This window comes from Astatotilapia calliptera, chromosome 5, assembly GCF_900246225.1.
Source record: "Astatotilapia calliptera chromosome 5, fAstCal1.2, whole genome shotgun sequence".
NCBI lineage: Eukaryota > Metazoa > Chordata > Actinopteri > Cichliformes > Cichlidae > Astatotilapia > Astatotilapia calliptera.
Genome location: NC_039306.1, coordinates 36,388,574 through 36,965,289, shown reverse-complemented (window position 1 = coordinate 36,965,289; position 576,716 = coordinate 36,388,574). Strand labels below are relative to the sequence as shown.

General features: G+C 41.9%; 7 protein-coding genes and 3 long non-coding RNA genes across 23 annotated transcripts; 5 read left to right on the top strand and 5 right to left on the bottom strand.

Annotated features, from left to right (window-relative positions):
* Window positions 1-43,902: 43,902 nt before the first annotated feature.
* Window positions 43,903-45,253, top strand: LOC113021749 (uncharacterized). The gene is made up of 3 exons (XR_003272352.1): window positions 43,903-44,299; window positions 44,454-44,606; window positions 45,157-45,253. It is a non-coding gene; the product is annotated as an uncharacterized LOC113021749 (long non-coding RNA).
* A 5,591-nt stretch (window positions 45,254-50,844) lies between these two features.
* fezf2 (FEZ family zinc finger 2) lies at window positions 50,845-56,061 on the bottom strand. 3 transcript variants are annotated; one of them, XM_026169147.1, is made up of 5 exons: window positions 54,964-56,061; window positions 53,833-54,681; window positions 53,456-53,590; window positions 53,241-53,373; window positions 50,845-51,545 (listed from the first exon to the last, which is right to left on the bottom strand). In XM_026169147.1, the coding sequence occupies exons 2-5, from the start codon at window positions 54,583-54,585 to the stop codon at window positions 51,295-51,297; spliced, it is 1,272 nt and encodes a 423-aa protein (XP_026024932.1). In that variant the 5' UTR covers window positions 54,586-54,681; window positions 54,964-56,061; the 3' UTR covers window positions 50,845-51,294. The 3 variants fall into 3 exon arrangements, with proteins under 3 accessions (XP_026024932.1, XP_026024931.1, XP_026024930.1); XM_026169146.1 differs by having other exon boundaries at window positions 53,833-55,087; window positions 55,320-56,061; XM_026169145.1 differs by having other exon boundaries at window positions 53,833-56,061.
* Window positions 56,062-101,584: 45,523 nt separating this feature from the next.
* On the bottom strand, window positions 101,585-462,657 carry LOC113023063 (calcium-dependent secretion activator 1). Of its 8 annotated transcripts, none has more exons than XM_026169133.1 (29): window positions 461,866-462,656; window positions 391,180-391,293; window positions 380,461-380,793; window positions 358,105-358,185; window positions 357,246-357,482; window positions 345,581-345,702; window positions 336,101-336,212; window positions 335,874-336,013; window positions 307,203-307,269; window positions 286,093-286,201; window positions 285,110-285,322; window positions 254,032-254,168; window positions 253,491-253,678; window positions 240,032-240,133; window positions 239,873-239,936; window positions 239,231-239,354; window positions 229,277-229,345; window positions 209,968-210,074; window positions 209,502-209,510; window positions 205,560-205,716; window positions 194,533-194,674; window positions 177,698-177,853; window positions 175,955-176,102; window positions 174,789-174,863; window positions 174,260-174,343; window positions 154,469-154,501; window positions 139,899-140,006; window positions 107,854-107,958; window positions 101,585-104,934 (listed from the first exon to the last, which is right to left on the bottom strand). In XM_026169133.1, exons 1-29 carry the CDS (start codon window positions 462,214-462,216, stop codon window positions 104,761-104,763), a joined length of 3,861 nt encoding a protein of 1,286 aa, XP_026024918.1. In that variant the 5' UTR covers window positions 462,217-462,656; the 3' UTR covers window positions 101,585-104,760. The 8 variants fall into 8 exon arrangements, 7 of the variants coding, with proteins under 7 accessions (XP_026024918.1, XP_026024919.1, XP_026024921.1 ...); XR_003272492.1 differs by lacking the exon at window positions 101,585-104,934 and adding an exon at window positions 132,412-132,671 and having other exon boundaries at window positions 107,901-107,958; window positions 461,866-462,657; XM_026169134.1 differs by lacking the exon at window positions 209,502-209,510.
* Window positions 404,937-408,226, top strand: LOC113023069 (uncharacterized). 3 transcript variants are annotated; one of them, XM_026169151.1, is made up of 6 exons: window positions 404,937-406,009; window positions 406,393-406,470; window positions 406,585-406,709; window positions 406,985-407,084; window positions 407,190-407,299; window positions 407,532-408,226. In XM_026169151.1, exons 2-6 carry the CDS (start codon window positions 406,458-406,460, stop codon window positions 407,718-407,720), a joined length of 537 nt encoding a protein of 178 aa, XP_026024936.1. In that variant the 5' UTR covers window positions 404,937-406,009; window positions 406,393-406,457; the 3' UTR covers window positions 407,721-408,226. The 3 variants fall into 3 exon arrangements, 2 of the variants coding, with proteins under 2 accessions (XP_026024936.1, XP_026024935.1); XM_026169150.1 differs by lacking the exon at window positions 406,393-406,470; XR_003272493.1 differs by lacking the exon at window positions 406,985-407,084 and having other exon boundaries at window positions 404,937-406,709; window positions 407,190-408,226.
* On the bottom strand, window positions 422,753-430,091 carry LOC113023065 (sterile alpha motif domain-containing protein 3-like). 3 transcript variants are annotated; one of them, XM_026169142.1, is made up of 9 exons: window positions 429,956-430,091; window positions 427,237-427,351; window positions 426,714-426,902; window positions 426,542-426,629; window positions 425,484-425,645; window positions 425,163-425,372; window positions 424,530-424,695; window positions 423,603-423,682; window positions 422,754-423,449 (listed from the first exon to the last, which is right to left on the bottom strand). In XM_026169142.1, exons 1-9 carry the CDS (start codon window positions 430,035-430,037, stop codon window positions 423,147-423,149), a joined length of 1,395 nt encoding a protein of 464 aa, XP_026024927.1. In that variant the 5' UTR covers window positions 430,038-430,091; the 3' UTR covers window positions 422,754-423,146. The 3 variants fall into 3 exon arrangements, with proteins under 3 accessions (XP_026024929.1, XP_026024927.1, XP_026024928.1); XM_026169143.1 differs by having other exon boundaries at window positions 427,572-430,022; XM_026169144.1 differs by lacking the exons at window positions 425,163-425,372; window positions 425,484-425,645 and having other exon boundaries at window positions 422,753-423,449.
* A 5,237-nt stretch (window positions 462,658-467,894) lies between the features above and the next one.
* LOC113023071 (uncharacterized) lies at window positions 467,895-479,860 on the top strand. Its single transcript, XR_003272495.1, has 4 exons — window positions 467,895-467,907; window positions 476,164-476,168; window positions 477,128-477,133; window positions 479,709-479,860. It is a non-coding gene; the product is annotated as an uncharacterized LOC113023071 (long non-coding RNA).
* On the top strand, window positions 468,498-475,225 carry LOC113023064 (G2/M phase-specific E3 ubiquitin-protein ligase-like). Its single transcript, XM_026169141.1, has 13 exons — window positions 468,498-468,785; window positions 469,446-469,582; window positions 469,846-470,152; window positions 470,799-470,881; window positions 471,050-471,102; window positions 471,390-471,432; window positions 472,513-472,583; window positions 472,785-472,874; window positions 472,995-473,305; window positions 473,421-473,599; window positions 473,890-474,059; window positions 474,589-474,803; window positions 474,903-475,225. The coding sequence occupies exons 1-13, from the start codon at window positions 468,596-468,598 to the stop codon at window positions 475,136-475,138; spliced, it is 2,085 nt and encodes a 694-aa protein (XP_026024926.1). The 5' UTR covers window positions 468,498-468,595; the 3' UTR covers window positions 475,139-475,225.
* On the bottom strand, window positions 475,279-477,060 carry LOC113023068 (uncharacterized). The gene is made up of 3 exons (XM_026169148.1): window positions 476,713-477,060; window positions 476,020-476,238; window positions 475,279-475,814 (listed from the first exon to the last, which is right to left on the bottom strand). The coding sequence occupies exons 1-3, from the start codon at window positions 476,970-476,972 to the stop codon at window positions 475,607-475,609; spliced, it is 687 nt and encodes a 228-aa protein (XP_026024933.1). The 5' UTR covers window positions 476,973-477,060; the 3' UTR covers window positions 475,279-475,606.
* A 13,633-nt stretch (window positions 479,861-493,493) lies between the features above and the next one.
* On the top strand, window positions 493,494-495,239 carry LOC113023070 (uncharacterized). Its single transcript, XR_003272494.1, has 3 exons — window positions 493,494-493,601; window positions 494,865-494,957; window positions 495,093-495,239. It is a non-coding gene; the product is annotated as an uncharacterized LOC113023070 (long non-coding RNA).
* Window positions 495,240-547,785: 52,546 nt separating this feature from the next.
* Window positions 547,786-552,422, bottom strand: LOC113023107 (uncharacterized). The gene is made up of 4 exons (XM_026169203.1): window positions 550,344-552,422; window positions 548,949-549,059; window positions 548,416-548,660; window positions 547,786-547,851 (listed from the first exon to the last, which is right to left on the bottom strand). The coding sequence occupies exons 1-4, from the start codon at window positions 552,256-552,258 to the stop codon at window positions 547,786-547,788; spliced, it is 2,337 nt and encodes a 778-aa protein (XP_026024988.1). The 5' UTR covers window positions 552,259-552,422.
* Between the last annotated feature and the right edge of the window lie 24,294 nt (window positions 552,423-576,716).

The window sequence follows — 576,716 nt, the reverse complement described above, 5'->3', positions numbered from 1 at the left end:
AGCAGTTGAAAGAGAAGTGCTTAAGATGAATCTTGGCACAGTGGCAGGCACAGCTCGTTAAGCAGGCAGGTGTGAGCCTGGTTGCTATAGTGACCGCACCCAATGGCTCCATACACACGTACACAGACATGCGCCTCACTTTTGCTGCTTAAAATGAACAGAAAAGTCAGGCCGAAACAAATCGCTCCCAAATGAAAAGTAAAAGTCGTATTGACAAAATTCTTTCACCGTGAGCGACAGCAATGTCTAGTCTACCTAATTCTCAGTTTTCATGCCTGTGGAGTTTATTATATGGACGTGGTGACAGTGGAAAGACACCATGCTCTTCTGATTTTCAAACGAACCTTCTGAGCCATTTTAACATTAGAGTCTATGGAAGAGTTGGAAGGAGGAGGCTGTGCATTGGTGACATTTATGAAAGAACCGTAACACCTAGGACAATAGTAAACACATTGGATGAAAGAGGACAGCGATGGCTACATTTTGAGGGTAAAATCATACCTGTAGAGCAAACGCTGCGGACACAGCAGCAGTTTTAAAAAAGATTTTAAGATTAATTTTTTTGCTCCTCTCACTCTAGCAGTTGAGCTGTCTCACTCTAGCCCCAACATTCCGTCCCATACACACCCATTATAAACTCTGAAACGGGTGAAAAAACATCATGAAACTTAAACTGGAACTGAAGAAAAAGTATAATAGATATTGAAAAGATAAATACAAGTTGAATAGTTGAATGTCTTGTCTTCGTTTTAAAGTTTGAATGGTGGCTCTATGTCAATGTATGTGGAAGTAGATACAGTTTAAAGAGGATGAAGTTGAATGAGAATTTGAAGGGTCTCCCCATTGAAATACATTATAAATTTTTGTTGAAAAAAGTTGAATAAAATTAAAAATATAAATGTTAAAAATGAGAAAAATAGAAGCAATGTTGTCCAAAAGAATAGGAATCTAACGGTGTTTGAATGGTTTTTCTAAGTTGAACGGTTTTGAAGGAGTTGGCTTTCAAAAAACGTACGGAATAGATAATAATAATAAACTAGAAAGTGCATTTTCTGAAGAAACTGCAGTGTGAATGCTTGAATCTGAATGTATGCACTGAAATGAATTAATTGCTGAATTTTGAGTTAAAAATATTGAATGAGATAAAAAAAAAAAAAAAAAAAAAAAAACCCGAATTTAACCTGAAAACAAAAGTGCTGAACTGCTAAAAGCTGAACATTACACAGAAGAAGAAGTTGGAAAAAAACTGAAAATGTTTTAATTGTAAATTAGAAAACCCTAAGAAATGAGAAAAGAACATTTAGAGTCAGAAAACATCTGAATGAATATTAAAAGTTCATATTCTTTGAATCACTGAATGACTAAAATGTGATCCCTCCACTTGGATCCACACAGTTTAAAAAGTTTACATCTCTGAGCTTTGAAAGACAAGATGTTGGAAAGAGAACAACGTTTTGAGGGTAAAATGATGGCTTTAACACTGTGGACACAGCAGCAGTTGAAAGAGAAGTGTTTAAGATGAATCTTGGCAGAGTGAGAGAGAGAGCTCGTTAAGCAGGCAGGTGTGAGCCTGGTTGCTATAGTGACCGCACCCAAGGGCTCCATACACACGGACACAGACATGCACCTCACTTTTGCTGCTTAAAATGAACAGAAAAGTCAGGCCCAAACAAATCGCTCCCAAATGAAAAGTAAAAGTCGTATTGACAAAATTCTTTCACCGTGAGCGACAGCAATGGCTAGTCTACCTAATTCTCAGTTTTCATGCCTGTGGAGCTTATTATATGGACGTGGTGACAGTGTAAAGACACCATGCTCTTCTGATTTTCAAACCAACCTTCTGAGACATTTTAACATTGGAGTCTATGGAAGAGTTGGAGGGAGGAGGCTGTGCATTGGTGAGATTTATGAAAGAACCATAACACCTAGTACAATAGTAAAATAAAATGAACAAACAAGGTGGTGAAAATCTACACAGTTTCATTAGTTGTATTTTCTTTCTTATAATGTCAAAGGCTCAGTGCAGTTCATGGAGCACTGGACGATGCGTCTTTGTATTAACTACATTTTCTTTTTCTTTTCTTTTTTTTTTTCCAAAAGGGAAAAGGGCCAAACACTGTCTTCCAGCCTCCTCGGCTGATCTGGCTCCCATATTCCTCTGGCTCATCAACTTGGACTTCATCTGGTATCCCCTTCTCATTTGTCTCTATGGCAACAGGCATTGGTCCATCCTCCAGTGGTAGTCAAGCAACTGTGGCATCTGTGGTGACCAGCACTTTACTGGCTGGCCTGGGCTTCAGTGGTGGTGTCATTTCCTCTTTTCCCAGCTACATTTGGCCAAGCAGAGCACCCAACCACAATCCCACCTCTCACCACCAGGCTACCAAAGCCAGTGAGCAGATGAAAGACACGCCTGCTGTTGTCAGTGCAGCAGTTAAGGATAATAATGAAGCTGGGAGTGAGGACAGAGAAAACTGCAAAGGTCAAGGAGAGGACAGAGAGAGGGAAGGCAAGGCTACGGATGATGAGAAGGAAGAAGAAGAGAAAAAAGACAAGGAGAGGAAAGGATCGGGAGGTTTAAGCAGGGCAAAGAGGAAGGATAGCAACATAGCAGCAAAGCATTTATTTGGTAAGATGCCTTACTGTGGTGCACGGGAGAAGGAACAGACTGAAAAAGAGCCTACTAAACCACCGCCTGTTCGAAAAGACCAACTAAAAGCAAATACTTACAATCCACTTCACTCTTACCCAAGTCTTACCGCAGAATCAGCCAATCAAACAGCAGCAGTCCCCATCCAGGAGGACCTGTCAGTGACACTTAGGCACCGCATAATGAGGGATGAAAAGCACAGGCCTTTCTCCTACCACACCGGTAAGTCAACAAGGTGGTCATGTACAAACCAGTGGTTATAAGAATATTAGCTGTTTCGCCTATTTGCGGAAGAGCAGATTCTGTTTGTTCTATTAATATCTCCCTTTACATTAGTCATGAGATTACTTGTTATGAAACATGTTACAACTTGTGTTGCCTGCTGCTATTTAACACATTGTGGGCTTCTGTGTACTGTTTGTGGGGATGGCTCTAAGGTCCAGCTCCTTCATAGACTAGCTGGTTATAACAACAATTTTGAGTATTTATTTGAAAATGAGTATTAGTGTGTTGACCATTTTTGCTTTATTTTGGAGGGGGAATTTATCATTTAGACTTGTGGAGAAGAAGGATAGTGGATATATTGGACAATGAATGTCAAAGATGGAGGTCCCAGGCTAGCTAGGTTTACAAAAGTTTACAAGTGACTACGCCTTAACTAGACTCGATCTCTATCCCTCTCTCTCTCTCTCTCTCTCTCTCTCTATATATATATATATATATATATATATATATATATGAGTGTGTGTGGCCTCTGTGTTACCCGTATGTTAATGAGCTCCTGCTGTGAGGGCTGAAGTTGAGCATTTTGACCATCTACATTTTGATGTTTTGAAATGTGTCACAAACAAAGGAAGGATCTCAGGGATACTACATTTTCATGGTTTAGTGACTTGTTAATCAAATTGCAAAGCATGACCTGCTTCATATGTCTTTTTGAAGGCTAAAGCAGTAATCATCTGAGCATAGGTATAATCTCATGATATTTTATTTTTAACTAAAACCCAGGACAGTAGTACGGCCAAATGACAACATGGGGAGATTTCTTTGGTAAAGGTGCTAACATTTCCAATTTTCTTAGATAAAAACTGTTCTATATATTGTAGATATGGTCCTGGAAAGTGAGGTCAGCATCACTGATAATGCTGAAGTAACAATTTGTAACACTCTCCAGAAACAATTTATAAGAAATTTCTGACCTTTAGCTTTAGCCCTAATAGTTGTGTTTCGTCCTGGTTTAACTGTAGTAAGTTATTAAAAATCCAGTTATCTGGGACAACTGGCTGAAGGGAAGAAGCGAAACAGACTTTGACTTTTTAGAAGGACATTTAAATGACAAACATTTAACATTATACAAGAGTCAAAAAAAGAACATGCTGAGAAAATACTGAGTTACATGAATAAATATGTAATACTGTTGTAATAATGTAATATAAATGCACTGCATACTTTTTACTGCACAGCTTTCAGTCCACTTGTTCTAATGGTCAGTGAAAGTTAGTACCACAGTGAAAGTGGAGAAACAATGTTACACATAACAATGTAGAGATTAGACAAATGACAGATGTGAGAAGGAGTAAAATGTAGGCTAACTCTGTTGCTGTGTAAGCTAGCTTTAGCTATCATCCTGCCATATTGTATGATGATTATTCTGCCATGATTTGTATTTTAGTTAACCATGAGAGCCATACATACTCAAAGTATTATTTCATTACTGTGGAAAGTCATTGAATGTGTCAGGTAAAATATGTGTGTTAAGAAGACACTTGTTGAATGTTGAAACAGCAAAGAAGAATAACTTAGTTTGGAAACTATGGTCCTGAGACTGATGTATCCATGCAGAGAAAATGTGGATTTGGTTGTATCTTTTGTAGCTGATACTCAATACAGTCAGGTGAAGGCAAGAGCTGCTGTCAGTGTCTCATTCATTGCCCCTTACTATTTCCCCTGTTTAAGGGCACAACATTTGGAAGCACCACTAGGATATTTGCCTTGAGGACCACGCCTGAGCTGTAAGAAAAAGCCAGATGACCCAGGCATCAGAAAGGAGCACTGCAAAGCAGCAGAGATGTTACTAGACTGACATTGGCGTTTGTATCCTGAAGTAAACAGTAATCACTAGGAGGCAGCAAAAATCTTTCAAGTCTAATAAACACTCATTTCATTGCCTGTGCTAACTCCTCTGGAGTCTGAAGTAGAGAAGCTACAGCTGAAAATGAAAGAAACACTGTATCAACTGACGGAAGAGCAGCTGATTAAATTATGTGATATACTTCAAATCTCAGGAAAAAAAACTATGTGATTAATAAAATACACAGTCAGTTAGTCTCACATTTAAAGCAACTTGAACATGCAGAGCTTCAACCGCATGAAGATATGTCACACCTTCTTGATGTCCAGAAGGACATATAAGCAATATACAAATGGAGAGGGCAGTAGAGAAATTAAGACTGCTTCTACACGAAAAAGAGGACAAAATGCATTGCTTAATGAAGAATGGCATGAATCCCCAGCTTAAGGTATTGTTCCAACACCACCGAACGGCTCTATGTAGCACAACAATTATAATAAATGAGGCCAAATAGTAGAGCCTGAGCAAAAAGACAGGTTCACATTTTCCAGTCTTGAAAGGCAAATTGAAAATGGGCTCAGTACCAGACCTGCAGTTAAGGAGTTACAGTGAGGAACATAAGTATTTGAACACCCTGCGATTTTGCAAGTTCTCCCTTTTACAAATTATGGAGAAGCCTAAAATTCACATTGTATTCCCACTGTGAGAGACGGCATTTTAAAAACAATTCAGGAAATCACATTGTATGATTTTTAAAGAATTTATTTGTATAGCACTGTTGCACATAAGTATTTGAACACCTGAGAAAAGCCAATGTTAGTATTTGGTACAGAAACCTTTGTTTACAATTACAGAGGTCAATGTTTCATGTAGTTCTTGACCAGGTGTGGACACACTGCAGGAGGGATTTTGGCCCACTTCTCCATAAAGATCTCCTCTAGATCTGTCAGGTTTCAGGGCTGTCCCTGAGCAACACAGAGTTTCAGCTCCCTCCAAAGATTTTCTATTGGATTTAGGTTTGTAGACTGGCTAGGCCACTCCAGAACCTGGATATGCATCTTACGGAGCCACTCCTTGGTTATCCTGGCTGTGTGCTTCGGGTCATTGTCATGTTGGAAGACCCAACCACAACCCATCTTCAATGCTCTGACTGAGGGAAGATTGTTGCTCAAAATCTCACAATACATGGCCTCATTCATCCTCTCCTTAATACAGTGCAGTGGTCCTGTCTCCTTCAAAGAAAAGTACCCCCAAAGTATGATGTTTCCACCCCCATGCTTCACAGTAAGGATAGTGTTCTTGGGATACAACTCCTCCTTCTTTCTCCTCAAAACACAACGAATTAAGTTTAAACCAGCAAGTTCTATTTTGGTCCCGTCTGACCACATGACTTTCTCCCACGCCTCCTCTGGATCATCCGGATGGTCACTGGCAAACTTCAGACGGGCCTGGACATGTGATGACCTGAGCAGGGGAACCTTCCATGCAATGCATGATATGAGACCATGGCGGTGTAGTGTTCTACCAACAGTGACCTTTGAAACTGTGAGAAAAGTGCCACAGAGTTATACAAACAACTCTCCTCTTAGAGTTAGAATAGTAAAGAGACTCCCTAAAATTTCTTGATCAAGACAACAGAATTGAGGCAGAAAATCCTGTTTGCTTCTCAGGAAGTTAAATCAAGTCTAAAATATGATCCAGCACTAGTCCAGAGTCTTTTCATGCATACTGTCCTGACAAACAAATACTTCAAATGAGCTGTTGTCAGAGAAGGTGAATATTGCAGTTGAGAATGGAAAGGAGAGACAGGATGAAAAGAAACATGCAGCTCCATCATGAGTACCTACTGTAAATACTGTCTAGACCAGTGATTCTCCAGTGGAAAAGAGAAACACGGTCAAAGAAAGAGCAAATAAAAGAAATGTGCGCTGACATGGTACTCCTGAAAGAGTTGAGGGCAGATGACACCACGGTGATTGGCCTCATCAGTGACAACGATGAGGCCGCCTACAGGGAGGAGGTGGATCGTCTGGCTGAGTGGTGCGACACAAACAACCTGCTGCTTAACACCGAGAAGACCAAGGAGCTCATCGTGGACTACAGGAGGAATGCTGACCCACATCCACCCATCCACATTAAGGGGACGGCTGTGGAGCGTGTGAGCAGCTTCAAGTTCCTGGGAGTCCACATCTCCGAGGATCTCACCTGGATGACCAACTGATCCAAGCTGGTCAAGAAGGCTCACCAGCGCCTCTTCTTCTTGAGGACTCTGAGGAAGAACCACCTGTCCTCAGACATCCTGGTGAACTTCTATCGTTGCACCATCGAGAGCATCCTGACCAACTGTATAACAGTCTGGTACGGGAACTGCTCTGCCTCGGACCGGACGGCGTTGCAGAGGGTCGCCGGAGCACCACTTCCTGCCATAAAGGACATCTACAGGAAGCGGTGTCTGAAAAGGGCTGGGAAAATCATCAAAGACCCCAGTCACCCATCACATGGACTCTTCACCCTCCTGCCCTCTGGGAGGCGCTACAGGAGCCTCCGGACTAAGACCACCAGGTACCGGAACAGCTTCTTCCCCACAGCTGTCAGACTCCTGAACTCTGCCTCCTGACATCTGACCCACGTTAAACTCATGGACTGAACATACACACACCCACAACCACCCACACACACACACACAATGGACAACTGTACCCTCATACACACAATAACAAAATGGGCTGAACCACCACTCACAACCACCAGCACTTTATGTAACCACTGTAGAAATTATCCACATATCTCACTTATCTTAACTGCACTACTGTATAGTTCTGTGTAAATAATCATTCTGTACATACGATAATTTTTAATCCTACAACTGTTTATAACTTGCATAGTTCACATTTCTGTATAGCTGTATATCTCAGATTTCTGTATAGTTTTTCATATTTATATCCTGTTCATATCCTGTACATAGCTTGTACTCACTACAGCCTGTACATACTTATACTTATAGAATATTCATAACATACTTCATACCGTGTACATTATAACATACCATAATAGACCCATTCTGTAATATACTTGCATATCTATATTATTGCTAATATATGTGTAATATATCTATATCGTGGCTAAAGCACTTCTGGATGGATGCAAACTGCATTTTGTTGCCCTGTACCTGTGACATGTGCAATGACAATAAAGTTTAATTCTATTCTATTCTAATTCTATTCTAAGTTTCCAAAATCAGAGAAGCCATTCTAAAGACAACACCTAAGCTCAGCGCGTGAGCAATCGCACACTGCTGACATGGTCTCCCCACACAGAAAATCTGCGCTGCACACACAAAAAAAATCCAGCCTGAATTGGAATGAAAGTAAATACATGTATTTATTTTATTTCACTGATTTTCTGTTCACGGAGACTGTGTCAGCAGTGCACGATTGCTCACACGCTCAGCTTAGAGGGAACAGTGCCTGCAACCCAACTGCTTTTCCCCATTAAGGCGAAAGAAAATTCATGCTGTTTTATTATTAGCATGTGAGGGGAACAGCACAGTTTCAACAAAGATTTGCACCACAGAAATATTTTCCAGCACCATGCCACCACTCTAGATGCTTTTCATGTGTGAAAGAATGTTACGAATATTGTCAGCACTGCTTCAAGTGTGGGAGATGTGAGCATTTTGTGCAGGTTTCAACGCACCAAGCACCTTTCAAACAAGATAGCATTCTGATCTTCAAGACTCATGAGAGTAGGGAGAGTAGAAAAGCGCTATATAAGAATCAGTCCATTTACCATTCATGAGAACCCACAGTGGCCTGAAGGACTGAAGGAAGTTCTGCGATACCCTTTTATCAGTAAAGGCTAGTATGACACCAAATATTGTTTACAAAATCCCACGAACCATGACATCGTAGTGCCAAATAGGAATGTTATGGAAACTTTGCGGTCTGTTGGATCAATATATCCTGCTAATATATTGAAAACTGACTGGATACCTACTGCATCAGTCCATTATGCCCAGGCACATCTACCATTGAACACTAGGATCCACCTATCAAGTTGTTAATCAGATGTTAAGAGAAGAATCACAATCATTCTTTAGGTCTGACAACGACATAGGATGTGCTGAGAACTTGCAAACGAACACTTCCATGAAAGATAACGAGCCAGTGACACCGACTTATCTCTCTGTACCAAAGCCCTTGTATCAGGAGATGAAAAACTACCTGCGTCCTGGTCCTGGATTTTTCCATCGACCCTTGAGCTCAGAAGTCCTTTCTGAGCTCAAGGGTCGATGGAAAAATCCACCTCATCATACTCCTCTCTGGTAGTCTGTAGGATGTCACGACAGTGCTGCAAAGAGTTAGGGAGAATGGAATCAAACTAAAAGCAAGGAAGTGCAATCTGTTTAGAGCAGAAGCAAGGTAACTTGGCGGGATTGTGTCAGCAGAAGGAAGCAGGATAAACCCCACAGATAGCACTGCTATGACTGCTTTGAAAGACAAACAGCCAGGTACTGTTGGTGAATTAAGAGCAATGTTGGGACTGTTCAGTTATTACAAACAATACAGGATTTTGATGGAATCGCCAATTCTCTGTATGACCTGCTCAGTGGACCTGCAGACATTGAGACCCAGCGAAACAAAAGATTAAAGTGGCAGATAAAATAAAACAACAGTAGTTGTCCCTTCAAGTACACATATTTAGTGTAGTGACATGCACCAGTCAGTGGTAGAGCAGTTGATAGACTGTTTAACTCAGCCTCCTGTTATAGGCTTTCCAAAATTTTCAGAGCCATTCATCGTGAAATGTTGCAACTGCAGTTGAGAAGAATTACCATTTGCGTTCAGAGTTTCTAGCTCTCAAATGGGTGATCACAGAAAAATTCTGCAATTACCTCTATTATGCAACATTCTTCACAGTGTACACCAATAATTATCGACTTACCTACATGCCAAACTGAATACAACAGGGTGACGATGGGTAGCAGAACTGGCAGATTTCCACTTCACGATTAAAATGTGAAGGAAAATGTGGTTGTAGACAGTCTTTCCAGCATGGTGTAGACACGATGAAAGGGTTCATGGAGGAAATTACATGTAATGTGATTGGAGCAGCTACACAGACAGTGGAAAGAATGAATCCAGTGTGTCGTGTCCATGGTCTCAGTTAACTGTGCAGCCATGGCCACAGATGTTTCCATCATACCACTGACAAAAAGCCAGATCAACCAGGAACAAAGAAGTGATCTGATTTGGTGTAACCTAACACAAGAAAAACCATCAAGTTCAGAACTAAAGCACTTCAACTCACAGGTAATATCTAAGACAACAAATTGAAGATGGATGAGAATCTTCTTGCACAAAGAAACAGCCAACCAAAAACAGCTGGTCTTACCAGAAAAACACGAAAGTACAAGACTAAAGGAGATACATGATGAATGGGGCCATCAAGGTGTTGAAATGAATGTTATCGGTTCTACCAGTTCTACTGGCCGCATATGCAACGAGAAGTAGATGATTATGTAATAAAGACGGTCTGTCTGCATAAAACTCAAGATCCATCTCATTACAGCAGTGCACCACTGACTAATATTGTCACTACTTAACCACTGAGACTTCTATCAAGTGATTTCCTACACCACAACAAATGCAAGACAGTTATGAATACATCCTTGTTGTCACTGTTTTACACACTTCAGGTGTATGCTACAACTTCCAAAACAGGTTATACAGCTGCAATCAAAATCCTTAATGACAGCATGAATACATCATAAACACGGTGTTGAATTTGAAAACATGTTGTTTGTACAACTGAAAAACTACTGTGGAGTTGCTGGATCCAGGACTATTCTCTACCATCCCCAAAGGAATGGGCAAGTGGAGCAGTTTTATAGGATACTATTCCAGATGCTGAAACGCTCTCTGAGAAGCAGAAGGCACTAATCAAGAACTAAGTCAATGCACTCAATAGCAAATGGACTCTTCAGCACAGAATTCAATTTGATTCGATTTTTATTTTTCTTGGAGCTTAACACACAGACCCAAAGCACACCACAGTCACTTGTATCACTCTCATGGACCTTTATCAAACGTGAGTGTTGCTTGTCACCTGCTCTGGCCCCTGGAACACAACTGATTATGGTTGCTGGCAACGATGGCTCAGGGGGTTGGGAAGCGCATCTGTAACCGGCAGGTCGCCGGCTTGATCCCTGGGCTCTCTGTCCTGGTCGTTGTGTCCTTGGGCAAGACACTTTACCCTACTGCCTACTGGTGTTGGCCAGAGGGGCCGATGGCGCGATATGGTAGCCTCGCTTCTGTCAGTCTGCCCCAGGGCAGCTGTGGCTACAACTGTAGCTTGCCTCCACCAGTGTATGAATGTGAGAGTGAATGAATAGTGGTATTGTAAAGCGCTTTGGGTGCCTTGAAAAGCACTATATAAATCCAATCCATTATTATTATTAATTTTGAGGAAATCCATTATTAAGCTCTTTTTTGAAAAACTCTGTTGTACATGCACAGTGCGTCATTAAGAGAAAAAGTAATTATCTCAAACTGGTTAAGGCTCTGTAAGGCCAGCTAATTCAAAGAAAGCCTGTAGAGCACACTGGCCATTTATATTGTTGGATGTGTTTCAGTGAACATATAAAGAGCAGCTATATTTAAAAGCACTACATTATCTCAACCACAAAAAAGTGACAAAGTGGCTGGATCACACAACATGTAGCTATTGTGGCTTTGTTGTCTACTCTGCTCATTTTCATTTCCTGTGTTGAAACATTGAAGTAAAACAATGAAACAAACAAAATCAGTCTGCACACAAAATACATCTCATTTTGACTTGATCATTAATGTTTGTGACATTCAGGTTAAACATGACATCCTTATGCTTATTACTACACTTACATATTTGACAGTACAGCTAAAAGGTTCCTTGCAGCAGTAATGGTACTAGTTCATGAACTTTCCTGTGGAGACACTTTCAGTTTCAGACAATTCTGATTGGTCACGTGTTTGTAGTTTTTTTGTTGTTTGTTTGTTTGTTTGTTTTATTTTGTGATTTTTTAAAAAAATGTAATTATTCTTTTAAATTTTTTCATGGTTTTGCAGGATACAGTGGAATCTGTGCACTCAGTAATAATCTCAAAGGCCTTTTTGGTCCCTTGAAAAAGGTTTCTGCGATTAAAAGTTTTTGATAGTGCTGCTTTTTAGGGGACGGACCAGTGGAAGAGAAATTGTTACTTATTAGACTTTTTTGGCCATTTTCATAATATTGTACAAAGTACTAAACAAGAACTATGACTGTATGTGTGTGTATATGTGTGAACATTGTCAGCTGGTACGCTGTGTGCCCTTACAACCCTGTCTGCCTTACAACGGCGCCATCAAGGTCTATCAAGTGCCCAAGATGATCAACCTTATGAGGCCAGAAGTCTTTAAAGACATTGTGTGTCTAAAAGGTGTAATCTGAGAGATTTACAAAATGTGCCCAAAAAATCAGAGCATGTAATTTGCATGCTGTTTATCTGCTACATACTTTTCATAAAGGTACATTTCCATTTCAAGCTCCCTTGGGTCAGATTTCCAAAATATCCTCATGCACTGATTAATGGTGAGGGCACCTCCAAATAATTTTCTAAGATTTTCAGAACCAGTCATTTGAGTAAAGCGATCTGCGGCTCAGTTTTTTAAAGATACAGCGGGGGATATTTGATCCCATTTCTAAGTATGCTCATTTATATTGACATGAACCATTTCTAATTTTTATGGAAAATAAATTACTGTCAACCAGCAACTCAAAGCAACAGCTTCCTTCTCATATTTACTACACTTTAAAAACTGAAACTGGCATTTACTTAAAAATTTTGAGGCAACACTTTTACACTTAAAAATATTGAGTAGGTTGGAAACTAGTCAAATCTGTTCAATATACTTGATCAATTGAATAACTAAAGCTTAAACATATTAAGTTGAAATCAATAATTGTAGTTGTTACACAAACATGAAAAAATTGAGTAAATAACACTGACATGCTTGGTCAATGTAACTGAATATAGATGGTCAGTTGATCCAAAATTTTGTTCCATTTACTTAATATTGTAAACTGAACGTAATCAAAATTGTACTTAATATTAAATATGTTAAATGGCCTGCATTTGTATAGCACTTTACTTTGTCCCTATGGACCCCAAAGCGCTTTACACTACATCCAGTCATCCTGAAAGTGTGTGTGAATCATTTAGTCATTCACACACACATTGTTGACGACATGCTACATTGTAGCCACAGCTGCCCTGGGGCCCTCTGACCACCACCAGTAGGCAGTAGGCAACCAGTAGGTGACCGAGACTGTCGGTGCCGGGGCTCCAACTGGCAACCTTCCGATTACAAGACGAACTGCCAACTCTTGAGCCAATTATTGTATTTCACTGGTAGTCTAAGTCTGAAAAACCAAACAAACTAATATGTAGTTGTGTGTTTCATAATACATGTATGAAAAATGACCACGTTAACATTTTTCCAAACGAAATTTAATTTTCATAAACATGGAAATAACTCGAAATAAACAAGCACTAAAAAGACAAGAGCCTTTTCCCTTTTAGCTCAAAGCCTCACATACTTGAAGGATAGATGTCAAACCAGGACAGCAAACACAAAAGCTCAGAATATTTAAAAAACAAAACGAACGAAACAATGGAAAAGGCTCATGGTAATCAATTACTCTACGTTATCGTGTTTTACTTACACTTTTCAGTTGTAGTTGCTGACAATAAATAATACTGATTTGAATAATTAATGATTTTAGTACAAGATACTGATGAGTATAGATACGTATTTCTCAAATGTTTTGATTCAATTTTAAACAAAAATATTAAGTACATGCAAAGAAGGTATTCTGTAAACCAGATACTAAATTTATTGTCTGAGATAAATGTAAATAAATACCTTAATTTAACACAAACACATATGTTAACATTTTAGACATTTATTTCAACTCATCAAACTCAAATAATTACTAAAATGATATTCATAGATTTTATTAGGCTCATCTAACTTATATTTATAGTGATAGTTACTAAGCCTCTGAATTCCTTTTTAGAGTGTACATGATTAAGGTCTGGAGACTGATGAGGCCAATCCGTGACCTTAATGTACTTTTTTGTTCTCAGTGTGATGCTTAAAGACCTATCCACAACCTATCTTCTGTCTTCTAGCTGTTGGAGGTTCGCATCCAGGATTCTACAGTAGATGGCTCGTTGATGTGATGGTGTCTTCCCATACCCTCAGCAGAACAATAGCCTTAAATCCTGTTTTTACCTCAGTATACACACACACACACACACGCGCACACACACACACACACACACGTTTGTGTGTGTGTGTGTTCAGGATCCCCATAGGGGACCGGTCCCATTGTGCTTTTAACAACAACGGAGACAAGTAGAAACTGCTGCATATAAGAATGAACAAGTGAAATGCGGTTATCAATTGAAAAGCCATCATAGTGGCTAAGATGAACAGGTACATGGTTAAATATGTACTGTAAGTAGGGCACAGAAAGGAACTGGCAGGAAAAACAGGAGGACAAAGCACAGATACAGATAGAGCAGTCGCCCATGACAGTAAGACCAGACTGACCAACCTGTGCACTACCTACAAGAAGGCCTATGACTCAATGCCACACGTGGATCCTGGAATGTCTACAACTCCACAAGATTAACAGGACTCTAAGAGTCTTTATCAGAAGTCTGACCAACACTAGAGGCCAACTTACAGCAAATTGCATCAAGTGTGGGATTTACCATGCTCTGTCCCCACTGCTATTCTACATATGCCTTCACCCTTAGTGAAAGCATTGACAAGACTGGCATGTGGATATTGATTATGGAATGGAGCAATCCTCAGCCACCTCCTCTACATGAAAAATAAATGATGGTCTAGCTCAGGGGTGTCAAACGTACGGCCAGCGGGCCAGATCAGGCCCGCAAGCGGGTTTAATCTGGCCCGTGAGATGATTTTGTAAAGTATAAAAATGAGCAGCAATTTTTCAATAAAGAAAGTGCTTTTCCAATTGTGTCCATTGGATGGCGCAATAGCAATTGTGAGCTACTTTGTTTTGCCTGTGAAATTTAAACCTGATGTGCTTTGGCACCCTCATTGCCCCAATATGTCTCTGTCAAAAAAGAGAAAAGTGGATGCAGAGTGCAGAGTGTTCCAAGAAAAATGGTCATCCTCCTATTTATTCACGGAAGTGAAAGCTGTAAGTTTGGTGTGTTCCCAGCATGTTGCAGTGCTGAAAGAATATAACCTCCGTCGCCACTATGTGAGTCTTCATGCCGACAAATATGACAACTTTCAAGGACAGCAGAGAAGAGTGAAGGTGAATGAACTGTTGGCGGGTCTGAAGAAACAGCAGCAGACATCAGTGACACTGCAGTGAAAGCTAGCTACCTCGTTGCTAACGAAATTGCACTAGCTTCCAAACCATTTAGTGAGGGTGAATTTGTACAAACATGTATGATGAAGGCATCGGAGATTGTGTGCCTTGAAAAGCGCCAGGCCTTTGCAAATATCAGCCTGACAGGAAACACGGTTGCCGACAGGATTTCTGATCTTTCAGTGGATTTGGACAGACGGTTGAAGCAAAAAATAGTCATTTATTGTGTTTTCAGTTGCAATTGATGAAGGCACGGACATTACAGATGTTGCACAACTGGCAATTTTCATCCGCGGAGTTGATGACACATTGACCGTCACCGAGGAGTTCGTGGAGTTGGTACCGATAACAGATACAACGACTGCAGCTGATATTTTCACCCCACTCGTCGGCGCGCTGGACAGGGTCGGAGTGGACTGGTCCCGCGCTGTCAGCCTGGCTACAGATGGTGCGCCCGGAGTTCTTTGGATGTTGATCTGGGGTCTTTTGTGACCTCTTGGATGAGTTATTTCTAGGTCTTGAGTTAATTTTGGTTGGCCGGCCAAGTCTGGAAAGGTACACCACTAGCTCTCACTGTGGTTTGCTGGAGTCCCACAGCTTTAGAAATGGCTTTGGCCTTTTCCAGACTGAGATCTCAGATTTACTTTGTTTGTCATTTGTTCCTGAATTTCCTTGGTTCGCAGCATGATGTTGCATGATGCTTTTAAGGATCTTTTGGTCTACTCTACTTAGTCAGCCAGATCGTATTTAAGTGATTTCTTGATTGGGAAAATGTGTGGTAATAATCAGGCCTGGGTGTGGCTAGAGAAATTGAACTCAGCTTTCAAAGGATGTGATACGTCACAATTAATTTATTTTAGAACAGGTGGCTGAACAGCCAATCGGTTGCATGCAGACTAATGACACCACATTTTAGCACCTGCTCAGATTGTTTTGGAATCCCAGCCGAGCTGGCACTATTTTATTACCTGGTACCAGGTACTATAACCTAATAGAAAACCCTGAAAACATGGCAAACTGCAGCGAGTAGGTACTAGTGGAAAAGGGGCTTACGTAACAAACAAAATGTCAGCAAGTTATCAAATAATTATTTTCCCACTGTATAGTTATATACTTTTTGAGTTTATTAAATAGAAATCTAATAAATAAATAAAAAACACTGATTGGTATGCGTTTATGGCTGATTACTGAAAATCACTGACTGATGCAATCTCATAAACTTACAATTACTATATTAAAAATACATAAGCGTAAGTGCTGGTTTGTGGAAGACTCCATGTTGCCTCGCCATCTTGAATACATTCGCGAAGATGTGAATCACTGTTTGACCTAATCGCTTTTTCTCCAATGGAAGAAATTTTTAATTTGTGTCTAAACCTTTAAGAGTCTCAAGAAATGAAGGAGCATACCTGTGTTATCATCTAAGATGGAGTCCCATTGTTAGCAGATTAGACATGCAATGCTTTTTTTTGCTATGTTTCCCAGTGTAACAATGTTAGATCTGCTTCAAAGAAGGTTTTGGTAACAACAGCTAGCAGGACTGATGAAGACACCCGTGCTTACCGACAGAAAAGTTAAGGATATCTTCAGCCTCATCCAAAGTAAATAGATGTGAACACATTGATAGCTAAGGTAAACAGCACACTGACAGCGTATACTTGGTACAGATGAGCAGTGAACACAGTTTTTGTCCTACAGCGTCTGCTTTAATTTGAATATACAAGGGGAATAAAACAGAATTCAGTTGACTGCAAAGTGCAATCTGATGACATCTGAGATTTTACACACTGCAACTTTAAACCAGCATGGCTTCTTCAATTCTACATAGAACCAAAGTCTATAGACTCCCCTAACATGGATGAGAGAAGCCAGCTGAATTCTCCTGTGTCCAATATACTGACTATGAGAAATAACTGCACTTACTGTCGAATTTATCCCAGATCTGTATATAAAGTTGCACCACAACAGAGAACACAATGTTTTGGCCAACGTATGTATTTCTTATCTAGTTTAAGGAATACACATGTATCACAAGTATTGTCATATTTTCAACTTCGTTTTTCTTTATATGCCTAGTGCAGCAAAATTATTTTGGTACATTATTAATATTGCTGTCTTCCCTTTTTTTCTTGTCTGTCCATTTCCTTCCCAGGACCAGTACCAGTTCCTATACAGGACTCTACTTAGGCCCATCAGCGTCAACGTGAATGGTTTGGGTCTTCTGGCCAGAGATTTTAATGAGACAATACTGACTGTGTCAGACCGGTCCGAGAGTATGGAGCTGTTGGTCTGAAACAGGCTCTTCAGAACAAGGAGCTCTGCTGAAGAGCCTGTCCCGTGGATCCAAAACACCTGTGTTGTTCCTGAGCCCATAAAAGAAGCACTTATCTTTGAAAAACGTCAAGGAACTATCGTGGACAGGACTTTCCAATGCCTTTTTCGCCAGACTCTTGGTTAAAATTAATAACCTGATTACTTTTTTACACAGATATAAAGTTTTGATATTTATTTTTTTTCACCAATTTATGTCTTATTGTTCTCCTACTGAAGGGTTTACACCTGTTTTTAAGTTTCACAACAGTGTCAGTGGGCAGCGAGAAACACTTTTTGTCTTTTCTTGTTTGCACTATTCAGTGTAGTGTTACAGCCTACATATACTAAAGCAGACTCACTTGGATTTTCCTCAATCAGACTTTTTTTATGGAGACATTTCAGGGCTTTGACTTGTTAAGCCAACCGCTTCTGTGAAGGACATCACAAGTTTTCTGTCTCTATAACAAGATGTCTGACTTCTGCTCATCATGATGTCCTACACCATGCTCACACATCATGTTACTATTCATTAATCACAAGATTAATGGGAAGAAGCTCATGGAAGGATGACCATGAACAAGTATTTATTTAAACTGATTTATTTATTGTTTCCATTGTTTTGTTGTTACACCATTATTCACATCCAAATTAGGATACCTATGTGGTGTAACCACTGCTACTGTGAACTTTTATGGTTAATTCTTTGTATAATTCATAATATGCTTTTTAATATATGGGAGTACCGTATGTATACATATATAAATATATCCTTATCATAATAACTTTGTGATTTTTGTACACGTCCTTTGTGGCCTCCTGAATCAGACTGATTTCCATCATGTCCTATAGATTACTATTCTGCTACTCACAGCTGATTCAGCCAAACGAAGGTGGACTTCTTTAGTCCTCTATATTCTTGTATGCTGCTATGTCATCTGCACTCTCTCTCTCTCTCTCTCTCTCTCTCTCTCTCTCTCTCTCACACACACACACACACACACACACACACACACACACACACACACACACACACACACACACACACACATATATGTAGAGAGAGATTCACACAAATATTGACCACAAACACATGATATTCCTTTGAAAAGGATTTTTGTTTTCATCCTGACAGCCAAGCATCAGTTAAGAACACAAACAGGTAGAGCTCACAAGCACCTGATGTACAGGGTGGGCCATTTATATGGCTGGTGATGGTTGGTGATATTAAAGTCCTGTTTGTGGCACATTAGTATATGTGAGTGGGCAAACTCCTCAAGATGGGTGGTGACCATGGTGACCATTTAGAAGTCGGCCATCTTGGATACAACTTTTGTTTTTTCAATAGGAAGAGGGCCATGTGACACATCAAACTTATTGGTAATGTCACAAGAAAAACAATGGTGTGCTTGGTTTCAACATAACTTTATTCTTTCATGAGTTATTTACAAGTTTCTGACCACTTATAAAATGTGTTCAATGTGCTGCCCGTTGTGTCGGATTGTCAATGCAACCCTCTTCTCCCACTCTTCACACACTGATAGCAACACCGCAGGAGAAATGCCAGCATAGGCCGTAGTTTCAGGTGCTGCACATCTTGTATCTTCACACCATAGACAATTGCCTTGTCTATGGTGTGCTTGGTTTCAACGCAACTTTATTCTTTATTCTTTCATGAGTTATTTACAAGTTTCTCTTTGTTCACAGCCATTGACATGTCGAAGAGGTTAACATGTGAGGAGCGGATCAAAATTGTGTTGATATCTGGTGAACACAGTAACCGGGTCATTGCAGCAGATTTCAATGCAAGACACGTACGAGACCACCCATCTCCCATGCTACAGTTAGCAAACTGCTTGCTAAGTTTCGTGATATTAGCTACTCAGAAATGGCACCCTTACAAACTCCAGCTACTGCAGCATCTCAACGAGGATGACCCAGATCGGCCACAGAATTTGCAGAATGGGCAAAACAAAAATCAGAACAGGACCCTCAGTTCACGCAGAAGATTTTGTTCAGTGATGAGGCAAACTTTTATGTGAATGGTGAAGTTAACAAACAAAACCACCGCTACTGGTCTGACACTAACCCACATTGGATGGATCCCTCCAAGACTGTTGGAACAACAAAAGTGATGGTTTGGTGTGGTATATGGGGAACAACGATAGTGGGTCCATTCTTCATCAATGGAAACCTCAAGGCCACTGGATATTTGAAATTGCTACATGATGATGTGTTTCCCTCTTTATGCACTGAAGCTGGCACGTTCCCTGAGTTTTTCCAGCAAGATGGTGCACCACCACATTATGGGTGCCAGGTCCGAGCATCCTAGATGAACAGTTTCCTGGAAAGTGGATTGGTCGTCGTGGGCCAGTTGAACGGCCCCCAAGGTCTCCCGATCTGACCCACATACACTTATTCTTCTTCTTTTTTATACTAAGTTAGTATACTGTGTTGTGTTGTTTGTTGCGTTGTGATGTGTCATATCGTGTCGTGTTGTGTTATATGTAGTGCCGACGTAGGACAGTTTTCCAATTTCATTGTAGTACTGTACTATGTATGACTGTGCAATGACAATAAAGAGTTATCTTATCTTAGACTTTTATCTTTGTGTGAAGATACGAGATGTGCAGCACCTGAAACTACAGATACTGGATGGCTGTGCTGGCATTTCTCCTGCGGTGTTGCTATCAGTGTGTGAAGAGTGGGAGAAGAGGGTTGCATTGACAATCCAACACAATGGGCAGCACATTGAACACATTTTATAAGTGGTCAGAAACTTGTAAATAACTCATGAAAGAATAAAGTTACGTTGAAACCAAGCACACCATTGTTTTTCTTGTGACATTACCAATAAGTCTGATGTGTCACATGGCCCTCTTCCTATTGAAAAAACAAAAGTTGTATCCAAGATGGCCGACTTCTAAATGGCCACCATGGTCACCACCCATCTTGAGGAGTTTGCCCCCTCACATATACTAATGTGCCACAAACAGGACTTTAGTATCACCAACCATTCCCATTTTATTACAGTTTAGCCATATTAATGGCCCACCCTGTAGTTTGAACCAGACTGATCTGCAGTTCATTAAGCCCATTCTCATTCCCAACGCGTAGCATACCAATGATTTGTCACGTCCCGAGGTGTTTCATAGTAACGCGAGAAGTAACCATCCACGTCACTATGATGCGCGCCTGATTGTGGATGGAATTCAAGAGAATGACGCTCCTGGCGGTAACAGACATTTCAGCCGTGTATTCCAGACCTAACCCTAACCTTAGTCGTATTAGATAGTGTTTTCCAAAGCAATTCATGATGAGAAAGTAAAATAAATGTACATGTCGCCTCTGTCAGTGCGCCCCAGGGTGGCTGTGGCTACAATGTAGCTGCCATCACCAGTGTGTGAATGGGTGGATGACTGGTTGTGTAAAGCGCTTTGGGGTCCTTAGGGACTAGAAAAGCACTAGACAAATACAGGCCATTTTACAGGCCATGTCTAGATTCATTCCAAACGGTTCTCATGTTTCCGAAAGGACAACATACTGATGATTTGTCACATAGCATCGGTATCTTACGTTTTGGGATGAGAATGTTTTGGTTCTCTCTGCAGTGGGCTCAATAACAGATCTATGCAATAATTTCACTGATCCAAAACAGGGTTTTCAACAGTACGTAAAGTCTACACAGGCTTTAATACTCAACGTTCTTCTTTATTATACGTTACTTCCTTTATGAAAAAAAGAACTGCTGCTTTAAGTATTTAGGTGCTTAACATATTTAATACTATACTACATATTTAAAACAAAACATCCTCATATAGTCACCATATCTGCATTTGTTTTTCGGAAACCTGAAAGCAGTGCTTGTGCTAGCACGCATTTCACATTCTAACATTCATTTACACTTTCCTAACTACAATGCAGTTTTGATCTTGTGTTCCTACCTTTATTCTCTGTGACAGTACTCATGCATTGGAACAGTTATGGCTAGTGATGTGTGATACCACTGATTTCCTTTCCGATCCGATACCAAGTAATATTCAGGGTGGTATCGACGATACTGATCCGATACCGATACTCTGTACAAAAGCTTATTTTATTTATTGTATCTCAAATTATAGCGTCATAATGATCACAGGACATCAGATTACTTGTTCTTATCACTTAAGAATGTAGAGTTCATCATATAGAAATAAAAAATCTGAAGTTGTGCTATTTGAACACCTTGCCTGCCTGCAGCACTAAAGGAGTCCATGAGAGACGTCTGTCTCGCCCTAGCAGCACCCGTCCCTCTCCTCCTCTTCAGTTCGCCTCAACATACACTCCTCATATTCTGTGATATGATTTACTCTGAGGTGTTTGACAAGGTTAGTGATGTTGCCACAACCATACATGCCAACTCTCCCGATTTTTCCGGGAGAATACTGAATTTCAGTGCCCCTCCCGAAAATCTCCCGGAGCCACCATTCTCCCGAATTTCTCCCGATTTTCCACCCGGACAACAAAATTGAAAAACCATATCACGGAATTTATAGCGCGGCCCTGCCAATTCCAGTCTCCAACAATGGCGGCAGCTACTTAGTTTTAATATTACTCTTATTTCTCTTTCTGGGTCGCAAAAAACCTTTTAAAATATTTTCAGGTGAGAATGTAGCTGTGTAAACTTCAAATATCTGAGCCTGTAACAGCAGTCTGGCGAGGAAGGAGCGGCTAGCAGGTCCCACGGGCATGTGGTGTGGAGGTTAGCCGGATAACTTGAAGTCAGTCAGTTAAATTAAACAACAGACCTTTATTCCTTGTCAGCAACATAAGACCATACAAGCCAGGTCTCCACGGCTCTACACTGTCCATACATACATGTATGGATCGGTAGTTGCCGGCGCCAGGCCGTTACAATGGTGAGGTCTATCCTGAGAACAGAACACGAGCAGCATGTAATGGCTGCCACGCTATACTCACACACCCCCTAGGAGACTCCCCCCCGAGTGGTGCTATAAAACAATAAGGGTTGTTACATCACCCCCCCCAGCAATTAGAAGGCTGTCCTGAGCCGGACCCAGGTGACCCCTCTCCTGCTACCCCCTTTCACTATACATAGCTACTTTAGGTAGTAAGCAGGCTGTGGAGGAATTGTTATACACCCTTATAGCATTGGTACAGTCAAAAAACAAAGTTAGTTCTTGAAGCAAACAATATAAAACATGCAGTGTTACTGGCTAGTCATCCTCTGGAGATGGTCCCAGACAAGGGAAACAGTCAAACATACAACACAAGCGGTTGCTCAAATCAGTACAACAGAAAACCAAAGGCTCTCATGGGCTGCGATGACGAGGGTTCAGTGGAACAGAATAAGTAATCACCCCTTATGAACAGAATAATTACATTACATACATCTTGCATGAAACCAACCCTCAGTCAACCTCAAGTTTGTTCGTATGATAACGGTTAGTCCACCTGGTACCCGTCCAACCAGCGGTCATTACGAGGCACCGGCGGGGTTGGGGAGATGGCCGCTCTCCCGGCTCTCCCGTAGCTCCATGATCCAAACACTTCAGCAGGCTCTTCTGCCGCGCCAGCGAATCCTGTAAGCAAACTCGGGGCTTCTCGACCTCTGCTTCCAAGTTTTCCACTTCAAGGTTGAGGTAAAGAGGTGTAGAGTGAGGGATGATGTACTTTGTCAGGCCAGGCGCCTCAGCATCCGGGTCGCAGCCATCTTCCTCACTTCTCGTGTCTGCGTGGGACGCCATTTTAAAAGTGTGGAAACAACTCGCTCCCACAAAAGTTATGGCGAAGTGAAAAGAGCGTTCACACACAGTACCTAAGCACATATATCAGTCAGACAGAGAGCGTCCATGCACACTCTGATGCTTCAATGCTTCACACAAAACAACACGTCCCTCTGAATGAACACTGAGTCAAAGTCACTGTAGCCTTAGCCTTAGCGCCGCCTATGTCGTAACGGTCCAATATCATTGAGTTGGTGGTCCGACGGAACGTACAGTTACTCACGGAGTACTCTCCCTCGGCAGGCAAGCGTGTCAAGTGATTGGTCGGTGGTCTTCCGGGCCTGCAAATATCGTTGAAATCGCGGGGAGTCGGCTCCTTCACGGCGTCCTATCGGCCTGGCCAACGCAGCCCCACGAAGAGAAAAAAAAACACACCACCTCAGCCGAAGTGTCGATCGTTGAAAAACACTGGAAAAATATCCGAGCCCACCCTCTGTCGGTCTGGATGACGATGAAGATCCAGAGAACAATGTTCGTGCGCCACTTTGTAACAGCAGTCTGGCGAGGAAGGAGTGGCTAGCAGGTCCCACGGGCATGTGGTGTGGAGGTTAGCCGGATAACTCGAAGCCAGTCAGTTAAATTAAACAACAGACCTTTATTCCTTGTCAGCAACATAAGACCATACAAGCCAGGTCTCCACGGCTCTACACTGTCCGTACATACATGTGCGGGGATCGGTAGTCGCCGGCGCCAGGCCGTTACAATGGTGAGGTCTATCCTGAGAACAGAACACGAGCAGCATGTAATGGCTGCCACGCTATACTCACACACCCCCTAGGAGACTCCCCCTCCTAGCACAGTGGTGCTATAAAACAATAAGGGTTGTTACAAGCCGACCGACACATCGTCTTCAAACCCCCGCTGTCTTTCACTACTCGGGTTAAACATGATATATAAGTCACTTTGATAACTTAAAAATGTTATTGTTTGGCTTTTTCAGTGTTTTATTTGTTCGTGAGTAAATCGGTTTGGCTGAGATTAAAGTTATTAGATTAAATTAAATTAAATGTAACTTTTTTAATCCCTCGGGAGGGTTCCTCCGGGGTTTTCACACAGCTGAATAAACGTTAAACAGAAAACTGATTAAACAGAAGTGTGAGACGGCCGAGAGCTTAAGTCAGCGCCCGGTTATATTTTAGATAGCAAGGAGCAGACGGCAGTTTCACTCCACCGAGGGAGCTCATGGAGCTCCCTAATTCTGAGGTCTCAAGGTTGGCAAGTATGGCCACAACATCTCACTTTTTTTGCCATATGTATCGCTAATCAGAATCAGAATCAGAATACTTTATTAATCCCGAAGGAAATTAGGGTTGCAGCAGGCAGCACACTAATGGAACTTACAAAGGAACCTTCTGACCAACTTTACACAAACATCACATGGGGGAGACATGTCAGAAAGGTAGGCTGATAGGGAAAAAAAACAACGAAAATACATAACATGAGGTGAGAGGAGGAGAAAAAAAAACTCCACTCAGACTGAGCTCCTAGTGGGAGAACAGTTAACCATGTCTCAGCTGTTTGTGGAGGTAAAATATGTCCGCACAATTACGCTCAGCCATTGTTGTGAGTGCACACGCCAAGGGGCTGCGAGACATTTATACAGCCGTATTTCGCACATGACTATGAAAGGCGTTAGAGGAAGTAGTTCCTTTGAATGTAGACAATCCGAATGTTATAGTTTCTTTCCACTGTGTTCCTGTTAATGATAAACTACAAACTTACCCTAAATTACTAAAATATCGATATTTTAATGTGAGAATCGATTCTAGAACATAAATGATTGGTATCGGAGGAATCGATATTTCAGGATCGATCCGCACATCACTAGTTATGGCTAATGGTTGAGCTACAATAGTTAGGTTTAACCTGTCAAGCACTCATGTGCACAGAACAATAACAGATAACCTGACCAAGTGTTGATAACCATGGACCACGATTTGTACAACTAAATGTGTGTGTGTGTGTGTGTGTGTGTGTGTGTGTGTGTGTGCGTGTGTGTGTGTGTGTGTGCGTGTGTGTCTGTGTGTGTGTGTGTGTTGCAACATAAATGAGTTTGTGGAGGGTGGACACACACAGCAACGATTAAACATTGTAGCTGTGTCAGAAGAAGGACAATGCAGGGCCTTATCATTCATGTTCATTTGCTTTTAGCAGCAGCTTAAATGTGTTCAAAGTAAACACTCTTTGTTTTTAGCAAATTTAGTCAAGATTAAAAAAACAAAATGAATTGTAAACTTAACCTCCAACTTTGACTTTCTTCTGTTTTCTTGTTGACATGTTGATTCAGGTTTTCTAATCTCTCTGGCTTTCAGTACAAAATTACAATATTCTATTTAATAGAGAACAAAAACGAATCCCCACACATCCTCATCCGGTGCAGAGCCGAAACACTGGAAGGAAAACGAATTGATGTTCAAAGCACACCTGCTCTTCATCAGACAGTGAAACACTAAGCAGCGCCATCTTAAATTGCCTGTGAACAGTCACATGACCCACAACACCCAATCAAGAATGAGATCTTATCTAGGACAAACAACTGATAAATGAAAAGATTTTAAATCTTGCATGTTGTCTCGAAAGAATGGGACTAAATGCCTAAACAAAGGCACCACAAACCACACACAAAAAAACACGAAAATAAAATCCCAAGTAGTGTCTAACAGTGAAGATAGATGCAGATACTTGCACCTGCTCCTCTATTAAACACAATGTGTCAAAAATAATAAAACTATATACACAATGTACAATATAAAGAGTATTTAAAAGATCTTAGAGTGCCATCGGGTATCTCCATCATCAAGTGTAAGAAAACTCCTAAGAGGTGCTTGCATTGTTAGATGCAGTAAGTGTACTATGACCCCTAGAGAGTGAAAAGTTCATGCTGTAAAAGTAGTATTGGTGTCCTGTCCTCATGTTGGGAGCTGCACATGCTCAGTCCCTACACAAGGCAGCTGTGATTCATATACTGAAAGTGGTTCAATTCAATTCAATGTATATAGCTCTACATCATGACAACAATCGCCTCAAGGCACTTAATCTCGTAAGGTAAAGACCCGTTAAGACTGTTATTAAAAATAAACAACAATAAAACAGAGCAGGGGGTAATATTCCACAAACAAAATAAAATTAACTTTAACCTGGTAAATTTATAAGCAAAAAACTTGGATATTGTCATGCATGATTCGTTAAGAACAAGTAATAATGTAGGGCTCAAACTTCATCTGATTTAGGCACACTCTTTGAGATTTGACATATTTGACTGAATCCTGGATCCCTGTTAAAGATCTGTGCTTGCAGACTGAAGTTCTTTTAGTTGTTTCCTTCTAGAACTAGCTTTATGGTGATTCTGTGGCTTACAGGCAAAGAGCAGGCTCAGTTTTCCTGCTCTGGTTACAATGTTCTCTCTCTCTCTCACACACACACACACACACACTTATTCTTTTCTTTGACATGAGGATGTTTTTCGATGATATCCTGTACCTGTACTAGAAATAAACTCTTGTGGTTTTGCGTTCTGAATGAATATGTGAAACTGTTTTTTCAAACTGCACAAAACAGATGATATGTTGAATGATGAAACAATAAGAGGAACACACGTACTTTTGTTTTAACAACGTCTCCTTCCCATGCAGAAACCCGTGTTCCGTTCTCTTGCTGACCCTTCCTAATATGACTTTGCTTTACATCACTGCTGTGTACTGCAGTATTTCAGATGAAGAGACGCTTCAAAAGATATAAAAAACAGAAGCTCAACAACAATGCTAAACATCATCTACCAAAAAAACACCCCCCGCCCCCCTTATGTTTCTGGGTTGTTGGCTTTTTTAAAAAAGCATGGTCACCAGAAAAAAGACAAAAATATTTTTTTAAACTTTCTTTCCTGAAAATTCAATAATGGGCGCAACCTTTTAATATTGATGGCATTTTTCTGTTACTATAGAAAAGTGGGAAGGAAAACTCAACTAGGACCTTCACTGTAGAGGACGCATGTATTCCTTTAGTTATGCAGTGTTATACAGTTTGATAACACTCACTTTATGAAGTAAAAGGCGTGGTGATGGAGTGGCTCATACCTCCGACCTTTACAGAAATGCCCTCTGGAAAAGGAGCTTGAGTTTTCACACTTGTAACTAAGACCACTTAGTGTGGCCATTCCATACTCATACTCGTTTTCGTCTAAAAACGCTCTGCGTGCACACTAGTGTTTTCAATCATTTCCGAACAGTTGTTTTTCCACACTGAGACATCTGAAACGCTTATGTTCTGTTATGAAACGGCTGTGAGCAGGCAGGAAAAGGACCAAAAGTGCTGACTCCGGAGACAGACGTGAACTCAAAAAACAGCTTTAATGCTGAACTCAAAGTAACAAACCTCCAAAGTACAAACATTAACGTAGGCAGGGAAAAACAAAACACACAGCATACATGAGGGTAGATAAGAGTAGATCGCGACAATGACAAACTGAAACACAGGGCTTAAATACACAGAGGGAGCAATCAGGGAATGGACAACAGGAGGGAAACACAGCTGGGGGCAAATCAGAACTAACGAGACAAGGAAGCGTAAACTGAACACACTGAGATAAGACAGAGACCTTCAAAGTAAAACAGGAAACACATAACACAGACTGAACAAAAGACAGACTCACATGCAGGCACTACAGAGGGAACAGAGACGTGGGACAGACACAGACACTGACTGGACACGGGAATATAGCGGACAGGGGAGACAGCAACTAAGGATTACACAGAGACAAACCATAAGACATGACTCTAACAAAAACCCAAAGACTAGAAATTATAAATAATATAATAAACTCAAAAACCCTGGGTCGACGACCCAGGCATCCTAACAGTATCCCCCTCTAAAGGGCTGGCCCAAACCGACACCAAAACAAAAAACAACCCAACCAGGGTGGGCGGTGGGGGAAAACAGGAAGGAGGGCTCGAAACAAACCGAACACAAGGAGCCAGAAACAAAAAAAAGTGCAAACACTAGAGCCAGGAAAGCAACAGAACAAAAACAGGCTCACGACAGGCGCAGGCGGCCAGGAAAAACAGGTCACAAAATGTTCAAGGGGCCAGCCCAGAGGCTGACGGCACAACAGTCCAAACCCAGGCAGTTCGGGGGGGCGGCCCAGAGGCTGACGGCCCAAGAGCCCAGAAAACAGTTCAGGAGGCCGGGCAGGCGGGAGGCACCGGCGGCGACGGAGCAGGTCAGGAGGCCGGCCGGGCGGGAGGCACCGGCGCAGTTCAGGGGCCCGTCCATAACGGCAACGATGTCCAGTCATCGGCCTGGAAAGCGGCCGGACAGGACGTGCAGGACGAGTAGGCCGGACAGGACGTGCAGGACGTGCAGGACGAGTAGGCCGGACAGGACGTGCAGGACGAGACGGCATGGAGACCTCAGGCGTAGATGAAGCTAGACGGAGAGAGGCAGGACCAGGCGACGCTGAAGGCGAAGACACGGAGGCTGGACCAGGCGACGCTGAAGGCGAAGACACGGAGGCTGGACCAGGCGGAGCTGAAGACTCGGAGGCCGGACCAGGCGGCGCTGAAGACTCGAAGCCGGGCCAGGCGGAGCTGAAGACTCGGAGGCCGGGCCAGGCGAGGGCGAAGACTCGGAGGCCGGGCCAGGCGGGGACGAAGACTCGGAGGCCGGGCCAGACGAGGGTGGAGCTGCAGGCGACAGCGTGGGAGCCGGGGCAGACACAGACACTGACTGGACACAAGATGATTCAACCTGCTTCGTTTCTGTCTATTTACTTACTATTTACTTTTCCGGCTCTTTGAAACATCACGGCAAAATGTCAAGGAAAAGCACCGAGCTTTTTAAACTCGGTCAGGGGGCTGCTGCTGCAGGCCCCGGATCGGCAGCAGCCCCCTGGCCTTGGTGTGTTCCAGAAAGCGGGGGTGCCTACTGAGGTCAGCGGGGGAACTGACCCCAGATAGCACATAAAGAAAGCACAGATATCATGACACCATAACACAATAAAAAACACAGACAAGCAACATGGGCAAATATTCCAGTGGGAGGCATTGGATTCAGGTGGGGGAGGGTAGTGGTGAGGGCGTATCAGTATGTGTGTGTGTGTGTGTGTGTGTGTGTGTGTGTGTGTGTGTGTGTGTGTGTGTGTGTGTGTCTTGTGTTCAGCCTTAGAGAGTGTCCTTTTGCCTCTTAGGCTAAAATCAACAGTCCGCAGCCTATGCAGGTGACCTTGAGGAATAGGGCAGAGAGTCAGGTTGTTCTCGTATCTCTAGGATAAATTGTTGTTCTCCTCGACGTCAACCTTCAACCGTTGTCCAGTCGGTGCCGTCAGGGTGGGGGGTAGCCGCAAGAGATGTTGTAAATGTTGTTTTGGGATGAACAAACTGCATCAATTTTACAGTCGTTCTTAATGTCCATCACTGGTCTCCTGTTGTGTCATCCGTTGCGAGCTCCTCCAAGATCTTTCCCATATTGCGTTCAGTAAGAACAGTCTACTCACAGCTCTTCCCACAGTTTCAATCATAGCGGCCAGCTTTGTGGGGGTTTGAACAGTAGTCAGCGCTTTCTTAAATTTTCGATAAGCCAGGACCGAGCCAGCTCTGATTAGCAAGAACCCCGTTATCATGGTTCCAAAAAGGTAGATGTCTTCAATGTCCTCAATAGACAGTCCCACCAGGGACACGACGTGCTACTTCTGCCACCCGTTCATCGTGTATCCAGCAGGGAACGTCCCTCCAGGACACTGGGGTTCTCCCGACCCCAGGCTTGTCGTCGAGAAGAGAGTGTCAATTGCATTAAGGGACCAGCGGATCAAATCCATGGTTCTTCTTTAGGTTTTAGAGAACAAGAGCGAGAATGAGAGGCTCTCTCAAGGTTAGAGTCAGACAAGACCAGACAAGGACAAAGAAGCAGCAAGCAGGGAAGATAAGGGGAAGGAGAGGGTGAGAGATGCATCTGCCTCGTCTGAGAGCCACAGTGAATAAATGCATGTAGACACTGAGGGTTCTCAGAAGGGCCCGTGCTGACACCTGCTGCTCTCTGGCAGGAAGCACCATGCCTTCGCGTGTTTCAAATGCACTTTAGAACAGCATGCAGCAACACTACATATGAGCGCGCGGAGGGAGGTTTGAGGTCTTCTTACACCCCCATTTTCTGTTAGCCATTGGGGTGGAGGGGCTGGAAGCAGGCGTTGGCTGTCCCATTGGAGTCTGATGTGCGGATCCTCCCTGCTGCTGCTGAGCCGGGGCGATCTGCTTGTTTCCACCACAGGGAAAAGGTTAACACCTCCTGGGTCTAGGTTTGGTTTCCCCCTCTGGGGGCGAGGGTACCTGGACCTGGGGTATAGAATTTGTTTGGGGAGTGTGATTGTGTGTACAGTTTCTATTTGTGTCTGTCTCCACGTTGGTTGAGTATTTGTATATGTGTGCATGAGGGTGGGAATGCATGAACATCTCAGGCTCCCCAAGTTATGGATCCTTATCTCCCTTCACCACACTCCCTGCCGGTGGCTGATGCCCTCAGACGTATTGGTGGCTCTTGTTGTCCGGGGCTGGGCGTTCAGGTATATACCGGCTCACTGCCGGTGGCTTCTTGACAGGGCCTGTCAGTCCACTCTGGTGCACCTGGTTGCCGGCAGAGCCCGTGGGCATGTCACTGCAGTCCCCTCTGGCTTCTGCTCCGTGGCTGCTGGGTGACCCCTTGTCTGGAGCTCTCGTCAGCTTTTCCCAGGAGGGTGGCATGGTTGCCCCTCCAATGGTCCTCCTTGGGCTCTCGCACTGTGGGGGCCTCTGGATGTCTGGGGCCTGGATCTCCTCCTTGCCTGCTTCATGCCCTGGGGGACGGGGTTATAATTCCCGACAGCCTCTAAGAGATCCTTACATGGAGAAACCTTTTGAATACAAGCGTGCTGATCCACACAGGTGTGCACACAGGTGTACACACAGGTGTACACAGGCACAAACTACACAAATTGTGTAAATGTATTAATTGTGTTGCAGAAAGTGTCATGTTCTATCAGGCCTAGTTTCTGAGAAAAGTGGAAATAATGTTTTTAAAAATCGATTGTAAAATATGCACTGACAGGCTCCACTTCCTCTAGTTGTGTTTCTCTAGCTTGGTTTCTCCAGGGTTGTCACCGTTGTTGTCCAGATTGGCTGGGGACAATTAGTGAGAGTGAAAAAAAGTCATCTTTAGTGATATGTTCAAGTTCATCAACTTGTATGTTCGTATGCTTTCAACTTGCCCAGCATAATTTGGTCCCTTGTAATTCCATAGAATATTATTTGACAATATTCTTGAAAGCAGTACATGCTGTATATGTAGAATGCTGTCTAAATGACTTTTCTCTGTCTCCGTCAGATCTGCGGACCAACAAAAATACCTTCCTTTATTTTCTTATTACTGACTGAAAACATTTGTTACATGTACAGGAAGCCTTCACCTCTCGTATTCATTGCTTTAACAAAGTTTTTCATTAATATTGTGTGGATCAACCAATGAGTCATGCACAACATTTTTTATGCCCTGGAACCAATTTTGTACATAATGTGGAGCTCTTAGACTCCACCTCTCTCAGAACATCTCAGGCAGAGAGTGTGCCCCCACCACACTCCCTGCCAGTGGCTGATGCCCCCACCCACAAGTGCGTTGGTGGTTCTTGGTGTCTGGAGCTGGGTGCTCAGGCTTGTAATGGCTTACGTCCTCACAAACACACTATCTTGGTTGGCTGCTGCCTTTCAGACATATCATTCATTATCATAAATATTGCATGCTGCTCAGTAACATTCAATATTTATTATTTACTGTTACTTAGGTTGTTGCTGTGGTTTCCCTACTGTGTTGTTCTGTTTTTGCTTGGTTTTTTTTTCTGCAGATGATGAAACAGATTTTTAGTATCCTTTCTTTCTCTCTCTCTCCTCCATTTTTCTTTTCCTTCTCCTTCTGTTAAGTTTTTTCCAAGTTCTCTTTTCTTTGTCTTTCCCTTTCCCATCCCCCAATCCTGTCCATTCTGATTGTAATAACTTAAAAGTAATAAATAAATAAATAAATAATAACAGCCAAACAAACAGTGGACACAATCCTGTGGACCAGTATGGTAAAAGCCATATTGATCCACTCGGGAAAATAAATCTGTTGGGCATTTCTACGAGTTCTAGGAGTCTGTTGTGGCCAGTGCAATCCTCCATGCTGTTGCATGCCGGGGGAGTAGATTGAGGGTTGCTGATACTAACAGACTCAATAAACTGATCCGCAAGGCCAGTAATTTTGTGGGGACGTGTCAGAGAGGTGAATGTTGTCCAAGATAAAAGTCGTGTCCAAATTCGTGGGCTCCATGAGCTCCCTCGGTGGAGTGAAACTGCCGTCTGCTCCTTGCTATCTAAAATATAACAGGACACTGGCATAAATTCTTGACCATCTCACACTTCTGTTTAATCGGTTTTCTGTTTGACGTTTATTCAGCTGTGTGAAAACCACCCGGGGGATTAATAAAGTTTTATTTTATCTAATCTAATAACTTTATCTAATCTAATAACTTTAATCTCAGCCAAACCGATTTACTCACGAACAAAAAAAACACTGAACAAAGCCCAACAATAACATTTTTAGGTTGTCTAAGTGACTTATATATTACGTTTAACCCAAGCAGCGAAAGTCCGCGGTGATCTGAAAATGATGTGCCGGGAGTTGTGCCGGTCTCGGCGGCTCTAGTGACCCTCGAGCTCCTGGCTTGCTATCGAGCTGTTGGGTAACAGACGTCTCCGAAAACGTCGAAGCACTTTTGCAAATATGCGATATTTTGATAAACCGAGCAGATATTTGAAGTTTGCACAGCACAGCTACTTTCTCGCCTGAAAATATGTTAAAGGTACTCAGACTAAAATTGCATTTGGGAAACGCACTATACTAGAAAGAACAGTCAGGTTGTTCTTTGACGCACAACAGTCTTGTGGTGCTTCAACAGATCGTGTCCCTCTTGATTCTTTTTGTAACCTGGCATGTTGTGCCATGGCCAGCTGAAGCTGGGTTCAAAACACAAGTGCCAGTTTTTAATCGCCATTTGAATGATATTTCAGTATAGAAGCTCAGAGACATGCAGATGTACAGAGGGAGACGGTGGAACTGTTTGAAATTTGCAAAAGTGTGGTACTGTTTTTTGTGGCAACACTTATTATTCAGGAGAATACTGCAGCAGCTTCCTGTGATTTGTGTAAAAATACAAGTGACTGTGAAACAAGGTTGCAGCAGCAAGCAAAGCAGCCATTGCGGCAGGTACACTGGGGCCTTAAGTCAGACAAGGAAACAAAGAGGAGGCAGGAATAAACAGGGAATCATGGAATAACACAAACCAGAATGAAACCGAGAACAGAAAATGTAAATATAAGGGAATAAACAAGGAAATTGTTTTTTACTGAATCTTTTATTTTCAGCATGTTTTAAATATGCATGTACTAATTTCATGATGAAGAAAATGTATAAATGTTGTACATGATTCTAATCTGTTCCTAAATAGTCTTTAAACTGCTGGAATCTAAGCTACTAGAAAACTTTAATCAGTAAAATTAATTTTAGTTTGCTAACTACTTTGCTAACTCTGCTAACTAAAGCGATTTCCACACCTCCTGCATTGGGCAGTGGCACAGTAACATTTAATGTTTAAACTGATCCCGTTTAAAGTTTGAGATCTCTAATGTGCAACAGTCACCTTAACAGCAGCACTGAAAAAAATCACCAGAAAAATGTTTGTTGTGCACACCTTTCTTTATCATCAGCTGTCATGTGTCTGACTGGAGTGGTCCACAACCATACCAGTCATGTGGAAGAGGACGCACATAACCCACAAAATACCCACGTTTATGTGAGTACGTACAGAGCCTGAAGCACAAACAGAGGAAGTTGATAACCACTGTCGTTAAAACCATTTTCTCCAGTTGGGGTTTCAGGTTTTGTTGAGCCATATAAAACAAAGAAAGCATCGCTGCAGTAAACTTTGTTCGTTTGTATGAAGCCTGAACTGCATCATCTGATGAGCTCTGTACTGTCTGAAGAGAAAGGGACACTGACCTGACCGATGTGAAAGGACTTTTGTTGTTGTTCACTGAGTAGTGCAGGAGTGGAGAAAGAATATGGAAGAACGCCACCTCCAACCAAAGCCAAGAAGAAAGTTTTGGCAGTTTCTTGGAGAGCAGCACACTTCCAATGACAGCAGCATCAGTCTTGGTTATGTTTGATCCCATGGTAACGTTAAGAGAAGCAGTAAAGGCTGAAGTGAACATTTATGTTCAAAGAAGAAAAGACCCCGCTGAAATGGTGGGAGAGAAACCAATTAAACTTCCTCCAGGTGTGCACACTAGCATAGAGCTCTGTGTATAAATGTTCCGCAGTCTGTGTTCATTACACATTGCATTGTTTTATTATTGTTGTTGCTATTTGTCTTTATAGCTGTTCAACAAATGTTTTGACGTAGGATTTTAAAGAGAATAAACATTTTTCTTCAAATGCACCAGTGTTGCCAGACTCCAGTGTTGTGGAGATAAAATATCCTATTTTGCCTTCTTTTCTTGCGGTGGTGTCTTGAAACCACTAGAGGGAGCCAGTATCAAAGCTGTGAAATCACAGGCACGAAAAACTCTCAGCGGTCCTTCAGCAGTCAGCCTGTCAGTCAGTTTGACTGATCATCTTAATCCTATGATTTCTTAAAAAAGAGATATTAAATATTGTAGCGTTTTAAGTTTAGCTTTTTTAAAAACATTTGTGCGTATTTCTGTGCTGATCTGCAAAATAAAGTCTTGCACTGGTAAAATCTCCTACTGTATGAGTTGGTTGGGGTTGGGATGGGTAGTATTGTGTCAGTTTAATGAAGGAGCAGGACAGGGTGGAGAGAGGCCAAGGACAGAATTTAAGAACAAAAGGGGAGGTTTTAGTGTTGTGTCTACAGTCATAAATGACAGCTTCACAGCGTAACAAAAGAGATGATGTGTAGGGAATTATCTACGAGGGGCTTAAAAAGCACTATCTGGAGGCCTTTCAGATGATTAGCCCTGCGTTGTGTATTGTAATGGACAAGGTACTTGGCGTGCTGGGCTGTTGCTGTTAGTGACCAGAACTGAAATCACCCCGCCAGTGACTGACAACAACGACCCCTCAGACAGAAAGCCAACTCTCCTCTGTCCCTGCTGGGGTAGCATGAATTTGAAGCCATAAGATTATGCAATGCTGTTCAGCTATTGAAGCCTACTGAGAACCCTGACAGATAAGTGGCTGGACCCAGAGCTGTGGAAATGGTTAAGTGTTGACTCCGTTTGATTGGATAATGGGTAATTGCAGGGTGCATTGCATTCGGCAATATGCTGGGAATTTAGCGGGGGCAAGTGAGGCAGAGGAAAAGAATGGAGCAGGGAAAATATTTTGGCGTGTTGTGTTTTTTGCAGACTGTTATTTCACACCTTGGTTGGTTACATTTGTTTGGATCTCAAGCCTGCACAGTTTACTAATTTGTATCAACTGATGATGCAATTTAAATTGCAAATGACAATTTGAAAATTTATTGTCACACAGTTGATTTTTGTTTCATTCGACACAGTTTCTGAATTGAGAGTTCACATTTCAGTGTGGCTGCTGCACCGTGCCTGAGTTTGTAAGTCCTGAATGTCTCCTTGTATCAGAACAGTTAAAAGCTCAGGCATGTTGTCTTTCATATGTTGCTTTACATTAAATAAAGCCTTTGTGGTTCCTCCCCATTGACTCTGTGGGCTCAAGTGTAGAATGTCTTCTTTGAGAGCTCATTTCAAACATGTCTTTAGTCTCTCAGCCACTTCCAAAAGGAAAAGCTATTTTTACTTTCCAAATCTTATGCACTGGAACAGAACTAGCCTTCAGGAGCTAATGTGAAAATTCTTCCCCTGCTAGACTTGAATATACTAGAGCTGCATTATTGCTCTTTGAGGAGTACAGTAGGGGGGCTGTGCTTGCTGAATTCCACTTCAGTCAGTGTATTGATTGTTTTTTCACAGGTGTCTTTCTCTGTCGCTGGGTAAAGTCAGAATCTACAGTGCTATTCATTTTGATTTACGGATTGAACAGACTGTCGAAAGAACACGTATGAATTTTGCATTTGTTTACGTGGACTTTTTGTTGATATTGATTCAGTCTTGGCACACAGCACCAATGTGTCAAGTTTGAGTCTTAACAAAGTCCTTTATTACAGGCTAATCTACTGTTAGTGCCACATTAAGGAAAAATATATTATTGATCTTTTTTAGATTAAAGTTGAAATTTCAAGATTAAAGTTGAAGTACCACTTTGAGAAAAAGCTGAAATGTCGATAAGGATGATTTTTCTTTTAGCACATAAACACAGTGTGCTGTGTGGTGATAAATAGACGGACGCTGAAAACATGGTGCAGAAAGCTGCAGCTGGTTAAAAGAAAAAAAGAGGCTATATGTTGTATCACAAGATAACACAGCTGAACAACTCATCTACACAAGGCATTTTATAGAAGGTATAAGTGTGTCGTACACGTGTGTGCACATTTAGACTTTAAGAAAAAAGTCAAAGAACAAAGTGAAGGATTCTTTTGGCACATGCTCGTGAAATAAAAACCCCACACCACTGAGTTCTTGCTTAAGAAAGGCTACGTGGGTAATCACTCTGTGTTTTAGATATCTTCTTTGTTCCCTTTAGTGGACGCCTCCACCTCACCCATCCCTCCCAGTCACAGCAACCTTCTGTATGTACTCTGTGAAGCCCACTAGTGTGTGATAGTTTAATAATAATATTTTTAGTGAATAATCTTGATTATTTTTCATTTCAATTTTTTTTTATTTTTGTGAATAAAATGTCCTGTAAACAGAATAGTCCTTTATAGTCATGTTACATGTAGAACTAAATTGTGGGTGCTCCACACCAACTGTGCAAAGCTGGATGAGGTGTTTGCAGTTGCCACGTTCATACCAGTAGGAGGCCCTGTGGGGTTGTGGTTTTCCTGTCTCCCACTGGTCTCCCTCTTAGCTGCGAGGATTCAGTCAGAGCAGGCCACATCTCCAGTGTCATCTTTGTCTTTATGTTTTTTCAGGCATGTGATCGTGGTACCAGGTGCTGCAACCCATCACGTCTTCTTTACTTTATCCATGAATATTCTTTTCCTCCTGCCTGGCAGCATCCTGCGTCCAGTGTACCCACTAACCGTCCTCTGCACATGTTCAGATCATCTCAGTCTTGACTTTTTAACTTTGTCTCCAAACTGCTCAACCTGAGCTCCTCCTCTGATGTTCTCATTTTTAATCAGTGCAGGAACTAGTGTGTTCCTGTACGTATGGGAAACTCCATGTAAGAACCTTCATGAGAGAAACTGGACTTTATAAATAATAATGTTGCATCCCTGAATTATTGACAGTGATAGATTCAGTGGTGATGTTTTGCTGGGATGACTTTACCTTCGAGGGAAGGGTCACTTCAGTGCAACTCGTGTGGTCTTAGAATGGAAATATGAAAATAACAAGTACCCTTCTGTTGGGTGACACCTCATAGTTTTTGAGTTGTTGTATAAAGTCAAGCATCTATCCATGCAGTCTGCCTTGACAAGCATTTGTGAACGAATAGGTCATTTAAAAGAGCTCACTGAATTTTAGCTGTAGTGAAGTAATATAGTTTACTTTTCAAATTACTGATTGAATACATAAATAGTGTAGTTGAATCATAGTCTGGTCACTTCTACATTATGGAACCACTCTCAAAATCAGATAGCTCTTTAAAATGTCCCTTTTTTAACAAATGTTTGAGTAATTGCTGGTTTTATACTTTTCAGCTGTGGCAATGGAAGTAAAAACACCTGAACTCAGAGATTAAGAAGTGTGGCCCAGTAACGTCAGTAATCCTTAATAAATAGATTGACTTCAATGAGCATTTGCTAATTTAGAAGAGAGGCTTTGTGTAGCAAAATGCTAAACAGTAAGCAAACACAAGAAATATAGTTTTTCTTCTAGGACACTCCACAAGAACGAAGCAAGACTGCAACTGCTCTAGACTAGATGTGAGTTTGTGCGTCTGTATGAACATGAACTGTTTAATTCATTTCACGGGATCGTTAAATGTTGCTAGAAGAGTAGTTCATCATTAACATGGTAGCCTGAAATAAAGGAGGACTGGACATTTTCTAGCAGGTCAGCAAGTAGGTCAGCTCAAAAGGATTAGCTGAGACACCGGACATCCCTAAATCAACTGATCTTTCCCAACGATGGCACACTGCTTAGTAACACCAGTGCACGATGGAGAAAATGACTCATTCAATTAATTGGCTCATAATTCGCTGGACAAAGAGTGCAGTTTTTTTTTTTGTTATCTTTAGTTTTAGTTTTTTTTACAGTAACATCGTATCAGTGTTTGACTTTGTTGCAGAGTCCAATATCTATCTCTCTGCTGTAGTGAATTCTCCACAGCACCCAAATACCACAATGTCTGCCCCAGCCATTTTTGTCATGCTAAATAGAAGCTGTCATGTTTGTACTTTTTATTGTAATATGCACTCCCTGATTGTCTTAATAGGTAAGCTTTGCTAGAACAATATAGGAGCTCCTTTTGCGTACTTTAATTCTTCACGGCATTGAGTCAAACAGGTGGTGGAAACCGTCCTCAGATATCCATGATGACATCATGATGACATCATAAATCAAGCTCCCATTCTACAAAAAATCCTACAAACAAACGTGAACTTTTGATTGGAACACAGGTGGTGTCTGTAGCTTAGGTGATAGTGTAGGAAGCCCAGTAATCAGAAGGTTGCTGGTTTGATCCGTGTTCTGTGTGTCAGGTCATTTAGTGTGAATGCTAGATAGAAAGTCTGAATGAGACATCTTTACGTCCAATCAAACACAGAACATGATAACACTGCAATTACACTTAAAAACGCAGAATTTAGGCTTAATACAGTTTAATCTGGTAAATTATATTTTAAAAAATCACCACTTTACAGTGACGGTGAAAAAGAAAAGTAGTCAAAATCCAAAAGATGTGGGCTCCATGTTCAGCTCTGCTGTAAAGCTGGAGACTTGTTCACTTTTGAAACTACACTGAAAAAACGGGAATTGGCAGGCTTTTGAATTTGCACAAATGAATTTAGTTAATGCTACACAAGCTTTTCATGTTTCTCTTATTTACATGATTAAATAAAGTACCATTTACTTGATTATAAACAATACTGAGACTACTCATTTTTCTTGCATTGATTTAAAGTGACTAAATTAGAATACTAAAACCATTGTAATCATGTTTGACCACAACCGGAAATGATGCAATATATTCAAAGACAACAACTAAATATGATTGGATAATACGACCTAGAGTCTTATCCAATAAGACAACAACATAATTTAAGGAGAGCGCAATTGACCGCCAGATTCTGGAAGATTGTTTAGCCACATGCAACCTTTGGCACTGAGTCAGGCATAGTGAGAAGGTAAGTAATTTAAATACATTTGTTTTAGTTTGGTACGTTTTCACAGAATTGTTGCAGTGCATGCTATATAAAAAGTAATCTGTAATGCATCTACATGTTGTTTTTACAGTGCTAGCTAAAGTTGGTATTAGCTAGTGATGGCCAAATGAAGCTTTCCGAAGCACTGAAGCTTGTATTGAAAAACGGTTCATTACTCGAAGCTTTTCAACACAGTCCTCTCTGGTGACATCTGGTGGTGAAAATTTTGAAGAGCAGCTTGAATCTGCAAAATAAAACGGACTGCTCAATCATCGCTGCTCACTCAAGAGTGGAGTTCTCTCTGATATTGGGCCACCGTTCCGTTGCTTTGAACATGTAATTGGTTTTGTTTTCTCGATTGGGGGGCTGAAAAAAATGTAATGCGTATCTGCGTAATACATTTTGATCAATAAACTTTCCCTATTTAAACATGCACTATGGTGTGGCCTTTCTTTGCTCATAACTCCTTGATGTTGGTAAATACAATAAGTGAGCAATATATATATAATATACATATGATAATGCACAGCACATTATGGAGTATGCCCCTGCTGTGAAGTCCTGCCTCCATCTACTTGTCGTTTAATCACTGGACAGCTGGACAGGTTCATACAAAATATTAGATGAGGCCAATTGTCCTATACATATTTTTGACCTAGGGGTGGGATTGATTGTGAACTGGAAAGGGAAAATGCTTAGGGGGCTGAGTACGGCTGCATCGTCACTGATTTGTAGAATCATTTTGATTCGATACAGGATCCGATTCAATTTGATTGGAATCTGGAAAGTTTTGCCTCAGTCAGAAATATTACAATTCTGGTCATGTATCAGTATATATCCATAATTTCGTATCTATTAAAAGAAAGCTGACACATGTGAGACTTAATTAGAGATGTAAACAGAGAGTTATGAAACCTGCAGCTGCAGAAGCCAGCGAAAAAAAAAGAGGCAAACAGCGCGGACCCGACGACACACCAAAATCTGATTCTGACGCGTCGGGTCCGCGCTCTGTGTTTACGTTTGTATGCATAATCCGTAAACCTGCTCCCAGTTACTGTTTTAGCTGTATGGTGTTTGACGACATGTTGTGAGGTTTAACCTGAGATGCTGGCGTTTCAGGCATGATAACGTTAATTTACAAATCGACACGGGATTTTAATGAATCAATATCACTTTATTCAATTTAGCATGGATTGTAATCAGAAAAGCGATAATCAAAACCCACCCCTAATCAAGAACTTGCAAAGTAAAAACATGATCTATGTCAGGTAGCCCTTTTGTTATTTACATTTAAAAAGAGGATTAGTGTTACTGTGCGCTGGCTGAGTCTGTTTCTTTTCTTAGAAATAGTTTCTCCTGCCCTGGAGAAAATCCACTTGCATGGAACAAAAGAGGCTGTGGAGTGCAGGAACTACACTGCAAGCTGGTAGATATGCAGGTATTCCTGGGTCCTGCAGACTATCACCTAAAAACAATAAACAAAATGATTTTCTAAACTGTAGCAATGTAATGTACGTATAGTGTCAAATACATTTTTGTAGTCTTCATTAGCTTTAATTCACATGGAAGTGTTCCTAAAGTCATATGCTGTAATGATATTTACATTATGAAAACATGATTTTGGACATTTCAAGTTTTTCACTTCGGCAGATAAAATGAATTGAGCAAAATCAACTCAAAATATTCCCACACGCCAGAACGTCCTCTCTTCCTCGCTGGCTCCATATCTGTCAGTGGAATGATCACCTCGTCGCTATCTGTCACCATCAACACACTCCACGAATCCCGTGGATGATTCACTTCCTTATATCCGTTTGAATCAGGTACCGAAGCAGTTACGTGCGTAATGAAGCTTCGGACGTCACTGGTCACGTGACTTTTGCCAAACGAAGCAAGCCTCGACACAGTGCTTCTGAACCAGTGTGTTGTTTTTTTCGACACACGCTCCGGAGCGTAGTGATGGGATTTCCGGCTCTTTTTAGGTTCGGCTCACTAAAAAGAGCCGGCTCTTTCGGCTCCGAACCGGCTCTTCAGGTTGTTTTGTTGCTTTAATTAATTTATTATTAACAATAATATAAAATTATGCACAAAAGGAATTACTAACATAAAAACAAGTGGTTTTATTTATATATGTTTATATATAAATATATGCGGTGGCCCCTAGAGACAAAACACGTACAAACTCCAAAACACATTTCTAGCATGAACTGAACTTCCAAAGCCGAGCTACTAGATCACTTAAATTACACAATTGAAAGCATGTGTGTATTGTTTGTGTATTTATACACAGGCACTCATATATATATTCAAATAATTTTTAAAAAAAGTTCATTTACCTGTTATTACCACACACCAAATCCGGTCGTTGGTACTTGCTGGCTTGTGTAGCCACAAGATAACAAAGGCTCAACACTGCGCCCAGCATCCTGGAGCACTTCTGTTGTCTTTTGTACGTGTTTTGAGTTTTTATATGCTTCTGAGTTTTTACGTGCTTCGGAGTTTGTACGTGTTTTTACGTGTTTTGGAGTTTTTACGTGTTTTGGAGTTTGTACGTGTTTTTACGTGTTTTGGAGTTTGTATATGCTTCAGAGTTCGTACGTGATTTGAAGTTTGTATGTGCTTTGTCTCTAGGGGCCACCGTAAATATACTTTTATTTATTCACTCCACATAAAATGTAATAAATAAATCATATAATACAAAAATCAACTATTCACATTTCAAGTTTTAACTATTTAAATTTTCAGCTTTTTCCTTTCACAAATTTAAAGTGAAAAGAACACAAAACACTGCAAACCACAACACAATTAAATATAAATTATAATATGAAAACTAAAAGAACATGCATATTCTCTGTCATATGGACCTGCATGAATAAACTTTCTCAATCCTTTATCATCTGCAACTGAAAATAGTTGTGGATGTTTACTATACCTTTCTAATGTTGTTGTCCCTGCCTCTCTTTCTCTCTCTCTGGCTCTGTTCCTGTGCTACTGAGTGTAACTACCCCCCCCCCTTTTTTTTTCTACTTTGTGCTTCTCAAAACATTATGTATAAATGAGGGAAAGATTGGTACTTTAAAGAAACCATTGATGCTCTTCTGGACTGGAATACCGTTTTTCAATTAAAATTAATGTTTTTTGTGATGGTGAAATTGTTACCTTTATGATTACAGAAGTCAAAACATCAGATGATGATAGCTTATAATCTAAACTCCCCATTTCTCGGCAAGTCTGAATTAGAGGTCTCAGCTGTATCGGCCTTTCTAGTGGATTTGCTTAAAGAGGAGATAGCTTAAGTCATTAGGTACATATTCCCTGACATTCTAGAGGTCAACCTTGCACAGTGTGTGACATAAAGAGTATAACTTATAGAAATGGAATGGTACTGGCCGCAGGTGGATTGCCAGAATACTGAAAAACCATATCTGCATTGTACCACAGCATATTCTACATTGTCAGAGAGCTTGGTGGCTGGTACAGAGAGCACGACAGAGCTTTTGAGCTCCGCCCAGTATCCACAAGAATATTCACTCTCGCTTCGCTCTGTGAACTCCTTAATACTTATCCATTGGTTGACTATGAGATTGGATCAGTCCACATTGTGACTTTAAAAAGGCATATAGAAATAAAAGGTGTTCATATAAGTGTAATAGGTTCAGTCGCATGTATTTCATTAGATAAATTCTTCTTTTTTTATGTCTGATCTTTATAACTTTGACTATTGGGTATGGATAGCTTTATGAAAACTAAACTGAAATGATTCTTTCTGAATGTCCATCCATCCATCCATTCGCTTCCGCTTATCCTTTTCAGGGTCGCGGGGGGCGCTGGAGCCTATCCCAGCTGTCATAGGGCGAGAGGCAGGGTACACCCTGGACAGGTCGCCAGTCTGTCGCAGGGCTAACACACAGGGACAAACAACCATTTGCACTCACATTCATTCGCACATTCACACCTAGTGACAATTTGGATTATCCAATTAACCTATCCCCACAAGCTGCATGTCTTTGGACAGTGGGAGGAAGCCGGAGTACCCGGAGAGAACCCACGCAAACACGGGGAGAACATGCAAACTCCACACAGAAAGACCCCGGCCTGATGTTGGAATTGAACTCAGGACCTTCTTGCTGTGCGGCAACAGTGCTAACCACCGTGCTTTCTGAATGTCTGATATGTAATTCTTTTTTTCCTACAGAGTCCTATGGGGAGTCCTATGGTCCTAAAGACTGTTTTGGCTGACGGAACCTGTCGAAGGCTCACTCTCTAATGGAGCGCCTGAATCAACTGAGGATCTCATCGTTGAAGTCAAGAGACAGTGTTGTCTTCAGGGCAGTTTCAGACTTCAGTTTATGGATTCTTTGTTTGGGAATGAGTTTCTTAACCTTACCTCAGTTTCAGAAGTAGCAGACAAAGGGACTCTTAAAGCTATTGACATGTCAAAGCCCACAACATGGACATAAAAAAGAGTAACAGAGTTGGTGAAACTCAAGATGGAAAAGACTTTTTCATACAGAAGACATGAAGGTGTTCGTGATGCACCAATGGTGGAGGCTTTCATGGCAAGATGGCCTGCTCTATTTGATTTCCATGAGGTAAGGTTTGCCTCATACACGGTGTTCTTGTGGTATTAGCCTAAAATGGTTAAGGCACAGCCCATTGACAGCCCATTTCTTCAGCATGAGTGATTGCAGCCTTCTTCCAGGTATTAAACCTTTGAAGCTCATTCCTCTGTGCTCATGTTTTCAGATCAACGCTGAGTTTAAGAGAATTGCCACCATCCCCCCTTAAACAAAGTTCCTGGCTCAGCTGGCTCTCCACTTGGACAACCTGGTGAAGTTGGTCAACAGAAGAGGAGAGCTTGGACTAATACTGAAAAGAATTGTGGCATAAATGGATAATGTAAGTGATAAATCCTGAACATTCACTTAACATGGTAAATGGCCTGCATTCGTATAGCGCTTCACACTACATTCAGTCATTCACCCATTCACACACACTGGCGATGGCAAGCTACATTGTAGCCACAGCTGCCCTGGTGCACACTGACAGAGGCGCCACCGGGCCCTCTGACCACCACCAGTAGGCAAACACGGGGTTAGTATCTTGCCCAAGGATATTTGGTATGCAGCCAGGAGGCAAACTACCGACCTTCTGATTAGTGGCTGACCTGCTCTGCCACCTTAGCTACAGCCACCCATAATCCTCTTTGGATGAAACTTTATAATTGTGGAAGATTTCAAATGTTTCCATGATAAATTCTCTCATTTTGTATTTTTACATCTGGTTCTTTTTTTAACCTTCACTTTGTCAACTTATTATTAATTGCCAGTAAACCTATTATTAATTTGTGTGCCTTTACTTTAAAAACATTCATGTAAAGTACACTATTAAAACTTAAATGAAGGACAGGGGCTGAATGAAGATGCTAATTACATACATTTCATTTCAGTGTGAAGATGTTGATGCTGAGTGTGTCAAGGGAGTGTGTATCTACATGGGTGAAGACCCTGGCATGAAGCGCCTTGAGGCGACTTTTGTTGTGATTTGGCGCTATATAAATAAAATTGAATTGAATTGAAATTGAATTGGCATGCTTATCCGGGAGTATGTGGTATGTACTTGTCTTTTTCTTTTCTTTTTTTTTTTCTTTTTTTTTCGGACTTTCCACAGTGTCATATTACTTACTTGGCATGAAATGACTAACATGGCTTCTTTTTTACAGGGCATGGAAGAACGTGCCATCAGTGAGACTGTTGAAGACACCACTGTTTGAATTTATCTTCTTAAAGAGCAAGCTTCAGCAGATGAACAAGAGTGGTCCTTGCAGGCATCAGGGTGGCGAAGACTTTGGATAATGTAGCATTTGCTGTGATAATGCTATTTGGACTAATGTATGCATTAAACCTTGCCTACCCTGCGGACCTTCGCTACAACTTTGACGTTTTCCAGAAGGTTTTCATGGAACTGGATGGAGCTAAACTCTCTAAAGTTCTTGCTTTCAAAAACCATCTGTTTCATTGAGAAGTCAAAGACTGCACTTCTGCAATTCTTTGCAGTTTTTCATTTTGTTTTCAGTAACGTTATACTGCTTATGTTTTTATTGCTTTCCCCTCATGTGACTGCAATGCAGGATGATTTTTCCTTTTGGTATCATGTTGTAAGAAATTTTTACTGACGATTTTTAGCAATATGTTCTAAGTCAACCTTAATGTCCTGCTTACATGTTTAAAATGAAATTTAAAATTCATGTAGGTGTTTGGTATTAGTTATGTAACAATGTCATTTAAGGCTTAACTTATTTGAAATCTTGTACAGGTAAATACTTGTACAGAAGCTGAAACTGTTGTCAAATAACACACAAGTTATATTTGTGTAAATCTGTTTATTCATAAAAGCGTGTTGCTTTTTTTCAGGTAGTCTTAATTTAGTTTACATTTTCAATTGTGTAATTAATACAAATGTTATATGTAAGAGATGACAGGATCATCTATAAGCACTTTCTTTTATTTGCTGCTAAGGTCAGTTTTTTGTGAAATATTTGCAAATATATTCTCAAACTAACTCTTTCTTCTAGCTATTTCTGCAGGCTATCTTTAAAAATGTGTTAACAAGTTTATATGGATGTGATTTTGGACTTGTTCATGGCAGAATTGCTGCTTTCACTGCTGTTACAGTTTAATAAAGGTGAACTGTTCAGTAGCACTCACAGTCTTTGCCTTTTTTGTCAATAATGATCAGTTAATATTTCAATTGAAAAAATGAAGTAGGATTTAAAGCCATAATTTGTGTTGCAGGAACATAATTGCAATGTGTTTACATTACATAATATCATTGCGTACCACTGGCAAATAAAAATAAGTTGGTGTTAAACATTAAAATATATTGACATTATGCAATACACTGATATTATGATAACAGATTAATATTAGTACATCAAACATGATTTTTTAAAGTAATCTGATGTAAATAAAATACTTTGATTTGGCAAGCATTAATTACTTGAGGGAAAGTGGAAAATTAAGTCAGTCATACTTATTCATATTATGTGGGACCGATGTACACAATAAATTCAAGTAAATTGAAAGAACTTTTTTTTCAGTGTAGCCTTACTTGGCCATTTAAGGTTACTGTGTTGTTTCACTTTGGCTATCATAGCCAGCTGTTTGAACATGACCTAACATACAAATTCATGAATAGGAAAAAGACCCACGTGCAGCTGCTGTGTGTGGGTGAAAAAAAAAGGCATCACAACTCTGCAGCTCACTCACTTTAGCGGGAAGTAGTGAATTAATCTGGGAACGTTCAACACTAAACTCAAACTAATCACAGTGATTTGGAAATATCTTTACCAAAGTAGTTGAAAAGTTATCTTTTGTTCAAGGGTGCTTTGTCATAATGTTTTAGTCACATCTATTTAGTAATATGTTATATTTATATAGCGCCAAATCATTCAGACTTTGAAATCTGAATGTTTAAAAACATAATAATTCATTGTTAATGGATTAGAAAACAAGCTAATTCTTACTGTTCGTCGTGTTTTGAGAAAATGAAAGTGATTAAACACAACATAACAAACGTACACAGCACAATCTAAAAGTTGTGCCCTGGAAGCAATTGCCTTGATTTTATACTTTGAAGAAACAGATGTGGCATTAAAGCAGTGAATACTTGATGTTGTGTGTGTTTTGTCCTAAAATTGGTCAAACAATAAAAATAACTAAATTCAGTCTCTGACTAACAGAAACCTGAAGCTTCACCACCCTCGTCCACTACAGGTTCCCCCCGCAGCTTCTGAGCTGCAGACTAGATAGCTGCATGGATGGACAGACGGATGGAGGTCAGAGAATGGAGTCTGACAACAAATCAGTGATGAGAGCTCCCTCACTGCTCAGTTCCCAGCAGCCCACGCTTCCCTCCCAGCCACAAAACACATCCTCTCAGCCTGCCATGCCCTTGACAGGCCAAAGCAGATGAGCAGGCATATCCAAGGGACAGGCTCCTCACTACTGTCCTTAAGACATTGTGATGAGGTTTTGGTGGAGGAAGGTTCTGGGATGACTTTGTAAAAGAATCTAAATGAGGTGTGAGTGAACGCTGTGCCTGTTCACCGCATCTTGAGTGGCTCATTTCTATCCATCATCTTGGACTTTTTGGTCTTTGGACAAGCAAGTTCGGCATTTCTGGTATTTTTTTTAACCAAATCAGAGCATAATGTTAGACTAGCTCCTTTATGAGAAATGTACAATAATGTTGTTTTTAAACATCTCATGTCAGTATCTCTGTTTCCTTTGATTGCACAGCTACAGACTGAAGAGAAACCAGTGCTCATTAACCCTCAGTACTTTACAATGGAGGCTCATGGTCTCAAAGGGCTAGTGGTTCACTAACGAGGGGTGGGGTGGCAAGGCACCGCTTTGTGGCGTTGTTAAGAAACAACGCCACAAAGCGGTCCCAGCCTTTCTAAGCACAAACTTAGTATAAACTTTGAATGTGCTTGTGGAAAAGCAAATGCAACGTTTATATAGCACCAAATCACAACAGCCGCTTCACTGTGCTTTATATTTTAAGGTGAAGATGCTTATAGTATAAATCAAACGCAACGAGCAAGCACTTGGCAACAGTGGGAAAGAAAAACTCCCATTTAACAGGAAGAACAGCCCAGCAGAAGCAGGCTAAGGGAGAGATGGCCATAACTCCTTCTGATATAGCATTTTGATGTCTAATCTCCTTTTATAGTTATCTTGTTTTTCTTGTTTATTTCATTTACTGTTAGTCTTACTGAATATCTGGCACAACAAACATGCACTGTAGGCTGGTTTTGACTGGCTGTGAAAATGTGTTTTCTGCACTCTCCTTTGTGAATTCAATTTAATGCTCGCATTATATAAAACTATAAATCTAGCTGACTTTTGTTACATAGGCATGATAAAAACAAGTTGATTAAAACGTTGTTCATTCAAATGCTCAATGAAGAGTACACACACACAGTCAGCTGTTAGATTAAATCTTGTTTGACTGTGTTTTCATTTCCATCACCATCATCCGTTAGTTGTTGTGCTGGTGTTAGTCATGGTATTTAGCGGTTTTGCTTCTCCAAGGAATCACAACCTTGTACTGGGGATAACATCGCATATTGCCCTTGTATTACTTTAACGAGCTCCTGTCTCAGATATTGTGGGAACGTTGTCCCCTGGCTAGAGTGACACAAGCACTCTAACCCCTCCGCCTTCTTTGAAAGAAAAAAGCTGCTACCGGGACGCTTTAATTGGAATTTCATGTGGGCTAAACTGGGGGGAAACTGGTGTAAGTTAACATTTGGTAGACTTAATTGGTCTTTTTCTCTCCTTCCTCCTCGATCGGGCACTTGCTGGACTGGCGAAGCTTCCCCGCTAATCTCCCATTTACAATCAGTTCACTGGGACAGACAAAAAGTCCGCCTCTTGCTTTTCTTCTCTTCCTGTCTCAGACGAGCTCCTTTGTAGTCCGTAAATTGCCTGAATCCCCCAGCGATCCCCCGGTGGTGGAGAGAGCAAAAAGAAAGATGTCCTCATGTTGTTGACAACTGATTAGCGCTCCACCCCAGAAAGGAAAAAAAAACCTTTAATCTGCTGCGCGTGGGCGCGCCTTAATTAAAGCTCCCGCGCACCAGTCAGTTAACGTGTTTGTGGATGTTGAGGCGGTTGCTCAGATGCTGGAGAAAAAAGAAAAAGTGCGGAGAAAAGGCCAACCTGCCTTTAGGTTATTTACTGAGCAGACGTTGTTCAGTCCTACAGCCCGTAGACCCTGTGTGTGTCAGTGCGCGCGCGCGTGTGACCACACGCATTGCGTTGGTAAAAGACACAAACTGCCTCTCACACAGATCCTACACTCTGCCTGATGTAACAGTATTCCGTTTGCTGGATGCTCGTGCACGCATGGAGAAGGCGCGCACCGAGGTCATCTTTCAAGTATTGGATCTGCGAGTCTTTGTCGTTTATCGGCACGTAGGACACAAAACACCTTTCTCCCACTCTTGAAACAGGAAATAAAGTGACACGTTTGAGCAGTGTTCCCTTTGTTTGAGAGGTGGCGCGTGACGCACAAATGCCACATGATTACAAAAACATCGACTTTATTCCTCTGACAGGATAAGTATTCGCGATTTGATGGAAAATTCAGCAACAGCGTGGTGCGTCAACTGAAGACCTCAAAATTGCGGAGATATTTTAGTTATTTCCTAATAATTCCTATAATAACTAAAAGATCATCTGGTTTAAGTGTTTGTGTTATCGGAGCCGCACACATCAGCACAGAGCCCTTTATACGGTGTGTTTGAGCGGACTGGCTAGATTTTCCTGCAGATGTCTGGTGCACACTGATGAAAAAGGTGAGCGGGGCATTCATCTGCTAATATTAGCCCTGCCAAGCTTCTGAGGGCCTGGCCGACCCGGGTGAGCGCTAATTGGCTGTTAATGAAATGAGCGCCATTTGGGAGCACGGATCGGCCTCTTGACAGAATGTGTGCAGGGATAATATTGTTCCAGAAGCCGTGCGGAGAATAACTTGAGCTCTATTAACGCGGAGGCCCAGATAAGGAGCTGCGGCCCGAGTGCTCCATTATCTCCTGTTCTGATGAGCGGCTCCGGATGACGGCGTGGCCCCCACCCCCACCGCTCCTTCTCCCGAGGCTGTTTAGCTGCTTAATGTAATTCGCTTTCAAGAGCCTCGTGTTATATCTGATCATTTGTGCCATTAAGCCAGAGTCAAGTGTAAATGCAGTATTATTAAGATCGTGTCTGTCAGTAAATGTTGAATAAAAGTGGCCGCAGAGCATACAGTACCCGCGCTCCAAAATACCAGTACCGTCTGCGCTCGTGCACGCGTGCCTCCCAGTTTACATTTGCTGGAAAATGTAACAAATAGAATTAATGAAAGATAAGAAGCAAATGAGACTTTTTCGCTGTTTTTATTTTTTAGGTTGTGCCGTTTTTCCACTATATTCCCAAATGTCGTTTGTTTTAGTTACTTCGTCTTTGAATATCACACACTTTGGTTGTCTCGCGGCCTTCTCTGTTTTCATTTACGGGTTTTTTCTTGCGGGCACGTGTGTGTTGTCTAAATGTGATATTTGCACCTTACAAAGTGTTTCAGAATAAACTTTGATCATATAATTGTTTTATTTTCAAATACCTTCAAAATGCAAACATGGCTCAGACATTCAGTTTCAATATAATTTAACTTATTTATTCACAGGAACAGTTTTTCAATGAAATAAACAACATGGCGATGCATTCCCCAGATGATTCACGTTATTATTATTATGATTATTATTATCGTTATTTACAGTTCCATCGTGGAGACAGGGGGTTTCTCTTTCAGTCTGTGGAAATGCAGAAAGAAATTCTATGTGGACCCAAAACATCGCGACAGTGTTGGGCGGATGTTGTCTGTTTTTTGTTCGCTGCAGCATTCCTGCTGAGACACTGACGGGAGCCGATTACCTCATTTCTTTTCAAAGATTCGGGTCCAGTTTTTTGAACTCCCTCACTTCCTTGTCAGACCTTAAAAACTGCCCGCTAAAAAGTCATAGCAGGAAACGAGCAATGGCTCAGCTCTGCAGCTCTCTGGAGGCTTCTGAAGCCGCCGAGAAGCCATTGTCATGCAGCTTCCTGATGTGCTTCTTCAGGTCGAAGTTGCGGCAGAAGCCTTTGCCACAAGTGGCGCAGGTGAAGGGCTTCTTGTCGTTGTGTGTGTGCATGTGGAAGGTCAGGTTGTAGATCTGGTGGAAGGCCTTATTGCAGATGGAGCACTTGTACTGTTTCTCCCCGCTGTGCGTCAGCTTGTGGTTCTTGTAGTTTCCTGCGAAATAAGAGTATATGAATTAAAACACAATGTCATTTTTATCACAGTCTTTTCACTTTGTCTTCACAATTCTTCTGAGAAGGAGTTAAAAAAAGGATTCAAAGGGGGAAAGGTGTGACATTAGAATTTTTGCCACCCTTTTAACATCTGCTTATTTAACCCGTGGCCTTTTCGCAGCACGAAATCAAACGTTCATGTCTCGCTGATGTGTGAGTGTCAATAGAAACAACTCCAGGTCAAACGAAAAAAGTGCATCTGTGTGAAAACCAGTCGTCTGACCATAACCAGCTTTCCTTCCTCTAGTATAAAACGGCCTAAAACCAGTATTAGAAAATAGAAAAAGGGGATAAAAATGCACTCAATACCTCAGAAATATTGTAGATTTCACGGCTTCTAATATCAGAGAGCAGATGCGCTGATGAGCCCGTCAGAGCTGAGGAGAGTCAGCTTCAGGGGAACTTGGGTTAATTTAAAAAAAAATCCGCCTGGTCTGAGTTAATCGTTTTTACCCTGAAATCACACAGCTAAACATTTCACTCCAATCTGGCCAAAGAAAATAATTTAATCAGGAGAATCTGAAAAATAAAACCGCTTGAACAAAATTTGAATATAAATTTTTCTGCGAAACATCTACACATTTAAAAAAAAAAAAAAAAAAGCAGAGAGGGAACGCGTTTTACAACTGCGATTTTTCTTTTTCCACCAGCAGTTCAGCTGGAGCCTCCTCCACCCCACAGCCTTCATTAATCGGCTTTTTGTGTGCCGAAGTCAAAAAGTTGTCAAACTTTGTCAAAATCAAGCGCAGCCGCAACTAAAGGAGGCCGGTTTCCAACTTTGCCGGGGTCTGACTAATGACCCGGGGAAAATGCGACAGTCTCGAAGGTAGAATTAGTCCGTGTAAAGTGACAAGTCTCATTTCCACCCACCGATTCGTGCTCATCGGTGAGCCCACAGTTATTTCCCCTTTGACTACTTCAAATATAAGCTTTTTCTGCTTTTACCGCAGACGTTATTTATTTCGGCAGCGCAGATACCAAATGTTGAGGATGAGCGCCGATGTCGCCACACTAACTCCAGCGAGTCTGCATAAAGAGCTCTGCTCGGCTGCGAACTTCCGCAATATTGAGCGGGCAGAATAATCGGAATCTTCGTGCATAATGCTATAAAATTATTAGTGCATTTATGCTCCAAATCTCAAGTCCAGCTTAACAAAAACAATAAAATAAAATAAAATGGCATTTTTTCGTATTCATATTTTTCGTCAGTAGTCAAGTTGAGAACCCACAATTTCGTTGTATATGACAATAAATGATTATTTTATTCGATTCTAAACAATGTGCGCGAGATGTTAAACAGCATCCAGCACAATTAAAGCACAGAGTCCATCAGCCAGTGTAGCAATTATTTCAATCACGTCTCCTCTTAGTGAGGAAGTTCTCCACCGAGTTGTGGATTTCTAAAAGCTGACTGCTCAACCCAGCAAAAATAATGACTAGGCTGCACGGCAGCAGATTTCATGAAATAAATTCGTGGAATAATAACACGAGCTGAAGAGAAAGCTTTTTGTTCGTTTGCACATGAACACTCTGAATCACCGCAGTGTTGAAAATAGGAAACATCACATCAGGATACAATTTCCAGTCAGTAATATAATACAGCTGATTAAAGAGGACTCCAGCGCCCAGTATTTACCTTTCTGGTGGAAGCCTTTCCCGCAGAACTCGCACACAAATGGTTTATACCCTGCGTGGATCCGGACGTGAGTGTTGAGCGTCGAACTTCTGTTGAACGCTTTTCCACACTGGTTGCATTTGTGAGGCTTTTCCTTACAGGTCAAAATGAGAGAAAATAATTCAAACAAAGTCAAGTCAAAAAGCTGGAAAGGTCACAGTGAAACAGTGTCTCACCTGCGTGTGGATGATCTTGTGTCTGCACAGCGTGCTGGCCTGCCGGAATCCTTTACCGCACACCTTACATACGAAGGGCCGGGCCCCCGTGTGCACCGGCATGTGTCTGGTAAGATTGTAATGCGCATTAAAAACCTGCAGACGACACAAAGGCATACAAAATATGAGTAAACATTATTCTAAAAAGACAAAAGACCTGCATTTTTAAAACAAGCGTCAGAAAAAGGAAGAAAAAAAACTAACATCGGCCTCAAAAGTTCATTATTGAGTTTATATAGGTGTGTAGATGCTGGCGCATTTGTTCATGTTTTATATAAAATATAGAATATAAAATATAGAATATAATAACAATGTACAAAAATGCATTAAAACCGTACCTTTCCACACACTTCGCAGGTGAAATTTTTGGGTTTTCCGTCCGCACTGCCACTGCCGCTGAGTTTGCTGTGTGTCTTTATGCCGCTTTTCTCAGCTGTCAGGCCGTGGCTCTCTTTCACTATCTGGTCCAGCTGCCCTGGCAGATGTTCCTTGTGTGGGTATTGAGGTGTGGGCAGCTTGTCGGTGCCCACACCGGTCAGTTTGGCATTCTCCAGCAGCAAAAGTCTGTGGTGCGCCGACAGAGAGGCCTGGGCCTGCGGGCTGGAGAGCCAGTGGCCGGCCAGCAGCTCCGACTGCTGGTACGCAGAGTCCAGGTAATTGAAATAGTAGAGCGAGCCACTGCTGGGCACGGCCTGGTTCAGGACCTGAGGTTTTACCACCCTGCTCCCTGACGTCAGCAGCTGCTGCTTCAGGCTCGGATCCCCTTTGCCGCACAACCCGCAGTTTCCTTTGCACGGAGCAGCTGGCGAGCCGCACAAAGTTCCCCTAAAACTGGCTCTCCACAGCTCCGAATAGCTCATCAGCGCCTTGGCTTGGAGGTCGTAGCTGAAGGGCTGTAGCGGGATCATGCAGGGGATTGGGGAGCAGAGCCCTAGCAGTTTTTTCCCCTCTGAACGTTCCTCCGCGTTCCCTTTCGGCTCCGAGCTCTTGGACATGATCCAGTCGATGGAGAAAGCCAGCGTTTTGGGAGCCGCGGACGGCGCAGTCCTCCCGCAGGACACCACCGTGTCTAAAGAGGCTGAACTTGCCATTTTGTTGCCGCTGTAGTAGTTTCGCTTTGCAGCCGAACAGAACTTGGTGTGAGCAACTCCGTGTATAGTCCAGCTGCCCCGCGTCTTTTCACTCCCCTGAGCTCCCAGCAGAAAAGACAGGCGGACACATCAGTTTAATAAGCACCTTGCTGTCACAGTGTCACGCATTTGCATTCAAATGGCCCCCGCCTCGCAACAATAGCATCCAGGGGTGATGGATTAATGCTCATTAACTAGCACACACAAAATTAACAGACATTACAGGGCTCGTTAAGGAGAAGAAGAAGAGGAGGAGGAGGAAACAGAGGGCAAGAAATGTTGTAGCCGGAGCTCCTGGACACCGAGTTAAGCCAAAGTTACGTCTGTGTTGTACTTTACCTTCTTATTGTTCAGATGGGAGTGGAGAAACCAGCCGACTGCTCTCTGTCAGACCTTGGCAGCGCCCGCCCCTCATCAGTGCAGATCACTGTCTCTTGACATAATCGGGCACCCAAGCACCTAACTGGGTGACAGGGAGACAAATCTATAGAGGGGATGGCACGTAAATATGAAACCATTCCATCAGTAAAACTGCTGCACAATTGTGTTTTCATCATTAATCGCGCTTTGGAGGAGCTGAGTGAGTCTCCTGCTTTCATTTGGTTAACAACACAGTAATCTTTTTTTTTCTCGGAGAGAGCTGCTAATCCTCGGAGATGGGATCCGTCTTTTTCCTCGCCGGCTTATAAACTTACTATTTGTATAAATTCGAGGACGTCCAATTTCCACCTGTTTAAGAGCACAGACTCCCTTTGGATCCTATTAAACGTTGTTCCTCCTTCCCCCTATTCAAAAGAAGCAATTTTCCAGAGCGATTCAGGGCTCAGCGCTGCGTGGGGGGGTGGTGGGGAGAACACAAGCTCTTTTACTTTTAGCTACTAAAGCACTGCGTGAACTGGTTTTGTGTTTTTTTCTTCCTGAAATAGAGGGACGGATTAAAGACGGAGAGAGGAAAAAGAAAAGACTTAGCTTGGTCAGGGGTATACACGGACAAATGAAAAGAGAGGCCTTTTCTCTAAAGAGGCGTACAAGAAGTTTGCTGGAATCCACGGTGTTGTGTGGGAGTTACAATGGGCAGCAGAGTCTCATCTATCCGCTACAAGGGCTGTGTTGAATTTATGTGTTTGCAGGCCAATTTACCTGAGGGACTCCCAACAACTGAGTGGGAGAGAGGGGAGTTCATAAAACATGCGGAGGATCAAAAGAGTGTGCAATATGGGCGAAATGAATAGTCTTTTATTTATCACAGCGTTTGCTCAGTGCGCATGATGACGATGCTATAATGTATTTATTTAACTTGGCAGAACCTTTAAACTTACACAAGAAGAAGAAAGTGAAACGTTTAAGATAATAATGTTATTTCCGAGCCTAAAATGTGACATGATTGTCATATGAATGGGAAATCACCGGTAACACTTAATACCCTCAAGGTATTTAGAAAAGTAGTATAATTTGTATATAACTTCTTCGAAAAGTTACAACACACCTTTTGGTAACTGGCGTGCGTCTTTGAGAGCGCCAAAAAAACCTATTTAGGCTAGAATTTATTCTGCATTTATTCTGTGCAACACGTACAAATATATTTACTCTATAATGTAATTTTCTGTCACTTGGTATTCTTGTTCTAGTCTCCTGACATTTGAGTCAAAAGGTAGTTTTAGGTAATGAAGTCGCATCACGAAGCGCTGTTCAGGAACTTTAAACACATGGGTGTGATATATCGAAATTCCATGTTTTTATGGTGACATCCTCAGGCAGCATACAGCCTCTGGTAACTATAATAACAGTGCAAATTCTAAAGTAATACTTAACTAATGTTAGCAAATTTCCATTGCTTATTATTAACAAACCAGTGCCACTTTTTTCAAGCATGAACTGATACTCGATCATTTTAGCTTCATTTCAGACGCTTTCATTCTCATAAAAACAGAAAGCTATTTTTATTCATCAAACTGACATCGACTCATTACAGCATCATCAAATCTTGCATCTCTAAATGAAGCACAACTTATAGGATTTGTCCTCTGTTTGTAAGTGTGAGCAGGCCTTCATTTAAAGAATTGTAAAAACTGATCCGGACACTTAAATCAAGACTTTTACACTGGACGATACAGTTAATTTTGAATTAAGAGAGCATTTATGTTGTACAGAAAAATTCTGTATCATTAGGTTGAAATGTATTTTGGATTTGCCATCTTCTAAAGAATCTGCTGTTTTGTGTTTTCACTGAGGCCTTTAAACCTTCAAACAGAGTCACAACATCAATACGCACATATTTTTATTATTGTCGGGTCTGTACGAATATGAAGCACCTTGAGGCAATTGTTGTTGTGATATAAATAACATTTAACAGAATTTGTTTTATGTTAATGGATTCCATAAGATATTAGTGGCTGATGTTGACCACTTTTTATAACCCATTATAGAAAGTCTGAATGCCAAAAACCCATGTGCTTATTGCAAAACATATCTATCGCTATCGCTATACTGAAATATGTGCGATAAAATGTTGCACTAAGTTTTTATCTGAAATGTGTCTCTATTTTGTGTTGTAAAGCTCTTTAGAACACTAAATACTCAGGGAGGGCTGCTTTATTTTGTAGTAGTTGTTTAATGAAAGTTTTATAAAAGACAATGATAAAAATGTAATTTAGCTCATTAAATTTAGGTTTTGTGTTTTGTGTATTTCTTTTTAATCAATGATAATTAAGGTTGATGATAAATGATAATTGGGTGTAGAAGATAATAATTTACCTCAGTCACCACACACTTCATGCTATATTTACCCCAGGACATTCAATTCAATTCAGTTTTATTTATATAGTGCAAAGTCCCAACCTCAAGGAACTTAATGCTGTAAGGCATATGGTAGGGATGCTTTTTAAGGTTGTTAACAGGGAAGCTATTGTTAGGATAGGAACATTTGTATTATTCTGTTTAATTTTACAAGTCCACCTCACATGGAAGGATTATTGCTTGTTGTTTCTATGCTACTCATAAGGTAGAATACTCTAAATTGAGGTATTATTTCTGGTTCACTGATACACTGATCCTATTGCTGTAACCAGCCTCACCCGTTCACTTCTAACCACAGTTAGCTCAGGCATTGATTTAAGGGACTCTTGCTTCTTGCCGGAAGGTATGCAAGGGCTGGATGTGGCAAAGCTTAGCATCACAGTGTTGGGATTTTTAACTGTTTTTCCTGTCTTCATCCCTCCACAATTCCTGGGGTAATTGTAACCATCTACATTTATGCACATTATTTTTCAATGTAAATGCAGACATACACATTTGCAGGACCATAAATCATGCTGCACAAATTCTTCAGTGACTGATTGATCGATTTCAGTACAATTATATGCACATGAATTTCTTTACTAGTACGCTGACTTGCAGTGTTGAAGTAACACAAGTGCTGACATTTTCAGTGTATATTCTGTCATAATTGATCTTTAAAAAAGTTCAGGAATAAACATATAATTATTAGTTATTAACATCAGACTTGCTTCAACAGTGTGTCTTTTATCCTGTCTTCCATCATTCACCCCCAACCGGCCACAGCAGATGGCCCCGCCCCTCCCTGAGCCTGGTTCAGCTGGAGGTTTCTTCCTGTTAAAAGGGAGTTTTTCCTTCCCACTGTCACCAAGTGCTTGCTCATAGGGGGTCTTTTCTGTACTATTCTAGGGTCTCTACCTTACAGTATAAAGCCTCCTTGAAGCAACTGTTGTTATGTTTTGTGCTATATTAATAAAACTGAATTGAATTAATCATTGTGATTGTGTAATTATGACATTAATGTAAACAAATAACTACAAAATAAAGGTCAGTTTTCAACACACAGTGTAACATTATATGTAGATGGTATATTAGTAAACACTTATCGCATTGCCAGATACCAGTGCAGCATTCAGTACTGTCAACTCATATTTTATTACAGAGATCAGAACGGAATCTGGATGGACGGATGTATGGATAGATTAGAACATGTCCGTCCATCCGTCCGTCTTCTTCCACTTATCTGGGGCTGAGTCGCAAGGGTAGGAGCCTAAGCAAAGTAGTCCAGACCTCCCTCTCCCTGGTCTCCCCCAGCTTGTCAGGGGGAACATCAAGGTGTTCCCAGGCCAGCCGAAAGACAGAATCTCTCCAGCATGTCTTGGGTCGGCCTTGAGCCTCCTCCCAGTAGGACATGTCCAGAACACCAGGAGGCACCCAGACACTTCGCTTTTACACCTAGCTGTCTCTTTACCACGACGGACTGGTACAGCGTCCGCATCACTGCAGATGCAGCACCAATCTGTCTGTCGATCTCCCGCTCCCTTCTCCCATCACTTGTGAACAAGACCCAGAGATACTTAAACCCCTCCACTTGGGTCAGGAACTTGTCCGGGCTGAGGACCACAGCCTCAGACTTGGAGATGTTGATTCTCATTCCTACTGCTTCACAATGCAAACTGTTCCACTGCAAGCTGGAGGCCATCTCCTTATGAAGCCAACAGAACCTCATCATTTGCAAAAAGCAGAGATGAAATTCTGAGACCACCGAAGTGAAAGGAGAATCTGTGATAAAGGGCAGCCTTGGCAGAGTCCATCAGAGTCCCATTTATTGCCAGCTATGTGGACCAAGCTCTTGCATCGGTTGTACAAGGATCAAACGGCCCATAGCAATGGGCCTTACACTCCATACTCCCGAAGAACCTCCTACAGGACACGGCAAAGGACACGGTCGAATGACTTCTCCAAGTCCACAAAACACATGTAGACTGATTGTTCAAACTCCAAATGCACCCTCAAGTATCCTTGAGAGGATAAAGAGCTGGTCCAGTGTTCCACGGCTAGGAAAAAGACCCCACATTGTTCACCCTGTACCGAGATTGGACTAACGGATGGACTCTCCATTCCAGCATCCTGACATAGACTTTCCCAAGGAGGTTGAGGAGTGTGATCCCCTCTAGTTGGAACACACCCTCCGGTTCCCCTTCTTAAAGATGGGAACCACCAATCCAAGGTACCGCCCCCGATCTGTCACCTGAGCTGTGACAACCAAGACAGTCCTACAACATTCAGAGCCTTCAAGAACTCAGGGAGGACCTCATCCACCCAGGGGCTCTGCCACCATAACACTCCACAGAATAGCTGCCTCAGTGACCTCTCCCCCAGAGATAGGTGATTGGCCCCCCTCGTCCCCAGACTCTGCTTCCTCCTTGGAAGATGCGGGATTAAGGAGGTCCTTGAAGTATTCCTTTCTGCCGCCCGACAATGTTCTCAGTCGAAGTCACAATACAGGTAGAGCACCGCTTTGTACCTGGCTTGGGATTCCTAGAATATTTAAAGTTATAACAGGGAGTCATGTACTTTTGACTTGAGGCTTTCTTTTGCTGAGGACCCACAGCATCCAGAGTCATATGCATGATTAATATCTGTGATAGTAGAATTTAGGTGCCAGCTCTGCACTGTGTTGGCACATGGCGTTGAAGAAGATAACTGTAGAGGACTTGTATCATTTAATTTAGTTACAGAACTTTCACAAAGACTTTTACTGTATGGAAACATATTCCCCACTGCTGTATAATCCATTGTTGCAAATTTAAATGTTGCTTAAAAGTTACCAGACAAAAGGTTTTCAGGGAATATTATAAAATTTTTAGTTACTATGCCAGACCTAAGAACAAGATCAGAGTGAGATTAAAGTGGTGGGTGGACTCTTTGGAGCGATGCCAGTTGAGGCTTTCCACCATCTCTGGTAGTTAAATAATGATAAAAACAAGATTTTAGTTTTATAATTTCAGGTACTTACCCCTACACTTAATAATTATGAAAAATATTAAAGACATTTTTATTTAGTTGTCTTTTGATTATAATTTATGTTTCAAATTACATTCATTTTATTTTATTCATAGACAGAAATATTGTTTCCATTAAAATATGACTTAAAACATATTCTGTACTGTTAAATATATTTTTACCATTTTAGTCTACTTGATTATAGAAAGCAATATAATTTATAAAAACTATGTAAATGTTACTTAAATCACACAGCATACAATGTGCCATAGAGCTGTTTATTTTGACATTTCACAGTTATAGCAGGCAACCCCCCCCAACCACCAATTACTGTTGTCATTCCAATCTGCCCCCCCCCCCAAAAAAAAAAACAAAAAAATAAAAAATAAAAACAAACAAAACAAAACAAAACAAAACAGGGGAGCATTCAAATCCAGCACTCTGTACAAAGGAACTTTCAGTGTCATATTGTCAGATTTAAGAGGAAAATGTTCTAACATGCCCTTTATGAGATAATGAAACCTTAGTTACACACCAGGTGCCTTAGTTAACATACTCAAATATGTTTTAGAATGACAACTTCCCAAAACGAATAATAGATGAAATGAAGTTAGTTTGTCTAGATGTGTGAAAGGGTACAGGCATGTTAACATCACTAGTAAAAAATAGTTTTTAGTGTTTGAAAATTCTGAAAATCTCTTTGCTTGGGCAGTGGGACTTCATTTAAAGGCAAGCCTCTGTGTGTGAGAAAAGGGTTCAGTGAACCCAGTATTCTTGCTGGAAATCAGTCATTTGCATGGAGAATTGAGTAGGTGGAATTGAACAGAAATGGCACTAAACTAGAGCAACCATAGAAACCACCCAGTGATCACTGCAGCTGTCCTCCATTTAATTTAAAAGATAGAATGAGAATTCTTTGTTGTTGTTTTTTTGTTTTACTTATTTAGAAAGTTTGACACCCCCCCCCCCCCCCAATATACCATTTGAGTTATTGGGAAATTAATATCACTACTCTATAAATGCATTCCTCTATTGGGTAACCTGCATTTTAAAGCATACAATTTTAAACAGTGTCACTGAATTAAAATCATGGCAAGTAGTTCCTCACATTTCTTAGACTGCAGTTAAGTTTCACATCTCATCTCAGTGCTTTGGTGCTCTGAAAAGAATAATTTTATTTCAACACTAAAGCATCTTTTGTGCACTTAGCGGTCAAATAAAAACAAGAGACTATGTGTCTAAGGAACCATGTTTTTGAGCACAAAGAGTGACAACCATATAAGGAAAGCTGGAATTTGCATGTGCTTGAGATACACAGCCTTTGCATGCTGGAAAGAGATCTAGTGGCAATGGAGAAGAGAACACAGTATAACAATATCTTTGTTCACAGGTGTCAGCGTGACAGTAATAAAAGGTTCTGTTTCAAATGGTTCGATTGTGCCTTCGTCCTTAACCTCATCTGTTGAAATGAATGTGAAGAATTGGTCATCTGTGCAGCTGCTAAAAGTTCCTCTGCATTGTTGGGGATTCCGTCTGGCAAACAATAAACTGTCTAAACCAGGGGCCAGCAACCTTTAAGACCCAGTTTCCACGGAAAAGAAAACACTGGGAGCCGCAAATACTTTTGGACATCTAAAATGAACATAACACTGTATATATTGTTTTTTACCTTTATGCTTTGTATAAACAACTATAAAGTGTTGCTTATTAAATCCATGAAGTGCTACAAAGAAAATGAAATTTTATTTAAGTAATGAACACATTTTGAAATCTTAAAAAATTACAAAAAAGAAAGACATCCAGTTGAAGGTCTCTTTTAAATGAATTAAAAAGCTTAACTTAAATTCTCCATGTAGCAAACAAAAACTGAGCCGTCATCCTTATTGGCCTGCAGTACCTCTGCAGAAGAGGTGGACGCACCTGAGTGTCATCCGCAATCACGCCTCTCCACCTTAAAGTCTGTGCCCTCTCTGCTGTTGTGTTATGTGTCAGGCTCTGTGCTGGAAAGCTAAAGCCAGCTGCTTGCGTACAGCAACCGTGTGTGAAAAGTGGTCAATAAAGAGAAGCTGAAAACCATGTTCATGCAAACACCGTCGGGTCTGCCGTGATATGTTTACAATAGGACTTTTGCTCCTGAAACTCTGCACACAGCGTCTGCAGACCGGGGCTGTACGAAGTCACTTTCATCTTTACGCAGGACTGTAAGCTGTCATCTGTGAGGCGTGAGCGGTGTTTGTTTTTAACATAGTTCATGGTGGGAAATAGCTGCTCAAATACGTATGTGGATCCAAAGATCGACAATCCACAAATTAGGCATACTGGTAGGCCGCTCTCGTCAGAAGTAAACGCAAATAAATCTGCCCAGGGATCATTAAATGTTCTATTTTCTTCAGATATTTTTCTTTTTTTACATTTCTCCATACTTGGCCTACCTGTGGTTGCTGTCTCAATAAAAGCACGGTGTTTCGGCAGCTATACCAGCTTCCGTGAGTGTGGCTCTTATTTTGAGTGACGAAAAATGATAAAATATCTTTTTATTTTTATATTTCAAGATCATGATAATCTTCCAATTTAGAAGTACAAGTTAAAAAAGAACTAACACAAATAAAATACACTTCAGCTAAATACTTTTACAATTTATTTTCTCAAACCACGGAGCCGCAGTGTAAAGCCTAAAGAGCCGCAGGTTCCCGACCCCTGGTCTAAACAAACAATGATTTGCAGTATTTCTGCAAAGTCAGGCAAGCCATCAGTAGAGCCATATACCAGGAGCATGCTGAAACTGTAACTGATGCCCTGAAATCCAGCCTTGTTTGTCAGTTGAACTATGTTACTCTTCAGGAAATTTCTGTGATAGAAATGCTTGTTCGTTTTAATTTACAACCTCTCGTGGTACTCTTGACATCTTCAATGAAGAGATAGCAGCAGCAGCAGGTTTTTTGAAATTTAAACCATGGAGAGTCTATGCATTCATACACTTGTGGGTTTTTTTTCCAAAGACATTAAAATGTTATGGAAGCAGCTAGTCTGTCTTACCATCTTCTTAAAGAAATGGTGCTTAGCTTCAAACCTCATTGCCCATAAAGACACAAGTGGACCAAATTCTTCGGTGAGCAGACGATAATGCTCCTCAAAATAAACAAAAAAAAATGTTTTGGAATCAACCTCCCTTCTGGAAAAACACTGGTAAATCTATGTGTGTGCTCAGCAATCAGACGGCCTAAGTGACCAATGCTCTCATCTGTGTGGGTAGGTGAGACAACTGTAACAACATCTCAGCAACAGCGGAAAGGCTAGCAGTATAGTTTATTTATCCTGTCTTTTATGGGAAATGTTTGATGATTCTGTTTAGAGAGAAAGACTTTCTGTTTCAAGATCTAAACTCAGCATCTAAACACAGGTACAGTCTCCTTAAGTAAATCATGTAGTACATCAGGTGGGTATCCTGTTGTGACATGAAATGACTCAGCCTTTGAGTAATTGTGCAATACCTTTTAACTCTGTGGCTCTGGGCATGACTAGCCAATGCTGCTACAGTATTGAGCAGGTGTTGCTGTCTTGTTCTGGCGGGGAATGCTCCTCAGAACAACGAGCTAAAATATTAAGCCATATTTTTATTTCATTATGTACTGAAAAAAAGAACCAGACTATAAACACATACTTCCATTTCTTTTTGCTTCACTAAGATTAGTGCGCCCCAGGGCAGCTGTGGCTACAATGTAGCTTGCCATCGCCAGTGTGTGAATGTGTATGTGAATGGGTGAATGACTGAATGTAGTGTGAAGCGCTTTGGGGTCCTTAGGGACTAGAAAAGCGCTATACAAATGCAGGCCATTTACCATTTCAGCTCTGGAGTGGGATCACTTTTTCTTACATTATATTATATTACACTCCACTGGCAACCACATCCATGTCAAACAGCAGTGTGAGGCAAGTGGGAGGCAATACACAGCACTGAGGGAGATCACAACAACAAACAGAGGGGAGATGACACATAAACACACACGAGGGCAAATTAAGCAACGATCCACAGGTGGGAACACAGCTGAACGTAATCTAACAAAACTGAACACGCTGCACACAAGTATAGAGGTATAACAGGAAGTATGCGAAACACAGACTGAGACGCAGACTGACTAAATACAGACAACAGGGAGCAAGAGAAACACACAGAGACATGACTGGGGGACAGGCGAATAAACATGGAGAGAGAGACAAGACTCAACCTCAGACTGTTAAATCAACCAAAACCAAAAACACTGGGTACAAAACCCAGGACCGTGACCATCCTGGGTCTGACCTGATACCCCACCTCTCAGCTATAGTCAATAGACTACAAGCTTTCCATGCCAGCCAACTGTTACCTAGTAGGGTTGACAAACTGATGATGACTGATGGCAAGCAGAGAAATGAAAATGATGGTCAAAAAGCGATGCAATCCTGGCTCCAAACGGGAAGAATCAGAATGAGAAGCACAGTGAATATTTTGACCAGCACAGCAGAAACTGAAGCCAACTAAAGCGAACTCAGCACAAGTGCTAGCAGCGACTTTAGCAGTAGCAGTGAAACTTCTATGGCACATGACAGCAGCAAACAATGCAAAACAATGAGTTACATCAACTTTGGGTTCCTTTGGAGGGGGAGCGAGGATGAGCCCAGGTTGCAGTGTGTAATATGTGTTGATGTTCTCAGTAATCACTGTATGAAACAATCACATGTCAGACAGTACCTTCCAACCAAGCACACAGTGCTGAGAGACAAACCAGTTGACTTTTTTCTGAGACAATGAAAGGAACTAAAGGAGTCGATGCCAGCAATTTAGTTTTGTGCTACACCCATAGTCAAAGCACAAGAAGCTTCATAACCCCACATCATATGATTGTTGGGTTTTTCTCTGTATGTATTATTGTACGATCTACTGTACAATATGAAGCGCCTTGAGGCGACTGCTGTTGTGATTTGGTGCTATATAAACAAAACTGAATTGAATTGTGTCGGCAAACAGCTATCTACTATTAGACAAACAGTTAACATGCATCATGACAAAGCTGACCTTCCAACAACACAGTGTCTGCATTTCGTTGCCTTGTACTTGACATGTGCAATGACAATGAAGTTGAATTGATTCTATTCTATTCTAAATTGTGGTGAATAGGAGCCATGGCAGATGATGTTAAAAACACATCGATCGAGTGCATTAAAAGTAGTTGCTATTTTTCGCTTCAGCTCGATGAGATACAGATGTTTCAAATATTGCCAGTTTGCTTTTTTGCATTAGATATAAACATCAACAAAGTAGGACAAAGCAAGATTTAGTTGTCTTTCATGTTGACAACCTGCATTATCCCAGGCCTTTTGACATACAATTGTCATATGAAGTGAATGACAACGCTCTCTTTGTGGTCCCATATTGCTTTCTCTGGTGAGCATCATAGTACCGTATGCTACTGTCATTTGTAAGAGTTTGTTACGTTAAATTACACTGAAATGAGATGCATAATAAATGCTGTTACTGTAACCTGTATGTTTGTAGTTATTTTCATAATATAGGATAGATCACAGCCATTTGTCTGTGAAGGTTCTCAGTCATCCAGGTCATCGTAGTCAAAGGAGCTTGCAAAGAAAAGCGTCTGGACTTCTTTAAGTTGCTTGAAGACGTTTCACCTCTCAACCGAGAAGCTTCTTCAGTTCATATTACTCTAAACAGTGTGAATAACCCGCAGTGTTAAATATTTTTGCACATTTTGTTGTTATTTTTGACACTAAACTGAGTAGAATTAACACTAAAAAGTTAACACTGGCCATAGAGTAAATTTTACTCTAATTTTGAGTGGGACCAAGTGTTATCTGAAACAGAGTTAAAATCAACTCTCTAAGTGTAAAATTGACACTCTGTTTTTTACTGTGTACTCCAGCTTCCTTCTACCGTCCGAAGACATGCAGCTTGTGGGGATAGGTTAATTGATTAATCCAAATTGCCCATAGGTGTGAATGAAGGAGTGAATGTGAGCGCGAATGGTTGTCTGTCCCTGTGTGTTGGCCCTGCGACAGACTGGCGACCTGTCCAGGATGTACCCCGCCTCTCGCCCTATGACAGCTGGGATAGGCTCCAGCGCCCCCCGCGAACCTGGAAAGGATAAGCGGAAGTGAATGGATGGATGGATGAATGGACTCTTTTAATTTCATTTACACAAATGTTTCAAAGTACCAATAACCACTACAGTACAAAGTTAAATGAATGCAAATGAAAATTTAAAATACCAAATACTCCAGAATTGTGGTGCAGATTTTAATGATTTCCTCTATTAGTATTTTGCTGTGTCACAGTCACTGTGAGCCTCAAATACGTTTTACGGCTGCATGCAGATTTTCAAAAATAGTGTTGCTTAAAAATGACAGTAAAAGCTACACTGTAAGAAATGTACGTAAAAATTACCCTAAATAACTGTAAAATTGCAACGATAAATTACCATTAAATCAAAGAGAGTAAATGATTGTAATATCTATATAAAATTTCTCTATATTGACAAATGGTGATTTTATTTTAACCCTGCAAATATGTTGAAAATATATTAATTTACAGTAATATGGCACAGTTTCTTCGAAAACAACAGGAAAAATCGGTAACATTATCTACAATTAGTCACCCTTCAATTTACATAATAATTATGTATGAATGACAATCTTTGCTGCTTTTTTCATTTGAATTTACAGTTTACAACTGTATGTTAATTACTCAAAACCGTGCTTTTAATTGGTTTGGGTAAAACATTGTTAGAATTATGGTGAAAATTACGGTGAATTTTTTTTTATATTAAAGAGTTCAGACTGTTTGATAAAACAGTATATCTTAACAGTAAATATGAGCAATTACCAAAAAATAAGTTCTACAGTCTCACCAAGTAAGATGGCTGTTTACAATGAAAAAAATATTTTGTGGCAAAAGGCCATTTTCTATTGTAGAACCAATTACCCTAAAAATAATACCGTCTGTGTGCTTTTACAGTGTTTTTTAACCCTTTAATACACATCATGAGCCACAAGTGATTGTGTTTTAATCTTCCCTATCATTGCAAAAAAATTACATTCAGATTTAGAATCTCAGGGATTCATCAGTTAACTTGGTTTGATCATTAAACATAATTTCTCCTATTAGTTAATTGCTTACTTCTCTCCTCGAACTTCCACCATTCATGTCCATCCATTTATGACCACTGTGTACCCATCTTCTGATGACTACTTCCAGAAGGATGATGCACCATAATCACGAAACTGTGATCATGTTAAACTGGGTTCTCAAACATCACAATGACTTCACTGAACTGCACCAACCACCACATTCACCAGATCCCAAACCAAGGGCACCTTTGGGATGTGGTGGAACAGGAGATTTAAATCATGGCTGTACCACTGTTCAATCTGTTTGAGTGTGATACCACCTGCTGAAATTAAAATTAATTGATAAAAATGAAATACCAAAAAAATAATGAAATGATGTTAATAAAATAATTGGTGTACCTTGCAAGGTCAAGAGCAGTCAAAGAATGTATTATAAAAGCTGTAACAATCAGTTTCTTTAAAAATTCTCATTTATATGCACGTTTTGGAGACATTGCATCACGTGTCTAAACCGTTACCTCTATATTAAAAGAAAAAAAAAAAACTTAGCCAAGGAGGATACTATCCGATTATTGAGTGATGGCGTGACGAATCCTACTTCCGGGGCTAAAGTAGTCTGCATTTAATATGGCTTTTGTGTTGTTAACATTAATGCTTTGTGTTTTCTTCTATTTAATCTCAAAAAGCTCCTAAAAAAAAGTTAGTGATCACCGTTGACCTCCCTCGGCTTTTATTACCGCTAATCATTTATTTAAGCTCAGTTTTTAAAACCTTAGGCTGTAACTACAGCCCAGCCCATGCAGCAGTATATGAATGACTAACCTCGTATTGTGGATGGATTATCTCAGTTGTTCTCCTGGCTGAAGTTTGGTCCTTTTACAGCATCCTGCCATGCGATTACATTTGTTCCTGACCACCGAGAACACTCATGTTAACTTTTATCGAGTGGAAAAAAAGTTAGCTTGTTTATATTATGCTAACATAGCTGTGTCGCTAGCGGTCACGTAGCACATCATTATATACCAGCTAGCCCAACTTCAGTAACCCTACAAACGTCACTGCTGTTTAGTTTTCTGTCTTCATTTATGTTGGAAGTGATAACAGAGCTGTACGTTTTAATTTGTTTCCAAAACCCCGCAGTCAGGACATGCTATATTGTATTTAGATAGAAGCTAGCGAGCTAACTTCCTGCTAACTTCTAACTCCGTTAAATGTCATAAATTCCGTTTTCATGGATGCCTGGATGTTAAACTCAATTGTTACACCTGGTAGAGCAGAACGCTGATCATTTTATTAAAGATGAAAGACTTTAGACAGTTTTTCAACTCTCAGTAATGCCATAGTGATCGTTTGATATATGGACCTGCAGCGGAGTTTAGACCCAGACATGGCTTGTGACGTCAGACTGAACAATCGGATTATTGTCACAGAGAGATAGCTGTCTGACTGTGAGGTACTGCAACAGCAGAGGGCACCCATACTCCTTGGCGGCGTGTAGTCCGCCAAACCAACGAAGAAGAAAGCGCCACTTCTAACGTCCAGACTGACTCAGCTCAACAAGGGAGTGCCAGCAGCACCCTGCACTGAACCAACAACCTTCAATTTCAATGCAAGTATTAGACATGAAATGGGGCTGTGTGATATGACCAAAATCTCATATCCCGATATAAGAATTCTATCATCCCAATAACGATACAAAAATCACAACAATGTAACATTTTCTGTAAATTCTGTGAATCTCGGGCAGCTCGACTTGCGGGAAGTGTTTCCAGCTAGGGCTGGGCCATATTATACCGTTCACGGTAATACCGGTATAATGTTAGGCAACGATAGGAAAATGAAATATCGCGATAGAATGGGAGTAAAACGCGCATGTGCAGTGCCTTTGTTTTCATACGCACATGGCCGATTGTTGAGTGAAACAGATGAACCAGAATTGGTTTGTAAAAACGGTGCAACTTCCGTGATGTGGAACTGGTTTGGTGTTTGTCCGTCAGATACACAACAAAGCACATTTTTTTGCAGAACATGCAAGCGGCCGTTGTTATTGTCATATTTGTCGGACTAAGATGCTCTTAAATCTGGGAGTAATCTGGGTCCTAAACTCCGTATGCTTCAGGTCAAACAACACTGCAGCATCACTTAGAGTTAAAAACTGTCTAAATTCTTTCATCTTTAATAAAACGATCAGCATTGCTGCTTTACCAGGTGTAACTATAAAGTTTAACTTCCAGGCATCCATGAAAACAAAAGTTATTACATTTAACGGAGTTAGAAGTTAGCAGGAAGCTAGCGGAAGTTAGCTCGCTAGTTTCGCTAGTTACCTAAGCATGATATAGCATGTTCTGACTGAGAGATTTTTGAAAAAAAATCAAACGTACAGCTCTGCTATCACTTCCAACATAAATGAAGACAGGAAACTAAACAGCAGTGACGTTTGTAGGGTTACTGAAGTTGGGCTAGCTGGTATATAATGATGTGCTACGTGATCGCTAGCGACACAGCTATGTTAGCATAACATAAACAGTGAAGCTGGAGGACCAACACTAACACTTTTCCACTTATAAAACTTAACGTGAAGGTTCTTCATGGTTAGAGACAAATGCAATCGCATGGCAGGATGCTGTAAACGGACCAAACTTCAGTCAGGAGAACAACTGAGATAATCCATCCACAATACGAGGTTAGTCATTAATATACTGCAACAACATGGGAATAGAGCAGCTGCCAGAGAATTCAACATTAATGAATCAATGGTAGGCAGCACGGTGGCACGGTGGTTAGCACTGTTGCCGCACAGCAAGAAGGTCCTGAGTTCAATTACACCATCAGGCCGGGGTCTTTCTGTGTGGAGTTTGCATGTTCTCCCCGTGTTTGCGTGGGTTCTCTCCGGGTACTCCGGCTTCCTCCCACCGTCCAAAGACATGCAGCTTGTGGGGATAGGTTAATTGATTAATCCAAATTGTCACTAGGTGTGAATGTGTGAGTGAATGTGAGTGTGAATGGTTGTCTGTCCCTGTGTGTTAGCCCTGCGACAGACTGGCGACCTGTCCAGGGTGTACCCCGCCTTTCGCCCTATGACAGCTGGGATAGGCTCCAGCGCCCCCCGCGACCCTGAAAAGGATAAGCGGAAGCGAATGGATGGATGGATGGATGGATGAATCAATGGTACAGAAGTGGAGGAAGCAAGAAGAAAGAGTTTAATAAAGTTTGATTTATCGGACTGCTTTGTTTCGCTTAATGTGCCTTATAATCCCGTGCACCTTATGGTCCGAAAAATGCGTACTGCACACTGCAGTTTAATGTTGCAAAGCACCTCTTTTTAACTTCAGTGGATATTATACATGGTTATGCTCAGGATATGTCAGCCCATTTCTACTGGAAATGCCTTTTGGTTAAACTTTCAGCAAGGAATTTGCATTTGCACTGTTACATTTTTATAAAGCTTTAATGTACATAAAAACCAGCTTCTTGTTTAAGTGAAAATAAATGGAAGGTTGTCTTTTTGTGCTAGTAATGTTGTGGAGTTGTATTTTGTCTCGCATCAATTATATCGTCGGTTATATCGTTATCGCAAATTTTCAGATATATATCGTGATAAATATTTTTGGCCATATCGCCCTGCTCTATTTCCAGCTGTGCGTCATGTAGCTGGAGTCGAGTGTTTTAACCGATGCATGAAACGATACTGTTATGTGACGGCTGCGTGCAGGCAGGAGTGGTGATATGAAGGACCCAAAATGCAGACTCACGGAAACGAAATGTGAACTCAAATACAGCTTTAATGCTGAACTCAAAAGGGTAACAAAACCAAGACTCCAAGGTAAACTTACGCAAACAAAACACACAACAAGATAAGGGTAGATCACGACACGGACACAGAGAAACACAGGGCTTAAATACAAAGAGGAAGCAATCAGGGAATAGGTAACAGGAGGGAAACACAGCTGGGGCAAATCAGGCCCAGGCTGTGTCCCAATTCAGGGTCTGCACGCTTGAAGTATGCATTTTAAGTGCGGTTACGTCACCGCCACGCGACGACGGCTGTCCCAATTCGAAGTGTGCTTCAAATGCATACTCCAAATGCGCCGTCGATTTCCCCAAATATCAAGCGTGGTCCGGTGCACGCTTCGTGGTCCCATATATCCCACAATTCATAGCGCGGCGGTGGGTGTGGATAATTTTGCCGCAAAATACGGCAGAAGGGAGCGGCCAAAGAGGTTGTTTTTTTTTCCCCAAACTTTATTGAAATCATAAAGCGAACAGTCATTCATTCCAGTTCAGTTTGTACAGTAGACATACAAGGCAAATAAGAGTAACAATATACAGTACAATGAAATAAGAAGGATAAATAAATAAAGGATAAAAAAGAAAAAAAGGGGGGAATGTGACAGACTTCATAACAACTTTGTACTTGAAAGTTGTGACAGCTCATTCGTTAAACATTTCTGAATGAATATCAATCAATGATAAACCTTTTTTACTGGAAGTTAATTTAAGAGAGTTTAAGTAATATTCAATTTCAATCAAAAACAAATTAAATGATGGGGTTGAGTTTTGAAATTTACATTTATGTATGTGGAATTTCCCTAATAAGATGGAGCGGCCGAAGAGTGAACTGTCAAAAGTACTGAATATGACGCCACTTATTTATGTGCGAATGTGTAATAATTAAAGTCAGTCATATATTCACAAACACAACAAGCTGAAAGTCAGTGATATATGTATGTGTGTGTGTGTGTGTGTGTGTGTGTGTGTGTGTGTGTGTGTGTGTATTTATATATATATATATATATATATATATATATATATATATCATAATAATCTGTAATCTGACAATACTATAATATTGGCCATATTATATTTACATTGCCACAGTGAGTTGACTTTAGTCTCATGAACAACATTAACTAATTGTTACTTACTAACTAATCTTAAATGACTGTTCAGCACAGAAATGAAGCCCAACAATCATGTTTTACAGTCCCGTGGTCTCAGCCTCAGATACTCAACTAATCAAAGTGATGTCATGACAAAAATGAATGACCAACAAAACATTTTTCTCCTTCATTTCTGTCAAACAAAGCTGTATGTAACGTGTCTCGCGGTTCGTATCATGGTTGCTAGGCAACCTGATCAGCGCGACGAAGCGTATACCGTCCCATTTCACAAGCCTCTCACTTCCGCACTTCTCGTACTTATAGTACGCACCGTACGTAGTGCGCGTACTTCAAGTGTGCAGTCTCTTAATTGGGACACAGCCCCAGTCTCTAGTCAAAATGCCCGGGCCGATTTTTGTCCCAGTCCAGCCCTGCAGGTTAACCCTCTCAAGGCAGGCGTTGCCGATTTGCAACAGTTAAAAACTAACAACCTGATTACTCTACATACATATTTTATGAGTTTGTTTTACTCAGAAGTACCACTGCAGGACTTGGTTGTGCATTAGCAACAAAAAGTTAAATTTGAGGCTGAGAGAGTTAATACTGGCAGTGTCACCATGCCAGCTGACTGTATTTCATCATCAGCCAGTGTTGTTCTTTATACATCAGTATTACCAAAGTTTACCATAAGGCAGCATAGAAAGTATTTACTTGCTTTCAGGTTTTATTCAAATGTTAGTCTTTTCAGTTGTTTCCCCACTTTTTTCCTGTTTCAAAATCAAACACCAGTTTGTGAGAAGATTATCTTCTTTTTTTAACAGGCAGATAAAGTTTTACATTGGCATTGGCTAATTTGCCAATTGTATGTTAAAAATTTTCGTATTTCAATATTCAAAAATGTTTTTGCCCAAAACATATGTGCACTATATGTCAGTAAAAATACTATGCAAATATTGCTGTCCTTGAATGCTGAGTAAACACTGACAGAGCACTGATTGTATCTCTTGTACTTTATCAATGCAGTATCTAAAAACTTTGCACCGTAGTGGATAAAATCTCATTCTAATAAGAGTTAAAAGCGCATTCAGTTATTATGATTATAGGGTTATTGAATTATGGTTAACCATTGGTAGAATTTTTTTTAAACATTACATGTGCCACCCTTCTCCAAATCTGTGCCCCTACCTGCCCCCCCCCCCCCCAAAAAAAATTTTTTTCTAGACACGCCACTGCCTTGTGAATGTTTTCAGTCAGTACTATATCGTGTTATATATATATCGGGTATCGTGTTTTGGTACCCAGCCCTACTTGCGTTTCAATTCAATTGCAATTTTCATGTCAACAATACAATTCAATATCCCAATGCATCACGCTAAATTCATTTCAGTTTGTTTGTTTTCATCAACAAATAAAGCAGGTTACATATACAGGGAGTGCAGAATTATTAGGCAAATGAGTATTTTGTCCACATCATCCTCTTCATGCATGTTGTCTTACTCCAAGCTGTATAGGCTCGAAAGCCTACTACCAATTAAGTATATTAGGTGATGTGCATCTCTGTAATGAGAAGGGGTGTGGTCTAATGACATTAACACCCTATATCAGGTGTGCATAATTATTAGGCAACGTCCTTTCCTTTGGCAAAACGGGTCAAAAGAAGGACTTGACAGGCTCAGAAAAGTCAAAAATAGTGAGATATCTTGCAGAGGGATGCAGCAGTCTCAAAATTGCAAAGCTTCTGAAGCGTGATCATCGAACAATCAAGCGTTTCATTCAAAATAGTCAACAGGGTCGCAAGAAGCGTGTGGAAAAACCAAGGCGCAAAATAACTGCCCATGAACTGAGAAAAGTCAAGCGTGCAGCTGCCAAGATGCCACTTGCCACCAGTGTGGCCATATTTCAGAGCTGCAACATCACTGGAGTGCCCAAAAGCACAAGGTGTGCAATACTCAGAGACATGGCCAAGGTAAGAAAAGCTGAAAGACGACCACCACTGAACAAGACACACAAGCTGAAACGTCAAGACTGGGCCAAGAAATATCTCAAGACTGGTTTTTCTAAGGTTTTATGGACTGATGAAATGAGAGTGAGTCTTGATGGGCCAGATGGATGGGCCCGTGGCTGGATTGGTAAAGGGCAGAGAGCTCCAGTCCCACTCAGACGCCAGCAAGGTGGAGGTGGAGTACTGGTTTGGGCTGGTATCATCAAAGATGAGCTTGTGGAGCCTTTTCAGGTTGAGGATGGAGTCAAGCTCAACTCCCAGTCCTACTGCCAGTTTCTGGAAGACACCTTCTTCAAGCAGGGGTACAGGAAGAAGTCTGCATCCTTCAAGAAAAACATGATTTTCATGCAGGACAATGCTCCATCACACGCGTCCAAGTACTCCACAGCGTGGCTGCAAGAAAGGGTATAAAAGAAGAAAAACTAATGACATGGCCTCCTTGTTCACCTGATCTGAACCCCATTGAGAACCTGTGGTCCATCATCAAATGTGAGATTTACAAGGAGGGAAAACAGTACACCTCTCTGAACAGTGTCTGGGAGGCTGTGGTTGCTGCTGCACGCAATGTTGATGGTGAACAGATCAAAACACTGACAGAATCCATGGATGGCAGGCTTTTGAGTGTCCTTGCAAAGAAAGGTGGCTATATTGGTCGCTGATTTGTTTTTGTTTTGTTTTTGAATGTCAGAAATGTATATTTGTGAATGTGGAGATGTTATATTGGTTTCACTGGTAAAAATAAATAATTGAAATGGGTATATATTTGTTTTTTGTTAAGTTGCCTAATAATTATGCACAGTAATAGTCACCTGCACACACAGATATCCCCCTAAAATAGCTCAAACTAAAAACAAACTAAAAACTACTTCCAAAAACATTCAGCTTTGATGTTAATGAGTTTTTTGGGTTCATTGAGAACATGGTTGTTGTTCAATAATAACATTATTCCTCAAAAATACAACTTGCCTAATAATTCTGCACTCCCTATAAGCTACTTTTGTTATTGCTCAAAACCTGTCTGAACACAGACTGCATTGTTGGTCCACTGTGATGTATGTGGCTGAAGAAAACAAATTGCTATTAGTTTTAGGTTTTACAATCCTGATCAAAAGTTTAAGACCGTTTAAAAAATGGCAAAAACATCATCTTAACAAGGTTCCAAGTAGAGCTTCAGCAGGCAAAGAGAAGAAATCTGAGTGCAGAAAAACATTGAGCATGTAATTTATTAAAAAAGCTTAAACTGAAACAGGCTGTTTTACAGCTGATCAACATTTTAGGACCACACCTCCAAAAAACATGGGTAAACCCCCAAAACAGAAATCAAAGTTCCAAACTTGAACTCAGTATCGCTGTTATTGTTGATCACTTCATGCAAGCGTTTCCATAAGATGAGTGGGAACATTTCTCCAAGTGGTGAAGCTGGCCACACGAATGGCGTCTACTGTCGGGAACTGTTGTCCTTTCTCAGTTGGATTTAGATCAGGGAAAGACGCAGGATGGTCCAACAGAGTGATGTTATTCTCCTGGAAGAAGTCCTTTGTCCTGCAGCATTGTGTACTGTAGCGTTGTCCTGTTGAAAAACCCAGTCGTTACCACACAGACGAGGGCCCTCAGTCTCTCTGCATCATTTGGACATAGCCAGCAGCCGTTTGACGCCTCTGCATATCCTGAAGCTCCATTGTTCCACTGAAAGAAAAAGCACCAGACCATTATGGCGCTCTCTCCACTGTGGCGCGTAGACAGCATCTAAGGTGGGATCTGCTAGTCCTGCCAGTAATGTTGGAAACCATCAGGATCATCAAGTTTATATTTTGTTTCTCATCAGTGAATTTGTTTTTGAAGCCCTTCAGTCTCAGATGCCGTTTGCTGCAGTCGGCACCACTAATGGCCTTAATTTGGGTTGAGGATTTTTTTGGGTCTTCCACTTGACTTTTTTGTTCCATAACCCCCAGGATCATTTAAGAAATTCCAAATTCTCACACTGTGAGAGACCATGCTTATGCAGTTCGACCACATTCAAAAAGTTTTTTTTGCTTTTGCCGAACATCATGACAGTGTGACTACCTGACAGAAAATGACAATGAATCCACATATTTGCACAGATTTGGCCTTTTAAAAGGCATGTGGTCCTAAACATTTGATCAGCTGTAAAACAGCCTGTCCCAGTTTAAGTTTGTTAAATGTAAGTTAAATGGTGTCTACCTCCCATTTCTGCTAGTTGCATGTTGTTGGAACCTTGTTAAGATCCAACCATGCAACAGAGAATTTTTTGCCATTTTTCAAGTGGTCTTAAACTTTTGATCCTGACTGTATTTAATAATCGATTCGTTTCTTCTGAATGGATTGAGAATGCTTTATGTCGGCATTGCAATGCATCACAATTGTAAATCATTACACGATTAATTGTGTCAGCTCTATTAAATGTAAGATTGTATATTTGCTTTTGAAATGGGCAGTTTGCTTTATTGTGCTTTGTATTTGCTTTCAGACTGCAAGGACTAGTCTACACCGAGCATCTGAAAAACAACATGCAAGTCCTCAAACACAATGGATCCAAAACCTGTTCCAGTTCCTCAGACACCATCAGAGACTGTTCTGAAAGCCCTCTACTATCAAGTCTGGACAAAAAGAAACTTTGTCATCCACTGCAAATATTAAGTGTTTTAAATTTTATTTGACTGTTTATTTTGTACTCGTTTCTTTTTGGTTGTATTAAGTTTGATATAATTACATCAGTGCCTTTTGTCATGATTTGGCTGTGTGGCAGGCAGGAATTGGATCCAAATGCAAACTCACAGGGACACGGGGGATAAACTAAAAAAAAAGCACAGCTTTATTGCTGGAAAAACAGATCACAAGTTATAGAAAACTAAACTGGAAAAAACTAAATATAACGCTCACCAGGAACCACAGGGATACTCACACACAGCATGAGGGAGCTCACGACACTGACACAGAGAAACACAAAGCTGAAATATACTGGGAAATAACGAGGGGAATGAGACACAGAAGGGGAGCACAGCTGGGAGAAATCGGACATAACGAGACCCAAGGGAAGCGAAACTCAATACATTCACGTAGGACACAGACCTTCAAAGTAAAACAGGAAATGTAACATAGATGCAGACTTGACTAGGGGAGACAGAGCAACTAAGAAACACAGAACAATAACAGGGAGACACAGAGGGCGGCTAACTAAATACTCAGAAAACTAAAGAGAATACAAGAAAGCCGAACTTAGACACTAGACTAAAGAATAAACTGGGGCAACAAAGAGAACTAAGATCATAATGCAAAAACTCAGACACAAGAAACTCAAAACACTGGGTCACAGACCTAGGACCGTGACACCTTTTTTAGTCATTAATTTGATTATTTAATATCCATCCATCCATCCATCCATCCATCCATTCGCTTCCGCTTATCCTTTCCAGGTCCAGAGCCTATCCCAGCTGTCATAGGGCGAGAGGCGGGGTACATCCTGGACAGGTCGCCAGTCTGTCACAGGGCCAACACACAGGGACAGACAACCATTCGTGCTCACATTCATTCGCACATTCACACCTAGTGGCAATTTGGATTTTCCAATTAACCTATCCCCACAAGCTGCATGTCTTTGGACAGTGGGAGGAAGCCGGAGTACCCGGAGGGAACCCACGCAAACACGGGGAGAACATGCAAACTCCACACAGAAAGACCCCGGCCTGATGTTGGAATTGAACTCAGGACCTTCTTGCTGTGCGGCAACAGTGCTAACCACCGTGCCACCGTGCAGTTAATATTTAATATTAACTGTTTAACTTAATCATTGTCTCTACTGGTTTTTATTAATGTTTTTAGTAAATTATAACAAAAAGTCATAGAATGTAAATTTTATGCCAGTTGGCCCTATGATTTTTATTGCCTCATTTGTTGGAGCTTAATTTTTTAGACGACATTCTGGCTACAAGAGCTGCCAGTAATTTACTGTAAATATGAACTTTTGAATAAAAAAAAACATGTTTTGTATTATACAGCTCTTCTTTGCTTTGTCAATAGGAGACGGTAAACAAGCTTATTAAAATTGTATTTTAACAGGTTTACATTATATTAGCTTTTTTATTTCAATGTAATTATTGTGCAAAAACCAAAGTTCACTGTGTTTATATTTCTCAACAAAGTATACCGTTATGTATTCTGCATTATCACTATATTTTCACGGTGAAATTCTGGCAACCACAGATGCAAGTATTTTACCGTAATATTGAACTTTTTAATATTTATTTTATACAGTTTCACTATATTTGACAATGTAAAACTGTAATCAGCTTAATGGAACGTCTGTTGTTTTTACATGAGTTACCATGAACAGGTTTATGATTCTTTATTGTGAATTTTTACATTTATCAACATAGCATACCGTTATGTATTCTGCATTATCACTATATTTTCACGGTGAAATTCTGGCAATCACAGCTGCCAGTAATTTATCGTAATATTCAACTTTTTACTATGATGCCATATTATTTTATACAGTTTCACTATATTTAATGAAGTAAGACTGTAATTAGGTTAACAGAATGTCTGTTGTTTTCACATGAATTACCCATAAACAATTTTACAATTTATTTTTAAATTCATAGTCATTTACTGTAAATAAAATAATTATTATTTACTGTGAAATTTATGGTTACCAAAATAGTGTACCGTTTTGTGTTCTACATTTACAGTTTATTTTTCCCGGTGAAATTCTGGCAACCACAGCTGCCAGTAATTCACCGTAAATTCTACAACTTCTTTTACAGTGTACCCCTACCCCCGAGCTAGACAAATAAACAAATGAAAAGACTTTATTTTGTAAAAGCAGTGACAGAGAATTCTTGGTGTCACCTAAAAAACGTCACAAGTTTTTAAATCCCATGGCATTACAGCCAGAATAGGGGATGAGAAAAGGTATGCTCTGCACACTTTCTGTGCAAGCACTGTATTTTTTAAAGGTGTATTTTAGCCCAAAACACATCATTTCTAAGCCTAACCAGGATGATCTGTTGCCTAAAGGAGGTATCTGTGGCTTAAAAAAGAAAATACAGCAACATTTTTTTAGAAAGCAAACCACCACTTTAGAACTTTTTAAACTGACAAAAATCATTAATGTTAGGGCTTGAAATGGAGAAAGAAACGGAAGAAAAAAAGTGTCTGAACTTGACATATGCATTTTTCACCAGGAACAGCAATGAGAAGTATTGCCTTGCTTTTGACTAAAACCTTAGCTAGCTTACGGTTATAACTTTATCATTATGTTAGCGAAGTTATTACAACTTAAAGTTGTAAAATGACAAAACAAAACAAAAAACCCAGTAATGAATAATGCACTAAGCAACAATAGAGCTGTCGTGTATTAATACAAATCAGAAAGACATTCCTTTGCTTTGCAAACAAAATAATCCAGAGCTGTTTCACCAACGTCTCAAACCCTCTGATTCAAAGCTAGAATAGCAGCTGTCTTAAAGGTGCATGTGCAAATCCACACATGAACACATATTTATAGTACCATCAGTCAGTATTGCTAATATTAGCAGTTGAATGATAAAACATCGGCATGGTCTGTTTATTACTTGACTAAATTGTACAAATTAACTCCCATGATGCACTAAGGGATGATTCAGGGTCACCTGATCTAGCTCTAACTATTTTATTTTTATAGATCACAAATTACATGTACTGAAACAAGCATTGTTTTGATATCAGCCCTGAGCAATCCCAGCCCACTCAGAAACAACACCATGCAATGACAGAGCTTTAGTCTGGATGCTTTCTGTTTTCACTTTCTGGTCAGGGCTAAAAAAATTCAGATGAAACACTAAAGTTTGAATGATTTTGATTTCATTTTTTTTTTCATTTCTCATCAATCATCCAAACCACTATTGGCTTTTCTGTGGTTTGGACCCAGGGAATCCTAACCAAGATCCTGCTCATTTGGAAATCTAAAATAATCTTTTTAAGGTTGGGAATATGTAACTGTGGTGTTGGGGGGATAGATGTTTGTCAAAAGTGTAAATGTTCATTTTCAGCAGTTTGAGATAATATCAATGTACCCTTATTGTTTTCCACCATTAACTTATAAAAATCATCTTGGACAATAGATGAAACGCTTCTATAAATTGAGGCTCCTGTCCATAAAAAATAGTAAGTGCCTCAGTCTGAGTTCATTTTTACAATTTTATTTTTGCCTTTAAAAAAAAAAGAAAAGAAAAATCTGTACTTTTCTTCATTCATGTCCAAAACGATCTGCTAATGATCGTCCTTTTTTTGCCTTCAAGTCCTCAAGTCTAATAACAGAAGACAGGAAAAGATCAGTACAGAAACAACTTCCCCAAACCAAAGCACAAATAAAACAATAAGTAAAACAGGCTGATCTAAAGTATGATTAAAGCTCAGCCTCATTAATATAAATGTCACTGACAGTTGCTAATATATTGGAAAACCAAAATACTTACTGATGTCTTTCTGTCCAACAGCAGGAGTGCTGGTCCCTCAAAGACAGCAAGAAGCAAGCAGAGGGAGAAAACACAGAATTTTTTCAGAAGCTGATTTGATCCTTAAAGGCTGTGCAGTCATAATAACGTACAACACAGAGGGTCAATGTAGACCCCATACAACCAAATTAGACTAACACATATAGTAGTAAAAACACCATCTACTACTGTGTCTGAATGTGTGGTATTGGCACTGTCAGTTTAGGCCTAAAGAGACATGTTTAAAAAAGACCACCTAATTTAAATATAATCATTACATGCTTGTTAAAAGCTAACTTCCAATATATAAAGTTTCTTATAAGCAAAATGACCAGATCTAACATATGGCAGTGTTCATATGTAACATAATGTTTCTTATGATTCAACTGTGGAATATAACTTAATTCTTTAGAAGGACAAGCTGTAATACTTTATTCTCAAGTATAAAGCCAACCTAGTCTTTAACCATTTAACAGGCCACTATTCTGGATTATAGCTTTCACCACAAAACTTGTTTTTAAACACGTTTTTAAAAAAAAATACTATTGTTAATATTATTATTTCAATTGTATTTAAACAGAAAAGTGGTTAAATATAAAAGCAGTTTGCTTATGTTGTTAAAGAAAGTCTAGATTTGACATTAATAGATGCCACAGATGTTCAAAAGCTGCCACAAAGCATAAAAAAATAGACGTCTCTGAAAACGTCTGAGCACTTTTGCAAACATGTGATGTCTTGATAAATCGAGCAGATACTTGAACTTTACACAGCTACATTCTCGCCTGAAAATATCTTAAAAGTTTATTTTGTGACATAGAAAATGTAATATTTAAAGGTTTTTTAGCTGCGCTCCTCCGCCATTGCCGCACAGTCTCCGACAACCGCAGCCGACAAATGCAATCCTCCGTTTCCCCAGATTACCCTTTCTGGGTCACCAAATAAACTTTTAACATATTTTCAGGCAAGAATGTAGCTGTGTAAAGTTCAAGTATCTGCTCGATTTATCAAGACATCACATGTTTGCAAAAGCGCTCTGACGTTTTCGGAGAGCTCTAGCTTTTCTAAGTAAAAAAAACTCAAATAAATTGAGTTGATCAGCATTTTTGCGTAAAAAGTACTGGTAAGTTACTTAAATTGAGTTCTAATAACACATTGAAAAAAATTGAGTTCTGCCTACTTAATAGTTTTAATTAAACACAATACAGTGCATATGCTCCTTGGTAAGTACAACAGGCTTCCATTGCAATCAACTCCTGAAGACATAACACACTGATAATCTGCCCAACTGCAGCCTCACACATCTCTGTGCAGGAAATCACAGACAGTTGTCCTCACACTTTCACCCACGGTGACAACTTTCAATGACGTTAAAGCTGAGGAAATAAAATGAGAACGTGAGACTAGAAATGTAATTCACCCACAGAGAGTGCTCATTTCAGTGTTACACATGATTTCAATTAAATATTTAACCTTCAAATAGGGAACAATGTTAAAATAAAATTACTTAAAGATACAATTGGAAAAAAGCATCCTGTGTAATTAAGTTTTGTTTATATAGAATTGAATTTCATCTGACCACATGGCACAGTGAAATTGAAAATCCATCCTATCCTTTTTTACAGGAATAAATCTCCAAAATCATCAGACTAAGGGAAAAGTGACCTATTGTCTTGACAGGTTCAATTCAATTAATTTTTATTTTATATAGTAGTGATGTGTGGATCGATCCTGAAATATCGATTCCTCCGATACCAATCATTTATGTTCTAGAATCGATTCTCACATTAAAATATCGATATTTTAGTAATTTAGGGTAAATTTGTAGTTTATCATTAACAGGAACACAGTGGAAAGAAATTAGAACATTCGGATTGTCTACATTCAAAGGAACTACTTCCTCTAACGCCTTTCATAGTCATGTGCAAAATACGGCTGTATAAATGTCTTGCAGCCCCTTGGCGTGTGCACTTACAACAATGGCTGAGCGTAATTGTGTGGACGTATTTTACCTCCACAAACAGCTGAGACATGGTTTGCGATACATGTGGCAAAGAAAGTGAGATGTTGTGGCCATACTTGCCAACCTTGAGACCTCAGAATTAGGGAGCTCCACGAGCTCCCTCGGTGGAGTGAAACTGCCGTCTGCTCCTTGCTATCTAAAATATAACCGGGCGCTGACTTAAGCTCCCGGCCGTCTCACACTTCTGTTTAATCAGTTTTCTGTTTAACGTTTATTCAGCTGTGTGAAAACCCCGGAGGAACCCTCCCGAGGGACTAATAACTAATAATCTCTAATAACTTTAATCTCAGCCAAACCGATTTACTCACGAACAAATAAAACACTGAAAAAGCCAAACAACAACATTTTTAAGTTATCAAAGTGACTTATATATCATGTTTAACTGTGGAAAAGAGCCAGATACCTCAGATACCATATTTCTATGATTTTTGGGGCTTTTTTTTTTAGAGGAAGAAAATTAGAGGCCATCCAGGTCTTTATGTCTTTAAGACATTCCTGCAGTTTAACTACTTGGTGTGTGTTATCTGGCTTCATGGACAGATAGAGCTGGGTTTCATCAGCATAGCAGTGTAAATGTATGCTATGTCTTCTGATGATACTGCCTAGGAGAAGCATGTAAAATGTAAACAGAATTGGTCCTAGCACTGAACCCTGTGGAACTCCATAATTATCCTCACCGTGTGAAGACTCCTCTCCATTTACATGAAGAAATTGGAGTCTGCTAGATAAGATTTAAACCACTGCAGGGCTATCTTTAATGCCTACAACATGCTGTAAATGCTGTAATAAAATCTAATGGTCGACAGTATCGAACGCTGCACTGAGGTCTAGCAGGACAAGCACAGAGATGAGTCCACTGTCAGAGGCCATAAGAAGATCATTTGTAACCTTCACTAAAGCTGTTTCTGTGCTGTGATGAGCTCTGAAACCTGACTCAAATGCTTCAAATAAGCCATTCCTCTGCAGCTGAACAGTTAGTATTTAGTATTAGTATTTATTTATTTATTGTCATTGTCAAGAACAATGAAATTGCGTTTTAACTACTTAACTACTCTTTCACAATTTTTGAGATAAAAGGAATATTGGAGCTTGGTCTATAATTAGCTAAAATAGCTGATGGCTTTTTAAGTAGTAGTTTAATTACTGGTAGATTAAATTCCTGTGTCATGTAGCCCAGTGGCGGTTCTAGGGGTGGGGCCACAGGGGCACTGGCCCCAGGTTAAATTTGACTCAACCAACAACTGTTTAGAGTAGAGATTTTTCAGTGGAACCTTCTGGCCAATTGGCATTAGCTGGCTTGTGACTGGATTGGAACTGCGACTCAGGTAGAGGATGAGAATGATGTGGCTATAGAGGACTTGACGGATGAGGGTGAGGTAGGAAGTGGGGAGACGATGAACGTTTGGTTGGACACCAAAATGCAAAAAGGCAACAACAGAAATCAGTTCAGAAGAAGGGACTTCGGTAGTTCGGAAGAGGATTGTCAGAGACGAATTCAAAATAATATTGAAGTTTAGGAAGGAGGATGAGAACATACAGTTAAGTCTGATCACATTATCGAGGGGACTGAAGAAGAAGATTGCGGATATCAACGTGTTCCCATCTCTTAGGATTCTTGCTTGTTGGATATCCCCTAAGATGGAGGAGTAAGGAAAACAAAGCAATGCACATTGAAAAAGGCTGTGGTAGAAAGGAGGTTTGTGGGAGAAAATAAAAAACAAGACGAGTAATAACAATAACTTGAAAAACTAAAACGGACTATTCAAGATTTGGAAGTGAATCGAGTTAAAAACTATTAAGAACAATCAATGGGGAAAGAGTTGATAGCTTGTCAGTGATGTTGGATTTTCAAGATCCTACTCTTCCAGAAAAAGTTAAAATATATCCCTCCCCTTCTTAGATGCTACAAATGTCAGAGATATGGGCACAAAGCTGCCTGCATGCAGTGGACAGGAAAGTTGTCCTAGGTGTGGGGGATAAACATAGGTATGAGGAATGTGGGGACAATGTACAAGATAAATGTTGTCATTGTGGAGGATGAGTGGGGGATGTGAATGCTATTGGTAATTATAGACCAACAGCATTGACTTCTAACATATGCAAAATAACGGATAAAATGATTCGTGATAGATTGATGTACTACATAGAAAGTAAAGGATGCATTTCATGGTATCAAAGTGGGTTTAGGAGAGGAAGAAGTACCATGGATCCAGTTTTATTTTTAGAAAATGAAATTAGAAAACCACAGGTAAATAAAGAAAACATAGTAGTAGTATTTGTTGATATTGAAAATGCATATGACTTTACGTGGAGAGATGGTTTATTAACCCTTTCATGCATGAATTATGACAACCTCAAAGAGGACTTTTTTCTAAGTATTTTTATTCATCTTTAGGCATGAAAAAAGATTTTTGAACTTCTTTTTTTTAAACATGTAATTTTCAAATAGATTTTTACATGTCCACTTAGGTTGACAACATATGTTTTGACTTGTGAATTGGGTGTGGAGTGACACATCAGTGTCCAGTGTAGTGGCTTATGTGCAAGTATACCATCAACACTGACACAATTACAAGAAAACAGCCTTTTAATAGCTGTCCACTGTAGTGACCACTATGTGTGAAAGGATTAATTCAGTTGAAAAAACGCACATTGTTGGATTTTCAGATGGCTGAAGGATTTTCTTTTAAATAGACATTCTACAGAGTTATATGGTTGAAAATGGAACACCACAGGGGAGTATAGTGAGCCCTTATTATTTTCACTTATGGTTAAAGATGTGTATAAAATATAGAAGGTGGAACAGGGTACTCACTTTTTGCAGATGATGTGCCATGTGGACTAGAGGAAGGAATTTAAAATTTATTGTTAAAAAATTGCAGGGAGCTATAATAAAAGTTGAAGAATGGTCTCATAGATGGGGATTTAAGTTCTGTGTGGATAAGACTAAGTATGACTGCTACAAGCAACAGAACTGGTGCTGAAGTGACACTAAAGGTGTATGGTCAAGAATTAGAAAGAGTTCAGCAGTTCAGATTTCTTGGTGTGTGGTTTGATGAGAGAGATGCTTGGGCAGTATATAAATATAATAACTAAATGTAAAAAGGTTTAAAATATAATGAGATGTTTTGTAGGTACAGACTGGGGAGCAGATAGGTTGTCACTCAGAGCTATGTATACTGGTTTAATTAGATCACTGTTAGATTATGAAAGCATAGTATATAATACAGTAGCAGAGACAAGTGCAAAAAAATCAGACTGCATTCAGAACCAAGCTTTAAGACTCTGTACAGGTGTAACAAAATCAACCCCAACAGATTCTCTTCAGGTGGAAATGGGAGAAATCCCTCTTGATATCAGAAGAGAACAACTCACATTAAATACTGGGTGAAATTGCAAGGGAGGGACAGGATCACCCCACACAGGAAACAATTAAACCTTGTTGGCAGAAAGAAAAAATGGAGTCAAAGACTTTTGGATGGACACGAACCTGGAAAGCAATAGAAAACCAAATAGGTCAAATTAATAGCAAGTAGTCCCACTGCAAAGGTAGACCGTGTGTTTTTACACAGGATAAATAAAGGTAAGGGATTTATTTTAAATTCTCATACAGTACAGGATTATATTAATGATTTTTATGATTTTATATAGATCTATATCTATATAGATAGATAGATAGTCAATCAAGTGGGTGTGGCATCCACTGTTCCAGATTTTCAGATAAAAGCAGGAAACAGGCTCAATAATGGACTCTCAGTGTACACAGGGGAAACGTTGGCATTATTGTTAGCTGTTCAGTGGGTGGAGGGGAAAAAAGCCATTATGGACAATAATCTGTAACTTAACAATGTCAGATGAATGAACAGTCCCATGAGTCTTTGGGCTAGTGGCTCCTCCCCTTAGCCCGCTACCTAGACCCCACCTGAAGGGGTTAGTCAGTCCCCGACAACCCTATCACCCACAGAAAGTCTTTCAAATGGCCAGGAGTCCACCTTAGGCGAGCAGGTCGATTGAGGCCAGCAAGGGGAGAGTCATTCTGATTAGGACATGGAGTACAGCTGGCACCCCCTTCTCCAACAGCAGGTGACGCGAGTGGGTGATATGGTGCGAGTCTGTCGTGATGCAACACGAGCATGCACCTCAGATAACTGTGTCATGACATGACTTCCGCAGGCTCTTGACAGTGACTGCAAAGCTTGGGGGACACACCCTTCTTGCGGTCACCTTATCCCCTGGCACAGAGGCCAGGGGATAAGGTGACCGCAAGAAGGTGGGCCTATGACTTTCTGCCATAATCCTGCATAGTCCTGGGCCTGGTGAGTGTAATCATGGACCACTTGTAGCCACTCGCTGAGCCTCCTGAGGTAGTCCACATCTTGCCCACCAGCAAACTCAGGCTCAGGCTGCTGCGTGAAGAGGGAACCACCCTTCTTCACTGGAGATAGTCTGAACAGCAGCTACACTTGGTGCTGCTTACCCTCGTTCTTCCACCTGGCCTCCTGGGTACTTGACGTTTAAAAGCCAGGTTAGGGACGCATGGTCCCGGAGGAGGAAGTGGCAGACATGCAAACATGGTTGGAAATGCTGTACTGCTAGTACTACAGCAAGCGGCTTGCGCTGAGTAACTCAGTGGATTTTCTTAGCTTGACCCAATGAAATAAGCCACAACACGTTCTCCATCTCCACCCTGAATGACACAGGACAGCCCCAACCCCGACATTGTTGGTATCCGTGGCAACAATGGCACTCCAGAGTATCAGGGTAGGCCAGAACTGGGGCTTTTGTGAAAGCCTCCTTTACTCAATCCAGTTGAAGGGCTGGCCCTTGTTGGTCAGGGAGTGGAAGGGGCTGGCAATGGTGGCAAACCCTTTGATGAACTGGCGGTAGTATAATGCTAGGCTAGGAAGCTCCGAAGCTCTTTGACGTTCAAAGGTGTCGGCCAGTCCTGGACTGCAGCCACCGTCGCTGGGTTAACGGCTAACCCTTGCTAACCCTTACTTTCCTTTGTTCCAGTCTCAAGTTGTCCAGACAACGAATATTCTATTCAATCACTTGTCCCTGTTCTTGAATCTCTTTCTCCAGTATGTGACTCAAGATGTGGCAGGACACTCCATCCTACTTGTGACACCAAGAAGTAGGACACCAAGAGAAGAGATCTCTGTCTCGTTCTTACGAGACAGATCTCTATTTTGACATGCAGTTCCTGGGTTCCATACACTGCTCAACTACAGGTATTGAAACTTTTATTAACACCACCTCCAAACACAACAGTGGTCAGAGGTCATTAACTGGTACAGCAGTCTCAGTCATGGTGGCTGTTGCTGGCCACACTCGATACAGAACAAACAGCTGCAATAATGCTGTACATTAACAATAACAATGGTAGATTAACACAAGATAACTGGAATAGCTGTTACAACACTAACTTAACACGTGAATGTCAGATGAAAAGTTCCATGAGTTCTTGGGATAGTGGCTCCTCCCCTTAACCTGCTACAATATTTTCAAAGTGGTATCCAAAAAAAACCAAATAAAATAAACTCACCTGAAATCTTAAAAGTGTTAGCTTTATTTTGATAGCAAGATTTATAAGCAATCTTGGTATACAGAGTTTGTAATTTCAGAGAAATACTCCATTCATTTTATGTCATGTTTGAAGAAGCTCAGAAAGCCCTTGGTGTTTAACTGGTTTAAAAAGCAAAGCAAACATTAGTTAAACAGTTAATTAAGGCCTGACTTGTTTTTAGGAAAGAACCTTAGCATTTTGATAATAAATTTAATGCTGATTCATGCACTTGTTTTGTAATTTGCATTTTGTGGGTTAATATTTACTAAATTATTGGTATTGAGAACATGAACCTAAAAAGAAAGGGTCAGTCTCAAGCAGGAATTCAGCAAAGTAAGTCTGCCAGCTGTTGAAAATGAGCAGGGAGAGATCAGGTCAAGAGCAGGGCACCTCCAGCCTCCTTTCATCAGGTCAGAAATCATTTAGGTGTATGTCTGAAATGTCTGATTTGTTATCTTTTTTTGTAGAGATATTTAATTTTTTTAAACAATTATATAGAACACAGACATGAAAAGAAGAAACCAGTTGCCCTGTAAACATGTTCAGGACTCACAGGCAAGTATAAGCTGCATGTACACAAAGAAATAAAAAGGAAATAGCACTTTGAATGAGTATATGCTGTTGTATGTTGATGTTGTACTAATACTTGGCAACTCGATGAACATTGTGGCCCCTTGATGGCCCATACTACTGACGTAGCCCAATAATAGAGACAGGTTGATCATATCCAAGGTTGAAGCATTAATTAATGGGAGGACTTGTTGAGCAGTCTTAAAGGAATATGGTCTTAAAGGCCTTAAAATTTCAATGGTGTTCAAACTGGCTGAACTTATTGTTGTATCTAAGAGATGGTTATGAATAATTTCTTTCTCTAATGGTTAAAATCTTATTTGTGAAGAAAATCATGAAATCATTACTGGTTAAGGTTAAAGGAATGCTTGGCTAAACAGAGAAACTAAGAGTGTTGTTTTTATTTTCTTCAATTAGTGATAAAGAGTAAGATGTTCTAGCTTTATGGGGGGCTTTTTAATAGAGCAAAAAACTATTTTTCCAAGCTAAATTAATATTAGATTTTAATTAGTGAGATGTCATTTCTTCTCCAGCTTACTGGTTATCTTAATGTCATGCCAGGGAGTCAAGTATTTCTGATTTGATTCTTTCTTTTTCAGAGGAGCCACAGTATTCAGAGTCAAATGCAGTGAGGATGTAACTCTTTGATCATCTCGTTAATATAGTTTAGGTACCTGCTCTGTACTGTGTTGGCACAAGTTTAGTTACAGCACTTTCTGAAAGACTACTGCAGTGAGATGTATTCCCCACTGCTGTGTAATCCATACTGTAAATTTGAACATTATTGGGAAATGATCAGACAAAATAAGGTTTCTGGTGGAACCTGCATCCTGAACTTATGTGTTTGTGTGGAGTTCCTGAGTTCACATTTCAATTGGTTTTCAAATTTTTCCAGGACTCAATACCTCAACACCACTGCCATCACAAAAGGCCCAGCAGCAACTGTGTTCACTGCCAAAAAGAGACACCCTTCTAAGATGCTAATAGCCTTTTACTGCTCAGAAAGCTAGAGCATCAAAATGTAATCCCAGATCGTGTGGTATGCATGATAAACAGAGGTAGAAAAAAAGACACTACAGCTTCTCTGTTAGCGTACCCGTGACCCAGTGTTTTGGTTTATGGACTTTTGTTGTGGTGATCTGTTTAATTGTCTCGGTTTGGTATACAGCGGTCCCTCGTTTATGGCGGTAGTTACATTCTAAAAATAACCCGCGATAGGTGAAATCCGCAAAGTAGCCAACTTTTTTTTTTTTTACTATTATTATAGATGTTTTATGGCTGTAAAACCTCTAACTACACACTTTATAGACTTTTCTCCGACAGGCTCGAACATGTCCGCACTTTTCTCTATGGTTTAAACACTCTAAAAGTTCAAACCTTTGTAGAAAGTCCAGTATTATCGAATGAAAATTGCAAAATTGCACACAAAAGAAATTTGCGAAACAGCGAGGCCATGAAAGGTGCACCGCTTTATACCGAGGGACCGCTGTACACTGTAAACCCGAACAAGTTGACTGAACTTAAAACTTTTGTGGAAACTGATTACCTCAAAAGATTTAAGTACACAAACTCATCTCTTCTAAGTATGGGGGTACTCAAAATTTGTATTTATTGTTAACCTAAAAATTTAAAATTATATTTTATATTTTATAAATTGAGCTTTACTCAAAGACTGTATACTTTAATTTCAATATTTTTGTGTTTCTTGTAGTTTGTTATTTTGATGCAACACAATGCAATTATATTACAACCTAAACTCAAATTATCTGATTATTAATTAAAATATATTCATGTTTCAATGTTTGAGTGTATACACTCAAACATTGAAACAAATATCTATATATAGTAATAATATATAGTCTATATATAATATAGACTACTAAAAAAAAAAAGTACGGAAATTCAGTTACTTTACATTTTGTTTATTTAACATTTTTTCATGAAAATTTAAAAACATCACAAATGTTTTTATAAAACCACTAACATGGACATCGGCACCATAAAGGGAGCATTATAAATTCTGTGTAGAACATTTATCTTTTTATAAAATGACGACATCAGTCCTAATTGCATCTTTCTCAAAATACACAAAAATGCAAAACAAAAAGTCAAATACTAATCACTTTTTTTAAAAATAGAAATGAAAAACAATTTTTTAAAATGGGTACAAAGACGATCGGCTTCCAAATAACCAGATAAGGCAGTCAAGTATAGGAAAATTAGGTAAACTGATGGAGTTAAATCCACCCAAAGCCTGTAGTAAACTTAAAGTGCTTAAAGTGCTTCAAACAAAGTGCTCAGTAACAGAGTGCGTGTCCTAACAAACATTGCCTTATATTCCTTAAGAGCATGTAGCCAGGGGTTTCAGGGGTTTGCCGTCATCAAGCCCCATGAAGATATTTTGGACTAAGGCAAATGTGTGAACCAGCTTCCTGGGGTAGTCTAAATGCAGAGCATAGATCAAGCCAAACAATAAAGCAAATGCATCTGCAAATCTGGGAATATCACGCATCACCTAGTCGCCTTTCACCACAACAGCCATGCTTGAGGAAGTAAAATGGACTGGACTGGGAAGCGCTGTCGGTAACCACAGTGAGAAGGGCAACTGGAGGGTCAATGAGGGTCGACTCATCCAATGCGTCCGCCTGGAATAGACACAGTATCAATGGTAAATGGCCTGTATTTGTATAGCGCTTTACTAGTCCCTAAGGACCCCAAAGCGCTTTACACATTCAGTCATCCACACATTCACACACTGGTGATGGCAGCTACATTGTAGCCACAGCCACCCTGGGGCGCACTGACAGAGGCAAGGCTGCCGGACACTGGCACCAGCGGGCCCTCTGACCATCACCAGTAGGTAACGGGTGAAGTGTCTTGCCCAAGGACACAACGACCGAGACTGTCGGAGCCGGGGCTCGAACCGCCAACCTTCTGATTACAAGACAAACTGCCAACTCTTGAGCCACGATCGCCCCAATTAAATAAGTAAGCTTAGTTTGAGAGAATGTGACAAGCATGACCTGTAATCTAGCAAAACATTCAGCAGTGTAGTGGGTTACTTTGTAACGAGTTAGGGTACTCTACTTTTTTGAAAAATGTACATTAACGTGTTAGCTTCTTGCATTACATAATTTGTATTTTTGTTATTTTTCTAAAAAAAAAAGTAATTTTTTATTTCATGACTTTATCTCAAAAAGAAACTAAATCTTGACTTCAGCCTGGTTTTTGGGCCACCTGCAGCATAGCCATAGTGCTGTGATACGCCTGTGCCCTGCTCCTGACCTGTGTGTGTGTGGGTTTTCTACAGAGAGGGTATTTTGTTTGTACAATTTGGTAGCTTCTAGGGTATTAAATTGTATTTAAAAAAATCCATAGCATTTTATCTTACTGGCAGAATTTAAGTAATGCAAAAATACACTTACATTACATGTCTAAAAGAATTCTGGGTCCTCCTCCCACAGGTATACAGGAAGGGCACGAAGTACTGCAGTGCGTTTCACGTTGATATCAGGCGCCTCCTAAAAAGGGAAAAGAAAAGTTCCTTTAACGCAAAGTTTTCAGGTGTCATTCTTTGTGGAGAATACATGTTTGTGAAACTGCATGACATCAGACTCTACCAAATTTTGAAGACTTTTCTTTTAAGATACAACCTTTCTGTCTTATGTGACAGAGAGTCTGTTTCTTAATCATTTGACAAAAACCCTACACAGTATTTTAAAATAGTGTTCTCCAGATCAGAGCTGTAATCTATGTAGAACATGGGGTTCAAAGCAAGGAAACATTGTGTGTTTATCAGTGAAACTTTTAATTTGTGTTAATTTTATCATTATCAATATATGAAATCTTCACCTTAAGGGACTTAATGAATGGTTTCTTCTAAAAATTAGAAATGATTGAGTCATTTCACATCATGTGAAAATATTAATTTTTAATACAAATTTGGCCCTACAAAAATGGAAACTCAGTAACAAAGATAATGGAGATTCTCTAAACACGAGCGAATATCACAGTAAAATTGTTGATTGTGATTTACACATTGGATGTATCCTCAGTGATTTGGTACAATTATACAACATTTTATAAGAACTGAACAACTGATGAAACAACTTACTTATGTGACCACATATGAAGTGTTATAACTTACCACAAAAGGTGAACTGTGCCACTGACCCTTGGTAGATCTGCACATGATAAAAAAAAAAGCATTATAAATACTAACACAGCTATTAATAATTAGGGGTACATTTAAGATGTTAATGTCACAAAATAAAATAGACTGGTAGAAAGAAGTACAAGGAAATGGTAATGGGGGGAGCCATGAAAATAGATCTTTTCAACATGATTCAGTGTGACAAAGCCAGGGCATGATTAAAAAAAAAACAGGTTGTCACGGTCCTGGGTCAGTGACTCAGTGTTTTGAGTTTCTTGTGCCTCTGAGTTTTTTGTATTATGTTCTTAGTTCTCTTTGTTGTCCCAGCTTGTTCTTTAGTGTAGTGTCTTAGTTTGGTGTTCTTGTATTCTGTTTAGTTCTGAGTATTTGGTAGCTGCCTTCTGTGTTTCTTAGTTGCTCTGTCTCCCCTAGTCTAGTTTGCATCTGTGCTAATTCCTGTTTTACTTTGAAGGTCTGTGTCTCATGTGAGTGTATCCTACTTTGCTCCCTTGTCTCGTCAGTTCTGATTTCTCCCAGCTGTGCTCTCCTTCTGTGTCTCATTCCCCTCGTTACTTCCCAGTGTATTTAAACCCTGTGTTTCTCTGAGTCAGTGCTGCGTTGTCCCTCAAGCTGTGTGTTTCCTCGTGTGCCTCTCTGCAAGCTGTGCGTTTATATTTTCCCAGTTTAGTTTTGTATGCTCGTTTTCTGTGACCAGCAATTAAAGCTGTGATTTTAGTTCATCGTCTGAGTCCTGCATTTTGGGTCCAACTCCTGCCTGCCGCACAGCGATTCATGACACAGGTCTTTTAACCTAAAAATGTTTTAATGGCCATGAAGAAAGGTCTCTTCAATAGATCTTTGAACTCACCTGTGTTTACTGTCTCCACCTGAAATTAATTGCAGTCTGAATTTTTTTTTTCTTCTGTCTTTTTGTCTTCGGTCTTCAGCCTTGGAAGAAAAAATAAAATTGAAAACCTTATTAGCCCACTAAATATACAACACCTTGCTATATTTCAATTGTTTTAGATAGAAGTTGCCACTGCTAGCTAAGCCACATTTCAATGATGCTAATGAGAAGAAAAAAAACCTGCCGAACAATGAGGCTGTTGTTGTAAAAACGCCAACTTTCTTGAGTTGGCAAGGGGTCGTTAAAATATCACTAAGACCCTTTATGTGTGATTCTTAGTAAAACTGTTTTAATCGGTTAAAACTGTAAAACTGACGACATAATCTATGTTTGAAAAAGAGCGCGAACAACTATTCACCACCTGGGTCTGTGCTTTTTAACACAACAGCGCATTCGAAAACAAGTTATTGGCTGCAACATATTAATATACTTGCTTTTTTACGGAAAAAATAAACATAACGAAGGTTCCGTCTTACTTACAAGTTTCTCCAAATGTGTTCTCCAGTCGCTCGAGAAGGGCAGCCATATTGAACAGAATTTTCTGTCAACGTCGTTCAGGTTGGAGAGAAAACGTCATGACGTCCACATGCGGAGCTCGGGGAAAAAAAACATTTACTCAAAAATCATAATTAAGAAAGCAGTATTTACTCTTAACTTCTAAGCCATGTACAATTATAACTGTTTGAATCATTAACCGAACAAAAGTTTTAAGTTCTTTCAACTTTGTGAGGAATTTCAATTGTTATAGCCACAAACTCTATAAGTCAGACTGTTGGGGTTTACAGTGCAGTTTAATTTTCTTGTGGCTCTTTGTTTCATGGTTTGTGTTTCTAGTTCTTAGGTACTTGTTCATTTAGTCTTTTGCCTTTCGTGTCCTGGTTGTCTGGGTCTTGCCTCTGTCTGTCCTCCCCAGCATCTCCTGTAAAGTCTCTTGTCTCCAGTCTTACTTGCCTGTTTTCCCAGTCACGTCTTTGTGGGTGTGTCCCAGTGTATGTGTCTCTCATCCTCTCTTGTCCCTCACTCCCTCCCCCTCTCCTGTCCATCGGTCTGTTCCCTGAGTCCACAGCTCACACACAGTGCTCCCTGACATTGTCATGTGTTCTGCTGAAAAGTAATTTGGCTACTCACTGCTCAAATTGGATAATATTGCCCACCTCACAGAGACACAAACATTATAAAGGACTCATCACACCCCGGCCATAATCCCTTCCAGTTGCCACCATCAGGCAGGTCATTCATCCAGACTTAGAGTTTGGAGCCACTTTGATCCATCTCAACACTATCGTACACTGTACAGTATCCATTTTAAGAGATGCTCATTTTTTCGTGTTACTTATTATATATTATATCAGTTTACATTTGTGTGAATGTTGTGATTGTGTCTCTTGTATCCACCAGATGGTGGAGCAGCACTCCTAATTTCATTGAAGAAGTGCTGTTTCAGTGACAATAACGGGAATAAAATTCTATTCCTATTTCTACTTCAATATCTACTTTAAAGTAACATGTCCACCACTTTTTCTTACAAATAGTGCGATTCCTGCAACTTTGTTATTGCCACTGGGAACAACTTTTGGCTTCACCTTACAACATCAAAGCTCATTGAGGTAACTCCAGTTGTGATTTGGTGCTAAATAAATTTGAATTGAGTTGAACAGCTTCTGGTACTGTTACACTGTGGTGGAAATATTAGTTCAACAAGTAAAACACATGATATGGTATTCCCACTGGGACCAAACCTTTCCGTCTTATTGCCAAAGAAACTCGTATTGACCATGATGACAGCAGGACAGATGGTTATATTTCCCCCTTTAAGCTCTGTGCTGCACCCGTCATGATCACAGGTCTCCTTCCAAATAGTATTAGCGGTGTACTCAGCACCGTTAATTGTTCATGTCAACAGCGCAGCTGTCCACTTGCATTGTTGCAACAGACTGGTGCCATGACATGTAAGACTATGACCAATTTGATAAATGATAAATTATGTAACAGTAAAATATCACACATCATTTGTAAATAGACTCTCCAGTGCAGGGATCGGTTTGGGGTGATTCTGTTAGCATTACTGAGACTAACATTCAATCAAATGAGAACAATGGCTCAATCAGGCTTCTCAGAAACACAAAGCTGGTATCAAATCACACTTTTGGGTATTAAACTTATTGCTGCTATGTGTGCTGACTTTATGTCCAGTACTCCGTGTTTGCTTCCTTCCTCCCTCTGTTCTAAAAGAAGGAAAAAAGTTTTTAGCGCAGATGCCAACAAAGAGGAAAGCCTAGTGTGTCAAGGCAATGTGGCATGTTTGTGCTGGGAATAGCAGAACTGACTGTTTGGCTTGGTTCCTGCGCAAGTCTTTTTTGTCAGCACGAGTTTCCATCCTGATGTGCTGCGGAGGGTTTTTTCCAGCCTGTCAAATCTTTACCGAGGCTCCTGAGCACCACCCCCTCAGCCCCTAGCTGCCCTGTGGCCTGTCACACTGCCTTGTCTTTGTCACCACGCACACATTCACATGTGTACATGTAAATGCTTTCTTTCTTTTTTTCACTTTAATCTTACAATTATATAGTAAAACAGGTGCATAAAATGAACAGTGGTTGAACCTCTACTTTTACAGTTTACCGGTCATAAAAATGATATTGTAGAAATATGACATTCATAAAATGTTCCCCTCTCTCTCTCTCTCTCTCTCGCACACACACTTACAAACATTGCCACTGAATAAAAAAAAAATGGGAGTGTTTGGTCATTTGATAATTTCCCTGCCACAGGGCATTGAGTTCAATGTTTATGATTGTGACTAATTTATTGTGCAACAATGAGGAATCGAAGTGGTTCTTCATTTATTTTGCTGCATATTATACAATCCTAATGGATGTTTGTGTTAGTGTACAGTATTTGGCATCTTGCACTTAGGTCTCATTGGGCAGTCATGAGGGCTGTAGAAGAAAACCAACAGTTGGAGGTTTTCAATTCAATTCAATTTTATTTATATAGCACCAAATCACAACAAAATTCGCCTCAAGGCGCTTCATAGATACAGAGAAAAACCCAACAATCTTATGACCCCCTATGAGCAAGCACTTTGGCGACAGTGGGAAGGAAAAACTCCCTTTTAACAGGAAGAAACCTCTGACAGAACCAGGCTCAGGGAGGGGCGGGGCCATCTGCTGCGACCGGTTGGGGTGAGAGAAGGAAAACAGGATAAAGACATGCTGTGGAAGAGAGACAGAGGTTAATAACAGATATGATTCAATGCAGAGAGGTCTGTTAATACAGAGTGAGTGAGAAAGGTGACTGGAAAGGAAAAACTCAATGCATCATGGGAATCCCCCGGCAGCCTACGTCTATTACAGCATAACTAAGGGAGGATTCAGGGTCACCTGGTCCAGCCCTGACCTTGTAGTACCATATCACCCTATTAGAGCACTTCGCTCTCGCTCTGCAGGCCTACTTGTTGTTCCTAGAGTATTTAAAAGTAGAATGGGAGGCAGAGCCTTCAGTTTTCAGGCCCCTCTTCTGTGGAACCAGCTTCCAGTTTGGATTCAGGAGACAGACACTATCTCTATCTCAAGATTAGGCTTCAAACTTTCCTTTTTGCTAAAGCATATAGTTAGGGCTGGACCAGGTGACCCTGAATCTATGAATAAATAAGCTTTTTTAAGCTTGTTTTTGAGCGTTAGAGCCCTCATTCAGGAAATGAGGCTAGAGGTTTTATTTTGATTTTATTAAGATGCCAGTGGCGTTTCCTGTTTTTGCACTTTTGCTTCGTCAGTGAGGAGAACCAAAGAAGGTATAAACCATCATATCTTGAGTCTGAGGGTGCAGACACAAATTTAAATGTCCCTCCACTGCACACGAACACCTTCAACTTCTGTCTCTATCAACAACATATGTAAAATGCGATTTGTTGGAAAGGAGTCCTTGGCCACAGCATTCAGAGATGCGCTGTGGCAAGCCCAGTTCATCCAGGTAAGAAGACGTAAACAAAAACAAAGCAACCCAAATTTCATTCTTGTTTCTTTTTAATGCAACTATTTTCTGTCTTTAGAGGAAGTTGGTAGGGGTACGGCAAAATGTTCGATAGACAGATTCCCCTCTGTAATAATGTGATACTGTTGATCTGTATATGGGCTTTACTGTATTTGATGGTGAAACGGGACAAACAGTCCTGCGTATTATTCACTGCCAAAGAATAACAAAATCTGCTCTGATGTCTTGTCTGAACATTGTGTGAGATTACTTTAAACTGTAAGCTACTCTTTTCACAGAAAAGATCTAAAATTAATCAGTGGGCTGTTGTACCCTCTTAAGGCCATGATAAGAAGGTTTTGTGCATGGGGAGGGAAACATAAGAGGCTTTAGGGGCTGCTTTTATTAAAAGGATCTGACATCTACCTGCCCTCGCAAATGGCGGGCAATTTTGACACTTCTGGCACGCAAAGCAGTCATACAAAAATAACCTTGTCTCCTGGGCAGCAGGCTTACTCTGTTTGGATATTGTTTACCTTTAAGGACGATATGAAAAGCGTTGTAAATGAAAGGCCTCTTCACAACAAATCACAGACTAATTTATTTGGCAGCTTGAATGTCTACACGTGGGCTGCTTTCTGTCTTCGTTTTTCATTTTCCTGTTGTCATTATCCACATATATCATGTCAGCGATGGCTTGATGGGCTCAGTGTGTTGCAATGCCTTGGTCTCACATCCATATTACTGCAGAACTCCCCACAGCACAGCGGCAGCCTGTCAGCACTAAGATTCGGGGCTAGTTCTCACTGTGATGGTCAGTTGGAGGTTCTTTTTATTTTGATACACTTATCATTTTCCATTTCCACACTTGATTGGAGCTTAAAAGCCAAAGCAGCTCAGATCGTGCCAGCATAAATCTCCAGGCCCATTAATCTGTCCTGGTGTCATTTCTCACACAGAACTGTCCAATCGTGTCTAGATATTCATGGGGAAATTAAATGAATGATTCTAAGGCAACTCACCCACACTGCAGATGGGATGTTAAAATAGGTAGGCTGCTTTGTGTCTTTGCTCTTGATTACTTTTACTATATAGGATGTGAGGGAATAGTCTTTGTGGAGGTAAAGAGCATGCATTTCCTCCACTCGAATAGTTCCTTTTCATTTTTATTGCGATGATAGCCTTTAAAATAGTATTTACCAAAACAACGACCGCTGGAGTATATTTCGTGTTTGATATTTTAAGGAATAGAAAGCTTTCTTGGAAACACACTATAATGAAGAATGTAACTAAAAATCCCTTTGTTACTCGGAATGTATGAAAATGCTAGCATTGTTTAACATTACACCATTGAATCTGCCCTCACCAATGGAAATGTCTTCAGTCTAAAGTGTAGGCATTGATTCATTAATTGTTCCTCTGATGTGAGGTGGCATACACATACCCAGCAGATATTTTTGTGTTCTTATAGTGAAAGTTCCACATAAAATCCAGTCCAGACTTCACAGAGTCAGAATTAGTTTCAGTTGATCTTAAAAAAACACATTTCAATCACATCACACAGATTTTAGATGTTTAAGCACACGGCTTTTTTCATACACTGTCTGTTCATATGCAAAAGATATATTTATATTGAAATTATTTAACATTTGTCTCTAAGAAATTTCTGGAATGGACGGGACTAGTCTGGCCACTCAAAGCACTTTTACATATTTTACATATAACAGCAAAAATCAGAGACAAGCTAATGTAAACAAAGTCACATTAAGCTCTGACTCTTTGTTCTTAATTCAGTTTCGTTTCAGTGTCAGTTGTTTAAAAATATGTAGCTTTTGTTTAGTCTTTTGATTATTATTGTATGGATCATATATGAGACAATATTTTTTTTAAAAATGCACTAACACAACTTTTTGAAATGCAATTTACCAAACTAACAAAAACTACAACTAAAGCTATTTCGTATATTAATTTATTTTAAATTGTTTTCTTTTCCAAGTTCACAAAATCATTTCAGTCTTTCAAAATTCTAACTTTTATTTACATTTTGTGCATTTGTACTTTTTTACATCCTGTTTTAGTTTAGTTTTAGGTAACTACAATAACTTTGGTCTTTAATTTACAAAATAAAGCCCCACGCGATAACAATTGTTGTAAAGTGTTACTTTAAAAAATCATAAACTAATTGGATTTAACCTCCTAAGACCCGAACTCTTCCACGGCAGCATTTTTAATTTCTCTTTGATATTTTGACATATTGGGACCTGATGAATGTAAAAACAAAGAATTACCTGATTTTTGTTTCTAAGAAAAATGAGAGCCACATATGAGGATATTCGTTTAAAATTTCGATAGAACAGTAGCAGCATAATCTCCTCGTAAGTGGATATCAGGCCCTTGTAGAGGAAAATTTATTATTTTGGTTTAAATAACCCAAAATGTGACGTCCACATGTGGACGCCAGGTCCTAGGAGGTTAATGGATTGCCCAAATAAATTTTTATTTATTTTGGCAGAAATACATTTAATTTCCATAGTTATCACATGATCCCGTAAGTGCTGATATTATGAAGTTATTTATTTCTGCACTCGTCCAAATGCTTTAAACAAACTGATGATGAAGTCATCACAGTGAGCATTTGGATCACCCAGGGATTAGATGGACCTTGTTCTTACCAAAAACCTTGTTTTCCTCATATTCTAAGAAGGATTTCACCCCCACATCACCCCGCCACTCCCCAACACGCAAGCACCCCCCATCCCCCTCAGTCCCTTCCCGTCTATAGATTAATTAAGAGATATCCTGTCCTCTTTTAATTTGGAATGATATTATATCTAATCTCCTCGAATTTAGTCATAGCGTTCATCTTCAGCTCTGGATTTGATTTTGGTCAATGCAGCTAAATCTCCTTCAGGGTGGTACTATAAACGCTCAAGATGACTTTAATCCACAGAATTAATCTAAGACTCTGTGTCTTAAGAAAATGCTGCTGTGGAGCAAGTCAGGAGGTCATGGGCACAGATTAACAAATATGGATTTTGTTGTTATTTCTTTCACTTTGTTTCTTCTTTTCCACCCTCCTGGGTCACATTCTTACAGTTCACAATGTGAATTCACATTGAAGACAAAAATAAATGAGCTGTAAACGTCTTTCTACACTTTCCAATGACTTTTATTTAAATCTTCTTGGCCTCAGTGGATTTTTCAAGAAGGCAGAAGGTGAACCCCCCGTAACATCACACATGGAGCAAAAACACTTTGGGAAATAAATACCAGGTCCATGCAATTCTTACATACAGTATGATATGTAACTCAAGGTAAAGAACACAACTGAGAAAAGCAAAGTTGTAGGAAACTTCATTTCTTGTCGTCCATTATAAAAATGACGATTAATTCCCTCATAGATCCTGCAATAGAGCCTTGGGGACATATAGGAAACTTGGTTTATCAAGAACAAACAACAAATGGCAAATAAATGGTATTATTTAAACATATAGTCGACTAAAAAAAGATTTGCTCTAAAATTTAAAATGTGAAAAATGTTGAAAAAAATTGCTCTAGAAGTGTAATTAAAAATCGAACTACAAGTGTATTGCTGTACTATATGCATAAACCAAACAAAGTTAGGAAAAGCCAGAGATGCAAGGTTGATGTTCAAACTAATGCACACAGCTTGTGCTGCTCATATATTTATCTCTGGCCGTTTAACCAAATACTTAAATTACTGGCAGTGCATCATTTACTTTGTAAAGGGAAAAAAAGTGATTGTGTGTATTGTGATGACCCTGGAACTCACAAAGGGTTGTCTTCAAGTTCTACTGCACAAAACACATACATACAGATATTTAACACATTATTCCTTCACATTATTTTGTGGCCACAATTTCAAGTCATGCAAAAAATCTGGGTGCACTGACAGACTAATAACATTTAGGTGTGCCTCATTTAAGTCCAACTACATATGTTGAACTGATTATGCACTCCATATTTTGTTTCATGTACTTTCTTGTTAATGTTCAGGGACCATCCATAACCCCATACTTTTATTTTATTTTATCGATTTACCCCCAAAAATAAATAAACAAAACCAAAAAGTACAATTATACTCTAACAGTACAAGCTCTCTACCAGCTCTCTGTTTGCTGCATCTGTGACATATAAGCCATTTTTGTGCAGGGCAAATACATAATAACATCATAACAGCATATTGTTTAAATTTGACATCTTGATATTTTGCTACATGCAATTTTTTTTCACTATTTCACTGTTATTTAGGCACCAAGTTTAGCAATAAAAGAAAACAGAAAGTAGCTTGCTCTGTCAATTGGTGGAAAGCCAAATCCATAATACTCTAAACTTTTAGTTTAGTCATTAACATAAATGAGCTCCTCAATTTTGGTTCACCAGTCTGAGCACGTAGATAGCATGCCACGCAGATTGACTGATAAATCAAGAGGTCAGCTCTCTCTTCACCACAACGGTCTGATGCAGCATCAGCATCACTGCAGCTCCGGCCTACAATCTGTCTGTCAAGCTCCCTTCTTCAGTCACGTGTCAACAAGACCCCAAGATACTTAAACTCCTCCGTTTAGGGTTGTAACTCATCCCTGAATTTGAGTAGGGACCCCACCCTTTTCCAGCTGAGACCATGGCCTTAGAGTTGGAGGTCCTGATTCTCATTCCCAATGACTCACACTTGGCTGATGAAGCCAACAAGAACCACATCATCTGCAAAAAGGTGAGATGAGATTCTGAGGCCACAAAAGTGGAAGCTTTCTGCCACATGGCTATGCCTAGAAAACCTGTCCATAAAAACTACAAAGCGAGTCAGTGACAAAGGGTAGCCCTGGTGGAGTCCAATACGCACCAGGAATGAGTCCGACTTATTGCCGGCAATGCAAACAAAGCTCGTGCAATGATTATAGAGGGATAAAACAGGTCATAGCAATGGACCAGACACCACATACTCCAGGATACGCCGAGGGATGTGGACAAATTACTTCTCTAGGTCCACAAATCTCATGTAGGCTAGTTGGGCAAATTCCCACCCACCCTCAATTGTCCTTGAGAGAATAAAGAGCTGGTTCAGTGTTCCATGAAAACCACAAACACCACACTGATCCTCTTGTATCCAACATTCGACTAACAGACAAGCTCTTCTCTCCAGTCCACACTCCCAGGGAAAGTAAGGAGTGTGATTCCACCCCTGTAGTTGGAGAACACCCTCCAGTCTCCATTCAGCGTTTACTGCTTCGTTCTTGAAATCTTGTTAGGTTTTCTGTTTGTGTTTATATTCTCGGGCCTTCTTAGTTTGAATTATTTGGGTTTTCCTACTTCTTTTGTCTTGTTTTCCCTGATTAGTTCCATCTGTGTTCCCTGCTGTTTTCTATTTCTCCATTTACCTCCATTTATTTGAACCCCCATTTTTGTGTTTTTGTAGGGTTTGTTCTCTATGTGTTAGACATTGTAGACTTACCACTATTATTTTTTGACTTTGTTTTTCACCTGTCAGCTTTAAATAAAGGTCCAATTTTGAACCCTGTCCTCTGAATTCACATTCTGCCCTTCCATACACCACATGACATTTAGATTTAGATTACTAGACAGGAATCATTTGATTCATACACTGAACCAAACACTTGTAATGTTGAACCTCTAACACTTGTTACACCCTGAAAATTTGACACAGTTCCTATCATATGACACTAGCGATAGGGTTTCTAAAGATGTATTCAAATGTATATTTTTTGTTGGTGTAAAATGATTCTATGTGACCACCAGTCGTACTGTTGATAATGTGCTGAATTTCTTTTGTTGTCTCACATTTGCTGTTGGCAATTGCAAAGCATGTTTTAGAGCCTGCAAAAAACAAACCGTCACTGTCACATCCTATAACATCACATAATGTAAAAAAACATTAATTTGATTTTTTTAGTTGAGAAATGATGCTGAACCATTACAAAGGAAGAGAATTTAAATCACTTTCACATCTGGTGCAACAAAACAAGATAATTACTTTTTCATAGTCATATCATATGGAAAGAAAACTGTCATCCATATTGGTGGAAAACATTAAAAAAAACTTCTCAATGCTGTAATTTAGCTGTTTTGGGCCAGGTGAATACCAACAAATAAATATCCATATTTTCTTGCGACACTTCCATCAGACACAATGTGAATTTGACAGTGCAAAGTTCATCCTGCATTTGCAGGCAGACTTTGGAATAGACAGACACATGTATTAGTTTTACTGTTTTTCTTGAAATCACAGTATAATGGCCTAAATCACTTGAGAGTTTTTCCAGCAGAAGTGCAGAGACAACACTGTTTTTCTCAAAGTATAAACAAGAACAGAATACAAAGACTAAATAATTAAGGCAAAAGATAATTTAGGTACTAGCCTTAATTATTTGGAAATTTAGCTTTGAAGATTTAAAGTGATGATTATTGACACACTTGAAGGTGTTTAAAGATACATAATAGTATAAACATAATAATAAATGTCATAAATTTAACAGAATTGTGGAAGTATTGGCAACAGAAAAACTAAAACAAAGCAATAGAGGGAACAGGCCAAATTATTTTGACTCTATAGAAGGACTGGTGTGGACTGTCAGGCAATATACCTGACCCTTTGAAAAACACTGAAATTATTATTATTATTTCAACTCTTTTGATCTAGTTGTCGTTATCTTCTTCATCGCTGTCCTTCATTGAAATGCCTTGCATCCCTCCTTCTTTCACCGATGCCGTGGCTTCTTCCAAGGTTAGTCGGTTTCTTACAGTTTCGTACATCTTAGTGTTTAGCGTAGAGTCCAGTACCCCTTGAAGGCGGAAGTCACGGTACTTTTTCTATCTCAAAGAGAAAAATGAAAAATGATTAGCAGAGACATTCCTGGCTTCGCAGGAAATATAAAAAAAGCATGTAAGCTGATTGGGTTGGTGAGTCCCTGACTCATCCACTTAGCCTCTTGAGGTGTTAATGAAATCATCAGGTCTTGAGTCGGCCTTCAAATTAGGTAAACAAAAGTTTAGGTGAACATCAGTACATCTTATTAATATGATGATGATAGTGGTGCCCTGTTAAGCTGCAGCTGCACTGGCTGATGATAGCACCGTTAAAGTCTGCTTAAACAATAGATGTAGTAGATGCGACCACTTTGGATCTTCTACATAGGCTCGGTATACTACGCCGGCTATTTCCAGGAAGCAACTGAGCTTCGCACCAGTAACATCCGACAGTGGAGGAGACATAGAGCGGGGCTAACTGCTAAGCCAAAGGCTAACCTGTGTAAAACGCTGTCCATCTTGTTTTTTAACATTTTTTTAACGTTCGCTCCTACATAGCATATATATATATATATATATATATATATATATATATATATATATATATATATATATATATATATATATATATATATATATATATATATACACAGTGGGGCAAAAAAGTATTTAGTCAGCCACCGATTGTGCAAGTTCCCCCACTTAAAATGATGACAGAGGTCAGTAATTTGCACCAGAGGTACACTTCAACTGTGAGAGACAGAATGTGAAAAAAAAAATCCATGAATTCACATGGTAGGATTTGTAAAGAATTTATTCGTAAATCAGGGTGGAAAATAAGTATTTGGTCACCTCAAACATGGAAAATCTCTGGCTCTCACAGACCTGTAACGTCTTCTGTAAGACGCTTTTCTGTCCCCCACTCGTTACCTGTATGAATGGCACCTGTTTGAACTCATCATCTGTATAAAAGACACCTGTCCACAGCCTCAAACAGTCAGACTCCAAACTCCGCCATGGCCAAGACCAAAGAGCTTTCGAAGGACACCAGGAAAAGTATTGTAGACCTGCACCAGACTGGGAAGAGTGAATCTACAATAGGCAAGCAGCTTGGTGTGAAAAAATCAACTGTGGGAGCAATCATCAGAAAATGGAAGACATACAAGACCACTGATAATCTCCCTCGATCTGGGGCTCCACGCAAGATCTCATCCCGTGGGGTCAAAATGATCATGAGAACGGTGAGCAAAGATCCCAGAACCACACGGGGGGACCTGGTGAATGACCTGCAGAGAGCTGGGACCAAAGTAACAAAGGTCACCATCAGTAACACACTACAACGGCAGGGAATCAAATCCCGCAGTGCCAGACGTGTTCCGCTGCTGAAGCCAGTGCATGTCCAGGCCCGTCTGAAGTTTGCCAGAGAGCACATGGATGATACAGCAGAGGATTGGGAGAATGTCATGTGGTCAGATGAAACCAAAGTAGAACTTTTTGGTATAAACTCAACTCGTCGTGTTTGGAGGAAGAAGAATACTGAGTTGCATCCCAAGAACACCATACCTACTGTGAAGCATGGGGGTGGAAACATCATGCTATGGGGCTGTTTTTCTGCCAAGGGGACAGGACGACTGATCCGTGTTAAGGACAGAATGAATGGGGCCATGTATCGTGAGATTTTGAGCCAAAACCTCCTTCCATCAGTGAGAACTTTGAAGATGAAACGAGGCTGGGTCTTCCAACATGACAATGATCCAAAACACACCGCCCGGGCAACAAAGGAGTGGCTCCGTAAGAAGCATTTGAAAGTCCTGGAGTGGCCTAGCCAGTCTCCAGACCTCAACCCCATAGAAAATCTGTGGCGGGAGTTGAAAGTCCGTGTTGCTCGGCGACAGCCCCAAAACATCACTGCTCTCGAGAAGATCTGCATGGAGGAATGGGCCAAAATACCAGCTACTGTGTGTGCAAACCTGGTAAAGACCTATAGTAAACGTTTGACCTCTGTTATTGCCAACAAAGGTTATGTTACAAAGTATTGAGTTGTATTTTTGTTATTGACCAAATACTTATTTTCCACCCTGATTTACGAATAAATTCTTTACAAATCCTACCATGTGGATTCATGGATTTTTTTTTTCACATTCTGTCTCTCACAGTTGAAGTGTACCTCTGGTGCAAATTACTGACCTCTGTCATCATTTTAAGTGGGGGAACTTGCACAATCGGTGGCTGACTAAATACTTTTTTGCCCCACTGTGTGTATATATATATATATATATATATATATATATATATATATATATATATATATATATATATATATATATATGTGTGTGTGTGCGTGCGTGCGTGCGTGTGTGTATGTATATTCTTTTATTCTCCCTTAATTGATACTCTATAGAACTTGACTTCACGCTGAGGTGGCAATTCAGCCATTTGATTCCTGTTACAGCAGCTCATGAATGAATGAACATGGTGAACTAAAAATATGTTTAGAAGTACGTTTTTTCAAACATGCTACTTCACTTTTATTTACTTGAATAGGGTTGGGGGTCGCGACCTAAGCATGCAATCAAGTTCTATAGAGTCTTGCTAATGACCTACTAATTTTATTCAGGTGTGTTGCAGCAGGGACACATGGAAAAGTTTCAGGACACCAGCCCTGGAGGACTGGAGTTTGATACCCATGCCCTATGGCAGGTACCCTATTCAGATAAGTCAAATAGGGCATGCTTTAATCAGACACCAAGCGAACACTGCAGCAGGGTCGAAGTTTTTTCATGGGCACAACCAATAGGCTCAATTCTGTCGTTAACCCACAAATACATTTTCCTTATAACTGTTGCAATATTTAAGGGAAAATAAACAGGCTAAGAGGATAAGATCTATTGGCTAGAAGCAGTGTTACAATGAAGGAAAAATTAGCCAAACACAAATTTCCTTACTTTTTTTGCTGAGTTTATAATAGCAAGTAATTCTCACCTTGACAATTCTAATGAGAACCTTCAACTGATAAACATGGAGCTGCAGGTCCACACGGTCAGTCAGCCATATTCCTATAAGGGTCATTGTGCTCGTGTACCATTGCTGTAAAATACACACAAACATACACCACTGTAGTGTCAAGTGATTCTCTGTGAAATGCACAATTTTAGCTCTAAACAATAACTTGACCTCTGTAGAGATTATTGCGATGGTGCTTTTGGCTGAAAAAAAAGGATAATTTCATCCTTGCTGTGTACCATTGAGAAGGCGTTTACACACTAGACGTGTAAAATCTATTCAAATATTTTGTGTTTTGGACTTACCAATTCTTAATGCAGCCGTTGACTCTAGCTGCGTAATTTCACTGAACAAATTTCCTGCCCTTTATTTTTGATTGCTGGAATCCAAATACACAGATCTGACGACTCAGGTCACTGCATTTTCAACAAGTGCAGTGATAAATAATCCTATTTCAACTCAGACACACAGCTACTCTACTCCAGACCAGTCGGCTCTCTGAAACGATTTCTTTGCCTCTTTAGATGAGGTCCCACCTCTGCTAACTAAAGTCCAAACTGCCCTCCTGAAATACGTATGAAAGCGGCAGCTTCAGTTCCTGGATGAAACAGTGAAATTCTCCCTGCTGCTGCCTTCTTCTTGGATGCAGAATCTCAGTTTCTTACTTTTCTTATTAATAAAACATCAGAACCAGTTCATCATACTTAATGTTGACTTCCCCATATGGAAAAGATATATATAAATCTTATAAAGTTTGTATCTGTCTTGTGTGAAACTTGTATAAAAAGCATACAAGAGTGAAAACAGATATAAGATCCATTGAAAAATTATATAAGTGAAACTTGTATGTTTTGGATACTTACTAAAACAATATATGAAAGTGGCCACTTTCATATACGCCTTATATGATTCACTATATGAAGTAGGCCACATCTGATGCAAGTCTTTTATAAGTTTTTTCTATTTCTTTTCCATATGGGTATGAGGTGATTTGGTTCAATGGGCCTGATTATTTAAGACCTTGTATGTGAGGAGCAGGATTTTGAATTCTGGATTTAACAGGAAGCCAAAACAGGAGAAATCTGCTCTCTTTCTAGTCCCTGTCAGGACTCTTGCTGCAGCATTTTGGATCAGCTGAAGGCTTTTCAGGGAGTTTTTAGGACATCCTGATAATAATGAATTACAGTCGTCCAGCCTGGAAGTAATAAATGCATGAACTAGTTTTTCAGCGTCACTCTGAGACAGGATATTTTTAATGAGCAAATGAATAAAGGCTGCCTTACATATTTGTTTACTGTGTTTGCTGAAGGACATCACTACATAGCCAAAGGTATTCACTCACCCATCCAAATAATTTAATTCTGGTGTTCCAATCACTTCTATGTCCACAGCACAGTGTGAGCAGATGCTGAGGTGCATAATGCACACAGGTTGCCAACTTTCTGCACAGTCAATTCCTTTAGAGCTCCAGCCTTCAGATCAGCTCAAGAACAGTGCATAGAAGGTTTCATGGAATGAGTTTCCATTGCCAAAAAGCTGCATTTAAGCCTTACATCACCAAGCGCAATGCAAAGCACTGGATGCAGTGGTGTAAGCATGGCACCACGGGATTCTAGCGCAGTGAAGAGGTGTTCTCTGTAGTGACAAATCATGCTTCTCTGTTTTGCAATCCGATGGATAATTCTGGGTTTGATGAGGAAGAGGCCAAAGGAACAATGTTCCTCGACTTGTGGTAGCAACTTATCCCCTTCCCGGAGTGCTCCAGCCACCCTTTTCTGGCTGAGAATCATGGCCTCAGACTTGGAAATGCTATTTGTCATTCCCACTGCTTCACACTCTGTTTCAAACAGCCCCAGTGCAAGCTGGAGACTGATATCTTAAAAAGAGCTACATTATCCACCAAAACAGAGAGGCGGTCGTGAGGCCACTTGGGTATAAATGCTATATAAGTTAACTTAAACTGGATTTAATGAAACCATTTAGTCAAATCCACCTCTCAGGACTGCTGAGCCCCCCATTATGATTGGTGTAAAAGGGCTACTGCAAAGACCAATGTGACTGATTTCTTAAACTAAATCAGTTCATCAATTTCCTGAGAGCCCAGCAGCTCTTTTCTAGTAGTTTGTACATGTGAATTGTGACTGTAAACTGATGGGAGAGCAGCATGCGAGGCAAGCTGCCACTGGCTCAGCTGTTACTGTTCTGAGATCAGTTAGACCTACACTTCGTATAGAAATGCAGCTAGCATTAGAGGGTAAATGAATTACAGTGATTTAGCATCGTAACGGAAAAGTTTCCCCCCGCGAATCATGTGGGTAACGTGAGGATGGTCTTTGAAAAAGTTCTTAATTATTCCTTTAATACAACAGCAAGAAACCACGATGGAGAGGGGACAGGAGTTCTAACCATGGCCATAAAACAGGCAAGTTGAACAGGCTTGGCAGTCATCTTAGCAATTGGTTCTACTTGCCTTCCTGTAAAAACAGCACACAACTGCCTAGACCAAGGTCGTGTCCAAATTCATGGGCTGCATCCTCCTGAGGGCCCGGCCTTCGCGGTCTATGTGGGCCGGGTCCTCAGAGGGTCGGGTAGGCCGGAAGTAAACGGCCGTGAAATTGGACGGTCTAGCCTTCTGATTAGCGTCACCGCTGTCTCGGTGGAGTTTAATAAACTGGCCGTCTGCTCCTTGCTGTCTAAAATATAACAGGACACTGGTGTAAATTCTCGACTGTCTCATACTTCTGTTTAATCAGTTTTCTGTTTGACGTTTAGTCAGCTGTGTGAAAACCAAGGTGGAACCCACCCGGGGGATTAATAAAGTTTTATTTTATCTAATCTAATAACTTTAATCTCAGCCAAACCGATTTACTCACGAACAAACAAAACACTGAAAAAAGCCCAACAATAACATTTTTAGGTTGTCTAAGTGACTTATATATCACGTTTAACCCGAGCAGCGAAAGTCCGCGGTGATCTGAAAATGATGTGCCGGGAGTTGTGCCGTTCTCGGCGGCTCCAGTAACCCTCGAGCTCCCGGCTAGCTATCGAGCTGGTGGGTAGCAGACGTCTCTGAAAATGTCGAAGCACTTTTGCAAATATGCGATATCTTGATAAACCGAGCAGATGTTTGATGTTTACACAGCTACTTTCTCACCTGAAAATATGTTAAAAGTTTATTTTGTGACCCAGAAAGATTAGTAAGAGTAATTTTAAAACTTAGTAGCGGCCGCCATTGTTGGAAACTGGAGTTTGGCTGGGCCGCGCTATGAATTCTGGGATATGGTAGGCCACGAAGGACACACCCGACCCATCCTTCAAATTCGGGGAAAAGGAGGACGCATTTGTCGGCTGCATTCAGAGGAGTCTACGAATTTGGACCGCCTTCGGCGCGTCGCTGTGACGTAATCGGTCTAGAAATGCGGCCTCAGGAGGATGCAGCCCATGAATTTGGACACGACCCAAGAGCTTAGGCTGGAAAGAATGAAGAGCAGGTTTGGGTGATTAAGGGTAGAGGTGAAAGTGTATGTATGTATGTATGTAATGAATGAAAAGAATGTGTTGAGCAGATGGACGGAATACTGACAAAGAAAGGAAATGAGCGAGAGAGAAAGAAAGGGTGGATGGATGGATAGTAAATCAGGAATGTAGAAAAATATTGCCTGCTCTGATGAATACCAGTTTCTGTTGGATGCTTGGTAGGGTTAGGTTTTTGACTAAAACCATGGCTACCTGCCTTGTAGCAGTGCCTTTGTGGTTGTCTAATGGTGTGGAGAATGGTGCTTTGTTTCATGCTAGAGTCTCCTTACTTCCGACAGGAAGCATAAGTTAGCATAATGATTAGCCGCTATTAGTCATTTCTGATAAAGCCTTCTAAAGTAATTTTAATGTACTTTAATACCTAACCTGCAGTAACTTTTCTGGGGGAATACTGTCTGGCTTCCATTTACATTTCTTTGCTTTCATGTAATTAAATTAGTCTTGGTTTGTTCTGTGATGTCATTTACTACGTTAGTAATGATTTTAAAAATAGCACACCAAGATGCATCCCAATCAAGACTAAGAAAACCACTGGTTGTAGTATTTGTTACTTTAGCCATAGCATTCCACATCATGTATTATCAAGGTACCATCCATCGACCAATTAGATCAGTATTTCCATTTTCAAACTAGCATTGACTCCTTGGCTTAGACAAACAGTAAGCTCTGTGAGGCACAGTGCGCTCCGAGCACAGCAGCTGCAGATGTTTCTCTTTGGGCCCTTGCTGGTGTCAGCCTAATTGATGGACAGTGATGAGTGTAGGGTGATACTAATACAAGCCGACTCACTTTGCACAGTCAGGGTCACAGCAGAATGGATGGGAGTCTGGAGAAAAAAGGGAATGAAAATGAAGGGGGAGGGGGTATATGCATGTTTAGAGGGAGGAAATGTCTATTGAATATGATAAATTACTTGATTTGAAAGACGCATAAAGAAACTATTTGGAATGTAATGATATATTAAAATGACTATGAAAACCCAGCCAGGGTTCAAACCATAAACCGTCTTGATTTCAGCCAATAGTACTAACCACTACACCATCACGCCACTCACACAATCTAACATGTCTAAAATCTCCCATAGCTTTCACTCTGGCAGGGCAGCACAGTGGAGTTTGCATGTTCTGTGTTTGTGTGGGTTCTCTCCGGGTACTCCGGCTTCCTCCCACAGTCCAAAGACATGCAGTTAGTGGGGATAGGTTAATTGGTAACTCTAAATTGCCCATGGGTGTGAATGTGAGTGTGTCTGTCTGTATCTGTTATATATAAGCACTCTAGTTATAACAGTTTATGTGAGGGGTTGGATGTGTGGTGTACTAAGAGTATAGCTCCCCGCACCCCCAATTAATTTTGTATTTGTTTATTTCTAATGATAGACATTGAATATCCCAACGTATATGTTATTTTGGACTAATTATTTTACTTTATACAAAAATTATAATGGTACAAAGGACAATCTGTATCTGTGAAATTGTTGCTCAGAGAACTACCATAGATGGTCGTGGTTGCTTTAATGTTCAGTATGTAAGCAGGTGGCTTGGTGCTACGTGCTGCATGCTGGATCTTTGAATGGTAATAACTTATTAGGTTCTGTTTCTGCCTTATTACCCTACTATTACCACTTTATTACTGAGCTGTAATAGACAGTGCTGCCACAACCCATATTTGCTTAATCTAGCATGAAAGTTGGATTCAATTAGCGTTTTTCTTATGTCATTCCACATTAGGGGAAAAGAGTGTCCTGTTAAAAGGATTCTAAATGCTTCATTTTACAGTATTGTCAAATTCTAGTATTAACTATTTAGAAATAGTCACTCGTTGTCTTTTGTGGTTATCTTACCATAAAGCTGACTCAGCACACATGAGATGTGCTGCTGGTTTCAGCAGGACAGGTTTGGGTGGGATTTTGTTTTTCTTCTCTTCCTAACTTTTTTCCCTATGAGTAATTTTTCAGATGAAATTGCTGGGCTAACTCTGTGTGTGGAAACTTCCCACACTCTCATTATCACCTACCTTTCCGAGTCCTGTAATGTAAAGCCTTATACCTTGTGCCGTCAGTTCTCTGATGACAGCACTCCATATTCTGACACCATAATGTTACTCTCTTGTGTGATAGCTTGACTTGCCGAGTAAATAAAAGGTCCAAGTAGCATCCACGAACCCTGACCCCAGCCTTGACCCCCTCAAATGTTTATATGTGCCACCCTTAATCTGACAGTGCTATCCTCTGAAACTGCTCAGCGCTGCTGCAGCGAGAGCTCCCCCTTACCTATTCACAACCTGCCCACTCTGTCCCTTGTCCACGCTCTGCCTGCTATAACACATAATACAAAACCAGATTAATCCCCGACTCATCATTACAATATCTTCACTAACTGCCACACTCTTCTCTAGCAGAGCTCCTGTGATTTCATCACAGGCGTTGAGGCCCTTTTTTGTACCCTGGCACCAGTTTACCAACAATTTCCTATTCTACGACATAAGATCTCCAAATAGACAGCTGCATTGCTGTTTGACTTATTAGAACACTGTGGACCAACCACCACCAGAATCAGCAGAGGACATAGCACCACAAATCATCACAGACTCTAGAAACGTCATACTGGACTTAAAACAACTTGGACTTCTTGTTCCAGACTCTTGGATCTTGGCATAGTGGCTCTTGATCTGACACTAGCCTCAAACGTTTCTTTCGCCATGCTGCTGTACATATTTTCCTACAAAATACATTAATTATTAATTTACTTAAAATCAACATATTGAGATACTGGATTTCTGATTTTCATGATCCATAAGCAGTACTGAAGACATTAAAACAAAAAGGGTTGCCTATAGAATATACAAAAGATTGCCCTTTGGAATTAAATTATGAATGAATGAAGAACTTTTTAAGATGCCTTTTTTACATTGGTGACTGGGTTAGTCACCAATGAAATAAATACATATAAAAGCTTAAAGCTTAATGTAAAAGTTTATTTGGAACCATAGGATATACCACATTACCATGTTTTCTCCCATTTCCCCAGTTATTATGTGCCACTGTTGAGCGTGACCCGCAGAGCCACAATACACATAATTATAGAAAATGTAGATGTGACAGTAAGCTAAGATATTATTTTATCTATCAACGATGACCTCGATGAGTAGCACAAAAACTACTCCGTATGTATCCATTTTTGAACAGAACAAAGCAGACCATAACCTGCTTTGGTGTTCAGACTGGCTGACACGATGAAGACACCAGGTCTACATGTAGGTCAAGCTCCGTAAATGAGGACATGGGTTACAGAAAAGATGATTGTGCTGAAGCAGTGCTGGGGTGAATAAGTGAGGCAACCTGGTGCCAACAGCTTCCTATCTGTTGCTGTGTGCCTGTGAAGGCATCAGGGAGGCAGCAGGCCTGTGATCTCGCCCCAAGCACAACCCCCCACCGAGAGGCCAGGCCTGGAGTGACTGATCCACTGACTGGCTGCTCTTGCCATCACCCGCCCCTCCTTCACTTCTCCCTTTGAAGAGACTTTGCACAGGTCCCATCTGCAGCCATTTTTGCAGCAGCCATTTTGTGCTTGCTCTGTTTTAGTTTTCTTAATGTTATATAAAAAAAGGACTTGACAGTTACGTCACAAGACTTCTTGCTGCCATGACTAGCATTTTGGAAGCCTGTCAGGGACATCTGGTGTACACATAATGCCTGCGAGTTTCATCAGATTTAAAACCTTTTTTAATGCCAGTTTGAATTTAATACCAATTTTATAGTGCAGACCAACAGTGAGTAGTTATAAGTTGCATAGAGAAAGAAAGAAAGACCCAAACAAACATTTATCTGTGTTAAAGTCGTATGTTGCATCAGTTGTAAAGCCATTTGTGTCTCAGGTGCTACAGCAGGTCCACCACCAATCTAACAGGCCTTTTGCTCCTACTCGGCTCGACTCAATGCAGCTCGAGGCAAGTGAATGTGATTTCATTACAATGGAGTACCACCTAACATATGCTGAGTAGGCACTGAAAAAGTACCTGGTACCAGGTACTACGATGTAATGAAAAACCCTAAAAACCAAGTAGAGCCATGCCAAGCCAATCCAAGTAAGTACTAGTGGAAAAGGACTATCCTTGTGTAGGCTACTGGACCCCAAGATTGTTTGAATGTTAGGTTAAAAAGGGCGCTTATATCAATGTGTGAATGGGTGAATTGTTCAAACGGAGAAGAAAAGTGCTACAGAAGTACCAGTCCATTTAGCATCTAGTTTGTCTTTAGAAATTTTCTATAAAACTCTGTAAAAATGGTGAGGCTCTTTTATAAGACATGGTTAGTAAGAAGATGTTCAGTATTTATTGGAGATTATGTATCGGGATTTCAGGAGCGGGACCACGCTTCCAAACATGCTCCTTCCGGTTGTCATTTATCTCTCCCCAGTTCTGCAAACTGTTCATTCTCGTTTACGTGCCCCACCCTCCCTCCCTCCTTGTTCTCAATTCTTTAACTTCTTCACTCCTATTTAGTACACGGGGATCTGCCAGGCCGCTGTCGCCAGTCCCCTTCGAGGCCTTCCCCAAACCGCAGCTCAATTCATGTCCAAGCATCACCTTTACCTACCAAAACGCTGTCAAACCTAAAATGAGGGCCCAGCTAGTGAATAGAGCTTATTTAGAACAAAGGAGGGTGGGTTTTAAAACCCCCCCAAATTTTAAAACTTGTTTTCAACAAGTGTGATAAATCCAAAAGTGTAATAAAATCTAAACAAATTCAGCGCTATACTTGACAGTATTCAAAGTAAAACATGCTGTGTATTGTGTGAAAGAAATTGGATCATAGGAACATTTCAGACAAGGTGAAAACAGCTTTGTCCACAAAGTGCTAGGTGTCTGAGAACTCAGTGTACACTGGACATGAATGCCTGTACAGCTGGCAGACACCAGCAACCATACTAGACTCCAGTCTGAGAGTCTGTTTGCCAATAATTTTCATTTAAGTATTAAATATAATCCTTCTGTTATATTAGATTGTCCAATTAACTCTGAAAAATGCAGAATATATATCTAAAAAAGTACTGGTGTGGGAAAAAGTTCTGTGATGCTACTGTGAAGGGCTGGAGACTATCTGAGCTCCCGTAGGGAGACCTGGAGGGAACCCATACAGGCACAGGTGCCAGGCAGGCACCTTGTGGAACAGTAGTGCCATCCACTGCACCACCATACCACCCATAATTATTGAAAAGATACATACATGCATAAGTAAACATACTTTTCCTGTTAATTAACAACAACTTCTGTTTAAGCGCCTTGAGGCGCCTTGAGGCGACTTTTGTTGTGATTTGGCGCTATATAAATAAAATTGAATTGAATTGAATTGAATTGAATTTAAAATTTGGGCTCTATGGGCCCATTTCAAATTTGTGGAGAAATCTCTTCACTTTCTCTAAAACGCAGCTATCTGAGCTACAAATATTTCAAAGCCACTTTACTGTCAAACCATGCAGGAAGAGATCTGACTTTTTCAGGATAGGGTGAACAAATTGTGGCATCCACAAACTTGAAAATCACTTTGACTAAGGTTGTCAAATGAACAGTGTTGGCCCCTCTCGCTTTATGTCTGGAGATAACAAAAGCATGAGAAAAAAAACAAATTCTCCCAAGCTCTCTTTTTTAGGCTGCATGGGGATCAGCAGGGGGCTAGCTCTTGCAGACAGCCAAAATAAGCGTAATATGGCTCTGCATACATAATGCCATAACCCCACAGGGATCAAAATCTGTGACATTCTAACGAGTTCCATCTGAATCATGGGCCCCGATTTGCTCGACAGCCTTGACTGTGTTAGTGCATTTGTGTGTGTTTTGTCACCTCACAACAGTCTGATGAAGCTCTACCTACACTTGGGCAACATGCACACCCTGTACAACACTAAACACACACACAAGCACACTGCCTCATACACATGTATAAAATTGGTCCATCCCTCTTTGAGCAAAAGATGGGCGATAGAGCAACCTCCTGCCCCCATTTGACACCAGCTCTTGCCACTGCTACACGCAAACCTCATGCATGTTCACACCCCAGTCTTCAGATGGTGCTTGGCAGTGGGGGGCACTGCCACCAGCAGGATTTGCAGTACACCTCTAAACCCCCGAAACCTTCCCCAACTACCTACTCAGCTGTTTAATGAAATTTTTTGCATTGAAGATTATTATATTGCTGTCATCAGCAATATAATAACTTGCATTAATGCAACAACGTAAAGAAATTACACTATAAAACAAGCGAGATTCAGGGTCATGTGATCACCAGCCCTAACTATGAAACTATAAAGCTTTAGGTGTACAGTGGTCCCTCGCTATAACGCAGTTCACTTTTCACAGCCTCGCTGCTCCGATTTTTTTGCATTTTTGCATGCTTTTTTTTTTTTTTTTTTTACAGCGCATTGTATTCTGCATGCTGACCATTGTCAGGATGCAGGCTGTAGACCATTGTCAATCAATCTCCGTATCCTGTACAGTACAGAATGCGTTCTGCTTGACGGATTTTCATAAATCTTCGATCCTAGCAGTGTGACTCTGAAGTGCTGTACTGTATGTTTGTAAGTTTTCTCCCCATAAAACACAACAATGTTGATGAAACGTTTTGCACCATCAAAGGCACCTGCAACAGCACCCAAAAGGCAGAGGAAGATGGAAAACTTGAACTTCTGGACATGCTAAAGGAAGGTAGAAGTTACTGTATTTTTCAGACCATAAGGCGCATCAAGCGAAACAAAACAGTCAGATATGTCAAACGTTACTCAACTCATTCTTCTTGCTTCCTCCACTTTCATACCATTGATTCATTAATTCCCATGTTCTGGACCTGAAAACAGGGTTTGATCTTTGGTTTCATTCTTATTTTTCTATGAAGGTTTGAACTTTGAGAGTTTAAACAAGAGAGAAAAGTGTGAAAATCTTCGTGCCTGTCTGAGAAAAGTGTATAAAGTGTGTGGTGAGGGGTTTTACAGCCTTAAAATATCTGTAATGATTGTAAAAAATGAAATTGGCTACTTCACGGATTTCACCTATCGCGGGTTATTTTTAGAACGTAACTCCTGCGATAAACCAGGGACCGCTGTAATCTTAAAAGTAAAGAGGGTGTCAGCCTCCCTAATCCAAACTGGGAGCGTGTTCCAGAGGGCCTGAAAGGAGAAGGTTCCACTCCACGCTAGTAAGCTAGCAGTCTGAGAAGTGCTTTATTGGGGTACTACGGTACTATGAGGCCTTTAAGATAAGATGGGGCTTGACTATTCATGTATGTGAGGAGCAGGATTTTAAATTTGATCCAGGATTTAACAAGGAGCCAATGAAGAGAAGCCAGTATTGGAGAAATATGCTTTCTTTTTAGTTCCTTTCAGTATTGCCAAATCCAAAATGCTATGCCAGCATTTTGGATCAACGGAAGACTTTTCAGTTAGTTTTATAACAACCTGGTAATACTGAATTACAGTAGCTGAGGCTAGAAGTAATTAATGCATGAACTAGTCTTTCAGCATCACCCTGACAGGATAATCCTAATTTCAGAGATATTTTTGACAGTTCTGAAACATGTAGGACTGACTGACTTCAGGATATCTCACAGTGTTATTGGAGGCCAAGATAATGCTATTCAGAGTAATCATGTGGTTAGACACTTTAGACCTTCTAATTATACTGCCTGATGGAGCACGTATAATGGAAAGAGAATTGGTCCCAGCAAAAAAGTACCCTTGTGGTACTTTATAATGAGCTTAATTGTGTGAAGAAGACTCACCATTTAAGACTTGAGCTCCACAGAAGTGAAGACATTACTTGGATGAGCCTTACAATGCTTCTAGATGAGAAAAATCTTGAAAAAGTGATATGTTTCATAGGAGGTCTTTAAGATAAGATTTGGCCTGATTATAGAATAGAATAGGATAGCCCCTTATTATCATTGTACATGTGCAATTAAGTTGTAGCTGCTCCACACCAACTGTGCTTGAATAAAATATAAATACTGCCCAGCAGGAACATATAGCAAACAGCAGAAATATATACAGTCCAAATGGATACACACACAACAAGCGAAATATATACAAAATAAGAAAAAGGATTGACGACTGACATTGCAGGCATGTGTTGCAGGAAGATGCAACAAAAACGCATTAAAAACACAAAAAGGTGCACAGGAGTTGGGTGCTGCATAAAAGGGTTGCATATGTCTCTACGCACCACCATTTTATTTAAGACCTTGTATGCAATGAGAAGGATTTTAAATTTCGATTCAGATATATAGGATATAGTACAGGAGAAATATGCTCTCTCTGGCTAGTCCATGTTAGTACTCTCACGACAGCATTTTGCCTGAAGGCTGTTCAGGGAGTTTTTAGGACATCTTGATAATGATGAATTACAGCCAAGATGTACTAAATGCGCAAACTAGTTTTTTTTTTTGAGACAGTTTCTTTCTAACTTTAGAGAGATTGTGCAAATCCTACATATTTATTTAATATGCACATTGAAGGATATGTTAGGATAAATAGAGCTGGGTGTCATCAGCATAGCAGTGAAAATGTATGCTATGCCTTCTAATGATACTTCCTAATGGAAGCATGTATAACGTAAACAGAATTGGTCCTAGCACTGAACCCTGTGGGACTCCATAATTAACCTCAGTGTGTGAAGAGGACTCTCCATTTACATGCACAAACTGGAGTCTATTAGATAGATATGATACAAACCACTGCAGCATAGTAGTTTTAATACCTACAGCATGCTCTAGCATGGCATTGCTTAAAAGCTCTAGCTTGTAAGTGATGTTTAATTGCGGCCATCTTGAAGGACTATGTTGAAATAAACTGATCATATTTAAGCCTGGACCAGTGATTAATGTTAAGACCTCTTTAAGCAGCCTTGTAGGAGTGGGATCCAATAGATATGCTGATGTTTTAAGAAAGTTCACTCAGAAAGATCAAGGTGCTGTATAAATGAAAATGAATTGAACTGACTAGATGATGGCTCCGAGGCATCTAAACATTTTCAATTAAATGTGTATTGCAACAGAATCACTGAGTGATGTGATAAGTGAAATAATATACCTAATAATGCCTAACCTAGTGACCTGTCTGATGGCTTGCATCACTATAAACCAGTGTTATTGATATGGTTAGACATAGCACTTCGCTTTCTTCACAGCTTTGACTTTAAGAAGTTTCTGGTTACTGGCCATTATAAAATCCTTTTATTTCACAGTAAGGTTTGCTAGATGAGGGATGATGCTAAATGTGTGATATTAACCTCAAACTGGTGAAGCAACTGACTTCTTTAGTTTTGCATATTGAAGTCTGATTACCTCTTTATAACTACAGATGACAGTAGTTATACTGATTTCTCTGTGAGTGAAAGCAGCTAATAAATAATTATTCAGACTTTGAAATACCTTCAGAATCTCTCTCCAAATACCCTGCTTACATCAGATTATGGGGGGCTCTGTGTGACTGTTTTTCAACACATGCAATCCAATATTTAAACCCACTTCATGTCATAATTTGCTAACTGTACATAAGAACTTCTCAGAAAAGATGTGCAAAAAGGCCTTATTACCCTGTTTATTTAAACGATACCAAAACAATGACAACTGCATTTTCACTCAGCCCTCCACTGTGTCTCTAACATAGTCAGAAGTTGTTCAACCAGACCATAAATCAGCCCTTATAAACACCCACACCCACCCTCACACACACACACACTCAGAAAATCTCAAAAAAGCCAACCAATTTGTTAGGTCAGAGGCCCTCCTTTGTGGGGCTATTCATGAGCCTTTATGCTGCAGAGTGACAGGAATGTTGAAGCTGAGTAGGGGCCACATTATGGTGGGTACAAAGAGATTACAAGGAATCGGGGGACTTTGCCTCTTTCTGCCTCTTGTGTGTGTGTGTGTGTGTGTGTGTGTGCAGTAAATACAACCTTGAACAAAAACACATGAGAGAGTACACATTTCACTATTTATTTATTAAACAATGATTTTATTATTTAGTACTCAAATTATCTAAAAAGTAAAATTATAGTCTTACTTCTTTGTTATTTATTTCAATGCTTTCAGTGGTAATTTGGTCAGTTTGTTAATGTACTTAAAGTAGACATCACTGTCAATATGTTGTTTGGACCAAAACATTTTGCACGGCCTGCTACCTTATTTGCTACTTTTAATTTTATTTTGATATTAGAATACTGTGTTTTGTAAGAAATACAGTAGTTCCTGGAGTCCAACTTTATGCCTACTCGTGCAAACCTCTAACAAGCTTTGCTATTAGGTAATTCCACCTGAGACCTTGCCTCAGCACCCTGAGACAGATCTGAATGACCACTGACTAATTAGGGGGTGTGAACTGCCTGATATTGGTGCCTATAAAACCCCGTTGCATATGCTCTGTCTCTCCTTTTGAACACAGCAACGTACTGAAACAAGGGAGTCACACAGCCTCCAGTTAAAGGTCTTTGTATTACTCATAGAACTGTTTCTATTCTGAATGCGCTCTGGCCTTAACACTGGCCACTGGTAAACACCAAGGCTTATATATAAATTGCTGAAGTTCATAAAAACATGGTGGATGTTCTTCTGAAAGAGTTACGGCTGTGTGGGGGACAGAAGGGGGGATGTGCTGCGTGGAAAGCAGAAAAAGGGTCCTGATCAAAGCCGCCTGCTTTTACTTAATTTACTTAATTAATTTGTTCTTTCAAGATTTGGTGTCGTTGTATTTTGAGTTAAGTTGTACAGCTTGCCAAATAGTCTGGACAGGGGATTTAATTCTGGCAAAACTTTCTGTTAACGTTCTGTTAAACTATTTGTCTTTTCGTATTTTATTGCAAGTGTCTGAAGAGGAAACCATGAGAGTGGGAACATTGTGTACATTAATTTAACTTATAACATTCAGATATTATTATAACACACTAATACAATCCTGTTAAAAGCTGTATTAAACAGACATATGTTATGTTATGGTGCCTGTTGAAAGTAAAAGAAAGCAACATGAATGTAATGAACGCAAACACTGGAACCTATCTGTCTCACTTTAAAAAAGGAAACAAGATGTATCTTTGTATGTGTTTTACGTTGGGATTCTCTTCCTCTCACAGTTCACTAAGTTCACTTCTGTTCTGTTGTGTTTCAGTAAAGTCCCAGTGTTATAGTGGAGCAGGAATATGTGGGAGTCAACACTCAGAGTGAGGAGTGAATAAAGAGGGACAGGACAGGGACAAAGATTTGGCAGTGTGTTCACAGCTTAAACCATCAAGCCACGCTAATTATGCAGGTGTTCTGTTTCTCTGAGACAATGCAGCACATAACAGCAGGGTGCAAGATGCTAGCAGGCAGGGCATACATGGAACGCCATAACCAAGTGGCCGGCATAGTGTACAGGGACATCTGTGCTGAGTATGGGCTGGAAGCAATGGCGTGTCCAGCGGGGTGGCCTGGGGGGGCACAGGCCACCCCCCAAACCAGACTGGCCACCCCAGGTGCCACCCCAAAGGCAAAACAATAAAATTCAATCAAATATCAAATGTCCGATTATGTTTTCACGGTGACGCTCAGATATCCGAGTGTAAGTGAATGCAGCATCGCTTCTGCGCTATGCGCATCACGTTAGCAAAGGTAGGAGAGCCAAGCGCGAAAGATGGCACTGCAGGAAACTATTTTTGGGTGAAAGAAAATGAGGACAGAATAAATGTCCCGGTAAGTAATATTAAGTTTGTTGAGTTTAGTAAACTTCGGTGAAATTAGAATACCAAGGAAAAAAATAACACTTAAAGAATTATTGCAGCTGTGGAATATTTCAGACAGTATGCTACTGAGGGCAGCTAACATAAGAGTTATGAGTTATAAGATATAATCTAAGTCGTAACATTGCTGTATGGAGCTGCAGATTTGGTTGCAGGTTAACATAGCTGGACTGGCCATCGGGCATACCGGGCATATCCCCAGTGACTTATTTTTTATTTTTTTTGTAATGGCATGAACAATGAGAGGTGGTGGATTGGCCAGATGCAGGTTGATGTGTAGAAATAACTCCGTTGTTTGGTGGTGGCTATGACGGGGCTTCCACAGAGGCAACAGGTGGATGAGGGAAGGGGAGGCAGGAGGAGAGCCCCGAGGCAGCCACCAGTCCGAGTGTCAGGTGAACTGAACTTCAGGTAAGAAGTTATGACCTGCAGTCTATCTGGGTCAGATATAAACCAAGTTTAGGTGGAGTTTATTTTCATGTTGCTGACTTTTTACTGTCAGTTGCAATAACTCATACTGCGTTCTAGCCAGTTTGACGGAGTTTTTATACAGCTGGGTGGGTGCTATGATGTTACTGATAGTGAACTTTATTTTATTCATAAGGTTAGTAGAGTTGCCAACGGCTCCTTAAAAAAATGGAATGGTCCCTCATTCAGAGAAAATATTACACGTTTCGTATTGAGCTGAGAAGAGACGCAGTTTGTCCCGGACTTTAGCTAGAATGGAAAAAGACACAAAGCTGGATTTATTCTGTCTTTATGCTGCACAGCTGCCTCTTCTTCTCTCATTCTCTCCCCCTGCCTCTCCTGTTTCTACTTCAATCATGAAACTGATCAGTGATCAGCTGATCGGCTTTTCTCTCTTGTTTGTTTATCGCTCACTTTGCGCCAGAAACAGGAAACCAGCGGATGTCGCGCTAAACAACAGCAGCACGTTTAAGCTTGATCAGCTGTTGTTAGAATGTATTTAATATTAATTTCTAGTATCAGCTGATGTTTGCTGGAGCCACAGCTGTAAAGCTGCTGGTCATGATGTCTGTTTAGATATGTGGTGAGAGGGAAACATGAAGATGAAACCAGGAGATGTCCTTACTGAACCATCAGAGCTGAACAGGTGATGGAGAAACAGGTTTACCTTTTAGGTGACATGGATGAGTTGAAGTTATGAACTGTTTCTGAGAGACAAATAACACCAGGATCCTTTTTTATGTAGCTGACAGCTGGTAACTGTGCAGGGGCGGGTCTAGCAAAGTTTTGCCAGGGGGCCAGGTAGGGCATTAACAGGGAAAGGTGGGCACAAAGAAATACTTTTCTTTCTTATTCTCATTTAAAATACCTAGTTTTTATTAAATAATTATCTAAATCTTACAACCAAAGTTTTTATCTGACGTAAAATGTATAGAAATCATACATATACCAAAAAGACTGTACATCACTGTCACAACAGCATTTGTTTTCATTCAAAGGCTTTATGGCTTTAATACCTGGTGGGTCGGTCTGTAGTAAAAATGCCCAATTTTTTTGTCCCAGTCCAGCCCTGCAGGTTAATACTGGCAGTGTCACCATGCCAGCTGACTGTATTTTATCATCAGCCAGTGTTGTTCTTTATCAATATTACCAAAGTTTACCATAAGGCAGCATAGAAAGTATTTACTTGCTTTCAGGTTTTATTCAAATGTTAGTCTTTTCAGTTGTTTCCCCACTTTTTTCCTGTTTCAAAATCAAACACCAGTTTGTGAGAAGATTATCTTCTTTTTTTAACAGGCAGATAAAGTTTTGCATTGGCTAATTTGTCAATTGTTTGTTACAAATGTTCGTATTTTAATTTTCAAAAATGTTTTTGCCCAAAACATATGTGCACTACATGTCAGTAAAAATGCTATGCAAATATTGATGTCCTTGAATGCTGAGTAAGCACTGACAAAGCACTGATTGTATCTCTTGTACTTTATCAACGCAGTATCTAAAAACTTTGCACCGTAGTGGTTAAAATCTCCTTCTAATAAGAGTTAAAAGTGCATTTGGTTATTAGGTTTATAGGATTATTGAATTATGGTTAAGGGTTGGTAGAATTTTTTTTTTAAACATTATCTGCCAATTAAATCTGCCACCCTTCTCCAAATCTGTGCCCCTACCTGGCCCCCCCAACAAAAATTTTCTAGACACGCCACTGGCTGGAAGTCTCGAGGTCAACATGGGAGACGCCCCCAGGATGGTGGAGAATGACCAAGCTAAGATCCTGTGGCACTTCCAGATACAAAATGGTGGTGGCTAACCAACCGGACATAGTGGTGGACAAACAGAGGACGATGATACCGAATGACATCAAAATCAGGAAGAAGGAACAGGAGAAGTACCAAGAGCACAGAGAAGAGGTGGAGGGTGAAGGTAACAGTGGTCCCAGTGGTAATTGGAAAACAGCAAAGATACTGTGCAGGACCCTCAAGCTCCCAGGCCTCTGGTAGAGGACCCGAGCCTGAAGGATAGACCGAGGGGAGAGGGGAATTTGTTTTTAATAGTGGTTTCTTCCCTTTAGTCTTTGTTAATTTCTTTTTTCCTTCTTCTACGCTTTTGTAGTTGCAGCTTTTTTTCTTCCCTTGGATTTCTGATTTTTTCTTTCGTCCCATTTTTGCAACAGCCCAATAAAAAGCTTGCATTTTGTTAACCTCATTATCTGTATTTTGAGTCACTTACATCAGACTCCACACAGTTTGCATAATCGGCAGACTGTGACGGAAATTGAGGCGAAAATGTTTCAACTTCTTTGATTTAATTGCTGTGAAGATGTTTTTAACATTAAAGAAAAAAATGTGGAATATTAATAACTTATATTTTTGTTAAAATCCACAACTACTCATTAAGTACAAGCTAATTTAAATTTTGAAATACATTGAAAACACATCTTGTTCACAGTTGAATTGGTGTCAAAAAAGAAGTCATAATAATATAAATCGCTGTTGTTTGCTAAGTGACCATTAAGCAGACCACTGGACAAGTATGTCTGAGCCGTAGTCTGCGTAGTGCAGATGAAAAATTTGTGTGCAATTTTTGCACTATTTTAGAGCGAGAAAGGCAGAAAAAGTTCAACACGAGAGAGAAAGAGAGCGTGTCCTGCTGAGACCCAGCTGTGCCTGCAATTAGCAGGAGGCATGGAATGATGATTGCTGGTGCGGCAACACTAATGCCAAGTGACAGGCTTCCTTGTGAAGGAGAAGGGAGGCCGCTGAGTGCCGTAAAGCAAGACTACTTTTTCTTCTTTTTCACTTTGACAACACACTTGCTTACACTAGTGTACACACATAGCTCATATAAGCATACTCGCACAAACAAAGAAACAAATAAGACTAAGGTGGTGGGGGTGGGAGGTCTTTAAATCTGACTGCAAGACATTATGCACTTTACACAAAGGGCTTGTCTAATCCTACCTGCTCTGCTTTCCAGAGCCCACTGCTGGTCTATTCTAGTCCGGCTCACTAGCTCAGCAGTGAGGGTCCATTGATGACGACACTCAATTACCATAGTAACTCAGACAGTAGGTCAGAGCACCTCCCCTCTGCCCACCCTGCACGGCCAAGCTTGACCCTCAGCGAACATGTAAAACCTTTCACAGAATTAAGGATGTTCTTGTACAACATGGAATTCCAGAAATCACTGATGTGAGTCTATTTCTTTAGATATTGCTCAATGATTTAAAACCTGATATTCCGATGACGAATGTGGATACTAATGGAAAGCTACTTTCACAATTTAGCAATGATGATAAAAACAACTTTCTGATGTCTTCAGTCCAGTGATCAATTATTTTATGAATTAGTACAACAGGGGACCCCCCCAGAGCTGGGGAACTCCCAATCAAAATGTTTTGACTGCAAAGGTATCCAAACATTCTAAAAGGTCAAATTAATTTTCACAGATTTAATTTCCTATTTTTCGTAAACAGTGATATATTCCCCCAAATGTCCTGCTATGAAGTAACACAAGCAATAAACATTATGGGAACAGTTTGTATGTGGCCAATGATTTTGGAGCCAAGGGTCTTCTATAGAGTTAGAAAAGTTGCTGCTAATGTAAAGCAGGCGTTTGGAGAATGTGAACCATTTTTCTGTGATTAGGCTATTGGTGCACAAATACAAACATCACCTTTAGTATAAAAAATGAGCTTTTTACATAAACTCCGTGAGCCACAGCTCATGTTTGGGTATGGCACAAATTGCAGCTGACCATTGACCATAGTCATAGCTGGGACAGCCATAAAAAGAGCACAGTGGGCGCTTCATGAAGAGAGCTGGTTAAAAAGTTAAGAAGAACAGCTAAATGCATCTCCTTCTACCTGCAATTCAGCAGATAAGAGAGAAAATACGGCGCAGCATTATAAAAACACGGTGGCTTGGAGAAGGGATTGGTGTATATTTGGGGTGGTGGGTGAAATGGGTTGAGGGGCCATGTTGTGAGGAACTAAACAGTTGGAATTACGGTCAGCGACCAGTCATTGAGTAAACATACAAAGAGCGTCAGAAAAGCTCTGTGGCAGACAATAAAAAAGAAAAAAACCCGGCAGCTTCAGGCCCTGAGAAAAGTGAGCCATTCTACTTACAAAGAGCCGCTTAGGGGAGGATTGAGGGAAGAAAAAAGAGGGCTAAAACACTTGTGGGCTCAGAGAACTCTATGAGGGGAGTGAAAATGGAATAAGCCAGCAAGCACTTGAGGGTCCTGCCGAGCACCTGAATGGGATAGAGGGGTGGAACACTGGAGGGGGGTCTGGGGAAGGTGAATGGCCTTCTTTTTGGGTCCAATTTGTCTCTTTTCACCCTGCTCACCCTGCTCAGGCTCTGACAGATGTACAAAGAGGGAGCGGCGCTGGGCCACTCATCCACATACACACATGAGCAGCTGTCACTTTTGTCAGACAAGTTAATCAAACAAATGCCACCGTACCTCCCTTTATAACAAAGCAGAAGGAAAAGGGGCTGTGAAAGAGTGATAGAGACCTGAGAGATGACATGCGTGTCCTCAATCAATTGACCCTGTTGGTCATCATCAATAAACCAGCAGGACCCGACAAAAGAGAAGTCTCCATTAAACTTGTATTTCCCTCCTCTCGGGATGATCGTGGCTTTAGCATCCTTAGCCGTTTCCTCCCAACACCATGGAGCTGGGTATGCTCACAGAGGATTTAGGCCAAAAAGAAACCAAGCAGGGAAACAAAATGCTCTCTCTCCCAGTAATTATTGAGAACTCTAAGCTGCTTACAGACTTCATTAAACAGAAGTGAAACCTTTCAGAGCATGTTATGAAAAAACACAGTCAGTGTAACATATTCTGCCTGGCTGTCCTTCGTTCTTCGTAACAACAACAACAACAACAATAATAATAATAATAATAATAATAATAATAATAATAAATTATTATTATTATTATTATTATAATGATGATAACAAGAATAACAACAATATTAATAACAATAATAATAATATCATTATTATGATTATGATTATGGTTAATATTACTGATATGACTGTAACCATGACTCCCTGTTTGCTTGTGTAATCCTTTTAGTGTCATTTAAACAACAGATTACTCGGTAGCATAAAAAACAACGAGAGGATCAGTGCAGCATCGCAGTCATGTTGTTGTGGACGGGGTGAGGACAACTGATCTTTCTCTATGAGAAGTAAAAAAGTGGATTTGAAAGACGCAATTCTAAAAACGTTAGCTCTGTTGATATGCAGTGCCCATTATTGTGGGGTGTTCTCCTTACAACATAAAGAGCTTTGAGGTGTTTGTGATTTGACGCTATATAAATAAAACTGAATTATATTTGCTGAGATCAGAATAAATAATAGATAAACACTTTCAGTTTTTTCACCACAGTACTTCAAATAAAACTTTCAGCCAGTCAGATAAGGACAGCAGTTAAGATTGCATGGTGTTGATTAAATTGTTCACTTAGCCTGGCAGCTCATGACCAGAGATGGCAAAGTGGTGACAGCCAATTGGTATGACGGCATTCTCTGTCACTGCTAACCCCCCCCCCCCTCCACACATACACACACTGCACTCCGCACACACAACACTAACACAAACCCACCCGCTGTGACCAAAGTACAGCAGTGCAGACAGCACCGATCTTAAATCCCACAATCTACAGCTCAGTTTGACCCGTGCCCTCACTCCACTTTACTTCAGCCCTCCGGCAGTTGGTACACAGAGACGGCAGAAGCAGCAGCGATTAAAAAGCTCTTTATCTTTGGTCGTAGAGGAGTGCAATTTCACCATACTTGTGAATCTGACAACTACCCAAGGTCAGCGGAAATGCTTCAAATCAATCAATGAGCCGTGCTCCTAATCCCCTGTGAGCAAAGGCAGATTAAGTGTATAATTGACCCATGTAATCCCAGTATCTGCAACTCCAACCTTGGGGTTGGCTAAAGATTCGGTGGCTCAACAACTCTATCTTTATTTTCCTGCTCGCCTCGTGCCTGGACTGGGTACAGGGAGTGTCATAGTCCACAAAGCTGTGGGGTATCATTGCAGGACTGGATTTGTCTCAAGCTAAAGACATGTTTTTTTTTAATCAATGATCCCCAGGCGGCGCCAAACTAAGTCCTACTCCAGTATTATTTCAGCACATCTGTTTTAATCTATGCCTCTTCAGCCAGTCTTTCAAGAACCAGGGAGGGTAGAAAGGTTGCAAGGAGCCAAATTAATTTCTCCCTCATACATATAAATACAATCTCATAATACCTTAAAAAATCCAGCAACTCTAGGAGCCTTTTTATAGTGTGAGTTAGAGACTGCAGAGCTTAAAGCTGAACAAAATACTTTATATTGTATCTGCAGCATGAAGACCTTTGGAAAAATAATTAATCATATTTTGGAAAAGCTGTACGTTTAGTGCAAAGTAAAGGCACACAACACACCACAACAATGCTTTTCATATTCTCTAAAGTCTGTATGTGAAATGGGTTGTTGCATAAAAGTGTTTGGTTTGTGATATAGCCCACATCTATGGGTCTTATTCCCTTAACATAAAATGACAAAGTTGGCAGTGTATTGCCCAAGGTGACTTATAAAGAACAGGTCATTAGAATGTTAATTATATGTTATTGTGGTAAGGCATTGTAGCACCAGAGAAAACTAAAACCAGAATTAAATGAAATAATTAACAAAAGAGCAAAATGCATTTGGAGAACTTTCAACATGGTAATAAATCTGGGAAATAGGTACCGTCTATAGGTCTAATGCAGGGGTCGGCATGATGACGAGTGCATCTAAAATTTCCTCAGAAGCCAATGTGCCATATGACTGCATTAGCAATAAATGTAATAACGCTCTATATTAACAGTTACACACTATATAGAACAACTTTATAGGATTATATTTGTTCGCAGATGTAGGCAGCTATCAGCGAATACTTATCAGCTGTTTGGAAACAAAAAAAAGACTTTTTATCCATAACAGCAAATGAACTGTACAACAGAAAATACAAATGCTATTTATGGTCTCCTCACAACAATGATAAAAAAAATAAACTGGGCCAATATGACATGTTTGTTGATACAGAGACACACATGTTAATGTGATCTCTGGTCTCCCACTCAGAGACACAGGTCTCCCAGTGTCCAGCATTCAGACCTGAGGACTCATGTGAGAGAAAACCTGCTCACACAGATGTGTGGAGCCAAACACTGTCAATAAGGCCTCTGCAATGTTCTGAAGACAGTTAAACCTGTCAGGTAGTGACGTCCAGCAGGTGAACATGCAGCTCCATGAACACGCACAGCTGTGGATTCCAGCTGCGTCTGTAGTTCTGCAAACTTTGACCCCACAGAGTCGAGCTTTTCAGTTCAATCAGCTGCATTTCGATGTCCTCTGTTTCGAGCCAGTTAATGCGAGACAAATCCAGCTGACAAACCTTTCTGGTTTGATCAGAAAAGAAAACATTGGTCTAAACACCTGAAAGTCCCGAAAACACATTGTGAATTCTACGGATGTATCCGTGTTTTTCCGTGGTGCTGAAAAAAATCATCGGCCCGTCCAGCTATGCTTGTGCCATCAGTTAACTCTTCGCGTGCCAGCTGGGGCACGCGTGCCCAAGGTTGCTGACCCTTGGTCTCATGTGTAGGTGGCCCAGTGTATATGTGGAAAATATAGGCCCAAGGATATAATTCTGTGGAACTCCAGAAAATATTTATTTTTAGACGTACAGTCTGTACTTGAATCTGTTCAACCGAATTGGGGTTGCATAACAAAGTAAAGACTAAAGAGAATCCATCCATGTTAATTCAAGATGACAACCCCTACCCCAGCACTCACGTGCACACACAGCAGGCCCTTTGATGTGGTGGACTGTAACTCTGGCTGATGGTGGCTCATGTTTCAAAATAGTAGCAAATTTCCTACAACAGTTTTACAACAATTAATGTCAGCGGCTTAAATTTTGGAACCAACCACCTTTTGAAGAACGTGCCAGTGATTTTCCATTTATTTATTTATTTGACACAAGGAACCTTTCTAAGTGTGGCGTATGCACTGCATTATTGCACAAAGCTAACAGAGAGAAAACAGGGCTTTGTTTTGGGGGGTTTTGTTGTTGATTTTTTTAAAGACTGAGTGACAAGAAAAGCACAACAGAGCTGTAGGCAGCAGCTACAGACACCTTCACTGGCCCTTGTAATGCTGCAGGGAGAACTGATACAGACTGACAACAGAGGAGACTGCCTGAGACAAATTCCATTAGAAATGCTCTTGTGGAGGAGAACAGGATGCATGGCAAAGTAACAGATCAAGCTGTAGAAACAAACAGCAAACATCTAGCGCCAGACATCTTTCTGTCAGCCTGTGTGAGGACATACAGACAGAGAGATCACAGAAGAAGGAATAAACCTAAAGGCTTTGATTTAACACAATGCTACAGGCAGGTAGGGCCAACTGTACATATCAGGACACAATAAAGAAATGGGCATGCTTGACTAAGATTCTTGTTCTGTGATCCAGTTTAGAGATAACCCAGCAAGGAGAATTTTCAGGCCCTTGTGCTCTCAGTTTAGATTATGGAAACAGACACTCTCTACTTTTAAGATTAGGTTTTAAACTTTCCTTTTCGAGTGGATCCATCCCTTAGTCATGTTCTTAAACAGCTCTATTAGCTTCCAGTTCACCTATAAGTGATATTGATAATGGAATCAGAAAGGCTGTGTACTTTCTCCTCCGCATTTCTCCATGTACACTTAAAAGCCGCACCTCCAGACACCAGTCCGTCAAACTGAAGCTTGCAGATGACACCACAGGTGCAGGTGGAGATGAGTCGGCCTATAGGAGCGAGACTGACAGTCTTGTGACCTGATGCAGTGCCAGCAATCTGGAGCTCAATGCTGCCATAACAGAGAGATGATAGTGGACTTCAGGTTGAAACCAGCCTCCCCAGATCCCATCTTCCTGTATGCCTGCCCAGTGGAGACAGTGAAGGCCTTCTTCTTCATGGAATCAGCACCTCCCAGGACCTAAAGTGGGAGCTTAACATCAGCTCTCTCATAAACAAGGCATAGCAGAGAATGTCCTTCCTGCACCAGCTGAAAAAATACAACCTGTCAAAGTCAATGATGGTGCAGTTTTACTCCTCCATCAATTAATCAATCCTCACCTCCTCCATTACCATCTGGTACACAGACTGCAGTGTGTCTAAGAAGGTGATTGGCTACAATCTGCCTTCCCTACAAGACCTGTACAACTGCAGGACACTGAGGCAGGCAAGGAATATTGCTGGGGACCCCTCACACTGGACACAAACTGTTTGTGACACCTCCCCCTGGCTGCGGTCCATCAGAACCAACACCTCACGGCATAAGAATAGTTTCTTTCCCTGGGCTGTCAGACTACAACAACGGCCCCTCAGATCACTGCTCAGTTAACATGTTGCAATAACACACTTATTTACTCTGGCTATAAAAACTTTGCACACTGGATTCAGTGAAAGCATTTTGCACATCATGTCCCAGTTATATTTCGTCAGCTCATAATATCATATATTTCTTATTTTCTATATGTATTCGATATCTGTATCTGTTGTTAGTTAGCATATACAGTGGTCCGTCGTGTGAAAGGTGATAGGTGAAACCCGTGAAGTAGCCAACTTTATTTTTTACAATTATTATAGATGTTTAAAGGCTGTAAAACCCGTCACTACACACTTTATACACTTTTCTCAGACATTTTCACATTTTTCTCTCTTGTTTAAACTCTCAAAGTTCAAACCTTTATAGAAAAATAAGCCCAGTATTATAGAATGAAACCAAAGGCACACGCGGTTGCCTTTGACGGTGCAAAATGATTCGTCGACATTGTTGTTTGTTAGGGAGAAAACGTACAAACATATAGTACAGCACTTCAGAGTCACACTGCTAGCAATTTATGTAAATTTGACAAGCTCAACACATCCTGTACTGTACAGGAGACACGGCACGAGATTGACTGACAATCTACAGTCTACAGCCAATCAGGACGCAGAACACAATGCGCTGTTAAAAAAATAAATAAACGCTTGGTGTAGATGGACAGCAGGTCAGGGAGCTCTGATTGAATGATGCGTTCTGCCGAGCGCACCACCCTTTGCAGATCTCGTCTGTCCTGCTTGGTGCTGTTCCCAAACCAGGTGCAGATGTTTGCCGTCAGGACGCTCTCGATGGTGCAGGAGTAGAAGTTCTTGAGCACCTTCAGTGGCAGATGGAAGTCTCTAAGTCTTCTGAGGAAGAAGAGACGCTGACGGGCTTTCTTAACCAGGGAGTTGATGTGACAGGACTATGACAGGTCCTGAGTGATGTGGACACCCAGGTATCGGAAACTGTCCACTCTCTCCACTGGTGTGTTACTGATGACCAGGGGCTCATAATTCCTCGCCTGCTTTGTAGTGAAGTCCACGATCAGCTCCTTAGTCTTGCTGATGTTTAGGAGGAGGTTATTCTCCTGGCACCAGGTCTCCAGGTTCCTAATCTCCTCCAGGTAGGCCGTCTCGATGTTGTCGGAGATCAGGCCCACAACAGCAGTGTCGTCAGAAAACTTGAGAATGGAGGTGGTGTCGGATGTGGCTACACAATCATAAGTGTACAGTGAGTACAGCAGGGGGCTTCAAACACAGCCCTGAGGCACTCCAGTGCTGAGTGAGATGGAGGGGGAGACTTGTTTTCCCACCCTCACTGATTGGGGTCTGTCTGTGATGAAGTTGAGGATCCACTGACACAGTGATGAGCTGAGTCCTAGATCCTTCAACTTGGTGCTTAGAGGGAATTATTGTGTTGAATGCTGAACTGTAGTCCACGAACAGCATCCTAACATAATTCCCTCTGCCAGTGTCCAGGTGACTCAGGGATGTGTGGAGCAGGTGAGATATGGCATCGTCTGTGGAACGATTAGTCCGGTAAGCAAACTGAAGTGAGTCGATGGTAGCAGGAAGTGAAGAAGTGATGTGATCTCTCATCAGCCTTTCAAAACACTTCATCACAATTGAAGTCAGTGCTACTGGACGGTAGTCATTGTGGCAAGCGGGCTGTTGTTTCTTTGGAACAGGAACAATAATGGACTGTTTGAAGCACGTGGGAACCACAGCTTGGGCCAGGGAGAGGTTGAAGATCTCTGTGAACACCGGTGCTAGTTGATCAGCGCAGGCTCTAAGGACCCGGCCAGGGATTGCATCTGGTCCTGCTGTCTTCCTGGTGTTCACCCTCCTGAAGGTGTTCCTCACGGCATGCTCTGTGATGATGAATGCATTTTCTTCACTGGTGCACTCCGAGCGCGCGCAGCCGTTTGTTGTTTTAATTGCTGTGGCGTCGCAGCGAGCATAAAACGTGTTCAGCTCATCAGCCAGTGAAGTGTCGGCATTCATCATTGAAGAAGCTGGTCGTTTATAGTCCGTTATAGTCCGCAGTCCTTTCCACAGGCTCCTAGAGTCGCACTATGAGCTGTGACTCTAGTTTTCCCCTTATCTCCACTTTGCCTTTCTGACCGCGCTGCGCACGTTGTAGGACGCAGCCTTGTATAGGTCCATATTACCGGAGACGAGCCCTTCATTGTAGGCAGCGGTGCGTGATCTCAGAGCGTCGCGGATGTTTTTATCCACCCACGGCTTCTGGTTGGGAAACGTTCGGATGATAGTTCCTTCTGCTGTGTCGTCCGCTAGTTTCCCGATAAATCCCTCAACCGCTTCCGTAAACATGTTGATGTCATCAGAGCTGCGCCGAAACATGTCTGCGTCATCCAGTGCGTCCTGCAGCGCGGCCACTGATTGGTCCGTCCAGCGAGCGACCTCACTCCTGATTGGTGGTTGCTGCTTTAGCCTTTGTTTGTAAGCAGGCATGTAAGGTTTGTAAGCAAAAAACATATCAAGGAACCAGGATCAGTATTTAACTAAACTGTCAGCAACCAATAAAACAGATCCACATGACCCCACAACAAAAGACTGCACTCCTGGCCCGTGGCCATTTCACAAATGGTTAGGCGCAGGATATGTTCATATCTCAAATTCAGGACTGCAACAAGTCATTAAGTGAAGTTATTAGTAATTATCAAGTGAACTGTAATAATGTAGACAGTCAAACAATTGATGGAAAGATGGAAAGGACAGTGTGTAAGTCTTTAACTGTGCACATGTATCAAACATCATCCTGTTACTTCATTATCTGTGGTTCCAAACTATAATTGGGCGGTGCTTTGGCCGGGCACAGTGTACAGCGGCAGCCTTTTGGTAGCTTCGTCATCTTCACACAGAGGAATTGTGTTCACAGGAATAGTTCCTTTTAACATTTTCTACCTCTGACAAACAAGAGTATAAAAATCTTTTTGTTTGATGAAGTTGGATAAAGTGAAAAATCTCAGCATCTCTCTCGACTTAACTTTTTTTTACGTCGGTCCTCCTTAATTTTTCTAACAGGATGTAAATTTTTCTCTATTAATGCACGGTCTTTCCTTCACAATACAAAGCACCTAGAGACAATTATTATTGTGATATGACACTTATATAAATAAAGTTATATTCCACTGGATTGAAATATTTGTGACATAGACAAAACCCAAAAGTTTGTTTTTAAATGAAATTCTATCAGTAGGTTAGGCGAGTGACTGTGCAGTGTACCTATACAATTTATGACCAGTGTTGGGCAAGTTACTTTGAAAAAGTAATTAATTATAGCTACTAGTTACTTCTTCAAAAAAGTAACTCAGTTAGTAACTGAGTTACAAGATTCTAAAAGTAATTAATTACTTGAAAAGTAACTATTGCGTTACTTTAAAAAAATGTTTAACCCTCTGGGGTCTAGGGTATAATGGCCATTTTTTAACTACTTTTGATGTTTCCTCCACAGTTTACCTTTAAAAACTGTTTACTTTGCCTTGCTTGGTCTCATTCTTTTCAGCACAACCTCACGTGTCTGAATTTACAGTTATATTTTAATTTTGACTACTGTATTAACGCAATTGATCTAAAATCAGACAAAAAACATAAAATCTGAGTAGAAAAAGTTATATATAACTTTAAATGCAAATATAAATTGTCAATTTTGAAATCATATGCACCAGTTTTGCAAACAACAAAGTTATTTGCACCCATTTACCTTTTATCCTTTTTTTTTATTCAAACGACAATTTATTTGAAGTATCTTCGAATTTTTGAAGGCGATGCATGTTTGTTTTTATATTATATTTTTCACTGTACATTCTTGTAAATACATGTTACTTCTTTCTCTTTGTGTTTTATAAAAAACTTTGACTTGGAAAGCAGCCGTATGTCTCTTTTACTCACCAAATGAATGTTTTTCCCTTTTTCCTGGTGTTATTATCTCATACAGTAAAACTATGAACACTGAGAAAACCTGTTTTTTCTTTATTGACTAATATATATAACACCTGACTACTATATTTAGAGAGTTTAAGAATATGTGTAAATATATGTTTTATTAGAAGCAGATATCGCAGTATCGCAATACATTTAAACTCAACAGAAATTTGTAGTTGCCCAGATGGAAATCTTTTCTATTGTGGTCTAATGGAACAAAGACTGAACTATTTGGTCACAGTGACTGGAAGTGTATGTTTAATAAGAAAGGAAGCCAGGCCATTAAATTAAACTCTGCCAAGAAAAGTAATCAAATATGACACCTAAAGTGCTATGAAACTTTTTGGGATAGTTTTCAAATCATCAAACAAATTGTGACACTAAACAAAGAAGTTTATTAAGGGGAAAAGCTCTTCAAATCTAACTGTGATTAGCCACATTTTTCAGAAAGCTTCAAACACGAGTGAAACATCCCAGCAGTTAAATAAGTTGAGAGCAAAAGAAGAATTGACAGCTGTGAAAAACTATTTAGAGCACATTAACAATGGGGAAATACAGAAAAAAATCCAGACCTCACACAGTGATGCAAATGACCCATCAGTTAATCCATGTCCTGTTTCTCATTAGATTTGGTCTCATTGGAAGGACGGCTGTCCAGAAGCCAATCTTAAGGAACAGAATCATCAGAAAAGGCTGAAGCATGCCAGACTACACAAGAACTGGACTTGAAATCAGCAACAAGTCTGAAGGGGTTAACAATTCAATTCAATTTTATATATATAGCGCCAAATCACAACAACAGTCCCTATAAAGGTGCTTTATATTGTAAGGTAAATACCCCAAAAGAATACAGAATTACTCCAGCAATCAGATGACCCTCTATGAACAAGCACTTTGGCGATAGTGGGAAGGAAAAACTCCCTTTTAACAGGAAGAAACCTTACAAAGCTCATTGACCAGTTTGGGTGAGGGGAGGGAGACAGGACAAAGTTGTCTCTTTCTCTATGTTAGCCCTGGGACAGCCTGGTGACCTGTCTAATATTATGGCCTGTTTATGGTAGTTGGGATAGGCTTGAGCTCCTCAGCAACCTTGAATTGAATAAGTGGAAGAGAATGGATGGATAGCAGCAACTTCATTTTTCAGAATAACAATGACCCCAATCAAAATATCAATGCAGTGAAAGCATACCTGGATAGAAAAACACATAATGGAACATTATCTGTCATAGATTCACCTCCTAAGAGCTTGGACCAAATCATTACTGAAGCCGTGTGTGATCATCTTGATGACAAACAAACATAACAGAGGGCAGCCAACATCTAAGAGCAACTTTGAAATGTCCTTCACGAAGCATGAAGAACCTTTCTTGAGGAGTAGTTACAGAAATTACAAGTGGGCTTGGACAGAGTTCAGATGGTGTTGAAGAGTAAACTTGGTCATACCAAAGATCGACTTTCAAACAGAATACAAACTCTGCCTTTACAGTGTTTTATAAACTGTATTTCCACGTATGTTTGAACATTTCAGTAAATCACTGTACCTATATTTCATTTTTCTATCAAAATACAAATAGAGGTTAGATGGCTCAAGACTCTTGAACACTACTGTAAATTTTTAAGGTTTGTCTTAATGCACTTTAATTTAACTGTAATGCATGAAAGTTAACCAGAGGTTTTTAAACTAGTACTGTCCGCTGCCAGTGCTACCCCTCGGCTTGCCATAGAAACACCTATGGCATCAATTCAAAAATCTACTTCCCCTCATTCTCAAATTAGCGCATTCACAAGATTTTCAGAAAACTTTGGCTCTCATGAATCTCATTGACCTTTGACCTTACGGTTGAGGTCAATGAGACCTTCCGAGATTTTTAATAGATGCACTGAGGTATCAATTTCAAACTCCTACATTGCCTCATCCCTGAGTTATCACATTCACAAACCTGGGTGTCAATGTCAATGTCTTGCATTTGGCTTCTCTCCTCTCCTGTGAGGCAGTAATTGAAATATACGTCAATGCACTCTAAGCTATGGAGTAGAGTGTTGACTATGGGAATTTGTATCACCTGTTAACAAAAGCCCTGAGCTCTGTGTACTCTTCAGAGTTTACAAAACATTAGTAACTGCCAGTTTTGCTTGTTTGCTTTTTTTTTTTTGTCTTTTTATTAAAAAAAAAAACCTGTGTACTGTTTTAATAAGACACTGTGACCTTTCCACTTTCTTACAGTCTCTGAATGTCCCTCTGCGCATTGCTGAGTTTGTGAGCTTCATATTGAAATATCAGCTGCTGTATGTTTTCCTCCCAACATCTGGACATTTTGGGTTCCAGCAGCATTCCTGTTCTATCCTTGGCCTCCAAATCTCTATAATAACTCTGTGTACTTCTTGCGAAGAGGCCTTAGTCATGTCAGGCTTTGTGCCTGTTACATGATCTTTACATGGCACTTTTTGTAAATATATCAACTCACTCATTGTGTATATCACATGCAGAAAGAGCAAACTTTTTTTGTACACTTTTGTGCAGGCCTTGGATCCTCCTGGAGTTATCTGCTTGCAGTTGTTAGCATTTGTTCTTGTCCAGCAGTAACAAATAACAAACAGCCAATCTCGTTGCCTACGTTTGTTATTTGGAATCTCTGTTACACTGAATGTAAGAACTGCAGTAGCTTAAAGTGCTGTGTGTTTGGTTTGTTTAACTCACCTCCAACTATACATTAATTTTAAAAAAACCCTTTAAAAAAAAAACAAGCAAACCTTAATACTTGCGAACATTTACTGTTCTCTTTTCACTTGCAATGATGTGAAACTAAATATTTACCTGACAGCTGCACATTAAGCGCAAATGAAGTAAATGAAACTTTGGTGTTACTCTTTGATTTGGAGAAAAGAGGCAATGCTGTAGCTTACTTACATCAAATATTCGCTCTACATACACCTCCTCATTGACCTTCTCCCGCAGCATGTCCTGGGAATGACGGACAAATGTCACATAACTGTCAGCTACATCCATCCCTGGCTTCTGTAAATAACCCGGAAAAAGGAGAAAAAGACATCAAATAAAAATTGTCTTTGCTTAGAAAAACAGTAAAAATGACAAAGTGTATTTTGGAAGGTACATGATTTACTCCTCATGGTGACACTTTATAATGACTATACACTTAAAAGCTTTAGTAAAGCATTAATGAATAGTTAACTCGCTGGTATGTAATTTATAAACATGGATAATTAATGGCGTAATACGCTCATACATGTTTAATAATAGCATTTTTATGAAATTTTATGTCATCTACAAAAAAGTTATTAAACAGCTGTTCATAGTTCACGGTATCATTTAGCAACTGATGAAAGAAGAACTTAGATGAAAATGTATGCATATATGAAACTAGTTGGTTGAGTGTGTACTTATTTTATTAGCTGTTAGCTTTAGTACTTTGTGTGATCTCAAATTAATTGAGGTCACACAACAAGGTTTGCCTTACAAAGCATTCACAAATGAAAGTGAAAGGTCAGCCGGATCTCAAGTCTCAGTTATCTTCACAACAGAGAAAGGAAACAGACAAAGCTCATAGTGATACAGAAAATACAAATATTTATTGCATGATGCAAAAATACCTCACTTAAAAGCAGAATATCGAAATGGATGTTGGACCGTAATGTGAGTGCGTTTAGGTGTGTTTAAGATAGAAAGAGAAACAATATTATCTTAACCTCTTAAGCCCCAGGGGGGTTTCTGAGCTTCCTGCTCGAAAATGTAATGCCCAAATTTTATTGATTATTTCTCTGCAATTACAAACTCTGTCCTTACAATCTTGGTATCAAAATAAAGCTAACACTTGGGAAATTTCATCAGAGGTGTAAATATTGAAGCAGATATTACTGTGTCAAAGTTACTGAGACTGGAACACAGAAAAAGTAAGTAGATTTTATCCTCGCCTAATTCTTTTTATTTTTTTTTTATTTTAGCAGATAACCCTTTTAAAAATATGCCTCAGATCACATTTGGTTCCAGAAATTCAGTAACCAACATATAAACATCATCTGTGCAAAGATTTATGTTTCTAAAGTGAAACAGTGAAAAATTACAGCCCTGTCAATACATGAATATCCAGACGTACAAAAATGTCCAATTTTGGCACACAATTGGACACCATGCCAGTTGATTTTTTTAGGTATTAAAGAGCAGATTAATAATACATTTTATTAACAGGCCTAAAAATGCTTTTTTTAAAAATAGATTTTTGAAGAATTAACCACACATTTACATTGTAATGGCCCTTTTCTGCAGTGCGCATGAAGCGTTTAATTGGTCTCTGGCCCTTTAAACTCCGAGGGCCTGTAACTTTGTCTTTTGGTCAATTTGCATGATTGACACCTCTTTTTAATCGTTTGAGCCAATAGATTCATAGTAATGATGTCACGTTCACGTCACTTCAACCAATCAGACGTTGTAATGCCAAAACCCACGTTTTTACCAAATTTACTGCATGTGGCATCTGTCCAGTCACGTAGGTGGGTCTAAAATGGAGGTTGTTGACGGAAAACAGCTCTGATGTGGCTAGGTAGGCATGGTAACTACTGGTAATCACGTGGCTACCGGCTACCGGCAAAAATAATGGAGGAACTCGGGACGGTAAGCCAATTTCTGTCCTAGCGCATTTGCGCTGCTGTTTGTTTTTGTGGTCTTCTTTTGCAGCTCATTCAGTGAATTTTGGTCTGATCGTGGTGAAACTTGGTGTGTGGAGTCAGTGATAGCCCTGGAAGCTAACCAGCCTATCTTTAGCCGGTTACATGAAGTCTGAAGAATTTCTGGTTGGGTTTTGTTTGTTTAGCGGACTTCTGTGCATTTACATAACTGCTCGTTTAATCACAGCTTGTTTTCGGTGTGTTTGGTAGTTGTAGAAATGGTTTATATGACATTTTAGCTGAGATTCTGAGGTTTCTGTGGATTCCGCACATGTCTATATTTATTAAATATAATAAATACTAATAAAAAGCATGTAAACATAAGTTTAACTAATATGTGGATAAATGGTATAGAGGCAGGACTTTGTCCTTTAGAGTGTGTTTGTTAGATCCACTGAGCAACCACTCATTGGCTGGTCTGACCTTCCCCCAACCTGTGTGCGCTGCTTGGACACCTGTGTGTGCCTTCGTGTACCAGTCAGATACGCCAGAGACAGAGACGGTGAAAGATCCATTACCCGTGCGGTGAAGAAGCTAACTGGAAAGTAAAAGTCCTTCTTCGCTGAAAATAATGAGAGTGATAGTGTGTTCCGAAGGCCGTGAGCCAACGTGAGCACTGTGAAGCCCCGTGTAGCATTTGTTGCTTTACATGGTCAGGTTTTTTTTCTTTGCTTACTTCGATTGGATTGGTTTTGAGGACCTGAGAAGAATCGAGGATCCCTTTTCCAGTACTGGATGGCGAGCCCAGCCCAAAGAGCCGGATGAACTGGTAGATTGTAACCCGACTGGTTACAAACACACTGAGTGACTACTGAACATTGAGAGACTGCAACTGACTTTTAAAAAAGGACACAAAAGACAATATATCCTTGGGTCGACTATTTGTGGGGTGTCACGGCCTGGGGGATCAGCAAGGGGCTGATAATTATGCTCCTATCTCTCGGTCTCTCTTTCTCTCTCTTTGTTTCTCTCTCTCTCTCCTGTTTTGCTGGGGTGGAACTCATGGTGGGTTCACGCTCTCGGCCCACGCCTCCCTGCATTGGAAACACCTGGACCTCATCAAGACCAGCTGGTTCTTAAGAGGTAAGAGGTCTGCTGTTCAGCGGTGGATCGTTGTTAAACTCTTGTCAGGTTTCTCGTGCCTGCGTGCTAGATATTAACGTGTGTATCTTTGTACCTAGATTTCCCGGACCCATCCCTGTGTTTCCTCGAGCGGTGTGTGGAAGGAGCAACTGGTCACTAGTAGAGAGAGAGGTCGGAGTGGAGCGTGTGTGTGATTCCCCTTTTCCCCGGATCCCTGGAGCCCTGCCCCCTCACGTCTTGTACAGTATATACCACTACCCCAGCCTGTAAATACACTCGGTGAAGAAACTGTAAATAAACTTTTATTGTTAACTTGCAAATCAGGAGTCCTGCGTGTGGATCCCCAATGGCAACCTGCGACATGGGGTTTATTTTATTCAATTTTGTTTCCACGAAGCGCACTCTACTTTTGTTAAATGTGCACAACCTGCTAAAAGTTGATAACTGTTAATAAATGCAATTTTGTTTGTTTTTTTACACCTACTGTGTAGAAGTCCTCTGTTGTCAGACACCCTTGGCTCCTACGAATCTAGAACCTCTCCGATCTGGCCCATATTTCCCCTCTGTCCTCATACTGCGGTTAAAGGTAACTATACTGCCTGTACTACATGCAAAAAAGGCTAGAAGTAGCACTAACAGGTCTTACATGCCCACTAGTATTGCACCACCAGTGCTACATAGGGGCGATCGTGGCTCAAGAGTTGGGAGTTCGCCTTGTAATCGGAAGGTTGCCGGTTCGAGCTCCGGCTTGGACAGTCCTGGTCGTTGTGTCCTTGGGCAAGACACTTCACCCGTTGCCTACTGGTGGTGGTCAGAGGGCCCGGTGGTGCCAGTGTCCGGCAGCCTCGCCTCTGTCAGTGCACCCCAGGGTGGCTGTGGCTACAATGTAGCTTGCCATCACCAGTGTGTGAATGTGTGTGTGAATGGGTGGATGACTGGATATGTAAAGCGCTTTGGGATCCTTAGGGACTAGTAAAGCGCTATATAAATACAGGCCATTTACATAGAATAAAAAGTGGCGAGCCAGCCAGGAGCCTAGAGTGTTGTGTGACAACATTGGAATCCTTTTTGCCCTTTGATCAGACAACTCGCATACTGTGAAAATGGATTTTGACAACAAGTATGCCATTAAAGTACCAAATGCCATAATTTTTAGCGGTGTTGCAGATAGAGAGATAGACAAAGAGGTATCTGAGTTTCTAGAGCAACATGGTACTATTCGTAGAGTACTCGCTGTCGATGATGACTCTTCTGCATTCCACAAAAGTCAGATTGTAGAGTTTGAGTCCAGTGCAGCTGTTGAAATATTAGCACCTAAGCTGCCTTACCTCTTACAGTCCACTGAGAATCCAAATGTCAGTTACCGCATTCGAGCCTTAACTGACGTCTATACCAAGACCGTAGGGGGCAGTGTTACTGAAGCTTATATTAGCAACCTGAAAGGTTTAGCCAAGTTAACTGGGAAGGATTTCGAGGAAGTGTTGCGGGAGGCCATGTCCACAATAGGGAAGACCATTAAAGCTGCTGAGACAGCTGAAATAAACCCTGAAAATGACACTGCTGATCAGACTTGCCCTGTGGTAGGATCCACACAACTTGGAATCTCACCTTCAGTTTTAACTGAACTGGCTCACCCTCCTGAACTCATTCAGGGCACATTCCAACGCCCCATAAGACCAAACTTGACACCTCAAATATTGAGTCCAACTGACCTCGGCCCACCAGAGGTTCAGAAAATAGTAGTCGAGCATGTTGTCAAGAGTGTTGAAAAGGCATCACATGCTCACTCTATATTAAGACTCAGAGCTTTATCTGGCAAGATGCCCAGAACTTACAGTGAAGCTGACTATGAAACATGGCGTTCTCATGTTCTAAGGGTTGGCTCCCGACAGCCCTAAACAAAAAAGCACAACAAACCCGAGCACCAGACCAGGGCGGGCAGAGGGGGTCCAGGAAGGAGGGTCCAAAACAAAAAAAACAAGGAGCACAAGAGTCCGGATTAAACCAAAAACAGGACAACACAAAACAAGACTAGTCATGAGGCCACAGTAAAGTCTGGGGGTCGACCCGGAGGCCGACAACACAAGAGCCAAGACAGATCAGGGGGCCGAGCGTGCACACGGCAACGGCGGTGACGGGCAAACAGCTCCAGGGGCAGAGCGTGCACACGGCAACGGTGGCGACGGGCAAACAATTCTGGAGGCCGACCACTTGGAAGGCAGTGGCGGCCACTGAGCAGGTCTGGAGGTCGGCCGCGATGCCGGCCGCGACGGGCAAACAGTTCTGGAGGCCGACCACTTGGAAGGCAGTGGCGGCCACTGAGCAGGTCCGGAGGTCGGCCGCGATGGCGGCGGCGACAAACCCTTTCCGGAGGCCGTCCCCGAAGGCCATGACGCCACCTTAGAGGCCGGCAGAGGCGAGGCGGAACGGGTCGAGCTGGCTCTGACGGTGGCGTGGCAACCGCAGGACCAGGCGAGGCAGGACCAGGCGTGGATGAAGACACGGAGGCAGGACCAGGCGTGGATGAAGACACGGAGGCAGGACCAGGCGTGGATGAAGTCACGGAGGCTGGACCAGGCGTGGATGAAGACAGCGGGACGGCTGCGGAACCTGACGGCAGCGGGACGGCCGCGGAACCTGACGGCAGCGACGCTGCAGGCGGTAGGGCTGCTCAATTAATCGAATTTTAATCACGATTACGATCTGGGCTTTCAACGATCATTAAAAATGACTGAGCCGATTATTAGCCCCTCCCTCATTTATCCGCGACACCTTAAAGGCCAGTCCGTGAAAATATTGTCGGGCATAAAATATTGTCCGTGGCGCAAAAAAGGGTGGAGACCGCTGATTAAGAGGACCCGAGGGAAGCTCAGAAAGCTAAGCAGAAGTTATTTGAAGAGGAGAGTGACTGCTGTTGGTTGAAAAGAGAGGTAAAAAAACTTCAGTGGTGTTGCACACTATTTTATATTATTTTTTAAAGTCATTATTCAATACGTTGTTATTGTTAACCCTTTAAAGACGGTCAGAGCTGCACACTCCATTTTGTGTAACTATTTTTAAATCCCTGTAGAACCTGAACCGCGTAAGCTAGCGCAATAATTTGTTTTGCATATGAAACTGGAGGAGTTGTACTTACATCTTATGCCATCAGCTTGTCCTCAGTCACGGTTTCCTTCCACATAAAGCTTTGCAAAAATTGCATAAAAAGCGCTTGCAGGAACAAAAACATAATATTCCAGAAACACGCATTGCCGATCCGATCAGCTGTTTATAATACTTCCCACAGTGAAACAGAAGTCAGCGCGAACTATCGCATGACCGCCATTTCCTGGCCGAAACCGGAAGTGACGTCATTTTCGCGGAAATGTAGTTTTTTATTTGTAGGCCTTAAAAACCTATACTGGTCATGTTTGACTTTTCTGAATAGTTTCTGGGATGCTTAGAACTCGAATTGCACTGCTGGAAATAGTTTATTTTGATGCACCTGCTGTTTTCTTTGCAAATTTGCATCATAGGATTGTTTTTTTGTTTTTCCTGCAGTATAAAAAAATTGGTGTATCTCCAAAATAAAACTATGAAGACACTCAAAATAAATTTCCTGTTGTTGTAAACTATTTTTTGCAACTTTTTTGTATTTAAAGTTTTGAGGGATAAACCTCTTAAATTTCTCCAAGTAGAAATATATGTAAAAAAACAAAAACGATTTTCAATTTTTTTGTAGTTTATTGCACTTTTTTGCAATTAATGTAGTTACTATGGACTTAATGCATACATATTATTAAAATATGGGCTATAACAGTTGTATAGCAACTTGAAATGCTCCCACAAATGGCACTACAACATGTAAAAAAATTATATAAGCTCTGGTGGACTTGGTTCTATAGTAGGTCTTAAAGGGTTAAATAAATATCGTCAAATAATCGTGATCTCAATTTCAGTGAAAATAATCGTGATTATCATTTTTGCCATAATCGAGCAGCCCTAGCAGGCGGTGATGCGAATGGTGATGATGTAGAAGTCGGGGGGGATGATTCAGCAGATGACGGCTGAACAGACTTCCCCGGACCGTCAGCAGATGTGAGGATGTGCTGGGCAGGCTCCTCGGACCCTCCAGCAGACGTGACTGGAAGCTGGACGGGCGGCTCGGGCCCTCCAGCAGACGTGGCAGGAGGCTGGACGGGCGGCTCGGGCCCCCAGCAGACGAAACTTGAGGCTTGCTGGGTTCTCCCGAACCCCCAGCAGACGAAACTTGAGGCTGGCTGGGTTCTCCCAAACCCCCCAGCAGACGAAACTCGAGGCTGGCTGGGTTCTCCCAAACCCCCAGCTGACGAAACATGAGGCTGGCTGGGTTCTCACGAACCCCCAGCAGACGAAACCTTAGGCTGGACTGGCTCCTCAGGCCCTCCAGCTGGAGCAGAAGCAGGACCAGAGGCAATAGGGACCCCTGACTGAGGGTGAAGATGAGTGACTGACTTAGCAGATGACAAAGCTAAGGATTCCTCCACTTACTGCGCTACTGACTGGGCTATGGACTGTAAGAATGTTTGGAGAAGGTCTGATTGTGGTAGAGCCTGAGCTATGGGTAGCCGGGGTGAAGACTGAACTACGGGTGACTGAATTTGAGATGAAAGCGGTGGAGTAGGTGACAGGGCTACAGGTGGATGCTGAGCAGGGGACACTGGACACTGAGCTACATGCGGTTGCTGAGCAGGAAACACTTGACACTGAGCTACAGGCGGCTGCTGAGCAGCAAACACTGGACACTGAGCTAAAGGTGGCTGCTGATCAGCTAACTGAGCTGAAGGTGGCTTGGAGAAATTCTGCTGTGGCTGCTCCTGCTGTGGTGTGAAAATGACAACTGCTCCAGTCCGTACCACAGGAGAGAATGGAAGTGTGGTTGGATGATGATGGTGAGGGCTGCATTTCTTCTTTAACGGTGGATCGAACGACTTGGCAATGAACCTTGGCAAAACATACTGCTGACGTCGAGAGCACCAAGTGGCGAGGGCCTCCAGGAGAGCAGCTGAATCCTCCTTCCCATGCCAAACAGTTCAAAACAAAAACTGGCTCTCAGAGCTGTTACTATCGTTTTTAATCCGTTAATGTCCAGAAAGGTTATGGCGAAGGTAGGGGATGACAAGAAGTTGTCTAGAAACACTACCTCTAGAAGCCTCTTGTAGTTATCCACAGCGTGAATTATGCGCCAGCAATAATCCCACAGCTGTGCGAGGTACTTTCCCTCTGAGGCAAAAGGTGAGTCCGCTGGATCCATCTTATGGTCGCGTCGTTCTGTCAGGGCTCTGTGTGCGGGCAGGCGGAGAGGAGGATCCAAGCGCAGGACTCGAACACAGAATTATAAATCAGAACCTCAGCTTTTATTGCTGACATGAAAACCAAACGTCAAGTGACATGAATACAGAAACCAAAGAAACAGTGACCATGAAGTGACCATGGAATATGGACAACCGAAACACACAGGCATAATCTGAGGGTACGACGTGACACTGAGCACAGGAAAACACAGGGCTAATATACACAGGGTGGTAATCAGCGAATGGGCAACAGGAGGGAGACACAGCTGGGAGAGATCAGGGTTAACGAGACGGGGGGAACAGAGCTGCACACACTAACATAAGACAAAGACTTTCACAATAAAACAGGAAACATGAATTACTAAACAAGCATGCAGACTTTACATTGAGAGACAGACAGAGAATGACACATGGAACCTGAACTAAACTAAACGTGAGATATAACTGAGAACAAATCCTTAAGCACGAATAAACAGAAACAAGAAATAATCATCATCATCACTATGAGAATAAGAAAACAATCCATGAAGCAGAATTAAACCGAAATATAATAAACTCAAAATACTGGGTCCAACGGACCCAGAACCGTGACACCAATGCCACCTCCAAGGCTTACCTCCTCTCTGATCTGGACATTGGGTCAGTTGGAGGCGCAGTTGAAAGATTGCAGCGGTCCCAGATCAGATGTACACACTGGGACTCTTTCCCATGTTGCTGTCTGTGTTTATTGTGCTATGGTGTGTTGATATCTGTGCATTCCTGTATTATCCTTTTATGTTACACATTTCAATGTTTTTTTTCCTCGCTACCTGGCCTGACCTGTCTCCCCAATGTGATGTTTGTGTATTGTATGTACGGTCGGCAAGGTCTGTCATCTCGTTTGTGGGCAAAAGACCTGCAACTGACAAATAAAGGCCATTTCATCTCATCATCTCATCACCTGGCCTGTGCCCCGTGATGTTAAACAGCTCCGCTCATTCTTAGGCTTTTCAGAGTACTACAGGCGGTTCATTAAGAACTATTCGAGCATTTTTAAGCCCCTCACTAACATAACATCAGGCTACCCTCCTTTGCGCAAAAGCACAAAGCCTAAAGCTAAGTCTGTCCAGTACCATGACCCCAAGACACCTTTCGGTGAGCGATGGACTCCCTCTTGTGATCTTGCTTTCAAAACCGTCATTGAAAAGTTCAGTACTGCACCTGCATTGGGTTTTGCTGACCTTAAACTGCTATATACGCTCCATACTGACACCAGCACTACAGGGCTTGGTGCCGCACTCTATTAAGAGCAAAATGGCCAGACCAGGGTAATAGCTTATGGAAGCGGTGGGTTGTCTAGGAGTGAATCTTGTTATTCTGCCCATAAGTTTTTATGGGCAGAGTTTTTAGCCTTGAAATGGGCAGTGACGGAAAAGTTTGCTACAGTGCTACACTTGTCTAACTAAAGCTAGCTGACTACAAACAAAAGGAAAACTGAACTTGAGGAACAAAGTAAAGAATTTCCAAACTCTTAAACATTTCAGAGACATTACCATGCACTGCTTTATTAACAGAGAGGAATACTAATACTATTAATATGAGGAATAATCTGTGGTGTTCATGCTTGATTTTTAAGCATATTCACTGATGATTTGTGATAACAATATTGATGTTTTATTTTGAATGAAGGTGCTTCATATTCCACTTAAAGTACGCTGTGACTCCGGATGCTCAGTGTGTCTCTCCCATCCTACAAACTCACACTGGTCCTCAGTATTTTGTTAACCTTAAGGGTGTGCATCTTGTTGTGAATCTGTTCTATATCATGTTGTGCTTTGTTTCCTTTTTCTGTTAGATAGCTGAGGATTGTTTGGTCCTGCTGACCTTTCAGTTTGATTTGTTGAAGCTTTGTGAGGTATAGCTTGTCTCTCATTTTAAATGTGGTTAAACAAAATAGTTAGTCAGCTATTAGTAACTGACTGAATTTAACATGAAGTACAATATGAAATAAGCATTTATAAAAACCTTTATGAACACACAAAAGTAGTTCATTTTGTAATCTTTATGTGTATCAATGTTCATCTGAATACTTGCCTACTATTGTTCTGATACCTATTTCCTATACCACAAACCATTAACCTTTGCTTCTAAAAAACGTGTTTGGTGCAATAATACTATTAAGAAATTGTAACTTCATCATTTATAAATGATGAATGAACTATTAACTGAGACCTTACTATTGTATACTAAAGTGTTAACCTCTTTATTTCCCAAGTGGTCACCACAATCGATGCATTGGCAATGGCCAATTGGCCTGGCAATATTGCAAAAGCCAATAAAGCTGGCCAGAGGATCACATTGGTTTCAATATATAACATTCAAGCTGTAACACTAGCATACCAGAACCAGGAGCTACCTTGCTTTTTACATTATGGTATGGGACGTCACACTATTCACAATGAAAGGGCCAAAGTTTTTAAAGTGAGGGGCTCACATGCACAACATCCAGGTGCTGGGATAGCTTTCAACACAAGCAAAAGCCGCGTGACATTTGTCTCAGCTGCAAAGGTTTTGTAAATAGATGCTAGATTTGGAATTGATTTCAAGTGTTGAGCCTGGATTTGGCAGCTGGGAGTTTTAGGACCCTGTTACCCTGTTTCACAAATCTAAGTGTAATATTACTTAGCTTAACCTAAATGCAGGTATAACTATTGTTGATGAAAGAAATTGTTCTTACTTTGATATAACTTTGGTAAATAAGTGGTAATAACTTATCTCCCTATCATTCCCTTCTTGTTTTCACCATAATATCCGACTATCACATTATTGATGAGCTCTGATAGAAAGTGCTACCAAATATTCTCTAGTGCCCACAGCAGAGCAAAGTTTTCATCAGTGTATTTTAGTAAATATTAAGCTACTCCACTAGGTTCCTCCGGGAAATTCAGTTCAACCCACCAGTCTCACTGTCTGTGTGGGTTGTGATTTTTTGCAGTCTGCTGATCAGTCTGCTGATGTGCTTAAGCACAGTAGTATTAGCAGTAGTATATTAGTTGTCATACCTGCTTAGCAGCAGCATTTTCACACTGCCACCATAAACATATTGGCTTAGTGATGATCACAGTATGTTGATTTACTGTCTCAGCTGTCAGCAGTTGCAGAACCATTAAAATCAGATAAGAAACCGTATTTATTGATGATGAGATCTAACATGATAAATTGTCTCATAATCAAGTGGAAGCCAGCTCTACTACATTCGAGCCGAGATGGTTCACAAATCGTTGAGGGTTATTTTGGAAAGGAGGAACATTCGGTCATTACAGGGTTGCACACCAAGCTCTTGTGACGGAGTTGAGATTGACTGAAACTAGTCTCTGCAGTCTGGGCATGTGCAACGTGAATGGGGAACTGTCACTTGGACAACAGCCTGTTAGGAGGCCCGCCACTCTGATATGTGAAATATCAAAAAAACAACTAAAAACACATCTTTTTAGAATTGCATTTTGTTAACTTTTGTCTGTTTTTGTTTTATACCTTGTGAAGCACTTTGTGATCTTTTATCTAGAAATGTGCTATATAAATAAAAATTTACTTACTTACTTACTTATATTGGGAGGACATTGCAGTTGTTGGCACCTTAGCTGTCTTTCTAAGAACAACATATTTTCCCATTTTCATATTTCACAAAATAACACTCTTTTAACCTTTTGTGCTTGAATTTCATTCATCAGGACTCCAAAAAGTCATCCAAACAACTCATTGCCATCTCTCACTAAATGTTGATAACACATCTGCAGTAATGCCTACAATGTGTGAATGAGTCTTTTTTTTTTGCCATTTTTAACCAGCATAACTCAAATGTTGTACGATGAGAACACAATTAGCATGCTGGTCCAGAAACTGTGACCCTTGCCAGCGTACACAGTGGCTCTTCAGATTTACTGACAAGGCATTAATTTGATATTTGGCATTTTTCAAGGGCCAAAGTGTTGGCAGCTTATCTAGAACTGACGCGCAACACAGACACATGCAAACACCACCGCCGCCAACCTGACAGCAGAATGGGCATGTGTTGTACAACAAGGACTCACAATGTATGCGGCACAGAGATGGATGCATGAGGCACGGATGGCTGTCAGTGTCTGGCCACATACATATGAATGGACATTTGGGGAAGGAAACGTGGGGACATTCAATGTGGAAATACAACACCCAGGACCATCTGGATCATGATGGTAGATGTGAAAGTATGGTCAAATATTTGTAGATGAACAAGAACACACAAACAAACATTCTCACATCACCAGGGAAGCAAAATGCTCCATTTAAATTCATCAAAAATAGCAGACATTATTTTCATAAGTAAGATCTAGCACAATATGTTATGATATTGCTATGGTTAAGACAATATCAAATATAAAGCATTATATATATATATATATATATATATATATATTTAAATATATATATATATATATATATATATATATATATATATATATATATATATATAGCCAGGGATGGGTATCGTTTAGGTTTTATCCAATACCAGTACCAAACCGGTACTTTTGAAACGGTTGCAGTGCTTGAATGGTGCTCGAACCGGTGCTTAAAGACTGAAGAACACAAACTTTGTCCAAAAACCTCTCATTTTTAGCTGTTTTCCACTTTTTCTTTTGTCATTTTAGCCTTTTTGGCCAGGGTGAAGGGAGTATCTGCCATCAAACAAGAGGACAGCCGCATGTAGCTATGATGATGTTTGCTAGTTCACCTTACATGCATTAATGTAATAACTTGGTTAGCCTACTCAACGTAAATTACACACGAACAACATTAAGCTACTCACGCAGAGAAGAACGGCTGCTGCTGCATCCTCATCATTTCTGCTACACTGGCAGGGCTAGGGGCCGGGACTCTCCTCTTTGGGTTCTTGGGGGATGTTGTTAACTCCGGGTCCGATAACAGGCAACCCACCCGCAGTAGATGTGCTCGGTGTGAGGTCTCGCAGCAAGCTATCAAATACGGTGCATTTCTCGGCTTTTAACAAAATGCTATACGTCGCCAGGTGTTTCATCAGATTCGATGTGCTACTTCCTTTGCACAGTATCACAGTATCACCTTAAAGCACTTGTTGCAGGCTGCTGAGTTTGCATCTTTTGCTGTGAAGTACAGCCAGACTTTGACCGCTTCACCTTGGGCATTTTTAATCTGTAGCTCTGCTCTAAAAGAACGTACGTACCTGGGCCCGCCTACTATGCTTGCAAAGGTAAAATGATTTGCTAGAATCCAAAGTGTATGATATCTTAGGAAAAAAAAAAGCACCAAAATAAAGCACCGAAATGTGCGCTGCTTTTTGGTCTGGTTACTACCGTTTATATCAGAAAATCATGGCACCGGATACCGGTACCCATCCCTATATATAGCATTATAAAAAATTAATATAACAGCGATTTAAGTCAGATTTGATTTAATCACCATTGAATGACAGAATACACCATTTAAGTATGCTGCAGAACCACACACACACACACACGCTCTACACTGGATCCCTTCAACACCTCCAATCAGCAGTGGAATTAGGGTTGCCAACCGTCCCTTGAAAAACAGAATCGTTCCGTATTTAGAAACAAAAGTATTGAGCTGAAAAGGGTATGCACTTTGTCAAATGGTTAAAAAAATAATTACACACACAAATACAAGAGCTACACTTCCCACACTGGGAAGGGTGAAGACAATTGGGTCGCCCAGTCCTGGCCAATTAGGCGTCCCTTTTTTTTTCTTCAGGGAGTTGGCAACCCTAACTGGAATGGTTGGATGGATGAATAGACAGATGGATGGAATTTCAGCAAATGGAAATCCCGACACTCACTGTATACATCATATAAAACAGCAAATGTCATTTTAAAGTCAAAGGCAGAAATTTTCTTTGTGAGAACTTTGTGAGAGGGTGATGACTCATCGTGTGTAAGCTGAGGCTTCGGGGGAGATGTGACCAGTAAACAAATTATCTCTGAATGTCACGTCATATTATTTATCGAATATGAACTATTAGGTTTTCTATGTCATTTTTAAAATATCAAAATATTTACACATGTCATCATGTAACTCCCATATGAAGTGGATTTTCAAATTCTTTTCATGAAATGGAATCAGGAATCAGGGATGGAATTATATGTTGAGTGATACAATACAAAGGAGTCTTAACAGCACTCACATGCATGTGAGTCATGCAAACACAACAGGGACTGGGATTAATGATGACATTTTGAGGCCAAACAGTCACCAAAACTTTCAGAATTTAGATTTAGTACTTCTTAGTGCTCCAAAATATATCTGATGAGCAAATCAAAACTCGATAAAGGCACAATGACCCATACTGTACACACATACATTACAACAGCGGAGATGTAAAATGAATACTTACAGGCACGTCCACATACTTCGAAGCAGCTTTTACCTTGACAAAGATAGAAAAACACTGAGTACAGCAGCTGAACAAAAGTTGTCCAGGTGAGACATAGCATCTTATATCTTCTCACCTTCTGAACTAGAAACACTGATTTGTGGCGATATTAGCTGCACAAATGCACTCATTGTTATTGCATTCATAATTTAACAGTTTAGCTTTTGTAGTGTTGTGGAAATTTAGGGGCGCTAGTGCCAGAGAAGCTCACCAAAAAATCTACCGTAGTTTCACGACCATAAGGCGCACTTAAAAGTCTTAGATTTTCTTCAAAAAGTGCGGCGCGCCCTATAGCGCAGTGCGCCCTGTGTGTTGTAAGGAGGACGTAGTAGAGAACACCATGAGAACGCTAAAGGGTGAAGTGTGGGCGTTGATCGTATATACCGGACAATCGCACATACCTGTATAAAAGGACAGGTATGTGCATTATGTGGAACATTGTTGTTTTAACAACCCTGAAAATGGCAAAGAGACACGCTTATGAAGCACAGTTTAAACTGAAGGCCATCAGCTATGCGGAGGAACATGGAAATCGAGCAGCGGCGAGAGAATTTAAGATTAACGAATCGATGGTTCGCAAATGGAGGAAGCTAGAAAACAAGCTCCGGCAGGTCAAGAAAACGCAGCTGAGTTTCCGCGGACATAAGGCGAGGTGGCCCGAGTTGGAGGAAAGACTCAAGCGGTGGATCATCGAGCAAAGAACGAGCGGGAGAAGCGTTTCGACGGTCACCATTCGGCTAAAAGCAGTTTCACTAGCTGAAGAGATGAACATTGAACATTTCCAAGGAGTTCCGTCTTGGTGCTTTCGTTTTATGAAACGGTGCCATTTTTCCATCCAGACCGGGACTATGGTAGCGCAGCAACTTCCAGCGGATTATAAGGAAAAGCTGGCCATCTTCCGCTCCTACTGCAGCAAACACATCGGCGACAAAAACATCCAGCCCAGCCACATCACAAACATGGACGAGGTCCCGCTCACTTTTGACATCCCGGTGAGTCACACTGTGGAGAAGAAGGGGACCAGCACGGTAGCGATACGCACAACGAGGTATGAAAAGTCGTCTTTTACTGTTGTGCTTGGCTGCCATGCTAATGGACAGAAACTGCCGCCTATGGTGATTTTTAAGCGAAAGACTTTGCCTAAAGAGAAGTTTCCAGCAGGAATCATCATTAAGGCAAATGAAAAGGGCTGGATGGATGAGGAAATGATGAAAGAGTGGCTGAGGGAGGTGTATGTAAGGAGACCAGGTGGTTTTTTCCACACATCACCATCGCTCTTAATCTGTGACTCCATGCGTGCCCATCTCACAGCCGATGTGAAAAAACTAGTGAAACAAATGAACTGTGAGCTTGCTGTCATTCCGGGAGGCCTGACAAAGGAACTCCAGCCGCTGGACATCGGTGTGAACCGCCCGTTCAAAGTAAGGCTGCGAGCGGCCTGGGAGCGATGGATGACCGGTGGAGACCACAGTTTCACCAAGAGTGGAAGGCAGCGCCGGGCGAGTTACGCCACAATTTGCCAATGGATTGTAGATGCTTGGGCTAACATGTCTGCTGGCACTGTTGTTCGAGCTTTCGCAAAAGCCGGCATCATTTCCGAGGAGCCGCACGGCACGGAAAGTGACTCTGACGGTGAAGAAAGTGAACTTGGCATGTTTGATGGAGATTTAGCGCAGCTGTTCAATTCAGACACAGAGGATGAGGACTTCGATGGGTTTGATGATAAAAATGTGAGTACCAAACTTTGTTTTGCTCCTGCTTTATTTTTAAATATGCACACTTGTATGCTTGTGTGTTGTTGATGATGACGATTACCGGTAATAGAAATGGGAGTAAGGTACCGAACTCAGGTTTGCTCCCGCTTTATTTTTAAATACGCATACGGTACTTGTATGCGCCCTATGGTCCAGTGCGCCTTATGTGTGTGTTAAATACAGTAATGGCACACATAACTGAGACTGCGCCTTTTAGTACAGTGCGTCTTATGGTCGTGAAAATACGGTAATGATATTACAGTTAGCATAAATGATTAACATAAAAACTATAACAATTTCAATGAACTAGTGAGCATAGAAATACACATATCAAAACAGATGATTATAATATGATGCTATGAGAATTTATATAGTTGCACACCATTGTAATTTACAAATGCATACAATGTGGGGAGTTTTATAAAATATTTGTATACGCACACTCAGTGCCAATGCAGTGTTTATGAAAATGGTCCACTTGTGTATGAGGAGATACATACATACATAGAGTATCAGTATAGTGAGATAAATGGATGCTTTTTCATTAAATCAAATTTAAACCCCTTAATTTACCAGAACAAAAGGTAGCTTTAGAATTAATAACAAATTTCCTACATAGGTGCGCTTTCACTGAGGAAATGAAGATGTCTGTTAAAATTGTTCATTACATTCAAAAGTTCAGTTACAGTAGAAAAGCGTCACACTATGATTTACACACTGCCATTTACAGACCAAGTAAATTATTAGTGAAGTATTCTTATTCTGATGCATCTTTATTAAGCTATGTCTCTGAGTGTGTTAACTGAGTGTAGCCAAGTACAGGATAGGGTAGGGGAAATTAAAGTAAGATGGAGAGAATGGGCCAATAGCTAGATTCGTAGGAGGGATAAAGTGAGTTGCGTGGAGAAGAATGACTGGAGCCACAGGTAAAGTTGCTATGAATTGTATTAAACTATTTAGCAACAATTTAACAGCATTTCATGAACAGGAATGAAATCATAAAATAAAATACAGTGACAGCAATAATAATAACAATCAGAATCCTATCTGAGCTCAGATATGTCAGTCTTGCCGGCTTAATAGTCAGTGTTCAGTCAAGTCAAATCCAATAGGTTGTGATTGGTGCGATTTCGTCCTACCGCACTGTTGCAATTGTTCGTGAGAGAAGAGCAACCTGCCCTTCTGGGCCAACTCGGAATGGCTGTGGTTCGGTTCAAAGGGAAAGGCTCGCCATCTTCCTCGTCAGGAAGAGATCCAGGTCTCACGATCCCATAAAAAAAAACCTAGCCAGCACACTTCTAATGTTCAACTCTCAGAGAGGATCTTGTCCACTTCATCCGCTCCCATGCAGATCGCGATGGTTTCAAGGTCCGAAATGTTCACAATAAATCAGGTCCGTTTCTCCAAGGTCCATGCAGATCTCCGGTATGGATATTTGCTCAATTTATCAAGTTAATAGTTATTTTCCAGCGAAAAGCTTGGCGGTGAAAATCAGCGATGGTCTCGTGCACCTCCGTCTCTCTCTGTGTCTGAGCACGTGACGGTACAGAGCAGGGGAAGGCGGGGCTTGTTCCTTCCTAACCAGTAGGGGTACTGGTTAGGAAGGAACAAGCCCCGCCTTCCCCTGCTCTGTACCGTCACGTGCTAAATATACTCTTTGGGTTTTATTCTTATATTTATAGTATTTATCTTTTATTATTGATTCATTTTTGATCAACTCAGTGATTAACAGAGTAATGATAAATCCCAATTAACAATAACATGTTGTAGTGCATTACTGAGTCGTGTAAACTCACTGGGTTACATCCTCCCCCCTTAAATCTCATGCACGTCCCCGTGCATGGCTCTGGTGGAATAGGCAACATCATTAGCAAGGGAGTCGATGAAAGCTTTGTTCAATCCTTGAAAGAGTGATTTAACCACTGTTACTAGTGGGTTACCTAGCTGAGGATAAGTGAGTCTTTGGGATGGTTGGCGAATTCTTTCAGATCTTCTGATCTGTGTTTCTGTTTGCAAGGTTTCAGGTTCATCATCATTTTCAACTTGTCTTTCAGGTGAAAGTTGATGAGTTGAGTTCTCTGACAACGGTGAATCTGACAGACTGGTCGACAAAACATTTTTGTCTTTTCGAGTGTCTGTTTCAGACTCACTTGGTGTGTTGTTTTGTAGGCTTGTGTCACTTTCACTTGGTGGTAAGTTTGCTTCACTTTCACGTTCTGTCTGAGGTAGGTCTGTTTCACTGTCCATTTGAGGTAAGTTGGTGTCAGTTGAACTTCCAATTTCGCCTTCAGGTAAGTATGTTTCAGTTTCATGCTCAGGTAAGTCTGTCATGTCCGGTAATGTGTTAGGTTGTTCGTTATCATTTACAGGATATTTGTTTTGTTTGAATCCTTGTGTTGGCGGTATGGTACATACTTGGTAAAAATGTCTGTCTTTCACTTGTGGAGGTTCAGGGTAATAAAACTCATCTTCCTCTTCTCAAATGTTTGGTCGGAGTCAACTTCCGAAGCTGAACTTTGTCTTGTGCGTGGTCTGTTAGTTTTTGTGACTCACTCGGGTTTATGCTCTGTTGGTGAGAGAAATCCACAGGGAAGTAACAGATCTCTGTGGAGCGTTCTGTTGGGTCCATCTCCGTTTTCCGGTTTTACAGTATATACTGGTAAGTTTTCCATCTGTTTGGTAACAATATACACCGTTTGCTCCCATTTGTCCGCTAATTTGTGCTTCTCTCTCAGGCGGAGATTTCGAACCAAGACTTGGTCTCCCACATGTAGTGTGGATTCACGGATGATTTTGTCAAACTGTTTCTTGTTTTTGTCAGCTATTTTCTGGGAGTTTTTGATGGCTATTTCGTAGCTCTGTTCGAGGTAGCTTTTCAACTGCTTGACGTATTGAGAGTGAGTCAGCTGTGGCTTGTTTGGCTGTGGCAGGCCAAAGGCAATATCAATGGGCAAGCGAGGCTGTCTACCAAACATTAACTCATAAGGAGAATAGCCTGTCACATCACTTTTTGTACAGTTATAAGCGTGAGTAAGTGGTTTTACGAAGTCACGCCAGTGATGTTTCTGGGTGTCTTTCAAGGTACCAAGCATACTGAGTAACATGTAATTGTATCGCTCAACAGGGTTGCCACGAGGATGATAAGGACTTGTTCGGACTTTGCGGATACCGAGCAGAGAGCACAGTTCTTTGATTGTACGCGATTCAAAGTCTCTCCCTTGATCGCTATGAAGTCGCTCTGGAAAGCCTTAATGAACTAGGAAGTTCTCCCATAAGTTCTTTGCAACGGTGGTGGCTTTCTGGTCTTTGGTTGGAATGGACACAGCATACTTTGTAAAATGATCCGTGATCACTAGGACATCTTTAGTATTTTTACTGTCGGGTTCTATTGAGAGGAAGTCCATGCAGACTAGCTCCATGGGCCTGGAAGTTTTAATGTTTACCAGAGGAGCAGCCTTATCTGGCAGGGCTTTTCTACGGACACATCTCTCGCAAGCTTTCACTTTCTTTTTGACATCAATTGCCATTTTTGGCCAGTAGAGACGTGACCGAATGAGTTCCAGTGTGCGTTCGACCCCTAAATGCCCCATGCTGTCATGAAGATTAAGCATAACTGTAGGGCGTAAGGAATCACGAAGGACTTACTGCAACAATGGCCCCAACTGGCGTTTCCGGTACAGTAAGTCATTTTGGAGGTCAAGACGTTTCCACTCCCTTAAAAATAAGACTCAGACTTAGTAGTGGCTGGTGGACGTGAGTCAGCTGCCAGCAGCTTGATGACTTTACTAGGAGATTGTTATCATTGCCTTCTTCTTGAAACATGTCTGGAATGGCAACTGCAGACATGGCAAGTGACTGGACTAGAGCACAAGAGGGTTCAGTCTGATCCATGGCCATATGTCTTTGACAGGCTGCCATCACGGTATCGGATTGAAGTTGGAGCTCGACATCTTTGACTGAGGACAAGAGATGGGATCTGAACTTGTCAATGCATTGACATTCCTCAATAAAAACTGGATCGTCTTCAGGTTTGTCATGTGGTTTCCTAGATAGTCCATCTGCATCAAGATTTTGTCTCCCAGCTCTGTACTTAATGTCAAAGTTATAGGTGGACAATGCAGCAAACCAACGATAACTCGTGGCATCAAGCTTTGCTGTGGTCAGAAGGTAAGTCAATCAATCAATCAATCAATCAATCAATCAATCAATCAATCAAAGCTTTATTCGTCACATGCAGGTTGCCCTGCAGTGAAATGGGACCCCCCCGACCTTACACATATAGCACAAACATTACATGGGGATACAGGTCGGAGATTGGTAGAATCAGAGAAAAAAACATTGAAATGTACACTACAATGGGGAAAGTAAAAGAGGAAAAAAAGAGACCCCTACTCATGCTGTGCTTCCATGGTAGGACAGCATGAGAACAGGAAACAAAAAAACTCCTCTGCACCAAAAAGCACATAAATGTCCACAGCACAACATTGTGAAGATATGACAAGCCACAGGGGTGGGTGGGGGGTGAGGAGTAATCCGAAGCGAACACAGCAGCCGCCCTGCACAGCGCTATCATTCCAGCGCGGCACACAGACCCGCTGTGTTCCCTCGCAGTAAACAAGCATCGAAGGCGTTGGAAAGGGAGGGGGGATGAGTGAGTGCCTATCAGTGTAAGTGTATGTGTGTGCGTGTCCATAGTTCAGCTGAAACAGTGTCCTTCGGCCTATCAGGCTAAGTAAACAGTCCTCCAGCCAATCCAGGTGTTCTTGCATGGGATGGGAAGAATAGCCGTAACACAGTCGTTATCAGGGAGTGATTGTTCGGCTCCAGCCTTGGGCCTGCAGCTGGCGCCGTGATGGGGATCCGCAATGTTCATGTTGATTTTGTTAATTTCCATGCGAGCAGCCCAGGAGAATTTTCAGGCTGCTCTTTAACACTCCGACGCTGGTCTCTCAATCTCCCGTTGGAGAGTCGCGAGCCTCCCCATGATGGTATCAAACTTCTGTTCCATGGTGTTATCATTCTTTTGACTCTGAGACCTCACAACTGCAGTGATCCGTTCCGCGATGTCTTCCAACTGTCGCTCAAGGGTCTCATTTTGAGCAGGCCTCTCTCTGATGTATCCCCCCATACGCTCAATGGTGTTGTTTTGAGCCTTCACAGCAGCTGCAAGCGTCTCCAAGGTGTTGACCATATTACGTTCGTTGTGAGAGGTTGCGCCTCATTCCATTTCGATTCCAGCGGGCAGCCTTGGGGGGGTTTGAACAGCCGGTTCCGCTCTCTTATTTCTCCGATAAACCAGGGCTAAGCCAACTCCGATCAGCATGAACCCTGTTATCACGGTTCCGAATAGATAGATATCTTCAGCATCCTCGATCGACAGTCCCCCTAGGCACATGATCCTCCAGTTCTGCCACCCGTCCATCGTGTATCCGGCAGGGAAAGTCCCTCCAGGGCACTCAGGCTCTCCCGAGCCCAGATTTCTCGTTGAGAAAAGGGTGTCAATAGCATTCAGAGACCAGTTGATCAAATCTATAATTCTCTTTTAGGTTTTAGAGAACGACAGTGGGAGGCTATTCCAGGGAAAGTAATGCACACAAGACAAGACAAGGACATAGAGGCTAAGCAGGGAAGATAAGGGTGAGGAGGAGAGGAGAAAAGTGCGACCGCCTTCGCTGAGAGCTGAAGCAAGAAAAAAAAATGGGTTATTGTCGGTGATGACTGTGAATGTGTTCCCATATAAATAGTCATGAAACTTGTCAGTTATGGCCCACTTTAAAGCTATAAATTCTAACTTGTGGGCGGGGTATCTAGCTTCACTACGGGATAGACCACGACTTGCATAGGCTATAACGTGTGGTTCCATTCTGCACTTGATAAAGAGCTGCCCCAAGTCCGGTTGTACTGGCATCTGTGTGTACCAGGTAAGGTAGCTTTGCATCAGCATACCCAAGGACTGGTGAGGTGGTGAGTTTTTCAATAATAGTCTGAAACGATTTCTGGCACTTTGGTCCCCAACGATTACCAAAGGGTTCTTTGGGGTTAAGATACTTTGGATCACTGGGTGGGTTTTTACAATGCTTTCGTCTCGGAGGATAGCCAGCTGTGAGGGAGGTGAGGGGCTTGACAATTTTTGAGTAATCTTTGACAAATCTCCGGTAAAAACCGGTAAAACCAAGAAACGATTGGAGTTCTTTTAAGGTTTGGGGTCTCGGCCAAGTCTTGAGTGCTTCAGTTTTTTCGTGGTCAGTCTTTACGCCGTCTCTATATACAATGTGGCCTAGATAATGGACTGCTGTTTGGAAGAAAACGACATTTGTCGGGCGAGAGTTTCAGCCCGTACTCTCTGAGTCGCTCAAGAACATGAATGAGTCGGGTCTCATGATCTTCAAGGGAACTGGGAAAGACTATCAAATCATCCAAAAAGACTAACACTTCTTTCAGATTGATGTCTTTCATACACTTTTCCATAAGCCTTTGGAAAGTGCTTGGGGCATTTGTTATTCCCTGGGGCATACGATTGAATTCGTAGAAGCCGAAGGGGCACACTTAAGGTCCATCACAGAGAACCACTGAGATCCTGCAAGAGCAGAAAATGACTCCTCTAAGTTTGGCAAGGCATAGGCACCGCGGATGGTCTGCAAGTTAAGCTTCCTAAAATCAATGCATAACCGCACATCACCATTCTTTTTGCGGACCACCACTATCGGTGATGAGAATGGAGATTCAGATTCTCTGATTATGCCTGCATCTAAGAGGGCTTGTAAGTGCTTTTTAACTGCCTCGTAATCATGGGGATGAATCGGGCGAGATCTCTGTTTGAAGGGGGTTTCGTCTTTTAAGTTGATGTGATGTTTTACATGTGTGGCATGCCCAAAGTCCAGATCATTGTGTGAGAAAACATCAGAGAAGGTGTTTAGCTTTTCAGCTATCTTCTCTTTCCACTCTTCAGATAGTGGTGATTCACCAAAGTCGAAACTGAGAGGGGGTCTTGAGGTTGAAGTCTGCTGCTGAGAGTTACACGTTGCAGACACCTTTTGGTCACCTTTCTCAGGCTCAGGACATGGCATGACACAGTCAGGGGCAACTAACTCAGCAATTACACAGGTAGTGGGCAATGTAATGTCATGGTTAGTCTCGTTTCTCAGCAACACAGGAACTTTATAAGGTCCGTGCTTTGGCAGAGATATAAGGCAACAATCTACAAACACACCACCAGGTAGGGAGCCGGTAGTGGGCTGTTCAATAAGTGCACACTGTTCAGGCTTAGCGTGGCTAGCATGCATAAAACCTTCCACTAGTAGCTTTTGATTTGCAGGAAGGACTTCTTGGGTTCTACTTTGAAGTTTTACCAAGCCGATCTTGCCACTGTCAGTTTGTCTTTTTCTGGATGCTATTGTATTTAGCACTTGTTGGTATCCATAAGGGAGTACCTTAAAGTCAGGTAAGGTGCTCTCACAAAGATGCTCATATAAGGGGTCAAGTGTATTTGTGCCAATTAGTAGAGGTGTGTCTGAGTTTAAGCGAATGTCAGGGACAACTAAGGCAAGAGTAGATAGTTCAAACTCTGACTGATCGAGATCTTTGGGGAACATGATACTCGTCTCAATGTATCCCAAGTAAGGGACTGTCTGACCATTTGCACCTTCGACCTCTAGGAGATCACTGATGGGTTTTATAGGATGATCAGGTAAGTGTTCTTGATAGAAGGATTTGGCAATAGTGGTTACTTGAGAGCCTGAGTCAAGCAAGCAACTACATTCAACGCCGTTGATAACAACTCTGGCTGTGCATTTTCTACCCACAAGTCTTTTGGGAAGTTTAGGCACTGGATAAAAACATCAAGTTCACCAGGGAAGACACAAAGGACAACTGTTTGCCTTTCCCGGACTGCGCGGTGCACATTGAAGAGAACGGCAACCTCAACATCGAAGTTTACCGGAAGCCCACACACACGGACCAGTACCTCAATGTGCTCACCCGAAACCCTGGCTGATTGGGACCCACAGCCAGTTTCACACCTTGACTCAGGCAATTAGAGGATCATCAGGGGGTCCTTTTGTGCCTCTGTGGGGGGAAACTCCCACTAGGTTTATCAGAATCAGAATCAGAATCAGAATCAGAATACTTTATTGATCCCTGGGGGAAATTATTTTTTGTTACAGTGCTCCATTTTAAACCAACATTAAGACAAGACAGACAATACGCTAACTAAGAATAGTACAATATATACATATATATACATACATACATACATAAGTCACTTATAAATAAATATTTGGAAAAGAAACATGTGTAGTTGTAGCAGCAAACAGTGTGTTAAGTGGATGCGTTGTACAGGGAGATGGCCACAGGCAGGAATGATTTCCTGTGTCGTTCAGTGGTGCTTTTCGGTAATCTCAGTCTCTCACTGAACGAGCTCCTGTGACTGACCAACATGTCATGGAGTGGGTGGGAGGTGTTATCCAACATTGTCTTTATCTTGGACAGCATCCGCCTCTCCGACACCACCTTGAGGGAGTCCAGCTCCATCCCCACAACATTGCTGGCCTTACGGATCAGTTTATTAAGTCTGTTGGCATCTGCGACCCTCAGCCTGCTCCCCCAGCATGCAACAGCATAGAGGATCGCACTGGCCACCACAGACTCATAGAAAATCCTCAGCATTTTCTGGCAGATGTTGAAGGACCTCAGTCGCCTCAAAAAATAGAGACGACTCTGGCCCTTCCTGTAAAGTGCTGTGGTGTTTTTAGCCCAGTCCAGTTTATTGTCAATGTGTACTCCAAGGTATTTATAGTCCTCCACAATGTCAACACTGACCCCCTGGATTGAAACAGGGGTCAAGTGTTTCCTGGTCTTCCTGAAGTCCACGATCAGTTCCTTGGTCTTTGCCACGTTGAGCTGCAGATGATTCTGCTCACACCACGTGACAAAGGAGTCGACCACAGCCCGGTACTCTGTCTCATCATCCCTGCTGATGCATCCAACCACCGCAGAGTCATCAGAAAACTTCTGAAGATGGCAGGTCTCTGTGCAGTGGCTGAAGTCTGTGGTGTAGAGGGTGAAGAGGAAGGGGGAGAGGACAGTCCCCTGTGGTGCCCCTGTGTTGCTAATCACCTTGTCAGACACACACTGTGGGAGACGTACATATTGTGGTCTTCCTGTCAGGTAATCAACAATCCAGGACACCAGAGAAGCATCCACCTGCATCGCTGCTAACTTATCACCCAGGAGGGTCGGCCTGATGGTGTTGAAAGCACTGGAAAAGTCAAAAAACATGACCCTCACAGTGCTCGCCGGCTGGTCCAGATGGGTGTAGACACGATTGAGCAGGTAGATGATGGCGTCCTCTGTTCCGAGACGAGGCTGATAAGCGAACTGAAGGGGATCCAGATGTGGTCTTACTATGGGTCGCAGCTGGTCCAGGATGAGCCTTTCCAGGGTCTTCATGATGTGGGAGGTCAGTGCCACGGGCCTGTAATCCTGGGGGCCACTGGGACGAGGCGTCTTTGGTACAGGGACGAGGCATGATGTCTTCCACATCACCGGGACCCTCTGCAGACTCAGACTCAGCATAAACAGTTTATGAAAGACTCCACACAGCTGGGGGGCACAGGCCTTGAGGACAAGGGGACTCACTCCGTCTGGTCCAGCAGACTTGCCTGAGTGAAGTCTCCTCATTTGCATCTCAACCTGGTATTGAGTGAAGGTGATGGGTGGGGGAGGGGTGTCAGGAATCTCACAGGAGGCAACATGTGAAGAGAGAGGCTGGCACAGTGGTGTGGCTCTGGATTCCAGGCTGACTGCAGGTGAGGTTTATATCTGGGACTCTCCACCATTTGACTTTAAAACTGAAGAAGCTTCTCGGATGAGAGGTGAAATGTCTTCAAGTAACTTAAAGAAGTCCAGACGCTTTTCTTTGCAAGCTCCTTTGACTACGATGACCTGGATGACTGAGAACCTTCACAGACATTTCTTAGTGGGACTTGGTTCAGGTTTAGCACCCATCTGTCCTGCGACAGGGGCTCCTTCTAGTTTAAATTAAAGGACTCATCAACTGGTCTGGATATTTCCCATTCTCGCTGCTTTTGTCTGAGGGCATTCCTTTTAGCTGCTTCTAATGCTGGGTTGGGATCATTACTACTGTCATGGTCCTGGGCCATGTGGGCCCAGTATTCTTAGTTTTCATGTATTTTTGTATTTTGTTCTTTATTTAGGCCATGCTTCCTGGGTTGATCTGTTACGTTGTTCCTTATGTGTTTTCCCTTCGTGACTCTTACCCCCTGTGTGCCCCTCTGTGTATTTATGAGCCCTCGTCTCTCTTTGTGTTTTATTCTATGTTTTCCCCAGCCCGTTATGTCTGCGTTCTCCCCGTGCTCTCTCTCCTCCTGTTTGAACCTCTGTGTACTTCCTGTTTTACTTTGCCCATCTCCCATCAGTGTTACGTTCACTCCTGCCGTGTCTTGTTATGATTATCAGTGTCACCTGTGTTCCCCGTGTGCATCCACTTCCCCTGATCATCCCTCATGTGTATTTAGTCTCTGTGTTTCATACAGTCTGTGTCGCGTCGTCTGTGTTCCCACCCTCTGTGTTCCGTATTTCCAGCCATAGCCTTTCCTTAGTTTGTCCAGTTTAGGTTTCTGTTGAGCTACTACTCATATGCTGCCTTCACTCTGTTTTGTTCCTTTCATCAGCCATAATAAAAGGCTCGCTTTTGTTTAAATCCACTCCTGCATCCTCGCTTGTGTTCGCACCTGGGTCCACCATACACATTCCCGCACGGTCTGCCTCCGCAGACCGTGACAACTACAGCTGGAAGTGATATGACCATCTTCTCCACACTTGAAACAGTATCCAGGTTTGGGTTTGGCTGACACTGCAGCAATTTGTGGTATCTGTCCCGGCTTGTTCTGAGTTTTGGTACTTGTGTTCCTTTTTGTTTCCTTTTGAAGTTTCTGCGATCTTTTCTCTGTTTTGTCAGCTCTGAGCTGTGCGATTTGAGACCTGAGGTCTGCAATTTGCTTCTGGAGGTCAGACGAATTGCTGTCCATTTCATGCTCATAATCGTTCCTACCTTGAGAGCGTGTGGTTTGCACGTTAGAATAAACACAAGTCTTTTGGATCCCCAAATGTTGTGTCATGCGGGTTGCTTTACTTGCCTGTTTGTCCTCCTCGGTGCGTAGGTGGAGGAGTAGCTCTGCAAAATGAGGTGGGTCGTCTTTCTTTTGTTCAAGTTGAAGGTTTGCAATCAATGAACTGTCCCAACACCCTCTACAAAACTGTCTCAGGAGCTGTTTATTGATGTCACTAGAAGCAATTCCGTCTCTTTTTATGACTAGGTTTAACACTGTGTGCAATCTTTGCAGGTAATGTGAGGGTTTTTCACCTCCATTTTGATTGGTGTTTAAGAAGCGAGCAAAGAGTTCGTCACCGTCCTCTACAGTTGCATAGGCAGAATCAAGATGTTCAAGGTAAATTTTGGGGTTTGCTTTTGGACCAAGAGCTTTCACCAGGTCCGCTGCAGGGGGTGAAAGACTTTCAACAATCTTTCGCACAACTTGAGTTTCGGTGAGCGAGGGACCAGTCAAGCAAAACTCTACGCTGCTGCGCCAAGTGTCATAGTCAGTTTCGAAAGGAGGATGTGGAACTCTCCCTGAAAAAGGTTTCAGTCTGTATTGCGGTATTGCGAGTTTGGTGGGGGAATGACTTCACTGCTTTTAACAATGTGCTCTACAATAACCCGCTGCACTTCAGGTGTGCTTAAAAGGTCGGTGGGAATCTGAGGGGTTTGTTTCTCGGCCTCTGCCGGTGGGTGAGTATTCAAGGCACTCACATGATTGCTATTGGGTGTTAAAGGGGGAGAAGGTAGGGCCTCATCACTGTGGGGCACTGGCTCTTGTTCAGTGGAAGGCTCAACTGTGTGGACATCCCCTCCCAATGACTTGCCAATTTTAGCTAGTTCATCCATCAAAAGGTCTTTAAACGATCGGTTGCTTCGTGCTGCCACATCTTTAAGCTGTGACAGGTAAGTTACAGTAGCTGATGAGCTGATTTCAATGCTATACGCACTGGCTAGGTCTCGAACGTGATAGACAACTTCAGGTTTCACAGTGCAAGGTCTGTCATAAGGCAAATATCTTTTCTCTAGTTCTTTAGCAGTAGCCTCATGTTGAAATTCCACAATAATCTGACCACCAGTTGGTAGCTTAATCTGCCTACTGACAGGACCGAAAGCTTCTAAGAACTCAATTATTTCTTTATCAATGTCTGTGTTAGTTAAACCACTGACCAAGACAGCATTTTGAACTTTAACATTCTCTGTTTTCACAACTTCCATTGTTAGGACACGTAAAAGTACCAGTAGAAAAAAAAAACAAGTCACTGTGAAGCTCCAAGCACTCTTAAATGTTTTATTAAATTTTGGGTGGACTAACAACTCTGCAAACCCTCCTGGCTGGCTCGCCACTTTCTATAGCCAAGTACAGGATAGGGTAGGGGAAATTAAAGTAAGATGGAGAGAATGGGCCAGTAGCTAGATTCGTAGGAGGGATAAAGTGAGTTGCGTGGAGAAGAATGACTGGAGCCACAGGTAAAGTTGCTATGAATTGTATTAAACTATTTAGCAACAATTTAACAGCATTTCATGAACAGGAATGAAATCATAAAATAAAATACAGTGACAGCAATAATAATAACAATCAGAATCCTATCTGAGCTCAGATATGTCAGTCTTGCCGGCTTAATAGTCAGTGTTCAGTCAAGTCAAATCCAATAGGTTGTGATTGGTGCGATTTCGTCCTACCGCACTGTTGCAATTGTTCGTGAGAGAAGAGCAACCTGCCCTTCTGGGCCAACTCGGAATGGCTGTGGTTCAGTTCAAAGGGAAAGGCTCGCCATCTTCCTCGTCAGGAAGAGATCCAGGTCTCACGATCCCATAAAAAAAAACCTAGCCAGCACACTTCTAATGTTCAACTCTCAGAGAGGATCTTGTCCACTTCATCCGCTCCCATGCAGATCGCGATGGTTTCAAGGTCCGAAATGTTCACAATAAATCAGGTCCGTTTCTCCAAGGTCCATGCAGATCTCCGGTATGGATATTTGCTCAATTTATCAAGTTAATAGTTATTTTCCAGCGAAAAGCTTGGCGGTGAAAATCAGCGATGGTCTCGTGCACCTCCGTCTCTCTCTGTGTCTGAGCACGTGACGGTACAGAGCAGGGGAAGGCGGGGCTTGTTCCTTCCTAACCAGTAGGGGTGTTAAATATACTCTTTGGGTTTTATTCTTATATTTATAGTATTTATCTTTTATTATTGATTCATTTTTGATCAACTCAGTGATTAACAGAGTAATGATAAATCCCAATTAACAATAACATGTTGTAGTGCATTACTGAGTCATGTAAACTCACTGGGTTACATCAGCTTTTATAATAACTTAATATCTCAGATCATAGCTAGTTTAGGTAGCTGCCAGCTACTAATGCAAAGGCCAGTAGAACCTCGCATGTCAATTGTCTTTGCAATAGAAAAAGGAAACATATACAACACTACAGTAAAAGATGGTTTTTAGGAGGTTAAAACTACCATCCACTGGTTTCTGATGTTTTCTTTAGAAGCTCTGAGCAATTTTGCCATTGCTGTTTGGTGACAGAGGCACAGAGCTCAATGCTGATGCATGCTCTTCTACTCACAGAAGTAAATCAATGAGTATGTCTAATGAAGTCAAAATAGAACTAGAGAATATATGTTTTCATAGAAAAACAAAACACCTGTAGCTCAGGTGGCAGAGCAGGTCAGCCACTAATCAGAAGGTCGGTGGTTTGATCCCAGGCTGCCTCCTTGCTGCATGCCAAATATCCTTGGGCAAGATACTAACCCCGTGTTTGCCTACTGGTGGTGGTCAGAGGGCCCGGTGGCGCCAGTGTCCGGCAGCCTCGCCTCTGTCAGTGCGCCCCAGGGCAGCTGTGGCTACAATGTAGAGGGGTCAAAGCTTTCAAAGAAAAGCGTCTGGACTTCTTTAAGTTGCTTGAAGACGTTTCACCTCTCATCCGAGAAACTTCTTCAGTTCTAAGGTCAAATGGTGGAGAGTCCCAGATTTAAACCTAGTGGGAGTTTCCCCCCACAGAGGGACAAAAGGACCCCCTGATGATCCTCTAATTGCCTGAGCCAAGGTGTGAAACTGGCTGTGGGTCCCAATCAGCCAGGGTTTCGGGTGAGCACATTGTGAAACCTGGCCCCACCTTATCATGCGAATTCCTGAGGTCAGATGGCCCAGGATGTGAGTGGGCGTTAAGGCATCTGGGGAGGGAACTCAAAACTGGATTATAGATGGCTTCTTTCACTCCTCTTTCAAACCATCTGTCCTCTCTGTCCAAAATGTGAACATTGGCATCCTCGAAAGAGTGTCCTTTATCCTTAAGATGCAGATGGACAGCTGAGTCTTGTCCTGTGGAGGTGGCTCTTCTGTGTTGTGCCATGCGCTTGTGAAGTGGCTGTTTGGTCTCTCCAATGTAGAGATCTGGGCATTCCTCGCTGCACTGTACAGCATACACCACATTGGGCATGTGTTTTGGCGTTTTGTCTTTCGGGTGAACCAGTTTTTGTCTGAGCGTGTTGCTGGGTCTGAAATGCACCGGGATGTCATGCTTGGAGAAAACTCTCCTGAGTTTTTCTGATACACCGGCTACCACCGGCTATCAGAAAAACTCAGGAGAGTTTTCTGGGCTGCCCCGGACTCTGTGGGGCCGGGTGGTGCTGCTGTGGGCCCCGGTCTGCATTAGCCTGGGCCCCCTTGCCCTGGTGGGTTCCAGAGTGTGGGGGTGTCTACTGCCCTACCCTCATTTTTAAATGCATATAGACACTGAGGGTTTTCGGGAGGAGACGTGCTGCTCTCTGGCAGGAAGCACCATGCCCTCGTTCTGTTAACCGTCAGGGCTGGGGGGCTGGGAGGAGGTGCTGGCCATCGGATTGGGGTCTGGGATGCGGGGCCTCCCCGCTACTGTAGATACGGAGGCGGTCTGCTTTGCTCCACCCCAGACAGATGGGTTACATCTCCTGGGTCTGGGTACGGTTTGCCCCTCTGGGGGCAGGGGTACCCGGACCTGGGATATAGAGTATGTTTGGGGAGTGTGAATGTGTGTGCAGTGTCTATTTATATCTGTCTGGAGGTGGGAATGCACGTTTGTGTCTGCGTGCGCCTGTTCGTCTGTGTCTATATGTCAACTTGGGTCTTAGACTCCACCTCTCTGGGAATATCTCAGGCTCTTCGAGGTATGGAGGCCTATCTCCCCTCACCACAGGGTCTATTTCCCCTCACCACACTCCCTGCCGGTGGCTGATGCCCTCAGACGTTGGTGTGTTGGTGGTCCTTGGTGTCTGGGGCTGGGCGCTCATGTATGTGGCCGATTGGCGGGGCCTGGCACCTGTGGCCCGGCTGGACCCCTTCCGGGGGGTGGGATGCCCTCAGACCTCTGGCCTCTGGGCCTGAGGCCCGGTCCTCTCTGGCACAGCTGGCTGCCGGCAGAGCCCGCGGGCACGTCACTGTAACCCCCTCTGGCCTCTGCTCCGTGGCTGCTGGGTGACCTCTTATTTGGGGCTCTCCTCAGCTCTTCGCAGGAGGGTGGCATGGTTGCCCCCCTGGTGGTCCTCCTTGGGTCCTATTCTGGGGCCTCTGGATGTCTGGGCCTGGATCACCTCCATACCTTCTTCATGCCCTGGGGGACGGGGCTATGACTCCCCACACTCCCTAGCAGATCGTTACATGGAGAAACCTTTTGAATACAAGCGTGCTGATCCACACAGGTATGCACACAGGTGTACACACGGGTGTTCACGGACACAAACTACACCTTTCTTGGCTGCTGCCTCAAAGCACATTGTGCGCTGTCGATCTTGCGTGCTGCACAACAACATGTAATATTTAGTATCTACTGTTATCTACTGTTAGCTAGTTTATTGTGATGGTGTTGTTTTTATTATGTTGCTCTTTCTTGTTTGTTTTCTCTTCTGTTTTTTCTTATCTCCATACAGGTGATCCAGGTGTTGTGTTTGTTTTTCCTTTTTTTTTCTTTCTCCCTTTCTCACCGTCTCTTCTCCCCTCTATTTTTCTTTCTCTCCCTCCCTTTTTTTAAAATTCTTTCTCCCTGTCCTATCCCCCAGTCATGTCTGTCCCGTCTGTAACAACCGAAAACCAAATAAAATAAATACATAATCATAATAAAGGTCAATCAAATGGACCAATATGGTAAAGCCATGATGATCCAATTGGTAAAGTAAATCTGCTTGGCATTTTTCTTGGCCTTGAGACAACAATTCTGATGGCTAAAGATCCAAACGGGACAGGCAAAAAACCCCCAAAAAACATCACAGTTCAACACCAGTTCAATCAGATTCAGGACTGAGTTCAGGACTTTGACTAGGCCACTCCAAAGTCTTCATTTTGTTTTTCTTAAGCGTTTCAGAGGTGGACTTGCTGGTGTGTTTTGGATCATTGTCCTGCTGCAGAACACAAGTGCACTTTAGGTTGATGTCACATTCTCCTTCAGGATGTTTGGGTAGACAGCAGAATTCACAGTTCCATTTACCATAGTAAGTCTTCCAGGTCCTGAGGCAGCAAAACAGAACCAGTCCATCATAGTAAGACAACCATATTTTACTGTTGGTATGCTGTTCCTTGTCTCAAATGCTGTCTTACTTTTACACCAGGTGTAATGGGGACGCATCAACATGTTTTCTGGAAAAATGATACGAGTCTTTGTATTGCTTTTGGCTTTCACTTTGGAACCATTTTTGCCCAGCTTCTTTATTATGGTGGAGTCATGAACACTGACCTTAACTGAGGCAAGTGAAGCCTGCAGTTCTTTGGATGTTGTTATGGGGTCCTTTGTGACCTCTTGAATGAGTCATCACTTTGCTTCCGGTTAATTTTGGTCGACCGGCCGCTCCTGGGAAAGTTCACCACTGTTCCATGTTTTCTTCATTTATAAATAAAGGGTCTCTCTGTGGTTAGCTGCTGTCCCGCAGCTCTAGAAATGGCTTTAAAACTTTTTAATGCTGAGAGATCTCAATTACTTTGTTTTTCATTTGTTCCTGAATTTCCTTGGATTGTGGCATGATGTCTGGCTCTTGAGGATCTCTTGGTGTACTCCACTTTGTCAGACCTTTGCTATTTAATCCAAAGTTTTAGGTCCAATTATCTAGCTCTTGAGCATTGCCGCAATCTAAAAATTCCAACAGTGCCTGAAAGCATCAACTCTGTGCTTTTTCAGTGATATTAGGGTGATTATGGTAATCCCAGGCAGGTCGACACATCAGAATCTAAGCAAATACAGAAAACAACAAAGCAAACAGCAAAATAAAAATAAATAAAAATAAAACTCCAAATATCCGAAAAAATGCCTGTTGTCTGTACAGCCCCACCACATTCGTTCACTCTCTCTTCTCTGAAACAACTTTCATTTTCACAGGGCTGCTGTGACATCATACCTCAGGTTACTCTAATATCACTTAAAAGCACAGAGCCAGTTTCAGGAACTGCTGGAATTCTTTTAACTCTTTAAAGGTTAAATGATTTCGTTAAAATATTTGGTGGGGGTAGGTTTAGGTTTTTTTCTCCCTAGTCATATACACTTTCATTTAGAAACTGCATTTCGAGTTTACTTGTATTATCATTGTCTAGTAGTTATTTTTTTATTTGATGACCTGAAGTATTTAAGTGCGACAAATATGCAAAAGAATACAAAATCAGGAAGGGACAAACTTTTTTTTCACAACACTGTATAGTTTGTTTTCTTCTGAAAAGGAAACTCTTTGAGGTTTTAAGTTGAGCACACCATTATAATGTAATATGATGTAATTGATGTAGTGCAGTGGAAATATATCAAACAGGAAACTACTAGAAGGCCATATATATATATATATATATATATATATATACACACACACACACACACACACACACACACACACACACACACACACACACACACACATGTACTACTTACTGTGAAAGACAGGAAAGAAGAGAAAAGTGTTCCCTCATCATATCTGGAAAGCTTGGTTAACACACTCTCTAGAATGACGACAAACTAGGAAAGAAGAGAGGAAAAAGAAGCCTCAGAGAAATGACTTTACATTTGGGAACATAAGCTATCACAAATTGTGAGTCGTATATAAAATTGGATTCTTGTCGTTATCATCTCATCTCATTAAGTCTTTATGGTGCTTTTGAATTTTTCGTGTCTTTTGGTGACTTCTTTAGCCTCAGACTAAAGAGCTAACTTGGATGAGTGATGAAACATCTCTTCCATTGAAAATCCTATGTCCAGATGAGTGATGATTTCTTTACCCGGATGGCTAACCATGCATTCATACATTTAAATGAAATTGTAATAGTTTAAAATGAGCCTTTTTGTTATATTATGTCTCTCTGTAGTTGTTTTGAATGCCTGGTTTAGGTTTTATTGCTGTCATTTGTTTGTCTTTTCAACAAGAACTGAAACCATGCTAGGAACATGTAGTGTACTTTTGTACCTTAGCTACTAGCAGAGTAATCATCTCCTTCACCGTCTCCTCAATTAGATTGTTGATTTGGGAGTGATATTGCCTCTGCAGAAGAATAAGAGGAAGAAAAAAATGTTAGACTGTTCACCCTCAGTAGATTACACTTGGTAACCTCTGTTTGACACCAGCCACTGAAAAGAAACACTGGAAGTTTTTACACTAAATAGTATTTAATTATTAATTTGCCGTGGCATAGTTATTATATATAGCATGAGCTGCAGATATTTTTAAGACTGGACTGACTGCCTATTCAGGAGTGAAAATAAATTTTTCATAGCATGTCATCTCTAAAACCTGTGTGATATTCTTCTCATGAAAGTGAGTTAAAAAAAATACTCCTGTCCAAAACTTTCAGTAAATCCAGCATCTTTTGAATGTCAAAAGAAGGCTTTCAGCCGCTGCACATGAGTAAATCTAGCTCCAACCTATCAAGGTATATTTTGTACAGCCTGGTCTTGTTTATATGACCTGCAAACAAAACAAACAAACAAACAAAAACCACCAATGAAAACACTGAGGTGAATTAAGATTTTGCAGGATTCTGGAGTCTATCATCTCAATATTGTAGTTTCAAAATGCAGACATCCAGCATCACATTGTTGGGTGACTAGTGTAAGGTCGTTCAAATTCTGTGTTAGGTTGTTTCTGAACAACCTAACGATTTTCTCTCATCTCAGAGTGAAAGTTTGGGTTTTCTTTGAAACTTTAGCAAAGTGGTGATACATCCAAAGAACTAGTACTTACATACAATTGTTTGAATTAGTGGTCTTCAGTCTTTTAGAAGCAACTTCAAGAGACCTGTAAATCTACAAGACTGACGTCTTTGGACTTTACGATTGTGCCAAGTAATATAAATCCTTATGGTGGCAAAGAAAAACTACCAGTTGTCAGTTAGTCATGATCACTAATAAGAAGTGAATAGTCCTGGACCTTCAAGTCAAGTTAAAATACACTGTAGAACATTTAGCTCTATCTATTAAAAGATTTAAGCTCCAAATTACCATGACATTCAAACTTTTGACCTCAAGTGTATCCAAGATTTAAATTGTGTGATGTCCAATATGAATCATTTTAAACTGGAGGGAAATCCACTCTGAAAGCAAGTGCGTTTACGGGAGATATTTAGTATTTCCTACCTCCTGCCCCAGGTCCATGGCACACAGCTTGGCTGACTGGACCTTGGCGTCCACCATGACATTAAACATGGTGCAGATGGATTGAGGCACTCGGAAGTCTGTGGTCCGGCTGCTCCTCTGAAGCTTGGCCTCAAAGGCTGTCCTTGTCCTAGTGAAGGAATTTTCCAGGCTATAGCCATTTAGAAGTGTGACCCAATAATGACCCAAAGTAACAATTATATCGGAAATCTAATCATATGAACATGAAAATAGCCCAGTTACAGAAGTATTTTTACTTTTTCTGACTACCTTTTAGTACATTTGTTCAGTTATTAAAAAAAGAAAAACTTTTCTCACTCATTTCTTTTATATTTTTCCCTCTCTTCCTCTCCCCTGACACAAAGTATAGTTCCCTAAAACTGTAATAGTAATTCTTCAAACATGTTACCAGTCATGTATGGGCAGAAATCTGTGCCATCAGAAACTGAATTTGAATCGAATTGAATCTGAATTGTAACTTGAATAAATGCTTTTACAAACTGGATATGAATTAGCCTAATTTGAAATTCAATTTATTGGTCTGAAAATGATCATCACTAAATTGAAATTGAATTTTATATTTTGAAAATGAATTCATTTGCTTTGCTTTGAAACTGTATTTTATGCTTTAAAAATTGTAGCTCTCGAATAATTTCAGATTCACCTTTCATTCATAAAAAACGAATTAAGCATGCGCTCAGTACCCTAAGAATTATTATGGTAGTTATACACAGTGATAGTTGTATATCATATTATACCACTTCAAACAGAGATGATCCAGTAATGCTGCACTAATGAATTACACTAACTATTCACTTTAGCTAAAGTTATTAAGTTAGCTAAAGAGTTGGGATGCTGTGTAAGACATAAATAAATCTAAAACACAAAGGTTTGGACACCGTTTTGCATGTTTCCCTACTGTAGGGGTCTCTGCAAGCATACAGAGGGGGTACTCTGAGAGGGTCCAAGATGACAACTTTGGAATTCTACTAGAAACAGTCGATCATATTTGTTTGTCAAAGCTGAATTCAGGGCAAACTACACTAAATTAGCGTTTTTAGCTAGCAGCTACAATAAGCATAAAAGTTACTGTATGGCTATCATTTGTTAACATGACGCTTGTTCTTATACATGTAATACATTTATTACCAACCTGAGAGTTTATCCGCTGGTCATTCGACATGACGAATGACTTCTGAAGTCTTAATTCAGCTCAAGATGCTGTAGATTCCCGTCGGTAACACTTTCGGTCCGCTAGTAAAACGTAGTTCTATTAATCTGCACTCGATTACTCTTGAACTGGAACCGGATGTTAGTTCCAAAAAACTGAATTTTGGAACTGAAACTGAATGGTGAGAAGTGAATCTGAAATTATTCGAGAGCTAAAATTTTTAAAGGATAAAATACAGTTTCAAAGCAAAGCAATTCATTTTCAAAATATAAAATTCAATTTCAATTTAGTGATGATCATTTTCAATAATGTAATAATGTAATAAATTGAATTTCAAATTAGGCTAATTCAAATTCAGTTTTTAAAAGCATTTATTCAAAATACAATTCAGATTCAATCTGAGCAATTCAAATTCAAATTTAACTTATTCAAATTCAGTTTCTGATGGCACAGATTTCTGCCCATAGTCATGTTTCAAACCCATTTTCAATTCAAATATCACTACTACAATATATACACTACAACTGTTTTCTAGCAGTCACACCTCATCTTACCGTTTGACACAGGATTCTATCATGTCACTAGACATCAGCTTCAGTCGGGTCTCAAGGTGTTTTCCAAACTCTTCTTCTGGCCAGTGGAGATCTCTGATGAATGTCTGCAAAGCATCAAGCTTCCAGAAGAGATCTTCTGATGTCCCTGAGCCATTACTGTAGAAAAATTAAACACATTTTTAGACATTATGTGTATATTCATGCAAACAAAATAAAAGACAAAAATCACTTTTATGGTGACTTCATTTACAATTCATTTACAATGCATAAAATAGTAATAAGACAAAAGACTTATCATGAATTGTATGTCTGTGGTCATAACTGCGTAAATTTGGGGTTCAAACTCAAAGCATTTTTGGGCTAATTTCAAGAACATAGTAAAGGACATTAATTGTGACTTTGAAGTGATTTAAAACCAGGTTTTCCAGAACTAATGAAATCCTCAATTTCCTGATGACAAAAGGGCCTTTTTGGGGGGAAAGCAAGGACTGCTTGGACCAGGATGAGCAGCACTCCCACTTATCACTGACCACATTATTAACTTGGTAAAGCCAAGTACATCATATTTGATACACAAGCTTTAGTGAGTTTTTGACACTTGTACATGATTAGTGTGATTCTCCAATATGTGCCTTTCTGTTGATTGTATATATTTCTTATGTTTGTTATTTATCCCTGCTGTCTTACTATTTACATTTTATTCCTGCACAGTCGGTGTAGAGCACAATAATGGGCTATTCTATTCTATTCTATTCTATTCTATTCCAAATGAGAAAATCCAAGGGCGATTGTGGCTCAAAGAGTTGGCAGTTTGTCTTGTAATCGGAAGGTTGCCGGTTCGAGCCCCGGCTTGGACAGTCTTGGTCGTTGTGTCCTTGGGCAAGACACTTCACCTGCCGCCTGCTGGTGTTGGCCAGAGGGGCTGATGGCGTGATTCTGTCAGTCTGCCCAGAGCAGCTGTAGCTACAACTGTAGCTGCCTCCACCAGTGTGTGAGAGTGAATGAATAGGGGCATTGTAAAGTGTTTTGAGGGCCCCAAAAAGCACCATATAAATGCAATTTATTATTATTACATAACCAGTACTTACACAAGCTAAGTTATTTGTATTTAATTCTAAGTATATGTGGTGTAGTCCAGCATTTATTTTGTAATCTGTGCTAAATTATGATTATTTGGGTGTTTTCTTTGGCACGTCTTGTTGTGTGCGGTGAACACCACTCTCATTCCATTTTCTGTCTAGAAGAAGAAGAAGAAGAAAGTGTGTACTTTATTGTACTTTATTGAGCCCCGTGGGGAAATTGCTCTCTGCATTTAACCCATTCACTTAGTGAAGCAGTGGGCAGTCTACGACAACTTCTTAACCATCAGCAGATGATGTATGCCGATATTTGGCCAATTTACTGTTAGTCTTTGGGAGGACTGCATGCAGTCTCGGTTTAGCTGTTTGACTATTCCTTTTCTGGCACTTATTGGACTTTTTTTTTGACTGAGAATCCACTGTTTCATATCAGGCCAAATAGTAAACTAACTAGAGTAGACAGATTCAAAGATCTAGATCCAGGCAAGCAGATGTAACAGTAAATGTTAAGATGCTGGTGTTTCAGCCTTTAGCAGAAAACCTCATCTTGTAAATCCTAAATGCTGAAGTGTACACAGCGGCTATTCTTAGAACATATTTTTCCACACTGAATAGACCTTGCATCTGTGGTATACCTAATGTAGAACAGGGAAAATAGTATAAATCCATCCATCCATTTTCTTCAGCTTATCTGAGGCTGGGTGGGAACAGCAAGCTAAGCAGAGAGGCCCTGACCCTCTTCTCCACAGCCACCTCCCCTAGCTTATTAAATTGAATGTGCCCGTATCACTTCAACTTTCTCCTTTCGATATTGAGGAGTAGCAGCTCTGCTTGAATGACTGAACTCTGACTGAAGACTGATCACTAAGGGAGATAGGGTAGTCACACTATGCCATGACATTTACATGAACATGGCTCTGGGACTATATAAAACCCAAGCATCAGCAACAAACTATTTTTATGCAATTCTAAACATGTGGGGGTTTTTGGGGGGTGGGGTGAGGGTGGGAGTGAAAGAGTTGCTAACTATGAAGTGAAGATTGAGATGCAACTCTCAGCACTTTTTTATAGGGCTGGTATTTTTGAATGTGTATCCACAAGATCCCAGATGTGGGAATAAAGATGGATGTGCTGCAGTGACAGCGTCACACTCTGCAGGATTCGGCGCCATATGAAGTAGGTTTCACACGTTTGAAATCCGTTGTCAGTGCAGACAACTTATAGCTTAATTTTTCAAAGTGCTATTGATGATGTGTGAATAGTATATTGTTACATCTAGGTCTTTTAATGGTAGCACTAACATGGCATATTAATAGAAAACCTGAATGGGTGGTGAAAATACATTAAAGTTGCACTTTAGTTATACTGTCCTAACCACTCCTGAGGCCAAAAAATTCTGCCAGCTTACTACATTCATTAGCAGACAAGAAAATACTAGCATCAAAAAGAAAACCACTACACAGTTATGTGCTTTGTTGATGGACATTGCTTCCCACAAGGCAGCACACAGATGTAATGATGAGGAAAGCACAGGGAGAGACTGCTTTCATTTTGCAACTATCTGTGAAATGGAATAATGACTACTTTCCCGAACACCATGTTTTGTTTTTCACTCTTACCACATGTAAACAACTGCTCAAAAGTTTTACAACACCCCAATTTTTCCAGTTATTTATTGCAATTCAAGTTGTTCAAGTCCAATGAACAGCTTGAAATCGTACAAAGGTAAGTGGTGAAGTGCCAGAGGTAAAAAAAAAACAAAAAAAAGGTAAGGTTACTCAAAACTGAACGTACATTTCAGAATAATACAAAAAAGCCTTTTTCAGTAAACACAAAATAGGTTAACAATTTAAATTGTTCTGTAGCAATGGAGGTTGATCAAGCCTTGGAAGCTGCTGCTAATTCCTACATATACTGGCACTGGACACTTTCATAGACACAACTTGCTACAGAATTGACCCCCTCATGCTTTTCGGAACAACATTAATTGTTTACAGCATAGTTTGTTATATATTAATATGATCATGTCCAGAGATGGGCGATAATCTGATCACTTTCTTCAAGTAACGAGTAAAGTAAGGGATTACTATTGCAAAAACGGTAATTAGATTACCGTTACTTTCCCGTAGGAACGCTGCGTTACAGCGTTACTAAAATTGTGATTGTTTTGCGAGAATGTCTCATGTAAGCGAGTGCGCTGTTGGTGACAACAGCTGTGTGCAGATCAACAATGGATCACATATCGATTGTGGGAGAGAGTATGAGCGTGCAGCGTTTAAAGCGTGGAAGTACTGACCTTACTTTGAGTTTGATTCCATAAAAAGTGAAAAAAACATTAGTGTCCGTTGTGCTTGGGAAGAAAACTTCTTTTTACAGCGAAAAAAACCCCTAAACTTCCAAGCAAGCAAAGAGTGCGCTACGACGTGACGGGAAACTCACAGAGAAACTCACGAATTCTTCAACTGACCGCGGCACACCTGCACCAGGGTAACCTTCCGCCTACCCCACTCCTGCTTTACAGGTGAAAATAGAGCAACAGGACCGCTGAGTCTTTGACTTTATTTATGTTCTGCTGTGTCTTACTTGTATCTATTTGAAAGACTGAGTGTAAACACAAAAAATATTTTATTTTATGTGCTGGAATGTGCAGAAAATAGGTTTTAACTTCGGAGGTGGGGTGCCCCCGGCCTCTCGGCCTGGGGCTCGGTCACTCAGGCACGGCTGGCTGCCGGCGGAGCTCACGGGCGCGTCACTGCAACCCCCCCTGGCTTCTGCTCCGCGGCTGCTGAGTGAGCCCTCATCTGGGACTCTCCTCAGCTCTTTCTGGGACAGTGGCGCGGCTGCCCCTCTGTTGGTCTTCCATGGTCTCTTGTGTTCTGGGGGCCTCTGGATGTCTGGAGTTTTGATCTCCTCCATACCTGCTTCATGACCTGGAGGATGGGGCTGTGGCCCCCCCCACACCCTCTAGCAGATCATTACATGAAGGAACCTTTAAAAAAAAAAAAAACAAGCGCGTCCATGCTCACAGGTGTACACACGGGTGCTCACACACACAAACTACACCCTTTTTGGCTCCTACCTCAAAGCACACTGTGTTCTGTTGATCTTATGTGCTGCACAATAATGTTTAATATTTAGTATTTACTGTCATATTCCCATATATCATTGTGATGTTGTTTATTCTATTACTCTTGTTCTCTTCTGCTTGTTTTCTTTTTTCTTTCTCAGCAGGTGATCCACGTGATCGATATATGCATTTTTTTTCCTTCTTTTTTTTTCCTGCTCATTCTGTTGGTTTTTGTTTTTTGCCCTTCTCCCCCGTCCCTCTTCTCAGCTGTTTCTCTTTCCCTCTTTCTTTCTCCCCGTCTTTCCCCCAGTCAAGTCTGTCCCGTATTCAGTAAGTAAAAATAAAATGAACAATAAAAGGTGAATCAAGTGGACCATTACGGCAACAATTCTGATGGCAAAAGAGCCAAACGGGACAGGCAAAAAAAAAAAAAAAAAAAAAAAAAATAGGTTTGAAATGTTAAACTAATTTATTCAAGTCAGAGAATGTTGCATATAATTAAATATTTGCTTGATGCATAAAGTTAAAAGATTAAAACTGCTAAAACAAGTTTTAAAAAGAGACTTTTCCATTTGATTACATTTTGTATGATGGATTATGTAGAAAAAGTAGAATTGGGCTGAAAGATCTATCGCTTTATCACCTCTTCAGGTTGTAAATCGTGTTTTTAAAAAGTAACTAAGTAACTAATTACTTTTGAAAATAAGTAATCAGTAAAGTAACGGGATTACTTTTTGGGGAAGTAATCAGTAATTAGTTACCGATTACTTTTTTCAAGTAACTTGACCAACACTGGTGATGAGCTCTGAAACCTGACTGAAACTCTTCAGTACTCCTAAGTACTGCTTGGCTCCTCAATCTGTAGCCACATCATCTCCTTGCAATGGGTTGGCTGAAGGGGTTGATGCATATGCATCCACAGTGGTGGGGACAGTGGATCACTTTGGTATATTCTGAACTCCTGAGCTGGAGAACTCAGGAGTGGACCATCACCTCACAACATGGATACTGGACTACTTCACCTACCGACCACAGTATGTGAGACCTCAGGGCTGTGTGTCAGACAGTGTTGTCTGCAGTACGGGGGCCCCACAGGGAACGGTTCTGGCTCCGTTCCTCTTCACCATCTACACTGCAGACATCTCCCACAACTCCACCCAGTGCTTCCTGCACAAGTTCTCTGATTACTCTGCAATAGTCGGCCTCATCACTGATAGGGGACGACAAGGAGTACAGAGGACTGACCCAAGACTTTGTGGACTGGTGCCAGCTGAACTACCTAAGAATCAACACTTGAACAACCAAGGAGTTGATGGTAGACTTCCACAGGCACAAACATCCTCCACTGCAACCACTGAACATCCAAGGTATGGACATTGAGACTGTGGACAGCTACAGGTGCCTTGGTGTTCATCTGAACAATAAACTGGACTGGACTCATAACTCAGACGCCCTCTACTGGACAGGGCAGAGCAGGCTGTACCTGCTGCAGAGACTCAGGTCTTTTGGCGTGAAGGGCCCACTCCTGAAGACCTTCTATGACTCTGTGGTGGCCTCAGCCATCTTTTACGGTGTGGTCTGCTGAGGCGGCAGCATCTCTGCTGGGGACAGGAAGAGACTGAACAGGCTGATCCACAGGGCCAGCTCTGTTCTGCCCTCTGGACCCAGTGGAGGTGGTGAGTGACAGGAGAATGGTGGCTATGCTGTCATCCCTGTTGGACAACATCTCCCACCCCATGCAGCAGACTGTGACAGCACTGAGCAGCTCCTTCAGTGGCTGCGGCACCCACGGTGTGGGACGGAGAGATTTCGCAGGTCTTTCCTTCATACTGCTGTCAGTCTACAACATGGTCTCTGCAGACACACGTGCAAACAGACACACACATATCCAATATACCATGGTAGCCTTTGTCTAGTCTCCCTTAAGTGCAATATTACTAAGTGCAATTTTTCTGATGCAACATAGTATTTTATTCTATGAAAGAAATGTTATGCGATGAAAGTTATGCATGCAAAATTAACTTTGTGCAGTGCCAAGCATTTCAGCAGTGTGAGACATTAAGAGCAGCTCAGGCTATTCCTAATGTCTTGATATACTTCTCTCTCAACCAGTAGCTGGCACTTTGACCATCTAGTGTTGTTTCTAATATCCATACACGCAATGGCGGTCCTAGCCTTTATGATGCCCTGGGCAAACAAGGGGGCCGAATACTTTTGCAAGCCACTATATATATCAGAATCAGAATCAGAATCAGAAAGGGTTTTATTGCCAAATGTTGAGCGGGTTTACAACATTAGGAAATTGCTGCGGTGCTTCAGTGCAAACATACTTTTAGAAATACTGTTATAAATTAAGCTTAAATGGACATGAAAATAAAAATGAGAATAAGAATTAAAAGTGCTAAGTAGATAGATAGATAGATAGATAGATAGATAGATAGATAGATAGATAGATAGATAGATAGATAGATAGATACATGATATATACATGAGTGCAGGTGGTGATCAGTGCCAAACATGGAATGATGCAGTGAACACAGCGTAGGGTCATGTGTTAGTGGTGGGAACAGTCATAAGGTTATTGTTCATGTGTCCAACAGCAGAGGGGAAGAAACTGTTCTTATGGCGAGAGGTTCTGGTGCGAATGGACCGGAGCCTCCTGCCTGAGGGGAGCAGGTCAAACAGACTGTGTCCAGGGTGAGAAGGGTCAGCTGAGATCCGAGCTGCACGCCGCAGTGTCCTGGAGGTGTACAGGTCCTGCAGAGATGGGAGTCTACAGCCAATCACCTTCTCAGCAGAGCGCAAAACACGCTGCAGTCTCTGTTTGTCCCTGATAGTGGCTCCAGCGTACCACACGGTGATGGAGGAGGTGAGGATGGACTCGATGATTGCAGTGTAGAATTGCATCATCGTCCGTGTTGGCAGGTTGAATTTCTTCAGCTGCCTCAGGAAGTACATCCTCTGCTGGGCTTTCTTAATATTGGGCTTTCTTAATATATCTATATCTATATAATATATTAATATCTATATCTCTCTCTCTCTCTCTATATATATATATATATAGAGAGAGAGAGAGACAGCGAGTACACATGGAATGCAAACAGCTAACAAACAACCATTATAATTCGTTATACAATGAGAACAGGCCAAATCAACAATTGACAATGACTAATTAATATTGTGCTGAACACAGTCCAAAAGATTCAGTAAGCTACATCAGTGTCTACTGTTTACTATCATAGCCAAGTGACTAACAAACATAAACAGAAATTTTCACTATCCCTACTAGAGATGGACCGATCCGATATTACGTATCGGTATCGGTCCGATACTGACCTAAATTACTGGATCGGATATCGGAGAAAAATAAAAAATGTAATCCGATCCATTAAATATCACGAAAGCACCTGGCAAAACTTGCAACACGCCGTAACTCACCTCAGAACGTTAGCAGTCGGAGCAGTGTGCATCACGTGATAGAGCGGCTGTGGCATGCCGGACCTGTCGGTGGTCTGGATAGCATGTGGAGCTTCGCTAGCAACCTGGCATTTCATCTCCGACAAAGTTATCCCCGAGAGAAGTAAAGCAAGTGTGTAAGTCCATCTCTGAATGTTTGTAAAGCATTCCCACGTTAAGCTTAACAAGCGACTGCCTCTCTCTCTCTCTTGCTGCTACTTCAATCGTGAAACTGCTTAAATGATCAGCTGATCAGCTTTTCTGTCGCGAGTCCGTGTCTCTTGTTTGTTTTTGGCCCACTTTGCACCAGAAAGAGGAAACCAGCGGCTGAACAACAGCAGAACGTTTAAGCTTGATCAGCTGTTGTTAGAATGTATTTAATATTACTTTCTACTCGAGGATCTTTTTCTAAGTAGCTGACGCTGGTAACTGTGCAGGGGCGGATCTAGCAAAGTTTAGCCAGGGGGGCCGATAGGGCATGAACAGGGAAAAGGGGGCACAAAGACATACTTTTCTTTCTTATTCTCATTTAAAATGTCGAGCTTTTAATAAATAATTATCTGACACCCAAAGTTTTAATTTGATGTAAAATGAATAGAAGTCAATTACTGTATATAGTGACTATTAAGTCTAATATATATACCCTAGTAAGCTATAGTACTTTTTACTTTGGGAAGCTACCATCTGTGCAGTCTGCAATTTTGTTGAAGAAAGATGTTGAATCTATTTAATATTTCTTGAAAAATAATTGATTTCTGTGCATTTTTTTTCACACTGCATCAAATTAAGGTTGATTACGTCGATTAAGCATCATGAGGTGGAGTGTGAGGGGTGGTTCCCTATTTTTTATTTATTTCTTTTTGTTGTTGCTGGGAGTTGGAACCCTATTAGTTAGGTTGCTTAATATTTACGCTAAGTACTCTTTAAAATACCAGAATAGGGAGGATGGTGTAGGTCTAAGTTTATTAGATTGATCAGTATTGCTGAACTATGAAATATTTTTTTTGTATACAGGTATAACAGAATAGCTTTAGTGTAGTTGTTGTTTTAAACTTGAGTATGAACTTGCAGACTTGCAAAATGCAGCAAGATATTTTAAAAAACAGTTTTGTTGATTAAAAAACACTATATCGGATTCATATCGGTATCGGCAGATATCCAAATTTATGATATCGGTATCGGTATCGGACATAAAAAAGTGGTATCGTGCCATCTCTAATCCCTACTAACTAATGTTATGTTGTTGTGTCTCTGTTGTGGTCAGTGCTATCCTCTCTGCTATTGCATGCTGGGGCAGCAGGTTGAGGGTCACACATGCCAACAGACTAAATAAACTGATCCACGTGGCCAGTAATGTGTTGGGGATGGAGCTGGACTCCGTTAGGGTGGTGTCTGAGAAGCAGATGTTGTCCAAGATAAGGACAATCATGGATAATACCTCACACCCACTCCATGACATACTGGCTAAACTGAGATTACCAAAAAGCACAACTGAACGACACAGGAAATCATTCCTTCCTGTGGCCATCTCACTGTACAACTCCTCCGTGTAATACACTGTAAAAACTGCAATAGTTACACCCTTTTTACACACGCTCTTTTCTACTCTGGAATGTTTTTGACGTTGCTAACTGGCAGTCTTTTCAAGCGATGTTGAAATTTCCACATTTCGACACTTCAAATACTTCAGGAGCTGTCCGCTCAGCGCAGCATCAGCACCACGGATACATCTGTAGACTCGAGACAGAATTCACAATGTGTTTTTGGGACTTTCAGGTGTTTGGACCAATGTTTTCTTTTCTGATCAAACCAGAAAGGTTTGTCAGATGGATTTGTCTCGCATTAACTGGCTGGACAAAGAGGACATCGAAATGCAGCTGATTGAACTGAAAAGCTCGACTCTGTGGGGTCAAAGTTTGCAGAACTACGAACACAGCTGGAATCCACAGCTGTGCGTGTTCATGGAGCTGCATGTTCACCTGCTGGACATCACTACCTGACAGGTTTAACTGTCTTCAGAACATTGCAGAGGCCTTATTGACAGTATTTGGCTCTACATGTCTGTGTGAGTCCTCAGGTAGCCTCTGAATGCTGGACACTGGGAGACCTGTGTCTCTGAGTGGGAGACCAGAGATCACATTAACATGTGTGTCTCTGTATCAACAAACATGTCATATTGGCCCAGTTTATTTTTCTTATCATTGTTGTGAGGAGACCATAAATAGCATTTGTATTTTCTGTTGTTCAGTTCATTTGCTGTTATGGATAAAAAGTCTTTGTTGTTTCCAAACAGCTGATAACTATTCGCTGATAGCTGCCTACATCTGCAAACAAATATAATTCTATAAAGTTGTTCTATATAGTGTGTAACTGTTCATATAGAGCGTTATTAAATTTATTGCTAATGCAATTATATGACACATTGACTTCTGAGGAAATTTTAGATGGCACTCATCATCAGAAAGGTTGCCGACCCCTGGTTTGGAGTTTAGTTTGTTATTGCTACTATTTTTACCATTCTTGGAGAAACTGTAACCCACATAATTTCCTTAAGGATTAATCAAGCATTCTGATTGTGTTTGTTTCAGGATACATAACCTGCCATTATCCACTCACACATCTGCTTATCTGTATCTTTTGCTCGTTTCTCCTCCTCTTCTTTTCTCTTTTTTCTAATCTGAGCACCTGATGGCTTTGAACTTTTCTCGTTCTTCTTCCATTAGTTTTAATTTTGCACTCCAGTATGAACACCCATCCCCCAACCCGAGGATCACCACAACATAACCTAATAGACCAACACCTTAGTTCACAGATTTGTGTTGTCTAGGGTTTATTTCTGGGATTTTGCACAATCCAGGATTTCAATCATGAATACATAATGTCCTTGGATTTACAACATTATGAATGAAATGTGCTCTATTTGGAACCCCCCCCCCCCCCCCTCCTTTCGACAGGTTGTGTGTGAGACTTTAAATCATCAAACTGTAAATTATAAACTTTAAATTGTTATTGATCCCTTTACCCCGAGTCCTAAAGTGTATATTTATTTTCTTACTCTTCTTATATTTATTGTTTGTTTACTTGCACTGCTGTAACTGGATCCTCATCGTCTCGTCTCTCTATACACTGTACTGTATATAGCGGAGATGACAATAAAGTTTACTTTAACTTCAGCAGCGAGCAGGCACACCGACGGCTCCCACGCTCACTTTTCACGTATAGAATTTAAAAAAAAACATTGGTGCAAATTATAAGTCTGTATCATAATGTCTGGTGTTTGTTGGTTTGTTTTTATTTTGGAAGTTGGTTATTAGATGGTGCTCCAGCCAGCCAGAGAATCCCCCTCCGCCCCGCCGTCTCCTTCCTGTGCCGCAAGCAGCAGGCAAACGGAGGGCGCCCTTACTCCCAGCAAATGGCATAAGAACACAGATCGGTGCCTATGCCATCCCCAAAATGCGCTGGCATGATGTCGGGGCAGCATGAGTATGAGCAACTTTTTTTGCCAATACCCGTGATGCCGCCCCCACCACAATGCCGCTCTGGCTGGTTTTTAATATGTCGCCCATATCAAAAAACGCTACTGCATACACGTCAATACTGTTCCTTTGAGCTGTGGCCTATTAAGCTCCAGCTTTTCTATATCTAATAAAATAGCATGATATAATAAAATAGTATATTTTATTAGATATAATAAAATAGCTAGCTACATTTACAGCTGCTCAAAAATTAACACAGCCTTGCAAAATTTATAAAATAATAATCTGTTTGCGATTTGACATGCAGTAGAATCTTATACATATAAATACATGTAGACATTACGATTAAACTCATCTCCACTGTGAGTAAGATGTACTTCATCTTGTGTGCTCTTTGAGTGCTGGCAAATGTTAAAAATAATGATGCTGATACTGTTGCGTTTCTGAGCAAGCAATTAATACAAATAAGTTAATTGTTTTTGCCTCAGCTGATATCAAGAATGTATCCTGTGTCCCTGTATATCCTAATACATAAACTGAGTTTAGTGTTACTTAGCCCACAAATTTTGAGGCATGTTACAACTGATCTTCTTACTCATCTCTGTGCTTGTCCTGCTAGACCTCAGTGCAGCATTCGATACTGTTGACCATAATATCCTATTAGCGCGATTAGAGCATGCTGTAGGTATTACAGGTACTGCACTGCAGTGGTTTTTATCATATCTAATAGACTCCAATTTGTTCATGTAAATGGAGAGTCTTCTTCATACACTAAGGTAGGGCTGTGCGATATGCAGCAGCCTAAGCAGAGAGGCCCAGACCTCCCTCTCCCCAGCCACCTCCTCCAACTTATCCGGGGGAACACCAAGGCGTTCCCAGGCCAGCTGAGAGATATAATCTCTCCAGCGTGTCCTGGGTCTGCCCCGGGGCCTCCTCCCGGTGGGACATGCCCGGAAAACCTCACCCAGGAGGCGCCCAGGAGGCATCCTTGTCAGATGCCCGAACCACCTCAGCTGGCTCCTTTCGATGTGGAGCAGCAGCGGCTCTACTCCGAGCCCCTCCCGGATGGCCGAACTTCTCACGCTATCTCTAAGGGAGAGGCCAGCCACCCTTCGGAGGAAGCACATTTCTGCCGCTTCCGTATCCGCGATCTCGTTCTTTCGGTCACTACCCACAGCTCGTGGCCATGGGTGAGGGTAGGGACGTAGATCGACCTGTAAAATGAGAGCTTCGCTTTTACACTCAGCTCCCTCTTCACCACGACGGACCGGTGCAACGTCTGCATTACTGCAGCTGCAGCCCCAATCCGTCTGTCGATCTCCGGCTCCCTTCTCCCATCACTCGCGAACAAGACCCCGAGATACTTGAACTCCTCCACTTGGGGCAGGAACTCATCCCCGACCTGGAGTGGGCACTCCACGCTTTTCCAGCTGAGAACCATGGCCTCAGATTTGGAGGTGTTGATCCTCATTCCCGCTGCTTCACACTCAGCTGCGAACCGTTCCAGTGCGAGCTGGAGGCCCCCACCCGATGAAGCCAACAGAACCACATCATCCACAAAAATCAGAGATGAGATTCTGAGGCCACCAAAGTGAAAGCCCTCCGCCACTTGGCTGCGCCTAGAAATCCTGTCCATAAAAATTATGAACAGAACCGGTGACAAAGGGCAGCCCTGGCGGAGCCCATCACCCACCGGGAACGAGTCCGACTTATTGCCGGCAATGCGAACCAAGCTCTTGCAACGGTTGTATAGGAATCGAATGGCCCATAGCAATGGGCCAGACACCCTATACTCCCGCAACACCTCCCGCAGGACACCCCGAGGGACACGGTCGAATGCCTTCTCCAAGTCCACAAAACACATGTAGACTGGTTGGGCAAACTCCCATGCACCCTCAAGTATCCTGGAGAGGATAAAGAGCTGGTCCAGTGTTCCGCGACCAGGACGAAAACCGCATTGTTCCTGCTGTATCCGAGGTTCGACTAGCGGACAAACTCTCCTTTCCAGCACCCCGGCATAGACTTTCCCAGGGAGGTTGAGGAGTGTGATCCCCCTGTGGTTGGAACACACCCTCTGGTCTCCCTTCTTAAAGATGGGGACCACCACCCCGGTCTGCCAGTCCACAGGTACTGCCCCTGATCTCCACGCAACATTGTAGAGGTGTGTCAACCAGGACAGCCCTACAACGTCCAGAGCCTTCAGGAACTTGGGGCGGACCTCATCAACACCAGGGGCCCTGCCACCAAGGAGTTGTTTAACTGCCTCAGTGACCTCGTCCCCGGAAATTGTCGGGTCACTCCCCTTATCCCCAGACTCTGCTTCCTCCTCGGAAGACGTGTCAGTGGGATTAAGGAGGTCCTCGAAGTATTCCTTCCACCGCCTGACAATTTTCTCAGTCGACGTCAACAGTGCTCCGCCAGCACTATACACAGTGCAGGTAGAGCACCGCTTTCCCCTCTTGAGACGCCTGACGGTTTGCCAGAATCTCTTCGAGGCAGTCTGAAAGTCTTTTTCCATGGCCTCCCCGAACTCATCCCACACCCGAGTTTTTGCTTCAGCCACTGCCCGAGCCGCATTCCGCTTGGCCTGTCGATACCTGTCGGCTGCCTCCAGAGTCCCACAGGCTAACCAAGCCCGATAGGACTCCTTCTTCAGCCTGGTGGCTCCCTTCACCTCTGGTGTCCACCATTTGGTTCGGGGATTACCACCACGGCAGGCACCAACCACCTTGCGACCGCAGCTCAATGCAGCAGCTTCGGCAATGGAGACGCTGAACATGGTCCATTCGGACTCAATGTCCCCAGTCTCCCTTGGAATGCTGTTGAAGCTCTGCCAGAGGTGTGCGTTGAAGATCTCGCGGACGGGAGCCTCTGCTAGACTCGGCGCATAAGTGCAGATGACAGTCAGGACCCGTTCCCCGACCCTAAGGCGCAGGGAACAAACCCTCTCATCCATCGGAAAAAACCCCAACGTACCGGCAGCAAGTCTAGGGGATATTAGAATACCCACCCCAGCCCGCCGCCTCTCACCAGGGGCAACTCCAGACTGAGACAGAGTCCAGCCCCTCTCCAGGAAACTGGTTCCAGAGCTCAAGCCATGCGTAGAGGTGAGGCCGACTATATCTAGCCGTTACCTCTCAACCTCACGCACTTACTCAGGCTCCTTCCCCACCAGAGAGGTGACATTCCATGTCCCTATTGCCAGTCTTGGCAGCCGGGGATCAGTCCGCCAGGGCCTCCGCTCCTGGCCGCCACCCGGCACACAATGCACCCGACCCCTATGGTGCCTCCTGCGGGTGGTGGGCCTGCGGGAGGATGGACCCATGTCTCCTCTTCGGGCTGTGCCCGGCCGGGCCCCATGGACTAAGGCCCGGCCACCAGACGCTCGCCCTCGGGCACCCTCCCCGGGCCTGGCTCCAGGGCAGGGCTTCGGTAACCCTATCCCGGGCAGGGTAAAACTGTTCCCTCGATGTTCTCTTCATAAGGGTCTTCACCAGAAATCTACTTAACAGATTTTATAATTTACTTTAATTTCACCACTCCTGAGCCAATTTAAGGATCTTCCATTCGGCAAACAGATCATTTAGAATTCATCCAATATGCACAAATTTGCGTTTTCTTTGAACAGGCTTGTGCTTACCTTTAAATCTTTTAGACCGGTCTCCTGTTCGCCTCATATCAGATCCCACCTTAAGCCAATCTATCCTCTCAGCCGCAAAAGAATCCGGGTCACGGCACCAATTATTAAATTTAGTTCTTTAAATTCTTTTGGCGAAAAAAGAAAAACTGGACCCAGTGTGGTCAAAACTCAAAAAATGATCTTGATTTTACATTTACGGAAATGGAGAACTGCAGCACGAGCACACATCCGCAGCTCTGACAAAATCACAAGGTGAATGTGTATATGTATAGTTTGGCTACGTCACACGCTAAGTTTCGATCAAAAAAACTCCTTGTATGGTACCAGTTGCTCTTTCTTTGTGTCTTACTTCCTGTGCAGCTCTGCACTAAACTTCCCCTTCTCTTTACTTCTCCTTTCTAAAGTCTGTTGCCAGGGCAACTTGTCACCCTCTGACCTAGTTCTTTGTCAACTCTGGGCCTTGTTTATAAAGGCCTCTATTATTAAAATACATAAAACAATATAGTCAGTAAATAAGCATTAAGAATATATATTTATTTCTTAACACAATCCATTTACCATTCCAGTGTGGCTTGTTCCTTGTGCAGCCATAGCCTCCGCATCCTGATATTCCTCTGTTACGGCCCTGGCCGAACAGTGTTTCTGCAAGTCTCTCCCCTGATTGGTTGAGCTAGTCTAGCCTCAACGCGTCAACTTTACCTTCAACTGTGAATTTGATTCTGGTTTTGGAGAATGGAAGAGCAAGATCTTAACCCTTAACCCACTCTTAACCTTTATTATTGTACTTTCTTGCCCCTAGATAGTGGCATATAAAGCGTCTCTCTTCTGCTTTGCTCATTGTGTTTTCCCAGAGCTTAGAAGGCTTCAGAACCAGTGGAACCCTTGTTGAGCAGCCCCAGCCTGAGGAGACTACATGCCGTGTGATGCAGCCCCAGTTGCTGGACCCTGAGCTTGTGAGTACCACACTACCTGAGCCTGAGCTGTAGGTGTTATGTTGCTTGAGCCTGTGGGTCTCGTGCCACCTGTCTACTAATACCTCAGTACACTTAATATCATAATCTGTAGATTTTGCAGACTGAGTGCAATACCTGACATGAACATGCCTGACCGTTTGCCAGAAATACAGAACAAGCTTTGCATTGCATTCATAAGAAGGCATGTAATTTCCTAACAATTGTGGTCCCCCAATGTTAAAGCACAGCTTCCTAACCCCTTCATTGAAAAGGGGGACTACTGCTCCAGTGTGACATTTAAAGGGTACTATCTATATATTCCACTTAATATTGCCAAGGTCTGAAGATCGTGATTAAAGAAAAGAACCCTCTGATGATGAGAACAAGGAATCAGGAAACCTTGCCTGAAGTACACATACTGGGGCCTCACCCTGAAGCAAGGCCCAGGGTAGGGCCCATGTTGAGCCCCTACCCCAGCCCTTAATCCATGGGCTGAGCCTAAATGTATGTGGAGTCTACAAGACTAAAATTCAATAGACGCATAGTTAAAACTTTTATCAGGAACATACACAGTAATGTGCAGTTCTGCTTAGGGCTTAAGGTCAGAGTTTTACTGTCTTGCCCTGAGTTGTCTGCATCATTTCACACTGACATTTTTGGCCCATCAACATAATTGCCCCGTCCTTCATCTACTACTTGCTAGCCTTGGCTCCCTGGAGCATCTTCCTGTTCCATAAAATAAGATTCAAGGTGATGAGTTAAAACTTTTGACAGTGGTGGAAATGTGGTGCAGATAAGAGATGGTCGTTACTGGTGTTACACAATAGAATTATAGGGAGAACGTGAAGTACCGTATCTGTGGCAGGAGTGTGGAAAGAGACATATAATTGCATAAGGCACTTGTGGGATAAGCAAATCTGAAATCAGGTTCAGACTTGTTTCTGTGAGCATAGAAACAGACGAAATTTTCTGTATAAACTCAGTTGTATATGTATTATGGATTAAATGAATTTTATGTATTAAAAAATAAGCATGTTCTTATGCTACAAAAGTTGCTGACAAGGACTACAAAGCAAGGCTAATGGATGTGTGCCAATCAATATGGTTTGATCCTCAAGAAAAAGAAAAAATTAGCAAAGGTAAATTAAATAAAGATGTCCTTACTTAACCGGTTCCCATGATTCTCTTTCAAAGCCTCTGTGAATAGACTGAGCAATGGAAGACTCCATCAGGTCAACATATCGGACTACCAGGGGGGCATACAGGTCTTGCAAGTGTTTGTGGAACTTCCCATTGCACAAGTTATCTGAAAGAGAGAGAAAAAGGGAGAGAAATAGACAAGGAGGTGACAAAATAGCATAGAACCTGACCGGTTTATTGGATTTCTACAGGGTGGGCCATTTATATGGATACACCGTAATAAAATGGGAATGGTTGGTGATATTAACCCTCTGGGGTCCAGGGTATAATTGGCCGTTTTTGACTACTTTTGATTTTACCTCTATATTTCACCTTTAAAATATGGTTTTCTTGCCTTGTTTGGTATCATTATTTTCAGCACAACCTCAAATATCTGAAATTTGAGTTAGTTTTCCAATTTGGTATACTATATTAGCACAGTTGATCTAAATTCAGACAAAAAATTCAAAATCCAAGTAGAACAAAAGTTATATTTTTTACTGTAAAACCCACAAACATGTTTAATGAATCATTTTCATAACTTGAAATGCAAATAGAAATTGTACATTTCTAAACATTATGCACAAGTTTTGCAAACAACAAAGTTATATGGTACTATTTACCTAAAAATGCAGCCAAGTCCTCAGGCGTTTTTTATATAACCATTTAAATCTATTTACAGAACAATCAGGTGTTCTACATCAAATAAGAAGGCACACAAATTATTTGTGCCAGTCCAAAAAATGTAGTTTGTGTTCAGTATAAGACAGAGGAGCATACCACAGGCCTAAACCCTGCAGGTCTGACAGCAGGAGGTGCATCAGTCCAGTTTTCCATGCGGGAACAGCGTTTACACTAATCTTCCTTTGACGGCTTTTTGAAAGCAAATATGAAATTCAGCAGTCTACCTGACACTCAATACAAGACAATAACTACACAACACACTAACTACAGCCTCCAAACACGCTAAACATCACTAATGTCTCACATATGAAAACTCGCTCTCTCTCTGTCTTTCGCTCGCCCGCTTTCCGTCACGGGTGTCACTCCTAAAAACGTTCCCTTCTCCCTTAACAACCAAGTGCCACATGTTGCCTTATCATTTTTTTGATTGGCTGACATGGTAAACTCTATCACCAATAGGGAAGGGGTGTTTTTTTTTCTTTTTTCGCTCGCAAAGGGAGCGTTTTTGCTAGCGCTGTCTGTAGAAAACGCAGTTTTTACCGTTCTTCCCACTGTAAACGCCACTGGTTTGTTCAGAAAAAAACAGCGCGTGTATTTTTTATCATAACTCTGGTTTTACGTGGCCCATCGACACAATTCAGAAACTGCTATATAGTTTGAAGTCTGTACTTTTGACCCAAGTTGAAATGGAGACTCTGACGTGCTGCATCTTGTAGCTGTGTCGTCTTAAATTGGTCATGTGATTTTGACCCCAGAGGGTTAAAGTCCTGTTTGTGGCACATTAGTATATGTGAGGGGGCAAACTCCTCAAGATGGGTGGTGACCATGGTGGCCATTTAGAAGTCGGCCATCTTGGATACAACTTTTGTTTTTTTAATAGGAAGAGGGCCATGTGACACATCAAACTTATTGGTAATGTCACAAGAAAAACAATGGAGTGCTTGGTTTCAACGTAACTTTATTCTTTCATGAGTTATTTACAAGTTTCTGACCACCACCACCCTGTAGTTTGATGGAGAGATGACCAGTGTTGGTTAAGTTACTTGAAAAAAGTAATCAGTAACCAATTACTGATTACTTCCCCCAAAAAGTAATCCTGTTACTTTACTGATTACTTATTTTCAAAAGTAATTAATTACTTAGTTACTTAGTTACTTTTTAAAAACACGATTTACAACCTGAATAGGTGATAAAGCGATAGATCTTTCAGCCCAATTCTACTTTTTCTACATAATCCATCATACAAAATGTAATCAAATGGAAAAGTATATTTTTTAACTTGTTTTATCAGTTTTAATCTTTTAACTTTATGCATCAAGCAAAAATTTAATTATATGCAACATTCTCTGAGTTGAATAAATTAGTTTAACATTGAAACCTATTTTCTGCACATTCCAGCACATAAAATAAAATATTTTGTGTGTCTACACTCAGTCTTTCAAATAGATGCAAGTAAAACACAGCAGAAAATAAATAAAGTCAAAGAGTCAGCGGTTCTTTTGCTCTATTTTCACCTGTAAAGCAGGACTGCGTCAGGTGGAGGTTTACCCTGGTGCAGGTGTGCCGCGGTCAGTTGAAGAATCCGCGAGTTTCTCTGTGAGTTTCCCATTACGTCGTTGCGCACTCGGTGCTTGTTTAGGGGTTTTTTTCGCTGTAAAAAGAAGTTTTCTTCCCATGCACAACGGACACTAATGTTTTTGTCACTTTTTATGGAATCAAACTCAAAGTAAGGTCAGTACTTCCACGCTTTAAAAGCTGCACGCTCATACTCTCTCCGACAATCGATATGTGATCTATTGTTGATCTGCACACAGCTGTTGTCACTAACGGCGCACTCGCTTACGTCACTGTCATGAGACATTCTCGCAAAAAAATCACAGTTTTAGTAACGCAGTAACGCAGCGTTCCTGCGGGAAAGTAACGGTAATCTAATTACCGTTTTTGCAATAGTAATCCCTTACTCTACTCGTTACTTGAAAAAAGTAATCAGATTACAGTAACGCGTTACAAGTAACGCGTTACTGCCCATCTCTGGAAACGACATGGCTGAAAAAATCGAGTGCAGAAAAGCTATAAGACATACAATGTAAAAATAAACCTCCATGTCTACCACTGCTGACTCATGTTGACACTTCGCTCAAAATGTAAAAGAACCCACCCACCACTTTAATCACATTCTGGATCTTGTTCTGACATATGGCATAGAAACTTAACAGTGTTTCCTGAAAACCTACTTTTGTCTGATAATTCTTAATAACATTTAAAATTACAATAATGGATTATAAAGCAGTGGGAAATACATTTCTTTGCAGTATATTTCTTTGTGAAAGTACTTTAGTTAAATTTTAGGATATAATTCCTGCACTTTTATCCTTTAGCTTCAGATCAGAGATACTTTACTACGTGGTATAACTCTCAAATGCACATTTAAAGCAGATACGTGTCTTTTAGACCTCATTCCTACAAGACTGCTCAAAGAAGTCCTACCATTAATTTTTGCTTCAGTAACTTAGAGGGACTAGAAAGAGTAGACTAGAAAGAGAGAGCAGATTTCTCCTATATTGGCTTATTGGCTCCATTTTACATCCCAGATCTAAAGGAAAATCCTACTCCTCACATATGAGGTCTAGAATAATCAGGCCCTGTGTCCTCTTAATGACCTCATAGTACTGTATCACCCCAATAAGCACTTCGCTTTCAGACTGCTTTACTTGTGGTTCCTACAATATTTACAAGTCGAACTGCAGGCAATGTCTTTAGCTTTCAAGCCTCTCTTCTGACACCCAGTTTGGATTTGGGAGACACATACTATTTTTATATTTAAACATTTAAAAATAATTACAAATTTTATTCTTAAGATTAACCTTAAAATTTTCATTACTTAGTTATGATGCAATAGGCCCAGCCCACTAGATGTTTCCCATGATGCACTGAGTGTTTCTTCTTCACTCACATTTTTTTCACTTACGCTTATCACCAATCTGCATTTAATTATTCGTTATTATGGTCACACTTTCTATTACAGGTAAGGAAGGGTAACAAGACAGAAACAAGAACATAATAATGTGTAATAATTTCTAAATTACTACTACTTACCAAAGTAATCACACTTAATATCCGAGTAATATTGTGCCAGCAATACTGGTTGCAGTTGAGTGATATTATCCAATTATATCAATTTCAGTGTAATAAGGGCCCAAAAACTGGTGGCAATAATGTGTAACCACAGCTTGGTAATAAAGTGGTTATAATAGGTTAACAAGGGAGAAACAAGAATGTAATAATAATTAATTCACAAATTGTAATGTTCATTTTATTTTTTATTGTATTATTATTTTTTAAATAGGACAGTTTGCATCTGTGAAATTGTTGCTCAGTGACCTGCCAGTGATATCATGCTTGCTTTAACACAAATATATTTCAAATTTTTTGAATATCTTCCTGCAGGAGAGACTGGATTTTTGGATGGTTTGAGGTCAACCAGTGATGAAGGCCTATGAAAATCTAAGGTGTTCATAAGTATTATTCTTTAAACCTTAATTATTAGCATTTTGTGTTTATTGTTCATTCCAGACTCAGTTATCAGTACCATGGTATTAAATTCCTGCTTAGAACACAAAACCCTGCGGGAGACAGACACTATCTCTACTTTTAAGATTAGGCTTCAAACTTTCCTTTTTGCTAAAGCATATAGTTAGGGCTGGACCAGGTGACCCTGAATCCTCCCTTAGTTATGCTGCAATAGACGTAGGCTGCCGGGGATTCCCATGATGCACTGAGTTTTTCCTTTCCAGTCACCTTTCTCACTCACTATGTATTAACAGACCTCTCTGCATTGAATCATATCTGTTATTAACCTCTGTCTCTCTTCCACAGCATGTCTTTATCCTGTCTTCCTTCTCTCACCCCAACCAATCACAGCAGATGGCCGCCCCTCCCTGAGCCTGGTTCTGCCGGAGGTTTCTTCCTGTTAAAAGGGAGTTTTTCCTTCCCACTGTCGCCAAAGTGCTGCTCATAGGGGGTCATATGACTGTTGGGTTTTTCTCTGTATCTATGAAGCGCCTTGAGGCGACTTTTGTTGTGATTTGGCGCTATATAAATAAAATTGAATTGAATTGAATTGAATTGAAAAACACCTGCGACAGTTTCTAAGTTTGTATTTAAAAGGTTATTAATATGTTATTAAATAGAGATGGGCAGTTTTGCATTTTGCATTTCTGTTTCCTACTTATTACCACTCAATTACCTGTGGTACCTTCTGTGTAATAATTTCTTAATTAAGCACATTACTTTCTTGTTTCTACCTTGTTACCCTACTATTACCACTTCATAACCGAGCTGTAATAGAAAGTGCTATCATTAATATTACTCTCTCTCTTCTACAACGTGTCTTTCTTCTTCCCCTCAGCCCCAACTGGCCGTGGGTGGATGGCTGCCCCTCCCTAAACCTGATTGTTGAGGGTTTCTTTGTATTATTTGGTGTATTTACGTTACTTTGCAAAGTATAAATCAAACTGTTTTTGTGATTTGGCGCTATATAAATAAATATATAAGTAAAATGAAACTAAACTGAATAAAAGATGCCATGATGTTTCAGCCATGTCTGTTATTGTTAGGGCTTTCGTTTTGTTCTGTTGACTGAGTTTATGAATATAGTTTCTCATGCATAGTTCTTACTGCTCCAACGGCATTATTCTTCCCAAATATCTTAAAGAGTTCCTGCACGTCTCTCCATTATTATCTATCATTCTTGATATTTATAATTGAGTGATTTGTATATATTTGTGTTATGTCTTTAATTTGTAAACTGTGTAACATATTGTATTATTTAATTAGTTTAGTCTGTTAATGTTACTGTCTTTGAGAAACTGTAACCCACGTAGTTTCCTTAGGGATTAATAAAGTATTCTGATTATCAGTCTCTTTGAGTGTTAATAACAAACTGTATGTATAAAACACTGTAACAAGATGATTATAAGATGCAATCAGCACAATTTTATACAAAATTAAGGTGTCGTTAAAGTCCCAGTATTATCAAGTTTAAGCATCTCTTTTTCCAAGCACACCCAACTACTTTACATCACAACAGGTTACTCCAACTACGTTTCCCACAGAAACAATATAAGGAATCTTAACATCTGTCAGTTTCTTCACAGGAAAAAAAAATGTGGGCTTGGGGTTGACACAAACTAAAGCAGGACTATGTGCATAGGATGTTCCGAAGACAGCAAGTGCAGTTGTACAGGCCAGGTGCCAGTGCATTGGGAAAAAGTGAACATGCAAAAACAGAAAAGGAGCTCCATCTGGCTGCATGTCAGTGATATTGGAGACTTCAAAGCTAAGTGCAGAATTTGTAAAATGAGGAATGGGACATATACTACAAATTTTTTTCAGAGAGCATTTATTGTAGAATGCCAAGTTTGCAAAATGTTGTCCAGGCCTTAAAGCCAATGTATGTTCTCCCCAGTAGCAGTAAATGCATAAAAATAAGGCTTTATGACAACACTGGATTAAAAAAAAATCATCTAAACACACAAACCATTCATAATTGAATGGTTAGGCTAAAACAGAACAGCCAGCTCTTCTAAGGATGCCTAGACCAGTGTTTCCCAACTACTGTGCTGCAGCACATAGGTGTGCCATGAGAAATGATCATGTGTGCCGTGGAAGATTATCTGGTTTCACCTCATTAGTACTCTAAGCGATTGGCGTGAGTAACAGGCAGAACAATTACATTCTCTTCCACTAGAGGGCAGTACAACTACCCGCGCTAGTTAAATGGGTTGCCAACTGCAAGTAAAACAGAAGAAGACGAAGAAGAAATTACATAATAGTCATGCTGTGAGTGAGACATCTATTGCTATTAAGCGCTTCATTAAGTATTTGAAAAGAAAAACTAATCCATCTGACCTGGTTCCTGGAGAAAACCCCGACCCAGATGAAGGCCCTAGCATGAGTAGTGGTCAGAAGAAAGCGAAACTAGGGACAAACTGAGCCAATGCTATGCCTGGTGTGCTGGGAAAAATGATCGATATGTGACATTTTTGTTTGGTGGTGTGCCGTGTGATTTTTCTAATGTGAAATCTGTGCCGTGGCTCCAAAAGGTTGGGAAACACTGGCCTAGACAAAAGAGCCAAATCTTTTAAAAGAGCCCAATCTCTATAGAGTAGTGATCCATGGTGCTAATTAGGCTTGAACTGTTTTAATAAATATTAATACAGCCAGCATTTCATCTGCTTAAAAAATCCGCACTGGTTTGGACAATTACAGACCCATTTCGAAACTTCCATCTATTTCTAAAATCCTCAAGAAAGTTGCTGCCTATCAGCTACTTGGACTGGTTGAGGGTAACACTATATTTGTTCCAATCCGGTCTGCAAAAACTATATTTTTATCATTTTTCCATATTAATATTTTAATATTATATTTTTACACACTTAGAGAAAGGCGAATATTTTAATTCTGCTCTATTTATTCTCGTTACTGGTGATCACGCCATTCATCTTGAAAGATTACAAAACTGGATTAATATTTCTGCAACCGATCCCATCATGCATATCTGACAGACACCTCAGAATGTAATATTACCTAGATGTCGCTGTCATAACTTCAAATATGTGAGATGCCTCAGAGCTTAGTCATTGGTCCAGTTCTTCTTTCTTATTCTACACGCTATTGCCAAAAGTATTTACTAATCTGTCTTCACATGCATATGAAGTTGATACTGTCAGCCCAGTCTTAATCCATAGGATTTAATGTGCCCACTCTCTGTAGCTATAACAGCTTAAACTCTTCTGGGAAGGCTTTCCGGAAGGCTTTGGAGTATGTTTATGGGAATATTTGACCATTCTTACAGAACTGCACAATGATATTGGCCAAGAAGCCCTCCCCTACGATCCCACACTATAATCCAGCCTCCACCAAACTGTAACTTTGTCAGCTTGCAGTCAGACAGTACTGTTCTGCTCAGCTTCAGCTACCAACTCCAGACTCATCCTTCGGGTTGCCAGATGGTGAGGCATGATTCGTCACTTCTGAGAACACATCTCCACTGCTTTAGAATCCAGTGGTGGTGTGCTTTACACCGCTGTGTCCCTACCTTTGTATTACGTTTTAGATTGTGGCTCCTAAACTTTGAAACAACCTTCCTTGTTGTCAGCAGACTCTGAACGCTTTTAGCAGCTCTTTGAAATAAACCATAAATCTCCCTTCTTTAAATTTAAATCTCCTTTCTTCTCCATTCTGATACTCAGCAGGTGTTTTCATCAGGTCTCTCTAGCAGGTCTGTATGCCTAAATGCAATGAGTTGCTTTCATGTGATTAGCTGATTAGATAGTTGTGTTAATGAGCACAGATGTAACTACAAAGTGGCTGATGAGTGTGTACCTGTGGTTTAATCACTGCAGACTTCCTCAAAGGGATTGTAAAAGCTCCCATTGTCACTATTGCATTACTGTTTTTCTTTGTTCGCAGGATAGATGCAAAGGGCACAGAAAGCAATCATAATCCCTGATAATGAATAGTGACAAAGGAGGTTGTTGTTTGTGCACTTCAATAATGGGAATGACACAGCATTTTCAATCTTTCTAAACAAGACATTGGAATCCAAGCCACATTTCCCCCGCTCTGCTGGCTCCCAACTGGTAAAAAGGCAACACTGACAAAGACCACAGGAGATAAAATGGAGGCCAGTGTGTGCTAATGTGATGCCTCACGGCTCCATGCAGTGTGCCTGCTTTTTCTCTCCCTCTCTCTCTTTCTTTTTTCTCTCCCCCTCTGAGAATGTGTGTTTGTGTTTGTGTGCATTGGCATTGGAGTCAAGGTCGATGATACACAGTAGGTGCAATGTTTGTTGTGTTCCCTGATTGCCCCTCTCCCAATTAGCCACTTGAGCGGCTGCTGTCCATTTGGATGTGTTGTGTCCAGGAGTGTGTTCGCAGGGCTTGCCATGGTCTAGCTACGACGACTTTAGACCTCATTAACTTCTTGAATGGCAGCCTGACTTTGGCACCTGACTAATGTAGTTTTTTACTGCTCCATAAGTGCACCGCTGTGGGGCAAAAGAACAGATGACCTTCTGCAAAAACATGTCACTATAATCATATACTTTTCTAACGTGCGTTTGTTATGCTGTGTGGGAAGCAGGCCTTCTGGCATGGTATATTACAAAGCATCAGGCCACATTGTCTTAACAGCATTTTGCCCTTGACACCCACAACAACCATCTTCTGTACCCAGCAGTGAACCACCCTTTCTTTTTGGACCATCATCAAACCATGTTTAATCTTTCTGAGGAACTCAGAAGGGGACCTTTTTTATGGAAGTCCAATTTAGTCAATGAAACCTAGTATATAATATCTTCTAACCAGTAGTGTTCTATCAGGACCAACAGGGCAAGCAGTGCTTGCTTAGTTAACTCTAAAAACAGACATCACTTAGAGAAATTGCTTCCACTCTGAACCCATTTCTTTCTAAGCTGTGTAGATTGCCATGACCTGGATGAATGAGAACCTTCACATTCATCCATTTTCTTATCACTTATCTGGGGCCGAGTAGCAGGGAAACAGCCCAAGCAGAGAAACCAGACCTCCCTCATCCTAGCCACCTCCCTCAGCTAACCTGGGAAACACCTCCCCAGGCCAGCCAAGAGATGTAATCTCTACAGCGTGTCCTAGGTCTGCCATCGGGCCTTCTCGCTTCAAATTTTCCAAAACAAAAAACAAACCCCGTTGGATGGACTATGACCTTTTGTGTTACAAAGGGGTTCAAATTTATAATGTTTTTTTAATAATCATAATTTAGTTCATAATTTGTTTGACCAGCTATGAATGCACATAGAGAATGCATAATTTTTTTTTTTAGTCAGTGTATTATTGCAAGCAAGCTTTCTTTTAGTGTTTCCCAGCGTAGCTATGTTCATTGCTATGCACTATAATTGGAATTCGCACACAATGACACGATGTAGCAAATGAGAAGGAGGCCAATTTCATGACACTAACAAAAGAGCATGATAATTTTTTTGTGCTCAGGTCAGTTAAGCTGAATAAGTGGACAACATTCTATCTTCTCCTTGACTCCCAACTGACACAATGAAAAGGGGAATCTTTCCCAAGGGACAATTAGCAGATTGAGTCTGCTTCGTGAAGTGTATGTGTATCTTTTGCATGGACAGTGTTCCTGCAGGCAAGTGTATGCAGTTCATTAGAGAGATGAGTGGCCTGCAGCAACCGTCGGCAACACCAACACACACACACACACACACACACACACACACACACACACACACACACACACACACACACACACACACACACACACACAAAACTGCTGTAAATATATGTACATGTTAAAAAACGTTTGGGCTCAGTAGTGTGGAGATGCTTTTTTTGCTGTTTGTCACTGATTTGTCAGTGATGTTAGTGCCAAATGAGGTTTACCTACAAAGATGCAGCAGTTGAATGTAAGAGCATTTACTCACGTAATGTACATGTACATGTACAATGGTACTGTCCTTGATTTAACTGATTATTAAGTACATTTGAAATATGCAGTGTAATTCCTATTTAATAATGCCCTCATCTTTACCTATGACCAGGGATGGCAAGAACAAATTGCAACATATGATGATTATATTCAACGTGATGCACTACTGTCAATTAAACATGCCAACAATATGAAGTTATTTAAGTTGGTCAACCTTAAAAATAAGGCAAATGTACAGTAAAGTAGTAGTGGTAGTAATATGAATGAAATCATCATAGGATGGAGGGAGCATGGTACTGCACATAGTCGTCAATTTGATTGTGGTGGATTTTTAGTCTGGACTATATTGTTGTTAATTCTTAAATGTAGTGTTTTTTTCTGAATAGGGATAAATTGAGTACAGAATTTAGACTATCACAGAGGAACTAAAATCAGGATTAGTTTTAAAGTTTCAGGTTGAATTTTTTATTACATTTTTTTTTTCTTTAGAGGCAGTAAAAAACTTTCATTAAATACTGCCCAACCAAAATTTACATTCAGTTTTTCCTGGATAAATACAGAAATATTTTAAAAACTCTTAAATACGCTGTCACAAAGAAGGTATGTGCAGTCTACTAAATAGACTATTTGTACTACAAACTGAAAAAATCTTCAGCAATTAAAAACTTATCTTCATCATTGCTTAAACAGAGCATAATGCTCAGAAGGTCTAATCCATGTGTGTATTTACTGTGTGTAATTAAGGATGTTCCCTTAGATTACACCCTTCAGACCTCCAGCCCTAGCAAAATCACTTCATCAGTCACTACATCTGAATATACTTTTTTGAATAGCCATACACTCACAGTCCATCCTCAGAAAGTCATTGAGCAGCTGGAAGAGAGGGAAACTGTCCCAGCTGTCAGGTGGCTGAACTTCAAGAGCTGCATCCATCTCGGTCGAATAGAGACACATGAAGGTCTCAGCATGTTCCACCATCAGATCTGACCACCATGCAAAGGCCTTCAGATGGAAAGAGGGGAAGAGAGCGGGGAAAAAAGTCAGAGGTAAGTATGGAGCTGAGAGTGTAAGAAGACAGTTAATGCAGTATGAGCGACCCCACTGGACACATCTTTGAGAATTTGGAGATTTATTTCATCTTTAGCCTCTACAGGAAATGAGATTCAAAGGCTCTCACACACTTTTCATCATATGAAATCAAGTTGTTGCCTCAATGACTTTACTGCACAATCTCCGGGGAGGGATTCTTCACCACTCGGAACAGAAACACCAAGAGTGTGGAAAAAAAATCACATGCTTTCTGTTGTCCCACAGAGGAAACAGCAGCAGCTCCTTGACAGACTTGGCAGGGACCTACTTAAACACTCACCCGCAGCTTCTTCAGCAAGTCAATCAAAAGAAAGGAGCTGTTGAACTGTGCCACACTTGTATCTCCCCATCAAATATGTGCAGTGCAGTGACTGGTCGCAACCTGGCTACTCTCATCAAATACACTGAGTTTTCTCCAGGCACCCTTACTCTTGCCAGGCCTTTTAAGAGGGACCCTGAGGATCCAAACTGTTTGTCTATTCACACCAAGCTTTTAACACTGTCATTTGAATGTTCTCTCTAGTACTGGAAGTGGTGTGGGAGGGTGGTATACTGGGAGCAGTTAGCAGCGGATGAATCACATTCAGTTAGTGCCAGTCATTGTTTTTGTAATCATCAGTCTTGTTATTACAATAAAAAACATTCCCCTGCAAATTTTGCAAGCTTACTCACTTATAAAGAAATGCACAGTCTCTAATTTTGTTTGTTTCATTTTAATGAGGAGAGACAGATTACCAACCAGAAATACTACGAAATAAAAAAATCATTTGCATCTCATTGAGCCAAGTAAGTGTTTGATTCCCAACAAAACATAACTTAGTAATTGGTGGAGAAACTTGGCAAGCACAGTGGTAGGACATTTACTGTAGTTGGTCACCAAGAGGGGATTTTGACCCACTCCTCTTTGAAGAAACTCTCTAAATCCTTTAGGTTTCTGGGCTGCTGCATGGGAACTCAAAGCTTAAGATCCCTCCACAAATGTCCTACAGGAGGTCCTCCAAGACGTTTCATGCCCCCATCCATTGGCCCCTCAAACTTAAAAACGAACCTGGTGGGCCCCCACCTTTCTCATGATCATCCTCAACTAATGAGGCAAGATCTTGCATGAAGCTGATCATTTCATATTTTTGTCATTTCCAGATAATTGTACCAAAGTTGTCACTTTCTCACCAACCTTCTGCTGATGCCTCGTGCAGGTCTACAGTCTTGTTTCAAACAAACTGCCTTGGCTGCTCCAAAATGCCTTGTGTAGATGAGCTAGTGAAACAAACTGATGAGCCTTTGTGTCTTGTGATACAACATAGATACTCTTCACTACACAAGGTTGTAATCATCGATATCCTCCCATCCGTCCACTGCTAGAAATTTCTTTTTGAACAAATCCACTCTTTCACATTTGCATGTTTTTTTCCCTCTGTCCAGATGCAGCATTGTGCACCATCCTTTCAATTCAATTCAATTTTATTTACATAGCGCCAAATCACAATAACACATTGTACAGTAGATCGTACAATAATACATACAGAGAAAAACTCAACAATCATATGACCCCCTATGAGCAGCACTTTGGTGACAGTGGGAAGGAAAAACTCCCTTTTAACAGGAAGAAACCTCCAGCAGAACCAGGCTCAGGGAGGGGCGGGGCCATCTGCTGCAACCTTTTACTTATAACCACATGTTAGCACAGTGTTTATGTGCTAATAGAGAAATAATTTCCTTGTAACTAAAACAGATTCTGAAGAAGAATGTAAGCATCTACCCAAGGCATTTTGTGGAGGGTATATAACAGCTGTGGCAGTTTGTTTGAAACAACTGCAATCTCCACATTTCAACTATTTCAACTATTTCAACTATTATATCATTTCAACTTTTTTCACAAAATAGTAAAAAAAAAAAAACTGTTGCAGTTTTACAATGAATTTTATAACTTAATTCCAGTTATTAGGATTAGAGTGCAAAGTCTAAGTCAAGTTAAAGCTGGTGATTACATGAGAGGAAAACCAACCCCAATTCCAAAGCAAGGGTGCTGTGTAACATATATTAGTAAAAACAGAATGCAACATTCTTCAATGTCATAAACTTATATTTTATCCACAAAATAACATGGAAAACATATCAAATCAACATGTCTCAATAAAGCTGGGAGACAGGCGTGTTTATCACTTTAGCTTCCCATCTCCTTTTAACAACAGTCAGTAAACATCTGGGACCTCAAGAGACAGATTTCCGGACTTTTGGGAGGGGAATGTTACGCCATTCTTGTCTGATAAGATGCTAGGAAGCATATGGCAGCGAAAACATATAAACTAACAAACAAGCAAAAAGTTCCTGACTTTAACTGATTTAATTATATGTACATTTTTCATATAATAGTAAAACGTACAATGTGAAATGTTACATTTATTATAATCTGGCCAAATTAAATGTACTTGACTGGTATATATTCAGTTTAAACCAAGTACACTTTTCTTAATGATTCATTATTTAAATCAGTTCACTTTGCTTGGTGTTTATTGGGGGTAAAGAATCAGTTTTTGAGTGACCGCTATACACTGTGGATATACCTTCAGCATTGATGTCCAAGCGGCTGTTGCCATGGGCAATAATCTACTCCCATACCATCAGAGATGCAGACTTTTGAACTCCTCACATATAATAAGCCATTTGGTCCGTGTGCTATTTTTTCCAAGAGGTTGAGGTGCCCACATTTGATGTGTCTGACCACAGAATAGTTTTCCAGTTTGCTTTAGTCCATTTTAAATGAGCTCAGGCCCAGAGACTTCCTGAATCACTTTATTTCTGAAAGTGCTGCCTGAGACCTGAAGGCCATGGTTAGCCAATACTGATTTTTGGCCTTAAGCCTCTAAATGTTTTAATGTTACTGTATATTCAACATTCTCACAATTTAGAGTATTATATTTTAAATTTACATTTGACACAGTATCCTAAATTTTGAAGAATTAGGGTTGTACATGGATAAACCAGGATCAAAAACTCAAGAGAAAATAAACTGTAACAGAATATTTCAACACGTTTGGGCTGGAGTCATGTACACTGGTTTAAAGTTTCACTGGAGCAGCAGGGAAAGGAATTTTGCTGAAATGCAAGGGGCATGGTCATAGTGTGAAAGATGGCTCATATCCTCCATTATGTGTGCTGAAAGGTCCAAAGCAAATTTGTTTAAAAAAGGAAGGATGAGAAACACCCTCACCAAACTTACTTGGTGGATTTACTGAAAAGAACATGTACATCTCCATGATAGATGAATTACTGAGTAGGATAAGTAAATGTCAATGACTAAACACAATAAACATGCTGTTATATTCTGGGATGATTTGTGGTAGGCTCTTAGAAAGCAAAGTACATCGTTAGAATATAGGAAAATCTGTTTTCCCCCTTGCTTTCTCCAAACATACTAGCTTAATGCTTTGGACAAATAAACACACTGCCTAAGTACTTGTGTCTGCTCTTCAATAATGAAGGCAAAACTGTTGCAAGCTTCGAATCTAACGAGCACCTCTCCAAGTACTTGAATGGCAGTGACAACAAGCTGAAATGGGTTTGTGTCATTGTTGAAAAGGGAAATATTAATATTCCTCAACAACAATAGCTGTGTCAATAAGTGCATGCACAGGTTCTATGGGTATATTGAGGGTAGGGTAGGGAATGGGGTATATGGCACCAAGACAATCACATACCTCTTTTCCCTGTTCAAACAATTCCCCGCAAAACAAATAAGTGATTGGAATAAAAAGTAGAGAAGCAGTAAGTCAGCTTTGTTTTAGTTACAGAAAAGTGACAAAAATGTAGCTAAACAGCACAGCATACACAGCAGAGCAAAGCGTTTCCCCTGCTTTTATAAACCTACTTGCACTTTAGAATATGTACTTTGTGGCCTATTGTGCAGATAACATGGAGAATGATAGTTTAACGCAGGTAGGTAGCAGTGAGAAGCTTTGTATTTATCATTCAAGTAAAGTTATACAACTACCTAACTTCAGTCTGCAACGAGACAAAAAAACGTGTTCAGTTTATCTTTGAAAACAAATGTTGAGGAGCTCTGTAGACCTTTTTATTTTAACATTGCATTGGAGACAAATATGTAGAACGTCTACAATGGAGTAGGGACATGGTGTGGCTATATGCATGTACCAGCACACTGACCTCAGCATGATGTTCCTCATTCTGCTGAAGCACCTCAATCACCAGCTCAGCCAAACGGATCGTGTCCTCCAGTTTTTTGGCAGGGGTGGCAAGCCTTCCCACATTTTCTGAAGCACAAAGGTCAAAGATCAGTGTGGATACCCTCTAGGTGTGATCACAATCTGTTCTTAATTTCATAAGCCTCTATCCATGCAACCCAAAGTGTATGACACTAGGCAGTGCTATAACAGAGCTTTTCCATATTTACTAATAGTAAATCAGCTTTATTCTTAATCAAAGCTATAAATGAAAGTAGAAGTTTGATTAATAACTTATATGAGAAATGGGTCCCCAATAGGAAGGACTTTTGTCCAATTGATCTTCCTGACTTAACTTCAGTAATTACTTTCTCCCAACCATATCATCTGCCCCATTCCTATAAGACTGCTCAAAGACGTCGTACTCTTAATTAATGCTTCAATCTTAAATATGATCAGAAATCATTCCTGCCTGTGGCCGTCTCCCTGTACAATTCCTCCATCCACTACACTGTAAACACTGCAATAGTTACATCCTTTCTGCACACACTCTTACTTACTTGGTAATATTGCTGTCAATTTCCGTGATATTTATTTCTAATTATATCTGCCAACCCTGGATATTTATTATTTGGTGATTTGTATACGTTGTGCTATTCCTTATATCTTAACATATTGTCTTGTTAAATAGGTTGGTCTATTTTTGTTAATGTTACTGTACTGGAGCAACTGTAATAGCTCACATAAGTTCCCTAGGGATTAATAAAGTATGCTGATTCTGATTCTGATATTAACGGGCTGTTTACCAAGGGCCTTTAGGCTAGCAGTACTACTTTTAAGATTAGGCTTAAAACGTTCCTTTTTGACAAAGCGCATTGCAAGGGCTAGATCAGGTGACCCTGAATCATCACATCATGGGAGTCCCCCAGGAGCCTAGGCCTCTTGCACTATAATTGATTGTTTCCTACTTCACCTTTTTCCCCACTTACCATGTGTTTATACACCACACATCATTTAATCAATAGTTGTTATTAACCTCTGGCTCTTTTCCACAGCGTGTTTTCGTTCTATCTCCACTTAACAATATCCAGTTGTTGTAGATGGCCACCCCTCCATGACCCTGTCTACTTCCTGTTAAGAGGGAGTTTTTCCTTCCCACTGTCACCAAAGTACTTGCTCATATGGGGTCATCAGATTGTTGGGCTTTCTCTGTATTTTTGTAATGTCTTTACTTTAGAATATAAAGAGTCTTGAGGGAACTGTTGTTATGATTTGGCACTATATCACTAAAAATGAAGTTGAATAATAGCTTTGTAGGAATAAATATTAGGAAGCTGCAGGCATTGGCACCATGACGTGGCACTGAAGAATATTACAGTGAATAAATTATTCAATTTAATTACAGCACATCAACTATATTGTTTTTTTCCCGGTATTGTTTTTGAAATCTTTGCATTTATCATTTCATTTTTTATTTTTAGTTTTTGCAATGCAAGTTATGCAATTTATTTATTCAATAATTTTAAAGACTTGTGTATACTTCCATAGACAGCCATTTGTACACGCACGGCCAAAGTTTCATAGTTTCAAATTCTCATTTGTTCCAGTATGAAAAAATTCAGGTACCAAAAATCAGATTTTTGAGTGTAATGTTTGTATGTCCAATTTATGCACAGATTTGTGCATAAATTGGACATACGCTCTATAAGTTCAGGACAGCCATTGTCTGATGCATGAGCCAGTTTCAGCCAAGCCTTAGTTCTTATGTCGTCACTCCTATATAAACACTATGGAAAGCTGCTCCTTTCTGACTTTCTCTTTGTACAAAATTGTTTACGTTTCTTAAGTCAGACTTTCTCGCAGATTGCATGCAGATTGCGCACACCTACTGGTTCAGAATAATTATGATTTACAAACATATGAAAAACAGAAATAGTCACATGCTTCATAAATGAAATAACTTTGCATACACAATTGTTTTTACACAGGGTAAGAACAGTTCCACAGACATATTGGTAAATAAAGTCCAATGATCCCAAACACACCAACAGAATGGCTGAAAAAGAAAAGAACACAGATAAAGGGATGGCCCAGTCAAAAGTCCAGACCTCAGCCTATTTGAAATGCTGTGGTGGGAACTGAAGAGAGCTTTAACAAATGCCCAAAAACCTCAATGAACTGAAGTGATATTGTACAGATGAGTGGACCAAGGCAATGTGAGGGACTATTAAATTAACACAGAGAAGAATTTGTTGCTAAAGGTTGTTCTAAAAGCTGAATGATTAGGTGCACTTCTTCACAGATTGATTCTTCATTTTGGCTTTATTCTTCTTAAATAGTGAAATGGTTTCATACCTGCGGTTAGATTAAGGACAAGATCTTTTTAAGATCTTTTTTAAATGATGCCCTGATATGGAAAACATTTTTCGACATGATTGTACGTTATCTTCTAAGAACAAAGTTTTTAATCGACATCTTCTTACTTTATTCTTAGCCCTGTTTGTTTTTTCAGTCTTGTGTAAAGTACGGCTGTTTCAAGATATAAAACAGTCTTTCAAATATAACACACACCACAACCTCGATAACCTTTATCTTCATGGAGCTAAACAAACCTACAATTGTGTATAACCAAACCCATCTTCCTACATGGAGAAACCAATAAAACCCAGGCTTACTGCTGTGGAGTGTCTCATCAACGAAGCTGCATTAAAAGATCAGCTTGTGCACCCAGTCTGAAACAATGGGTTTACCACCTTGTTCTTTACCACCAACATTAAATAGGTCTTTATTAGCTATACTTTTGTTACTTTCTGCACATTTGGTTCTTGTTTCCCAGCCTCCTGCTTTATGCCTGTGTGTTGTTTCCCAAAATATTTGCTGACTTTTTTGTTAAAGAGACTGAAGAGCACAGCTGGCTTAACTCATTAACCCCTTATAGCCTGAAATACAAAATCATTGCAAGAAATTTCTTTTTTTAAATGGAGAGTTTATTGTTAAAAGAAAAAATTATCTCCATGTATGACTTTTAATTTGTATCGTATTTGCTATATCTGCCTTTTTTTTAAAATGCTTATAAATGTATTGTGCAATTTATTTTGATTTTTCAGGAGGGAAAGAAATCATACTGGTGATGTAATAGAAGTCTCAAAAAAAACCAAAACCCTGTATCTATCGAATATTATGGAGTTAAGGGGTTAAATCCAAACAGAGAACTGCTACAACAACAATAACAAGGCCGTCCCAGTAGCCCACCTCTCTGCCCACTCTCCATCAAATCCCTCTGTCTCTCCCTGGATTGCTGCTTGCCAATCCAATGCCCCTAAAAGTCATCTACTCTGGAAAATAACTAGGAAGACTTCAGAAACACATCAGCACACACTTGTGTGCTTAAATCTTGCAATCCTAAACTTCACTTCATTAACTTCCTTTCTCTTCTCCTGCAGACCTCCTTGCTTCCAACCAGTTGAGATTATTCATCCTAAGCCATTAACCAATCTTTGATCGTCAGTGGTTTTAGTCCTCTCAGTCCGCTGCTGCTGCACATCCTCAGTAACATCTCTTAATTAAATCAAAACCAGAAATCCACAGCATCTTGACCAGTGTTAGCTTCCAGTCTTTTCTTCTGTAGACCTCTCTCCTCTGCACTGGTTGGCATTATTCCATCTAAAGTTGGTTAATAACATCATTATAATTAAATGTCATGTTTATTCCCTTAACTTTCTTTTAAAACAGTCATCGGGTTGTTTGTACGGAGCCCCGCAGGGGACATGGGAGAGAAAAAAATTAAGACGGACTTTTGCGAGATCTCGCAAAAGTCCGTCTTAATTTTTTTTCCGTATGTTTGAGTGCTGCTCATTTTAAAACATTTTGTCAAAGGCATCTTTGTGTATCTATACTTGAGAAACATTGTCATTTATTTTAACTAATTAAATTGTTTTCAAGGAAATCGTAAATGTTTAGCATATAGAAATAGAAGATATGGTACACTCAGTAGTGTAATTCTGCTGAGAACATACACATGACACAGAAACTGCTTTAACTTGAAAATGTCACCGACTCCACTCAGACCACGTGCTGGTAGAGTTGTGGCTCAGTGATGAACAACACAGCAAGCTGATGAGAGATAGCATTTGTATAACAGCAGACTAACATGGCTGAGTCTGCAGAACACTGTGACAAAGTGGAGAAGCAGTTGTAATTCTCTCCATTTGTCCCATATGTGTTTACCTTTTTTTTGCACATTGTACACATTATTCTGTTTCTATGTATTTGCTATGATTTGCTATTTGTCAAGTAACATTGCTTCACTCACTATCCCGGGTTTGTTTGTGTAAGCGTTTTGTTGCCGGCAAATCAAACATTCTGCAAATTAAGACAAATACTAAGTTATGTTTCTTTATACTTTATTATGTTACAGATTAAGTCATTTGTTCATACTTACTCTGTTTGTCTTTTCAGTCATCATGAGTGTCAGGTGTGGGGAAACGCCCGCTTGGCATTTCCTCATTTTAAAGTCCTGATCATGTCACACATGACATCATCAGGTCAAACCATGTGGAGGGGTTTCTTTTTCCAGAGAGATGCTTCCTTTTGTTTGTGTTAATGTTTAAAGGGATTTGTTGAATGTTTTTCCTTTTGTTAATACTGCCATTTAGTTGTGTAAATGTGCATATTAGAAGTGTGTAGAGGTTTTGTGTTTTTAGATAACCTGAGTAGAGTTTTAGATCCCTCAGTCAACTGAGGGATCTAAAACTCTACTCAGGTTATCTAAAAACAATCTCCAATTGCCCAGCCAGTACCACTCACTCAAGTGAGTGGTACTGGCTGGGCAATTGGAGGGAAATTGATGGCCCTATTTAAAGCCAGTCTCTACCAGATGCAGGAGAGAGGAGAGGTGAGCTGTGTCACCAGAGCCATGTTATGTTGAGTTTTGTTAAATGAATTGATTTGGGGAAAGTTTTGTTAAGTTATGAAAAGTTTTGTTAAGTTAAATGAATTGATTTGGGGAAAGTTTTGTTAAGTTATACGTTAAATTAAGTTCACTGCAAATAAATTGCTCACCTTGGAAACCCAAAATGTCTGCATAGTCCGCTTCCCTACCACCTTCCTTGACGTTCGAGTGTGACTACTTCAAAAATGGTGGCAGCAGTGGCTCCAGGCCAGTAGGTAGCAGCAATGCAGAAAGGGGCCAGACCAAAAAAGCACCAAGTGCCAATGGACTCTGCAAGTGAGGAGCCTCCAGTGCTCAATCAGCTAGAGGAAGCAGAGCAAGAGCAAGGTACTGAACTGCATAGCCTTGCTGAACTTTCAAACCTCCTGCGTGGTTTTATGAGGCAACAAAGCGACAGAGAGGCCCAATGGGAACTGGAGAAGCAGCGGCAGGAAGATCGCTGGCGGAAAATTCAGCACCTGTTCACTCAGCTCCAGCAGGAAGTGCAATCAGAACGTCGAGAGCATCAGCTGTTGGTGGAAGGTGCAACAGCAGATTCAGAGACACGTTTGAGGCCTACTGCGGAGCATCCAGCAATGCCTCAGTTACAATCTAACGTCATGGAGGCCGCAACAGCATCTCAGTCTGCCTCCTTAACAAGACCACCAGTTTGGAAATGGCCTAAAATGCAGCCTTATAATGAGGACGAAGACATTGAGCATTACCTAACAACCTTTGAGAGGATCGCAAGCGGGTGCCAGTGGCCACACGAGGATTGGGCATTACATCTTGCTCCACTTCTCACTGGTAAGGCACGAGCTGCTTTTGTAGCCATGGACATTGATGAGATTATGGACTATGTAAAGGTGAAGAAAGCTGTTCTTGAAAAGTTTGAAATATGTGCAGAGACTTACAGACTCCGATTTCGCTCCACTACGTTGGGCGATGGCGAGACACCTAAAGAGTTAAGGACACGCTTGAAAGAACTGTATGATAAGTGGATAGTTCCAAGAGAAAAGTCCAAAGATGAAATAGGTGACGTCATTGTTTTAGAGCAGTTCCTGAGAGTTCTCAATCCTGAACTGCGCACGTGGATAAAGGAGCATAACCCAACCACGTCTAAGCAAGCAGCAGAGCTGGCTGACGCTTTTCTTGCAGCCCGTCGGCCACTAAAGAACTATGCAAGTCCCAAACAATTAGCCCCTGTAATAGCAGGTAGGACAGAGAGTGGTAACAGTCAAAAAACTAGGAATTTCAGGCAGGGCCCCCATAATTCCACTAGTAGTCGGGCTAGGGAAATCAAGCAACGTGGACCTTTAGTGTGTCACTCCTGTGGTCAAACAGGTCACTTTAGGGCAGATTGTCCAAGTCAGACTGTCAGTAACACATATATGTGCTTTTCTTCAAGGGGTGTCGAAGATGAAGTTGAGTCTTCAGCGCCCTCTTCTCAGCATGAGCGCACCACATGCGTTTTTATTGAGGAAAAGCCATGTGTGGCTCTTCTGGATTCAGGAAGCAGCCGTACCTTGGTTAGGCAGGAATGTCTTCCTAGGGATGCTACATTTTGTGGCAAGGTAAAAATTTGGTGTGTTCACGGTAATGATGTGGATTACCCAATTGCCAACATTAATATTCAGATTGACGGCAAGCTGTATTTACTTTCCGTGGGAGTTATGAGTAAACTGCCATATCAGGTTGTGTTGGGCCGTGATCTTCCCATTTTGCGAGATCTGATAGCCAGGGGAGAGGAAATCAACCCAAGTGTTACAGCTGAGTCTATGGTAGCAGTCACCAGGTCAAAATATAAGCATCACGCGGAAGAAGGTTTAGGTTGGGGTGAATTTCCTTTCGCTAACAGTGATGTTCCTGATTTTGAAGGATTAAGTCAGGGTCGCATAAGAAAGAGCAGAGCCGAGAGACGACAGGCTAAGCTGAATGGGACAAAGTTCACTGAACCAGTTCCAGTGCCACAATGTGATGAATTACTAGTCGTACCTGATGAAATAGCTCAGCTTCAAAGAGAGGATCCATCTCTAGCTCCCCTGTTTTTAAAGAGTGTCACAAACACAACAGAGGTCACTGAGAGAGGCAGAGAGCTATTTTTCCTAAAGGGCGAGCTATTATATCGCCGTAGTAGGGTTGGAGACCAGTTGGTTGTGCCTAAGAGTTTAAGATCCACAGTACTGCAGTTAGCTCACTCAGTCCCTTGGGCAGGACACCTGGGTCAAGCCAAAACCTTCTCTCGTATGTCAACTAGATTTTACTGGCCACAGCAGTTTACGGACACTGTGCAGTTTTGCAAGTCTTGTCCCGAGTGTCAGTTAACAGCACCCGGAAGGAAAGGTGACAGGGCTCCCCTGATCCCTATGCCAGTCATAGACACCCCGTTCTCTCGTGTTGCGATGGACATCATAGGCCCATTAGAGAGGAGCAGTGCAGGGCACAGGTGTATTTTGGTAGTGTGTGACTACGCTACAAGATATCCCGAGGCTTTCCCCTTAAAAAAGGTTAAAGCTCGTCAGATTGCCAACTGCTTAATACAAATGTTCTCGAGGGTAGGCATCCCAAAAGAAATCATTACTGATCAAGGGTCCAACTTTACATCTAACTTCATGAGAGAAGTCTATAGATTGCTGGGGATCAAAGGTATTAAGACAACTCCCTACCACCCACAAACAGATGGCCTTGTTGAACGTTTCAACAAAACCCTTAAAGCTATGTTGAGGAAGTTTGTGATAGATACAGGAGCGGATTGGGACCAGTGGCTTCCTTTCTTGCTCTTTGCCTACAGAGAGGTACCTCAAGCTTCCACAGGGTTTTCTCCTTTCCAGCTCTTGTATGGCCACGCTGTCCGGGGTCCCCTTGATGTGTTGAAAGAAGCTTGGGAGGCTCCAAATCCCAGAAAACAATGCAATGTTCTTTCATATGTACTGAAAATGAGAGATAAGCTTGAGGAGCTCCAAGAGCTGGCCAATACTCATCTGGTTGGTGTCCAACAACGTCAGAAGCAGAGTTATGACAAAGCAGCTCGTAGGAGGATTTTTCAAGAGGGACAAAAGGTTTTGCTGCTTCTTCCATCATCTGAGAACAGTCTCCTTGCCAAGTGGCAGGGACCGTATGTGATCAGTAGGAAAGTGGGTCCAGTTACCTATGAACTGTACATGCCTGAGCGTCGCAAGAAGCATCAGATATTTCATGTCAATTTGTTGAAAGAATGGTGTGATCGGCCAGCATCTTCACTAGAGTGTTGGGCTCGTGCCGTGGTCGAAGAGGAGGAACCACGGGAGCTGTTCTTTCCTTCTCCAGCAGGTCAACAACTAGTTCCTGATGTGAGTCATCTTACTTCCAAACAACAGACAGAGGTGAAAGCAATTATGCCTGCTGATCTTTTTAGCACCAAACCAGGTTGCACCAATCTCATCCAACATGAGATACGTCTCCACTGTCCCAATCAAAAACCTATTAGGGACACCACCTCACGGGTTCCTGCGAAGCTGATGCCAGCATTAAAACAAGAGGTGGAAGACATGCTTGACATGGGGGTCATTGAGCCATCTAGAGGTGAGTGGTGTAGTCCAGTGGTTCTAGTGCCGAAGAAAAATGACCCTAAACAGAGATTTTGTGTGGATTTCTCTAAACTCAATGCTGTTTCTGCTTTTGATGCTTATCCGATGCCAAGAGTAGAGGAACTGATTGAGCGTTTGGGGAACGCTAAGTATCTTACGACATTAGACCTTTGCAAGGGCTACTGGCAAGTACCTTTGACTGAGTCTTCGAAAGATTTGACAACTTTTAGAGTTCCCAGTGGACTTTATCGCTTCAGAACAATGCCTTTTGGTCTGCACGGTGCACCAGCCACATTTCAGAGGTTGGTGGACGAGGTTTTGAGAGGTGCAGATGGGTATGCTGCAGCATACATTGATGACATTGTGGTGTTTAGCGAGACCTGGGAGGATCATGTTCAGCATCTTTCTGATGTCTTTCAACGGATTAAGAGAGCCGGGCTTGTCATAAATGCACACAAATGTCACATTGCTAAGTCTGAGGTGGAGTACTTGGGTTACATCATCGGGGGTGGGGTCATCCGCCCTCAGGTGTCAAAGATTGAAGCCCTGAGTGCCTACCCACCTCCTACGACCAAACGGAAAGTGAAATCGTTTTTGGGTCTGGCGGGGTGGTATCGCCGCTTCATTCCCAACTTCTCTGCTAGAGCAGCAGTCCTTAGTGACCTTACTCGCAAATCTAGCCCCACAAAGGGTAAATGGACTGCCGAGTGTGATGCAGCTTTTGTTGATCTTAAAAACTGTTTGTGTAGTGAACCTGTTTTGCAGTGCCCGGATTTTACCCGGCCATTCACTTTGCAGACGGACGCTTCCGGAGAAGGACTTGGAGCAGTGTTGCTGCAGGGTGAGGGTGAGGATAAACGACCAGTGGTGTATATAAGCCGTAAGCTCTTTCCTAGGGAAATGAAATATTCCACTATTGAGAAAGAGGCACTGGCAATAAAATGGGCTCTGGATACATTGAAGTACTATCTAATGGGTGATGAGTTTGTTTTGGAAACTGACCATCGTGCATTACAATGGATGAACAGAATGAAAGACCCTAATGCCAGAATCACTAGATGGTATCTGTCCCTACAGCCATTTCGCTTCAGGATCCAGTATAGACCAGGGCACAAGAATGTGGTGGCCGATTTTCTGTCCCGTTCCATGGAGGTGTGAGTGCCTTAAGGGGGGGGGAGTGTGACAAAGTGGAGAAGCAGTTGTAATTCTCTCCATTTGTCCCATATGTGTTTACCTTTTTTTTGCACATTGTACACATTATTCTGTTTCTATGTATTTGCTATGATTTGCTATTTGTCAAGTAACATTGCTTCACTCACTATCCCGGGTTTGTTTGTGTAAGCGTTTTGTTGCCGGCAAATCAAACATTCTGCAAATTAAGACAAATACTAAGTTATGTTTCTTTATACTTTATTATGTTACAGATTAAGTCATTTGTTCATACTTACTCTGTTTGTCTTTTCAGTCATCATGAGTGTCAGGTGTGGGGAAACGCCCGCTTGGCATTTCCTCATTTTAAAGTCCTGATCATGTCACACATGACATCATCAGGTCAAACCATGTGGAGGGGTTTCTTTTTCCAGAGAGATGCTTCCTTTTGTTTGTGTTAATGTTTAAAGGGATTTGTTGAATGTTTTTCCTTTTGTTAATACTGCCATTTAGTTGTGTAAATGTGCATATTAGAAGTGTGTAGAGGTTTTGTGTTTTTAGATAACCTGAGTAGAGTTTTAGATCCCTCAGTTGAGTGAGTGGTACTGGCTGGGCAATTGGAGGGAAATTGATGGCCCTATTTAAAGCCAGTCTCTACCAGATGCAGGAGAGAGGAGAGCTGAGTCGAGTCACCAGAGCCATGTTATGTTGAGTTTTGTTAAATGAATTGATTTGGGGAAAGTTTTGTTAAGTTATACATTAAATTAAGTTCACTGCAAATAAATTGCTCACCTTGGAAACCCAAAATGTCTGCATAGTCTGCTTCCCTACCACCTTCCTTGACGTTCGAGTGTGACTACTTCACAAACACCAGTTTTATTAACATATTCTGGGTCGCATACTTTCACTGTAATGAAAATGATGTGCGACAGCTGAACAACAAGCACTCAGATGAGTTGTGTTGAGTTTTCACTTCTAAAGCATAAACGTCAGTCCAGCCCAAATAAATGGGTAGGACTGCGTCAGGATACTGGTCCATACTGGTCTGTCGAGGTCTGGGATAAGAATGACAATGCTGTTGGATAAAAGGGTGCCAGTGGAAACTGTGCTACTGTTGGCTAAGAACAAAGGAAGGGGGAAGCCATGTTTGCATGTTTAGAATCAGCGAGAGAAAAGGAAAGGTGGGAGTTTGAAGGTAATAATAGGCGCTTCACATCTAGGGACTATGACTGGCAAAGGGAAGAGCTGGCTGATATATTGAAGAGAACAACAATAGACATATTGTGTGTGCTGGAGGTTGGGTGGAATGCCAGGAGCACTGGAGATGGATTCAAACTGTTCTATTATAGGAACCAAAACTGAGTATGAGTAATGTTGAAGCAAGAGTATGTGGAGAGTGTTGTGGAGGAGAAGAGAATGTCAGAAAGTTTGAAGCTGGGAATCAAAGGGGTAATGTTGAATACTGTCAGCCCACAAGTTGGATGTCAAAAGAGAGAGAGGAATTCTGGAGTATGTTGAATGAAGTGGTAGAGCATGTTCTCAGGGGGAAAAGATTGGTGATTGGAGTAGATTTTAATCGACATTTGGGTGAAGGGAACAGAGGTGATGAGAATCTGTTGGGTAACTATTGTGTTAAGGGGAGCAATGCAGAAAGACAAACGGTAATGGATTTTGCCAAAAGGATGGAAATGGCTTTGATGAACACGTACTGCAGGATAGAGAAAAAACATTGGATGCTATTCAAGGTATTAAAGGGAAAGTGAGGATGAACCAACAATGTGGAATTTGAAGAAGGAAGAACGTTGTGCAGAGTTCAAGGAGTTGAAAAAGGCTCTGGGTAGTAGGGAAGAGTTACCAGATGACTGGTACAGCTGAACCGGTGAGGGAAACTGCCAAAAGGTGTTGGGTGTATCCTCTGGAAAGAGAAGTGCAGTAAAGTATTCAAAGGAGGACGTTAGCAATGAAAAGGTGGGGGCGTCAAAGAAAAGGGCTTATAATGAGTTGTTTGTGAGGCCAAACACTAAGGAAAAAGGGCTATCATCAATTGATTAGGCAGAGAGATTGAGGTGGAAAGGATGTGCAGGTGGTCAGGGTGGTTAATGACAGACATGGATGTATACTAATGAGTAAAAAGAGTGTGTTAAAGATGGAAGGAGCACTTTGAGGAGCCGATGAATGTAGAAAATGAGAGCAGAGAACAGATGGAGGACAGCTAGTGAATCAGGAAGTGCAGAAGATTAGCAAGAAGGAAGTGAAGGTGGCTGTGAAGAGGATGAAGGATGGAAAAGTGGCTGACGGATGACATATATGGATATTTTGGAGAGAGGGCAGTGGACTGCTTAACCATATTGTTTAAAACATCTTGGAGGGTGACAAGATGCCTGAGGAATGGAGGAGAAATGTACTGACACCGATGTTAAAGAACAGCAGTGATATGGAGAGCTGTAGGAACTACAGAAGGATAAAATTGATACCATGACGCTATGGGGAGAGTTGTTGGAGCTAGGCTAAGAAGAGAGGTGATTATCAGTGAGAAGTGTATGGGTTAATGCTGAGAAAGAGCATTAGAGATGCAATATTTGCTTTGAAAATGCTGATGGAGAAGAACAGAACAGAAGAACAGGGAAAGTCAGAAGGACTTCACTGTGTCTTTGTGGATCTATAGAAAGCAGTGCAAAGACAGGAACTGTGACACTGCATGAGAAAGTCAGGAATAGGTGAGAAAGACATGTATGAGGACTGCAAAATAATGATGAGCTATGCGGTAGAAAGAACAGATGGGTTTAAGGTGGGGGTCAGGGATCAGCTCTGGGGCCCTTCATGTTTGTCATGGTGATGGACAGGTTGACAGATGAAGTTAGCAGGAGTCTCCATGTACTATGATGTTGATTGTGATCTGTGGTGAGAGTAGGGAGCAGGTGGAAGAGTCCTTGGAAAGGTAGAAGTATGCTCTGGAGAGAAGAGGAATGAGAGCAGCAAGATCCGGATATATGAATGCAGGCAGGTGAAGTGTGTGGAGACCCAGTGGTCTTCAAGGTGACTTCAGTCAGTGGTTTTACTAAGCTATGCCTTAACAAGCTGCACATATAACACGTGTTCCCCAGGAGAGAATCTACTTAAAACATGCTGTGAGTAAAAGACTCTGAATGCATGGCACTTCCAGCCTGTTAAAGTGAAATCAATGTGATATGAGGTCAACAAGTGCTCAGTAGGTGTCCAATTTTAGGGTCAGATATTACCACTTATAAAATAAAATGAATTGTTTGCTGCCAACATTAAAAAAAAAAGCAAAAGCAATAAAATCTATATTATTTATTACTGGTGCTCAATAGGAGAACAAAGACATTTGACACCATTAAAACACTTTAGAATAGAATAGAATTCAACTTTATTGTCATTGCACATGCACAGGTACAGGGCAACGAAATGCAGTTTGCATCCATCCAGAAGTGCTTTAGTGATATAGATATATTACAATATATATTAGCAATAATATAGATATGTGAGTATATTACAGAAATGGGTCTATTATGGTATGTTATAATGTACACGGTATGAAGTATGTTGTGAATATTCTATAACTATAAGTATGTACAGGCTGTAGTGAGTACAAGCTATGTACAGGATATGAACAGGATATAAATATGAAAAACTATACAGAATATGAAATAAATAACTTTACAGAATCTGGGATATACAGCTATACAGAAATGGGAACTATGCAAGTTGTAAACAGTTGTAGGATTAAAGATTATCGAATGTACAGAATGATTATTTACACAGAGCTATACAGTAGTGCAGTTAAGATAAGTGAGGGTGTAGATAGTTTCTACAGAGGCTATATAAAGTGCTAGTGGTTGTGAGTGGTGGTTCAGTCCATGTTATTATTGTGTTTGAGGGTACAGTTGTCCATTGTGGGTGTGTGTATGTTCAGTCCATGAGTTTAACGTGGGTCAGATGTCAGGAGGCAGAGTTCAGGAGTCTGACAGCTGTGGGGAAGAAGCTGTTCCGGTACCTGGTGGTCTTAGTCCGGAGGCTCCTGTGGCGCCTCCCAGAGGGCAGGAGGGTGAAGAGTCCATGTGATGGGTGACTGGGGTCTTCGATGATTTCCCCAGCCCTTTTCAGACACCGCTTCCTGTAGATGTCTTTTATGGCAGGAAGTGGTGCTCCGGCGATGCGCTGGGCAGTTTTCACGACCCTCTGCAACGCCTTCCGGTCCGAGGCAGAGCAGTTCCCGTACCAGACTGTTATACAGTTGGTCAGGATGCTCTCGATGGTGCAGCGATAGAAGTTCACCAGGATGTCTGAGGACAGGTGGTTCTTCCTCAGAGTCCTCAAGAAGAAGAGGCGCTGGTGAGCCTTCTTGACCAGCTTGGAGCAGTTGGTCGTCCAGGTGAGATCCTCGGAGATGTGAACTCCCAGGAACTTGAAGCTGCTCACACGCTCCACAGCCGTCCCCTTAATGTGGATGGGTGGGTCAGCATTCCTCCTGTAGTCCACGATGAGCTCCTTGGTCTTCTCGGTGTTAAGCAGCAGGTTGTTTCTGTCGCACCACTCAGCCAGACGATCCACCTCCTCCCTGTAGGCGGCCTCATCGTTGTCACTGATGAGGCCAATCACCGTGGTGTCATCTGCAAACTTAATGATGGTGTTGGAACCATCAGCAGGTCTGCAGTCGTGGGTGAAGAGGGAGTAGAGGAAAGGGCTCATCACACAGCCTTGTGGTACACCGGTGTTCATTGTGATGGTAGATGAGCAGCGGTTATCCAGCCGGACATGTTGGGGGCGGTTGGTCAGGAAGTCCAGTAACCATTTGCAGATGAGGGAACTGATACCCAGGTCTGTCAGTTTCCTGATGAGTTGTGAGGGGTGGATTGTATTGAATGCTGAACTGAAGTCTATAAACAGCATTCTGGCGTAGGTGTTGTTGTTGTCCAGGTGTGAGAGGACAGAGTGCATTGCGATGGAGACTGCATCCTCTGTGCTCCTGTTCCGGCGGTATGCGAATTGGTGGGGGTCCAGGGTGGGGGGGAGACAGGATTTGAAGTGTGCTAGGACCAGTCGCTCTAAGCACTTAGTGATGATGGGGGTGAGTGCTACTGGGCGGTAATCATTGAGGCAAGATGGGTTGGAGTTTTTGGGTATCGGGACGATGGAGGTGGATTTGAAGCAGGCCGGTACCACAGCGTGGGCCAAGGACAGATTGAATATGTCTGTGAGCACTCCTGCAAGCTCCCCAGAACACGCTCTGAGAACACACCCGTGGATGCCATCAGGGCCTGCAGCCTTGTGGACATTGATCCTGCTCAGCACCGCTCCTACATCGGTGGGGGGGAGAGTCATAGGTTGGTGGTCTGGCGTCATGTCTGCTTTGGTTGTGGTTGTGGGGTTCCCTCGCTCAAAACGAGCATAAAAGTTGTTGAGCTCGTTGAGGAAGGAGACATCAGAGGATGCGGGGGAGGGTTTGGTGGTCCTTTAGTCTGTGATGGTCTGGAGTCCTTGCCACATGCGTCGGGGGTTGGAGTTGGAGAAGTGTTCTTCTACCTTCTTTTTGTAATGGTGTTTGGCTTTTTTGATGCCCTTCTTTAGATTAGCCCTGGCTGTACTGTAGGCGTGTGCATCTCCTGACCTAAAGGCAGTGTTGCGGGCCTTCAGGAGGAGACGAACATCCCGGTTCATCCAAGGCTTCTGGTTGGGGTACATGGTGATCCGTTTCTGGGTGGTGACACTGTCTGTGGTTTTGGAGATGTAATCCAGTACAGATGAGGCGTACTGGTCCAGGTCTGTGTGGGTGAACATATTCCAGTCTGTGTTTTTAAATCTGTCCTGGAGCACTGCGTCTGTCCCCTCTGGCCACACTTTAATTGTCCTCACAGCAGGTTTCACACGTTGGATGAGTGGTGAATACCGAGGTGTGAGGAACAGGGAGAGATGGTCCGATTGTCCAATGTGGGGGAGGGGTGTGGCTTTGTAGGCTCCAGCCAGGTTGGAATACACATGGTCTAAAGTCTTGTCTCCTCTGGTGTGGCAGGAGACATGTTGGTGGAATCTGGGGAGGACTGTCTTTAAGTTGGTGTGGTTGAAGTCGCCAGCAACAATAAAAGCAGCCTCGGGGTGTTTATTCTGGTGTTTGTTAATGGCTGCAGAAAGTTCTTTCATGGCCAACCTAGCATTAGCGTCGGGGGGTATATACACGGCAGTGAGTATGATCGAAGTGAATTCTCTGGGGAGATAATAAGGTCTGCATTTGACCATTAAAAACTCCGCATTAGGTGAGCAGTGACTCTCAGTAGTAGTGGAGTTCATGCACCAAGCATTGTTAATATAAATGCACAAACCTCCACCTCTGGTCTTGCCGGAGTCATCTGCTAGCCTGTCGGCTCGGTGTGTGTGGCGTCCTGCTAACTCGATAGCATTGTCCGGGCAGCTGTTGTTCAGCCATGTTTCGGTGAAAAACATGACATTTGAGTCCATAATCCGTCTGTTGTTAGTGATGGAGAGCCGTATCTCATCCATTTTGTTTGCCAGAGAACGGACATTGGCGAGAAAAATACTGGGTAAAGGCAGCCGGTGTGGTGTTAGCTTTAGCTTAGCCCGTAGCCCTCCGCGCCTACCTCGCCTTTGGTCTGAGGTCCACCACCCACAGATTAATGTTTTAAGTCAGGCTTGAAAAACTGAAAACTTTTTAACTTGTTGACCTTAAAATATAAAATATAGTAACAGAAAGCAATGGTTCCCTCATTTCTCATTAGTGGTGTGAAACATCTTAAGATGACTGTCTTTGTTTAGCACACAGTTACTTTTCTTCTGGCCTGCTTTCCCAATGAATATTTCATTATTTGATTTTTGTACTCTTTTAGTTGAGGAAATGCATAATCTGCTCATAATACTGCTCCACAGTATCTCTCTGAACTTCTGCGCATGTCAAGAGACCCATTCATACTGTCCGACATCTTTAACAGTGACTCTCTGTCAGTCTCTTTAAACTCATTACAGATTTACAGGTGGAAGATGATTTTGTTTTTTTCTTTCTGGATTTTAATACTTCTGTGTAAGGTGACTATTTTGAAAGGTACCTAAAATAATATTTATCATTTTTATATTTAACTGGCACTCACTTGATATTTTCTCTATTTCAGAGCATCCTTTGGTATGGGAAATTGTGCACCCCTGCCAGCTCACTACTATGTGAAACGGTTATCTCAAAAGCTGCAGAAATTATTATCTAAAAGAGAAAGTGAGTGCGGACTGTACCATCATTTGAAAACGCTGCAACAGTTTTAACATAAACATTGCATGTCCCAAGTTTTTTTTCTTTTTGTTTTGTATTACATAAATTAACCTCCATTACCATGACCCACATATTGATCAGAAACAGATTAAATTGATGAATGAACGACACAAAATCAATCATGGTTTTATTTCTAGTCCTGGCAGAGATTTCCACGCTGACACTGTTGGTTGAAATAACGAAAAGTTTCGACCTACAGGAGCAGGAGTTGTCTTGTGTCAATGAACAAAAGATGAACCATTATTTAGGTAACACAGACAGTCCAAAACGGCTGAAAACAGATGAAAACAAAATCAAGCCTACTCACTACTCAGGAAGCAAACAGTGCAAACAGAAAACAGTATGACGCAACAGAAACCTAAGACAAATTTAGGGCTTACATACACACATTAGGGAAATGGATTCAGGAGGATGAGGAGAGATAGCTGAAACAAATCCATGATGATGAGACAAGGAAAGTAAACGAAATACTACATACAAAGGAAAAAGACTATTACAATAAAACTGGAAATAATCAAAACACTGAGTCAAGGACACTAAAACAGATTTGACACAGAAGACAGCACTAAGAAAAATAACAAAACCAAAATATTAAAAAGTATAATATTAACTGAAACCCATTCAATAAGACCAATAACTCAGACTAAAGAGAATGTACACAAGCTAGCTCAGAACCCAATGAAGCATTAAATGATAATGAAGGATTCAAAAGTCAAAACCTGAAAAATCCATAATGATGACTAGGGATGGGTATCGTTACCCATACCGGTGCCAAATCGGTACTTTTGAAACGGTGCCGGTGCTCAAACGGTGCTCAAACCGATGCTTAAAGAATGGAGAACACAAAATTGGTCCAAAAGATAACAATGTTAGCCTTTTCTGCAGCTATGGGGCATATATGGTATCATTCTTGGCTGGAAGCAGTGCTTAAACAATGGAAAAAACACAAACTTTGTCCAAAAACCTCTCATGTGTAGCTGTTTCCCTCTTTTTCTTTGGTCATTTTAGCCTTTTTGGTCAGGGTGAAGGGAGCATCTGCCATCAAACAAGAAGACAGCCGCATGTAACTACGACGGTGTTTGCTAGTTCACCTTACATGCATTAATGTAATAACGTGGTTAGCCTACTCAACGTAAATTACAAGAACAACATTAAGCTCCTCACGCAGAGAAGAACGGCTGCTGCTGCATCATCATCCTCATCATTTCTGCTACACTGGCAGGGCTAGGGGCCAGGACTCTCCTCTTCGTGTTTTTGGGGGATGTTGCATAACAGGCAACCCACCCGCAGTAGATGTGCTCGGTGTGAGGTCTCGCAGCAAGCTATCAAATACGGTGCATTTCTGGGCTTTTTTAAAAAAAACGCTATGCGTCGCCAGGTGTTTGATCGGATTTGAGGTGTTACCTCCTTTGACAGTATCACAGTATCAGCTTAAAGCACTCGTTGCTGCTGAGTTTGCATATTTTGCTGTGAAGTACAGCCAGACTTTTGACCGCTTCGCCTTGGACATTTTTAATCTGTAGCTCTGCTCTAAAAGAACGTACGTACCTGGGCCCGCCTACTATCCTCGGAAACGTAAAATGATTGGCTAGAAGTGTATCACAGCTCAGGAAAAAAAAAGCACCGAAATAAAGCACCGAAATGTGCGCTGCTTTTCGGTCTGGTTACTACCGTTTATGTCAGAACCGGTGCCATCATGTCACCGGACACCGGTACCCATCCCTAATGATGACTCACTTACATTATCTTTCTTCCTTATTCTTCCTGACACTCAGTTTGAAATTCACAAGACTGTCTTGACCATGTCTACATGTATAAATGCAATGACATGCTGTCATGTAATTGGCAGATTAGATATGTGTTAAGAAGCTATTGAACATGTATACCTACTGAAGTGGCTGGTAAGTCTAAGTGCAATATATGGAGTCTAAATCAGCATTTCATGGGCTTTTCATTCAAAGGCAGACATATTCACAATCAGACATGTTCCCTTAAAGGACTGGGAACTGACAAGATATGCTTTTAACAACAGCTAGATTTGGGGGTCTTCCTTGTCTGTACCATGGCCTTAAAAACTTATTTTACTTAATTTACACATAAGCAAAGTAAAAATGCATTCAAGTTGCAGACAGACAGAAATGGTGGTTTCAGGCAGTACAGCAAAGTAGATTACAGAAAGAATAGAAGGTGTTTTAGTAATGAACAAGGGCTTGGAGCACAGTATAACAATCAATGTTACAGACCAAAAGGATGACAGAGATGACAAAAATTTGAGGTTGCTTCTGGTGGTTTACGTGCATACTGACTGTAATAATAAGAAAACAAATTAATTGAGGCTGGGGAGGAAGGTACTCACGAATCGTTAAATCCATCACTTGAGAGGCCAAGCAGAAGACAGGATGCTCATACATCTCTCTCTTTTTCCCTATAGAGAAAGAGGCAGGATACCGAGGCATGCGAAAGGCCAGGGTCAGCGCAAACGAACATAATGGTCACTAGGGTTTGACTAATATAAAGTTTTTTGCTACCACTACCTCACATTTTCTTGCAAGAAAATCAGAACTTTAACCACACATTGTATTAAAAGGTACAATATGTATCATTGTGAAATTTGTACATGGAACTATGTTTAGCAGATTTTATGGAGTTAAAAGATTAAGGGACATCCTCTAGTTTTGTTTGTCAAATTGATTTCAATTTTTTGTGTGCTTACATGAAATAGAGAAAAAATAAATGGGTAGCAAGGTGGTGCAGTGGATAGAACATGTCCATTGTTACTGTACTATCTGTGCATGTGTGCAAGTTTCCTCCCACAGCTCTTGTTAGGTTAACTGGCAGTTCTAAATGGACTGAAGGTGTGCATGGCTGCTTGTCTTTCTGTATTATGACTGCAGTGAACTGGGGATCTTTCAGGGTTTACCAAACCTCAGATGTCAGCTGGGATAGGCTAAGTTCTCTATCATATCGAGACTGTCTTTCCACTCCCTGTCGTGGCATGTGGATACTTCTGTAAGACACTCCTGCTAGCCCTTAGTCACCAAGGCTAAGTCATCCTCCAGCCAGCCTTCACAATGCAGGATGGCTTGGTTGGGTCTGTGGGCAGACCCTTGAGTGATCTCCTTCATGACCCAGGGCTACCGCCCGCAGATTTGCCACAGACCCCCCATAGCGAACATCCCGACCTTCCCCTCAGTAGGCAACCTCCAGCAGGCCTTTCTGCAGGAAGAACTGCCAGCCCTCATGACAAAGGCTATCATACGGGAGGTGGAAGCTGCCCATGGGGGTTTTTCTACCACTACTTTCTACTCCCCAAAGAGCATGGGGGTCTCCATTCAATTCTGGATGTCAAAGACCTCAGTTGCTATCTCTGGCCCCTGAGGTGCAAGATGCTGAAGGTCCCCAGTGTATGTCAGGCCATCATTGCAGGGAATTGGTTTGCCACCATCGATCTGAAGGACGCTTACTTTCAGGTCTTAATCTGGCAGGGGCGGTGGCGCTTCCTCAGATTCTGGTCCAATGGGCAGGTCTTCGGAGACTTCCCCTTTGGCATCTCTGTGGCCCCCCAGACCTTCCTGAGATGCAGGATGCGGCCTTCACTCCTATGAGCCTGCGGGGCCTCAGAATCTTGAATTACCTGGATGACTGGCTGGTCTGTGCCTCTTCAGTAGAACAGTGTTGCAGCTACGTTGCAAGCAAGCAATGTATTTATATAGTGCTTTCAGATCAGCCACCAGCTGAGCACAAAGTCCTGTACACTTGACATGTCAAACATGATACATCCATCCATCCATCCATCCATCTTCATCCGCTTTGTCCGGGGCCGGGTCGCGGGGGCAGCAGCCTAAGCAAAGAGGCCCAGACCTCCCTCTCCCCAGCCACCTCCTCCAGCTTATCCGGGGGAATACCAAGGCGTTCCCAGGCCAGCCGAGAGATATAATCTCTCCAGCGTGTCCTGGGTCTGCCCCGGGGCCTCCTCCCGGTGGGACATGCCTGGAACACCTCACCCAGGAGGCGCCCAGGGGGCATCCTTGTCAGATGCCCGAACCACCTCAGCTGGCTCCTTTCGATGTGGAGCAGCAGCTGCTCTACTCTGAGCCCCTCCCGGATGGCCGAACTTCTCACCCTATCTCTAAGGGAGAGGCCAGCCACCCTTCGGAGGAAGCTCATTTCTGCCGCTTGTATCCGCGATCTCGTTCTTTCGGTCACTACCCACAGCTCGTGGCCATAGGTGAGGGTAGGGACGTAGATCGACCGGTAAATTGAGAGCTTCGCTTTTACACTCAGCTCCCTCTTCACCACGACGGACCGGTGCAACGTCCGCATTACTGCAGCTGCAGCCCCAATCCGTCTGTCGATCTCCGGCTCCCTTCTCCCATCACTCGCGAACAAGACCCCGAGATACTTGAACTCCTCCACTTGGGGCAGGAACTCATCCCCGACCCGGAGTGGGCACTCCACCCTTTTCCGGCTGAGAACCATGGCCTCAGATTTGGAGGTGCTGATCCTCATTCCCGCTGCTTCACACTCGGCTGCGAACCGTTCCAGTGCGAGCTGGAGGCCCTCACCCGATGAAGCCAACAGAACCACATCATCTGCAAAAATCAGAGATGAGATTCTGAGGCCACCAAAGCGAAAGCCCTCCGACACTTGGCTGCGCCTAGAAATCCTGTCCATAAAAATTATGAACAGAACCGGAGACAAAGGGCAGCCCTGGCGGAGCCCATCACCCACCAGGAATGAGTCCGACTTATTGCCGGCAATGCGAACCAAGCTCTTGCAACGGTTGTATAGGGATCGAATGGCCCGTAGCAATGGGCCAGACACCCCATATTCCCGCAACACCTCCCACAGGACACCCCGAGGGACACGGTCGAATGCCTTCTCCAAGTCCACAAAACACATGTAGACTGGTTGGGCAAACTCCCATGCACCCTCAAGTATCCTGGAGAGGATAAAGAGCTGGTCCAGTGTTCCATGACCAGGACGAAAACCGCATTGTTCCTCCTGTATCCGAGGTTCGACTAACGGACGAACTCTCCTTTCCAGCACCCTGGCATAGACTTTCCCAGGGAGGCTGGAAAGGAGAGTTCGTCGGTGTCCTGGTTGCGGTGTCAACCAGGACAGCCCTACAACGTCCAGAGCCTTCAGGAACTCGGGGCGGACCTCATCAACACCAACATGATACATTGAGCATGTTAAAAAAATGAGAAAAATAGTAATAATAATATAAGATAAGTAAAATATATATATAAAAATAGAAAAAGGAAAAAAAACACATTTAAAACAATAAAATCAGCACATTAGATTAAAACAATAAAATCAGGGTCAGACTGTGTCATAAGCCAAAGAGTAAAAATAGCCCTGCAGGCACAACGGCGATGGGTCTTTTGTGCATGCCCAGACCACTTCGGCCTCCACTCTCTACTGAGCCGGGGGCTGTGCCTCTCCCTCACGGGTCTGATGGCTGCCACTGTGCACATCAATGTGCTGGATCCGTCTTCCTGGCACTTCGGGATTTTCCTGCCTCGACTGCAGTGGTTTCATGTGATTGTTGGGAAGGACAGCACAGTTCTGGTGGCCTATGTCAACAAGCAGGGGGGCTTGGGCTTATTTCTCCTCTGCAGGATAGCCGCAAGGCTAAAGCAGTAGGCTCTCCCCCATTTCTGCTCCCTCGGGGCTGTGCACGTGCCACTGAATACAGAAGCAGTCATCATGTCGGGGGGGGGGGGGGGGGGGGGTGGAGTGGGGGGGGGGGTGGAGTGGAGGCTCCACCCGCAGGTGGTTGAAACAAATCTAGCACTGTTTCAGAAGGGCAGAGGGGGACCTCTTTGCCTCCAGGGAGTCAACACACTGCCCCCTGTTCTTCGACAGCCCTTTCCGGGGGTGGGATGCCCTGGTGCATCCCTGGAACCAGGCTTTTTTGTATACCTTCCCTCCTTTCTCTCTCCTCCACTTGGTCCTCTCCGGGTCCAGGCTGCAGAAACTAGGCTTGTCCTGGTGGCCCCTTTCTGGCCCGACATGCCCTGGTTCTCAGTGATCCAGCCTCTCCTCGACTCAAGACTCTGGGAGCTTCCGGCCCAGAGGAACCTCCTTTCCCAGGCGAGTGGATCACTTTCGAGCAGGTCCACCCCTTACGCTGTGACCCTGCATTGAATGGTGATAGCGATTAAGGCCATTCACCTCTGTCGCTAAGCGCTTAGCGAGGCTGAGCGCTGGCTCTATACGTCAGGTATCCCCAGCTGATTTGGACAACAGACCAGGGCCCTATTTCAGGAAGCCGGTTTAGAAAACTCAGAGTTAAAAACGATACTCAGGGTTGAGTAACCCCGAACTGTCCAACTCGGAATATTCGGTTTCAGAAAGGCTGATAACAATTAGTTCAGTCAACGCGGAGTTGCTTTAACCCCAAGTTAAGCGCGCGCACGAGGATACATAAAGCCCTGATTAGTGGAGCACAGATTAAGCGAGTCACCATGGAGACGGAGGGAAAGAAGGCGCGGTCAATGTATTTCACAGCGCTTGAGGCTGAAATTCTGATGGCAGCATATGCCGATAACATGCAAATTCCGCGGAAAAAAAGTAACACAGCCTCAGCTGCAAAAGAAAGGGAGCATGCATGGCAAAACATAGCCGACAGAGTCAATGCATGAGTGTTAATTTAAACGTTGATCTAGGGATTTCCACCCATTTAACACGTTATTTTATTATATTTTATTTTTTATTTTATACATTTTATTTTGTGATGTGAGCGCAGGTGCAACCCAACAGGCTCCAAACGTTCCTGGCAGAAAGTAAAAATGAAATATAAAAATATAGTCCAAACAGGTAAGGTGTAATTGTATTATGAGCCATAGTGCTTGGTCAGTTTGTCCCATGTAAATCAATTGCAGTTAGAGGCTACATTAATTTCCCCTCTGTAAGCACTTATTGAAATTATCTGAGCACATTACAAGTACATATTTGCTTACTCTGTATGCTCAAATGTGACCCGTTATAGCCAACAGAAAAAAAAGCGGAGGCCTGAAAAACAGGTGGAGGTCCTCCACCACCACCACTCACAGAGCCTGGCCACTTGGCTTCCACATTTGTGATAATGTTGGCAGCATCACATATGATTTTCACAGTGCAGAGAACACAAATTAGCATCCATTACTATAATGAAATAATTTGTTAGTTTGAAATGCTACAGGGAACTATGTACCTGTACATTAATGCTGTGGAAAGACTTCCTGTTCACATAGTCTCCTTCATTTACTGAAGGAGCAATGATTGGAATGTGAGTGCCATCTATACAGCCAATCACGCCTGGGAACCGTGAAAATAAATGTAACATTTAAGTAGTAGTTCAAATATCACCACATCATGAATTAAGTTTTGTTCATCCTGATACCTGCAATTTTGTGGAATCCCTCTTTGATAAATCTTGTGGGTCTATGACCGGGGAACACCACAAACGAGTACAGGAGACGTTTCAGTGCAACTGTAACATTCCTGACTGCCCGACAGACTGTAGCCTTGGAAACGTGCTCAGCGTCACCAATATTATACAGAAAGCTCCCGTTTGCAAAAAAACCGAAGTGCAATACAAATAATATGTACAGAACTGAGAGAATGTCCGCGATGTGTCACATGAGCAATATTAGGCCTGAGGATGTTATTCAAATAAATTATAGATTGTGCTGAAAAACGGTAACGTTCACACAGGAAATCATCAGGAAATGATAAAATGTCCAAACGCGCTCTAATCACTCTCTCCCGGCGGAGAGAATTTGGGCTTCAACATCTACTGGCTCTTCAAGGAAGGGGCACGCCATGTCTGACACTTCCTACAGTCAGGTTTCTGACAAAGAGGCGGAGAAGGTCAGGGTTAGTTGAAGTAAACCTGCTAGGGGGCAGGTTAGCTTCACGGAGTGTGTCGTCATAGTAACTCACTCAGAATTAATCTAAACTCGCTTTGTGAAACCGAAAACCCAGAGTTTCCGTTAACTCAGGGTATACTTACTCAGAGTTTGCACTAAACCGGCTTCCTGAAATAGGGCCCAGCTCTTAATTGCCTTCCATCCTGGGCAGGCACTTGTCAAAGTCCCAGTTGTCCTACTGGGTGGCAGCCTTATGCCTCTAGGTTCCCCTAGAGGCATAAGCAGGTGCTAGATGCCCCTCAGCTGTAACCTTTGTCTCCTTGATCAGCTTGCGGGCCAACCATGAGCGGTCCTTGCATCTTGACTTGCTCAGGCCAGTCTTGCATCTGGCAGACTGATGTTTGCCCCCCCCCAGGCAGGGCCTTTGCATCTGGTGGGGCCTTGACTGTCTCCTTGTGGGGTGAGTTACCCCGCACATATGGAAATTGTAAGTACTTGTAAGTAACTGTAAGTCTCAATATGGTAACATACGGTTACACTGTAAGCTTGCTTGCTTGGTTTCCCCCCCTTGACATGATGTCTGCTTCTTGGAGTGAGAGACTGTCTCCAGCTTCAGGCCGCTTGGAGATGTGTTCCAATCAAACCATCACTGGTTTCACATCTGCGCAGCTGTTTTATATCTAAGCTGTGGGGCATGACTGAGGTAGCCATATATATATAAATATACTGCTCAAAAAGATTAAAGAAACATCTTTTAATTAAAGTATAGCACCAAGTCAGTTAAACTCCTGGGATAGTTTTTCATGCTACTGTGTGAGGCAGGCAGGCAGACCCAAAATGTAGACTCACAAGCAAGACTATACTTGAAAGAGTTTACTTAATTTAAGGTTAAACAACTAAACTGGGAATGCTAAGTTAGAGAAACTAAACAAACAGAATAATACAGGGAAACACAGTACCGACAGGACACACAGCAAGATGGGATATCACAAAACTGGACAGAAGGAGATACAGACAATATATACACAAAAGAGGGACTCAGGGAGGAGAGGAAACGCCTGGGGAACATGGCTGGACATAATCTAACTGTCGAGACAGGGGAAGTAAAACTGAACATGATGCACACAGGACAAGAGACTATCAACATAAAACACAAGAAACACAAACTGAGACGCAGACTGGCTAAATATGGGGAACAGAGGGATGAGACAGAGACAAGACTAGGAAGACACAGAACAAGGGTGACGGAGCGAAAGGAGTAATAATGAGTCAACTGCAAAACAGGAATGGTTTTACCTTTTGTTGGTGACATCTTTTTCCCTGTTTTTTGCTAGTTTTATATATGGCTAGGGTCAGTTTCACTACTGGTAGCATAAGGCAATACCTGGACCCTACAGAGGTAGTAGGATTTAGGTACTGTAGCTCAACTCCTCCAGGACGGCACATCAATACATACCATTTCCAGAAGGTTTACTGGGTCTCCCAGCACAGTCTCAAGAATGTGAAGTTGTACAATATCTTCAAGCCATCACCAGGACGGGTATCTGCCCCTTTGCGCAAGGACGAATAGGATAAGTACTGCCAGTGCAGTACAAAATGACCTCCAACAGGACACTGATGTGAACGTCTGCCCAATAGCCTCTAGAGGTACCAGTGGTCACTGCTAGGCAACGGCACCTGAATAGATATTGGGTTTAAATCCTTGGAACCATTGTCAGACCCTATGCTGCTGCACTGAGTCCTAGGTGCTCCTGGTGCATGACATGCACGTGTATCATATGGCAAGAGCATGCATGCATGCAGCGCCTGGAGGATTAAGGAACTGATAACATAGACTGGCCCCCAAGCTTGCCAGACCTAAATCCAATAGAGGACCCTTAGCACACTATATTTCAGTCCATCCAGTACCACCAGGCTGCATCTCAGACTGTCCAGGAGCACAATCTGTTGAGTCATTAGGCGTATGCCTTCTCATTAGGAGCAAGTACATTCAAACAACTCGCTTTGAGTTGCTACAATGACGTTTCAGCAACATGGACTAGTGTGCCACATTACTTTTTTTGGTTGATTTTTGAGTGTCTTTGAAATTAACCTTTTGTAGGTTGATAATTTGCATTTTCATATCCAGCATTATGTAATTTCTCCACTGAAACCTAATTTGTTTTCAAAGAATTTCTAATTTTTTTGAGCAGCATTCTATTGTATCATTGGGCATTTTCACACCTGTAGTTCATTTACTCTGGTCTGAATCAGCTGATGCGGTTCTAGTCAGTTTTATCGTTTCCCCATGTTTGGGTTTGTTTTTACTCAGAGAAAAAAAATCCAAGTGAATCAAAATGCGTCACTACAAACCACGTGAGAAGATTCAGTCTGCTTATTCGCCAGAGCTGTCTGGAGTGGAAGCAACAAAAGTAAATACAGGAAAAAGGTCTTGTATTCTACTTGAACAAGAATTTACATTCATTTCACAGCTAGTTGCTAGCCCATACAGACCTTTGCACACCTAAAACACTTTGTGTCGCAGAGTGCGTGGAGTTGCAAACCCAAAATGCTAACACTATAAACAGTACAACGCGACAAAGAGCTATGGAAACTGAGGGCTTGAACACACACATGAGGTAATCAGGGAGATGGAACACACCAGGGAACACATCTGAACTAAATCAAGGAAATGAGACAGAGGGAAGCAAAACTGAAAACAATGCATTTAGGACAAAGACTAACAATATAAAACATGAAATAAACACTGACTAAGACTACGACACATAAACTGGACATAAACAAAAAGTAAACAGATAAGGATCATGGAAACTGTTACGGTCGCTGACCTCTAGTGGCTGGGGGCCCCCACCCCAGACAACACTTCATTTTTAAGTGGGGCGTAACGGAAACCTTGCCACATCCTAGAATACAAAGCATATGTACAGCTTTTTTTTTTTTAGTTCAAACTGATTACAACTAGTTGTTATACGTTGTAAACCAACTCCTCTGGCGTTCATTTGGAACCATGCCAAGACCACCTCCTCCAGAGTGCGGTTGTTTTGGTCCAAGCGCAATTACTGTGTTCATATCTGCCCAAACGAGTCACACCAAAGGGCAAAAACAAACCAGAGTTAATTTGAATGAATTACACACCGCATGTGTGAAAACACCCTTAAATTCAAAGCAGTTAATTACTTGTCTTATGTGTATTACATGACTCTAATCAAACGTGTCAGTTTGAGTCTGTTAGAGTTGATTGTCAAGTATGAAAAAGTTCCAGAGAATAATGACATCTGTTCCTAAAACAGAGAAAATATTGGTGCTGTATATGTAAAGTCTATTTCAGAAGACAAGAAAATAGCTCAGCTGTTATATTGAACATTAATAATCTTAATGTCAAAGGTTTAAGGTCACACATATAGTAAGTTCAAAAGATATTAAATTTACATATTCACATGTCAAATCTGAAGAATTATCACACATTAAAAGAGGTTAGTGTTCTGACACAGTTAATAAGTCATTGTTTCAGGGGCCTACAGAATGCTTGTTGCTGTTAAAGAAAACCTAGACGAGGCAAGAAACAAAAGTAAGATAAAATCCTGGCACAAAAGATAGTCTCATTGTGTCTTACTCGCCCACCTGCTTTAAAACAGAGGTTAAAAGCAGAAAAGGCCAATAGATAAGGAAAACAGAAGGATTAGTGTGGAAGTCATCAGAACACAAGGAAAACCCAGAACAGGAAACAAGGAGAATCTTCTCAGTTACCAGGCAAGTCAAAGGTAAACCAAGGCAGTGTAAGACTCGGCTGAACGAGAAGCTAAAGCACGGTGGAAGAAGTCAGCAAGATTGAATTGAATGCATTTTTACTGTAATTATCTTAGTAAAAAAATGATGAAGAAAAACTAAATAGTTGCTGTCATTTAAAGTACTACCATACAGTTTTGCTTGATTTTATCCATTTTGATACTAGACATTATTTGAAATGTTGTTCTAGCATTTCAAATATTGTCTGCAAAATCTATAGAGAAATAGACCCCTGACTTCATCGGTTTACTACTGTTTCAGTTTATTAATGTTTGATTGGTCAAATTCGGTGAAAATATTTACTACTTTTGCATTTCAATTTTCTGTGTTTTACAAGCTTATTAAACATTCTCATATACTGTCACCATAATTTTAAATAACCTCCCCACTAAGATTAGAAAATCCCCTCTGCACTTCAGATCTTTCCCATCTGGTTCTGCATAGCATATTAATTGGCATTTGTTTTTGTTAAGGTATGCAATGTCTATAACTGTAATGTGTTCTTCATTTGGATATATTTATCTGACAGTTCCCATAAGATGGAAATGGAATTTCCAAAAAACAATAAATGTCATAACAGCTTTTACTACGACTACTACTATTGCAGCTACCACTAGCACTATAGCAAGATTGCGTTCACACAAAGGAGCAGAGTAATAACGTACCTTCCAGTTTTGCATACTCTGACAGACGCTGGTAATTGACCTGAGCTGCCTGCTCCAAACACTTACGGATCACACCTTTGACTTCCTCTTGTGGGACTGGGGTGACAATATCTTTCATTAAAACCTTATACAAAAAACACAGCAAAATTATTGTTATTTATTTATTTTTGCAGTACCTTTTAATAAAAGATGTAAATAAATATTGTAAAAACATGTCCTCAGGCTTAAATGAAAAAATTACTCTATAGCCTCCATATGTCCCATTAAATCTTTAGGTTTTGTTGTCCTCATGTTAAGAGTTTTATTACTTTTAATTATTGTTGTTTTGTTTGGTTTTGGCATGGAAATATTATCATTAGTTTCAAGAAAAGATGACAGTTTGAGCTAAAGTTTAAAGGTAGAGAGCAGAATTAAACAGGTTTCAGTTTGCTCCGCATTGTTTGTTATAAAAATCAACTAACTCTTTCCCTCCAGTAAATAAAAAGAAACCTGACAAACCTAGCAAGTAGTAGCAAAATCAACAATGATAAAAAAGAAATAGCAGCGTAGTATTGTATGACTGGACATATAGTCCTTCCCAAAGAGCCACCAAAAACAGGTAGGATCAATCTTATGTTTTATCCTGTGTTACAACAGTCTTACCCTTTCGAGCAGGGACAGAGTTGCCTTCAATGCCCCTTCAGGTCTTCCAAATGGAAAACAGTACCTGTTTAGAAAAGAGGTTTGTTTTGTTTTTTTTTTCAAACTTCAACAGTCCAATTGGACAATGTGTCATTGTGTAGTTGTTGCAATGGGTCCTACCGGAAGTGTGTAATCTGGTTTTCAAGAAGCACCCGTAGCCTCTCCTTGATTTCCTCAAAGCGCTCTTTCTCCTCAACAGTGACTGTGCCGATACCGTCGGGCCTGAAACACAGAGGCATTTGAAAAAATGCACTCAAAGTTTCTGTTGAACCTTTCAGCACAAATGTCAAAATACCCATATTTTCCACGGATAATGTTAGCATTTGCTTATACCTCAGATTTCGATCTAACGTATAATTCATATTTTTAAAAAACTGTTAACTTTTTTAATAAAGGAAATGGCAATATTACTTACTTTTATTAATTGAAATGTAAAATGCATATCTTCTGTTCTTTATTAAAACTGTGGTGTTGAAACTGGAATTAATCAGTAAATTAAAATTAAAATTTTCTTATCAGGGTCACTCCATATAACATCCATCCATTCGCTTCCTCTTGTCCTTTCCAGGGTCGTGGGGGGCGCTGGAGCCTATCCCAGCTTGTCATAGGGCAAGAGGCAGGGTACACCCTGGACAGGTCGCCAGTCTGTCGTAGGGCCAACACGCAGAGACACAGACTCACATTCACTCACAGATTCACACTTATGGGCAATTTAGATTTGGACTGTGGGAGGAAGCCGGAGTACCCAGGGAAAACATGCAAACTCCACACAGAAAGACCCCGGCCTGATGGTGGAATTGAACTCAGGACCCTCTTGCTGTGCGGCAACAGTGCTAACCACCGTGCCACCGTGCTGGTGGCACCAACATAATCTGAAAAAAGTTTCAGTTTGCCCCCTGGAGAATGAGTTACAGGCTCTCACAGCACATGGGGTGGGCCAACATTTCTTTGTAGAGCCTTCATAATGTCTTACATATAGGAGACATTATGAAGCATCCAACAGCAAACCAGGATCAAGTAGTTGTGCCTATAACTGAAGGAGGCATTGTAAGTGGAGGCATGCACGCTGAGATGGTTTAATTATATTTCAGATTAATTAAATTATTTAAATATGCAAAATTCATACAAAGTATTCAACATGCAGATTCACATAAACAAAACATTTGTTTTTGTGGTAACACTTTATTAGTCGGCAAAGCACTTGGTGAATCCATGACCACATTATTCACCTATTATGTTATTAACTAAAAGTGTTTCCTCAACAACCTCAAATTACTGGTTAAGATGAGATAAGATAACCTTTATTAGTCCCAAGCATGGGAAATTTGTTGGGTTAAGGCTGCTGACCTTTGCCAGTGCCATCTTACCCTTCCGACCATACATTCATTACAACATCACATGGGGAAGACAGGTCAGAGGGGTATAACAATGGAAAATGCACAACATGAGGAAAGACGAGGAGAAAAAATAACTCCCCCCAGACTGAGCTCCAACCGGGAGATCAGTTTGAGAACAGAAAAAAGCACCTCAGCACATGAATCAGCACATGTCACGACATAGAAGACATAAGCTTCGAAGGCATTTGGAGGGGGTGGGGGTGAGTGTAGGTCTGTGTCAGTGTACATGCATATGTGTGCGTGTGAGTGTGTGTGTGTTATAGAAAGTAACGTCATTATACGTGAATTATAGTTTCAGTATTCTTTCTGCTTCTGCTTTCCTTGACATTTTCTTGCAATTTCTGTATAGAAAAGAGGTAAATTTTTAAGTGTTGTGATTATCTGTCTCTCTTCTATTGTTAATTTCCTTTTTTCTCACCATTTTGTAGCAACACACTACTTTCTGCAGTGCAATACTGTTCAACTGATGCTCACTAAGGTATGGTATCACAGTGTGTTCCATCACTGCATTTATGCAGACAGGGGGTTGTAAGTAATCCAGAAAAATTTAAACACCCATAGGCATTAGTAACAGCAGCTTTCAAGGCTTGATCAACCTGCAGGACAGCTTTAAATTATTAACCTATTTTGTGTTCACCGAAAAAGCCCTTTTCTTATAATTATGAAATGTTCATTATTTTTCAATTTTGGGTAAACTTACCTTTTTTTTTAACCTCTGGCAGTTCAACACTTACCTTTGTACCATTTCAAGCTATTCATTGGACTTGAATGACTTGAATTGCAATAAATGACTGGAAAGATTGTTGTAAAATCTTTGGGCGGTAGTGTAGTTGCACCACTAGTAAATAAATTTACTTTTTAATTTGAAGAGAGTCCACACCCGAGTCCTGCTTCTGCCTAGCAGCACATTGACTGATTCTGTTTGATTATGGAATTGCCCTAAATGAGCAAGCAGGGGTGGGTATACTTGTATCCTCCCAGTTTGCTGCCTGTATGTTGAAGTTTTCACCAGTGGATGAGGGGTTGCTTGCCTGCACCTTAGGGGGAACCTTAGGTCCTGACTGTCATCTGTACCCGTGTGTCAGCCTTGTTGGATTCACTGGGTAGGGTGCTGGAGAGTGCACTCTGGTACACACCAGGACACAGCGGTTGATGATTGATTTTGTAATCATATCATCAGATCTACGGCTATATGTCTTGGACATGCAGTTAAAGAGAGATGCTGAACTGTCAACTGTTGGATCTGGTGGTTGGGGAAGATGCTGGGCATACCTGGTGCATCCAAATGTATAATGAGCTGGCAGAGGCACCATTCCACGACATCTTCAATTCCCACCTCTGGCAGAGCTTCGATTAGATTATTAAGGGTGCTCTGCAGATACTGATGCTGAGTGAACCATGTTCTGCATCTCCATTGCTGAGCCTGCCCCAGGGAGTTGTGGCTGCAGGGTAGTTCGTTCTTGGTGTGGGAATAATCTGAGAACCAGATGGTAAAGATCGGACTTGGTCTCCAGTTGCAGCTGACTGCTAAGCCAAGGAGAGTGAAGCTCAGGCAGTGGTTGATGCAAAAAACTGTGTGGGAAGAGTTTGGTGAGACCATGGATTAAGGCTTTCGGTTTGCCTCAGAGCAATTCTAGCAAACAATTAGAGGAGTCAGGAGGGGGAAGCAGTGCTGTATTCACAAAGCATCCCACTACCATTGTGGTGGTTGAGGTCTCGGGCATTGCCTCTGGATTGGCAGACTGGGGTGATGGTTCCCTTGTTTAAAAGGGGTGAGGGAGTGATCCAATTATTAGGGCATTACACTCCTCAGAAAATCTATGCTAGGGTACTGGAGAGGACAGTCTGTCCATTAGCTGAACTTTGGATTTAGGTGGAACAATGCAGTTTTCCTCCTGGTTGTGGGACACTAGACCATCACCTTGGGGATATTCAAGGGTGTGTGGAAGTTTGCCAAACCAGTGTACTTTTTTGCTTAACTTTTTACTTCATTTTGTGGGCAAGGCATTCAATCTCAACCCTCAAAGTATCATGTGGGCGATGCTTTGGGAGTATGGAGTGTCTGGCTGTTGGCCGTTCACTCCCTGTACAACCATAGCGCGGGCTTGGTTCATATTGCCGGCAGTAAGTTGGACTAGTTTCTGAAGTTTGATTCAGCTCACACAACTCCTCCCGATCTTTCAGCTGTGCCAGAGAATACCACAATTTACAGGAAGTGTTCACTAAAGATAAAGCCCTATCTCTGTCTTTGCACAGAACCTATGACTGCACCATCAATCTTCCCTTCAGTTGCCTTTACAACCTGTCGCGGCATGGGAAGGAAGTGATGGAAAAATACAATCTTTGGCCGCTTGAATCATCTGTCCGTCTTCCTCCCTTGTAGGTGCTGTTTATTTGTTTGTTATTAAGAAAGACAAATGCATAGACTATCGTGGACTCAAATAACCTTCAAGAACAAATATCCACTGCCCCCAATCACTTCTGCTTTTAAGCCCCTCCCGGGGGTCACTGATTTCACTGAACTCAATCTCCGTAACGTCTACCACTTAATACGCATCTGGAAGGGTGACGAGTGGAAGCCTTTGACACATATTGGACACTTTATACCTGGTCATACCCTTTGGATTAACAAATGCATGCGCTGTCTTTCAAGCTCTGGTAAATGATGTGTTGAGAGACCTTTCTTCCTTCCATCTCAGAAGCTGGTACAGCATTTCCTCTGCTTTTCATTTTATTGATGCTTCATCCGCAACTACAGTCAGGTAGCTACACCTCTCACACATCTCACTTCGCCTAAAGTGCCCTTTGTTTGTTACTCAGAAGCTGCAGCAGCCTTCACTTAATTAAAGGAACTGTTCACCTCAGCACCAGTCCTCATGCAACCAGATACCAAGCTCCAGTTCATCATTGAGGTAGATGTGTCTGACTCCAGGGTGGGGGCAGTTCTCTCGCAGTGGTCAGGCCTCCAAGGTAACCTGCAACCCCGTACCTTCTCCTTCTGGTAGCTGATCCCCACTGTACTCAATTATGATGTAGAGCATCACTGGAGGTGTGATGCCACTGGCTGGAGGAGGCCGAGCAGACTTTTGTTATCTGAACAAATCACAAGAACCTCAATTACCTTAAAAGTGCTAAAAGGTTAAATGCTCATCCAGCCCACTGGTCTCCATTTTTCCTGACATTTCAATTTTAATGTTCTATCACTCAGAGTCAAGGAATGTCAAAACGGACGCACTCTCTAACGAGTACTTGGATGACACCAGCCTGCTGGACCCTGAATGAATTCTCCATACTTCATGCTTCATGTACTGTTGGATCACTGAAATGGGATTTGTAGAAAATGAGCCATCAAGCTGTGCAGGATGAACATGATCCTTAGGTCCCCCTAACTACCGATAGGATTCCATCACTGACCATTCTGTTGTGATCCACTGGACTTACACTGGCCACCCATTTCTCTTTTCAAACGTTACTTCTGCTTGGTCATCATGGAGGTATGTCAAGGACTATGTAGTGGCATGTGCCATCTGTGCCAGAAATAAAAGCAGTACTCAGTGTTGATAATGACCCACACCTTTTTTTTACACATTGGCTCATGTAATGAGACACATGACCTAGAGTGGGTTAACAGCCCGGTGTGACAGTAACCTTATCTACCATTGATAGATTGGCCTGTAAATGGCTTGTATTTTGTATAGAGCTTTTCTAGTCCCTAAGGACCCCAAAGCGCTTTACACAACCTGTCATCCACCCATTCACACACACATTCACACACTTGGAATGTGTGTGAATGGGTTCTTAGATTCTCTACAGCAGCTCAATTTCTAGTCCTTGAGAAATTACCCATGGCCTCAGACATAGCCAAACTACTTGCTGTTCATGTTTTTAAGTTACACAGAATCCCAGTTCATCGCCCAAGCTTGGAAGGCATTTTGCAATGCCCTCGGGGCCAACACCAACAGACAAATGGACAAACTGAAAGGCTCAACCAGGAGATTGAGATCTCCCTCGGCTGCATCACTCCTCAAAACCCCTCCATCTGGTCCTCTCAACTGTCCTAGGTTGAATACACCCAGAATTCACTCACCTCCTCTGCTACAGGCTCTGTTTTAGGCATCTCTGGGCTATCAACCACCACTCTTCCCCATTCTACATCAGGGCACTCTCTCCCTGTTTGGAAGTGCGTCTTCTATCCTCAGATTGTACTTGCTCTCTGATGTATCCATCAGCAAATGAATGTGTGTGAATGTTAGAAAAAAAGGACTGAGGTACAAAAATCTTAGAAAAAATGCTTGGGTGAACGGGTGAATGACACAAGTTATATCAAGCGCTTTAGGGCTACTGTGACTGCACTCTGTGTCCTCATGATGGCATGAGTCACTGCAGGAACTGCTGAAGCACAAGGAGGACAGTGCTTAGCTGCAACACTGGGTTACCTGGTTGACAGTTCAGTGGCAGTTGACCGTTCAGCCCTTGTCGACAGAATCCCAAATGATGGGGTTGCGTCTGGGAAGTTCAAGCTGACAATGAATCACTGACTACACTGCAGGACCCTGCTTTAAGTTAAGTTCCCTCCACCGGTGGAGAAGGTAGGAGAAATACCCAGCCAGACAATTTCTGATGTTCTCTGGAGTTCTTCCCCTAGTATCTGAGCATGCTAAAGGAGGTCTGAGGCCCCATACCAGAACCTCAGGTATGTGTTGAGGTGCAGAGGACCAGACTCTCCTTAATCCAGAAATGCACATGAACAGGCTCCTTGATATAGCTAAACAGTCAGAATACACTTGCACATGTACGACGTAGAAGAATCTCGACAATGCCAACAAAAACCACTTGAGTTAAAGAAGTTTCCAGCTACACCGAACAGCTTTGCTCAGTATATTCAGTTTTTAGGTTATATGTAAACACTGTATGTGGATAAGTAACAAATTACTATCTAGTGAATAATTTAAAAAAAATGTACCGCATTACTTTTAAGAAGACTAATGCATTATTTATTTATTTATTTATGTATTCAGCTATCGATCCCACCCCTGCTGGGGTTGGCTGAAATATACACTTCCTAAGACACACTGATAACCAAAAGTTAATCCCTTGGAAGATTAATTTAGGTTCTAATTTAGTCTTAGAGTAGCTCTAAATATTTATTTTCCACTGGGCTCCGTTTAAAACAATAACTAATATTAAAAGTCTTTGCATGCTGCTATGAGTTATGACAGCCCAAATGTGCATTTTAATCTTATACTATACTCAACCTTATGTGTGAAACCAACCTACTTGTCAAATAGATTTTTTTTTTTACTTGAGTACTTTTAAGTACTTGTTTTACTCGAGTTGCTGATAAAACTGCTAATTCTTGAGTAAATGTTAAATTTTCACAGAAACTCATCTTGTTTGTCAGTAAATTTGTTTCAGAGGTAAAAGCTGATCTTCACTCTAAATCTAGAACAATGCAAATCATGATAAAAACACATTCTTATTTCACACATCATGTATACTTCTTATGTAAAAGTCTGGAGAAATAAGTAGATATTTTCACCATTTTAGATTTTCATAAACTAGAAAAAAAATCTATTTCCATAGATGCTGTGGGTTGTCCACCATGTATCGCACCCACGTTGACAGGAGAAAATTACCCGTCATTTCTTGGCAGAGTGCCCAGACCTCACCAGCGACTGATGCCAATGATATGAGACTGCGTCATGAGAAAACAAGCTTTAGTTACTTTAGTTAAGAATTATGCAAAATGGAAAGATTGAAATAACATGAAAGACTGTGCACAGGACTATTATGCTCTATTCTTCATATATTAATATATAAGATATAAACAGCTTTACGTGTGTGTGTGTGTGTGTGTGTGCGTGTGCGTGCGTACGTGCATGTGTGTGCGTGTGTGTGCGTGTGTGTGTGTGCGTGTGTGTGTGTGTGTGTGTGTGTGTGCGTGTGTGTGCGTGTGTGTGTGTGTGTGTGTGAGTGTGCGTGTGTGTGCGTGTGTGTGCGTGTGTGTGCGTGTGTGTGTGTGTGTGTGTGTGAGTGAGAGAGAGAGAGAGAGAGTTTATCGTTTGTGACATGGTTGGGTCTGGGTAGAGTGTGAGCAGAGTGCATGTGACAGAAGAGGCGCTGGACTGGAGCCATGACAGCATGTTGAGAAGCAGGAGACATGACACTCTTCCTCGCTCTCCCTCTTTCTCAAACTTCCATTTGACACGTCTTTCAACAGACAGCAAGAAACTGTGTGTTAGAGGGAGGTGGGGGGTACTTGCTACACTACTTCGTGAGTGCCGTGTTAGATTAAAGGATTATCAAGTTGCTCAGCAGTTCGCGTCTCATCCAAGCTCCCCTTTGGTTTTATGGACATTTGAACAGACACTAGCAGTGTGCTGCAGTCACCTGTAGGGCTCTGTTAGTGGAAAGCATGACACTGATGAGGAGATGACTGCATGGTGTCTTTGTTGCTTTGACCTCATCATTGGTTTATCTCCCAAGAGTTAATATTACTGAGCATTGTCTGAAAAAGACAGTTACAATTTTGGTGGGCTGGAAAGAACAACAAGTAGTAATTAAAGCATCATAATAAATGTGTCATTGAAATTGAAATAAAGAAATAAATAAAATACCAGCTAATGAAAGCTTTGGTCCTAGTGGTGAATTTCCGTGTGAGTGCTAAGCTTACTGTTTTCCTTTGTTATGCGACTGGTGCTTAATTTTGCTGTGTGCAAGTGTAAAAGTCTAAAACCAAAACAGGAGAGGAATTATCACGGCTAAAATTCACTGATGAGAAGCACCTCAACTTCTTTACTGTGACAGAAAATAAAAGAAGGAAATTTCACACTAATTAGGTCCTGAAGGGCTTTCATGTGTTCTCTCTTTCAGCCACATATCATTCCTTGGCAGCTTCCTCATGTTTGCTTGACCTGATGATCTCACAGCTATGATGAAGACAACAAGCAAATAAGCCTTCTGTGACAGACAGAAAGTTGGCAGCAGTTTCACATCTGTTTTTCTGTGCAGTCACCACCACATCCAGACCACCATGGAGCAAATTTGCCATTTTCCCTTCAAACTCGTTTTTACAAAATCTAAGAAACTGAGTTCTGAGTGGAAATTATACCTTTGGAGAGAACATTGCTGTTCCACCAAACTGTGTTCACACAGTGATTTCTGGAAGTGTTCCTGTGCCCATGCAGTGATTTCCTTCACAGAATCATATCTATTTTAATGTAGTGCAGCTCAAAGATCACGATCATCTATACTAATTGATGCTTGTCCTTGTTCTTTGTGCACAGTAATTTCATTTGATAATATTATAAAGCATTGCTAATATGATATTCAAATTCTTTTTAATGTTGCATTGATGAACATTATTCTGAAATTGTCCGGTGATTTTGTAGACACAGTTATCTTTTCTCCTAATGACCCAAATACTTGATGTTCCTTCAGTTATATCTTTTTGGTAGTACTTACTTTTCCAGCCTTTTGTTGCCCCGTCCCACATGTTTTGATATGTGTTGCTGCCATCAAATTCAAAAGTAGCTAATATGTTTCATGAACAGAGATGGGCAGTAACGCGTTACAAACGCGTTACTGTAATCTGATTACTTTTTTCGAGTAACGAGTAAAGTAAGGGATTACTATTGCAAAAACGGTAATTAGATTACCGTTACTTTCCCGTAGGAACGCTGCGTTACTAAAACCGTGATTTTTTGCGAGAATGTCTCACGACACTGACGTAAGCGAGTGCGACGTTCGTGACAACAGCTGTGTGCAGATCAACAATGGATCACATATCGATTGTGGGAGAGAGTATGAGCGTGCAGTGTTTAAAGTGTGGAAGCACTGACCGTACTTTGAGTTTGATTCCATAAAAAGTGACAAAAACATTAGTGTCCGTTGTGCGTGGGAAGAAAACTTCTTTTTACAGCGAAAAAAACTCCTAAACTTCCAAACAAGCACCGAGTAGCTACGACGTAATGGGAAACTCACAGAGAAACTCGCGGATTCTTCAACTGACCGCGGCACACCTGCACCAGGGTAAACCTCCGCCTACCCCAGTGTTGCTTAATAGGTGAAAATAGAGCAACAGGACCGCTGAGTCTTTGACTTTATTTATTTTCTGCTGTGTTTTACTTGCATCTATTTGAAAGAGTGAGTGTAAACACAAAAAATATTTTATTTTATGAGCTGGAATGTGCAAAAAATAGGTTTAAATGTTAAACTAATTTATTCAAGTCAGAGAATGTTGCATATAATTAAATTTTTGCTTGATGCATAAAGTTAAAAGATTAAAACTAATAAAACAAGTTTTAAAAAGAGACTTTTCCATTTGATTACATTTTGTATGATGGATTATGCAGAAAAAGTAGAATTGGGCTGAAAGATCTATCGCTTTATCACCTCTTCAGGTTGTAAATCGTGTTTTTAAAAAGGTAACAAAGTAACTAAGTAACTAAGTAATTAATTACTTTTGAAAATAAGTAATCAGTAAAGTAACGGGATTACTTTTTTTGGGAAGTAATCAGTAATTAATTACTGATTACTTTTTTCAAGTAACTTGACCAACACTGTTCATGAAACAGTAAAATATTTCAGTTTCTATATTCAGTTTCACTTTTTTCTAGGTTCTATTGTGAAAACAACAGGACTTTATAAGATTTGCAAATCATTACATTCTGTTTTTATATATGTTACATGGAGTACATTTTTTTCTACCAAAAAATCTCTTTATCTAAAATAAATATGCAAAACATCTCAATACACCTTTGCATGTCTCTGAATACACACTATCTAGATTAGTATTTACTAGTAAACATTTCTATACAGTGCTACACAAAGACTGATTATTTATATAATAGAACTTAAACTCAAAAAAGAAAAGTAAAATATTATTTTGCATTGTCAGGTTTGACAGTACAAAGTGACATTGATGTCATTGAAAAAGATGCCAGATGTTTCTGTGAAAACAGCTGTGTGAAAATAACTGCAATAATGTTCAGTTTTCTTTCAAATGTACCAATTAAACACAAATACAAAATCAACTGCAGCTGAAATATTATTTATCTGTTTTAAAGACATTTCACTGGAGCTGAATGGAGTTGACATTTAGTTCTACAGAAGTCAAATCCTGACTCTTTAGCAGGTGACCGGGCAGTTGCGTCTAACTTGATGCACCAACACCTCCAGGCTGGCAGGCTATTAGAAGGCAGTAGCGGTGGTGTGGTATTTATGTGTTGGGGGGAGGGGAGGGTTGGTCTGGCCTAGGATGAGGTGTGTGCATATGGGCACATGCAGCAGCTATGGCTGCAGAGACATTCAGCCATAACACATGACAACCTGTCAACATGTCATGACTCAACCTCCAGGCACGATGGCTGGACTGGCAGATTAGGTCTCTGCCTCGTGTCTGTGGACGGGACTACATAAAGATATAATTATTTTTGGATTTTAAAAAAAATTCTACTCTTTTTTTAGATATTTATTCACCTGCACAAACATTTTTCTATGTGTAAAGTCTGTTATGATACTAAATAAAGTGCATGAGCCTATCATTTCTAATTCCAAAAATTCTAGCTGGTCATATTTCCCCCTGTTCTTTCCCTCTCTTTCTGTTAGAGTGACTGCTATCCATCTGTCCATAGTGATCAAAAAAGGCCTCAGTCCTCCGTCACTATTTGTCACAGATAGATGAAAAGATTGATAGATGGATGGATACATACAGGAGGGTTAGTTGGAGAAATGATGCAGGTTGGAGGTGGGGGCACTGACAGACAGCCCTCCCTGACCTTTGCCCTCAATGCTGGAGTGGCCCTCGTCTATCTTTGTTTGGCTTCAGCTGCCGACAGCTGACTGTGATGTTGACAGATATGATGGCTGATCACATCACAGCAGATTAGACAAGAGGTAAATAGTGCAACTTAGATAACAGGCTAGTGGAATAACATGCAGGGAACTCATCAGTCATAGCCAAACAACCTTCAACAGAGGACACAGTTTGATCCGACTGAAAAGCACAGCCACAAGTTTTATATCCCACTCTGTGAAAATTGTTTATTTGCTGGTGTCAACATCACACACACAGATTTCACACTCCAAACCATCACGTCCATTAGTATATGGAAAATGTAATTTGTTGATTCTGAATGAACTAATCAAGGTGTGCTTTAAGTACTAACTGTAATTCAAGACTTTTAAAGAAAAAAGAACATTAACTACTGAGGACTTAAAGCTTCTTTCAGACGCTACTTCTATAAGGGGCGATCGTGGCTCAAGAGTTGGCAGTTCATCATGTAATCAGAAGGTTGCCGGTTCGAGCCCCGGCTTGGACAGTCTCGGTCGTTGCGTCCTTGGGCAAGACACTTCACTCGTTGCCTACTGGTGGTGGTCAGAGGGCCCGGTGGCGCCAGTGTCCGGCAGCCTCGCCTCTGTCAGTGCGCCCCAGGGTGGCTGTGGCTACAACGTAGCTGCCATCACCAGTGTGTGGATGACTGAATGTGGTGTAAAGCACTTTGGGGTCTTAGGGACTAAGTAAAGCGCTTTACAAATACAGACCATTTACACACCAACATCATTTTAAATAGTTTTTAATATTTGGCTGAGTTGTTCTTTACTCCTTTAAGTTCCTGCTTGATTTTTGCCATTCACTGAGGAAATATCCTAATGACCGCTGGTTAGCACTATATGGATTTGCATGCAACACAGTTCTATTATAATCAATAAAGAGCCCTGATTTTCAGTGAGCATTCCCTCAGAAGGGACAAACGGACCCAAACTTTGCAACTTTGTGTAGGGATCAAGTATTCAGGATTTGCCTTTAATTTGTCACAGCAGAACTGGGATGATTATGTAATGTAAAGTTTGTTCCATAGGCTGACATCTCAGCACAAGCACACCTGGCTCAGATCATCTAGAAAAACACATCACTCATACTGAATAGTTCCTGGAACTGTTGTAATGACATTTTAGATAATGGGTTAATTTGATAAAATGCAAATTATATCAGGTAGTAGTGAGTTATGTCAGTAGTGATGGACAAGATATATGCTATTATGGGGAGACACCAAATGTTTCCTTTTGAGGAACAATCAGTAAAAAGAGGGGTAGAAAAAGTTTAAAAGGAAACCTCTGATAGGGCAGGAATCGGACCCACCCAACCTGACAAAACTGACAAAAACTGTAGTAAAGGGCTGTTTCGTCTACAAGTTGCAAAAGAATTGTTCCTTAGAGTAAAACTGACGGCAATCTTCCAACAGACAAACACGCAGAAAGTCTCAGGCTGGATTCAGATTTAAAGTTTACCTTTGATAAGCCTTTTTTTGTCTGTGCTGATGATCTTTCTTTTCAATGGCAGAAACATTTAGCCACACCTACACTGGCTCTAGGGTCAGTCAGTTATCAACAGCTAACAAAGCTGGATGTGAAGCTGTGATACTCCTTTAGTGATATGATGGGAATAGGTTACTGTATACCTCTCGTTTGATTCTTCAGTACGTTATCTGCTGAGTGATGAGTTGAACACCTCAGTTATCGAAACCTTTGGTTAGAAAAATGTTTTGTGGAAATCTTACCATACAGCCAAAGTCTTTTTTTTATCATGAACTCTGTGGTTTTCAGTTTCTTTTAGCAGTTTGGGAAAGGATCTCAGGGATAAAGGGTAAAAAGGTTACAAGATACTGGTAAGTGCCAAACACACTGGTCTGTGCAGGTTTTAGGGTCTGTGCAGGAAGGGTAAGTCACAGTGTGAATAAGGCAAGAAGGTTATACAAAGCACAAAAAAAAGAAAAAAAAATGGAAGAGTGAGCATGAAAACAACATGCAAAATCAAACTAAAATCAGCCGCTGCAACCAAATCAAACCCAAAGTTACATATTACATATCCACATATATGTGGTCTGCTCCTGTTCCAGTTTTAATTATTAGTTAATCCTCTCGAGGCAGGCGTTGCCGATTTGCAACAGTTGAAAACTAACAACCTGATTACCCCACATACATATTTGATGAGTTTGTTTTACTCAGAAGTACCACTGCAGGACTTGGTTGTGCATTAGCAACAAAAAGTTTAATTTGAGCCTGAGAGGGTTAACTGTTCAGTTCAGAGTTCAGTTATTCAGAGTTTCAGTGATTTCTGCATTGACAAAGGAGGACTGGAGCATTTGGGGCAAATAAAGGAGACAGGAGTTGATATTTACCTGTTTCCATGGACATGGGATGCACAGAAGGCGAAGCTGTAGTGCAGCAGTGTGGGATCAATCATGGCTCCATTCTCTGCCCTCTCCAGCAGATCGCTCAGGTAACATAGATGGCGATGGCAGCCTCGAACACCATAACGAGCACAGTACTCATCCAAGACAAACACCTGACCAGGACTAAACCAGCCCTGTTGGTAACACACAGAAACACTGTTGTCGGATTCCTCTGATGAAATAAGTGATGTTTATATGCTATAACACTCTGTAATAGCACTTAACAATAGTATCATGCGAGCATATTAAACCACATCTTTACTGATAGTAAGACTTTTTATTATTAAGACACTACGGTTGCTAAGATACAGAATGCATTCCTGTGTTCACTCCATAAGACCTGTTACCACTGATTTTCAGTACTTTTCATGTGAAATTTGGCACACCTCAATCGTTTCTCTTTGTTTCCCTCTCAACAGCCACCATTGTTGCCGGTTTTTCTATCAATTATAGGTTTTAGACTCTTTTTGGATTTTGATTTACTTACCAAGCAGGAATATGAGTCATTAAGCCTGTGGTCCAGAGTGAGGCGCTGGACAAGCTCAAACAGCGAGGCGTGGTCAAAGTTACAGGGGTTAGCTGAAATAAACTCGTCCATGCCATGCTTCTGGGCTCGATCAGCATCTGTTTATGCCAGATTATGCATTCGACGATGCGGCACACAGAGAGAGAAAGACATAAAAAAGGCAAATGTCATGTGTCGTATTCATGTTATGCAGTCATTCATAATTTGCATGATTGGCAAAATTTGTGCATTAACTCTCTTTACATGAGCTTAAACACCATATTGGCTGTGATTATACTTACTACAACAAGAGAAAGTAATAATAATCATTTTCCCAGTGAATGCCTTTTCTACATTTGTCAGAAACACAAAAAGGGCATCATTCTGATGCCTCTTCACAGCATTGGCAGTGGCCCCCAGCTCTCTAGTGTGGCCCCATTTAACTGTCACACTAAATACCTGAGAATGAGCAAAGAATGAGGACTCACAATAATCTATTTTACTCATCAAAGTAGAGGGGTTAATTAATGATTCTTTGAAATCAAAGTGGTATATTGAAAGTAGAACAAATTTTAGATAAAAATGTCGTTATAATTGACAGTATGGACATGATGTCACTGACGTCTTTGTGTAGTCTCATGTAGAAGATTTTTCCACCAGTGTCATTTTGGATGCAGAAAAACAGATGAAACCACACGCTCACTGGCTGATGACTGGTGATTGACAAGTTGTTAACCACTGAGCATGCAGTTTCATGTCATGATTAATGCACCATTTTGAAACCTTAATTTTTCAAACCCACCCATGTTTATACTGTCAATGATTATAACACAACTTTGCAAAATAAAATTTGACCAATTTTGTCATTAATTTAAAAGAAAAATTGGAATGCTACACTAAACATGTGGCTGTTGCTTTGTAATAAATATGATATTTCCTCCTGAGAACCAAGGAAAAATGAATGTTCCCATTGAACTTTTTTGTGATTTCCCTTCTCTTTGTAGCTAAAAGAAGCCAACCAAACACATGAGACATCAATGGAGAGCCCAGAATGTCCTCTATTTAGTACATCAGGACTTCAAATGAGTCAAATTACTTATAGACCAAAACCAAATGTGCATTACAGAGGGCATAAATGAATAGGCTGGTTCTCAGGAGGCTTACACAAAAGCCACCGTAGAGTATGCCCAACAACAACCTGCTAAGAAAAAAAAACACATTTTAGTAAAGTAAAATCCAGTAGTTAAAAAAAAGAACGCACACCCCTTATTTAAAGAAATTTGAGTTATTTCAAAGCAATTTTATAGCTTCTTTATATAAAAAGAATATTGAGCTTTGTATATACTGAAGGAAGGGAAAAAATGTCCTTCCAATGATTTCGCATATTTTTAGTGAAATTTCATATACACACAACTGTATTTAAGGCATGCTCCCTAGCAATAAAAATCATTAGCACACAGAATACTTAGAGTCATTATTGACAGACACATAACTCTAATGTAGCTTCCAAACATGTTTGTAGACACAAAGGATATTTCATGTTCTGTTACAGGAAAGCAATCCTAAGAGATGAAGTTGTTATCCTCAATATAATAACTGGGACAAGTATTGTTTAGCCCAACATCTCAAATAAACAGCACATGTTTTGCTTGCTAAAAATGGGCTACAACCAGTGCAATCAGTTCTTTCCCACACATAATAGCAGAATATTCTCAAAGATGTAATTAAATTTGATGTGTTTAAATAAATCCACTAAAATGGATATGAATAGAAGTTATAGTGAGCTACCCAACAATCGAGAGATTTGTCAGGCAACATCCTCTTTACTGCCAATTGAAAGCACCTCAGCTGTCAGTCAACAAACAAAACAAAGAGTGGGATGCTGGGAGCTGATTGTGTTCCCTCAACAAGTCCCCACCCCCACAACCTCCCCCAAATATCTAAAAAGGTGACATTGAGGTGCCCCTTTGGTCCATAGCTGGTGGCCTGTCAGGTCTGTTTGATGTGAGTGAGCAAGAGTGGAGGCGGGAGGGCTGGACAGTAACATGCAGTGACATTAGTCACTCCCATCCGTCTGGGCTGGAGAAAGACGGCCCTGACAATGACTGATGGCTGCTATTCATTTTTAGATTCAAAGGAGAGAAACCGGGAGGCAGTGGATCCAGTGCTGGTGCTAGCCATGGTGGTCAAAATCATTTGGCACTATTTAGCACATGGCTTGCTTTGGTTGTGGACTGACCGTGAAATGTGTTTAGGTCCTCTGGTATACTGCACTGACTTCCATACCCAACCTCATCACTACAGCACATGGCTAATTATGAACAGGTCATCTAATGTTGTCACAGCTTCCAGTAGCCACTGTGTATCTCAATAAATTCAATTAAAATCATCATCAGTGAGTTATGATTAAACCTCCACATGTTTGCTGTAGTCGTAGTAGTTCATAAGTACTCCACGACTCTTGTCTGCACTGAGTAGGAGATGCTCTGTATCTCATTTTACATGTGTATAGTGACAATAAAAGGCACTCTATTCTATTCTATTCTATTCTATTCTATTCTATTCTATTCGAGTCTAGCCTAGTCTATTCTATTCTAGTAACATGGAATGTTACTAGAAGACATGGAATGACATTTCTGTTAAAACCATTAATAAAATAAAATAAACTCTGATTTAATAGAATCGGATACTTATTTTTATATCTTTATATATTTAAAATAAGTACCTTGATCAATGTGCTACTGGCAGATGGCATCCCAAAATATAAGATGGAAATTGTACAGTTAGACATGGTAATACCTCTGAGAACTAATGCAGGCCCCAGTTAAGCAAAACAACACAAAAGTCACAATGTTCATCATCATTAGTGAGTCTGTTAATTCTGTTACTGTTGCATAATGGATTTCTTTTTTAAGACAAATGTGACTTTTACTGGTGATGGGGGATGAGTGATACCACCCTAACCTTTTTGACTCCATGAGTTGTTTTTTTTTTCTGAGATTTCTTTCTGAAATACAAACTTGCATTGATAGTGCCATCGATAAATGTTCTCTATTCTTACCTGCTGTCTCGTTCTGAACACTCCCATCTATTTGTTTCACATTTGTCACTATGCAGTTTCCCTGTTGTAATTTTGGCCAAAACCATGGCCAAACATGAGAGACACCAGGTTATCCAAATAAATTAATTCTTTGTTCTACTCTAGACTCACAGAAGGTTTTTACAACTCTTATTGCCATGGGAACAAGGAACCTCCTGAACTGCTCAGATCTTCAGGAAAATCCTATCAGCAATGACATGTTCTGTCATTGCTCTTTCGCCCAGCTGGGAGGCTATGAAGAGAGTTTTTGCCGTTGTTCTTTCAGTTTGTTCAATGTGTCCATATACACCACAGTCTTAAGTGAGTCAAGTCTCCTTCCAAACACTGAGCTGGATTTTTTTGTCCATCAGGATGCACCCTCAACACACATCAGCACTAAAGAGAGCACTGGCCACCACACTCTGATGAAATGTATACAGCATTTCACACCACTGTTACCTTCACCCTCCACATCCTCTCGAGCTCTTCTCTGAGCCCTTGGTATTTCTCCAGCTTCTCGTGTTCCTTCTTCCTGATATTGCTGTCATTCGGAACCGCTACATCGATCACTACGGCCATCTTCTTCTGTTTGTCTACCACCACTATGTCCGGTTGGTTAGCCACCACCATTTTGTCCGTCTGTATCTGGAAGTCCCACAGGATCTTAGCTCAGTCATTCTCCACCACCCTTGGGGGCATCTCCCATTTTGACCTCGGGACTTCCAGGTTATACTCGGCACAGATGTTCCTGTACACTATGCCGGCCACTTGGTTGTGGCGTTCCACGTATGCCTTGCCTGCTAGCATCTTGCACCCTGCTGTTATGTGCTGGATTGTCTCTGGGGCATCTTTACACAGCCTGCACCTGGGGTCTTGCCTGGTGTGATAGACCCCAGCCTCTATGGATCTTGTACTCAGAGGTTGTTCTTGTGCTGCCATGATTAGTGCCTTTGTGCTGTCTTTCAGTCCAGCTTTGTCCAGCCACTGGTAGGATTTCTGGATATCAGCCACCTCCTCTATCTGCCGGTGGTACATACCGTGCAGGGGCCTGTCCTTCCATGATGGTTCCTCGCCTTCCTCCACTTTCTTGGGATTCTGCTGCCTGAGGTATTCACTGAGCACTCGGTCAGTTGGGGCCATCTTCCCAATGTATTCTTGGATGTTTGTTGTCTCATCCTGGACTGTGGTGCTGACACTCACCAGTCCCCGGCCCCCTTCCTTCTGCTTAGCGTACAGCCTCAGGGTGCTGGATTTGGGGTGAAACACTCCATGCATGGTAAGGAGCTTTCTTGTCTTTATGTCAGTGGCTTCTATCTCCTCCTTTGGCCAGCCTATTACCCCAGCAGGGTACCTGATCACGGGCAGGGCGTACGTGTTGATGGCCCGGATCTTGTTCTTACCGTTCAGCTGACTCCTCAGGACCTGCCTGACCCCCTGCAGGTATTTGGTGGTTGCAGCCTTTCTAGCAGCCTCTTCATGGTTCCCATTTGCCTGCGGGATCCCCAGGTACTTGTAGCTGTCCTCTATGTCTGCAATGTTGCCTTCTGGTAGTTCAATCCCCTCAGTTCTGACTACCTTCCCTCTCTTTGTTACCATTCGACTACACTTCTCCAGTCCGAACGACATTCCAATGTCATTGCTGTATAGCCTGGTAGTGTGGATCAGTGAATCGATGCCTCGTTCACTCTTGGTATACAGCTTGATGTCATCCATGTACAGGAGCTGGCTGACAACTGCTCCGTTCCGTAGTCGGTATCCGTAGCCAGTCTTGTTAATGATCTCACTGAGGGGGTTCAGGCCTATGCAGAACAGCAGTGGGGACAGAGCATCTCCTTGGTAGATCCCGCACTTGATGGTGACTTGTGCTATGGGCTTGGAGTTGGCCTCTAGTGTTGTACACCACATCCCCATTGAGTTCCTGATGAAGGCTCTTAGGGTCCCATTGATCTTGTACAATTCTAGGCATTCCAGTATCCAGCTGTGGGGCATTGAGTCATAGGCCTTCTTGTAATCAATCCAGGCAGTGCACAGTTTGGTCAGTCTGGTCTTGCAGTCTCGGCTGACTGTTCTGTCTACCAGTAGCTGGTGTTTTGCGCCTCTGGTATTCTTGCCAATTCCTTTCTGTGTCCCGCTCATGTATTGACCCATGTGCCTGTTCATCTTAGCCGATATGATGCCTGACAGGAGCTTCTATGTAGTACTGAGGCAGGTTATTGGTCGGTAGTTGGAGGGGACCGGTCCCTTCTTGGGGTCCTTGGGGATCAGGACCGTCCGACCTTTGGTTAGCCATTCCGGGTGTCTCTCGTTAACTAGCAGCTGGTTCATTTGTGCTGCCAGACGCTCGTGGAGGGCAGTCAGCTTCTTTAGCCAGTAGGCGTGAACCATGTCGGGCCCTGGTGCCGTCAAACTCTTCATACTGGAGACCCTTTCTTGGATATCTGCCACTGATATGTGTGTGTATATATATATATATATATATCGGAGATCTCTGTCCAGAAGAGCGCAGTCCTGGGAACAGCTAAGATACTGCGCAGGACCCTCAAGCTCCCAGGCCTCTGGTAGAGGACCCGAGCTTGAAGGATAAACCGCCCGCAGGGGCGTGCTGGGTGTTTATATATATATGTCCTCTACAACATATATTAATCTATCACTATGATTAATCTGATTAAAAGTTTTTAATTTAATGTCTTTATTAACCCATCTGAAGTACACAATGACTCAAATCCCTGTTTCGAGCAGTTTGTCCAAGTAGAGTTAACTTCACACACACGCAAATAAGGGATGGGTACCGGCCATTATGCCATTATGGCACCGGTTCTGACATAAACAGTAGTAACCAGACGGAAAAGCATTGCACGTTTCAGTGCTTTATTTCAGTGCTTTTTTTCCTAAGATGTCATACACTTTGGATTCTAGCCAATCATTTTATCTTTCCAAAGATAGTAGGTGGGCCTAGGTACGTACGTTCTTTTAGAGCAGAGCTACAGATTAAAAATGCCCCAGGCGAAGCAGTCAAAATTCTGGCTGTACTTCACAGCAAAAGATGCAAACTCAGCAGCAACAAGTGCTTTAAGCTGATACTGTGATACTGTGCAAAGGAGGTAACACCTCAAATCTGATGAAAGACCTGGCGACGCATAGCGTTTTTTTTTTAAAGTTGAGAAATGCACCGTATTTGATAGCTTGCTAGCTCACACCGAGCACATCTACTGCGGGTGTGGTGCCTGTTATTGGACCGGAGTTAGCAACATCCCCCAAAAACACGAGGGGAGAGTCCTGGCCCCTAGCCCTGCCAGTGTAGCAGAAATGATGATGGATGATGGCAGCAGCAGCCGTTCTTCTCTGCGTGAGTAGCTTAATGTTGTTCGTGTGTAATTTACGTTGAGTAGGCTAACCACGTTATTACATTAATGCATGTAAGGTGAACTAGCAAACACCGTCGTAGTTACATGCGGCTGTCTTCTTGTTTGATGGCAGATACTCCCTTCACCCTGGCCAAAAAGGCTAAAATGACCAAAGAAAAAGTGGAAAACAGCTAAACATGAGAGGTTTTTGGACAAAGTTTGTGTTCTCCATTCTTTAAGCACCGGTTCGAGCACCGTTTAAGCACCAGCACCATTAAAAAACTACCGGTTTGGCACCAGTATTGGATAAAAGCTAAACGATACCCATCCCTAGCGCAAATGGGCAGTTGATCTGGGAGAGACAGGCAGCAGAACCAATCAACTCAATATGGAAGATGACAGCACAACACGTTGGCCCTCTTGATGCCTGAAAGATGAACAAGCGAATGGCTCAATACATGAGTGGGGCACTGAAAGGAACTGGCAAGAACATCAGAGGTGCAAAACACCAGCTACGTGTTAGACCGAGCAGTCGCCCGAGACTGCAAGACCAGACTGACCAACCTGTGCACTGCCTGGATTGATTACAATATAAACAGGACCCTAAGAGCCTTCACCAGGAACTCAATGGGGATGTGGCGTACAACACTAGAGGCCAACTTCAAGCCAATAGCACAAGTCAGCATCAAGTGCAGGATCTACCAAGGAGATGCTCTGTCCCCAATGCTGTTCTGCATAGGCCTGAACCCCCTTAGTGAGATCATTAACAAGACTGGCTACGGATACCGACTACGAAATGGAGCAGTTGTCAGCAGCCTCCTTTACATGGATGGCATCAAGCTGTATGCCAAGAGTGAACGAGACATCGATTCAGCAATGAACGAGACATCGATTCAGCAATCGATTCAGCAATACAGCAATGACATTGGAATGTCGTTCGGACTGGAGAAGTGTAGTCGGATGATGATGAAGAGAGGGAAGTAGTCAGAATTGAGGGGATTGAACTACCAGAAGGCAACATTACAGACATAGAGGACAGCTACAAGTACCTGGGGCCACTAGGACATCTGCAACGACCAAGTACCTGCAGAGGTACCGTGATCAGGTACCCTGCTGGGATAATAACTTGGCCAAAGGAGGAGACAGAAGCCACTGACATCAAGACTAGTAAACTCCTGACCATGCATGGAGGGTTTCACCCCAAATCCAGCACCTTAAGGCTGTATGCTAAGCAGAAGGAAGGGGGCCGGGGACTGGTGAGTGTCAGCACCACAGTCCAGGATGAGACAACGAACATCCAAGAATACATTGGGAAGATGGCCCCAACTGACCGAGTGCTCAGTGAATACCTCAGGCAGCAGAAACCCAAGAAAGAGGAGGAAGAGGAGGAACCATCATGGAAGGACAGGCCCTTGCACGGTATGTACCACCAGCAGATAGAGGAGGTGGCTAATACCCAGAAGTCCTACCAGTGGCTGGACAAAGCTGGACTGAAAGACAGCACAGAGGCACTAATCATGGCAACACAAGAACAACCTGTCAGTACAAGATCCATAGAGGCTGGGGTCTATCACATGAGGCAAGACCCCATGTGCAGGCTGTGTAAAGATGCCCCAGAGACAATCCAGCACATAACAGCAGGGTGCAAGATGCTAGCAGGCAGGGCATACATGGCACGCCATAACCAAGTGGCCGGCATAGTGTACAGGAACATCTGTGCCGAATATGGTTTGGAAGTCCCGAGGTCAAAATGGAAGACGACGCCTAGGGTGATCAAGAATGACTGAGCTAAGATACAAATAATAAGGCGTAATTAAGACAGCATATATAATTTAGACAGCATACAGGGCGGAGGTAGACAACAGAAAACAACTTGAAGCTGAATGTTCTTAAAACAAAAGAACTCATAATGGACTTCAGGAGATCCACTCTTCTCTCAGTATAAATGAGAACAGGTGAAATCTGTCTCTACCGTTTCTAGTTATAAAAATCTGCTGTTAATTTTTGATTATCTCAACTGTGTAATGTTTTTTTTAAAGTGACTTCACATAAATATTATTTAATTAATAGGTCTTAACAGTTCAGCCAAGAGAGATCAAAAACAATAAACTTAGAATATGCCCTATAACGGTCGTAGCTGATGGGCATGTCTCTACTACTGTACATTTTGTACACAGTATATTTTAAAATCTTTGAATAATATCAAAACTTAAGCAATGAATTAGGAAATAAATAATGGCTACGGGGAATTAATGATCACTTAAATATTTTAGAATATCCTAGATTAACCTCAAAAACTCAGGGCACGGTTAATCTGTAGTGAATGTACTCAGACTGCAAAGTGACCAGTAAGAGCTTGTAGGTTGTTGTCCATCTTCCTGTTTGTTTACCTCAGCTGTCAATGCTGGGTGAGAAGCATCTATCTTTATTTAGTTTTGAAGAGGAAATAAAACTTTTTGAAAGGAGTCTGATACAAGTTGATGAGCCAGTAAAGCTCACTTCTCACAGATGACAGTGACACTGACGTGAGTTGTTAAAAATATTCTTAACTTTTCTGTCAGTGAGCACTGTTGTTGTTGCCACTCTTAACCTTAGTTAATTGCTGTTAGTAACTGCTAATTAGGGCGCAGGCACTAAAAGTGTGAAGGCCCTATTGCATCTGTTCCACTTCTTATTAGGGCACAAGCACTAACAGCGCAAAAGCTGTATTGTAATTGTTCAGTTCATATTATCAGGCAAATGTATTGGAATTTGGGATCCTTAACATGCTCAAAAACCCATAGATTTTGCATATGTCTCAGGTCCAGTGAAAAGTTATGTATTTTATTGGATTCAGACAAGGGCGTTTCTAAACTGCTCTACAGTGCCACTTATATCAAAATCAGAATCAGAATACTTTATTAATCCCAAAGGAAATTAGGGTTACAGCAGGCTGCACGCTAATGGCGCATGCGCACTTACAAAGGAACCTTCTGACCAAACTTACACAAACAGCACATTGGGAAGACATGTCAGAAAGGTAGGCTGACAGGAAAAAAAACAACGAAAATACATAACATGAGGTGAGAGGAGGACAAAAAAACTCCACTCAGACTGAGCTCCTAGTGGGAGAACAGTTTGATAACAGAAAAAACACCTCAGTACAAAAAGCACATGACTATCAATACACCATAGAAACACAAGGTAAGCAACAGGGGCGGGTAAAGGGTAAGAGAGAGCCGGTGTAGGCAGCGCATCCGGTCCTGCAGCATGTCTGCGCTGGTCCAGTCAACCGCCATCTTCCCCGGGAGGGCACAAGCATCGAAGGCTTTTGGAAAGGGAGGGGGCATCCGTGTGTATCAGTGTATGTGTGTGTGTGCGTGTCCAGAGTTCAGCTGAGACAGTGTCCTTCGCCCTGCCAGGCTAAGTAAACAGTCTTCCAGCCAACCCAGGTGGCCTTGCGTAGGATAGGAAGAACAGTCTAAGCACAGTCTGTTATCAGGGAGTTGTTGTTCAGCTCCAGCCTTGAGATCACAGCTGGCGCCGAAGTGGTAGCCGCATGAAGTGATGATGGTTTTTACTTTAGTGCGAACAACTCATATGAATTTCAAAGCTGTTCTAACAGTCTGACACTGGTCTCTCAATCTCCTGTTGGAGAGCCGCAAACTTCTCCATGATGTTATCAAACTTACGCTCTGTGATGTTGTCCTTCTTGTGCTCAAAGAGCAGATTCTGAGAACTCACGGCCACAGTGAGCTTCTCCAAGATGTAATCAAATTTTGCTCAGAGGTTTTATTCTGAGTGTTCACAGCAGCCGTAAGCTTCTCCAAGATCTTATTCGTGCTGCGCTCAGTGAGCCCATTTTGAGAACTCACCACTCGATTGTCAAAGGAGCTTTCAAAGAAAAGCGTCTGGACTTCTTTAAGTTACTTGAAGACGTTTCACCTCTCATCCAAGAAGCTTCTTCAGTTCTAAGGTCAAATGGTGGAGAGTCCCAGATATAAACCTAGTGGGAGTTTCCCCCCACAGAGGGACAAAAGGACCCCCTGATGATCCTCTAATCGCCTGAGCCAAGGTGGGAAACTGGGTGTGGGTCCCAATCAGCCAGAGTTTCGGGTGTGTTCATTGTGAAACCTGGCCCCACCTTATCATGCGAATTCCTGAGGTCAGATGGCCCAGGATGTGAGTGGGCGTTAAGGCGTCTGGGAAGGGATCTCAAAACTGGATTATAGATGGCAGAGAGTTGGTGTCGTAAACCCCGCCTCTGTTCAAAGATGGTCGCTCACAGTGGACATAGATGGCTTCTTTCACTCCTCTTTCAAACCATCTGTCCTCTCTGTCCAAAATGTGAACATTGGCATCCTCGAAAGAGTGTCCTTTATCCTTAAGATGCAGATGGACTGCTGAGTCTTGTCCTGTGGAGGTGGCTCTTCTGTGTCGTGCCATCCGCTTGTGAAGTGGCTGTTTGGTCTCTCCAATGTAGAGGTCTGAGCATTCCTCGCTGCACTGTACAGCATACACCACATGTGGTGACCTGGATGACTGAGAACCTTCACAGACATATCACCACTCGATTCAATCCCAGCGGGCAGCCTTGTGGGGTTTTGAACAGCCGATTCCGCTTTTTTTAATTTTCAATTTTTCAAGTTTTTTTGTGGATACCATGTGGGTACCACATGGGCTTATAAAATGGGGCCATTATGGAACCCACGGACAATCCCACTTAAAACCCACTTTTTAGCCTATCTCGGTGTTACATTGGTAAAATCTGGGAACTAAATGGGCCCCAACTGAGCAAAGTACACAGAGACCCACCCGGGCCCCATCTTTCAAGTTCTTAGTGGGTACAACATGAGGACAACGTGAGCTAAAAAGTTGGAATGGCATTATCAGTGGGTTCTGTAGTTGCATTTCACTTCTAGTTTGAATTGGCTCATTTCTGGCACCGGGTGGGCCCCATGTAGTAAAACAGTCACCAAATCAATTTAACAGACGGCCAATACGGGTTCTGTGACACAAAGACACCAAATATATTAAAGCTGACTGCAAACAAAAATATAACCATTAACCATTGTAACCATTGTAACCATCCATTGTAAATATAACTATTACAAAAATCACGAGGATACACAAAACAACATTTTTCAAATTTTTTTTATTTTGTCCAAAGTGCGTAAACTTTTGAAAAACTAGAAATGTCAAACTACATCAAAATTCCTTAGATATTTGGAACTGAAGCAACATGGGGGAAAGGTCAGATGGAAGACTCAAAAGCTTATCTTGAATCAGCAGGGTTTCTGTTTTGTTTTTTTACATAGCCGTAAGTCTATTTTGTACCCTTGCATCCCTCAGTCCTCCTCTGTCTTTAGCTCCAGTGAACCACTTGGACAGAGCCTTCTCTGCTTCTTGCAAGTTGACTTTTGATGTTCAATATTTTCTTCAGTGCCTCTGCAAATGAAGAAGAAAAATGGGAAAGCCAAAGTAAAGTTAACCTTAGCTTACTTCATTTGGTGATGATTTGCAAAGAACAATGTTTATTTCACTTGCCTCAAAAAATATATACAAATTGCATGATAACCAATCTCAGTTACACTTTCAAACACTTTATTAAAAAAGTTTAGTTTTCTAAAGTTCAAATGTCTCAAGTGAAACTAACTTACCATACACAACATTAAAAAGATGCAAATCCCTGAACTTTTTTTCCCCATGTCGGCCAAGCATGTTGTACTCCACAGCCAGCTCAGGTGATATGAGGAATTTCATCATCTTTCTTGTGGCATCGTCTACACTTGTTCCCCCTGTATCTGCTACCATGGGAACCTGAGGGGAACATACAAAAAGGACAGATTAGATACTGGCATCTGGTTAGGATTCCTCCCTGAGGAGGTGTTTTGGGCACGTCCCACCAGGAAGAGACCCAGAGGAACACCCAGGACATGCTAGAGGGACTATGTTTCTCAGCTGGCCTGGGAATGCCTTGGGATTTGCCCGGAGGAGCTGGGCCAAGTGCCTGGAGAGAGTGAAGTCTGGGCCTTTCTACTTAGTACCGGATTGGGTCGCAGGGGGCCGCCTAAGCTTAAGATAATGGACCAAGAATGGAGGATACATGGACGCTTTACATATTGGTTAATGTTTACTGTGTGGTGATAACAAAAAATATGGTTGTAAACACAAGCTAAACTATAAAAATTAATTGCAGTTCCTTAACCCTTCATCCCCCATAATGATACGCAGGATAACCGGAATTATATATTGTTTTAGCTGTAAAAGTGTCATAAAATCAGCTGTGAGTGTGTGTGCTTTTTTCGCTTTTTTCAGCATTACTACTACTTTACACATCTGGTGTCATGGTCCTGGGCCATGTTGGCACAGTATTTTGTTCCCTATTTATGCCTTGGTTCCTGGGTTATTTAGTTAAGATGTTCCTTATTTGGTTACCTCCTGTGGGCCCTGTGTATCTGTGAGCCCTCGTCTCTCCTTGTGTTTTATTCCATGTTTTCCCCAGCCTGTTATGTCTGTGTTCTCCCTGTGCTCTCTCTCCTCCTGTCTGAACCTCCGTGTACTTCCTGTTTTACTTTGACAGTCTCTCGTCAGTATGCGTCATGTTGTGTTCACTCCTGCCCTGTCTCGTTATGATTATCTGTGTCAGCTGTGTTCCCCGTGTGCTCCCACTTCCCTCGTTAACCCTCTGTGTATTTATGTGCATGTCTCCATCAGGTCAGTGTCGCGTCGTCAATGTCTCTTCCCCGAACCAATGTGGCTTTCTGTTCCCTCGGTCTTTAGTTTATATTCCCGGTTTTGTTCTGTTATTTTGCACTTCTGCAATAAAGCAGCATTTTTGAGTTCAGTTCCAGTCTCCGTGAGTTTTGCGTTTGGGTCTTCTCCTGCCTCCACACAGCCAGTACATGACATCTGGTAGTTTTTTTTCCTCTACTGTATACTATATGAGTGTAATCAGGGATTAATAAGAGACAAAAAAAAAAAGAAATTGAAATTTTGCCATTTTTACTAAAGGCGATCAAAATGTACATGAATAAAAGATTTAAATTAGTCAATTCGAATTAATAACTCTAAAACACTGAACAAAATCAAGTATTTGACCCTGTGGTTTATTTTTGGACACTTCTTTTCTTCTAAAAGTCCAGGCGTGTTGGGCGCCTGGTAGAGCTCAGGTTTGACGAGACAGGTTTGGAAAAACCTGTCGCTGACAACTTTTTGGGGGCTAAAGGTTTCAAATAAACAGGAATTGCCCAAAATTTGTATAAACTATCAAAGCAGAAGAAAAGTAAAAAAAATCTTTATCTGTTATCAGAATCAAACATTTGATTAGAATAATAAATTTAACTTTCTGGAAGATTTCTCGTTACATCTGTCATAAAAGTAACAACATCTCAGAAAAGAAACATGATAGCAACAGAAAAATATGGTAGCAGTGTGATGTGATGGTCCCTGGCCAGATTTTTACACATATTATAAGCCCTGTGACACAAAAACCACTGAACTCGGATACGCACAGACTGTTTTCCTTTGTGGTGATGAAGGAAAATGCTACTCTGGTATGTAAACGGGAATTTATTCTTCCAGGACCTGAAGCGCCGTAAAGCAGCCAAACCTATCTGTTCTTGATTGTCTTGATGCATGCTCAATCATCCAGGTAAGTAAATCTCCAGAAGTTGATTCTGTTCATGTGGAGGTAGCGTTTTCAGCATTTTCTCCCACTGAAAATGCTACATCCAGATGAACACAATCAACTTTTGGAGATGTTCTCTGATTGGATTGTTAAATTTGTGATTGACATGAAATTGACCAATCAGCTGAAAGGAAGAACAATAGGGTCAAAATTTGGATGTGTAAGTTTAAATCCACACACAGCCAGGAAACCTGAGCGCAGAGTTGTTTGTAGCACCACTTCAGCCAGAGTGGAGATTTTCCATCCATCCACACTGTAAAGTCTGTAGACCAGCAAGTGATAAATGATCAGTGTTGTTGGTATTTTCTAAAAGAGTTGTATGCAATGGGAATTGCTGTTTATAGTCCTCCTGTATATCTGCATGTTGCCTCCCAATTAAAACCTGTGATAGTGGAGATTCATACCTATACCAACAGTTATCAAGTATCCGGATCTACCTTTACTGACGTGCTTAAAGGAAAATTGTTATTTCCATGCATTTTCCTGTTCTGCCTTCAATTTTTCCTCCCACATTTCTAGTTGTGACAGTGCACCTACAACAAAAAAATCTGCTGTGATTTACATTTGTTGAATGAGCAATTTTGTAAAATAGTCTGTTTTTGTACGCACGGTTTACAAATCTGTCCTGTATGGCATGGCGTGATTGCATGCTAAAAAGTTGTTGCTTAAAAATAAAACAATTAATTTTTAATTGATAACATCAGCAGAAAGCCTTGTTATTAATTAGATGTACAATTTCTATAGAATAGGAAACAACTCAGTTCATTTTTGATCATATCAATACCAGCATATTACACAACTCCAACAACCATGATGAAAAACGCTCATCTGCTTCCATCACTATCAGCTGATTAACATTGAGCTGCTGCAGTCAACACCATCAAACTCATTTAGTGTTTAATGTTATGTTATTTAATGCCTTTATTTTTAAATCTTTACCAGAGCTGAAAGACTGTAGATGTTCACACCTGCTGTTAGAAAACCAAGCTCACAGCAATATTTTTATTTATAACAGGAAATTTAAATTTTTATTGGTTACTGTGTTTATTACCACTTTAATCAGTAATGTACTTCCTATAAAATATAGATTTTATAAGTTACCGGTTTATTGAAATCAGCTAGTGAACACATCGATCACTTTATTGAACTGCACGCCTTACACTCTTGTGAGCTCACACTTGCTCTCAGCAAGTGTGAGTGTTTGGAGTCCAAAACGCAGATAAAGATTAGAATAACAAGGCGATGTAAAATCAGTTTAATGCAGTTGACAGTAGTAGCTCAGATGGAAATCAGCCAATTGCGGGGCAGCAGAGGACCAAAACTGTCAGAGTTGTGGGACAAGTGAAGAGAACACTGTTGGCATTATTGTTAGCATACAAGATAGAAATTTAAATAAATATATATATATATATATATATATATATATATATATATACACACAGTATATGTGTGTATATATATATATATATATATATATATATATATATATATATATATATATATATATATATATATACACACAGTATATGTGTATATATATATATATATATATATATATACTGATTACCAGTAAAAAATACAATAAAATTAAGTAATGCACTACTTTCAAGGATGCCCCAAAGACCATCACTTTTCAAAATAATCTGTGCAAGTTATTGAATATGGTTAATAAGTAATACAAATAATATGAAAGTTACTTACTTGTCAAAGATGGTGTTTGTGATAAGGAATTTAAACGTGATAAGGAAATGAAAGAAAGTGCATGAGAAAAAAATACAAACATTTTCATTTTTTCCCAGGATAATTTAATATAAAATATTCTCTTACTAATGCACAAAATGAACAGTGTAATTAAAAGTTTGAAAGGCACTGCATGTGTTTATATGGTTAACTGACTAATTCAAGCAGCAAACACTAGCAGTGCAAAATGTATCTAACTAGCTGACAGACTTTAAAGTCACAGGAAGATATATCAAAATGGTGACTTATGCCAGAACAAGTGACTTGACAGATATAAATCCTAAATTTCCTATAAGTAAACAATTGGTGACATAGTAATAAGTGGTCCCTAGTGGTTTTCAAATTTAAACAATCACCTCATACGCCTCATGTTTTACACCACTATAAGGTGAGCTTGCTACACTGCACATGTATCTTACGTGACATGGTATAACTAGCTCATGTTCAAACATTTAACATACTGTTCAGCCATTTTGTTTACTGGGTAATCCATAATGGCCGAGTTACCTGAGCGGGAATCCACTAAAACTAGCTAAAGATGTTATGCTTATCCCCCTTATACTGTTTAGGACAACTATAGAAAGTAACTAAAATAACCAATGATAAAATATTATCAAACTTTCAGTATTTACCTTTGTCATAGTTTTCGATTCTTTGGTATCCTTTTGTCCTCCATGTTCTCAAACACCAGTGAGAAAAAAGGCTGCAACTGACGAAAGACCGCAAAGAGTAGTTGCTACGCGGTGCAATCTGCTCCTCCCTCATTTTAAACGACGCGATGGGAGCTGCTCACATTAAAAACAACTTTATTTAAAAAGTCATTTTACACCTGATACAAACAATTTAACAGTCAAACAATGCACAAATTTAAAAGAACAATTTTATTTTTAAGTTTTTTATTAAGTATAGGTAGGGCTGCACGATTAATCGTTAGAAAATCGCGATCTCGATTCATACTTACGTGCGATCTCATTTCCAAATGACAACGATTAAAAAAAAAAAAAGACGACGATTGTACCGCATTTTGATCCGGGACGTAATCTGCATGAAAACAAGCGCTCCCTCTTCCTGCTCAACAAATGACAAGGGCGGAGCCTTATACCACGTGGTACAGAAGCTGTGCCGTGTGATGCTAAAATTAGCAGGAAAAAACATCGGAGACCACGTCAGGGATGACGAGAAAGTGACAGGAGAAAATCCGTCCCGGTCAACCACCCAAACACCAATAACAGGAACCTTATATAGCGCTTCCCTGTACACGTCGAACTCCCGCAGGCACAAAGAAATTACGGAGGCTATCACTTATCACCTGACCAAAGATATGGCTCCCATCAACACTGTGCGAAACGAGGGATTTAGGAAAACGATCAACACCCTAGACCAGGGGTGTCAAACTCAAATACACAGTGGGCCAAAATTCAAAACTGGAACAAGGTCGCGGGCTAACATTAATATTTATTGAAAAAAAAAATCTTCCTCCAGATTTAAGAATGAATCTCTTCTTATGGACTCAAACAAGTTTTGCTGAAAAACTGAATATGGAACAAGCAAAGCTTAATACTAAAGAATATATATACAGTGGGGCAAAAAAGCATTTAGTCAGCCAGCGATTGTGCAAGTTCCCCCACCTAAAATGATGACAGAGGTCAGTATTTGCACCAGAGGTACACTTCAACTGTGAGAGACAGAATGTGAAAAAAAAATCCAGGAATCCACATGGTAGGAGAATTTATTGGTAAATCAGGGTGGAAAATATGTATTTGGTCACCTCAAACAAGGAAAATCTCTGGCTCTCACAGACCTGTAACGTCTTCTGTAAGAAGCTTTTCTGTCCCCTACTCGTTACCTGTATGAATGGCACCTGTTTGAACTCATCATCTGTATAAAAGACACCTGTCCACAGCCTCAAACAGTCAGACTCCAAACTCCGCCATGGCCAAGACCAAAGAGCTTTCGAAGGACACCAGAAAAAGTATTGTAGACCTGCACCAGACTGGGAAGAGTGAATCTACAATAGGCAAGCAGCTTGGTGTGAAAAAATCAACTGTGGGAGCAATCATCAGAAAATGGAAGACATACAAGACCACTGATAATCTCCCTCGATCTGGGGCTCCACGCAAGATCTCATCCCGTGGGGTCAAAATGATCATGAGAACGGTGAGCAAAGATCCCAGAACCACACGGGGGGACCTGGTGAATGACCTGCAGAGAGCTGGGACCAAAGTAACAAAGGTCACCATCAGTAACACACTACAACGGCAGGGAATCAAATCCCGCAGTGCCAGACGTGTTCCGCTGCTGAAGCCAGTGCATGTCCAGGCCCGTCTGAAGTTTGCCAGAGAGCACATGGATGATACAGCAGAGGATTGGGAGAATGTCATGTGGTCAGATGAAACCAAAGTAGAACTTTTTGGTATAAACTCAACTCGTCGTGTTTGGAGGACGAAGAATACTGAGTTGCATCCCAAGAACACCATACCTACTGTGAAGCATGGGGGTGGAAACATCATGCTATGGGGCTGTTTTTCTGCCAAGGGGACAGGACGACTGATCCGTGTTAAGGACAGAATGAATGGGGCCATGTATCGTGAGATTTTGAGCCAAAACCTCCTTCCATCAGTGAGAACTTTGAAGATGAAACGAGGCTGGGTCTTCCAACATGACAATGATCCAAAACACACCGCCCGGGCAACAAAGGAGTGGCTCCGTAAGAAGCATTTGAAAGTCCTGGAGTGGCCTAGCCAGTCTCCAGACCTCAACCCCATAGAAAATCTGTGGCGGGAGTTGAAAGTCCGTGTTGCTCGGCGACAGCCCCAAAACATCACTGCTCTCGAGAAGATCTGCATGGAAGAATGGGCCAAAATACCAGCTACTGTGTGTGCAAACCTGGTAAAGACCTATAGTAAACGTTTGACCTCTGTTATTGCCAACAAAGGTTATGTTACAAAGTATTGAGTTGTATTTTTGTTATTGACCAAATACTTATTTTCCACCCTGATTTACCAATAAATTCTTTACAAATCCTACCATGTGGATTCATGGATTTTTTTTTCACATTCTGTCTCTCACAGTTGAAGTGTACCTCTGGTGCAAATTACTAACCTCTGTCATCATTTTAGGTGGGGGAACTTGCACAATCGGTGGCTGACTAAATACTTTTTTGCCCCACTGTATTAGCTGTATAATACCAGTAGGCCAGCTCTAATAATAATTTGGTATGGCTTCGCGGGCCAAATGTAATTAGGCTGCGGGCCAAATTTGGCCCGCGGGCCAGAGTTTGACACCTATGCCCTAGACAAACGCTACACAGTGCCGTCCCGCAACTACTTTTCTGTTGTTGCACTACCTACTCTGTACACGCAGTGTCGAGCAACGGTGGAGACGGAATTTCAAGCAGCACAACATTTTGTGGCAACAACAAAACGTGAGACATTTGTTGTTTTTATGTTTATTTATTGTTTTTATGTTCAGTTTCAACTGTTGCGAAGTTGATGTGCAGTTAATAAGTGCAATAAATATTTATACTGGAAAAGAAAATCGTGAGAGAATCGTGATCTCAATTCTAAGCCAAAAAATCGTGATTCTCATTTTATGCAAAATCGTGCAGCCCTAAGTATAGGGATGATCAATATGTTTTAAAAAATTCATATATAATATTTGTCACCCAAATCAACATCATAATAAAAATGTAATTAATAAAATATATAATAATGATAAGAAGAAGAATAACAACAGAAACAGTTTACCTAAAAGCTCTTCTAACATTAGGCTGCTTTTGAAAAGTTTCAATAGTGTCAATACTTCATAAAGACAAGGGAGTTTCACAGTTGAAGTGTGACTGCTTGAAAGACCCCATCCCCTCTCCTTTCCACTAGTTCAAAGAAAATGTAAATTATTTCTGGTTATATAATTTGAGGGCACAAGTTTGAAGAGTAACATTTTAACAGATCAGTAATATACTTCAGGAGCTTTACTGGATCTGATTAACCAAAACTTCCAACTTCCATGTACTGTCTTTTCTCTAATACAGTAGAGTGTGTCTGATCTACTAAAAATCCTCAACTGTATATTTGCTCAAGTAAATGCCAAATCTGGATTTTGTCTGTGTAATTCACTTTTATCTTAGGTTTTTTATTTGTATTTTTTGCTTTTCTTTTTTTCTACTCTTGCGTCCGTTTTAATCACTTATTATTGCCGCTGTGACAAGTGAATTTACCTAAGAAGAATCATGAAGTCCTTATTTTATCTTATCTGAGCCTCACCATGCAGCCTACCATGCAGAGCGCTGAAAGTTCACATTAAGTACTTAAAATGAAATCTAAAATTAAAACGTAACCAGTTTTAAACCAGTTATTTGGAATAGTGTGCGGAGTGTTTTGAGTAACATTGAATGTTCAAAAACACCAAAGTTCCTATGGTCTCACTTGACAGCTGGGTTGTAGTGTCTGATAACACATAACATCCTGAGGTCTCAACGTGGACTTTGAGTACATTCGCTAGCCAAGGCTAAATACTGAGAGGGTCAAAAATGAAGGGTAAAGAACATCTGACTGTACCTAAGGATAGCAAAAGTGATAGACTGAGGTTGTGCCAAATATGTTAAAGTTAGGGTGATTTGTTAGAGAATGGTACCCCATGGGTGCCGTCTGCAGGTTATAAAAGAGAGTTATGTTGATGCTTTCTTTTGAGTTTCTTTTTACAGTTTGACTTTCAGACTTTCAGAACTCCCTGGGTTGTGTGCAATCTGTGATGGGCTTGTTTGGAATAAATCCTCCTTTATTCAAATAACACTTTCTCTGGCTCTTCACAGAAGAAGAATCCTCACATAAGCATGTGCTACCATTTTGGATCAATGTACACATTTACCATCACTGACCCAAGTAGGACCTACATTGGATGCCCACCCAGATGGATTTAATGTTAGAAACCCAAGTGGGTCCCATATATACTAAACAATGTTGAGCCCATGTAAAATATATGCCCATGTTAACTTAACATGACCCATTTGGGGCCCACATAGACATGTTTTCCGGGTCTGACTTGCATTTTCCCCTGTGTGACCCATATAGTTTGACCAGGTAGGCCCCACCTGTGTCATCAGTAATAAAAATATATATTGATTACCTCACTTTGCCCCATATGGGGCACACAACAACAGCTTTTCTTTAAATGACTATGTTTGCCCATGTCTAACCAAGGTGGAAAACCCAAGTAGGCCCCATACAAAAAGCCCAGTTTGAGCCCATGCCCACATGGTACCCATCCAGCCCGAGCAAAAACCAGGTGGGGCCTATATATACATAGGCCCCACCTGGTTTTTTTATATACATGTTGGCTGGGTAGGAATATATCATGTTCTATAAAATCATTTTAAAAAAATAAAGTTACATCAAAGAATCTCCAGAGGGGTTATGTCTTTTGCATCTTTGTTCATTTTAAGTTTGTATTGTATCTCACTTTGTTTTTCATAATCTAATTCTCAGTTTTGGTTGTATCCTCTTTTGTTAATTTTTTCCAATTAACTATAAACTATAAATAAACGGAGAAACTCCCTTTTAACAGGAAGAAACCTCCGGCAGAACCAGGCTCAGGGAGGGGCGGGGCCATCTGCTGCGACCGGTTGGGGTGAGAGAAGGAAAACAGGATGAAAGACATGCCGTGGAAGAGAGACAGAGGTTAATAACAGATATGATTCAATGCAGAGAGGTCTGTTAACACATAGTGAGTGAGAAAGGTGACTGGAAAGGAAAAACTCAATGCATCATGGGAATCCCCGGCAGCCTACGTCTATTGCAGCATAACTAAGGGAGGATTCAGGGTCACCTGGTCCAGCCCTAACTATATGCTTTAGCAAAAAGGAAAGTTTGAAGCCTAATCTTAAAAGTAGAGATAGTGTCTGTCTCCTGAATCCAAACTGGAAGCTGGTTCCACAGAAGAGGGGCCTGAAAACTGAAGGCTCTGCCTCCCATTCTACTTTTAAATACTCTAGGAACAACAAGTAGGCCTGCAGTGTGAGAGCGAAGTGCTCTAATAGGGTGATATGGTACTACAAGGTCATTAAGATAAGATGGGGTCTGATTATTTAAGACCTTGTTTGTGAGGAGCAGGATTTTGAATTCAATTCTGGATTTAACAGGAAGCCAAAACAGGAGAAATCTGCTCTCTTTCTAGTCCCTGTCAGGACTCTTGCTGCAGCATTTTGGATTAGCTGAAGGCTTTTCAGGGAGTTTTTAGGACATCCTGATAATAATGAATTACAGTCGTCCAGCCTGGAAGTAATAAATGCATGAACTAGTTTTTCAGCGTCACTCTGAGACAGGATATTTCTAACTTTAGAGATGTTGCACAAATGGAAGAACGCAGTCTTACATATTTGTTTAATATGTGCATTGAAGGACATGTCCTGGTCAAAAATGACTCCAAGGTTCCTCACAGTGTTACTGGAGGCCAAGGTAATGCCATCCAGAGTAAGAATCTGCTTAGATACCATATTTCTAAGCTTTTCAGGGCCGAGTACAATAACCTCAGTTTTATCTGAATTAAGAAGCAGAAAGTTAGCGGCCATCCAGGTCTTTATGTCTTTAAGACATTCCTGCAGTTTAACTTTTGAAAAGTATTCTCATTTAAGCTGATTTCGCAGCCCAGTGGTACTCGTTTCAGTCATTATGGTGTGACTTGACTGATTCTTATATAGCGCTTTTCTACTCTCCCGGAATACTCAAAGTGCTGTATACAACATTCACCCAATCATAAGCACTTTCTCTATACGTTATTTCTAACTACATTCACACTCCGATGGATGGATCGGAGAGCAACTTGGGGTTAGTATTTACCAATTAATTTTACAGGAATCGAACCACCAACCTTCCGATCAGTCGGTGACCTGCTCTACCTCCTGCGCAAAAGCCGCCCTCATTACTTTTGCAGCAGCACAGCCACCCAAGCAAGCTCCTCACTAGTCTTGCCACCCAGGTTAGCCAGAGACTGAGGCCAAGACAGCAAACCCAGAGACTGAGTACCCTGAACAGTCCCAGCTCTGAGGGTGAGGGGAGCCTGGCCACATCCTGAACACCTGCCTCCACAGTCAGCTGTATGCCCACTCTGTGCTGCCTGAGAATACTGTGCAAACGTGAGAATCCTGGGCCCCATGCACAGGGCATCCTGTATAGCCTGGGATAGCTTCTCTCCATTTCTTTGCCCTCATGAGCAGCCCCAGATTTTGAGCCTTGTTAAGCCTCTGTAACAGGCCACTCCCCAGAACTGTTCTGCAGCCAGAGTTTCTGGCCCCCTTCACCCACTAAAGTTAATTTTAACTTTTCTTTGGAGCATCCGTTCCACATTAAATAAAGGTTCTTTTTAAAAAAAAAAAAATCACTCCGTCTGACAACTCTGCAGACAGAGTAAGTAAATCGATATTATTTATTACTAATGTTCATTAGGGGAACACAAAGACATGACCTACTCTCCCCACAGATGTTCTTTCAGAAATGGTGATATATTCTGGCTATATTCTGGAGAATTGATTGGACAGTAGGTGTTGAGTTAATACTTGTTAATCTCTTATCTAGAACTTGACCTACTTGACCAGGTTAATCTCACAACATAATTTACTATGGTGATTTACCCTGGTAAGAAGGGATCCAACTTCATAGTACAGAGAATCCGGGTTAACCCTGAAGTTATCTGGATAACCCAAACCCCTGCTTGTCAGTACAGGCCTCAGTGACTGTATTTCATTCTAAAGTGATATGAAAAGTGAAGAGTAGGGTAAGTTTTTTTAACATGTTGACCAGTGACAGTCTCAATCCAGCATCCATGCCAAATGATGCAAATCTATTCTATCTCTACTTTTAAGATTAGGTTTAAAAAGCATATAGTTAGGGCTGGACCAGGTGATCCTGAATCCTCCCGTAGTTATGCTGCAATAGGCGTAGGCTGGCGGGGATTCCCATGATGCATTGAGTTTTTCCTTTCCAGTCACCTTTCTCACTCACTATGTGTTAACAGACCTCTCTGCATTGAATCATATCTGTTATTAACCTCTGTCTCTCTTCCACAGCATGTCTTTATCCTGTCTTCCTTCTCTCACCCCAACCAATCACAGCAGATGGCCCCGCCCCTCCCTGAGCCTGGTTCTGCTGGAGGTTTCTACCTGTTAAAAGGGAGTTTTTCCTTCCCACTTTCGCCAAAGTGCTGCTCATAGGGGGTCATATGATTGTTGGGTTTTTCTCTGCATGTATTATTGTACGATCTAATGTACAATATAAAGCACCTTGAAGCAACTGTTGTTGTGATTTGGCGCTATATAAATAAAATTGAATTTAAAATTGAAGTGAATATTCACCGTGGCAACCCCTTTTGGAAATAAACAAGCTGCCAAAAGAAAACAATTCACAAGTACACAAGATGGGTGGCTTTGAGGCCATTTATGTATTACTGGTGCAGGATCTGAATCCTGAAATATTTCTGACAACAAGCATATTCAACTCAATTCAGTTTAATAATAGATAGAAAACCCCAGCAATCAGACCACCCTGTATGAGCAATCACTTAATGAACATGGGAAGGAAAAACTCCCTTTTTCCCTTGTTCCCTTTGTTTCCCCAGTTGTGTCCCTTTCTTTGTCCTGTCCCACTGTGCCCTGTAGTTTGTCTCGTTTTCCCGAGTCAGTCATGTCTCCATGTTTGTTTACCTCTTTGTCTATGTCAAGCTGGTGTGTCATAGTCTCTGTCTGCTTTTCCTGTTTATTGCAATAGTCTCTTGTCCTCTGAATTGTGTTCAGTTTTGGTTTCCATTATGTGATTAAGTGTATTCAGCTCAGCTGTTTCTCTCCGGGTGTCTTCACTTTGCCCTGTTCCTTTTTGTGTATTTAAACCCTTTGTTTGTTTGTATTCCTGTATTCCTCTGTGTTTCCTTTCCGTTCCCTTCACTTCCCTTGCTTGCTCTGCTCCGGTTCCAGCTTTGGTACTCTGTTATCTTCTGCAAGTAATCAGCAATAAAGTTAAAATCATTTCATGTCTCAACTTGTCCCGATTCCTGCATATTGGGTCCAAAACCTGACAGCAGCACAGCATTACACGACAATAGAGATGAATCCATTGCCAAATAGTCCATAAGAGGATTATTCATAACCTTCACTATTACGTCCATACTGTGATGAATACTGAAACCTGATTGAAACTCCTCAAATAAACCATTAATCAGCAGATTATCTGTCAGCTGTTTTATAATAACTCTTTCAAGATTTTTTAAATAAAATGAAGGTTGGACATTGGCCCATAATTAGCTCAGACAACCGGGTCAAGTGATGGATGTGGAGACAGAATTATTTATGAATAGTGAGACTTCTTTCATTCTTCATTTAATGGGGTCTAATATACATGCTGACAGTTCAGAGGAAGTAATTATTAAACTTAACACGTTTTTTCAATATTCTGTTGAAGGGCAGTGAATGTTTATAGATATTAGGCATTGCCGCATCTTTTTCTGTGTTATTTGTCAAGACTAATAAAGACAGTAAATTATAATTAATTCTAAAGCTAATGTAAACATAAACAAAATCATTGTTTAGTTATAGGCAATAAAAAGAAATATGGGTTTAATGTGGGCCAGAACAATCTCAAATGGCATTCCAGGATTTGAAGTTATTGACAAATGCTGAGATGTCAAGGTTAGGCTTTTGTAATGATACTAAGCAAGTTCTTTTTGTCATCTGCTGCACCCTTTAAATACATCCTTCATTTGCCTGTCATGTTTTCAAGCATTCATATTTGCATTTCAAACAGCTTAGCTAATATCACCAATGAACAACTTTGTTACAAGCTGTTTTCTCCAGTTTCCCAGTAGGTACAAGAAAAGTTGCTGGATCTAAAAAAAAAAAAAAAAAAAAAACCAAACAAACCAGTGTTGTGATTGTGACTATGTCATAACTTGACTCTTCTGGATGGAGAAACATATTAAAATGTGAATGCAAGTGAGGAGAATGAAAGATTATTCTGCAAGGAAGGACTTCTCAGCAAATGATCTTTCACAAACCGGAGATTAAATACTAGCATGTAATTTTCTTATTTGTGTTTTTGCACCAGTACACCCGATCTTGGTTTTCTCCACCTAATTCCACTGGGGGGTGACAAGATGTTATATTATTCATTACTCCGTTCCAGGTGTGAACTGGCAAATAGCTATTTGGTAACATTGACTGATTGCTACCCAGTTTAATTGTGCAGTAACCACACTGTATTATTCATAGTTTGGCACTTATACCTTGGTAATTACCAGCTGCTGGGACTCAGTGGGAATCCAGTGGTTGTGTCAGAAACAACTTGCTCAGTAAATTTACTTACACTTCATTAGGTGTATTGGTCTCAAACCAATTTTTTAAAAATGGTAATTGTTTTATGCTATATTGAAATCTTGCTGAAGAATTATTTTTGTGTCTGATTAAATGTTCCATAACAGGGTTTTTGTTTAAAGTTTCTTACTAACCACAGATTATAATTTTGTCTGTGAGGACAAACACAAATACGTTGCTGATGAAAATTTTATTTGACTTTAGTGCAATTCTACCTAAACTTTGAATGCAGAGTGTTCTTCAAATTCCTCTCAACACTACGTAGACCTTTCACAGAATGATTGTGTAACAGTGAAATTGTAGATTCTTATTGTTCATTTAAAATGAAATTGAAATTAAGTTAAAATTCCACAAATAATGGCTCTTTGTAGCACTTGTAAAATCATGTTGACAATTTTAAAATCCACATTCACAGATTTGTAAATGTTTCCATAACAAACTTGGAAACAAAAACGCAAAGGAAAAAGAACTTGTTTTTTACTAGGCAGTAAAGAAGGTGAAGAGGAGGAGTGATGGAGAATAGGATAAACGAAACGTTAACGTCAGATTGGTATTTACTATTTGGAAAGCTTCAGTGCTGACAGCCAGCTGAGATTACTTCTATTCGATGAGTAATTCACAAACCCTACCAACAGTATTTTTATGTCTTTATCACACTATTGAGATTTGTGTATCTTAGAAAATTTAAATGCGGCGTAACTGCTTCTGCTTACTGACAGCTAATATGTGTACATGCAGAAGAGAAGACCCCTTTTTTTTTTACCATGTATGAAAACGACACCATACATTTGTATGATAGTCAAACTAAGGGGAACTGCAGTGATCGTGAAACGGGTTAGACAAGAAACTTGCCACTATATTGCATGTACCTTATTGGAGGTGATAGACCCCTCTAAAATATGACTTCCATAATATTGATATTTAATAATTTAATAGGATTGTGAAAATTTGTAAAAATAAAAGTACAGGAATCAATGTTTGTGGATCTTTATATATAGAACTGTAAAGTCTACATGGAGCTGAGGGGACAGGGATCAGCCTACCCTCTGCCTCTCCTGCTTCAGGGTTTAAATTCAGTGGACAACATGATTGTAATTCTTAGAATAAAGCACCGAATGAACATGCTGTGATATATGTGAGCTTGTGTATAAGTTAATACACAAAGGCTCGTGTGAAATACAGTGGTGGGATAATACCCACTCATCCTAGCAGACTACAGTGTCTTTGATTATTTGACATGACATGGACGGCTGAAAGTTGTAGTGATAAGTTTTTCATTACAGGCATGAACATCGTGGTAAGTTTGACATTTAATTATTTCTTTGAACTGTTCTTTTTCCTGAGTGGAATGATTGTATACCATAAATATGTAATTACTTTAAAATAAGAAGTAAGTGAACAAGTTTGAATTCAATTTGAAGTTTCTCTAGTTCAGAGGGTCAAAATCCTATAGAACGGCTTAAACATATCGACAAACACCCCACTAATATTTGATTATGTGTCCCATACCAAGTTGTGCCTCAACCAGATGCTTTTGGTAGCCATCAATCAGCTTCTGGCATAATTGTGGCTGGATATCTGACCAGACTTCTTGGCTGGTCAAATATCGAATCCCCTCATCTGGGACTCTCCTCAGCTCTTTCTGGGACAGTGGCGCGGCTGCCCCTCTGTTGGTCTTCCTTGGTCTCTTGTGTTCTGGGGGCCTCTGGATGTCTGGAGTTTTGATCTCCTCCATACCTGCTTCATGCCCTGGAGGACGGGGCAGTGGCCCCCCCACACCCTCTAGCACAGGGGTGCCCAATCCCAGTCCTCGAGAGCTACTATCCTGCAGCTTTTAGATGCATCCCTACTCCAACACAGCTGAATCAAATGGTTTGACCTCTTCAGCATGCCATCATGATTGGCAAAGGCCTGATAACAAGCCATTCATTTCATTCAGGTGTGTGGGAACAAGGATGCATCTAAAAGCTGCAGGACGGTAGCTCTCGAGGACCGGGATTGGGCACCCCTGCTCTAGCAGATCATTACATGAAGGAACCTTTTAAAAAAACAAGCGCGTCCATGCTCACAGGTGTACACACGGGTGCTCACACACACAAACTACACCCTTTTTGGCTCCTACCTCAAAGCACACTGTGTTCTGTTGATCTTATGTGCTGCACAATAATATTTAATATCTAGTATTTACTGTTACATTCCCATAGATCATCATGATGTTGTTTATTGTATTGCTCTTTTTTTCTTTCTTCTGCTTGTTTTCTCTTTTTTCTTTCCCAACAGGTGATCCAGGTGATTGATAGATGGATTTTTTGTCTGCTTATTTTGTTGTTTTTTGTTTTTTGCCCTTTATCCCCGTCCCTCTTCCCCGCTGTTTTTCTTTTCTTTCCCTCTTTCTTTCTCCCCTTTCTTTCCCCCAGTCAAATCTGTCCCGTATTTAACAAGTAAAAATAAAATAAAATAAACAATAAAAGGTGAATCGAATAGACCATTACGGCAAGGCTGGGATGGTTTATTTGGTAAAGTAAATCCATTAGGCCTCTTTCTTCGCCTTTAGACAATAATTCTGATGCAAAAGAGCCAAACGGGACAGGCAAAAAAATAAAAAAATAAAAATAAATATCAAATACTGATAGAATTCATTTAAATTGGTTGATCGGGCTTTTAAGAATAGTCCACTAATTTTTATGGTTGAGTTCGGGACTCATAAGGTTCAGAACCTTAATGTAAGCCTGCTTTATCCATTCCAGAACCTGTTTGTTTTTTTTTCGGGGGGGGATCATTGTCCTGTTGGAACACCCAGCTGTTTCCAAGGTTCAACTTTCTAGCTGCTGATCTAAGGTGAGGTTAGAGACCTCCTTCTTCATCTTCGTTATTCTGTCTGCCATTTACTTTGTGCAATGTACCAGTAACACTGGCAGAAAAACTGCCTCAGAGCATATTACCATTAACATTGCACCAAAAATCGCACCTTTACTCCTCGTCATTGTGCCCAAATAGGTCAATCTTCATCTTTTCTGATCATAACGCTTTTCTCCGTTTGAGCAGCTGGAGCTTGATTCTTCCTTGGTGTGGCACCATCTCAGTCCATAGCCACATAAAACTTACTTCCCTGTGGACAGTGAAGCTGGTGTTCAAGCAGTTTCAAATCAGTGACAAGCCTCGATGGTTCCTGGACATCCTAACCGATTTTCTCATTCTGAGGGCAACAGTTTTGTTTGGGGTCTTATTCCAGAACTTAGCATAGTGCATAAGTAACTTTTGTACACTTATTTGAAATACTTCATTGTCCACAGTAGAGACTTGAACCCATGAGACTAAGATTAAGAGTCGGTTGCTCTTCCAACTAAGCCAACCATTCAAACAGTTCAAGCAAATCATTTTAAACCCCAAATTACCATGACACTTGTGCTTATTATGAGTGTATGTCAACTTCTGGGCACAACTGTGACTGCGTATAATTCTGAAACTTTGACATGCATTTTATTTCCTGTTGATTAGGTAACTCGTTTATAGGTTGTTTGGTATAATGATAACTGTTGAATATTTCACAGTCAGTTTGAATGGCACACTGCTTAGATCTTCATAAAGTGCATTTTAGTTGCTGGGAATAAACTACCAGATTTCTAGAGACATTTCTTTATGTTAGCCACTCGTCACATAACAACTGAATGTTATAATACTAAAACAGGTCAATGTCACCAGTGTGAGTCTGACTGGATTCAGTAAATTGTATCGAAATGGAAATCTGTAGAAAACTCGTAAGTAGTACAAACATAAACACATGATAATGGATGTGTTTACGCATGTTTTCTCAACTCATACAAAAATGTACTCACTGCTTCTGCTACCATGTCTTTAGCACAGACTCTGCATGAATGAATTAATTTATGCTTTCATTTGCGCCCCCTCCAATCTGACATGGCCCCAGCTGTACTAACTAATTTGCATAACGTTAAAAAACACAATTATCTTTTACAGTCAACATCTTTGTTTCTTCTGTTATTGCTTGTTTCTAGGCAACCAGGATCTGAGGAGAACACAAAATGATGCAGTGTACTACAACATCTGTCTATGTTTTTATGGCTATGCCAGAGGATATTTGCACAGTATCCAAATGTTGTCCACATTAGGAGGGTTTTTTTGTACTGTAATGAAAAGGCTACTAATACAATTCCTGTTAAGAACTAGACACACTTTTATCTCCATTAAAACCAAACAATAAAAAACATACAAAACCTGGTCTGTTGTGCAACATTCTTGTAGCCTGATCCATCCACTGCCTCAAGATAATAAACGTGAACACAAAAGTAGAGGCAAATCATCTGATTTCAGCCTGCAGAAACGTGATAAGAAGACTGCGTTCTAAAAGCAGCAAGAGTGATCAGCAACAAAAATGAGAAGGAGACAGAAAAGGGAAAAAGCACTTACCACTTAATCCAGCTAAAAGTAGGGTCAGGGTTTTAAAGGATGAGAAGAGAAGGAAAAAGGAACAGAGAAACATAAAGACACACAGCAAAGCCACCAACACTTTTACAAAGAGCCAAGCAACATGCAGCTAAACAGTACCCAAATGGACTAAAGGTAATAATTTTGTTGTTTAGGAAGCATAATGCTGTGAGGACAAAGACAGAACAAGACATGATGCAGCTAAGACCAAAAACCCCACAAAATAAAATCTGTTTCTCATCTCATCTCTCTCTCTCTCTCTCTCTCTCTTTGAATTTGAGTGATTAAAAAAAGAAACTTGACAGAGCCAGTATCAGTGCCAGAAAATCAAATCATGAAAAAAAAAAAAAGTGGACCGTGAAATCCTGTTTTTGACCAAGAATTTGTTAAAAACTTAAAGGCAAATACAAATATGAGAGCTGAAAACTTACAGAACTGAGATATAGGTGCATCGAGCTGTGGTGTTGTGCCTCCCCTTGCGTTGAGTTTCTGGACCTGAGTCGGAGGGACGGGCTTGTGGGACTGACCAGTGGCCCGGTACATTGCCTGCACCCATAGGATACGGTCTTGCTCGTCATCACTGGCAAAGATCACAGTATCACCCTCTTTTACTGCATTGAAAAATGTTCTGCCACCGTCGAGACCTGAAAAATAAACAAGGGAAGAACACTTGGTGTGGAAACCAGTTAACATTATAAGAAGATTACAAATATTTACCAGTAGCCCAATTAACCTAAACCCACTAACTGCATGTCTTTGGACTGTAGGGGGAGTACCTGGAGAGAAACTACATGCAAACACAGAAAGGCCACAGACAGATCCTGGATTTAAACCCAGGACTTTTTGTTAATCACCTCAATATCATGCTGCCCCAGATATTACTGTCATAATTTTAATTACTATTATTATTTTTTTCACAGATATGGGATAGACAAAGTATCTTTTTTCACTTCTGTTTTCTCCCTTTCTCTTCCCAACATAAACCAAAAGCAACAATTAGTTGGGTTGGTCTGACCTCTGTTCAGAATGAAGCTAGGTGGAGCAACACTATCTTCAATGTCATGCTGCTCTGTTGTATCTTAATTGCCCCTTAGGGATAAATAAAGTCTTTCTGATTCTGATTCTGAACACTTGGAATTATGTGAATTCTATTTGTTTTATGTGCAAATAAAACCATGATTTTCCTTTCATATCCACGGATAAATCCATCAATATTTCTGAGACTTATCTTTGGCTCCACAGACCTAAGTGAACACTGTTGGAGTTTTCAGTCATGCAGAGTTTGGATCTAATCAGGCAACGTGACCTTGGGACTATGGGTATGTCAGCCAATTTGGAAGTCAAACTGTGAAATTAGTCCTTGGACATTGCATGTTATCATCCACTGTGCCGCTGTGTGTGTTTGCAACGTTACCTGGCTGGGGGTCAGTATAGTCCACCGTGTAGCCCTCCAGCTGAAGGAGTTCTACAGGCTCGGCCTTCTTCTCTCTGTAGCTGCACATGGCAAAGGTGTACTGACTTACCTACACCAGTCACAATGAGAGGAAATATTCAGTTATCAGAACATGCTAAGAGTTGAACACAGGAAATCCAAATCCTCCTCAAGTGTCAATTAATGTACAGTAGACTCCTGTCAACAAAGGAATATTTCTTCACATGACCACATAACATATAATGAGTGGTGGAGACTGGCCAATATAAAGGTCTGGAATTTTCCTTTTAGATGGTTTTATTCCCACTGTATATACAGATACAGCCACTTAAAATGGCTGTCTCATCCCTGACGGTGAATGGTGGATGCTTAACGGATTCCCGACCAATTACCCACCGGTTGTTGGGCAGCCGTAATGATATCCCCTGCCTGTCACGTGGATGATGCAACCACGAGTGGTAGTGCCCCTGAGCAGCATTTAGAAATGTGGTAGAAAAGCGGTAATGTCTTGCGGCTCCACTAGGGGGAGCAATGTGAAGGCGCATTCATTTACAGGGTGTGAATTAGGCTACTTTTGGTGATAGTACATTAAGTAAAACTAAAAATTTGGCATGATGTTAAAAATACAGAAATTGTTACGACTAAGCTGTTAATAAGAGATTAACATAAATGTGGACATTAGCGCAATCCGGTTGTTCAGTGATGACGTGACGAATCCTACTTCCGGGCCTAAAGTAGTCTGCGTTTAATATGGCTTTTGTGTTGTTAACATGTGTAATGTTTTGTATTTTCTTCTATTTGATCTCAAAAAGCTCCTAAAACAGTCAGTGATCACTGTTGACCTCCCTCGGCTTTTATTACCGCTAATCATTTATTTAAGCTCAGTTTTTAAAACCTTAGGATGTAACTACAGCCCAGCCCATGCAGCAGTATATGAATGACTAACCTCGTATTGTGGATGGACTATCTCAGTTGTTCTCCTGGCTGAAGTTTGGTCCATCATGCCATGCAATTACATTTGTTCCTGACCACCGAGAACACTCACGTTAACTTTTATCGAGTGGAAAAAAAGTTAGCTTGTTTATATTATGCTAACATAGCTGTGTCGCTAGCGGTCACGTAGCAAATCATTATATAGCAGCTAGCCCAACTTCAGTAACCCTACAAACGTCACTGCTGTTTAGTTTTCTGTCTTCATTTATGCTGGAAGTGATAACAGAGCTGTACGTTTGAATTTGTTTCCAAAACCCCGCAGTCAGGACATGCTATATTGTATTTAGATAGAAGCTAGCGAGCTAACTCCCTGCTAACTTCTAACTCCGTTAAATGTCATAAATTCCATTTTCATGGATGCCTGGATGTTAAAATCAATTGTTACACCTGGTAGAGCAGAACGCTGATCATTTTATTAAAGATGAAAGACTTTAGACAGTTTTTCAACTCTCAGTAATGCCATAGTGATTGTTTGATATATGGACTTGCAGCGGAGTTTAGGCCCAGACACGGCTAGTGACGTCAGACTGAACAATCGGATAGCTATTTAAGACACAAACTCCTACCCTTGTGTGTGCGTGCCCTTGTCATTTCACCTTGTTAAAGGTGGGTGGGTGGATAAAACCATCCGTGACGCTCTGAGATCCCGCACCGCTGCCTACAACACGGGACTCACGACGGGGGACATGGACCCGTACAAAGCTGCGTCATATAACGCGCGGAGGGCGGTGAAAGAGGCGAAGCAGCGCTACGGGAGGAAACTAGAGTCACAACTCCAACAGAGTGACTCTAGGAGCCTGTGGCGGGGACTAAGGACAATAACGGACTATAAAGCACCAACAACCGGTATGACGAACGCGGCCGTGACTCTGGCAGACGAGCTGAACACTTTCTATGCTCGCTTCGAGGCTGCAGCTAAGGACTCCAACGATGCTAGTGCGAGCGGCGCTAACGGCTGCAGACAGGAAGATACTGCCAGCACCGGAAACGTGCTCGTCATCTCCGAGCATGAAGTAAGGAGAGCCTTCAAGAGAGTGAACACCAGGAAAGCAGCAGGACCAGACGGCATCCCAGGTCGTATCCTCAGAGACTGCGCATACCAGCTAGCTCCTGTGTTCACTGAGATATTCAACATCTCTTTATCTCAGTCGGTGATCCCCACATGCTTCAAAGAGTCCATCATTGTTCCTGTCCCGAAGAAACCCCACCCTGCTTCTCTCAATGACTATCGCCCTGTAGCCCTCACCTCAGTAGTGATGAAGTGCTTTGAACGCCTGGTCAGAGACTTCATCATTTCTTCACTACCAGACACACTGGACCCACTACAGTTCGCTTACCGTCCAAATCGTTCCACAGACGATGCCATCTCTCATCTCCTCCACACATCACTCACTCACTTGGACACTAGAAGGGGGAATTATGTTAAAATGCTCTTCATAGACTACAGCTCTGCATTTAACACCATAATTCCCTCCACACTCACCACCAAGCTGGAGCATCTGGGACTCAGCTCATCTATGTGTCAGTGGATCTCCAACTTCCTAACTGGCAGACCACAGGCAGTAAGGATGGGCGGACATGTCTCAGCCTCCACCACTCTCAGCACTCGAGCCCCCCAGGGGTGTGTTCTGAGCCCCCTGCTGTACTCTCTGTACACATATGACTGTGTGACCACTACCAGCTCCACCACCATCATCAAGTTTGCTGACGACACCGTCGTGGTGGGCCTGATCTCTGATAACAACGAGACGGCCTACCTGAAGGAGATTAGGAATCTGGAGAACTGGTGCCAGAGGAACAACCTCCTTCTAAACGTCAGTAAGACAAAGGAGCTGATAGTGGACTTCAGCACTAAGCAGGAGAGGAACTACCAGACCCCCGTCATCAACGAGTGCCCAGTGGAGAGAGTGGACAGCTTCAAATACCTTGGAGTTCACATCACGCAGGACCTGTCATGGTCCTGTCACATCAACACCGTGGTGAAAAAGGCCCGTCAGCGTCTCTACCACCTCAGACGCTTGAGAGACTTCCAACTGCCCTCCAAGGTGCTCAGGAACTTTTACTCCTGCACCATAGAGAGCATCCTGACGGGAAACATCTTAACCTGGTTCGGGAACAGCACCATGCAGGACAGACGAGCTCTACAGAGGGTTGTGCGGTCAGCTGAGCGCACCATCCGCTCCGAGCTCACTGACCTGCACTCAATCTACAGCAGGCGGTGCTGGACCAAGGCCAGGAAGATCGTGAAGGACCTCAGCCATCCCAACAACAGACTGTTCTCTCTGTTGAGGTCAGGAAAGCGATTCCGCTCCCTGAAGACCAACACAGAGAGACTGAGGAGGAGCTTCTTCCCGCAGGCGATACGGTCTCTCAATCACACCACCACACAGTACTGACCCACACATACAGTTCTTACACACACACTGGACTTTCTGGACATTGTTTTCACTTCATCACTTAAATCACTTTAAGCATATTTGCACTGCACAAGACATAATGTGGATTGCACAACACTGGTCACTATATTCTTCATTTCCAGTTAATACTTGTACAGCTGCTGTTATTGTGTATTTATTTATTTATATTTCTTCATACATTCTTATATAGTTCTATACTGTGTATTTTGTTGTACAGTTATTTTATTTTCAACTTTAATTTATATATTTTTTCTTATTCTCTCCCAGTTAAATTTACCCTTCATTCTAATTTGTGTTGTACAGTTATTTCATTTTTAACCTTAATTTATATTTTATTCCTTCCTAGTTAAATTTACCCTTTTTAATTTTTCATATTTATTTCCTATCTTATTCATAGCCTTTTCCTTTTTTGTTCTCTTTAGGTCACGAGCAGTTGTCCAAGCATTTCACTACATATCGTACTGTGTATGACTGTGTACGTGACAAATAAAAATTTGAATTTGAATTTGAAATGTTATGTGATCCATTTCTACCTCATGTAGCTAAAATGAGTATTACTAGCATCATTATTATTTTTTTACTGTGTTATACTAATGTTATAGTATGCATTTACACCAAGAAATGGATAGTGCATTAGTAAGACTATTAAAAAAGTAAAATGGGCTGTTTGTTTAACCTAACACATTTGTGCTGTAATATGTAGTGTAATATGACACTGACTAGACAGTGTAATGCTAATAGTGCTTTACACTTTGCAGTCAATAAAAGGCCAGTGCTAACCCATAAATCAGTGTATGAGTCTGGTTAAAGATAGTGGCTGTGGTTTTGTCATTGTTTCCTGTGCTGCAAACACGAACTGTAGTGACACCCTGTTGCTTGCTGTAGCTGGCCTGCTGTTATTGTAGCTGCCAGTCATACCAACTTGTCGTCACAAATCACCATGCCTGGCCAACAGACCATTGTCACCACTCCTCCTGTTGCAAGTGGCAGCTCTGACTCTATCTGAAGGTTCATTCTGAGCACGCGCACGTGTGTGTGTGTGTGTGTGTGTGAGAGACAAATGACAAATGCCCACTACTGATGAGCACTGATGAGACCTGAGGCCAAATAAAGAATGGAGGGAACAGCAGCTCCAGCAGCTCCCTGGCCTCCAGGACACCACAACAACTAATCAGAATCTAAAGTACAGACAAGACACCACCCTTCTTTTCCATCCCAAAATGTTCTCTCACTCTCTCTCTCTGTGATAGGTTGATAGGATACATACACTGCTAAAAAATAATAATAAAAGAACAGAGCCATAGCAGTTCCTTAACCAAAGACTACATCAGCAGGACCCATATCTGCTCGTTTGCCGTTGAACAAAGGCAAACAGGATGAGCACTTTGTTCTGGAAAGGGCTTGGCTGTTTGTGTGTGTGTGCTATGACATGAATGCCATGAATGTTGTTAAAATTATTAAATCTTCATTAGGGACAGACAAATGTTTCTGATTAATCTGTGGACTTCAGGATTGTGGCAGCAGAGTTGGCTAGAGTCGTACCAGACTCCAAGTGACATTTCTTCATAGATCAAGAGAGCATGAAAAATGTGTCAGGTATATTAGGATAATCAGCTGCATAAATGGAGAGCAAAACAGGAGATAATTTCCTATGCTATTTTGGCATCCCACATTTCCATCTCTTTACCTAGAAGTTGCCATGCAGAAGTATTCTCCCTAGAGAAGATCAAGATCAAGTCTCTGGAGAAGAGACATGTTGGTCTCTGGAGGAGGCCAGATTAACTCCTTCATGAGTCATGAAGAACACTGACTATCTCATACTGAACTGAAAAGCCATTTTTTGGATGTGTTTCTAGAGGTATAGGTAATGTAAGGCAGCACCTTCTGTCAGCTTAATTACATCCAAGCTCCTGTCAAGCATCTACAGCAGTGACATGAGTGCCACTATTGTTGCTAAAATTCTTAAATCTACGAGGTCAGTTCCTTGATCATTAATATGCAAATTGTCGTGACCATTAATCAACATCTACTGATTAACAACCACTGATCAAAGCATTTCAGTCATTATGCAAATGTTCTGTTTATAAGGTTGGGGAAACCTGCAGTCAGCTGAGACTGAAGAAGTCATTTGGTTGATTGACGAAACCTTTCTCCCACTGAAAACATCCAGATGAACAGGATCAACCTTTTGAGATTTACTTACCTGGATGATTGAGACTGCACCAAGACATTTAGATGGTAGGTGGTTCGATCCATGGCTGCTCCCGTTTACAAGTCAAATCTCCTTGGGCAAGATACTAACTCCCAGCTGATCTTTGATGCATCCATCAGTGTGAATGTCTCTGAATGGGTGAATGGGGATGTTGTATAAAGTATCAAGCAGATTGAAGGCATTACTGCACAGAACACTCAGCTTCTACATATGTCTTCTGTCCAAGCTGTGCAGGTCAGTATTTTTTTAGTAAAGATCTAGCTCTGTCACGGACCCGGTTCCAGGGACTCGGGGTCCGTGAGCAGTGTGGACTATAATTATTATTATTATTATTATTTGAGGGTTGTGCCTTCTGCACTGCTGCTGTCCTGTGTTCCTTGTTTGTGTACTGGCAGGTGTGTATGGGTGTGTGCCTGTGTGTGAGGGTGCGGTCGTGACAGGCACTTTCAGGGCTGGTGGGTGTGGCCCTGCCAGCTGACCGGTCACACCCAAGAATCTCCACACACACCTGGTGCTGATCAAGCCTCGTCAGAGGAGCTACCAAACAGTGTGGCTGAGAGCTCCTTGATGCTGGATCGTTGAGTGACTTCCTGTCAGTCTTAGTAATATGTGCAAGGTTAGTGCCAGTTTGCTAAATACTCATGGCTGCCTTTGTATGCGTGTTTCCCCAGGAGGATTTGTGAAAATCAGGAAGCATACGGACGGTACACAGGGAACGGAGACTGAGCATGGAGCACGGGAGTAGGGAGTAGGGGGTCCTCATTCCTCTCATCCCCACGGTCTGCCACACCTACCACGACAAGCTTCTTCTCTGCCTTCTCGATCTAGGGCGATCTTGGCTCAAGAGTTGGGAGTTCGCCTTGTAATCGGAAGGTTGCCGGTTCGAGCCCCGGCTCGGACAGTCTTGGTCGTTGTGTCCTTGGGCAAGACACTTCGCCTACTGCCAGAAGGGCCGATGGCGCGATATGGCAGCCTCGCTTCTGTCAGTCTGCCCCAGGGCAGCTGTGGCTACAACTGTAGCCTCCACCAGTGGATGACTGGGTGTGTAAAGCGCTTTGGGGTCCCTAGGGGGGACTAGTACAAGCCCTATACAAATACAGGCCGTTTACCATTCTCATCATCCCTGTCTCTATGCTCTATAGACAGGCCTTTTTATGCTCTATAAGAACCTTCTAAACTCTACAATTTTCCAGACTTGAACATGACGCCATGGAGTGAGATATCACTGACTCAGACAGCAGAAATTATCCAGATTTTTCTTTATGGCAAAAAAAAAAGACAAGAAAGAGTTGTTGACCGACCACTGATCATGTTATCAAGGTTTGAAAAAAGGCTTGGGTCATTTTCACCAGAGGTTTTGGATTAAACCATTGCACAACCTTGCCTCACCTGAGATCACCTGATGCAAGATTTGACTGGGGAAGGGATCTCAAAACTGCATTGTAGTTGGCAGACACTTGGTGTCATAAGCCCCCCTGTTCCAAGATGGTCACTCATAGTGGACATAGATAGCCTCTTTTCACTGCTCTTGCAAACCATCTGTCTCCCTTTTCAAAATATGAACATTACATGCAATTACGTGTGCAAAAATTACAAAATGTACAGTTGCAAATTGAGGTAGTCCAAGGTTATAAATTCCTGTCACGTGTTTATGAGTCTAACAGTAGTGGGGAAGAAGGATGTCTTTAGTCTACAAGTCCTAGATTTCACACTTTGTACCTTTGTTGAAATGGTAGAAGTGTGAACTGACAGTAATGCGAGAGGGTAGAGTCTTTGGGGAGGTAACTATCCTGTGGACTCATGTGCATGACAGCAGATGTTCTATTGAGAGTGTAGTGGACTCCCTTTGATCTTTTCATCAGTTTTTACCACTCTCTGCAAGCATTTGCAGTCCATATCATTTGCTTTGCCGTACTACATGGTGACGTAGCTGGTCAAGATGCTCAACCATTGAGCTGTATAAGTTGTTGAGGATCTGGGTGACATGCTAACCTACCTCAGCCTCTTTAGAAAATATAGCTAGTGTGGAGCCCTTTTAACCAGCTGTGTGGTGAGATACTCACTATGTAGAATCCCAGCTATTTAAAGCAGACCACCCTGTTGACTTCAAGCTCATGAATGCATGGTGGAGTCTCCTTTCCTTCATCATGTCCACTATCTCCTTCGTCTAGTCCGCGTCCGCGGTGAGGGTGAGGTTGTTGTCCTCACACTTTCAAATCAGTTTGACTCATATACCTCCAAGTCACGACAACAGTTGCCTCAAGGTGCTTTATATTGTAGAATAAGCAACCTAAAATAACATAAAAAAGCAGAAACAACCTATATAACCCCGCTAGGTACAGTGGGAAAGAAAAACCCCCTTTTAACAGGAAGACTGCTCCAGCAGAACCAAGGTCAGGGACAGTCTGCCATCTGCCCGTCCCTGGTTAGGGTGAGGGGATTAAAGCAAGAAAAATGCATACTGTGGAAGGGAGGCAGGGATTAACAATAAATAATGATTAAATATAATATAGCTTATAAAGAACTAGTGAGTGAAAAAGGTGAGTGAAAGAAACACTCAGTGCATCATGGGAAGCCTAGACCTATTGCAGAATAACAAAGGGGGGGGGGGGTTCAAGGTCACCTGGTCCAGCCCTAACTATATGCTTTAGCAAAAAGGAAAGTTTGAAGCCTAATTTTAAAAGTAGAGATAGTGTCCGTCTCCTGAATCCAAACTGGAAGCTGGTTCCACAGAAGAGGAGCCTGAAAACTCCCATTCTACTTAAAATATGGAACAGGGAACAGTAACCAATATAGCGTTCCCAGGCCAGCCGAGAGATATAATCTCTCCAGCGTGTCCTGGGTCTGCCCCGGGGCCTCCTCCCGGTGGGACATGCCTGGAACACCTCACCCAGGAGGCGCCCAGGGGGCATCCTTGTCAGATGCCCGAACCACCTCAGCTGGCTCCTTTCGATGTGGAGCAGCAGCTGCTCTACTCTGAGCCCCTCCCGGATGGCCGAACTTCTCACCCTATCTCTAAGGGAGAGGCCAGCCACCCTTCGGAGGAAGCTCATTTCTGCCGCTTGTATCCGCGATCTCGTTCTTTCGGTCACTACCCACAGCTCGTGGCCATAGGTGAGGGTAGGGACGTAGATCGACCGGTAAATTGAGAGCTTCGCTTTTACACTCAGCTCCCTCTTCACCACGACGGACCGGTGCAGCGTCCGCATTACTGCAGCTGCAGCCCCAATCCGTCTGTCGATCTCCGGCTCCCTTCTCCCATCACTCGCAAACAAGACCCCGAGATACTTGAACTCCTCCACTTGGGGCAGGAACTCATCCCCGACCCGGAGTGGGCACTCCACCCTTTTCCAGCTGAGAACCATGGCCTCAGATTTGGAGGTGCTGATCCTCATTCCCGCTGCTTCACACTCGGCTGCGAACCGTTCCAGTGCGAGCTGGAGGCCCCCACCCGATGAAGCCAACAGAACCACATCATCCACAAAAATCAGAGATGAGATTCTGAGGCCATCTTTTTGGGTCAGCTGGCTTTTTAGTTAGTTAGTTATAACTTAGTCTAGCAGTCCAGCCTAAAAGTAATAAATACATAAACTAGTTTTTCAGTGCCAATTTGAGATGGGATTGTGGTGTGAATGGTCCAGAGAGTGTTGTTTTGAGCCATTTTATGTACCTCACCTGCACATGCCGTGTAGGTGAGCCCGCACAGCACCGCCGACCACGACTCACCACATACCCCCATTGCCTGATTGAGGCTGGGAAGCCGTCCGGCCAAACCTACTCCCCTTAACTGGCTTCCAACCCAGCGATAGGGCCGTGTCCCTTCCAGAGGCCGGCCACGCCTCCAGCGGTGGCAGCAACGCTGGTCTGGAGACCGCCTGGTCGTGTCGGCTCGCCAGGTGGCCAAGTCGACATGACCCTGCAGGCACAGTCATGAGCTCCTGCTCACAGGCGGCTGGGCCGGCATCCGTCGGTCCAGATCAGGTCGTGCCCTGGGACCCAGATCGAGCAGGCTCCCCTTGCACGGGGACCTCCACCTCCCCACACAGTTCCTCTACTGCTACCAGCTGGAGCGACTCCTCCACCGCTCCCTGCTGGAGCGGACCCTCGTGGACTTCCTCCATCCCCGGCTGGTGCGGCTCCTCCACCGCTCGCGGCAGGAACACTCTTTCACCCAGCTGTTCCCCCTCCTCTCGCAGGCGCGGACCCCCACGCGCCTCGTCCACCACCTCCAGCTGCCGAGGTGCCCCACATGGTTCCTCCACCGCCAGGTTCCACCTGTGGGGTTGGTGGCAGAGGTGTTGACTACGCCTGGAGCAATGTCGCCAGCTCCGTGATTCAGCCCAGGTGGCACTCAGCCTGGTCCCGCAGCTCTTCCCACCGGCGGCGCACCTCTGCCGCCTGCTCCCTCTGGGTGGCCGCTATTTCGGCCAGCATCTGGGTTTCGCCACCACTGTGGTGTGAATGAGACACGGCAGGTCCAGAGAGTGTTGTTTTGAGCCTTTTTTTTACCGCGACTGCAGCTCACAAGCTGCCAGCCGCACATGCAACACACCACAATACCCAACAACCCCTTCTTCCCCGTGTGTTTGACATGGTGGGCACCGCCGACTATGCGTTGCCACAGGGATGTTTCTAATTGTAGAGATATTGGGCAAATGGAAGAAAGCAGTCCATATCGTGGTCAAAAACAAGTAACTGAAAATGCATGCTTCTAATGATACTGCCAAACAACGCAGGAAGAAGAAAATTCAAATAAACACAGGAAACAGTGCACAGGGTCAAGCTGGTCATGAAGCAGGGCTTTCGAGCAGTTCTGATGACCAGTCGGCCCACGCCAGGGCTGCAGTTCATGAGGTCAGTTGGTTGGCCCACAGCAGGGTCTAAGTAGTTCAGGGAGTTGGATGAGTGGCCAGCGGAAAAGGCTAAGAATCTCTGCTGCCTGGCTGGGAGGCCCCTAGTGAGGCGAAGAAACTTTGGGGGCCGGCTGGGTGGCCAATGCCAGAGATGAACCAGCTCAGGTGGCATGGCAGGAAGCTGCAGACAATGGCAGTCAGACAGCCCAGCAGGAGGCCATAAATAACAGCAGACCCCCTCCAGGTCCTTGGAAAAAGGTACTGTGGACCCTCAGTTTGCTCAGGCTCTGACAGGGAAAAAAATCCATGGTCTCAGTTCAGGTGGGGGAGGCCCCAGGTGGAACAACAGTCTCTGGGGAGGCTTGGGTCCAGGGGTTACAGAAACTGAGTTGAACAGAGGGCCTTTTTGCATAGGCTAAAAACAAACATGCTTGAAGGTTGTCTGAGATGCAACGAATACCGTCCTCTCATCAGAAAGCTTAGAAACAGAAAAATAATTTATTGAACTGGATCAGACATCTGACACTTAATGTGGGCATTGAGAAGCTTGTGAACACAAAATGGTGTCTTTATTAACAGTTTCAGAAACAGAAAAACCATTATAAATAAAAACTCAGCAATCCCTCCAATGTCTTTCAAGAAACAAGGCTAAGCCTTTGAAATCAGGGGCTCTGTCCCTAAATCATAACATGACGTAAATCACAGTTGTGGGAACAGAATGCTCCGATGAAAATCTGCTGCCTTAGAAACAGCCGCTTAACTTAACTTTATTGTCAACCACTGAAGTCCCTTTATTTGTGAGTTCAGCCGGTAAAATCAGTGTTTTTAAAACTTCAGGTCCAGACACTGACCACACAGTATTGTGATTTCTTTGTAGAAAGGTGAATGTACTGAGGTTCAAGCATAACACAGCAGGAAACAATATTTTTACTCAGTGTAGGAGCAACTTCAGAAAACCCATTTTCATTGGATGTGGGCCAGGACACCACATCAGCCGACATGGGCAAATGCAAAATGCAATTTTCCAAATGCAAACACATGTTATATATAAACAATCTATGCTATATCAGATTTAGATACTTTATTGTCATTGTCATTTCCACAACAAGAAATTAAGTGCATCTTCTACAGCACAAAAGAATAGAGCAATAAAAATGAAACAACTCAATAATAAGTAAGTAAAGGACCACAATAAACCACAGTCACAAACTCATAATTGTGCATAGTGTACAATCTTCTGTTAATTTCTTTCAAAAAAAATGAACCTTAGTGCATTTGTATTTTTTATACTACTGGGAAATTATCATTTCAACTGTTCTGCCAAAACAATGTCAGACTCTGTAGTTTTCTCTCCTACCCAATTGGACCAGGATTGACATGTTTAGCCACATGTTACATCCCTTGGCTAGTTTAAGGGATAAAAAGGACTAACATAAAGTTAAATAGTGAAAGAGGAGTCCAAATGGCATTTCAAATGTTTACTTTCTGCTAGTTTAAAACTCTGTTAGGCTTAGACTGACATTTAACTTCAAGGAGAGCTAAGGCCTATACAGCAAACAAGGTTCAAGGTTCAAGGTTCTTTATTTGTCACATGCATAGTTATACGAGTATAACACACAGTGAAATGTAGCCTGACGCGCTCCTCGACATGTGCAAAAATTGGGGGGGGGGGGGGGGGGGGGTAGAGGAAGAACACATATATATATATATATATATATATATATATAGAACACGAGAAGCTGGAGAAATACCAAGGGCTCAGAGAAGAGCTCGAGAGGATGTGGAGGGTGAAGGTAATGGTGGTCCCCGTGGTAATCGGAGTGACTCCCAAGCTAGGCGAGTGGCTCCAGCAGATCCCGGGAATAACATCGGAGATCTCTGTCCAGAAGAGCGCAGTCCTGGGAACAGCTAAGATACTGCGCAGGACCCTCAAGCTCCCAGGCCTCTGGTAGAGGACCCGAGCTTGAAGGATAAACCGCCCGCAGGGGCGTGCTGGGTGTTTTTTTTATATATATGTAGTATATACATTGGGTGAATGTGCAGTAGTAGCAGCCAGCAGGTGAATTCTGTACATTAATATGAATAGACATCTGACTATTTTACAGGATAGACAATATAAACATATTTAAAATTAAAGGAATTTGAAATGTACATTGTTCCTTGGTTTAGTGTCTGGAAGAGTCCTGTCTCAGTCAATTATAGATGATGTGAGAGGGCGGGTGTGTGTGTTTAGGGCCCGGATGGCTTGGGGATAGAAGCTCCTCTTGAGTCTCTCTGTCCTTGCCCGGAAGATGCGGAACCTTCTACCAGATTGCAGAAGTTGGAACAGTTTGTTGCCAGGATGGGACGGGTCCTTCAGTATCTGCGCTGCTCTAGTCCGGCATCTCCTGGTGTAGGTGTCCTGAAGCGGGGGGAGAGCAATCCTGCAGCAGCGTTCTGCTGTACGGATCACTCTCTGGAGAGCTTTTTGGTCCTTCACACAGCTGTTCCCAAACCACGATGTCATGTTCTGTGTGAGGATGCTCTCCACAGCGCCTCTATAGAAAATCCTGAGGATCTTTGGAGAGACCCTGAACTTCCTCAGTTGTCGTAGGTGATACAGGCGCTGCCTAGCCTTTTTGGTCTGGACCTGAATGTGGGCAGACCATGTCAGGTCTGAGGAGATGTGGACACCAAGATACTTGAAGGACTGCACCCTGTCCACTGGAGCTCCATTGATGATAATGGGCTTGTAGTCTCTGTGCTGACTCCTTCTGAAGTCCACCACCAGCTCCTTGGTCTTGCCGACGTTCAGCTGGAGGTGGTTGTCCTGGCACCAAGATGCCAGATTCTTCACTTCATCCATGTAGGCCACCTCATCGTTGTTGGAGATGGCACCCAACACCACTGTGTCGTCAGCAAACTTCACAATGGTGTTGGAGCCATGGGTGGCCACACAGTCTGAAGTGTAGAGGGAGTAGAGCAGTGGCGAGAGGACACATCCCTGAGGTGCTCCTGTGTTGATGGTGATACTGTTAGAGATGCATCTACCCACCCTCACCACCTGAGTTCTGCCAGTGAGGAAGTCCAACACCCATGCACACAGACGGCTGTTAAGTCCCAGATCCCTGAGCTTTGTGAACAGTCTGCAGGGCACTATTGTGTTAAACGCTGAACTGTAATCAACAAACAGCATTCGCACATAGTTACCCTGTTTCTTCTCCACATGGCTGAGAGTGGTGTGTAGGACGTGGGCGATGGCATCCCCTGTGGATCTGTTGGATCTGTAGGCGAACTGCAGCGGATCTGTGGTGTCTGGGATGGAGGAGGAGATGATGTTCTTCAGCAGCCTCTCAAACACCTTCATTACTACCGAGGTCAGTGCAACTGGCCGGTAATCGTTCAGGGATGAGGGTTTGCTGTTCTTGGGCACAGGGATGATGGTGGATCTTTTGAAGCATGTGGGGACCACAGACTTCGCCAGGGACTCGTTGAAGATGTAAGTGAACACACCTGCTAGCTGGTCAGCACAGCAGCGCAGCAGATGGCCGGTGATGCCGTCTGGCCCCGCCGCTTTCCTTGTGTTCACTCTCCTCAATGCTGCTCGGACGTCATGCTCCGTGATGCTGGTCACCGGTCTCTCGCTGATGACATCACTGTCCTCGGTAGTCAGGCGGTAGATAGCATTAGCCGCCTGACTAACCTCGAAACGGGCGTAGAGCTGATTCAGCTCGTTGGTGAATGCAGAGTCGGCGTTGATCGGCGCAGTGTCCCTGGCTTTGTAGTCCGTAATGGTGCGTAGTCCGTGCCACATACTCCGTGTGTTGCCCTGGTGGAAGCGGGACTCCACACGTTCCCAGTACCTGCATTTGGCATCTCTCACCGCGCGCCGCACGCCGTATGAGGCCGCTTTGTAGGCGCTCATATCGCCAGTGGCGAGACCCGCGTTGTAGGAGGCGGTCCTGGCGTTCACTGCAGAGCGGATCGATCTGTCCATCCACGGTTTCTGGTTTGGGAATGTGGTGACTCTCGCAGTGGGGATAATCTCCTCCGCTAGCATATTGACGAAGCATACTACTACTTCCATAAACCGTTGATGTTGACTGCGCATGCTCTGAACATGTCCCAGTCGACGTCATTGAGTGAGTCCTGTAGCGTAGCTCCTGATTGGGCAGATCACCGTTTTACCTCCCTCGTGGTCCACGTAGAATCTCTGGCGGCCAAGAAGGGTCGGGTTTAAAAGTGTCCAAGATTAGATGTGCAACCTTGGCACCGATGTTTACAAGTGATCCGCTGTCGCATACTATAAGACTAGAGGATTTTGGGATGTAAACCAGAGCAAAAAATAAGTAAAAAACAAGAAAAGTGGATAGTCGGAGCAGAGCGGTCAGGAAGGCGTCTGGACGTGGCCGCGCCATCTTGTCACAAAACACAAAACATCCCTAAAAGGAAATAATAACTCCAAGGAAAACAAAGTGTACAGCCAACAACAATAACCTATCTAACTAGCACATGAAGAGGAAAAAATGAGGAATAACAAAAAAAGGCAGCTCTCCCCTTACAAACACAGTCTAAACAAAGTCACATGAGGTTGAAATATAAGTCAAAGGCATTTAAGCCTGCACAACGCAGTGAGTACGGCAATCAAAGTAGCCAGAAGGCCCAGAAATAGAGCTCTACAGACATTATATAGGGCTTTGCTGATTAATAATTGACTTGATTAAGGCAGCAGCACCCAATCAGGACAGAGGAGGTGGAGCCTAGACAAGACACAACGAAACTAATATCCTTGTTAGGGATTTAACCCTACCGCATGTTCTCCTTAAATTGCTGTTTGTCTGAGTGGTGTCCCAGAAACGATGTGGGCTTCATAGATAATTGGCAAATCTTCTGGAGGAAACCTGGTCTTGTTAGGAGAGACGGCATCCATCCCACTTTGGATGGAGCAGCTCTCAGTTCTAGAAATCTGGCCAAATTTATTAAACCACCCAAAAGTAACTATGCAGAGTTGGGACCAGGAAGCAGAGTTGCAGTCTTACACGCCTCTCTGCAGCTTCTCTCCTCCTGTTACTCCCCAAAAACCCATCTCCATAGAGACTGTGTCAGCTTCCAAAAAGACAAAAAACAAACTAAAAACCAGCAACAAACAAGTTAAACATAAAAACTCACAAAGAAAGAACAATACAGTATCCACATCTGAACCAAAGAGTAAAACAGTGAAATGTGGATTATTAAATATTAGGTCTCTCTCCTCCAAGTCTCTGTTAGTACATGACTTAATAATTGATCAACAAATTGATTTACTCTGCCTTACAGAAACCTGGTTGCAGCAGGATGATTATGTTAGTTTAAATGAATCAACACCCCTGAGTCACGCTAACTATTAGCATCCACAAATCAGAGGCCGAGGGGCGGTGTAGCAGCAATTTTTCACACCAGCTTGGTATTCAACCAAAGACCAAGACAGACTTTTAATTCATTTGAAAGCCTGATGCTTAGCCTCGTCCACCCCAGCTGTGAAACTCAGAAACCAGTCTTACTTGTTATCATCTATCGTCCACCTGGGCCTTACACAGAGTTTCTCTCTGATTTCTCAGACTTTTTATCTGATTTACTGCTCAGCTCAGATAAAATCATTATTGTGGGTGATTTTAACATCCATGTAGATGCTAAAAATGACAGCCTCAACATGGCATTTAATCTGTTATTAGACTCAATTGGTTTCTCTCAAAATGTAAAAGAACCCACCCACCACTTTAATCACACTCTAGATCTTGTTTTAACATATGGCATAGAAACTGAACATTTAACAGTGTTTCCTGAAAACCCTCTCCTGTCTGATCATTTCCTGATAACATTTACTTTTACAATAATTGATTACACAGCGGTGGAGAGTAGACTTTATCAAAGTAGATGTCTTTCTGAAAGCGCTGTAACTAAGTTTAAGAATATAATCCACCCACTGTTATCATCTTCAATGCCCTGTACCAACATAGAGCAGAGCAGCTATCTGAACGCTACCCCATGAAAGGTCAATTATTTTGTTACTAATTTTACCCACCTATGTCTCATTGCACTCTGAAATAAAAGCATAGTACAAATAAGCAATTAAAGTTAAAAAAAAGAAATCATTGAATCAGTTTATACACTAAAATGTATTCTAAAGTTTGACTCATCAAAGTAACCAACATTTGGCAGATATTACAGCTGAACACACCCGTGGCATTCTTTCTACATGTCATGACCCTGTGCCTTCTCGGCTGACTCTGTATGGCTACAAGTGTTTTTGTTGTGCTGCATCTCTCTCTCTCCCCTGCACTGCGCTCTACCGGGGCGGAGTCATGACGGCTCCAGCCTCTGGCTCGGACACCTGCAAGCAATCATCTCACTCACTTCTTAAGGCGGCTGCTGAGAGTGCTTCCTCGCTGGATTATTGTGTAACACTCGTCAGTGTCATCACTTATCTGAGCCGTTTTTCGAGTTTCTGTCGTGCCACTACTCACCTGCCTTTCCTCTCTGTGCCAGGATTCTCGCCAGCCTGAGGACCGCCGTTGGTGAGCTAAAGCCGGAGTCCGAGCTACCTGAGCTTCAGTGGATGTTGTACATAGCCCTCTTCTTCCCGTGCCTGTGCTTCCCGGAGACCCTCTTCCTGTGCCCCCTCACCTGTATATATTCGCACCTGGTGTCTGTGTGTGTAAATAAATCACGAACTTAAGTGACGGTCTGCCTCCGAGTCCCTCCTGAGCCTGACACTACAATAGAAATCAAATATTCTCCCATATCTGTTGCAGATGTTCCCATAAATGTGGACCTTGTAGGCTGCTTTGCTTTCACTCTTCTATCCAGTTCATCCCAAACCAGCTCGATGCGGTTTAAGTCTGGAGACTGTGCCGGACACTCCATGTTTTCAAGCTTACCTTCTTGTTCTTTTTTCCTGAGGGTAGTCCTGGTATAGCTTGGACTTATGTTTTGGGTCATTACCTTGCTGTAGGATGAACCCTTGACCAACTAGGCACATACCAGAGGGTACTGCATGGAACTGCAGAATGCTGTGGTAACCATTTTGGTTCAGGGTGCCTCTCACTCTGTACAAGTCACCAACTTGAACAGAGTGTACATTCCAACTTGTACATTCCACCAAAACTGCCCCTGACCATCACACTACCTCCTCCATGTTTGACAGTTGATGCCACTCACTGCGTAACCATCCTTTCACCCTACTCAACACAGTACAAAGATCCTGCGTGATGAACTGAGTAGTTCAAATTTCAATTCATCAGTCCATAATACCTTCTTGCACTCTTCAGTAGTCCAGTGGCGGTGTGTCATGGCCCAGACAACCCTCTTTGTCTTATTCTGACATTTTAGCAATGGCTTTCTTGCTGCAACTCATCCTGTCAAACCTGAAGCTTGAAGTCTTACTACTACCACTGCTTACTATGACCATTAACTCAAAAGCTGGAGAGGAAATGGTGAATCACAAATTTAAAAGATCATCATCTAGCCTGGTGAAATATTTTGCTGCTTTATAAAAAAAGCCCTCCATAAAGCCATAACATCTAACTACTCATCACTGATTGAAGAAAAACAAGAACAACCCCAGGTTTCTCTGTAGTGCGGCACTGTAGCCAGGCTGACAAAAAGTCAGAGCTCGTTTGAGCCACCCATTCCATTACCATTGACTAGTACCGACTTCACTAATTTCATCACAGATACAATTTGAACCATTAATGAAAAAATTACTCATAACTGTGTCACAGACATAATATTATATACAGCTGGTTTCAGTACCATCAATATTTATTTAGTCATTTTCTCCAATTGATCTTTCTAAATTAACTTCAGTAATTACTTACCCCAAGCCATCAGTGTGTCTTTTAGACCCCATTCCTACAAAACTGCTCAAAGAAGTCCTGCCATTAATTAATGCTTCCATCTTAAATATGATCAACCTATCTCTAATAATGTACCATGGGCCTTCAAGCTGGCAGTAGTTAAGCCCTTACTTAAAAAGCTATCTCTTGACCCAGCTTTCAGTCTCCAACCTTCCTTTTATCTCAAATATTCTTGAAAAAGTAGTTGTCAAACAGCTAACAGATCATCTGCAGAGGAATGGTTTATTTGAAGAGTTTCAGTCAGGTTTCAGAGCTCATCACAGCACAGAAACAGCGTTAGTGAAGGTTACAAATGATCTTCTTATGGCCTCTGACAGTGGACTCATCTCTGTGCTTGTCCTGCTAGACCTCAGTGCAGCATTCGATACTGTCGACCATAATATCCTATTAGAGCAGTTCGTGTAAATGGAGAGACCTCTTGAACCACTAAGGTCCAAAATGCTGCAGCAAGAGTCCTGACAGGAACTAGAAAGAGAGAGCAGATTTCTCCTGTTTTGGCTTCCTGTTAAATCCAGAATTCAAAATCCTGCTCCTCACATACAAGGTCTTAAATAATCAGGCCCCATCTTATCTTAATGACCTTGTAGTACCATATCACCCTATCAGAGCACTTCGCTCTCGCTCTGCAGGCCTACTTGTTGTTCCTAGAGTATTTAAAAGTAGAATGGGAGGCAGAGCCTTCAGTTTTCAGGCCCCTCTTCTGTGGAACCAGCTTCCAGTTTGGATTCAGGAGACAGACACTATCTCTACTTTCAAGATTAGGCTTCAAACTTTCCTTTTTGCTAAAGCATATAGTTAGGGCTGGACCAGGTGACCCTGAATCCTCCCTTAGTTATGCTGCAATAGACGTAGGCTGCCGGGGGATTCCCATGATGCATTGCGTTTTTCCTTTTCAGTCACCTTTCTCACTCAACATGTGCTAATAGATGTCTTAGTTGAATCACACTTTCCACAGCAGTCTTTATCCTGTCTTCCTTCTCTCATCCCAACCGGTCGCAGCAGATGGCCGTGCCTCCCAAGAGTCTGGTTCAGTTGGAGGTTTCTTCCTCTTGCCAAAGTGCTTCCTCATAATGGGTCATATGATGGTGGTCATATGGTCATATGTTGGGTTTTTCTCTGTATGTATTATTGTAGGGTCTACCTTACAATATAAAGCGCCTGGAGGCGACTGTTGTTGTGATTTGGCACTGTATAAATAAAACTGAATTCAAAAAGGATGGTACGGTTGACTGGTTAAAGACTTTGGTCAAGACCCCAGCCAGCTGGTGCCGCCATGATATCAGTTTCTGTACATTTGCTCAGCATTTACCTGACTAGACACTCATCCGCTGTGAGTGTGTTGGAGTAGCAGACAGATAGGTGTGATATGGGTCAACATCTATGAGGCTTAATTCCTCTGCCTATATTGTGCCCCATCACCAGACCTGAGTGCAGCCCTTTAGAATCTGTCATCTAGGTGTTCCAATTGGAGTAGGCCCATTTAAACAACCATAGTTACGGTGTCTGAGCAGAGTTCAGAGTTTGTATTTCCATCGTCTAGTCTGTGCTGTCTTGTTCAAAAAGGCCTCGCTCGCTCTCTCTCTCCTACATATGCACACACACACACACACACACACACACACACACACACACACACACACTCTATTGAATGTGCACTCGCTCTCTCTCCCCTTTTCTCTCTCTCCTACATACGCACACACACACACAAACACACACACATGCGCACGTACACACACACACACACACACTGCACATTCTATTGACCAATATTTGTCACTTGCTATCTATTTAGCTGGGAGCAAGTGAGAGGCTTCAAGTTGGCGGCACTCCGGCTTTTTTAGCTGCGAGTGTTAGGCCAGATAGTGTTCACTCGACTTTGTCAATCGCTTGTCAACTTGTACCTCTGAGACATATCCTCTCTAACACACAAGAGACAGGCATCCGCCCAAAGCCCCCACCCCTCCTGCCTGCTGCCCACCTCCCAATGTAGAGCAACCAGGAAATGGCCGCTACCTCCTCTTTCCCTCAAACATACACCAACCCCCCACCTCCTGACAAAAGCCTGCTTGGCCTCTCCATCAATCGTCTGACAGCCGAGGGAAGACAGCTTGGCTGCATCTCTCTTTCTTGTAGCACACACAACATGTGGCCTGTGAAAATATTATTGTCATAAAGCAAAGCTTATGTTAAAGGCTGCTCGTGCTCCTCTGTTGGGTGCCATCAGGTTGTTGAGCTCAGAATTATATATATATATATATATATAATTTATTTTATTTTTTTGGCAAGCAGAGAAATTAGCTCCTGTTTTCTACTAAACAAAATGAACTTGCTGGTATAATTATTATATAATTTTTTATAACTTTTCATTCTCAAACAGGAAAAATTGTTCTTTGGAATCAGTAGCTAAATATATTCAATTAATGTAATTGATTATTATTAGAGCTGACAAAGGAGCAGCATAACTTCTATCTAAAAGTCAATATTCAAACAAACAGATTACACAATGCTACACTTCATTTATCTTAAAAAACCCTCTATCAGAGCTCAGTCTTGAAATTCTGCACTGACCTATATGCACAGGATTATACTACGAGTCCTTTGAATTAAGGTTACCATTTCTGATGAGTCCCCAGTCACTGGCACCTTTGTTGTTTTTATTTGTGCTTGTTCTCTTTTTCATTTGATTTCTTCTTTGACTTATCTTGTCGGAGCTAAATAAACCCAATGAACTGGCTGTACTTACCTGGACTAGCACGAAGAATCTTTTCTTCCATCTTTTCCATACATTTTTGCCAATGGCCCAAAGGTACCTGTGGGTAAAAACACTCTTAATTATTTCAAAGAAGACTTACATAGATTTCTCAGTGTGACCATCTTTTTTGCTTCTTTCTTCAATGCCATTATTCACAGCTAAAATTTCATGCACCAGCCTGAATCTGTATTAAGGACACATGGATCTTTATTCAAGAGCCTCTACTGACCTCTCCTGTCAAAATGTTTTTACTGCAGCCAGACACAGCATCCTTACAGTGCTTAAAATGACAGGTATTTGTCATAACAGAAAAACTGCAAATATAACTGATGGCACAAATAATGAAAATATTCCAGTTAATTGGATCTGTAAAACATCTCAGAGCCAGCATACAAAAGTCTGCAGAACAGCAAATTGACTGAGGATTAAGGATGCAAGAATGAAATCTTGGATTTTTGTCAAATCAAAAAGGGAATCTCATCTTAAATAAAATGCAAATATGATGTGGTCCCAATATTTTCTCATTTAGCTCATTTAGCTGGAGAAAGCTAAATAAGAATAAATCAAGTAAACAAATGAATTTCCAAGTAAAACTCGCTTTAATATGTGCGTCACACGTTGTAGATTAAACAATCATTCTGAACTCTTAATATGAAAATAAATAAATATGAGTAGAGACATGTTAAATAAGAACTTGAGACCTGCACCTGGTCTTCGCTGGCCCCACTTACACTGTCATGCATTATACTGGCTCGGTGAACCAGCGTTTTGAGTTTATTGTTATTATTTTCTAGTTTCTTCTGATTTTGTGTTAGTTCTTAGGTTTTGGTACTAGAGATGGCACGATACCACTTTTTTATGTCCGATACCGATATCATAAATTTGGATATCTGCCGATACCGATATGAATCCGATATAGTGTTTTTTAATCAACAAAACTGTTTTTTAAATATCTTGCTGCATTTTGTATAAGTTCATACTCAAGTTTAAAACAACAACTACACTAAAGCTATTCTGTTATACCTGTATGCAAAAAAAAAAAATTTCATAGTTCAGCAATACTGATCAATCTAATAAACTTAAACCTACACCATCCTCCCTATTCTGGTATTTTAAAGAGTACTTAGCATAAATATTAAGCAACCTAACTAATAGGGTTCCAACTCCCAGCAACAACAAAAATAAATAAATAAAAAATAGGGAACCACCCCTCACACTCCACCTCATGATGCTTAATCGACGTAATCAACCTTAATTTGATGCAGTGTGAAAAAAATGCACAGAAATCAATTATTTTTCAAGAAATATTAAATAGATTCAACATCTTTCTTCAACAAAATTGCAGACTGCACAGATGGTACCTTCCCAAAGGAAAAAGTGCTATAGCTTACTAGGGTATATATATTAGACTTAATAGTCACTATATACAGTAATTGACTTCTATTCATTTTACATCAAATTAAAACTTTGGGTGTCAGATTCAGATAATTATTTATTAAAAGCTAGACATTTTAAACGAGAATAAGAAAGAAAAGTATGTCTTTGTGCCCCCTTTTCCCTGTCCATGCCCTATCGGCCCCCCTGGCTAAACTTTGCTAGATCCGCCCCTGCACAGTTACCAGCCGTCAGCTATGTAGAAAAAGATCCTGGTGTAGAAAGTAATATTAAATAAATTCTAACAGCTTATCAAGCTTAAACGTTCTGCTGTTGTTCAGCCGCTGGTTTCCTCTTTCTGGTGCAAAGTGGGCCAAAAACAAACAAGAGACACGGACTCGCGACAGAAAAGCCGATCAGCTGATCATTGATCAGTTTCATGATTGAAGTAGCAGCAAGAAGAGGCAGTCGCTCGTTAAGCTTAACGCAGGAATGCTTTACATTCAGAGATGGACTTACACACTTGCTTTACTTCTCTCGGGGATAACTTTGTCGGAGATGAAATGCCGGGTTGCTAGCGAAGCTCCACATGCTATCCAGACCACCGACAGGTCCCGCATGCCACAGCCGCTCTATCACGTGATGCATACTGCTCCGACGTGCTAACGTTCTGAGGTGAGTTACGGCCTGTTGCAAGTTTTGTGAGGTGCTTTCGTGATATTTAATGGATCGGATTACATTTTTTATTTTTCTCCGATATCGGATCCAGTAATTTAGGTCAGTATCGGACCGATACCGATACGTAATATCGGATCGGTCCATCTCTATTTGGTACTGACATTCAGTTTTTTATTATTCCTACCTGTGTTCTTCCCCTCCGTGCTCTGTTCGTGTCCCTGACTTTGCATTTGTAAAACAGTTTGAGTTTCCTGTTTTACTTTGTAGATCTGTCTGTGACTTAAATATGTTCAGCTTGTGTTTCCCCATCATCTTGCGATTAGGATCAGCTGTGCTTCCCTCCAGTGTGTCATTTCCTAATTACCTTGTGTGTGTATATATAGTGGCTGTAGGTCTGTGCTTATGGTTGGTTTGTCTGTGTTATTTGGTGTTACTTGGGCATCTCTCTGCTCCACATTCCCCATGTAACCTCCTTATAGTGATGGGCAGATGAAGCTTCATGAAGCACTGAAGCTTTTCATCCAATTGGTTCACCCCAGCACAAAGCTTCTTGAAGCTTCATTTGCTCTAGCAGGACACCTACTGGACGTAAAAATATTAGTTGGCATGAATTTGAAGAGTGTGGCATTTTGCACACAGCCTGTAAATGTCAACAACAAAAGGAGTGTGTAAAACATGTATATTGTAGTGATGCAGTATACTGTGTATATTTATACTGGCAGTATGGAAAATGATCATTTGGAAATGCTTGAAATGGAAATGATCATTTACTGTGAGGTGAGGTGTGGTTGGGGTGTGGACAGTGGTTGTGCTTTTGTAACGTTGAGGTGTGGACAGCTACACACTGAGTCCTCAATCACCATGCTGACCAGGTCTTCATCTATTGGAGATTGTTCTCCTGAGGAAAGACAATAAAGACAAAGCACAGATATAAATATCACACACGTAACTTATTACAGTTGTATAATATTGTTATATCATTTAGTAACATTACTGCATGCTATAGTATCATGGCATTTGATGGCTCACCTGGTCTTGCTCCACAATCGGTGTTCCCCTTATTCTCATGCAAAGCTCTGTAGTGCCTAAGCATGGATGAGGTGTTGTTGTTATATCTCAGCTCCCTGGCACATAGCAAACACTTCACCTTGTACACAAGTAACGACAGCTTAACATAAATTGTATTGCACCATCAGTATTATGAAAATACATCTTCTGTAGAAATTTGCATACCTTGTTGGGAGGAATAAGATCAAAATGTTCCCACACAGGGGAGGACATCCTCCTCTTCTTAGCTGGCTCCATTCTCTCCTGACTTTCTCTCCTCACTCTCATAAACCTCCAAACGGTCTCCAAACTCTCTCTAACCGCAACTCTCCATCAAACACCCACATTTTAAATGAAGTCTGAGGGGTTTATATCGCTGTCATATCTCGCGGCAAAGTTCGAACCACTTCATGAACCAGTCACGTGGTACAGCCGGGCAGCGAGGCTTCGGACGTCATCATTTTCAGCTCCTCCCATAAATGAAGCAAGCCTCGATACGCGCATCGTGGAAACGCCCCTCAATTACTCGACACAAGCTTCGAAGCCTCGATACAGAACGTCACATCACTACCTCCTTATGTTTTCCCCTATGTGTAGTGATGGCCAAATGAAGCTTTCTGAAGCATTGAAGCTTGTATTGAAAAACGGTTCATTACTCGAAGCTTTTCAACACAGTCCTCTCTGGTGACATCTGGTGGCCAAAACCATTAAGAGCAGCTTGAATCCACAAAATAAAACCAACCGCTTCATTAAAATTGCCCACGCTAGTGGGATTCTGTCTGGCCGCCATTGTGTTGCTTTGAACGTGTATTTTTTGGTGGCTAAAAAAATGTGGTTTATTTGTTTAATAAATAATTTTGACCAGTAAACATGTTCAAACATGCACCATGGTGTGGTCTTTCTTTGCTTGTGACTTCTTGATGTTGGTAAATACAATAATTGAAAAATACCACGTTACATATAATATACATATGATAATGTACAACACATTATGGAGTATGCTTCTGCTGTGAGGTCCTGCCTCCATGCACTTGTGCAATTAACAGGGTTTTAATAGTTTTGCAATTTTCATTAGTTTTTATTTTTATTTAGTTTTGACTTCAGATTTTCAATTTTATATCAGTTTTAATTAGTTTTTACCAATTGTTTGCTAGTTTAGTTTAGTTTTTATTTTTTTGAAAATCCTTAGTTTCAGTTTAGTTTTGATTAGTTTCAGTTATAGTTTTAGTTGTGTTTGCAATAATTAAGTGTAACAAAATCCCAGTTTCATCATATCAGTCATGCTCCTCTGCTTATCCTTGGGTATGTTGCTATTCCAGCTACCATACCCTGCACCCTGCACAGGTCGCCTGTCTGTCGCAGGGCTAACACGCAGAGACAGACAACTCACATTCCCACCTATGGGTTCTTTAAATAAATAAATAAAGGCAGATGAACAACCATTGATACCAGGCAACTATAAAATTTATATCTTGGCCCCAATGAGACTATTAACTCTTGCAGCACCGGGTGTTCCTAATTTTGGTTCAAGTGAATTGATAAACTTTTTTTTTCAACATTATGTTTATTAAAGTTTTACATATATACATATATAAAGTACATACACAAACAAATTTACACAATAAACGAAACACAAGGTACATTCAATGAAAGCACTTGAGTCCATGAGACCTCTGACAGATTTTAAAGAATAATTTTCAGATTGCAGCATATGGTTGTGGTCCTGTACAGGGAATAGCTAGGCTGTCCCTGTCTCACACAGTAAACCAGATAGATCTTTATTCCCAATATACTGGATGTAGCGCCCCCAAATTTTCTGGAAAATTTCTTGTTTATCTTTTAGAGTATATGTAATTTTCTCTAATGGTAAACATAAAGACAATTCTTTGAACCAATGTGAAATACTTGGTTTGCCAAGACTCCTCCACGTTAGAGCTATCACTCTCTTTGCTTGTAGTATTCCCATGTTTATGAAGATTTTTTCAAAATGATCTATGTTACACCCTACAGGATATAATCCCAGTAGGAAAAGTTTGGGATCCATCACAAGTTTAATTGACAAAATCTCCTTTATCATTGCTCCAACCTCTTCCCAAAACTCCTTTATTTTTGGACATGACCATAAACAGTGGAGCAATGTGCCCTTATCTTCTTCACATCTATTACAGATATCAGGAATCTGCATATTAAATTTGTTAAGTTTTTCTGGTGTTATGTACACTCTCATCAACCAATTAAATTGTAGCAATTTTAGACGTGTGTTCCCTGTCTGTGTTTGGGCTAGCTTACATGCTCTACTCCATTGTTCCACTGTCAAGTCCTCCTGTAAGTCATACCTCCAAGCTTCAAGCTTAGCAGCAGATGAATCAGGAGAGGATGTCATCATCAAGTTATATAATTCAGATATCATCCCTCTACCACTGGGGTTTTTGGTTAGGATTTTCTCTAATGTGGACAGCGGGGGAATATGTGTAAAATCATTATGATAAGACCTGATAAAACTCCTAAACTGTAGGTATTTGAAAAAGTGCTTTCGGGGAATATTAAATTTAGAGATTAGTTGTTCAAAACTTAAAAGTCTTCCATCACCCCCGAAAGCATCCTTCACCAGTCCCAGCCCCGAGTCTATGGAACGCCAGGACTGCCATAATGAATTAATTAAATACACCATTAAATAATTAATTAAATGTGGCAATAATTAATTAAAATTGGAATTAATTAATTAAATAAATAGTTATGACACATGTAATTAATTAATTATTGACACATTTAATTAATTATTTATGTATTTCACATTTTAATTAATTATTGACACATTTAATTAATTATTTATGTATTTCACATTTTAATTAATTATTGACACATTTAATTAATTATTGACACATTTAATTAATTATTTAATGATATATTTATTTATTTCATTTTGGCAGTCCTGGCGCCTGGCTCTCATCATGAAATAATTTTATCTGTCAGCCTCACCCATCAAACTCAGGGGGCGGGGTTAACGCTGATCGAGTCAAAACCATTGCTTTGGCCTGGTGGCCATTGTTTCTAGCACACAACAACCGGCATGTGGAAGCTAACAGAACTGAGCTTTGAAAAACCCTGTTTGTGTGTTACCAAATACCGTTTTAATATTTTTTTTAGCCGAGAATGTAGTGGTTTAATCTTCATGTGTCTGGTCGGTTTGTCAAGATACAGCCTCTTTGCAAAAGTGTTTCGATGATTTCGGAGATGTCTGCCCAGTCTCACGGCAAAGCGTGGGATAGACCTGCTCGCCTCGCAAGCAATCCCACCGACAAAGCGCGGGCCCCGGTACACAGCTGTAGTAACCCCCGCTGACTTCTTTTACTGAGGTTATATTTATCGGTGTTTTATTTCCTGATGTTCTTATGTGTCCTACGTGTTTCAGTCGCCAATTCTGAATTATAACTAACATTAAAAACATGTTTAAGGAGGAGAGAGAGCAAATAAATCTGTTTAACATCTGATCTTTGGGTTTTTGTTCAGTAATCAGCGTGACCTGTGTATAAACACATAAAAGAGATAACGTTGGTGTTTCCGTCATGTAGTAACTGCTGGCTTTAACTGTACAAAGGTTGTTCGACACTATGAAACACATACAGACTTCATGATGTTCGGCTAATATTTTTATTGTGAATATTAATCATGCTGACCTCGCTCTGTACACCACGCAGCGAGGTCAGCATATCCACGATATCCTCAGCTCCATGAGTTAACACAAAGTTTCCCAGCTGACTATCTAACTGCCAACTATTCCAGAGACGTGAAAATATACAGCATAAAGAAAAGTGTAAGAGACTCAGCAGCAGATTAGAATAACAGTTATACATTTAATAAATCACCAAATGAATCCAAGAAACGAGCAAACCTGTTCCGACAATTTGAATTTGTATTCCCTCAGCTGCAGACTCGCTGCTGTTTAAATGTTTGAAAAGGAAGATTAGATATAAAAAACGTCAAACATAGATTCAGTCTGCCTTCACATTTGATATGAGGCCAGCACGTATAGTGGCCTCAGCAGGCTATTACTGAAATACACGTGCTATATCATAAACTATGATATAAACAGGGAGGTCCTATTAACATGTTTAGTTTTAAAGGACACCTTCCTGCCTTTAGTCTCATTCATGAGCAGTATTAGTTTTCTTCTAACATCCAGAAGTCTGCACAATGTGTTTCATAGTTTGTAACAAGCCTTTGACAGGTAAACATAACATGACCGAAAAAGCAAAAAAAAAGAAAAAAAAAGAGAGAGAGTGTTGAGATAAGAAGAGAAAATGCTCTCAATTATGGAGACAGACAAATGGTTCATTTATGTTTGATGTGTGTTTATTCCTCCCTAAATATCGTCGGTGAAGTTCGCCATGCATGTCAGATTTTCCTGCGCATTTTTATACCTCTGCCAACAGAGAGAAAAAAAATCACATTCTAACAGACAGCTGGTGCTTAGAATACAGTTGAATAACTATTAAAAAACAGATGATATTTAGATGATAGTTCAGTCTAACACATGTGCCAGTGAACCATTAAACGTCTGTGAAACTATGCAGTTATGAAACGTAACTTTAACCTCAGCCAAACCGATTTGCTCAGTTGTAAATAAAACAGCGAAGTAAACGTGACCCGACAGACAGAACCTGAGTGAATGAAGTCCAGCGTTTAACCACTGAGAGCTAAAACTCAGCTGAGGTTTCAAAGCTGTGTGCCGGTGATTGGACATCAGCCGCTGATGAAGCTGGTTCGCCTATAAAGTGCTCTGTAAGGAAACGAGCTCCAGCAGCTCTGCGCTCGGGGAAAACACTATATTTACTTATCTTGTGCAGAAAAATGCGCTGACATTGCTTTATATCGAGCACCGGCTGCCAAGTTAAACTGAGACTATCACCAGGTAACGTAGGCGTGTTTCTTGAATTAGCAGCAGGTGTTAAACAGCTGACAGATGAGGAGGAGGATGCATGCAGGTAAACTGAGGGTCTGTTGAGCTGATCGCTGGTTTCGTGAGAAAAATGTCAGCTCGTTCTTTATGTTACAGAAGCACAGAGACACAAGACCAGGCGGAAAGAGACGATCGTTCGGTGAAAATGAGAATCTGCGAATGCAACATGTGGAACACGGAGAGTGGAATATGTAAACAAACCGGTTAACGTAACCCCCTCGGTGCACTCTGCATGCTAACTGTTAGCAGAGCTAGTGAAATCTCTGAAAACATCTGAGCACTTTTGCAAACATGTTCTATGTTGACAACCTGACCAGACATACGTCGCGACATTCGCGGCTAAAACACTGTTAAAAGTGTAGCTGGTGACAGAAAAACGGGGTATTTTAAAACTACACCACCACTGCTGCCTGTGATTTGATCTGCATTCTGGGATAACTGGCTGCCCCAAGTCTACACAAGCAATCGATTTTCTAGGATCGACCTGTTTTGACTTACTTTGCACGGCAACCAATCAAATGTTAGAGAAGCTGCATGGGCAGCGTTAACCCCGCCCCCTGAGTTTGATGGGTGAGGCTGACAGATAAAATTATTTCATGACGAGAGCCAGGCGTCAGGACTGCCAAAATGAAATAAATAAATATATCATTAAATAATTAATTAAATGTGTCAATAATTAATTAAATGTGTCAATAATTAATTAAAATGTGAAATACATAAATAATTAATTAAATGTGTCAATAATTAATTAATTACATGTGTCAATAATTAATTAAAATGTGAAATACATAAATAATTAATTAAATGTGTCAATAATTAATTAATTACATGTGTCATAACTATTTATTTAATTAATTAATTCCAATTTTAATTAATTATTGACACATTTAATTAATTATTTAATGGTGTATTTAATTAATTCATTATGGCAGTCCTGGCGTTCCATACGAGTCTGCCCACATTTTAAAACCACCATCCGCCCTACCTGGGGCAAAATAATTGTTGCCCCAAATCGGGCTAAAAACAGAGAGGGGAGATTTTACGTTTAAATATCTTTGAGTGACATGTAAGATATAAATCATGTTTTTAACTGTAGGATTAAGCGTAATGTCTTTGAGTTTATTATATTTATCAGAGTATACATATGTAGGAAGTGGAAGCCTAAGAGAGAGAGACTCAATAGTTCTCCATGCGGGGGGCTTTTCTGCAGCATAATAGAACATTATAGTTCTTAACTGGGCTGCCCAGTAATACCAAACCATGTTAGGACATTGCAGCCCTCCTGCATCAAAGGGCAAGTACAAAAGTGATAAGCGAAGTCTGGGACGTTTGTTATTCCATAAAAACTGATTAAACAGTTTTCTTATTTTAAGGAAAAAGTCTGAGGGAGGTGGCAAGGGGATATTCTGAAACAGATACAGAAGCTTAGGGAGCACGTTCATCTTTAGTATATTTATTCTACCAATCAGTGAAATTTGGAGACTCGACCATCTCTCCACTGATTTGGATATGTCAGTCATAATTGGACTATAATTATGGTTCACCACCTCTTCCAATTTCGGGACAATCTGAATACCTAGATAAGTAAACTGATTCACATTTCTAAAATGGCAGGTGTATTTAGGTGGATTCATCCTTTCTTCTGAGTTCAAAAGCATTATAGAAGATTTTGATTTATTGATTTTATAACCAGAAATATGTCCAAATTTTCCAATTAGGTCTAAAATGGCTGGAATATATTTTCCCAGATTTTTAAGAAAGAGGATCACATCGTCAGCATAAAGAGCTATTCGATGGTCGAGCCCTCCGATCTCTATACCCGTGATCACACAGTGTTCTCTTACAGCAATAGCAAGTGGTTCAATTGCAATTATAAATAAAAGGGGGGATAGGGGGCAACCTTGTCTACAACCTCTTCCAATCTCAACTGGTTTTGAGATAACATTATTGGTAATTATTTCTGCATATGGGTTATTATATAGAAGCCTGACCCAGTTACAGAATCCCACTCCCAAACCAAAGCGACCAAGAACCTCAAGCAAATAGGGCCATTCCACCCTATCGAAAGCCTTCTCTGCATCTAGTGCCAAGAAAGCTGTATCTGGAGACCCCCCTTGCTCGTGTAAAATATTTAACACTCGTCGAACATTGTGGAATCCCTGACGCCCAACCATGAACCCATTTTGATCTTCCTTGATGATGTCTGGCAAAAGGCCCTCCAGTCTCTTTGCTAGAATTTTACAGAGTATCTTTAAATCTGAGTTTAAGAGGCTAATTGGCCGCAGGTTTTCACATTTATCATTCGATTTTCCAGGTTTGGGAAGAAGTGTAATTAAGGCCCCTCTCAGAGTGGGTGGGAGTATCCCCTTTTGAGCAGATTCAGAAAACATTTCCAAAAGGGGTGCCTTTAATTTGGATACAAACTTTTTATAGATATCAATTGGCAGACCGTCTGGCCCTGCAGCCTTTCCAGAATTCATACTCATTATTGCCTCTGAGATTTCGTCCAGAGTCAATTTAGCCCCCAGTCTCAAGGATTCCTCTTCTTCTATTCTGGGGATATTCATATTGTCAAGAAAAGAGAAAAAATTGGGGTCACCTGGGTTTAAGTCAGAACTGTATAACCTTTCATAATAGGCCTTGAAAGAGTCACTTATTGCAGCAGGGTCAGAGATCGTTTCCCCTTTATGATTTTTAAGTGCAGTGATTGATCTTTCCAATTGGAATTGTTTTATACGCCAAGCCAGAATTTTACCTGATTTCTCCCCTTGATCAAAAACGGACTGCTTAAGTTTTAATAAGTTAGCTGTAGCTTTTGAAGCTGAGATTTCATTATATTGGGTTCTTAATAACAGCAAACTTTGGTGCAGCTTGGGACAGGGGTTCTTAAAGTACATATCCTCAGTAGCTTTAATTTTTGATTCCAATAATTTCAGCTTTTGTCTGGCCTTCTTAGATTTTGAGCTTGTGAAGCTAATTATTTGGCCTCTAATGAAGGCTTTGAATGCTTCCCATCTAATACACGAAGATGTTTCAGAAGTATTGAGCTCAAAGTAATCAGTAATTTGTTTGTCAAGGTACGCCAGTAGGTCTTTGTCCTTTATCCATTTTTGCTGAAATTTCCATTTTGGGGGATCTCGTACTAGCCCTGGATCCAAATAGACCAGACTGGCTGGGGCATGGTCTGAGATAAGGACACTGCCATAATCACAACCGTTCACTTGATAGGACAGACTTGCTGAGATCAAAAAGTAGTCTATTCGTGAGTATGATTTATGTGTGCTAGAATAACATGAATATGTCGATACACCAGGATTCCTGTCTCTCCATATATCCATAAGATTTAATTCCTTAGCAAACTGAAGAATGGTTTCCCTACTCTGGCTATGAGATTTGTCTAAATGTGATGATTTATCTATACTTGGGTTCAGAGTGCAATTGAAGTCTCCCGCTAAAATATATTGACCACTGAGTGCTGACAGCGTGCAGAACAGGTTATTAAAAAAAGATGGTTCATCCTTATTTGGGGCATAAATATTAACTAAAATCAGAGGTTCTGTATAGAGAGTACCCTGAACAATCAAATACCTTCCCATCCTATCTGCAATCACCTTACAAACATTAAAGGGGACGGACTTGTGTATTAGAGTCAAAACCCCTCTCGCTTGGGAGTTAAATGGTGCTGAAAATACCTCTCCCTGCCATCTCCGCTTAATCTTTAAGTCCTCTTTTCCAGTAAGATGAGTCTCTTGGAGAAAAATTATTTTGGAATGCATATCTTTTAACCTTCTCATCACTTGTTTAACTTTTTTAAGTTTTTGCAGCCCTCTACAGTTCCACGATGTCATCTTAATTTCTAAAACATTGGACATAGCTGCAATTTTCAGATGATCTTCTCATGCTAGTATATAGAAGTGTACCTTTAGACAACCAAAACAATGCAGACAACACAGATGCTTCTAACTGCATCAACCATTGAACACAACCCCTCTGACCTAAGGGCCAGTTTCCCCTTCTCCTTACTACACACTCCGGTAATGCTAATGACCAGTCCACAGTTATTGAGGAATGATCCAACATTATTGATATTGACTTATCCTGAACTTAAACACTCCCTCCATTGTTAGCTTTTACATACAAATAATAATTGCTTTGCCAGGAATTTATTGCTATCCCAAATATACTCATGTAAATAAATTAAATGTTAGGGGTCTACTGTGCTTTAACTCTATTTAAATGTAACTATAACTCAGAGAGTCCTCCTGGAAAACAAAAAGTAATCGATCCCCCCCCCCAAAAAAAAGAAAAAAAAAAAAAAGAAAAAAAAAAAGAAAAAGGGGGGGTATACTCACAATGCAGGTAATCACCAGCGTCTTTAACCCCCGTACAAATTAACGGAGGCATGTACAGATGTTCAGTGTGAATATATTTCAATGATCAGTTCACAGTAGCCCCAGGAATTAGCTGCCAAGCAAAACGTTCAATTATTTTACCAACTTTATCCGTATCGCTATTCATCCCGCTCTGCTTGGATCCGCGTAACGAAAATCTCTGCGTCCTCCGGTTTGCCAAAAGTCAGTGTTTTATCCTTGTAGGTCACCAGGAGCCTGGCGGGGAGAAGCATCCCGTGTCTTATCCCCATGCTGCGGAGCTGTCGTCTCACGGAGTCGAACTCTTTCTGCATCTTATGTATGCCGGCTGCCATGACCGGGTAGAAACGCACCGGTTTGTCCTCGTAGAGTATTTGCTTTTTGATTTTGGTCGCTTTCAGCACCATTGCCTTATCCCTATCGCTCAGGAATTTCATGATCAGTGTTCTTGGGGGGCCGTTTGGGTCGTTTCTCGGGCCGATTCGATGCGCCCTTTCCAGGAATGGCTTTGATTTCCGCAGAGGGATGTCCAGCGTCTCCGGGATCCAGGTTTCCAGAAATGCGCAAGCATCCGTTCCCTCCACCTTCTCCGGTAAATTCACCAGTCTCAGGTTAGCCCTCCTGGCCCTTGTTTCCAAGTCCATTACTTTGTCCTCCATATCTCTGGTTTTCTTTTCGAGACTCTGGACTTTTCTCTGAAGGCTATCGACCGTGTCCTCAGTGTCGGAAATGCGTGTCTCGACATTTACAATACGCTCCTTACACTCTCCGACCTCGTTTCTCACTCCCTCAATTGCAGCCATTATTCCGTCAAACCTGTTGGAGAAGTCGGTTTTCAAGTCTTTGATAGCTTCAAGAATCGGAGCGTGACTTGGTCCTTCCTCTTCAGCGCTAATTGACTCTTCCGACATGGCGCTAGCTTTAGCTTTTCCACTTTGTTTAGTTGGTCCGAAATCAATTTTAGGTTGTGAGGGTTTACCACGACCCCTGCCCGATTTACCTGGTGCAGACGACATAAAAGAGTCCTAAGCGCGGATACCGTTAGAGTTTAACTTCAAAAGTTGATATTACGTTAGGTGTCTTGGCAAAGATTCACGGAGGAGGGAAGTGTGCGTCTAGCTAACGCGCCGCCATTTTAGGAGTCAATTGATAAAGTTTTTGAAGGCAATTGACTCACACAGTTGTGTAGATGTCCCCGTCCTGGTGTCTCGGGATGCATCACGCTGCCTTGCCTGGGGTTAGCTTCTGTTTCTGGGGATGAGGGTTGAGTGTGCTCCCTTCTCAAGGTAAGCTAGGTTAGCCTTCTTGTGTGAGCTTTTCAAGTGCACTTTAAAGTTTGTGGGATTTTTTCCCTTAGAAATGTCCCTCATAATTTGTTTCTTTCCACTACAAGACACTTGCTTTATCCAAAACACAGTCATATTCAAAGTAATCCCAAATTGGACTCTGGCGCTTTCTCCCGACCTTTCCTGACATGATTCTGCGCGTGGGCGGAGCAGCAACACAGACGACTCGACTAACGTGCTGCCACCTGCTGGCATAATGAGACACAGCAAGAAAAAATCTGGAAACTAAACTTAATTTTCACCCTCAACTATTGTATGACACACACACATCAATGAAAACTAAACACATTTTTGCTATATCCATCCATTCGCTTCCGCTTATCCTTTTCAGGGTTGCGGGGGGCGCTGGAGCCTATCCCAGCTGTCATAGGGCGAGAGGCAGGGTACACCCTGGACAGGTCGCCAGTCTGTCGCAGGGCTAACACATAAGGACAGACAACCATTCACACTCACATTCACACCTAGTGGCAATTTGGATTATCCAATTAACCTATCCCCACAAGTTGCATGTCTTTGGACGGTGGGAGGAAGCCGGAGTACCCGCAGAGAACCCACGCAAACACGGGGAGAACATGCAAACTCCACACAGAAAGACCCCGGCCTGATGGTGGAATTGAACTCAGGACCTTCTTGCTGTGTGGCAACAGTGCTAACCACCGTGCCACCGTGCTGCCCATTTTTGCTATAAATTCAGTTAATTTTAGTTAGTTTTGTGAACACTCATTACAGTTTTAGTTAGTTTTCCTTTTTTTGTTTTTATTTTTATTTCCGTTAACGAAAATGTTTTTTCACTTCTAGTTTTCTCCAAATCTCTCAGTGGAATGATCAGTAGTGATGTGACGTTCTGTATCGAGGCTTCGAAGCTTGTGTCGAGTAATTGAGGGGGCGTTTCCGAAAATTGCAAAACTATTAAAACCCTGTTAATTGCACAAGTGCATGGAGGCAGGACCTCACAGCAGAAGCATACTCCATAATGTGTTGTACATTATCATATGTATATTATATGTAACGTGGTATTTTTCAATTATTGTATTTACCAACATCAAGAAGTCACAAGCAAAGAAAGACCACACCATGGTGCATGTTTGAACATGTTTACTGGTCAAAATTATTTATTAAACAAATAAACCACATTTTTTAGCCACCAAAAAATACACGTTCAAAGCAACACAATGGCGGCCCAATATCAGACAGAATCCCACTAGCGTGGGCAATTTTAATGACGCGGTTGGTGTTATTTTGTGGATTCAAGCTGCTCTTAATGGTTTTGGCCACCAGATGTCACCAGAGAGGACTGTGTTGAAAAGCTTCGAGTAATGAACCGTTTTTCAATACAAGCTTCAATGCTTCAGAAAGCTTCATTTGGCCATCACTACACATAGGGGAAAACATAAGGAGGTAGTGATGTGACGTTCTGTATCGAGGCTTCGAAGCTTGTGTCGAGTAATTGAGGGGCGTTTCCACGATGCGCGTATCGAGGCTTGCTTCATTTATGGGAGGAGCTGAAAATGATGACGTCCGAAGCCTCGCTGCCCGGCTGTACCACGTGACTGGTTCATGAAGTGGTTCGAACTTTGCCGCGAGCTATGACAGCGATATAAACCCCTCAGACTTCATTTAAAATGTGGGTGTTTGATGGAGAGTTGCGGTTAGTGAGAGTTTGGAGACAGTTTGGAGGTTTATGAGAGTGAGGAGAGAAAGTCAGGAGAGAATGGAGCCAGCTAAGAAGAGGAGGATGTCCTCCCCTGTGTGGGAACATTTTGATCTTATTCCTCCCAACAAGGTATGTACATTTCTACAGAAGATGTATTTTCATAATACTGATGGTGCAATACAATTTATGTTAAGCTGTCGTTACTTGTGTACAAGGTGAAGTGTTTGCTATGTGCCAGGGAGCTGAGATATAACAACAACACCTCATCCATGCTTAGGCACTACAGAGCTTTGCATGTGAATAGGGGGAACACCGATTGTGGAGCAAGACCAGGTGAGCCATCAAATGCAATGATAATATAGCATGCAGTAATGTTACTAAATGATATAACAATATTATACAACTGTTATAAGTTACGTGTGTGATATTTATATTTGTGCTTTGTCTTTATTGTCTTTCCTCAGGAGAACAATCTCCAATAGATGAAGACCTGGTCAGCATGGTGATTGAGGACTCCCAGCCATTCAGCATTGTGGAGGACAAAGGATTCAAAAGATTTGTTAAATCATTAAATCCCAGCTATGTTCTCCCCACTAAAAAGGTCATAAAAGCAGTGAAAATGTAGTTTTTACAGAATAAAATGTGAACAGGCAGGACTGAGGCTCAAAGCCTCAGTGTGTAGCTGTCCACACCTCAACGTTACAAAAGCACAACCACTGTCCACACCCCAACCACACCTCACCTCACAGTAAATGATCATTTCCATTTTAAGCATTTCCAAATGATCATTTTCCATACTGCCAGTATAAATATACACAGTATACTGCATCACTACAATATACATGTTTTACACACTCCTTTTGTTGTTGACATTTACAGGCTGTGTGCAAAAGACCACATTCTTTAAATTCATGCCAACTAATATTTTTACGTCCAGTAGGTGTCCTACTAGAGCAAATGAAGCTTCAAGAAGCTTTGCGCTTGGATGAAAAGCTTCAGTGCTTCATGAAGCTTCATCTGCCCATCACTAATGATCAGTGGTTCGCTATCTGTCACCATCAAAACACTCCACAAATCCCGCGAATGATTCGCTTCCTTATAAACCATTGAATCAGACACCGAAGCAGTTAGGCTCTAAATGAAGCTTCAGACGTCACTGATCATGTGACTCTGGCCGAACGAATCAAGCTTCGACACAGTGTTTCTGAAGCAGTGTGTTGATTTTATTGACACATGCACCGGAGCATCAGCTTCAAGCGGACCATCACTACTTATGTGTAACTTTGTGTGTTATGGCTTTGGGTTTTGTTTATTATTAGTTTTCCTCTGTTTAGGTTCATGTTCAGTTCTGCCCTCGCCTTTGTTATTTATTGTGCACTGTAAATGAACTCACTCACATCACCACCCCCGCTGTCTGCAACTTGGGTCCTCCTTCACTTCCACACACGACTGCTGCCCCAGCCATGACACCCTCAGAGATCTTTGGTCATTTGCAAAAGACTCACTCTAAAACGTAATGCTTTTACTGCTTATACCCAATTTTGGTGACAATAAAGACGATCTCGATTCTGGTTCTAAGTGGATCAAAGCTGCTTTATTTTTTGTTTGTTTTTTAAGTTCCAATCAGCTCATTTTTCAGGGGTTATTTGGGGTGGGGGGTTGTACTGAAAGCAGTGTGTCACTGGTAAAGGACTACCTTAATATTCACTCACTTGTTGTTGTTTTTTTGCTATAACTCATCCATGTGGACCCTTTTCCTCACATCCATTGCCAGTTTAGAAAGACCATTCAATCTAACATGTATGTCATTTAAAGGACGATGGAGGGAACACGTGGAGGCACAGGGCTAACATGTGAACTCAAATCAGAAAGGCTCCAGCAAATAATTAAAGCAGGAAGCTTCATGCTGTGAAGGAACAGTGCTGAGCACTACATCATCCTTCCAGGTAAACACTGATCAGCTACAACTTCTCGTGGTGACACACCTGTTGCAACTTGCTGTTGGTGTTCTGATAAAGTATTTTATCACTTCATCTTTTTAATGTTCTTTCTATTGCTGTTAGAGTTGTATTGTTTATTGTCATTTATGCTTAGAAATATTTAACCATATATGCTTAGAGGTGTATAATCGATTGTGTAGTGATAGGATGTGTGATCCTTAGTTGTCTGCAAAGACTTTGTGTGCATTCCAGAGCATTCTGGCATTAACACCCACATTCTGGGAGCATGGGAGAGGTCGTACCTTCTCTTATTGTTTTATGGTAGGATAAACGTATCTATATCTTTTTTGGGTTAAGTGCCTTTTGTTTAGATGAACTGCTGGACTTCTAGACCAGCAGGTTTACGGAAGTCATTTATGGGGTCACACTCTGAACCCCCCCCCCCCCCCCCACACACACACACACACACAAACACACACACAGACAAGGTATTCTTTGTTCACATGTATACCTATGTAAGATGTTATATGTTAATGAACCTATGTATATTCATGTAACCAGAGATGGGCAGTAACGCGTTACTGTAATCTGATTACTTTTTTCAAGTAACAAGTAAAGTAAGGGATTACTATTGCAAAAACGGTAATTAGATTACCGTTACTTTCCCGTAGGAACTAAAACCGTGATTTTTTGCGAGAACGTCTCATGACAGTGACGTAAGCGAGTGCGCCGTTAGTGACAACAGCTGTGTCCAGATCAACAATGGATCACATATCGAGTGCAGGAGAGAGTATGAGCGTGCAGCGTTTAAAGCGTGGAAGTACTGACCTTACTTTGAGTTTGATTCCATAAAAAGTGACAAAAACATTAGTGTCCGCTGTGCGTGGGAAGAAAACTTCTTTTTACAGCAAAAAAACCCCTAAACTTCCAACAAGCACCGAGTAGCTACGACGTAATGGGAAACTCACAGAGAAACTCGCGGATTCTTCCACTGACCGCGGCACACCTGCACCAGGGTAAACCTCCGCCTGACGCAGTGCTGCTTTACAGGTGAAAATAGAGCAACAGGACCGCTAGTCTTTGACTTTATTTATTTTCTGCTGTGTTTTACTTGCATCTATTTGAAAGAGTGAGTGTAAACACAAAAAATATTTTATTTTATGTGCTGGAATGTGCAGAAAATAGCTTTAAATGTTAAACTAATTTCTTCAAGTCAGAGAATGTTGCATATAATTACATTTTTGCTTGATGCATAAAGTTAAAAGATTAAAACTGATAAAACAAGTTTTAAAAAGAGACTTTTCCATTTGATTACATTTTATATGATGGATTATGTAGAAAAAGTAGAATTAGGCTGAAAGATCTATCGCTTTATTACCTCTTCAGGTTGTAAATCGTGTTTTAAAAAGTAACTAAGTAACTAAGTAATTAATTACTTTTGAAAATAAGTAATCAGTAAAGTAACGGGATTACTTTTGGGGGAAGTAATCAGTAATTAGTTACTGATTACTTTTTTCAAGTAACTTGACCAACACTGCTTGTCACCACAATAAAAGGAGTGCTATGGGGAACCTGGCTGAGAGTCTGACGGAGGTCAAGTGGGTGGAACGACACTTGGCTGCAGGCAGGTCTCCCTCATGCATGAGTAACACGAAGAACTTTGCCTACTTGGTGTTCAATGCTTTTGCTGTGTAGTTAAACTGTCTCGTTCCAGCGGTGGGCCTGTGCTAGACAGACCCAACAATTGCAATCCACTACTATACTGCTAGCTGATATTTTAAGCTTGATAAATTATAATCATTCATAAAGCGACTTATTTCACATTGTAAAATCCTCAGTTAATGATAATTAATTAACCCAACACAAAACTATTGCAAACAAACCTGTTGTTGCAATAGCCAGCTAGACTGCTGTAGGCTGTGTGGGCTAGGTGGTGTTTAGAAAACAGGATGGGCTTCATAAATATTTGGAAACCTTTACGGAGGAAACCTGGTGCAAAAAATAAAGATTTATCTATGTTTACGTGCCCCACCCTCCCTCCCTCCCTCCTTGTTCTCAATTCTTTAACTTCTTCACTCCTAATTAGTACACGGGGATCTGCCAGGCCCGGGAGCCGTCGCCAGTCCCCTTCGAGGCCTTCCCCAAACCGCAGCTCAATTCATGTCCAAGCATCATCTTTACCTACTAAAACGCTGTCAAACCTAAAATGAGGACGTGGGCCCAGCTGGTAAATAGGAGGTTACTGGAACTGCAGAAGAGAGCTGAGCAGGAAACCCGGCAGCTGGAAATCTCCACAAGCAGTCAATAGAAAAGAAATTGAAATAAATTATCACTGTTATCGTAATATTATATACGTCCCAGGTCCTTGTTGTTACAGTGGTGCCAAAAAACCAGTACAGCCAGTGGAGGTACTGGCAAAGATGCTGGTAGAGCAAGCTGCCATGCACCAGGAGAAGGCAGCAGTGTACCAAGATCAGCTCAGCTTGGTACAGGGCCAGTCCAAACGCCAGACAACAGTGTTGGAGGACCTGGTTGTTTAGCCTGCGCTTGGAAGCTGAGTGACGTGGCAGCCAAGAGAGGCAGGCTCGGCTGCTGGACATACACAAATATCCCATAGTGCCACTTGAAATGATATAAGATTGCGTTCACGATCAATAGAGACTTGTAGTGTTTGTGCTGCACTCAGTGGTTGTCCAACTCTGACTCTGGGGAGGAGGAGACATCGGGGGCTTCTCGGGAAGTCCAGTGATTTACTCCAGTGAAGATTTCGCTCTAGGGCAGTCTTGGGACAACACTCAGTGCTTTGAACAGGCGATCGATAGTTCAACAATCAACAGTTGAACAGTAGACCCTGATGTAGCACTGACATACCTGCATTTTGTGTTGATTAGAGACAGACTCTATTAAGTGAGTCGTAAAAGTCACACAGAAAAGGAAAAGACCCAGTTGTTGGTGCCAAAAAGCCACCAGCAAATGATTTTCCAGGTGGATTCCTTTAACCCCATGGCAGGGATATGACAAAACTCTGGAGTGAATAATGGCCCAATTCTATTAGCTGGGCATCCAGGGGGATGTGTGCCAATAGTGTGTAATGCCCAGAGTGTCAGGCCATGAACCAACTAGCAATTCCAAGAGCACCTTTGTGCCTGTTACCATGCTGCCTTTCCAGGCCCAGAAACAGCAGCAGTGCCTGTACAAGAGAGACTCGGCTCGGACAATTTTCACTGGGAGATAAAGCGCTTGTATCGCTCACTTCTTCTAGCTCAAAGTTACCCTTTGGCAAGTGGGGGACATTGACCACAACATGGTGCCATCACACAGGTGAGGAGCCATAGAGGTATATCACCTTGTGTGGTGAAGAAAGATGGGTCTATACGGTTCTGCGTGGAGTACCACCAGCTGAACGAGGTTTGATGCTTATTCCATGGCCTGGGTTGACAAGCTCTTGGACCGGTTAGGCACTGCTCATATGTTCATAATGCTTTAACCAAGGGTTAGTGGCAGATTTCTCCACAGTATAAGGGAAAGACAACCTTCTCCACAGAGGCACAGATTGTTTTTAACAGACAACCTCATGCATTTGTAGTCACCATATTGTTGTTATCCCTTCTTTAACCTTCTAAACCTTTAAGATTTAATGAATATTCCTCATTTTCATCAATTACATAAAAAATGTTAATCGAGTGCTTTTTATTTTGCATCACGTAAGAACTGATGTTAGTGGAAATCTGGTACTTTTGAACCTGCTGTATTTCCCATAAAAGTGGCGATTGTACCTGATTGTTGTGCTAATGTTGCTATCACTACCTGCATTGCAGAGATTCAAGGAGTTAAGAACTCACATAAAATGGCATACACATCAGCCCCCCAAAATGCTCAAAATAATCATGATTTTACTCAAAGCATTCATGACACGTTTCCACATCAGGATGCAAATAAATATCCAGACAGACTGGCCTGATCTTGGCTGGTTCTGTGCTTGCCCCAGATATTTATACTTTACATTCTGTATTTTAAAGGGTGGGCAACTGTCCTGTTTATCAGCTGTCCCCAACCCCTGGGCTATGGACCAGTACCAGTCTGTGAGTCGTTTGGTACCGGGCTGCGAGAGTTAAGGCCCGGGTGTGAAATTTATGGTTTTCAGGGGTTTTATCGTCAACTCGGTTTCCCTGGGTCTTTCCCGTGTTGTAGTTGTGCGTCTTATTTATTACCATAGCGACCAGAGAGCATTAAGGGGCAGAGAGGAGGATGTTACTCTCAGTGTTGTTGGCGCACTTCAGGAGCACGCTGCTATTAAAGGTACACAATTACATAGTGAATTCACGTTTATTATTATATTTACAAAATACGACAGTTTTTGTCTTGGTCGTATCATTTTATTTTGTTGCATTTATCTGTAACACCTTAAAGGCTGGTCCGTGAAAATATTGTCTAACATTAAACCGATCTGTGGCACAAAAAGGGTTGGGGACCTGTATATGGCATTCTATTGAATCTTTCCCAGCAGAGCTTATTCATTCAAACCCAGTCACCAGTCTGCTGCAGGAAAGTTTTGTTTTTGTCTTACTTACTATATTTAGTTGTACTATTGAGAAATATAGTAAATGATGAACTGACTGGTTCTTACAGAGCACTTTACTACTCAGAAAAGCAGACAAGTCCATGTATTCTACCAGAGAACTTAAAGCACTATATACAGTTTGGTGGGGGTGTGGTCTGCAGAGGAGCAGTGGGTTCAGTGGGCAATGCCAGAAGGCTGGCAGAGCAGCTGGGACTAATTGCTGTGATCAGTCCTGCCTATTTAGTTGCAACCTGGAATGTCTTATGCTGGGCTCACACTGTGCGATTTTTGGCCCATTTTGAGCCGATTTTTGAGTCGTGCGACCGTTTTGGCGATCGGCCCGGTTTTGGCCTTCATCGTGCGTCGTGCATTGTGTAGTATACGTGGGGTAACAAGACGCGATTAACACCTCACGACCAGCTCCCGATCATCAATCGCTTGGTCGGGAGGATTTCAAATCCTCGCGACCGTCGTGAGGGTGTCACCGCAGTTTGTCACACTGCGCACGCGCAAACACAAATGTCAGTGAAAAAGACGGAGCAGCACAGCAGTGCAGCGTGTGATCTGGACACAAGCGACGGAGGCACAACTTGTAGAACTTTGGAAAGCTCATCCGAGCCTTTTCAATGTGGCCTCACAAAATTATCACGACCACAACAACCGTGAAAATAGTTGGATTTACACTGCTGCTCAATCACAGCTGATCATGTTTTTCATTAGCAAATTAGCAAAGTTGGTGGTGGCGGTGTGTCTGTGTGAGTGAAAGACAGAGAGGGAGAGCGAGCGACAGAATTTCTGTTATAACCTTAATGTTATGGACGCACAGTGTGAGCACTCAGGTCGCATCAGAGCATCGGGCGGTATAGTGTGAGACCCTGCATCGTGACCTATGAACTTCTAACCCCTGCGAGTCAATCGTACAGTTTGAGCAGGAGCTGAATCGCGCGACTGAAAAAATCGCACAGTGTAAGCCCAGCATTATTTACAACTGTTTTTGAAGAAAAAGTTATAAATAAAATTTAACCAGCCCATTAACATATATATGTTTGAGTTCTTCGTGTCACATCAAGCTTGCCTCATTCAACCGTCAACCATGGCGCCAAGCTGCTGTTTCTTTGAGAGGTAAGACCACTTTTTTCTTTGACTATGTTGTGTAGTATCTACATGTTGAGCATGGTTATATTTTGCGTTTGTCTTACGAGACATGTTATATAGTTTGCGTATGCTTGTGCTACATTAGTTTTACTGGATCCTGGACAAGTTAGATATGTGTGCTTTCATCCTGCCAAACCCTGCCATCGTAACACGGGAACCGTGAGACCACTACACAGGTGGTGTGTATAGGTATACACTGTAGGGATGGGTATTGTTTAGGTTTTATCCGATACCGGTACCCATCCCTAATACACTGTGTTCGAGATTTTTGGTAACAGATGAAGTAAGCCCCTCACAGAGCAAACCTGGGCTTAAGGTGAAACATAATATTACAAGGGATGAGATTTAGTGTGCCTGTTTATCTCAGGCTATTGTCAACAACTATTAACTGCTTATATGTTAACATGCTTATTTTTGTGGAATGTGTAAGAAACATTTTTATTGTTTTTGTTTATTTTATTAAGGGATTAGCTACAGGCGTTCATGGGGTTATTTTTTCAAGGGGTTGTTTTTTTCATTTGCTTTCTTGGGATTCCTCTACTGTAAACCAAGAGTCTCAATTATCGAATAGGATAGGATAGCAAGAAGTGACATTTAAAATCTAAAAAGTCGAGGGTGAAAGCCACTGTGACAACATTGTTATGCGCTGTCAGTAATCTGTATTATATAAAAATGGTCTGTAAATAAAGCATGTTTCAACATAGTTATAAATTAGAGTTTGTTAAATCACACACTCAAATTTTTAAATAAAATTATTCACGGCACATGAGTGGACAGACAAAGGAGGTCGACAGACCTGGTGATAATTGCTTCTACACTGTAAAATGTAATATTGTGTTTAATTAAAAATATTAAATAGGCTGAGCTCAGTTTTTATCAATTTGTTATTAGAACTCGATTTAAATAAGTTACCAGTACTTTTTATGCAAAAACGCTGATAAACTTGTTTTAAATTAGAAAAACTAAGGCCCTTTCTCAATTCTCAAGTATGCGAGTCTGTACTCCCGAACGCACGGGAGTACAGACTTTGTTTTACGATTTGTACAATTGGAACACCAGCGTACTTGATGATGTCACAGGTCCGGAGTTTTTACTGCCGTCCCCTCTTAATTGTGTGCATTGTAAAGGTAATTGCAATACATGCTAAAAATAAGGGTAAGTTACGAATGCAATGTATATTTTGCGGACTATTAAAGACAAACAATTGTTTCCATGTTAAAATGTTTGCAATTCAAGTTTTTGCCCATACACTGGTAAAAGAACTGTTGACAGTGGCAAGTGTTAAATGGTTACCGTTGTGCTGCTGCAAAAAACTGAAAGCTGACAACCTGTTTTATTGTTAGACCATAATGTTGGCATGTTTTATTAAAGTTTTATTTGGGATGGTAATATAATTTTGTTTGATTGCTAATATCAGTGCATTATTTTTTATTGTTATTATTACATTTTATTTTTTTTTAATTGTGGCGGTTGAGGTGGACGCTTCACTTTTCACTGTTAAAGGAAAGCACTTCATTGGCGTTGTGTTACTGGACTGACCCTAAGCAATCATTGCAAATAGCAACGTTGCTATCCATTTTAGACACTTAAAAAAAAAGCACTCCACAGACCTTACTAGCATCACATGTGCATAACTCAGGTGTCATCTTATCAATGTGTTATCTGGTCTTCAATGTTTTTTCTTCTACAGACATTAGACATTTAATTGAAAGTCTTGATGTTGCATCTGTCTACATAGTGTTAGTTACTAACCATAATGGTAAGTGACCTGTATTTATATAGCGCTTTATTAGTCCCTAAGGACCCCAAAGTGCTTTATATATCCAGTCATCCACCCATTCACACACTAATGAGCCGTTGTGTTTTGTTTTGGACTTGGTTTACACAAATGCTCACTGAATGTCAATTCAGTTCAATAAAACTTTATTGATCCTGAAGCAATGTTCCCTCTAATGTTTCATGTGTCTGAGCGAACACACAAACTCCCTGAGCGTCCCTTGGACCACTGTGAGTGACATCAGGCGTGTGCACTGTGGTCACGCCAGCATCTAATCCATCCAATTTACATGGTTTATTAAAATAATCAAATTACAGCATTTACATTTATGTTAGACTACTTTTAATTAACTGCTTTAGCCCACTTACAATGAAAATGTAAAAAAATCTGTTTCATGACCTGTGTAGTATGTTAACACACTAACTAACACTAACATGGAAGTAAAAATAACTTGAACTCCAATTTTAAAAACACAACTTTCTTTCTTTCTTTTTTAATAAAGCTCTGACTTGTATTATGAGTCTGTGGTCTGGGAGAGAGTCTGTAACTCTCTGTCTGCAAAATACTATAATGACCAATGTTGGGCAATTAATTATATAGTTACTTCTTCAAAAAAGTAACTGAGTTATGCAAACAAAGTTTTTTGCAGCTGTTTACCTGAACAAGCAGTCAAAGTGTTTTTAAACAAACATTTCAAACTATTTACAGAACAATCAGCTGCTCTGCATCAAATTATTTGAGCTGCTTCAAAGAATATTTTCTGTCCACTATGAGATGAAGGAGAACAACAGCCTGATACCTGCAGGCCTGACAGCAGCAGATGTATCACTGCTGTAACACCTGTAACACTCAGCAGGCGCCTCATTGTTCTGACACACAACAAAACTATTGACTACACTACACACTAACTACACACTAACTACACACTAACTACACAAGACAACACACTAACTTTAGACTCCAAACACGCTAAACGTCTCAAATCTCTCACATCTCAAACACGCCGTCACTCCTAAAACTTCCCCCTTCCTAAACGACTAAATGCCATGTTGCCATATCATTTTTTGATTGGTCGACATGGTACATTTTTCCACCAATAGGAAAGGCTGAGGGAGGGGGGCTGTTTTTGCTCACAGGCTTTTGAGCGTTTTCCTTATAAAACGCCATTTTTACCGTTTCTTCCCGCAGTAAATATAAACAACGACAGTATTCAGGAAGAAAACCAAACATTGCAGATATTTTATCATAACTCTGGTTTTACGTGGCCGATCAACACAATTTAAAAACTGGTATAAAGTCCTCACAGTTGTTCCGTCTGTCCTGCTCACATCTCCAATGGTTGTACACGTTGTCATTAACGTGGCTTAACTCCTCATCAGACGCTTTGCTCGCTAAAACACCGGTGTCGGCACATAAGGACGCTGTCATAGGCTGTCAACCACGTTGATATACGAATGTGAATCGCGTGATTGGCTGGACTATGGGATAAGGTGGCATCGTTCTAAACACATACAGGAGCAGCCAGTCACTGACTAACACTGCAAAACAGAATTGTTAACGTATTTATTTTAATTTCAATTCAGGTTAGATTTTTTTTTTGTGTGCAACGCAGATTTTCTGTGCGCAGAGACGTGCCAGCAGTGCGCAATTGTGCACGCGCGCAGCTTAGAGGGAACGTTGTCCTGAAGGTTGACCTTCAGGATATGTTGGCAATAAAGGAAATTTTAAAAAAATAAGTTGGATGTACTTAATTCATTTGTGTGGATCCTGTTGACAAAATAGATTTATGTAAAACTAATTAGTAAAGCACAAGGTAGCTGAAAATATAATATTTGAATTAATCTAACTTAAACATTTTACTGCTACAAATAAGAGAGATGTGTTTAAAAAAACTAATCTAAACTATCTAACCTGAAAATATATAATTTATGTTGATACAACATAACTTGATTTAGGCAGTCTTATATATCTCTTGTTAATCCTAAGTAGTTTTTTAAAATTAAATTACCTAAAGATTTTTGCTTTAAACTAACACAATACAATTTCGTGGAACCTGTTGACAAAATAATTTTAATTAAAGTCAACGTTTCATTTTTTCTTTTTGAGTGAACTTGTTTTCATTGCCTTTTTTTTTTTTTTTTTACTAATACACTTTTTATAACAAATTGAAATATTTTTTTCTTTAATTAAAAGTATATGAAAGATTAAACAAAACTAAAAGGCAGAATTTGAATGAGCGGTTTTAATACAGTAACTGCAACTAAAATACTATAATTAGAGTACAAGATACAACAGTAGTAATAGATAAATAAATTTAAGTAGCGAGAAATAATTGTCTTTAAGTTTTAGCTATTTTTTAAAAATTAGACTCCAGGAAATAAATAATTTATGTGAATTAATGATTTTGAGTAAAGTAAACTTAGTTTTTCTACTTCATCGGTTTCTGCGTTGATACAAATTCACGTTGTACAAAAACTTAAATGGTTTAAGGCTAACTAGTTTGGGCTCATAGCACATTCAAGTAATTTCAGCCTGAAAGTTTTTATTTCTAATGGGGGTCATAATAGAGTGTGATATTTCAGGTCCTGTGTGGATCTGCACATAGTCACATTCAGTGGTAGCAATAACCAGTAACCACAAGAGGGAAGCAAAAGATTATCTTTTGGACAAAGCACCCTAGTGGCTCATCAATTACACACCCAAATATTAAGTGTATCACACTCTAAATTAACTCTACAAGGGTTATTTAGAATTAACATTTTACCACCTGATTAAGATCAGATATACAGTTAAAAAATAATCATAAAATTGGGTTGTAAAGACTTAGAAATAATGAAATAACCATCAATATTAGGGAAGTTACACTTCAGCATGTGACGTAACAGATCCAAATGCTTACCTCCGGCACGTTTTAAAAATATAAAATTAACAATAAATTAATTAACAATACATTTCTGTTTCCCAAGTTTTTAAACTTAGAACTTCTTCTATTTACGTTTTCTATTTAAATACCTTTGGGTAATTTGATGTTTAGCAAAGCCTCTCATTCAATAAGCTCTTAATACACTCATCTTCATCAGTATTTGAACACTAAGAAAAAATGTTGTAATTTTGCCTATGGAACACAGTAGATCTTAAATTGAACAAGAAAGATATAATAGAAGAGCAGACACTAAAGGTGGCTGCGGTAAACACCTGACAACGCATCTCAAGGTGGGAAATATAGGATTTGCTAAAAAAAATCCCACCTTGTGTGAAGTAACTCATGACTAACTGAGAAAAAATACTCCCATAAACAATGTTTCCTGTGATTTGTAGTCAGAAGTGGCGAGTACATCTCTTAATAACTAAAAGCTTGCTGTACTCTATCTTTGCCTCCAGTACTATTGTAAGGAAATTGGAGTCATTTTAACAAGGACTTTGCCTTTAACTTGTACATTAAACAAATCTTGACTGGTTTCTTTATAGGCGCAATATTGTCAAAATTGGAAGCATCCTGTCTCAGAACCCACTTAGCCCATGTATTTTATATTTCTATATACTCATTCTTTTGTACTTTATTGCTCTAAAAACTGAAAAACTCCCTGAAAAACTTACACTTTATCCAAAATACTGATAGAGACTAAAAGGAGAGATCACATTTCTCCTTAATAGCTTTTCCAGAACCGGTCTGCTGAAATTATTCTGATGTACAAACTAAAACAGTAACTATTTTAAAGCAGCTACAGTTTTACACTGAACCATGATAACTCAAGTAGCTTTATATTGCCACAAGAATGTTTAATCTCACAGTAACTTACCCACAATGCTTCATGTTCTGTGGTTTGTCCATGCGAATGGCCAGTTTGATCTTGAGGTCACTGTCTGAGCAGCCTTTACACACTGTCATCTTATGGAGTTCAGACTGCTTAGGACTGTTGGGAGTCGGGTGGAGAACAACCTGGGAGTGTTCCCACCATTAATGTATATGTTGTATACAAGTTATACAAAGGCAAAGTGACCAAAATGAAGCAGAATGATTTCTTACCCTCCCCAGCTCCTTATCTTCCAGAGCTAACACTCCTGTGCTCTCAGTATACAGCTTCACCTTCACAGCAGGCAGTGGCTGAGTGGTGGTGAAGTCGCCCTGGGTACCCCAACTGCACACCAACACAAATATAGACACAACCACATATAAACAAAGAAAGACTGTTAAACATTATTATGACTCCTGAACTACCAGTTAAGCCTTGAAAGTTGTGTAAGTCTATGTTTGCTGGTGAGAAGCAGGGAGATGGGTGCTTTTGGACTATGGGAGGTACAACAATAGAAACTTTCATAGCGTAATGTACTCAAAATGTAACAACAGTGCAAAACACAGCTCTAACAGGCTGTCACAGTCACACAGTCACTTGACTGTCACTATACTGTAATGTGACAGTCAAGTTTTTGTCACATGCTTTCATTGTCTTCGTCTTCCTTTCACTCCTCAACCGAGTGAAAGGAGATGGCCCCGCCCCTCCCTGAGCCTGGTTCTGCTGGAGGTTTCTTTCTCTTAAAAGGGAGTTTTTCCTTCCTACTTTTGCTAAAGCGCGTGCTAATAGTGGGTCATATGGTTGTTGGGGTTTTCCTCGTTTTCTTTGTATTCTTTGTATTATTAACTATATCTATCTAATAGACTCAAATTTGTTCACGCAAAAGGAGAGTCTTCTTCACACACTGAGGTTAATTATGGAGTTCCACAGGGTTCAGGGCTAGGACCAATTCTGTTTACATTATACATGCTTCCCTTTGGCAGTATCATCAGAAGACATTGCATACTTTTTCACTGCTATTCTGATGACACCCAGATCTATGAGCTCAGTTTGGATTCGGGAGACAGACACTATCTCTGCTTCCAAGATTAGGCTTCAAACTTTCCTCTTTGATAAAGCATATAGTTAGGGCTGGACCAGGTGACCCTGAATCCTCCCTTAGTTATGCTGCAATAGACGTAGGCTGCCGGGGGATTCCCATGATGCATTGAGTTTTTCCTTTCCAGTCACCTTTTTCACTCACTATGTGTTAACAGACCTCTCTGCATTGAATCATATCTGTTATTAACCTCTGTCTCTCTTCCACAGCATGTCTTTTATCCAGTCTTCCTTCTCTCTCCCCAACCAATCACAGCAGATGGCCCCGCCCCTCCCTGAGCCTGGTTCTGCCGGAGGTTTCTTCCTGTTAAAAGGGAGTTTTTCCCTTTTAACACTGTCACCAAAGTGCTGCTCATAGGGGGTCATATGATTGTTGGGTTTTTTTTCTCTGAATGCATTATCGTAGGGTCTACCTTACACTATAAGGCATCTTAAGGTCTTGATGTTGTTGTGATTTTGTGCTGTATAAATAAAATTGAATTGAATTATAAATCTTAACTTGTTTGATCTGCTGCTCACCACAAACAAGCACAATCAGAATCAGAATCAGAATACTTTATTGATCCCTGGGGGAAATTATTTTTTTGTTACAGTGCTCCATTATAAACAAACATTAACAAGACAGACAATACGCTAACTAAGAATAGTACTATATATATATATATATATATATATATATATATATATATATATATATATATATACACACATACATACATAAAGTCGCTTATTATTAAATAGCTGAAAAAGAAACATGTGTAGTTGTAGCAGTAGCCAGTGTGTTAAGTGGATGCGTTTTACAGGGAGATGGCCACGGGCAGGAAATCCTGAGCATTTTCTGGCAGATGTTGAAGGACCTCAGTCGCCTCAAAAAATAGAGACGACTCTGGCCCTTCCTGTAAAGTGCTGTGGTGTTTTTAGCCCAGTCCAGTTTATTGTCAATGTGTACTCCAAGGTATTTATAGTCCTCCACAATGTCAACACTGACCCCCTGGATTGAAACAGGGGTCAAGTGTTTCCTGGTCTTCCTGAAGTCCACAATCAGTTCCTTGGTCTTTGCCACGTTGAGCTGCAGATGATTCTGCTCACACCACGTGACAAAGGAGTCGACCACAGCCCGGTACTCTGTCTCATCATCCCTGCTGATGCATCCAACCACCGCAGAGTCATCAGAAAACTTCTGAAGATGGAGGTCTCTGTGCAGTGGCTGAAGTCTGTGGTGTAGAGGGTGAAGAGGAAGGGGGAGAGGACAGTCCCCTGTGGTGCCCCTGTGTTGCTAATCACCTTGTCAGACACACACTGTGGGAGACGTACATATTGTGGTCTTCCTGTCAGGTAATCAACAATCCAGGACACCAGAGAAGCATCCACCTGCATCGCTGCTAACTTATCACCCAGGAGGGTCGGCCTGATGGTGTTGAAAGCACTGGAAAAGTCAAAAAACATGACCCTCACAGTGCTCGCCGGCTGGTCCAGATGGGTGTAGACACGATTGAGCAGGTAGATGATGGCGTCCTCTGTTCCGAGACGAGGCTGATAAGCGAACTGAAGGGGATCCAGGTGTGGTCTTACTATGGGTCGCAGCTGGTCCAGGATGAGCCTTTCCAGGGTCTTCATGATGTGGGAGGTCAGTGCCACGGGCCTGTAATCCTGGGGGCCACTGGGACGTGGCGTCTTTGGTACAGGGACGAGGCATGATGTCTTCCACATCACTGGGACCCTCTGCAGACTCAGACTCAGCATAAACAGTTTATGAAAGACTCCACACAGCTGGGGGGCACAGGTCTTGAGGACAAGGGGACTCACTCCGTCTGGTCCGGCAGACTTGCCTGAGTGAAGTCTCCTCATTTGCATCTCAACCTGGTATTGAGTGAAGGTGATGGGTGGGGGAGGGGTGTCAGGAATCTCACAGGAGGCAACATGTGAAGAGAGAGGCTGGCACAGTGGTGTGGCTCTGGATTCCAGGCTGACTACAGGTGAGGTTGTGGGGGTGGGAGCAGACACTGTGGTGTCGAATCTATTGAAAAACAGATTCAACTCGTAGGCTCTGTTCTCACCTCCCTCAGCTCCCCTGCTGTTGGTTGGCCTGAATCCAGTGATGGTCTTCATGCCCCTCCACACCTCTCTCATGCTGTTCTGCTGGAGTTTCCACTCCAGCTTCCTCCTGTAATTGTCCTTAGCCTCTCTGATCTTGTCCTTTAGTAACACCTGAATCTTCCTCACCTCCTCTTTGTTGCCCCCTCTGAAAGCCCTCTTCTTGTTGTTGAGGAGGGCTTTGATGTCCTTAGTCACCCACGGCTTGTTATTTGGGTAACAATGAACAGTCTGAGCTGGAACAATGGAGTCGGTGCAGAAAGTTATGTAGTCTGTGATACACTCAGTAAGCCCATTGATGTCCTCGGCGTGAGGCTCACAGAGTGTTTCCCAATCGGTCACCTCGAAACAGCCCTGTAGTTCCGCTATTGCCTCCTCTGACCACCTCCTGACAGTCCTGGTGGTCACAGGTTCCCTCCTCACAATTGGCACATAGCGGGGGGTGAGGTAAATCAGGTTATGATCTGACCTACCAAGTGGGGGGAGGGAGGAGGAGCTGTATGCATCCTTGACATTAGCATCTAGAATTTTTTCTCCTCTGGTCGGACAGTCCACATATTGTCTGAATGTTGGTGTATTGTCCAGTGATACATGGTTGAAGTCACCAGAGATTATAATAAAGGCTACACTCTCAGTATTCCCTCTGACTCCGTACCAGTGCTGAGAGCTCGTCGATTTTATTCGATAACGATCGCACATTTCCCATTACGATAGACGGCAGACACGGTTTATACCTCCTCCTCGCTTCAAGCCTCCGACCCTAACTCTAATTCTGAAAACACAACTTTATTATTATTATTATTATTTTTTGTTCTGACTTGTATTATGAGTATGAGTCTGTGGTCTGGGAGAGAGTCCTGTAACTCTCTGCCTGCAAAGTACTATAATGACCAATGTTGGGCAATTAATTATATAGTTACTTCTTCAAAAAAGTAACTGAGTTTTGCAAACAACAAAGTTTTTGCTGAAGGGGATCCAGATGTGGTCTTACTATGGGTCGCAGCTGGTCCAGGATGAGCCTTTCCAGGGTCTTCATGATGTGGGAGGTCAGTGCCACGGGCCTGTAATCCTGGGGGCCACTGGGACGTGGCGTCTTTGGTACAGGGATGAGGCATGATGTCTTCCACATCACTGGGACCCTCTGCAGACTCAGACTCAGCATAAACAGTTTATGAAAGACTCCACACAGCTGGAGGGCACAGGTCTTGAGGACGAGGGGACTCACTCCGTCTGGTCCAGCAGACTTGCCTGAGTGAAGTCTCCTCATTTGCTGGAGTTTCCACTCCAGCAGAACAGCATGAGAGAGGTGTGGAGGGGCATGAAGACCATCACTGGATTCAGGCCAACCAACAGCAGGGGAGCTGAGGGAGGTGAGAATAGGGCTTTGGAGCGTGATGTCACGGGGGTGGGCGTGGAAAGGATTTTGGCCCGATCCGCCATTTTGGGGGTCTAAGTAAGGAGCGAAAGCATAGCCATGGTTCGTACTTGCTGTGTGGTCGGCTGCAATGTTCGATCTTACGACCGGCACGGGAATAAGTTTGGATTGTCTTTTTATGCTTTCCCAACCTGGAAGCAACATGAAGGAGCTCATGTATCGGATATTACCAAACGAAGGCGTCTAGCCTGGATAGCAGCCGTGAGACGAGCTGATATCAAGTTCTGTTACGTCTCCAGATATCAGTTGGTGTGCTCAAGACATTTTCATTCCGGTAAGTTCTAAATATGTTCACATCACACTTTATAGCTGAATAATATCATCGTTGGTGGTCTCGGAAGTTATAGAAATTGCGATCAAACATAGAATGGAGTGACTTGATTGGTTGATGTAAAGACAATAAATGAAATCAGACAGGAAGGACACAAATTGGCGTTAATAATTTACCCGATTATCAATGTGTTAACTTGCATGTACTTTACAATTACGGGCATATAATATGATAACGATATTTTAGCAGTTCAATGATAAATGTATAACATTAATTATGGTGGGGGGTGGAAAATGGCTATTTCACTCGATGCACTCCAGCTGACTTACTTTGACGACGTACTCAGAGTTTGGCGGCTTGAAAATAGCCAAATCTTGCACCCAGCCATTTGTAAATTGGATGTGCGCCTCCAGTGACTTGTAATTACGAAACTGGTTCGCTGTGTAAGTGCTTACTCCACAAACAAGATACGTGAAGATATCGGGGTAGGACAGTGGCGGTAAGTCGTCTGGGTCTTTACTCCACTGCCGTATTTCATATGGGTCCAGATTTGCGATGCACTCTATTTTTTTCAAGTACCGCTGCTTCGCCTCTGGACGCAATCGGTCTCTATACCGTCCGTTTTCTCTTGAGCTGCTTTTAAGCATGTTTCTTGTCGTCGTCGTTCCAACACAGTGTGTTTGTTTTGATTCGTAGACCCCGAAAATGGAGCTGCGCTCCCACAGTGCATTGCGGCGTGACGTCAACTCCAAAGCCCTATAGAGCCTACGAGTTGAATCTGTTTTTCAATAGATTCGATACCACAGTGTCTGCTCCCACCCCCACAACCTCACCTGTAGTCAGCCTGGAATCCAGAGCCACACCACTGTGCCAGCCTCTCTCTTCACATGGCGCTGTTGCCTCCTGTGAGAGTCCTGACACCCCTCCCCCACCCATCACCTTCACTCAATACCAATACCTCAAAATGCAGCCAAGGCGTTTTTAAATCAACATTTCAAACTATTTACAGAACAATCAGCTGTTCAGCATCAAATCTGATGCCACACAAATTATTTGTGCCATTCCAAAAAATAATTTCTGTCCACTATGAGATGGAGAACAACAGCCTGATACCTGCAGGCCTGACAGCAGGACATGTATCACTCCAGATGTAATGTTAAAAAAAATTCTACCAACCGTTAACCATAATTCAATAACCCTATAAACATAATAACTGAATGCGCTTTTAACTCTTATTAGAATGAGATTTTATCCACTATGGTGCAAAGTTTTTAGATACTGCATTGATAAAGTACAAGAGATACAATCAGTGCTCTGTCAGTGTTTACTCAGCATTCAAGGACAGCAATATTTGCATAGCATTTTTACTGACATATAGTGCACATATGTTTTGGGCAAAAACATTTTTGAATATTGAAATACGAAAATTTTTAACATACAATTGGCAAATTAGCCAATGTAAAACTTTATCTGCCTGTTAAAAAAAGAAGATAATCTTCTCACAAACTGGTGTTTGATTTTGAAACAGGAAAAAAGTGGGGAAACAACTGAAAAGACTAACATTTGAATGATACCTGAAAGCAAGTAAATACTTTCTATGCTGCGTTATGATAAACTTTGGTAATATTGATAAAGAACAACACTGGCTGATGATGAAATACAGTCAGCTGGCATGGTGACACTGCTAGTATTAACCCTCTCAGGCTCAAATTTAACTTTTTGTTGCTAATGCACAAGTCCTAGCGGTACCTGCAGTGGTACTTCTGAGTAAAACAAACTCATAAAATATGTATGTAGAGTAATCAGGTTGTTGGTTTTTAACTGTTGCAAATCGGCAACGCCTGCCTTGAGAGGGTTAACCTGCGGGGCTGGACTGGGACAAAAAAAATCGGCCCGGGCATTTTGACTACAGACCGGCCCACCAGGTATTAAAGCCATAAAGCCTTTGAATGAAAACAAATGCTGTTGTGACAGTGATGTACAGTCTTGTTGGTATATGTATGATTTCTATACATTTTACCTCAAATAAAAACTTTGTTCGCAAGATTCAGATAATTATTTAATTAAAGCGAGACATTTTAAATGAGAATAAGAAAGAAAAGTATTTCTTTGTGCCCCCCTCTCCCTGTTAATGCCCTACCTGGCCCCCTGGCAAAACTGCTAGACTCGCCCCTGCACAGTTACGGTACCAGTTGTCAGCTATATAGAAAAGGATCTGGTTTCAATCCAGTTTCATGATTGAAGTAGCAACAGGAGAAGGAGGGGGAGAGAATGAGAGAAGAAGAGGCAGCTGTGCAGCGTAAACACACAGAATAAATCCAGCTTTGTGTCTTTTTCCATTCTAGCTAAAGTACGGGACAAACTGCGTCCCTACTCAGCTCAATACGTGTAATATTTTCTCTGAATGAGGGACCATTCTGTGTGTGTGTGTGTCCGGAAGGCTGGTTTACAGGCACCATTAGGCCAAGAGGAGTTCCCACACTGAAGCTAGCCACACCTGTAGCTCATCAGCCATCGCCAGCTGTAGCTGATTGCCTTCACCAGGAGCTGCGCTGTTTAACAGTGTGGCTGGGCTTCAGTTGGTGGTCGATAATTGAGTTAACCCCATTTGTACAGCCGTGGATAACTTTGATATTTGAAAAACCCTAGCTATCAGGAGATTGCCGAGTCATCAGAGTGTTCTGTTTGTCTACACTAGGAATCGGGAGCAGAGCGGTGTTTTCACTGGAGCAGAGCCTGGGTGTTTTTCGAGTTGTCACCTTTTACGATTTACAAACACAGGCACTATGTGGGGATTCAGGGAGAATCGCCACAGGAACCACAGTGCTGAGTTTCATAAATAGTTATTTTACATTTCATTGTAAATAAAATCGCTGTTCTTCATCAGAGTCCTCTGTTTGGGTCCTAGTTCTTTCCTGGAACTTCATGGTCTGCCACCGCAGTCCGTGACAGACTAATCCAGCCACAATGGACTCAGCGGGCTCTAACCTGCCAGAATGCTGTGAAGAGATGACGCAGATTTGTGAGCATGGAACATGGGCCCGTAGCTGGCTCTGGACCTCCAGAGAGTTTGCAACCAGAACTCCCAACTTTGTTACCTCTGTCCTCTGCAGAGAAATCAAGTGAACTTATTCAGCCATCAGTGTACTTCAAAAATGTTAACTCTGAGTCTGTTGTTCCAGAGTTGGGGAGCTCAGAGCACACAGCACGCAGAGCCAGGTGACTTTTTGGTCCGGTCAGGCCACATGGAGATGGAGATTCTGCCCAGGGCTTCCCCAGAGGCTGAACTTATGGCCTCTGGCACCTCTGGACCTCTTAGAGATTGTAAAGCCTGGTGTTCCACCCTCTGCTCCACCATCTGCAGCTGCCACACCACTCTCTACTCCACCATCTGCAGCTGCTACGCTGTCGCCTGGACCTGCTCAGTCTGAGCTGGAGGTTGCTGCATCGCCTGCATCTGATCTGCCCGAGTCCGAGGTCTACACGCTGGAGGGACCCGCTCTGCCCGAGTCGGAGGTCTGCATGCCAGAAGGACCTGCGCTGCTCGCACTAGGGGTCTGTGAGCTGCCTGCACCTGAGGACATCACGCCACCTGGTCCTGCTTCGTCTGGCCCTGTGTGCCAGCCATCTGCCAAACTGCCAGTGATTCTTCTGCCACATCCACGTCCAGGACGGCCTGCCCATCCACATCCCAGGTCACCTTCTATGCCATGTTGCCGCCACCAGACCCGCGGCAGGCCACCAGAGCTGCAATGTCGCTGCTGGATCCGCAGCAGGCCACCTGAACTGTTTCACCTGAACTACTTCCCTTCTGCAACTCCACAATCTCCCACTGCAGTCCATGACAAAACTCTCACTGAGGGAATGTGAAGAGCCATAGCCAGGAGCTGAGGGGAATGGACTTCAGCGTTAAGTACCTGTTTCCCAAAGAAATCGTGGAATGACAAAGGTCCTGTTCCCAATCCATATAAAGTTCATTCAAAGAGGCTCCAAAGCCATCATTACGGTTGATAAGCTGTATGTCAACAGGCAGCTTTATTGTGATCAGAACATACCTCTCTGACTGTAACGTTCCTGAGTCAGTTGATTTATATCCAGACAAAGACGTTTTTCTAGCTGCAATTCACTACACAGCCATACACCACAGACAGACACAAACGCAAACACAGACAAAAACGTCCAAGTCTCCATAAGATAAATCATATTATTAGGATTAAGAAAATATATGGTTTAGTTAAGTGTTAGCTATGACTAGTGAATATAATAATGAGGTTGTCTGTGAAGGTTCTCAGTCATCCAGGTCATCGTAGTCAAAGGAGCTTGCAAAGAAAAGCGTCTGGACTTCTTTAAGTTGCTTGAAGAAACTTTCACCTCTCATCCGAGAAGCTTCTTCAGTTCTAAGGTCAAATGGTGGAGAGTCCCAGATTTAAACCTAGTGGGAGTTTCCCCCCACACATGATCCTCTAATCGCCTGAGCCAACTGGGTGTGGGTCCCAATCAGCCAGAGTTTCAGGTGAGCCCAGGATGTGAGTGGGCGTTAAGGCCACAATGCCATAATGGCCATAATGAGTTGTAATGAAATACACCCTGAATTGATGTGCTTGTCTTGATGTGTTGATGATGATGATGACATTAGTCATAATGCCCAAAAAGTGTGTTTAGTGTAATGGAGGTCCTGTTTTTCTTTTCTTTTTTCCATGTCTATTCATTGTGTGTGTGTGTGTGTGTGTGTGTGTGTGTGTGTGTGTGTGTGTGTGTGTGTGTGTGTGTGTGTGTGTGTGTGTGTGTGTGTGTGTGTGCTCATTCTTTACATACATGGGTTTTGAGGCCTCAGCCTGATCTGTCTGCAGTTTATGTCCTCCCTCAACCTCCATGGTGCAGTAAACAATCCTGTTTGGAGCCAAAGACCTCAGACCCTGCACTTCCATTATCACCACCTACAACACAAACATGAAGAGGTTATTGATAAAGAGATCCTTTTAAAGCATTTACGTTATGCATGGACAGCAACTGCTAAAATACATTCAGCAGTAACTTATCCAGTAAAAAAATCTGTCTCTCTGTCTCTCTCTCTCTCTATATATATATATATATATATATATATATATATATATATATATATATATATATATAGATATATAGATATATAGATATAGATGTATAAAGGATAAGCGAAAGCGAATGGATGGATGGATGGAAGGATGGAGATATATGTATATATATGTCTGTATATATATATATTCATTAAGGGTGCAACGATACTCGTATCGATATTGAACCGTTCGATACAGTGCTTTCGGTTCGGTACACATATGTATGAACAATACAAAATTTTTAATTTATTTTATCAACTTTCCTTCTGACGATGCTGTCTGTGTTGAGCGCTCAGTGGATCTGCGCTCCACAGTGCAACCTAGGCGGAGTAAATGGTAAATAAATGGCCTGTATTTATATAGCGCTTTTACTAGTCCCTAAGGAACCCAAAGCGCTTTACATATCCAGTCATCCACCCATTCACACACTACAAGAGTAGTCGAACGCAGATTCACTGAGCGCAGGGCAAGCTAGCGAGACAGAAGTTGAGCTCTCCTTCCAACATGGCAAATTGAACCTCCCCCGTTACTTGTAACGCGTTACTGTAATCCGATTACTTTTTTCAAGTAACGAGTAAAGTAAGGGATTACTATTGCAAAAACGGTAATTAGATTACCGTTACTTTCCCGTAGGAACGCTGCGTTACTGCGTTACTAAAACCGTGATTTTTTGCGAGAATGTCTCACGACAGTGACGTAAGCGAGTGCGCCATTGGTGACAACAGCTGTGTGCAGATCAACAATGGATCACATATCGATTGTGGGAGAGAGTATGAGCGTGCAGCGTTTAAAGCGTGGAAGTGCTGACCTTACTTTGAGTTTGATTCCATAAAAAGTGACAAAAACATTAGTGTCCGCTTTGCATGGGAAGAAAACTTCTTTTTACAGCGAAAAAACCCCTAAACTTCCAAGCAAGCACCGAGTAGCTACGACGTGATGGGAAACTCACAGAGAAACTCGCGGATTCTTCCACTGACCGCGGCACACCTGCACCAGGGTAAACCTCCGCCTACCCCACTGCTGCTTTACAGGTGAAAATAGAGCAAAAGGACCGCTGAGTCTTTGACTTTATTTATTTTCTGCTGTGTTTTACTTGCATCTATTTGAAAGAGTGAGTGTAAACACAAAAAATATTTTATTTTATGTGCTGGAATGTGCAGAAAATAGGTTTAAATGTTAAACTAATTTATTCAAGTCAGAGAATGTTGCATATAATTAAATTTTTGCTTGATGCATAAAGTTAAAAGATTAAAACTAATAAAACAAGTTTTAAAAAGAGACTTTTCCATTTGATTACATTTTGTATGATGGATTATGCAGAAAAAGTAGAATTGGGCTGAAAGATCTATCGCTTTATCACCTATTCAGGTTGTAAATCGTTTTTTTAAAAAGTAACTAAGTAACTAAGTAATTAATTACTTTTGAAAATAAGTAATCAGTAAAGTAATGGGATTACTTTTTGGGGAAGTAATCAGTAATTAGTTACTGATTACTTTTTTCAAGTAACTTGACCAACACTGTTGGTGAGTGATGATAATTTGTGCACCAATTCCTCTGACATCGTCTTATCAATCGTTAGCTTACTATGCAAACATGACAAGTGAAATCTCCCGCAGCTTAAACATGTGAGAGGTTGATCGCGCAGAGAATCGCTGAGCTTATGTGAGTGCGTTGTTAGGTGACGGCTGTGTGCGGACAGGGATAGGACCCAAGATGCAGACTCCAAACTTTTTTTTTTTTTTTTTTTTTTTTTGGCCTTTCCCGTTTGGCTCTTTTGCCATCAGAATTGTTGTCTAAAGGCAAAGAAAGATGCCCAACGGATTTACTTTACCAAACTGACCATCCCAGCCTTGCCGTAATGGTCCATTTGATTCACCTTTTATTGTTTATTTTATTTTCACTTACTGAATACGGGACAGACTTGACTGGGGGAAAGAAGGGGAGAAAGAAAGAGGGAAAGAGAAAAAGCTGAGAAGAGGGACGGGGGAGAAGGGCAAAAGACAAAAACCAACAGAACGGGCAGGGGAAAAAGAAAATGCATATATCAATCACCTGGATCACCTGCTGAGAAAGAAAAAAGAAAGCAAGCAGAAGAGAACAAGAGTAATAGAATAAACAACATCACAATGATATATGGGAATATGACAGTAAATACTAAATATTAAACATTATTGTGCAGCACATAAGATCAACAGAACACAGTGTGCTTTGAGGTAGGAGCCAAAAAGGGTGTAGTTTGTGGGTGTGATCACCCGTGTGTACACCTGTGAGCATGGACGCGTTTGTTTTTTGTTTTTTAAAAGGTTCCTTCATGTAATAATCTGCTAGAGGGTGTGGGGGGGCCACAGCCCCATCCTCCCGGGCATGAAGCAGGTATGGAGGAGATCAAAACTCCAGACATCCAGAGGCCCCCAGAACACAAGAGACCAAGGAAGACCAACAGAGGGGCAGCTGCGCCACTGTCCCGGAAAGAGCTGAGGAGAGTCCCAGATGAGGGCTCACTCAGCAGCCGCGGAGCAGAAGCCAGGGGGAGTTGCAGTGACGCGCCCGTGAGCTCCGCCGGCAGCCAGCTGCGCCTGAGTGACCGAACCCCACCTCCGAAGTGGCCCGAGCGAGCCCCAGGCTCCAGGCCCCGATAAGCGGCCGCCAAGGAGTGAGCCAGTGTGTACCTGGACACAAAGAACCACCAACGCACCGATGTCTGAGGGGGTCCACCACTGGCAGGGGAAGTGGTGGTAGGGGGAGATAGGCCTCCAAACCTTGGAGGGCCTGAGATGTCCCCAGAGAGGTGGCGCCTGACACCCAACCTGACATATAGACACAGACATACAGGCACACACAGATACAAACATCCATTCCCACCCTCATGCTCTCATATGCACTCACTCCACACTCAACCAACGTGGAGACAGACATAAAGAGACGTTGTACACACGATCACACTCCCCAAGCGTACTCTACAAACCGGGTCTAGGTGCCCCCGCCCCTGGAGGGGGGAACTGCACCGAGACCCAGGTGGTGTTTCCCTTTTCCCTGCGGTGGGGGGAGGCAGACCGCCCCGACTCCGCAGCAGCAGGAAGGCTCCACACTCCAGACCGCAGTCGGACGGCCAACTCCTCCTCCTAGTCCTAGCCCCCCTGTTCCAGCAGGTCACAGAGAATGGGGGTGAGAGAAGACTCCAAACCTCCCTCCACCCGCTCATTGTAATGTTGATGCATGTGTGTTCTAAGGTGCATTTAAAACCCAGGAGGGCTTGGAGCTACCTGCCAGAGAGCAGCAGGTAAGCGCATGGTCCCTCCTGCTAGCCCTCAATGTCTACGTGTATTTAAAATTGAGAGGTGGGCAACGATGCCAGGGGTGAGGTGTACACCCTGATGGTACTTTGGACTCCGTGCATCGTGCCCACCCCCAAGATCCTATATGTATGTGTAATGAGAGTGTGAGTAATGTGAATGTCTAAGTTGTGGGATAAAATTGAGGCAGAGGCAGCCAGAAGGGGACAGAGGGGGGGGGGGGGGGGGGGGGGGTAGCCTCCTCTGCACCCTGGTGACATACCCCTACTCCAAGGCCCTGCATGTGTGGGTGGTTGTGGTGGAGCGGGAAGAGGGAGGCAGCTGGAGATGGGGAGGGAAGGAAGGGAGGGGCAAGTGACCCCTCCCTGGGGCCAGCTCCCCCGCTGACCCCAGTAGGCACCCCCATACTCCGCGACCCGCCAGGGAAAGGGGGCCCAGGCCCATCCAGACCGGGGCCCAGTGCAGCAGCGCCGCCCGGCCCCACAGAGCCCGGGACAGTCCACCCAACCCCACCACAGAGAAAACTGCACCCACCCCACCATCCACTCATCTTCCAGACTACATAAGACAATAAACACCCAGGCTGAGATCTTCCTCCACCTCTCCTGTATCTCCCCCTCCTGCAGAGGGAGCTCCTGAGGAGAGGAAAGCTCCTGCAAGATGTGACAATCTCCCCCACCAGTTGAAGAGCCCCTCAGGTGGCTCGACGCACCGGCGGCACCCTGCTCCAGGGCTGGGCCCCCATGCACCCACCCGCCCACAACCCCGGCAACACACCAACCAGGACCCAAGCCCCCGAGGCCCGGTCCGGGTCCCAGCCCAGAGACGGAGCGCCCCCAGAACCTCACGCCCATCCCGGACCCACCCAGGGGCAGCCAGGCTACCAGGTCAGTAACCCACGTCCGTCAGCACAGACCCTCCCCTAGCCCCGCTGCACGCAGCCGCGAGGAAACAGTCACCTGGAGAGCCAACAGAGCCCCTAACCGGACATGACCGCTACCCCGGGTTGAGCCCCCCAAGGAAGATGCCTCCGGGGAACCCCCCGACGCCCTAAGCCTGTCCCTACCCCCACACCAATCACAACAGTGAAGGCGGGACCAAACCATGACCCCCCACCCCCACTAGGTGATGGAGCTGATCAAAGGAGCCCAGAGCAATTGATCTGATGTGGTGGCAGAGGCTGTATCAAGACTAATGTAATCTAATAGATAATTTCTATATTGGTTAGAATTAAGATTATTTTTATTTTTCCAGTTCATGAGGACTGTTTTCTTGGCTATGCATAGGGCAGTGAAAACCATATGGGCTATATTCTTTTCTGAAGTGACATTATCTAAGCTGCCCAACAAACACACTAAGGGGGAAGTTGGAATGTTACATTTCAGACACTTCGATAAGTCTTCACATATCTCGCGCCAAAACTTCTGAACTGGTGGACAGAACCAAAGAGCGTGGATATAATTATCCGGTGAATTGGTTTGGCAGTGTGAGCAGTTGTTGGTAGACGTAAAGCCCATCTTGAACATCTGATGACCTGTATAGTGCACTCTATGTATTGAATTAATTGAAGACTGGGATTTCTAATTAGATGAAAGGTTTTTAAGCAAATCTGAGACCAGAAGTTTAGGTCTAAGTTAACTGATAAATCCGCTTCCCATTTTGCAATAGGAAGTGATATTGATTCATCTGTTTTAGAAAGCATTCTGTATATTTTGGATAGTAATTTGGGGGGTTTAAGAGTAAGAAATTGAACCACACTTGGTGGTGTTTGTAGTTCAACTTGACCCGGTTTAAATTTCTTTTTTACTATGGATTTAATTTGTTGATATTCTAAAAATCTTTTCTTGTTGATCCCATATTGTGTAACTAGTCCGTCAAATGAAATAAATTCTGTTCCTTCTAGTATATGTTCTAAATATTTGATTCCTTTATCACTCCAATCTGAACAGTTTATCATATTATTGTTTTGTAATATGTCAGGGTTGTTCCAGATAGGTGTACGTTTGCATGGGATTAATGAAGACGCCATCAATTTTAGAAACTCCCACCATGCTGTCAGAGAAGAGCTGATGTTGATGCTTTTAAAGCATTCATGTCGTTGGATGTTTGAGCTGATAAATGGTAGGTCTGAGATCTCTAGATTATTGCAGAGTGCTTGTTCTACATCTAGCCAAGGTTCATCTAAGGTTCATCACATAACACAGACTCACATGCAGGCACTACAGAGGGAACAGAGACGTGGGACCAGGGCAGACACAAACACTGACTGAACACGGGGATATAGGAACTAAGGATACACAGAGACGCGAACTAGACAAGGGGATACAGGTGATAGGGAAGACAGAGCAACTAAAGAAGACAGAGACATAAACCATAAGACAGAACTCAAAGAAACCAAAGACTAAAAAGTATAAATAATATAATAAACTCAAATACCCTGGGTCAACGACCCAGGCATCCTAACAGTACCCCCCCCCCCCCCCCCTTAAGGGCTGGCTTCCAGACAGCCCAAACCAAAACACCAAAACAAAAAAAACCCAACCAGGGCGGGCGGCGGGGGAAACAGGATGGAGGACTCGAAACAAAACCAAACAAGGAGCCAGAAACAAAAAAAAGAACAAACAATGGAGCCCGGAAAGCAACAGAACAAAAGACAGGCTCACGACAGGCGCAGGCGGCCAGGAAAAACAGTTCACAAAAAGTTCAGGGGGCCGACCCGGAGGCTGACGGCCCAAGAGCCCAGAAAACAGTTCAGGGGGCCGGGCAGGCAGGAGACACCGGCGACGACGGAGTAGGTCAGGAGGCCGACCGGGCGGGAGGCACCGGCGGCGGAGCAGGTCAGGAGGCCGGCCGGGAGGCACTGGTGGCGGCGTAGTTCAGGGGGTCGTCCATGACGGCAACGACATCCAGTCATCGGCCGGACAGGACGTGCAGGCCGGACAGGACGTGCAGGACGAGCAGGACGTGCAGGCCGGACAAGACGAGCAGGCCGGACAAGATGTGCAGGAACAGACAGCATGGAGACCTCAGGAGCAGACGAAGCTGAACACTCGGAGGCTGGACCAGGCGGAGCTGCAGAGGCTGAGGCCGGACCAGGCGGAGCTGCAGACTCGGGGGCCGGACCAGGCGGAGCTGCAGACTCGGAGGCCGGACCAGACGGAGCTGCAGACTCGGAGGCCGGACCAGGCGGAGCAGCAGAGGCAGGACCAGGCGGAGCTGCAGACTCGGAGGCCGGACCAGGCGGTGGAGCCGGTGGTGGCTGAACGGCCTCGCCAGAACCATCAGCAGACACTGGGACGTGCTGGCTGGGTCCTCCCGGACCCTCAGCTGACAAGGCGGGTGGCTGAACGGGCCCCTCGGACCCTCCAGCAGGAAGAGACGGCTGAAGCGGTTCCTCGGACCCTCCAGCGGAGACAGGTGGCTGAACGGGCCCCTCGGACCCTCCAGCGGATACAGGAGGCTGAACTGGCCCCACGGATCCTCTAGCAGGAAGAGACTGGCTAAGCCGGCGGTTCCTCGGACCCTCCAGCGGAGACAGGTGGCTGAACGGGCCCCTCGGACCCTCCAGCGGAGTCGGGAGGCTGAACGGGCCCCTCGGATCCTCCAGCAGGAAGAGACGGCTGAAGCGGTTCCTCGGACCCTCCAGCGGAGACGGGTGGCTGAACGGGCCCCTCGGACCCTCCAGCGGAGACGGGTGGCTGAACGGGCCCCTCGGACCCTCCAGCGGAACCAGTTTGCAGAACAGATGAAGTGGGTGTGATGTCAGAATGTCCAGAGTCAGAATGCTCAACAGTTCTGTTGTGGCGGCGGCCAGAACGCCGTTTCCTTCGGGATGAGGAAACAGGAACCGGTGGAGAAAAAGAGACCTCCTCCTCATCCTCCGACCACATAGCTGCCAGGAAAAAGGCAGGCGAACGAGAACCCAGCTGGTGTGGGGAGGGAGAGGAAGTCTGTGGCAATGTTGAGACAGAAGGAGAGTGTGTGTTGTCCCGGGGTAACAGTGGCGAAGATGTAGAGAGTAAGAGAGCAAGCTCACCAGCCTTGACTTGCTCTCTCCAGGCAGTAATGGTGTCGTCCAACTTAGTGTCCTTAGCAAACTGGCTAAGCCGGGGGTTAAAGCGAATGATGGCCTCCACCGCACTCAGCCCCACTGCCATGGTCCTTAAATCAGGGGACTGGGCGATGCGGTCAAGCAGGCTCACCATCCGCTCCATCTCAGTGTTGTACTCCGAGGAAAAAGAGTCTGCGGGGTCCATGTTCTGGTCGCGATCTTCTGTTAGGTGACGGCTGTGTGCGGACAGGGATAGGACCCAAGATGCAGACTCCAAACTTAAACTCAAACCAAAACAGCTTTACTGCTGAACGCAAACATAACATAACTGGGGAAAAAACTCAAAATAAACTAACACCGGTGGACTGGCAAAACACACAGCAAAATAAACGGTAGATCACGACACGGACACAGAGAAACACAGGGCTTAAATACACAGAAGGAGCAATCAGGGAATGAATAACAGGAGGGAAACACAGCTGGGGCAAATCAGAACTGACAAGACAAAAGGAAGCGTAAACTGAACACACTGAGATAAGACAGAGACCTTCAAAGTAAAACAGGAAACACATAACACAGACTCACATGCAGGCACTACAGAGGGAACAGAGACGTGGGACCAGGGCAGACACAAACACTGACTGAACACGGGGATATAAGAACTAAGGATACACAGAGACGCGAACTAGACAAGGGGATACAGGTGATAGGGGAGATAGAGCAACTAAAGAAGACAGAGACATAAACCATAAGACAGAACTCAAAGAAACCAAAGACTAAAAAGTATAAATAATATAATAAACTCAAATACCCTGGGTCAACGACCCAGGCATCCTGACATGCGTGTGTAAAAGCAGCAGGATATATATTTCAGTTCTGCTGAGCCAAATAAGACAGGTCAGGGTGAAGAAGTGACAGCCAAAGAAAAGCTTACCACAAAACGGAAAAGTTATGACAAATCAGACTATGAGGCAAAAAGAAAGTGCAGCTTTATGGTTTCATGGACAAAAGAATTTCTGTGGCTGCAATATGACGAGCTAAATAACCAGGGCTGCACATAAGTGGTCCGCAGGTGCGCATTCACTGTCAAAATAAAAAACGCGCACAAGATAAGAAGTTGCAACGCGTGTTTGCGTACATAAGATTTTCTGGAGGAGGACAGACATTTGTTTAGAACTCTTAAAGATGTCGAAGAAGCTCCTTTAAGCAATTACTGTGATGTTCCTCCACCTCCAAAGAAATGTCAGGAGTCCGAACCACAAAAGAAGCGCGTATTCTCAGAAAACTGGAGGTGAGCTGGCTTCAAACAAATGATGAACACACAGAGATGTGGTGCGGAATGTGCCGTGAAAATTTAATAAATGACAAATTAAAAAGGCATGAACTTTTTTTTTTTTAATTGAAAAAATATCGAACCATGACACCAAAGTATCGAACCAAACCGTGAATTTTGTGTATCGTTGCACCCCTAATATTTATATATACACTCAACAAAAATATAAACGCAACACCTTTGTTACTGCTCCCATTCCCCATGGGATGGACGTAGAGACCTAAAATTCATTCCAGATACACAATATAACCATCCCTCCCAAACAGTGGTCACAAATCAGTCCAAATGTGTGGTAGTGGGCACATCCGCCATATTGAGATAATCCATCCCACCTCACAGGTGTGCCACATCAGGATGCTGATCTGACATCATGAGTAGTGCACAGGTGTACCTCAGACTGCCCACAACAAAAGGCCACCCTGGAATGTGCAGTTTTTTGCGCTATTGGGGGTCTGGGGACCCAGAACCGGTCAGTATCTGGTGTGACCACCATTTGCCTCATGCAGTGCAACACATCGTCGCATGGAGTCTATCAGATTGTCAATTGTGGCCTGTGGAATGTTGGTCCACTCCACTTCAATGGCTGTGCGAGGTTGTTGGATATTCGTGGGAACTGGTACACGCTGTCAAGCACATCCCGAACATGCTCAATGGGTAACATGTCCGGTGAGTATGCTGGCCATGCAAGAACTGGGACATTCTCAGCTGCCATCTGCCCTGAACAATGTGAACCATGATTCATCCGTGAAGCGCACACCTCTCCAACGTGCCAGACGCCATCGAATGTGAGCATTTGCCCACACAAGTCTGTTACGGCGACGAGCTGGAGTCAGGTCAAGACCCCGATGAGGACGACGGGCATGCAGTTGAGCGTCCCTGAGATGGTTTCTGACAGTTTGTGCAGAAATTGTTTGGTTGTGCAAACCAATTGTTCCAGCAGCTGTCTGGGTGGCTGGTCTCAGACGATCTTGGAGGTGAACCTGCTGGATGTGGAGGTCCTGGGCTGGTGTGGTTACACGAGGTCTGCGGTTGTGAGGCCGGTTGGATGTGCTGCCATATTCTCTGAAACGCCTGTGGAGACGGCTTATGGTTGAGAAATGAACATTCAATGCACGGGCGACAGATCTGGTTGACATTCCTGCTGTCAGCATGCCAATTGCACGCTCCCTCATTGCTTGTGGCATCTGTGGCATTTTGCTGTGAGACAAAACTGCACATTCCAGGGTGGCCTTTTGTTGTGGGCAGTCTGAGGTACACCTGTGCACTACTCATGATGTCAGATCAGCATCCTGATGTGGCACACCTGTGAGGTGGGATGGGTTATCTCAATATAGCAGATGTGCCCACTACCACACATTTGGACTGATTTGTGACCACTGTTTGGGAGGGATGGTTATATTGTGTATCTGGAATGAATTTTAGGTCTCTACGTCCATCCCATGGGGAATGGGAGCAGTAACAAAGGTGTTGCGTTTATATTTTTGTTGAGTGTATATAGACATATATACGTATAGAGACATCTGTGCTGAGTATGGTCTGGAAGTCCCGAGATCAAAATGGGAGACGCCCCCAAGAGTGGGAGAGAATGACCGAGCTAAGATCCTGTAGGACTTCCAGATACAGACGGACAAAATGGTGGTGCCTAACCAACCCAACATAGTGGTGGTAGACAAACGAAAGAAGACAGCCATAGTGATAGATGGAGTGGTTCCGAATGACAGCAATATCAGGAAGAAGAAACACGTGAAACTTGAGAAATACCAAGGGCTCAGAGAAGAGCTAAAGAAGATGTGAAGGGTGAAGGTAACAGTGGTCCCAGTGGTAATCGGAGCACTAGGTGCGGTGACTCCCAAACTAGGCGAGTGGCTCCAGCAGATCCCGGGAGGAACATCAGAGCACTCTGTCCAGAAGAGTGTAGTCCTAGGAACAGCTAAGACCCTCAAACTCCCAAGCGTCTGGTAGAGGACCCGAGCTTGAAGAATAGACTGCCCGCAGGGGCGAGTGGGGAATTTTTTTTATATGTATATGTATATTCGGCCCTCGCACTTAACTAGGCAGATTGATAACCATCATGACGCTTGCCCATCAATAGAGTTGGACTGTAGTGGAGTGGAGTGTAAATAAAAAGGCTGAATAGCCTTTATACAAGCACACACACACTTCTTAGCATTGCAGCTCTAATCCAGCTAATTAGAGTTAAGCTAATCCATTTGCTAATATAATAGCTAAACCGTGAGCTACCAGGAATGGGAAATACAGTGAGGAAATGGATTTGAAAATGAGAAATGGAATCGCCATTTTAAATTTCAGAAATATATCTTTGATTTGTTTTTAATTAAATGACTTCTTTTCTCTTTTTAATTGTATTTTTTCATTTGAAGTAATTCGTTTTGAAATATTGATATAAAAATATATAAATTGATTTATAAATAGTGATTTTATTTTAAATTCAATTGTTAAATAATAGTAATATTTAAATAAGTAAAATAATTGTTTAAAATAATAATTTACTAATGCATATTTTATTGCCGATAACTGATAACCAGGATAGATAGGCAGGCAGACTAACAATTCAAAGGAATTAGACTACTGGGAACCGGTTCTCTACAACAACTGGTTCTCGATTATGTGCACTCTGCTGTATTTGCACCAGTAAAATGACACAGCAAGACATCATTCTACAAACGGTTTCATAGGTCTCTCCACCTACCTCCAGGGTGAAGGACAGCACTACATCAGACTTGGACAGCGCATTCTCATCCTCCTGGCCCATGTCCATGATGGAGGTGTTGTGGCCTCGTTTTAGCTTCTGCAGCTTGAACTCTCCTCCTTTGGACACTGGCATGCTTTCCAGGTTTGCCATCAGAAGGTTGACAGAGGATCGCAGCTCCTCAATGTACATGGCCTCCATTTCTCTAGAGACAAACCGAGGGAACTTCCCCCCATACTGACAAAAATGGGAAAGCAGCCAATTAAATAATGAACATGATCCAACAATCTCCCTTGTGTGTTCAATAAAGTATCTATCTATTTGTTAAATTTTGATAAAGTCTATTCCAGCTATCACAGGGCAGGAATAAGGGTACAAGACAGGTTGCCAGTCTGTTACAGGACTAAAATGGAAATGGAGACAGCCATTTCTGCTCACACCTACTGCCAATTTTGCCAGTCAGTCTAACATTCATAACTTCAGACTGTGAGAGGACGCTGGAACATATAAACTCCACAGAGAAAGGCCCCAGCCAGCTAGCAGATTTGAACCATTACTATTACCATCTATTAATGTGGGTTCTACCTTATAATATAAAGCGCCCTAGGATGACTGTTGTTGTGATGTGGAGCTGTATAAATAAAATTGAATTGAACCTTCCAGCTACGACATAATGGTGCTAACCACCAAACCACCGTGCTGCTCATTTCTAATAAATGTTATATAAATGTAAAAATTTAACTGAGGAAAAATGTCTGTATTTATATCATATGTTGAAATATAAAATAAGAGTCAATCCTGACCTATTATTATTATCCTAACCCTATTATTAATCTCCTCAACCATCCAAATGTCTTACCCGAGCAATCTGGTCTGCCATTTGAAGTCGTCCATCCAGCTCTCTTCTGATCTGTGCTGCCTGTTCATCTGGGTTGTCCAGCTGGGGAAACATATTACACATATTGTGCATATTGCTCTTTTTAAACAAAAAACTCCCAAGTACACTAATAAGACACAACCTCATGACCACTGACAGGTGAAGTCAATAAAACTGGCATGGCATGGCACGCGAGATATATTGGGCAGTGTGCTCTGTAGCTAGAATGTTTTCAATTTAGAAAATAATCGGTGCAAATTAATTAAATTATCTTGAATAAAGAAAACAGTGTTTGAATATTAGTTAAATGTCAGTGCTGTAGTTCAATGACTGAAAGTTTAGATGGAGAAAATAGGTGAGGGGATTTATTCAGTACTAACTGCCTCAAAGCCCTCCAAATGTCTACCATACTTCCTCTGATAAAAGCCAGGGCCCCAGGTAACCTTGCAGGACTGGGAAATGACCTGGTAAAGGGCCTGCATTTGTATAGCGCTTTACTTTGTCTCTAAGGACCCCAAAGCCCTTTACACCACATTCAGTCATTCACTCATTCACACACACATTCACACACTGTAATCATCAGCCCCACTCGTTAAATAAATAAATGTAAATGGATTGATAAAAAATAATTAAAACAACACTGTCATTTCTGCCATTTGAAGTTTTGCTTCAATGTACAAATCACAAATATGAAATACAACAGCATGCGGGACAAGCTTTGGGAGAGGCAGTAGGAAAGTAGGAAAGTAGGAAAGTAGGAAACCAAAAGGCAGAGTAGACCCTAGAAAGATTGTAGAGCTAACACAGAGAGACAGGCAACCATTTGCACTCACATTCACACCTATGGGCAATATAGAACCAGCTAAATCCCACTAACAGCATGTGTTTGCACTGGATTATCAGACTCTTCCAGGGCAGTAGGTCTCAAAATAGTAGGAAGGTAGAGTAGGTCAATTCAATTCAATTCCATTTTATTCATATAGTGCCAAGTCAAAACAACAGTGGGCTTAAGGTGAACCCTACAATAATACAGAGAAATGCCAACAATCACATGACTCCCTTTGAGCAAGCACTTTGGCGACCGAGGGAAGGAAAAAAATCCCTTTTTTATAGGAAGAAACTTCCATCAGAATCAGGCTCGCTAATGGGTCATAGATTTTTACAATTTTAAGTTGTTTTTTTTTATTTATGTGCTCAAATATAGGACATATGCATATTTTAAGTACTTCAAAATCTAAATGACAGATTGTGATTAATTTTGACAGTAAGAAATACCACTGAAAATGTAGTTTATGAGATATTCATGTACAAACATTGCATTACATTTGGTGTGAAAAAACAGGCCTGAAAGTTGGTAACAAAGGGGTAATGGTAGAGTAACAAGGGGGAAACAAGTGGGTAATGATGTGGTAATTTCTATATTATTACTATTCAATTAACAAAGTAATAACCATGTAATATCCACGTAATATCATGGTAGCAACAACGGTTACGGTTGAGTAATATTATTTATGAACTTTATGTAATAGGATAATAATAGCCCCAAAACTGGGGGTAACAATGTGGACATACAGCTTGGTAATAAAGTGGTAATTGTAGGGTAACAAAAAGGAAACTAGAACGTAATAATGTGGTACTTTCTAAGTTATTACTACTCAATTACCTCTGGAGGTTTCTGTGTAATAAGCAGGAAATACAGCTGCAAAATGCAAAACCTGAGTGTTTCTATTTAATAGCATTAATAACCTGTTAAAGCAAACTAAAAAAAGTGTGTGATTATTATCTAGTAACACATGTGGTAGGTTCTGTATAATAAGCATAAATAAAAACAGCGTGCAAAGAACTGGCTGCCAGTAGGTGGCAGACTGCTGCTGTACTGGAAATCTCTTTATTTTATGTATTAAATGCATCACTAATAGTAGTAATACTTTCTCAACTCAGTGTAGAATAATCACTCTTGACACCAGTTGTATGCATGTAAAATGTTATCAGGTGGGCCACAAGGTTTATTGCCTTCTCACAGTGAACCCATTGAAGACTTAAGGGTCTCCAGACATCCTGTTGTAAAGGAGGTGACAGTTGGTGACAGTTTATCTTTCTTAGACCAGGAGAGGGTCAAGGGTGAGCTGGAATGAAGAGATAAGGATATATGATCTGCTGTGGAATGTTCTTTGTTTAAGAGTGTCTGTGTCTGTGTGTGTAAGGGCAGTGGCCACAATTCAGAGATCACCCTAGTGTTTGGCTGGAGTGGGTCTCTCCATATTGCAATATGTTTATTAAGTCATTTCAAAACGCTCACTGGGTACGTTGCAGGTTATTGTTAAAATTTCCATAACACTGCCTACTGGGAGTCTGCACTTTCAATTTTATCCCTGGAGAAAGACAAAGAAGAAGTAGGGTGCCAGGTTTCCACTTTAGCCACCGTTTGCCTCCATTTTGGCTTGCCTTGTAGAGCCATGCTTACATAAACCAATGGATTATAACAATACATTTGGAATCAACTTATACCACATACCACAACTTACACCACTAACAGTGTAGCGAACAGTAGGTTAGTAGCTAAAGTTAGCTTACCTAAAAATACTTAGAGTACTTCTAAAAACTAAGGTTGCATAAAAGTAAGATTGTCGTGACCTGACCATTATTGGACAAAGTTTATTCCAACATCAAAATGGGCTACAGGGCCAGACCTTTGCCACATCTGGGTCAGTCTGACCACTTGTCACTGTTTCTAATCCCTGCATATGCCCCCCTCAAGAAAACTGCTCTTACCATCACAAAGAATATTACCATATGGCCAGAGGGTGCCTCTCAGCAGCTGCAGGACTGTTTTGACAGGACTAACTGGGATATCTTTGAACATCAGGACTTGGAAATGTTCACAGACGGTGTCCTCTGCTATATAAAACATTGCATAGACACTGTTACAGCAGTCAAACGGATCCAGGCTTATCCCAACCAAAAGCCCTGGATGACCTGGGAGGTCAGGCAGCTGCTGAAGGAGAGGAACATTGCGTTCAGGTCTGGCAACAGGGATTACTACACCACAGCCCGATCCAACCTGAAGAGAGGCATCAGAGAGGCAAAGGGGGACTATAGGAGGAGGATTGAGGACCATCTGAAGAGTAATACCAGCCGGCAGGTGTGGCAAGGCATCCAGCACCTAACCAACTATAAGATCAATCTCGGAGCTGCGGACGGTGACCTGGAGCTGGCAGAGGAGCTGAATATCTTCTTCGCCCGCTTTGAGACCAGGGTACCGGAGGTATTGGAGCCACAGCAGCAACACGCCACCCATAGCAGCACCACCCTCACCCTGGAAGAGCACGAGGTGAGGCACATGCTGCAGGCTGTTAACCCGAGGAAGGCGGCGGGTCCTGATGGTGTGCCAGGTCGAATATTGAGGGATTGTGCAGAACAGCTGGCTGGGATCTTCACCAGGATCTTCAACAAATCCCTCGCACAGGCGACTGTCCCACTCTGCCTGAAGTCCTCCACCATAGTCCCCTTGCCTAAGAAGCCCCACATCACCGGCCTGAATGACTACAGCCCGGTGGCACTCACCCCAGTGGTAATGAAATGCTTTGAGAAGCTGGTCCGCAGACACATCACAGCAGCCCTGCCCCGCAGCCTGGATCCACACCAGTTTGCCTACAGAGCAAACCGGTCCACGGAAGACGCTGTAGCCACAGCACTCCATGCTGCATTAACTCACCTGGAAGAGCATGGTAGCTATGTGCGGATGCTCTTCGTGGATTACTGCTCAGCTTTTAACACCATCCTTCCACACAAACTGGTGGCCAAGCTACAAGACCTGGGGCTTCCATACAGCACCTGCATGTGGATCAATAGCTTCCTCTCGGGCCGTAGACAGAGAGTCAGAGTTGGCCATCACACATCCTCAGCCCTGAGTCTCAGCACTGGCTCACCCCAGGGCTGTGTGCTCAGTCCACTGCTCTACTCTCTCTACACACACGACTGCACTCCTCGCCACCACAGCAACATCTTTGTGAAATTTGCAGATGACACCACAGTGGTGGGGCTCATTTCCAAGGGAGACGAGTCTACGTACAGAGACGAGGTGGAGCAGCTGACGTCATGGTGTAAGGCCAATAACCTCCTCCTCAACACTTCAAAAACCAAAGAACTCATAATAGACTTCAGAAGGAAAAAGGCAGAGATCCAACCACTATTCATAAATGGGGACTGTGTAGAAAGGGTGGCAAGCTTCCGCTTCCTGGGAGTCAATATAGAGGAGAACCTTTCCTGGAGTGTGAACACCTCCGAGCTGCTGAAAAAGGCCCAACAGAGACTGTACTTCCTGAGAATTCTCAGGAGGAATAACATCACACAGAGACTGCTGGTGTCCTTCTACAGAGCCACCATTGAGAGTGTTCTAACTTACTGCATATGCATCTGGTACACTAGCTGCACAGGGGCTCAGAGGAAAGCACTCCAAGGGATCATTAACACCGCCCAAAAGATCACTGGCTGCCCTCTCCCCACACTGGAAGTTCTACACAACGCCCACTGTTTTAAAAAGGCCCAAAACATCATAAAAGACACCTCACATCCTGGCCACTCCCTGTTCGAACTGTTGCCCTCAGGCAGACGGTACAGGGCAATCAGAGCAAGGACTAATAGACTCAAACACAGCTGTTATCCAACTGCAATAACACATCTGAATACTACAAAAAAATGTCCATCACGCCACTCTTGTGTTAATCTATGCACGGTCTGAAGCATGTGTGTGGGAATGTATGTGAATGTTTTACTGTTACATCTTATGAGTATTTTAAGTATTCTATCTATTTTATTTATTGAATTTTATTGTTTTATTTATATTTTGATATTGCTAGGGATGATGCAATGATCGGGGACCATTCTTCATTTCGTTGTTCTCGTGACAATGACAATAAAGTTTCTGATTCTGATTCTGATTCTGATTATTGTAAATATGGATAGAGAACTTGATGTGGTTAGTTATAGTTTCAAATAAGACAGATATTTGCCCAGAAATTGAATATTCCAGTTTTCAGCTGAGAGGCTTGATCTTTTGATGGTCAGGGGTCAATCAATGATGAAGGTGGATCAGGGTCATGGTGTTGCGCCCCCCACAACCCTGAATTGAACAAGCACGAGAACATGGATAGCATCTTATTTTTGTGTACTGGACTTTTTTTTAAAATTGCACCACTTTTTTTTCCCTACCTGAAATATATTTACCATATTATTTGCTGCCATCCACGTCTAAAGTATGATGTGAAAGATGGTGCTCTACACGCCTACGCCAATCTAATGTATTCATATGTGTTGTACATTTAAATATAATTATTAACATTTTGAATATGTGTTTCCAGTACATTACAGACTTCCTGATGCTTGTTTTAATCAATTAATCAATTAATAGAAAGTGGTACTAACACTTTATGCAAAATGGAGATGGTCAAGCAGGACTGGATGATCTGAGATAAATAGGAATCAGAATATTTCAATAATCCGTAAGGAAATTATCACCCATAGTAAAAACTTTTACTATTTTCTTACTAAAATAGTTATTTCAAATATAGTTGAAGAGTTTAAGTATCATAAGAAGTTTCTTATTTCAACTCATTTACCCTCTGCATATGATTGCATTTATATATTCTAGCTTTCTTGTACAAACAGTGAGTGTGCAAAGATAGGAAAACATCTGAAAGCTATAAGCTGGGGCCGATGTCTTTATTATCAGGCTGGTGCCTAAGTGACTGTGTAAAGAAACTTCACAGAAGAAAACAATTGTGCAGACAAAGGTTGTTTGTTTATATATAATGGTGGTGTAAAGACTGCTTTTGCCGTACCCATTTGCAAAAAATGTTTTTTAATTTTTTTCAAAATCTCAGAAAATCAGTTCCAAAGCTCTAATGCTTATTTTTTCACAACAGTCATCAGTTGCAAAACCTTTTTAGGGGGTTGTGTTGTTGTTTCCTCTTAAGTGCGCCTTATTCCAGGAAACAGATTTAGCTAAAAACTCTGAAGTTGTTAACCCTGAGATGAGAGAAACTTAGAGTTGATGTTAACCGTCTTTATGGATCAGAAACTCAGAGTCAGTCACTAGAGTAACAGACTGACTGTTGGCAGATTTATTTTCAACAAACACCTCTATGCTCTATTCGAGGAAGCACGTGGAAAAAACGTAACATTAAACTCCGAGTTGATTAAATCTGAGATCAACAACCGATCCGCTGTTCAGGAACAGGAAACTCACAGACTTACTTCAGTAACTTCTGAGATTTCATTTCATTGCTCTGTGTAACCATTTGTTACACAGTAACGACAGTTACACGACAGTAAACTTGAATCTTGAATCTTGAGTTTGTTCACTCAACAAAGTGTGTTTGTGTGTGCACAGAGTAAGAAAGGATTATCATTAGCGGAGCCCTGGTACTATGATTCAACATGGTAACACATAAATAAATAGCAGAGCACCTGCCAGTGCTGACTGAATGCATGTGAGTGTTTGATGGAAACCACTTAAGGACAGAAAAAAACCGCTTGTATGAATGGGTGAATGAGGAATACAAACCACGTTGCTCGTAGTAGAAAAATGATATATAAGAACCAAGCCATTTACAGAAATGTTGTTTGCATTTAATGACTAAATCTCAATCTGTGAAGAAATTTTAAGATTAAATGTAATCAGAACACAGACTGTTACCCCGGTAACTAGTGATGTGTCGGTCGCAAATGAAACAGCTCTTTGAAGTGTTTCTTTTTTTTTTCTTTCTCTCACCCTCTCTCTCTCGCTTTTTTTTTCACTTCACACTGCATGTGAGCCTTGTGTTTGTGATGAGCAGAGAGGGGAGGGGCGGTAGGTACACTCGCAGCAGCAGTAGCACACAAACAGAGCAGGAGGGAGAAAGGGAAAGAGCCAGGGGCAACAGCAAGAGACAACATCAACACATTAGAAAGGTATAGTAATGAAAATGAGTGACACCAAGAAAAGAAGCAAAATCTGGAACCATCTCAATTTTATTGACAATGTAAAGGCAGCGTGTAGAGTCTGTAAGAAAAGGATATCAAATAGAGCCGGTTGGGAATGGGAAGATAAAACACAGTCAGTTGAGTGTGATATTAATGAAGGTGCCAGTGTGTCTACTGTAACTGTTGCTGCTGCTTCTGCTGCAGTATCTACAGCATCATGCAGTATACCACCACAAGCACATAAACCAACCCAGAGCTTTATGAGACAGTTTTAGCAGAAGTCTTTGATCCAAGCAAGACAGAACTCAACTGATGAAGAACTGGACAAAATCATTGCACTTGATTTCCAAAAAAATTCTGTTGAGGATTCAGGAAGTTTATTCATGCACTGAATCCTATTTTATATTGTTGTTGATAATAAATTTATTAAAGCAACAAAAAAACCTGAAGAGCTGCTTGGGAGCAGAAAGAGCCGGCTCTTTTTAGAGAGCCGAGCCAAAAAAAACCCCTAGCTCTCTAAAAAGAGCCGGAATTCCCATCACTACCAGTAACTGACTCAGAGTTGAAGTTAACTCTCTTTCTGTAACAAAAAACACTGCCAGGCACTTTTCTTTTAGTGGTTGGCAGCTGTTTCTTTTAGAGAAATGAAGGCTGTCATCTGTCAGTTACTGCTGACATTCGATCACTGGGAGCTGGGAAGATTAAAGCAGTTTTCTGCCTTTATGCATTTTTATCCAATAATGGAAAAAATAATAGATTTTTTGTTATCATTGTTATTGTTATTATTATAATTAGTGTCTTGGAAATTTTAGAAAAAATATTTAAAAACTGAAATGGTCATAATCTGCTGCAGAAACAGTTTTTATTTAATACAAACTAACCTGAGGGGGATCTGTGTCTGATCTGTTTCTCCACAAATGACCTCCACTTTCTGTCTACCAAATTTTGTCCTGTCTGGTTGAAAAAGATATTGAGGAAACCTCTCTGAGGATGTCATTTACTGTGGACTGGAACACGGCTAGGGCATTTGTGAGGCCAAAAGCATCAGTGGGTACTCAAAGTGACCAAGGTGGCTTTAAAAGCCATTTTCTCATTCATCACCCAGTCGCGGGGTAAACAATACTGATGATAGTGCAAACTCCAAGAAGTAACCTTATTGTTAGCCCAGTCAATAGTGGGACTATGGGTCTGGAGCAAGGGAAATTTGAGTACCAGGGGGAGTAAGGAGATTAAAAATGTGCAACATAATGTAGTCACAGTGGTTCCCAGGTAATAACAGAGGACAGATTCCATATGGGTGATGGAAGGTAGTTATTATCCATTGATACATTCTTCATATATGTGTCTTGGGTGGAGATGGGAAGGTCAAAACAGACATTTTGACGCTGTGTTGAGCTCCCAAAGTGCAGATGTTTCAGAACACTGCTCTGAAACGTAGTTTAAACCGATCGAATAAATGTTCTCAATTAAATGGATCAGTATAGCAAAAGCCACTCAGAAACTTTGGAAAACTCTCAGAGACCCAAAGCCACAGTTGAATCAGAGAGTTAACAGACAGCTCACAGGACAACAGCTTCAAGCACAGCTTAATAGTGGTCATAGTAAGCAAGTCTCATTTTCAGCTGTGAAGAGAAGATTTTGAGCTGCAGGTTTGACATGATGAGTGCCAGGAAGAAAGCTATTGTAAGATGTCAGAATAAGACAAAGGTTTGCCTGGGCCATGAAACACCTCCATTGGACTACTGCAGACTGGAAGAAGGTGTTATGGACTGATGAATCAATATCTGAAATCTTTGGTTCATCATGCAGGATCTCTGTTGAGTAGGTGAAAGGATGGTTCCACAATGTGTGGCATTAATTGTCAAGCGTGGAGGAGGAAGTGTGATGGTCCGGGCCTGTTTGCTGGATCCAGGGTTGGTGACTTGTACATAGTGAGAGGCACCCTGAACCAAAACCACAGCATTCTGGAACATCATGCTTAGTTGGTCAGGGGTTCATCCTACAGCAAGATAATGACCCAAAACATAAGTCCAATCTATGCCAGAACTACCTCAGGAAAAAAGAACAAGAAGGTGAGCTTGAAAACACGGCGTGTTCAGCAGTGTCTCCAGACTTAAACCCCATCGAGCTGGTTTGGGATGAACTGGACAGAAGAGTGAAAGCAAAGCGGCCTACAAGGTCCACATTTATGGGAACATCTGCAACAGATATGGGAGAATATTTGATTTCTATTGTAGAAAGAATGCCACGTGTGTGTTATATATACCAGGACTTCTCCAACTCTGGATACTTTTAAAACTCGTCCAAAGACCCATTTTTAATCCTTAACTTTTAAGTCTCTATGAGTCTGTCATTATTTTATTCTTATTATTTCCTTGATTTTGCTTTCATTTAAAATTTTATCTGATTATTCTATTGTACAGTACTTTGGTCAACAGTTGTTGTTTGTAAAAGTGCTACATGAATTAAATTGATTTGATTTCATTTTGATTTAGTGTATTTTATAGCTGATTTAATACATGGGTCAAAATCGACCCATTAACATACAGTGGGGCAAAAAAGTATTTAGTCAGCCACCGATTGTGCAAGTACCCCCACCTAAAATGATGACAGAGGTCAGTAATTTGCACCAGAGGTACACTTCAACTGTGAGAGACAGAATGTGAAAAAAAAATCCATGAATCCACATGGTAGGATTTGTAAAGAATTTATTGGTAAATCAGGGTGGAAAATAAGTATTTGGTCAATAACAAAAATACAACTCAATACTTTGTAACATAACCTTTGTTGGCAATAACAGAGGTCAAACGTTTACTATAGGTCTTTACCAGGTTTGCACACACAGTAGCTGGTATTTTGGCCCATTCCTCCATGCAGATCTTCTCGAGAGCAGTGATGTTTTGGGGCTGTCGCCGAGCAACACGGACTTTCAACTCCCGCCACAGATTTTCTATGGGGTTGAGGTCTGGAGACTGGCTAGGCCACTCCAGGACTTTCAAATGCTTCTTACGGAGCCACTCCTTTGTTGCCCGGGCGGTGTGTTTTGGATCATTGTCATGTTGGAAGACCCAGCCTCGTTTCATCTTCAAAGTTCTCACTGATGGAAGGAGGTTTTGGCTCAAAATCTCACGATACATGGCCCCATTCATTCTGTCCTTAACACGGATCAGTCGTCCTGTCCCCTTGGCAGAAAAACAGCCCCATAGCATGATGTTTCCACCCCCATGCTTCACAGTAGGTATGGTGTTCTTGGGATGCAACTCAGTATTCTTCTTCCTCCAAACACGACGAGTTGAGTTTATACCAAAAAGTTCTACTTTGGTTTCATCTGACCACATGACATTCTCCCAATCCTCTGCTGTATCATCCATGTGCTCTCTGGCAAACTTCAGACGGGCCTGGACATGCACTGGCTTCAGCAGCGGAACACGTCTGGCACTGCGGGATTTGATTCCCTGCCGTTGTAGTGTGTTACTGATGGTGACCTTTGTTACTTTGGTCCCAGCTCTCTGCAGGTCATTCACCAGGTCCCCCCGTGTGGTTCTGGGATCTTTGCTCACCGTTCTCATGATCATTTTGACCCCACGGGATGAGATCTTACGTGGAGCCCCAGATCGAGGGAGATTATCAGTGGTCTTGTATGTCTTCCATTTTCTGATGATTGCTCCCACAGTTGATTTTTTCACACCAAGCTGCTTGCCTATTGTAGATTCACTCTTCCCAGTCTGGTGCAGGTCTACAATACTTTTCCTGGTGTCCTTCGAAAGCTCTTTGGTCTTGGCCATGGCGGAGTTTGGAGTCTGACTGTTTGAGGCTGTGGACAGGTGTCTTTTATACAGATGATGAGTTCAAACAGGTGCCATTCATACAGGTAACGAGTGGGGGACAGAAAAGCTTCTTACAGAAGACGTTACAGGTCTGTGAGAGCCAGAGATTTTCCTTGTTTGAGGTGACTAAATACTTATTTTCCACCCTGATTTACGAATAAATTCTTTACAAATCCTACCATGTGAATTCATGGATTTTTTTTTCACATTCTGTCTCTCACAGTTGAAGTGTACCTCTGGTGCAAATTACTGACCTCTGTCATCATTTTGAGTGGGGGAACTTGCACAATCGGTGGCTGACTAAATACTTTTTTGCCCCACTGTAAGTGATGATAACAGAAAGTTAACACATGAGGAAGGATAATCACCAGAGAATGTCACATAAAAAGAGAAGATGTGTGCCAAAGTCAGCGGTATTGGTACCCAAAGGTACAGCTTCTGTATTTCACAGGGACGTAAAAGAGTGAGAAATAACTTTACTCAGAGATGTAGAAAGATAAGAAAGACAGGACAGGAGAGGAAGAAGAGAGCTTAGATTTAAAGGTAAAGACTGCTCAGTGGTGTTCCATAATGTGCAGATTTAAAGCTTACATTCAAGTTTTTATTTCAAATATTAGGTGTGTACGTGTGACATTGTTTTTTTTCATGTTGTGAAACCTGTTGCAAAACAATCTGAGGTACACTAACTGCTCTGTAAATACTGCATGAAGAGCTACCCTGCCAGATAAATAGGCTATTTTGCTGTAAAGAACAGTGTGTGACTGCTCCACATTGGCTGTAGTTTCATGGTCAGAGTTATATTACATCAAGTGCAGCAGAGATTCATGTGACTTTTAGCTGATGATGCTGCTTAAATCCAACGACTGAATTCCACCTTCATACCAACTTTATACCACCTAGAAAAACAGAAACATCTGCTCACATCTGGTTGATTTAAGTTGTGTACATCCACAAAGAGCAGCAGGTCAGCTGATCACAGCCTGTACACTAAGAAAATCTACCCCACACTGAGCCACTACAACGATTTTTTGGGTTCCCCCAATGGCTGAATCCCACTTTAACCCCTGACTGTATACATTTTCCCATTTAGAAGCAAAGTAAGACTCTCTGTGTAGGCAACAGAAAATAGATTTTTTTTTCCCCTTCAGATTCAGGCTGAGTATAATTAGAGTATAATTAGAATTTTTTAAAAGTTTGTATTCCTATCTGCTGAAAATATTTTATCATTATGTTAATATAGCACAAGGTTCGGGTAGCTTTGCATGAAAATAAAAACATCCTCCAAAACCTTACATTTTTCACAGCCTGTAATTTTCTTACTTTTGAATCAGTATTTCAAACTTTACTGAAGTATTTTTTTAGAATAGAATAGAATAATCCTTTAATTGTCCCACAAGGGGAAATTTGGTTGTAACAGCAGCCAGAAAGACACATATACAAACAAACAGTACACAGGACAGAAACATACACATTTTCTTTTCTTCTTACATATTTACATTAAGGACAATGGTTACTAGAAACAGAGTACTGTACAGTTATTAATTAGTGGGAAACTAGCGGATGATACCGTGGAGACAAAGACTATCACAACGTTTCCCAACCAGAAGCCATGGGTGGATAAAACCATCCGTGACGCTCTGAGATCCCGCACCGCTGCCTACAACACGGGACTCACGACGGGGGACATGGACCCGTACAAAGCCGCATCATATAACGTGCGGAGGGCGGTGAAAGAGGCGAAGCAGCGCTACGGGAGGAAACTAGAGTCACAACTCCAACAGAGTGACTCTAGGAGTCTGTGGCGGGGACTAAGGACAATAACGGACTATAAAGCACCAACAATCGGTATGACGAACGCGGCCGTGACTCTGGCAGACGAGCTGAACACTTTCTATGCTCGCTTCGAGGCTGTAGCTAAGGACTCCAACAATGCTAGTGCTAGCGGCGCTAACGGCTGCAGACAGGAAGATACTGCCAGCACCGGAAACGTGCTCGTCATCTCCGAGCATGAAGTAAGGAGAGCCTTCAAGAGAGTGAACACCAGGAAAGCAGCAGGACCAGATGGCATCCCAGGTTGTATCCTAAGAGACTGCGCATACCAGCTAGCTCCTGTGTTCACTGAGATATTCAACATCTCTTTATCTCAGTCGGTGATCCCCACATGCTTCAAAGAGTGCATCATTGTTCCTGTCCCGAAGAAACCCCACCCTGCTTCTCTCAATGACTATCGCCCTGTAGCCCTCACCTCAGTAGTGATGAAGTGCTTTGAACGCCTGGTCAGAGACTTCATCATTTCTTCACTACCAGACACACTGGACCCACTACAGTTCGCTTACCGTCCAAATCGTTCCACAGACGATGCCATCTCTCATCTCCTCCACACATCACTCACTCACTTGGACACTAGAAGGGGGAATTATGTTAAAATGCGCTTCATAGACTACAGCTCTGCATTTAATACCATAATTCCCTCCACACTCACCACCAAGCTGGAGCATCTGGGACTCAGCTCATCTATGTGTCAGTGGATCTCCAACTTCCTAACTGGCAGACCACAGGCAGTAAGGATGGGCGGACATGTCTCAGCCTCCACCACTCTCAGCACTGGAGCCCCCCAGGGGTGCGTTCTGAGCCCCCTGCTGTACTCTCTGTACACATATGACTGTGTGGCCACTACCAGCTCCACCACCATCATCAAGTTTGCTGATGACACCGTCGTGGTGGGCCTGATCTCTGATAACAACGAGACGGCCTACCTGAAGGAGATTAGGAATCTGGAGAACTGGTGCCAGAGGAACAACCTCCTTCTAAACGTCAGTAAGACAAAGGAGCTGATAGTGGACTTCAGCACTAAGCAGGAGAGGAACTACCAGACCCCCGTCATCAACGAGTGCCCAGTGGAGAGAGTGGACAGCTTCAAATACCTTGGAGTTCACATCACGCAGGACCTGTCATGGTCCTGTCACATCAACACCGTGGTGAAAAAGGCCCGTCAGCGTCTCTACCACCTCAGACGCTTGAGAAACTTCCAACTGCCCTCCAAGGTGCTCAGGAACTTTTACTCGTGCACCATAGAGAGCATCCTGACGGGAAACATCTTAACCTGGTTCGGGAACAGCACCATGCAGGACAGACGAGCTCTACAGAGGGTTGTGCGGTCAGCTGAGCGCACCATCCGCTCCGAGCTCCCTGACCTGCACTCAATCTACAGCAGGCGGTGCTGGACCAAGGCCAGGAAGATCGTGAAGGACCTCAGCCATCCCAACAACAGACTGTTCTCTCTGTTGAGGTCAGGAAAGCGATTCCGCTCCCTGAAGACCAACACAGAGAGACTGAGGAGGAGCTTCTTCCCGCAGGCGATACGGTCTCTCAATCACACCACCACACAGTACTGACCCACACATACAGTTCTTACACACACACTGGACATTCTGGACATTGTTTCACTTCATCACTTAAATCACTTTAAGCATATTTGCACTGCACAAGACATAATGTGGATTGCACAACACTGGACATTATATTCTTCATTTCCAGTTAATACTTGTACAGCTGCTGTTATTGTGTATATATTTATTTATATTTCTTCATACATTCTTATATAGTTCTATATTGTGTATTTTGTTGTACAGTTATTTTATTTTCAACTTTAATTTATATATTTTATCTTATTCTCCCAGTTAAATTTACCCTTCATTCTAATTTGTGTTGTACAGTTATTTCATTTTTAACCTTAATTTATATTTTATTCCTTCCTAGTTAAATTTACCCTTTTTAATTCTTCATAATTATTTCCTCTTATTCATAGCCTTTTCCTTTTTTGTTTTCTTTAGGTCACGAGCAGTTGTCCAAGCATTTCACTACATATCGTACTGTGTATGACTGTGTACGTGACAAATAAAATTTGAATTTGAATTTGAATTTAAATTAAATAAAATTAACTACAGGTAAGAGGCAAACTCAGGTTGTAGTGCGAATCGGTTGATTAAATTATTGCAGTTACAGCGCAGATGTAAACATCTATGTTTGTTGGGAGCAGTTTTGATTGTACAGTCTGACAGCTGCAAGGATGAAGGACCTGTGGAAACACTCCTTCATGCATCGAGGATGCAGCAGTCTGACACTGAAGGAGCTCTGCAGTTCAGCAAAATTTACATGCATGGGGTGGGAGACTCTGTCCATCAGAGATGTTATTTTGGCCAGAGTCCTTCTGTCTCCCACCACCTGCACTGGGTCCAGGGTGCATCCCAGAACAGAGCTGGCCTTCCTGATGAGTTTATCCAGCCTCTTCCTCTCAGCTGCCGATAAATCGCTGCTCCAACATACAACACTGTAAAAAGTGACAGATGCCACCACAGAGTCATAAAAGGTCTTTAACCCTTTAAGACCTACCATAGAACCAAGTCCGCCAGAGCTTATATTATATTTTTACATGCTGTGGAGCCATTTCTGGGAGCATTTCAAGTTGATATACATCAATACAACCATTATCGCCCAAATTTTAATAATATGTCTGCATTAAGTGCATAGTAATTACATATATTGCAAAAAAAAGTGCAATAAACTACAAAAAAAATGAAAATCGTTTTTGTTTTTTAACATATATTTCTAGTTAGAGAAATTTAAGAGGCTTATCCCTCAAAACTGTAAATACAAAAAGGTTGCACAAAATAGTTTCCCACCACAGGAAATTTATTTTAAGTGTCTTCATAGTTTTGTTTTTGAAATTCACCAATTTTTATATACTGCAGGAAAAACTAAAATAAATATTATGATGCAAATTTGCAAAAAAAACAGCATATGCATCAAAATAAAATATTTCCAGCAGTGCAATATGAGTCCGAAGCATCCCAGAAACGACACAGAAAGTCATAAAGTCAAACAGAAATTTTAAAAACACCAGTATAGGCTCATGAGGCCCTGATGATAAAAAACTACATATCCGCAAAATGACGTCACTTCCAGTTTCGGGCAGGACATGGAAGACATGCGATAGTTCACGCTGATGGACGTAGGAAGTGTTACAAACAGCTGATCGGCTCGGCAAACTGTGTTTCTGGAATATTATGTTTTTCTTGCTGCAAGTGCTTTTTATGCAGTTTTTGCAAAGCTATATGTGTCAGTCGTTAGAATTAGCCACCTGGCTAACCTCAAAACGGGCGTAGAACTGGTTCAGCTCGTTGGAGAATGCAGAGTGGGCGTTGGTCGGCGCATTGTCCCTGGCTTTGTAATCCGTGATTGTGCGTAGTCTGTGCCACATTCTCCGTGTGTCGCCCCGGCTGAAGTGAGACTCCACTCGCTCCTGATACAGGCGTTTGGCATCCCTCACCGCGCGCCGCACGCCGTATGAGGCCGGTTTGTGGGTGCTCATATCGCCAGTGGTGAGACCCGTGTTGTAGGTGGTGGTCCTGGCGTTCACTGCAGCACAGATCGATCTGCCCACCCACGGTTTCTGGTTTGGGAACGGTTTACAAAGCTTACTGTCTTAGTCTACGTCGTTGAGCGCGTCCTGTAGCGTAGCTTCTGATTGGGCCGACCAGCTGTGTCCGCTTGGGGTGGGATGTAGACCACTGTAGCTATTACCGAGGTGAACTCACTGTGCAGTTAGAAAGGGCAACACTTAATGCTCAGGTATTCCAGAAGTGGCGAGCAGCCGGTGGAGAGAGTAGAAATGCTCTTGGGGTCACATCACTTTCTGTTTAACAAGAAACACACTCCTCCACCTTTTGTTTTGTTCGACTCCACCATTCTGTCCGTGCGGAGCATGAAGAATGAATCCGATGGAGTTTTGGCCTGGTCCGGCATGGTGGGGGTCAGCCATGTCTCTGTGAAGGACAGAATGTTGCAGTCCCTCATGTCACGTTGGAAGGTGACTCTTGCCCTCAGATCATCTACACTCAACAAAAATATAAACGCAACACCTTTGTTACTGCTCCCATTCCCCATGGGATGGACGTAGAGACCTAAAATTCATTCCAGATACACAATATAACCATCCCTCCCAAACAGTGGTCACAAATCAGTCCAAATGTGTGGTAGTGGGCACATCCGCCATATTGAGATAATCCATCCCACCTCACAGGTGTGCCACATCAGGATGCTGATCTGACATCATGAGTAGTGCACAGGTGTACCTCAGACTGCCCACAACAAAAGGCCACCCTGGAATGTGCAGTTTTTTGCGCTATTGGGGGTCTGGGGACCCAGAACCAGTCAGTATCTGGTGTGACCACCATTTGCCTCATGCAGTGCAACACATCGTCGCATGGAGTCTATCAGATTGTCAATTGTGGCCTGTGGAATGTTGGTCCACTCCACTTCAATGGCTGTGCGAGGTTGTTGGATATTCGTGGGAACTGGTACACGCTGTCGTATACGCCGGTCAAGCACATCCCGAACATGCTCAATGGGTGACATGTCCGGTGAGTATGCTGGCCATGCAAGAACTGGGACATTCTCAGCTGCCATCTGCCCTGAACAATGTGAACCATGATTCATCCGTGAAGCGCACACCTCTCCAACGTGCCAGACGCCATCGAATGTGAGCATTTGCCCACACAAGTCTGTTACGGCGACGAGCTGGAGTCAGGTCAAGACCCCGATGAGGACGACGGGCATGCAGTTGAGCGTCCCTGAGACGGTTTCTGACAGTTTGTGCAGAAATTGTTTGGTTGTGCAAACCAATTGTTCCAGCAGCTGTCTGGGTGGCTGGTCTCAGACGATCTTGGAGGTGAACCTGCTGGATGTGGAGGTCCTGGGCTGGTGTGGTTACACGAGGTCTGCGGTTGTGAGGCCGGTTGGATGTGCTGCCATATTCTCTGAAACGCCTGTGGAGACGGCTTATGGTTGAGAAATGAACATTCAATGCACGGGCGACAGATCTGGTTGACATTCCTGCTGTCAGCATGCCAATTGCACGCTCCCTCATTGCTTGTGGCATCTGTGGCATTTTGCTGTGAGACAAAACTGCACATTCCAGGGTGGCCTTTTGTTGTGGGCAGTCTGAGGTACACCTGTGCACTACTCATGATGTCAGATCAGCATCCTGATGTGGCACACCTGTGAGGTGGGATGGATTATCTCAATATAGCAGATGTGCCCACTACCACACATTTGGACTGATTTGTGACCACTGTTTGGGAGGGATGGTTATATTGTGTATCTGGAATGAATTTTAGGTCTCTACGTCCATCCCATGGGGAATGGGAGCAGTAACAAAGGTGTTGCGTTTATATTTTTGTTGAGTGTAGTTTGTTCTCCAACTACACTCAACAGAGACAGTGGTGCACGGTGCACCTGCTGTCTCAGTCTGTTCCAAACGCCAGCGCGTTTTCTTTGTTCTGCGCCTCGGGTGAACGTCCTGTCCATTGTTGTTGGCCGCGTTGCGTAGTATCTCGGTCGGCCAGGATGGGTGGGATTTAAAAGTGTCCAAAATTACATGTGCAAACTTGTTACCGATGTTGAGAAGGGATCTGCTGTCATAAACTATAAAACTAGAAGTTCCTGGAATGTATAACAACGTAATAAACAAGTAAAAAGCTAAAAAGTTGCATAGTCCGGAGCGGTCAGGAAGGTGTCTGGATGTCCTGATGTGGCTGTGCCATCGTCTACTCTATTAATACCTACTCAGATCGACTCGGCATTGTTTGCCACAGTTTTAGGGGTTTTCCATTAGGTTTTAGTACCTGGTAAAAGGTACTGTGGTAGTATCTGCTCGGCCAGGGTTCCACACGATCTGAGTAGGTAATAAAATGGGACATCGTCAGACTGCATGCCACCGATTGGCTGGTCAGTGGTATTACTCGATGAGTCATGTGAGCCTCTCATTTAAGAAAATTAAAACCACCGTTTTTGAAATGAAGGAACTGGCTACAAAAAAACAACAACACCGTGGTCTCCAAGTCTGATGAAAAGCCACAGATCGAGCACCAGATATATCGTCACTTTGACATCAACCTTTCTTGTAGCCTTCATGTCACATATAGTGGCTTGCAAAAGTATTCGGCCCCCTTGAACTTTTCCACATTTTGTCACATTACAGCCACAAACATGAATAACTTTTATTTGAATTCCACGTGAAACCTGGTGGACAGGGCTGTGGCTCCCCACACCCTCTAGCAGATCATTACATGTAGGAACCTTTTAAAAACATTCATGCTCACAGGTAAATGGCCTGTATTTATATAGTGCTTTACTAGTCCCTAAGGAGCCCAAAGCGCTTTACATATCCAGTCATCCACCCATTCACGCACACATTCACACACTGGTGATGGCAGCTACATTGTAGCCACAGCCACCCTGGGGCGCACTGACAGAGGCGAGGCTGCCATATCGCGCCATCGGCCCCTCTGGCCAACACCAGTAGGCAACGGGTGAAGTGTCTTGCCCAAGGACACCTTCCGATTACAAGGCAAACTCCCAACACTTGAGCCACGATCGCCCATGTACACACGGGTGCTCACACACACAAATTACACCCTTTTTGGCTCCTACCTTAAAGCACACTGTGCGCTGTCGATCTTACGTGCTGCACAATAATGTTTAACATTTAGTATTTACTGTTATATTCCCATAGATCATCATGATGTTGTTTATTCTATTGCTCTAGTCTTCTTCTGCTTGTTTTCTTTTTTCTCAACAGATGATCCAGGAAAAGAGGGGGGGAAAAGCAAAAAAAAGCAATAAAGCAGATTTTCATTGTCTTTTCTCTCTATCTCTTTTCTCCTTTTTCTTTCCCTCTCCTTCTGTTAACTTTCTTCTGAACTTTTCTTTTTGTTTTTCTTTCCCGTCCCCGACTCCAGTCTGGCCTGATTACAATAACTTAGAATAAAAATAAGTAATAAAGATCAAATAAACTATGACAATCAAGTGGACCAGTATAGCAAAAGGCCCACTTGGGAAAGTAAATCTGTTGGGCATTTTTCTTGGCCTTCAGACAATAATTCTGATTGCTACAGTGCTAGACGGGACACAAAAAAACCAAAAACAAAAGGAATTCCAGGTGAAAGACCAACACAAAGTGGTGCACACGTGAGAAGTGGAACAAAAATCAGACGTGATTCCAAACATTTTTTTTACAAATAAATAACTGCAAAGTGGGGTGTGTGTAATTATTCAGCCCCCTGAGTCAATTCCAGCTGCCAGTCTTTTAGGGTATGTCTCTATCAGCTTTGCACATCTACAGACTGAAATCTTTGCCCATTCTTCTTTGCAAAACATCTCCAGCTCAGTCAGATTAGATGGGCAGCATTTGTGAACAGCAGTTTTCAGATCTTGCCACAGATTCTGGATTGGATTTAGATCTGGACTTTGACTGGGCCGTTCTAACACATGGATATGTTTTGTTTTAAACCTTTCCATTGCTGCCCTGGCTTTGTGTTTAGGGTCGTTGTCCTGCTGGAAGGTGAACCTCCGCCCCAGTCTCAAGTCTTTTGCAGACTCCAAGAGGTTTTCTTCCAAGATTGCCCTGTATTTGGCTCCATCCATTTTCCCATCAACTCTGACCAGCTTCCCTGTCCCTGCTGAAGAGAAGCCCCCCCAGAGCATGATGCTGCCACCACCATATCTGACAGTGGGGATGGTTCAGAGTGATGTGCAGTGTTAGTTTTCCACACAGAGCGTTTTGCATGTTGGTCTCATCTGACCAGAGCACCTTCTTCCACATGTTTGCTGTGTCCCCACATGGCTTGTGGCAAACTGCAAACGGGACTTCTTCTGGTTTTCTGTTAACAATGGCTTTCTTCTTGCCACTCTTCCATAAAGGCCAACTTTGTGCAGTGCACGACTAATAGTTGTCCTGTGGACAGATTCCCCCACCTGAGCTGTAGATCTCTGCAGCTCGTCCAGAGTCACCATGGGCCTCTTGGCTGCATTTCTGATCAGCGCTCTCCTTGTTCGGCCTGTGAGTTTAGGTGGACGGCCTTGTCTTGGTAGGTTTACAGTTGTGCCATACTCCTTCCATTTCTGAATGATGGCTTGAGCAGGGGTCCGTGGGATGTTCAAGGCTTGGGAAATCTTTTTGTAGCCTAAGCCCGCTTTAAATTTTTCAATAATTTTGTTGTTGCTCCCAGTATTCTCTTAGACAACCTCTGAGGCCGTCACAGAGCAGCTGTATTTGTACTGACATTAGATTACACACAGGTGCACTCTATTTAGTCATTAGCACTCATCAGGCAATGTCTATGTGCAACTGACTGCACTCAGACCAAAGGGGGCTGAATAATTACGCACACCCCACTTTTCAGTTATTTACTTGTAAAAAATGTTTGGAATCATGTCTGATTTTCGTTCCACTTCTCACGTGTGCACCACTTTGTGTTGGTCTTTCACCTGGAATTCCAATCAAGTTGATTCATGTTTGTGGCTGTAATGTGACAAAATGTGGAAAAGTTCAAGGGGGCCGAATACTTTTGCAAGCTACTGTACTAATTATGTCATGGGACGCTCATCAGCGTTGCTTTGAGGACAACCATGAACATAAGATAGTACTGGATTGTAATGGAGAACCAGGCGATCCAAGTTGAGTTGTGGCGATCCACAGTGAGTCGATCAGAGTAGGTACTAATGGATAAAGGGGCTCAAGTGCCCAAGTCCCAGGGGGAACAACAACCAGTGTGGAGCAGTGGGGAGGGCAATTATTTCACCCTCAATAACAATGTCAAAGAGGGACTAAGGCTCAGGAAGACCCACACCCAGGCCTAGTCCCACGCAGACAACACACACACACTCACAACTGCACAAAGAGACACATATCCTTCCACTCTCTGGGGCAGCCAGCAGCAACTCAATAACCAGATCATCAACCAACCCCAGCCCCAGAGAGGGGGCATATTACATCCTATAGATTAAGAATGAGATGTCACTCAAGTTCACATGCATGTGATGGCAGGGATGCAATAACTATCATTTTAATATTGGATCATCTCTGTATGGAAGCAATGACAGCGACAATGATGCTATGACTGTTACTTTTTTGTAATGGAAAACCACTTGATCCGAGTCAAGTTGTGGCAATCTGTGGTTAGTCGATCTGAGTATCTACTAATGGAAACGGGACTTTAGTACAAGCTCTCTTGGTTGTCTAAACTAAAGCTATAGGAAACGTGAAAAAAACATGTTTCTTAAAAAAACTGATGACTGTGATGATGCCTGTCTGCCTTCACTGATCATGTATTGCTTTTGTCTTGTCATTACAGCTGCCAATATTAAATTCCCAGAGAAAGAAAGACAGCTTCTTCTGGCTTACTTTTTTGTGGAGTTATTTGCATTAAGTCACAAGTTACCAGAAGTTCCAAGGCACTGTTTAAGCAAGTATCTTTTGACTGAACTACTCAACAACCTTAGTTCTCGTGACCTTATATGATCTAATTGTTTCAAAATCAGTACTTCTGTTTCCAGATCTCAAGAACAAAGGTTTTCAATTCTTTTTCTGGCATGGCCACCCTCACCAACTAACGTTCCACATTCAACAGTAAGGTCTAAACAGGTGGAAGTTAACTTATAGACAACAGCAAACTTATATTTTCCCAAAATCTGTTAATTTACTGACCTGACAGGCATTATAAAGGAGCTGGTGCTCAAACTTCTTGATACCCAGGATCTGCTGGAACATCTCATATAGTTGGTCCTTGCTAAGGATGAGTTCAGAGGCAGCACTGGTTGTTACACGCTGCTGGTGTTTCCTGGGGTCCTCTTCACCTCGGTAGATGGTGTCAAATTTAGCAATCCAGGAGCTCAGCACTGTTTCTTTGCTTAGCCCATCAATTTCAGGTAAGCTGCGCACACGTTTCTCTATGTGCTTCTTAAAAACCTCCCGAGAGTCACTAGCTGAGCAGCCGCCACTCTGCACCATCCGGGACACACGGTCACTTTTCAGGAACACCTGCAATGAATTTGCAAACCATTAGATCAGTTTGTTTTAAAGTAGGTTTTACAAGAGCACAACTTTAACATCAACTCTTGATACACACAGGGACTTCTATGTTAATTAAATAATAATTAACATAATAGAACGGGGGCGATCGTGGCTCAAAGAGTTGGCAGTTTGTCTTGTAATCGGAAGGTTGCCGGTTCGAGCCCCGGCTTGGACAGTCTCGGTCGTTGTGTCCTTGGGCAAGACACTTCACCTACCGCCTACTGGTGTTGGCCAGAGGGGCCGATGGCGCGATATGGCAGCCTCGCCTCTGTCAGTCTGCTCCAGGGCAGCTGTGGCTACAACTGTAGCTGCCTCCACCAGTGTGTGAATGTGAGAGTGAATGAATAGTGAAATTGTACAGCGCTTTGAGGGCCCTGAAAAGTGCTATATAAATGCAATCCATTATTATTATTATAATTACATGATAGGATTTTTTTCTTTTTTTATTGCAAAGGATGACATTTTTTGCCTAAACCTAACAAAACAGTGACTTAAGTACAAATCTGCACAACATGTGGACTCTTTAATATGTCATTTTAGAATTAGGTTATTTATCTATAAAGAATTGAGTTTTGACTTAATTCCAGACCTTCAAAGGTCTTATAGAGTCAAGAGCTTGCAGGTCTGTATAAAAACAAATATGTTACAAAAGAGCTTGCAAGAACTTGGTGAGAAAATTTGTAGAATAAAATATGACAATATGTAAAAAAAAATTTAAAAAAAGAACCAATTAGAACATGAGGCAGACTCTTTCTCTCTCTCACCACCTTGCACATACACCACAATGTGTTTGTGTCAAAGCTCTATTTTGGTCCATTAGATGAGATTAGCCAACTATACATATGTTCGGCTAACTAGATATCTAGCATTCCACATGCTGCTGTGACCGTAGTTTTGGCTTGGATATTTGACAGACATTCAATCTACATGGAAGCAGCGCTTATTCAGTTTTCCCCAGTGCTGGCAGTAAAGGAGGACACTGAACCATTCCCTACTTACTTAGGGATTGTAATAACCTTTAACTCTGACAAATGTTGTTTACCTGCATGCTGACTTGCCCATTTTTATAACAAAAAAACACTACGTTGATTATGTGTGCATCTCTGTTTCCCAGGTGCATTTAAAAGGAAGAATTTCCACACCAGATTTCACAGACACACTTTATTTGCACATTTCCAGGACCTGTCTTGGTCTTTTATGTCTTTATTTCAGTAATTTTTGGGGCTTTCAAGAAATTTCATCTTCCACCCTCACTGAACTTGCTAAAGCACAAGAAAAACAGGTATTACTTTATATAATCATTTTAGACATTGATTAGCTCACATCTATGTGGTGGCTTTTTGACTACAACGCAGTTGTTGCTTCACAATGACTACAGTTGGTAATTGTGGATGGATTTCAAACTTTAAAACTTTCTAGCCTGATTTGTTCTTCACCATACTTATCAACCAGCTTGCTCATGAGCCATCTATCAACTGTCATTCCCTCACCTACCACTTGCCTACTATCCTTTTAGTCACAGACCGAACAACTTTATTTAATTATCCTGTACCATGCTATCATATATTTTACCAAGCAATTCTTCTCACACAGTCAGATATATATTTCTCTCAGTACAAGCTTCACTCATGCACCCAAAACAGGAACTATTTTCTATGTCTCCACTCATTCAACCCTCTCTTGTACTCTGTTCACATGTGAAACCAAATCATCTTTCCCTAATCTAAGAACACTCAACTAATTTGCATATTGACTCATAGCTCTCCCACTTGGCCAAACAACAGAAATGCATATTAAAAATATTACCGCAAAATTAAAATTTCTTCATACAGTAGTCACCGGTGTTGCTCAATCAGCAAAAGACCTCTCACAATTTACTATTTTAAAACTAAATTTATTGTTTGATCACTGGTTGGTCATAACAGTCTGTTTTCCTTTTCACAAAAGTCAACCTGTGTTCGTCCAACTTGCAGAGCTATTTCTCAGCAATGGATAACCTCAGCATCTGATAGCAAATGTCTATTAAAACTACACCATTTAGCATTTATGTAATATATTAACATTCATGAGTGTAAGCTGGTCTTCATTGCATGTATGGGTTTGTATTCAGATTAATTTATGCATATTGGCGTGGAGCTGTGGATTCAAACTGTCTCTCCCAGCTCCTCATTCTCTCCAAAAATAATTTCATATGTTTCTATTTGTGTATGTATGTTTTCTATTCATTTATGTAATTATTAGTTTATTTCTTTATATCTTTATTTTATTTACCTTTCTGTTACAAGGGTCTGGACACTTTCTCAACCAGTCAGCCTCAATTTTCAACCCAATTTTCATATGCTCTCACTTTAACAACACCAGCCTTCATCTCTCATCCAAGCCCTCGTCTTCTCTTCTCACAGTTGCTTCCTGCTCCCTGAGATCTGCAGCAATGATACGCCCAATGAGCTGTTTCTTCTTCTCTGTTCGTTCTCTCTTCTTATTTTCAGTCTCTTATTTTGCCGGTTAACTCCCAGCATGGCAAATCTGAAACTCAGACAGTCCCATCAAGTCCATCCACACAATGATGTCACCTGTAAACTCCCAGCTTGGGATTAAGAACGCATGCCTCCCTTCACCATGGTATTTGTACATGCTTCTGGACCCTCCAGAGTTTTAGGTCATTGTTGCTGTCTGTTCTCTGTTGTTGATTCTTGAAGTCGACTCGGTTGCTCTGGAGCTGCCTTTAGTCTTCAGTGAGAGTTTGACCGTCCTTGAAGCTTCTTCTCAAGATAAGCACAGGATGAAGCTGTGAAATTTTCAGCCCGTTTGTCGTTCCAGTTATGTTAATCTATCATTCTGCCGCTGTACTCATGGAGGAGATTGAGCCAAGTCCATTAGTATTAACACACTAAGACATTTGTTTAATATCATTTTCATCACTACTTATTAACACTTTCATTCTCTAAGTCTTCTATCTACATTTTAAAACGTCTCTCTCTCACTCGTTACACACACATCAGGCAATTTCCTTTCAGACTGCATGCAGACATTTTCACTTCCTGTCACAGACACACACACACACAGCGTTTTTCATGCACACACACTCTTCACATCACTGCATTTCCTGAGTTTCTTCACCCTAATCAAACTCTTGTTACAATGTTCACACACTATATACTGTGCCCTCTGTAATTCTACTCACTTTTAATATAAAACGAATGCACCCTCAGCCACGCACACAAACTGAACAGCTTCACACAAGTATATACTAACCGCTTTAGACTTGCAACCATGCACAATAAACAAACAGCCAATTACACAAACACAATCAACACAATTGCACTCAAGCAGAAGCACCGTGGGTCCCTCGTGGGTTTCTTGGCGTCCTACGCCCGGGTCCAACCTCCTATGCCCACGTCATTAATTTAAGAGGGGTTCACAACTTTTAACCACAGATAAATTTAAAAGCATCACTGGGGACTGAAACAACCAGCTCTAATCAATGCCCGGGTCCAACCCTGTCGTCCAAACTCTCCCCCTGAAGTCCAACTTCTGCTTTCCAATCAGCGCGAAACTAATCCCGAGGAATTACCGACCTGGCACCCAGTTCCATCGGATCCACTCTTGCGTCCAAGAGAGGTGGTTTGCCAAAGCTGCACTTCGCGCTCTTAAGAGTCCAACTCTCGTACTAGAATCAAATTGGTAACTTTAACACCGTACCTGCGGCCGACGTCCAACGCCTGCTGGCCTATTGTAAAATTTATTATACTTCCACGGCAACACGTGAAGACAACTTTGCAGCAAACTTAAACATCAACCTGCAGTTCTTAGCAAAAATCTCTTGTTCTAATGTTTCAACACTACTGAGCCAATTTAACAGTGAAGATGGTTAACTCAGCGAACAGATAATTTAGAATTCATCCAATATGCACACTTTGATTTAACAGGTGGTGCTTACCTTTAAATTCTATTGATTGTTGGCCTCATTTCACGATCCCACCTTGGGCCAAATTTGTCCTCTCAGCTGTAAAAGAATGAGCTCTATAAATGCTTTCTCTCTTGTTCATGTGTTACCTTCATATGCTATCCCTGTTCAGTTTGCATAGAGCTGCTCCTCATTTTACCTGCTGCCTTTCATTCATATACAAAGACCAAGTTTAAATATATGTCTTTGCTTCATTCCCCTCCCCCCCAGCTGGTTGCAGCAGATAACTGCCGCAGCAGAACCTGGTTCTGCCAGAGGTTCCTTCCTGTTAAAAGGATGTTTTTCCATCCCACTATCGGAAAAGCGATATTGTTACAGAAAGCATTTGTTTTTCACTGAATAGTTGTCACAGTTCTGGGTCATTTTTGACCCAGTAGTTTAAGTTCTCAGGTTTTTGTGTGATTTTTGCATTATGGATTCTTTTGTCATTCTCCTGTGGAGCTTTGTTGGTTTTTGTTATTATTATTAATCTATGTTCAGTTATGCTTGTTAAGAGATTAGTTCTTAGGTTGTGTCTCATGTTTAGTGTAGGTTTAGTTCTGTGTCTAGTCTGCGTCTTTGTGTAATGGTTTCTTGTTTCCTGTTTTATTGTGAAAGTCCGTGTCTTATGTGAGTGTATTCAGTTTTGCCTCCCTTGTCTCGTCTTGTCAATCTCTTCCAGCTGTGTTCCCCACCTGTGTGTAATCTCCCCGTGTTCTTCTGTGTGTATTTAAGTCGTGTCTTCTTATGTTGTAGTCGCTGGTCCGTCTGTGAATCTACTGTGTATCTACTGTGTGTTTTCCCTGCTATCAACCATCATCTACCCTCATCTACTTTCCTTCATGTTCAGGTTTGCAGTTTTGTAGTTTAGTTTTTTCCCCAGTATAGTTTAGCTTTTGTTCCGTTCTGTCATTGTTCACCCCATGCTTTATATTTTCAATAAACCACCTTCACATATCAGTGGGTGTCTGCATTTGGATCCTCCTTTATTTTTCCCCCAAACGGCTCATCCCACTCGCTGTGACAATAGTATTACAGCAGTTATTGATAACCAACATAAGAAACACATCATAGAAGACATGACTTTTGGAACAATACTTTTGGTTTGCCTTAAAGTGAATCTGTCAAACCAATCGGGCAACTCTGTAGCGGAAAGTGGTGCTCTACTCACAAGGTGTATAGTAGGATAGTAGGAGTGAGGTACTGGTGACCTCAGCTGAGGATATAGTTGAGTGGTGGAAAGAATATTTTCAGGTGCTCCTTAATCCCAATGACATGCCTTCTGTAGAGGAAGAGTTTGGGGACAAGGGGGACAACTTACTAGGTGTGAGGTCACTGAGGTAGTTAAGCAACTGCTTGATGACATAGTCTGTGGTGGACGAGGTTTGCCTCTGGATGTTGTACGCTTGGATGACATATCTCTACAACATTGCATGGACCTCTGGTGCCTTTGTATTGGCAGACTGGGATGGTTGTTCCCATCAGTAGGAAGGGGAACTAGAGGGTGTGCTCCAACTATAGGGTGACTACACACTCTACACAGTCGTCAGCCTACCTATTTCATTTCTGCTTTTTACAGAAAATGTGGTTCTCTTGGCTTCATCAATTGGTGGCCTCCAGTTCACTCTTGAGTTGTTCGCACTTGAGTGTCCAGGCCATGGTCATCAGCTGGAAAAGGGTGGAATGCCCACTCAACTCCAGAGATGAGTTGAGTCGCTCCAAATGGAGGAGTTTAGATATGTTGGGGTCTTAGTCATGAGTGAGGGGAGAAAGGAGCAAGAGATTCACAGACGAAATGGGGCCACATCCAGTCTATCAAAGTAAAGAGCGAGCTGAATGTAAAAATGAAGAGATTACATCACTCTCCTGGTCTAGAACGCCTCAGTGTTCCCTGGATAAGCTGGAGGAGGTGGATGGGGTGAGGAAACTCTGCCTTGAACGTCAGTCAAATAGCCCAGTTAGAATTGAAAAACAAAGGTTAGAAATAATAAGATTATTTAGGCTAGATACCTAGTTAGCTAACATAGACTATGACAGCTAAAATGTATGCAGGTATATATGTTGCAAAATGTGAGAGCTAGTAGAATAAAAAGTAAGGATGTGTAGAAAAAAATGTACTTGTATTTTCAAATTTTCACTTAAATTTTTTTAAACACACTTGTTTTTGAAATTTACATTTGAGGAACAAAATATTCAAAAATGTGGACACTGATATTTTCACAAATATACTAAGAGCCGCAACCTTTAATTCGCAGCATGTAAATCAGCATGAAGGTGCTGAGCTAGATTTTGGTTTAGTGTGATTTAAAGTGATGTACTGATGTCCCTGAGTGACAGTGGTGTAGTTCAAAGTGAGGGCTCAGAGATGAACAAACAGTCCTCTTTTACTGCCAACAGTGGGACAAACTGAGTGAGGAGACACTGTTGATGTGGACTGAATATACGTCAAATATCCCAGCTAACACCAATGTCAGCTAACACCAATGTCAGGGCAGCACACTGATCAGTGTATTTATGCTTGGTAGCTAGTTAGATCACACCATTAATGTTAGCTTATGCTCACTCACTCTTGCTTTGATGCTTCCCCTTTCTGTGTGTATGTTGATTTCCTCACAGTGCTAATCTAAAAAAGGTGATTCTGTTCATCCGGATATAGTGTTTTCAGTGGGAAAAACGCTTTGTCACTTATCCAAGTGACTTCTTCAGTCTCGGCTGAATGCAGGTTTCCCCTACATTAATGAATGATACGCTTGTAATGCTTAATGAATGACCATGAGCATCATTCAAAGAGAGTTGGGGAATGGCTGCAATCACAGGATTGTAAGATTGTGAAAGATATACCCTTAAGTCACCTCCTCGATTCAGAGATGGTATTTCCCTTTTTTATGTAGATTGCTTACTTGACTTGTGGTAGGCAACTGAAAACACAACATCCACAACACGCTGGATTTTGTTGAGAAGGTGAGAGATGTTATTATGGAGGCAGATTAAACAATGGTCTCATTTGATGTTACAATTCTCTTCACTTGTGTTCCAGTTACTAAAGCAGTGCAGGTAGTTCTTACGAGATCACAGGATGACCCCAAACTCTGCATCGCGACCACTCTCAGCACAGAACAAGTGTGTTTGCTCTTGGAAATGTGTCCTCTCAGCACTGGCAAAGGTGGCAAAAGTACTTAACTTAAAAAAAGTACTTAAGTAGAAGTAGAGATACTAGTGTTAAAAAATACTCCAGTAAAAGTTACTGATTAACTTCTTTACTGAAGTAAAAGTTAAAAAGTACCAGCTCTGAAATGTGCTCAGAGTCAGAAAGTAAAAGTAGCTCCTTAAAGACCATCTATCTTCATGCATAGCTGAACTGAACCTTGTGCCCTATTAATGCAATAATAAAATAGTATTAGTAGTTTGTATTCCTAACTTTAATTGTAATAAGGTTACTCAGCATGAATCAGGTAAGTTTTTGAAGAAGCTCTATTTTCTGTTGCCTGAGGGTGACTTGTCCCTACTCTTTTTTCTGTTTAGAGGCAGAGGTTAAAGTGGGATTCAGCCAGTGGGTGAACACTAAAATCAGTTGTAATAGCTCAGCATGGAGAAAAATTACACAATAATTTCTGTTGAGAGTTCCAGTAGATTTTTTAATTTACAGGCTGTGATCAGCTGACCTGCTACTCTTTGTGGATGTACACAACTGAAATCAACAAGATGCTGATTTTGTGGAGAACAGCTGGTTTAATCTGCCTTCTATCTCTCTGCTGTGCCTCTTCAAGCGCGCTGCCCAAAGCTATGTGTTTTGTTTTTCCAAGGGCTCAGGTGTGGACAGCTTGCTTACTTTTTATTGCACCTTTCTGCATCTCCATGATTGATCCACCTTGATTTTGGCCTCAAGTCTCCTTCTCCATGGAGGGTGTTACTCCTTGTGGCTGTTCAACTTGTAACCAAGTATCTCACTAATCACTCAACACCTTACCAAAATCCTTAAACCACACAGGTGGAGTAGCAACTCTTGCAATCCTTCTTAGAACCTCGGCATGCAGACTGGGACAGACGAGGATCAAGCCACCAACCTTCCAAGCAGTAGGTTACCTGCTCTACCTCCTGATTCACTGATCCACCTCACAAGGATCTAGAGACTTCCTGTGCTTTAATGGCAAGTATATATTCAAGTGACTGTGGGGAAAATGTTGCGGCGGCGAGTGAAGCAACCATTACAGTGGCTATAATGGGGCTTTGACAGATATACAGGGCAGCCTGTATCCCACAGGGCAATAGCAATCTGCATGCCAAACATCCTTGGGTAAGATACTAACCACAAGTTGCTCTCTGATGCATCCATTGGAGTATGGATGTGTGTATGTTAGATAGAAAGCACTTACATACAAAGAGCATAGAAAAAAAGTATTTCTGTGAATGGGTATGAATGGAGGGCAGCACGGTGGCACGGTGGTTAGCACTGTTGCCGCACAGCAAGAAGGTCCTGAGTTCAATTCCAACATCAGGCCGGGGTCTTTCTGTGTGGAGTTTGCATGTTCTCCCCGTGTTTGCGTGGGTTCCCTCCGGGTACTCCGGCTTCCTCCCACCGTCCAAAGACATGCACTTAGTGGGGATAGGTTAATTGGATAATCCAAATTGTCACTAGGTGTGAATGTGCGAATGAATGTGAGTGCGAATGGTTGTCTGTCCCTGTATGTTGGCCCTGCGACAGACTGGCGACCTGTCCAGGGTGTACCCTGCCTCCAGCGCCCCCCGCGACCCTGAAAAAGGATAAGCGGAAGCGAATGAATGGGTGAATGGGGCAAATTGTATAAAGAAAAGCACTTTATAAGAACCAGTCCATTTATTATGGCCTAGTGTGTTACCAGTAGTGTTATTGGTGACTGTGGTCCCTCACGCAATAACTCAGGCTCCTTTCCCACCCGAGAGGTGACATTCCATGTCCCAGTTGCTAGTCTTGGTAGCCGGGGATCACTCCGCCAGGGCCTCTGCTCCTTGCTGCTGCCCGGCACACATTGCACCCGACCTCTACAGTGCCTCCTGCGGGTGGTGGGCATACAGGAGGATGGCCATATATCCTTTTTTCGTGCTGTGCCCAGCACTCCATGGACTAAGGACTGGCCACCAAAAGCCTGCCCTCGGGGACCCTCCCTGGGCCTTCCTCCAGAGCAGGGCCCTGGTAACCCTATCCCAGGCAGGGTGAACTGTTCCCTTAATTGTAAACTCATAGAGTTCTTTTGAATCGCTCATTGCCTGGTCCCTGACCCAGGACCAATTTGCCATGAGAGACCCTATCAGGGGGCAAAAGCCTCAAAACAACATAGCCCCTGCGATCTCTGGGACACACAAACCCTTCCACCATGATAAGGTAGCTATTCACAGAGGGGCGAGCGTGATTTATGTTCATATTAAATTTATTCCATAACTGCAATGAATAACAGTTATCACCTTCTCACCATGATTCCAGTGGTTTTGTAACCCATACTGGCCTTGTGCAGGTATACCATCTTGCCCCCGCTGTTCTTTCACAGCTCATAGATCTTTCCCATAGTTGTGGAGAGGTTGGAATGAAAGAAATTGATTCTGTGGACAGGTATGTTTTATACACATGAGAATAATCTGTAATTGATCAACTGATTGTAATCTGTGTCATATGGACACAGAATCATTCTATGGGAGCCAGAATTTAAGGGGTCAAATACTTTTATCACTCAGTGCATGCAAATCAGTTCAGAAATTTTATATAATGTCGGGTGTTTTTCTTGGTTTTTGTTATTCTGTCTCTCTCTGTTAAAATGAAACTACCATAAAAATGAAAGACTGCTCATTTCTGTCTAAGCGAGCAAACTTACAAATTCACCACGGGATCAAATAATTATTTCATCAACTGTAGATGCCACTGATGCTACACCTTAAGTGCTACACCCTTAGGCTCCATGAGGAACAGAACAAGTGATGACGAGGTAGTGGGTGTCAGAGTCATGTTCCAGGATGAATAACATAATATTCTCAAATATGGGAAGACGGCTCAGATGTCAAGAATAGTGGGATTGAAAAAGTGTGTGTGTGTGTGACACTAAGTAGCCACAAATCTAAAAGAATCACTGACTTTAACATGTATGATTTATAAAAATTTTTAAAAAAAAGTTAAATTGAGTATATTGTAATTGGCACACAGTTATAAAGAGGAAAAAGTGAAGAGAAAATATTACGTAACATAATTGACTAATTAACTGAAATATATGTGAATGTTTTTTCTTCAACAAGAAGACAAGAGGTCAGCTACAAAAGGTGGAGTGTGGCCTCTCAGACACAGCAGTTTTCATAAGCACACTATTGGAATGATTCAGTTGATGCATAATTACATTAAATATTTTTTTCAAGCCAACTAATCTAAATCAAACAGGGCAACTTACCTCATAGTAGCTCTGTACAGCATTGATGAAGGCCTCATCAGCTACAATCTGAGTTTCTCCATTAAGAAACGCCTGGAAACGCTCCTTTACTGTCTGTAGCTGCTGCTTACTGATCTGTGGAAGACATTAATAAACAAAAGAAATAATAGGATGTTGTTGTTGTTAGTGAAAAAGCACACAATTTTACAACGTATCAATTGCAGATAAACTAAACCTTATGATTAAACTTGAATTGGTTGCTACAGTCAACAGCATACTGAAAAAAACTCCAGCTTCTATGACACTAAACATGCTACCAAAATACTGTCAAAATAGAGTAAAATGGAAGACTTTTTCCAAATCAAGAAACAATGTCTGCTAGAAATTAATTTTCTATACAACTAAAAATAGTTTTTCCAGTTCCAAGGAAGATATGATATAATTTCATTTTTGGATTATCAGTAAGAACAAGGGCAACAACCTTGTCATCCTTCTGGTACACAAAGGTAGGCGCACGCTTTACACTAAACCAGACAAACTATCATCAAAAAAGTTTGTCACTGCTTAGATACAAAAATACATAAGAGTCCCTGAAACAAGATCCAGGTCGTGGTTTGTCAGGTGATGTGAGGTTTAGAGAAACTAAAGTCCCCCACTGTCTTTGTCCTCACGGCTGAGAGGAGGTAAAAGATCTCAACATCCAGCCTTATGTGATTGAAAATAATTACAGTGCTGAAACAGAGCTTTCCCCTATTTGCTAATAATGAAGCATTTAATAATGCTGTTGCCAATCCAAGCAAACATGATTTTAAATGAAGGAAGGAGTATTAATGGTTGAAGACAGAACCATAATTCATATGTGATTTTGCTGATAGTTAATTATCCTTCATTCTAATCAGAATATAATCATGTATACTAAAAATGAATAGGTGTAAGTTTAACACGTATAATAGATAAGAAAATATTATCTATGTCATGGGGTGCCGAGGCAGGCCGTGTGTGAATATAAATGGACCCAAGATGCAGACTGCGTAGTAGTGAGCGAGCTTTATTAATCAAAGGGATGAAGTACAACACAAAAGAAAAGGTGGCGAGAACAGAACTGAAAATACTCTAAACTGGGAAAACTAGAACTTAAATCACAAAACCAGGGCCCTATTTCAGGAAGCCAGTTTAGTGCAAACTCTGAGTAAGTATACCCTGAGTTAACGAAAACTCTGGGTTTTCGGTTTCACAAAGCGAGTTTAGATTAATTCTGAGTGAGTTACTATGACGACACACTCCATGAAGCTAACCTGCCCCCTAGCAGGTTTACTTCAACTAACCCTGACCTTCTCCGCCTCTTTGTCGGAAACCTGACTGTAGGAAGTGTCAGACATGGCGTGCTCCTTCCTTGAAGAGCCAGTAGATGTTGAAGCCCAAATTCTCCGCAGAGCTCTCCGCCGGGAGAGAGTGATTAGAGCGAGTTTGGACATTTTATCATTTCCTGATGATTTCCTGTGTGAACGTTACCGTTTTTCAGCACAATCTATAATTTATTTGAATAACATCCTCAGGCCTAATATTGCTCATGTGACACATCGCGGACATCCTCTCAGTTCTGTACATATTATTTGTATTGCACTTCGGTTTTTTGCAAACGGGAGCTTTCTGTATAATATTGGTGACGCTGAGCACGTTTCCAAGGCTACCGTCTGTCGGGCAGTCAGGAATGTTACAGTTGCACTGAAACGTCTCCTGTACTCGTTTGTGGTGTTCCCCGGTCATAGACCCACAAGATTTATCAAAGAGGGATGCCACAAAATTGCAGGTATCAGGATGAACGAAACTTAATCCATGATGTGGTGATACTTGAACTACTACTTAAATCTTACATTTATATTCACGGTTCCCAGGCGTGATTGGCTGTACAGATGGCACTCACATTCCAATCATTGCTCCTTCAGTAAATGAAGGAGACTATGTGAACAGGAAGTCTTTCCACAGCATTAATGTACAGGTACATAGTTCCCTGTAGCATTTCAAACTAACAAATTATTTCATTATAGTAATGGATGCTAATTTGTGTTCTCTGCACTGTGAAGATCATATGTGATGCTGCCAACATTATCACAAATGTGGAAGCCAACTGCTCAGCCTCTGTGAGTGGTGGTGGTGGAGGACCTCCACCTGTTTTTCGGGCCTCCGCTTTTTTTCTGTTGGCTATAACGGGTCACATTTGAGCATACAGAGTAAGCAAATATGTACTTGTAATGTGCTCAGATAATTTCAATAAGTGCTTACAGAGGGGAAATTAATGTAGCCTCTAACTGCAATTGATTTACATCGGACAAACAGACCAAGCACTATGGCTCATAATACAATTACACCTTACCTGTTTGGACTATATTTTTATATTTCATTTTTACTTGCTGCCAGGAACGTTTGGGGCCTGTTGGGTTGCACCTGAGCTCACATCACATCACAAAATCAAATGTATGAAATAAAAAATAAAATAAAATATAATAAAATAACGTGTTAAATGGGTGGAAATCCCTAGATCAATGTTTAAATTAACACTCACGCATTGACTCTGTCGGCTATGTTTTGCCATGCATGCTCCCTTTCTTTTGCAGCTGAGCCTGTGTTACTTTTTTTCCGCGGAATTTGCATGTTATCAGCATATACTGCCATCAGAATTTCAGCCTCAAGCGCTGTGAAATACATTGACCGCGCCTTCTTTCCCTCCGTCTCCATGGTGACTCGCTTAATCTGTGCTCCACTAATCAGGGCTTTATGTATCCTCGTGCGCGCGTTTAACTTGGGGTTAAAGCAACTCCGCGTTGACTGAACTAATTGTTATCAGCCTTTCTGAAACCGAATATTCCGAGTTGGACAGTTCGGGGTTACTCAACCCTGAGTATCGTTTTTCACTCTGAGTTTTCTAAACCGGCTTCCTGAAATAGGGCCCAGAACACAAATGAGAGTACTTTGCGGGGAGAACTCACAGGAAGACGGCAGGAGATTCACAGACACGAAAACACCAAATAACACAGACGAACCAGCAACAAGGCCGAGGTAACACACACTATAAATACACACGCCAGGAATCAGGGGATGGGAAAAAGGAGGGAAACACACCTGGAAGACATCACAGCTGACGAGGCAGGGGAAACGTAAACAGAACACACTGACATAAGACAGAGACCTTCACAATAAAACAGGAACTTACACATGCAAGGACACGGACTAAGAAACACGGACTTAACACAGGAATACATGGGCAGAACCGAATAAACACTAAACAGAGGAAGAACAGAATCAAAATCACAATAACAGAAAACACAAAACGCTGGGTCAAAAAGACCCAGGATCATGACAATCTATGCAATATGAGAGCCTGTGCAGAGTCTGACCTTGGTGTGTAGGTGTGTGTGGTGCAGAGTGGGGGTGAAAGCGACACACAGGAGCCACTGAATGTCTGACTATTTAAATATAATGATTAATAAAAGGAAATTGCATTGAATAAATGGTGACTGACAAACACAGAGTTTTAAAAAGTAAAAAAAATTATTCCTCTTTATTTGAATTAGAAAGTAATTATGTTAGAATGAATGTTCATGTGAGAATGTGCTAAAGACAAATGTAATTGAGGTAGAATTACATAAACTGAATGGAACATGAAACGAATTATATCCATATGTGATAGAATTTTTCTTAAGTGATTATAGAGTTTTAACTTTGTGGTAAATCATGTAAGTCAGATAGATAGCGAAACGATGATAAAGTGGTCAGGTGATTAGATGTTAATAATGTGATTGGATGTTTAGATGTCATCTCAGAAGATGTGACATCCAGTAGCAGAAGGTGGAGAATCAGTGAAGAAGAGATACAGGGTTCTTCCCTTTTGTCTTCTGTGAGATGAGCAGTTTGGCAGATTGGATCTAAGAAACCTGCAAAAATGGGTAAATCAGCACTGATGTCATTAAGAAGAATTGATTGGACACCGTCCCAGGCTGTACTTTGTATGTACTGTTGTTTGAATAAGTCTATGTTTAAATCTCCACAAACACAGACATGATGAGAACAAGAAAAGAAAGGCAGCATTGTTGACATTAAATATTAATAATACTTCTACAAATCTTCTAGAATCTTCTATAAGTGCCCAGTGGTACCTAAAATTTCCCATAGCTCTCAGTAGCCTTGTTTAAAGTGTTTATTTAAACTTGAATTGCTTGACATTGTATGCCTACAAGCCAGCAAATTTGAAATTTCTATTAATATTTCTCAAAAACTCATTCTACTGTATCTTGTGAAGAGTTAGATGACAATTAAAGATCAGTAATGGCAATTCATTATATGGCCAGATTTGAAATATGGTCATAATTTCTCCTGTTTCTGCCTGAGATATGACCACTCCAATGAAAAGACCAATAAGAGGCTCTGTCTGTGCTGGAAAATTCCATAGTCTACTCCCTTGGTAACGGTTACCATGGTCACTGCGGCAGAGGAAGCAGTATGCGATTACAGCTTCCTTATTAGGGGTCAAAGTTCATACGAATTACAGTAAAACCAGCTGTGTCTTATCCTTAAGACAGTAGTGCATGATAAGATACTGTTAAATAAGAGGTCAGATAGTTGTAAGCAGCCAATGCACAGACTATAGTTTAGTCTTTCATAGTTCCAGCAGCTTTACACTGATACACAGATATTTTGAGATATGACATCAGGCAGACATGTAAACGCATACTGTGCAGAATTGTACAGAATTGCCTTTCTGCATAGAGAGCGACTAATTTAGTGTTACATCAATGATTTTTGTGCAACTATTTTTCCTTCCAAACCTACTGACGAAATTACTGGGGAAAGGAAAGGAAGACACCAAATCAGCAAGCTTGTACAGTCTCCATGTGGGAAGTAATACTGAATTCTGGCATAAAAAACTCCCCTATATATGTGCTAGAAATATCCAGCATGAAAATGAATAGAGTAGATAGCTGAATCATTGACACTCACACCAAAGACAAGCATTCACATCTTACTCCAATCTTTGGTTTAGCCAACAAATCTTAAAAATAATAAGCACTAATTATCTTACTTCCCTTTTGATGTATGAGAAAATCATGTATGCCAAGTACCAACCCCAATTTGTTCTTCACCAGAGTGTGAATGTTAGACAGAAAGCACTTAAGCATTAAAAAAGGTGACAGTGTGAATGGATGAAGGGCTTTGATAGACTGCTCAGGTAGAGCAGAAGAAGTGCTATATAAGAGCCAGTTCATTTAGCATTTATTAAACCCACGCCTTAAATATATGCCACTTATGATACAGAGAAAGTTCAAATGTTTTTTCTGCTTGTTGATTCCAAAGTCTTCCTAATACTTGTTCCATGGCACATGTTTGTATTATTACACCTGGCACAAACAGAAAAACATCCTGATCATATCACATTGTACATATGTTTGACTTCTGAGAGCCTGTGAAGGTATATTTAATGCAGGGAACTCAACTCGCCAACAATACACAGATAGTTTTCTGATCACATTCACCCAATTTGAGGCAATGAGGTATACAAAACTGTGGCATAACATGACCTTATTCGCTTCTTTTTTTGTGTCTTTTTAAATGGTAAATGGTAAATCGATTTGTATAGCGCTTTACTCTACATTCAGTCATTCGCCCATTCACACACACATTCACACACTGGCAATGGCAAGCTACGTTGTAGCCACAGCTGCCCTGGGGCGCACTGACAGAGGCGAGGCTGCCGGACACTGGCGCCACCGGGCCCTCTGTGTGAGTACAAGAAAACAATTATTAGAATATAATGTACTTAAATTTGCTTAGATGAGGGGGTCCAGCTGTATATCAGAGGAATAGGAAAGGATTTGTGAATGTCTGTGTTTTAGTTTGGTTTAGCTGTAGCCCTGAGAGTGTGTGTAATTGTGTTGAGGGAGAGGAATTTATTGACAATGGAGGTCTGCCTGTCATAAAAGGAGACCGGAAGCTACAGTTGGAGGATGCTAGGACTGTATGGAACAGATAGGAAAGAGAGGAGAAGTCTGTTACCTTTGTCCCTGAATGTAATAAAGGCTCATAACTGTCACAACTGTCACAAGTTTGCAGGAGACCCTCCACATGCTTAGCTGTAAAAGTAAGACAACAAGAGGCCAATGGCCCAGTGGAAACTGCCAAATGGAAGTAGAGTGGGGGTCTCAGTGCTTGTGACCTGGTAACCATGTTTTGTAGAGGAGTTTGGTGTAGCTTGGGTGAGGGGAGATGAACTTTTTATGACCAGCAGGAAGTCACATATACAGAGACACACACACAGTGCTTTAACTGTTACGACACACACACTCACACGCACACATACGCACACACAGGTATGCGCATACGCAGGCACTCACGTGCTCACACATACATACACAAACACAGTGTTTTGGGTTTACAACACACCATGTGGGTTTTATGATGCAGGGTTTGCTTCTATAAAACTGGTTGTAACAGACAAAGAAGTTGAGATCTGCAGAGAGCCCTGTACATCTCCCCTTCTAGAAGGTGCATGCGTAACTGAAGATGAATAAAGGTTTTGTGAAATAACTACTGAGTTCCGGTGTCGCCTCTGGAGGCCTGAGGAATAAAAAGATCTGGGGTGAAACTGAAAACGCAACACCTGACGGGGTTTTCCTGGAAATTTGGCAAAATCTTCTGCTTATAGTACTAATTACTGTCACGGGGGTGGAACGGACTCAGGCGCAGACTGAGGTAGCACAGTTCAACGACACTTTATTAATCACACTGGTGCGCTATATACACGTGAAGGGAGGGGGGAAACACCAGGGTCCCGGGGATCAATAGGCTGGGGAGACACTTCTTCGCACTCGCTCTGCTCCCTGTCCAAACAGTCTCCACACAAGCAGCTCAGCTCACTCTCCTACTCACGGGGTCCAGGGGTCACAAAAGGGCTGATCCAGGTAAACCTGTTTACACAGACGAGGGTAAGTCGAAGGCAAACACGGGAACAGTAGAATCGCAAGGAAGCCAGGCAATACTAACGAGAGTTACTCAATATTCCAGCGACGAATAGCTCAGAGCCCCAGCCTTAAGAGCCAGAGAACTGCAATTCGCTCGAGATCAGCTGCAGGTGCGTGGGCCAAGGGCAGGAGCCCAATCAGAGCTCCGCCCAGGCAGACAGGTAGGAGAGAGAGAGCGAGAGAAAAACAACAAACACTTGTGGCCACACTGGGCTGGCCGGGGAGGCACAGGGACCATGACAAATTACAGTACTTTGTTTGTTTTTTGCCATGTGCACCGTGTGAGTGGTAAAAAAAAATATCAGCTACATTATAGCAGCTCCACTGTGCTTTTTAATGTTTTTAAGTGTTTCTATTGGTAGTTCCTTGGTACATTGTTAAGTATCAACTTTTTGACTATGGTTGCCCAATTGTATTTAATTTTTTGCTCTTTGGGCATTTTAAAACTTTAAAATAACTCAGTTGTTGTTCTCTGCACCACTTGGGACTGCAAAACTGGAGTAAAGCGTTGGGAGCGTTAAAAAAAATGGTACAAACCATCTGTTACTATGGGAAATGTCAGATGGAAAAGCAAACGGTCCTGACTAAACTATAGTGGGAGTACTGGCAGTGTAGCTACATGCCTTACAGAGACATGGCTGAATAAATGTTCCACACACTCGCTTGTCACTCTGGATGTCTTTCAGCTCGGATGGGTGGATAGCGTGCATTGGACCACGGTTAGAGGAAGGGATGGCGCAAAGATGCATAAAGAACAAAGATGGCACGGCCACGTCCAGACGCCTTCCTGACCGCTCCGCTCCGACTATCCACTTTTCTTGTTTTTTACTTATTTTTTGCAGAGTCGAACAAAACCAAAGGTGGAGGAGTGTGTTTCATGATAAACAGAAAGTGGTGTGATGCCAGGACCATTTCTACTCGCTCCAGCGGCTGCTCGCCACATCTGGAGTTCCTGAGCATTAAGTGCCGCCCTTTGTATCTGCCCCGTGAGTTCACCTCGGTCATCGCCATGGCGGTCTACATCCCACCCCAAGCGGACACAGGTATGGCTTTGTTTTGGGTGGCTTGCGACCTAAAATCCAAGTACATTTGCAATGTCTTCCCATATCTTGGCAAGGACCCCAATCGTCCCACTGGGGAGAGACTTTCTGAAAATGTAGTAATGAGGCTGATGGAACCATTCCTAGACAAGGGCAGAAATGTTACCACGGACAATTTTTTCACATCGCTTTCACTTGCACAAAAACTTCTTAGACGGAAAACCACCATCCTCGGCACAGTCAACAGGATTCGCAGGGAAATTCCTCAATCCACTAGACAGACAGATCGCAATGAATTCACCACTCAGGTATGTTACAGGTCTTTTGTGGTTCTATGTTTATGTGTTTCATTGTGTGTAAAAGGGCTATGGAAATAACACTTTATCTTATTTCTTAGGTGTTTTCAACCTCTGCTGCCACGCTGACGGCGTATGCGGCCAAACGGAAGAAGACAGTCTATATTCTTAGCAGCATGCACAGCGTGGTTCAGACTGATAACACCACCAAAAGGAAGCCAAACACTGTCACCCTTTACAACAAAACAAAGTGTGGCGTGGATGTGATGGACCAGATGGTTCGGGAGTACACTGTCCGCAAAGGAACACGGCGCTGGCCAGTCGCCGTGTTTTATAACATGATTGACATGGCAGCACTGAATGCACATGTGCTGTATCAAGCATGCACCGGGACGAAGGAAAGACGGGTGGACTTCCTGGTGGCGCTTGCAAGAGTTGCAGAGTTGGCTCGCTCTCATGTAGCTGGGAAGAAGGCAAGAAAAGAACAGTTGCTTCGGACACAACCCTCCACACCTAGCCCTGGAAAAAGAGCCACGTGTCAGGTCAAACACAACTGCAAGAACAATCATGCCACTGTGCGATGTGTTCACTGCAAAAGATACACATGTGGTAAATGCAGACTACAGATACCATGGCAGTGCCAGGATTGTGAGTGATTGCTGAAAATGTTGAAATGTACTCACTCACTTTTTATTATTATTTGTAAATATGTGTACAAATGGTTGGTTTTTTGTACTGTTTTTATCAATAAATCTCAGCAACAAAGGACCTACACCCATGTGTGTTGATTTCTCCCTAAGATGGCAAACTGAAACACTCCAAGTTGGTGACTTTTGGAGATTTATTTCTCTGGATGATTGAGAATGCATCAAGATGAAACACAAAAGGAAGTGCACAGCTTTTAGCAGCTCCCCACGCCCTCAATCACACACCCCCACTCCCCTCCCTCCAGAATTTCCAGATAACGACCCAATTTACATATGAATGACTAGCCAATTTAGCTTCCACTTGGCTGAAGCTAAAGCCTAGCTAAAAGCCATTTGGCTGCTCTCCGGGTTTTAAAGGTAGAAAAAGCCAAATGGCGATCCGTGGGGGTTTAAGTGTAATGCTAAGATAAGTGATTAAAAAAGAAAAACAACTATTTTTATAGAGCAAAAAAGAGCCAAAAAATTAAGATTTCTTAAGGGAACATTTATTTATTTTTTATTTTATTTTATTAGTAAATGCTCCTTAACACTGGTTGCCAAACAAGAAGAAGAAGAAGAAGCAGTGAGCCAGTAGGGAGGGGGTGAGTGAGTGCGTGAGTGATTCGTTCATGCTACGAGGGTTAACGTGGAGTAACCCCAATGTGCTGTTAGCATGTTAGCAGAGCGATGCTACTGTGAACCGAGGAGCTGTTGTCTTGATGTGAGCTTCTACTCAGGGTTTTTTTCTTCCAGTTCAGAGCAGAAATGTTTTTGTTAAGAAACTGGCTGTTGTTTTTTTCCACACAATTTTAATTATAAGCTAGATACATTTCTACTAACGAAATGAGTTTTCTAACAGCAACAGGGTTGAGTCAGTGAATGAGTCAGTAGGGCTTGTGAATCATGATTCACGAGTCAGTAAAGTGATTTTCAAGTATTGAACGATTCGTTCATGATTCGCACATCACTAGGGATTATAGTTAAAGACTTCAGGAATCCAAAATCGGTAAGGAATATTACATAAGTGTTAAAATATTTCTATTTATAATTGTTAATTTATCTAATTGCAGTCGTTTCCATGAAATCTGGAGACTTTGTTAGCAAATGCATGACATTCTTTAAAGGTAATCACAATAATTTGCTCAACCTCTTTAACCCTTAGGAGAGCCTCCAGGTGGTGCTACTTTTTTATTTTCTGCAAGGGTGCAATGCTACTGAAATGTGTCTGTCGCAATTATTGTTGGATAAGCAGCTGTTTTCAGCAGCTGTGAACACACCCCGTCTGGGCCTGCTGTGTTCCTGGGCCGTTGCCTCCTCAGTTCTCTCCTCACTTGGTCTATAGTTATGCAGGGAGGGTTCTATGGGGAGGAGCATTCAGGGGGAGTATCAAATGAGGGTGTTGTGCACTACACCTACAGGACACCTACAGTGAGTCCTGGGTCTGACTGGGCCCTCCTCCCAGTAGGACACCCCTGAAATACCTCACCTAGGAGGAGTCCAGGAGGCATCCTAGTCAGATGCCACTAGAGATGGACCGATCCGATATTACGTATCGGTATCGGCCCGATACTGACCTAAATTACTGGATCGGATATCGGAGAAAAATAAAAAATGTAATCCGATCCATTAAATATCACGAAAGCACCTCACAAAACTTGCAACAGGCCGTAACTCGCCTCAGAACGTTAGCACGTTGGAGCAGTATGCATCACGTGATAGAGCGGCTGTGGCATGCGGGACCTGTCGGTGGTCTGGATAGCATGTGGAGCTTCGCTAGCAACCCGGCATTTCATCTCCGACAAAGTTATCCCCGAGAGAAGTAAAGCAAGTGTGTAAGTCCATCTCTGAATGTTTGTAAAGCATTCCTGCGTTAAGCTTAACAAGCGACTGCCTCTTCTTGCTGCTACTTCAATCATGAAACTGCTTAATGATCAGCTGATCGGCTTTTCTGTCGCGAGTCCGTCTCTCTTGTTTGTTTTTGGCCCACTTTGCACCAGAAAGAGGAAACCAGTGGATAAACAACAGCAGCACGTTTAAGCTTGATAAGCTGTTGTTAGAATTTATTTAATATTACTTTCTACACCAGGATCTTTTTCTACGTAGCTGATGCTGGTAACTGTGCAGGGGCGGATCTAGCAAAGTTTAGCCAGGGGGGCCGATAGGGCATGAACAGGGAAAAGGGGGCACAAAGACATACTTTTCTTTCTTATTCTCATTTAAAATGTCTAGCTTTTAATAAATAATTATCTGACACCCAAAGTTTTAATTTGATGTAAAAGGAATAGAAGTCAATTACTGTATATAGTGACTATTAAGTCTAATATATATACCCTAGTAAGGGTATATATATTAGACCCTAGTAAACAAAACTGAAGTAATAGTCTTTGGCGCCAAAGAAAAACGATTACAGGTCACCAGAGAACTTCAATCTATACATCTAAAAACCACAAACCAGGCGAGAAATTTGGGTGTAGTGATGGATGCAGACCTAAACTTAGAAAAACACATTAAGACAATAACAAAGTCAGCTTACTATCACCTCAAGAATATATCAAGGATAAAAGATCTGATGTCTCAACAGGACCTGGAAAAACTAGTCCATGCATTCATTTTTAGTAGGCTTGATTACTGTAACAGCATCTTTACAGGTCTACCTAAAAAATCAGTCAGACAACTACAGCTCATTCAGAACTCTGCTGCTCGAGTCCTCACTAAGACCAAAAAAGTGGACCACATCAGTCCAGCTCTGAGGTCTTTACACTGGCTGCCTGTCCGTCAGAGGATAGACTTTAAAGTTCTGATGCTGGCCTATAAAGCTCTGAATGGTTTAGGACCAAAATACATCAGTGACCTCCTGACCCAGTATGAACCATCCAGATCCCTCAGGTCATCTGGATCCGGTCTTTTATCAGTTCCCAGAGTCAGAACCAGACACGGAGAAGCTGCATTCAGCTTTTATGCTCCTTATATCTGGAACAAACTCCCAGAAAGCCTCAGATCAGCTGAAACACTCAGTTTATTTAAATCCAGGTTGAAGACTCACCTGTTCTCAGCTGCATTTGAATAAAGCACCAAATCCACACTTTTAAGCTTAAATTTCAAAACTTACACTAACTACTGATCTTATCTATTTCTGATTTTATCTGTTTTGATTTTATATACTGTTTTGTTTGTTTGTTAAGCTTAAATTTCAAAACTTACATTAACTACTGATTTTATCTACTGTTCTGATTTTATCTGTTTTGATTTTATATACTGTTTTGTTTGTTTGTTTGTTTGTTTGTTTGTTTGTTTGTTTGTTTGTTTGTTTGTTTGTTTGTTTGTTTGTTTGTTAAGTGGGTTTAGAGCTCTGGGTAGCTCCCCAGCTGGGTCTAGACTGGGTCTAGAGAGTATTTTAAATTCAGGGAATTTAAAATAGAAAGTACACTGCAAAAAACGATTTTCAAGAAAGTAAAAAAAACCTTGTTTATGGACATTTTTTCTTATTTTTTGCCTAAAAAGAAAATATATTCTTAACAAGCAAGTTTTGGACAAGAAAATAAAGCTTATTCTAGGAAAATATATCTAACTTTTCCTTAAAAGGATATTTCAGCTCATCTTGAGCTTTATTTACCAGTTACAAGGCATGACAATGGTTTGGTTGAATTTCCAGAATAAAAATAAGATTATTTTTCTCATTTCAAGAGTAAGGGCATTTAAACAGCTGCTCAGTTTAAGAAATGTATTTATTGACACTAAAGTTTAATATAATTGCTGTCAAGTTTGACACAATATGCAGTAAATGAACAAAGGCAGGAACTAAAAGCACATGGTAAACATGAAATACAGGCCCATTTGAAAAACAGAAACAGCACAACTCATTCACTTTAGGCCATGTCAAACAGAATAATAGATCAGCATCAGTATATCTATACTATGGCAATGCTAAAATCGCATTCAACTGTCAGAATTTATAGGAAAACAACAACTTAATTTTAAAAATTGTCACAAAACTGTCCAAAACAATAACCTGAAAATACAGTTCATGCATGTAAAGCAGTGTACCTTTTATAAAACATATGTTGAGCTCACGTGTAGTCCAATTACATCACCCAGGTAATATTTCATGACCGCACATGTCATATCTTTGTGTGTGAAACTGTAATATGGAATGGAATCTCATATCATATCATTGTTGGCTGGCTTTCCACCACTGAATCAGTCCTGTATGCCCACATGTTACTCAGATTTCTGTTCACTGCTGATGAGGGTTCCCTCCTAGAACTGCAATTGAGATTGGTTGATTAATTGACTAGTTGCGGATAAGGAAATTAAATACAAGGTACACTGATAATTTCTAAAAAATTTTAATGTCAGAAATATACTGCATTTTATAATTTACTCTAAAATATGCATGTTTTCAAGCTGAGTTTAATAAATGGATATTCATTTAATGCTCATTGCTATTTGGCAGCTTAACTGTAGTTTAAAAGCCTTGAAAAATCCTCAAAAACCTAAAATGGGAAAGCTAAACTAAAGAACACAGGAAACATGGAAAATGTTGCAAAAACCTTACAACCTTGAACAAGGAACATAAGACATGAAAACATCAGGGAGGGAACACAGATGATAACACAGGAGAGAATACAGACGATCCGACAAAGAACACACTAAATATACACACACAAAAGGAAACGAGGAATTGGCAGACAGGCACGAAACACAGCTGACACTAATCAGATGAGAAGAGACCAGGAGGAAGCAAAACAGAATACACCGATGCAGGGCAGGGACTATCAAAGTAAAACAGGAATAAACACGAATATCGAACCAGGGACAATACACTGAAGACAAGGGAGGTACAGAGAACACCTAAACACTGGAAATAATTAACAAATAACTAGGAAACTAACTGACACAATGAATATTAATAAACACAAACAACCAAGGAGACTGCGGACCATGACAATCGGTTTATTTAAAACAAAAGTTTAAAAAAATACAAAATGTTGTTTTCTCTAGTAGAAGAAATTAAACACTATCAGAATATTCTTTATAAATAGATAGCATTGTTGTGGATTATAAGGAATAAGCATTAACATATCTACTGTTAAGCTGTAAACACAAGTAGACATCTAACATGAATATTTTATATGATTATTTTCAAAGATATTAAAGTATATAGTCAGTCTCACCTTACAGATTTTTGTGTCCTAATCGATCCGCTGCATCGTCCATTGGCAAGGTGGTCGGAGTGTGTTCGAAGAATGTGATACCAAAATTAGCTGTAAACACGATATTCTTTGACACATCCATCTATGCCACAATCTTCACGGAAATCTGGACTATGGCTATGTGCAGAATTAATATGACTCAGTAGGGATTTGAGGGTCAGACCCACAAAAACGATGTAGATAACACAGTGCCAAATCATTTTGTTTTACTGGTCTGTGAACTACTTTTCCCATAAAGTCAAGATAACCAGGATTATTCCATTATGGGGTAGGAATGGCTATCCTAATTCAGTGCCTTATAACAGCTGTAGTAAGTAACAGCACCCACACGTCAGTATTTACAGAACATAATCTAACTAAATAGTCAAATATTTAAATATATATCATTTTATAGGTATAAAAGAGCGAACTAAACCATTTCCGTACACAACCCCATACTCCTGAGTTGGTACAGCCCACCTTCCCGCCTCTAGCTCCGTGCCTAAGCGGTTGGATTGCAGGATTTTGGGGTCTGGGTGTAGATGCGATACAGTTGGTACAGTGTGAAGAAATTAAGGCACGCTATGGAAAAACTGGACGAAATAACAATTGCCAACCTGAAAGGTATGTGACTGTTTTGTTTTTTCTATGTTTTGTGTTCTGGTATGTTGCATGTTAAGTCGCTAGCATGGCAGGCTATACTCGGTTGTTAGCTTAGCTTAGCTGTGCGGTTAGCTTAGTTGCATTAGCATTTTTAAATATGCTAGTGCAGAAAGTTATGAAAGAATTCATGTCCAGTTATTAGTTTCAGTGTCTGTGAATTTATTCAACAAGTGTGCAAAGTGCCATAAGTTAATGCCAGTTTTACAGAAATTGTGGGAGTTTCAAATTTCTATTAGTGAAGTTATTTCATTATATACTTTAGCCCAGGAAGCAAAAAAAAAAAAATACATTTATATGTATACATGCATTTAATTGATGTATCACAAATATATTACTTTTACCAGTCAATAGGAGGAAGGTAATTTAGAACCTGTGGAGCAGTGAGGAGGGAGAATAATGGAATAGAGTCATGGTTTTAAATGGTAAATATTAAATTATGTTTCCTATGTATCCTGTCTGTTACCCAAGCAAAGCTGTCAGCTGGCTTGCACATGAGGATAATGCAATGTAGTGATAATTGGAAACTCGTATTGCAGAAGCAAATGTTGGAGAAGACCTGCTCTCATCACTTTCACGAGATGACATCAAAGATCTGTTTCCTGGTCCTGAACATTGCCTCAGGCGTCGGGCTCTATGGCTTGCAGTGCACAAATGTGAAGAAGTAAGTTCTGTCCTATCGCTGTGTGACAAAACTGAGAACACACCAGCTTGTTTTATGCAGTTTCAAATAATTCCACCAATACTCACTTAACAGATAGACAGTAGAATCTTCTTTAGTTTTGATTTAAATCAAGTGGCCTACACATTTATTAAATATACATATTTTTTATTGTTCAACACTTTACTGATATTTTGTTGTACTATCTTTCATATTTAGAGACCTAAAGTTCTTGTGCAATTTTATGTGAAATTAGCCCTATGTACACTGTATTTTAGAACAAGACTGCTGCTGAAAAAACGCTAACAACTACTGGAGATGGTGACTTCTTCAGAGAGGAACCCAGCACTTACCTCCATCCAAAAACTTTGGATGGAGGTAATGCTACAGTATCTTGATTTGTCTACATTTATGCTTTGCAGATTACATTATTTGCAATGTTTAATGGTGTTGCCCTGTCTTATTTTTCTTTTTTCAAACCAGTGGAACATGCAGCAGCTGTGTTCAGAGCCCTTCCCATGCTTTTCCCTTCCAGCACAGTACCACCTAAGAAGCTGGGCATCTGTAGTGAGGCTTTTTTCCATGTCCTAAAGGTAAGGCTGCAATATTCTATGTGTATATATTGTTGAATTTTGCAGTTACTCATGTTTTCATTTTATATATTTTACTGTGGAGTCAGTCAAATATTCTTAAAGTTCAGATCCCCATAACATGTTGATGTTAATAAAACCTACAAAAAAAGTTGATCTATTTTAAACTGTAATGCAACTCAAAAATTGTGTTTCTTACAGTCTTGTTCTAATACTCTTTTTTTCTGTCATGTAGACTTCAGAAGACCCTGAAGGCTACCTGCGTCAGCGACCCCTGGCTTGTCCAGTTCTGCTTGTCTCTGAAGGCAACTGCATGATAGCTGTTGGAACCACACCGGTGAGCACTTTTGACCGGAAGGATCTTAATGAGGAACTGCTCTATCTGATGGCATATTACTATGCCCTCCACCTCACATATCCATAGTGCATTTCCACGCTGCTGTCTGTCTTGCAAACTGAAATACTCAAAGACTCCATCCATGACCGAGATTCAACCCCCTCTTACAAGAAGGCGCTTGGTGAGTGGAAGTCATTCATTGAGTGAGTCTCCCAGATGACAGACTCCATCTGCCTTGTTTATCAGACTCAGTGTTAGTCAGTGAGGTTGTTTTTTTTTCTATAGAAAAGTTGTTCAAATGTAAAACACATGTTTGTTTGTGTGGTCGTTAAACTTGTTCTTCTAAAATGTTATGTAATATAGGATTTGAAATAGTGATTGTTTTAAGCTTCAGCAAAATTTATTTTTGATACCAGCCATGAGTGTGTTATACTGTTATTATTCATTTTAAGAGTATCTGGAATATGCACTTCTTATATTGGCCATGTTACACAGTACCCTGCTGAAATGTATAATTTTAGGCATGATTCTCCTGGAACAGACCTCAGTGAGTTACTGACCCATTGCTGTGTCAATAAAAGCGCAAAATCTAAGAGTGCTTTTGCTGTCTTAATTTAAGATGAATTCCCTTATTTTTAGTAGCTTTTTGAAGAGATGGTGTCTTATTCTCAGGAATTTTTGCTGATTATTGTTCTCAGAGTCGAAACATAATTCTTATAGTTAGCTCAATCAAGAAAGAAACAATTCAGTTTTAAGAAAATTTGTCCTATAGTAAGGTGTTTTTTTTAATGTGAAAAATCTAAATTAAGGTGTAGAATCTTAAAGTAAGCAAATAATTCTTGAAAACAGCTTGTTCAAGAAAGCATAATACTCATTTTAGGTGCAGATTTTCTAAATATCAAAGTGTCTTTTACTTATAATAAGTCACATTTTCTTCAAATAAGCATACATTTTAGACAATTTTGTCTAGTTAAAAGGCATATGGCAGTTAGATTAATTTGCTAGTTTTAAGAATTCTAGTCAAGCAACTTTTGCTTACCCCATTGGCAGATTTTTTTGCTCAAAACAAGAAAAATTTGTCAGATTTAAGAATATTTGGCTTGTTTCAAGTATAGCTGTTTTTGCAGTGTAGCTCGTCCACAGGACTGGTAGCTCCCCTTACGATAAGGGTTCTGTGATATTATTCTGTTATCATATGTTACCTTATATATGTAATCAAAAGTAGTTGAAGTATGATACTGCTGTAGATCATATTATACCCTTTAACATAGAGTGTGTGATCAGTATGTAGTCTTAGTTTGCATTATACTTCTGACCTAAAAGAGTGTGAAAATCATTAGATCTATTGGATTGACCTGTATTACTCGACACTGTTGAATGTGTTACACTGTTTCTTGACATTTCATACTGCTGAATCATGAAGAGAATGTTGTGTGCAGAGGACCTTGTGCCGATAATAGAAGAGACAGACCACATTCCACACCCCCACCTTACAGAAAGCAGAGAAAGACAGGGAGCCGAGGTCATAACTTAGGCGCTGTAACAGAGAAAGAATGTGATGTTTTGGCTTTTACGACTAGATGGGGGCCACTAGAGACTATAAAAAGCTGAGCAACCCGTCACCATTTTGAGATTTGCTGTGACCCTCTTCAGGCATGTCTCCCCATCATGATGGTCCTTATGCTCTTAAGTGTTGAATTGTATGGAAATAAATGATTGTTGATTGAGCATAAATACACCGAGTATTGTCCTTCCTTCAGCCCAAAGATTCAAATTGGGAGATTTCAACAACTTGGTGCCGTGTGACCCGGATCTTTGGTGTGCTGAGGAGGGGAAGATTTGGCCTTTGGTGAGATCGTGAGGCGAGGTGAACAGAGGACCGGTCCAAATATAAAAAGGTAAGCACAGCCTGTTGTATTATAAATACCAAATGTGCATATTGGGCTTTCCAAATTAATCTGTTCACTGAGTTACACGTATTTTCACAGTAAATTTGTCGGTGTCTGGTTTTTGGCGCGAGATACTAACAACATAAGTTGAGGCTGAATTCCAGTGTGTTAAATAAACTGCTTCTACCGAGAAACTAATAAGACACTACGTTGAGCTAGTTGCAGTAAACTGCTTCTACCGAGAAACTAATAAGACACTACGTTGAGCTAGTTGCAGTAAACTGCTTCTACCGAGAAACTAATAAGATACTACGTTGAGCTAGTTGCAGCCACTTTACCTTCCACATTTAATTTTGTCTAATACTGGCTTCTGTAGCAATAATACATTAGAATTTCTTCTGAAGACGCGGCCATTAGTTCAGTACATTGAAGTCGAGGTTTTGAAGTTGTTTATGGTGTCGGTAAAGTCCTGGCTCTTGCCGGCTATGAAATAGAAGTTGATTTAAGGAAAAGCAGATGCTGGCTCACGGTGCAGTTGAACACTGGCAACGCGGAAGCGAAACACGTCCGTAGGTTTGGTTTATGATACGGCCGTGTTCCGGTGGTACGGCCGTGGAGTGCAGTAGTGGTTGGTGCTGGTTTCAGTACGTTGAATAGAGGTTTGACGGTGGTTTGTGGCGTCAGTCGAGTCTCAAGGGCTGCGGTCATAAAACAAAGTAAAATTTTACTTGCCAAGAAGTACATCAGAATCAGAATCAGAATCAGAATCAGAATACTTTATTGATCCCTGGGGGAAATTATTTTTTGTTACAGTGCTCCATTTTAAACCAACATTAAGACAAGACAGACAATACACTAACTAAGAATAGTACAATATATACATATATATACATACATACATACATAAGTCACTCATAAATAAATAGTTGGAAAAGAAACATGTGTAGTTGTAGCAGCAAACAGTGTGTTAAGTGGATGCGTTGTACAGGGAGATGGCCACAGGCAGGAATGATTTCCTGTGTCGTTCAGTGGTGCTTTTCGGTAATCTCAGTCTCTCACTGAACGAGCTCCTGTGACTGACCAGCATGTCATGGAGTGGGTGGGAGGTGTTATCCAACATTGTCTTTATCTTGGACAGCATCCGCCTCTCCGACACCACCTTGAGGGAGTCCAGCTCCATCCCCACAACATTGCTGGCCTTACGGATTAGTTTATTAAGTCTGTTGGCATCTGCAACCCTCAGCCTGCTCCCCCAGCATGCAACAGCATAGAGGATCGCACTGGCCACAACAGACTCATAGAAAATCCTCAGCATTTTCTGGCAGATGTTGAAGGACCTCAGTCGCCTCAAAAAATAGAGACGACTCTGGCCCTTCCTGTAAAGTGCTGTGGTGTTTTTAGCCCAGTCCAGTTTATTGTCAATGTGTACTCCAAGGTATTTATAGTCCTCCACAATGTCAACACTGACCCCCTGGATTGAAACAGGGGTCAAGTGTTTCCTGGTCTTCCTGAAGTCCACGATCAGTTCCTTGGTCTTTGCCACGTTGAGCTGCAGATGATTCTGCTCACACCACGTGACAAAGGAGTCGACCACAGCCCGGTACTCTGTCTCATCATCCCTGCTGATGCATCCAACCACCGCAGAGTCATCAGAAAACTTCTGAAGATGGCAGGTCTCTGTGCAGTGGCTGAAGTCTGTGGTGTAGAGGGTGAAGAGGAAGGGGGAGAGGACAGTCCCCTGTGGTGCCCCTGTGTTGCTGATCACCTTGTCAGACACACACTGTGGGAGACGTACATATTGTGGTCTTCCTGTCAGGTAATCAACAATCCAGGACACCAGAGAAGCATCCACCTGCATCGCTGCTAACTTATCACCCAGAAGGGTCGGCCTGATGGTGTTGAAAGCACTGGAAAAGTCAAAAAACATGACCCTCACAGTGCTCGCACATAGAGCAAAACCTGGTTTATGGTATCAGTATAACTTCAGGGGACGCAGGCATCACTTTTATGATGCGACTTTGCCCCGTTGTGGCGGCCATAAGCGCAGAGAAAGGGGTATTTTGGTCTATGGTGCAGTGTGCTTTAAGAAGATCTAATAGTTGAGCTCAGAGGTTTCTGTGTAAAATTCCCGCTGAGGAAAAGTGTTGTGTGTGTGTGTGTGTGTGTGTGTGTGTGTGTGAAGGCGCGCTCTGAGTGAGTGTGTGCGAAGCTGCGAAGCGCGCTCTGGGTGCTGTCTTGTGTGTAAAGCGCGCTCTAGGTGTTGTTTTGAGTGTGAGTGAGGCGCGCTCTGAATGTGTTTTTTGTGAGTGTGAAGCGTGAACACAGTGACAGTGACGGTTGATGTGTTTGATTAGGAGGACGCTAGAGCAAAGACACATTTTAGGATCAAAGGTTGATGCCTAGTGTACCTGTGGAAATAATTTTGTTCAAGGTGTGGCGACCCTCCTGGTCGTGGACGCGCGGCCAGGCCCAGCGGCGTCTGGATGCCAAGGTGGCAACTTGGGAACTGAGGACTCCCGCATTAGCTACGGAAATAACACTGGAACGGCCGTGTAATCACGGGTTCACATTTATTCCGGACTAGAACAAGACACATTTTGCGAACAAAGGTTGAGTCTAGATTAGTAAAGAAATATAAAAAGGTTGAATTCCTCGTTTCAGTGGTTGAAATTGTTGTGTGCCTGTCCCCTGACGAGTGTGAAATTAAATAAAGAGGGAATTTGGAGCCACATAGAGATAGACGGGCATAATTGGGTGTATTACTCTGTGGTGTAATAAAAATAAATATATTAAAAAAGAGAGATAGTAAGAGGTGTGCAGTGGAGAATTATGGAGGAGTACAGAGAGGAATGTGTTGGGAGACTGGCGTACAGTTTACGCTGTCAAGGTAGGCGTGTTGCCTGCTTATCTGTTTAACAGTGATGAAAATGATATTAAATAAATCTCTTAGTGTGTTAATACAGGAAGCTGCGGACCTGGACCAACTGCCCCCACAAGCACAGCGGCCGAAGCAAAATTATAGGTAATGGGAACCACACCCAGCACGAATCAGCAGCTGTGAAACAGACAGCAGCAAGGAGAGAATTAGAGGAGGAATTAAGAGAAGTTTTTAACTCATAAAATTGGGGCCAACGGACTTGTGGAGGTTGGGAAGGCGTCCGGAGCATCACAACAAAAAGGTGAAACAAAAACACACACAAGCAGAGAAATCTGAGAGAAAGGCTCCTTTTAAGGTAACGCCTAGTTTGAGAAAAAGATAAAATTAACCTGCCTGCCTACAAATGCACACACACGCAATGAAGAAACAGCTTACACTCATGAACACGTGAAGATTTTCCAGCAAGGCTAAAGCAGCGAAACTTAACATACACCTGTTGTTAAAGGATAAATACATTACTGACAAATAAACTCTCTGGGTTGCAGGACAACAATTTAACTTCAAAGAAAAAGACACTGGTCTGACCAACCAGTGAAGACATGACAAATTTAGGGGTTAAAAGATTCAAATTGTGACATGTTTTCTGCTGATTGATTGATACAAGTGATTACTGAATGAAAGAAAATTTCTTTTTGGGCTTTTAAACATGATATTAAGAATTTTAACAGGTGCATGTTGTCCTGTCAACTTGGTGGGTTAGGAGTTGATTATATCGGGAGAGAAAAAACAAAAAAAAGGGGGAGAGAAGGCTGACACAGGGCCTGGTCCCGGTGTTTCTCCCCTCTCGTTGTAATACAGCCAACACATCATTTTCCTGTTCGTTTGCTTTTGTTTTTTGTCTGTTTTTGTTTTTTGTTTTTCTCTATATATATTTAATTACAGGCTGCTTTGCCGGCCCTGAAAGCCGAGGCTGACTGGACTCCTGCTCTCCCCTATACGTGACCCTGACCAAATGCTGCAACAGCTGGACCCACAACAACGACCTGAAAATGTCAACAGTGCTGCAGGAATGTGATCTCATGCAGCCGAGACGGAGAGCACTAAACCTAAGGCCCGTTTCACTACACGGGGGAAAATTCCCAGACTACATCAGCTGACAGAGCTATGACAAGACGCCCGCTAAGCCCGAATGAAAAGTAAGGTCGAGCAAAACAATGCTGACCTTGATAACTCTGCATTAACACTGGGCAGGACAGTGATGGACCAACACGGATGATCGGGCAGCAAAAAGGGCGTGACCGGGACAGGAGGAGTAACTGAGGACAGAAGGCACCTCAGAATGGACAAAAAAACACAGAAGAAGATGCAGGTTTCACCTGCGGTGAGCATGGACATTGGAGAAAGGACTGCCCCAATTGGGGTCAGAACCAGGACGGACTGAACTTTGAGCAGCAGCAGCAGCAATGGTCGCAAACAAACTGAAAAGGAGGAGGGCAGGCCCCCAGGGCATGCTTCAGGCCGTGGTTTACCCAGAACACCAGAACAGGAAAGTGATGAACAAACACACACACACACACACACACACACACACACACACACACACACACACACACACACACACACACGTCTACAAACACACAGATTCAGAATGAAGTGAAATACACACATGAACACATGTGCACTCGTTGATTGAGTGAGAAATGACACACACACACACACACACACACACACACACACACACACACGCTGATGCAATGAAGAATGCTTTGCTTATGCTGCTATGCAAAATGCTGCACACAAACATCCCAATACATAATTTTTATGAGGAGCCATTGATTACCATTGATTACCATTGATTACTTAGAATGTGTTATATGTCACCCAGAGGGCATTTATGTAGATTTTAGGAATAAGGTCTAAAACAGTTTGGTTATGAAAACAATGTCTGTTTATGGCTCAAGGCCTTGACTGAATTCTTTGCTGTGCTTCACACAGCCCTGATGAGGAACAGTGGCACAGAGTGAAAAATGATGAATTAATAGTGTAAGTTTTAGGTCGGAGTACGGCATTTTATGTGATTGAGTTTTAATTCAAGGAGGAACAAAAGGTGTTACGGCACCTGAGGTTCTCATTCCCACACAATATTGTCCCGGCAGGAAGCAAAATGTTCCTGTGAATTTCTGGTTGATTGTTTGGTTTTGCTTAGCGCTAGCTTGATTTTATCAGTGAGCTTTGGCTTGTGTTCTTTCTCGTAAGCGAGAGAGGGATAGTTTTATGCTTGGACATGTCTGCAACGGGCCCTAGTTTGTGTTATTTTAGTAGTGTTTTGTTGGTTATGTCTGTTTTCGTTTTGTTACAGTGCACTGAGATAAGAAAATCTGAGAGGTGTGATCCACCGGTGGTGATATGGTGATATTTTGTGAGTTTATGATTTAACAATCAGCTCTTTAAACCAGGCCTGAAAGATTGAAATTTAAAGCGCTATAAAATATTATTACTGTAAACAGTTGCAAAGTGTGCTTCTCCATGATTGTAATTGGCTTGGGAGAAATTCACTTATAGGGAACACTGAGAAGTTCTGAGTCTAAAAGGATTGCACCGAGTCAATCCGGCCCAAAAAACAACAAGGAATTGTTTTCCTTTAAAATGATGACGTCATCTTGCTGGTGATGGAGGCTCGAATAGGTTGCGCGTGAGACTCCATTATCAGCAATATCTGGTATGAATGTGTGTGGAGGTATGCATGTGACTGGACTGTGATGGACTGACGACTAAAAGTTTTGACTGACTTGATACTGAGACAATGACTGCACCCCCTTTAGGATTAGTAAATGCCAATAAACAATTCATAAACAATTCACCCAGCCGACAAGAGAAGGGTGGATGCTTCGCTTCGTTTTGTTTTTTCAGGAGCAGGAGGATAAGAGAGACTGGAGGAGGAGACTCTAGCTTCACATAAGTATGAACTGCAGACTTAACACTGTGGTTGCTGATTTTGAGTTACTGATGTTTGCATTAAGAAAACTGTGCTATATTAACTGTGTTTTGATTAAGGTATCATGTTATATTATTGGGAATGCCAAATGCTACATGGAGGAAAACTATTGATATCACTCATGACTGGAATATGTTACTATTAACCATAGCAGGCCCCTGTAAAAAGTCAATTAAATTTTATAGAGGAAAATCGCCAAAACTTTAACAATACCTATGAATGACTTGCCACATTCAGGGGCCCGTTCTTCGTACCTCGCTAAGTAGGTTAGCCGGATTAGATTGTTGACGATTTCGCGTGATCCTGGATCAGTCGGTTCCCCGAAGCTCATCCGGGACTTGCTGTCATAGCAACAGAGCCGTAAGCGTAAACCTGCTCCCGAGCAGGTTTACTTTATGTAAACAGGATTAGATCGCGGCCACGCAGGTATGTCCGCTTCATTTATACGAAAGCAACAGCGATATTTTTCCACTGTTTCACCATAAATAAATATTATCAATGTAACTAAAGATAATGCAGCACTTGATCCTTTTATTGATGTCACACAGATACATACAGGTCATTTCCTAAAAAAGGGAAATGAACTATTAACATTCTATTACATGTATGTGATTATTACAGATGTAATTCATATTTCAGAGTAGTAATTGTAAATTACTTCGTGTAATCAAGATGAGAGACCACGGCTATAAAAGCGAAGGTGGATTTGGGAAGCCTGTCGCAGCCATGTCCTGTCCGTATACGCGACCAACCCATTGCGGAAGGTGCAAGATTGATAAGGAGAGTCCTCAGAATTCAGCGTATATTGCGGGATAGACAGGATCCTTTAGCTCAGCGCGACAGTGTGCTCATAGAGAGATATCGATATTCCCGTGAGGGTATTATTTACTTAACCAACTTGTTGACGAGGGGGTGCAGGACCACCACCTGTCTTTTTTTCCTCTGCCCTTTTCTTGGTTGCTGTTATGAACAAACTAACAGAGTATTACAGGCCAGTATTACCTTGCCAAGAGACGCAAAGCAATCTAAGAGATAAATATTACCATTCTGTAGAATACTCCTGTATTCCACTTTTACTTGTTCCCATGTTCTTGTGGGTCCTGTTGTGGCTCTAATGTGAAAGGGGATATAATATAACATATTATAATATAATATAATGCCATATGATATTGGACAATATAGTGTCATATGATAGATCTACCCTACCGCCTACTGGTGTTGGCCAGAGGGGCCGATGGCGCGATATGGCAGCCTGGCTACAACCGTAGCTGCCTCCACCAGTGTGTGAATGTGGGAGTGAATGAATAGTGGTATCGTAAAGCGCTTTGGGTGCCTTGGAAAGCGCTATATAAATCCAATCCATTATTATTATTATTATTAAATTACCTACGAGTTTGATTTGTCAGCAACTTTCTGCCAGCCCTCTCTCCTTGCTTTTGCAGCCTTTGCAGTGTTCTCTTGCGTTTTAATTAAACTCTGAAACTCCTGTAATCCCTCACTCATGAGTTCTTGCTCTGCTGCCGGAAAATACCGAGCACGCCCCTTCGACATTTTCGCCGACCAATCAGCGGGTTGCCGATCAATGTTTCTACTATCGATGCGTAGCCCCTTTTACGACACCCAGTGATGTCACATTCCTGCGTCCAGCTGTAGTAATCGTCAACAGCAGGTGTTTTCGGGGAACCGGATTAGCGAGCTCACGGTTAGCGCGATGATTTGATCTTGGATGTGTCATTTGATCTTGGATGTAGTAAGCGACGTACGAAGAACGGGCCCCAGAATAGAGATATGCAATAATAAACATTGGTCCACGTGATTTAGGTTCTCACTTGAAATAGTAAGTTATTAAATGTAGAATATAATTGACAGGGACATTTGATAGGATGTGGTACTGCAAAAGAACAAGAGCAAAGTAGATAAAGAAAATATTGTGTTTAGTTTGGATAAATTCAAATTAAAATGTACCATTACACTCAGAGGATCAATATGAAATAAAACATATGCAAAATTTGTATGAAGTACATGACTGATAACTGTTCTGTCCTGAGCGTTTGTTTCTATAGCACCCACTTGACCACACCAACAGTTTCTCGCCACCAACAGGGGGTATTTGCAAAGAATAGGGAGGAATATCATCAAAACCGGGAAAGGTAAGCCCCAAAGGGGGTGATGACACCATAACTTTCACTTATGGTCAAATTCTTAAAATTTGACCCCAAACTTGAAAATTCTTCAAACATTTAGAGACAAAGTGGATAAACATAATGTCGCAAACCACATAAGGATGGAGCATTTGAATCAATAAGATGGTGAAATAACACGCAGTAAAATGTGGATCAGGTTGATTATGTTTATTCCAGTGTGCAGAGGAGTCAATTCCCTTCACAAAGTTTGTAAATTCACTTGAACCAAAATTAGGAGCACCCGGTGCTGCAAGAGTTAATAGTCACAATACCCAAGGATAAGCACAAGAGCATGACTGATATGATGGGACTGGGATTTTGCTACACTTAATTATTGCAGACACAACTAGAACTATAACTGAAACTAATCAAAACTAAACTAAACTAGCAAACAATTGGTAAAAACTGATTAAAACTGATATAAAATTGAAAATCTGAAGTCGAAGCTAAATAAAAATAAAAACTAATGAAAATTGCAAAACTATTACAACCCTGGTCCAGACTAAGATGGCGTTGGACATCTTCAGGGCAGAAAAGGGTTGGTGTGACCAAGGTGTGGTTTGGCTTGTTGTATGTACATTTCAAAATGTTACAGCTCTGGATGGACCAGTTACCAGGGCATGGAAGGATGACAGACTTTATTACATGAGGAGAAGGGAAATTTTCGGGATTGAAGATCCTCTGGGATGACAAGGCTGGAGCAACGGTACTCGAGAGAAGAATTTCTGATACTTTCTGAGATATGATGTCACTAACCTTCTCTTTTAATTGTCTAGCTCCAATGAATTGACACATGGGAGTGTGTCAAAAAGGGGGAGTTGAGTCCGAATATCAAACAATGGTTTTATGAACATCTTATGACGTTATTTCTGTGTTTAATAAATTAGCTATGGTAAAACTTAAGCTTATAATGTGTTAGACTTAGAAAGGGTTCACTAATTTTTGATTTCTTTTACACACACATAGATTATGATTAGAATAGGTCCTGAACATAATATTTTAAACCAAATTTGAATCATTAGAACAACAATGGATAACAATATTAGATTATCAAGGCTAGGGAGAGAGGTGTTTTGGTTTTCTGTCTCTTGCAGAGAAAGGAACAGACACCAGACGGGGACACGGAGATGTGAGGACCCTTCACAGCAGAGACAGATGTAGGGACTGCCGAGACAGCAACTGGGGTCAAGTGTCATGGCGTTTGAGCTCCTTGAGAAGATGGATCCCATAAACACAGCAATAACCATGAAGGGGTTGGCGAAAACCAGGAACACCAGACCAACGAGGTTCGAGAGGCTCTTGGCAAAAAGGGGGACACGCCGGTGACCCCAAAACACACAGATCCTTGTTTGAAATCGGGGCAGAATAATCCCCAGAACTGTGCAATGACTAAAGGGTGGTCTAACCCCGGAGGTCGAAGAAAGAAGCTGAGAATCACCCAACTGGAAAACACTGGTAGCTGCAGCAATAAAAATAAAGGTTAAAAGCTCCTTAGACAGAGGTAAGTACATTTGAAAGGTATAAGGGGGCATTAAAAAGGGGGTGGAAAACTGGAGCACCAAAATAAAGCTGTGGGAGAATTGGGGAGTGATGGGAGTGTCATCTGTAACTGCTGTTATGGTTGTAAATCTAACTTTGCTTGCATCTGAACTGCGTGAACACAGAGGTCATCCCACATATGGTCCACCCGTTAAAGGGGGACAGAGGGCCTCAGGATCAAGAAAACCTGGACCTTGCAATGCTGGAGTGTATGTTGTAAGTGATCTCTTTGAAGAAAAGAGATCAAAGGGGGAATTGTGATATTATTCTGTTATCATATGTTACCTTATATATGTAATCAAAAGTAGTTGAAGTATGATACTGCTGTAGATCATATGATACCCTTTAACATAGAGTGTGTGATCAGTATGTAGTCTTAGTTTGCATTATACTTCTGACCTAAAAGAGTGTGAAAATCATTAGATCTATTGGATTGACCTGTATTACTCGACACTGTTGAATGTGTTACACTGTTTCTTGACATTTCATACTGCTGAATCATGAAGAGAATGTTGTGTGCAGAGGACCTTGTGCCGATAATAGAAGAGACAGACCACATTCCACACCCCCACCTTACAGAAAGCAGAGAAAGACAGGGAGCCGAGGTCATAACTTAGGCGCTGTAACAGAGAAAGAATGTGATGTTTTGGCTTTTACGACTAGATGGGGGCCACTAGAGACTATAAAAAGCTGAGCAACCCGTCACCATTTTGAGATTTGCTGTGACCCTCTTCAGGCATGTCTCCCCATCATGATGGTCCTTATGCTCTTAAGTGTTGAATTGTATGGAAATAAATGATTGTTGATTGAGCATAAATACACCGAGTATTGTCCTTCCTTCAGCCCAAAGATTCAAAGAATTGGGAGATTTCAACAGTTCAGATCGTGCGAACAGGTGTGGGATTAGAGCTCTGGGTAGCTCCCCAACTGGGTCTAGACTGGGTCTAGAGAGTATTTTAATTCAGGGAATTTAAAATAGAAAGTAGCTCGTCCACAGAAGGACTGGTAGCTCCCCTTACGATAAGGGTTCAGATCGCGCGAACAGGTGTGAAATGTGTGTGTTTAGTTAGTCTGTTTGTTTGCTTGTTTTAATCAATTTTAAATCATGCTTTTTATTTGTTTTTGTTTCTAATGTCTCTGTAAAGCACTTTGAATCACCTTGTTGTTGAATTGTGCTATACAAATAAATTTGCCTTGCCTTGCCTATAGTACTTTTTCCTTTGGGAAGGTACCATCTGTGCAGTCTGCAATTTTGTTGAAAAAAGATGTTGAATCTATTTAATATTTCTTGAAAAATAATTGATTTCTGTGCAATTTTTTTCACACTGCATCAAATTAAGGTTGATTACGTCAATTAAGCATCATGAGGTGGAGCGTGAGGGGTGGTTCCCTATTTTTTATTTATTTATTTTTGTTGTTGCTAGGAGTTGGAACCCTATTAGTTAGGTTGCTTAATATTTATGCTAAGTACTCTTTAAAATACCAGAATAGGGAGGATGGTGTAGGTTTAAGTTTATTAGATTGATCAGTATTGCTGAACTATGAAATATTTTTTTTTGCATACAGGTATAACAGAATAGCTTTAGTGTAGTTGTTGTTTTAAACTTGAGTATGAACTTATACAAAATGCAGCAAGATATTTTAAAAAACAGTTTTGTTGATTAAAAAACACTATATCGGATTCATATCGGTATCGGCAGATATCCAAATTTATGATATCGGTATCGGACATAAAGAAGTGGTATCGTGCCATCTCTAGATGCCACCTGAACTATCTCCTTTTTTTGTGGATGAGCAGCAGTTCTACTGCAAGAACCCCTAGAATGACTAACTTGAGAGCAAGTTTCCTTCTAAATTTTCTTTAGTCTGGCAGTTGATTGAATGTTGGGGTGGATATAGTTTTCTTCTGCGGTGGGGTCGGGTGGGCTGCTTGGGCCTCTGTGGAGCTTTGCGGTGCTGCTACTGTTGGGACCGGTCTGGATGGGCTCTGGCTCGGGCCTCCTGCCCTTGGTGGATTCCAGGGAATGGGGGTGCCTAACAGGGTCAGTGGAGGAGCTGGCTCCAGAAAGGGTGGACCCCCCCCCCCCAATTCCCTCCCCATCCCCCACTGCCTCCCGCTCCATCACATCACCACACATGCAGGGCCTTGAGCTACAGGTGCCTCACTGAGGTGCAGGGAAGGCATCCCTTTTCTGTCCCCTTCTGGTTACCTGTGCCTCTAATTTATTCCACAACCTAGACATTCACATTACTTAAACATTACTTAATTACGCCGTCCAGAGGACGGTCTGTTTATTCAACCTCAACTTTGGTGCCGGTGCCCACCTCTCAATTTTAAAGACAAGTATACACTGGGACACTGGGACTGGGACAGTTTTCCAGTTTCATTGTACTATTGTAACATTTATGACTGTGCACTGACAGTAAAGTCTTATCTTATCTTATATTGAGGGTTCTCATGAGGGGAACCCTCATGAGCTGCTATCTGGCAGAGTACCATGCTCCTCCCATGTTTTAAATGCACTTTAGAACAAAGCAGGCCGAGTGAGATATGGGGGCCAGGAGAAGGAGCTGGCCGTCTGATGGGGGTCTGGGATCGTGGGTCTCTCTGCTACAGGACCAGGGGCGGTCTGCTTGACTCCACCCCAGAGTAAAGGGAAACAGCTCCTTGGTGTCCGGGCAGATTACCCCTCTGGGTGTGATGGTACCTGGACCTGGGAGTATAGAGTATGTATGGGGAGTGTGAGTGTGTGTACAGTGTTCATTTCTGTTTGTCTTCACACTGGGCGAGTGCTGAGTATTTGTATATGTGTGTATGAGGGTGGGAATGCATGTCTGTGGCTGTGCTCTTGTTCTCTTGGGGGCCTCTAGATGTCTGGGACCTGGATCTTCAGGTCCTGTGGTGAGGGGGGTGGGGGCTATGACCTACTATTAGACAGTAACATGAAGAACCTTGTTAATACAAGCACGTTCAAAGATACACACTATATTGGTTGGCTGCTGCCTCTAACCATATTGTGCGTTGTCGGTCTTGTATGCTGCTCAGTAACATTCAATATTCATTATTTACTGTTACTTATGCTTATGTAGGTTGTTGCTGTGGTTTCCCTACTGTGTTGTTCTCTTTTTGTCTCTTTCCTATCTGCTGGTCTATCTGTTCCGATTGTAATAGCTTAAAAGTGAAAAAATAAATAAATGCATAATAAAGATGAATCAAGTGGACCCGTATGGTAAATCTTTAATAATCCACTTTAGAAACTAAATTGTCAGGCATTTTTCTTGGCCTTCAGACAAATATTCTGGATTGCTACAGTGCCAGACGGGACAGGAAAAAAACCCAGATTTGTTCAGTTCACACTCAGAAAAATAAAGGTGCCAACTGGAACAAAAAGTGGTTCTTTAGACTGATGCCATAGAAGAACCTTTTTTGGTGCCACAAAGAACCTTTCAAACAAAAGTTCTTTGAAGAAATGGTTCTTTAAAGAACCATTTTTAAAAAGATCCTTCAAATGGTTCTTTAAAAGAACCATTTTAAATAACCTTTTTTGAGTGGTTCTTTAAAGAACCATTTTAAATCTTTCAAAATAAAATGTATCATAAATTGAATTTGAGTAGGGTAAAATAAATACAAGCACATAGACATATATTAATGGTTTATTGGCACTTTGTATTACAGAAAAAGACATTTTAATGCTAAGCACAACACCACTACTAATAATAGCATATAAGTCATTTAAACAGTAATAATTAAATATCTTTACTATAAATACATATAAATATTATACTATAGATAAAACAACAATTTTTACATTAGAAATAGCAATACTTTCATAACAGACAATTAAACAACACATTTTCATCAGCATGTTTGCATTTTCAGTAAAACTATTTCAAGAACAATCTTTTTATTTAAATTATCAATGAACTGCAGCCTTAAGTTATGTAAGTTAAGTTTAATGTGAGACTCATGGTCCTTTGTTAGTCCACACTGGGACAATTTCAGTCTCTCACCTGCACTATGCTGGCAATCTAGGAGATCTTTAATGCATTTGCCATTCTTTGCACAGCTACTGGTACAGGTGTAGTCAGAGTTCCCAAGTTGAGAACAAATGCCTCCAAAAAGCAAAATGTCTTTTTTAGTTCACTTGGATAGGCAACATTGTAGACATGGTACAGGGAGAAGACAATACCCATCGCCAATGAAATGTCCATTTCCCCACTGTCCAGAATCCTTTTTTGTCCATCCATCTGGACATTGACCTCAGTTGAATCACTCAAGGGCTTGCCGTCACTGCTGCTGAGTACGATTGTAGGTATCGGGCTGTGTGGATCCTGAAACAGAAATTAAATTCTTGAAATGAGGAGTATAGTTTAAATAAGTATAAACAACAGCTGTCCCAATGAAAGTATAAAACTCCTGTAAAATACTGGATTTGTTCAAGACCCCCCCCCCCTCTCACCATACCAAAAAATATATAAATTTACCTTATTTATGACGAAGAGATGAGAGGCATTTTCTTTGAAAATAGATGGCAGGAGAAGAACAGCTGTGTTTACCATCTGACCTGAAAAATAAAGAGAAATATGTAAGTATTTTCTGGCCAATTTTGTTAATACAAAGGTGTAAAGGCCATATGAGTGCCTTTATCAGGAGTTGAATGTCTTGCAGAACATAAGCATTAGTGCAGTAAATGTATACCTAATTAACTTTTCAGTGTAATTCAGTGTAAATGTTAAGCATTTATACAAAACCCCCAAAATGTTGTTCAGTTCTGTAAGTTGCTAGCTTTAAATAATTTGAGTCCTAAAGAACTTGCAGAGCAAGTCTAGCTGCCACTGAACATTTTTTGGGATAAACATTGTGTGAATTACTGAAAATCTTCATAGAGATACATATAGCATCGAGGGTATATCAGTTAAATCTTAAAGTACATCATTGCAGAGACGAGACAGGAGAAATGTCAGTCTGTGGATATTGTAAAGCAGCGGTCCCCAACCTTTTTTGCGCCACGGACCGGTTTATGCCTGACAATATTTTCATGGACTGGCCTTTAAGGTGTCGCGGATAAATACAACAAAATAAAACTAGTACCGGTACCGAAAAAAAGAAAATTTATTCATAACACACGTGAAAAGACCCAGGAAAACCGAGTAAACGATAAAAACAATAACAAAATAACGCTGAAAACCGATAAAAACCCTGAAAAACTATACATTTCACACCTGAGCCTCAACTCTCGCGGCCCGGTACCAAACGACTCACGGACCGGTACCAGTCCGAGGCCCGGGGGTTGGGGACCGCTGTTGTAAGGGACACTGTGTTTACTAATGTGCTGTATGTGAAACCTTAAAAAGTGGTATCTGAGATAGGAGTTAAAAATGTTTTTGCTCATTATTGCCAAGTGCCCTCACCTTTTCTTTCAGTGTCTGTCTGGCTCTCATCAACAGATTTTAAGCAGAGGCTTTTAAGGTTGCTGTTTGGGGCTATTGACACAAGCTTCGCTGCCAACTTACTGAATCCTCGGATTACTTTTTTGTCCACATCAGTTTTAAGTAACATGGAAGCCTCTTCAAGAAGCTAAAATAAAGGATAAACATATACATATTAGCTTTGTACCATAATATATACCATTATATAGCAAACCAGAACAATCATTATTTCACACATCAATTATCATTAGAGAAGAAATTATAATTTTGCATTTGTTTACTTTAATTCTCAAGTACACATTGCTGTGCAAAAGGGATGTTTAGACTATTCTTCCCAAAAAACTATCATTGGCATCAGATTAGTCCAAAATTATCCTGTAGCATGAAAATAAAACCAAAGAGAAAGACATAGTCAATGTGGCAATTTCTGTTAGTGTTCTGTTAGTGTACTTTTATTACTCATGAAATCTGCTGAGTCAGTCACTTTGCCTGTCCTGTAGGTACATGATTATTAGAAGTCTGTATAAATGTGCAGCACATCAGTACATATTCGTGTTTTTGCTGTGCACTATTGTTATTGTTGTTTTTTGCTGCAGTTTTTGATAAAACACTCACCACAACAGGGATAGTGAGACATGGGAATTCTTGTAGAACCTCTTCAGTAGTATGCTGAAGAATGTAGTGTGTTCTGTACTTCTGTATTTTCCTGAGGTGCGTTTGAATGACATCCACATTTGGCCTAGTTTTTTGGCACTCTTGCTTAATCACTGATACATGTTGGTCGGTGCTCCTTTCATCCTCCCCATCGTCAAGAGGATTGATATCCTGGTTATTAAAAAGTTTAGCAAATATTGAGAGAAAAAACAAATAAACAATACTTTTAACTTTTATGTACAATTTAAAATGGCAAACAAACATTGAGCATATTTAACTTGCCTTGGTTTTTTTCAAAAGGATACAGGGCTGGATATCTGATGATCTTTTTCTTCCTGAATTTGGAACTGAGTATTTCTGTCTCATTTTTTCAATTTCCTCTACGTCTACTAGTGGTCTTCTTTCCTTTTTAAACTTGTTCCTGAGAGACTCATGCAGAGCATCCTACAAATGATAAAAATGTAACTAATTATTCATAAATAGGTGCAACTAGGTCCTCCCTTTATGCAAGACATTTACCAGAAAACTTTGAGTGACATAAAGCTGGTAGGTTTGCTGTAATCATGTCATAACCTAATTAGTTCCTATTTACAGATCTCTTCTTTAACTCTTAGGAGTTGATCGAACACATGATATAAAGGTTTGGAGCACTTTAGATTGGCTAAATACACTATAAAAGGTAGATAAAGTATTAATGGCAATATGTCCTACAAGCATACTCGTCATGATCTTTCAGTCTATATGTTAATACTTCTACCTTTTAATAATAATGTATACTTTATTGATCCCCACAGGGAAATTTCTCTCTTTGCATTTAACCCATTCACTCAGTGAAGCAGTGGGCAGCCACTAATCAGGCGCCTGGGGAGCAGTGTGTAGGGACGGTACCTTGCTCAAGGGTACCTCAGGGTAGCCGTTCAGTTGATTCAAACCCCCGACCTTCCGATCATGGGATAACCACACTACCTACTGAGCTATCCCTGCCCTATTTTCAAATTTAATTTTTTAAATACAAAAACTACACTATCCTGATACAAAGGCAAACAGAGCTAATATAATGCTGAATTTCACACCATTCACTTGAGAATTCACAGAGAAATGAAACAATTAATTTAAAAGAGCAATTGATATTTTATTTATTGTTTGACCATACTGCACGACATCTGCCTCAAAAATCACAATACTAATACTTGTATTGTAGTGGCCACAAGGGAACAGATAACCTCTGAATATGTAGCAATGAAAATGTTAGCATGTTACACTCATTAGCCAATAATTGGGCAATTCAAAGACAATTTGTTGGACAATTGTATCAATGTTTGCTTTTCAGGAATACTTACATATCCAGAGCCATAACTCTCCTTCAAAAAAGGAAAACTCAGAAGGACAGTCCTCAGAAGGTCTACATACTGCACATGAGAGGGATACCTGCAAATTTTGAATGATGAACTTAAATTCTGATGTACATACTGTATTTTAAATGGATCAAATCTTAATTATATATAGACTTACATTGTCTCATTACTCAAGTGGTCAAACAGTGCTTGAATAAGCATGTTTTTGAGTCTGTTCTTGGTGGGTGACTTTAGTGCTGCATCTTTATTGGTCAACGCAGTGAGCACAGCTGGAGGAAACTGCACTTTGCAGTTAAACATAGGTTGGAGTGCTGACACAGTATGCTTTTCTTTGTGTTGCCTTCCACTGCAAGAAGAAGTAAGAAGTATGTTTAGAGTTTGTTACAAGACATGAATATACGTGTCCTTGTGTCCTGCATCAGGAATATCCGCATATTTAAAACGTACAATAACAGCTGCTGAACTACAGAAACAGAATCATAACAGAGAGTAAGAGTGGCTGTGACATTTCAATTTGAAAGTAAATGGGTGTGTGATGCACATCAACGCTGGAGAAACAGAACAGGGCTTGCGTCAACCCCTTGCCCCCCACCCTCCAACACCATAAACCTAGGGGAGGGGAAACACTGGATTGTATGAATGTACAATTCAGTGAATCAACCAGTCAACTTAAGACTCACTCTTTCAGCTTCTCTACAGCAGACAAAAATTTCACTTGGTCTTTCACTTTTGGAAAAAGACGCTCACTCATTCTTTCAGTCATCTGCAGAAGTGTCGATCCATCGATTTCATTGTCTGTGGCACAGAAAAACAATAAGACACGATCAAAACAGAAATGAGCATGTCAAAGATAAAGATTAAAAATATTATAAAACATTACTAAAAAAACAGCTATGAGTTCATTAGTGACTATAGATGATGACAGACCTGTGGAATAGCCAAAAAGTGGTTAAAATCATTTTAACAGTGGTTGACAACTCCTAACTAAAAAGTCATGGTTTAGGATGTATCTTACCTAACTTTGGTATGGACTGCCTTAAAAGGTTGGTGGATCAGTGTAATGAAGTCTTGACCATCACATCTGTATGCGTCCAAAGCATGAAAGTCTACCTCATCCCCAGGCTTGAATATCAACAGATCATCAGTCTCTCTGATGTGGTATGATTGAAGGTGTCTTATAAACTCCAGTGTTGTGAAAAGTCTTCCAACAAGAAACCAGTTGGCCCTGATATACACAATCAGGACTATTTTCACAAACAGTGGAATTTGCTCTGCATGCACAAGTTCCAAAATGAAGAAATCTCCAACTGCATATTTTACAGAGTTTAAAATGATGCATTTACTTGTCCAGAGTTTCTCATCCACAGTAACGGCTGTCTCCAAGTTTTGCAAACAAATCTGCAAGTTCACTGGAAGTTCTTGAAGTGATAAGTTATTAACTGCTGCTTGTGTATGATCGCTCCAAATATTAATATAGTTATTGGTGATTCTTGCTACTGTCTTGAAATATTGATGTCTGGCTTCAAACCTCATGCACCAATGAGAGCGGAGTGACCCATAATCAAGGATGAGCTGAGGATAATTTAGCAGAAAATGCAGCTTGGGTGTAAACACACCAGGAAACAGATTGATGAAATCTGTCAAAAAGTAAGTGATCAGTTCATGTAGATTACTAATCCAGTCAGTGCTGATGGTTGGAGCAAGAATAATCTCTTCTATTTCTCGAACCAAAAGATAAAGCTGCCAAAACTTGTTACCCTTTTCAATCCTGGAGCCTATGAGGAAAGGCAGAGTCCTAAATAATGTCCATTTCTCAATAGCAGTTCCAGAGATATTTCCATCCAGTGCTACCTTCTCAGATATTAGAGCAGGTTTGGAGGTGCAGTCATTCTGTCCAAAACTAAAAGTCCTTATGCTGTCATTCACCTCTTGGATAGTAACGGTTTTGTCCTCGTGCAAGGCTTTTACAACAGACTTCAAAACAAGAGGAATGACCCCCTCAAGAAAATCATGCATTACATCAGGTGGGAATGCATTTGTGGTATCAAAATATGACAGCTTGTTGAAGGCACATGGGCCAGTTACACCATACACTGACCTACAGTGGGGGTCATCTTCAACACATTGCAGATGGTATGCATGAACAGTCTTTGTTCTAAGAACACAATCTCCCTCACTAATGATCCTAGACAGGTCCTTGTAATGACACATACAAAACCTGCATATTCTACCATTACTGAATGAGCAGCTAAAACCTGCAAGTGTGTGAGAGGTTAGGTTGTCTGCAGATATTGTGGCCAGACCACCTTTGATGCAGTACTGTCTGTCTTCAAATTTTAATCGTAATCCACATTCTTGCAAAACCTGTAGGTCACAAATTAATGGTTCTAATATTTTCTCAAATCCATATGTTTTCACCAATCTATGTTTGACAAGTATCAACAGATGAATATGTCTTAAAACAGATCTGTCTTTTGGTGGAATATTTCCCAAAGTAAAATAAAATGCAGACACTTTATGTAGACATTTCTTTGATCCTAATGGATTAGCAACTTCAAATTCATCACTGTACAACTGAATTCTCAAATGTGGGTTGTCTGTGTTAAAAAAATCACTTTCTTTGTAAATTTTCCCATCACTAAAATCTGTTAAGGTTTCAGGAGCACGGGATTCTGGCCTAAAAATTTGTCTTAAAATGTTAGGATCATTACATATTAATTCTAAGACTTTTAGAAGTGACATATACTGAAAAGTGTCCTGTTTCCCAGTAAAAGGATCTATCCCCAGGATACATTCAACAGGTTCAATCAGGTTTAATTTCTCAACACAGTATCTGTCTAGTTGATATGTGTTGCTGACTGCACTGAAGCAATGTTCTACCAAACTATTGTCATCAATATAATGAAAACTTGATATATCAAAATTAAGAGTCTGCAAACATTTAGAAAATATCTCCCTATAGTTTTCAATGAAATACTTGAAAAGTGACTCTACTTCACTAAGAACAAATGTTTGAACTTTTCTATTTACAATACTTTTCTCTTGAAGATTCAAGGAAAACAATGCCAGTTGTTTTCTCACAGTCTCTGTAAAGTTCTCTACAAGTTCACTCAGAGTTTGTTCAGATGATTGGGGAAATTCAACAGTTTCCTGGATGACAGGGTCACAGTCTGGGGCAGACTCTAATCCTTGTTTCTGATATTTATGTTTCTTCCTTGTGTGATTTTTCAAAGATTTCACAGACAAAAACTTTCTGGGACAGTCTTCTAGTCTGCAGACAATGAAGAATCCACATTCACTTTCATGGTATATCTGTTGATGTTTCAGCAGTTTTTCATATGTTGGTTTTCTTGTGGAGCACTGTGGACACTGATATGGCACATCCATAGAAATGCTCACCTACAAAGACCTGTTGATAATCTGCCAATTCATTTTCCCCAAGCCAAAGAGATACTTCTCCAACAGTCCACTGCTGAGCCATGATCTGTTAAAACAAAACAAAATGCCATTACATTGTTTTATTCTGTGACATCAAAAACTTATTTATTTTTTTATTCATTCATTTTCCAAGCCGCTTTATCATCATAAGGATCGGAGGGGTGCTGGAGCCTATCCCAGTTGTTTTTTTTAGGCGGGGTAGACCCTGGACAGGTTGCCAGTCCATGGCAGGGTCGTCATTCAGATATGTATGTTTGGATTGTGGGTGGAAACCCACACAGAAACAGGGAGAACATGCAAACTCCACACAAAAAGGCACCCGGTTGACCCTGGGAATTGAACAGAGTCTTTCTAGCTGTGAGGCAGCAGCGCTAACCACTATACCACCGTTTAGTCTAACTTTTAAGCCTTCTTCAGATAAATATTGATAATTTTATGCTTTGGATTATCTGGTCTTGTTAGTATAATGACCTCTTTTTTGCCTAATATATGATGTTGGATAAATGAAATGTACATAATTTTTTTTTAACTATACTAAAAACGGACATTATCTTGGTAACATCAAATGACTGGAGCATAATTTGTCAACTACTCTGAAAATAAGTTCTACAGTAACAGTCAAAGACACAACTTCTCATGTGTCACATTTCTATTTATTCAAAACACTTAAGCATTGCTGTATTTTATACAGCTACTCCACAATTCAAAGTACAGGCTACTGAATTTCTGAGTTTCTAGACCAGACACAGAGCTCACACAACAGGCTTCAGGCGCCATTTTGGTGACTTTAACCATATTATTAATTTTAATATCTGTCTAGCTGACATTAGTTTATGTACGCAGCACGCAATATAGCCACATATTTTACAGGCCAAATTAATTGGGAGCACCTTCACTTAATTGTAACAGTGGTTTTGTTAGGAAAACAGTTCTTTATACCAGATACTAAACTGCGTTAACGTCAAAGGCTAACGTATCTAACCATTACTGTTAGCACAACATTAACAGCAAGCTACAATGACGAGTAACAAAAACAAAACAATAAAAAGGTTTTATGAAAATGTTTTACCTTTTCCAACAGTCCAGGAATCCAGAATCCTTTAAAGACCAGCAGGTACTGAAGACTGTTATCCACTGGCAACGTCCAAGAGAAAGTTTTCTTTCCGTTAGAAAGTTCAAGGCTCGCGCGATCTGTGTGCGCATGCGCATCCCTACAGTTGCCCCCCCCCCTTGGTTGTACTACGTGTTCTAACGTCTCTCTCACTCTCCATGTCTCTCTCTCTCCCTGTCATTTATTTGGCTTGACACATATAATAATAAATTGCGCAGTGATAAACAAGTACTCAGATCACATGTGCAATTATTATTTACTTATATTATTTTATAATTTGACTTTACATACTGCTGGGTGGTTTGTAAAGTTCACAGTAACTAGTATTATCATTATGATATATATATATATGATATATGATATATATATATATATATATATATATATATATATATATATATATATATATATATGAGAGAGAGAGAGAGAGAGAGAGAGATCTGATATAGATCAGTATCTGAATCTGTCTAATATCCCCCGAATGGATTGTTAATTTATAAATTCACCATATTCATAAACGGCTTAATAATAAATTCTATATTCTGTTACCACATTATTTGTGATCAGTGGGTTTGCAGGGTGGGTGCTGGGGGTCTTCAGGCTTTGGCACCCACCCCTGCCATCAGAATATTTTTAAGCAAGTGTTTCTAACTTTAATTTGAATATTCAGTATCCCACCATCTGTCCCCCCCCCCCCCCCCCCCGCACACAAACAAAACACACAGTATAATTTAAACCCTCATTAAAGTGAATATTATTTATGCCATTTTACACCAACAAACTCAGATAGCTAAGGATGAAGAACCTTTTGTTCTTTAAAGAACCATTTGTAATAGCTGAAGAACCATCCACAAAATAAAAAGGTTCTTTGACGTATGATGGTTCTTTAAAGAACCATGAAGACATCTGAAGAACCATTTAAGAACCATAATTTTTCTGAGTGCAGATAAAACTCCTCCAGTGGATGATTCTAACATTCATGGAGGCACTAAAAACAACAACCTCAAGACTGCATTTAATCTTTTATTAGTTTTACTTGACTTTAGTGATGGGTCGGTCGCAAACGAAATGGCTCTTGGAGCTTATGGCTCTTCTTTGATGTGAACGACGCGAGCCGGCTCCTTATCGTGAGCCGTGGGGGGTTTTTTTTTTCCTTTCTCTCACTCTCTCTCTCTCGCACTTTTTTTCGCTTCACTCAGCATGCGAGCCTTGTGCTTTACGCTGGGCAGAGGGGGGAGAGGCGGTAGTTACACTCGGTAGCACAGGAACAGAGCGGGAGGGAGAGAGAAAGAGTGCCAGGGACAACAACGTCACATTAGAAAGGTATAGTAATCATCCACAACTATTTTCAGTTGGGGATGATAAAGGATTCAGAAAGTTTATTCATGCAGGTCCATATGACAGAGAATGTGCATCTTCTTTTTGTTTTCATATTTTAATTTATATTTAATTTGGTTTTGGTTTGCAGTGTTTTGTGTTGTTTCCCTTTAAATTTGTAAAAGGAAAAAGCTGAAAATTTAAATAGTTAAAAGTTGAAATGTGAATAGTTGATTTTTGTATTATATGATTTATTTATTACATTTTATGTGGAGTGAATAAAAGTATATTTACGGTGGCCCCTAGAGACAAAGCACATACAAAATCTGAAGCATGTAAAAACTCCAAAACACGTAAAAACTCCAAAACACGTAAAAACACATACAAACTCTGAAGCACGTAAAAACTCCAAAACACGAAAAAACACATACAAACTCCAAAACATGTAAAAACTCCAAAACACGTAAAAACACGTACAAACTCCGAAGCACATAAAAACTCAAAACATGTACAAAACACAACAGAAGTGCTCCAGGGTGTTAGGGGCAGTGTTGAGCTTTTGTTACTTAGTGGCTACACAAGCCAGCAAGTACCAACAACCGGATTTGGTGTGTGGTAGTAACAGGTAAATGAACATTTTTTAATTATTTGACTATATATTAATGCTTGTGTATAAATACACAAACAATACACATATGCTTTCATATGCTTTCAATTGTGTAATTTAAGTGATCTAGGTAGCTCTGTTTTGGAAGTTCAGTTCATGCTAGAAATGTGTTTTGGAGTTTGTACGTGCTTTGTCTCTAGGGGCCACCGCATATATTTATATATAAACATATACAAATCAAACCACTTTTTTTTACATTACTAATTCCTTTTGTGCATAATTTTATATTACTGTTAATAATAAATTAATTAAAGCAACAAAACAACCTGAAGAGCCGGTTCGGAGCCGAAAGAGCCGGCTCTTTTTAGTGAGCCGAGCAGAAAGAGCCGGTTCTCTAAAAAGAGCCGGAAATCCCATCACTACTTGACTTCTCTCTAATGTAAATGAGTCCAACCCCATTTTAATCACTCTCTGGATCTTGTTCTGACATGTGATATAGAAACAAATTTTTAATGGTACTCTTTGAAACCCCTGTTTTGTCTGATCATTCCTTAACAACATTTAAATGTAAGGCAATGGATTAGACAGCAGTGGGGAATAAATTTCATGACAGTAGATCTGGCTCAGGAGGCAGGTCATCTAATGATCAGAAAGTTCAATCACTGGCTGCTTCTGTTAATGCTATTATGAATGGGTGGATGAGACTTGCTGTATAAAGGACTGAGTGCTCGTATTTCAGAACTCGTAGTAGAAAAAGTGCTAAGTCTCAAACCAGAAATGCTTGACTACCTGATATAACTCACAAATGTGCATCTTAAAACAGAAAATAATGGGAGAACATGGTGTCTCACAAATTTAGAGGATCTTCATCTGAGGAACAAAGTAAAAACAACAACAACAAAGAACTTCAGGTTTCTTTTCAGCACAGTAGCCAGTTTAAGAAAGAGTCAGAGATAAACAACTCCTATAACCATAACTAGTAATGACTTAATGAATTTCTATATAAATACAATTTTATCCATTAGAGAAAAAAAATCATAACCATCCCACAGACATATCATTATGTACAGTAACCTCTTAAACTTTATTCTTTATTGATAAAATTCATAAAATACACTTAGACCTGGACCCTAATGCTCAATGTAGCCTTTCTGTCCTAACTCCCCCCCCCCTTCTCACTTCCTCTCTGTTTTTCAACTTCCATCCTTAGCTGATATTGCTGATCTCATCCATAAATCAAAGCCTTCTACCTGCCAGCTCGATCCTATCCCCACTGTCCTCGTTAAAGCCTGCTTACTCCCTCTCCTTCCCCTCATATCTGCTATTATTCACTCTTCACTCACCACTGGAACTGTTCCTGCTTCCTTCTAAGTTGCTGCTATTACCCCAATCCTGAAAAAAACTGGTCTAGATCCCAACAACTTTAATAACTTTCGTCCTATCTCCAATCTACCATTTCTCTCAAAAATCCTTGAAAAAATAGTTGCTTCACAAGTCCATCTTCACCTAACTGATAATAACCTTTACGAACAGTTCCAGTCCGGCTTTCGTCCTTTACATAGCACTGAAACTGCTCTTATAAAAATAACAAACGACCTTCTTATAGCAGCTGATTCTGGTCTCCTCTCCATCCTTATTCTTCTTGACACCATCTCTCATCCCATTCTCCTTAGCAGATTAGCTTCTATTGGTCTCTCTCACACTCCACTAGCCTGGTTTAAATCATATCTATCTGATCGCACTCAGTTCATTCAATTAAAATCCTTCACTTCTCAACTTTCTCCTTTATCCACTGGCGTGCCCCAGGGATCTGTCCTCGGGCCCCTTCTCTTCATCATCTACCTTCTTCCACTCGGATATATTTTTCGTAAATATAATATTCAGTTCCACTGCTACGCCGATGACACCCAGCTCTATCTCTCTACCAAACCTGACTCTACTCTTCCTCCACCCTCCCTTATCCTCTGTCTAGCTGAACTCAATTCTTGGTTCTCCTCCAACTTTCTTAAACTCAACAGCAATAAATCGGAACTTCTTCTGGTTGGCACCAAACGACTGCTATCCAGAATTAACAATTTCTCTCTCACCATCAATAACTCGCTGGTCCCTATCTCTCCTTCTGTGAAAAGCTTGGGTGTCATTCTCGATAGCACATTATCCTTTAACTCGCATATCAATAATATTACACGTGCAGCATATTTCCAACTCCGTAACATTAATCGCCTCCGCCCCTTCCTCACACCTTACGTCACTGCCATTCTCATCCATAATCTTGTTATCTCTAGAATTGACTACTGCAACTCATTATTATTTGGCCTCACACAAAAATCTATCAACAAGCTCCAACGTGTCCAGAACTCTGCTGCCCATATTATTACTAGGACTTCTTCTACCCACCACATCTCCCCAATCCTGAAGCAACTTCACTGGCTCCCGGTCAAATTTCGCATCCATTTTAAAATAATTCTGTATACATTCAAGGCTATTCACGCTCTCTCTCCACCATACCTCTCTGACTTATTACAGATGAAGCTCCCATCCCGCTGCCTCAGATCTTCATCTTCTCTTTCTCTCTCTGTTCCCTCTGCTCGTCTGATCACAATGGGAGGGAGGGCCTTTAGTTGCTCTGCCCCTCGACTTTGGAATTCCCTACCCCCGGACCTCAGAAATATTAGCTCATTCTCTCTTTTTAAGTCCACCCTTAAAACTCATTTGTTTAAAATCGCTATTTAAATAAAATGTATTATTATTATTATTATTATTATTATTATTATTAAACTCTGGCTCTCTTCCACAGTGTATCTTTTGTCATGGCTCCCTCCCCTCACCTCCAATTTTTCTGTCTAGTGTTATAGGATCTTTACATTACAATATAAAGTGCAGCGACTGTTGTGATTTGGTACTAAATAAATAAAACCAAATTGAATTGTTCTTCTATGAATTTGAAATTTGAAATAAAGAAAAACTGAAAAAACCTTATTGAGTGAAGAGGAAGTAAAGGGCAACCCTAATCCAAGAGCTCTTCTGACATCACTGACATTGGAATTGATGGTAGTGTATCGATCCTGTATTCAAACAGCTTCAGAACATACCACCCACTCACTGCTGGCACCCGTTCAGCAGCTGGCAAGGCATTTAGTCAAAAGTTAAACTGCGCTCATCTTCTTTCTTGTTGCCAATAGACATCTAAGGCCAAACGTTACTGTGTTCTCCCATTCGGTGCCAATAAACTCACTCTTTATGATGTCAGGGAGTCTGGAGTTAAAATTAATGCTACTAATCTGTTAAAGTTTTGCTTTCTAGAGTCATGATCAGCCTGGTTTGTAGTTTAAGTTTCAACAAGTTTCAACTTGAATCCAAGATTCACACATGTATTTTTGAACATGTATTCCTTTTTAAACTACATTTTGTTCAGACACTTATAGCACTTGACTAATACTACTGATAAATGTTGGTCTACTTTAAGAATAATATAATAATTTTCACTGACTTGAGACACAAACATAATTAAAAACAACTATCTTTAACATCTCTTTGGTGACCGTCTGACCAGTCCGTATTGGTTTCATCAGTGTCCTGTTAGTTTCTAGTGAATTTATTGCCCTGTGTTCCCCTTGTCACCCTGTTTTCTATCTTATTCACCTCCCCGTGGTTCCCTGTGTGGTTGCCTCCAATGTAGGGGTGGGCGATAGAAACGATATACGATAGAAACGATATAAATTTGGCCAACGATAGAGATTTTGATTATACCGCTCTTTCGCGATAGCGCATGTTGATGATGTCATCAAGCTGCGCCTGTTTTGGTCGAAAGCCTCGCAGCGGCTACAACCATTAATCATCTGCAAATTATGCCTGGCGACAGTCATAGCAAAGAGATGAAGCACTTTTGAAATATGGGGAAAGCCAAAAACTGCACTTCCTCCACTTCCGTAACATTGATTCATTAATGTTGAATTCTCTCGCAGCTGCTCTGTTCCCATGTTGTTGCAGTATATTAATAATAGTTAATAATAACTAACCTTGTATTGTGGATGAATAATCTCAGTTGTTCTCCTGACTGAAGTTTGGCCCGTGTATAGCATCCTGCTATGCGATTGCATTTGTCCTTGCCCACCAGAATCCCTCATGTTAACTTTTATCAAGTGTAAACAAAGTTGGCGTTCATCCTCCAGCTTCACTGTGCTAATGTTATGCTAACATAGCTGTGTCGCTAGCAATCACAAAGCACAACATTATATACCAGGTAGTCCAACTTCAGTAACCCTGCAAACGTCACTGCTGTTTAGTTTTCTGTCTTCATTTATGTTGGAAGTGGTCGCAGAGCTGTACGTTTTACTTAGTTTCAAAAATCTCTTTTGCAGTTTTTCACTTTTTCCTTTTGTTTCCTGTGTTTGTTCCTGCTGCTTTTATTGGAAGCAAGCTCCTCTGCAGAAAGAAACGCAATGTAGGACACATGTAGCTTTGGAAGATGGGTGCAACACTGACTGTCCAGCTCAGCTCAAAATTCAGTGTTTAGACATTTTTCTAGCTCTCCCATCTTCTTCTTCTTCATCCTCCTCCTCCCTTGGTCTCCTCCTCGAACCGCCTGGTACTGGGTTGGGGGGCAATAGCACAGGAGCATCCTGGCCATTGTCTCCATTGTCATCACTGTCATCTGTGTCACTATCAGGAACACTTTCAGTGTCGCTCTCAGATCCCTCATCTTCCCACCACCTCATTTCGTCAATAATTGGATCTTCTTCTGCTCCATTATTGCACAAGGGTCGTTCTATTTCTAGAGGTGGATTTCTTTCTGTGTAATCTCCTGCTCCCATCTCTGCTCCATTAATGACCAATGGTCGTTCTATTTATTGGGGTGGATTTCTTTCTATGTTATCTCCTACTCCCATCTCTGCTCCATTGTTGACCAAGGGTCGTTCTATTTGTTGGGGTAGATTTCTTTCAATGCGATCGCCTACTCCCATCTCTGCTCTATAATTTTCCCAGGGTCCTGCTATTTCCTAGGGAGGATTTATTTCGATGCCTCCTACCGGAACATCAACTGCCTCCTCTTGTTGTGGCAGTTGATTATCAACTAAACCACGGAACTGATTGATTTCAATCCAGGGGAACATCCTGTGAACTGCTCTAAGATTTCCCTGTTGCAGCAGTGCCAAAACCAGCTCATTGACTGCTAGTCCTACACCAACATGGTTTTGTTCACCATCGTCATGGTTTTGTGAGCCGTCTCCTCTATCCATTTTTTGAAAACAGTCTGCTTTAATAGACTGGAGGAAACTGGTCGGTACAGCTGTCAAACGTTAGCTGATTGGTATAAAACTTTTAAAATGTCCTTGAAAAAGAGTTTAAATCTCTTTAGCAAATTGTTTAAAAACAGGGAGCAAATGTGAACTAATCGCAACTGATTGCTGTGAGGAACACTGCGAACTTACGGCTATTTGAGGATTTTCAGAGATTAAAGTCAAGACTTTGATTGGTTGAGCTTTGATCTGACTTTTGTGACGTCATCGAATTTGGTTCATTCTGATGACGTCAACGTTCTGCTGATGAAAAAATGTCGCCGGTGACTGAAACTTTTACAGGTGAAGCATTTCCCACAAAGCCTTGAATGAATTATAGTGACAGAAAGGGGACACAAGATGGCGCCATTTTTCACGTAGTAATTTGCGCCTCGGCGACGTCGTTATTTTTCAAAAAAAGAAAGAAAGAAAGAAAGAAACAGCAACAACTACTAAACAGAATTTTTGCACGTTCATTGCACATTTGTGGGAATGTTTAAATATTTACTTTTTATTAATTACTTTTCATTTTATCTTTATTTTTAAATTCACCATGGCAATGCGCATGCGCATATTTTCCTGCACGCAACGGGCTTTGGAGTTGACGTAACGCCGCAATGCATTGTGGGAGCACCATATTGACAAGCCACGAATCAAAACAAACACACTGTAGCTCAAAATGAAAAGGACGGTGTAAACGGTGTAGGTTGTGTCCAGATGCAAAGAGATGGTACTTGCAAAAAATAGCGTGCATCAGAAATGTGGACCCGTATGAAAGTGGAGTAGGCAGTGGAGTAGAAACCCTGAAGACCAAACCGCTATTGACTTAGTATGATGATCTGGGAACAACACCAACACGACGATATCAGATCGTGCGTTGGCAGTGAGACTACAGGCCCTTTATCATCAACGGGCCTCCATTGGAGAGGGTGCCGTCTTTCAAGTATCTTGGTGTCCACATCTCATCAGACCTGATATAGTCTGCCTAGTCCAAAAATGCTAGGAAGAGCCTGTACCATCTCCGACAATTGAGGAAGTTCAGGGTCTCTCCAGGGACGTTCTCTTCAGGGCTGTGGAGAGCATCCTCACACAGAATATCACATCCTGGTATGGGAATAGCTGTGTTTAGGACCAAAAAGCTCTTCAGAGAGTGATCCATGCGGCAGAATGGTGCTACAGGACATTTACACCAGGAAGTGTTGGTCCAGAGCAGTTCAGATATTAAAGGACCTGTCCCATCTCAGTAACGAACTGTTTCAACTTCTGCAATCACGCAGAAGGTTCCGCATTATCAGCCCAGCCAGACACACCCCTTAATTCTGTGAAGAGATTAGCCCATGTTTACAGTAGGCTAACAGGGCAGTGTGTAGAGGTGTTTTGACTAGAGGTGTCTTCACAGGAGGCTCCACTGAAGAGTTTTAAACTAGTGCTGTTTTGTGACGATACTCTACGGTCAACATTTGATCAGGTGATGCAAATTGATGGTCAAATGGTGGCATTTCCACATTTTGTAATAATTAGGGACAGATTATATCAAGAGAGGCATAATATTCACACATAGGAAGAGCACACCCAGTTGTTGGTGCAGCTTTCAGGAAATTATTTTTCATGCGCGTTATAACCCGATGGCTGGTCATATGGGATATGATAAAACTTCAGGGTGGGCATGCACAGCCCTGGAGATCATGGTGTATCACAGGGTATACATGCCTCTTTTAATTGCCTGAGCATGAAATTGTTAAGAAGAAATTGGCTGCTATCCTGGTGATGGTTGTGATAGAAAAGTCACAAAGTGCCTGGTGTAGCCCTATAGCTCTTGTGGTGAAGAAAGATTGGTCTATACAGTTCTGTGTGAAGTGAATGTGGTGTCACAGTATGACGCTTATCCTATGACCTGGGTTGACAAGCTCCTGGACCGATTGGGCACTGGTCAGTTTTTCATGGTGCTGGATTAACCAAGGGCCACTGGCAGATTTGGCAGGCGCAAACCACCAAACATTTGGTGTAAACCACAGAGGGTCAAACCTCTGTGGCAGCCATTTGTCTTGTCGGTAAAGAGGAACCCAACTCTCAAATGCAGCTGCAGCTCTTTTGAGGATGTGAGCTGGCAAGAGTAGGAGTTTGGCTGGTCAACCATTTGCAGAAATTTAAAGTAATTAGAGAAGTGTGAAATGACCTTTAAAATGTGTATGTGTATAGATACACATTTTGATAACCGATTCATAATGTTAGGATTATTTGTGAAAACTAATCTTCATTTTTCTTTTCCCTTTCTGGAAGGATTATATTATAGGCAGGTTTGAAACTCAGGGAAATTCAGGAGAATTTTCTCCAAGCCATCCCACTGTTCGTCAGGTCCAGCCACAACCTCAGACAAAACTGGCTTCATCCCTAGGACAAAGCTCCCAAACACAAGTAAAATAACATAGTGAATCCTCCGACTTCTACATTGGAGAAACCAAACAGCCACTTTATAAACACATGGCACAACACAGAGGAGCCACCTCCACAGGACAAGACTCAACTATACATCTGCACAAAAAGGATAAAGGTGACTCTTTCAAGGATGCCAATGTTCACATTTGGGACAGAGATGACAGATGGTTTGAAAGAGGAGTGAAAGAAGCCATCTATATCCACTGTGAACAACCATCTTTGAACAGAGGGGGTGGCTTACGACACCAACTGTCTGCCATGTTCAATCTAGTTTTGAGATTCCTCCCGAGGCACCTTAATGCTGATTCAAATCTTGTGTCACTTGATCCTGATAGGTCACATGATCGGGTGAAGCAAGGTCTCACAATTGTTTCACCCGAAACCTCTGCTGAAGCACACGATCAATAGTGAGTCAACGATCCTCTTAATTAACAACTCCCCCTAGGGTTGTGAATATAAACAATAGGTTTTTTTTTTACAGTAATTACATAAACAAACAGGGACTCTCCACCATTTGGTCTTAGAACTGAAGTGTCATCTTCTCAGTTGAGAGGCGACACGTAAACTTACAGAAGTCCATTTGCTTTCTTTCCAAGCTCCTTAGACTATGAGTAGGGTTGTTGACAAGAAAATGCAAGCTTCCCCCACCCCTTCTGCTTCCTGCTTGCAGAGCTGTCCCTGTTGGCCTGAATAGTGTGGAAGCTTTCAACAGATGGATTGTCATTGGGAATATCCTTGTGATTCACTGAATCAGTGAAACACATCAGGCTGATATGCCTTCTGACTCCAGGCTAGCGCTATACCTCCTCCTGGGCAGCATCAGGGCAATCAGCTGATCCCTGGAGTAAACAAAGCATATGACATGTAGCTGCTGGGCCGGAATCCCATCCCTCAATCAAAGTTTTTTTGGTGTATTAAGAGTTTTTTCATGTGCTATGTGCAGAGGTGGTTTTTTTTCTGTTCTCAAACAGATCTCCCTGTTGGAGCTCAGTCTGGGGGAAGGGGGTTCCTTATCTTTCCTCATGTGGTGCATTTTCCATTGTTATACCTCTCTGACCTGTCTTCCCCATGTGATGTTTTGTGTAATGTATGTATGGTCGGAGGGTAAGATGGCGCCGCCATTGTGTGCAATAGGTTGGCAGCCTTATGAAATTTCCCCTATGGGACTAATAAAGGTATATAGAGGTAAAGGTAAAGGTAACAAATGCGTGCAACAAGGTGAACAAAAGCTCTCTCAACCCACATGTTTGACAGTGTCATTTAAACAATATTTGATATATAAAGCTATATGAACTAGGGCTGAACGATTATGGAAAATAATCTAACTGCGATTTTTTGCCCCAATATTGCGATTGCGATGCGATATGCGATTATTTTTTAAGGTCTTTGTCTTCTGTATTATTAAACAAAGACAAGCAATACATCATATAGTATGGCCAATACTATATTACATTAATTTTAAACTGTTCTTTCCTGGAAGACAGACCTCTGTTATGATGACATGAGGTGATGCATGAATTGATGACTGACATTTTTATTTAACTTCTTCAATCACAACAGTATATTTGAACATACACAATAGTTTATTTTTAGCTTACAAACATCTGAGCATAAAGTGCTGACAAGGAACCCTGGTGTAAACATTAAAATGAAAGTCAGTACAATGTGCAGATTGCAGAAATATACATAAAAAAAATCAGTGGCTTTACCACACTCAGTTTTTCAACATCTGTGAACTACTAGACAGTCATTCAATTAAAAAATAATATTAAATAAATAAAACTAATAAATAAAAAATACACACATCTTACTGATCTCTGCAGTCAGTAACATTACACATAAAGTGCAAACATAATAGCAATTGTATAAACACACACACAAACACGCCTTTAAAGTTTAAAGGCGTGAAATTGGACGGTCTAGCCTTCTGATTAGCGTCACCGCTGTCTCGGTGGAGTTTAATAAACTCGGCCGTCTGCTTCTTGCTATCTAAAATATAACCAGACACTGGTGTAAATTCTCGACTGTCTCATACTTCTGTTTAATAAGTTTTCTGTTTGACGTTTAGTCAGCTGTGTGAAAACCAAGGAGGAACCCACCCGGGGGATTAATAAAGTTTTATTTCATCTAATCTAATAACTTTAATCTCAGCCAAACCGATTTACTCACGAACAAACAAAACACTGAAAAAAGCCCAACAATAACATTTTTAGGTTGTCTAAGTGACTTATATATTACGTTTAACCCGAGCAGCGAAACTCCGCGGTGATCTGAAAATGATGTGCCGGGAGTTGTGCCGTTCTCGGCCGCATCAGTAACCCTCGAGCTCCCGGCTAGCTGTCGAGCTGGTGGGTAGCAGACGCCTCTGAAAACGTCGAAGCACTTTTGCAAATATGGGATATCTTGATAAACCGAGCAGATATTTGATGTTTACACAACTACTTTCTCGCCTGAAAATATGTTAAAAGTTTATTTTGTGACCCAGAAAGATTAGTATGAGTAATTTTAAAACTTAGTAGCGGCCGCCATTGCTGGAAACTGGAGTTTGGCTGGGCCGCGCTATGAATTCTGGGATATGGTAGTAATTTGGACAGCCTTCGGCGCGTCGCTGTGACGTAATCGGTCTACAAATGCGGCCTCAGGAGGATGCAGCCCATGAATTTGGACATGTCCAGAGTATAATCGCAGCCTTTGCGGTTAGGAAATTGCACTTGATCATGTCGCGATATTATCGCAAATGCGATATATCGTTCAGCCCTAATATGAACACAGAGAAGTAGCCATATCGACTATTTAATTTCAAGCTTTTCATGAACTGAAACACAATATATAAGGCGAAGAGTTTGCATAATTCTGTTAGCACACATTTCAATAAATCTCTGCACCTATTTCCCATTTTACTAGCAAAATATTAAAGAAGAGGGGTGGCTAAAGACTTCTGCATATAACTTCTGGTTCTATCAGAATATTTTGGTAACCTACAATAATAGAGCTTCCTCTACAGCAAATGTTTGCAAATTGCCATATTCTGGTCTTCAAAGACTTCATAGGGCAGATTTGAACAATAAATAAGAATTTTCAATGAGGAACAGCTTTATCAAGCTTTATCTTGTTTCAGCCCACAGCATCTCAAGCATGGTGCAGTGCCACCCACTACCCAGCTGACTGGTTAATGTGTCTGAGAAGGTGTTTGAGCTCCAGAGTTTGAAATAAACAATGTCAAATCTTCATTCTCTGACTACACATTGTCTGTTCTGACATGCTGATGTGTTTTTAAATGTCCTTCCTTTGCACTGATGATGAAGGCTAAAATCAGAATGAATTTTCTTTTTTCTTCATCATGAATAAATCAAAAGTTACTCACATTGACTTTTCCTCTCCAGCTCCTGAGTCTTCTTGGTTTTGGCCATGTAATAGGAAGGGCTTGGTGGAGGTAATGATAATGGCAAATGAGAACTTTTATGTGACAGTGCTCAGTCATCATTACTGAAACTGAAATATTATTTTACAAATATAACATATTAGCATCAATGTGGCAACTACAGATTTGAACACCCTTCATTTGCTTTAATAAGTATAAACTGTGATGCCATGTGGAAATAGAAAAATAACTTTTAAACTACCATTGGTGTGTCTGTTACTTCTATGAGTTGTCGTTAAACACAATGCTTCAATAAGGAGATCATGCCATTCTCAACATTTAAGGCAGTCTGAGTTCAATGCGGGTCAATGACTGACAGACATGCAATGAAATCAGAGACCAAAGTTCTCTGCTTGTGTCACTGTCCAAGGATGTAAAATCATGGTAACAGTGATATGTAACCATGGTAACCCAAGAAAATAAATTTCAGTTAGGAATGTTCAATTCAAATAAATTTTATTTATATAGAGTCAAATCACAACGACGGGTGTTTTATATTGTAAGATAAATACTCTACAGTAAAACATAGAAAACTACTGGATCTACTGGGGTGAGGGACAAAAGGCACGCTGTGGATCAGAGACAGATACTGTACAGTATTATGAAGTCTTTAAGATGGGGTCTATTACTTAAGACGTTGTATGTGAGGAGAAGAATTTTAAAGATGACTCTTTACCACAGAGCCAAAGATAAGAAGGCAAATCTTTTGCTAATGGAGGTTTTGCTTCTGTTTTGTTTCTTCTTTTTTAGCATGTGAAATCATCATTCATCATTCTGCATATACCATGCTAGTATTACAGGTAAAATTTAATGCTTAGCACCCAATTACTCAAACTTGCCAGTGCACTACAATAAAATTATATACCACTATCATTACATACCAAGTTTCTAAGTTGAAGATATTTATAGAAACATTTATTGTTAAGTTTGTACTTGCCTGTCTGAGTATATGAGGAAATCTTGATTTTCCATTTCCACCACTACTTCCATTTCCATTTCTATTTTCTTCTAGACCTTCCTCTAAAGGTTTCCCACCTAGGACCTGCTGTTGTTTGTCATTTCTTGATCTCAAAGAATAAATCCATTTGTCTCCCCAAGTATTCTACAAATTCACATCCACGAGCGCATATTTCGCAGGACGCATCTAGCTCTGAGCTCGGCCAGCAGCCAAGCTTCCACAGCTTCAAGTGGGAATACTCAGGTTTGCCTCACACACACACACACACACACACACACACACACACACACACACACGTACACTCCAGTCTCAGCGCCACTGTTCTGTGAGGTGATTTTTCTGAGCCTTCTTCTCTGCCTCTCTGTGCTCCTGTTCCCAGGGCCGGTGTTGCCGGTGCAATGTCCCTTCAGGGGGTTGCTCTGTCATGGTCTTGGGTTAGGTTAGGATACTTAGGTTCAATATTCTAATTCTCTCTGCTCATCTCACAGGAGACAAAAGCAAGGACTACATATCTCTTCTTCATCTAACTTGTCACCCTTTCTCCCCCCTCTCTTTCTGGTTGCCACATGGTTTAAGATGACATCTGGCCTCACCCACTATGACATCCAGTCACCGTGTTAACATCTAATTAACCAATGTCCAGCCACCCCTTATCATCCTTTCTTTATCTCACTTTTCCAAGTAAGGGCTTTTAAAGTTTAAACTTTGTTATTAAATCATGTAATTACATTTTCTTCTTTTCTATTTTGTACTTAACATAACTCCATTATGTATGAACATTCAATCATGACCATACCACACTTAATGTTTCATTCAGTTGCAATCTCACTTAATTTAAATTTCTCATCAGGTCATTATTAGATGAACATCCTTTGTTGTCATAATCCCTTTTAATCCAGTTATATAGAAATACTTTTTTTGTTTTTTACTTTTTCTCTTTTACAGTTTTTTCTGAATTGCTAAAACACTAAATCCCATTGTAAAAACTAAACTGCCAACTATAAAAACTCTTTCATCAAATCAATCCCACAGATGCCAAAATCTTAAACACTATTCATCTGGTTAGGACACCATTTGCAACTCTGAATCTCTCATTTACCAAAACTCTAAACACATTCTCAAACACAAAACACATTTAGCAATGTGGTGCACATATACCCAGAATGGTGCACACAGGCCACAGAAGTTAAACACAACTAACACACTGTTTTCATCATGAACACACAACCAGTCAAAATTGAAAACACATGTTGCAACCTCTTCTTCTGCTTTTTGCTAGATTGAATACAGCTTCATCCACAAAGATGCATTCATGAGGTCTAACCATTGAGTCAAGCTAAAAGATTCTCTGTACACAACAAACTAATTTTAGTTCTGTAAATGAAATAGTATGATGTATACATGTGCTATGTATACTTATAATTACAGTTTTTGCCCGTTGCTTGAACACTATAAACCCATGCTTAGACTAAAGTAACACAACTTGAAGCTTGCGTCACCATACCTCAAACACATGTACCCATACCTTAAACAAAAGCGCTGCTTTGCACCCTAGTTGCAATTATGCAACACACATGGTCCTGCATACTACACTCTATTTCATACATAAGACACTTCGTTCACAAAATGAAATTTCAGGGTGCCATTTGGAAAACACATGTATCCAAAATACAAAACACATCGGGTAATTGCAACCACTCAAATACACACCTGAAGGCACTTACTTGCAAAACTGAACAACAATTAGCCAACTACAAAAAGCCCTCAGTTTAGCCAATTCAAGAACTTTGCAAGCATGGATGGAGGGAGAGCAAGAGGAGGAGGAGGTCGAAGAGGCCATGCACAGACCCATATTTCTAATGATATAAGAGCAACTTTGGTGGACCATGTCATCAACCATGGCCTGACTATGAGGGAAGCTGGGCAGAGAGTCCACCCACATCTAAGCCGCTTCACAGTGGCATCTGTAATAAGAACATTCCGACTAGAAAGCAGGTCTGTCTTCACCTCTCTAGTTTCTACTCTACTCAGATGGTTTTTATAGCACTGTTCTACAGGTATATAACCATATCAAGTGTACAGCGTATTGCAGGGTGCTAATGCTCTTTTTGCAGCCAAAGTGGTAGTTTCTGTGAAACATACCATGATTACTTATATTGAAGTACAGTGTTGTACAGTGGATGATACAATATATACAGTAAAGTACTGTAAGACAAATAAGCAAAGCGATGACAATATGTGGTTGTATTTCTCTAGAATGACTCGAAGACCTTCTGGGGCAGGACTAGAGATGGCACGATACCACTTTTTTATGTCCAATACCGATATCATAAATTTGGATATCTGCCAATACAATATGAATCCGATATAGTGTTTTTTAATCAACAAAACTGTTTTTTAAATATCTTGCTGCATTTTGTATAAGTTCATACTCAAGTTTAAAACAACAACTACACTAAAGCTATTCTGTTATACCTGTATGCAAAAAAAAATATTTCATAGTTCAGCAACACTGATCAATCTAATAAACTTAAACCTACACCATCCTCCCTATTCTGGTATTTTAAAGAGTACTTAGCATAAATATTAAGCAACCTAACTAATAGGGTTCCAACTCCCAGCAACAAAAATAAATAAATAAAAAATAGGGAACCACCCCTCACGCTCCACCTCATGATGCTTACAGTTTTTTCTGATTGCTTAAGCACATTTTTTGTAACTATTGGCTAATTTTGCAAAACTCTTCACACAAATAAGAAAACCTGTCACCCAATAATCAAAACATTGTAGTTCTCTTGCAAAAGCAAACACAGCTAGATTAACTCTTCACACCTTCGTAAAAATGGTGTTTCCGTATCAAACAGTACACACAAGCCATCATCTACTAAGCACACAATGCGCCAACTGCACACTGATGGTATGAATACAAAACACTTTTAGTTTTGCAAACTCAGTGAGTGGTTTTGCTATAAGTCTGAATAGTTTTAGAGATTGTGCTACAGGAATCACAGTTATCAGAATCAGAATCAGAATACTTTATTGATCCCTGGGGGAAATTATTTAAGGGTTAGGGTTTAAGCATTCAGAAAAAACTGTAATCGACGTAATCAACCTTAATTTGATGCAGTGTGGAAAAAAAATGCACAGAAATCAATTATTTTTCAAGAAATATTAAATAGATTCAACATCTTTCTTCAACAAAATTGCAGACTGCACAGATGGTACCTTCCCAAAGGAAAAAGTACTATAGCTTACTAGGGTATATATATTAGACTTACAGTTTTTTACAGTCGCTAACAAGCGCCTACCCATACTTCAGATACTTTTTCTAAACTCTTAACACAGACCCACACCTACAAAACACAATTGGCCAAATGGATAATATCCTTCCCAAAAATACACTTTGTTAAATATATACTAACTCCTCATTTCAAAATTAGAACACATCGTTCTCTGCACACACTAACTGTACAAAAACACTATAAATCTGACTCAAAATGAAATTAGTCTGTCAAAGAATAACACTTGTTTTCACTTCACAAGGTACATGCAGTCAATCAAAGTACACCAGGTTTCAAAATACTGGCTATTATTGACATTACAAAAACTGCATAGACTTTTATGTTTCAGTTTCACAGGTATTTGCATGCGAAACATGCAATCCACCATATTGACACCAGAAATGTCTTGGTTGGTAACTGTATGTCCACATGTACAGTAATGTTCACATTCAAAAGCATTCCAGTAAAAAGCAAACAAGTTTTTGTTTCTTTACTGTTTACCACAGGAGGTACAGTAGAAACACGGTATGATAGGACAGAGAAAGTTTTACAGTATTGCTTACAGTGAACAAAATATCCATGAAACACACAAGAGCATTCTGAACAAAAAAACAACAGCAAAAAGCCAAGATAAAAAGGGGGGGAGGGGGAGGGGGGCTAAAAAAAGGCAAAAGATTTGCATCTAATCTCTGCGATCTTCAGGGTTAGGCCACATGTTTTCATCAACATCACATCTGATGTTATCCAAGTCGATGCACCTGGGATAAAACCGCCTGGTATGTCGGATCCACCGACATATCATTGCAGAAGCAGAGGTTTTTATACTGTATCTAAGGTTTGGAATATTGTTTTTGCTATTGTGGGATGTTGTGTGTTAACATTCGTAGATACTACAAGAACAGTCCATAGTTTTGTTGGGAGGTATAACTTGTCTGTTAAGAAAATGTAAGCATTGTGGAAATGTGTTCACTGACTGCATATTGGGTGAACACGACATGAAATGTGTGAATGGTATGGCCACAACAGACCGATGCTGTGCTAATTGTGTTTAGAGTTTTGCAAATGTGACAACTGTTTGGACAAACGCTTGTTAGCGACTGTAAAAAACTGTAATAGTCACTATATACTGTAATTGACTTCTATTCATTTTACATCAAATTAAAACTTTGGGTGTCAGATAATTGTTCATTAAAAGCTCGACATTTTAAATGAGAATAAGAAAGAAAAGTATGTCTTTGTGCCCCCTTTTCCCTGTTAATGCCCTATCGGCCCCCCTGGCTAAACTTTGCTAGATCCGCCCCTGCACAGTTACAGCCGTCAGCTGTAGAAAAAGATCCTCAAGTAGAAAGTAATATTAAATAAATTCTAACAACAGCTTATCAAGCTTAAACGTGCTGCTGTTGTTTATCCACTGGTTTCCTCTTTCTGGTGCAAAGTGGGCCAAAAACAAACAAGAGAGACGGACTCGAGACAGAAAAGCCGATCAGCTGATCATTAAGCAGTTTCATGATTGAAGTAGCAGCAAGAAGAGGCAGTCGTTTGTTAAGCTTAACGCAGGAATGCTTTACAAACATTCAGAGATGGACTTACACACTTGCTTTACTTCTCTCGGGGATAACTTTGTCGGAGATGAAATGCCGGGTTGCTAGCGAAGCTCCACATGCTATCCAGACCACCGACAGGTCCCGCATGCCACAGCCGCTCTATCACGTGATGCATACTGCTCTGACGTGCTAACGTTCTGAGGCGAGTTACGGCGTGTTGCAAGTTTTGTGAGGTGCTTTCATGATATTTAATGGATCGGATTACATTTTTTATTTTTCTCCGATATCCGATCCAGTAATTTAGGTCAGTATCGGACCGATACCGATACATAATATCGGATCGGTCCATCTCTAGGCAGGACGCCAACGCCTGTTCACACAACAGCAGGAACTTGCCGTTGTGGACCTAGTGAAGGCAGACAATGCCATCCGTCTCCACCAGCTACGAAAGCAAATACTTGCAGACAGGCGAGTGTTCAACAACATAAACCATGTGAGCATCACCACCATCAGACGCATCTTGGGAAAACTCAGCATCACCATGAAGCAGCTGTACAGAGTCCCATTTGAGAGGAACAGTGACGGGGTCAAAGGACTTCGAGCTGAATATGTACGGGTACGTGTAACTGTCCTTTACATGGACAATACAGTATTGGTGAAATCCAGTAGCAGCTGAATATGTACCATATCAGTACCACATGGATCCATCCTGAGAGCTACACAGGTACCTGTGTGATGGGTGAGGGTTCTGTATGTGTAGCACTGTAGTGCAGTAATATGTTCTCTTTGTTTTACAGAGAATCTTGGCCATGGATGGAGCTGCACAGCCTCATGAATTCATTTTCATTGATGAAACTGGATTCGACCTGTGTAAAACAAGATGACGGGTCGTAATGTAATTGGACAAAGGGCAATTGTGCACGTCCCAGGGCAGCGCGGGGGAAATATCACATTGTGTGCCGCCATAAGCCTTCGAGGGCTTCTGCATCATCATGCAAAACTAGGTCCATACAATAGCCAACATATACTCACATTTCTAGATGCTCTCCATGATATAGTTGTACAGAACAGATCAGCCCAGGTTTGTGGTGATATGGGATCATGTCAGTTTCCATCGGGCTGCTCTGGTCCAGGCCTGGTTCTCCAACCACAGCCAACTTGAAGTGGTATACTTGCACCCTTACTCACCATTTTTAAACCCTATAGAGTAATTTTTTTCGGCTTGGAGATGGCGTGTATATGACCGCCAACCACATGCCCGCATGCCTCTTCTGCAGGCAATGGAACAGGCCTGCGGCGACATTCAGGTGACAGCAATCCATGGATGGTTTCAACATGCAAGAGGATATTTTCCCCGGTGCCCAGCGGGGAATTATCTGAATTCATGGTACTGCAATGTACAATATTGAGTAGGCCTATTTGCTTTTTTGGTTGTTTGAAAATGTGTCTCCTGTCTAAGCATGGGTTTATAGTGTTCAAGCAACGGGCAAAAACTGTAATGGAAATCCTGTTTGAAAACACTGGTATGGACCTCATCAGTCCATTTTACCTATACGCACAGGGATATTGCTTTGTATTAGTTATAATGGACTGCACAACATGAAATCCCAAGGCAGCGACGCAATTTCAGGTCATCTTCAAAATCAGTATTCTGAAAGTGATACTGATTTTAGCCCATACAAGCCTTGTGCAGCTCTACTATATAACTAGTTCATGCATTTATTACTTCCAGGCTGGACGACTGCAATTCATTATTATCAGGATGTCCTAAAAACTCCCTGAAAAGCCTTCAGTTAATCCAAAATGCTGCAGCAGGAGTACTGACAAGGACTAGAAAGAGAGAGCAGATTTCTCCTGTTTTGGCTTCCCTTCATTGGCTTCCTATAAAATCCAGAATTCAAAATCCTGCTCCTCACAAACAAGGTCTTAAATAATCAGGCCCCATCTTATCTTAATGACCTTGTAGTTAGGGCTGCTCGATTATGGCAAAAATGATAATCACGATTATTTTCACTGAAATTGAGATCGCGATTATTTGACGATATTTATTTAACCCTTTAAGACCTACTATAGAACCAAGTCCGCCAGAGCTTATATTATTTTTTTTACATGTTGTAGTGCCATTTGTGGGAGCATTTCAAGTTGCTAAATAACTGTTATAGCCCATATTTTAATAATATGTATGCATTAAGTCCATAATAACTACATTAATTGCAAAAAAGTGCAATAAACTACAAAAAAATTTATATCGTTTTTGTTTTGTTACATATATTTCTACTTGGAGAAATTTAAGAGGTTTATCCCTCAAAACTTTAAATACAAAAAAGTTGCAAAAAATAGTTTACAACAACAGGAAATTTATTTTGAGTGTCTTCATAGTTTTATTTTGGAGATACACCAATTTTTATATACTGCAGGAAAAACAAAAAAAACAATCCTATGATGCAAATTTGCAAAGAAAACAGCAGGTGCATCAAAATAAACTATTTCCAGCAGTGCAATTTGAGTTCTAAGCATCCCAGAAACTATTCAGAAAAGTCAAACATGACCAGTATAGGCTTTTAAGGCCTACAAGTAAAAAACTACATTTCCGCGAAAATGACGTCACTTCCGGTTTCGGCCAGGAAATGGCGGACTTGCAACAGTTCGCGCTGACGTCTATTTCACTGTGGGAAGTGTTACGAACAGCTGATCGGATCGGCAAAGCGTGTTCCTGGAATATTATGTTTTTGTTCCTGCAAGCGCTTTTTATGCAATTTTTGCAAAGCTATATGTGGAAGGAAACCGTGACCGAGGACAAGCTGATGGCATAAGATGTAAGTACAACTCCTCCAGTTTCATATGCAAAACAAATTATTGCGCTAGCTTACGCGGTTCGGGTTCTACAGGGATTTAAAAATAGTTACACAAAACGGAGCATGCTGCTCTGACCGGATTTAAAGGGTTAACAATGACTTTAGAAAATAATATAAAATAGTGTGCAACACCACTGAAGTTTTTTTTTACCTGTCTTTTCAACCAACAGCAGTCATTCTCCTCTCCAAATAACTTCTGCTTAGCTTTCCGATCTTCCCTCGGGTCCTCTTAATCAGCGGTCTCCAACCTTTTTTGCGCCACGGACCGGTTTATGCCCGACAATATTTTCACGGACCGGCCTTTAAGGTGTCGCGGATAAATGAGGGAGGGGCTAATAATCGGCTCTGTCATTTTTAATGATCGTTGAAAGCCCAGATCGTAATCGTGATTAAAATTCGATTAATTGAGCAGCCCTACTTGTAGTACCATATCACCCTATTAGAGCACTTCGCTCTCGCTCTGCAGGCCTACTTGTTGTTCTTAGAGTATTTAAAAGTAGAATGGGAGGCAGAGCCTTCAGTTTTCAGGCCCCTCTTCTGTGGAACCAGCTTCCAGTTTGGATTCAGGAGACAGACACTATCTCTACTTTCAAGATTAGGCTTCAAACTTTCCTTTTTGCTAAAGCATATAGTTAGGGCTGGACCAGGTGACCCTGGATCCTCCCTTAGTTATGCTGCAATAGGCTGCCGGGGGATTCCCATGATGCATTGAGTTTTTCCTTTTCAGTCACCTTTCTCACTCACTATGTGTTAACAGACCTCTCTGCATTGAATCATACTTGTTATTAATCTCTGGCTCTCTTCCACAGCATGTCTTTATCCTGTCTTCCTGCTCTCATCCCAAGCCTGGTTCTGCCGGAGGGTTCTTCCTGTTAAAAGGGAGTTTTTCCTTCCCACTGTCACCAAAGTGCTTGCTCATAGGGGGTCATATGATTGTTGGGTTTTTTCTTTGAATGTTTTATTGTAGGGTCTACCTTACAATATAAAGCACCTTGAGGTGACTTTTGTTGTGATTTGGCTCTGTATAAGTAAAATTGAATTGAACTGATGTGAAAAAAAAAATTGTTTCCATTTTATTTTGCCTCGCTCACCTCAACCTCTATTACCTCAATGACCCACACCCGACTGCACATAAACGGATCTGCTGTTGAGATGGTGAACAGTGTGAAGTTCCTGGCTGTGCACATACAAGATGACCTCTGAACACCACCATCATCATGAAGAAAGCCCAACAATGCCTTCTTAGGAAACAGTCGAAGGCCAGTCTCCCTCCTCCCATCATTCTACCAGGGAACATTGAGAGTGCCTCTGCTGCTACAGCAGGACAGCAGAGAGGATCACTGAAGGCCCTCGCCCACCCATCTCCCAACTCTACGACAGACACATCATCTGACGTGCGAACAGCATAGTGAAAGACACTTTCCACCCCTCACATGCACTTCTCTCCCTCCTTCCATCTGGCAGACGGTTTCGCAGCATCAAAATCGTGACAACCAGACACTGCAAGAGCTTCTTCCCCCAAGCAGTCAGAGCCCTCAAGTCAATACCACCAAAGAACTGATATACACATACACCTTTACAAACACTTACAATACTCATCAAAAGACTCAAAAACACCAAAAATTTACACAAATCCATTACAAACTGGACCTGGGAACAGTATGCTTATTTGCATGCTTATAAACAGCATTCCGGTACACTGTATACTGTGTATACTGGTGTATTGACAATAAAGCTCTTGAATCTATTTAACCAGGAAGATCCCACTGAGATTAAAAACTTCTTTTTCAAGGGAGACCTGGCCAAAATAGGTAGCAAGTATCTCACAAATACACAAATTACACAACACAGGCAACAACAACACACGCAAAAAAAAAAAAACTTAAAAATTTTAGATTCAGTTCAATTAAAAGGGCAAGCAATCTAATTGAAACAGCTGCATGTTATGGAATTAGCCTCAAGGATTCTTAGCTTTGATTGAGAAGCATTTAATGAAATGAATTCTGTCATTTTCCAGTTGTTCTGCAGCTCGTTCCAAGCCAAATGTGCTAAATGGACAAAAGCTCTTTTGCCAAGTTCAATTCAGGCAAATGGAATGGAAAGCAACAAATAACCTTGTAGACGAAGACAATAACAACCAGCATGTTTCACTGAAAGCAGAGAAAGTATATATATCTGAAGGCAACAATCCGAGTATTGCCTTATATATAAAACTGTATAGATTAGGGGTCCTCCGACCGGCCAAAGCAGGCCCTCCTATCTGAGAATTTATGGTTAGTGATGAACTTCAAAGAAGCATGATGCACAGTTTCAACCATTCATATATAGAATATCTCCATAATTCAGGTAAAAGCAGGTTAAATATGTTGCAGCAACAAGCCACTTCTTTGTATTACAGTTTTTCTGAATTGCTAAAACACACTTCATCTCTTGGTTTCAAAACACTAAACAAACTGTAAAACTCAAGCTACACTCACAAAACAGTCAATTTGTCCTGCAAAACTAAACATTTCACCCAAAACTATTTTAACTGTACTCAAAATCAAGCACTACTGTCAAAAACCACACAAAACCAGCAAATGTGCAAACACAACTTAGCAACGATTACACACTACAGAAATAAATACAAAACACTGTGGGATAGTGGGAAAATATATTTACTTATTCGTTCATTTATTCTTCTCACATTTTAACAAAAAAAGAACTGTATCAAAAAAGATATTCTATAGATAAAGTATAAATTTTTACAGCATATTCAGATAATTTATTCTGCCTCAGCTTCACACCTCTGTCCTGGGTCAGGCCCCAGGACTTCATCACATCACGTGCTATGGTCTGCCTTGCAAGTGTAACAACCCTTTTGGGTTATAGCACCACTAGGGGGGGTTGCCCTACTATTGTAGTAGTTGTGGGAGTCTCCTAGTGGGTGTGGTGTTGTTAGCGGCAGCCATTCCATGCTGCTCATGTTCCATTCTCCGAGGAAACACCTTACTGTTGTAACGGCCTGGCGCCGGCGACTACCGATCCCCACACATGTATGTACGGACAGAGTAGAGCCGTGGAGACCTGGCTTGTATGGTTTTATGTTGCTGATAATGAATAAAGGTCTGTTGTTTAATTTAACTGCCTGGCTTCGAGTTATCCAGCTAACCTCCACACCACATGCCCGCTGGACCTGCTAGCCGCTCCTTCTTCGCCAGACTGCTGTTACACAAGGCAATGAGGAAAGAATCCTTTAGCATGCCGAATCCAGCACTAGCAAGATTCCAGTCCCATCTCACCACATGCTCCATTCATTGCTTGAAGTAAATTTTCCTGTGTGTGTGTAAGGGTTTCAGTCGTAGACTTTCTAGCTCCATGCCAAGAAAAATCCTTAATAGGGTTAAAGAAAAAAAAAAGAGGGGGGGGAGGGGGGTGTACGGTGGAAGAAACATTGATAAAATGCTGCTCATTGTGAAACCACTCGCGTATTCTTGGTGAAAGCTCACATTGTCCCAAATGATACCATACATAGGATGCTCTTCCTGCAAAGCATCCTGTAGACTAGTGACGTGACGTTCTGTATCGAGGCTTCAAAGCTCGAGTCGAGTAATGGAGGGGGCGTTTCCGAGATGCGCGATACGCGTATCGAGGCTTGCTTCATTTATAGGTGGAGCTGAAAATGATGACGTCCGAAGCCTCGCTGCCCGGCTATACCACATGACTGGTTCAGGAAGTAGTTCGAACTTTGGCGCGAGCTATGACAGCGATATAAACCCCTCAGACTTCATTCAAAATGTGGGTGGACCCAAGGTTCAGAAAACCCGTTTCTCAGCCCTGCAAGAGCTAGCGAAGCAGAAAAAAGACTGAAAGCAGAAGGTGCCTCCAATACTTCCTCTTCCTCCGCACCACCACCACAGCCATCAACGTCACAAACTGTTGAGGCTGTTTCCCACGTTACTACTGTTATTGCATTTGAGTTGCATTTATATAAACTGATTGTTGGGTTTTCCTCTGTATCTATTATTGTACGATCTACTGTACAATATCAAGCGCCTTCAGGCGACTGTTGTGATTTGGCGCTATATAAATAACATTGAATTAAAAATTGAGTTGTTAGTATCACATAAAACTCTCCTTATTGTTTAGTTAACAACCTGTGGCGTCGCCTGGATGAAAGTGTCAGGCAGACACAGACACAAAATGTGACAGCAAACGCAAATATTGAGGTCCAACGGTACATGATGGAGCCAAATATTGGAAGGCTGGAGGACCCCCTTAAATACTGGGAGAGACTGTGAGCGAGTGTTTTCAAAAGCTGGGGAAATATTGTTCAAAAAAAGAAATCGCCTACGACCTGCCACAGTGGAGAAACTGTTGTTTTTAAATAAAAACCAATGATGTGTCCCCTAAACACTAATCACTGTCCATATCTCAACCACACCTCACCTCACAGTAAATGATCATTTCCATTTTAAGCATTTCCAAATAATCATTTTTAATACTGCCAGTATAAATATACACAGTATACTGCCATCACTACAATATAGATGTTTTACACACTCCTTTTGTTGTTGACATTTACAGGCTGTGTGCAAAAGGCCACACTCTTCAAATTCATGCCAACTAATATTTTTATGTCCAGTAGGTGTCCTGCTAGAGCAAATGAAGCTTCAAGACACTTTGCGCTGGGGTGAACCAATTGGATGAAAAGCTTCAGTGCTTCATGGAGCTTCATCTGCCCATCACAACACACAGCTCACTAGCTGCAAACACCAGACACTCAGCTCACTAGCTGCAACTACTCACATGGCTCTCTGGCACCAGAGCTCACCTTTCTCTGGGCTTAAATACCTTTAATTGCTGATGGAAAGCAGCTGTACAAAAAAAGGTGGCACCTAAGGCAGGAGAGCTGGTATGACACGCCCACACAGGCAACTTCAGGAGGAGGCCCTGCTAGGGCCGTAACAATTGGTCTATAATTAGTAAAAACTGCTGGGTCATCCCCTTTTTAATAGAGGGACAACAAAATCTGATTTCCATACTGAGGGAATTTCTTCCATTGTCATGGTCCCTGTTTCTGCTCAGCCGGCCCCACAAGGCTACATGTATTTTTGTTTTGCTCTCACTCTCTTTCCTTCGCCGCTCTGCCTGGGTGGAGCTCACATCCATAACCAGTTTGAGGGTGAAAATAGTTGAGAAAGGCTCTGCCACAAAATCAGCTGGGAGTTTCAAAAAGTAAGAATCTATTAAATCGGGTCCTGAAGGTTTTCTATGATCTAATACTTTAAGAGCTTCATAGACTTCCTGTACAAAGAAAGGAACAAAGTTAAATGGCTGACCAATGCACACCGGAAGGTTTGTGCAGGATTTTACAGAGACTGGATTCAGAGAGTCAAAGAGTCAGAAGATATAAAGTGCTTGTTAAAGCAATTCATAATCTCCTTCCTATCATAAACAGGAACTGAATCCTTAAAAAAAAATTGGTGAGCTTTTCCTACCTGAAAGAGACTTAATATTTTCCAGAACTTCTGTGGATTATTTAGGTTCTCAGACAGACAATAATAATATTCTGATTTAGATTTCTTAATAGAGGAAGTACATTTGTTTCTTAGTCATCTGAAAATAAGCCAATCATTGGGCTTTGGCCCAAGCCAGGTTACGTTGGATGTCGGCCAGCTCTGGGGAGAACCTGGGACTTTTTATGACCTTTTATCCTAAATCTCCCTAATGGGGCATGTTTACTCACAATTAGCATAAAACCATCCATAAAAACTGTCCTACATCAGGGATCAATCCTATTTTCTTCCAATCATAGTTTGACAAATCATGATAAAATGCTTGTTCATTAAACTGTTTAACAGTCCTTTTAAAAATAATACCTGAGTGACCTTAGAGGCACCTTAGTGTTTCAAATAACAGCAACAACACAGTGGTCGCTTAAGTCATGGCAAAAGACACCCAAGGATGAAAATTTATGAGGAACATTTGTCAGAAGCTGGTCAATCAAGGTAGACTTTTCAGGGGTTTTTTGGCTGTCTTCACAGTATTCTAATTTTTTGAATTAGAATACTGTTTTCGTGGGTTTTATGAGCTGGAAGCCCACATTATATACAAATAAACAACTAAGTACTTGAAATCGTTTAAGTTGTGGGCCCTGAATCTATAATCAATGAAAGTTTAATGTTTTGAAAGGAATTGTGGAAATAAATAAACTTTTCCATGATATTCTAATTTCTTGGACAGGGTCTATAGTTTAGTCTGGAAAGGAAAAGCTTTAAAGAATGCAGAGCCTCTGTAAAGGCAGAACGAGGTCTATAGCAACAAACAGCTGTTAGATAAAGACCCTTTGCAATATTCAGAGCCAGAAATTCCATTTGCTTGCTAATGTATTCTGATAGAACTATTGTGGCATCAAATTTCAACTTAACATAAGCAGCAACACCACCACCTTTCTTAAGCCTATCTGTACGATAGATACTGTATCCAGCTATGCTAATATGTTCATCAGATATATATTTAGACAACCAAGTTTCAGAAATTAAAACAATATCCCCATCTGTTGATCAAACCCAAATCTTCACCATATCCATCTTGGGTAACAAACTGCGCACATTAAGATGAACAATCTTCAGCCCAGATGAGGATTTAAATTCAGATGGTGTCTGAGTACATTGCAGCTCAGGGCCCAGGTTAGGTTGCACATTACCAGATAAGAGCAGTAGTAAGACAGTCGGGAGTCTCTGCTTTGCAACATTACCTACTGAATTTGACTTGTGAAATGTTGAAACTAAGTAGAATAACTTGCAAGGTAATAATTCAAAACAAGACGGTTTTGAAGTTGAGCTAAATCTTTGTGTAGATCAAATGATAAATGCACGGCCTGTTCCAAATACATTGGTGATTGTACAGGATGTACAGCAGCGGTGATACATGTGGACCTGAGGACCTTCTCTTCTCTAAGAAGAGTCATATACAGATCCAATATTGGATTTTAAAAAATGAGGATATTACAAGTAAGCTTTAAATTTCTATATTTACAAATGTCACTGAGCAGTCCTTCAATTCAAATATAATCTGTCATCTTCCTCAACTACAGCAGCTATACCTTTAGCTAGCAGAGACAAACTGAGTGTAGTTTGACAAACTACACTTAGATTGTGTTTGTTTGCAGATATTTGTTTATCCAATCAAAAAGTTACATTTGAAATTACCTGCCACTTAAAAAATGCTACTTCCTTGTTGTTGTGATGCTGGTGGAAAAGCAATGACAACATACAGACATCTGCATGAAAAATGCAATTCCAGACTGTTCCGGCCCACTTTAACCCCTGAGTTGAAGAGGGACATTAATTAAAAAATTTTGCCTCTTTCACCTCTTCCTATGCAATAAGCACCAATGATGGATACACTGATAGGATTAACTTTCATAGATTTTCTTGTTCCCTCCAATTGGTGCTGAAATCGGTTTGAAGTTTGAAGGCGCACACTAATGTAAGGCAAATACCTCTGCAATGAAACTTAAAACAACAAGCCTGTTTTTGAAAATGTGAGGAGTAGAAAGTGTAGATATTTGTGTAAGAAATGTCAGGAAGGATCGCTTAGAACAGTGGTTCTTAACCTGGGTTCGATCGAACCCTAGGGGTTCGGTGAGTCGGTCTCAGGGGTTCGGCAGAGCCTCCGCCATGACATGCATGGCTCATTTTGTGCACCAGTAAAAAAAATCACATTTTATTTTTAACTAAAGAGGGGTTCATATGAAGCTGGTGGGGTTCGGTACCTCCAACAAGGTTAAGAACCACTGGCTTAGAATAAAGGCCATGAGAACAATAGAAAAGATGTGAATGCCACTAAAATTGAAGCAGTGTCCCCCAAAGGATGCCACCAAGGACCAGTCCAACAACAGATAGAGCTCAACACACTCAGCATTTTTCAGTTGTCTAGCTCACCAACTTCTGGTGGAAATATCCTTGTTTATACACTAAACAGGAACTATCTGTGTTTGCAGTTCTAAGGGTCTTTATGTCTGCTTTCTGACTGTTTTATCAAAACTTACTGGTGTAAACAAGGTTCATGCTCAGAGGTATGTTCTCACCAAATGCCTTTTACTACGAGTACAGACCACTGAGGTTATGTCAGTAAGATTTAAACTCTCAAGCTCTTCATTTTTCATTTTTTAAATAAGCAGTGTTGCCACTTTTCAGCTGCACTTTGACTAAATTTGTCTTGAAGTGTGTGATTTTATGCAGTTATTTAAATATTTATTGCAAATCCACTTTTCACCATTCCTACCAGCATCTGGAATAAACACTTTTGTCTCCAGTGTGTCTGTGGACATAGTCAGAATGTTGCTAAAAGCCTGTATTATCAACATGCAACACAAGGGGTATGTCTACCTCCATTCTATTATGCACTACCAGCTCTGGCACTACCCACATAGCTTTATCACAAATAAATTGGTATTACCTTGTAAATGTAAATGCAGATTGGGAAAAAAATTGCAGACAGGAGATGTCACAGAGATTGGAGCAGATTTTCCTGCATTAAATTGTTCGTATCACCATGTTGTTAAAGAAGAAGAATATTGATGCCAAGAGGCACCTCACACAACAGATAGGAAGAAAATCAATGCTCTTACTTTTTCCTCCTCTCTCTCTCCTCTCTCTCTGTCACTCTTGTTTATCTTTCCTCGATTTGGATTTAATGCACTCCGTTGTTTTTAAAAACTGTCTTGCTACTTTCTAATGCAATTTAGCTTAGCAATCGTCATTTCAGCACCAGTGTAAAGATAAAAAAAAAGGATTTGCTGCGATTTAATGTTCAATCAAAAAGAGATATGTGGTTTGGGCTTGTGGAACTGGTTCCATGTTTCTGGTAAACTGGTGAGGAAAATGTCGGCCTAATATGTGAAGGGATTCACTTAAGACTGTCGGGCTAAGCAACTGATTTCTGCTTTCAGGTAACCAGCCTTGATTGAAGCAACAGATGGTATCATTTATCTCGTAGATGACACAAGTGCAACATGGATTTCAATCACAGCTTTGAAGCTAGGTTTGGGTCAATCCTGTTCATTGCTCCCCTACCTTCTGCTGCCTCCTGGCCATATCAGTCGGTTGTTTCGCGTTAAATGGATATGCGATGCAGCGCATCACAAACACATACAGCTGGAGTCTCTTTTTCCTCTCTTCCTCATCTCGCTGCATCTTTTCCAGGTCCTCCTTTTCCTTGTCGCTGCCAACCGACGGGCTCGGGCTTGACGGTCGACCACGGCCGCTCCCGCCACCCCGTGACTGGAGCCCTCCGTTGGCTTGGCCGTCGGCGGCTCGGCCCGGTGACAATCGGGCTCCCCCGATGTTCTTCGGGGCCGCCACTTCTTTGTGCTCCACCTGCAGTATCTCTTCCCCTTCCTCCTCGCTTGAAGACGGGTCCAACATGCTGCGGTAGCTTAGATGAAGACTCTACCTGTTGCAATTGAAAAACTGCGAGAGCAGAAAACAGAAAGACGCCTTGAATGTACTAAAGCTGACCGATGAGCCCTCAGATTGTTCTTTGTCAAGAAAAAAACTGCTGCCACAGTTCCAAGCTCATCGCAAAAAAAAAAAATAAAGTGTTATAAACACAAAGTAGCCCTGTGGTTTCGAAGCCTTTCAACTCTCACAGTCAGTGGCACATAGGAGGAATTAATGACGGGAGCAAATCTAAAGGGGAGGTGTCGCAGAGAGGTAACGCTGATGCGTTGGTGCGCTGCTGCTCGGAGAAAGAGGCAGGGCTCGGAGCTGACCATAGTACTGAAACATGATACCAGCTGCTCTGGGATCAGTTTAATCAAGCTGCGAGCACAACAGATAAAGGGCCACCTCCAGAAAAGCCGAAAGAGGACAGCGCTAGACCGGAATCAAAACAGCTTTCTTTAAAAAAAAAAAAAAAAAAAAAAGCTTTATTACTGGTTTAAAACAATCCAACAACAAGATCGTAAGCCTGCTTCATGTCCTCCTCGTGTCTGCGTAGGTTCCATCCAGGCACTCTGGCAGTCATGTATAGAGTTAGGTTAACTGGCGAGTCCAAACTGACCACAGGTGAGAATGCGAGGGTTATCCGCTTATCCGTTTCTGTGTATTTGCACTGTGACAGATTCGTCATCTATCCAAGGTGTACTCCGCCACGCGCCCAATAACAATGCGTCTGTTTATTTATATATACACAACGCACTATGTAATTTACGTTCTTCTTGTTACTAGTATTCTTGTTCTGTGTTTTGGTTTGTTTGTTTTGTCTTGTCTTATTTAGCTTTTCCTGTTCTTTCTGTCTTATCTGCTCAAATTTGGGGTTGTTTAAAATGCCTGTTTTGGAAGGATAACACGTTTTTGTTTAATACAACATGATATTTCAGCTGTGTTAATATGATGAGTAAGTCTGTTAGCATTTTAGCTTTTCTGACTGTTCTTTTCCCACTTGTTTTGCATTTGGTTGGCTCTTCTACTGGTAGCATGGGGCTATAACTGAACCCTACACTGGCTATAACAGGACTCTACAGTGGTGGCACAGATGGTCCAAGTCACACATTGATGGCACAATAAAGAAGGTTTGCTGTGTCTCCCAGCACAGTCTCAAGAGCATGGAGGAAAGTCCAGGAGCCAATGTCTCTAGGAGAGCTACAGGGGGCTGTAGAAGGACCTTAAACCACGAGGAGGACCAGTTTCTGCTCCTTTGTGCAAGGAGAAACGGGATGCACACTGCCAGAGCCCTACAAAACTTGTTAATTAGACAAAAGTCTAATAAACAGGTTGACCAGTGGCAGGCTCAGCCAGCACATTTAAGAAGCATTTATGAGAAATCACTTGGTTCACTGAATGTAATACATTTATCCAGGTGTTTTCCTACAACTCCATCTTGATTTTTTGTGTTTATATTTTTAAAGACAGACAGTGTGGAGTCCATGTACTCTAAAAACAGATTATATATGAATATACAGAAGATTTCTGGTTTCCATTTTGTAGCCTTTGACTTTAAGAGGACTTCTATCGCACGCAGGCAAACAGTCCACTTGAAGACCAAAATCACATCAAAACAACATTTATTTTATAACAGTAATTTGGCCTTTAATTAGCTCATACTATATAGTCAGGTTTTTTTTCTTTTTTTGGGGGGGGGGGGGTGATTAGCATTCAAATCTCTCAGTTAATATAGAAGAAAGATTTACCACAAAGCAAGAAAGTATGAGATGAGTCTAATCAAAAAGGTATTGGCTGAAGCACATGCCACATCATTTAGCAAGCAGCTCATTTACACAGGGTTTGAAGCAAAGGAGCAAAATAAAACAATAAAAACACAAACACTTCCATCTTAGATAAGTAAATACATTAAATTTCATAAGAACAGTCCAAGAAAAACAACCAAGAGTTTCAGTATTGTCATTTTAACTCTTCTTCATTCTTGATTTATATATTTTTCTAATGCTCCAGTTTTTAACATTTTTAAACGAGGAAAATGAGCTACATCTTTTTAAATTACTGTCATAACTATTCAACAAGTTAATATCTCTGCTTTTTGTTTGTTTTTATCTTGTTTTCTTTTTTAAATCTGTTCCCCTCAAATCATATCGACTCTCTCTGACTTCAAACTGCTTCTGAGCACTGCAGCAAATCATTGTGTGGATGCCTCAAAGGGCATCCACACTATTGAGTTCCTGTTTCTCTTTATACTTTATTATTGTGTGGATGCTTTAAGCATCCACACTATTGAGTTCCTGTTTCTCTTTATTGTGTGGATGCTTTAAGCATCCACACTATTGAGTTCCTTCTTGGTGTTTCCGTACACTTTTCGCCGTGGATCTACTTCCACAATTTTTTTTGCTATTTTCACCGTTCAAATTTTAAACTATTCTGCTATTTCTGCTAATGACGGCTATGTCTTTTGGTATTTTTCACTATTATACTTTTTAAAATATTAAGCTTTTTTCATTTAATTTGAAATGAATGGGAAACTTCTGCAATTCTGCTAAAATTTGCTTGTTTTTGAAACTTAACTACTTCCTCATATTTTCACATAGAGCAACCATTCAAACTTTAAAATGTTCTCAAATTATTGGGCTATTCAGGTATAAATCAGCTTTTTCAAATCTTTTACTGTTTTACTTTTATGCCTCTTAAAGTTTTGAGTTGCAAAATTGTGATTTTTCACAAAATACATGCGTTGTTATGGTTGCTATGGTTGCTTTCTTCACTACCAGACACACTGGACCCACTACAGTTCGCTTACCGTCCAAATCGTTCCACAGACGATGCCATCTCTCATCTCCTCCACACATCACTCACTCACTTGGACACTAGAAGGGGGAATTATGTTAAAATGCTCTTCATAGACTACAGCTCTGCATTTAATACCATAATTCCCTCCACACTCACCACCAAGCTGGAGCATCTGGGACTCAGCTCATCTATGTGTCAGTGGATCTCCAACTTCCTAACTGGCAGACCACAGGCAGTAAGGATGGGCGGACATGTCTCAGCCTCCACCACTCTCAGCACTGGAGCCCCCCAGGGGTGTGTCCTGAGCCCCCTGCTGTACTCTTTGTACACATATGACTGTGTGGCCATTACCAGCTCCACCACCATCATCAAGTTTGCTGACGACACCGTCGTGGTGGGCCTGATCTCTGATAACAACGAGACGGCCTACCTGAAGGAGATTAGGAATCTGGAGAACTGGTGCCAGAGGAACAACCTCCTTCTAAACGTCAGTAAGACAAAGGAGCTGATAGTGGACTTCAGCACTAAGCAGGAGAGGAACTACCAGACCCCCGTCATCAACGAGTGCCCAGTGGAGAGAGTGGACAGCTTCAAATACCTCGGAGTTCACATCACGCAGGACCTGTCATGGTCCTGTCACATCAACACCGTGGTGAAGAAGGCCCGTCAGCGTCTCTACCACCTCAGACGCTTGAGAGACTTCCAACTGCCCTCCAAGGTGCTCAGGAACTTTTACTCGTGCACCATAGAGAGCATCCTGACGGGAAACATCTTAACCTGGTTCGGGAACAGCACCATGCAGGACAGACGAGCTCTACAGAGGGTTGTGCGATCAGCTGAGCGCACCATCCGCTCCGAGCTCCCTGACCTGCACTCAATCTACAGCAGGCGGTGCTGGACCAAGGCCAGGAAGATCGTGAAGGACCTCAGCCATCCCAACAACAGACTGTTCTCTCTGCTGAGGTCAGGAAAGCGATTCCGCTCCCTGAAGACCAACACAGAGAGACTGAGGAGGAGCTTCTTCCCACAGGCGATACGGTCTCTCAATCACACCACCACACAGTCCTGACCCACACATACAGTTCTTACACACACACTGGAATTTCTGGACATTGTTTTCACTTCATTACTTAAATCACGCTGCTGTTATTGTGTATATATTTATTTATATTTCTTCATACATTCTTATATAGTTCTATATTGTGTATTTTGTTGTACAGTTATTTTATTTTCAACTTTAATTTATATATTTTATCTTATTCTCCCAGTTAAATTTACCCTTCATTCTAATTTGTGTTGTACAGTTATTTCATTTTTAACCTTAATTTATATTTTATTCCTTCCTAGTTAAATTGACCCTTTTTAATTTTTCATATTTATTTCCTATCTTATTCATAGCCTTTTCCTTTTTTGTTTTCTTTAGGTCACGAGCAGTTGTCCAAGCATTTCACTATATATCGTACTGTGTATGACTGTGTACGTGACAAATAAAATTTGAATTTGAATTTGAATTTATGCACTTGGCTTCCAGTGTGCCACTGAAGGTTTTGCAGTCTTCTCTTAATGTCCAAACAACTTCTTGCTACTTGCTCAATTTTCACTCAACTTCCACAAATTATACATCAAAACGTAGGTATTTTTGCTGGCTTTCAGAAAGTGTCACTATCATTGTTGTGGGATTCAGAGAATTTTGGCAAATCTCCTCAGACCAACAGAAAGTCGGAAAACTCTCCATATAAAGTCAATGGGGAGTTTGTTCAAAATCACTGCTTGATTTCTGTAATGAGAGGCATATTTGAATCGTCATATCTCCTTAACGAAGCAAAGTTAAGACATGAGGCTTGTCCCGGTATATCTTCAGACACTCCTGACGCTCACAATTCAAGAATTTCTTTCTCACCTATTACCGTTCTGAAATGAGTTGGACTTGTTTGAGGGTAGGAAATTCGTCCGTCGCTCAGATTTCTTCAGATTTCAAACTCTGGAAATGAACCACTTTTTTCTCTCGTCATAACTTTTTGTTGGATTTCCACAGAGACCTGAAAATTTCCATGACTGTTCACCAAAGCCTGCTGTCTCTTACGGTGAAAGAATGATATCGATACTCCAAATAGATTTCGAGTTACAAAGCGTTGTTTGAGGGCAAGTCAAGGCAGTTTTTGCTTCGCTCTGCTCAGTTATGGTGCATTAGAAGTCAAATATCTTTAATAATTTATATTTTAATGATAAATTGTCATCACTGGAAGATTCCATCATCTCTTCTGAACAAAACGGTGTAAGAATGACCGCTCTAGCCCCTACGGTTAGGAAATTATGGTCATTTGTTTGAGGGGAGTCCTCACTATGAGAAATAGGCTGCAATAATCCTGTGCCTCTCTGTGCTGCGTGTGTAAATAGATGCACCTGTTTTGGCGGGAAAAAGTGCACAGGCTCTCTGATTGGTGGATTCAAATTCAGCAGCTCCCAGGCTGACCTAGAAACTTACTCCTCTCTCTCCCTGTGTGTGTGTGTGTGTGTGTGTGTGTGTGTGTGTGTGTGTGTGTGTGTGTGTGTGTGTGTGTGTGTGTGTGTGTGTGTGCGTGTGTGTGTGTGACAGAGAGAGAGAGAGAGAGAGAAAGGCTTTTAATGGGATGATCTCATTCTAAGATTCAAATTCAATATATTTAGACTGGGTGACTGAATTGGATCTTGTGTGTGTGTCTCTCTGTGCATGTGTGTTTCCTTATGTGTACATATTTCTGATTGTGTGGCTGTTGTATATATTTTTTGCTGATTTTTTTCATTTAACAAGTATATTTGAGGGACCCTCAGCATGTTCAGCATTTTTTCAGCTGTCCATTTTGCTTTTCCGATTTTTCTGTTTAACTTATTACTATTGTGCTAAATCATACTATTTCTGCTTTTAATAGGATTTGTGCTTAATATAGTATTTCTGCTTTTTATAGGATTTGTACGGTGGCCCTGAAGTGCAAATCACACCAACAAATTGCTAAACACAACAACAAAATCGAGAAACAAAAAAACAAATGGAGAATCACTAAAACAAAACTGAGAATCACAAAAACAAAATTGAGAAGCACAAAAACAAAATTGAGAAGCACAAAAACAAAACTGAGAATCACAAAAACAAATCAAGAAGCACAAAAACAAAAGAAGAATCACAAAAACAAATCAAGAAGCACAAAAACAAAAGAAGAATCACAAAAACAAATCAAGAAGCACAAAAACAAAAGAAGAATCACAAAAACAAATCAAGAAGCACAAAAACAAAAGAAGAATCACAAAAACAAATCGAGAAGAACAAAAACAAAAGAAGAATCACAAAAACAAATTAAGAAGCACAAAAACAAAAGAAGAATCACAAAAACAGATCAAGAAGCACAAAAACAAAAGAAGAATCACAAAAACAGATCAAGAAGCACAAAAACAAAAGAAGAATCACAAAAACAAATTAAGAAGCACAAAAACAAAAGAAGAATCACAAAAACAAATTGAGAAGCACAATTACATTAAGAAAACCGGAAAGGGTAGGTACCAGTCGGCAACAGGAGACATCACTGATTGGATGTCCGATCTGTTCGTCTTTGGAACCGGAAGTTACTCTGCCTGTGGCGCATTTCGTTTGAAGAAGAACGGCGGAATGTTTTGTCCTAGCTGTGGGAAAAAGCTGGTTGAGGAGTCGCCGAACTTTTGCAGCGGCTGTGGCGAGAGGCTTTATCACGCATCTTGCATCGGAGACACTTCACTCCCATTGAGTAAGTTAATAAGCATAATAAAATGTTTGTTATTTATTGATTTATTAGCCTAGCGTTAGCTGTTTCCAGCCCATAGCAGACCAGAGGGCTGTTCCACTAAGCGAGCTCAGAAAATCGAGGCTCATTTGAAAATGCACGCAGCTGTCAAAATGACTGCCCAAGACCTTTCTAGTAGTGAAGGTTTGAGGGCAGTTCTAGTGTTAACAAACCTCGCAGCTAGGGTGCCACGGACCAGACTTGTCCACAAGCATATTGCATAATGAATGAGCAGAAAGACTGCAGGTTAGCCTCGTTCCTGGAACCGAATTTGGGGCAATCGAGCCTGGATTTTCAGAGTGAGCCTGGCTTTTGGGATTAGCTTGCTTCGTGGAACAGTCCTCTGAGCATTTCCACAACTGAAACGATGATAAATTAGTTCATTTATTATGTTTGGTTAACTTTAGGAACTAACCCTATTATGTGTCTATACATTAAAACTTACTGGTGTAGAATTGTATTGGTCAATAGTATCAGTTGCATTGTCATTCCTTGGTAGAAATTTTCTAGTGAGATTATTCAGTGTTGTCCTTATTTGCGTGTTGTGTGGACAATGGAATGTTACATGAATGAATGTCTTTAATGTGTGACATTGTAGTACATTTTTCCTTTGTTTCCCTTTAGCATCACAGACTACCTCAAACTGCCCGACTCCAACCTTCAGCACCTTCATAGAATACAGAAAAAAGAAAAATGAAGAGAGGCAAAAGTTTTCTGAAGGGAGGAAGGGCTTAAAGAAAAAGGAAAAAAGAAAGGTTCAGGTAGTTTGGCTAGCTCAGTCTGAAAACAAGTTGAGGTTAATTTTCTAATGACATTCTTTTGTTATTCCTTAGGGGAGTTGTGTAAAAAATGTTCAGTGTAGTAAAGCTATCCAGAATAAGAACAATTGTTTACGAGTAATTGTACATTTAGGTTGTCAGGAAGATCCCTCTTTAGCAGTTAATAAATATTCAAGTTTGAATAGATCTGCTTAGAGTCATATTAGTATCTACTTGGCCCATTGTTCATGTGTTTTTCCTTACAGATAAATGTCGGCTTGATGACCATAAAAAAGGGTGGTTTGAAGCCATACCGTGGAAAAACTATTTTCCTAACAACAGACCCTGACGCTACTGCCACAAGTCTGCTCAATCAAGCTGTTAAAAAAATGAAGGACTTTAACAAAGATCTAAAAGATGGAACTTTCCTTCTTCTGTATCCGGATGGCACTGAGGTCATTACTGTCCCTGGAACACAAAGACCATTTACACTTGAGGCTTATAAGGCTGAAGTTGGCAAGCCTTATCAAAGAATCACTGTTTTCATCTGCTTGAAGAGTGACTTTGAAGATGGTAAGCTGCTAATGTTTGTTTTGATTTTGACACACATTCCCTTAGTTTCAACAACTGCTAATTTTGAAATTGTAAAATGATAACATTACGCATAAAGCACGCAAGTCAATAGCATACCTACATTAAAATGGTGAATGGCCTGTATTTGATATAGCAACTTCTAGGGTTCTACAACCCCCCCAAGACACTTCACAACAAAACCAGTCATTCACCCATACACATTCACACACTGCTGGTGATTAGCTACAATGTGGACACAACTGTCCTGGGACTCACTGACTGAAGCAAGGCTGCTGTACACAGATGCCACCTATCCCTCCCACTACCACCACCTGGCATGGAGGGTGAAGTGTCTTGCCCAAGGACACAACGACTGTGACAGACTGAGCAGGGCTCAAACCTTCAACCTTTTGATTACAGGGCGGGCTTTTAACTCCTCTGCCACCATTGCTGCCTAAATTAGCTTGTATATGTTATGTTTCTTCCTGGAAACATGAAATTCAGCCATTTTTGGATCTACTGAGTCATGATTTTTAAATGCTAACTTTATGCCTTTCGTATTAATCTATTATTCATGATCAAATAAAGTTTCATACATTAGTATGAATTTAGTTTGCTTAGCTTGATTTGTTTTCATGTTTTGTAGTTGGAGAAAACTCAGACTTGTCTGACTCTGACCCCGAGATTGTTATTAAAAGGCCCTCTGAGTTTGATCTTGCTGATACACTGGTAAGTACAATTTAAATTTTTTTTATAGAGTTTTCTTGTTGTTTAGCCACCACCATTTGCCTCAGTTCAGTAAAACAGTTAATAGTTATATGTGAAATACATTTTGTGTGTGTGTGCGTGCGTGCGTGCTCGCTCGCGTGCGTGCGTGTGTTTGTTTGTTTGTTTCAGCCATGGGAACTTCAACATGAAAGCAGTCCTTTACAGAAAGCGGCAGAATATGAGTAAGTGATATTTTAAGAACATGTAATCTTTTACTGTTTTTTGCCTAAACTTTTGTATTAATGAGATATACACTTTTGTCAAGGTTAAAGGTTCAAGGTTCTTTATTTGTCACATGCATAGTTATACAAGTATAACACACAGTCATTCATTCTGTATATGGTTTTTGGAACATGGACTACATAATACTTGTATTGCTTGTTTGTTAATCAAGATGCTTAAATATTTTCAAAGTGTCAATTAATATTTTCACAGTACACAACAATAATGCTTTTCTTTGTTCTCTAAGGAAGGGTGCTGGGGATCTTGTGCTTGCTAATGAAGTACAACAGGTAAAAAACTATTTTATTAGTAAAACAGTGCAGCAGACAATCTCCACCGCCTTTACTTTGCAATTAGATGACGATTCACTGTTTGCTTATTACATTCATTGTTATTATACAATGCATTTCACATCATCAATTTTCATACTATCAATAGATTATAACATCCACCCCTTAAAGGTACACTAAGTGAAATAATCACAAAGCAGTCTAATGTCTCAATCATGTTGGAAGGAAGGTTACATTGAAACTAACTGTGTATGACTCGTCTTTGTCATCTAGAATCTTCTGGCGCTGATCCGTAGCCATGAAACTCATGGAACGGGAGGAGGGAGAGTCACTCGTTTGTTTATAAAGATAGACTGTAGTACACAAATTTGACCACAGGATTTCTTATTTCATTCTTACTTACTGTACCTTTAGATAATCTATTGGGATAGGAAACCTAAGGTACATCCATCTACTTCCGGACCATGGGTCCCATACTGCTAAAAAAAATAGGACTCTATGAGCCAATAAAAATTATTTTCTGATCCCGTTTGATGTGTATAATGGATTTAAAATATGATGTCCATGAAGTATATAAACACATTTTGATGCCAAAAAGTGCTTAAGCGACAGGTGGCAAAGGTTATTTTATGTTTTGTTTGAAAAGACGTGGCGAAATGTAAATGTTCGTCTCACAAAATTGACATCATCGAACCAGACACAGAGAAGAGGAAAAGCTTAGTTTTGTTTAGCGAGCTTCGAGAAAAGCTTCTGAGGCGACATCATATTTGCGACATCTGACTTGTAGTCATTTTAAGGACAAATTTTTACAAGCTAACAAATCTCAAATTACATTACAGACATAGTCGAAACACAATTATTTATTATTTAAATTGAAGTACAACATATGTGTGATTCAGAGAGTAAGGCAAAGCAGACCAGAAAATAACTTTTATAGCTCCATTCACTTCCATTCATTTTTCTTTTGTTCAGGGACCCACGAGCAGACCAGAAGGGGAGGAGACTTAGGCTCCCTATATTAAAATAATTATCAATTGGTCAAATATGAATTTTCATTCATCCTCTTTTCTGTATTTCCAGGTCATAGATTTGGAAGAAGAAAACGATACAGGCACTACTGAATGCCTCACTGTCGAGAGCTCCTGTTACAGGTGCGTTGTATCTTGAGTAATTATTCCAGAGGTTTGCACAAAATATATACACACAATTATTATAAATGTATGTAGTTTGACTCTTTTACATTTGATTCTTCAGAAAAATAAATAGTAGAATCGTTCTATAAAAGTGGAACTGCATGTTTATGCATTTGTATTTTTGCATCTACACTTTGTGTACATGTTTTCACTCTGCAGAAACTACACACAGCTGTTTGAACCGATTGTGATTGATGATGAAGATCCTACTCCTAACGAAGCCAAAGCTGAGCCCCCAGAAGAACCTGTGTTAGTAATTTAAACATTTGAATCCAATTAACCGCCATCTTGTTCTGTACAAGACATCATGCAATCATGAGAGAAGTATATACACCTTTAAAAAATAAGTTTCCCTTTTTTTTTTTTTAGAGACACCAATTTGGAGGCACATGAAATTATTGCAAATTTGGCACTGGAACTTGACCACAAGAAGGTCAGCAGGTTCAATATATCAAGGTCAGCTGTATGGGATGGAGCTGTTAGAGGATTTCGACGCAGCACATACTCTGACAACTACGACATGTTCATCAAGTTTAATGATGATGCTGGCAGCTTTGAAGACGGTTTGGATACAGGTGGCCCGAGGCGTGAATTCCTCACACTTCTTATGGGCAGTCTGAGAAATCGCCCCATCTTTGATGGACCTCCAGAGAGCCGTTATCTTGTATATAATTCAAGAGGTGGATGTTTTCTCCGTAATTATTACAATGGAAATTTTAATAAAAATTGGCTTATTTTTTTCATTAGCATATTTAATAGCAATTAACCATGATAATTATGTGCCCTGTATTACAGCTGCCAGGCAAGATGAGTACTTTTTAGCAGGAAAGATGATCGCTGTATCCATTGTGCATGGGGGACCAGCACCACATTTCCTCTCCAAGAACCTGGTCAACCACATCACAGGGAATCAGAGTTTCAGCGCCACTGTAGAAGATGTGCAAGATGAGGAGATCATAAAAGTTCTACATCAGGTAGAAAATTACCTAGGCTCAGGGAATGGGTTTACTTAGAAGACACTTGGGGCCAGTTTAAAAGATTAAATCAGGATAACAGTTATCCGTGTTGGATCATATCTTGAAAGTAGGTTCAAGGTAGATTCTGTAATCTGAAAGGACAGATTTCCACCTCCCAACAACACAAGTGAAATAACAAATTGATCATTTCTTTAATCCAATGTTTGAATGAATCGTAAAAGTAGTGAAAATTATTTTTGTTTTTCTTACAGTAAACCTTTTTTTTTTTTTTTTTTTTTTTTTTATAGGTCCTGAAAGCTGAATCAGAGGAGTCTTTGCATAATCTTATTTTGCAAAACAGCACAATCTTCCAAACTGCTGGATGCCTCAGAAATGTCAAGCCTTGTGAGAAACAAGCATTTGTGGAGGAATACCTCAGATGGTACATCCTTGAAAGAAACCAAAGTGTCATACAACGGTAAACTCATTACTCCTTTTAAATTCAGGATGGCCAGTTGCTCATCACAGCAGCCACTGACATTTTCAGACCTTCAGATCTATATGAAAAAACTGATTCGGTAGCATCCGGTGATCTGATGAACAACAACTTAATTCCTGAGCCACTGTTGCACGCTATTAACCTTTTGACACTAGAACTCTAATTTAGTATACATTTATTGTTCACAATGACCCATAATAATCAGTCATGCAACATGATTAATTTTTCAGTTATTTATAAAAGGAGGTGATCCCTTTTTCGACACACTTGTTTATTCCAGTGTGAAAGCACTATTTTTTTTTTTAAATGCTGAAATCCCAATGAGCTCTTCTTTTTTTGCTGTCACAGTTAATTTATGAGCACTATTAATTATTTTTGTGTATGCATTTGAAATCTGTCCAAATTTATAATGAAAGATCTAGTAGGTAAAGTCATTTAAACACAATTTAGAAGACTGCAATAGTCATAGCTATAAACCAATTATTAGTTATTTGTCTATCCTTTGCAGATTTAAAGATGGACTGGAAAGTCTGAGTTTTTTAAGTGCACTGCAAAAACATTCCAGTGTGCTGGCCCCACTCCTATGCTTCTCTGCAAAGGCCCTGACTGCTTCAGAACTGGAGAGCATGTTCAGACCAGATCTCAGCCCAGCAGGAAGCAACAAGCGGCATAAGGAGGTCCTAACACTTGGCTTTTGGGCAGATTATCTCCTTGATTGTGAAGGTTTGAATGGCCGTTTTTATTTGTTTATAGTTTTATGAAAGGAGAGGTAAGGAAATTCATTTTCTGTAATGTACTACACTGTTTACTTTCTTCTTTCAGAGAAGGCAACAGCAGTGTGTCTGGAAGATTTGATGATGTTTGCCACAGGGCTGACGGCAGTTCCACCGGCAGGAATGACACCACCACCATGCATCCAGTTTTTAAGTGATTCGCCTTTTCCAGTTGCAAACACCTGTGCAAATACTCTGAAGCTACCCATCTGTGACTCATATGGCATCTTTAAGGCCAACATGGACTTTGGAATTCAAAATGCTCCAGGATTTGGATGTTCTTAAATCAGCAAGGTCATCAAGTTACAGTTACTGAGTTACCCTGTTAAGTAGTGTGCCAACGGCAGCTGAACCTAACACATTCATGTGATAAGCAACTTCCATATTGTTAAACATTTAGTTGTTTTTTTCTTAATATTGTGTATGTTGGAAAAGTGACAGAAATGCTGGACACTATTTGTAAATGGTTTTATTAAAGAAAATTGTAAATGTTTCCTTGTGGTTAAATGTTAATATTTAAATTCATGCCAGTTGCTGTATATTATGAACAATATTATATTCAATTTAGCAAGAGGGAAAGGAAACACTACTAACATTAAAAAAAATGAAGGAAAAACAGAAGGGCTGGAGCACTCAAGTCCAAAGGTTTTATTAGGTGCAAAAAAAGGAAAGAAACTAACGTTTCAACACAGTGTGTGTCTTCGTCAGAGTAACTCTGACAAATGTCATTACAAACTGAAGTTCAGTTGGTATCTAAAACCCAGCTATGTCCTTCAGGGCCAAATACAGTTCTGTGGCCGATTCCCAGTCTTGTGGCTGCTGCAGTGTGTTTTGTTGTACAGCCTGTTGTAAATATTCCTCAATGTTTGGATCACCACACAATCCAACCGGTAGCCCCTCCTCGGGAAACACATCCAGTTCCCTCTCCTCAACAGCAAATCCACAGTCTCTTGAACCATATCTGCAAAATGAAAATAGAACAGTGAAGGATTTTTTGCTGACAATATGGAACTATATAAATCAACGCATGCAGTGACATGTTATAAACTGCTGTATCATACTTATGTGTAAAATTATGAATATATATTAACCAACTTAAGCAATAACAACACCTTGCATTTAGTTTGATGCAAAAGGTTAATTCATTTTGTTAAGAACTCAAATACCTGTGAGGCAAGAGATAGAGTTCGTTTGGAATCCCCCCTGGACACGATGCAAGTCTGCTTGGCCGGATCCTGTGTTTGTTCCAGAGGTCTTTGCATTCATCCAGGTCTTTCTGTAGAACCCCTCTGAAGCAGAATCTCAGCAAGCATTGGTGTTCGTGGCTTCCATTTAAGTTTCCAGAGTCTCTTAGGTCTCCAAACAAGTCCATCCAAAACTGAGACCTGGGTATATAATTAATATTTAAGAATCAATTTAGCTTTGTTCTTGGTCATTTTATAGGGTTTGTTACATTTTGGTCCCATTTAAAACATGCCACAAATGGATGTCAAACAAAGTAATGCATATTAGTTTTCCATAAATATTGTAGCGACCCTGCAGTAATGTTCTTGTTAAAAATGCTGTATTCTTTTCACTCTGTTCTGTGTGTTGATTGTGAGGAGTGGAGAGTTTGGTCTGAATTTTTCATTTTGTATTGGCGTCGTTAAATCTAGGCAAGCATGCTCATTTCGGCAAAACAGCTGACAGTGACCATTTTGAGTTCCTGCAATAAAGTGACGGCTGTTAACGTCTATCTCATCCAACTTTTCAACACGTCCAGCAGGACGCTACTCTATTTTCTTAAATGCATGTAAAAAAAAAAAAGATCTGATCAGCTTTCACTGTAGCTTACACCTACCAGACACAAATGTACCCACCTTCCTCTTCTGAAATAAGACCACCATGACTCGATGCGCTGATTCCCAGTAGATGATCCGTAACTGTGGCTTGACGATCCAGCATAATAGTCCGTGTGCGCGTGACGGAGGGTACACTGTATTGCTGCCATAGTCCCATTCTCAGTCCCGAAGTCTGTTCGTAATCTCATTGGTATCACACCAAGACTCTTTACACAGTTTATATAATTGTGAGCTATAACAGCCGGGTTGTTGTTTGTTGCTCCACACACAAGCCACATCAGTCTTCTTGAAAAGCCATCTATACATCCTGACAGGGCCAAGCCAAAGGGTTTCAGTTTATCATAGCCATCTACATACCATATCTAATTGGGCCCCATGGAGTGATACATGCGTCTTGTGAACCTCCTTCGAGTTCTCAAAGCGATTCCTTGAGGATTTAGTTGTCTCAACAGCCTCATAACTACATCACGCTTGACACGCAGCTTGTGTTTTTGTTTGAGAACTTGCCACATGGTCCGATATCCAAACAATTGTCCTGGTCCTCGAAGCTCGGACAAAATGGCACGCCTCACCTCAGGAAGTGGAGAATAGTTGCCTCGTCTGTACAGTCCAGATTCTTTTAAATGTGTTTTCAGTGTACGCATACTAATTGCAATGTCATGATTACACTTGAGCATATCCAGTATCACCTCGTATGTATGTCCTGAATCAAAATATTCTCGAATAACGACAGCTATGTTTGGGTCACCGCTAATGTTCATGTTTGAAAAAAATGCGCCACAGGCAGAGTAACTTCCGGTTCCAAAGATGAACAGCGCGGACGTCCAATCAGTGATGTCTCCTGTTGCCGACTGGTACCTACCCTTTCCGGTTTTCTTAATGTAATTGTGCTTCTCAATTTGTTTTTGTGATTCTTCTTTTGTTTTTGTGCTTCTTGATTTGTTTTTGTGATTCTTCTTTTGTTTTTGTGCTTCTTGATTTGTTTTTGTGATTCTTCTTTTGTTTTTGTGCTTCTTGATTTGTTTTTGTGATTCTCAGTTTTGTTTTTGTGCTTCTCAATTTTGTTTTTGTGCTTCTCAATTTTGTTTTTGTGATTCTCAGTTTTGTTTTTGTGATACTCCATTTGTTTTTTTGTTTCTCGATTTTGTTGTTGTGTTTAGCAATTTGTTGGTGTGATTTGCACTTCAGGGCCACCGTACAAATCCTATAAAAAGCAGAAATACTATATTAAGCACAAATCCTATTAAAAGCAGAAATAGTATGATTTAGCACAATAGTAATAAGTTAAACAGAAAAATCGGAAAAGCAAAATGGACAGCTTGGTGTGATTTGCACTTCAGGGCCTCTCAATTTTGTTGTTGTGTTTAGCAATTTGTTGGTGTGATTTGCACTTCAGGGCCACTGTAGATTTGTGCTTAATATAGTATTTCTGCTAAATGTAGTATTTATGCTTAATCATACTATTTCTATATATTTCTGCCAGGCAGCCAATCCTCTGTGAGGACTGAGACGTTCAAATTTTCAAATCAGGGCCTGCACGGTTTCCCAGCCAATCATATATGTGTCCTGAGGCATTCAAATTTGCATATTGGGGCCTTCATGGCTTCTAAGCCAGCCAATCATATCTGAGGGCTGAGGAATTCAAATCCACAAATCAGGGCCTGCACAGCTTCCCAGCCAGCCAATCATGTATGTGCGCTCCAGGTATTCAAATTTGCATATTGGGGAATTCGTGGCTTCTAAGTCAACAAGTCATCCATGTCATATATCTCTAATAATTCATATTTTAATGATAAATTGTCAACACTTGAAGATCCCCCCATCTCTTCTGAACAAAACGGTGTAAGAATGACCCTTCTAGCCCCTACGGTTAGGAAATTATGGTCATTTGTTTGAGGGGAGTCGTCACTATGAGAAATAGACTGCAAAAATCCTGTGTGTCTCTGTGCTGTGTGTGTAAACAGAAGCACCTGTTTTGGCGGGAAAGAGTGCACAGGCTCTCTGATTGGTGGATTCAAATTCAGCAGCTCCCAGGCTGCTTGACTGAGCCAGAAACTTAATTCTCTCACTCTGTGTGTGTGTGTGTAACAGAGAGAGAGAGAGAGAGAGAGAGAGAGAGAGAGAGAGAGAGAGAGAGGGAGAGAGACCCACTTTAGTGCAGCATCTCATTTTTGGAAAAACATAATATATTCAGACTGGTTGACTGGCATAGACCCTCTGTGTGTCTCTCTCTCTGTGCATTTGTGTATACATATTTGATTTTATGTGTAATTGTTGGCTGTTCCTTCTTGTTTTTTAATTTATTTTTATTTATTTCTTTTTTTTCACAGGTGAACAACAATTAGTTTTGAGGGAACTTAACCATGTTCTGTTTTTTTTTTTTATCTTGTCATTTTACTTTTCCAATATTTCTACTTCAGTTATTGCTATTCTGCTCAATCATAGTATTTGTTCTAAATCATTGTTATTATGCTATATTGTAGTATTTCTGCTAAATCATAGTATTTCTACTATATTATATATTTCTTTCTAAATATAGCATTTCTGCTATATAATTGTATTTCTGCCAAATTATAATATTTGTGCTAAAACAAAGTCTTAATTTAAAATTACAATATTCATAGTTCATCAGTGTCTCTGGTAAATCACAGTATTTCTGCTATGTTGTACTATTTTTCTAAATCATAGTGTTTCTGTAATGTTTAAGTATTTTTGGCTAAATATATTCTTTCTGTTATCTTATACTATTTCTCCTAAATTCTTGTATTTTTGAGAAGTTATGTTTCTGGCAAGTTACAACATTTCTGCTAAATTCTGCTATGCTATTGTATTTCTGCCAAGTATTATGTTTCCTCTAAGATATTGCTAAATTATTACATTTTAGCAATGTTCCTTTGCTTCTGCAAAGTTTTTACAATTTCCGCAACTTTTCAGCTTTTTCAGCTACTTTTTGCATACAGCTTCAGCTTTAAGCATCCACACTGCATTTTCGCAGGAAATGCAGATTTTTCTAGTTGTGTGGATGCCCTCAAGGGCATCCACACTATTGAGATCCTGTTTCTCTTTATTCTTTATCTTTTCTTCATCTTCAAGTTGCTTCCGTACGTTTTTCGGCGTTTTTAACTACTCCCTCAGTTTTCAGCCGATTTTCTCAGTTCAAATCTTAAAAAATTCTGCTCTTTCTGCTCTTTCCAGCTATGACTTTTGGTGCTCATAACTTCTATACTTTTTGAGATATTGATTTTTCTTTTCAATATTTTTTGCCCTTTTTTGCATATTATCAGTGGCCTCACTGATTTTCCTTGCCGGCTTGACCTGTGTTTTAGCTCAGTGAGATGAGCGTCCGTTCTCAGACTGGGAGGCCCGGGTTCAAATCCCGCTTATGGCAACATTTCTTTCAGTCAACAGTTACACTTTCTTAAGTCTTTTTAACACAAATTTAAGCTTTTTCACCCCATTTTCAGCACAATTTTCAGTTTTTTCACCACTTTTCAGCACAAATACCAGCTTTTCAGCAGAATTCTACTCATTGAACTCTTTTCACCACAAATTCTGCTGATTGAACTCTTCTCAGAAAAGTTTTTCACTTTTTTCTGCTATTTTCAGAAAAAAAACTCTTTTTAGCAAAATTCTGCTGATTGAACTCTTTTCAGAAGAAATTCTGCTGATTAAACTCTTTTCAACAAAATTTTCAGTTTTTTCTGCCATTTTCAGAAAAAACCTCTTCTCAGCAAAATTCTGCTGATTGAACTCTTTTCAGAAGAAATTCTGCTGATTGAACTCTTTTCAGCAAAATATTCAGAGTTTTCACCTCTTTTCTGCCCAAATTCTGCTTACTCACCTCTTCTGAAACATTTTAAGCCTTTTCACCTCTTATCAGCACAATTCTCCGCCTCTTCTGCTCATTTCAGCCCAATTGTCAATCTCTCCACTTCTTCTTTGTGAGAATGACATTGGCTCAGTGAGCTAAATAGCTGCCCTTAGGCCAGGAGGGCCAGGTTCAAATCCTCATCAGGGCAATATTTTTTTTTTCCAACTATTTCAGCTTTTTTCTGCAGACTACTTTTTTCTCAACTCAACTTCCACAAATTATACATCAAAACGTAGGCATTTTTGCTGGCTTTAAGACAGTGTCACTATAATTATTGTGAGAGTTACGGTTTTTTCACAATTTGCCTCGAAGTGACACATGGTCTAAAAACTCCCCATTCAAAGTCTATGGGGAGGTTGTGAAACTCAGAGCTGAAATACTGAAACTGAAGGCATTTTCAAATCGTCATATCTCCTTAACGAAGCAAAGTTAAGACATGAGGCTTGTCCCCGTATATCTTCAGACACTCCTGACGCTCACAATTCAAAAATTATTTTCTCACCTATTACCGTTCTGAGATGAGTTAGACTTGTTTGAGGGGTGGAAATCTGTCCTCCTCTCTCATTTTTCAAATTCCGAAAATGAAGCCGTTTCTTCTCTCGTCATATCTCCGCGACGGAGATACAAAGAGCTATGTAAATCACAGTCAAAGTACACCAAAGTCCGCTGATTCACCCAGTGCAAGAATTATGCTTCTATCCCACCTAGTTTTTGAGTTACACGACGTTTTGTAACTCCAAAAAACGGCGTTTTTCACCGCTCACCGCAATCAAATTCTGACTGCTGATCACCCTCTTTTTTAAGGCGCCCCGCCCCCTTTCCAGGTGGCACGATTGGTAATGACACGGCTCTTCAGACCTAAGGTCGTGGGTTCGATTCCACCTTGGCCCACATGTTTTTTTTAACTACAAATTTATACACTATCACAGACCGGTAATTCATATTGATAATTTATTATAATTCTGCAAACTTTTATGATTTTAGCAGCTTTTCTAATATGGACCTCAGATTCTTGTTAACAGTCTGTGGCAGAAATACATACAAGTACACAGCCTGATGAAGCAGACAGAAGCAGTACCTCTGATTGGTTCAGTATTTTCACCTCTTATCAGCACAAATCTCAGCCTCTTCTGCTGTTTTCATTAGAATTTTAAGCTTTTCCACCTTTTTTTAAGTTACGTGAGAACCAGTTTGGCTCAATGAGTAGCTGAAAAATATCAGCCTCTTCTGCTGTTTTCATTAGAAATTTAAGCTTTTCCACCTTTTTTTAAGTTACGTGAGAACCAGTTTGGCTCAATGAGTAGCTGAAAAATATCAGCCTCTTCTGCTGTTTTCATTAGAAATTTAAGCTTTTCCACCTTTTTTTAAGTTACGTGAGAACCAGTTTGGCTCAATGAGTAGCTGAAAAATATCAGCCTCTCCTGCTGTTTTAGCAGGATTTCAGAGTTCAGCTTTTTCACTTGTTTTAAGCACAAATTTCAGTTTCTTTACCTCATTTCACAACAAAGTTCTTCCTCTTCACCTCTTTTCTGCTAATTTGAGCTTCTGCTCCACAGTGCACATTTTCCCTGTCATCATATTTTTGCTTGTGACCAGAGCTCATTTGGCTCAGAGGGTAGGGCAGCTTCCGTGAAGCCCGGTGGCAGAGGTTCGAATCCTACCTGTGACAGTTGCTACACATGTTCCCTGCTTGCATGCGCTCTGCTTTCTTAACACTCTCCAGTGTGTCATTACACATACAGCCATCTTCAGCAAGCACTTCTGCTTCTACACCTCTTTCCAGCTCATCTTTTTGCTTCTTTACCTCTTTTCAGCAGAAATTCTTCTGATTCACCTCTTTTCTGCCAAATGTTTAGCCATTTCACCTCTTATCAGCACAATTCTAAGCAGCTTCTGCTAATTTCACCAGAATTGTCAGTCTCTCCACCTATTCTTTGTGCAAATGAGTTTGGTGCAGTGAGTTGAGTTGTTGCCTTTAGACCAGAAGGGCCAGGTTCGAATCCTGCTCAGGGCAATGTTTTTTGCTTTTTCAGCTTTTTTCAGCCGACATCTTCAATGTTAAGGCATCCACACAGCATTTTCGCAGGAAATGCAAATTTTTCTAGTTTTATTTTGTTTTTTGTACATTATCTGTGCCATTTTATATTCAACTAAAACATAAAATTTCAGGGTACTCAAATTAATAAACATCAAATGTTAGTTAGTTCTTTATAGTTCTATTGATTTATAATTCTTAAAGTTGTTTTTTTTTTTTTTTTTTTTTGTAACTTTAACATAGGACGGGTATTGGTTTTATGCATTACCCCATATCTCTAGACAATAAGTCATATATGGAAGCAACAGAGAACCATAAAGTGTGTATAATGATTTCTTGTTCAGGACATCCTTTAATTTGTAGAGAATAGCAACAGTTGTTGACATTTTTGTTTTCACTTTACGATTTCACATGGTTTATATGAGACTTCTAACTAAGTCTAAAAAACAACAACAACAAAGTTGTGAATTTAGTCAATATTGAGGTTTAGAATTAACATTTTTTAAAAGGAACTTTAACTTGATACTACTCTGTCCAATTACAAAGGGAGAAAGCAAGTGTAAAAAGCACAGAGATGACTTCAAAGTTCAAAGGTAACTGATGATCTTGTAGTATGCCTGGGTTTTCAATTTTATATATTTTATATATGAGATTTGCATCCACTCCTGTTCTGGACAGGCAGCATGAAAATATACACAAAAGGTGAACGGTGATTAAAAGTAAACGAGCTAGACACTTAAACTATGGAATCAGAACGATGCCACCTTGAAACGAAACTGAAAAAAAAATTGAAACTGAAATAAATATACTGAAAAATCTTGTATTGAAACCGAAAAAAAAATGATAGTGAAAAACAATTAATTGAAACTGTAATTTTTTTGTTTTCGCTTACAATTCTTTTTTTCAGTTTAAATCCTTTTTTTTTTTGGTTTCAATCCATTTTTCAGTTTCAACCTGTACTTGTGTTTTATTGTATTTTATATTTGTATTTTATTGTACAGCACTTTGGTCAGCCTTGGTTGTTTTTAAATGTGCTTTATAAATAAACTTGACTTGACTTGATGTGAGTGAAGTTCTTCAAATCCAACAAAAGTGGTATCAAACGTTTGTGCTGGTTTGTGCTGCAAAAATTTCCGTTTGTGCTGCTATCATTTTAAAGATATTAATAAAATTTTCTAGAGGTCATCAGAGGTCAACCAGCCCCCCCCCACATTACCCAAATCCAACAAAATTGATGTCAAACGTTTGTGCTACGTTTGTGCTGGTTTGTGCTGCAAAAATGTTTGTTTGTGCTGCTAACATTTTAAAATGTTTAATAAAATAACGTCTTGATGCGTGCTTAATCATCCAGGTAAGTAAATCCCAAAAGGTTGATTCTGTTCATCTGGACATTTTCAGTTGGAGAAACGTTTCGTCACTCATCCAAGTGACTTCTTCAGTCTCAGCTGACTGCAGGTTTCCCCAACCTTATAAACACATGTGAGTGAAGTTGCCCCCCCTACCTTCTTCAAATCGAACAAAATTGATGTCAACCATTTGTCCTGCAAATTATTTTGTTTGTGCAGGTTATGTTTCCCTAATTTTATAAACAGTACATGTACAGTGAGAGAGATGTTACATCATGTTACATGTTAAATCACGTCTTAAAACCCACTTTTATTCCTTGGCTTTTAACCTCAGTGAGACTTAGTTTCTTTTTTAATGCAGTAGTTATTTAATTAATGATTTCACTCTTCTTTTATTTGTTTTTTATTTATATCTCATGTAATTTTATTTTACAGTTCCAATGTACAGCACTTTGTGTCAGCTGTGGTTGTTTTAAAGTGCTTTATAAATAAAGTTGATGATGATGATGATGATGATCTGTCTTCACTTGCATCCCAGTCATAGAAGCGTTGGAGGTCGTTCATAAGAGATTACAGGATCATCCCAACCTCAGCAACAGGACCACTCTCAGCACTGATCAGTTGTGTTTGCTTTTGGAACTGTGTCTTAATTCCACCTATTTTGCATAAGGGTCAGTACAGGCAGAAATCTAGGTGTGCCGTGGGTTCCCCCAGGCCCCTGCTCAAAGTCACCAAACCAGTTCGTAAGCAGGTACAGGTGTGGCCAGAAGGGTCCTCAGAGGCACTGCTTTTCCACCACAGGGTGCCACACACGACAACACCACAGACTTTCAGGAATATACAGAAACTGTCACTGCCTACATCCCAAAATGCATCGATGATGTCACAGAGACCAGGACTATCACTGTCCGGGCCAATCAGAAATGCAAGCCTTCAGAGCCAGGAATTAGGAGAGTCTAAGAACAGCAAGGGCAAACCTGTCACGTGGCATCAGCTACAGCAAAGCTTCAGCGACAGCAGAAATACTTTGAGGCAGTGGCAAGGAATACAAACCATCACAGACTACAAGCCCACTCTACAGACCGTGGTGACACAATCCCCAGACAGTGTGTGGAAGGGAAAACACAGATGTATATTTACAAAGCTAATATACACTAACTATGACATCCCTTGCCAAAATCAGTACACGCAAAGCTCCAGATCCTGATAACATCCTTGGACAAGCACTGACGGACTATGCTGTGGAACTCACAAATGTCTTCACAGACATCTTTAACACATCACTAGGGTCAGGCCATCGTTCCCACATGCCTCAAAGCCTCCACCATCATTACTGTACCCAAGAAGTCATCTATCTCCTGCTTTAAGGACTACCGTCCTGTCAAACTCACCTCCATCATTATTAAGTTAAGTGCTTTGAACGGTTAGTCATGCATCAAATCAAATTATCGCTTTCCCCCAACCTGGATCCATTTCAGTTCGCATACCGGTCAAAACGCTCAACCGATGATGGAATTTCAACTGCCCCTCACTCAGCCCTCACACATCTGAACACTAGAGACTCATATGTCAGAGTGCTGTTCATAGACTTCAGTTCAGCATTCAACACCATCATTCCCCAGCAACTCATTCACAAACTGGATCTGCTGGGGATCAGCACCTTGCTGTATAACGGGCTGCTAGATTTCTTGACAGGAAGACACCAGACAGTACGGGTCGACAGCAACACCTCCAGCCCAAGAACACGGAATACGGGGGCTCCCCAAGGATGTGTGTTGAGCCCCCTTCTCTTCACTCTGCTGACACACGACGAGATCTACTACAGGGGTGAAGTTAACCATCTGCCAGAGTGGTAGGGGAGACCGGGGATAGTTGTAACGTGGGTCAGTTGTAACACTTTTAATTTCTCCAATCAGGGCTAAGTTTCAAATCATGTGATTCACTCGGTACATGCGCAATTCAGTTCTTCCATCACTGGTGAAAAATCAGCACCCTTCGACAAACACAGACAATTTTAGAAGAAAAAAACTAATTTGTATGCCAAAAAGTAAGTTTTTTGACTTTATTTCATTTTCTAATAGCACTAACTGCTTTGCAGTTAAACTCATCAAACTTAAATTATGTTATTTGTATGTCTATGGGGATATATTCTGTGCATGTCTTTAGTGCTAATGTTTTAGGTGTTAGCTGTAATGCGAACTAGATCGTGGCTATAGGAGTCTGGGTCAGTTGTAACAGCAACAGCCTGGGTTAGTTGTAACAACCACGCAAATGTTACAACTTACCCCACTATTACTTTAACTCATATTTTTTTGTTTTCTTTGAATTACAGTATGCCTAGATCATGGAAAAGACAGACTGACCGAGGGGTGCCACTCAGTATTTTGGAGAGAGCATCAAATGATGTTAGAAATCAGGGAAAGTCCACCAGATCTGTGGCAAAATTGTATGGCATTTGCCATGTCACTTTGCACCGATTTTGTAAAGAGAGGAAGAAGCTGGAAGAGCAGGGATCAATGGAACTCCCACCTGTAGGATACCATAGTGGAAAGAAGGTCTTAACTGATAAACAAGAGAAGGAATTAACAGAATACCTGATGAGAGCTGCAGATGCATTTTATGGACTATGTCCACGTGAGGTAAGCAGATAGGAAGCAATAAAGGATAAGACAAGGGAAAGTTAGAAATTTGTAATGGTAGCAATTTAAAATATAGTATATCAGAAATACTAACATATTTCGTGATTAGAATTACAGGTAAAAGAACTGGCATATCAGCTTGCAGTGAAACATGGATGCAAATATCCAAAGTCATGGGACAAATTCTCAAGGGCTGGACCAGACTGGTTCTCAGCCTACATGAAACGAAACCCAACTTTGTCCATTAGAAGTGCTGAGGCTACAAGTCTGGCACGGGCCACCAGTTTTAATCAACACAATGTAGCAATGTTTTTCCAAAAATTTGATGAAGTGCTAAAAAGACACACCTTAACAGCAAATGACATATGGAATATTGATGAGACTGGCATAACAACTGTGCAAACCCCGGACAGAGTGATTGCAAAACGTGGCACTAAACAAGTTGGTGCAATGACATCGGCAGAGAGAGGTTCACTGGTCACCCTTGCATGTGCAGTTAATGCCATTGGCAACACAATTCCTCCAATGTTTGTGTTCCCACGCATACGTTATGCAGACCACTTTGTCAGAGATGGGCCAGTAGGAAGTATTGGCAGTGGAAATAAGTCAGGATGGATGCAAGAAACAGAGTTCCTCATCTTTTTAAAGCACTTTGCAAACCACACCAAGGTCAGCAATGAAAGAAAAGTGATTCTTCTCATGGATAACCACAGTTCACACCTGTCAATTGCAGCCATTGACTTCTGCAAGAGCAATGGAATTGTGATGCTCACATTTCCCCCTCACTGCAGTCACAAACTCCAACCACTTGACAGGAGTGTTTATGGCCCACTGAAAAAGATGGTGAACAGTGCAAGTGATTCCTGGATGAGAATGAATCCAGGAAAGACCATGACAATATATGAAATACCAGGTCTTATCAGGACGGCACTTCCAGCAGCAGCTACACCAAAGAATATACAGGCTGGATTCCAGTGCTGTGGAATTTGGCCATACAATCCAAACATATTTGAAGACAGTGACTTTGCTCCATCACAGGTCACAGATCGTCCTTCTCCAGCAGTCCATATGGACATTTCTCCAGCTGACCAACAGTCTGCTCCTATTGCTGCTCATCTCACCAGTCCTACAGCTGACGACATGACCACTCCTCCAGATGCTCACATCTCCAGTCTCCCAACTGACCTCCAAGCTGCTCCCTCATCAGGCTGTGATGAAAACCCACAGACCTCCTTGGGCTTTAACCCAGAAGATGTGCGACCCTTACCAAAAGCTGGACCTAGAAAAACCCCTTCAACGGGAAGAAAAAGGAAACAAACAGCAATACTCACTGATACACCAGTTAAGATGGCCCTTGAGGCAGAACAGAGAAGCAGGAAAATAAGTTTTCCAAAGAAGAGGCTGTGCCAGAAAAAAGGCAAATCCACTCCCACAAACCTAAAACAATCCAAGCTTTCCACATCACGAAAGAAAAATCAGAAAATGAAAAACACTGAACAGGACAACACAGATTCCTCAGATGCTGATGAGAATTTCTGTATTGTGTGCATGGAAAACTTCAATAACTCAAAGCCAGAAGAAGCTTGGGTTAAGTGCCTGACCTGTGCACTGTGGGCGCATGAGGCCTGCACTCCAGGACAGCCATACATCTGTCACCACTGTGATTCTGATGGTGATTAAAAACTTGACAGAAACACATACAGTTCATTTGATGAAGCTGGTGCACAGCTACATTTTTTCAGGTTAATTATTATGTTCAAATGTGGCAAGAGTTGTCGGTTATAATCCCCACCGAGCCAATGAAGACTCAATGAAGGCCAACCAAAAGTATTGAAAAATTCAGTTGGTGAAAAGTTTTTGTTACAGTATGTTCAAAATCTATATTTCTGCACTCTGTCACACACTCCTACACACACTCACAAACACACAAATAGCTACATAAATGTTTATAAGTGCATTCAGGTGTTGAATAAAATAGATTACATCTTAAGATTTTGTCAGTACCCTTATTTCATTGTGTTACATCTCACCCCGGGGTATGTTACAACTAACCCAGACTATGGGGTTAATTGTAACATTTCACTCTTTGTGTTTGAGAGCATACCATGCAATGGGTAATTGTGCTGCAGAGAAAATAGCTGCACTATTTAATAGCAGAGACATGTAAATACTTTGCATTAAATTTTGAATCCACTACCTTAAAAGAGCTCCAAGCTACAGACAGAAATGTCAAAAATGTTACAACTATCCCCGGTCTCCCCTACAGCAACAACAACTTGTCCCTGAATGTGGAGAAGACCAACACCGACTCTACTTCCTCTGCAAACTGAGAAGCACAAGAGATTCAACCCCCATTATGAGCACCTTTTACAGAGGCACAGTTGAGAGTATCCTCACCAGCTGCCTCACTGTGTGGTATGACTCCTGCATTGGGTTCTGCAGGAAAAAATGACAACGGGTAGTGAGAGTAGCCGAGAGCATTGTGGGGACCTCTCTTGCCTCCCTCCCCAGGAGATCTACTGCACCTGCCTCATCTGGAAGGTCCTCTCCATTACAGGTGACTCCACTCATCCCTTCAACAGCGTCTTCAGTTTGCTGCCATCAGGAAGGATACTGAAGAGCCTCCGGGCCAGAACCAGCAGACTGAGAGACAGCTTCGTCCATTGGGCTGTCAGGATGCCGACCATCTCTGAATCGAGAAGGGGGGCCCAAGGGTACATCTTTCGACATCCTACAATGCTGTGATTGTAGCCATTCCCCACTTTCTGTGAATGGTACTCATGGCCATTGATCAGTAGGCTTTGATTAGTTGTCATTGATCAATGGTCATAAGAATTTGCATACTAACAATCATGGAACTAACCCCCCAGCACATTGTTCATTCAGTGGCGCTAGTTTCCTTCACTATGCAAATGTACTGTTTATAAGGTTGGGGAAACCTGCAGTCAGCTGAGACTGAAGAAGTCACTTGGATGAGTGACGAAACGTTTCTCCAACTGAATATGTCCAGATGAACAGAATCAACCTTTTGGGATTTACTTACCTGGATGAATAAGCACGCATCAAGACGTTATTTTATTAAAAATTTTAAAATGTTAGCAGCACAAACAAGCATTTTTGCAGCACAAACCAGCACAAACGTTTGATACCACTTTTGTTCGATTTGGGTAATGTGGGGGGGCTGGTTGACCTCTGATGACCTCTAGAAATTTTTAGTAATATCTTTAAAATAATAGGCAAGGCAAGGCAAGTTTATTTGTATAGCACAATTCAACAACAAGGTGATTCAAAGTGCTTTACAGAGACATTAGAAACAAGAACAAATAAAAAGCATGATTTAAAATTGAATAAAACAAGCAAATAAACTAACTAACTAATTAACAAACAAATAAACAACAGTATATAAAATCAAAACAGATAAAATCAGAACAGTAGATAAAATCAGTAGTTAAATGTAAGTTTTGAAATTTAAGCTTAAAGTGTGGATTTGGTGCTTTATTCAAATGCAGCTGAGAACAGGTGAGTCTTCAACCTGGATTTAAATAAACTGAGTGTTTCAGCTGATCTGAGGCTTTCTGGGAGTTTGTTCCAGATATAAGGAGCATAAAAGCTGAATGCAGCTTCTCCGTGTCTGGTTCTGACTCTGGGAACTGATAAAAGACCGGATCCAGATGACCTGAGGGATCTGGATGGTTCATACTGGGTCAGGAGGTCATTGATGTATTTTGGTCCTAAACCATTCAGAGCTTTATAGGCCAGCATCAGAACTTTAAAGTCTATCCTCTGACGGACAGGCAGCCAGTGTAAGGACCTCAGAGCTGGACTGATGTGGTCCACTTTTTTGGTCTTAGTGAGGACTCAAGCAGCAGAGTTCTGAATGAGCTGTAGTTGTCTGACTGATTTTTTAGGTAGACCTGTAAAGATGCTGTTACAGTAATCAAGCCTACTAAAGATGAATGCATGGACTAGTTTTTCCAGGTCCTGTTGAGACATCAGATCTTTTATCCTTGATATATTCTTGAGGTGATAGTAAGCTGACTTTGTTATTGTCTTAATGTGTTTTTCTAAGTTTAGGTCTGCATCCATCACTACACCCAAATTTCTCGCCTGGTTTGTGGTTTTTAGATGTATAGATTGAAGTTCTCTGGTGACCTGTAATCGTTTTTCTTTGGCGCCAAAGACTATTACCTCAGTTTTGTTTTTGTTTAGCTGGAGAAAATTGTGGCACAACCAGTCATTGATTTCCTCAATGCATTTACCAAGAGCCTGTACAGGGCCTCGGTCTCCTGGTGACATTGTGATATATATTTGTGTGTCATCTGCATAGCTGTGATAGTTTATTTTGTTGTTGTTTATAATCTGTGCCAGTGGGAGCATGTAGATGTTAAACAGAAGGGGTCCCAAGATGGAACCTTGGGGAACTCCACATGTGATACTTGTCTGCTCAGATGTGAAGTTACCTATTGATACAAAGTATTTCCTGTTTTCTACGTATGTTTTGAACCAGTTTAGTACAGTTCCTGAAAGACCTGTCCAGTTCTCCAGTCGTTTGAGTAATATGTTGTGGTCAACTGTATCAAATGCTGCACTGAGATCCAGTAAAACTAGGACTGACATTTTTCCACTGTCTGTATTCAGACATATGTCATTAAACACTTTGGTCAGAGCGGTTTCAGTGCTGTGGTTCTGTCTAAAACCTGACTGGAAGGCATCGTAGCAATTATTCTGTTTTAAGAAGTAACTGAGCTGTTGGGAAACTGCTTTTTCAATGATCTTACTTAAAAACGGGAGATTTGAGATCGGCCTGTAGTTGTTCATTTGTGTCTTGTCAAGATTGTCCTTTTTCAGAATAGGTTTGATTACAGCAGTTTTTAGTGGTTCTGGAAACACACCTGACATTAAGGAAAAGTTGACGATCTGTAACAGGTCTGACTCTAAAGTCTTTGAGACCTTTTTGAAAAAACTTGTTGGCAGGACATCTAAACAGCAGGAGGAGGAGTTCAGTTGACCTAAGATGTCCTCCAGGTCTTTGCTGTTAATAGGTTGAAACTGTTTCATGGTGTTTAAACAGTTTTTTGGTGGACACAGTACATATCCTGGATCTGCTGTTGATGTACCAATTGCTTGTCTAATTTTTTGGATTTTGTCTGTGAAGAATTTGGCAAAGTCATTGCAGGCCATGGTCGAATGAAGTTCAGCTGCCACTGACACAGGAGGGTTTGTTAGCCTGTCAACTGTAGAAAATAAGACCCGAGCATTATGGCTGTTTTTAGTGATGATGTCAGAGAAGTAGGACCTCCTTGCACTCCTCAGTTGTAAATTATAATTGTGAAGTTTCTCTTTATAAATGTCATAATGAACCTGGAGGTTTGTTTTTCTCCATCTGCGCTCAGCTTTCCTACACTCTCTTTTTTCATTTTTCACCAGTGTGGAGTTTCTCCATGGAGACTTTTTCCTTCCAGAGATAACCTTCACCTTAATGGGAGCAATAGTGTCCATTACATTTAACATGTTAGCATTGAAGCTATTGACGAGCTCATTGACTGAACCTTTGGACAGGTCAGGTGTTAATGGGAAGACCTGGTTAAAAATTGCACTACTGTGTTCAGTTATACACCGTTTTGTGATCACTGTTGTTGATATATTTGTGTGGGCTGAGATTTTACTTTCAAAGAAAACACAGTAATGATCAGACAGGCCCACATCAGACACAGTAACCTTTGAAATGCTCAGGCCTTTGGAGATCAGTAGGTCAAGAGTGTGTCCTCTATTATGTGTGGCCTCTGTTACATGCTGAGTCAGCCCAAAGTTGCCCAGAGTGTTACTCAGGTCTTTAGTCCCTTTGTCCTGAGGGTTGTCCACATGAATGTTAAAATCCCTAGCAATAATTACACAGTCGAAATCAACACAGATCACAGACAGCAGTTCACTGAGGTCATTAAAAAAGTCTGTGCAGTATTTGGGAGGCCTGTAAACATTAAGAAACACAACTTTGGATGGGGCCTTCAGCTGTAAAGCCACATATTCAAAAGACTGAAAACTTCCAGGAGATAGCTGCTTACATTGAAATGATTCATTAAATAAGACAGCAACCCCTCCTCCTCTCCTGCTCACCCTGGCCTCACTGATAAAACTGTAGTTAGGAGGGGTCGTCTCGATGAGAACAGCTCCACTGTTACTTTGGTCCAACCAAGTTTCAGTTAAAAACATAAAATCAAGGCTGTGCTCAGTGATTAAATCATTAATTAAAAATGTTTTCCCAGCTAGAGATCTAATGTTTAATAAAGCCAACTTAAGTGTTTTAGAGGCATTACTTGTCCCCTCGTGTTTGGGAGCAGTCTGTGGCACACAAGGTATGTTTACTATGTTTAAAGATCTTTTAGAGTGCAGCTCTCTGTGTTTTGACCAGGCCACATGTCTCCTGTCACCTAAAAGTACAGAAATTTTAAAACCTTCTAGTAAACAGGGTCCCAGCTTCTCCTGGGAAAAGTCATCACTGCCATAATCCTCACAGCCCGGACCCTTCACATATCGCATATCAGACTGCGGAGACAGGGCATGAAGAGGAACTAAGGGGGGCGAGGCTGGGCAATGTGACTTCGATTGCTCTGTTGAGGGTGGGGCTCGATGGCGAACCTTTGGCCGCTCTGGTGGGGGGTTTATGGGGGACAAAAAGGGATTGGGACGGGGGGTAGATCTGAGCCCAGCATTGACCCGCTCCATCATCTCCTCAATAGCAGCACAAACGAAAATTTTTGCAGCACAAACCAGCAGAAACGTAGCACAAACGTTTGATACCACTTTTGTTGGATTTGAAGAAGGTGGGGGGGCCAACTTCACTCACATCTTGAATTGGCACTGTTTTGGCGTCCGGGGGCGCGCTGGGGGGGCGGGGATTCCGCCCACATGTATTTGCATATATTATAGAGGTCACTAGTGCTGACCAAGCTGCCATCTTTCTCTCTTCCTGTCTTTCAATGGCTGCTTCAATTTCAGCTTGAACCTCCAAACCGCAAGTAAGTAATAATTTTTTGTCATCTTTTCTTGCTGTCCCACTGGACTGGACATTAGTTTAGTTTTTTTAGCTACATCTGGTGAAGTTGTGGTAAAATGCTGGTATTAGCCTATTCGTCATAGCAAGCTAGCCTGAAGCTAATATTTGCTAAATTTAAGGACACCCGTGTCTCTTCAGGAGTTGGAGGCCGGTGTTCTAGGAGCGGATCTCAGGATCTCAACAGGCAGTGTTGGGCAGTAATGTAATACATGCACCGGCGTTACGTATTTAAAATACAAAATATGAGTAAATGTATCCGTTACAATTACCGTTCAATAGGTGATATTGAGAATACAGTTAGTTTGTTGAAATAAATGGATTACATGGCGGTATTTTCCTGTTTCATATGTTAGGCTATGGTCTCTCTATTTTTGGTAATTCCACGCCGGTGGAAACCCAAACAAAACACGCAATAAGAGCCTCTAAAAATTATTATACAAAAATGATTTAATATGAAGGCAGAGTGTTACAGGCATCGCCCTAAACAATGTAGCCTCATGGGCAGTGTAGTCTGTGCTGCAGGGAGAATGGACTGCCATACCCGTTATGTGTCTGTGAGCGAGGGAGGGAGAGAAAGGAAAAGTACAGCTGTCACGGAGCAGAAACGGGAGCTGGAAGCATGTAAATATAATAATAACCACTAAAGCCAAAATGAGTGCCTGACGAGCCCAGCTGTAAGTAAGCTGTTAAGACTCGACCGACTGTACACTGTTCGTGTTTTCCTCTGAAACAATAAGTTCTGTTGGAGCAGCCTTTCAACGCCTCTCTCTGTCTCTGCTAGCAAACTTGACCCACACAACAAAGTAAAGCTAGTTTTCAGCTACGAGCCGACACGAACTCAACGTATTAGCCAGACTTTGACGTATTAGCCAAAGTCTGTATAGAGGAAAAACTTTGACCTATTAGCCACAGTATTAGCTAATACTCGACGTATTAGCTGAGTATTAGCTACAAGCCGCGGACCTGTTTTATATACGCGCTGAATAGTTTTCTACACGAGATCGCTGCAAAAAGTGCAGCCTTACCTAATGTCCACCTACTGTTACTCATTTATATTAAGATTTTAACATCTAGTTGGTGTTGGTGTGGCGAGTAGCCTTCAGTAATAGTAATAAATCACACAGCAATAGTACATTCATGTAGTTGTAAAGTATTCAGAATATGTTACTTCTTTAATCTTTGGTGGAATACATTTTAAAATTAACCTTCCCAACACTGTCAACAGGTTAGCACCTCATACCACAGTGCAGCAAAGCAGTCTCATGAGCGCTGGGAAGGACGAGCCCAGAGCCCAAAAGTCAGTGCAGGAGATGACAAGGTTAGTAATTGAATGGTGAAAATTATACTTTTAGTTATCTTGATTGGCAAAAGAAAAGTAAATACAAAATCTGCTTCTCACATATAAGGCATTTCCAAGATTTTTTTTTCAAAACTTCAATTTCTTTCATTACAGCTGTCCTGTGCCAGATGTTCTGTTGACCCACAGTGAGAGGCATCATTTCAGAAACACCAGGAAGACTGAAACTCATCGCCAGGATCAAGCAGGGCTCGTGATCTTCACCAGCAGCTCCCTCACAAGAAGGATAAACCCAGCATTTCATGAACACTGATGGAGACCTTTGCTTTGCTTTGTGTAATGTTAGAAGTACTCAGATAATCCTCAGAGGGTCTGGACTTTTACATAATAGAATAGCTTTAAGTCCTGTAGAAAGTTAAAAATATGTTGTGCTCACTGGTTACTCTGGTATGAATGACTCTGAACTACTTTATGATAAATAACACTATTGTCAAAAAACAGTGAAATTCCAGATCACAAGTTTTTAGTTCAAACACAAGTAACAGCCTTTGACTTTAATCAGGTTTTATTTAATTGTGTCAGAGAAAACATGTGCTCTTCATGTAGCTGAGTACATTCAGTGTTTAAAACAGAAGTTGTGCAGGTCTGAGATCAGCAGTTTTCTGAAACACCAAACTGAGGTCCTGTTAATGCTGATGTGTAGTGACACAGTTACAGGGGTGATTAATCCTTTTGACTTTTTGTCTTTAACTTTATCAATAAAACAGCTGCAGCTTTCACTGACAGCACATGTGGTACTTTAACCTTTGTACTGTTTTCTTCAGTTAATTTTGGAGTTACTACAAAGATTGAAGATATAGGATAATCTGTCTGCTGTCACTGGGTGGTGCTGAGGTCTGAATCTGAGGACGGCTCCTGTAATCACAAACAGAACAGAATCATCACAAACTGAAATATAAAGTTTATCTCAAATCTGAAATAGAGCTGATCCTTCTCCGTTCTCACACACTCGGGATCTGAAGTTGTTCAGTCCTACAGTTCTGCCGACAGCTGTTTATTTTTTTTTATTTGTTTTAAAGGCCTTATATCAGGGGTGGGCAATTCCAGGCCTCGAGGGCTGGTGTCTTGCAGGTTTTAGATCTCACCTTGGGTCAACACACCTGAATCACATGATTAGTTCATTACCAGGTCTCTGGAGAACTTCAGGACATGTTGAGGAGCTAATTTAGCCATTTAAATCAGCTGTGTTGGTTCAAGGACACATCTAAAACCGGCAGGGACACCGGCTCTTGGGGCCTGGAATTGCCCACCCCTGTCTTATATACTAACACATTTTCTAATATCATGTTTACCTTTGAGTTGTTGATGCTTTATAAATGGACATCTGCAAAGATGAGATGATGGAGCAGGTTTCAGTCGAGGTTCAGTCTGCTGCTGCATCCTGGTCACAACATACAGAGGTGTTATCAGCTCAGTATTGAACAAGAAATATTAATGTTTCAAATTATTTGTCCTAAAGGATGCAAGCTGTACAGAGTACTGCACATGTGACTTTGTGAACATAACTCAAAAATAATTCGGACAGTTTTTTAACCTGAATATTTGTAACAAACTCAGTAAAAAAAAAATGCTAAAAAAAATAATCAGAGGAAAAAATTAACATTTTAACTTAAGCTGCCAAGCGGAAGTAGTTGGTTTCAGTACATAAGTATCGGGCTTTGCTATTTAATCCGTAGCTATTGACTAATGAGGGGTTACTGAAGTGCCAGCTTTTTAAAAGTTGGCGGTAATGTCCTTCCACATGTGGAAAGCGACAGAAAACATGCTGCTGTTTGCACATATTTAATAATCAGCTCTGCACAGGAGCAGAAGCAGAGTCCAGCCTGTTGCTCTTACAGTATAATACTCATAATAAAAGTACCGTGGTTAGTCACTGAGCAGCCCGGTGCGTTTCTCTTGATTTCTTTAGTCAGGGTAAATTCATTCAGGTTAGCTAAACGACCTTTACAAAACAAGTTTCCCCGACAGCCGAGTGCTCATCTTAGCTGGGACCTAAATTACGGATGAGCTTACAAACACATTTAACTTAATGGTCGTGTCCAAATTCATGGGCTCATCCTCCTGAGGACCCGGTGTTCCAGATCTACTGGCGTTTAGATCAACTGGTGTTGGTCGAACAGATGTGTGGTAGTCTTGCGTTCCAGGAGCTGCTACCGACAAACCAGCAAAAAAACGCCAAATGTGTCACCTGTGACACTTGTGAGGTTGTCTCAAACACACTCCGTCAGTCGTGATGCTGTCGAACAACAAAATGTTTAAAAATGTGGCGAGTTTACCTGGTGATATCTTCATGCGCGACGCGATCGCGAAAACAGCAAACAAGTAACACCATGCCGATGTTGTTCACAGGACAGCAAGAGTAAACGATCGGGAGACTCTAGTCGTCGTTATAGTTTCCCTCGCACGGTTTATTTCTCCGGTTTCAGCGTTTTTGCTTCACAACTAAAGCGAGCAGTTTACTTTGTGCACTAACATGGACTCGAGTCAACCAACGCCACCTCTGGCCAAGTGCCACAGCCTACAGCCAGATCAACCTGTGACACACATCTGCACCACGTTTGAATTCGTGTCATGCACATTTGTACCTTTCAATTGTGTCTGTTTGTGCGTCATGCAAATAAACCTTTGGAAAGAATGAAATGACACTAATATTTCACTAGTTTTGTAACATCACATGTCGTTAGCGTAGTCTGTCTGTGTCTTTACTCTGCAAACAAACATGTTAGAGTTGGTTGTTATATACAGTCTGCATAAGTGTGGTCAATCTAATAAACATTTGTAAGGAGATGGCAGTTACTGTGAATGTACAGCAGGTGATTAGTAATAAACAGTCAGACAATGACTCTGACAGTCTCATTCAATCTTGCAGATTGAATGCACCTTCTGTGGAAAGTGGTACCACACAGTGTGTGTGGACTTTCCCTGTGCCGAAGGCGACTACAAATGTTGTGGGTACTAAATAAACAGAAAAAAGTGATCCCTGTTGTCTTTGCTTACTGATTGTTTTTAGTGTTGACAATCCGCATTGCTGCCATTGCATCTTTCAACATGTTTGTGGGTAGATTTGGATGTACCCGGGGTAAGTGCAGCCACTCAGCCTCTACTCACTGTGATCATAGCAGCAGGTGCAGATGTGTCAGTAGGCTGTGGTACTTGGCCACAGGTGGCAGCAGTGGACTGACCTCCATTGGAGACTGCTCCAGCTGCTGTGTGATAGTGGATCTGCTACAAATTGAAGATCATAAGCAAGTTTTGGAAATGAACCCTTGTATTATGTTGAAGAACAAAAACATGACATTGATGTTGTTGCGGGTCATTTGACCCGTACTGTGTAAATCCACTCAGAATTATCAAGAAACTGCAATAAACTGCAATAAAACAATAGCAACTTTATTTCCCATCAGATAAACATGTAGAACACAGACATACAACAGTTAGACTTTCCATAACTATTTTAGGAACAATTTGGTTTTTCATTCTTACAAACACGTATTTTGAACTTGCCCAACGTTCTCAGTTTTTCAATGCTCAACATTTTCAATTTTGTCCACATGATGGACAGAATGTAACGGTGTGCTTTCTGCAGATGTACTTCTTGCATTTCTCACAAAACGTGCTTGTTTTCAAACAGGAATCTTCCTAACTAAGATTTAAAACAAAAGATTTCTACGTCTCCTACAGTCTCACAAACAGATGACAAACCAAGCGACACACCCGAGTCACTGACTTTCTTAAATCCACTCACTCTCACTGGCTGTTTATTACTAATCACTGTGTAACTGCTGTGAATTCACAGTAACTGCCGTCTCCTTACAAATGTTCATTAGATTAACCACACTTATACAGACTGTATATAACTACCAACTCCCCAGCCATGTTGATGGATTGCCTATATTGGCTGGAAATATTAATTTCCAGGGAAAAGACACAGACAGACGATGCTTACAGGATGTGATGTGACAACACTAATGAAATATTGACGTGTCATATTTGTCCAAGGCGTATTTCATTGTTATGGGAAAAGAGAATATCAAAATCATGATGACCAATTGGAGTGGTGATTTCTATGACTTTGTGTATATAATTTGGAATTTTGTACAAATGTAGGCCAATAAGGAATATATGATATCATTTCATTAATTTCAAAGGTTTATTTGCATGACGCACAAACAGACACAATTGAAAGGTACAAATGTGCATGAAACGAAATCAAACGTGCTGCAGATGTGTGTCACAGGTTGATCTGGCTGTAGGCTGTGGCACTTGGCCAGAGGTGGTGCTGGTTGACTCAGGCCTCAGGTCCTCCTGTCCGGTAGTCCAATTTACTGAAGAACACCTCAGGCTGTCACTTTGAAACAGTCGGTAATGTAAACGCTGGACCTCTCAGCATCTGCCATTCCCGAATGCAAGTTTGTCCGTGACCGCAGCCGCGTGGTCAGCGTTTTCTCCAGTCATTCGTCAGCATTATAATATATGCAAATACACGCGGGTCAGAATCCCCGCCCCCCCCGCACTGATTATTAATACTGAATTTATAAACTGGTCTACATCAGGAAACAAGTACATTATTTCAACACTGAGTCTACCAAAGGTATCAGAAATTCACTGATCTCTTTTACTGAGTAATACTGTTCATCTTCCTGTGACAAAGTATCTGAAAACTGAGACAGTTTGTCGTCATACTTACGTACTTATACATACCTGTTCCTGTTCGCACTTATTTTCGCTTTGTGTCACTGGAGCTGGGCCTGTTGCCTCACCTTCAGCAGCATCACTTCCTTCTTCCTGTTGTTTTCATTCCCATGGTTTTCTAGATCCTGCTTATCAATGTCATTTACATTACATTCAAAGTTACCGTTTTCAGTATTGGCTGCCACAGCCTGTAGGTCCCGAGCCTACAGGTAGGTTGTCACTGACAGGGTTACCTGTCAGCTGCTGCATGTCGGAGCTACTCTCCGCTGCCTTCTCACTGTGTGGGCATGATGAGCGTATATGCTGAACATCACCACACTCAAAGCACTTTATGTTACCAGAACTCATATAAACTCTGTAAAATGTATTCTGATACATAAAATGACACCTCCAAAGTTCCAGAAGGGTTATTCAGGTAGATAAAGGCCTGTCTCCACAGAGATTGGACGTCCTGCAGTCTAGCATCTTTGCAACCCATACGAACAGTTTTAAACCTGTCGGCAAATTTTCCAAAACCTTTTCAATTAGTTTCTTCAAGTACCCCTGACACAATATCCATTGTCGATGGATAGGTCACAAACAGGTCATCTAATATTAGGCCCTTCTCAACCAGAAAATGCAGAGAATTTAGCAGCAGAGGAGCCAGGAAATTTTCAGAGGGGTGGCAAGATTGATCTGTGATCATTTTTGTGTGGCATACAAAAAAGTGCTACTTAAGGTTCACCTTTGCTTGCAAAGGCAGGAAATATGGCCGCGAAACTGGCATTTCGGTGCCGGAAGCAAGCTGCTGCATTTGCGAATGAGGGATGGAGAGAGAACCTGGCATCGGTGATGATGTTACACATACTTCGATTACACACAGGGCGACCGTGGCTCAGGGGGTTGGGAATTGCATCTGTAACTGGAAGGTCGCCGGTTCGATCCCTGGGCTCTCTGTCCTGGTCGTTGTGTCCTTGGGCAAGACACTTTACCCTACTTGCCTACTGGTGTTGGCCAGAGGGGCCGATGGCGCGATATGGCAGCCTCGCTTCTGTCAGTCTGCCCCAGCTGTGGCTACAACTGGCAGCTACAACTGTAGCTGCCTCCACCAGTGTGTGATTGAATAGTGGTATTGGGTGCTTTGGGTGCCTAGAAAAGCGCTATATAAATCCAATCCATTATTACTTCCGGTATGATGGCGCCTGTGTTTGGCTCTGCCTTTGCCGGTTGTAGTTTGTCGCGCTCTACTACTGTTGTGTTGTTTTTTTCTGCTCTACTGTTCTCACTCAGTTTTAATGATGTATTTGCGGCCCTGGTGTATGATCGCCTGGCTTTGCTATCCATCCGATCCTCTATGATGCCACACAATGTCTTGTCGTCCTCTGGCATTGTCCACCCTCCTCCATTAGCTGGATCCTCGTCAGGCGATTTCAGTGGTCCCTCTAGACCACGGAGAAGGAGAGGGAGAAGGAGAAGAGGAGGTATTCAGGTAAAGCTCAGGATGTACTGGCGGCGTGGTTTGGCTGGTAAGCGACGTCGAGCGTGCGTTGTCTCCTGTGTCCAGAAAAGCTCCATGGAGGGCGACTTGTTTTCCACGGCCCTGTTTGGATACGCTGGGCCCGGCTCTTTGAGACCATGCCACCTCAGGAGGGTTTATCCAGACTCTTCTGCGGGCTGGCTTTTTCCTCCCTTGGTGAGTGGATTCTACGAGCGTGACGGCTCAAACCCTGTGTATTTACGTCCCTTAACTCGAGCCTCTGCAAATAATGACGAGGCTTCTAGCTCACTGAATATGGCGCATTTTAACACTCGATCTCTCTCTAATAAATCATTCTTGTTGAATGATTTTATATTATCTAAAAAACTCGATTTTTTATTCCTGACTGAGACCTGGCAGCGGGATGTAGACTACTCGTCACTTATTGAACTCTGCCCAGATGGCTATACTTTTATTACCCAGCTTCGGTTGCCTGGTCGGGGTGGTGGGCTTGCCGTGGCTTTCCAGGACCGTTTCTCCTGCTGCGCCTTGAAAACTGGACTTTTTCGTTCGTTTGAGCTGCAGCTGCTTAAAATTGGTAACAAGGACCCTTTCTACTGTGCTGTGGTGTATCGTCCACCTGGATATAAGAGGTTATTTTTATCGGAGCTCAGCGACTTCTTATCCGCTACTATGAGGCTGTCTAGAGTGCCTATAGTTGGGGACTTTAACATTCACGTTGATGATGACTCCGACCTATTCGCCAGAGACTTTATGAACATTATGGATTCTTTTCATTTGACTCAGCATGTGTCCTACACACAGCAAAGGTCACACACTGGACCTTGTTTTTACTTTGGGTTTAAATATTGATTTTATTCGCTCTGAGGACATTTTTATTTCTGATCACTATGTTATTGTTTTTAACTTGTCTTTTAATGAGCCTTTGTCCCCCGTCAGACGGATGGTTAGCTCTCGCATCTTAAACTCCTCCACAGTGGAGAAATTTGTGGATGCTTTTAACTTACAGCTATCTCCTCAATATGTTGTTGATTTCTCAACCAGTCTTTTTAATAATTATTGCCTTTCTGTTTTAGATGAAATTTGTCCGGTTAAGACAAGAAGTGTTTCTGCCTCTAAATCTCCTCCTTGGCTAAATGACAGTATTTGTTGTCTAAAATGTGATTGTTGTAAATCGGAGCGCAGGTGGAGGAAAACTCATCTAAATGTTCACCTCCTCTATCTTAAGGACCTTTTAGCTTCTTTTAATAATGCGATCAGAGATGCGAGGGCTGCCCATTTCTCACACTTGGTTACAAAGAGCAGAGGCAATCCTAAGGTGCTTTTCAACACCATTAGTGACATTGTCACTTCTGCTCTGCCTGCGGCCCCTATTTTTTCTAATGAGGACTGTGAAAATTTTCTCTCTTTTCTGCTTGCAAAAATTCATAACGTGAGAATGAGTTTTACACACTCACCTGTTATCTCGATCTCTACCCCATGTTGACCCGCTATCTTGGATACTTTCTCTCCGGTTTCACTACCTGAGCTAGTGAAATTAGTGAATTCAGTGAAAGCATCCTCCTGTTCACTTGACATTGTACCTGCATCATTATTCAAAAATGTCTTCCAGTCTATTGGCCCATGTGTGCTCACTTTAATCAACTCTTCACTGGCATCTGGTATAGTTCCGGTTTATGTTAAAAACGCTGCTATTCTCCCACTTTTAAAACAACCTCAGCTTGACCCCTCTCTTTGGAGCAGCTACAGACCTATCTCTAAGTTACCGTTAATCGCTAAGTTTCTAGAAAAGGTTGTAGCTAAGCAGCTTATGGCAGCTCTGGACAAACATGGCATTTACGATAAGTTTCAGTCCGGTTTTCGTCAATCTCACTCCACGGAGACAGCTCTTCTTAGGGTCTCAAGTGATATCTTGATGAATAATGATGCAGGAAAATGCTCTGTTCTACTCATGTTGGACCTCACATCAGCTTTCGACACAGTTGACCATCACATCCTCATTGAAAGGCTGAAAAATTGTGTTGGTGTATCTGGAACTGCATTAGAGTGGTTCTCCTCTTATCTACATCACCGATCCTTTTCTGTGGCAGTCTCCGATTTTAGGTCATCCTCTACCTCCCTTACCTATGGTGTCCCTCAAGGGTCAGTTTTGGGGCCTTTATTGTTTTTAATTTATCTTCTCCCCCTCCAGCATATAATGGGCTCTTTTGAGGACATTTCTTATCATTGTTATGCTGATGATATTCAGTTGTACGTTTCTTTTATGCCCGAGGATTTATCTAAGCTTCAGCGTCTGAATGATTGGATGGCTGCAAATTTCCTCCAACTCAACGAGGGGAAAACCGAAGTCCTCGTATGCGCCCCTGATAGGTTTCTATCGCAGATAGTGAAAGCCCTTGGTCCTCTCTCACTCTATGTTAAATCCTCTATCAGGAATTTAGGTGTCACCTTTGACTCGAGTCTCACATTGGATGGGCATGTGAAATCTCTGGTTCGGTCTTGTTTTCATCATTTAAGAAACGTGGCTAAGCTAAGCCCGGTGAAATCAGCAGGCTATTACTGAAATACACGTGCTATGTCATAAACTATGATATAAATAGGGAGGTCCTATTAACATGTTTAGTTTTAGAGGACACCTTCCTGCCTTTAGTCTCATTCATGAGCAGTATTGGTTTTCTTCTAACCTCCAGAAGTCTGCACGATGTTTTTTATAGTTTCTAACAATCCTTTGACAGTTAAACATAACATGACCGAAACACCCCCAAAAAACCAAGCAAACAAAATCACATAAATCATATGTTAACCTAATTTAATTTTAGTTAAGTTAACTCTAAAAATTCTAACAGACAGCAGGTAATTAAAATAAGGTTGAATAACTATTAAAAAACAGATGTAATATTTCTGTGCAGGTTGCAGACTTCATGATGAACATGCTGTTGCAAACTCTGCTCCTCTCGATGGAAATGCGCCTTCTCTTTCCTCTTTCTGTAAAACTATGCTGTAAAACTATCTGTACTTCAGTAATTTAATTCAATTCAATTTTTTTTATATAGCGCCAAATCACAACAAAAGTCACCTTCATAGATACAGAGAAAAACACAACAATCATATGACCCCCTATGAGCAAGCACTTTGGCGACAGTGGGAAGAAACCTCCGACAGAACTGAAGGCTCTGCCTCCCATTGTACTTTTAAATACTCTAGGAAAAACAAGTAAGCGTGCAGTGTGAGAGCGAAGTGCTCTAATAGGGTGATATGGTACTATAAGGTCATTAAGATAAGATGGGGCCTGATTATTTAAGACCTTGTATGTGAGGAGCAGGATTTTGAATTCAACTCTGGATTTAACAGGAAGCCAATGAAGGGAAGCCAATACAGGAGAAATCTGCTCTCTCTTTCTAGTCCCTGTCAGGACTCTTGCTGCAGCATTTTGGATTAACTGAAAGGTTTTGAGGGAGTTTTTAGTAGAGATGGACCGATCCGATATTACGTATCGGTATCGGTCCGATACTGACCTAAATTACTGGATCGGATATCGGAGAAAAATAAAAAATGTAATCCGATCCATTAAATATCACGAAAGCACCTCACAAAACTTGCAACACGCCGTAACTCACCTCAGAACGTTAGCACGTCAGAGCAGTATGCATCACGTGATAGAGCGGCTGTGGCATGCGGGACCTGTCGGTGGTCTGGATAGCATTTGGAGCTTCGCTAGCAACCCGGCATTTCATCTCCGACAAAGTTATCCCCGAGAGAAGTAAAGCAAGTGTGTAAGTCCATCTCTGAATGTTTGTAAAGCATTCCTGCGTTAAGCTTAACAAACGACTGCCTCTTCTTGCTGCTACTTCAATCATGAAACTGCTTAACGATCAGCTGATCGGCTTTTCTGTCGCGAGTCCATGTCTCTAGTTTGCTTTTGGCCCACTTTGCACCAGACAGAGGAAACCAGCGGCTGAACAACAGCAGGACGTTTAAGCTTGATCAGCTGTTGTTAGAATGTATTTAATATTAGTTTCTACTCGAGGATCTTTTTCTACGTAGCTGACGCTGGTAACTGTGCAGGGGCGGATCTAGCAAAGTTTAGCCAGGGGGGCCGATAGGGCATTAACAGGGAAAAGGGGGCACAAAGACATACTTTTCTTTCTTATTCTCATTTAAAATGTCGAGCTTTTAATGAACAATTATCTGACACCCAAAGTTTTAATTTGATGTAAAATGAATAGAAGTCCATTACTGTATATAGTAACTGTTAAGTCTAATATACCCTAGTAAGCTATAGTACTTTTTCCTTTGGGAAGGTACCATCTGTGCAGTCTGCAATTTTGTTGAAGAAAGATGTTGAATCTATTTAATATTTCTTGAAAAATAATTGATTTCTGTGCATTTTTTTTCACACTGCATCAAATTAAGGTTGATTACGTCGATTAAGCATCACGAGGTGGAGCATGAGGGGTGGTTCCCTATTTTTTATTTATTTATTTTTGTTGTTGCTGGGAGTTGGAACCCTATTAGTTAGGTTGCTTAATATTTATGCTAAGTACTCTTTAAAATACCAGAATAGGGAGGATGGTGCAGGTTTAAGTTTATTAGATTGATCAGTATTGCTGAACTATGAAATATTTTTTTTTGCATACAGGTATAACAGAATAGCTTTAGTGTAGTTGTTGTTTTAAACTTGAGTATGAACTTATACAAAATGCAGCAAGATATTTAAAAAACAGTTTTGTTGATTAAAAAACACTATATCGGATTCATATCGGTATCGGCAATATAAAAAAGTGGTATCGTGCCATCTCTAGTTTTTAGGACTTCCTGATAATGAATTGCAGTCGTCCAGCCTGGAAGTAATAAATGCATGAACTAGTTTTTCAGCGTCACTCTCAGACAGGATATTTCCAATTTTAGAGATGTTGCGCAACTGTGTCCCAATTCAGGGTCTGCACGCTTCAAGTACAAACATCACAGGTTTCATGACAAAGTTTGTTTTCAATTGTTTATGCACTGGTTCCAACCAAAGACGTTATGTTTTATTGACAGAAAGGGCTAACTTTGTTATAATTTTGCTTAAAAAAAATTACTGGGAAAAATAAAAACACAAGAGGTTTTTGGACGAAGTTTGTGTTCTTTATTCTTTAAGCACCGGTTCGAGCACCGTTTAAGCACCGGCACCGTTTCAAAAGTACCGTTTTGGCACCGGTATCGGATAAAACCTAAACGATACCCATCCCTACTCTACCCGTGTTCTCTCCTCCCCTCCTGTCTGCGCCTCTGTGTACTTCCTGTTTTACTTTGACAGTCTCCCGTCAGTATGCATCATGTTGTTTGCTCCTACCCTGTCTTGTTACGATTATCTGTGTCAGCTATGTTCCCTGTGTGCTCCCACTTCCCTCGTTAACCCTCTGTGTATTTATTTCCACGTCTCCCTCAGTTCTGTGTCGTGTTCTCCCTCATGACTGTGTGCCCCTCCGTGTGTTTCCTCGTGAGCCAGTTCCTTTTGCATCTGACAGTTTTGTTTCTTATTATTTTGTGTCGCCTTTAACATCTGTCAGTAATAAAGCTGTATTTTGAGTTCAGTCCTGTTTCCCGTGAGTTTGCGTGTGGGTCCATTCCTGCCTGCACACAGCCGAACCATGACACAAAAAAAACTTTGGTGAGTGACTCATTCAAACTCGATTCAGTAAAAAGAATTGAATTTCCATCACTAGATTGGCCTATAATTAGCTAAGACAGCTGGGTCTAGAGATGGCTTTATAAGTAAAGGTTTAAATACAGCCAGCTTGAAGACCTGTGGCACATAGCCGATTATTAGAGATAGGTTGATCATATTTAAGATTGAAGCATTAATTAATGGCAGGACTTCTTTGAGTCATTACTAGTTAATGTTAAAGGGATGGTTGGCTCAACAGAGCTCTGACTTTTTGTCAGCCTGGCTACAGAGCTGAAGAGAAACCTGGGGTTGTTCTTATTTTCTTCAATCAGTGATGAATAGTAAGATGTTCTGGCTTTGCGGAGGGCTTTCTTATAAAGCAGCAAACTATTTCTCCAGGCTAAATGATGATCCTCTAAATTTGTGACACGCCATTTCCTCTCCAGCTTACGAGTCATCTGCTTTAGGCTACGTGTTTGAGAATTATACCACGGAGTCAGGTACTTCTGATTAGAGACCTTAGTTTTCACAGGAGCTACAGTATCCAGAGTCGTACGTAGTGAGGGGGTGAAATTATTAACAAGATAATCGACCTCTGTTGGGGTAGCGTTCAGATAGCTGCGCTGCTCTGTGTTGGTACAGGGCATTGAAGATGATAACAGTGGGTGGATTATATTCTTAAACTTAGTTACAGCGCTTTCAGAAAGACATCTACTGTGATAAAGTCTACTCTCCACCGCTGTGTAATCAATTATTGTAAATGTAAATGTTATCAGGAAATGATCAGACAGGAGAGGGTTTTCAGGAAACACTGTTAAATGTTCAGTTTCTACGCCATATGTTAAAACAAGATCTAGAGTGTGATTAAAGTGGTGGGTGGGTTCTTTTACATTTTGAGAGAAACCAATTGAGTCTAATAACAGATTAAATGCCATGTTGAGGCTGTCATTTTTAGCATCTACATGGATGTTAAAATCACCCACAATAATGATTTTATCTGAGCTCAGAACTAAATTAGATATGAAGTCTGAGAAATCAGACAGAAACTCTGTGTAAGGCCCAGGTGGACGATAGATGATAACAAGTAAGACTGGTTTCTGAGTTTTACAGCTGGGGTGGACGAGGCTAAGCATCAGGTTTTCAAATGAATTAAAAGTCTGTCTTGGTCTTTCATTAATTAATAGGCTGGTGTGAAAAATTGCTGCCAACACCGCCCCCTCGGCCTGTGCTTCGAGGTTTCTGGTAGTTAGAATGACTCGGGGGTGTTGATTCATTTAAACTAACATAATCATCCTGCTGCAACCAGGTTTCTGTAAGGCAGAGTAAATCAATTTGTTGATCAATTATTAAGTCATGTACTAACAGAGACTTGGAGGAGAGAGACCTAATATTTAATAATCCACATTTCACTGTTTTACTCTTTGGTTCAGATGTGGATACTGTATTGTTCTTTCTTTGTAAGTTTTTATGTTTAAGTTGTTTGTTGCTGGTTTTTAGCTTGTTTTTTGTCTGTTTGGGAGCTGACACAGTCTCTGTGGAGATGGGTTTTTGGGGGGGTAGCAGGAGGAGAGAAGCTGCAGAGAGGCGTGTAAGACTGCAACTCTGCTTCCTGGTCCCAACTCTGGATAGTCATATTTTGGGGGGTTTAATACATTTGTCCATATTTCTAAAAATGAGAGCTGCTCCATCCAAAGTGGGATGGATGCCGTCTCTCCTAACAAGACCAGGTTTCCTCCAGAAGGTTTGCCAATTATCTATGAAGCCCACATCGTTTCTGGGACACCACTCAGACAGCCAGCAATTTAAGGAGAACATGCGGCTAAACATGTCACTCCTGGTCAGTGTTGGGACTAACGCGTTATTAAGTAACGCGTTACAGTAACTACGTTATTATTGTGGTAACGAGCACGGTAACTAGTTATTATGCCAAAACCAGGAACGCGTTAGTCGTTACTGGGATTTAGATAGGCTCGTTACTCGTTACTTCGTGTGGTGGCTATCGCGGAGCTTCCACAGATTCTGTAACATTAGCAAGTGGTGGAGGCCAGCAGGTGGAGGAGGGAAAAGGGACGCAGAAGGAAAAGAGACCCGAGGCGGCCGCCGGTCCAAGTGTGAACTGAACTTCAGGTAAGAAGTTATGACCTGCAGTCTTTCTGGGTCAGATATGAACCAAGTTTAGGTGGAGTTTATTTTCGTTATTCTGACTTTTTCCGTACTGCGTGGTAGCTAGCATGACGGAGTTTCTATACAGCTGGGTGGGTGTTATGAAGTTAATGATGTTGAACTTTATTTTGTTCATAAGATATTAGAGTTGCAAACTGTCCCGTCTGGTATTCAGAGAAAATATTCCGCGTTTCTTATCGAGGTGAAAAGGAACAGTTTGTCCCGTAATTCAGCTACAATGAAAAAGACACAAATTCAAATTCAAATTTTTATTTGTCACGTACACAGTCATACACAGTACGATATGTAGTGAAATGCTTGGACAACTGCTCGTGACCTAAAGAAAACAAAAAAGGAAAAGGCTATGAATAAGATAGGAAATAAATATGAAAAATTAAAAAGGGTAAATTTAACTAGGAAGGAATAAAATATAAATTAAGGTTGAAAATGAAATAACTGTACAACACAAATTAGAATGAAGGGTAAATTTAACTGGGAAGAATAAGATAAAATATATAAATTAAGTTGAAAATAAAATAACTGTACAACAAAATACACAAAGCTGGAGTTATTCTGTGTCTTTGCTGCACAGCTGCCTCTTCTTCTTTCATTCTCCCCCCTCCCTCTCCTGTTTCTACTTCAATCATGAAAACTGATCAATGATCAGCTGATCGTCTTTTCTCTCTTGTTTGTTTATCGCTCACTTTGCGCTGAAAGAGGAAACCAGCGGATGTCGCGCTAAACAACAGCAGCACTTTTAAGCTTGATCAGCTGTTGTTAGAATTTATTTAATATTAATTTCTAGTATCAGCTGATGTTTGCTGGAGCCACAGCTGCAAAAAAGCTGCTGGTCACGATGTCGGTTTGGTTATCTGGTGAGAGGGAAACATGAAGATGAAACCAGGAGATGTCCTTACTGGATCATCAGAGCTGAACAGGTGATGGAGAAACAGGTTTACCTTTTAGGTGACATGAATGAGTTGAAGTTATGAACTGTTTCTGAGAGACAAATATCACCTGGATCCTTTTTTAGGTAGCTGACAGCTGGTAACTGTGCAGGTGCGGATCTAGCAAAGTGTTGCCAGGGGGGCATGTAGGGCATTAACAGGGAAAGGGGGGCACAAAGAAATACTTTTCTTTCTTATTCTCATTTAAAATGTCTAGCTTTTAAAAAATAATTATCTGAATCTTACAACAAACGATTGATAGATTGATGCATATATACCATCAAAACAGTGAACATCACTGTCACAACAGTGTTTGTTTTCATTCAAAGGCTTTATGATTTTTCCTATAATGGTGGGCCAGTCTCTAGTCAAAATGAGAAAGAGATTGGCGCAGTGACATGAGAACCTGCCTTGAGTACCAGAAGGGCCAGGTTCAAATCATGCTCTAGTCAAAATGCCCGGTACGATTTTCTGTCCCAGTCCAGCCCTGTATGCAGCTCATCTGCAGTCTGGTGTTACCTACATCTTCCTATTCAGAAGGCAGAATTTCCGAGTTCTGAGTACAATCGAAAGCACCACGACTGCAGTTTTTGTGTTGGATGTAAAAGGTGCACATGACGCTGTGACGTAGGCTAGAATCATGGCAGCAGTCAATGACGGTCCAGGCGTGGGATTTCTCTCGTGGAAATATGCACATTATCATATCCTTTCTATTGGTAGGTGGCACAGTGCACTGTGGCAAGTAAGCAAGCTAGAAGACTGGCAAAGTTATGGAAGAAACACATTAAGAAGAGAATTCTGAGTAAAACCAAAGTTACTTTCCCTAGTAACTAGTTACTTTGAAAGTAACGAGTAACTTGAAGTAACTGAGTTACTTTTGAGAGAAGTAACTAGTAATGTAACTAAGTTACTAATTTAAAGTAACTTACCCAACACTGCTCCTGGTCTGATTGGGGAGGGGACCAGAGGAAACTACAGAGTCCACCATTGTTTTGGCAAAGTTGCACACCGATTCAATATTGATTTTAGTGACCTCCGATTGGCGTAACCGGGTGTCATTACTGCCGACGTGAATTGTGATCTTACTGAATTTACGTTTACCCTTAGCCAGCAGTTTTAAATTTCCTTCAATGTCGCCTGCTCTGGCCCCTGGAAGACAATTGACTATGGTTGCAAGTGTCTCTAGCTTCACATGTCTTAGAACAGAATCAACAGATTACCAGAGTGTAGCAGCCCTTGGCATCAAGAACGACAGAAGAGTCTCTAACGGGTGCAGCCATTTATTTCCTCTCCACACATGGCTCATTTTCTGGACATTCTGGACAGAGTTTGACCCCGGCGGGTGTGTCGTCGAGTGGGGAAAAACGGTTAGACACGTGAACAGGTTGGTGGTGTACCCAGGGCTTCTGTTTAAGACTGCTTCCTCCTTCTGCCGGGGAAGAGCTAGCGGGGCCTACGCTATCTTCAGCTGCACCAGCTACAGGGGGCTGGCTAGCTATGGGTGAATGAAGGGCGCAAAGCCGAGTCTCCAATTCAGTAATCCTTTCTTTATACTGTAGATTGTCATGTCATGTCTCTGGAATAGTTGGCAGTAATAAGGATGATTTTCTGTAAAATCATATTGATATGATCTGTGAATTACTCGCAGATGACCGTTAGATTAGTTTGATGCTGCCGACACTTTCATGTGACCAAGCTGGGAAACTCTGTGTTAACTCAGAGAGCAGAAGATATCGTGGGTATGCTGACCTCGCTCCATGGTGTACAGGGCCGTTTACCCTCAAAATTAATATTCACAATAAAAATACCAGCCGAACATCATGAAGTCTGTGTTTCATATGTCGAACAACCTTTGTACAGTTAAACCTAGCAGTTACTACATGACCAAACCGTTTAGTGTGTCCAGGTTTCTGGTCAGCATCACTCGAGCTCCTTCAGAAACGTTCAGAGTGTCTGGTAAATCATTTCGACCTGTAAATGGTTTGTCTCTTCGTGTCATTCTCCCTGTACATTTATCCTTCTGGAAATCGTCTGCATTGATAATTATAATGTTTGAATGAAGCTTCTTTAGCGTATCTGTGTTATGAGATTCCACATTCTTGTTGGTGGCATAGATGTGTAAGACCTCAATTGGACATTCTTCTGGTAGAGTCACGGCCTTTGACAACAAATCTTTGCCGCACTGAGAAAGCTCATCTGTCTTTTCTTTGACTCTAATCCTGTTCAGCATCTCTGCAAAGGCAACATCATCTTTTTGACGCATGATCTCGGTTAGAGTGACCATCTGAAAATGTTCCTGCCATAGGTCAATCTGTTCTGGATCGTAAACACACAGAGGTTTAGACTGTCGCACTGGTGGCAGCTGGTAAAAATCTCCAACAGCGAAAACTGACATTCCACCAAAAGGTCTCTGAGTGCCTTTGATTTGTTTCAGTCTTGCATCCACATAAGCAAAAAGGGGTTTTGAAACCATCGAAATCTCATCAATAACAATAATTTCAACATTCATAATGTCAGATCTGACTTTATCCAGTTGGTTACCAAGTTCTTGAATGGGTGGTTTAAGACTCCTGGGTAGTTTGAGTAGGGAATGTAACGTAGAGCCATTAATAGAAAAAGCTGCTGTACCAGTAAATGAAGTCAGTAAAACAGTTGGGTTTGATATATCAGCTTCTTCTGCATTAGAAGGCAGTCTGCTCAGGATCTTTGATGCTTCAGAGTGAATACATTTAATCAGATGTGACTTTCAAGTTCCTGCACCATCGTTGACATAGAAGAAAAATGGAAACCACAAATGCGCTGAATACACCAGTCTCTTATAGCATAGAACACGCAGGCCTGCTTCTGGTTCAGATTCTGATACACGACCGCGTACCAAAGCTGGATCTACTGCAGATTGTTCTCCGACGGCTCTGATCTCTGTTACAGTATCAGACTGACGACTGTAGTCGGGAACATTCTCCTGTTCGTTCTCATCATCAGAATGTCTCTCAGGAAGATTCTCATCACATTGCAACCTCACAACTTCAGATTCAGGCGCAAGATTACACCATTCATCGATAACATGTCATGAAACGCTGTGTGGCAGGCAGGAGATGAGGACTCACAGACTCGAGGGATAAACTCAAAACACAGCTTTATTCGCTGGTCGCAGAAAAACGAGCATACAAAGTAAACTAAATTAAACTGGGGAATAATACACTAAATTCACAGCGAGACCCAGGGAGTCCCACACAGCATGAGGGACGACGCGAGACTGACTCAGAGAAACACAGGGTTTAAATACAATAGGAAGTAACGAGGGGAATGAGACACAGAAGGAGAGCACAGCTGGGAGAAATCAGAACTGATGAGACAAGGGAGCAAAGTAGGATACACTCACATGAGACACAGACCTTCAAAGTAAAACAGGAATTAGCACAGATGCAAACTAGACTAGGGGAGACAGAGCAACTAAGAAACACAGAGGGCAGCTACTAAATACTCAGAGAACTAAACAGAATACAAGAAAACCAAACTAAGACACTACACTAAAGAACAAGCTGGGACAACAAAGAGCACTAAGAACATAATACAAAAAACTCAGAGGCACAAGAAACTCAAAACACTGGGTCACTGACCCAGGACCGTGACATAACATGTGTGTGTGAATGGGTGAATGACTGAATGTAGTGTGAAGCGCTTTGGGGTCCTTAGGGACTAGAAAAGCGCTATACAAATGCAGGCCATTTACCATTTACCATAACATGTCCCTATTTTTGTTCAAATTCTTCCAGTGCACTCTCAATATCTTCAGAGTTCTTCTCATACTTGTCTTTATTTCTCTTTACAATCCTTTTCACAGACTCACTGTGGTCTGAACATGGAAGTCGTACAAAACCTGAGTTGTAGAAGGACTGATAGGTTTCGAACCTTTGGGGTTTCAATTCCTGTTCTGATCTATGTGGAAGATAAAGTCTCAACAGTCGTCCATAATATTGCTCAGGATCTTTTTCCTCTGAACAGTGTAGTGATGGGTCGTTCGTGAACGAAATGGCTCTTAGAGCCGGCTCTTTGACGTGAACAACGCGAGCCGGCTCCTTATCGCGAGCCGTCACGTGGGTGTTTTTTCCTTTTCTTCTTTCTCTCACTCTCTCTCTCTCTTGCACTTTTTTTCTGCTTCACTCAGCACGCGAGCCTTGTGCTTTACGCTGGGCAGAGGGGGGGAGGGGCGGTAGTCACACTCAGTAGCACAGGAACAGAGCAGGAGGGAGAGAAAGAGCCAGGGGCAACAATATCAAATTAGAAAGGTATAGTAATCATCCACAACTATTTTCAGTTGGGGATGATGAAGGATTCAGAAAGTTTATTCATGCAGGCCCATATGACAGAGAATATGCATCTTCTTTTTGTTTTCATATTATAATTTATATTTAATTTGGTTTTGGTTTGCAGTGTTTTGTGTTGTTTCCCTTTAAATTTGTAAAAGGAAAAAGCTGAAAATTTAAATAGTTAAAAGTTGAAATGTGAATAGTTGATTTTTGTATTATATGATTTATTTATTACATTTTATGTGGAGTGAATAAAAGTATATTTACGGTGGCCCCTAGAGACAAAGCACATACAAACTCTGAAGCACGTAAAAACTCCAAAACACGTAAAAACTCCAAAACACGTAACAACACATACAAACTCCGCAGCACTTAAAAGCTCAAAACACGTACAAAACACAACAAAAGTGCTCCAGGATGTTAGGGGCAGTGTTGAGCTTTTGTTACCTAGTGGCTACACAAGCCAGCAAGTACCAACAACCGGATTTGGTGTGTGGTAGTAACAGGTAAATGAACATTTTTTAATGCTTGTGTATAAATACACAAACAATACACATATGCTTTCATATGCTTTCAATTGTGTAATTTAAGTGATCTAGGTAGCTCTGTTTTGGAAGTTCAGTTCATGCTAGAAATGTGTTTTGGAGTTTGTACGTGCTTTTTGGAGTTTGTACGTGTTTTGTCTCTAGGAACCACCGCATATATTTATATATAAACATATATAAATCAAACCACTTTTTTCAGCCAGGGACATTTCCTCATATTCTGGGGTCTCAGGTCTGCATTTGTATTTATCACTCAAACTTGTCATCCAAATATTACAACTGTCATGTGTTGTGGTTTTCAGGTAACTCATTGGGCGACTCATTTTTACTGGGTTATCTTCTGTTGGTACAAATACAACACTGCGGGAACATTTTTTCATTTTTATGCCACTGACTCGAGTCACACACTCCTGTGCACTGATTTCTCTTTTTTTTGAGTAAGCCTGCATCACAGCTCTCATTACATCATATTTCATTGACCGCGTTGTTTGAGTTATCAATAACTGTCTTCAGGTATTCAGAAAGGCCAGATTCTTTCTTCGTTATATATTTACAGAGGTATTCTACACATGAATAGGCATTCAAAATTAATGAGACATCTAAATTAGAGTTCCAGGCTTCAAGCAGGTGTGGGTTGTAATTATTGATCCAACAGTCCTTTGGGTCACGTTTCAGAATCAGTGCCATTTTTTTTGTTTATGTCTTGGAGGCATTGTTCGTACTTGCTGTCCAACACACGAGGCTGAAAACAAAAGGCGAAAAAGCTTTTGGAACTGTGGCCCTCAGATTGTGGAACTCTCTCCCTTTGAGCCTGAGATCTGTGGAATCAGTGGTCGCTTTTAAAAAACAGCTAAAAACTCATCTTTTTAAACTTGCTTTTGGTTGATTTTTATTTTTAGGTTTTAGCTTCTGTGAAGCACTTTGTGATTTTTATCTTGAAAGGTGCTATATAAATAAAGTTTTACTTACTTACTCATTCATTGTCAAGTTGCATCGTGACAGAAACTGCTCTGTGGTGAACAAAGCTGCTTCAGGTTCCTTCAGCAGGTTCAACAAAGGTCTGAGTTCGGCTTTTGCAGCTTCAATGTCTGAATCCTCATCCTGTCTCACAATCATTGTTCTTGTGGCTGGTGGTTTTGGAAACCCAAAACTACAACCAGAGTTCACACTCTTAAAGCATGTTTTTGTGTGGTTTTTGCTTTGCTTTTGTAGTTCAGTGACTTTTTTGTGCAGTTCAGGTTGTTTTTCTGGGTCAGGGAGTTGAGCTGAGATGTATCTGTCCACAAAGTCACAGACCGTTTGGTCGTCATCCACATCTACTTCTACCTTTTCTCTAATCCACAGCAACAGATGTATATGCGGACTTACCTCTGTGCTGGAACTCAACTCTGTAAAAGTAATCAATGATTTCACCAAGGGGCTGTGCAGGAGAAAAAAGCAAATCTCTGAACAAAGCCTCAACACGCTTATCAAACGTTTGCATCGTGGTTACTGGATTTGATCTTAGAATTTCACACTTTTCTGACCAGTCGAGGGCTTCAAAATCAACATCCTCGCCTTGCTGTCTCTTTATTGCTTGAATCACTTCAGGCCATCTCATCTCAGCAGCAGAGAACATTACAAAGAACTGAGGTGTTCCTATTTGACGAAGCATACTGAATAAATCTTTGGTAGTTTTCTGCCAGTAAGCTGGAGTTCCTCTGAATGGCTGCATAAATCTGATTGCATCTTTATTTCTTACCAGCTTCTCGACTTCTGTCTTACTTTGTAACATTCCTCATGTGATTTTGCGTCCATCTTTGGTCATAGTTTTACCTTTCCTTAGCTGTATTGTCATGCTGGAATTAGCCAAGTGTATTTCAGTAACAAACTGTGAGAAAAATAGATAATTTGTGTCTTTGGCAAATCTTGCATCAATGTTGAAAAGCCTTGACTTGAAGTATGCACTCGGTGTGAGCTTGAGACGTCTCTTTTCATCCAGTGTATTCTGACCAGTAGAAAACTGCACTGGAAATGCCATGGCTTCCAAATGCAGAGTTTTGAAAAAACTAATAGGATTGTTACTTTTTGCAGGAGCCACACAATATGTGTTATCAGTGAAACAAAGAATCTCTTCTGAAATGTCTAAAGGCTGCAGACAACTTTCTAGAGCAAAACCTCCATTGTTCAAATCACTTTCTGGTTCCTCAGGATTTTGTTCTTCTGGTTGTTCATCACAGGATTGCATATTAATATCTTGTTCACTTTCAGACTCAGTTTCACACAAAAGGGCATCTTTTTCATAGTTGTCCATTTCCATTAGCTCTGCTTCATCATAACCATCACTTCCCATGCATTTGGCAATCAGATGTCTCTCCAGAATGTTGAGATCACAGTTCAGCTGGAATATCCTGAAGTTCTAAACCGTTGACAGCGGCAAGCCTCGGCATGCGTCCACTTTTCAGGGAACTGTGACACGTGTGACAGATATACTCCTTTTTTCTCTCAGCAGGAAAGCTGCAGTGATCATTACATACTTCATCACACACGAACAAATTTACCACTTAGACACTGCTGAGCTAATTTTTGGTATTTTGAGTAATTTGTTCTTTTGCACCTGATTAGGAAAAGAAGCTTTTAGACAAACAGTACAAACATAAGATGGTGCTGACTTAATGTTTGATCTGAAACGAGATATGGCCTCATTCATTAAACTGTTATCTGGGTGACACTGTAAACTTTCAGCTGGCCGGTGCATCTGACGATATTTTTGTTTTATGGTCATTGCACATCTAATGTCATGCATCTGTCTGAAAAAAACAAAACAAAAAACTACTCCAGTATTTTACTCTCATTCGTTTTCTCATGTTGTCCTTGTGTTGTTGCAGAAATTGTCTGTGTTCTCCATAACGTTTAGTGATGTAAGATCGTTTTTTTCTGTTTAAATTCTTCACTCTCTTTATGCAGATTGTAAACATAAGACCTCATGCAAGCTTTATGTTTCTCTCTGAATTCAACACAAGTTCTGTAGATTCTTCTTATATGTTCTTTTTTTCTCTGAAGACAGGAGAGTCTCTATAGACGTTCTTAGACGTTCATTCTGCTTTTGTCTGAAAACGGGAGATTCTTTATATGTTTTTTTCATACATTCCTTCTGCTTTTCTTTAAATAAAGGATTGTTTTTATACCTGGAAACAGTGAAGAACTAATAACTAGTTACTATTAAATGTGAGAGATGTAAAATTATAAAAATGTTCCAATGTTTTTATAAATATGTAAATAGATGTAAAAGGTTGACTTTAATCCAAACTCAATATAAAAGATATTCAAAGTTCTTTGAAAACACTTTGCTCAGTTTTATTGTAGCTTTTTCCAAAACTGAATATATTTACTTCTTATATTTTTAACCAGACTTGTTAATGATTAGATCTTAACTTCTGCAAATGTCAGGGCTCTGTGTGCGGGCAGGTAGAGATGTGGATCCAAGTGCAGGACTCTGAGATGGAAATACAACTGAAAACCACAGCTTTATTGCTGGCACCAACAAAACAGAAACCAAACATGAAACCACTAACTGGAACACACAGGCAGGATCTGAGGGTACGACGCAAAACCGAGCACGGGAAAACACAGGGCTTAAATACACAGGGTAGTAATGAGGGAATGGGCAACAGAAGGGAGACACAGCTGGGGGAGAGCAGGGCTAATGAGACGGGGGGAACCAAGCTGCACACACTAACATAAGACAAAGACTTTCACAATAAAACAGGAAACATGAATTACTAAACAAGAACGCAGACTCGACAGTGAGAGACAAAATAACATGGAATACATACATGGAACTCAAACAAAACATGAAGCAGAATAAAACCAAAATATAATAAACTCAAAATACTGGGTCCAACAGACCCAGAACCGTGACAGCAAAGTAATATGCAGATTAAATCACAACAATCAACAGGCTATAATAAAACTCTTAGCTTTTAAGTAGAGTGTGTGTAAATCTCTTAGATATCTAAAATTCAAAGTAAATATTAGGAGCTGTGGTGATGTGATCCGATGATAGGCAATGACGATTCTTCAGCTGGATGTTCTGCGGCAGTCAGGAAACAGGAAGTCTGGGTCCTCAGGGCAGCTTCTCGATGACAATTGTGTCTGAACACTTACACTGAGTAACAGAAATGGGTTTGTCCCTAAATAATAATAGTATAAACCTACTATAGTCAAATGTTACAGTCAATGAAACAGACTAGACAAAATGTATCTGAAGTTATCTAATTTAATATTTTTGTGAATACAGCAGTCTGAATGTATGTCTTACAAAATAACAAGTTTTATTATTACAAAAAACCTTAAAGAAGGTGTCAATGTTATATAATGTATCAAAGTAATTGCACCTCTAAGCCAAACTATCAGCATTTATTCCAAAGTGTTCCAAGAAAAAATTAAAATTACAAATCTACAGCTGTGTAAATAGTTTCTACTGTACTGTAATTCTACTATTGTAATTTCAACTTTCTACTTGTAATTTCCAACAAAAAGAGTGGATGTGAAAAAGTTTAACAACAGGACATATGGAGCAGTGAGAGCAGAGACCTCTCTGAATTCTGTCACAGATAGATGAAGTACTGGTAACTTCAATTCCAGTCAAAACTTGATTCCAGTCAAAACGTGATTTTTGGTAAATTAGATAGAGCTCTTGGGATAGAGTGATACAAGATAGAATGGCTTGTCAAAATAGATAGAGTCGGGAGAGTGATAGGACAGACTGAATTGCTTGTTAATAAAAGAGGGAGAGGGCTTTCTGCAACAGGTCAGCTGTAAAACAGAAAGAAACTGGAATTAGACATATTTCCAATAAACCTGGCTTTACTGTATTTTTCAGACTATAAGGCGCACTTAAAATCCTTTAATGTTCTCAAAAATAGACAGTGCGCCTTTTGTATTCATTCTGGCTGTGCTTACTGACTTCAAACCAATTCTATGTGGGACACGGCGCTGAAGAATCTCTCAAATTGTTTTAGTACGACTTTGGTAAGCTACAAAGCCACACCCACTTAATGGATTGTTGGTACTGTAGTCAGGAGCCTCGTGGTGTAATTCGCACTGTGCTTCAACATAATATAACGCTGTGTGTGTGCATAAGGACCTGGCACCTGTTAAGAGACATGCTTGTGAAGCAGATATCAAACTGATCAACCCATGAAGAATTTGTGAAAGAGGAATAAACAGAAAAAGTGAGTGTATTGTTCTGTATTTTATGTGTTACAACAATGTTGCGAGTTATTGTGAATGAGTTGACTACAAAGCTTGACTTATCTGGCTGTTTTGTTTGGCTTAATGTACCTTATGTTTAAAAAACAGACCCGTTCATTGCCCTTATGCCTTATAATCTGAAAAATTTAATTTAAAAACATTTGGAATGAAAGCCGGGGAACTTTGGTAGCACTGAAACAAGTGGCTATTCTTTGTGACCATATGGATCACTCACATTACCATTAATTCACCCAAAGGCACCAAGTTAATAAGCCAAAAAAAGCTGTAGCAATACACACAAATATAAACAGTACTTATTGACAACTTTGCTTTTAGCCTTTAACCCTCTGGTGTCCAGGGTATAATTGGCCCTTTTTTACTATATTTGATTTGATTGAATCTTTATTTTGAACATGTTGAAAAAGTACAACAACATAGAATTAAAAGAGACAAATGAACAAAGGAAAACAAAAGGAAAACAAGCAACCACAACTACAAATAACTTTCATGTTCAAAACGGAGCAGGAAGAAGCATAAGCTTATTTAATCCCACCCCTTTTCCACTATCTAGTATCAATAGACTACAGAAATACCTCCTTGCAATTACATTATATGTCATGTGTATTTTTTTTTATTATTCTTCATAGATATATATATATATATATATATATATATATATATATATATATATATATATATATATATATATGTATATATATATATATATATATATATATATATATATATATATATATGTTTCTATCTATCCATACATACGCATATACACATACGCACATATACACATTTTCAATAACCCCAGTAACACCTCGAAGCAGGGCTCGCAAAATTTCAAAATCCCTGGTAGCCCTTTGGGCAGGGACTCTTCAGCTTTTGGTAGCCCAAAATAAATTTAAGTAGTCCGAATAAAAAAAGAGAGCAATTTTTTGATTAATGTTTTGTTTCCGTTACAATATTATACTTTAAAGTATAATATTGTAACGGAAACAAAACATTAATCAAAAAATTGTTGAAACACAAATTACAACCATCAACTCAAATACTTGGTTCTAATTGAACAGAAATTTCTATGAACTTGTAAGAACTGTGTAGGACATGAATCAGTCTGTGTCAGATCCTGAATTTGAAATTTCCACTTAAGTCACAGGTAAGAGACAAGTGGAACCAAGATCTAGGACATTTGCTTTTTGAAGTTTGCAAAGACTGCTAAATTTTGCCAGTGGTAGTTCACTCTTACGCTGTTCTAAACAGATTTTTCAGGTTTATTTTTAGTATGTTATTTGCAATTGGTGTTTGTTCTGGGAAAGATATTGCAGACTGAGCAATAATGCATTTCTTGCATTTCTCATGGGTTCTAATGGGGGCCTTTCTTAAAATGACTGGTCCCAGTAACAAAGGCGCTTGTCAGTTCAGAAATTGAGGGAAAACCAACAACACACCTGGCAGAACATTATGTTACTTACACGGGTGCACATAAGTGGTCCGCATGTGCGCATTCGCTGTCAAAATAAAAGACGCGCACCAGATAAGAAGTCGCAGCGCGCGTTTGCGTCCATATAAAAAGGCACTGTTTTTGTCCTAGAGTGGGATTTTCACGGCACATTCCGCACCACATCTCTGTGCGTTCATCATTTGTTTGAAGCCAGCTCACCTCCTGCAACCACTTTTCCGAGAATACGCGCTTCTTTTGTGGTTCGGACTTCTTCTGACGTTTCTTTGGAGGTGGAGGAACACCAAAGTAATTGCTTAAAGAAGCTTCTTCGACATCTTTAAGAGTTCTAAACAAATGTCTGTCCTCCTCCAGAAAATCTTATGTACGCAAACAGGCGTTGCAACTATCTTGTGCGCGTATTTTATTTTGACAGCGAATGCGCACCTGCGGACCACTTATGTGCAGCCCTGGTTATTTAGCTCGTCATATTGCAGCCACAGAAATTCTTTTGTCCATGAAACCATAAAGCTGCACTTTCTTTTTGCCTTATAGTCTGATTTGTCATAACTTTTCCGTTTTGTGGTAAGCTTTTCTTTGGCTGTCACTTCTTCACCCTGACCTGTCTTATTTGGCTCAGCAGAACTGAAATGTATATCCTGCTGCTTTTACACACACACTCGCATAACGCTCAGCGATTCTCTGCGCGATCAACCTCTCACATGTTTAAGCTGCGGGAGATTTCACTTGTCATGTTTGCATAGTAAGCTAACGATTGATAAGACGATGTCAGAGGAATTGGTGTGCAAATTATCATCACTCACCAATCAGTGCTGTCGCTCTCTATACACAGTTCACGCGATTGCAAAGTGAAAGCAAAAAACAAGCACAAATTCAAACGCGATTTCAATATGTCACATATTGACAGTGGCTCACCGATGCCAATGACATAATTACCCAGCTACATTTCCGAAAGAATGCAAAAGCATTGACATATATTTTTCCTTCCTATGATAGCCCGACGGGCAGGGAAGAGATAGATTTTGGTAGCCCGACTGCGAGCCCTGAATAAACACTGCTCAAAAAAATAAAGAGAACAAAAATAAGACATCTCGGATTTGAATGAATGAAATATTCTTATTAAACATTTGGTTCTTTATGTAGTTTAATGTGCTGACAACAAAATCACACAAAAATTATCAATAGAAATCAAATTTACCAACCCATGGAGGTCTAGATTTGGTGTCACACTCAGTTAAAGAGGAAAGACATACTACAGGCTGATCCAACTTTGATGTAATGTCCTTAAAACACATCAAAATTAGACTCAGTAGTGTGTGTGTGGCCTCCACGTTCCTGTATAACCTGTCACAAACAGAAAATTGATTAAACAGAAGTGTAACATGATCGAGAATTTACACCAGTGTCCTGTTATTTTTAGATGGTAAGGAGCAGACGGCTGAGTTTATTAAACTCCACTGAGACAGCTGGTGACGCAAATCTGAAGGTGTATGAATTTGGACACCCCCAAATACTATAATTTAGCAGAAATACCCCTCGAACAAATGGCCAAAATGTCCTAACCGTAGGGGCTAGAACAGTCATTCTTACACCATTCTTTTCAGAAGAGATGGGGGAATCTTCAAGTGTTGACAATTCATAATGAAAATACGAATTATTAAAGATATATGACTTAGACAATTGGCTGCCTGAAAAGCCATGCAGGACCCCACATGTAAATTTGAATGTGCCAGTGCTCACAGATGATTGGCTGGCTGGGGACCTAGCAGCCAATTTAGTAGGAATTAAGTATTTTAGCAGGAATACTGGAAAAGTAAAATGACCACCTGAAAAAAGCTGAACAAGATAAACTTCCCTCAAAACTACTTTTGGTTTAACTAAGACAAGTTGGCACAAACTTCAGAAAAACTACAAAGAACATCCAGCAGATAGACAAAATTAAAAGTATAGGCACATAAGTAAACACAAATGCACAGAGAGACACACACATGGATCTATGCCAAACAGTCCGAATATATTCAATTCGAATCCACCAATGACATGCGGCCCAAAAGGGTCTCTATCTCGCACACAAACATGCAGACACACGCAGACACACTTACAGCGCCACGTGAACAGTGGCTGATAAGACTGTGGCCTGTGTGTGACAGTCAAACAGCCTGGACCTGCTCAATTTGAATCCATCAGTCAGAGATGCTGCTTCTTTCTGCTTCATCAGGCTGTGTAGTTGTTCCTGTCAATACAGCTGCACCCCTTCCTAACAGACAGAGACACGGGCTTTCTGATATTTATTGCTGACATGGAGCATTCACATAAATTCCTAGCAAATATTTTCTGACCTAAAAGAAACATAATAACTTAACAGAAATACTATGATTTGGCAGAAATACTAGATTTTCGAAGATATACTATAATTTAGACCAAATACTATAATAGCAGAAATATTATGACTGAGCATTAAATACTTTAACATAGCAGAAATTTCATAGTATTTCACAAATACTATAATTAAGTACAAGTACTATAATATAGCAGAAATACTATATTTTGTTCAAATACTATGAGTTAGTCCAAATACTATGATTTGGCAGCAATACTATGATTAAGTACAGATACTATGATTTGGCAGCAATACTATGATTAAGTACAGATACTATGATTTGGCAGAAATACTATGTTTCTGCAAAAATACTATGATTTGGCAGCAATACTATGATTAAGTACAGATACTATGATTTGGCAGAAATAGTATGATTAAGTACAGATACTATGATTTGGCAGAAATACTATGTTTCAGTACAAACATGGCAGGGATACTATGATTTTGCAGAAATTTCTGCTAAAAGATACTATTTCTTCTTATTAGCAGAAATACTGTGCTTTGGCATAAATACTATGATTTAGCAGAAGTACTGTGATTTTGCAGAAATACTATGTTTTAGCCAAAATACTACAACATAGTAGAAATATTATGATGTGGTACAAATACTATGTTTTAGCACATATAGTATGATCTGGCTGAAATGCTATGATTGAGCAAAAATACTAAGATGTAGCTGAAGTACTTTGATTTGGCAGAAATACTACGATTTAGCAGTAATACTTTAACATAGGAGAAATGTTGATGCAGACACACATACACAGAGGGTAAAGTGAACAGGAGCTGTTAAGAGTCTGGGCTTGGTATATGTAGGTCAGTCAAATTAGCTGCACCTGCTGTAATCAGCCCTTACACACACAGACACAGAGAGAGGTGTGAGTTTTCTTCAGATTCCCCTCGAACAAATGGCCATAATTTCCTAACCTTACGGGCTAGAACGGTCATTCTGACATCGTTTTGTTCAGAAGAGATGGGGGAATCTGCAGGTCTTCATAATTCAGAGATAAAATATAAATTATTAAAGATATATGACTTGTAATACACTGTAACTGAGTAGAGGCAAAGCAAAAACTGCCTCGACTTGCCCTCAAACAACGTTTTGTAACTCTAAATCTATATGGAGCATCAAAATTATTCTTTCAGCGTAAGAAACAACAGACATTGGTGAACATTCATGGAAATTTTCAGGGCTATGTTGAAATCCATCAAAAAGATATGACGAGAAAAAAAAGTGCCTAATTTCCAGAATTTGAAATCTGAAGAAATTTGAGCGACGGACGAATTTCCTACCCTCAAACAAACATAATTCATGACCAAACGGTAATAGGTGAGGAAAAAATTCTTGAATTGTGAGCATCAGGAGTATCTGAAGATGTATTGGCACAAGCCTCATGTCTTAACTTTGCTTCGTTAAGGAGATATGACGATTTGAAAATTAGTCTTATTAGAGAATCCCAGTGGTGATTTTGAACAAGCTCTCCATTGACTGTCTATGGGGGAGTTTTCAGTAGTGATGTGTGATACCACTGATTTCCTTTCCGATCCGATACCAAGTAATATTCAGGGTGGTATCGACGATACTGATCCGATACCGATACTCTGTACAAAAACTTATTTTATTAATTGTATCTCAAATTATAGCGTCATAATGATTACAGGGCATCAGATTACTTGTTCTTATCACTTAAAAACGCTTTATTTCACCACTTAGTGCGTTTCTCGCTGTTACAAATCAAATCAAATCACTTTTATTGTCACATCACATGTGCAGGCACACTGGCACAGCACATGCGAGTGAAATTCTTGTGTGCGAGCCCCACAAGCAACAGAGATGTGCAAACACAACAACACAAACGAGCAAAATACAAGAATGGCCAACCTGAAACTAATAAATATATGTACAATATATAATAGTGTATGCTTTCTGGATGTGTATACTAAATATTTTCCTACGTGTGTGTGTGTGTGTGGTGTGTGTGTGTATGCACATTTTTACAAATTAAATAGTTAAAAAAAATAAAAATAAAAAAATAAATAATAATAATAATAATAATAATAATAATAATAATAATAATAATAATAATAAAATATATAAAATATACAGAGTTGAATATGTGCAAAACAAGTGGCATTTATATACAGTGTGGAGTGCATAATGTTAAAGTTCCAGTAGTGAAGCTGAGGTGTCTATGACGTGTTCAGCAGTCTGATGGCCTGATGGAAAAAGCTGTCTCTCAGTCTGCTGGTACGGGACCGGATGCTGCAGAACCTCCTTCCTGATGGAAGTAGTCTGAACAGTTTATGGCTGGGGTGACTGGAGTCCTTGATGATCCTCCCCGCTTTCCTCAGGCACCGCTTCCTGTAGATGTCTTGGAGGGAGGGAAGCTCACCTCCAATTATCCGTTCAGAGCACCGCACTACTCGCTGGAGAGCTTTGCGGTTGTAGGCGGTGCTGTTGCCATACCAGGTGGTGATGCATCCAGTGAGGATGCTCTCAATGGCACAGTGATAGAAGGTCCTGAGGATGCGGGGGCTCATGCCATGCATTTGAATGGAGTTCTCTCCCGACACAAAGGTTTTCATTATGTGAATAACTTTAACATCTTAACTCAAAACCTATTTTCCCAGCACGGGGACCTTTAGTTCTATAAGATAAAGCCATAGACATGTGTATCCGAGTCTTCTATCAAAAGTTACACCGATTTATATGAAGTTGTACAAAAACGCTTTCTTTCGCTAAGACAGTGCGTTTCTGACGATTACATGCATTTTAATGGAGTTCTCGCCCGACACAAAGTAGTTTTCATTATGTGAATAACTTTAACATCTCAGCTCAAAGAGCTGCAAAACCTGTTTGCCCAGCACGGGGATATTGAATTCTATAAGATGAAGCCATAAACATGTGTGTCTGAGTCGTCTATCAAAAGTTACACCGATTTATATGAAGTTGTGCAAAAACGCTTTCTTTCGCCAAGACAGTGCGTTTCTGACTATTACATGCATTTGAATGGGGAACTCGCACAAAATAAAGTATAGGTATTCATTTTGTGAATAACTTGATAATCTTAGCTCACACAGCTGCAAAACCTGTTTGCCCAGCACGGGGATATTGAATTCTATAAGATAAAGCCATGAATACGTATATCTGAATCGTCTATCAAAAGTTACACCTATTTATATGAAGTTGTACAAAAACGCTTTATTTCGCCAAGACAGTGCGTTTCTGACTATTACATGCATTAAAATGGCGTTCTCGCCCAAAACAAAGTATAGGTATTCATTTTGTGAATAACTTGAAAATCTTAGCTCAAATAGCTGCAAAACCTGTTTGCATAGCACGGGGATATTGAATTCTATAAGATAAAGCCATAAATATGTATTTCTGAGTCTTCTATCAAAAGTTACAGCGATTTATATGAAGTTGTACAAAAACGCTTTCTTTCGCCAAGACAGTGCGTTTCTGACGATTACATGCATTTGAATGGGGAACTCGCCCGAAACAAAGTATAGGTTTTCATTATGTGAATAACTTTAACATCTTACCTCACACAGCTGCAAAACCTGTTTGCCCAGCACGGGGATATTGAATTCTATAAGATAAAGCCATAAATACGTATTTCTGAGTCGTCTATCAAAAGTTACAGCTGTCTTTATGAAGACCATGAAAAACGCTTTATTTCACCACATTAGTGCTTTTCTCGCTATTACATACATTTGAATGGAGTTCTCGCCAAACACAAAGTATAGGTTTTCATTATGTGAATAACTTGAAAATCTTAGCTCAAACAGCTGCAAAACCTCTTTGCCCAGCACGGGGTTTTTGAGTTCTATAATATAAGGCCATAAATATGTATTTCTGAGTCTTCTATCAAAAGTTACACCGATTTATATGAAGTTGTGCAAAAACGCTTTATTTCGCCAAGACAGTGCGTTTCTGATGATTACATGCATTTGAATGGGGAACTCGACTGAAACAAAGTATAGGTTTTCATTATGTGAATAACTTTAACATCTTAGCTCAAACAGCTGCAAAACCTGTTTGCCCAGCACGGGGATATTGAATTGTATAAGATAAAGCCATAAATATGTGTGTCTGAGCCTTCTATCAAAAATTACAGCTGTCTTCATGAAGTTGTACAAAAAGGCTTTATTTCGCCAAGACAGTGCGTTTCTGACGATTACATGCATTTGAATGGGGAACTCGCCCGAAACAAAGTATAGGTTTTCATTATGTGAATAATTTTAACATCTCAGCTCAAACAGCTGCAAAACCTGTTTGCCCAGCACGGGGATATTGAATTCTATAAGATAAAGCCATAAATATGTATTTCTGAGTCTTCTATCAAAAGTTACAAATGTCTTTATGAAGACCATGAAAAACGCTTTATTTCACCACGTTAGTGCGTTTCTCGCTATTACATGCATTTGAATGGAGTTCTCGCCCGACACAAAGTATAGGTTTTCATTATGTGAATAACTTGAAAATCTTAGCTCAAACAGCTGCAAAACCTGTTTGCCCAGCACGGGGATATTGAATTCTATAAGATAAAGCCATAAATATGTATTTCTGAGTCTTCTATCAAAAGTTACACCTATTTATATGAAGTTGTACAAAAACGCTTTCTTTTGTCAAGACAGTGCGTTTCTCGCTATTACATGCATTTGAATGGAGTTCTCGCCCGACACAAAGTATAGGTTTTCATTATGTGAATAACTTGAAAATCTTAGCTCACACAGCTGCAAAACCTGTTTGCCCAGCACGGGGATATTGAATTCTATAAGATAAAGCCATAAATATGTATTTCTGAGTCTTCTATCAAAAGTTACAGCTGTCTTTATGAAGACCATGAAAAACGCTTTATTTCACCACGTTAGTGCGTTTCTCGCTATTACATGCATTTGAATGGAGTTCTCGCCCGAAACAAAGTATAGGTTTTCATTATGTGAATAACTTGAAAATCTTAGCTCAAACAGCTGCAAAACCTGTTTGCCCAGCACGGGGATATTGAATTCTATAAGATAAAGCCATAAATATGTATTTCTGAGTCTTCTATCAAAAGTTACACCTATTTATATGAAGTTGTACAAAAACGCTTTCTTTTGTCAAGACAGTGCGTTTCTCGCTATTACATGCATTTGAATGGAGTTCTCGCCCGACACAAAGTAGTTTTCATTATGTGAATAACTTGAAAATCTTAGCTCACACTGCTGCAAAACCTGTTTGCCCAGCACGGGGATATTGAATTCTATAAGATAAAGCCATAAATATGTATTTCTGAGTCTTCTATCAAACGTTACACCGATTTATATGAAGTTGTACAAAAACGCTTTATTTCGCCAAGACAGTGCGTTTCTGACGATTACATGCATTTGAATGGGGAACTCGCCCGAAACAAAGTATAGGTTTTCATTATGTGGATGATTTTAACATCTCAGCTCAAACAGCTGCAAAACCTGTTTGCCCAGCACGGGGATATTGAATTCTATAAGATAAAGCCATAAATATGTATTTCTGAGTCTTCTATCAAAAGTTACAAATGTCTTTATGAAGACCATGAAAAACGCTTTATTTCACCACGTTAGTGCTTTTCTGGCTATTACATGCATTTGAATGGAGTTCTCGCCCGACACAAAGTATAGGTTTTCATTATGTGAATAACTTGAAAATCTCAGCTCAAACAGCTGCAAAACCTGTTTGCCCAGCACGGGGATATTGAATTCTATAAGATAAAGCCATAAATATGTATTTCTGAGTCTTCTATCAAAAGTTACAGCTATTTATATGAAGTTGTACAAAAACGCTTTCTTTCGCCAAGACAGTGCGTTTCTGACGATTACATGCATTTGAATGGGGAACTCGCACGAAACAAAGTATAGGTTTTCATTATGTGAATAACTTTAACATCTCAGCTCAAACAGCTGCAAAACCTGTTTGCCCAGCACGGGGATATTGAATTCTATAAGATAAAGCCATAAATATGTATTTCTGAGTCTTCTATCAAAAGTTACACCGATTTATATGAAGTTGTACAAAAACGCTTTATTCTGTCAAGACAGTGCGTTTCTCACTGTTACATGCATTTGAATGGGGAACTCGACCGAAACCAAGTATAGGTTTTCATTATGTGGATGATTTTAACATCTCAGCTCAAACAGCTGCAAAACCTGTTTGCCCAGCACGGGGATATTGAATTCTATAAGATAAAGCCATAAATATGTATTTCTGAGTCTTCTATCAAAAGTTACAGCTGTCTTCATGAAGACCATTAAAAACGCTTTATTTCACGACGTTAGTGCGTTTCTCGCTGTTACATGCATTTGAATGGAGTTCTCGCCCGACACAAAGTAGTTTTTATTTTGTGAATAACTTGAACATCTTAGCTCACACAGCTGCAAAACCTGTTTGCCCAGCACGGGGATATTGAATCCTATAAGCAAGGCTGGACTGGGACAAAAAATCGGCCCGGGCATTTTGACTAGAGACCGGCCCACCAGGATAAAGTTTGAAAATGTGACGTCATTCAGGGATAAAACCGCAAAGGATTCTGGGAACTTGTGGCAAGAGGTACTAGCGCACGCAGGCTTTCAATTGAACTCAGTTACACAGCGATAAAAAGAAACCCAAAAAATGGCAAGAAGCTGTTTTATTATTAACTTCAATAGCCGGTCGCATGACAGCCACGGGAAGCCGATGGGTAAAGAGATCGTTTTTTTTTTTTATCGGATTACGTCGTTGAAGAGAAATTTTTTAAGCCATGTTTCCGAAGTAAGAGCCGACGGATGGTCTGGATATACCAAATATAACGTCTCAGAACACTCCAGCTCACATGTTAGTCTGCTCCAAGCATTCCCACAAAGGTCAGAGTTTTTTAGTAGTTAATACGTCATTTTTCTTAACATAATTGGTGATATAGGTTACAAGCAAGTCTGGCGCTGAACAGAAATTGTCGTGCTGGTGTCGTCCATCTCACAGCTTCTGTTTTCAGAGTTAGAGTTGCAGCTTCACTGTCCTCCTGAGGGTAGAGGATCTGCTCTCTGTTGTCTGCGTCAAAACGAGCATAGAAGTTGTTAAGCTTGTCTGCAAGAGATGCAGTGGGCTGAACACTGACTGTGTTCACCTTCTTGTAGTCAGTGATGCAGTGCAGTCCATTCCACAGTCGCCTGGTGTCAAAGCTGTGGTAGCTGGACTCCATTTTGTCCCTGTAGTCCTTTTTGGCCTTTTTTATGGACATTCGGAGGTCGTACCTGGCTGCTTTATATGCATCAGCATCCCCGGAGTTAAAGGCAGAGGTCCGCACTCTTGGCGCAAACGTCTTTATTTACCCAAGGTTTCTGATTTGGATATATGCGGACAGTGGTTTTTGTGATGGTATCATCCATGCACTTTCCAATATATCCAATGACAAAGTCTGTGAGTTCATTGATGTTGCCATCAGCTGCATCCACAAATATCTGCCAGTCAGTTGTGTCAAAGCAGTCCTGCAGGACCTCCTCAGCCTCACTGTCCCATTTGTAAATAACCCTGGAAGCTGGTTTTTCCTGTTTCAGTCATTGTCTGTATGCAGGCAGCAGCAGTATGGAACAATGGTCTGCCTTACCAAAAGCTGGGCGGGGGAGGGGTTTGTGGCACCCTGGAAGCTGGTTTTTCCTGTTTCAGTCTTTGTCTGTATGCAGGCAGCAGCAGTATGGAACAATGGTCTGCCTTACCAAAAGCTGGGCGGGGGAGGGGTTTGTGGCACTCTTTGAATGGAGTGTAACAGTGGTCCAATGTTTGATCACATCTTGTGGGGAAGGAGATGTGCTGATAGTATTTGGGGAGAACCTTCTTCATGTTGGCTCTGTTGAAGTCTCCCAGCACAATAAAGGCAGCTTCTGGATTTTTGTTCTCAAGTCCAGTAATGATGTCATACAGTTCGTCCATAGCAGTAGCTTTATCAGCATGTGGGGGAATGTAAACAGCTGAGAGGAGAACTGAGCTGAACTCCCTCGGGAGGTAAAAAGTCCTGACTTTAATGGTCAGCAGCTCGAGACTCTGAGAGCAGTAAGTTTTTAAGATACACACATCTCTAGCCCACAAGGAGTTTACCATAAAGCACACCCCTCCTCCCCTTTTCTTGCCTGAGTCCTTCGTTCGGTCTCCCCGGTAAACAGTGAATCCATCCGGCATGATGGCGCAGTCGGGGACGCTGGGCTCCAGCCATGTCTCTGTGAAGGCCAGAATGCAGCAGTTCCTGATGTCTTGTTGGTTTTTAATCCGTGCACACAGCTCATCAAGTTTGTTGTCCAGAGACTGGAGATTCGCGAGCAGGATGCTGGGGAGAGGTGGCTTGATGTTTCTCTGTCGCGTTCGGCACATAACTCCGACGCGTTTCCCACTCTTTGTTTTCCCTCGACGCCGCGCGAGTAAACAAAGGATCCCAGGCAGCATAGTGTCCACGGAGTCGAAACCCGCTGTAAAGTCCGAACTGGCTGACGAACGTAGCTTAAGAAGCGTTTGTCTGTCATACCGAGTGTATGATCGCGCTGTGCGCACAGAAAATGAAAGCAGTACAAAATAAATAATAACATTTTTGCTGAGATGACTGGGAGCTCTAGTACACATTGCACCAGGGCCACTTCTCCCTGTGAGGCCATATTCACCACACCAGGGCCTGTGCTTCTGGCTAATACCATCCTCATTTCACCAGGGCTTGTGTTGCTGGCTGATGCCATCCACATTTCACCTGGGTCACTGTTGTTGGCTGAGGCCATCCACATTACACCACTGCCAGTGCTTCCTGTGAGGCCATCATCACCACACCAGGGCCTTGTGATGCTTGCCGATACCATCCACATTTCACCAGGGCCACTGTTGTTGGCTGAGGCCATACATTTTACACCAGGGAGAGTGCTTCCTGTGAGGCGATCTTCACCACACAAGGGCCTTTGCCCTGGGCTGAGGCCATCCACATTACACCTGGGCCTGTGGTGCTGACCGATATCATGCACATGTCCCAGGGCCAGTGGTGTTGGCTTAGGCCATTCACTTTACACCAGAGACAGTGCTTCCTGTGAGGCCATCTTCACCCGACCAGGGCCTGTGCTTTTGGCTGAGGCCATCCGCATTACATCAGGGCCTGTGATGCCGACTTCTACCATCCACATTACACCAGGGACAGTGCTTCCTGTGAGGCCATCTTCACCCCACCAGGGCCTCTGCTGCTCGTTGATGCCATCCACATTACGCCTGGGCCTGTGGTGCTGACCGATATCATGCACATTTCACCAGGGCCAGTGGTGTTGACTAAGGTCATTCACATTACACCAGGGCCTTTGCTACTGGCTTAGGACATTTACATTACACCAGGGTGTGGTCATGGCTGAGGCCAAATACATATCACCAGGGCCTGTATTGGTGGCTGATCCCATCCACAATATACAAAGGCCTGTGCTACTGGCTGATGCCATCCACATTACACCAGGGCCAGTGCTCCCTGTGAGGCCATCTTCACCACACCAGGGCCTGCGTTGCTGGCTGACGACATCCACAATACACAAGGGCATGTGATACTGGCTGATGCCATCCACATTACACCAGGGGCAGTGGTGTTGGCTAAGGCCATTCACATTACACCAGGGCAAGTGGTGCTGACCAATACCATCCATAGTGTTGTTAGATGAGGCCATCCACATTTCACAAGGGCCTGCATTGCTGGCTCATGCCATCCACATAACAACAGGGCCTGTGTTACTGGCTGAGGCCAGCTACATTTCACCAGGGCCTGTGCTAGTCGTTGATGCCATCCACATTATACCAACACAAGTGGTGCTGTTCGAAACCATCCACATTTCACCAGGGCCAGTGTTGTTGGATGAATCCATCCACATTACACCACTGCCAGTGCTTCCATTTGACGCCATCATCAACACACCAGGACCTGTGGTGCTGGATGAGGAAATCCACATTACACCAGGGCCTGTGCTGCTTGTTGATACCATCCACATTTCACCAGGGCCATCCAACAGTGGTGTTGGCCGAGGACATCCACATTACACCAGGGCCTGTGATGCCGGCTTCTACCATCCACATTACACCAGGGACAGTGAGGCCATCTTCACCACACCAGGGCCTTTGCTGCTTGTTGATACCATCCACATTTCACCAGGGCCATCCAACAGTGGCGGTATCACAGGCCGGTAGAAGCCTGGTGTAATGTATCCTGGTGTAATGTGGATAAGTTACACCAGGGACAGTGCTTCCCTTGAGGCAATCTTCACGCCACCAGGGCCTCTCCTTCTCGTTGATGCCAACCACATTAAACCTGGGCGTGTGGTGCTGGATATCATGCACATTTCACCAGGGCCAGTGGTGTTGGCAAAGGCCATTCACACTACACCAGGGTGTGTGATGCTGACCAATACCATCCATATTTCACCAAGGACAGTGTTGTTAGATGAGGCCATCAACATTACAACAGGGCCTTTTCTACTGGCTGAGGCCAACTACATTTCACCAGTGCCTGTCTTGGTGGCTGATCCCATCCACAATATACAAAGGCCTGTGCTACTGGCTGATCCCATCCACATTACACCTGGGCCAGTCCTCCCTGTGAGACCATATTCACCACACCAGGGCCTGTGCTGCTGGCTTATACCATTCTCCTTTCACCAGGGCCTGCGTTGCTGGCTGAGGCCAACTACATTTGACCAGGGACTGTGCTACTCGTTGATTGCATCCACATTACACCCGGTGTTACGCCCCAGTCTAGGGGTACAGGAACGCAACACAAGTTTGAAAGAATTGCCCCGCCCTGGTCCCCAAAACCATACACAAAGGGAAACCAATTTCTTAGTGAATCGTGATTTATTTTTCTGCACTGCAAAAATGAAGCTCCGGGGTGAACAAAGGCCAAAATAACAAACAAAACAAGCTAAGTCAGGAGGAGGTGTTATCTACAACCCTATGTGAAATCAAATATCAAACAAAAGACAAGCGCTACACCTAACTCCCTAACTGAAATAAACAGGAGAAAACAGTGCAAGGAAAAACAATAAGGCAGCTCACCCCTTCTGTTGCAGTGCTATTTACAAGGCTATTTACAATGAAAACTAATGTACACACTATATACAAAACTCCAAAAAAGTCGCACAAAGTCACAGGCACAAAAGTCTCAGGTTTTGGAGGCCAGGGTCAGGTCTGCTGCTGCTGTCAGTGGCTGCCCCGGGACAACTGCTGGTGAGGGATTTGAATGAAGATCACATGGCCAGGGGACCAATCAGCAGCCGTCAGCTCATCCACTCCGGGACCTGCAAAGACTTAAAGGCACAGACAACAACAGCCACCAAAACAGATTATGGACAGGGCCATAACACCCGGGCCTGTTTTGCTGTCCGAAACCATCCACATTTCACCATGGCTTGTGTTGCATGCTGATGACATTCACAAAACACAAGCGCCTTTGATACTGGCTGATGCCATCCACAGTGTAATGTGGATGGCCAGTGTTGTTGGCTGAGGCCATCCAGATTACACCACTGCTAGTGCTTCCTATGATGCCACAATCACCACATCAGGGCCTGTGCTACTCGTTGACACCAACCACATTTCAACAGGGCTACTGGCTGAAGACATTCACATTACACCAGGGCCTGTGGTGCTGGCCAATACCATCCATATTTCACCAGGGCCACTGTTGTTGGCTGAGGCCATACGTTTTACACCAGGGAGAGTGCTTCCTGTGAGGCGATCTTCACCACACAAGGTTCTTTGCTGTTCGCTGAGGCCATCCATATTACAACAGGCCCTGTCCTACTGGGTGAGGACATTTACATTTAAACAGGGCCTGTGGTGATGGCTGAGGTCAACTACATTTCACCAGGGCCTGTGTTGGTGGCTCATCCCATCCACAATATAAAAAAGGCCTGTGCTACTGGATGATCCCATCCACATTGCAACAGGGCCACTGCTCCCTCTGAGGCCATATTCACAACACCAGGGCCTGTGCTGCTTGCTGATACCATCCTCATTTCACCAGGGCCTGCGTTGCTGGCTCATGCCATCCACATTACACCAGATCATGTGCTACTGGATGATGCCATCCACATTACACCCGGGCCAGTGCTCCCTGTGAGGCCATACTCACCACACCAGGGCCTGCGTTGCTGGCTGAGGCCATCCTCATTTCACCAGGGACTGCGTTGTTGGCTGATGCGATCCACAATACACAAGGACCTGTGCTACTGGCTAAGGCCATTCACATTACACCAGGGTGTGTGGTGCTGACCAATACCATCCATATTTCACCAGGGCCACTGTTGTTGGCTGAGGCCATACACATTACACCAGGGACAGGGCTTCCTGTGAGGCCAGATTCACCACACTAGGGCCTGTACTGTTGGATGAGGCCATGGACATTACACCAGGCACATTGCCTCCTGTGAGGTCAGATTAACCACACTAGGGCCTGTGCTGCTGGCTGATACCATCCTCATTTCACCAGGCCCTGCGTTCCTGGCTCATGCCATCCACATTACACGAGGGCCTGTGCTGCTCGTTAATGCCATCCACATTCCCCCCGGGCCTGTGGTGATGTCCGAAACCATCCACATTTCCCAAGGGCTTGTGTTGCTGGCTGATGACATCCACAAAACACAAGGGCCTGTGATACTGGCTCATGCCATCCACATTACACCAGGGCCAGTGGTGTTGGCTGATGCCATCCAAGTTTCACCAGGGCCACTGTAGTTGGCTTAGGCCATACACTTTACACCAGGGCCTGTGCTTTTGGCTGAGGCCATCCACATTACATCACTGCCCGTGATGCAGGCTTATACCATCCACATTACACCAAGGACAGTGCTTCCTGTGAGGCCATCTTCACCCGACCAGGGCCTCTGCTGCTCGTTGATGCCATCCACATTACACTTGGGCCTGTGGTGCTGACCGATATCATGCACATTTCACCAGGGCCAGTGGTGTTGGCTAAGGCCATTCACATTACACGAGGGCCTTTGCTACTGGCTTAGGACATTTACATTACAACAGGGTGTGTGGTCTTGGCTGAGGCCAAGTACATTTCACCAGGACCGGTATTGGTGGCTGATCCCATCCACAATATACAAAGGCCTGTGCTACTGGCTGATGCCATCCACATTACACCAGGGCCAGTGCTCCCTGTGAGGCCATACTCACCACACCAGGGCCTGCGTTGCTGGCTGAGGCCATCCTCATTTCACCAGGGCCTGCGTTGCTGGCTGATGCGATCCACAATACACAAGGGCCTGTACTACTGGCCAAGGCCATTCACATTACACCAGGGTGTGTGGTGCTGACCAACACCATCAATATTTCACCAGGGCCACTTTTGTTGGCTAAGGCAATACACATTACACCAGGGACAGGGCTTCCTGTGAGGCCATCTTCACCACACCAGGGACTGTACTGTTGGATGAGGCCATGGACATTACACCAGGGACATTGCTCCCTGTGAGGCCATATTCACCACAGCCCTGCGTTGCTGGCTCATGCCACCCACATTACATCAGGGCCTGTGCTGCTCGTTGATGCCATCCACATTACCCCCGGGCCTGTGGTGATGTTCGAAACCATCCACATTTCCCAAGGGCTTGTGTTGCTGGCTGATGACATCCACAAAACACAAGGGCCTGTGATACTGGCTGATGCCATCCACATTACACCAGGGCCAGTGGTGTTGGCTGATGCCATCCACATTTCACCAGGGCCACTGTTGTTGGCTTAGGCCATACACTTTACACCAGGGACAGTGCTTCCTGTGAGGCCATCTTCACCCCACCAGGGCCTCTGCTGCTCGTTGATGCCATCCACATTACACTTGGGCCTGTGGTGCTGACCGATATCATGCACATTTCACCATGGCCAGTGGTGTTGGCTAAGGCCATTCACATTACACCAGGGCCTTTGCTAGTGGCTTAGGACATTTACATTACACCAGGGTGTGTGGTCTTGGCTGAGGCCAAGTACATTTCACCAGGGCCTGTATTGGTGGCTGATCCCATCCACAATATACAAAGGCCTGTGCTACTGGCTGATGCCATCCACATTTCACCAGGGCCAGTGGTGTTGGCAAAGGCCATTCACACTACACCAGGGTGTGTGATCCTGACCAATTCCATCCATATTCCACCAAGGACAGTGTTGTTAGATGAGGCCATCAACATTACAACAGGGCCTTTTCTACTGGCTGAGGCCAACTACATTTCACCAGTGCCTGTCTTGGTGGCTGATCAAATCCACAATATACAAAGGTCTGTGCTACTGGCTGATCCCATCCACATTACACCAGGGCCAGTGGTACCTGTGAGACCATATTCACCACACCAGGGCCTGTGCTGCTGGCTTATACCATCCTCCTTTCACCAGGGCCTGCGTTGCTGGCTGAGGCCAACTACATTTGGCCACAGACTGTGCTACTCGTTGATTGCATTCACATTACACCTGTTTTGCTGTCCGAAACCATCCACATTTCAGCATGGCTTGTGTTGCTGGCTGATGACATTCACAAAACACAAGAGCCTTTGATACTGGCTGATGCCATCCACATTACACCAGGGCCAGTGGTGTTGGCTGAGGACATTCACATTACACCAGGGCCAGTGTTGTTTGCTGAGGCCATCCAGATTACACCACTGCCAGTGCTTCCTATGATGCCATAATCACCACATCAGGGCCTGTGCTGCTGGCTTATACCATCCACATTTCAACAGGGCTTGGGTTGCTGGCTGATGCGATCCACAATACACAAGGACCTCTGCTACTGGCTGAAGACTTCCACGTTACATCAGGGCCTGTGGTGCTGGCTAAGACCATCCACATCACACCAGGACCTTTGGTGCTGGCCAATACCATCCATATTTCACCAGGGCCACTGTTGTTGGCTGAGGCAGTAGGTTTTACACCAGGGAGAGTGCTTCCTGTGAGGCGATCTTCACCACACAAGGTTCTTTGCTGTTCGCTGAGGCCATCCATATTACAACAGGCCCTGTCCTACTGGGTGAGGACATTTACATTTAAACAGGGCCTGTGGTGATGGCTGAGGTCAACTACATTTCACCAGGGCCTGTGTTGGTGGCTCATCCCATCCACAATATAAAAAAGGCCTGTGCTACTGGATGATGCCATCCACATTGCAACAGGGCCACTGCTCCCTCTGAGGCCATATTCACAACACCAGGGCCTGTGCTGCTTGCTGATACCATCCTCATTTCACCAGGGCCTGCGTTGCTGGCTCATGCCATCCACATTACACCAGATCATGTGCTACTGGCTGATGCCATCCACATTACACCCGGGCCAGTGCTCCCTGTGAGGCCATACTCACCACACCAGGGCTTGCGTTGCTGGCTGAGGCCATCCTCATTTCACCAGGGCCTGCGTTGCTGGCTGATGCGATCCACAATACACAAGGACCTGTGCTACTGGCTAAGGCCATTCACATTACACCAGGGTGTGTGGTGCTGACCAATACCATCCATATTTCACCAGGGCCACTGTTGTTGGCGGAGGCCATACACATGACACCAGGGACAGGGCTTCCTGTGAGGCCATCTTCACCACACCAGGGACTGTACTGTTGGATGAGGCCATGGACATTACACCAGGCACATTGCCTCCTGTGAGGTCAGATTAACCACACTAGGGCCTGTGCTGCTGGCTGATACCATCCTCATTTCACCAGGCCCTGCGTTGCTGGCTGAGGCCAACTACATTTGACCAGGGACTGTGCTACTCGTTGATTGCATCCACATTACACCCGGGCGTGTGGTGCTGTCCGAAACCATCCACATTTCACCATGGCTTGTGTTGCTGGCTGATGACACTCACAAAACACAAGGGCCTTTGATACTGGCTGATGCCATCCACATTACACCAGGGCCAGTGGTGTTGGCTGAGGACATTCACATTACACCAGGGCCTGTGCCAATACCATCCACATTTCACCAGGGCCAGTGTTGTTGGATGAGGCCATCCACATTACACCAGTGCCTGTGCTACTCGTTGATTCCATTCACATTACGCCTGTGGTGCTGGCCAATACCATCGATATTTCACCAGGGCCTCTGTTGTTGGCTGAGGCCATAAACTTTACATCAGGGACAGTGCTTCCTGTGAGGGCATCTTCACGACACCAGGGCCTGTACTGTTGGCTGAGGCCATCCACATCACACCAGGGACATTGCTCCCTGTGAGGCCAGATTCACCACACCAGGGCCTGTGCTGCTGGCTGATACCATCCTCATTTTACCAAGCCCTGCGTTGCTGGCTCATTCCATCCACATTACATCAGGGCCTGTGCTGCTCGTTGATGCCATCCACATTACCCCCGGGCCTGTGGTTATGTCCGAAACCATCCACATTTCCCCAGGGCTTGTGTTTCTGGCTGATGACATCCACAAAACACAAGGGCTTGTGATACTGGCTGATGCCATCCACATTACACCAGTGCCTGTGCTACTCGTTGATTCCATTCACATTACGCCTGTAGTGCTGGCCAATACCATCGATATTTCACCAGGGCCTCTGTTGTTGACTGAGGCCATAAACTTTACATCAGGGACAGTGCTTCCTGTGAGGGCATCTTCACGACACCAGGGCCTGTACTGTTGGCTGAGGCCATCCACATCACACCAGGGCCTGTGGTGCTGACCAATACCATCCATATTTCACCAGAGCCACTGTTGTTGGCTGAGGCCATACACATTACACCACTGCCAGTGCTTCCTGTGTTGCCATCATCACCACATCAAGGCCTGTGCTACTCGTTGATACCATCCAAATTTCACCAGGGCTTGTGTTGATGGCTGATGCGATCCACAATACACAAGGGCCTCTGCTACTGGCTGAAGACATTCACGTTACACCAAGGACAGTGCTTCCTATGAGGCCATCATCACCACACCAGGGCTTTTTATAGCTTTCTGATGCGATCCACAATATACAAGGTTTCTGTACTACTGGCTGAAGCCATCCACATTACACCAGGGCCAGTCGTGCTGGCCAATACCATCAACATTTCACCAGGGCCACTGTTGTTGGCTGAGGCCATACATTTTACACCAGGGAGAGTGCTTCCTGTGAGGCGATCTTCACCTCACAAGAGCCTTTGCCCTGGGCTGAGGCCATCCACATTTCCCAGGGCCAGTGGTGTTGGCTAAGGCCCTTCACATTACACCAGAGACATTGCTTCCTGTGAGGCCATCTTAACCAAACCAGGGACTGTGCTTTTGGCTGAGGCCATCCGCATTACATCAGGGCCTGTGATGCCGACTTCTACCATCCACATTACACCAGGGACAGTGCTTCCTTTGAGGCCATCTTCACCCCACCAGGGCCTCTGCTGCTCGTTGATGCCATCCACATTACGCCTGGGCCTGTGGTGCTGACTGATATCATGCACATTTCACCAGAGCCAGTGGTGTTGGCTATGGTCATTCACATTACACCAGGACCTTTGCTACTGGCTTAGGACATTTACATTACACCAGGGTGTGGTCATGGCTGAGGCCAAATACATATCACCAGGGCCTGTATTGGTGCCTGATCCCATCCACAATATACAAAGGCCTGTGCTACTGGTTGATGCCATCCACATTAAACCAGGGCCAGTGCTCCTGTGAGGCCATCTTCACCACACCAGGGCCTTTGTTGCTGGCTGAGGACATCCTCACTTCACCAGGGCCTGCGTTGCTTGGTCATGCCATCCACATTACACCACGGACTGTGCTACAGGGTGAGGCCAACTACATTTCATCAGGGCCTGTGCTAGTCGTTGATGCCATCCACATTATACCAGCGCAAGTGGTGCTTTCCAAAACCATCCACATTTCACCAGGGCCAGTGTTGTTGGATGAGGCCATCCACATTACACCACTGCCAGTGCTTCCATTGAGGCCATCATCAACACACCAGGGCCTGTGGTGCTGGATGAGGCCATCCACATTACACCAGGGCCTGTGCTACTCGTTGATACCATCCACATTTCACCAGGGCCATCCAACAGTGGTGTTGGCCGACGACATCCACATTACACCAGGGCCAGTGCTACCTGTGAGACCATATTCACCACACCAGGGCCTGTGCTGCTGGCTTATACCATCCTCCTTTCACCAGGGCCTGCGTTGCTGGCTGAGGCCAACTACATTTGACCAGGTACTGTGCTACTTGTTGATTGCATCCACATTACACCCGGGCCTGTTTTGCTGTCCGAAACCATCCACATTTCACCATGGCTTGTGTTGCTGGCTGATGACATTCACAAAACACAAGAGCCTTTGATACTGGCTGATGCCATCCACATTACACCAGGGCCAGTGGTGTTGGCTGAGGACATTCACATTACACCAGGGCCAGTGCTTCCTATGATGCCATAATCACCACATCAGGGCCTGTGCTACTCGTTGATACCATCCACATTTCAACAGGGCTTGGGTTGCTGGCTGATGCGATCCACAATACACAAGGACCTCTGCTACTGGCTGAAGACTTCCACGTTACATCAGGGCCTGTGGTGCTGGCCAATACCATCGATATTTCACCAGGGCCACTTTTGTTGGCTGAGGCCATAAACTTTACATCAGGGACACTGCTTCCTGTGAGGGCATCTTCACCACACCAGGGCCTATACTGTTGGCTGAGGCCATCCACATCACACCAGGACCTTTGGTGCTGGCCAATACCATCCATATTTCACCAGGGCCAGTGGTGTTGGCTGATCCCATCCACAATATAAAAAAGGCCTGTGCTACTGGATGATCCCATCCACATTGCAACAGGGCCACTGCTCCCTCTGAGGCCATATTCAGAACACCAGGGCCTGTGCTGCTTGCTGATACCATCCTCATTTCACCAGGGCCTGCGTTGCTGGCTCATGACATCCACATTACACCAGATCATGTGCTACTGGCTGATGCCATCCACATTACACCAGGGCCAGTGCTCCCTGTGAGGCCATACTCACCACACCAGGGCCTGCGTTGCTGGCTGAGGCCATCCTCATTTCACCAGGGCCTGCGTGTTTGGCTGATGCGATCCACAATACACAAGGGCCTGTACTATTGGCCAAGGCCATTCACATTACACCAGGGTGTGTGGTGCTGACCAATACCATCCATATTTCACCAGGGCCACTGTTGTTGTCTGAGGCAATACACCAGGGACAGGGCTTCCTGTGAGGCCATCTTCACCACACCAGGGACTGTACTGTTGGATGAGGCCATGGACATTACACCAGGGACATTGCTCCCTGTGAGGCCATATTGACCACACCAGGGCCTGTGCTGCTCGTTGATGCCATCCACATTTCCCCCGCGCCTGTGGTGATGTCCGAAACCATCCACATTTCCCCAGGGCTTGTGTTGCTGGCTGATGACATCCACAAAACACAAGGGCCTGTGATACTGGCTGATGCCATCCACATTACACCAGGGCCAGTGGTGTTGGCTGATGCCATCCACGTTTCACCAGGGCCACTGTAGTTGGCTTAGGCCATACACTTTACACCAGGGACATTGCTTCCTGTTAGGCCATCTTCACCACACCAGGGTCTGTGCTTTTGGCTGAGGCCATCCACATTACATCACTGCCCGTGATGCAGGCTTCTACCATCCACATTACACCAAGGACAGTGCTTCCTGTGAGGGCATCTTCACCCGACCAGGCCCTCTGCTGCTCATTGATGCCATCCACATTACACTTGGGCCTGTGGTGCTGACCGATATCATGCACATTTCACCAGGGCCAGTGGTGTTGGCTAAGGCCATTCACATTACACCAGGGCCTTTGCTAGTGGCTTAGGACATTTACATTACACCAGGGTGTGTGGTCTTGGCTGAGGCCAAGTACATTTCACCAGGGCCTGTATTGGTAGCTGATCCCATCCACAATATACAAAGGCCTGTGCTACTGGCTGATGCCATCCACATTTCACCAGGGCCAGTGGTGTTGGCAAAGGCCATTCACACTACACCAGGGTGTGTGATCCTGACCAATTCCATCCATATTCCACCAAGGACAGTGTTGTTAGATGAGGCCATCAACATTACAACAGGGCCTTTTCTACTGGGTGAGGACATTTACATTTCACCAGGGCCTGTATTGGTGGCTGATCCCATCCACTATATAAAAAAGCATGTGCTACTGGATGATGCCATCCACATTAAACCAGGGCCAGTGCTCCTGTGAGGCCATCTTCACCACACCAGGGCCTTTGTTGCTGGCTGAGGACATCCTCACTTCACCAGGGCCTGCGTTGCTTGGTCATGCCATCCACATTACACCAGGGACTGTGCTACAGGGTGAGGCCAACTACATTTCACCAGGGCCTGTCATGGTCCTGGGCCATGTGGGCCCAGTATTCTTAGTTTCTTGTATTTTTGTATTTCGTTCCTTATTTAGGCCATGTTTCCTACGTTGTCCTGTTGTGGTGTTCCTTATTTGACTTCCCCTTGTGACTTTTATCCCCTGTGTGCCCCTCTATGTATCTGTGAGCCCTCATCTCCCCTCCTTGTTTCATTCCATGTTTCCCCAGCCCACTATGCCCGTGCTCTCTCTCTCCTCCTGTTTGCACCTGTGTACTTCCTGTTTTACTTTGACAGTCTCCCGTCAGTGTTGTTTACTCCTGCCATGTCTTGTTATGTTTATCTGTGTCAGCTGTGTTCCCATGTGTGGCCACTTCCCCTGATCATTCCTCTTGTGTATTTAGTCTCTGTGTTTCATGTAGTCTGTGTCGCGTCGTCTGTGTTACCACCCCCTGTGTTCCGTATCTCCAGCCATAGCTTTTTCTTAGTTTATGTCCAGTTTAGGTTTTCTGTTTGAACTATTACCCTTATACTGCCCTCACTCTGGTTTGTTCTGTTATCAGCCATAATAAAAGGCTCGCTTTTGTTTAATCCACTCCTGCATCTTCGCTTGTGTTCGCGTCTGGGTCCAACACACACATTCCCACACGGTCTATCTCCACGGACCGTGACAGGGCCAGTGGTGCTGACCAATACCATCCATATTTCACCAGGGACAGTGTTGTTAGATGAGGCCATCCATATTTCACAAAGGCCTGCATTGCTGGCTCATGCCATCCACATAACAACAGGGCCTGTGCTACTGGCTAAGGCCAACTACATTTCAACAGGGCCTGTGCTAGTCGTTGATGCCATCCACATTATACCAGCGCAAGTGGTGCTGTCCGAAACCATCCACATTTCACCAGGGCCAGTGTTGTTGGATGAGGCCATCCACATTACGCCACTGCCAGTACTTCCATTGAGGCCATCATCAACACACCAAGGCCTGTGGTGATGAATGAGGCCATCCACATTACACCAGGGCCTGTGCTACTTGTTGATACCATCCACATTTCACCAGGGCCATCCAACAGTGGTGTTGGCCGATGACATCCACATTACACCAGGGCCTGTGATGCCGGCTTCTACCATCCACATTACACCAGGGCCAGTGCTACCTGTGAGACCATATCCACCACACCAGGGCCTGTGCTGCTGGCTTATACCATACTCCTTTCACCAGGGCCTGCGTTGCTGGCTGAGGCCAACTACATTTGACCAGGGACTGTGCTACTCGTTGATTGCATCCACATTACACCCGGGCCTGTTTTGCTGTCCGAAACATCCACATTTCACCATGGCTTATGTTGCTGGCTGATTACATTCACAAAACACAAGGGCCTTTGATACTGGCTGATGCCATCCACATTACACCAGGGCCAGTGGTGTTGGCTGAGGACACTCACATTACACCAGGGCCTGTGCCAATACCATCCACATTTCACCAGGGCCAGTGTTGTTGGATGACGCCATCCTCATTACACCAGTGCCTGTGCTACTCGTTGATTCCATTCACATTACACCAGGGCCTGTGGTGCTGGCCAATACCATCCACATTTCACCAGGGCCAGTGTTGTTGGCTGAGGCCATCCAGATTACACCACTACCAGTGCTTCCTATGATGCCATAATCACCACATCAGGGCCTGTGCTATTCGTTGATACCATCCACATTTCCCCAGGGCTTGTGTTTCTGGCTTATGCGATCCACAATACACAAGGGCCTCTGCTACTGGCTGAAGACATTCACATTACACCAGGGCCTGTGGTGCTGGCCAATACCATCGATATTTCACCAGGGCCACTGTTGTTGGCTGAGGCCATAAACTTTACATCAGGGACAGTGCTTCCTGTGAGGGCATCTTCACCACACCAGGGACTGTACTGTTGGATGAGGCCATGGACATTACACCAGGGACATTGCTCCCTGTGAGGCCATATTCACATTACACCAGGGCCTGTGCTGCTGGCTGATACCATCCTCATTTTACCAGGCCCTGCGTTGCTGGCTCATGCCATCCACATTACATTAGGGCCTGTGCTGCTCGTTGATGCCATCCACATTACCCCCGGGCCTGTGGTGATGTCCGAAACCATCCACATTTCCCCAGGGCTTGTGTTTCTGGCTGATGCCATCCACATTACACCAGGGCCAGTGGTGTTGGCTGATGCCATCCACGTTTCACCAGGGCCACTGTTGTTGGCTTAGACCATACACTTTACACCAGGGACAGTACTTCCTGTGAGGCCATCTTCACCACACCAGGGTCTGTGCTTTTGGCTGAGGCCATCCACATTACATCACGGCCTGTGATGCCGGCTTCTACCATCCACATTACACCAGGGACAGTGCTTCCTGTGAGGCCATCTTCACCCCACCAGGGCCTCTGCTGCTCGTTGATGCCATCCACATTACACTTTGGACTGTGGTGCTGACGGATATCATGCACATTTCACCAGGGCCAGTGGTGTTGGCTAAGGCCATTCACATTACACCAGGGCCTTTGCTATTGGCTTAGGACATGTACATTACGCCAGGGCCAGTGGTTTTGGCTGAGGACATTCACATTACACCAGGGACAGTTCTTCCTGTGACGCCATCATCACCACACCAGGGCCTGTGCTACTTGCTGATGCCATCCACATAACACCTGGGCCTGTGGTGCTGACCAATATCATGCACAATTCACCAGGGCCAGTGGTGTTGGCTAAGGCTATTCACATTACACCAGGGACAGTGCTTCCCTTGAGGCCATTGTGGTAGGACTTGACTTAAGCGGTCAAAGAAGTGCAGGAGACTGATGCTGTCCAGTGTAGCAAGTGATTTATTCACCATTCTGTGGCCCAAGAATATTTACAAAGAAACAAATAAGAAACTCAACTCTATAATAAACTCAATTCAAATAAACATAACTGAACTTAAATCAACGGAAATTAAGGTCAAACTGCACACAGCTACACTGACCTGAACCCTTCTTCTGAAACACCTGAGTTCGTCTGCTTAAATAGTCCCCTTAATCAAACACTTTCTCCTCTGGACTATTCCATTCAGTAGGTAGGTGAGATGAACATGATTATATTCATCCTCTACTACTCCTCTTGACTGGCAACATAAACTCTGGTGTAATCAATACATATCACAACATTAAATCTATTTCTTTATAAACCCTTTAAAATCAACTTTATTAAATTATAAGAATTCTTCCCCTCCTGCCCTTGGTCTCTGTGACCTCAGATGAACCCAGAAGGTATAAAGCAGGAAGTAGAACTACATTTCCTCCTTTTGCTTCTGGAAGACAGGTAGGTAAAGGTAAGTTCAAACAATACAAATTAACAGTTGAAATAAATAACATGTTAACTTAACAAACTTGCATGAATTGATTTAAACCAAGATGTTATATTATATAATCTGTAAAAGTGCAGAACATAAACAAACCCGGGATAGTAGATGTTTGCCTATTGCAGATTACATGTGAAATATGGTTAAATCAAAACAAGAATGTTAACTAAGAATGTAGACAAATGGTCTTCTCACCCACTTTGTCACACTCCCCCCCCCTTAAGACCGTTACTCCTCTGAGTCACGGGACAGGAAATCAGCAATGACATTCTTATGTCCAGGTCTATACTGGACCTGGAAACGAAAAGGCTGGAGAGATAAATACCATCTTGTTATCCTGGCATTAGTGTCTTTCATATTATGAATCCATTGCAAAGCACGATGATCAGTCTCAAGAACAAACTCTTTCCCAACAAGATAATATCGCAAGGTGTCTAGAGCCCATTTAATCGCCAATGCCTCCTTTTCAATGGTCGAATACCTCATTTCCCTTGGAAAAAGTTTTCGACTGATGTACTGGACAGGCAACTGCTGCCCTTCCTCTCCTTGCAGTAAAACAGCTCCCAGACCCACCTCAGAGGCATCTGTTTGTACTGTGAATGGAAGGTTAAAATCTGGACACTGCAAAACAGGTTTCTGACACAAACAGTCTTTCAAATCATTAAATGCATCCTCAGCATCTTTCGTCCACCTGATCCTTGTAGGACTAGATTTTCTTGTCATGTCAGTCAATAAAGCTGCTCTTGAGGAAAAATTTGGAATTAGTCGACGATACCAACCTACTAATCCCAAAAATGATCTCAACCTTTTCTTTGTGTTTGGCAAGAGTGCTGCAGCAACTGCATCCACTTTTCCAACCTGAGGGCGAATGCCTCCACCCCCTATTACATAACCCAGGTACTGCACCTCGGGCTTGGCGATGTGACATTTCTTGGCATTTATGACAAGTCCAGCATTTGCGATACGTCGAAACACATCAGCAAGATGTTTCAGATGATCTTCCCATGTACCACTATAAACAACAATGTCATCAATGTAGGCAGCTGCATATTGTTCTGCACCCTTCAACACTCGATCCACCAACCTTTGGAATGTAGCTGGTGCTCCATGCAAACCAAAGGGCATCACTGTGAATCTAAACAGTCCACTCGGCACTCTGAATGTTGTTAAGTCCTTAGATGAATCTGTCAAGGGAACCTGCCAATAACCTTTACAGAGGTCAAGGGTAGTCAGAAATGTAGCATTTCCCAAACGATCAATTAGTTCATCAACCCTCGGCATTGGATAAGGATCAAAAGCAGACACAGAATTTAACTTAGAAAAGTTTACACAAAATCTAAGCTTAGGATCATCTTTCTTTGGTACAAGCACAACAGGGCTACACCACTCACTGTGCGATGGCTCAATGATTCCTGCAGCCAGCATCTCCTCCAGCTCACTTTTCAACTCAGGCAATAGCTTAGCTGGGATACGGCAAGTGGTATCTCTAATTGGCCGTTGGTCTGGAGAATGCAAAGTGATTTTGTGTTCAATGAGGTGTGTACGACCTGGCTTTAGACTGAAGAGTTCTTTGGTCATAAGTGATTGCACCTCCTGACGTCTTTCCAAAGGCAAATGGTTTAAATCTGGAAACACAGTTTTGACAGCTGAAGAAGGGAAGTACTGCTCCTGAGGCTCTTCCTCATCCACAACTGTACGTGCCCACATGGATGTTGAGTCCTGTGGCTGGTCAGTCCACTCTTTCAAAAGATTGACGTGGAACACTTGATGATTCTTTCGACGGTTTGGTAAATGAAGCTCATATGTGACTGGGCCTGTCTTCTTTGTGATTTCATATGGCCCCTGCCACTTTGCAAGAAGACTGCTCTCAGAAGTTGGCAAAAGTAGAAGAACTTTCTGTCCCTCACGGAAGACTCTTCTTCTTGACACTTTATCATATCTTTGTTTTTGCCGCTGTTGCGCATGGGCCAGATTGTTATTAGCAAGTTCTTGGAAATGTTCTAGCTTGTCTCTCATTTTGAGGACATGTGAGAGTTCACTAAACCTCCGCTCTGACATCGAACCCTCCCAAGCTTCTTTCAGAACATCCATTGGACCTCTGACAGGATGCCCATAAAGTAGCTGGAATGGTGAAAACCCAGTAGAACTTTGTGGAACCTCTCGGTAGGCAAATAACAAAAATGGGAGCCATTGGTCCCAATCTGACCCTGTTTCATTCACAAATTTCCTGAGCATTGATTTTAAGGTCTTGTTAAATCGCTCCACAAGGCCATCAGTCTGTGGGTGATAGGGACTGGTCTTGACACCCTGGATCCCTAACAAACTATATACTTCTTTAAGCATCTTAGAAGTGAAATTGGTCCCCTGATCTGTGATGATTTCTTTTGGGATACCTACTCTGGAAAACAACTGAATCAGGCAGTTAACAATCTGACGAGCCTTTATTTTCTTCAGGGGGAAGGCTTCAGGATATTTTGTGGCATAGTCACAAACTACAAGTATGTACTTATGACCTGCTTTACTCTGTTCTAGTGGGCCAACAATGTCCATGGCAATGCGTGAAAAGGGTGTATCAATGATGGGCATACTGATAAGCGGAGCTCTATCTGCTTTCCTGCCTGGAGCTGTTAACTGGCACTGTGGGCAAGCTTTACAGTATTGTACCGTATCACTGAACTGTTGGGGCCAGTAAAATCTGGGAATCATTCTAGAAAATGTTTTAGATTGTCCCAAATGTCCTGCCCAGGGAATGGAATGACTCATTTTCAAAATGGTAGATCTCAAACTCTGGGGGATCACCAACTGGTCACCAATCTTGCTACGGCGATGCAACAAATCTCCCTTAACCACAAACACTTCCTGCCTTCCCTCAACTGTAGTTGAGTCTGGAACACATTTAGAGAACAATGGTTTAAGTGTTAGATCCTCTTTCTGAAGCCTAGCAACCTGACTAGCACTGGGGAGAGACTCAGTCTTTAAAGGATCTAAAATGTGTTCAGCTACTCTTGTTCCCTTCACCTTTTCATGTCTTCTCTGTCTCTTGCTCTTTTTTGGTTTAGAACGAGTGCTAGACTCGTCCAATGGGGCATCCTCATTTGCAAAAGGTAATTCATCCCAACCCAAAGCATTAACCTGTAGCTCCTTAGCTTTTGACCTTGTGACCGCTAACAAACTTTCAACGGTTTCAGTCTGACAGGGATGCTTGGCTATTAGCTCTGTGAGTATTGGGAGATCACGGCCCAACACCACTTGATAAGGCAGCGTTTGCAGCACTCCCACTGAAAGAGTGTAACACTGGCCTTCTACTTCAATTGCAACTTCAGCAACTGGGTATGATACCTTATCACCATGAATACAGCACACATCCACTGTTGCTCCTGAAAAGATCACATCCCTGGGAAGACTGTCTTGTCTAACCAGAGAGCGATTACTTCCTGAATCTAACAGAGCTACACAGGGTTTGTCTTCAACAAATACCCCAATTGATGGCTCACGTTGCTGACATTCAATTTCATTTTTGTGATTCTCACTGACTTCAGTTTGTCTAGCAGAACACATGTAATTTTTACTAACAGACATCTTTGTACACTGAGCTTTAAGATGACCTATCTGACCACACAAATGACATGCTTTATTGGTTTTATTTTTTGTCTCAGATCTGGCAGGATCTGAGTTATACCAGTTCTGTCTTGTGTGCTTAACTTTCAAGTCAGGGCCACCACCTAACTTGTTGAATGGCACGTTGGAATTTGACTTAACTGGTGTGAAGTCTTTTGATGGTCGACGAGCTGCTAAGAAAGCTTCAGCCAGTTCTGCTGCTTCCTTGGAAGTCTTTGGGTTACGTTCCTTAACCCACGTCCGAAGATCAGGATTCAAAACCTTGAGAAACTGTTCCATGATGATGGCGTCTCCGATTTGATCCCTTGTCTTTGTTTCAGGATTCATCCACTTGATGTACAACTCCTTTAGGCGGACCTGCAGCTCCCTTGGTGTTTCCTCTGCTCCAAAGGTACTAGAACGAAACCTCATTCGATAGGTGTCAACACTTATTTCATATTTCTGCAAGACAGCACACTTTACTTTTGCATAGTCCATAGTGTCATCAATATCCATGGCTACATAAGCGGAACGTGCTTTACCAGCTAGCAGTGGTGCTAGGTGAAGAGCCCACTCATCTCGCGGCCACTGGCAAGCATGAGCAATTCTTTCAAAGGTGATTAAATAATGTTCAATGTCCTCACCTTCATTGTAAGGTTGCATTTTTGGCCCCTTCCAGCCTGAATGTCTCACCAGTGTTGAAAGCTGTGCCTCACTGCGTTGATGTGCCGGCTCCAAGTCAAGCCTATTTGATTCTTGTGTGCTGGCAGATGGTTCTGGAGTAGGTGCTCTCGAAGAAGCCGATGTAGATGCTTGTACTTCAAGTAACTGATGCTCTAGATTGCCATGCTGCATCTGCTGTTGAAGCTGGGCAAACTGATGCCGGATTTGCCTCCATCTATCATCCTGGCGCTTGTGCTCTTGCTCCAGTTTAGCATCGCGTTCAGCCTGCTGTTGCATCAGAGTTTGCAAAAGTTTGGACAATTCAGCCACATTCTCTTGTCCAGAAATATGGCCACTTATTGCCCCTTGTTGGTCGCTGCCATCTTGTAAATCATCTGCTTCACATTCTGGAACATGCCCTCTCTTTGCTCGGGTAGACATCTTCTCCACTCCTTAATTGGCCTGGAATCCCACTGCTGCTGCCACCAAATGTGGTAGGACTCGACTTAAGCGGTCAAAGAAGTGCAGGAGACTGATGCTGTCCAGTGTAGCAAGTGATTTATTCACCATTCTGTGGCCCAAGAATATTTACAAAGAAACAAATAAGAAACTCAACTCTATAATACACTCAATTCAAATAAACATAACTGAACTTAAATCAACGGAAATTAAGGTCAAACTGCACACAGCTACACTGACCTGAACCCTTCTTCTGAAACACCTGAGTTCGTCTGCTTAAATAGTCCCCTTAATCAAACACTTTCTCCTCTGGACTATTCCATTCAGTAGGTAGGTGAGATGAACATGATTATATTCATCCTCTACTACTCCTCTTCACTGGCAACATAAACTCTGGTGTAGTCAATACATATCACAACATTAAATCTATTTCTTTATAAACCCTTTAAAATCAACTTTATTAAATTATAAGAATTCTTCCCCTCCTGCTCTTGGTCTCTTCCTGTGACCTCAGATGAACCCAGAAGGTATAAAGCAGGAAGTAGAACTACATTTCCTCCTTTTGCTTCTGGAAGACAGGTAGGTAAAGGTAAGTTCAAACAATACAAATTAACAGTTGAAATAAATAACATGTTAACTTAACAAACTTGCATGAATTGATTTAAACCAAGATGTTATATTATATAATCTGTAAAAGTGCAGAACATAAACAAACCCGGGATAGTAGATGTTTGCCTATTGCAGATTACATGTGAAATATGGTTAAATCAAAACAAGAATGTTAACTAAGAATGTAGACAAATGGTCTTCTCACCCACTTTGTCACAGCGATCTTCACCCAACCAGGGCCTCTGCTGCTTGTTGATGCCATCCACATTAAACCTGGGCCTGTGGTGCTGACCGATATCATGCACATTTCACCAAGGTCAGTGGTGTTGGCTAAGCCTATTCTCATTACACCAGGGTGTGTGGTGCTGGCCAATACCATCCACATTTCACCACGGTTTGTGTTGCTGTCTGATGCAATCCACAATACACAAAGGCCTGTGCTACTGGCTGAAGAAATTCACATTACACCAGGGCCTGTGGTGCTGGCCAATACCATCCACATTTCACCAGTGCCACTGTTGTTGGCTGAGGCCATACACTTTACACCAGGGACAGTGCTTCCTGTGAGGCCATCTTCAACACAACAGAGCCTATACTGTTGGCTGAGGCCATCCACAATACTCGAGGGACTTTGGTGCTGGCCAATACCATCCACATTTCACCAAGGCAAATGTTGTTGGCTTCTACCATCCACATAACACCAGGGACGGTGCTTCCTGTGAGGCCATCTTCACCCGACCAGGGCCTCTGCTGCTTGTTGATGCCATCCACATTACACCAGGGCCTGTGCTACTGGCTGATGCCATCCACAATACACAAGGGCCTGTGCTCCTGGCTGATGCCATCCACATTACACGAGGGCCAGTGGTGTTGGCTGAGGACATTCACATTACACCTGGGCCTGTGGTGCTGAACGATATCATGCACATTTCACCAGATCAAGTGGTGTTGGCTATGGCCATTCACATTACACCAGGGTGTGTGGTGCTGACCAATACCATCCATATTTCACCAGGGACAGTGTCGTTAGATCAGGCCATCCACATTACAACAGGGCCTGTGCTACTGGCTGAGGACATTTACATTTCACCAGGGCCTGTGGTCATGGCTGAGGCCAACTACATTTCACCAGGGCCTGTGTTGGTGGCTGATCCCATACACAATATACAAAGGCCTGTGCTACTGGCTGATGCCATCCACATTACACCAGGGCCAGTGCTCCCTGTGAAGCCATCTTAACCACACCACTGCCTGTGTTTTACCAGGGCCTGCGTTGCTGGGTCATGCCATCCACATTAAACCAGGGCCTGTGCTACTGGCTGAGGCCAACTACATTTCACAAGGGCCTGTGCTACTCGTTGATGCCATCCACATTACACCAGGGCCTGTGGTGCTGGCCAATACCATCGACATTTCACCAGGGCCACTGTTGTTGGCTGAGGCCATACACTTTATACCAGGGACAGTGCTTCCTGTGAGGCCATCTTCACCACACCAGGGCCAGTGCTACTCGCTGATGCCATCCACATTACACCTGGGCCTGTGGTGCTGACCAATATCATGCACAATTCACCAGGGCCAGTGGTGTTGGCTAAGGCTATTCACATTACACCAGGGCCTGTGGTGCTGACCAATACCATCCACATTTCACCAGGGCCAGTGTTGTTGGCTGAGGCCATCCACATTACACCAGGGACGGTGCTTCCTGTGATTACATCATCACCACACCAGGGCCTGTGGTGCTGGCCAATAGCATCCACATTTCACCAGGGCCACTGTTGTTGGCTGAGGCCATACACGTTACACCAGGGACAGTGCTTCCTGTGAGGCCATCTTCACCACACCAGGGCCTGTACTGTTGGATGAGGCCATCCACATTACACCAGGGCCTGTGGTGCTGGCCAATACCATCCTCATTTCAACAGGGCCACTGTTCTTAACTGAGGCCATACACATTACACCAGGGACAGTGCTTCCCTTGAGGCCATCTTCACCCAACCAGGGCCTCTGCTGCTCGTTGATGCCATCAACTTTACACCTGGGCCTGTGGTGTTGGCTGAGGCTATTCACATTACAGAAAGGCCTGTGCTACTAGCTGATGACATTCACATTACACCAGGGCCTGTGGTGCTGGCCAACACCATCCACATTTCACCAGGGCCACTGTTGTTGGCTGAGGCCATACACGTTACACAAGGGACAGTGCTTCCTGTGAGGCCATCTTCACCACACCAGGGCGTGCGTTGCTGGCTGATGTGATCCACAATTCAAAGGGCCTGTGCTACTGGCTAAGGCCATTCACATTAAACCAGGGCCAGTGGTGTTGGTTGAGGACATTCACATTACACCTGGGCCTGTGGTGCTGAACCATTTCATGCACATTTCACCAGATCAAGTGGTGTTGGCTAACGCCATTCACATTACACCAGGGTGCGTGGCGCTGTCCAATACCATCCACATTACACCAGGGCCAGTGGTGTTGGCTGAGGACATTCACATTACACCTGGGCCTCTGGTGCTGAACGATATCATGCACATTTCACCAGATCAAGTGGTGTTGGCTATGGCCATTCACATTACACCAGGGTGTGTGGTGCTGACCAATACCATCCATATTTCACCAGGGACAGTGTTGTTAGATCAGGCCATCCACATTACATCAGGGCCTGTGATACTGGCTGAGGACATTTACATTTCACCAGGGCCTGTGGTCATGGCTGAGGCCAACTACATTTCACCAGGGCCTGTGTTGGTGGCTGATCCCATACACAATATACAAAGGCCTGTGCTACTGGCTGATGCCATCCACATTAAACCAGGGCCTGTGCTACTGGCTGAGGCCAACTACATTTCACAAGGGCCTGTGCTACTCGTTGATGCCATCCACATTACACCAGGGCCTGTGGTGCTGGCCAATACCATCGACATTTCACCAGGGCCACTGTTGTTGGCTGAGGCCATACACTTTATACCAGGGACAGTGCTTCCTGTGAGGCCATCTTCACCACACCAGGGCCAGTGCTACTCGCTGATGCCATCCACATTACACCTGGGCCTGTGGTGCTGACCAATATCATGCACAATTCACCAGGGCCAGTGGTGTTGGCTAAGGCTATTCACATTACACCAGGGCCTGTGGTGCTGACCAATACCATCCACATTTCACCAGGGCCAGTGTTGTTGGCTGAGGCCATCCACATTACACCAGGGACGGTGCTTCCTGTGATTACATCATCACCACACCAGGGCCTGTGGTGCTGGCCAATAGCATCCACATTTCACCAGGGCCACTGTTGTTGGCTGAGGCCATACACGTTACACCAGGGACAGTGCTTCCTGTGAGGCCATCTTCACCACACCAGGGCCTGTACTGTTGGATGAGGCCATCCACATTACACCAGGGCCTGTGGTGCTGGCCAATACCATCCTCATTTCAACAGGGCCACTGTTCTTAACTGAGGCCATACACATTACACCAGGGACAGTGCTTCCCTTGAGGCCATCTTCACCCAACCAGGGCCTCTGCTGCTCGTTGATGCCATCAACTTTACACCTGGGCCTGTGGTGTTGGCTGAGGCTATTCACATTACAGAAAGGCCTGTGCTACTAGCTGATGACATTCACATTACACCAGGGCCTGTGGTGCTGGCCAACACCATCCACATTTCACCAGGGCCACTGTTGTTGGCTGAGGCCATACACGTTACACAAGGGACAGTGCTTCCTGTGAGGCCATCTTCACCACACCAGGGCGTGCGTTGCTGGCTGATGTGATCCACAATTCAAAAGGCCTGTGCTACTGGCTAAGGCCATTCACATTAAACCAGGGCCAGTGGTGTTGGTTGAGGACATTCATATTACACCTGGGCCTGTGGTGCTGAACCATTTCATGCACATTTCACCAGATCAAGTGGTGTTGGCTAACGCCATTCACATTACACCAGGGTGCGTGGCGCTGTCCAATACCATCCATATTTCACCAGGGACAGTGTTGTTAGATGAGGCCATCCATATTACAACAGGGCCTGTGCTACTGGCTGAGGACATTTACATTTCGCCAGTGCCTGTGGTCATGGCTGAGGCCAACTACATTTCACCAGGGCCTGTGTTGGTGGCTAATCCCATCCACAATATACAAAGGCCTGTGCTACTGGCTGATGCCATCCACATTACACCAGGGCCAGTGCTTCCTGTGAGGCCATCTTCACCCAACCAGGGCCTCTGCTGCTCGTTGATGCCATCCACATTACACCTGGGCCTGTGGTGTTGGCTAAGGCTATTCACATTACACCAGGGTTTGTGGTGCTGGCCAATACCATCCACATTTCACCAAGTCAAATGTTGTTTGCTTCTACCATCAACATAACACCAGGGACGGTGCTCCCTGTGAAGCCGTCTTCACCACACCACTGCCTGTGTTGCTGGCTGATACCATCCACATTACAGCAGGGCCTGTGCTACTTGCTGATGCCATCCACAATATACAAAGGCCTGTGCTACTGGCTGATGCCATCCACATTACACCAGGGCCAGTGCTTCCTGTGAGGCCATCTTCACCCAACCAGGGCCTCTGCTGCTCGTTGATGCCATCCACATTACACCTGGGCCTGTGGTGTTGGCTAAGGCTATTCACATTACACCAGGGTTTGTGGTGCTGGCCAATACCATCCACATTTCACCAAGTCAAATGTTGTTTGCTTCTACCATCAACATAACACCAGGGATGGTGCTCCCTGTGAAGCCGTCTTCACCACACCACTGCCTGTGTTGCTGGCTGATACCATCCACATTACAGCAGGGCCTGTGCTACTTGCTGATGCCATCCACAATACACAAGGGCCTGTGCTTTTGGCTGATGCCATCCACATTAAACCTGGGCCTGTGGCGCTGAACGATATCATGCACATTTCACCAGATCAAGTGGTGTTGGCTATGGCCATCCACATTTCACCAGGGCCACTGTTGTTGGCTGAGGCCATACACTTTACACCAGGGACAGTGCTACTGGCTGATGCCATCAACAATACACAAGGGCCTGTGCTGCTGGCTGATGCCATCCACATTACACCAGGGCAAGTGGTGTAGGCTATGGCCATTCACATTACACCAGGTTGTCTGCTACTCGTTGATTCCATGCACATTTCACCAGGGTTTGTGTTGCTGGCTGATGCGATCCACATTACACCAGGGCCAGTGCTTCCTGTGAGGCCATCTTCACCACACCAGGGCCTGCGTTGTGGGCTGATGTGATCCACAATTCACAACGGCCTGTGCTACTGGCTAAGGCATTTCACATTAAACCAGGGTGTGTGGTGCTGACCAATACGATCGATATGTCACCGGGGCCACTGTTGTTGGCTGAGGCCATACACATAAGACCAGGGACAATGCTTTTGGCTGAGGCCATCATCACCACACCAGGGCGTGTGGTGCTGGATGAGGCCATCCACATTACACCAGGAACTGTGTTACTCGTTGATGCCAACCACATTACACCAGGGCCTGTGGTGCTGGCCAATACCATCCACATTTCACCAGGGCCACTGTTGTTGGCTGAGGCAATACACTTTACACCAGGGACAGTGCTAATGGCTGATGCCATCAACAATACACAAGGGCCTGTGCTACTGGCTGATGCCATCCACATTACACCAGGGCCAGTGGTTTTGGCTGAGGACATTCACATTACACCTGGGCCTGTGGTGCTGAACGATATCATCCACATTTCACCAGATCAAGTGGTGTTGGCTATGGCCATTCACATTACACCAGGGTGTGTGCTACTAGTTGATACCATCCACCTTTCACCAGGGTTTGTGTTGCTGGCTGATGCGATCCAAATTTCACCAGGGCCAGTGTTATTGGCTGAGGCCATCCACATTACACCAGGGCCAGTGCTCCCTGTGAAGCCATCTTCACCACTCCAGGGCCTGTGATTTTTGCTGATGCCATTCACATTACAACAGGGCCAGTGGTGCTGAACCATTTCATGCACATTTCACCAGATCAAGTGGTGTTGGCTATGGCCATTCACATTACAACAGGGCCTGTGATACTGGCTGAGGACATTTACATTTCACCAGGGCCTATGGTCATGGCTGAGGCAAACTACATTTCATCAGGGCCTGTGTTGGTGGCTGATCCCATCCACAATATACAAAGGACTGTGCTACTGGCTGATACCATCCACATTACACCAAGGGCAGTGCTCTCTGTGAGGCCGTCTTCACCACACCACTGCCTGTGTTGCTGGCAGAGGCCATCCACATTTTACCAGGGCCTGCGTTGCTGAGTCATGCCATCCACTTTACACCAGGGCCTGTGCTACTGGCTGAGGCCAACTACATTTCACCAGGCCCATGTTACTTGTTGATGCCATCCACATTACACCAGGGCCAGTGGTGTTGGCTAAGGCTATTCACATTACACCAGAGTGCGTGTTGCTGACCAATACCATCCACATTTCACCAGGGCCAGTGTTTTTGGCCGAGGCCATCCACATTACACCAGGGACAGTGCTTCCTGTGATTCCATCATCACCACACCAGGGTCTGTGGTTCTGGCCAATACCATCCACATTTCACCAGGACCACTGTTGTTGGCTGAGGGCATAAACTTTACATCACGGACAGTGCTTCCTGTGAGGCCATCTTCAACACAACAGGGCCTGTATTGTTGGCTGTGGCCATCCACATTACTCCAGGGACTTTGGTGCTGGCCAATACCATCCACATTTCCCCAGGGCAAATGTTGTTGGCTTCTACCATCCACATCACACCAGGGACAGTGCTTCCTGTGAGGCTATCTTCACGCCACCAGAGCCTCTGCTGCTCGTTGATACCATTCACACTACACAAGGGCCTGTGGTGCTCACCGATATCATGCACATTTCACCAGAGCCAGTGGTTTTGGCTAAGACCATTCACATTACACCAGGGTGTGTGGTGCTGACCAATACCATCCATATTTCACCATTGCCAGTGTTGTTAGATGAGGCCATCCACATTATAACAGGACCTGTGCTACTGGCTGAGGATATTTACATTTCACCAGGGCCTGTTTTGGTGGCTGATCCCATCCACAATATACAAAGGCCTTTGCTACTGGCTGATGCCATCAACATTACACCAGGGCCATTGCTCCCTGTGAATGGATATATGAAGTTGTACAAAAACGCTTTATTTCGTCAAGACAGTGCGTTTGTCAGTATTACATGCATTTCAATGGGGAACTCGCCCGAAAGAAAGTATAGGTTTTCATTATGTGAATAACTTGGAAATCTTACCTCAAACAGCTGCAAAACCTGTTTGGCCAGCACGGGGATAATAATTTCTATAACATAAAGCCATAAACATGTGTGTCTGAGTCTTCTATCAAAAGTTACAGTTATTTATATGAAGTTGTACAAAAACGCTTTCTTTCGCCAAGACAGTGCGTTTCTCACTATTACATCCATTTGAATGGGGAACTCGCCCGAAACAAAGTATAGGTTTTCATTATGTGAATAACTTGAATATCTTAGGTCACACAGCTGCAAAACCTGTTTACCCAGCACGGGGATATTGACTTCTATAAGATAAAGCCATAAATATGTATGTCTGAGTCTTCTATCAAAAGTTACAGCTATTTATATGAAGTTGTACAAAAACGCTTTATTTCGTCAAGACAGTGCGTTTCTTGCGATTTCTATGCATTTGAATTGGGAACTCGCCCGAAACAAAGTATAGGTTTTCATTATGTGAATAACTTGAATATCTTAGCTCACACAGCTGCAAAACCTGTTTGCCCAGCACGGGGATATTGAATTCTATAAGATAAAGCCATGAACGTGTGTCCTATATGGAACGCCAGGACTGCCATAATGAATTAATTAAATACACCATTAAATAATTAATTAAATGTGGCAATAATTAATTAAAATTGGAATTAGTTAATTAAATAAATAGTTATGACACATGTAATTAATTAATTATTGACACATTTAATTAATTATTTATGTATTTCACATTTTAATTAATTATTGACACATTTAATTAATTAATTATTGACACATTTAATTAATTATTTATGTATTTCACATTTTAATTAATTATTGACACATTTAATTAATTATTGACACATTTAATTAATTATTTAATGATATATTTATTTATTTCATTTTGGCAGTCCTGGCGCCTGGCTCTCTTTATGAAATAATTTTATCTGTCAGCCTCACCCATCAAACTCAGGGGGCGGGGTTAACGCTGATCGAGTCAAAACCATTGCTTTGGCCTGGTAGCCATTGTTTCTAGCACACAACAACCGGCATGTGGAAGCTAACAGAACTGAGCTTTGAAAAACCCTGTTTGTGTGTTACCAAATACCGTTTTAATATTTTTTTAGCCGAGAATGTAGTGGTTTAATCTTCATGTGTCTGGTCGGTTTGTCAAGATACAGCCTCTTTGCAAAAGTGTTTCGATGATTTCAGAGATGTCTGCCCAGTCTCACGGCAAAGCGTGGGATAGACCTGCTCGCCTCGCAAGCAATCCCACCGACAAAGCGCGGGCCCCGGTACACAGCTGTAGTAACCCCCGCTGACTTCTTTTACTGAGGTTATATTTATCGGTGTTTTATTTCCTGATGTTCTTATGTGTCCTACGTGTTTCAGTTGCCAATTCTGAATTATAACTAACATTAAAAACATGTTTAAGGAGGAGAGAGAGCAAATAAATCTGTTTAACATCTGATCTTTGGGTTTTTGTTCAGTAATCAGCGTGACCTGTGTATAAACACATAAAAGAGATAACGTTGGTGTTTCCGTCATGTAGTAACTGCTGGCTTTAACTGTACAAAGGTTGTTCGACACTATGAAACACATACAGACTTCATGATGTTCGGCTAATATTTTTATTGTGAATATTAATCATCCTGACCTCGCTCTGTACACCACGCAGCGAGGTCAGCATATCCACGATATCCACGATATCCTCAGCTCCATGAGTTAACACAAAGTTTCCCAGCTGACTATCTAACTTCCAACTATTCCAAAGACGTGAAAATATACAGCATAAAGAAAAGTGTAAGAGACTCAGCAGCAGATTAGAATAACAGTTATACATTTAATAAATCACCAAATGAATCCAAGAAACGAGCAAACCTGTTCCGACAATTTGAGTTTGTATTCCCTCAGCTGCAGACTCGCTGCTGTTTAAATGTTTGAAAAGGAAGATTAGATATAAACAAACGTCAAACATAGACTCAGTCTGCCTTCACATTTGATATGAGGCCAGCACGTATAGTGGCCTCAGCAGGCTATTACTGAAATACACGTGCTATATCATAAACTATGATATAAATAGGGAGGTCCTATTAACATGTTTAGTTTTAAAGGACACCTTCCTGCCTTTAGTCTCCTTCATGAGCAGTATTAGTTTTCTTCTAACATCCAGAAGTCTGCACGATGTGTTTCATAGTTTGTAACAAGCCTTTGACAGGTAAACATAACATGACCGAAAAAGCAAAAAAAAAAAAAAAAAGAAAAAGAGAGAGAGAGTGTTGACATAAGAAGAGAAAATGCTCTCAATTATGGAGACAGGCAAATGGTTCATTTATGTTTGATGTGTGTTTATTCCTCCCTAAATATCGTCGGTGAAGTTTGCCATGCACGTCAGATTTTCCTGCGCATTTTTATACCTCTGCCAACAGAGAGAGAGAAAAAAATCACATTCTAACAGACAGCTGGTGCTTAGAATACAGTTGAATAACTATTAAAAAACAGATGATATTTAGATGATAGTTCAGTCTAACACATGTGCCAGTGAACCATTAAACGTCTGTGAAACTATGCAGTTATGAAACGTAACTTTAACCTCAGCCAAACCGATTTGCTCAGTTGTAAATAAAACAGCGAAGTAAGCGTGAGCCGACAGACAGAACCTGAGTGAATGAAGTCCAGCGTTTAACCACTGAGAGCTAAAACTCAGCTGAGGTTTCAAAGCTGTGTGCCGGTGATTGGACATCAGCCGCTGATGAAGCTGTTCGCCTATAAAGTGCTCTGTAAGGAAACAAGCTCCAGCAGCTCTGCGCTCGGGGAAAACACTATATTTACTTATCTTGTGCAGAAAAATGCGCTGACATTGCTTTATATCGAGCACCGGCTGCCCAGTTAAACTGTGACTATCACCAGGTAACGTAGGCGTGTTTCTTGAATTAGCAGCAGGTGTTAAACAGCTGACAGATGAGGAGGAGGATGCATGCAGGTAAACTGAGGGTCTGTTGAGCTGATCGCTGGTTTCGTGAGAAAAATGTCAGCTCGTTCTTTATGTTACAGAAGCACAGAGACACAAGACAAGGCGGAAAGAGACGATCGTTCGGTGAAAATGAGAATCTGCGAATGCAACATGTGGAACACGGAGAGTGGAATATGTAAACAAACCGGTTAACGTAACCCCCTCGGTGCACTCTGCATGCTAATTGTTAGCAGAGCTAGTGAAATCTCTGAAAACATCTGAGCACTTTTGCAAACATGTTCTATGTTGACAACCTGACCAGACATACGTCGCGACATTCGCGGCTAAAACACTGTTAAAAGTGTAGCTGCCCCAAGTCTACACAAGCAATCGATTATCTAGGATCGACCTGTTTTGACTTACTTTGCACGGCAACCAATCAAATGTTAGAGAAGCTGCATGGGCAGCGTTAACCCCGCCCCCTGAGTTTGATGGGTGAGGCTGACAGATAAAATTATTTCATGACGAGAGCCAGGCGCCAGGACTGCAAAAATGAAATAAATAAATATATCATTAAATAATTAATTAAATGTGTCAATAATTAATTAAATGTGAAATACATAAATAACTAATTAAATGTGTCAAAAATTAATTAATTAAATGTGTCAATAATTAATTAAAATGTGAAATACATAAATAATTAATTAAATGTGTCAATAATTAATTAAAATGTGAAATACATAAATAATTAATTAAATGTGTCAATAATTAATTAATTACATGTATCATAACTATTTATTTAATTAATTAATTCCAATTTTAATAAATTATTGACACATTTAATTAATTATTTAATGGTGTATTTAATTAATTCATTATGGGTGTCCTGGCGTTCCATAGTCTGAGTCGTCTATCAAAAGTTACAAATATTTATATGAAGTTGTACAAAAACGCTTTCTTTCGTCAAGACAGTGCGTTTCTGACTGTTACATGCATTTGAATGGCGTTCTCGCCCGACACAAAGTATAGGTTTTCATTTTGTGAATAACTTGAAAATCTTAGCTCAAACAGCTGCAAAACCTGTTTGCTCAACACGGGGATATTGAATTCTATCAGGCAAAGCCATAAATATGTATTTCTGAGTCTTCTATCAAAAGTTACAGCTGTCTTTATGAAGACCATGAAAAACGCTTTATTTCACCACGTTAGTGCGTTTCTCGCTATTACATGCATTTGAATGGAGTTCTCGCCCGACACAAAGTATAGGTTTTCATTTTGTGAATAACTTGAAAATCTTAGCTCAAACAGCTGCAAAACCTGTTTGCCCAGCACGGGGATATTGAATTCTATAAGATAAAGCCATCAAAAGACTCAGATACTCAGATACAACTATTTATATGAAGTTGTACAAAAACAATTTATTTCGCCAAGACTTCGCTTCTTGCGATTACATGCATTTGAATGGGGAACTCGCCCGAAAGAAAGTATACGTTTTCATTATGTGAATAACTTGAAAATCTTAGTTAGTGTGTTTGTTGGGCAGCTTAGATAATGTCACTTCAGAAAAGAATATCGCCCATATGGTTTTCACTGCCCTATGCATAGCCAAGAAAACAGTCCTCATGAACTGGAAAAATAAAAATAATCTTAATTCTAACCAATATAGAAATTATCTATTAGATTACATTAGTCTTGATACAGCCTCTGCCACCACATCAGATCAATTGCTCTGGGCTCCTTTGATCAGCTCCATCACCTAGTGGGGGTGGGGGGTCATAGTTTGGTCCCGCCTTCACTGTTGAGATTGGTGTGGGGGTAGGGACAGGCTTAGGGCGTCGGGGGGTTCCCCGGAGGCATCTTCCTTGGGGGGCTCAACCCGGGGTAGCGGTCATGTCCGGTTAGGGGCTCTGTTGGCTCTCAGGTGACTGTTTCCTCGCGGCTGCGTGCAGCGGGGCTAGGGGAGGGTCTGTGCTGATGGACGTGGGTTACTGACCTGGTAGCCTGGCTGCCCCTGGGTGGGTCCGGGATGGGCGTGAGGTTCTGGGGGCGCTCCGTCTCTGGGCTGGGACCCAGACCGGGCCTCGGGGGCTTGGGTCCTGGTTGGTGTGTTGCCGGGGTTGTGGGCGGGTGGGTGCATGGGGGCCCAGCCCTGGAGCAGGGTGCCGCCGGTGCATCGAGCCACCTGGGGGGCTCTTCAACTGATGGGGGAGATTGTCACATCTTGCAGGAGCTTTCCTCTCCTCAGGAGCTCCCTCTGCAGGAGGGGGAGATACAGGAGAGGTGGAGGAAGATCTCAGCCTGGGTGTTTATTGTCTTATGTAGTCTGGAAGATGAGTGGATGGTGGGGTGGGTGCAGTTTTCTCTGTGGTGGGGTTGGGTGGACTGTCCCGGGCTCTGTGGGGCCGGGCGGCGCTGCTGCACTGGGCCCTGGTCTGGATGGGCCTGGGCCCCCTTTCCCTGGCGGGTCGCAGAGTATGGGGGTGCCTACTGGGGTCAGCGGGGGAGCTGGCCCCAGGGAGGGGTCACTTGCCCCTCCCTTCCTTCCCTCCCCATCTCCAGCTGCCTCCCTCTTCCCGCTCCACCACAACCACCCACACATGCAGGACCTTGGAGTAGGGGTATGTCACCAGGGTGCAGAGGAAGCTACCCCCCCCCCCCCCCCCTCTGTCCCCTTCTGGCTGCCTCTGCCTTAATTTTATCCCACAACTTAGACATTCACATTACTCACACTCTCATTACACATACATATAGGATCTTGGGGGTGGGCACGATACACGGAATCCAAAGTACCATCAGGGTGTACACCCCACCCCTGGCGTTGTTGCCCACCTCTCAATTTTAAATACACGTAGACATTGAGGGCTAGCAGGAGGGACCATGCGCTTACCTGCTGCTCTCTGGCAGGTAGCTCCAAGCCCTCCTGGGTTTTAAATGCACCTTAGAACACACATGCATCAACACTACAATGAGCGGGTGGAGGGAGGTTTGGAGTCTTCTCTCACCCCCATTCTCTGTGACCTGCTGGAGCGGGGGGGCTAGGAGGAGGTGTTGGCCGTCCGACTGCGGTCTGGAGTGTGGGGCCTTCCTGCTGCTGCGGAGTCGGGGCGGTCTGCCTCCCCCCACCGCAGGGAAAAGGGTAACACCACCTGGGTCTGGGTGCAGTTCCCCCCTCCAGGGGCAAGGGTACCTAGACCCGGTTTGTAGAGTACGCTTGGGGAGTGTGATCGTGTGTACAGCGTCTCTTTATGTCTGTCTCCACGTTGGTTGAGTGTGGAGTAAGTGCATATGAGAGCATGAGGGTGGGAATGGATGTTTGTATCTGTGTGTGCCTGTATGTCTGTGTCTATATGTCAGGTTGGGTGTCAGGCGCCACCTCTCTGGGGACATCTCAGGCCCTCCAAGGTTTGGAGGCCTATCTCCCCCTACCACCACTTCCCCTGCCAGTGGCGGACCCCCTCAGACATCGGTGCGTTGGTGGTTCTTTGTGTCTGGGGATGGGCGTCCAGGTACACGCCGGCTCACTCCTTGGCGGCCGCTTATCGGGGCCTGGAGCCTGGGGCTCGCTCGGGCCACTTCGGAGGTGGGGTGCCCCCGGCCTCTCGGCCTTGGGCTCGGTCACTCAGGCGCGGCTGGCTGCCGGCGGAGCTCACGGGTGCGTCACTGCAACTCCCCCTGGCTTCTGCTCCGCGGCTGCTGAGTGAGCCCTCATCTGGGACTCTCCTCAGCTCTTTCTGGGACAGTGGCGCGGCTGCCCCTCTGTTGGTCTTCCTTGGTCTCTTGTGTTCTGGGGGCCTCTGGATGTCTGGAGTTTTGATCTCCTCCATACCTGCTTCATGCCCTGGAGGACGGGGCTGTGGCCCCCCCACACCCTCTAGCAGATTATTACATGAAGGAACCTTTTAAAAAACAAAAAACAAGCGCGTCCATGCTCACAGGTGTACACACGGGTGATCACACCCACAAACTACACCCTTTTTGGCTCCTACCTCAAAGCACACTGTGTTCTGTTGATCTTATGTGCTGCACAATAATGTTTAATATTTAGTATTTACTGTCATATTCCCATATATCATTGTGATGTTGTTTATTCTATTACTCTTGTTCTCTTCTGCTTGTTTTCTTTTTTCTTTCTCAGCAGGTGACCCAGGTGATTGATATATGCATTTTTTTTTCTGCCCGTTCTGTTGGTTTTTGTCTTTTGCCCTTCTCCCCCGTCCCTCTTCTCAGCTGTTTCTCTTTCCCTCTTTCCTTCTCCCCTTCTTTCCCCCAGTCAAGTCTGTCCCGTATTCAGTAAGTGAAAATAAAATAAACACTAAAAGGTGAATCAAATGGACCATTACGGCAAGGCTGGGATGGTCAATTTGGTAAAGTAAATCCGTTGGGCATCTTTCTTTGCCTTTAGACAATAATTCTGATGGCAAAAGAGCCAAACGGGACAGGCAAAAAAAAAAAAAAAAAAAAAAAAGAAAATCTTAGCTCACACAGCTGCAAAACCTGTTTGCCCAGCACGGGGATATTGAATTCTATAAGATAAAGCCATAAATATGTATTTCTGAGTCTTCTATCAAAAGTTACAGCTATTTATATGAAGTTGTACAAAAACACTTTATTTCGTCAAGACAGTGCGTTTCTCACTATTACATCCTTTTGAATGGGGAACTCGCCCGAAACAAAGTATAGGTTTTCATTATGCGAATAACTTGAATATCTTAGCTCAAACAGCTGCAAAACCTGCTTGCCCAGCACGGGGATATTGACTTCTATAAGATAAAGCCATAAATATGTATGTCTGAGTCTTCTATCAAAAGTTACAGCTATTTATATGAAGTTGTACAAAAACCCTTTAGTTCGTCAAGACAGTACGTTTCTTGCGATTACATGCATTTCAATGGGGAAGTCGCCCGAAACAAAGTATAGGTTTTCATTATGTGAATAACTTGAATATCTTAACTCAAACAGCTGCAAAACCTGTTTGCCCAGCACGGGGATATTGACTTCTATAAGATAAAGCCATGAATATTTATGTCTGAGTCTTCTATCAAAAGTTACAGCTATTTATATGAAGTTGTACAAAAACGCTTTATTTCGTCACGACAGCACGTTTCTTGCGATTTCCATGCATTTGAATGGGGAACTCGCCCGAAACAAAGTATAGGTTTTCATTATGTGAATAACTTGCATATCTTAACTCAAACAGCTGCAAAACCTGTTTGCCCAGCACGGGGATATTGACTTCTATATGTCATGGTCGGACGGTCCTTCCCGGGGCGACCCTCCTGTGTGTGTGTGTATGTGTGTGCTTCTCTCTCTCTCTCCTCCACCCAGTGGCTGACACACCTGCACCTAATTTGCCACCCAACTGTCACTGCTCATCCTTCGTTGTGGGCTGAGGTATTTAACTGTGTGTCCGGATGGCAGTCGACGCTGGATTGTACTGGAAGCTTGGTAGTAAAGAGTGTTTGTTACTTGTAAAATAGCTTTAGCCGGCTACCCTTCTCACCTGTTGTTGTCGTCACTTGTTTGTAGGAGGAAGTGATACGGAGCAGAAGGTTGGAGAGAAGGAGCCTGCTGGATTAAGCTCTCGGAGGAGTAACACACTTGGATAATCACTTGGGAGACTCACCTGCACACCACTGGGAATTTGGAGATGATCGCCGTTGAATTTTTTGCACTTCGCTTTGTGTTTTGAGACTGTTTTTGAGCACTGTAAATAAACACACTGTTTGCTTCGCATCCAGAGCTCCGCGACTGAGTCTGTATTTCCCCATTACCCGTGACAGAGCAATCCAGCCAGCAATGGACTCAGCGGACTCAACCCCAGTCCAGCGCGAGCTCGCGCTTCAAGCTGAACAGTTGGAGCGGCATGAAAAGATGCTGCAGCATGTGGCCGAGGAGCAGTCCGCGCTACTACAGGTGGTATCTGAACTGAAAGGTATGATGCTTGCTACACCTACAGCACCCGTTCAACCACCAGAGCCCACTACACCACCACAACCACCAGTGGAGCTTCTAAATGTAGCAGCGGCCTGTCCCCTTCGTCCATCTCCGCCTCCGCCTCAGCGAGAACACATGTTACCTATACCTGAAAAATTCAGTGGAGAGTTGGACAAAAGCCGGGGATTTTTGACTGAATGCTCTCTGATTTTTAGGCAGCTGACTCGAGCTTATGCCTCTGATATTGCCAAGATCACCCTCATGGTGGAGCTCATGACCGGACGAGCACTACTCTGGGCTCAAGCAGTCCTGAGCGCCCAACCCTCCATCTCATATAGTGATTTTTTGAGCAAATTTCGGTGTGTGTTTGACAAAGGATCTAACCCTGACAGTGCTGCTCATCGCATGTTTACTTTAAAGCAGGGCTGGCGGAGCATGGCAGACTTCTCCGTGGACTTTTGGATCCTGGCCGAGGAGATGGGTTGGGAGGAAAAGGCGCTCCGAGGAGCATTCCTAAACAGCTTAAACGAGAATGTCAAACGTGAGTTGGCCACTAAAGAGCTTCCTAAATCGTTAAGTGCCCTGGTTAACATGTGTATCAGTCTAGACGACCATATGCGGGAGTTTGGCAGGCGGACTGGAGATGGGCGAGGGTCAGTAGGGGGCGTAGGAGTTCCGACTGGACTCCCCTCTCTCGAGTGGAGAGAGGAGGGAACGGACTCACCTGCTGACGAGGAGCAACCCATGCAGCTGGGACGGACTAAATTCACCCGGAGCAGAAGACAACTGGTGGGTGAGTGTTTTGTGTGCGGGAAGAAGGGGCATTTCGCGGACTCCTGTCCCTCACGGCTAAAAGACTCAGCCCGTCAGTAAAGGTGGGGATACTGACGGGTGCGCCGGTGAATACATTCCTCCACCTCAGCTGCCCCGCTAAATTACGGTTTCTTTCCCGCACCCATTCTTGTGATGCACTAATAGACTCAGGAGCTGAACAAAGTTTTTTGGATGAGGCTTTGGCCCACAAGATGGGTTTGCCTGTTGTTCCTCTCCCTGAAACACTCCAGGTGTCAGCGCTTAATGGCAGGCCTTTAGCCGCTGTCACTCACCGCACTCAAGAAATCACACTCACTCTCTCCGGCAATCACACTGAACAGATGTTCCTGTTTCTCTTCAAGGCACCTGACACACCCTTAGTTTTGGGATTCCCCTGGCTCCAGCGACACAATCCACAGATTGATTGGGCCAAGGGATGTATCGTAGGGTGGAGCACCCATTGCCATGAGCAGTGTTTACGCTCTGCTGTGCCGGGTTGCATGTCAGATGATCCTGCGGGGCCGCCAACTCGTCTCGACTTGTCAACTGTGCCAGCCGAATATCATGATCTAGGTCGAGTCTTTAGCAAAGACGGGGCCCAATCGCTGCCCCCCCATCGTCCGTACGACTGCGGGATTGATTTGCTCCCAGGCGCCCCCTTGCCCACTAGCCGACTCTACAGTATCTCGAAACCTGATTGCGAGTCTATGGAGCGCTACATTACAGAATCCCTGGCAGCAGGCATCATCCGTCCCTCCGTCTCTCCCTTGGGTGCAGGCTTCTTTTTTGTTGAAAAGAAAGATGCGTCCCTACGCCCCTGCATTGACTATCGGGGACTGAACAAGATCACTATCAAAAACAAATATCCTCTACCTCTGCTCGCCTCAGCTTTTGAACTCCTTCAAGGAGCCACCCATTTCACCAAACTTGATCTCCGCAATGCTTATCACCTGGTCCGCATCCGCGAGGGGGACGAGTGGAAGACGGCCTTCAACACCCATCTGGGCCACTTCGAGTACCTGGTAATGCCGTTCGGACTCACTAATGCCCCTGCCATTTTCCAAGCCCTGGTAAATGACGTCCTACGGGATTTTTTGAACCACTTCGTGTTCGTTTACCTTGATGACATTCTGATTTTCTCCAGGTCCAGAGCTGAGTATGTTAAGCATGTGAGACTGGTGTTGCACCGCCTGCTGGAGAATCGGCTGTTTTGTAAAGCGGAAAACTGTGAGTTTCATGCCTCAACTGTCTCTTTTCTGGGTTTCATCATTGAACAGGGCCGGTTGCGAGCGGACCCGGCTAAGGTCAAAGCTGTGTTGGAGTGGCCTGTGCCCGGCACCCGGAAGAAGTTGCAAAGTTTTCTGGGATTCGGCAACTTCTACAGACGTTTTATCCGGGACTTCAGTAAGGTGGCATTGTCTCTTACTCAACTCACGTCGCCCAAACAGCCGTACCTGTGGTCTCCAGCAGCTCAGCAAGCATTCGACCGTCTCAAGAGCCTGTTTGCCTCGGCCCCCATCCTGGCCCAGGCTGACCTCGCCCTGCCGTTCGTGGTGGAAGTGGATGCTTCTGATTCGGGAGTTGGGGCGGTTCTCTCTCAGCGCAAGGCAGGTAAATTACACCCCTGTGCCTTTTTCTCCCGTCGGCTCACTCAGGCTGAAAGGAATTATGACGTGGGCGACCGGGAGCTTCTTGCCGTCAAGTTGGCGCTGGAGGAGTGGCGGCACTGGTTGGAGGGGAGCGAACATCCTGTTATCGTGTGGACGGACCACAAGAACCTCGCCTACCTCCAAGCGGCTAAGCGCCTGAACGCCCGACAGGCCAGGTGGGCATTGTTTTTTGCACGGTTTGACCTAACCATTACCTACAGGCCCGGGTCCCGGAATACGAAACCAGACGCCTTGTCACGCCAGTTCGCGCCAGACACGGACCCTGAGGAGAAGGAGAGGCCCATTCTGCCAGCCTCATGCATTGTGGGGACCCTCACCTGGGAGATAGAAAGGGTGGTCCGAGATGCTCAGCGAGAAGAACCCGACCCCGGCACTGGTCCAGCAGGTAGATTGTACGTTCCCTCAGCGGTCAGGGGTAAGGTCATCCACTGGGCACACACCGCACGGTTTTCCTGCCATCCAGGCAGGAACCGAACTGTCACCTTTTTACAAAGACTGTTTTGGTAGCCCTCTCTCTCTCAGGACGTCCGGGAGTATGTGGCCGCATGTCCTGTGTGCGCCCGAAATAAGACGTCCAACTCCCCTCCATCGGGACTCCTCAGACCACTGCCTGTCCCCAGCCAGCCGTGGTCGCACGTCGCTCTGGACTTCATCACTGGACGCCCTCCGTCCTCTGGTAAAACTGTTATACTCACCACCGTTGACCGTTTTTCTAAGGCTCCTCATTTTGTTGCCCTTGCCAAACTTCCCACCGCTCTAGAGACTGCCCAGCTCATGACCCAGCATGTTTTCCGCCTTCACGGCATTCCTCTGGACATTGTTTCTGACCATGGGCCCCAGTTCAGCTCTCGGGTATGGAAGATGTTTTGTACCGAGCTGGGGGTCCAGGTCAGCCTGTCTTCTGGTTTTCACCCGCAGACTAATGGGCAGACTGAGCGAGCGAACCAGGAGCTGGAGGCCATGCTGCGCTGCGTCGTTTCCTCCAACCAGTCGTCATGGAGTGAGCAGTTGGCATGGGCCGAATACGCCCATAACTCTAGCACGTCGGCCGCTACGGGTGTCTCTCCCTTCGAAGCATCCCTGGGGTATCAACCCCCACTCCTCTCCATCACGGAGGGAGAGGTGGCCGTGCCTTCCGTGCAACATCACATGAGGCGCTGTCGACGGATCTGGCGGGCAACTCGAGCGGCCCTACTGCGTACGAGCGCTCAAAACAAGAGACTGGCTGACCGCCGCCGCGTCCCTACACCGGCCTATCGGGTGGGCCAGCAGGTATGGCTTTCCTCTAGGAACATCACTCTGCGGACTGAGTCCAAGAAGCTGGCTCCCCGGTTCCTTGGACCCTTTTCTGTGTAAGCCATCCTGAATCCAGTGACTGTCCGACTGGCCCTCCCGTGCAACATGAAGGTACACAACGTGTTTCATGTTTCTCAGATCAGGCCGGTCCGGACCAGCCCGTTGTGCCCGCCTCCCGGGCCCCCACCACCCGCCCGGGATATCGCTGGCGCTCCGGCGTATTCCATTACTCGCATATTGGACGCCAGGCGCCGCGGTAGGGGCTTCCAGTTTTTGGTGGATTGGTCGGGGTACGGTCCGGAAGAGCGTTCCTGGGTGCCGCGGTCTGCAATTCTCGATCACGGTATGGTGAGAGAGTTCCGCCGTCGGCACCCTGACAAGTTTCGTGGGTTGCCCGGAGGCTCCCGTTAGAGGGGGGGTACTGTCATGGTCGGACGGTCCTTCCCGGGGCGACCTGCCTGTGTGTGTGTGTGTGTGTGTGCTTCTCTCTCTCTCTCTCTCCTCCTCCACCCAGTGGCTGACACACCTGCATCTAATTTGCCACCCAGCTGTCACTGATCATCCTTCGTTGTGGGCTTTATGAAGACCATGAAAAACGCTTTATTTCACCACGTTAGTGCGTTTCTCGCTATTACATGCATTTGAATGGAGTTCTCGCCCGACACAAAGTAGTTTTCATTTTGTGAATAACTTGAAAATCTTAGCTCAAACAGCTGCAAAACCTGTTTGCCCAGCACGGGGACCTTGAGTTCTATAAGATAAAGCCATGAATACGCATATCTGAGTTTCCTATCAAAAGTTACAGCTATTTATATGAAGTTGTGCAAAAACGCTTTCTTTCGCCAAGACATTGCGTTTCTGATGATTACATGCATTTGAATGGGGAACTCGCCCGAAACAAAGTATAGGTTTTCATTATGTGAATAACTTGAGAATCTTAGCTCAAACAGCTGCAAAACCTGCTTGCCCAGCACGGGGATATTGAATTCTAAAAGATAAAGCCATGAATACGTATATCTGAGTCTTATATAAAAAGTTACAAGTATTTATATGAAGTTGTACAAAAACAATTTATTTCGCCGAGACCGTGCTCTTCTGATTATTACATGCATTTGAATGGGGAACTCGCCCGAAAGAAAGTATAGGTTTTCATTATGTGAATAACTTGAAAATCTTAGCTCAAACAGCTGCAAAACCTGTTTGCCCAGCACGGGGAAATTGAATTCTATAAGATGAAGCCATAAACATGTGTGTCTGAGTCGTCTATCAAAAGTTACAGCTATTTATATGAAGTTGTACAAAAACGCTTTCTTTCGCCAAGACAGTGCGTTTCTCACTATTACATGCATTTGAATGGGGAACTCGACCGAAACAAAGTATAGGTTTTCATTATGTGAATAACTTGGAAATCTTAGCTCAAACAGCTGCAAAACCTGTTTGCCCAGCACGGGAATATTGAAGTATGAAACGTATGATGCCTTTTGTATGGCCTGCTTTAACAAACTGCTTTAACAACGTGCTAACCTTATTTTCAATCAATATTGTATGGATGTAACAATGGTGCTAAAGATACAGAGGGCTGTTAAAAAATAAAAAGAAAGTTTATCTATAAGATATCGCCATAAACACGTGTGTCTGAGTCTTCTATCAAAAGTTACAGCTATTTATATGAAGTTTTACAAAAACGCTTTCTTTCGCCAAGACAGTGCGTTTCTTACGATTTCCATGCATTTGAATGGGGAACTCGCCCGAAACAAAGTATAGGTTTTCATTATGTGACTAACTTGAAAGTCTTAGCTCAAACAGCTGCAAAACCTGTTTGCCCAGCACGGGGATATTGAATTCTATAAGATAAAGCCATAAATATGTGTGTCTGAGTCTTCTATCAAAAGTTACAGCTATTTATATGAAGTTGTACAAAAACGCTTTATTTCGTCAAGACAGTACGTTTCTTGCGATTACATGCATTTGAATGGGGAACTCGCCCGAAACAAAGTATAGGTTTTTGTTAGAGATTTACAGTTAACAAACAGTCAGGTGAATAATCAACACTGAGACACTCGAGATAATTAACGTGCTGCACGGGTGAATTACTCAGAGCAATCACACACAGTGCGAGGCACAGCTCTTTATTTATAGGTTACATCGTCAATATGCAAATATAATCACATTTCCTGTTACGCAGGTCCTGATGCTGTCTGTGTGTAAGCTGTGTGTGTGTGTGTGTGTGTGTGTGTGTGTGTGTGTGTGTGTGTGTGTGTGTGTGTGTGTGTGTGTGTGTGTGTGTCACAAAGTATGTGTGTTGCAAGTCAATTTCTAAGAATAATATAATGCAAGTCAACTTCTGCGGATATGTATTTCTGTACTGGTCTCTAGCGGTAAATTTCAGTGTCACAGGGTCAGCTTCCTGTTTCTACAGAAAACTGTGTCTGGTGAAATATGTATAACATAACATTTGAAGCATAATCAAATAAATAGAACATGACTTAGAAAAGGACATTTAAGGTCACATTTTGTCTAAGATGGGGAGAATTGTCCCATATGTGTTTATTTCTCTTCTCTTTTAAGAGGACAGACGCAGTTACTGAGTGTTGTCTACTTCCTCTTTCTGATTCTTGAAAGCATGTTTGATAAAATACTCTTAGGAAAGCGTATTTTTGAGTGATTCTAAGTGTGTGAATGCTGTGAGTACTCGATTTGAATTATTCTGTGTGATTTGTACAAAATAATAAATAACTAATAATAACTCATAGGTGAGTGTATGAACAGAGGAAGTCTGAGAGAGAAGTGTGTGCGTAGGCAAACTGCAGAGTGCGTGCGTGAAAGAGGGGGTATTGTTTTTACATCAAGATTTAGTAGAACTAAAGTAGAACGTCACAAACAAACAGATAAAAAAGTAAAATAAAGAGAGAAAATAACTGACAATTACATTAATGAATAGAAAACACACATACACAAAGTGCCATATGTGAAATTATTCTAGGAAAGAATCAGAAGTGAGATAGTTTAATATAAGATGCAATGAAGGAAGCAGCTTACTGTCGTGGTCTGGGTGGTTTTCCACAGCATCAGCTCCTCCCCACTGGGTGGAGTCTTTGTTGCTCCTCACCTGATGGCAATCGTACCAGCAGTATTTATGACCGGCGCACTCAACTGGTCTTCGCCAGATTATCTGCCAACTTTAGTCAGTTCTCGGCCTCACGTCCGTTCCTTGGTGACTAATCGTGTGTGTTAACCGAATCTCTGTTTTTTCTCGTCAGCCTCTGAAACCCACCTACCAAGCTCTCCTGGATACCAGTTGCTGCCTGCCTCCCTGCATTGCATGCAGCACCCGCCTGGACCTCTCCTGCCTCCCCCCTCCACGCAACCCCCACCTGCAAGCTTGTAAGACAGCTCAGTGTACTATCCTTGGATTCACTCGCAAACCTCTGTGGGATTCCCCTGACTGCTCTGTCCTCTGTTTCAGTGCCCTGGCCCGCCACTGCCTACCTCACGAAAACACTTACAAGGGTTTTTGGGCTTCGCGAACTTCTACCGCCGCTTCATCAGGAATTACAGTCAAGTAGCCGCTCCCCTAACTCGTCTAACTTCCTCTAAGCTTCCTTACCATTGGAGTCCAGAGGCCGACGCCGCCTTCTCCTGGTTGAAAGAACTGTTTACCTCTGCGCCGGTCTTAATCCATCCTGATCATAGTAAACCTTTCGTCGTGGAAGTAGACGCGTCAGGCGTTGGGGTCGGGGCGGTGTTGTCCCAGCGTTCAGGTTCATCTGCTAAGCTTCAGCCCTGCGCCTTTTTCTCCCGCCGCCTCTCACCTGCGGAGAGGAATTATGACGTTGGAGACAGGGAGTTGCTTGCTGTAAAGCTAGCGCTGGAGGAATGGCGGCATTTACTTGAGGGAGCGGAGCATCCA

What these genes read in the sequence shown, in the direction of transcription:
- fezf2 (XM_026169145.1), bottom strand. Translation starts at nt 54,585, where the DNA reads ATGGCAAGTTCAGCCTCTTTAGACACGGTGGTGTCCTGCGGGAGGACT. An exon ending in ACAAGATCATCCACACGCAG is followed by an intron (nt 53,374 to 53,455) that starts GTGAGACACTGT and finishes TTGACCTGTAAG; the next exon opens with GAAAAGCCTCACAAATGCAA. An exon ending in GAAAGGCTTCCACCAGAAAG is followed by an intron (nt 51,546 to 53,240) that starts GTAAATACTGGG and finishes CTTATTTCGCAG; the next exon opens with GAAACTACAAGAACCACAAG.
- LOC113023069 (XM_026169150.1), top strand. Translation starts at nt 405,928, where the DNA reads ATGCGATACAGTTGGTACAGTGTGAAGAAATTAAGGCACGCTATGGAA. An exon ending in CAGTGCACAAATGTGAAGAA is followed by an intron (nt 406,710 to 406,984) that starts GTAAGTTCTGTC and finishes ACTGTATTTTAG; the next exon opens with AACAAGACTGCTGCTGAAAA. An exon ending in TCCAAAAACTTTGGATGGAG is followed by an intron (nt 407,085 to 407,189) that starts GTAATGCTACAG and finishes TTTTCAAACCAG; the next exon opens with TGGAACATGCAGCAGCTGTG.
- LOC113023065 (XM_026169142.1), bottom strand. Translation starts at nt 430,037, where the DNA reads ATGGCTCAGCAGTGGACTGTTGGAGAAGTATCTCTTTGGCTTGGGGAA. An exon ending in GCTGTAGAGAAGCTGAAAGA is followed by an intron (nt 426,903 to 427,236) that starts GTGAGTCTTAAG and finishes TTCTTCTTGCAG; the next exon opens with TGGAAGGCAACACAAAGAAA. An exon ending in TCCTTTTGAAAAAAACCAAG is followed by an intron (nt 425,373 to 425,483) that starts GCAAGTTAAATA and finishes TTTAATAACCAG; the next exon opens with GATATCAATCCTCTTGACGA.
- LOC113023063 (XM_026169133.1), bottom strand. Translation starts at nt 462,216, where the DNA reads ATGTTGGACCCGTCTTCAAGCGAGGAGGAAGGGGAAGAGATACTGCAG. An exon ending in GCTGAGGCCTCAAAACCCAT is followed by an intron (nt 336,213 to 345,580) that starts GTATGTAAAGAA and finishes GTTGGTGTGCAG; the next exon opens with TTGGGGTACCCAGGGCGACT. An exon ending in GAATCATGGGAACCGGTTAA is followed by an intron (nt 177,854 to 194,532) that starts GTAAGGACATCT and finishes ATTTTTCTACAG; the next exon opens with TAATGGCTCAGGGACATCAG.
- LOC113023064 (XM_026169141.1), top strand. Translation starts at nt 468,596, where the DNA reads ATGTCCGATCTGTTCGTCTTTGGAACCGGAAGTTACTCTGCCTGTGGC. An exon ending in TTGATCTTGCTGATACACTG is followed by an intron (nt 470,882 to 471,049) that starts GTAAGTACAATT and finishes TGTTTGTTTCAG; the next exon opens with CCATGGGAACTTCAACATGA. An exon ending in GTCGAGAGCTCCTGTTACAG is followed by an intron (nt 472,584 to 472,784) that starts GTGCGTTGTATC and finishes TTCACTCTGCAG; the next exon opens with AAACTACACACAGCTGTTTG.
- LOC113023068 (XM_026169148.1), bottom strand. Translation starts at nt 476,972, where the DNA reads ATGTGGCTTGTGTGTGGAGCAACAAACAACAACCCGGCTGTTATAGCT. An exon ending in TCTTATTTCAGAAGAGGAAG is followed by an intron (nt 476,239 to 476,712) that starts GTGGGTACATTT and finishes TTATATACCCAG; the next exon opens with GTCTCAGTTTTGGATGGACT. An exon ending in CTCTATCTCTTGCCTCACAG is followed by an intron (nt 475,815 to 476,019) that starts GTATTTGAGTTC and finishes TTCATTTTGCAG; the next exon opens with ATATGGTTCAAGAGACTGTG.
- LOC113023107 (XM_026169203.1), bottom strand. Translation starts at nt 552,258, where the DNA reads ATGTCTACCCGAGCAAAGAGAGGGCATGTTCCAGAATGTGAAGCAGAT. An exon ending in CCAGTTGGTGATCCCCCAGA is followed by an intron (nt 549,060 to 550,343) that starts GTTTGAGATCTA and finishes TGCATTCTCCAG; the next exon opens with ACCAACGGCCAATTAGAGAT. An exon ending in GTGGAGGCATTCGCCCTCAG is followed by an intron (nt 547,852 to 548,415) that starts GTTGGAAAAGTG and finishes TTTCGTTTCCAG; the next exon opens with GTCCAGTATAGACCTGGACA.